Here is a 524,008-nt window from a genome sequence, read left to right on the forward strand (position 1 = left end):
GTGCTCAGAACTCAGAGCTCAAATTTCAGAAGGTGTTTCATAACAACACTTTTTTTTCTCTGCTGCTTCTGATAACGACATTTGAAATAACCATACAGGAGCTGTCTGAATTACATCACGTAGTCATAAAACCAAAACAGCTAAGTGATGCCATGATAGAGGCACACATTTGCAGAATGCAAAGGTACCTCGCAGAGTATTACAACTGAGTGATACAAACTAAACCCTGAAAAAAATATTACTCAGTTCATTTAATCCCAAATTATCTCTGTTTGCATCTGTTGTCCATACCAGCTAGTTTTGTGCTTTTCTTTCAGACCACATCATGGCCTCTGTTTGACTAGTTTAAGTCTTCTTGACATAACAGTGGACTTAGGCAGGGCAACACCTTCAGCTTTAATGCCCAAGTATTATGGCAGCGTGATTACAGCATGGGAGCTCTTCCTCTCTCTTTCTTAATCTCTCAAACTCTCCCTCCCTCTACTTTGCATTTTACTCTCATCCTCTAATATACACACCCTTAAAGGCCCCGAGTGTGAGATGTTGTGTACCAGCGGGACTCTTTATCAAGGAGGTTAAATGTGGAAACAGGACCTCACTCTCCTGTCTGATCTCCGACTCTCTCTGGAAACACAACAACCCAAATAAGGAGATCAGCCACATTTGAAGAGTGAGTGAGTGGAGCGCTGAAGCCAGACCATTCCTTAGAGAGACCTTGGATGGGTGGTTTGATAGGGTGGAGTACGTGTCCGAGAGAGTGATAGTCAGGGAGTCAGGATGGAGTGGACGCAGAGTGGTGAGTGAAGGAGCAATGGATGGAGAGGAGAAGATGGATGGAGGGAGGGGTGAGAACATGGGAGGAGGAGGAGGAGAAGGGGGGCGATCAGAGACTGGAGGCAGGTTCAGTTGCAGTTTAAATAACTACCCATATAGGGCTCAGCTCTCCATCTCTGTTCACAGCTCTTTCTGTCTCCTTCCTACTTTCTCCTCCTTTCTGTCTCTCCCTCTTTCTCTATTTCTCTGCAGCTTTGTTGGACTCCAGCTCTCTCCATTACTGTACTGTAAGACCGAGTCTCCTACATCTCAACACAACGGGAGACACAGGCGTGCACTTTTGAAGCTTCATTTTCACATCTCAGGGAGGGAAAGCCAACCAAGCAGCCACCATGGAGGCCATCAAGAAGAAGATGCAGATGCTGAAACTGGACAAGGAGAACGCCATCGACCGGGCAGAGCAGGCAGAGACGGACAAGAAGGCAGCGGAGGACAAATGCAAGCAGGTGGGAATGAAAGAGGAGAACAGAAAGACATGGATGGGTCAGTGGTGATGACAAAGACAGAGTACAAATCAGAAATAATTCAGAGACGCTGATCAGTTATGAAAAAGGCAAATAAAATAGTTACATTAAGATAACTGGCAAACAAATAAGATAAAAACAGCAATGGAACAATTTGGTACCTGTAGGACATGGTTGATGAGTTGCAAATGGAGGACAAAACCTATTTGTAAAAGAAATTAGTGCCGTAGGAAGAAATCCAGACCCAGCATAAAACACTACTGAAGGTTTTCCTTCAAGGCTTTTCTCTTTATCCAGCTCTTAAGCTAATCACAACATTGATACATACCAGACATACCTTTAAAGAAACAGTGTCTGTAAACACTTTTAACATTTATTTATACTACATCCCTCACGGCTAATTTACTGTTTTACTTTGCCGTGTCACGTCCAGAAAAATATTTGAATGATTTTTCTTTTGGCCATCGCTCAGAGACTGGGTGGTAAATTCAACAAATGTTTGTGACAGCATGTGAAGCACAAACACCCACCACTCCTTAAAAGGCCGGGCAACACTGTCAGGATGAGCTACATCGTCTCCTCTTTGGGTTGAATAATCATGTAGTTACTTTCTTTACAGCTAAATGTCATCACTTAATAGGAAGAACAAATCCACGCATCCCAAAACATAACCACAAACATTTGATCACAGCCGTTTATGCTGTTTTTTTATGGGAAAGAAACATCTGACACCACCTAAACACCACAAACAACAAACACTGAGAGAAATCAGTAGGAGCTGAATGTAGGAACAATAGGTCAGTATTAATGCTGTTTACAGTGAGGCTCAAAGAAAGACATCATCAAATCCCCTCATGGTGGTTTTAGCCACTTCAGGTGATGAGACCACCCAGGATCAGGATTAGGTCTCTGGGGGGATAAAAAGTGGTGACATCAATTCCTCCAGGACCAGTTTGAAGAGAGTTAATGGAGCATCTGTCTGTCCTAAAGCCTGTTTGACAGGTGTATCCAATACAGGAGACAACACACACACACACACACACACACACACATATAATAATAAGCATGCAAATGGATACATGTGGACACACAAGTATTAAACCCCCCCCCCCCACACACACACACACACACACACACACTAGGCCCGTGGTCCTAGGCGTCTGTGTGTTCTCACTGATAACAGCTGTATTTTTAGACACAAGGAGAGAATGACAGTGTGGAATTCAGTAGGAATATCAGAAGCACTTCATGGGCTCAGAGGGGAACACTGATTAGGGGGAACACTTAACCCTTAGTGTGTGTGTGTGTGTGTGTGTGTGTGAGAGAGAGAGAGAGAGAGAGGACCAGGCTCTGCAGACCAGGGTTCATGTCATAAGAGACTGATAGTAAACCAGTACCATTTAAATGTTCCCAAACATCATAAACACAATTAGACTCGCAAATCAGCCATTGCTGCTTTATCACTAGTCTGAATTCAAACACCTTGGCTTTAACGACGTCCCATCAGACTGAATAATTATTTAAGCGCGATAGAAACACACTGGAATGAATGCTCATATCAAGAGGTTTTTTTTTAAGTTGTTGAAAGTTTGGAGGGTTAAACTAATCCAGTGTTCAGTGCATTCATTTAACCTTTGTCGGGATTGTCTCAGCATGCTAACAAATGCCAAAGAAGTTTAACTTAAACCTGTCAAAACAGGGAAGGTGAATAGAATAGAAAACCAAAGAATAGAACAGAACAGAACCGAATAGAATAGAATACAATAGCATAGAACAGAAAAGGATAGAATGAAATGGAACAGAACAGAACAAAAGAGAACATAATAGCATAGAATGGAACAGTACATAAAACAGTAGAACGTAGAACAGAACAGACAAGGATAGAATAGAATAGAAAAGGTCAACAGTGCAGCAGCAGTGCACATGACATTTTCATTTCAAATTGAAGGAAAAAGTGAGGAGAAGGTTTATGTAAACAACCAGGAACCTAATAGACCAGAAACAGAGCAGTGGACTGGACTAACAGTCTCTCCTGTTGTAGCTGGAGGAGGAGCTGATGGACCTCCAGAAGAAGATGAAGCAGACGGAGGACGAACTGGACAAATTCTCTGAGGGTCTGAAAGACGCTCAGGAGAAACTGGAACTGTCTGAGAAGAAAGCTGCAGACGTGAGTGAAGGGTCACACACTTATACTGTACATACACACACATACACACACATACACACACACACACACACACACACACACACACACACACAGAAGGGTCTGGGTCAACTGAGTTTCACTTCACTGAAAATGTGAAATTAAACTGCCATCACTATATACACAGTAATAATAATGCAGCACTGTTTCCTATTAAATCCTTAGCAGGAGTTTGAATATTGACAAGAGGCTTCTGCTCTTGTCTTTAATTACTTACTTTTTCCGACTTTGACACACACTCATGTTACCATGGCACCGCTGAAAACCAGAGCCCATTATTCCACAGCTGGACTGTTTCTAAGCAAGCACCAGCTGTGGGTTTACTTTGATCCACAGTGAATGATTTGGAGCACTTCAGAGACTGTTACATTCCTGTGCAGCCACTCCTGAAAGATGAACACAAGGATAAACTGTAACCCCCTCACCCAAACACACACACATTCACTCAGGTCCTCCAAACCGGAAAACCAGAGCAACATAGGTTAACTGCACTGTTGTGTTGTGTCGCATTGTTTTGCTTTTCACTGTTATATGTCATGTGATTGTCACTATGGATACACATCTCATATATATGTTAATTGTTGAGTGTTGGAAAGTATATTTACTTTAAAATACTATACTTTATTGGTACAATTTTGAGATACGTGTACCTTTCATGTTTCCATGGTACTTACATACTTTTACACCACTACGTTATATCTGAAAGTTATATTTACCAGTTATCTTGTAAATTATGATTTCTTATACAAAACATGTGATCAGCTTGTAAATTATGACGTATTGTTATATATTAAACTACCCAACAATACACAATGCAGTTAAATTAACTCCAGCTAACAGTAAAATGCTACTTATACATTAATGCATCAGTAATTCCAGTAATATGATATATAATAATATAACAACCACAGGGGCCATAACTAGTAGTACTACATTTACATTTGATACTAGTAGATTTATCTTAAGACTTTTGTACTTTACAGTAACTTAAAAGATTCAGCTTTAAGTAAACTTTTTTAATGCTGAACGTTTACTTGTATAATGTTACACTGTAGTATTGCTACTTTAACTTTTTTAAGTAAAAAATCTAAATAGGTCTTCCACCACTGAGGACAAACACAAATAATTAATTTCAGTAAATGTAGTGGAACATTAGAAAAGTCAGTTGTCCGGCGGCTAATCAGCTGCAATCTGGGGAAAAGAGATCATATTTTACATTGTTGGCATCACAGCAAACCACAGCGCTATATATCTGTCAATGGTGATTCCTCCAGCATTTTAGTGCATATGTGCACAGGTGTGTGTGATTATTCGTGTGTGTGTGTGTGTGTGTGGGAGAGAGAGAGAGGAAGAGGAACTCAAATCTAAACAAAGTCCTTATTAGGGAGTCAGTCAATTATGTCCAAGATAAGGTTAAAATACTGATCATACCAGTCTAACAGTGAAAAGCCACAACAGCTAAGAGTCCAGTAAGTCATTCCAGTAAGATTACTGAGCAAACCGTGCAGGGAGAAATGTCATGACAACAAAAACTCTCCCAGCTTCCACCAAGATGTGGTATTGTTTGAGCCTTGTGGAGGATATCCCGGGGAAATGCAGTGTTGTACAACACACAAAGAGAAGGGAAGTGTCTGACATACAGACACAGAGACCGAGGCTGAGACACGCTGGATTATCCTCACGCAGTGATTAAATAAACTCTGAGGACAGTTCTGAGAAGCCTCACATGTTAAAGTGGGTCAAGTGGGCCCCTGGAAAAAAGTAGTAGTTGAAGTTGTGGTTTGAGCCTGACTATAGGTGTAGCTTCCACTCCAGCAATGCAAGTTTTGTTAAAAATAGGATGTTTACCATAACATATTTACAGTGAAGTCCTACACACTGACACCAATGTTTCCAGCCAGTAAAGCTTCTTCTCCACGTCCATGAATTCCCCTCCATATGTCACTTATTAGAGGCAGCAGTCAAGTCATTACACATCTGAATTCACACGAGAGCACGGCCAGATTGGAAACCTGAAGGGGGCTGGGAAAGCAGAGCAGTGAGCCAAAGACCCCCACAGGCAAGCAGTTGTGATTCATAAAAAAATAGTCCACTCCACCAGCGAATAGTAGTGCTGATATTTAGGTCATCCCAGCTCACTGTCAGCTCAAGCAACCAGACAGTGAGTCTGGATTTAGGAGAGTTCTCAATATTAGCATAAAGGATGCAGAAAGCTAAAGGTGGTGAGTCAAAGAGGGTGGCATCATGTCGTCTTAATGCAGGTATTGATAACAGCATTCACAGCAGCAACAGTTACTGTTATTAGGGGGAAAGCTGGACTGTGGGGGCGGCCGGGCAGAGAAAGAGAGCAGGCAGGGGGGCTCTGGTATGTCAGGAATGCAGCTAAGGCAAACAGAAAGCCCCACACTCCTGCGCCTAATGAAATCAATGCTTCCAGCTTTTCCGGTGCAAGGGGCAAATCAGACAGAGTGGCTCAATCGACACATGAGATTGATTGTGAGGGATTTTCTCCTCTGCGGTGAACAGCAGGATTGAGTTTGAGCCGAACCTGAACTCGAGCAAGCTGAGATCTGCTGGTCTACTTGCTCGCCTGAGCCAATGTGTTTTGCTCACAGGCCGGCGGTGTGAATAGAAAACTGAGAGGGTAAACAAAGGCAGGACTGGCAGAGAAACATGAAAGATGCACCATTAATCTGATTTACACCTACACAATGAACATCATCTATGAGCAGAGGCAGGTGGTGGATAATGTTTGTTTGACTACTTCTTCAAGGCAAACACTCACACAGTTTGCCAAAAATAGAAAAATGTACAGTATGTTGCATATTTGATGCTCTTGTTTAAGAGAAATAGCAGGATAATAAAAGAATGTAAATTGTGCCAGCCATGTGGTTAATTTGCTGCATGTTGTATCTAATGTTCCATTCATTCACTTATCAAATGTTAAAAGTATGTTTTAAACTCTCTCTTTCACTGAATACAAGCATCATATGACATTTCGATGCATGATACATGATATCATAGCCTGACTGATGTTTGACTTTTGTGGTCAGTGCCAGTATTGATATCTGAGATTTAAAATAATCAGAACAATATGAAGACAACAAAGCCGAACCGCTGCTGGGTCTTTGTGGTGATCACATACAGGTGCTCTCTGGATACTTCAGGTGTGTTGTACTTAGTTCATCTTGTGAGGGGCTCATTGCATGTGTGGAGTATGGTCTCAATCAAAAATGTAAAATGCAAGTCTCCCTCAAAATACGATCCAAGGCAGACTGTACAGTAGTGTAATCAGAACAATATCAAACATTTTTTATAAGGATTCTTTAAATTTGGTTTTTAAAGAACAAGAATGAGAACAAGACACGTATGTGCTGAGAGACATTTTACACTATATAAACACTAAATAAACACAAACTTCTGCATGTAATGGGACCGTTTGTTTCTGTTTGGCTTGTGACCCTTTATGGCCAAAGTGATGCTACATCGCAATCCCCCTTTTCACAGGCCGTGTATATCTGTGAGCTTTGAGCTTTGCAGTTTAACCAGGAAGTGATGTTGCCTTCTGTGACTGTTTTATCTGAATGGATTTTTGAGTCTGAGATCTCCAGTATTTCCCAAGAAAAAAAGCCAAGATTTCAAAATAAATGCAATACCAGTGTTATACTTCACTGTGTGTAACTAATTTGAATCATTGTTGCTATGACTACATGAATGTAGCTGTTAGAGGAAACACACTTTTGTAATGACACTGTCAAAGAAACTGTGTTTAAAGTGGACTGTTCAGTATCGGGCTGTTGATATAGCTTCCACGAAATGTTGGAAGTGGTTTCAACATTCAAATACACATTATATATTATGTTGTTATGCAGGATGGAAACTTCAAACTTTTAACTTGAGTCTGAAAAACGAAATTCCTCTGTCAAATCAAGTTTGAAGTGGTTGAAGCGTGTGTGTGACATCTAAACTCTGGGAACTGCATCTTCACAATAACTGAAAGTAATTCATCCTGGCTTTCCTTTTTCCTCTGAAAGTCTCGTAGCAGTGATCACATCAGTCACAGGGATCAGCTTTTACACACACACACACACACACACACCCTACAGGACACACACGCCCCGCCCTCTCTGACCTCATCGTCCCAATCATCTCTCTCTCCTCCTCCGGCACAGTCTGGCGCTCTCCGCTCTCTTCACCACGCAGCTCCTCTAATCCTCCTCCTCAAACTCAAAGTGTCCGGACCAAAACTTCTGCATTCCTGAGGACAACTTTCTATACTGCTCATGAACGTATCCTACAGACCACAAGAAACAACTGGAGAACACCTGGACACTGTTACTTCCTGGTTATATAACTTTTGTTGCACTTGAACGACTCCTTTACATTCCAAAGTCTTTGGCCCCGGACCTACAATCTACTCTTTTTCCTTTTGAATCAACGATCCAAGTCATTTTTCTTCGTATAATATTATTCCGAATAGACCAAACAAGCAGGAGGCAGTAGCCTACTTTTTTTTGCACAACCCAGAAATAGTCTTAACTGTGTGTTTTTTCTACGTGTAGTCTTAAATTAAGTAACTAATCAGTCAACAATGGCAAGTTTAAACTCTCTGGATGCTGTGAAGAGGAAGATTCAGTGTTTGCAGCAGCAGGCCGACGACGCAGAGGACCGGGCTCAGGTCCTACAGAGAGAGCTGGACAGTGAACGGGAGCTCCGAGAGAAAGTGAGACAATCAAATCCTCCCTTTTTTTATGCCTTTCCTCGCTCTTATAACCCCGCTCCTTTGCTCCGCTCCGCTATCATCTGTCAGACTGATGAAACGATGGTGAACCTCTTTAAGTTCACCTCTCAGGCTCTGAAAACTCTTAACTAGTTCTTGTCATTGATTCATTCGCGGGCGTGATGGTGCCACAATGCAAGGCGTTGGTCTTCAATGAAAAAAAAAGTTTGGATTCCTGCAGGTCTCTGCGCATGCTCAGTGTGGTCTGATTTACAGGCCGCTGTGAAACTACTGTGAATAATGTAGACCACGTAGACAGCAATGGACCTATTGTGCAAAATTGAATTTATCTATTTAGACTGACCAGATTACTTCTCATTAATACAAATCAGATTAATGCTTTATTAATTATATTGCAATTGTAACTATTTATTAATGAGCTGTTTTTAGAGCTGCCAACGTAGATTAAGGGGGTGATGTGACTCTTCGGGGAAATTCACATTTCACACTCTGATTCTTGCTCAGTGACACTTCAGCAGGGTGGATGTGTGCCAGCAGCAGCTGCCTGGGTGAATGCCTAACCATGACACCACCACCCTGCCTCCACTGATGACAGGAAAATAAAGGGCACAGACTTAAAAGTATGCCTCCTCTGTTATTAGGGATTATTAGGATTAGTCTGAAAAATGTGCCATTTTCAACTAGAGCCGGAGCTATTACTCGCTTAATCGATTAGTCGATCTACAGAAAGGGAATCAGCAGCAATTTTGATCATTAGCAAATATTTAAGGAACAACATCATTGGTTCCAGCTTCCCACATGTGAATATGTTCTGGTTTTCTTAGTCTTTTATGATAATTAACTGAATATCTTTGGGGTTTGGATTGTTGGTCTGGCAAAACAAGACATTTGAAGTTTGCGCTTAGAGAACATGTGATGGGCATTTGTTGCTATTTCCTGACATTATATAGGCCAAACTGTTAATCAGTAGATTAATCAATAATGAAAATAATCGGCCATGTTTTCAATGTATGTGTTTACATTTCAGTGTACAGTATCATTAGCCATTGGACAACTTAGGCTGTAATAAGCACAAGTCATTGTCGGAAGTTACACAAATGTGTGGTGTCTCAAACTAGACGCATGGATGTGTTGAAAGTGACTCATCCGCTTTACTCTCTGTCACCTGCCTGTCTCTCGACTCTGCCCACATCCGAGTTTTGTTGCTTCATGCAGAAAAGCGATTGGAGGGAAAAAATGCTTAGCAGCACGGTTAGGTAACAGTCTTGACTTGTTTCACATGCTGCTTTATGGCATATGGTGCCATATCCTTTTGCATAGGAGCTGGTTAATGACAGGACAAGTAGAAAGATTCAAGGAGAGGGAGGGGAAGGTGTGGCTGTAAAGATATGGGAGCTGAGATGATGAAAGGAGCTGGCCTGCTGTAGGACTTACCCCTTTGTTACTGACTGCCTATTAGGTAACAGGCCACCTTTTTAATTTGACAATTGGGCGTTTGCTCAGCTTGTGGGTAATTGTTTTGAAATGAATGTGTACACTGACATCAGTGATGTTAGTAATCATTATTTTAAAATAATTACAGTTTGAGGTCAGAGTTGTCTGTTTGTCACTACGTGACTGGGACATATATCTTGACTTCACCATTAAGTGTGTTCACTATGTTGTGATTGTTTTGTGTTTGCCCTGTGTTCTTCTTTGCTCATGTAATGGATTATAAATGTTTATTTTGTTCAGTGAAATCTTTATGTCCAGCCTGCAGGCATAAACTCAAAGCTTTGAAGTGGGCATAGCAAATGGCTGGATGAATTGTGTACGATACCTGATAGTGCCTATTCATTTTTCATCTTTTGGAATAGTAAGACACAACTTTCTATTAATTTCAGATTTTGAATGAGGCTGCTGTGTGTTTCCTGTCACATGTAAGGGGATGGCCATGAGTACAGTAACTGCTCAGGAGCCAAAAGTAGTTTGTGGTCAAACATTAACTTATGTTAACTTTAAGGATGACATGCACTTTCAGAACTTGGCTGACAACTTTAAAATTGTATTTTAGAGATACTGAATGACAAACGCTTTACTTTAATCCCTCCTATTTATAATTTATGAGCATTATATAAACATATAACATGTACATAACCTATTGTAATGTAGAAAGTTTTGTACAGTATTTTCAAAAATGAATAATAATTTCTCCTGTGTTATATTATATTGCCGTTCATTATCTGTTTATATACCAGTACCCAATTAGAGACAAATAGATCAATAAACACTTAAAAAGACACTATATTTGCTTACGACTACATTATATATATATATAATTGCCCACAAGTGGATGTGTTACATTTTGGAACAACTCCTTCTGTTTCATCCCTGCCAGCCTTAATGTGTAAAAGCAGTTTCAGCTGTCACACATCTCGCTCCATGTGCATTCAGAGTCAAACAGAGCAGTGCATTTGTGTGGCGCGGTTGGTGTGGTCCCATATGTGAATAATTAGGGCAACCTGGAGTTATTCCATGGCACAAAAACTCTTTCATCGGAGCACGGGGAGATCAAAACAGGAACCGTGCTGAGTGTGTTGGGGTAATGAATCATTGTTTGAAAATGTGGAGGCATCAGAAAAAAAACACTTGGCTACATCTCTCACTAAAAAATAAAAGTAACTGCGTTGTGTTATTTCTAGTGCAGCTTCGATGCCTCTGGAGACGTTAGCCAATTGCTCAATAATGCTTTAAGGCTCTGTCAGATTACAGAGACGTGAGATAGTCTTGAAAGGCTCATTTGATCTGCTTAGATGTGTTTTATGTACGGCCATTATTCTAAATGAGCTGTTCATTTTCATTTTCATTGTTCACAGCCGTTATACTTGTTTCAGGCCAAAGATGATCATTCATGACCCTGAGAGCTGTGTGAGCAACCACATATGAACCAGATTGGCTGCTTTTTATAATTTGTGATACCACTTTTCCTTCTGTGATAGACATATTTAATTGTTTTTGATATTTGTGAGACTAAATAATTACAGAATGGTTAATTAATGACTAATGGTTAATTACAGAACAATTAAACATGATGTAAAGACATAAAAAGCATAGAATTAAACGCTTAAAAGTATCTGCTTCCTTTTTTTCAAGTTGAAGTTTTTGATTGCTATGTTTAGCACAGTCATGTTGTCATGAGACATACGGTTTCCATGGTGATAATTAGTGTTTTACCATAAAACATGCAGAAATACAGTTTGTGGCGCACTGATCCATATCTAAAACCAGATAAAAAGGGAAGTGGTACTCAAAACTCCACTGAGGTATCAGTGTAGGGAAGCAGCCCCCCCCCCCAACCCCACCCCAGCTGCCCCTCCCAGGATATCATCTGCCGACTCTGGTCCAGCACTTCCTGTGCTTCTACTCCCAACACTTCCTGTCTCTGAGCCAGTCCTGATCAACAGGAAGATTATTATGTGTGGTGGACTGAGTGTTGGTGGTGTACAACTTTGGTGAAAGTTTAACACTTAAAAAGATCTTAAATGTGCACGTCAGTTCTATTGAAGTTAGTTTTCTTATGGCAATGGGGGTCAGCTATTGATTTCGAACTACCTGTCTCTATATATAGAATTGTCTGTATCTACTGGACCATAATGACATTTACATTGGCTTTGGCAGACACACTGAAGTTGTTTTCTACAACTGTGCTCATTTTAAACCACTTAATCTCATGTTGAAAGCTAATTGCAGGAAGTGATTTAGAAATAATCCTTGTCTAAAGCACAGCTTCCCTCAGCCCATCAGTTTGTCAAAATGAACCAGAGGTATCATCTGCTTGCTGGTGGGGTGGTCAGTGGGTTTGAAGGTTTTCTGCTGGGCCTCTTGCAGTCTCCAGCAGACTCTGTGGAAAGAATTACTTCCTGGTTTCACTGTTTTCTTTGGACTTTCTCCCTGGGAATAGCTCAACTTTCCAAATATAACTGCCACATGTTGATAGGTTTTGGCAGTGTTGGCATTCTGGGGAAAACTCCCATGTTAGTGGCTTGTGGCTTAGCTGATTATGTAGGCCAAGGTTGCGGGTTCTAGTCCAAGCAAGGAGTAGAATATATTTGTACAGTCCGTGCTAGCAAAGATACATTCGCTATAATGTCATTAAGCGGCATTTAGAGAGTTGAAATGATAGTATTTTATGTAGCATTTATAGCATATGGTAGTGTTTGAATCCTTTCCTTTATGGGTGCATGCAAGGTTCAGTGATGATGTTTTTGTCAAAGCAGGACCTCTACATCTGTTAGCATGTTGGTGCTAGTACTGCAGAATGGAAATGGTATTAATTTAGCCTGAAAGAACCACATAAACAGTTTTTATTGCCAGGGTAAGCCACTGCTATGATTGTTAGTCGTTAAATCACCTGCCATCTATTTGTTCAGAGACCGCACAATTAAAGACCTATGGTGTTTTTTCAAAAATGTCATTAGGATTTATGTAAATTTCAACAAAAGCAAGAAGGACAACTGTCTGAATCCTGTTAAGTCCCATGAATAGTTTGATTCCTGGTGTCATGGATTCTCTGAGGGCCTTTTTACAAATGGTTTGCCATGAAGCTCTTGTCAGGATTAAGCACTTCACTATGCGGCAGAGCCTGAATGAGAGACTCAAACCCGCTCAAGATCTGTGTGAAAGTCTGAATACACACTGGAAAAATAGCAACAAATTGCATTTTGCACAGAGAGAGCTCATTGTGATGCTTGTCTGGAAGTTTGATGGCCTTCTTTTACATATCATACCTCATGACATGTTGGCTTATACTGTATATGCAGCTGTCTTTGCATGCCAGATCATAATGGGAAAAGATTACACTCTCACAGACACACATTCACATTGAGAGTAGCGAACAGCAGTGTCAGGAATAACTTCCCCCTGAAACCCAACAGCATTGTGCAGCTCATTAGCCCACTGCCCTGGAATCAGCCAATACCGCATTTAGATTCCTCTTTCCCTTGTCCTTGATCCTGTCTCTAATACACTCAGGTATTTCTTAAGTCACTCCCAGTGGAGCTGTGCTGTATCTTCAAGTCAGGCTGTAGACTGTTTACTAAGTTGAGGCCAATGGACAATATGTAGTCAACCAGGGACAGAGAGGTGAATAGAGTCCTGTATTCCAACATATTGTAGTTTGTGTCACTTATTGATGCTGCTGAGACATTTTGGGAAATACGCTTATTGCTTTCTTGTTGAGTGATGCCACTCTCATCTCTGTACTAAATATGAAGCTACAGCCAGCAGCTTTTTGTTACCTTTGGACAGAGCCAGGCTAGCTGTTTCCCCCTGTTTCCAGTCTTTGTGCTAAGCTAAGCTAACCGGCTGCTGGCTGTAGATTCATATATACCCTACAGCCATGAGACTGGTATCCATCTTCTCATCTAACTCTCTGCAACCTATTCTATGTACTTTTTCAGAACTGCTTTTAATGTGTGATTGTGTCGTTTATTTTTTTGGTAAGTTGATTTTTATGACCACTTTAACTTATGTAAAGTGTCCTTGAGTACCCTGAAAAGAGCTCTGTGAATATTACATATTATTGTATTGTATTATATTGTATTATTATTATTATTATTATTATTCCTTTAAGAATCTTTTACGGCCACTATGACTGCATGTCATTTAGCTAGCAAGGCACTAACTGGTCCAGGGTAGCTGTTAAGTAGCCAGCAGTCACTGGAATACCACTCACCTCTTAGAAAGAACTGGTATTACATATTAAGATAGCTTTATAACAGAGGAGCTACTTGTTCTACAGTAGCTTTTACATATATATGTGTGTGTGTGTGTGTCTGTGCACATGTGTGTTTGCTGCCACAATCTTCCTGATACCCCACCACAAACATTCTCCATAGTTTGTTTTACCATATAAGGCGGTGTGTGTCCCTGGCAGCCAAAGAATGCAAAGTGGGTGCTAAAGGAAGGGGCATGGCCAGAAACTGAGAGAATACCAGCTCCGAAAGAAAGAACAATCAAAGGGAGGAAATGAAAGGATGTTGGGCAGCTGACTTCCTGTCACTTTTTTCAAGATCCTCATTTGTAAAGTGATGTTAGTATCTATTTTTATAATAAAGGTTTGTTGTTCGATTTAGTTGTTCTCAGTTCTTGTGACCTTTACCTTAACATTGCAGTTATTTTTTTGCAAAAGCTCTGAATATTCGTCAAAGAGCTTGTGTTTCTGTCCTTTAAGCGTTGGTTAAATGATTTTCTAAAGCTGCAGAAGGGGAATATTTTATCTTATATATTCCAACTGCACCTTCAGGATTTACTGGAAGAACACTTCTCTGGTCATGGCTGAGTGAATCAGAGGCATGAGAGTATGTGCTGTACGCATACACGCTTCTTTATCGGACACAAGGCTGTCTCTGTCTATAAGGGGATTCCCCTTCTGTGATTGTGAAAATCTGATGACAGATAAGACACCAGGTTGCACACATTCGATTGTGAGCATAGATGTTCTACCACCATAGTGGTATTAGCTAAGACTTTGGTTTTTGTGTTGGTGTGTTGCTAGACAACAAACATTTTACTGGGTAGGGAACTATCCCGTTGCTAGCTGGTAATTATGTTTGTTTGAGAGAGGCAGAGATTGACAGAATGAGAGTGACTGTTTGCATGTTTGCAGAGTGTGTGTGTGTGTGTGTGTGTGTGCGTGTGTGTGCGTGTGTGTGCGTGTCTGGAAGTGCATTATAACGGTGCCGGTGTAGCTGACCTAAAGCTCATGAATAGCATGTTTGTTTGCGGACGGTATTCTTCACAGCATATTGCTTCACTCGGGACTCAGGAAGTAACAACGTCTGTTATTTCAGGCTTCAGTTTAATTCTGTTCAGCGTTTCTCACCAGCCAGATGTCGTGTCGACAGACCTGTGCAAAAGGACATTGCTGATGAGATTTCAAGATGTTCGACCGATTTATGACTTTTCATTCATTCCACGTTGGATTAGGTTTTCCTCTATCAAGTGCTGGCTGTTTTAAGGCATGTCAACGCTAGCGCGCCAGACATTTCCTGTCTCATATCAGCGGCCTCCCCTGGCAGCTCTGGGTGCAGTAGGGCAGGACCCGGGAGAGGACAGAAAAGAACCCAGGGAGGGAGAGAGAGAGAAAAAAAGAGAGGTGGAAAGACTGACTGGCAAGTCAGCAGTCTAAGATGACATGGAGACGGGAGGGAGAAAATCTTAGAAATTAAAAAGGAGGCCTGTGCCAGCCGCCAGCAAGCAGGAAACCATGCTTTCATTTCCTGAAATATTGAGTCTATGACCGAATGGAAGAATAGACTGGATGGTGGTCTATTTATTCTCAGCACAAACAGACTTAATAACTCTTTTCCACTGAGCTCTCTCTTCTTCTCTCTGCAGTGTTACCTTTCCTTCTCATTGCCAGTGCTGTCTCTTTTGTCTCTCTTGGTGACTTTATCTTGCCAAATGCGCAGCAGAATGACTCACCTACCTGTAAACTGAATTGCAGACACTTTGACTGTTGGTCTGACTGTCAAAGTGATTTCTGGACTGAATGACTAGCTAATGAGTCACTGACCCACTAACTGCTGCCCTGCAACTGAGCACAGAATAATGTCTGTTTGTCTAAGAAATCCCCAGCTGCTTCGTTTTAGGAACAGGGAGTAAACTTGTGTGAGTGCTCTGCGTCTGAATGAATAGTTCAGGGTTGTAATGGTTCAAAAGTGCAGTTATGTAGTGCTGTTTGAGCTGTCTGGTTGTAAACTGGCATTTCAACAGTGGATAGCCTCTTTGTCGCGACTCTTGTATAAAAACTGAGTTGGGCCAGTCTTCAGTCCTCCCTAGGAGGTGGTGGTTGGATAAACTCCCTCGCAAGCCGAGAGGAAATGCCTGTATAGTTGTCTGTTTGCTTTCTTTTTCCTCTCTCGGCCTTTGTTTACCAAGGGCAGATGAGAAGAAGCCCATTTGTCCTCCCTGCATGGCCTAGTTCTGCATTCACAGTCGCCGGAAATTGAGTTTTTGTAAATGTTTCATTCAAAACTAAAGTCCTGCGATCTTCAGATATTAAAAAGGATTACACTTTCAAGCCAGGCTCGGCAGTTAGTAGTTGTGTTTCATCAGAGACTGTTCATTACAGGTAGGACCCGGTGCTATACGAGATCCTCCAAGGACCTCCAGCTGTCTCCATTTCACTTATTATTCATCAGCAAGACTCAACTATTGATTTGTGAAAGACGAATGTCCCCAGAGAGCACAAAGCATAGATTACAGTATCTCACTTACTCATACTACAGATGAATCTGAATGTATTTTAGTTCACTTGCAGTCAGACTTCTTTATGTGGATTCTCACTTAGTGCCTTAGTGTGAGTGTACAGAACAGAGACACAGCACTGAGTCATAAGGCAAAATATTTCCCTATAGTCCTGGCACCATGGTTTTATTCAGTTGATTGTATTTAAACAAACTTATCAGTGGTCCTGTAGAGGCATTGTGTTTGTGTAGCTGCCTCTCCCCCAACATGGCTGCCTCAATCCACTGGTAACAGCTTTCAAAAGAAGATGCACAGTTTCTTTGCAGTGGTAAAATGGGTGAAACAGTGGAAAATACCAAAGTTACTGTTTTTCCCCTAACTTGGCAGCTTGGATTATTTAAAGTTGAATGAATGAATGAATAACTAAATTTCTCTCTTCCCCATTTTTTTCTCCTCTCAGGCGGAGGGTGATGTAGCAGCTCTGAACCGTAGGATCCAGCTGGTGGAGGAGGAGTTGGACCGAGCCCAGGAGAGGCTGACCACGGCACTGCAGAAACTGGAGGAGGCTGAGAAGGCCGCAGATGAGAGCGAGAGGTCAGTTTAAAACACCTGACTGTCACAGCATCATTTAAAAGCTTATTTGTTATTACGTGTGTTTGGAATCATTGTTCTCTGTCCTCCTCACACATTGTACCCTGTCCAATCAGAGGTATGAAGGTGATCGAGAACCGAGCAATGAAGGACGAGGAGAAGATGGAGATTCAGGAGATGCAGCTGAAGGAGGCTAAACACATCGCAGAGGAGGCTGACCGTAAATATGAGGAGGTGAGCTGATTCCTTAAATTGATATGCACGCCACTGTTCAAGCATTTTTAGCCTTCAATCTCACCTACTCTTGTCTTTCGGATACTATTGTGCTTCAAGTCCAAAACTGCCGCCCCCCCTAAAGTTTTAATGTTTTTCGTCCCAGGTGGCCCGTAAGCTGGTGATCCTGGAGGGAGAGCTGGAGAGAGCTGAGGAGAGGGCCGAGCTCTCAGAATGGTAAAACCAGTAAACACACAAACACGAGCACAAAGACACACACATGCCCTCGCCCGTTGCTTTCCCATTAAAACCGAGCATATGCCGGTCTCTGTCCACAGTAAAGCCAGTGACCTGGAGGAGGAGCTGAAAAATGTGACCAACAACCTGAAGTCCTTAGAAGCCCAGTCTGAGAAGGTGAGCGTGTCATGTTGCATGTGAGTGATGTGCATGGCAATGACTGGACCCAGCAACAGAAATGCATTTACACATTTATAAGTTTGGCCTCCTGAGGTGCCAGATCAGTGGAGTTTTTGCAGCAGACTGTAGCAAACTTTCTTTTTTTATCCAACACTGTTCAAGGTAAGCATTGTGTCAGGCCTCTGTGTAAAGCTAGCCACAAACTGGGAGTAGAAAACACTTGTTTACCAAGATAGGATGCATTTACTGACAAAGGAGATTGTATCTTTTCAAAATGCGTCAGTAGTAAAAGGTAATTTTCTAGTGTGTGATCGTTTATTGAGTTGCTTTCGTTCTCTTTCACAAAAACACAACCTAAATATAAACAACATAATGCACTATGGACCAGGTCTGGCACCCAGCACATACTCATCTCCACTTCCCTGTATCCTATCATTTCGGCTGTTGTCATGGCTCACTGGACAGTAATTTGAGCGAGAAGGGAGGGATACCACATCACCAAAGTATTGTTTCAATCTACCTCCTTTATAATTGTGTATCATCAGGCCCTACTTACAACGCAACCATTTATTTTCCCCTCAGGGTGTTTAGATGGAAACCTGAACGTGTCAAGAGTGCAAGACCTGAACTCCCTTGATATGTAGCTGTTTATCCACCGCATTGCAAATTGGCCACTGAGTTTTTTTTGGTTAATGGCCGCATAAGTGTGTTTCAGTATTCGTGAAACTGCAGCCAGTAGAGACCTGCAGTACGTTCTCCCTGTTTGCTACATTACATTCCTCCCCAGGCACAGACAGGCAGTATGACAGCATGCCAGGCTCACCACATGATCGCTCTCCGTTAACAACACATGCCTTTGCTTTGTTCAGTCAGGCCTGCCATGGTTGGCATCACAGCACAACTTTTTTTCCCAGGCCAAGCCAAACACCTCGCCTCTTTCGTGCCACTACCTCCCTCCTTTCATATCACTCCTCTGAGGGAGTGGTGCCATAGCTGTTGGAGCAATTATAACCCTTAGACGATGGAGAGTGTGTATGTGTTCACATTGTGTGCGTTTCGTAGGTGAAAGCATGTGTGAGCATGTGTTTGTATTTCTGCCACTGATTAGGTAATGTTATTTGTCTCTATGTCTCTGTCAACAGTACTCAGAAAAAGAAGACAAGTACGAGGAGGAGATCAAAGTTCTGACTGACAAACTGAAGGAGGTGAGATCCTGATTCTAGTGATCCCACAACAAAAAAAGCTCCATCTGATGACATTAGTGTACACTATTTGATCATATACTGTATGTTTTTAGAGTGAAACAAATCAGAAATGTCGCTTTTGTGATACACAATTGGATAGTGGTCTACGACACATACGATGTAACCGCAGCGTCCGTGGGTGGAATCCGCCCAAGGACCTTTGTTGCATGTCACCCCCCTATCTCCCTATTTCCTATCTTCCTCAACTGTACACATCTTAAGAAAAAAAAAAGAAATGTCCAAAAATAAGCGACTTCTATCAAGCCAAGTTGTCATCACACACTTGTTATTTATCAGGTCAATATGAGCATGCATTGAAAACCTAAATGAACATTTTTATGATTCCTTTGGAAGGTACAGAAGAACTCCTATGGCACTCCAGTCTTGTATGTTGAATTGACTGCGTGATAGCTTGTTTCTTACCTTGCAACATACTGTGTCTGTGTTTCTGTCAGGCTGAAACCCGTGCAGAGTTTGCAGAGAGGACAGTGGCCAAACTGGAAAAATCCATTGATGACCTGGAAGGTATGAGATCAGTACCACTCACATGTCACAATGTTGCAGAATTGCACCACTTTGTTTGCACCAAAATATACATTACACAACTGAAATGCAAAGGCAGTTCATTCTGTCAATCCTCATGACTGGTGTTAAATGAACAACCAGTCATCTGGAGCTGAGGATGCGCTCAGTTTCAGTAAATTATGAAACATGTTGATGAACAGATAGTTTAGTAGAGTTTCCTGTAGGTCAGGGGCTAACTCTAATCCTAATCCATTTTAATGCACACATGCATAGTTACATTCAGTTTGACACAGACCCCAGATGGAGTGTCCTATTCCAGTAATAAAACTCCTTAACTAAGCTGATGAGAGACCCTTGTTTCTGAAGGACTCCATTATCAGCCACGCTGCAAAGAAGACATAATGTGCTCAGATGTTTTTAGGTCAGCATTATTTAGTTGTCGAACCACAGGCAGCTGAGTTTATAGAGTTATTGATGCCGTTTTATGAGACATTCAGAACAAGCTTAAAGCTCACCCAGCTAAAGAGCTCCTAGCATAATTAGATATTCATCATTCTTTCTTCCAAGCATTTCTGCATCTTTAAAAAGCCTGACCTATTTTTTTGTCTTCTCCTTCCTCCCTCTGCTCTATGCCTCCATCTGTCTCTCATTCTTATCCTGCTTTTGGCTTGTTTGTGTCGCTGCTGTCCTTGACACCTGCCTGCACTTCCCGACCTCTGACCTCCAGATGAATTGTATGCTCAGAAGCTGAAGTACAAGGCCATTAGTGAGGAGCTGGACCATGCCCTCAATGACATGACATCTCTGTAGATGCTCTGACATCTCTCTCGGTCTTTCTCTGCCTCTCACTTCCCTTTTTCTGTCTTGTGTTTTGAATTTTCCGACTGTCCATCTTCTCTCTGTGGATCATATGTGCCTTCCGCCCCTCTTACTATGCAGAAAAGAATTCATTAAAAAGCTTTTTCTTTCCTACTTTACAGCTTTTGTCTCTCTGTTCTTGATCATCCATACACGCTGTATATAGTAGAAAGCATTTGATGCATAACCTAAGCTACATAGTGTACATTGCCGTGCAGTCTGTGATTTTTGTAATTAGGTAACCAACAGTTTGCTCTTGTGAAATTGGTTGTTAATGAACATTGTACGTCTAATTATCAGAAAGTTTATGTGAGACAAGGTGAGAGATTTACTACTACTGGTTTTGGTGTGAATTAATGCAGTTTGCAATCCCCCTTTGACCCTTAAAAACACTGTTTTGGTTGTAAATCTAACTTCTTTTTGATGGTTTTTGATATTATATATTCACGTGTGACCATAAAGTATGAACTGATATGAACACTATTTTCACAAGGTAGCATCTCCCATCAAGTCCTCTAAAAAGCCTGTATTGTATTCTACTAACAGTCTTCAGACAGAGAATAACAGTCAGCAGTTTATGCATGAAAGGCATAGCAGTGTGGTTGAATTTTTTTGCATGTGGCAGAACTTAACCAAAATAGTTATATGCAAAACATCTGTTCAGTAAAACAGCGCTCTGTGCTGTTTTGCAAGGGATGCTGTTTGACGAACCTATAAAGGAGAATAAATCTGCATGACATGGGCAGTATTATTTGCTGATGGTTGAGGCTTCACCATGTCACTTCTTCTTCTTGTCTCCAGAGAAATTATCACATGCCAAAGAGGAGAATCTGGGCATGCATAAAGTCCTGGACCAAACCCTGCAGGAACTGAACAGCTTATAAACACGCGGAGGGGAAGCTGGAGAGGACAAGATCGTCATGTAACATTCCTTCAATGTTCGACTCCATTCCACATTTCGAGTTGTTAACTCTTTATTCCCCGTGTGAAGGGGGATTAACTTAATGCTTGTCCCTTGATGTTTTTTGTTTTTTTTCTAAGGCACAACTTTGTTTCTTTTTTTATGATGGGAAGTTATTTTGACCACATTGCTTCTTTTTTTTTTATCTCCAGCTGTGATTGCAGAAATTCTCCCCTTAAATGAGTTTTGACCACTTATTTAGAAAGAACTGGCAATTAATACACCCAAAGAAACCTCAGATTTGGTCGCTGAACCACTTAAACTGGCTCAATTTTACATTTTATGCACACACACATTAAGCCTCTGTCTGATTATTTTAATACAAATGCTTCAGATGGTGTTGGGTTTCACTCAGGCTACATTAGTGTGGCTCTTAAGCGCCACCAAGTGGTGATATGAAGGTAGTCAATAGTAATGTTTTTCTGATCATGCTGTACCACCTTAAGAGGCTACAAGTTAACAGACATTCAACATAAGTGTGCCTGTCTTATCAGTATCCTCCTAAATCTGTTTGTGTTTAAACAGCATGATGGTCAAATGGACAGGTCACCTTATGGAAAGGTTTCATTGATGAATGAACAGGTCAAGGCACATGCTGCTCAGTCACTCTAGGCTTCCTTACATTAAATTAAAAAGTAATGCCTCTTCTGCCAATCCCCGATTCTCCTGAGGCCTACATGTTGAAGATGCACAGAATATTTATGTGCAAGTTTTTCAACTCTCTTTTTGGTGTGGAAATCTGCAGAACCTGAGAGCTGTGCATGTACAGTATCCAGCACCGATGTGCATTTCTAAGCTGTACTTCCTTTCCCTAAGCTTGACCTGACCATTGACACACTCTGCACCGCCAACAATATGCCATAATGTAGCCAATATTAATTAGATTTACAATATAATGTATTGCATGAGAGAGCTAAACCCCAAACCACTGGAAGCTCAGTCAATTTTTATCAACCATGGATACTTATTGTATATAGTAGAATAATGTTAGGTCTATAAGAAATTGTATTACTTTGACTTTTTTGGTTTTGTTTCATTTACACCACTTCTTTTTTGCCAGGGGAACTCTCAAGACCAAAGAACACACATAACGCAGACAATAAATTCTTTAATTGTTTTATTTTTGTTTGTGACAGCCATCGTGGTTTCATCTCATGCCACGAAAAAGCGCCTCACACATGATAGAGACCATTTTGAAATATTTCATTCACCACCCCATTCTATGTCAACCTAATAAATGTTTTACAGAAATCATGACTCGTTTGACTTTTTTGTGCATTTTACTTAGTCAATAGAATTAGTCTAAACTACATAAAGTGCTTCATCATATGAATCTGATACATACATACATACAATTCAATATGAGCACATGGGAATGTCTGCATGTATATGATTTAAGTTTATCTCGAGCTTGTATAGATCCTCTCCTGCTCTGTCCTTTAAAACCCCACAGGGGGAATGAAATTTCACTCTACATTATCAAGATACAGATATAGGTGATTTCTCCAATAAGGATTTGTCACATTTAAAATCCCGGAGTGTGAGGTTTAGACTCATTTATTCATGGTCCATTGTGCCGCTTGTCATGCTTTGGAAGATTTCTGCTCAGGAATATTTTCTCCTGAAGGCACAGCCTAGATGGACAAAAATAAAACTTTTCAATATCACATATTATCACAGGCAAAACAGTAAGACGGACAGAATTTTAACGTTTTGCCCTATTTTGTTTGCCTTTGTCAGTTTTGTGACATTTTGCTCACCTGCAGTTAGTCTGCATTTCCCCCCCTGTGGTTGGCAGAGGATTAAAGAGCAGCCTGTACAAGGTACCACTGTCTGGGCATGGCTGAAGATGGTGGTGATCTTGTAGCAGCCTCGTGGAGTATTAAAAGATACATGACAATATACCACTTTAAGCACACAATCAATCCAAAAACACATTAGAACATCAGTAAAGAAAATGAGATGTGAGGTGCAGTCCTTACCTATGCATTTAACATCCATGAAGTAGGAGTTGGGTCTCTGCACCAGCCTCTTCTTCTTGTGTCTACTACTCTCCTGTACTAAACTTGGGTGCATCAGATCCTGCTGCAACCGAGATCAGAGTATAATTACAACATCTGACATTTTGAAAATTTCAATCAACATTTTTGTGTTATTATTATTCTTTATTTCACTTATTCACTGAATGACGTAATATTTTGTTTATGCTCTTATGCCCCCTACAGTCTGGTGAATGAATTGCTAAGTATGGCAAATGCACAGACATGTCCAGGCAAGCCCAGCATCACACCAGCTATACCTGTATATTTCACCCAGATAATAATTTATTAACACATTTAGGCACATTCACGCTGTACACCTCATGTATTAACTAATAAATAAATATTTCTCATTCTGTCTCCATGTAATGTTATATTTATCAACTAATAACAGACTACTCGAGCAGCTTTCTGTCAATCCGAACTGTTCTACAAGTTCTAACGTTTATAACCAGAAAAAAATAAAACTATTTTCACTTACAGGCATTTTTGCTCAAATCTCTCAGGTTTTTCGTCAAATGCAAATGCGAAGTAGAAAGTGCGATGCTGAAGTTCAAGTGCGGCTCTCTGAATAGATGAAACGTAGTTAGTTGTTGATGTGATGAAGGTTTATTATTTAGTACCGGAGGACACCGAGCGGGCGGGGCCTTTCGCCTCAGGGGAGGTGCAACGGATAATGATGGCTGAACTGGTCCATGTTGAGTACATTATCATGTTACTTTCATAATGATTTTATAAACAGCGCAAAACAAGAGTCATGAACAACTATTAATAGATAACTAGTTAATTGTTCCCGACTACTCCAACTACAGCAGTTTCACAAGTAGACTATACGGTAAAAAAAAAAATATATATAACTGAAATAAACTTTTTCCTGAACAGACTTTTAAAGTGTCTTTATGGTCTTAATATGGCATCTAATACCTGTCTGATATTTTAGTGGTGCAATAACGTCAGTCGATAAACGTTACGAGAGAGAAACTAACTAACTAAAACTAACCTGCTAACTGATGATATAACATTAAGCTACCTATAAGTCACAGATAAGATGATATCATAAGATAAGATGTCTCATTTTATTACTACACAACAACAATCACCCGCATCACCATTTAGAGAACATCTATCTGTCACGTTTGAGAAGTATTCGCTTTGTCAAACGATTAATTAACAAATATCTTGGTCCGGGTGACCACAGACATCAAAACTAGCACACTCATCGGTAAAACAACGGACTTCCGGAGCCACGACGACAGAGAAGAGTGACAGTTGATTTGACGAAAAGGCAGCTCACCAGCCGTGACGTCTCTGTCTTTACACCGGGCGGGATATCCGCAGTAGTAAGCTAACTAATAACATGGCGAAGACTTACGATTACTTGTTTAAACTACTTTTAATCGGCGATTCAGGCGTCGGAAAGACCTGTGTGCTATTCAGATTTTCAGAAGATGCCTTCAACTCAACGTTTATCTCCACTATAGGTGGGTAAAAGTCGTAGTATCAGTGTTGTCTTTGCCGAAAAGTGGTACAGGAGAAGCCCATCCCGTCATGCTAATTTGTTGCTAACTTTTCTGGCTAGCATTCATCTTGTAGTGGGTAGTCAGGAAGCAGCCTAGCCGGCTTGTTGGAAGGGCTTTTTTCAAAACCGACAATGATATTTAAACCGGTTGCTATACTTACAAAGCCCCTGTATGTATACACTGTAAAAGTTGGTACCCCACCCAAACTGTAACTGTAGATATACATTTACTCTAGCAAGCTGAGCTAACAAGCTACAAAGCTGTCAGTGAGCTAGTTGGCAGTGTCATTTTTCATATGACCAGTTGCCTGTACTTCGCACTCTGGTAGCCAACGCTATAGAAAGTATTGATGAACTCTACACCAACTCTGTGCTTCTAAAATCAAACATTAATGTTAATATCAATGGCATGCTGAGTCAATTTAGGTGCCAGATTACAGATGTGCTTAAACTGGGTGAATTAAATTATGTGACTTTTGTTTTTCTTCAGGTATTGACTTCAAGATCAGAACAATAGAATTAGACGGAAAGAAGATCAAGCTACAGATATGGTAAGATAGTCATGTTTTCACTTAGCAGCTTGATTAATGTGGCCGAAGAAAGTTTATTAGGTACATCTAACTAAAACGAATGCAGTCTAATACAACAACCCTCCATTAAAATAGGGTTTATCGCACACTGGTTGTATTAGACTGTGTTAGTTTTAGCTAGACCTGACAACTGAGTTTATGACTTTTGCATAACATAATGCAAAGTTGCATGTTTTTTTTTTTTTAAATAAGTTACTAACCAAATCAAGTTGAGTACTCATGATAATGACATAGGAGATATTTAAGATATCTACAAACATGGATGTTATCTGGTCCTTTAATCATTGATGTTATAATATGTATCTATTTGCTATTAAACAAGGCACAACTCAGGTTTCCTATGTTTAAATCTTTTGTGTCCTCCCTTCACCACTGACTTCAGGTTTCTCCTTGTATTTGATATAGAATAAATACTCTTGGTAAATTTGGAAGTCTAGATCATTGTATGCACTGAGCACTGATGTGACAACCTTTGTACCAATATGTCCTCAGTAAATATTTGTATAATTGAGGAACATTTTGGGGAATTTGCTGTGTTGTTGTCATACCAAAGCTTTAATGGAGAAGATCAACATCTGCTTTATTTCTGTGCTATTTCTGGCTTATCATATGTTCACACTTGCACAAAGATTGGAACCGGGGTGTAAACATCTAGCCTAATGCTGTCAAAGGTGTATGCCAGCACTCTAAAGCTGACATATCCACACTATGTTTGTAGTGTCTTTGGTACTTGTAGAAGGAAATAATGAGACATTGTGGTTTAAAGAGCTTTATGTCATAAGTAACCCTAACCCTCATGACCATTGGAACTATGTAATGACCAACAACAGCTGTGCCCTGTGGCTGCATGAAGTCCTGTCCTTAGTGTCCTCAAAGTTGCTGGTTTTGCAATTTTCAACAAAACCCAGCTGACTCTTGGATGTAGTGGTTTGCAGTATAACAGGAAAATAAGACAGTTAGAGGGTTGATTATGTATTTTTAAAAAGCTTTTGACAGAGGTTAGCTGTTACCCCTTGCTTCCCGGCTCTTTGCCTAATACATAGAGATGACATTGATATTGATCTTCTGTCAATAAGACAGCAACTAAATTAATTTACCAAAAAAAGAATGTTTTCCTTTTGAATAATGGTGCTTTGGGCAGGGCGGTGTGAATCACTTTGGCTAGGTTCTGCAAGGCAAAGTAAAAAAAAAAAAGTTTTCTATGTAGGGATACAGCAGGACAGGAGAGGTTCAGGACCATCACCACCGCCTACTACAGAGGAGCCATGGTAAGTTGCATTGTCAGCCACACAACTCATACAATAGTATAGATGATCTCTGGGATCTGAATGAGTATAGTGGTGGTCATCTCACACTGCAGCATAGACATTTACCAGAACCACACCCAGCATTGTTGATACTAATTTTGTCATCAAATCAGAGGTGCGCTCAGTGCGTCGTTGTGGTATTTTCGTTGGCCTCTCCTTTAGTTCAAGTTTAACTGGATGCCTGTGTTAGCATATTTTATTTCAGAAATCTAATTGATCTAATCTTGTTGCCTTTTGATATGTGCAAGTGTCATGCTTTTACCTGAGGCTGCAAAATCATGTGATCCATCACTAATAAAGGTTGACATGGACACCGAAAAATCACATTAGACACTTATTTTCCAAGTCTTTCTCTATAGACTAATGAGAATTAGTAAGGAATGGCTTCATTGTTGTCTGGATACTCCATTTCTTATGTCTTTTCCTCTATCAACTCTCCAGGGCATCATGTTGGTGTATGATATCACCAATGAGAAGTCTTTTGACAACATCAAGAACTGGATACGGAATATAGAAGAGGTAAAATATTTTACATTACTGAATGTGTCTAGGTGTGTGTCTGTGTATTTGCTTCACTCTATCTCTACAAATAGTGGTATCCACCTGTTCTGTGTTTGAGTGTATTTGATCTTGGTATTGATCTTCTACAAAGAGCTATAGAGTATGCACGTCTCTAAACACACTTTATTGCTGAGTCATTTCTTGTCTGTTCACATTGCCAACCTTTCTTCCCCAGCATGCTTCAGCAGATGTGGAAAGGATGGTCCTTGGGAACAAATGTGATGTCAATGACAAGCGACAGGTGTCCAAAGAAAGAGGAGAGAAGGTGATTAAAAATTTGACAATGAATGTATTGAGAACTTGATTAAAAAGTGCACTCATACGAATCTCACTCTGAGAGTGGGAGTTCATATTTATTATCTTAGCTCATTATGCCTGAGTACTGACACTGATTGTGTCTCTTTTCTCCTGCTGTCAGCTGGCACTGGAGTACGGTATCAAATTCATGGAGACCAGTGCAAAGGCGAACATCAACGTGGAGAATGTGAGTTCACACTTTTTCTCCAATTATTCATTCATATTTCAAGTATTAGTGCTAGAAGTGGCCAACCATGTACCTTTTATATTGTTTAGAGATTTTAACTTTGAAAATCGACTCACCACAGACAACCTGTACATCTACCCAGAATCTTTGTCACAGAGCTTACAGGAATAGTTTTCAACATTTTGATAGTTAGATGAGAAGATTGATACCACTCATATCTGTCTGTTAAATATGATTCTGTAGCCAGCAGCCACTTAGCTAAGCATGATAAAAGGAAGCAGGGGGAAACAGCTAGCCTGGCTCTGTCCGGGGGTAACAAAATACACCTACTAGCACCTCTAAAGCTCACTAATTAACACGTTATCTTGTTTGTTTATGTAAGAGGACAAGTTGCAGTTTCACAGGAGGTGTGTGTGGGACTATTTCTCGGTCAACTCACAGGAACTTCCTTGAGTCTCTGCTGGGTGGCAACCAAATTGTTGTGAACTATTCTTTTAAGAAGTCCACTGCTCAGTAATAGGTATTACAAAGGGTGCTCAGATCAATTAGCCACCAATTATTATCGGCCGACATATGTTGTAAATAGTTTGATCGCTGGTCTCTATGAAGGTCGATTAGAAAATCAGATATTTCTCTACGTGCTACTAAAATGGCTGCACCAGACTGGCAGTTCTGCCGGGTGTCTGAAACAGACAATACATTTGCAATTTACAACATGTGCATCCTCGTCCAAAATCATTGGTCCCACCCAGAGTACATTAATGAGCTGCTTTATTTGTTTACCTGTTTTTGTCTGCAGTCCTTCTTAACCCTCGCCAGAGACATCAAAGCAAAAATGGACAAGAAACTGGTGAGAATGTGGAAAGTTAATTGTTATAAAACTGTCAGTGGTTACTGGTGTTTTTACTGTCCTGATATTTGAATGTGCTTCCACATCTGTGTCTATTTTAGGAGGGCAACAACCCGCAGGGCAGCAGTCAAGGAGTAAAGATTACAGAACAGCCCAAGAAGAGCAGTTTCTTCCGCTGCACGCTCCTGTGAGGAGACGGGAGCGTCGGCATCCACCATCGCCTTAACTGTGTCCCCCACTGGACAGAACTGGACAGAGCACACTCTGATCTCTCTTTTATCTTTCGTCACTTGTTATCCTCCCTTTCTTTCTGATCGTCCTGTGCTTATCTATCGGGAAAAACAAGCATGTATCACTCCTTTGGTTTACCAGTCTTCCCTTGGCACCTGTGAATCTAACTACTGTGGCCTCTGTTACATGCTAAATATGATTTATTTTTTCACAGCTGCTCATTAGATTGACAGTTTCAACTTGATTCCTTAGATTTTATTGACTTTTAAAGACGGCCTCCTTGTGAGACACTAGAAACGATCAAAACCTTTACTACTTACAATAATGTCTGATGCCTAGCTGGTTCGCATTTTGTCAGTGTTGCTCGGTGACGTCTTATTTATTTGATCCTTATCACTAAAAGTAGCCCAAATTATACTTCCAGAATAGGTTTACTAGTTCAATGGGCTTCCTAATTTTGAAAATACTCAATCTGTCAAATAATGCGACCTATGTCTCCAAGGTGATGATAGTACAATCCCAGCTGATTACAGTATTTTGGAACTACTATGCTCCAATTGTATCCAATGTACTGACTGGGTGGCCTAGACTTTTATATATCCACACAAGGTGAACGCAACATGTAAATATCTATCATTGATTATGATTCACCATATGAAAAGGTGGTGCCAGCACATTTTACTCATATCAACATTGGGGTTTACATGTCCTCTGTGCACCTTTTCTACTCGTGTCTTTCTGTTGATTTCTTAGGGTGAAACATTCCATTCACTTGTGAACACTTTAATGTGCAATGTAATGTATATGTGGGGCTCAGATCTTAAGTATTCACATGGTTGCAGTAAGACTGTGTTCTTGACAAAGTATGCTTGTTTTAAGGGCACACAGATTCCTTATGTAGTTGCTCACCTCATCATTTTAGGTATTGTAATTGCTCTGGAAAAGAAAGACGTGATTGGTGTGAGGTAGACGATTATTTGATGCACTTCAGCTGGTGGACTAGCAATACCTAACTCTTACACCTGGAGGTGATACAGTTACACAGAAGGAATCACAGCAATGATGAAATCATTGTTTTATGCATCCATACTTCTTCCGATGGTCAGTTCCAATGGGGGAACATGCACACAACTTTTTTCTGGGCCTTGGATAGGGGCTGTGCTGTAGCAGTATTTATGGAGTGAAACAAAAACATAGCACCAAAATGACAAAGTGCCCTTTAACGTTCTTATTGATAATGCACTTTTCCTTCATTCTTTCTGTACAAAAGAAGTTCTTAACATTTGTTGACTGTATTTGTTGCAAGTCTTAACTGAAAGCAAAGAATATTGTTTTCCATGTACCCTATCTGGGCTTCCTAATAGCATCTGAGCACTGAAACCTTGTCTTTTCAGTTAATGAAAGTATACTGAAGGCTTTATTTAGAGATATTTTGTCATTCCCATTCCCAACATTCCCATTAATAGACATTTCACTTTTTCCAGCTTTTTATGCATTTGCATCCCCATTGATGCTTTTGGGAACCCAGATTGACCCACCCCACTCCCTCCTCGTCTCTCTCACTTTATTCCCTCTCCTCTTCCTCCTCTCTCCAGACATCCCATGTCTTATTTTGGCCCAGTATCATGGCCGTCTGAACTATGCATTCTGGGTGCGTAGAAAACCTCAAAAAGCTTTGCACATTTGACTTGACGAGCTTTATTTGAGATTAGAAATGTGCAAAGGATCCTTGCTGTTTTATTTTCTGCTGTCACTCCAAATTCAATTGTATTTGCTCCGTTGAGCTATTCAGGCGTAAGAATAGGAAATTAATTGAAAGCTGATTAAAATCACCTGCAATTTTTTACAGTGAGAGCAAATCATTTCTTGCGGTGCTGAAGATTGAGTTATGTAACTGTAGATGTTAACCTGTGGATTTAAATCATCATTGTTAATGTGGTTGGACTTCATCGATTTTCAGCACAATTTTGGTTTAACTGGCTCTCACAGATGAAGCCAATTCATGGCTTGATAAAAAATGCAGGTTGTTAGACTTTAGTTTGGCTTAAATTCGGTCTGTAAAATGAGCTTGGTTCTTCTTTTGATCAGTCATTTATAATTCTTGCCAATTATAAATTTGCCAGTTCTATGTTGACGTACCTTCAGCATTCCCATAACTGAATTTGGATTTCAGCGCTGATCATTGATGGATTTCATGGGGAATACATTAAATAATTCAGCAATTGTAAATAAGATCTACAATGATTGTATTGAAGTTTCATAAATCTTATTGATCTACACCTTTTGTAGATATATGTACTTCTGATTTATTAAAAATGAGATTCTTAAAAAAATGTTTTGTCAACTTATTATATTCGCACCTTTTTTTTATTTTTGGAAATTCATGTGGACCATTAAAATATGTAAAACAATATCAGGAAGGTTCATTTAAATGTTTGTTTATGTTTGATATTTGAATTTGATTTGCAATCAACTGTGTAACGTAGTGTCAACTCTCACCAGCAACGTATACGGTGATGCAGAAAAGTGTTACCCACTAATCAGTGTGTAAGTTATGTGTAAGATAGAAAGTTTTCTCAGAGGCAGAGAAAAGGGAATAGTTTGCTTGAGGAGATGAGTATGAGCAAAAGCTGTAAATTGCAGGATTCATACAGTTTGAAAGTAGTTTTCCTGTGATAGAGAAGGTGGTGGAGCATGTGTGTATGTGGGTTGTTTGTGTGTAAATGGAGAAAGGCACATTTGCACTGGAGCTCATCACTTCTACTTTGCACACCATCAAGGCAGCAAGACTTTGACCTTTATTTAGATATTTTTCTTTGAGACAATCATCATGTGGGATGAAAACAGCCCAAATTGGATTTTTACTTTCCCTGAAGTGGCTCTCCAGCATCAGTTCATCAAACAGATAATATGTTACCAACAATAATAATGCCAAAGAGCATGAACTTTATTGTCAAGATAGTGCCCGTCTGTGAGAGGTTCCTCTTAGACCAGAATAGTAGATGGAAGTCAGAGAAACTTTTCCATGTACACACATTTGTCCGGCATAAGCATATTGTTAAATAATTGTTTCTTTAAAAACCCACGAATGCTAGCATACATCATATATGAAAACAGAAATATTTATTGCAGGTGATAATTGATGGCAGGGTTGGTGATTCAATCCCTGGCCCCTCGTGTCCACTTGTGCCCTTTAGCAAACACTAAATCTCAAGTTGTCTGTTAAAGTAGAAGAGCGCAGTGTAAGTGCAGTCCCTTTAAATCATTTCTGGTGTTGCTTTATTGCATTTTATTATATTGAAATCAAAGATGACCATGGAGTAATCGGGGTGCAGTGGCAGCCTCAAGGTTAGAGAAGGTTAAGACAGTTAGAGAGGGTTAGAGAGTGTCCCTCCCTCATTTCCACTGTGCAGCTTCCAGGTGTGAATGTATGCATCTGTGTGAGTGTTAGCAGTGCCTTTGCTGAAAAAGGGAGCCTCAGTGAAACTTCCCTGATAAAATAAAGGTTTTAAGAAATCAACACAATGACAAACTCTCCCAAAGTGAACAACACAAAGACAGCATATTTGTTGCAGGGCTATTAGATTGCATTAAATTGCATGTGTCCATGGTATTGTGTGCACTCTTATATCTTCACAATAAAAAGGTGTATTTTGCTGCTCAGCGTTTGAGATAGCCTCAATCATTTCTCTTTAAATAAGTGTTCTTTACATTATAATACAGACCTGGCACTGGAGTAAAGCTAGACTGCTGCTAACCACTAATTAAGTTAACTAATCTTATTTATGTGGCCTCCCACCTCCCACCAGACTTGGAGATAACCGTTTACCTTCTGTCTGACCATGTGAAGGGTCATTTGTTACCTGCAGTATATACAATATTTGTGTCTGATTTAGCTGCGTTATGTAGCGTTCTTTCTAAATATGTGTGGCTGTTTAACAGCTACAGCAACATGTGTGTTGGTCTCCGCCCCCAAACAGGTGTTGTCAGGTGAGTGAGATCTGCTGTGTCATTTTATCTCGGAGCTGCCAGACAAGGTGAGTAACCTATGACTCTGTCTGTGCTATGAACCATGTTAAATTTAGAAATCTCTGAGGTGCTATGATTGAGCTTCATTTACAAAATTATTTTAATTGTGTGAGTGTTCAAACTACAAATTTAAGATTTATTTAATCAACCAAATTACAGCAGGTCTGGCTTCTTCAACATATTAACGGTTACAACTGTAAAAATGATGCACAAAATAATAGTGATACAACATCCTGTAAGCTACTGTACATTTTGTATTGTAAATCGTCGTTTATGATCTTTTAATTTTAATGATGAAAAACAGGCGTTGTCTTCATGTAAAGTTCAACTGAGGAACAATGTTCACAGTACATCACACCACATACTTCTCCTAACAATTATTCAGTGACATAATGTGAAATGAAAAGAGGAACAATGAACATACACACGGTATAAAGAAGCAGACTTATGCAGTATTGTGACTTGAAATCATTGGCTATTGTTATCCAGGGCACACCAGCCTACACGCAAGACTTTGTTTACTGACAGCTCATGTATCTGTATGTGGTTTGTACTGTATATAGGTGCTCTGTGTAAAACGATCTTATGTATAGACTCAACGAGCTGTAAATGATGCATTAGCAGGTCTTTGAGTTTGAGTTTCCCAAACAGGAGGATTAAATGAGCTGTTTCCCAGGATGATGGAGTGGAGTCAGTCGTTACAAGGACAACGTGATGCTTTCACCTGGTTCACAGAGTCCCAGCTCCGATCTGTGATCAAGAACGGCATAGTCCCAGAATGGTTTCATGGGATCATTTCCAGGAAGTAAGTTCACAAAGTATATCAGCGTCCACCATCTATGGCAGTCGGTGGCAGACAGGGAGGAATGTGGAAAGCCATGTTTTAGAATTTGTACACGTACATGTTGTGTTCCAGCATGCAGTGATTGTTTTCAGTGAATTGCTAAAGTAAAAAATTGTTCATATATTCTGTTAATGCTTTATGTCTTTAGGATACATCATGTTTTTTGTATTCACTGTATATATGATATTAATGTCAGGTTAAAAAGAGTAAAGTAAAAATCTCAAACCTCCAAAATTTTTTGGAAGTAATATAAACTTTTCATTTTTATCAACCCCTATGTAAGCATGTGCTCCTTTATGCCAACAGAGATATCCTACTTTTCCTCCATTTTTTTAGACAAGCAAAACTAGACCACTGCATCTTTTAGCTCCAGGTTTACTTCATTAAACACTGATTATACAGGTTTATTTATGATACACATCAATCATAGATTTGTCAGTGAAGTAGCCTCTTGAATGGTGGACTTTTACCCTTGTAATACTTATTGCATTTATGCTTCCTCCACACCCAGAGTACACATTCACAACTTTGTATAAGGGATGATATATGTGGATTACTATTAGGCATGGTGTACTCCAACAGTTTACTTTATTGACAAGATTATAATGCACAGTATGTATCAAGTCAAGTCCATGCACGGTAAGAACATGTTGTTCTGTGTTGAAAGCTGACCTTGTTTCCTTTCTGTTTTAAGATGACAAACTCCCAGGGTGACTTTCCCTGCAAATTGAATCCAGCTCCAGTTCACACACAATGCCACCCCATAAAATTGCCACATCATTTACAGATTACAGTGCATGTGTGAAAGGGGCTTTTGTCTGTGGTAATTTGGGCATGTTAATTATTTGTGCAGGACAGCAGAGGAACTGCTCATGTCCAAGCCTCCTGGCTACTTCCTCATCAGAGTCAGTGAGAGCAGGATTGGCTACACTCTCTCATACCGGTGAGTGTTTGCAGGATTAAAGGGGCCTTATTTCACCATTTACACTCAGTCCAACCTCAGTCCTGCCCTGTTCACTCTTCTTGATATATCCTCTCTATGTCTTTGCCCCTCAGTGCTGGGGACCGCTGCAGACATTTTATGATTGATGCATTGGAGGACGGCCATTACACCATAGCAGGGGAGAACATTCGGCACCGGTTCCTGCAGGACCTGGTGGACTTTCATCGTAGGACTCCCATCATGCCTTTCACTGAGGTGCTGACTGTTGCTTGTGGACAGGTTAGGAAATGTTTTAATATCCTACCTGCATACAGGCGCCTAAACTGAACAGTCACTCCATACAACATAGATTTGAAATTAACAAAATTTAACTGTCTAAATTACAATAAAGCATGAGGACTACATATTTGCTTTTCGGCATTTACAGTGCACGCATTTAGAGTTAAAACTGAGTCACCATTACTGTTCGAAACCATGATATTTGCTTATTAGCTTGTCACCTCTGCACCATGCAAAAACAGTCACAAACTGTTCTGTTTTTCTCCCTCTCTTTCTGTAAGACCTCAAATGACAAGACTGACTATGCAGAACTACTGTTTCCCCAAAGACATCCGAACCCTAACACAAGTTTGCTACCTAATATCTTCCTGCATCCCAGCGTAAGTCACCCAATATCACCAGAGGATGTCCCACCTGCCCTTCCTTATCGACCAAATATCATGAGGAACTCTGCAGTCCTGTCTCCAAACAGACTTTACCCAAGTCTGGAGGAAGAATTTACACATGTCACCTCCCCTTATCCAGCCACGGTAATGATGATCTTAGTAGAGTGTTTTAGATATTTTCTGTTGCTAAAACTGTTAACTGATGGCATGTTTTACTTCTTAAGATAAAAGATATCCAAATATTGTGAGATCAAAGTGATTCTCAAGACATTTCAAAGGTTTTTATTGGAACCAGCTTCCTGCTTGTAACTAACAAGATGCTGGTGATGGGTCCTATATGAACATATTGTTTTCTCCCAAACTTTGAACAGTTTTGGTTGTTTCACATGAGAGATTTCTGTTGTTTTTGACACTGGTTTGAAGTGGGCAGGGCTGAGCAGGAAATGTCTTTTGATGACTTTTGTGCTCAAATCAGATTTTAGCCATCCTTCAAAATCTGATGACAGTTGTGGGAGCTGTGTCCTTGCTTTGCCAGGCCACTGTCAATCAAATCTGATGAAACCACACCCACACAGTGCTCCTAAACTCCTAAAAACTAACTATGGAGTGTTTTTTATTTAGTCATGATTACTTAATGTCTAAGAGATATACCTGAGATTTGAAACAAAACAGCTTTAATATTTAACAGCTTTAATGTAAAGAGTCTTTTTATTTTCTAACAAATTTCTGTGCTGTATGTTTCACGTTTATGATCTCCAGCCAGTTCCAATGACCAGAAACAGATATACAGCCAACAACCCTCCATCCAACCAGCCTCCTGAGGTCCCTGCTCGGAGCTCTGTTCCTCCCCTGAAGCAGAACCAGGCTTGTATCAGAACGGTATCTGCGCCCGAGAGTCCCTCCATACCCACTGAACACACATTCGGCACCAACATCCAGTCTGCAAAGATCCAGGAAGCAAAGTCGTCAGTCGTCACCAACCTAAAGAACCTCAAGAAGAAATTCCAAAAGAAGAGAAGCACGTCGCAGGAGTTTATGTACGCAGAGATTGATATGGAGGCGACTGACATGAGTGGAAACACTGAGAATGAGTACCATGAGATCACAGGGGAGCAGACCTTCAATGATCCACCATTTTCTTACACTTGTACTGATGTGAGACTGACTGATGGAGGGTTACCTCAGGAGTACCTCGCACCTCCCCCTTTCGCCCCAGGCTACTGATACACAACTGTTTCCCTAGAAAGTCATGTACAGATGGATTAATTTTGTTACCTATGGACAGAGCCAGGCTCACTGTTCCACCCTGTTTCTTGTGTTTTTGTGCTAAGCTAAGCTAACAGGCTGCTGGCGGTAGCTTCATATTCGCCATTCAACTCTCAGCAAAAAAGCAAATAAGTGTATCTCCCAAAATGTCAAACTATTCCTTTTTGTGAGCTTGCACTATACAGTGGGCAGACTACCTCTTTTTTTCCTTTACATAACTGAATCAAAGCTGCAGAAGCTTGAATGATGTTGTTTAGGACTCAGCTGAGTCAAGTATATAACTATAAGTTAAGTAAGTTAAGGCTGTTGCTCCTCTTTTGCAAAGTGTAAAGAAAGAGTATAACATAGATTGAACTGCTGCCTTCATGTGACTGTAATAAGTGCCAGTGACATGTGAATGCTTTCTTTTTTATGTATTTGTTAGTTTATTCAACAGATAAACATTGTGAGTTGACTAGGATTTTAAATTCAACATTTCAATGTTTTTACATGCCTCTTTGGGAACGTAATGTAAGTATGAAAGGGCAGCAGGAGGAAATTTTATGCAGCTTATGTAAATCAGACATGACGTGGTCAATATCAGCTGCTTTGACTACAGGACATATTCTGTACTGTGGCACCAGATGCAGATCTGTTATCATTAATATGACGAGGGAAGAAATATACATACAGGTAGAAACATACAGGTGAGTCAAATTCACCTTTAGCTTCTGGACATGGAGGACAAATGGTTTGGTTTGTACTCATAACAGCTAAAGATGAGGATTATGAAGCATCGAGACCACGTTATCTCAACAATATTTCACATCTGTGTCTATGACTGAATAATATATCTGTAATAGGCACTGAATTATGTTACATGACTGGGCTAATAAATAACCTTTGAAAACTGTTCAATCTGTATTGGTTTCCAAGGCTGTTATGGCTGTTCTGCAGTCTGTTTCATGGCACATAATTAATATTACTCTACCTTCTGTCTGCTGTTTAAAACAAGAGACGTATGTGATTTTGAGCATGAAAAATCAGGAAAACACCATTTTATTCACCCATAGACATGATTTCAGTTTCTGCTCTACCTCTATGCAGTTCCTCCTGTCCCCTCTCCTCTTCTTCCTCCCTTGCGTCACTTCTCACTCTGATCAGAATCAGAATTAGAATCAGAAATACTTTATTGATCCCCGGGGGGAAATTATACAATCTTCTTTGCATGTTATGGCTTCTGTGATGTCCTGGTCGCTCAGTGATGAGGTGTGCGCTGTGGTGGTGTAATGACCTGGGTTTTAATTCAACCAGGAACCTGTGCGACATGGCAGTCCCTTTCTACCCCAGACTGACCTGTCTCCTTTTACTGTAAATGTTCTCATAAAGAGCCAAAAAAAATATGTAAAGGGCGTTATGATTTGCTTGTTGTTTTCAGTAATTTGATCATTTGTTGAGTCATTCTTCTGTTATTTCTTATATTTTTTATGATATTACCCATTATAAACCCATTAATCTTAATGAATTAATAGTTTAACGTCTGACAGTGTCCATGGTTGGGATTATCTGGTGTATGGTAGTCAAATCAGTTCAGAGCTCTCCCTCCCACTCGAAGAGAAAACACTTTTCTCATTATAGACTACCATCTAGTGGTAGGAAACCACATCAGATGCTCAAAGAGTACAGTGATGGTGTTCAGTTCCTTCGTGTAATATACCACAATGTAAAAGTATGCCATTTCAAGTCTGCATTTAAATTCTTAGTATTTAGATGACAGCGTGCACTTGAGCTGGCATGGACTCCACAAGTCATAACTTCTTGTGTTAAATGTTTCTGAATCCTGAAACTTTGTGATTATTTCCAGGTTTTCGTGAAAATATTTGAGATTTTTAATGTGGTCTCAGACTTTTGGACCCCACACTATATATGTATCCTAAAAGGACTCAAGTAAAGCCCTCAAGTTGAATTTAAATTGCATTTAAATACAGTCTTAAATAAAAGTACAAATATACAAATTGAGGAGTCCGATTGGTGACAGGAAAAAACAAATAGATAACCATTTAAGAATTATAAAAATAACTCTTTCTGTGATTATCTCATCCTCTTTTAGATAATAAATTCAAACTCTGACTACTTTGAATAGCCTAACTATGTTGTAATTATGAATTCCTTCACTATTTTTATTATTGTTTTTTTTTCTATTTCCTGGTGGTAATTGGCTTCCATACAAACGAGATTGTAATTTGGAGAGTAAAAATAAAGCAAACCAAACAAACTGTTCCTTGCAGCTCCATAGTTGTCCAATTGACAATGTTGATTGAAAGCTGAATGATTGACTACATGCACATACAATTTATCAAAACTAGTTAGTGTAAAATTAGTTAGGCCTACTTACCATCTCGATGCTCATATTACTGCATGCCAAAACGTAAAGAGGGCTACAAGACTTGTGTTGGTATCTTTCAGCATATTGTGTCAAGTAGATGGGCTGGACTATAGAGGATCACGAAGGAGGTCACTATTTGCCAGTTCCTTTTAAGGGAAACACTCAGCCTTGTCCCGGGACACACGGAGAACCAACAATCCCTTGGAGAGTTTGATTTGTAACGCATGTCTTCACAGTCAGCGGGGCGACGGCCAACCATCAAACACCGCCCTCCCTGGCTACCCCGTGCAACAAAACGCGCAGAGTTGATAAACTGGGAGGCGAAGTGACGTCATCTGGGAAGCCGTTGGTTTCCAGCCAGGGATCAGCCTACGGCTACTCGTGTAGTGATCTAGAAAGATCTAGGATCCTTTTTCACCAACAACAGTTGCTGCAAGTTTCTAAGTTACGTTTTTTTACCCTCAACATCCTCGCAGCACCATGTCTTTCGTCCCAGGACAGCCGATGACTGCTGTTGTGGTAAGTTTGGGAGTCGGGCTGTTTTTATTCAACGGGACTCCATCTCCATTGTTCAGCGTCTGGTCCGACGTTAACGTAAAACCGTATCAGTACAAAACCCGGAATTAACTAGCTAATGGTAGTTAGCCACGGTGCTTTCACTAACTTTAGCTATCTATGGTAACGCTAACTGCAACATGACTTTCTTTGTTTAGCTGAAGTGTTACACTGGGGAAGCAGCTGACTTCGTCGGCAGACATATAATAGCATTTTCCATGTCTCTAAACGTCCGTTAGCCAGTGACTGAGTGGTAAATTGAACCAAATAACTCGTTAAATCACTGTGTCAGGAAATGGGGCATTGAAATGAGATAGAAACTGTAGCTAACATATTGTCGTTGACTGTTAATTAAAAGCCACGTGAATGTCTTGACAGCTAACTACTCTTACATATGGAAGACACCATCGGTGTGATTCAGTCTCCCTGGTCGACTTTCACGCAAAGTTACAGAAAATAAAGTACTGCGCTGCATGAATTACCACAATTGCAAGTAGGTCTTCATGATTAAGCCAATGAAGTGGTAGATATGACTGGGATAGCTGGGATTTGGCCAGGCCAGGGTTGCAAAAAGATTTGCAATGATGTCATATGTGAGGGGTGTGGATCAGCAGGTAAGTGTTAAGGAAGCATGCATGTCAACTTCCTTACTAGAGTCCGCTATCAATGCCAGGCCTATTAAGTTTGTATATCATGGATATTTAACATTATAGTTAGCAAGTGCTTGGATAAATAAATTAAAGCAGCACTGTGTTGTTTGTAAAAACTCGGTCAACAATCTATATTAATAGGATTTAATCTGCATTGCAATTAAACATCGCCCGTTCAGTCAACATATTGAAATATGTCTTATTTATAGTTTGTCAGTTGTTTTGGTGAGAGAGTGATAGAAGGTCTACCAGTCAGGTTTATAAACCTGTTTTTACAGGGGGAGAGAGAAATGTGTTGCAGTGCCTGCAAGTCCTGACTGACTGACTCTTACTCAGTATTAACAAAGCTCCAGACATCCTCAGGCTTCATTGTATCAGCCACAACACTCAATGAATGTCTGGTTATTCAACACCACTCACACAGGCCGTCTTTGTGTTGAGGAGTGTTGTGAGGAATCCTACTGTCAGAGTCGTCCATCCATCTGGTTAGTGAGCCTACAGCTGCTTGTCAGTGTAAAGGGCAGTGCTTCACTAATAAAGTCTCTGTTCCAGTGTGCACTTCAATTACTAGAGAAGAGCCTCTGAAACCCACCGTTTGTCATCTGCTGAAATGTGTCTGGTGGATAAATCAATGCTCACTGGATGGTAACCTGCCTGTATACATTAACTTTCCTGTTTTTGCTTTTTTTTTAGCTTTTGCACAGTGTTTAACAAACAGTTAGATTCATGTTGCAGCTATGGTTATTGACAGTTACCACATAAGAACATCCAGGGTGACACAAACACATTTTTGTGCTTTTATTTATTTTCTGCCAAATAATAATTTATATAATTTCAGGAACTGATGGTTTTTAGTTGGACATTTACATCTAACAAACTGTTCTTCCTCTCATAAAGTAAGAACTGGAGTCTCTTTAATCAACAAGAATAGTAATGTACAAGAACTTGTCTCAGTGACACTGATGCATAGAAAATATTGACACAGTTCTGCAGCACTGATTTCTGACACATGCTGCCAGTATCCAGCATACACTGTTTTCCTGATCAGGGACTTGTCAGTATGTAACAGTGGTTATAAACAAATATTTTGTGTATCTGGGTTTTTTAATTGGCCGTCTAATGCTCCATCAAGATCAATCTAATTTAGTTTTTTTCCTCTCAAACAGCAAAGAATTGAGATCCAGAAGTTGCGGCAGGAAAATAATCTGATCCTGGGCTTCAGCATTGGAGGAGGGATAGACCAGGACCCTGGACAGAACCCCTTCTCTGGGGACAAGACTGATAAAGTAAGTTCATTTATATATTTTTATATACATATATATATATATATATATATATATATATATATATATATATATACACACACATATATTCAACTAGTCGACTGAAAGAAAATTTACTATTTTTAAAATCAATTATTGTTTTGAGTGTTTCATCAAGCAAAACCAAGAATGTGTTGGTTCCAGCTTCTCAATGTAAAAATTTGCAGCTTTCGTTTGTTTTATTTAATCGTAAATTGAATATCTTTGACTTTTGGACTGTTGGTTGGCAAAAAAAAATCAATTAATCAAGAAAATAATTGGCAAATTGATCGAAATAATGGTTTGTTGCAGTCATAGTTCAGGAGTTATTGTTGGTTTATGTGCTCAATATTAGAAGCCACTTTTATTACTATGAATAATGATCAGCATTAGACTCCTGCATTCTCACAAGACATTGAGTTATTGGATCCCTAAATGCAGCATGAATAAACTGTCATCCTATCATCTTCTTGGGCTGAATTTTCCCTCATCAAAGTTATGAATCGTTTTAATGTCACTATCATAATTTGCTTGTTTGCAATAGTCAGACATTACAGAGAAAAGAGATTTAAGTGTAGATAAAGATTGAAAATATGTGTTACTTTCACAATGTGGATAATGTTTAGGACGTCCGTAGACAATGGCAATTTACTTTTTAGATTGTCTGTATTGGTTGCACAGCTGTGATCTGATGAAATAATGAATGTGTTTGTGTGGTCCAAAGGGCATCTACGTGACCAGGATAACACCAGGAGGACCAGCAGAGATCGCAGACTTGAGGATGGGAGACAAAATAATGCAGGTGTGTAGTGAAATAGAGCTTTGGTCTAGATCCACTAGATGGCACCATGTGTACACTCGAGAGTCAGACACGGTTAGCTGTGCATCAACTTGTCCAACTGTTAATCAACTAAAATGTGAGAAAATGGCTACAGCTTTACTCAAACCAAATTCTGTTCTTCCTCCCAGGTGAACGGCTGGGATATGACCATGGTGACCCACGACCAGGCTCGTAAAAGACTAACAAAGAAGAAAGAGGACGTGGTGCGGCTGCTGGTAACCAGGAGGTCTTTGGAGGAAGCTGTCAAACACTCTATGGGCAATGGCCCCCGACAGTAACGTAGTGGCGCTACTTATAACCACAGACTAATGCAATAGCCAAGAACCGAACTCTCATATACTGAGACTCCCACTAATTCAAACAATGGTTGCACCATGGCCTTTATAACTACGTCAATGCAAAAATATTCCACAGACCACATCGTATCGTTTAATATTTAGGCGACATATCCAGATGCCCGAGTCTGCACAGCTCTTACTCATTCTGATCAATCATTGGCAAATGACAGGGTGCTCTTTCTTTCCATACACAATCAAACTCATCTCAAAGTACGGTGTAGTGCTTTACTTGTTATATATATCTTTGTAGCATATCCACATGCACCTTCTGAAATATGGGGCAATCCAAAACGTTTTCAGCTGTACACGTTCTCAAAAACATTTAATCTGAATCTGTTCTCAAATTCACTTTCAGAAATCAGTGCTTGCATATCTCTCTGCTGTACATCGATTTTAAGTTGAGTAATAGTGCTGCATACTTGATTCATTCCCACTTAGGAGATATTTGCCAAATGTCCTCAATCCATGCTTGACAGGAGTTCTTTGGGAGCAATCAAAGTCCTTCTTGATGCAAGGTTTAGAACAGCTTTGATCCTTTTTGCCTACAGCTGGCCAAAGTTGGTCTTGATGGTTTGGATGCATCAAGAGTGTTCATTGCTGTTTATTGTATCTTTAATGATCAACGTTTCATCTCATTTAAATAAAAAAAAATGATTACAGCGTCAAATGCCAAAGTAATAGCCAAGGCACTGTGATCAAAATATGTGAAGCAGTGTTTATAATCATTTCAAACTGTACAAAGTCTGTACAACAAACCATATACCTGTATGCACAATATTTTAATGCATACTAATGTCTTTTCACTAATGATCCTCTTACTGATGCATGTTTCTGTCTATTTATCTTGCTTTTTGTTGATGTCCATTGCACATGTGGTAAAGTAACATCTTCTCTCTCTGTGTCTCCGCCTGCTAAAGTAACAACACAGTTCAAAATGCACATTTTCTTCCAAGTTACACTAATTATGTCTCATACGAACAACATTCCACAAGCTGGACTTACTTTGGGTTATTTTCAATATATTCACTCTCTACTATCAGCAATTATCAGCAAGAGAAAGTTGGTTAATTTGCTGTTGATGCAAACAAACCCACTAGTTTCACACTGGAATCGGCTACATTCAGATTGTCTCAACCTGTAAAATGTTCTCACATTGTTTATTGTCAATGACCAAAAGTCCAAGTCGAAACTGAATGAATGTTTTCTGATAGCTGGGAATGAGCACAGCAGCCTTAAATTAATACTTAATACCACTAAGTTTAATGATACCTGTTTGTTTCTATTTTCCAGTATAGTTTCTGTAACACAGCAATGACTGCATAACACTGCAGATGAGTGATTTAGTACTAATCATGAACAGTATTTTTGCTTTGAAATGTTACAGTACTGAAATTGTTATTACAATACTAATCTTATATTTTTGGGTGATGGCTCTTATACTAGTGGTATATAGGATAATATGTTTTGTATGTGTTTAATAGAACCATTTGATATCCTTATCTAAAAATCAAGTTTGTACAATTTAAGTTTTCATTCCAAAACGAAATATCCATTGTAAAAAAAATCCAGGGATCAGCTTAATCAGCCTTTTTGTTGATAAAGTAATAATGCATTATGCTGATATAACGATATAAATGACTGTTAAAGGTACAGTTTGTGTAAAGAAATGTCTCATAATGTGTCTAAGGAGTCAAAATATGAAACTAACTAACACTTTCACAATAAACCATCTTGGAATGAAACCTTATTTCAATCAAACAGTGATTATTTCCTCCAGGGATCGTTTCATTAAAATGTTATAATATTGGATCTTTTGCAGGAAGAAGCAAACATTTGAGAAAAGCCAGAACAAATATGATTTGTTTAACAGAAATATAAATATTTTTATTATTATATTTTTTATTCCTTGTATCATCTTAGAACCCTAATAAGTTCGGGACCACTGCTTTACAGAATTTCAACACAGTGGTACATTTATTAATGAGGCGAATCACTCACAGTATTTTGAATTATGTCTGTCTGCCTCCACATTTTGTACATGTAAAGGAGAGCACAAACGTTTTGCATTTGATTGTATACAATTTACTATATGAATGATTCTCAGATATAAAAAGGAAAAATGAAACATGCCTGTCTACCATTTATTGATAAAGCACCAATATAACATGATCTATTTTTTACCCCTCTCCTCTCCACACTGCAAAGCCTTTTTTTATTTTATCTTAGAAGCCTGATATAAAGTAATCAGCTGACATTTCAAAGCAAAGAATCTATTCCCTGACCTTTCTGTGTTTACCAAGGCATTTTGATACAGAGAGCTTTCTCCACTTTCATCTCTTAAATATGTGAGCCTGGAACCAATCACCTGCCTTTGAACTGAGGACTCGGGGAAACAGTTCACGATGCAGCAAAATGAGAAAAACTATTGGCAGAGAGTGACTTGCTATTAAAAAAGCTTGAGAGAAAAGTTTGATTTTAATGTGATGCACCAATTCATTTTGGATTTTGGCTTTTTAGGAGGACATATTCCTCCTTTTTCTCTCCTAAGCAGTCACAGAAGTGAAAGAACGAGCAAATAAGATATATTTCCAATTCTTGGGTCACCCAATGCCATTCAATAGCTATTAGCTTTTGAAAGCTATTATAATATAATGTGCTAGCAAGGAGCTGTCTGTTTTCTGAGGGCCAAACATAGCTGAGCTGAACTTGCTGTGTAATATTTTAGTCTTAAGTCTTAAAATAACACCTGGTCTGTGTCACACAGGAGAGGGTCGATTTAGGGCAATGCTGAGCTAATATCCCCCCTTTGAGAAATAATTGATGAGCAAACCGTGTGTGTGTGTGTGTGTGTGTGTTAGCGCGCCTGTTATTTTTGTCCCAGCTACAGAAGGAAGCATGCTCCATTCCACTTGCCTGGGCATCATAATGATATTACTCCACGTTATGAGACAATAAAGTGGTTGCACAAACATCTCAGCCAGCGCTCAGTCGCACAATGTGAGTTTGCTCTCACCAGTACCACAACATCAACACATAGCAAGTTGCTAGGTAACTAATGGATAGATATGTGTAAGCAATGACTACCCAACTTCATTACAGGAGGTACTGTGTGCCATAATGCAATCGCATTTACAAATTATGGTTACTCTTCATAATTTTGTTGCAGTGGTCCTCAGATGGACTTTATTGATTTGTTTGACTTGAATCTATTTAAATATATATATTGTATTCATTTATACACTTATCAAACCTTTTATAAACTCACAAAAAAAATCCCATCAAACTAAACAAAATAGTTGAATGTTGCGCCACAAGAATGTAATTTCTACTATCTAAAAGACAACGCAGAGATAAATGTTCCTCCCTGCAGGCGGGTGAATAATTACACTATCTAACTGTGGATCATACATGATCCTTGCCTCCCACGTTATGGCAGGATAATTGTGTTGCCATGGCGATGCAATCCTTTTCCAAGCACTTTAAGAACTCCTATCTATAACAGTTTAAAAGACAGCAATCTCATCACAAGATGAGTAGCTGTTCTGGAGCTTTCAATCTTATCGCATGATATTCTTCAGCAAATGGAATTCTAACAAGTTGCCAACATGGACAAGAAGTCTTTGAATATCTGCAATTCATTTACAGCTGGGCAACGTCATCTGCTGAGGAAGATATTGTGATTTGATGGAAAGCTCAGGAACAGCTTCTAAGTGGGCCTTGTGGTGTGTATATTTAAATCACCAACTATTTCCAAGGTTAAGAATGACACTTCAATCTCAGCTTCTATGAAGTTTTGGAACAAGAAGACGCACAATATCATCATAATTTGTTTGTTTAGATTTGAAGACTTTAGAGGAAATCTAAGTGTAAACATCTACACGTATCTTGGCTCTGTTCAATGCCCTTGTTATGTTCGGTCAGCAACTCTTATTTCCAAATGTACATTTTGAGGATGTCTGCAGATCTTCCTGTTTACAAAATGTCACCAAAACCACACCAGGGCAGCTTTAGAGTTCAGACAATGATGTTAAACTATAATTTGTGTAGTTACCTATAGCCTGCACTTGAGGTATAATCTTCTCTACATGAAGACAGTTTGAATATGACTGTGTGGTGATCTAAAAAAATAACTGTACAAATATGGTTCAGTGTGTGGATGGCTTCATGCATATCAATGCAACTTTTGTGAACGTGAACATGGTGAGTGGGCGTGAGAGTGGAAAGCTGGGCAGCTATGGGTGCCAAAGGGTTACAAATACATGCAGTTCCCCAGAGTGGTTCAGAGCAGACCCTGAGCTCTGAGTACTACTGTGTGTTTATACTGCAGAACCCAGATTCAGTGTTTGGTAAGCAAAAGGGGGGGGGGAATTATGTAGGGAATGAATCACCTTATCATAAAGTGGCTATTTATTTCAACATGTATCTAATTATGAACTCCATTAAGAAAGCAGTGTATTAGCCTGAGAGTGTTTCACACAGGCTTCATTGTTGCGGACAGGCAGCAGGTGGTTTATCTTGATTATTTTTTTTCTCTCCAGAAGGATCCTTAACCTCTCCTCCTCCTCCCACGCAGACCTCCCAGGCGCTCCTCTCCGCCAGAGGCTCCGTGGAGAAGCGATAGTAAAACGGGAGATAACAGTGGAGATGATGAGGGGAGATACAGTGTGTGGGCAACACTAGTTCATTACCGGCTGCGTGCTGGAGAGAGAGGCATCCACATGACGGTGTGAGGAGCGTCTTGGACAGGCAGAGGTGTGTAAGACTGGATCTGCAATCAGCTTGTCTTGTCTTTTTTGTAATAAGTCACTTTCTAGATAAGTCTGACATGGTTTGGGTGAAAGTTGTGTGGAAGATTGTGAAGTTTTTCATGCCTGTTTCTGCAGCGTCTTCAGGAAGGACAGAAGACTGAAGGATTTGTCTCCTCATGACGGCTCGACTCAACTAAAGGCAGAAACAGGGTATCTGACTTTTGTTTCTCTTGCAGCCAGTTTCATGTAGCTGATGCATTTTCATAGTAGAATTACATGGAAGAAAACAATTACTATTCCTATATTAGGAAAGCTATTTATTCAATGTGCTGATCTATCTATCTATCTATCTATCTATCTATCTATCTATCTATCTATCTATCTATCTATCTATCTATCTATCTATCTATCTATCTATCTACCTATCTATCATGATCTTTGTGATGCTCACTTGGTTGTGATCGAACAAACAGCTAAACTGACCACAAATTAAAGGGATATTAATTTCAAAAATTGTTCTAGTAATTTTGTATTGCACTTCCATAAAGTTGAGAGACTTTTGAGATGGAGATTTAAAAAGGATTTTTTCTGAATCAATGCAGCCGTGTCTGAGATATCATGACTCTCACCCCCTGTTCACACATCTCCACATTGCGTTCTCTTTGCCTCCAATGAATTGTGAAGCTTGCAGGCGTGCTTAGCTTTGACGTCATTTACATACTCAGGTCTGATTGGACAGTATTTTCTCCTGCTGCTACCAGATTGCACTCGACTAAGCAGTTCATTTCCTGAGCAATGTCACTGTCTGCGACAATTAGCTTTTCCTCTATGTTTTTTAAAGTACTTTTACAGCTTGTTAGCGAAAAACTATTCTATTGCGTCGTTTGATCATCTAAATGACAGTTCTAGTGGTGAGCCATTCTGCACTGAGATGTTTGTATTTGCATCAATAAAATGATTTTAACCAACTTTTTCTGAGTCAAATAGAAAACATCTCTGTGCTTCTCTGAGAGGGAAGCTACTCCCGTGCAGTTGCTGTGTTAACATTGTTTCATTCACTGTCATGCAGAGCTGTGATTGAGGTGAGCAGAGGGTTTGCCGTGGAGACGGCTTTGCTTGATGTTACTAAAAAAGAGTCTTTCTTCAATTTCCTTAACCCATAAGAACCCAGACCCATTTCCCCTCAAAGGAAAATTATGGGGAATACACCACAGACCAAGTGGACCACATTGAAGACATTTCTGATGTGTTTTTTTTATACTACCCCTTAATGTCAAAGATCTGCGATGGTACATATACGTTACATTGGGCGTTTATGGTAAATTTACTTGTTTTATTGTTTTATATTAATTTGTTCAAGAAATATGGTCAAAACAGGTTGACTGTATACAGGACACACTATTAAAGCATTAGAATCGTTAAATGGGTTTTAACTTACCTTCAGTATCAAAATACAGGCTTTTTGAAATTAGTTGCTTCCTTCACTTGCGTTTACATGTCACACCACCATTTTGAAAAGGTCCCGACCTGTCACAGTCACATGACTGTGACATGACCACCACACCAGGATGTTTCATATATGTCGCTTAGGGACTTAATGAGTTAAGATCAAGCACAAAGCTGTATAAGGAAGATTCTGGGGCCTTTGAAGTGTGTGTTACACTGGTGTCACCATGGGTTCTTATGGGTTAACGTTGTCTTCGCTCTCAACCATCTCAATTGTCATCAGGAACTTGTAGAAGAAAACACAAGCAGCCAATCACAGTTGTTGCAGTCCACAAGTGGGCGCCCCGACATGGAGCTATATTTTTGAGGATTTATTTTGTTTGTTTTAGTTTTCTGTGTAATGCTTTTTTGTTTGATTCCACTTCGGAATTGTTTGATTGGTTGTATATATACGATATGAGTTATTGTGCTACTGTTGGCTTTTTCTAGGTTTATCTTCGGAGCCTAAACCTTTAACGTACAGCCATAAATCAAACTCCAAAAGCTCTGAAGACAAAGTAAAATGATTTTCATTTGTAAAATTGCCACTTAAAATCCATTGAAGATTTTGTTCTGGATGTTTTGCTGTGTAGATTACCATGTCATGTACAAAATGTTGTTTGGAGTGCAATCACATGAACAGGTTTCTGTCCCAAGTGTTCGGGGAAGTGGATAAAAAAGACATTTTGTTGACGGTGCAGAGTCGGATTAGGGGATGGAAACTAGATGGATGGATTTGACTTTGATGGATTTGTCATGGGCCGCAAAAGGTTGGTTGTTCAGTGTGCATGTGTGTGTGTGTGTGTGTGTGTGTGTGTGTGTGTGGAGGTGTGTGTGTGTGGAGGTGTGAGAAGGTCAGGTCATGTGAGAGGCCTTTTCATGTCTGTCTGCTTATGAGAGCAGAGTAGCGAGACGTCCTGTCATTGTGCCGCTCAGCTCCGGACTCTCTCTCACACACACCGTCCTGACTCTCTGTCGACAGCTGAGAAGCTGAGAGTTACCTGATTTTGATCGGACTGTTTGACACCATGAGTGGTGAGTAACCAGTGAGCAGCGCGTTGAAGTCTGCAAAGCTGCGAAGCTATATGTATATATTTTGTGTGATTATATGGAGAATACTAGATATTATTACCAGGAGAGAAAAGATATTTGAGTTTGTAGCACATTTATGGCACAAAAGGTGCACCCTCTCTGATTTTAAAGGAACAATTCTTGTTTTATGGTATCAGTGAGAAAATGCTTTGTGCATAAAATAAATCAGCTAATAAGTTTTGACTGAGATACTTCTTAAAGTATCTTTATTGTGATAAAGAAGATATTGCAGATAAAGAAAAATGTGACAGACTGTAATACAGTATTAAAAATGCGTATGTAACAGCTTGAGATGCGATGCCTGTGTCCTAGTATGTTTTAACATGTCAGTCTGAAGAGGCTTTCTGTTGAGGTGTGAAATGTGCTCTGCCTTACAAACTGCATGCCCTTCTACCAACAATACTGATACACTGAGTTCACTTACAAAGTATTTTTTAGTGTTTAGTGTTGCAGTGGTTTTGGATTTAATGGTAAAATATTGTTTTGTTATCTGTATTAAAAATTGCCCATCTCTGAGTTATTGATGCTTTCCATTCATATTATAGACCCTCATTTTCTTGCTGTTAGCTTAATGTTTATTACTGTCCTCATCCATTGGTGGATGTTTTGGTTGTCAGACAGAAGAGAGCTGCCTGCAGCCTGACCAGCACTGAGCAGTTTGAGCCAGAGTTGGTGGCTTTAGACTTTAGAAGTCAGGTCACCGCTTTGGCATGGCACTGGAAACAGAGCTGCTATGTGATAGACATAATAAAACAGTTTAATACAGCAAATGGACAGTTCAGATTGCAGCTGTTTACTCAGGCGGTGAATAAAATAAGAACATGGACTTGAAAAAAAAAACTTCTGCCAGTGTTTCTGTTCATTTCCACCGTTACACCTGATCAGTAATCCTATTTTAGGATTAAACAATAATTTTCAAAGCTCACGCAGCTTTAATACACCACTGTGGTGTGACTGGATCCGGCTGTAGGGGCAACCACTGCTGCTGGTCTGCCTGGCAGCTTTGAGGGAGCCAAATTAATTCCTTTGAATTGAACTGAAAACTGGAAAGAACATTTCAATCAAACTACTCACTGCACTGTTTACTTACTTATTTAACATACAGTAGAAGTGCAGTAACACCAGTGGAGCAGAAATAACCCTTACATACGGAGAACATGCATATAGAGGCTCTGGCTGTATAAGTTATAATCACTTAAATAATACATCTTTAAGATGCAGAATAATGTCTTTATATTTAGCAGCCAATTTGCACTTTAATTCCTTCACAAAGGCGTCATTGTTCTTTAATGGGATCTGTGACACTGATTTTCACTGAACCTGCAGAGAGCATGGCATTGCATTCTGCTGTCATGAGTGGAGTCCATTTCAATGCTAATGTAGAGCTGTAGAAACCGGTAATGGAAAAGTGTATGATTTAATCCGCCTTTTCATCCACTCTCATCCATTCAGCGCTCTCTTGGGTCCTTCAGACTTGTTGTAAAACATTGTGACTGCATTGCATATTTTAATCAGGTGTTTCCTCTTGTGCTTCAGTTACACACACACACACACACACACACACACACACACACACACACACACGCTCATAGACAGTTAAGCACTGCATCTGACACCGAGCTAAGTAATGGGCTTAGTTTATCCAGGGTCATCCCACAACCTGCTCAACAATGGGTCTTTTACATTTTAAGTGGAATGCATAGATAAATGGGAACCTCAGAACAATGGACAAAAGAAAATCAATAGACAAGAATGACGCAAACAGAATAGATGACATCTTTGGATGTCATATGGTAAGTGTTTATCCCTCAGGGAAGAGTAGAAATATAAAGGTGTTGGAGCTCACAGTGACTATATTGGATGTAAAGGACAGGCAGACGAAGAGGCTGGCTGCTTACTATATTGTTCTTCAAGTGCAGGGCTTCAAGTCTGTTTGCAGAGGGTGATTCAGAGAAAACAGTGTAGCCTAGATAGATAAGGAGAAGTGAGACCAGCAGCCACGTGCTACACACAGACTGCTCAGCAGAGGGAAACACGGTAAGACTACAGAAGCTCAATGTTTTGAACTTTTACAGTGTTGTTACAGCTCTCATTTATTTAAACTTGTTAAAAAATGATCAAAGTAAAGATTTAGAAACAGAGCTGATATTCACTTGCTTGCTATAGTACAAAAAAGGCAGTTGATATAGCTTTAGTTGTATAACTAGGGAACCAAAACTACACTTGCAGCTTTCTTATGTTCAAGGTCACACAGTGTAATTGAAAGATTAACATGCTCTCTGTTCACTTTAACTTTACCACTTGGAGAGGAGCAACCAGAGGGCCAGTCTCTATATACTCTGTTTATTAAACAAGTGTTTATTCTTAATCTTAACAACTCAGACAGTCAATCAGTATTGTACAATATGAGGTCATGAACACGTGCTTTTACTTTTGATACTTTGGTACATCTAATATCAAGTACTTTAATTATTTATTTTTATTACAGTAGAAAGTAAAATGGTTTATGTTGTTATGTCATTTTCATTTCATTTTCCTCCTTCATTTCTCTGTTTCATTGAGTAATACTCCAAATCTATAACGGACTATTATACATTGGTTCAGGTGATTTCAGATTGGAGTAGAGCTGCAACTAATTATTTTCATTATTGATTAATCTGTTGATTATTTTTTCAGTTAATTGATAAATTGTTATGTATGTAAAAGGCCCTAAAATAGTGAAAAATACCCATCACAATTTCCCGGAGCCAAAGGTGATGTCTTCAAATTGCTTGCTTGTCCAATGAACAGTCCCAAACCCCAAATATATTTAATATACAATGATATGAAACCCAAAGCAACAAGTCCTCACATTACACTCAGCAACTCTCCATCATCTGTTTTTGGACGCTATCTGCCTGTTGGTCAATATCATCCAATATCATCAATTTGTCACCCAGCCTCCAACTCCTCCTACTCTCCAAAAATTCACATGAAAAAAACTTTAGCATGTGACAAATAATTTCTCCCTACGTTGTCCTCTATCTGGCCAGTTTCCCACGAGACCTGCCTCCTGGACCAGGTGCTGGAGCTGATTATGAACGAGAAGCCCCCCACCAGTGCCAGTCTTTTCCTAAACGAGGACACGGACAAACCCCCCCTGCCTGAAAGAAAAGACTTGAGGAGGCGCCTACGCAGGGCCATGGAGAGGAGAGCCAGCAGCATGAAGGAGAGGATGAGCTCCATCAGCAGGGACAGCGTCAAAGGTTTCCTCAAGAGGAACCTGTTTGTTCTGTTCACTGTCGCTGCGGTGGCTCTAGGTGAGTGGAGCGGGTAACCTAGTAGAGGTTTAACACTGTCTTCTCTGCAGTCAGTTGACTTTATGTATTTTTGTGCATGTGTGTGCAAATTTATTCAGGTGTAATCCTGGGCTTTGCTCTACGCCCCCACAACCTGTCCCTGAGGGAGATCAAGTACTTTGCCTTTCCTGGGGAGCTATTAATGAGGATGCTACAGATGCTGGTGCTGCCTCTCATCGTCTCCAGTCTGGTCACAGGTCGGCTTATAACGAGCGCGGAAGAACAAACACACTTAATGCTCCCGGCATGTTCCAGTAGATTACCGGTCAGACCCTAAAATGGGAAAGGCGAAGCAATGTTTCTACTAGAAAAGAAAAAGAGGCTAAATGTGTACTTCAAGAGGTCCATCTTTTTCTGGACAGAGCATTGCCCTACTATGACACCGAAGTGTAATTTGGGGAGGATTATTATTATTATCATTTAATGGAAAAAGTGCTTCATTATTTACTGGCCAATTATATCAGTGTTAATAAAAAACGTTAATAACAAAATCTAAGCTTGCAGCAAACTGATGAAATGAATCTCCTCTGTCTCAGGTATTTCCTCATTGGATAGCAAAGCGTCAGGTAAGATGGGTGTGCGCGCAGTGGTCTACTACATGGTGACCACTCTGATTGCTGTGTTCATTGGCATTGTCATCGTGATAATCATCCGGCCAGGGAAAGGCAGCAGGGACACTCCTGTGGCCAACAGTGGGAACATAGAACCAGTCCAGGCTGCTGATGCTTTCCTGGATCTCATTAGGTAACAGCTTAGAAACTCTGCTTGACTCACTTGTGAAGTTGCACACAGGTTACTGTTACTGTATCAGCTGTTTTGAGTGTGTCCGCACAGTCGCATCATCCATATTTAAAGTTATGGTCAGACATTTTGGGAAATGCAGAGTCAGATGAGAAGATGTATCTCATATCTATGCTTAATATGGCGCTACAGCCAGTAGCCAGTTAGATTAGTTTGGCAGCGGCCAGGAAACAGTCTGGCACACAACACCACAAACCACCACTTTGTTTTTGTATTGATTAAAAGACACAAGATATACCATGTTAAGTAGTGAGCTTTAGAGATGCTGGAAGGTCATTTTACCTTTGGGCACAGTCAGGCTAGCTGTGTCCCCTGTTTCCATTTTTATGCTAGGCTAAGCTAACTGGCTGCTGGCTGTAACTTTATATTTAATGGACAAATATGAGAGTGTTGTCCATCTTCTCATCTAACTCTCGGCAAGAAAGCAATGTATTTCCCAAAAAGTTGAACAATCCCTACAAAGGCTTTGTATAATTGTGAGGACATTGAGACATTAAAAAAAAAAATAGTGGGAACAGTGAGTGTGGAAATGCACACATCTATTCACCCACTGTATCTGATCAACTCATTTTAAAGGATTATCATTGTTTATTGATTAACATATTGTAGTATTGCACAATGTACAACCTGCTGTGAATCATGTAGTGTCTTTTATAGAAACATGAGCACAAACATAATAATTTCTCCTTTCTATCTCAGGAACATGTTTCCACCCAATCTGGTAGAGGCTTGTTTCAAACAGGTAAGGCTGTCTTCTCCCATCAGTCATATAATGTTGATGCTATTTCATTTAACACGTTTTATTTTCATGTTTAAAAACAGAAAACACATACATTTCATATTATAACACAACCCCCATCATCTATCTCCAGACTTAACTGATTAACCACAAAGAGAATACATCAAAGACAAAAAAGCACTGTGAGAAACTTAAACCCCCAAACATGATAAGTGCATTATTTTGGTTCAGTTGTTATGCTTTCTCTTGCAGTATAAAACCGTGTACAAGAAGATTGTGCACACAAGGAATGTGACAGTGACCCTGAACCTCACCGACTCTCTCAACGTGACGGAGTCTAACCTGAGCGTGAACCTCAGCAGGGTGCTGCACACCATTCAGGTGGGTGGCAGTGGCAGACATCCCCTCTGGGGAAAACAAACACATGATGATGTCAGACTTGATTAATATTAATGTATAAAGATATAAGTGGGATGAAAAATTGTTTAAAAACCTGTCCTTATCCACTCACTAGTCTTCTCTTCTTACAAGCACCTCAGGAGGAACTGAAACATTCATATAATGTTTACTTAAACATGTTTTCTACGACAGGAGACAGTGGAGGAGACTGTCCCTGTGTCCGGCTCCTCTGCTGGAGTGAACGCTCTGGGTTTGGTGGTTTTCTCCATGTGCTTCGGTCTGGTCATTGGCAACATGAAACAACAGGGCCAGGCCCTCAGGGACTTCTTTGACTGCCTGAATGAAGCCATCATGAGGCTGGTGTCCATCATCATCTGGTCAGTAAAGACACACCATTAAGCTCTTTCTATTTTTAGTTTTACTGTGATTTGGTATAAAACCTTCACTTGAAACTGTAGTGGAGATCCCAAAGTTTCCAAAGATACCAAATACCAAAGTAGGCAAGTATAGTATTTAGATCTGATGAAAAGGTGCAGCCATAAAAACATGGGGTCTTGGGTTTGAGTATTTCAAACATTGGTTGTTTGGGGCTTAAGACTAAAAATTAAAGAGTAGTGTATGTTTATTGCTAAAGATGGTTTATAACAATTACAGTTCCTAAATGCTAAACTGGTAGATTCACAGAAATTCATGAATAAATTGTATAGGTCTTATTCTGAAAGCCTAAGTTGGTTACAGAAACTAACACATGTCTCTATCTTCCTCATACACCATCATCTCACCTCTCAGGTATGCTCCAGTTGGCATCCTGTTCCTGATTGCAGGGAAGATTGTGGAGATGAAGAATCTGGCAGAGGTGGGCAGCCAGCTGGGGATGTACACCGTGTCAGTCATTGTGGGTCTCCTCATCCACGGCCTCTTTGTGCTGCCACTGCTCTACTTCCTGGTGACCAGGAAGAATCCCTACAGCTTCATTGGTGGCCTGCTGCAGGCGCTCATCACTGCTCTGGGAACCTCATCCAGGTAAATCTCATCCTCTGTCCTCCTCAGATACTGATGTCCATGACGGTGATGTTTTTCCTTTAATGTCTGTGTCCCATCCAGTGTGTTTAAGGTGCATTAAGGTGTCATTGATGCAGGGATACATATGAAGTTAAGGGGCCAATATAACTACTGTAGACCATATCATATTATAATTTAGATGTCTGATGTCTCTCTCCCTGCATACTGCAGCTCTGCTACCCTGCCCATCACCTTCCGCTGTCTGGAGGAGAACAACTGTGTGGATAAACGAGTGACACGTTTCATCCTCCCTGTGGGAGCCACCATCAACATGGATGGCACCGCCCTCTACGAGGCTGTGGCAGCCATCTTTATTGCTCAAGTAAATGACATGGACCTCAACTTTGGCCAGATTCTCACCATCAGGTAACCCTTCTTTAGTTTTGTTAGTTTTGGTTTACACCCTATACACAAATGTCGTCCTTTTCATTCCAACAGCTTTTTGTTTGAGATGAGTAAAGCACAAACACTAGTAGTGACAAGCTCACAGGTTTGAGTTTATATTAACTGTGTTCTTGACTTGACTTGCTGTCAGGGAGTTCAGGGTCAGGCACTCTTGTCAACAGGCATTGAGGTGTTCCGAGTTTACAGCTAAAAGCTAGATGTGGTGGTGCCTTCGCTGCCGTGGCCATATACATTAGAACAGCTTCCCCTAAAATTGGAAGTGCACTGTTTTCTGCAGCAGTAATAGTATCCACTTGCTAACAGGCTAACAAGCACTGAGTCTACTGATTCTGGTACATGAGCGAATCTGATGAGCCAGTATGTGGGCTGCATGCATATGTACGGTTCGTAGTACTGCGCGGTCTCAACAGTGAGTGCATACAGGTATGGTATAGAAGCATTTTTTTAAGACAATCTTTGTCTAATGGTAAGACAAACCCTGACTGGAGAACACAAAACAATTATGTATAAACGGTGTATGGGCTCAGTTCCTGCAGTCTACTGATTATTATCAACACCTTTCTCAATTTGCTCTTACTGCACAGTTTGTGTACAAAAATCTTCTTCCATGTGATTTTTCTGCTTCGTCTTTATTATTACCAAACTCCAGAAGAGGATCAACATGTGATCATAGTTTATTTACACCATGATTCACCTGGTCGTTTCATTAACAGAGCATGTGTTCTAATGTGTACATTTCAGGGTTACATATTACATATAGTCCCCGTATTATACTAAAGCTGTCTTTATGATATAATCCTCTTTGATAACATGTGCACTACTTTCTGGGATTTATAGAAAATATAGCTGGTTGACCAGCTCGAAGATAATTTACATAATTTTATAATTCCTTGCATGCTTTTGTCACTCTACTACTCCCACCAGGAGTGCACATGTGCTGTTTGTTTGTTTCCCTTTATTAAATGTCTTCACTCTCCTCTCCATCCCTCCCACCGCCCACTCAGTATCACGGCAACTGCTGCCAGCATCGGAGCAGCAGGCATCCCTCAGGCTGGCCTGGTTACCATGGTGATTGTATTGACATCGGTGGGACTGCCCACAGAGGACATAACACTGATCATCGCTGTGGATTGGTTCTTGTGAGTTCCTACTAAATGTCAGCTTGATGGGGATTGGTTTGTGTATGGTTCTGTGGGTCCGCCATCCTAAATGTCATTGTAAAGCTTCAGAGAGCCCAGAGATCCCACCACTACAAAGGTTATTGATGCATAATGCAAAGTGACAGATTAGAAAGCCTGTGTTTAGAGGCACATTTATACTGTGCATCTCTAATGTACATACATTTTTTTTCTGTCTCTTATCTGATTTTGTCTCTCTCTTGTCTCCCCCAGGGACCGCTTGCGTACCACCACTAACGTGCTGGGTGACTCGCTTGGGGCGGGCATCGTGGAGCACCTTTCCCGTGGAGAGCTGCAGAGTCAGGATGCTGAGGTGCGCAACTCTGTAATTGAGGAGAATGAGAAGCCCTACCAGCTTATCTGCCAGGAAAACGATTCACTCAATCACCGCAACAGTGAGACCACGATGTGAAGACAAGAGCTACACCCTTAAGGGCTTCATGTACCAAAAGCATTTTAGCTAGAAGGTTGGCTTGTAATGGTTCAGGGACAGTCTTAGAAAATAAGTTCTTGATCAACTCAGTCAGTGCTTGGGGCAAATATAAAGCCCAGTCCGGGTTGCTTGATGACAGGAAATAAGTACACATTCTGTTTAGGAACAGTTACGCATCCTATGCCTACAATCTGATTCAGTGTTTTTGCCTGGAGTGCCAGTTATTTGGGGGCATTTTGCTGTTTGATGACATTATTCGATGTCATGCAAGCTCAATATATCAAAGACAGTTGAAAGTAATTTAACAAAACTCTTCAGCTTCATTGTGTTTTGAAAGATTTGTATAATTTATGATACATTCAGTCAGAGCATCATAAACTCCTTACCAGCATCAGTGTTAGCATATACAGTGTTATTGTAGAGAAACATCACCATTAATCAACAACATGTGAACCAGCTGATTTTCCAATCTTGTCAATATGTAAATGTACAAACTATGGCTATTTCTGTTGCATGACTTAACACTCAATACATATTCTTTCTTTTGCAAACCCTTATTTTTGTCATTCTCATTATGACTACCTCTAATAGGACTTAGATATGGAGCGTATACAGTACTACACACAAACATACTCAATGGAGCATATCAGCAGGATGTAAATACATGGATCCTGTATTTAAGTTTTGAATTTTTAAGTTTTTGAAGTTTGCTCGCTTACTATATAATTGTATAATTTTGAATGTTTTGACCGTTAAACACTGACGGTGTGAAGGAGAATTTTTGCTACTTATTATTTTGAAGTTGATATATTTCAAGTGACTTGGTAGAATGTTTTTCACTCAGTGCTTTCTTATAAATATTATATATATTTGTGTGTATTTCCTGTATTTCGTTGGTGCTATTGCTTTTAAATTATGGGTACAGGACGGTACTGGTACACAGCAATTTCTTTTTTTACTTCAAGCAATTATTCAGTTATCCTGGGAAAGGGCAACAAGAGAATGATCAATTTTGTTTCTCTTTTCTTAGGTCTTAGGTTAATTTTTTCATTTTAAGGTTTGATTAATTTTGTATTTGATCTTTTTTTTAGATTAGTGATTCATCAAGTATAAACAACTGTAATTGTTCAAGTTTCAGGACCATTAGATTACTTTTTGTTGTTTAACATCAGTATATCATTACACCTGCCTGTCTGTGTTTTCTGCTTTATAAGTCATACTTAATCATTCAGTCATGTGTTATTTAATTTTGACTGGAATAATATATTGCAAGCTAATGATTGATTGATTTTTATTGTTTTGTGAAAAGGTACTGTGAAGAAAGTTTGTGAATGCCTTGAGGAATTGAATGTACAGTTTTATGCTTTTCTGTTTTTTTTTGTTTTAGAGGAAAGTGTATTGTATAATTATGAAAGTTATATACCATTTAATTGAAAGCTCTTCTGACTTTGTGTCACTTTTATGCTCATTAAGAGGTTTGACTTTAATTTTGATGCTTGATGTTATTTCAGTAAAAAGCTCAACATTTTGATGGACAGCGTATGAAAAATGTGACAAATAAATGGCTCAGGAATTGAACTGTGATTCTCATTATTGTGTTTGTGGCTACCCCTGGTGGAGGATATTCTCCTGTCCAGAAGCTGTTCTCCTTTGAGACACACATGGGTCAAATTTAATATGACAAAAAAGAAAGTCAAACAGTCTGGAATAATAATTGGATGGGTTCTATGTTAAAACAATTTGATTTAAATGTAAGTAGTTGATCACTAAAAAGGCAAAACTTTATCGAGTGTGCTTTTTTTTTAAATGTCAAAACTTATATTATTTATTTGGACACAAATGTACCAAATGGTGCCGTTAAGGGATCACCAAAATCTGCCTGTACCTAATTTCATGGCAGTCCATCCAATGGTTGTTGAGATATTTCAGTCTGGACCAAAGTGGTTGATCCACCAACACTGCGACCCCTAGAGTGGCTTGCCTGGCTAAATAAAGTGTAGGCTTACTATGTAGTAAACAAGACACAAGATACCCAGAAAAAGACAGTGAGGCAGTTCCAGGAATTATTTCAGATTAATTTATAAAATAGTTCACTTGAGATACTGTGTTTTAACATACAGTGCATTCTTCTACAATACAATACTTGTGTGTTTCACACACAGTTGAGCCCTCTAAGTTTTAACAGCCTTGCCATGTAGTGAATTGAATCATGAATACTTTGGCATAGTTTAGTGACGGACTATTGGTGAGAAAGACAAATGTAAACTGCAAATGCGTAGATATTTTAATCTCTGGTAGATGCCTGAGGGCCTCATTTTAAAAGACTCAGGTTTCATTCTGAGTTTACAAACAGTCAATATACAGAGTGGACAAAATATCAAGAACATTTGCTCTTTATGTGGAATCAGTTGTATCCAGGTGAAATCTTCTCTCTGAGTTCACCTGTCTAACAGTCAAATATATCAGGCCAAAGCCTGCACTGTGTGCAGTGTCGTTACACATCACTGAAGGTATACAAGTCACAAATAAGCATAGAGTATCTCGCTGATATACAATATTAATATCACTGCTCATTCATCATTTGTTTAATTACACCTTTTTCACTGATTTCACATCAGCCACAAGTAGTAATGTTGTACTTCCAGGCAGACTCTGGCAAATAACAGTATGAGCCATTTAAAAAAAAAAATCAATTCAACTTATCTTACAAGCAAATAATCCCCTGTTGAGACTGCTCCAGTCACATGTCTGGGAATATTTCAAGCACAGTTCATGTTTAAATATCTAAAGCCATTTAAATATGTATTGCTGCCCAGGTCTTGTCCCAGGGAGACAGATAGTGTAGATAGAGAGAGAGACACGAGACGACTGGAGAGTCAGCAAGCTGCGCCGTGTAAAGATGACGAGTTGCTGAAAGTTTGCTTGGCCTGTAGAAAAGTGAGAAGACATTTAGTCCTTTCATATACTGTATACCATGCACTGAACTTGCACCGGTTTCAACATAATTAAATTGTTCTAAAAAACGTACTTATGACTATGAGTTTTCCTCCATATTTAATGGGGCTCCATCACTCCACATTGAGAACCGCCCAGTTATCTTTCTTGTCCTGATGATCACAAGAGTAGGAAATATATAAATGTCTCATAAACCACATTGTCTGTACTTTTGGTTATAAATTTGATGTAATTACGTTTTATTTTATTGCATTTGACATATAGTGTATTGATGGAGGTTGTGACAGTCATGTAGCAGTGAAGTGGCTTGTATCTAACCTCTGACATGACGGGCAGGTTGTCATGAGGAAGGAGCCACATGGTTCGGTGGGCCTTGGTTCTTTGCCTCTGCAGGAGCTTTCTCAGCAACCTTTTCACCTTACGGTCTCTAGGGTCTGCACATTTCACCGCCTTCTTGGTGTAAAGACTATAAAAAGAACATAATACTTATTACACAACACAGGATGGCAGTACAAGCTTCTGCTGGGCACAGAAGGAAAAAGAGAGAAAACCCCAAATTTTAATCTGGGAGCACAAGATTGGGAAAAACAATGATTCAGCAAGAATGTGGAGGACTACAAAGATGTCTGCCAGCTGAAACTAAGCCTCTGAGAATTTTGAGCCCAAAGAGATCACAAAGAAGAGCTGCTATAAGATGCCGGAAGTCAAATAAGGAGTCAAATAAGGTTTTTCTCTCTGGTAGAAAGAAGTCAAACTGTGATCAAAAGTGAGGGATCCTGAAGAAAAGTGGTTGGAAACCACTGAAATAGAGTGGACCAAAAGAAACTACTGTATCAACTGTATAAGAATTCCATGTTTTTGTTAACCGGACCACATGAAAAAGCTCCTCATTCCCCAGCTACATCAGATTTCTCTGACCTGCTGGAAACAATAGGTATCACAATGCAGAATGGTTTGCTTAACTAAACCCTGCTGTTCTGACTGACTGGCTGCGGCAGGGCTCAGCTGGCTCGGAAGGTATTTTCAGATGGCTTGTTATTCCCACATATTTCCTTTCTTACTTCCCTGGCAATTACAGCTCCGAGCCCTGCCATAACAACATGACCTGGAAAGATGACAATGCCTCTCAGCCCGGCTCTGCCCTCCTCTAACGAGAGGCATATTTTCCATGCCTGCAGATTGCTGTGTGCTCTTTAGCTCCAGGAGTGGATAGTTGAAATACTTGCATGATGGCTTGTATACTGCAGTCGGGCCCCTCCGTCTGCACCTCAAACCGCAGCACATCTTTGGTACGCACCTTGCCCTGGGAGTACAACATGCAGCACTGGACGTCCCTTTGCATCTGCACGCCTTTACCTGGGGAAAAAAGAGAGAAAAAGACAGAGAAAAAAGAGCAAGAAAACATTAGGGAAGGGTGTTAAACAAAAGCAAATTGACATAATGATATTGAAGTTCCTTATTTTGCCTGCTATTTCACACCTTTGATTTTATTTGCACTTTACTTTACCAGGTCATCTCAGACTTAAAATCTTTCTCTCAAGCAAGAACAAGACACTAAAGCAACATAATGACAGCAACAAAAGTTATGCATTAATCAACATTAGCTACAGAAACATTTTACATTCATATTTTACCGCATCACTCTGAAGCCAATATTCCTGAAACAGAGTGTTTTGGCAGCTTTAACAGAATGTTATCTGTTCTGCAGAATGTGCACATGCCCTCTAGTTACATATACACACAAGAATGTCAGAGGAATTACAATGGCATCCCATTGTGCTGCAAAACATACTACCATGGCAGTGAAATGAGAGGCAGAGAAAGTGAGAGAAAGAGAGGAGGAGGAGTGTGTGTGGTTGTGTGGAGGGTGTGCCACGGTGCCTTTTCATCCAAAGCAAATGTGTAAACAAATTAAAGTGTAATGGAAGCGGCAGGCGCAATAAGAGCTGTAAAATAGGACAGTGCTGCTTTGTTATGCCACAGCTGATAGTGAATCCATGCTCAGGCACATCACCGACACTTTCACCAGCGCTTTCACAAAATTTTCAGAAAACAGACGAGACGACACCATCACACAGACTGAGCCCTGACACAGTTGCCTTCTTTCTGTGTGAGTGTTGTGTGATTTCAGATGCTTGTCCTCCTGCGTTCTGCCCCTCTGTTTACATCCATGCCTCCCTCCCTGCTGCTCCTGCTGCTGCTGCTATCCCCTCTTTGCCTCTTCTCTCCTTTTCTGTCTTCGCCATCGCTCTCTTTTGCTACACTGTCCACCTGCAGGGTGCGTGCACACACATACACACACGCACACACACACATAGTAAGTATGGTTGTGTCCTACCTTCCACAGATGCCAGGAGAATAACAGTCAGAGAGATAACAGTCAACATCTGCAGCATGAACATGATGAGGCTGGCAGAGAGGAGGACAGGAGAGGAGGATAATCTACTCTGTCACCTCTCCCTCTATGGCTGCCTCTCTTATATTACTCCCTCCCTCTCTTTATACCTCCCAGCCCATCTCTCACTCACTTCCACCACCTCTCTTTTTCTGTCTTACCGTCTTTCCCTCCCACCCTCTGTTTATCCATTTTCAGTCATTCTCACGCTCAGCTGAACTCCCTCCCTCATTCTCTTTTTCTTTCACACTCATCTCACCTCTCACTCATTTCTCCTCTCCTGCCTCTTCACTCAGGATGCCAAGCCTCATTTGTCTCATTTGAGGCTTTAAATTCCTCCTTCATCCTGTCTCCTCTCTTGTCCTTGGAGCATTTTCCCCTCCAGGACTGAAACAGATTTAATGGGTGAAATCAACAAAGAATCGCCCTGTAGCTTTAGCATTACGTGATCAGTCCTGATTTGGCATTTAAATAGCAAAAAAATAATTAATTTCCAAATTATATCCAATTAACCCTTGTTCGCAGCTGTATCAGGTAGTTGTGGAAACTCTTAGACTGAACAGTAGGCGTGTCCGACTTGTGCATCTGGATCAGTCTTGCAGCAGTTATGTTCTCTGTGGGATTCCAGACAAAATGCCAAACGCACATAGAAACGGTGATAAACTAAATGTATTATCTTAACTTAACACTGAATGAGAACATGTATAAATTAATCATGGTTTAAAAGTGCCTGTTTTAGATATGTGATGTTAAATGTACAGTATATATTAAGACTTTACAGCCTCTCTTAGAGAAGACAAATAATTAATTGTGCTTGTTTTTTTTTAGATATTGTCTCCTCTGTCTCTTTTATCACCTGAAAAGTGCTTTTACTGTATGAATAAAGTTTGCTTGCTTGTCATGGGTAATGTCTCTTCTTTATCTGCTCATTTTGAAAGTGGTGTTTCACAAGGTTCAGTCCTCGGCCTCTTTCTTTTCATGTCAGTGTCAAAACAATGTTTTCTTTCTATGCTGATGACACACCACTTTTTTTAAGCAACAAACAACAACAAAACAAAACAAATTTTTCTTCAAACAAATACAGAGAAATCTTTTTTTGTTTAGACCTTGTAATCGTGTCTCTAATTTAAAGAATAAACTTGGAAGTCAGGCAGCCAACATGAAACAGATTCCCAGGCTTCATTTTTCCAGCCTTTGTTTTCTTGCTTTTATTTCATTTTTATGGCTTGGCTCCTCATGCCAGTGCACCAATGTCACCAAGTAAATGTAATATATTTGGCCAATAAAGTGATTCAGATGTTTGAAAAATATGTCTATGTAGCCTCTCCCTGTCTGCCCATAAATCATAATAAAATCATTGCTTAGTTTCCATAACTGAACGCCACAAGAATAAGCTGGAGGCTCCATATGAGAGTCAAGCAGCTACATCCATTACAGAGAGACTTCAACACAAAACAGCATCAGGGCCTGATTATACCGAAATAATCCAGAGAAATTGATGTAGGCTTGCATCTGTTTCACAAAGATATTCCTTTGAACCGACCTTGTGGTAGAGAAAAATGACAAACAAAGATGCCAAAGTCAGATGATGCCGCCAACAACAACAACGTGTGTATAAAATGATCGATCCAAGGCCGGATTAGGTATGACAGATATACAAATGTTGCCACATTGCAGAGTTGACATATACAGTTGACATAGTGTTTAATGTGCCTTGCTAATTAATTAATGAGGAAATACATGATTGTGTGGCTGTCTACTCTAGCAGGTCTGTTACGCATTATATGCTCCATTCACACTTACTGTAGCCAGGAGTTATTTGAATGTCTGACTGTTGCCTTTTGCTTGGAGTACTGCTTATTCCCATATCCTCAAAGCTTCTTGTCACTCAAATCCCCCAAACATATGGCTAGTACAAACTAGCCATTCAGATAATCAGTATCAGATAGTCAGGTTTTTTTACTTCACGAGGTTTTGAGATATTCTATCTTGCTGCAGTGATGCAGAAGTGTACTCCAGGACAAAATCCACTCTCCAAAAACACAATGGGGGACATTCAATGTTTTGTGTTCTTTCTTCTTGATATGTGGCTGTTTATTACAACAAGACAAGAAAAGCGTTGTTTGAGAAAAGGCTACAGGCAGCAATGAAAAATACTGCAGAAAAAAGAGTTGATGCCATTCAGATATACTGAAATACTACTTCAGAGCTCAGACGCGCAAGAAGTGACGATTCTGTTGACCAATCAGTGGACTGCATTGTTTCTAGTTCCACCTTTAAGTCCTGGGTCAGTGTGCTAGGTACCTCAACAGAGGAGTGAAGAATTTTTCTATTTGTCTTTTTACAGCTTTTACCAATAGGAACGCGGAAATAACCGTTTAAATGTGTAACTGAACTGAACTGAACTTGATTGCCTGGTGGAAACGCAGCTTATGTCTTCCAGAATTACAACCATGAAGCAAATATTTGGGATTGGGTACAATTGCACCACTGAATGTCAATAAAAATGTAACATGCATTTGATTCTGATCTACTGATGCTGCTGTTGGATGGTGGAGAAACTTCTATCTTCCTTCAAGCTATTCCTGTTGGATTGACACCAAAGTTTGACATTTATAGTCGATGGTTTAGATAGCTGAAAAGACTTCTAGACAGACTGCTATCATTTTCCATTGAAAATATGCTGGAAAACTTCTGACATGGAGGCATGTTATCTATGTTGGCCAGTTATCTGCAAGGAGAACCAAGATATATCACCAAACAAAATGACACAGGAATGCAACGTACATCCCTAATAGTTGACTCACAAAACTGTCTCACTAAAACCACTCGGGTGGTTCCATTAAATAATCTTGCAGAATGATGAGGGGGAAACTGCTATAAAAGTGTTCCCAAGGTTAGAAACACATAAATGAAGCTTACAATTAAAACAATACATCACACGTCATTAGCCTAAATGTTTTGGACATACTGTACTCTGGAAAAAACACAAGTAGACAAATGTTAAGTACATTGGCAGGGCAATACTGGAACTATGAGTCACCTCTCATGCAAGGAAATATTGGTTTAGACACTAATGTGGGACATGTAATGGACACATTTTGTAAGGGTAGATCAATATGGGCCTGCCTGAGTTCCTGTGGTTAAACAGATCTTAACATTGAACAAATTATCCTTTGGCTCCAGGAACACTTGTTGGAAGAACTAAGAAATATTCAGACAATAAGGCAACAATATGTCCCTTATGGGTATACATATCCAAACCCTGGATGTGAAAATATGCAGTCTGTGCACTGAGGGGTGAGGTTGGGGTAAAAATGTGTATATACATGTGTGTTATGTGTGTGTGTTGGCGGTGGGTTTAACTGTTCAAGAAATTGACCCAAGAAATCAGGTTGGAATGTCAGCTGCAAAAACATACCTTCCACATGACTACAGGTCTGCTTGTGAGCCAGATACATTTTCTGCATATCTTTGCAGCGATTAAAATATCTCCTGTCAAGGTGTGCCGACTCACAATCAAAAATATATAGCAACAGCAGTGAATAGTGGGGCTGACGGGTTAATGTCTTCCTCTTTGAGGGGGTGGAGAGCCTGGGATGTATGGAGGGATAGTATGGCCTCCTGGAGATGTTGGAGGACTCGGTTCACTGCGCTGAACATGCAGCCTAAGAGATCTTACTGTTCCTGAAAGGGATTTCCGAGGGATAAAATGCGGGGGGCAATACTTCAACTAATCTTTGAAATGAGGCAAACAGGGAGGTGAATGAAACAGACAATAAGTTGTAGGGAATGCAGTTCTGAATGCAGAACAAAGAACAGCACATTTTTTCATTATTTTATGCGTCAAAGACATTAAGATCATCTGGTAATCATTTGTATGATGTTCTTAGCAAATTTGTGTTCCCAATTAAGGGAATAGTTCCAGCTTGTAACTTCCTGCACTTTTTGCACGGATTAAACAAACCAGATATATGTTAATTAGTGAGCTTTTGAGGTGCTGATGGTCAAATTTTTCAACTATGGATGAGAAGGACCTGCAGTGTTGGTCTGATGGTCTGTCCACCACCAAATGTCTTGACAACTAGCTATTGGATTGGATGGCCATGAAATTTGGTGCTGATATCCATGTGTCCAGACAAAGTGTGTTAATGACTCTAGTGTTTCATTGAGTTTTTCTCTAGTGTCATCATGATGTTCACATTTGTAGTTTTAAGTGAGATGTCTTAACAACTATTGACTGACTTCCCCCTCAGAATGAATTGTAATAAATTTGGTGATACCTTAACTTTTCCTTTGTGATTTATGACCAAATAGCTTCAAAACTACAGACAGGCATTCCAATCAGCTGCAGCCGTTCTTTCTGTTTAATGCTAATTTGCTAATGTTAGCATGCTAACATGGTAAACCAAGATGGTGAACATGCTAAATATCATACTTGCTAAACATCATGTCATTATCATTATGAGCATGTTAGCATGCTGGCATTAGCAATTTGCTCAAAGCACTGCTGTACCTCAGTATAGCTTCACAGAGCTACTAGCTAGGCTGTAGACTCTTAGTCTTGTTTACCCTCTGGACAGAGCCAGGCTAGCTGTTTCCACCTGTTTCCAGTCTTTATGTTAAGCTAAACTAATCGCCCTTTGGCTTTAGCTTCATATTTAGTTCATCATGCTCATCTATTCTTTAACTTCAAGGAACTTAAACTGAAAAGCAGCATATTCACAAGTCCATTTCATCTAAAGGTGAAATAATTGAAAACAAAGCCACAGGATCAAAGTTTATTCTCTCAGCATGCCATTTTTCCATCAATTTAAAGGGGGTCCAGCTAGTCCCAGATACATTGTTCATGTCCTCCTCTGGGCAGGGGGAGGCTCTACATTTTCTTTTCACATGAGATTTCCTTAATGGAATGTCTTTATTGACTGTGGAAATAAAATGATGTCCAATCCCTCAACATGTGATTATATTTTATTAGAAAGGAGTACTCCATGTTCCCCTGTGCCAGTCAGGCATTCCTCTGCAGGGAGTTGACTGGTGCTCTTCTGGAACCAAACATCTGTGCTTCTCACAGCTCTGTTTCATTACTCCTCGAAACACTAAACCCAGAAAATCAGCTTAAACACACTCGGGCATTTATTTTGAAAATCCCCACTGCAAAAACTCAAGGGGTCTTGACTGTGCCTAGAGTGTGAAACTGAACACTTTGGATGTGTTTAACAAATGCTGCCAGGAAGAACAACACACGTCTCAGGTCTAGAGAGATTCAGATACATTCCTAATGCAAACTCCGAGCTCTATGTGATTTTCTACGACAGTCACTGTGTTGAGCAAGAAATTTAACCTTCACAACTTCACCACTGGTTTGCTTTGTTCTGTATGGATGTCCAAGATGTACAGCTGCAGCAGCAAAATGGAGTATTAAACAAATGCTAATAGCATGGTATTTATATTTTGATCACTTTTCCAAGAGATTTACTTTCAGTAAAATTGATATCAAATACTAAAACCATCTTTGTCCACCTGTAACTTTTAGTTCTCTGTTCTTTCAGGATGGCAGAGCCCGACTGATATTGGTCAGGCCAGTATTAGCTTATCACAGATATATGAGCATCAGCCAATATGTCTGTCGATAACCAACCAAAGACATGTTGCAGTCATTTGGTGTCGCCATGACATAGTTTCTCCACCAGTGAGCACTTACTTAATTGTATTTTCCGACTGCAAAATGTCCCAATCAGAATATATTGTGGTCACAATTCTTTAATAACCATATTTAAGGGATCCTTATCAAATATTTTGTATGTGTTTATGTTAAGAAACAAATATCAGACGATATATTGTCGTATGCTTTAAAAAAAAACTCTATTATACCACATATACAATATGCAAACTATATATATAACAATATTGGCCTCAAAAATTGGTATTGGTCAGGCTCTACTCCAGAGTGTCTGCAACCAGGGCCGTAAACTCCTTCAGGGCCCCACCGTTCAACAATGCAAAATAATCGAAAGGGCCTTCAACCTTGTATAAATTGAATACAAAATTAAACAGGGCACACAGAGTTTGTTCATTTTAAGACACAACATTGAAGGATAAAAGTACACAAAGTTTAAAATCTCTTCTGATGCATATATATATATATATATATATATATATATATATATATGCATCAGAATATAATATATATATATAAATATAAACAAACAAAAACAAAAGGAACCCCCAAAGCTGAATTTACTGCCAAGTCTCGTACAATAAAATCACTTTAACTTGACAAATCAAGTCAGTTAAGATTACATCCCATCATTTTTAGTAATAGGAAGCTTTCCCTTAAACATGTCAACAAGGGCAGTACCCTGGACAGCTCCCGCATCCCTGGAGGTCCCAGGATCAGCACCTTGGACAGAGGTCTTGACACACTTTGGTGCAGAATGTTAAAAACGATCCACCTGAGCTGTACAGAAAGACATGAGGATGCTATGCAATATAGTAATGTAGAACAATGTAGTTTCCCAATGGTGAGTGTAGCTTGCATCTTATTTAGAAACATCTCTCCTGCATATATCCACATTAGCAAGATGTTTGATTGAGCAGATGCCTAGTTTCTTGTCTCTGGTTACCATTTCTGCTAGATTTATATATTAAATTCAGCTAGATGCAGTTACTGTCAACCAAATGATGCTAAGCTTTCATCAACCCATGATGATGGTTGAGAGTAGGAGAGGCTCCTCGTCAGTCCAATGAGCTCTGTGATGGTGTCTTTCCTGAGGAGGCTTGATTCACTCTACATGCTTTTCATGTCTGTTTGGCTCCCACTTTCATAAAACTTCAGATTATTTATTCTGTGGGTGTTTGTGAGCTGAGGCAAGGACAGGGCTTGCTGCCGGTGCTTGGGAGGTGCTGACCACGAGGCAAAAGCCAAAAGCAAAGAAAGGGATGGATCACACACTTTTTAGTCCAGATGAGAAAATTACTTAATTTGTCCGACATTTCAACCACAAGGTCATTAGGGAACCTTGTCTGGACTGACGTGTCAGGCCAGTGTTAAAAACACAAAATGAGATGTGTAAATCAAAGTGAAAAAAACCACTGTAACTACTTTGACTTACTGAAAACTGACAGATATTCACAAGCAAGGGACATGGTTAGTGTTTCCAAAAACATGCTAGCAGGGCCGCCATCAGCACATCAGTATCACAACTACCCTTCCTGAGGTGATATTTAAAAAAACAACTCATAAATGGCATCAACACTTAATCATGCTATGTAGGAAAGCAGGAGATGGGTGGAAAGAGTATTGAAAATACAGACCTGTATACTCTTTTCTGTCGGGTAGAAGTACCTCCAGCTGCTCAGAGCTTCATGATGATCAACACACATCCAGTCAGAGATCTGAAGAAATGGTGCAAAACAAACACTCCAAAAGTGCACAAAAATTATATTTATATACAAGTATTTATTCCTGTAGGTGCAATTAACTAACTCAGTTTTTTTTTAAGTGGTTTCTGTGCATATTTATACAACTGAAAGATATGTTACTAGCATGAACAGCAAAGAGATTAAAAAAAAAATCAACAAAACAGTCAAAAAGTATACGTGGTCTGTTGTGAATGTGAGGAGATTGACAGAATGACAACATTTGTCTTGTAAATTGCAGATTTACTAGTAATTCAGGGTGTGACAAACTGATGAAGACGGACTGTTTCATTGTGACAGAAACACGTTGTTTAAAACTTAAATTTTATTTAATTGTACAGCAGTATTTCACAAATATTTACAAAGAATGTACACATTACCACTGATGTCTTCAAAGTCAGGTATGAAAAATCTTAATGACACATTGTAGAAAAGCATTTATAAATATCCAATTTGAGAGTTTGACTTAGAAAAGTACCACAAAGTTTTTCACAACAAATCGTGTCCCCATAACATTAAGATTCTTGGATGGTTGCAGATATTCAATGTTTTCGTCGTCTGGAGCAGCGTTTAATCGAGTGTGCCTACAGAGAAAGAAGAATTAGTACAAACTGTACAAAACAAGTCAATAAAGAATTGTGGCCAATAAAGTCTCTATTACATGTGCAAACATCTGCATGAGCATGCTGTATGTTATATCTGTGGTATTGGTTTATTTTACACATGTAGGAGATTTACTCAAACCTGGTATTACCAGGATTGGAAAAAACGTAACTATATTCGTATAAACAGGCATAAAAAGACCTTAAAACTTGAGAATTTTTTAATGTCTTGACACGGCTTACCTTCAAGAAATGCAAATTCATCTATGGCCTCTATTGCGTTGTCTGTGGGGCAAAAGAATAGAGAAGATAGATGGGAGATATAAAAGGTCAAAACTGGTAAATAGACCTTTTAGGTTCCTATACAGCTGCCCAATTAAATATAGGTGTGTCAGCATACAAGTGAACATGTTAACCAGCACTGCAAAAACAATCTAATTTCCTCAATTAGTCAGCACCACATCAACTTTGGTGAGAAATAATTTATATTTCTGATCTGAGACTATCGGCTGAATAACAATAACATTGTAAACTCATTTTAAAGCTCACACATTCTGCATGTATTTGCAAACCACATTCAGAATTTCTTTATACCACTTACCCAAGTCTTTCCTCTGCAAAGTTTTCCTCTTCCCTTGCTGAGCATACACCAGGGCATCTTTGGCAATCATCTCAACAAACAACTCCTGGACGAAAGAAATACATTAATATTCTGTCATTTAAAACTGAAACTCAGAAACTAACTTCAGTTGATGTGCTTTTTAAGGTCAATAGGTATAACTGATATTTTCCCCTCGATATCAAGCTGGGCCTGAGCCCAAATGAATCAGAAGGAAATGAGACCTGATTCTGCACACTGCATGTCACTTTCATGACTTTCATATATTTTTTGTCAATTATAACAGAGGCCTTGCAAAATGTACTTATCTTTACACTTGGTTTACCTTGCTATATTCATTCTGCTCTGGTTCTCCCTTAAACTTTTTAGTTCAAAATTTAGAAAGTTAGAAATTATAAACTCCCATACGCTGCTTGCATCAAGCAGAGGAAGTTCCTTAAATAGTTTTTCTGTGTTTTATAGTAAATGATTTCTGTAGCCCTGACCCAATTTTGGGTTAGCTTCTGTTCCATTCTTTCCTTACACAAAGTATTTTTGCATTTAATTGAGATCTTTGCAAGCTCAAATATGATACCTTTTATGTCCATTGTATAAGACAAACTGCTGCTGTATTTGATAGTAACTAACTAGATTATAAGATACTTAGTGTACACACACAACACACTAAATTATGTAATTGGAAGAGAACTCTCTCGATGAAGTGCAGGGGTGAGAGTGTAACGGGTTATTTAACACTTAAATGATTCAATGGCTCAAATGGAAACAGTATCACATGGTGAAAGCATAGGAAGTAAGCATTGCGTTGTTGCAGGACTCCCTTCGTGTTTTTACCGTGGCTTTGGCGATGATGAACACAGACTCCTGGCTGGCGAGTGACACGTCTGGGTCGGTCTTCATGAGCGCCTTGATGCGGGCCAGCGGGAGTTTGGACAGTCGGCTGTGGGTCACGGCGGTAGCGGGGCCTGTTTGCTGCTGGCTGCTCTCCTCCTCCGCCTCGGCCCCGCGGCTCTCTTCCTCACTCCCACACCGGTCAGGGTCGTGCTCCGTGGGGGTGACAGGTGTAGCCACTGTTGCTGCCATTATCCGGCTTTTCACTCAAACGTTATATTTCAAAAAACACACAAATCACTACAGTTGTTTCGCTACATATCACAGTTGACAACAACATCAGCAGCAGCGCGCCAGCATGTGCTTCCGGCCTTTCGGTGAGGGGCATGCGCTGATTCGTCAGCTAAGCACCCCGACGTCCCGCCTCTTCCTCTCCCGCCAACTAATCTTCGTCAGTGATTGGACAGATTGCGAGCCAAGCTCTGGCTATTGGCTAGAGTTAAACGCCAATCAAAGCCAGTTACCTTGGATGATAATGATAGTGAGGAGATGTCAGGATGTTGGTGCTGCTGGTTACATGGTAATGATATTTTATTACTTATATTTTGAAAACAATACAGTGGAAGAGGAAAGTTATCCCAATTTTTTGGCAAACGACATGGATAAAACCCAAGTTTACACACGTTCTTAAACCTTTTTGGCCACATGGGGGCAGCGGAAACAAGCTGTTGCTAAGCACAACACTGCCATGTTATTAGAGTTATGGAAAACTGTTAGCAAACAGATGCTTATTTACATATCTAGCAGACGTGGAGCAACATTAGCTTTTATTTGGAGTCGTGTTTATAGTCACCCAAAGAATGTAAGTCCAATACTCACTCTACTTTTAGCTCTGTTTTGGTCTCCACCATAGAACTCCTGAGATAAGTACTAAAGCTAAAGCTAATGCTAATGGTAATATTAAAGCTGATTGCAGCTTTCTCCTCCAACATATATATATTTCTCCACTGTATGTAAAGAGCTCCCTGTATTTACTTACGTACTGTTTATATGTGTAATATTTCAATAACTTAGTTTATTTTTATACTTTCATCTCAGTGAAGCTTGGTGTAGCTGTCTGACATAATTAATGTACATGAAATATGTTACAGTGTCACACACTTAGTTGCATCTAATTCACTATAGTCAATAAGAAAATGTCCATTAGCCTACATGCATTATTTATCACAGGTTATTCAGTATGAAAATTAATATGAGATGTGATTACTTTATTCTTTAAAAGTGTGTATGCGGCATTTCCATTGTTTTAGTCTATGTCAGATAACCCAATGAGCAGTCCACTAATACGCTGCGTTAATAGGATTGTGAAGAGTGATTTAGTCCTCTGAGGCTCCATTCACATGTTCAGTCAGTCAGCCTGAGGGACAGACATGAAGGACCCGCAGTTCCCAGGTAAATTTAACTGCTTTTATATACTCTTTTAATAGTTCTGTCACTGCAAATTTGTAGAAACGTTTGCAGAAAGTACTGTATTGTTTAAAAATTGGGTAGCAATTCCTTATAATACACTCAGAGTGTATAAACTGGCTTCATTAATGGTTGATAGATTATTTACTCATGCTTTATGGATCAGTTATAGGCCATTAAAAATAATTTGGGTTGTAACATTTACAATTGGTGTCTTATTAGAAAGTGAAACATTCATATTAGCATTAATTTATGGTTTACCAATATTTAATGCATTGCCACCAAATAGAAAGGATAAACACCAGCCAAAGGTGTTTTTCATGACCTGGCAACCCAAAATGTCTTTCTATTAATGGCGTCTGACCAATCTGTAGCAGGCATTAGAAAAATATTTATTAACAATTAATTAAGCCAATACCTATTTACTACTTATAAACACTACAAAGGATGCCCTATTTGCCTTATTATTTTTAGTCTGTTTAAACTGCAAAATGGCTGTGTGGCTGCTGAACATACATCTATGTTTGTTTTAGTTGTCTGGTGTACATGGAAAGGCAGCAACAAAGTTGTCTAAAAAGCATAAAAAGCAAATATGCAGCAGTGACAAAAGAAAAGAGAAAAAAGTTTAGTTTATAATTGTTTCGCTGTCTCATTTTATCAATTTCAAATTAGACCCTCTAATACAGTTTCTAAAATAAGCGAGTAATCCAGGCCACTTTGAGAACTGAGTCTACCACAGCTAAATTTAACCCACAATAACCAGGAAGAGATACAGCATTACTACACTGTAGATTTAGATAAGTTAAATGTCAGTTATCATTGTTATTGACCATTGGGTACTTTATTTAACTCATTAACCAGTTATTCTACATGTGCTGTCAATTAGAGAGGTTATATTTGCTCTGTAAGACACCCACACAGAACTTAAACCCTGATGGATGAACAATCTGACATCTGACCCGCTTCCTCTTTGTCCTTTGTGTAATGCTGAAATCTTAATAAACAGTTTCCTGTGGAAAAAAAAGGAACGTGGTATAAGCTTTAAAAAGAAAGTCAAAATACTGTTTGGGAAAATTCTGGGAAAGCCAATTTTTTGAAGAAATGTGCTGAGACTTGAGAACTGTGTCCAAAGAATAAGACCTGTGTTCCTAGAACAGAAAGAACAGGAAAGGCCGACACATCCTGCTTTTGTCCATCATTGAAAATGAAAAAACATACATGTTGAAATTGATTTAACACAGTCCAAAAACATATCGGCATCTGGCCAGACCTCTAAAGCTGATAAGATACTAGTCACAACAACGACACCTCAAAGGTGTTGTAAAGTCTTTGTCAAATAAAATTGCATCCTGAGAATAGATTTAATGTCAGTTCATTCATTCACTGTATGTCTGAAACAAAAGGATATAGTATTAGTTAATATTTATATTTATACTTAAATTCTACATGATCAGTTATTATTCGCCTCCATCTCAACAGACAACAACTTCTAAACTGAACACAAACTAGACCCAGATTAGTGTTGTTGTTCTAAAAGAGGCCAGACATTTTACCACATACAGGACAAAGTAAGTTAACATGGAGGCCAATCTCATTACCATGTTCTATACATAGAGCAGCCACAGTTGACTTCTGTAAGACTTCAATGGTCAGTGGTTCAAAAATAGCTTAAGACGGTGTCCGGCTAATGTTAGTGGTGTCGATTACCAAATAAAAAGTACATTTATACATTATTGCTATTTAATTTTGTGATGTGGAACAGGATCCACATGCTCCTTTCACACATTGGTGCTGACTGATTTTTACAGGCTGTGCTGTGCTTTCAATTTCTGTCTTGTTTATTAAAAGTTTCTGAAATTTCTTTTCAAGCCATGAAAACGTGCCTATGGCCAAAGCAGAAAGTGAGCAAAAAACCCAAAGATGAGGCTCCAAAGGTGGAAAAGAAATCCAAGCCCCCGGCCTCTGCTGCCGTATGTGCCATCCCAGTGCTGACCGAAGCAGAGAGAATGAGGCAGTCACCGTTTGAGAGGGTCGTCTATGACATGGCCCACAACGAGAAGATTGTCAACGACCTGATGCTTGGTCGAAGAGTTGGCTTCTATGAGCTGCGTGGCGAGATCGGGCAGGGAAATTTCTCTACAGTCAGGTTGGGCATCCACGCCTTGACAAAAGGTAAGGAATCATGAGTTATTCATATGTTTTTTCCCATTTATTCATTCATTTCTTGTGTTCTTTGGCATCCAGTTGAATCCTTACTTACAAGCACAAAGCCCTGTGTAAACCATTTTAAGACTTACAACAGTTGTAAAACACAGCAGTTAAAAAATATCAAAACTTGTAGAAATAAAGAAATAAGTGCTATGAAAAACCTACATTTTTACCTGTACCTGCCTCTGTAAACATGGCTCAATATCACTTAGACTAATGTAGTCTTTATAAAAGTAAAAGAGTTACCTTTCAGAAGAGACTGTGGTCCAAGAACAGTAACCATTGTATTTTGGGCTTGTGCACAAAAGGGGCTACTTGTTAATTAATTCTTGAATGTTAAAGTAATGAATCTTTTATCCATGACGCGCATTCCCTCCTGTCCAGTCTGGGCAGCCTGACTTCAGCCTTTTCTGTTATGTCCACAGTTTGACTTTAGGGGTTTATAACGGGTTTGTGAATAATGCTGATGTCAGTAGACTGATCCTCTGAATGAGCCTTTCTGATCACCCCAGATCTTCCCCTGACCCCTGCAGTGCTTTTATTTTCCGTTGAAAGTTACACTTGTGTATGTGTGTGCAGGTTGAACCGTTGGGGGTTCTCGGTTCTCAGCCACATTTTTGTCATACCTTAAAATAATGCTGCAACAATCTTCCAATTAAATTTGACGCCAAAAGTACATTCCTTCAGCCTTCTCCTCATGTGCATGTAACCGTCGCCCTATTTCTTCAAGTGTTTAAATCTCTTAAGTATGTCTCTGTCCGTATTCTGAACTTTCAACTTGTTGGACCCTCTCTAAATCCATCACTGACAAGCCTCCCCTACTCTTCTGTCTCAGAGCGAGTAGCTGTCAAAGTCATTGACAAGCTGCGTCTGGATAAGAGGAGCCAGCCGATGACTTCCTCAGAGATCAGCTGCATGGAGAAGCTGTGCCACCCCAACATCGTGCGACTTTATGAGGTGTTCGAGACCAGCAGGAAGCTGTATTTGGCGATGGAGTATGGCAGCGGTGGAGACCTGTTCTCCCGAATCACCACCAGGGGGAAGCTCAACGACCTGGAAACCAAGCTGGTCTTTGCACAAGTCATGTCTGCTGTTAAACACATGGTGAGCTTCATTGTCAGTCCACTGTATAACACTATGCTCAGTCTGTGCCTCATTTCCATCAATATTATTCATGATTGAGTTATTCAAAGTAAATTTTAAAGGCTCAATCTGTTAATTTTGTAACCATATTAACTAGGTATTTTTGGAGGGGAAATTTAGCCTTTTTGCATTGTGGATATATGCAACAACAGTTTCTCAGTCAGCCTTAAACCGGGGATGTTGTGATTACATGGACAGCGTGTTAAACCCCCCGGGCCACCATAATTGAGGATTTCAGAATAAGAAATTTTAATGCTTTTTGTTTTACATCTGATTATAAGATTACTGCTGCAAACACTTTGTTCACGGTGGAGCTACTTTTAACTAATTCATATACTGGCAGTTTAGTCCAATGGTTTCCAACCTCCAAAGAGTCACAGGATAAATCTGAGGGGGCTTGAGATGATTAATGGAGTACGAAAGAAGAAAATATTAGTTATTAAATATAAGTTATTTCGTTCTTAACTTTTTGTTTTTGACTTTTCCTTTATTTTTTGCTTTTATTGTGAAATATTGGATGGTTTGATCTTTTCGGGCCTTGAGCAATTATTTACACATCCAAGGAGTTTAGAGGGGAAATTTGTGTTTGGTGGAACTGCAACAAATCAAACATCTGAAACTTGGTAAGGTGCCCAAACTAGACACAGTTGATTTTGTAAAGAGTAACGGTTGGAAACCCCTGGTTTAATCTTTAACAACACATTGTCTTTTAGAAGCTGTCAAGTAGAAGAAATTGGAAATATAAATACAAGTACTTCAAACTTGTACATAACTTATAATAACGTAAATGTACTTAATTAATTAAGTTAATTAAACAAAGTCAATTAAAGTTAATTTCCACCACTGATAATATTAATGATATTAAATAAAATAATAATTGATAGAATGCTATTAGTATAGTGTTTTAAAATATGTTTTTTAGTTCAAGTTTCAATGTGTTCTTTCCCCCGTTTTCTGTGATATTTCAGCACGACAACAACATTGTCCACAGAGACCTGAAGGCGGAAAACATCTTCTACACCACCAGCTACTGCATCAAGGTTGGAGATTTTGGCTTCAGCACAGAGAGCGGCCCTAATGAGCTCCTCACTAATTTCTGTGGCTCACCACCATACGCTGCTCCTGAACTGTTTAAGGAAAAAGGTTACATTGGACGTTACTCAGACACCTGGGCGTTAGGTATTCTCTTGTACTTCATGGTGACGGCCACTATGCCCTTTTATGGGGACAACCTGGGGAGGCTGAAGCGCTGCATCCTTCAGGGTTCCTACAGTATCCCTGCATATGTGCCCAATCCATGCCAGCTAGTCATTAAGGGCATGCTGCGGCCGGTGCCTGCTGATCGCTCTTCCCTCACACAGATTACAAACAGCGCTTGGCTGAAGGGGATCGAGTACCCTTGTCCACTCGTCTTGTTGCCCCTGTCCCCGGCCCACTTTGCCCAGGCCAACCAGCCTCTGTGCGTGGAGGAGCAGGAGGTGAAGGGTTTGTTGGCAGATCTGGGTATCGTGACAGTCCATTTCCAAAACAATCCCTGCTTAGACTGTAGGAGCCCGCTGACTGGGACCTACCGGATCCTTCTCCATCGGGTGCAGAAGAGGAGGTCAGTGGAGGCTGTAGGTTATTCATCGCTTCACCCTGATGAGTATGGGAGTCAGAATAAGTGGTCTGTAGCATCTGTGGACAAACACACTCCCTCGGCCGTCTGTGTTGTACTGTAATGAGAAACTGGACTGGCTACACGTTATCACATACACATGTGACCATTTGCTCACTGACACTCCTTCAATCACTTCAGGCTCTCTTAATCAGTGGGGCGTTATGTTACATATTGAGGTGTATTCAAGTTGTTATGCGCAAAACCTGACAGAAATGGCAGACACATGGAGGTTGAGGTCTGAGTCTGATCCACAGTGTAAGTCAATTACAGCTTACAGACTAGAGCACCTCTCGTAGTAATTAGCTGTGGCTCTGTGTTCTGACTACGTCACCAACCACAAACTTGCTGACGCAACACATTCATCAATCACTGTATGGCTATCCGCATCCTTCAATCCTTCTTAGTCAATGCATAAATCTACTGAACTAATCCAAGGCCACAGGTAATCCTAGCAAGGGAGACACTGAGAGAACATGCTTAGTCCAACAGAAATGAAACATGAGACTATGACCTCGAAAAAAACGAAAGTAAAACATGTCCTGGGAAAGAAATGACAGGAATTGAACAAAATTAGGACCACATGAGCCAGAACAATAGTCATAAAAACCAATCTGCAGCCATCTTACATATTTTTTTGTGCATTTTAAACACTAAAACTTATGCCTAAAATGCCTTGATTTAATGTAGATGTTTATCAAATATGTTTGTAAATATTATGCACATTTTATGATTGTCACAAAACGTCTCAATCATACAGATTGTTTCAGTTTTTTCACAATTTTAAAACCATTTTGTCAATATCTATGTTAAGTATTATGCTAATGTTTTGTGGCAATACTTTCATAAATGCTTCATGGATACTGGCCTGAACTTCATGCCACTCTGTATTTATAGTTATAGCAATGAGTAAAGCCAAATTCATTAATCAGAATAAAAGTATTTTTAAACATTGATTTTAAAATGTTTCCTCTCACATCCTCTCATCTTTCCCTCCAGCAGGAGGCATGTTATTACAGGATGTTATTTATTTATACTTTTTCTGCTGTATGCAAGCCTCCTCCTTAAGAGATTTCTACTGGGATGATGAATGATTTTCTGCTTCCTTATGAGCCCTGAAGTTTAGCAAAAACTTTGACTCTTGAGGAAGTTCACAGGAACTTTGTTTTGGAGCCAAGCACTTTCGGTAAAAGCGCTGATGGTGAAATAAGATGCATTTAGGCTGTGAGTTCTTTTGAGACTGTGACACATGTGAGGAGCTTTCTCCATCTCATGGTCCTTCACTTTTACTTCACCTCTCACTTGTGTGAACTCCTCGAGGGTTCAACAGTCTACGTGAGCCTAGCATCCCTCTTAGCTTATTACCGTCACCTCACAATTTAGTGCCAATTCTGCCAGTGTCTGCATGCCCCTGCTGTGTTTCTGATTAGTGATTGGCATTATGATAAGCATTTTGTTTTGCAATAAGTGTTGAACCCCTGGCCCGCACTCAGTCTGTTCACACAGGAATGTGAAGACATTGTGTGGGCAGGAGCAGACACAGAAAGAGATTATCAAGGTCCCAACGAGTGCCAAGGAGGAGTCGGGACTTGCTGTTTATTTAGGAACCCAGTTCTTTCTCAATATCGCTGGTGCGAAAAAGTGATTAAGGATGAGGTGAATGATGATCATTGTGACAGTGAAATTAAACTTAAACAACCAACAGCATCTGTCTGCCGCTCCTGTTTAAAAGCAAAATTAAAAAGGGAGCTGAACTGAGGGAAAGTAAGTTGTGAGGGGATCAAAGGTGAGTGGCCATGGCATGTGAAAACTTAAAGCCTGAAACCAAATCAGAGCAGATTTTTAATCAGTTTAAACTTGTTTATTGTCTCTTAACAACTCATAAATAACACAAAAGATATTAAAATCATATGATATAAGGATATGACACAATACTTTCTTTGATCCAGTCACAAACCCCTGCCTGATTCAAATGAAAAGGTGATAAGGTAAAGGTAAATTTTAGTTTCTACCATAAAAACAAATATTTTCGCTTCTGCTTTTCTTTCATGTTCATATAAACTATGTTCTTTACCTTACCTCACCTTCTGGGATTATCATGTGGAGCCAACACATCGACCCCAAAAGGCAAGTCAGCATTTGTTTGTGATTGCATTTGGCAGTGAAAGAGCAGCCTTGAGCTCTGGATGACAAATCTGCTCAGCTCATAAAAACATGGTTGAGATGGTTGCGAAAGAGTAACTTTACCTTATATAGACAATTTCCTTTTCCATTGAGTGTCAATACAATGTGACCGAGGGACAACGGTGCTGCAAAGAGTTTAACTTTTACCCAAAACACATTTATTAGAGTAAGAGAAATGTGTCAATTTTGGTTTGATACCAGCAGGAATTAAATATTTTATAATTAAATGAATTAAGTAAATAGAGCACAACCGGAGCAAGATCCAACACGTCTCAATGATTAACTGTCACATAGCAAACTGTAAATGTACATCAGTTTTTGGGCATGCAGTACAGCAACTGCAGGTGAACTCTCATTTCAAAGGAGTCAAATAAAAACTGAGTCAGACGTGAGAAGTAGAGAAACTGCTTCAGGGCTTTTACACATTAAGTGGGTCATTATTTTCACACCAGTGATCTGAACCAAAAAGAGGGTCAACTGTGCCTCTCTGGTAACTGATTAGTGCTTTGTTAATGCTTCACGGTGAAAAACTAGGGAAACTAGCTCTGTTCTTCACAACTGTCAGCACCTGCACCTTTTCTGTCACGGTCTGGTTTCTTGTTTTGTACCATGTCTGCTGGATGACAAGACACTGAACTTGCTCCAATTTTGATACTGATTACTCTAACACAAACATTTGACAGTATCCAATCCCATTCATTTATCTGCAGGAATGTAGCAGAACTGAGACTCATTTCAGCCTGCTAGACAAAATATCTTTGCCCCTAGGCCACCATGATACCCTGAACTTGTTGATGACGTTTGAAGACATTTCACAATCCATCCAAGCAGTTCTAGTAAATGAGAGACATCTTGCATGAAAGCTGAAGCTGAATTTTCTTAAACAAAATCCCAGTTTCCTTTAACCTCTAGATAAAGCTGGATTACCAACTGGGGGAAATGGGCAACTAGGGACCCCAAAAGCCCCAAGGTCACTGTGTGTCAGTTGCTTTTGGTAATATTATTACTTACTTAAGTACAAAATCAACTGGGTCCTGCATTGTTACGTCTTGTGCGCCCTTCTTGTCAAGGACTGTGTCAAAATCTGGTTCTAACACTTTTATTATTTTAGTTTATATTGTGCTCACATTAATCAAATCAAGTGAATTTATCCTTTAATCCGGCCTTGTTGGACTGGATGTCTGAGAACCATGACAGAGATGGAAGATTTTTGACTTTCAAGTAAATCCTTTTACCATCAACATTATCATCAAACCAATGAAAACCAGCTTTGCAGACCAACCGTCCCGACAGCCAAGTTTTAAAGTGTTGATGGATGGCTCATGTTCTCAATTATTGGCTCAAGTTGATGCCAATCTAAGACTGAGATTATGGGACCAAAGCTAAACCTGCTTTGTTTCATGGATATCCAGTGAAAATGTCATCAGGGAGGAATGATGCAACTTTTTCCTCCCCCAAAATCAACCATGGGATCACCAAATCAGGACAGAACTGATTTAAAACAGCTAGGTGTAGTTTTCTGATTAAACCACAGTCTGGTTCGTATTTGCATCTTTATTTGATACAGGAAAACACAAAGCACAGTTATAATGCTTATATAAAAATATGGAAATCTGTCGTGTATAAAAAAAACTCTCAGCTTATCACCAAAGTGTTTTTTACATTTACATCACATACACTTACACACATGCACACAAACACGCTCTGCAAATACATTTCAAAGCTGCCAAACAGTGGCTCATTTCTAGCAGGCTTTACATAACACAGAGTAGTGAACAGTAACATAGCGGTGGCTCATATAAAGGACATTTGCTATACTGGCTATAACATTGAGGATATGGTACGTTCGTGTTATAGTGAACTGTGTACATTTACGTTCCCTGTCAGTAACAGGAAAGATGAAATCTGCTGAAACATAAACCATCTACAAAAAGAAGGTGATATATGATGCCTGACAGGGAGGTGAAACAGCTGCTCTCCTCTCTCACATTCTTCTCTTGTTTCTCTCCTTTTAGTGGCCTACAAAGACAACAGTTTTATGATGAAGAATTTACACAGCCACTGAGTTTCTCTGTAAGGCATTAAAGTGGGAGCATGTTGTGTAACCTTTTACCTAATTCTGCATTAGCATCCTCATGTCCACGGTCCGAATCATGTCCTGGACCCAAAGTTTGTGTGGATTGGCGCAGACAGTCCGCTGTGTTTTACGTGATTTCCTCTTCTTCATCAGAAACCTACACATATCAGTATTGTTATTTAATGTTGTCAAGCTTACTGCACAGGTTTTTATAAGTAATCAAACACACCAGTGAGCAAACGTGCTGCTAAGTTTGGATCAATAGCTTTCTTACTAAATAGCTTGTTTCGCTTTCCATTAGTCTTTGCCAAATTATTATAGTGGGAAGTTTCAACAATGCAGGAAAACAAAAGGCTCACAAAGGGCCAAAAGTGAGAGATATAATATGTGTTACTCACACAACTGCTCTGAGGTTGCAATCACCATCTGTTTCCTGCATCCTGTAACTTTCAATGTTTCTCCTTGCATTTGGTTTCATCTCGTCAACATAGCCGAGACAGCAGTTGCCGTATGAGCCTGGAGAGAGAGAGGTCAAGTTACTGAGGGTGAGGGAGAGATAAACTGCCCCACTTGAAAATGTCTCTCTTGGGAAGAAATTAAGCATTTTTTACACTCTAGTTGGAGTCCCGAGGGCAAACAATATAGCTCAATTTCATTTGTCTGACTCTTTGTTTGTGTTTATTGACTTATAAACCTTAGAGCTTATGAATAAAAAGAGCCAACGTGAGCATTATTTATTCTTGATGTTGTAATTTGTGAACTATTAACTTAATATTGACAGGAAATTTCTAGGATTTGAAAAGATCTGGGGCTAAAGAGACAGCATCCAGGAAATTCCCATCTACACATTTTGGGAACCTAGATTGAGTGTTCAGCATTCACGAGGGACAAATGTTTTTTTTCGCTCTCTCTTGCTAAACACACACACAGATACGCACAAGATATCATACTGTGCCTAATGTGTAATTGTATAATTAATATTTTGGTTGTATGTATTGAGGTGTTCGCCACAGCTATGATTGAAGACACTGAGGTCATGTCCTTGGTATTTTCAAAATGGGAATTTAGGGGTTGCCGCAACCTGTGGAAGCGTTTACATCCTGTACTTAAAAAAAAAAGAACACGTGGTGAGTATTTTACAGGCTCACTATTAAATTGATTACTTGCAGGCTAATAGGTGAAGGATTCATTATTTTTCCACCTGACAGTATGCATAGGGCTTTGAAACAGCAGTAGGGCTAACTATTAACTGAAATATAACTATATAAATTCTGAAATATCTAAACAATTTTGGTGACTTTATTTTGTATGTTTTGTCTAAATCCACTGGGGTTGGGAAGGACCTAAACTCATGACTTTAGTATTTCTTAAATACTGGCTACAGCCCTGCTTACTGTAATGCTACTGCTTACTATCTAACTTGTAATTGGGTTATAGGGTTGTTGCTATCTGTCATATGGAGAAACCTGTTTCTTTATCATACACTAATTGTGTTTTCTTGGACATAAACATACAGTAATTTCCAAAATACTTTAATAGGCATATTTTTTTACTTTTCTTTTTGAAAATGTCAAGAATTGAGATTTTCATACTGTGCCCTCTCCTTCAGCTTGCTCTGTCTGTTCATCTAACTCTATTTTTCAAACCTGTCACAACATTACCACATCAAAGTGGTCTATAATAGCAAGCCTAGAGAGATTACACTTTGCTATGGCGTATTGTGGTAAATGTGGCTTTGAGCATTAAAATTCACCCGATTGAAAGAGAAGATTCAGTGATGAAATGATAATAAAAGGAATGTGGATTATGAAATACAGCTGCAGCCACAATCCTACCGAATGTGGTCAAAGCGAGACATACAGAAGTGTTCAGTTCCATCAAAACTAGGTCCATATTTTTAGGTTTTTATTGTAAAATGCTAAAACAGTTACTTGCACAATATTGACCTACTATGGAAAGAAAACGCACTGTTAAATCTGTGTGCAGTCAAATCCCAAATTGTCATAGTTCTGGTGTGAATCAAATCTGTTCCACTTACCTTGTGCCACACTAAGGTACATGCAGGTGAGGAGCAGAAGAAAGAAAAGAGCTTGAAACTTCATGGCTGTTGCTGCTGTTGTCCTTGTTGTGTTTCTCGCTGCACAGAAACAAACAGATTGAATCAAAGTGCAGAGCATAACTGGAAAATTGGAAGCAGAGTCTCCCACCCCCCTCTGCCATGTAAATTGTGGCTGTTTATATAATCTTGTCCATCACAAACCCCTCCATCTGCGCTCTTGTGACAGAAAAAGGTCATGTCTTTGACACCTGATTAAAACTGTTTAAATCCCTGTCTGGTTTCCAGCTGTGTGCAGCTGTTTCATCTCAACCGTTCTGAGTGTTGTTTTACAGAAACCAAGAGTTTGTGGTAAATTATGTTTGGATTGCCTCTCTGCAGTTATCTCTGACTTCTTAGTAAACTCAATACTTGGAACACACAACAACATGTTTGCAAAATCAGGATTACAGACGTACCAAGAATAACATGAGGAGATTGTTTCATAAGCATGCAGAGAAACTTACCTACATTCAGTATTTTGCAAGATGTCCAGGGAGAAAAACCTTTTGTCCAGTGCAGCTTGTGGTGGCTATGTACTTATAGTGCACACATGAAATCTGCCCTCCCCCAAAATAAACTCTATCCTTTACCACACCTCCTCTGACTTGTCGACACTCCATGTTTTACAATTGCTCAGTAGAAGTGCAATTTGATTACTGAATCCTACAAGGCTTTTGCTTGGCAAAGTCACTCACACACACACACAAACGTTAATACCACCCAAGTGCCTCTGATGTAACTGCAACTTGTTGATTTCACCTTTCTGGTTGTCTTCCAAAAGATCATACATTCAGTAGACTTTAGCTATTCTACAACTCTAACTCTAGTCTGTGTTAAGTAATTGTATTATCTGGCTCATATCCCATGTACAACAGTGCCTTTGGATATATGGAATTATATGATAACAGAAATCCAGATTCAGGGTGCCTGAATGGAAACATTAAATTGGGTTTTTCATTGCTTTGGTCTCACACTCAGACACACAGAGTATCAATGCTAGCAGTGGATATACAACGTAGTTAGGATATGGCCATGTTAGGATCTTGTCTCGCTGAGGGACATGAGAATATTGTTGCAACTGAGACAACAGGGAATTAAAAAATAATAATGCAATACTTAAAAGTGCCTTCCACTGCAGCCTGACGAATGCTTCCTCACACAAAGGCTGACCTAATCTGAAGGCACTAAAGCTTTCCAGATGTATGACACCATTCCAAAGCCGGTTCATTGCGTGTCTATTAAGTTTCATTTACACCTAATGAACTGGATCAATGCATTATTGGTTTTCTATATCAGTTCCTTCTACAGCTGCAACCATTTTGTAGACTTACCGTGCTTCAAATCCTATTTCTACAGAATGCTGAATCTGTCATGATACGTACTTCATGGTCCATTTTGAGCCTTTGCATTGTCCCTTTGCATTGTTATTCATATACAGTCTGTGACTATGGCAAATAGGCCACTCGCTTTCCTGCACTACCGTAACCAAAGTCAAACCTGCACATTTGTTTACTGTGATGCCACTAAATGAATCTCTTTCCTGAATAATGAAAATTCAAGATAAGATGAGACAAGATAAGACGAGATAAGATGAGATGAAATTAGATTAGATCAAATTACATAAAATGTCGCTTAGTCTGGCATGTGTTAGTAGTAGCCCCTTCAATGTTTTAGTTATTATAGTGATTTTGCTGCTGCATTGTGGCCTCTAGTCAAACGAAATATACACTCCCCCTCCAGAAAATGTTCTGAACTATTTGTATCTGAACTATTTGTATCTTTTATCTTTTATTTATTTTATTTTGAACTGTTCATCTATATTTTCTGTGCATTTTATTTTCCAACATGAACGTCTGAATGTTTCAAAGCAAGAATAGAATTCTGGTGGGGAAATACTGAATCATTTGGAATCAGCCTATAAAATACAGAACAAAATACAACAATGTGTTAGTTTTTTTAATTGTGAAGTGTAACAACCCTAAAGTTACTGAAAACCCCCCAAATTCCTAGTAAAAATACAAGGCATGTAACATCTACACTGAGGAAATAGTTTTAAAAATGTATGACTATGAAGGTTTAATAGTTTAATCCCTCTTGCACTCATGGTCATCTTATCCCTGCAACAATTTGATTACTTCCAAATGTCAGTGTTGACTTCACCTGATGTTTGTCTGAATCGTGAAAACATGTTGTAAGTCACTCTGTATATGTGTGTCTACCAAATGCAAAATGTACTGCAGGTCTATTAGCAAAATACTGAAAGATATACAGATGTTTCATAGATTCAAGTGACATACAAAATACGCCAAAAGTAGGTGGAGAGCTGAATATTACAGCCATATGTGATTGTCACATCTTATTCGAAAACCATGGACATTAATCTGCTGCTATGACCACATTCATTCTTCTGGGAAGGCTTTCCAGAAGAGTTTGGAACCTGGCTGCCGGGATTTCCTGCCATTCAGACACAAGTACATTCGTGTGGTCCAACACTGATGTTGGGCGATAAGCCTTGGCTCATAGGTCTGTGTTACAGTTCAGGGCTGGCCCTAGACTTTTGGGGGCCCTAAGCAGGATTTGGTTTGGGGGCCCCCCTCATTGTAACGTGTTGCCATTTCGCATTGCACTGAACCAACTTGTGTATCGTACATATTAGTTCAAGCATACATAATGTACAAATAATCATCCAAAGACTAAAGTGGGGCCTTCTACCAGCAAGCTTTCTCGCACCGTATGCGCCGGTAGGTATATTTTCAGTCCGGGCTCAGAGGCTTTGTGATCTGCCTGAGGAAATCAGGTTGGCTGAGTCAGTGATCTCCTTCAAGTCCCTTTTAAAAACCTACTTTATCTGAGAGAAATTACTGATTTTACTTGAGTTGAGTTTTTTATTTCCTTTAAAAATATATATTTTCCTGTTCTTGTCTTTTCCTACACTGTATTATGTATCTGTTTTCTTTTAAAACCTGATGATTTTATGACTTGTCTGTTATATTTTGCTGCCTTAGTGAAACACTTTGTATCGTGGATTTGGAAAAGTGCTCTATAAATGAAGATCATTATCATTATTATTATGTTATTAATAGTAAGTTTAGAACTTGAGTAAATGCCTTTAGTTACAATATCATCCAGTGTTGCCTGTCATCCCTGTTTGAGAATAATAATTAGAAACCCTACACCACCATCTAGCGGTCAGAAATGGGACTGCACCCAATACAAAACTCCATTCCAATAATCCAGGTTTGTGTTATGGATGGCGCCGATGACTCCATGTCATCCTGACCGGGTTTTACGGGACAGTCACCGACACCTCCGTGTGGGCGTGACCGACCGGCTTGCCTCCAGAACAGCCACTAAGCAACCACCAAACCAGCCGGGCAGGCAACAGTGAGTGCAAGTCATCCTGACCACATCTTTTTTTTTTTAAAAGGTTCCGGGGCTGTACTATTGTTTGCTAGCCGGCTGTTAGCCAGCAGTTACAGTAGCAGCCAGTGACAGAGTGAAAGTACGGAGTAGCAGACTCTGAGTAGCAACTTGTTAGCTCGCTAGCGAAAACCACATGGATCCTCAAAACACCAACATGAACACCGAGGCGAAGATGTTGAACCACGCAAAGACTCTCAGGCTCCACACCGGGAATTTAGTCAACCGGAGTCGTCTGAAAAAGAAATGTCCGTGCTCTCCCAGCGAAGAGGTAAGAAAACGTCTGATCTAACATGACTGCAGTTTTCTGTCAGTTATCTTGTGTTGGTGTGACAGTGTAGCTTATTAGCTTAACTGTTAGCCTTTAAGTTAACGTTAGGCTACCTGGCTAAATATTTAACTAGCTAACGATAGCTGTGTGTTAGCTGATAATAAGGCATGTATAACGTTATATGAGCAGTCCATAAAGAGGGAAAAGACAGGGATATTTAAAAAAAATTAGCATTTCAAATTGTACCTGTCGAGGTCCATAGTTACAGGAGCAACTTGGCTTAAAAGTTTGAGTCTACTATGTCTTGTTTATGTGATGAAGGCGTGTAATATAACTAACTTTATGATCCAGCCTCAGGTGAATAGATTACACTGTAGCCGGAGATCAATGATTGTTGTAAGCTGTTCTCTGTAAACACACTACAAGTGTAAACCTAGAAATATCAAACGGGTGATCTACATCACAGGTGCTCCACTGAAACGGTGTTTTTAGTTTTAACACCCTTAAGATGTGGCAATACCAACGAATCAGTCCTCAAAATCTATTGAAATTGTCCAAGAGCCTAAATTGAATGTTGAATGTTTGGCTTTTTGCTTAATAAATGACTCGGACAATGAATCGATTATCAGAATAAATGACAATGAATTATCTGTCGTCTGAGTAATCCATTAATAAACTACTTGGTTTGGCACTGCATAGATGATCACTGTAGTTTTATAAAGGTGAGGCGGCAATTTCCTTTGGTTGTTTTTCATGATTGCCTTGGATACAACACCACTCATTGTTTTAGAGTATGAAACATCATGTGCAGCTTTCCTCTGAAGCATGGTTGGAATTTGGGTACAGTGTTACGTGTTGAGCCTGCCATACCTTAGTCCAGAGTTGAGCTTATGATTGTTGTGATGAAGGGCAGGATACAGTAACTATCAGAGGGAAAATATTTGGCTTATCACATATATACAGTATTTTCTGTATTAGTAAATATACGACTGTCTTGAGTTGGCATAAACGATCCATCCCATATGACATGGATGCCTGCCTTCAACACTCGAAGATTTCTCATCCATACACTACTGATGCAGCTGGCCTCCACAGCCCATGCTTATCCTTTTGTAAATACTTAAGTTTTAAAATAAGACACTTCAACTTGACTGGAGAGGAGCTCCTTGTCCCACACTTTGAGCCAGTTCTGAAGTTTGTCTAACTGATTTCATTGTTTATAACACACTGCGACCCATGAGTTGGCGGAGCAGCATGTCACAGCTGTCCAGATGTTTGTGTGTGGAGTCTGCTGACAATAAAAAGCTCTCCAGCTTCAGAGTTTCAGGGATCCTTGCTAAAAATATGCATGTTTCACAGATGTTAATTTAACTTTATGTTTTTCTATTTGATATTTCAGCTTCAAGACTGCATTCAAGCCACACTGAGCGACTGGTTTTCCGCAACAAAACCGCAATCCAAGGTGTGGAGACCCTTTTCTTAATGTTTTTATGTAGTGCTGTGGGGTTCTCCATGTGAGAGTATAGTGTATATATAGTATAGTTCACCTAATGCAGGCTCTCCTAAACCAGCTTTGCAAGTTTGTACTGACACTGAGAAATGAACCACAATACTATTTGCATTGGCAGTCAGTTATGGTCAGACGTGCAGTATGTGAATGAGTTGCACAATAACGTGCAACTACACTGTCGGCAGTAGGGTGCCAGTGCTTGGGAAAATAAAATAACTGTAGTGATGGACATCAAAGGATGCCTCCAGGCTTACTGAAAAGAAGCTGTCATGATGAATGTTCATGCAGTGCTGGCTGCCAAAGGCGCCAGTCCAAATGTGTGTCTGTCTATTGGTATGGGGGGGGTGGGCAGGGGTGGGGGCACAGGCACTTTGCTCTGGAGGTTTAGTTCATTAACTGTGATAGGGTTTCTAAAACGTAGTAGTCTTTGGATATTCGGTTTTCGTCAAATGAACATGTTCTGAAAAGACTGAAATGGAGATAAAAAAAGGCTGCAGTATCCAACGTAGTGAACCACCATTCCTGCTGAACACACCCCTGCTCTGGCAGTTTTGCTAGGCTCAGCTAATCTGCTTCAGCTCTTATCACCACGCCCACTGGACTCAAATGGGGATGGGGGAGGTTTGAAAGAGTTGAACTAAGGGGTCTTAAATACTTGCAAATACAAAGCTTATTAGACACATCCCCTGCAGGCATGTTTGAGTCATGGGTCTCAGTCCTGTTATGCTAACCCCCTTTCAGATACTTGGTTATGTAAATGGCAATTTTACATGTAGGTCTCATGTTGGAATAAATGCCGACATAAAAGTCAAAACGGCAATCTTACCAGGTGGTGGCCTCTCCCCAACATATCCCACATAACTCGAATGCCGTCAGATTAACATAAAAGGATGCAGCCGCACAATGTTTCATTTGCACTAAGAGTACTGTAATAAATGTATCACTTATCATCATCTTTCTTGCACAAAGAAAATAAGTTTGATAAACCACAAAACACTGTGAATGAGCCCATTATGAGGAGATTCCTCTCATGACTGAATTTGCCATCTCTTGTGCATCTGATTCCAAATATCGCTCAAGCATTGTGTCTTTCTCCGTAAGGGTCTTGTCTGTCCGGTCATTTATGTAATGACAAAAAGCCATCATTTAAAAAGACAGATGAAGCCAGCAATGTCACGTGTTTCATGTCTGAAAAAGGGCTTTAGTCACAAAACTCTCTAAATAAAGTGCTTTTCTTGTCACGCAGGACTTTCCAGACACACTGGACTGCTCCATTCCCCAGGCAACAGATGCCATCACACCTGAGGAGAGAGAGGAGCTGAAGGTTTCAGGTCAGCACTGGTTTTGTTGTCTGCAAGAAGTAACGCATCCATTGGGTGTTTGCACTGCTCTGCTTATTGTGGCCTTTAAGCAGTAGTCTCATTTCTTAAACTTTGTGTAAACAAACAGAAAAGTGGTTTCCTTAATCAGGGTAAGGGATGAAGATACATTTGGTAAATGCAGCTGAAAACACTTTTTTTTCTGCTGGATAAACCTGATTTATTTGTCAATGAACAGTAGATTTTAAAAACGTACTGTATATTTAACAAGACAGTAGCTGTAGATACAAAAGCTGTCTTGCGACCTCATGGCATGTTTATGGTTGCCTTGTTTTCGCAGTCAAGCTGTTCCTGTGTGAGTCGGTTCAGTCCTCCATCAGAGATGCAGTGGAGATGGGTGAGCTTTAAATCTCTTCATCAACATTTTCATGTGCCTTTTAAAGATTACACACACTTGATAGCAACCTTTTTTAAAATGAACCGTTCTCTCGTGATACTACCTTGTTTGTTTCTCATCCCTAGCCTGCCAGACGCTGGCAGTGTCCCAGCTCGACTCTGTTATCATAGCGCCACCTGGGCCCCTGGAGGGTGACGGCCAAACGTTGGCTCACCTTCAGCCCGCCTGGGAGGAGCTGGAAGCTCTGGTCAGGAGCCAGCGGATTGCCGCTATTGGCACCTCTGACTTGGACAAAGACCTGCTGGAACAGCTCTACAACTGGGCTCAGGTGAGTTGGAATCTTGTGTGTGTGAGCCTTCATTTGTGTCATCTCTTAGCTCGGCAGACGCTGTGCATTTCTTATTGATAGTGTATTTTGTGTTAACTCATACTACACATTTTAATCAGCGTTTCTGCACGACCAAAAGCTGCGATTTATCTGCTCAAATTGTATGGTTCATATGACCATCAACGTCGTGGTGCTCACACTGAACATAAGCAAGCAGCCCCTTGGAGCTTTGGGCAGTGTAGCACTGACACACCTGGCAGCTCTGCGTGTCCTTTCCTAGGTTGAACCAAATAAAGCTGGTCGTTGACCACGTGCTCTCTTTTACACCAGGTGAAGCCCAGCAGTAACCAGGTGAACCTGGCCTCCTGCTGTGTGATGCCTCCTGACCTGACAGCCTTCGCTAAGGAGTTCGACATCCAGCTGCTCACACACAACGATCCCAAAGGTGAGTCAGTGGGATGGACTCATAGCCAAGTTTCTAGATGCGAAAAGGTTCATAAACAGACTGCATGTGTTGTCAGTTACTTTAAAGAGTAGTCTTATGATATTCTATTGATATATTTTTCTTATTGTCAACAAATGCCATGAAAAGGCCAAAACCAACGAGTTGATCCACTAACAAGTTTTGTCTCTGCAGAAAAAGCCTGATATATCTCATAGAGCTCCATTCTTGTCCAAAAATCATTAAAAAAAACACATCAATGAGCCACTTTGTTGCACTGAGTACATGTACATGAGCACTGTAGCTTGTTTTGAGTCAGGACTGACTCCAATGTAAAGAAGATGAACTTACCCATTGTTGATTTTGGCCTTTTCATGGGATTTATTGACAATAAGAAAATTATAGGAAAAAATGTATTTGACTGTTTTTTTCTTTAGAAATCAATTGATTCATTCTAGTTTGGGTCAACTACAGTACAATTTCCATCCACAGAGCTGATGTCAGCAGCCACATTCCAGGAGGCGGTGCAAGAGGGAACGCAGGACCTGAACATCGCTGACTGGAGGCTGGAGTGGGTCCTGCGCTACTCCATTATTGTCAAGAGCAGGGGCATCATCAAGGCGAAGGGCTACCATGTCAGTGCAAGGAAGGCAAGCCCCTAGCACACCCCTCAAGAGAAGAAGACACATGGATGAAGCCATTTTCCTCCTTTTTTCTTTCATTCACACACAACATGCAAAGTAACAGCTCTGAATAATGGATGCTGCCAATCACCATGAGTTTTGAAGTCATTGTTTTATCTTACAGATAAGGTTGCATCTTGATCATCTATGATTTCTTCAGTTTAACAGATGCAGGTATTCATTACCATCGTCTCAGTGAGATCAAAAATAGGAGATGAACGTGCAAGACCAGCTCCAGCGTCAGTTTTGAGAGAATAGACTGTGAAAGTGAGCTTCAAAGATGGTGGCTCTCCCCATCACCAGTACATTGACAGATCAGCCATTTGTCAACACAGAGGAGGCTGCTTAAATGATGGAAAATGTCAGTTGCTAAACTTTGATCCAAGGTGAAGGTCCCCTAACCTTGTTGACTTGAAGTGCCTCTCAACTTTTGCTCCTCCTATCCTCATTCCTGCTTTGTCTCCACTGTGTCGGTGTGAATCAAGCTTTAAATATATCAGTCTGAATGACAAGAATACGAGTACGTAAAGCAAAAGAAAATTAGAATTATTGTGTTTTAGTACAAACATTTTGAAAGTGTAAATGGGGATAAATTCAGAAAAAATACCTGATTTTATTCATGCAATTAGATTTCTCCTGCTGTATATAACACAGTTTGCATTCCTCAATTGAGAAAAATGATGAACTAATTCAAATCCAACTACATATGAGATGTTTATTTTATGATGCTGATTGAATTAGACTTTAACTGGTAAAGCAGACTATGTGAGTATTATGACTATTTTATCATGCATTTTTTCTAACCATTCGCAGTTTTTGACAAAGCATTGAAATGTTTACCCACCCTATGCTCATGAGATTCATTCAAAGGTTGAGAGTACATCAATATTTTGAGATATTTTGACATGCATAGCAGGTTCAGTGCTGTGAAAATGCGTTAACTCTGAGGAAGAAGTTTTTATTTAGGAATTGTGGCTGTTTTTTCCAGACAGGATCCAGTTAATCTCATGAAGAAGAATTATCTGTTGTACTGTAAACATATTTAATGTTGTCATATATCTGTATATTATGAATTGGCTTTATTAAAATAATGAAACAGATGTTTACACCGTCAACACTAATGTAAAATATTTAAAACATCAGATAAACTTGGGCTAGTGTAAGTGTTTGATAATGCAATCAAGATGGGAAAGTCAAAACAACAACATTTCACATGGCTCTTGTATTTTCTGCTAGGCTAAGTTCTCATGTCAAGTCAACTGAAGAGTAACTCTGTCCCACGGGTGTTCTAAGCGGGTACGCTGAGCTCGTCAGGCTCTGATTTAGTTTAAATGGAAAGACACTGGTGAATAATTTCCTCCTGCAGAATGTATGATGTCAACCTACATTTGAGTCTAAATTTGAAGTGACTTAAACAAGTTGGTTTAGTGCTGAATAAAGCTCTCAGCAGAGTCATAAGCATGCTGTAAAATTGTTTAATTTATACTAATGTTATTTTAATTGTTCTGAATTTATTTGCCTTATTTGTGTTTATTGATAATTGAAAGGTTATGTTTCACAGTGGAGTGTATTGTCAAACAGTCTGCATTGCACTGAGTTTTTGGGGTCAGGGTTACTTCTACTCCACTTAATTTTAGAGGGTAGTGTTTTATGATTTCATGTAGCATATCATCATTTTATAAAATATGACACAGTGATATAGATTGAACTACCTAGCGGTGCATAAAATTACTATATACTATATTATTACTATAACTATATATAGTTATACATAGGACACTTTTCTACATTAAAAACTTACTTTTGATCATTTTGACTTTACTAACATTTTCAATGCGGTACTTGTAAAACATTTTTTACAGTGTGGTATTGCTGCGTTTGAATAAAATACATGAACAGTTCTTCCACCACTGGCCACTTCGCTGAAATACGTAATAAGTACATCAATGGGGAAAACAAACAAACATTTAAACTACTGACTCTGATTTGAAGCTCTGCGATCGTCTGCTCGGCCTGCATCGTACTTCCGTTTATCGATTAGTTGAGTCTAGTCAGAGATGTTGGTCGAGCCTTCACACCGGAAGTGAGAGAGGAGCCAGCAGCAGGCAAGATGGTGGCCACCAGGAGAGGAGTACGCGTGTACTCCCCAAATAAAACAAACCCGGACCAGTCCTCTGATGTCCAGGTACGTGTGAAAGAGAGTTCTTTAAACTTGTAAATGTTCAGACATCATGTAAAAGTTTAGGCCGAGGGGAATGAAGCCCGGCACGTGTCTTAGCTGGTGTGTGCAGCTGCTCAAACTTCACGTGGACATCATCGGTCTTTCCATAGTTTGTAAACGTTTCGAAAACAACATAAAACATTGAATAGTTAAGACGATACCATACACACGATGCTTAACAAACAGTGTACAGAAGTCCTGTTTGAGCAGAGCTCGGTGTGTGTGTGTCGCCCAACTTAAACGCAGCTTTGAATAATTGATTAGCTTGGGTTTTAAACATACAGAATCCATCACACATGCTTTCAAAAAATTAAACTTTGACCACTGTTATTATCACTCTGGAAAAACCAAAACCAAAACCAACAATAAATTCATCCTACTAACAATTATTGAATGTGTAGCCAAAGCCTAATACAGCTTATTCCTCTGTGCCATAGAGCTCCATTATGGCCAAAACAGTGACTGTATTTTATTCAATTTAATTTTTGATTTTAGTTAATCCCACACACCATCACTAGAAGACAAAATGTGTATTAATCCGCAGCTGAAAATAGTCCCCAACAAATACACTACTTACTCCCGTTGGAGTAACATTTTTTTAAAACAGGAAATTGCAGTGATCTGCTGTTTTAGTAATTTATTTAGCCTTTTTTTTTTTTTAATTAAGCTATGTATTTGTGACCCATTTTCAATATTAATGTCTTCAGTAGAAGTGAAGGGGCTGGGGAAGTCAGAAAGACTTGAGAGATGGACTAACACATTGTTGGTTTTGTTCTTTTCAGGAGAGCTTGCTGTAAAACAAGCTGTATTATTAACTGTCTTATTTCTGCCACTCAGGCCACTCCTTCTACCAGTCGAAGAACCAGGGGCACCGCTAAACAAGCACAGTGCCCTACCCAGAATGTCTTGGTGGAGACGAGCAACCTTCTTGAAGAATGTGAGGGAGGACATCTGGCATCCTCACCCACCTCCTCAATGAAAAGATGTACCAGAGCCTCCAGACTCCACAGTCCAGAGCAGCCGTGCACACCTGTGGGCTCCATCCATGAAGCAGACATATCAGACGTGGAGTCCTGCTGCTCTGTGGTGTCCGACATCGAACCATCAATGACGCGCACCAGGGGGAGGAGGCGACAGCCCCGCGCAGTAAGTCAGGAAGATGAGGAGATATCTGAGGTGGAATCGTGCTCTTCTGCTGTATCTACATCGAGAGCTGGCCAAAGTAGCCGCCGGAGCACAAGGAGGAAGACAATTCCTGAAAGATCGGACCTAACGCATGTTGACGTGGGAGACGTCAAGGTCAACTTGGTGCTGGAGGCCGAGTCCTGCAGCTCTGTGGTGTTCGAATCCCAAAGAGTCACCAGAAGTCAGAGAAAAACTGCCCGCACCAGAGCATCTGCCAAAAAACCAACTGAGGACTCGGAGCTGTCGGATGTTGACAGCTGCACGTCCAGTGTCTCAGGAGCTGGAGTTTCTAAGTCCACCACCCGCAGAGCTACGAGATCCAGAAGGCAAACAGGTCCCATCCCCATCCACTTAGCCTCGGAAAGCTCTCTCTCCCCTGACCCAACAGCTCGAAGGAGCCGGGCTGCAAGAGGGAAGGTTACTGTAGATGTCAGTGAGCCCCAGTCTTGTGACTCTGAAGGGTTTGAGTCCGGGCCTACTTACAGTATAACAACTCGTAGACGGGGAAAGGCCCAATCCACGGGTCCCGTGGACTCGGACTCTGATCTGACTGACGTGATGGGCAGCCCTTGCTCCACCCGCAGCAGAGGGACTCCCTGCAGCAGCCGCACAGGCTCAGGGAACAGCAGTCGAGGTGCTCCGGCCTCCAGGCGCTCAGTCAAGGATCTTCATATTGTTCTAGAAAAAGCTGTGGAGTCAGCTGAGGTAGACACTTCATTAAATGATTCTAGGTTAGAAAGTACGGTGATCGCTGAGGACGCAGACTGCACACTGTTGGAGGAAGATGAGAGCCAAACACAACAAGAAAAAGAGAAAGAAGATTTGAGTAGTAATGATCTCACATCAAATGAGACAAATACAATAAAAGTGGTAAAGGGAGTAGTTGTCATTCCAGAGGAAGACTCCCATGTGTCTCCCCTTGTGTCAGACAGTCCTGGTTGTGCTGAAGAAGAAGCTGTTGGTGAACCTGCAGTGACTGTCAAACACCAGCAGGAGGAGCCATGTGCTGAAAATAAGGAAGAGGACACCTCAGAGATGGAAATGATGCAGGAAACAATCCCGCCATCAGAGCCATTACAGCCTTGCCAATCAGTTACAGAAACATTATGCGAGATGACGTCTGAAGTCACAGAGGAGACTGAAGAGAAGGACAGAGCTATGGAAGTAGCTGATGTGGACACCCACTCATCACAGGGAGATCAGGCTGTGGGTGAGGATGCTGTTGTGGAAACCCGGCCTAGTGAGGAGGAGAAAATGGAAGTCAGTGCTTTGGATAAAGATCCTCAGCAGGTGGTTGAGCTCCAAGTTGAGTCCATTCAGGTAACATCCAGCCAACCACACAAGATCCCACTGGATTCTGTCCCCGAACAGCAGCATAAAGGCGTCACTGTCCAGAAGACAAAAGCAATCAGCCTGCTGGACAGCAGCGAAGATGAAGATGAATATGCTGAAGAAGACAGGGATGTTTCTGGAGAGGAAGAAGAGGAGGATTTGGGATGCAGTGCAGAGGACAGAGGAGGATCTTCCAATAAGTCTGAAGCAGCAGGTACATCAGTTGAAGGACTGTTTATGATTGACACGCGTCCCGGAGAGCAGGCAGGCGAACACTACTACAAGGAGAAGCCATCAGAGGAGGAGGAGGAGGAGAAAGCCACAACGGAAGAGAGAGTTGAGCAGGAGGAGCAAGATGAGGAGTTTGTGGATGAGGAGGGGGATGATGATGATGACGAAGATGCAAATGTCCTCTTCTCGAGTAGAAATCCTCATTTGTAAGTATATGATAGGTGGCAGCCTCAAATTGGTTCATTTAGGAGCACACACACACACACACACACACACCTCAACAGAAATGTAAATGCATAATTGTTCTTGATACATCTTCAATATACGATTATTTAAAGGATACAATTTCTCCCAATCTCAATAAGTCCCTTTTAAAGGAATAGCTCGACATTTTGGGAAATACACTTATTTGTTTTCTTGTCGAGAGTTGGATGAGAAGATTGATGCCACTCTCATGCTTGTATGCTAAATATGAAGGTACAGCCGAGCAGCTTAGCTTAGCATAAAGACTAGAAACAGGTGGAAACAGCGAGCCCACCTACCAGCACCTCCTAAACTCACGAATTAACACGTTTATATCACAGCAACTTCCTGGAGTCTCCACTGGTTGCCAGGCAACCTCATGGTAATGACAAAGTAATTTCCTAAAACAGTTGGGCAGTGTAGTTTTTAGCAAATATTACTCAGCAACATCAAATAGTGCATTTGTTAGAGACTATTTTCAGTTGCGGATTAATACACATTTGGTGCTCTATTGAGTATTTGGGGCAGCAGTGGGATCGACTCACAATAATCTACAGGGCCTATGTTCATCATAATGGAGAGCATGTCACTCAAAGCAACAGTGTGGCTCATTAATGTGTTTTAATAGTTTTTGAACAACGATGAAGCTCTGGCACATGTAAGATGTATCAGCTACACAGATAATACTTCAACTCATTGTTTATTTTAGTCTTTTCTTAGCATTCTATATGAAATGTATACTGAGAATATATAGACAACACAGCCACGCTCATTATTATTATATATTATTATTGTAACTGTGCAGAGGTGAGAAATTAGACATGACTGCTCTTCCTGAGGAATTTTCTCTGTGCCAATTTGTTCCAGGAAAGAGATGTCCAGCCGTATTGACCCTGGCATCAGAGTGAAGGAGCTCGGGGGTTTATACATCAATTTTGATGGCAGCAAATCAAAACCTGTCTCCAGTTCGCTGCAAAAACTAAAGGAAAAGAAGATCCAAGATGAGGTAAATAAGTGATTGATTTTTCCCTTTTGAAAGTGATCTGCGATGCAGAATGAATAACGAACTTTATAGTTATGCAAGGACGAGTAAAGCCAATAACACCTGAGCTGATGTAATCCATGGTTTCTCTCCAATTCTTTTTGACTTTGGCCTTTTATCTGTGAGTAGTGGGGTGTTGACAGAGTTTGGTGCTATGCAGTGTTGCAGTTTTTGTTTTGTTGTTGTCCTCAGGTGATGAAGAAGAGTGTAATTGGACCAGACTTTGAAAAGAAGGATGCAGTACCTCCATACAGTGAATCCAAACAAGCCCTAAAGTTGAAACACAGAGTAAGTTTTACAAAGCCTTGCTTTATAGATCTCTGTGCTACTATCTAGTAAAGTTGTGTCACTTGGATCATGTATCATTTGTGGAATCAGTCATGATGACACCTACTGCTCCAAAAAACTAACATGTAGTGATCATAAACACAGTATCACAGCAGCTTTTATTACAATCTGTGCTTCAGGCTTCTACAACGCTTTTTAAAACATTGAAATCTCTGTTTTTTCCCCAGGTGGAGAGGGAGAAATCAACAGGAGATGGTTGGTTTAATATGAAAGCCCCTGAGATCTCTCAGGAGCTGAAAGGAGACCTCCAAGTCCTGAAGATGAGAGGCTCCTTGGATCCCAAGAGGTTCTACAAGAAGAACGACAGAGATGGCTTTCCCAAATATTTTCAGGTCAGTTAAAAAACGTGAATCACCTGCTGCTCAAACAGCCTTTTCTTTAATAAGCCAATGTTCATGTTTGTTTTCTTAAGAAACATGGTCATGCCCTTTAATTATCAGAAATTAACAAGTTTGTAGTTTGGATGAGAAACTGAACTTAGCTGTATCAAGCTCCTAATGTTAATACTCACAGGAAGTATACTGAAAGATTATCAACATCAAACTGAGTACTGTGTTTGTATGTGATGCAGGTTGGTACAGTGGTGGACAGCGCAGCCGACTTCTATCATTCCCGTGTTCCCAAAAAGCAAAGGAAGAGAACCATGGTGGAGGAGCTGCTGGCTGATGCTGAGTTCAGACAGTAAGTTGAAATGAAAATAAAGACAAACACTGGATGTGGCAAAATGGCTATATGACTGAGTGGAGAAAAGCACATCAAGCATCAGGTTTGGATTATTATTTATTAGTAACTGAACTCAGTGGCCCATCAGATCTTGTGATTCAACTATGAAATGGCCTGATGGTTTGACCAAATATTGACAGGTGGGGTGTTAGACAAATCTTTACTACAGTGTCTGCGGTGATATTTGTGACCCTATCTATAGTATTTACATCACATATTTCTATCACAGTTTTTATAACCACTATTAAAATACAGTATGTAACCATGGTATACTTTTGACAAAGTGTCTCTGTGCATCAAGTTTGAAAAACAATGCAGACCTGTAAAATATACTTTCCTCTTCTCTTTCCAGGAACAACAAAAAAAGGTACCAGCACATCGTGAAGGAGAAGGCAGCACATGGAGCCGGCAGGAGGAACAAAAAGAAGAATAAATTTCACAAGAAGTAAAACTGAAGACTTGATGTGATGAGAACACTGACTCTGAGATACTGATATTAACAACTCCAGTTCCTCAGTGGGAGGTAGCTGAAGATTGGAGCACAAATCACATTTTGGGACTTAAACACGACTACATGAAACTTAAGTGAATCCTGCTCATTCAATATACCTGAAGAAGCTGACTGTATTAAAAAAAGATGATGCATGTCAAGTTGATTCAGTAAGCATGATATTTAAAATAGTCATTACTTTGTATAATTACCAGAAAAAATGTATACATGGTTAGATTTACAACTGAAACAATTTTTAATCACATGGATCTGTATTTTGCTGCTCAGTAATCATAGTCATTAAAATATTTTCTTTTGACTGGCACCAGTGTTTAATCACATTCTGAAAATACAGCTTGTCCTGCGGAGTGACACATTTCCATCTTTGTCATTTATGACCAAAACAGTAACTCTGTCAGGTGATCGATCTGACAGTATGTTGCATACAGTCAAATGCATTTCAACATTTTCACATTTAAGTTACTGTTTTTGGTAATTCTGAAACGAAGAAGATGACCATATGAAAAAGATCACAAAACCAAGTGAGAGCCAGAATAAAACAAAAATGGTATCTAAGTACCTGACAAGCTGTGGCTGAGATATAAGCAACCAACTGTAGCTGTAATGATGTCAGAGCGAGCAGAATGAGCAGAAGATGAACTGTGGTTACATTTGTCACAATTAGTTCAGCACATTCAGATATGACTTCATATGAAACACGATCAAGTAACTAAACAGAATTTTCACAATCATATCGATGTTTGAAAATGTATCACTACTGCTAATAACATTTTAAAGGCAAACTCAATTTATACATAATTTGCAAAGTAATACTGTCATTTAAAATTGAATCATTTTTTAATGGGTTTGTACGTGAATTTTCAAATTGAGCTACCTTCAGAGTAAGTTAAATGATGTCATGTTTTCAGAACATTTAAAATGAAAATAAAAGTCAACAGTAATAAAGACGTTGAAGCGGATGCAGTGAGCACGGTTATTAAAACTACTACCTGCTGTGAACAGAAGTACATGTTGTATCCACAGACACATTTTACTGTCTCTTTTACAGACCGTCACAAGTTAAAGGACACACCTGTTAGGAAGGTTTTGCTGTGCAGAAAGTTCAATCTGTGTGACTGGCTGAATAAGAGATGGGACATTTCTCCTCTGGCGAGATGGACACATGGTCAATATGAGTCAAAGAGAGGAATACAAAAGGGATTTAGTTTTACCATTAATTACATCCTGGCTGCACATTTAGTTAAAGTGTACCCACTGTGTTGAAGAAAACCAGAAACTATATTATATTCAGTATCATTCAGAATGAAATGAATTCATAAGTGTAGCTGTGAAGAGAGCGCACAACACGGCTACAGTTGTGATTTTCAATGATCAAGACATTTCAGTGTGACACGATGGATCTGAGTGGCTGTCTTAATTTATGTTAAGGCTAAATTTCTTTGTGTCTCCTGCTCTTTCATTCAGGATTACTTTTGTTCCTCCTCTCTCTCCTAAATCTCTTCAGTCTCTTGTAGCTGCTGGCTCCCAGTGGTGGCTCTTGGCTACCTTCTTGTCTTTCTTTTGTGTTGCGAGAAATGAGCCCTTAACAGCTGCAGCTTACATCCACCATGTCTCCTTCCCATACACACACACAAAATGTTGCTTCTTTATACCCGAGCCAATTTCACACGCAGCTTTAGAGAAATTAGACGGCGTCTCCGTTTGGTTTCACCATCGGGGCGTTTAAATAAAAAAAATAAAAAAAACCCAGCCCAGCTGATAAGTGGGAGGGAAGCGGTGCTGCTATGCTTTTGAACTTAACCCCTGCAAATTTCCTGCCTTTTCAAAGAGTAACGACGACAAACGCGGCTCAGCAGGTGCTTGGGATGGTTTGAAATTTAAATGAACATCAAAGGGAGATAAATGAAGATACATGTGTGTTTGAGATGGTTCGACTCACTGAATGATAAAATCGTGAGGTTAAGAAGGTTTGTTAGTGTGTGTGTTTGTGAATCCAGTCCTACAGACATATGGCAGGTTAAAGTCAATTACTGCCTCAAACATTTAAATAGAAAATAGCCATTATTAGTGAGTGGTTTAACAGCGAATAATCTTTGTACTGTAACCTTGGTTGTTTGGTCACCTTGTGGCCAGGTCAGTAAGTTAAAGGTCAAAGGTCACTTGGTGGTCCCAGGTGGTTTTGTGTGTCTGCAGAATCCGCTGGACTCGGCTGTGGATCTGCTCCCAGTAGGATGGACTGGGCTGACTGGTCTGGAGCCTGAGGAAAACAAACACATTAAAAACCCACGAACAAGTTAAGAGTTTGAGTCACATATACCTGCGTCAAGTTGGGCGAACATAAAGCTTTGCATTGATAGGAAAAAATATTGTGATCATGTTAAGGCTGCAACTAAAAAACATTTTCATTATTGATTAATCCAGTGGTTCCCAAGCTGAGGGTCACGACCCCCACAAGGCATCAAAAGATGAGTCTGAGGGGTCTCCAGATAATTAACAGGAGGGGAGAGCAAATAATATATATATTTCTCCTACACAAAATTATATTTACTTTTTCAAAATCTGGTTGATTTGGTCACAACTGGAGACGAGAGGTCACAAGTAGACATCGCTTTATTTTATTTACATGGGACAAAAAGGTTTATTCTATAAAATGTCAGAAAATAGTGAAAAATGCCCATCACATGTTCCCAGAGACAAGGTGACATCTTAAAATTACTTGTTGGTGTGTGGTCAACACTTCAGGAAACAAAGACATTAAGTTACAATGAAATAAAACACGTTTGGCATTTTTGCTTGAAAAAGAGTTGATCATCAAAATTGCTCTGAATGATATAACTGACAAACAGTGCTCATCTTTTTTTTCCAAGATGTTGTGACAGGTATTCCTTTTGCCCACTAGTCTGTGCTGTAACCTAACATACGGTGTGAGAGTTGATGCAAAGCTGTAACTACCAGTACACTGACACACACACTTTAGGTGTACTGTGTTCAACAAGATACTTTTAAAATACGTTGAAATAAATGTCAGTGTTTCCTCCATCGAAACATTCATTTTAATTTTCCTCTACATTCAACCTTCAAAAAAAAACAAAAACCTAAAAAGTAATTTCACAATTGACAGAACCAACCGCGCATTTCATCTAGAGGCATAAATGTGCTTCATCAATACAATATAAATGTGTCTGCAAGTCGGCCACAGGCAGTTATGGAATAAAAGCTCGCCCTGACGGACAGACAGAAGTGAACAGTAATGAATTCCAGTATTGCCTATTTGTTGGGAATGGAGGGGTGATGACTGTCTGACTGACTGGCTGGTGTCTTGGCCGGGCTCGCAGTGTGGGGATGGAAGCTTTTCATCTGTAATCAGATAAACTCGCTACCTGCTACAAAAAGTCATCAAGGACAAATCATCCAGAGACATGAATAGACTGAGACTTCGGGGCTTAGGGAGCAAACGTCGCCACTGGCATCTGTCATTTTCTTTATAGATCAAAGATTGGTGGTAAGACGTGCCCCTCTCCCTGTTGGAGGGAATCTACAAAGGCCCGCTCTAATCTCCCACCCTGCAACTCCTGTCGCGTTTTCAATTGAGAGAAAAGTATCATTCATTTCCTACAATTTACTTTGCAGTTTAAGATTGTCTATTGATTTCAATGTTTACTTATGGACTGAGCAGGAGGGAAGGGGAAAGGAGCACAGAAACAAACAAACAAACAAACAAACAAAACGGAACATCGGTCCCGTTGGTGTGTTTAACTCACAGCTGCCATGATCGATGACAAGGTCTCTCTGAATGTATTAAAGCGCGCATCGGGTCAAATGCATCAGACTCAAGCTGAAACACAAATCAATACCATTTTCCTCTTTGTTTTCCCTTCTCTCTGCCTCCTCTCTCAGTAATGAACAAACATGACAAGACATCAGCTTCTGTAATTTAAGAGGTGGAGGGAAATTCATCCTGCCAGTCGGGTGTGATCAAAATTAAAGGTTGGACGTGTACACACACATACACACACAAAGCATCGGCAGCGTGTGACTAACATCTCATGGGATTGCCATATATTGGTCGTTTACTGTAATTGAAAACTCCTACAGGTGCCTCTTTTGCTTTTAAGATCTTTTGAGCAAACACCAGTGATTTACACAGATGGATCGGGATAAATTCAGCGCAAACACCACAAAAATAAGGATTATGTTTTATCTCTGCTTTTGGCGAGAGTGTGAAGAAAATCTGATGGTTTTGTGGGCAGAAAAAACAAACTCATGGCTCTTGAGGTGATCCTGAGAGCATTTTACCCTATGTACATCTGAAGATACACTTTACCACATGACAAAGTTATAAACAAGCATTCTAATTACCACTGCCATGTTGTCATAACATAACATCAACAGCAGAGAGCTATGGGGGCCTGTGATGCAACCAGTCTCGCTAACCTGTTGGAAAGATTAGTCAATCTAAAGTACATATTAGGAAGTTAAGATCACATTTTATGGCTGTGACATTCACATTCGATGGCCGACAGGTTGCAACTTACCAACTAGAAAACTATTTTGGCTTTGGTTATTAATGGAGACAATAAAGAATAAAATACAAGAGAAATGTCATCTGTCTCTGATGCGTTTGGTTCTAGGATTCTGTTCTGAGAGAATTTTCCCATTTGGTAAAAAATGTAGGGTTTTTGTTATTTGAGGATTTAGCCACTTTTTGGTCCCTTTTAAATTGGTTTTGATTTTAACATATCCATTCATTTTGCAAACATTTAAAAGATTCACAAAAGCTTTCAAGTATCTTCAAGGGCAGGTTGAGGGGAAGGGATAGATGCATTATGTAGAGATTTTACCTTTCTCTGAGGGAAAGGTTGAGATTCACAGGACCTCTGGAGTTTGAGACAGTCAGGGAGGACTGAGCTAAGGCAGCACCTCTCACAGGGCTTTTGGTCCAGGATTCAAGTCTGGACGGTGTCTCTGGAGACGACTGGACCCTCACAGAACCTGACTTTACCTGGAAGAGGTCACAGGGCAGTTTTAACTAGTGAATACACTTTGTAGTTTTGTCTTTGAGAATTTTAGCATTTTTCAGTATAGCTCAGCGTCAGGATAAGTATTTTACAGCTTAAGAGTGACATGAACATTGCTCGTCACCAATATTTAATTACTTCTACAGTTCACAATATTAAGGAAATCACCAGTAAAAGTAGCAAGAATGAGCTAAGCACAGAATGTCCAAAACACTGCCAGTTCTAGACCAATATATCATTTGGTGAGTCTGGTTTGGAGTATGTGTATGGACAGTGACAGTGACACTGTGTCATGGCAACAAAGCAACCTACACAATATCTGAAGTGTTAACTTCATGCTACTTATGTGCTGTTGAATGAAAACAGTAGCTCTTTGCGTTTGTTGGTTTGATGATGATATGATGATATGAAATGATATAATTAGACTCACTCTGGCTGTTCTTGGTCTATAACTCCCCAGGAGAGAAGAATCTAGAATGACAAAGACAAGTTAGGACTGCATAACATCTACAGAACTTCCTTTAAATAAGAAATAGAGAGTACTCCTTAAAGACAGATGTAGGTGTGTGTGTACTTGTATTAGCTTTTGCATGTAAGTGTTAAGGTCTACCTGTGTGATCAGCTGTGAAGCTGACAGAGTGTCGATGCATGCTACTATTCTGTGGAGAGGAGGAAGGAGTTCCCATCCCAGAGACACTACTGCAAAGAGAGACCTGGCATAAAACATAACAGAAAAATAATCTGCTGTCAAACAATATCATAAACTTTTTTTAAACACTGTTGGAGTTTGAATCATTTCATCTACTTGCACAGCAAGGTTGTTTTGGCACTCAGCCCCTCAGGGAGGAGTATTTTTCACTTCTTCCCATTTAAACAGCATCCTGATACTGATACATTAATCAATCACACAATCCTTCAACTTCAAATAAGAAATGACACAACAAATACAGACAAATGTTTTGTCTGCTATATTGCGTAAATGAAACAGCACAATACATTCATCACATTCACTCATTTCTTTTCATTTCTTTAGTGCAGACTAAAGGAAAAGCTGGCCAAAAATTGTTGTTGCGCTATTTGTCTGTCATCTCAACCTTAAATAATTTCACCAAGAAGATCACAATAAGGTACAAAGAAAACAAAGACAAGACTTTTAGAGAATAAGCACCTATCTCAAAAAACAGGGGTTGGGTTTTCTTTAGGAATGTGCTTCTCTCTACACAAACAACAAGGAGCTGAGGCTCTGAAACATGCACTGATAATGCATTCACCATGGGGCTAAGCTACTTCATTAGGTATCTATTTGTTAATTGCAGCTTGACTCTCAATTACTAGGGTTAATTGTCGACAGAAGATTCCCCCAGGAAAACCAGAGTGGGAAAAACATGCTCCTCTCTTTAATAAAACGCCTGTTGTATTCTAGTAAATTCCATTCATGTGTGTGACAAAAACAAACAACTCAGTACCTAATCATTTCTTTTAATAACAGCATGCTAGTGGATTTTGATATTCATACCTCAGGATTAGATTTGATGCAAATGGAGAAGCAGGAATACAGTGGGGAGCAGGTGGAGGGAGGGGCACAAAACTAGAGGCTGTGTGGTTCTTGTCCATCAACTGTATATTCCCCAAGGCTGTGTGATCAGAAAATCACCCCCTTTTATATGCAAATCTCTCATAGCAGTGATACGGCCATAATTAAAGTGTTAACAAATAACTGTGTAGCAGCCTAATCCAAGACGAGCGCTATTAAAGCACATGCAAGCCCCTCAGTGAGGATAATAGGCCGTATTACATGCGCACATAGTGAAGCATTTTTATGACGTCAAAATCCATTAACGTCTCAGGTAAAAAGATTAAGACTGCACTCTTATTATGCCCTCCACTTAATCTGCCCACTAGATGATGTAAAATTTTGGGAAGCTCCCACTGAGGTTTGAACTACATCATTTCAGGATCCCATTAATTTTATAACCCCTGTCCACTGAACACGTGTATTATTGGCATTAAACAAACCATCATATCACTTTTTTGCCTTCCGTTTGCAGGAATATATCTAATGTTACCAACCAAGAAGGGCAGCTGGTTCTCAGTCTCCTTCCTGAAGTGGTGAGGCCCCAGCTGGAGATGGCTGAGCCTCTGCCGGGCGTCCTCTGAAAGCTGGCACATCTTGCGGTGGGTGTAAGGGGACAAGGCTCGTGTCCTTGAGGAAACTGTGTGCTGCTGGTAGCCAGAGTCTACAGAAACTCTGGGAGAAGTGTGTTTTCTTTCCTTCTTGTTTTCTTGAAGACGGCGATCGGATAGGAATGAAGAAGGGGAGTGTCTTGATGTTGAGGATGGAGCAGAGTTTGAAAATCTAGCCTCAACATTTAGCTTTCCCCTCCCACCTTTCAAAGAGACAAAGTTCACATCATCTATTTTGGAAAAATGCCCACTGGATCGTGAAGACTTTTTTGCTGAACTCTGTCTCACTGGAGAAAGACTGCAGTCAACAACAGTCTGGGGGTGCGGGGACAGAAGATGGGAGAGAAAGAGACAAAAAAAAATGTTAACATGTTGTTCTAAAATATCACTATACCCTCACAGGTGTCCATTTTGAGGTGACACGTAACATTTGTTTCAGCAGTCTAAATTTCTCTGCAGACCACAATGTTGTTCCTTTACACAAGAGTCAGCCATTTTAGCCATTAAGGCAGCTGCTCTCACTCTCGACACAGTCTTGCTCTCCCTGGACAAAACCATTAAACCATCAGCTAAATCATTCAACTTAAGTGTTACAACAACAACAGCTCTCACAGTCAGCACTGCCATGGAGACAAGCTCCGCAGAATTACTTCAATAACTCTAATGGCCACTAACATCATTCTCCGATGCAATATCCCACTTCCTGCGGGTAATGCCAACCGGGGATAAATACGTTAAGATAAAATGTTAATTGCATTTGATGGCCGTCTCCAGTCTAATATGATAAAGAGGCATTACCTGGCTGTAAAACAAAGATAATCTAAATGCTAATAAGGGAAATCACACAACATTAAAACTATTTTTAAGAGAAACTAAATGATGAATAAATCCTCATCGAGGTTGCCATTTGAGAATGGTCTAATTTAATGGAATTAAGCAAAGTATGCTCTCTCACCCCCACATCTACCACCATCTCCGACTTTTTTCAGAACTTCTGTCTGTTCTTTTCTGGGCGGCCACTGAGAGTCAGTCAGTTTTCCTGTTATCAAATGAGTGGTGAAGGCTTGGCTGATGTGATTAGCTACTATGTCCACTGTTGGTATTGTCTGGTAAAGACCCTCTTCAACAGAGCTCAGTATGGGGATAAATAATAACAAGACTAAAAGTCTAGGCTCTAGATCTAGATCTTAGTTCTGCAGGTATCTGACAGAAAAATGTGACCAGAAGATGAGCTATGCTGCTAGCATGGCTAAAAATGACTTTTGGAATAAAAACGGTAATGAGAGTGAGAATGATAACAATTAACAAAAAACAAGAACACCAAAAAATCTGCAAAGAAAGAGTAAGACCGCTAAAAAAAACTGTGTGTATATTCATCACTACAGTTTCAGAGGCTTTGTGGAAGTTGCTATCACTCTAAATCTCTATTAAAACAGGACATGGTTTGTCAGCTGGGTGGGCAGGCAGTCAGGGAAATGCCTATGCTGAAGACCTATTAGGGGAGAGAAAATGGAGAAATTCTACTGTCTGACAGCCACAGCGGTGCTCTGATCCAGACATCCCCCTGAGGGGCCAGGAGAACACTCTGACAATCTGCTTCGCTGTCAATGACATCCCATTTAAACAAATAGCTTAGCTTAGGTTACTGCACCTGGGAAATGCATGGTAGTGTTTTTGGCACAACATGCCAACCGCTGTGTGATGGATCATATGTTACAAACAGGACTGTTTGTGAAAGATTTTCATTCTCACTGTTTTTTTTAAGTAACAGTCTTTTTCAGTCTAGAATTGGAGCATTATTCTACCCTCCCAGTATCCATCTGCTGAGATTACCTTTGCCCACACCCCACACACGTATGCAGATTCACACAAGACCATGAAGGAGTAGATTCAATTTAAATGCCCATCACAATATGTTAAAGTCAACAAATTAATTTTTTGTCAACAGTCCGAAACATAGACAAAGAAAAACAGCAAATCCTCACAAATGAGAAGCTGAGGATGTTTGGCATTTTTGCTTGACAAATTAAAAACAATGTTTGGATTCTCTGAAGTTGAACGATTGTGTGATTGTCAAAATAGTCAATCCACTAATCGATTAATCAATGAACTGTTTCAGCTCTATACTGAAAACTGCAACAGTGAATGGGAACATGTCATAAAACTAAACTTGCGAGCATCCATACAAGGAAAAGAAGAGCCAGAGGAAGACGAGAGAAAAGAGTCCAAAAATTCTTCAAAAAGTAAAATGTGATTTAATGCAACTGAGCACAGTTACCCTTTAAAATCCACAAGGACACAGTGGCATACAAGTAATCCTCATCTTGGATAGTTAATGTAAAGAAATTGACTGACTGACTGGTTCTGTGTAAAAATTGTGTAAACTCCCAGCTAGTCGGAGATGTGAGAGAAGCCTCACTATCAGCATCACATATCTGCCTCTCCATAATTACATTCACAAGGAGAGAACAGATACCCTTGAAACACTGCCAGTATGGATAGATAGATGCAGTAGTCATGGCAACAATAGAAGGTGGGTATGTACGGTGGAAACAGACAAATCTGATGGCGAGCGATACCACTCATTAGAGCCCTCTAGAGATGAACTGTTCACTGTTCTACCTTCGGTCAACACTTACACAGTAATGCTGAGTGTGTAGCTGTGATGTGATGTGATGTGATGTAAACTATCACGCAGGCCGATAAACACACTGTTTACTTGACTGTGGGACTTTGATGGATTTAACTGTTTAAATTTTGTCTAAGCTGCTGAGACCATGAACAGACAACAAAATGTATGTATAAAAAACAGGCTCCTTTACAGATCAACCACAGACATAAAGTCGCCAAAGGTACAACACATGTGGAAAAACTGGACATACGGTGTGTGTGGTTATGCACAGACCGATGAAATGCAATAAAAGGACACACTTACAGGTGAGGCAGGCCAGCTGTCTCTCCCATCACTCTCCTCTATGACTGATGTCGTGGCAAACTCCACTTTGGGCGAGATTCCCTAGACGAAGGGGGACAATGGGAACAAACACAACACCTTTAACAGGGAGATGAAGACAAAAGGACAGATAACAGCACTGCTTGGAACAACAATTTACAACCACAAATCTTCAATCTACGCCTGGCTTGAGAAAAACAAATTGCAGAAAAGAGAAAGGCTCCAGTGATGTTTAAATAATATGGCATTTGGAGAGAGACATCTAAATTGCTATGTGGACCTCAAACACAAACACATAAAAGCAACGGTGAGGGGAATGGTGTTTAAAGACATTTCAATACGCCAGTTAGTGCCTCTGAGGACAAGGTGAGGATAGAAAAGCAACACGCAGCCGCGGACAGATGAAGGAATGAAAGCAGGAGGAGGAAGGGAGAGAAAGTGATGATATAAAAAGAAGAGGAGGAAAAAGCAAAAAACGGCAAAAAGAGAGGAGGTTCTCTGTTTAGTTTTTCTGTCTGTATAGCAAAGACGGTTGACAGCTCTATAAGGAAAAATGCTATCTTTTCTGAAGACACTTTGTGTAAGACAAGACGGTGCTTTGGAATTGGTTATCTTGGTAGTGTACCTGCCCGTCATGTACGCCACAGAGATTAGGAGAAGACTCGCGTAGAGAAAGCAACAATCTTCTCCAGTCTATGAAGGACACGTGTAATATTGGTGCCAATCAACCTGGATCACATGGCGAGCAGAACGTGGGGTCGCTGTGACATGTGAGCAGCGTTTAAACTCATCAACTGACATCCCTCCTTTAACTAATTCAACAGCGTGTGGTAGATCTGATACCTTTGCAAGCTTGAAATGCATGTGTTACATCTGGGCCCATATTTATCAAACTGCTACAAGAAAAATTTTGTGAAATAGTAAACAAAATAGATTATATATGTTTTTGCAACATACCATTGAGTAAACTGTAAAGACTTCTTACACTTTTTTACTCCTCAGTTGACTCTTTAGAGCTCTCTTAAGTGTAATTCTTAGAAGTTAGATGAATATGGACGCAGGTGTTGGAAGGAAGATTAAATAAGAAATAAAAGGAATAAATAGATATAAATATAAATAAAATAAATAGAAAACAGCCTACAGGGAAGGAGGAGGCTGTCTTCAACAGTATCTCTCTCTCTGCAACTCCTTCTCTGGAGCTCAGTCTGGGACCAGGGTACAGGAAATCTCTGCTGCTGTCCTCCATTGTGGCTATGATCTCACCCTCTAAAAAACATACAGTCAAACAATAAACAGGAACACACACATACACACAATCCAAGTTAGAGATCCTGTTTTTGCAGTGTAATGACTAGATACAGTTGGGACTTAACATGCCCATATGGCATCATCAGAAAGCATACCTGGAGGCACCAACTGAATCAGCTCAAAAGATGTTGTGTCAGCTAAGAGGAAGGAAAGCACAAATAGACTGTGAGCTAATGATCAGTATCACAGCTAATAGCCTATAAGCTTGCATAGCAGAGGATTCAGGACGGAGAGATGAGGAAGCAAATCCCAGACGGCCGTTTACCTTCGAGGAGGTCAGCTACATCAGCAGGGTCAACAACGCCGGGAAAAGTCTGGTAAAACAGACAGAGTACAGACAAAGCAAATCAATACTTATAACAAGATGAGACAGACAGCCAGTATCTAACTCTGCCATTCTCCTCAGGGAAAAGAAGGCCTCTTTTATCAGGAGTTGGGGCAGTAACCCTCAAATTGGAGGGTTGCTAATTTAAATCCTCAGACTTAGAAAATAAGCCAGTAGAAGAGAGAAGAACAGAATTCAATAGAAACAAATAAAGAGAAAACATCTGCTAGGATGGAGATTTCTTGACCATTCTTCTGTAAATGTTAATAAAGGCACGATGTACAGGTATTAATAGGAGCCAATATAAGGTCATAATGTGACAAGACATCCCTTTTTGGGATATGGTAATTCTACATCTTGTGCCTAAGTGATGGAGGTAGCTATTATTCCTGTAATACATAGTTTTAATTCTCACCTTGACAAATGCCATTTTGTGGTGGAAGAGTAAAGGAAACACAGGTGGCAAACAGGGAGTCTTCCTGTATTGGCCCATGATACACACACTGAGGTAGATGTCGTTCTTTTTAGACAGGAGCACTCCTGGACACGTGACCTGCACACAAACAGTGTAATTAGGAGACTACAGCGACAGGTAAAACATTCTGTTGTTTTTGTATCTGTCCTTTATAGGAAGATTTCTGTCCATCTTATGACAAAAAGCCTTTCCATGCACAAAAAACCCCGTTCAAAAATCTGCCCTACGAGCCACAGGAGAGCAATCCTCTGATGAAGTATCTGTATCAGTAGGACCTTTTTACTGCTAACAAAATAGGATAATAAAGTTCAAGATTTTTTTTAAACCTGCAAAACTAATTGAGTTGAATTTGCTTACTTTGATGTACCAAGTGAAAATGACACCGTATCAGCTTACAACTGATCCACAGATACTGCACATTAAAGGAAACATTAGCTAAACATTAAAAATCAGTAAGCTCCAAGTGGCAGTAATGTAACTGTGCTTGACAGACATTTTAACCTTTTGGCTCAGTGTATAGCATATGTTCTTACTGGAGTAAGAAAGCAAAAAAATAAATCAGCTACCGTCTTTGTGAACTGTAGAAATAAAAACACTATAATTACAACAAACAATAAAAAAAATACACCTATTAACTAACGTTAAGTTAATGTTAAGGAAGATTTAGGAAGAGGCATTCCCGATGAGCTAAGTAAGTTAGTTGCATCTATCTACCACATTTAAACCCATTTATCTGGATAACCTATAACCTACACGTTAACTTACAGCCGTTAGTTAGCGTTAGTTGAGGAACGTTAAGGAAAGGTTAGTAAAGGGAAGAGGATGTAAACTCGCTAGCTAGCTTACGTTAACTAAGCTACAGTGCAAGCTCAGTATTGTAGCAAAGCAGCAGCATTAGGACGCACTTACGGTGTGAATGTCCAAGTATACTGTACATTTCAGAGACTTTTGCTGCACTTTAGGGGAGGAAAGCTTCTCCTTCATTGAAGCCATTCATCCAAATTTCCGTTGTCATAGCTGCCAAACAGCAACAGTCACAGAGCGGATGTACAGTCACGTGACCAGGAAGTGGCAAATCAGAACACACATACACACAGTTGAACTGTTACATCTGCCTCGCTACCATTTAAACTTTTAATTTAATCCAACAAATCGATCTATACATGTAAACAATGCACCAATACAGCCGAAGAGACTATGAAGATGTTCTTTACTGTAGGTCTCATTTATATAAAAGCAATCATTAATGTTCTTAGTATTGCTGTAAGAGAGCAACAAGCACAACGTAATTAAGTGTTTAATGACTAATTATAATACCAACAGAGATAATAACACCATCCAATGAAGACATAAATAAGTCAGTAACAGAGGGGAAACGTGCATTTATTTACAACTTTATAAACAAAAAAAGGAGCTGCTGAATGAAGGCCTCAGATGGAATTTAGATGTGTAACCAGTATGTCTTCCCTTGGCTTTCAATTGTCAACATTTTATAGTCACACACATTTTATAGTTTATAGTCAAATAACCCAGGAGGAAACTCTGATTTTAGTCCTGCAAGTAACAGTCATCCCACTGTCGCAAATCTGTGAAAATAAGTCTTTATAGCCAGGGAGATATGGAGCTTCTAAATTCAATGAAGTGTGAAAGATCCTCCTGCTACGGTGCTTCGCAGTTTATACATGCTCAGTCTGCGTCTGTCTGTCTGTCTGTCTAGTGCCTGACACCCTGGCTCTTCTCCCTCTCTCTGTCTGCTGCGTCTCTGCCCACACCGTTGCCCTGTCCATTACCGTCGCCTGTGTGGGACTTCACCTCAGAACTGGAGATAAAAACATATTAATATGAATGACTGAGATGGTACAACATAGTTCAGGAAATAGCAAAATAAAAGTACATTAATTTGTACGAGTATGAAAAACATAAAATGAAAATCATATTTGGATAATTGATTTAATTTCATATTTATTTATGCATAATGCCATGCTGCTTTACCTTTGAATGTGAGTTGGTCTGTTGTCCTTGATGAGGTTGTTGAGTTTGTAGTAATCCAGGAAGGTTCGAGCCACATTCCTGCCCAGTCTCATGTCTGAGGACAGGGAGTTAAAGCTGCTTGTCTTTGGATGTGCCTCAGCTAACATTGCTTAAAACATTTCTAGATCATTGGTTCCCAAACTGGATGGCCTCTTTGGGAAGGTGCAGAGCCACTGCAATGCATTGTGTAGTGAAACTCAATTTTATGGTTTGGTTTACTCTCACCGCTCTTAACAGGCAGCCGTCTTTATCTAAAACGCTTTGATAAACCCACTGTACTCTACCTGTGCAGCACCAAACAGCAGACAGACAAAGTTAGCAACTAACTGGTGAACATAGTGGAGCATTTAGCAGCTGAAGAGCCAGATAATTTTCTCAGGAGTAGGTAGAGACCAACAGAGCTAAAAGAGAGTGAATATTAGACTTCAGATGGCCAGAAATATATTGTTAATGATGCTCTGTGTTTGCTGGATGTGTAAATAGGCAACTCTTTCCTAACACGTTGATGACATCAACTTTATAAGGTAATAATACGTCAATGTTGTGTTTACAGCTTGCTGTGCTTTCCCCAAGTGACCAAAATAAGCTTTTTTACAGAAAAAATGTTGGCTTGTCAAACACAGGTGTAACTAATAACATTATTAATTTATGCATTGTATTGCAATATTTGTTGTAATGGGCCCATCGTTAGAAGGTCTATGAATCTGATTCATTTGGGAACGATAAAAGAAAAATCAAGAGTGCTCTGATGCTAGGAGGGCGATAAATGTTGTTGTCCATGACAGATAAAGTTCAAGACCCACAGCCCTAGATAAAGCAAAACCATCTGGAAAGTAAACTTAAGTTACCAACAATCTAGAAGGAGGGAGAGAAACAAATGAATATGTAAGACATTCATAATTTTTCATATCTGTGATGTACATTTGCATGACACATTCAAAGCACTAAACTTCCACTCAGATTTTCGACAAAATCGCTGAAAAAACATCCCCTCTGTCATCACCAACACACCCAGAGAGGTAGAGTAAATAACTAGGGACTAACGACTGTAAATCCTCAGGGTACAACACACTGCATTCTGAATTAAGTGAGGCTAAATCAACTGCATTTCACTCACGTCAGCCAAATGCATGATGCTGGTATGAATCCCACAAAAGCAATTACTTACACACTGAGGCCTTATTTAAATTCAGAGGTGAGCACACACATCATCCCCCTGTCCAATTGCCCCTCACTACATTAGGGACAATATCAATAACTTCACTGCTTTTATAAAACAGCTGAGTGTCTATGAGTGCTGTTGCTAAGCATGTGATTATTAGGCTAGCGGAGCAAGTAATGATGACAATCACGTTCAGATAATGAAGAAGTAGAGAAGCGCAGAATCTCAACAATGTTTCCAATCACCAAGAGTGAAGATATAGTAAATACAGATAAATAAGAACAATGTTGCTAACAGATGTACATTTCATCTGGTCACTGAGGCGAGTGGACTGAAAAACACCATCAATATCAGCTGCCAATCTATCTATTCCCCCTTTTAGACATATGTCCATCGTCCTTATTCCATCATCCTTCATCTATACAGAATGTACATATAGATTGTTCATATAGATCCCGACACAAAACAAACAAAAACACACAGGTTTCTCCCTGTCTCGAGGCATTGATGTTTAGCCACTTCCATTCTTCACCAGGCTGGAGCATGATGGAGCAACACAGAGACATAATCTGTCACTTTCCCCTGTCATTACATTGTTGATACTCAGATACAGCCTGTCATCCGCTGGGCTATCTATCTGTCACAACCGTGTGATTGAAACAACTGGCATACAGAAAAAGATTTTAGAAAAAGATGGAGATTCTGTCATTTTTATCTTTATTTTCCAATTTCTCATAATGATGTAAAAAATGACCTGAGCTATATAAATCCTGGTTGCTGCAAAGGTGAAAAGCTATTGTCCAAAAGCTGTTAACTTGTAAACCATCCATCCATCCTTTGTTTGAACCGGATGTCTGGGCGTACACTTCAGGCTTTGTAGTTTGTCATATCCAAGCAACACACACAGGCACACACACAAACACAAACAAAAGGTTATACCTGGTAAGTTTGGCCTGTAAATGTGCAAGCAGGCCCCTCTGTAGCGAGTCTGTCACCTTGGCCTTTGAGGGTGTGTTTTTGCGTATGTTTGGGAGTCTGCACAGGACCTCATTCTTCACCCGGCAGGCTGATGGCAACGCTCTCCACATGACTCCAGAGTCTATGTTTACACCCCATCTGGCTGTTTGTCTGTGAGTCCTGCATCAGGCCAGACTTGCTGTGAGTGTGTGTGTGTGGGGGCCTCACATTCTGCCTCATTACTGCTAGCTGATGATACTGATTAGGTCGAGATAAAACTACAGATGAACAAACTAAGGTTACGTCCTTCTGAATCTTGCTTTTATGCAAATTTTAATGTTCTAAACAAGACTAAGTGTCCACAGCCGTGCTAGCAGCACAGCTGTGCTTTGAGCTAAATGCTAACATCAGCATGCTATCACAAAAAGACAATGCTAATATGCTGATGTTTAGCAGGTATCATTTTTACCATCTTATTTTTTTGCTAATTATGCTAATTAACAATAAACACGATGTACAGCTGAGGCTGATGGGAATGTCTTAGGTTTTGCAGGAATGAAGCCAAAGTATTGACACTAGATAGAAAGTTAAGTGATCACCAAAGTTATTGCAATTCATCATGAGGGGGAATGTGTGTACCAAATATGATGGCAATTCTTCTAGTACACATTGAAATATGTCACAGTATAAGTCAAAACTTTGACCTGTTGGTGGCGCTAGAGGACAAGTCAGGGGATCATCAAAGTCATTAGCATACATCCTCTGGAAACCGTGAAAGTCTACAAGATTTCACGGAAATCCATCCAAAGATTGCTGAGATATTTAAGTCTGTGGTGGATCAACTAACTGATTGACTGACTGACATTCCTATCCCTAGAGCCTTGACGCTGCATGGCTAAAAATAACACATATGATTTGATTGTAGTTAGTTATTAATCAACTACTAGTTGTTAAGAGGTGATAGCTGATACACACTCATAAGGACTGTGTACTGTATATATATCTATATATATATAGATATATATAAATATATATCTATATATATGTAAACAAACACACCCCTGTATCCTTGACGTCTTCATTCTGACCTCAGGAAAGTTTTTGGTGTTTTCCTCCGTTCTCTTTCATCAGCAGAGCTCGGTGCCAGTCCTGAGCTCTTTGGCCAGGCACGCTCTGCGACAAAAATATCTCCCGGACCCCATCGTGCGCAGATGGCCTCTCAGCTTGGCTTGTCACGACTCACATCTAGTACAGGAGGTTTGGTGATGGACGGTCAGCTTCTGAAGGAGAACTTCATCCATGGGGTGACTGGTTGGAGACGCAGAGGATGCCCTGACTGCAGTCTGGCCAGTTGCCGGGGGAAACCATAGGGTCTGGAACGAGGCTGCTGCTGCAGCAGGAAGTGATGTGTGCGAGAGCCAGGAAACAGTCAGTGGGCTGTAGCTTGGATTACAGAGGTGGGTGGTAGTGAAATATTCAAAGAAACTCCAGCTGCTTGTCCACATCTAGGCAGCCTCTTCTGAATTAACACATAGACTGATACTGAAAATATTGTTAATACTACATGATCAACTTAAAAGGATCTCAAAGCATTATCATTATCATTGTGTAATCATTAACCAGCTCCAGAGAGGTCATAGAGGTGTATGTGCAAGCTTCAAATATCACTTCAGAGGACGCAGCCTCTTGCCTGCCTGTCACTGAGATGTCTGAGGTGTATTCTTTAACATCTCAGTACACTTAGCGGTCTTGTCTAATCAATAGCAGGTCATTGTCATGGCTCAAGGGCACGCCTGCTTAGGAGCTGATGAGATAAGGGGCACACGAGACAAAGGGGGCGTCATTACTTGTTTACTGCAGCTGTTTACTGTCAGCACGGCATTTAGCGGCTTTCACCGTCATGTCCCTCGTGCCTGGTCCTGGCAGACAGACAGACAAGGTGACAATCAGACAACAAGGCCCCCAGTGGTAAAACGGACAAGACACGCGGAGAATGCCGTCCAGATCGGACGGGAGTTAACAAGGAGACAAGCAAGGGGACATTCAAGCCATCAATATGGGCCACTGACAGGTCCTGTCACTACACTGACACGTTGAGAACTAATTATCAATGCTAATTAAGAGGCTAGTCAACAACAGCAATACAGAAAGGGACATTTTTGTCCCCAATAGCGATTCACCGGAGTCAAAGACCTCACGTCCTGTAGCCCAAAGGGACAAACCAGGGCTGACTTAAATCCCTGACAGGAAGAACTGTTCCAGCCAAGGAGACAAACTTGAGTAAACTGAACAACAAAGGCTTCTGTTTTCTTATAATGTGCACGAGCAGGAATACAGGACTCCTCTGATTTATGCTACTCTGAAAAAAATGGATACTATTTTTATATTTCAATTATTATGTTTCTATTAGAGTTCTACTAATCTGTTGTTTAATAAATACACTTAAATTAAAACAACCATAACTAGTTAGATTCATCTCAGTGCTTGAACCTAAACTGAAACTTCTTTCAGCACTTCCATTTTAATTGCCACTTCAACTTCTTTCAACTGTAAATGCTTAATTTTCTGCTGTAAACACAAGTTTCTTCTGAAAAGTTTGCCTTTTCTAGTTAGCATGACATTTCCGCACTTCCAGAGTCTCCATGAACATCAACTTTATCACTGTATACAAAAACTACCACAACACAACTGGAGGTGTGCATGTGTGTTTGTGAATCTCTGTGAGTGCTCATGTGAGGACACCTGTTTATCTGAGCAGAGCAACAATATTTGTGCAATCAGCTGTGTGAATAGATGTGTGTGTCTGTGTGTGTACGCTTGCTTGCATGTGTGAGCACCTATCTATTTGTGCATGTCTGTGTGATGTGATGTGTATGATGTGTGGTAGTGAAGCATATTTGCCTCCAAGCTATATCATTTGCATACTTCACACAGCCTGTCCCTTGGGTGTCAGGTTCATTGATGCATACTGTGTTCCACTGGCAGCTCTGGTCTTCATGGAGCCCCACTGTTATGGCAAGGTGCACGTCACATCACACATTTGGAACACCTTTGGGACTAGTCAAACCCAGTTGCACGAGCTGTAAATCTGCATCGATGCATCTTCGAGTTAGTCAACACCACACAGTCCTTCTCGATAACCCAACATTGACCCACTTGACAAAAGATGTGGATTATTTGAGTGAACACCTTTGATAAGAAGACCAGTGTTTCAGACAAGCCTCTGCATGTCTTTCTTTGCAGAAATCAAACAAGGAAGAATTGCACCTTCTTTAGAAGTTTGAAAATCTGCATGTCTGTACCATGACAGAAAAAAGCAACCCGCTAAACTCAGCGCAGGAAAAACAAGAGCAAAATCTTTCAGGGAAGCGTTACAGCCTGAATGGCTTTTAAAGTTTTGGAATAATTCTTCAAAGTCACAGAGAATACTGTCTCCCCACAACACAGAAAAAGCACACACACTGACACACACCTATTAGGTAAGTAGGCCCCCAAAGCTCACATAAATACATGTACTGAACACACACACACAATGGAAAGCATCACGCTGAGTTTTGAACAAGGTCCCAGATTTTCTCAACCTTGATCAATTCCACTTTCCAGTTTAAAGTAGTCTGAATCTGAAGGTCCATCACAAAATGCAGTTGGACTATGAAACTAGAAAAAACAGGTGGAAAATAACAGGCCAAAATGTTTAATTACAGTTCTGATGTCAGTGAGACTAGAATTTACCTTGCTGAAACTAACTTTAAGTACAGTATGTAAGTATAAAAAGAGATATATACATGTAGGAGTAGGCACACACACACACACTCACACACACACACACACACACACACACACACACACACACACACACACACACACACACACACACACACAGGTGCTAAGTGATTAGAGGACGAAGAGAAGACAGACTCACGATAGAGGTTGTCCCTGCTGTTTCAGAGAAGAGGATTCTCAGCTTGACTAAATGATATAATGAGCTGTTATGTTCTGGGTGACGAGATGAGAGGAAAGGACAGAATAGAGGACAACGGAGGACATAAGAGGAAGAGGACAGATCAGAAAACAAATACAGACACACACACACTGCATTATACCCTTTTCTGAGCACCTTCAAACTGTGACAAAAGTCTCAGCTGTGAGAAAGGTTAAGATTTCAAATTTGGTGGCTACAAGTCACAGCAGTGGAGGAGAATCAGGAGGGATGAAAGGGTAAGGGGCAGCATGTTTGGAAGGTGGTAAGAGTTAGGGGCCCAGGTTATTATTCACTTGTCATGTATTAGTTTAGAAGACTGTGTGTGTGTGGTTGTGCGTGTGTGTGTGTGCATCAGGTGAGAAAGGTGGAGGGGGGGCGTTGAGATGCTAAAGGTCTCTGTTGATGATTTGCACGCTCCATCGAGCTGACTGCTGGGGCGTATAAAGCGACATGGTCGGTTCCTTCAACCTGCCTGACCCCAATCTCCACTCTACACCAGGTCCCTGTGCTGCCTGCCCACCCTGTGGAGCCCCTCCTTCTTGTACACCTCCCCTCCTCACAGCCAAACACACACATACACACACTCCTGGAAAACAAAAAAGATCAAGCAAGTCCTCCCATAAGGGCTGAGATTTTGACCTTCAGAAGAAACGTCCCCTCTGCACACAAATAGAGGCAGAAACCTGACTCCACATTTCTCATCTTGGTCTGAACCCAGTGCCACCAACTCAAATGAAAACACAGACTGGAATTTGTTATGTGCTGTTTTGTTCATCATAACAGCCGACAGACACCTGTCTCCTCAATGTAAGGCTAACTATTTGTTTGCCACCGTGGTGGTGCCCTGTGTGCATGCACATGCCTGTATTTCCATTTGGGCATCACAACAGTAATGCAAACCTGAAATGTTTCTACAAGAAGCAATAAAGTGATGAGAGGGTGTAGAAAACACACACACACACACACACACACCACATCATAATATGCATGAGTTAGTTTGAGTGATGCCTTTTCTTTTTACGTTTAAATACCAGGTGTGTTTTTTTCCATCTTCTCCTAAAAGCCTCATTGCTCACAGGATTCATGTTTGTCTGTCACTGTATCACTTCTACAAATTTCCAATCATCAATATGTAGAATTTACCTGAATGTTACTAACTTTTCACGTGGGTGTGAATAGGAAATCTTTGGTGAGTCAACGACTGCACCAGCTCTTAGCACTAGAGGGCACTAGGGCTACGTCTATATCCACCCTCCCCATCCACCTGCAGAATATGTGTAAGGGAGCACATACTTTTCATGTGTAGGGTCGTTATCGCACTCTCTAAATCTCTCTTTCTCCCTCTTCTCACTCACTCTATTGGTAAGATCACACCGCCATCGGCCGGCTCTCAGGAGCTCTTCAGCCCAGAGAAGGTCAGCTGAAGGAAAACTTCTTCCCATCTGGCTCCATTAAGGAACCTGTGACCTTCGGTTCCCATGACGAATGTATGTGTGCGCTCCTACGTGTGTGTGCATGATTGTAGTCAGCAGGAATCATTTCTTCCATTGTTCCATTAATCAAAGCCTCAACTGAGCACACACACACAGCGCTACATATGCCAACACAAGCCCCTTTCTCCTCTCTCCTTTGTAAATGAAATCAATAGACGCAGATATCACATCCCTATTCTGTCACTGCACATCTGTCGCAACAAGAGGCAACAAAAGAGCAACATGGTTTTCTAGTGAGTACACATAACCTGACACAAACACTCACACATGCACGCACGCTCACACAACCAGGAACACAAATATTAGAATAATGACTGATGATTATAAGATCAACTGGCTTGATTTTAGTGGGAGATTGTTACTGCAGGAACAGTGTGTGTGTGTGTGTGTGTGTGAAACAAGGAGATGCACACGCCCAGATGCATACACGCACGCACGCACGCACGCACGCACGCACGCACGCACGCACACAGATCACATGTGTTGAAGGATACATGTCTCCTCAGTGTAGGGCACAGGAGCAGTGCTGCCAGCTGTCATGTAGCTGTAGAAGGACACCTCTAGAGTGTAGCAGTAGGACGTGTCATCAAGGAGACCACCGAGGAAACGTCTACCGGTACCGGCCTTCACCACGTCCCGGTTGAAGGACGTGTTGGACTAGAGGAATACACACAAATAAAACATTTCAGCGAGAGGATCTGAGTTCAAGTCTTTGTGTCAGCAAACATCCACCCTGCTAAAGCACCTCTATAGATCCTGAATACCTCTATGTATAATTGTTATGAGTTAAGTGTGCTAGCAGCTGGCCAGTGTTTCCCAGCTGAAACTTTCCAAAATAAAATGTTTTTGAAAACCTTTGAAAACCTGAGTGATGGATTATTTCTCAAACACTTACAGTAACAGTGAAGAAAAAACACATTCAACAAAAACATATTGCTTTTGTGTTTTTGTGTCCCAGTTTTCACATCACTGTACTTGAAAAGGTCTACACTGCACAGTTGTACACTATGGTGGAAATGGGTCAGTCAAAAGACTTCTGTAGAATCGCACAGGGACTACAGTGTTGGGCAAATCTGCTAAGACCTATGAGTGTTCCTATGGTAACTAAAAGGTTTAAAGCAGCTATAATCAGTGTTTTTGTAATAACAATGAATCAAAATGACAACATGTAATATGAAAGATGTTGCTCGTAGTGATTAACCCACAGAGAATTATCACCAAACTCTGCAGTTTCCCTCAACTGTTCAGAGTGTTTTAAACATCTTTCATCTCGTTGTTTTTCAGGCCCACAACTCTGTTTTGGTTCACTCTCACCGCTTTCATCAGCGTCGTTTTTGGCCGCAGCAGGCAGCTGTTTCCAGTGAAAATAATAAACCCAAACAGCAGGCAGAGGAAGTTAGGGACGAGCTGGTGAACATAGTGGCGCATTTAGCAGCTCAAGAGGCAGATATTAGAGTTGGTAGAGACAAAAAACAGAGCTAAAAGAGAGTGAATATTGAACAGAAACACATCCCCAAATGAATTTCTCCATGTCTGCTGGATGTGTAAATAAGCAACAGTTAACAAGTTTGCCATATTAACTTACCGTAAAAGGTGATAATATGTTCATGTTGTGTTGGAAAATTTCAGTTGGGTGCTGGGACGTGTTTAGGTAAAGGTATACAGGTCATATGTGTCAGGGATCATTGAAGTATCATGCTATTCATCATGGTAGTGTTGTTTGCTTCTGATTCTGATTAAATACATCACCGATCATATGTAGCACGGAACAATCCTTAAGCATGAGTATGTGTTTCAAGTACATTAATATTAGTACTATCACTGGTAATTGCACTATATACTGTCTTGAGTCAGTCATATGAACCCTGAACCAACCATGAAACGACTGAACCAGCTTTTGACAAGCTAAACTAAAACACACCTCTTATTACATTTACAATAATAAATCCATTAAGATATATTTGACTCCGAATTAAATGTTTACCTTGTTGACAAATGAAAAAACAAAACAGCTACTGTCAATATTGACTCATCACTGAAAATGCATTAACACCCAGTGATTTGGTTCTTAGTAACTTGCCCCTCGAGAATCCAGGACAAATTATGAGGGGCACAGTAGCTTATTTGAACAGATTCACTTCCTACAATGTCATTACAAAGATTGGCTGTAAATGGCAAAAGCAGGAGAAAAAAACCCCATCCAGTCTATTTTGGGTTTCAGCGTGTCAGCTATACTACACAAATACGGTGCTGTCTTGGGAAGAGTGTGGAAAAAGTTTCCATTCACTGTCACTCCACTCTGCTGCTGCAGTGAGAGTTGCCTTGCTGAAATGCAGACTTGGTGGCCACCAGTGGGAGTTTGCCATGATTGTGTTGTGCTGCTGCTGCTGCATTGGGCTTTAGGTAGTGCTGAATGGGCAGAGGGACAAAAGCACAGTGAGGAAGATGACCCCTGGGCCAGCTGTCACACAAGCAAGATAGAGAGAGAGAGAGATAAATTCTCCTGAAATAGCGTTTTACTCGTTCTTACACTGCATACTGTATAGACACTGACATTTCCATACATGTGTGGGTGAGCGTCCGTCTGTCTGCCTTGTCCCTGTATTGAGGCTGGCACTGAGTGTCAATGGGCAATAAAGGTTATTCTTTATGATGTGTGCAAGAGGCTCTGCTATGAAATGTCACCGTCACTGAGAAAACGAAGGTCAGTGGAAGTGACACAGGGCTGAGAGGAAATGGTTTGGTGGATAATGTACCCGTATGAAAAGGTGTTATTAGGTTATGCATGTGTGGCCGAGTGGAGGAGCATCACAGTCAGTGAATGGATGTTTTCTCCCACATGTTCTTTGCTTCTCTCCACCATTCATTTCCATTACTTTCATTTCCTCCTTGGTTTTCCCCTCCTCGCTGACCACAGTCGACACAGTCCTGTCCAAAAAACCCCAGTTTCAGCCACCTCAGAGGGTGCTTTAGAAGAACACCTGCACTGCTCATACAGATTATCCTGGCCTACTTTTACAGTCCTGTGCTTCGTCATGACCTATACAGTGTTTGCTATTTCTGTTCTGCACATACATACAGTATAAATGCATATTCGTACTAATGGTTACATGTCTGGTAAACTTGTTACATACTGTATCTCTGTTCTGTGCATCTGTAGGATCTCTTTAGACCTGCAACTACAAGTAAAATACACATCAAATATGGTATTTCACAAGTTTTTGTTCATACTTTTGGATATTGGATATACAGCATATTGATAATTTGCAGCTTACCTCATACCTTATTTTGGGGAGAATGGTGTAGTTTCTCATACATCATTTCCATTCACATTTTTGCTCCTCAAGGACTTCTGCCATCACTGCTGCTGTTGTGGCACACCATAATTTTGCATACCGACCTAACACTGAATTTTTGCTATTTTTTTTTTTACATAATTCATATCTTTTTAAATATATTCCAGAGTTAGAATCATTGGATGTGTGTTAGTATTTTATTGAACTGAATTGTCAGGGTTTATAAAGATTCACTCATCTTTTACACTCCCTTCACCTCCTTTTGTGGTCAAGATGAGGATCTTAGTGCACAGCTGGAACACGCTCCTTTCTTTTGCACACATATCCTCTTTAAACCTCCTGTGTCTGTGTGTGTGTGCATGTGTTCACATTTACACTCACGTGTGCCAGCTGCGTGCATAATGTATTGCCAATGAATACACACATGCAGTCTGTGTATATTTTTTCCTCACCTCAAACCAACTAAGCAGTTTTTTTTTTCAATCAACACCTCGCTTCAAATTCACGCAGTTACACACATTTACACTTGGGAGGTGCCCGCCGCAACCAAGGTCTTCAACTGTGTGCCACTAAGAGTGCAGCAGGTGGCAATTAAGTGCCTCACTGAACACCACCTCACCAGTAGTTGCTGAGATAGGACTATTTTATGTTCTCTCTCCGAGCTAGCCCTGGGACTGAAGTTGGTGAAATTCTGCTCCTAAAGCTGGCCTCTCTGGTGTGTTTGTGTGTGTCTGTTTGCGTGACTTACAAAGGAGAAGTCTGGTGCATTTTGGCACAGCAGCCTGGGGAAGACAGCCTGTCTCTGGACGCGCTCCTCGTCCTCGAACACATTGCCGTACATGAAGCCATTCAGCATGGTGGAGTGGGCATGAACATCAATGTAGAACTCCAAACTAACTCTCTGATGCAGGAAAAGAGGGAGGGAGGCAGTAACAGAGGGACAGAGGAACGGAGACACACAGACAGAAGATGAAAAACAACAGGTTAGTGGGGAAGATGGGAGATTTTTCAGGCAGTGTGAGCAACAGTCCGTACCAGTTTACCCACTGGAATTACAGGAAGGCATTTCTTTGCTCTGGAGAGACGACTACAAACCCTCCAGACACTGTGGACTGAGAATATGTTTACTACCTGAAAGGAGCCAACCACCCAGACATAACTTCAATCAGACTGCCCTTCTGAAGGGCACACCTACAGTACATACATGGATGGTGAGCAGAGATGAATATGGCGTAAGGACACGCACACGCTCCCTCATGTGGATGTCACAGATTCATCACATACCCCATACTTATCTATCAGGTTAATATTGACTTCATATTGAGTGTGTAATGTATTTTCTCTCCAGTATACACTGTGTAAAATGGATTTGATAAGATCTGCTTCTCTTGCTCGACTCTGTTATCACTCAATCTACACACAAACACACACGCGCATACACAGACTTTTTATCTTGTGATACAAACAGGGAGCTTCCACTGACTTGACTTATTCTCCAACCTCTAACTGTAACCCTCACTATGACATGTCTCGATGCAGGACTATCACAGTCCTGGATGACTGAAGCCATTTCAGGTATTTAATGCTCATAAAGGGCTGCAGTTGGAAAGATTTGATGTCGTTATCATGTATATGTGAAGTAACAAAGATGAAACTTAAACTGATGTATTTTCCTTAAACTCGATGTAAAGTCGATGTAAAATCCAAGGCAGCTCTGTGCTACCAAGGGTGGCTGAAAGCTACGCATATTTTAACAATAACATACTAAGATTTTGAGTATGTAGTGTCAGTATGCATTGAGCGTATTGAGAGTTTTTGAGTGTGCTGTGAATGGACATTGTTACTTCTCAATGCAATACACAAAATAAGTAGTGCTCACAGCTAGAAATAATCAACATTTTGCTGTGTTTAAAAAATATATATATTTCTAATTTAAATTGGCAGTAACTTTCAAAAAGTTGCAGTCTGATGTCCATGTGTGCATGTCTCAGGGTGGTACAAAACAGTAGAGCGTATTAATTACCTCCACAACCAACAGTGTACAATATGCATAATAACACATAATGTATACTTTATAGTGTTATCATGTAAAGTGGAATTGGTCCACCATCAACATTTTAGTTACTTTACATACATCATTGTATGACAATCATGTTAAATGATATTTAACTTATTATGAAACACTCTCCCATTGCTCAATTACATTCTGAACAAATATGAAACATTGTACATTTTAGTTCAACAACTATTTTCAGGTGGTTACTTAACTTTTCTAAGAATATACTACAAGGAACTGCACAATTTAGTGGTGTGTACTTTAAGATGAACTTAACCACCTAACCACAACTCTTGCTTATATTTGAATGGAGCAGCAGAGGGAAAGTGATTTTAATTGATCTATGATCTTGCTGTATATGCAACAGTCCAGTCTCCAAAACAAAACAAAAAATGGTGTATTCTTATAACCCCGACCCTAAATCATAAACCTTAAACCTAAACCAGCCAGGATCTGAAGACCAGCAAAAGGGCAAAAACCTCCTCACTTCAATGGTCTTAAACTGGTTCTGACATGGGCAGGAATACAACCCCCCCTCACAACCACACACACACCTGCTGACCCTTAACTCAGGAGCAGCACCTTCCAGAATCCCTCCCCTCTGCCTCCCCTCCCCTATTTTATCACTCTATTCTCTTCCTCCTGGTTTTATCCTTCCCCTCTTCTTCTTCTTCCTCCTCTTTATCTTCCTCCCTCCCTCCCTCCCTTCCTCTCTGCTCATTACACATTCAGCACCACACCTTGCTCCCTGTGGGCCGTAAAGGAGGAGGAGAGGAAGGGAAGAATGAGAGGATGGAAAAGGAGAGGAAAAGATAGTGGGAGGTGAAGGGGAGGGAGGGAGGGAGAGCAGAGAGAGGGAACAACAAAGACGGACAAAAGACAAAGAGAGAAAACGATGCATATGGGTTTGTGACTGTGTGTGTGTGTGTGTGTGTGTGTGTATGTGTGTGTGCGTGAAGAGACAGAGGGACAGAGCAAACAGAAAAACATATAGAGACGGGGGTGAAGAGAGAGAGAAAGAGAGGAAATAAGTACATAAAGACAAACAGAGAGAGAGAGAGAAAGACAGAGAGAGATAGGGAGAGACATAGAGATGTGTGTAGGGAGGTGTAGAGAGATTGACAGGAGAGAGAGAGGAAGAGAGAGAGAGAGGGAAGCTGTGCTTGGGCGGCCCGGGCGACGCAGTGTGCTTGTGTTTGAAATTCCGCTCACAGCCAAAGCAATTTCCTGGCGGTGGCTGTGCTGTCAGCTGCTTGGCTGGCTGTCGGTGAAATATGGTGGCTGGGAGTCGGCCGCTAGCAGCCCCCGACAACCTGATGGATGGAGCCCCAGAGGAGAGGAGCAGCAGCAGGAGAAGGTGGAGGAGGCGGAGGAGGCGGAGGAGGAGGAAGAGGAGGAGGAGGAGGGGGGGAGAATAGGACAGTGGGAGGGAGGAGAGAGGGAGAAACAACAGAAAAACAAAACACAAAAAAAAGAGCAGCCAGAATGCAGCCAACTGAGTCGCGGTGGTGATAGGACGTAGACAGGGGGAGAAATATATAGAGAGACATAAAGGGAGAGTTACATAGGGGATGGAAATAAAGAGGGGAAGGGGAGATGGAAAATCAGAGAAGAGGGGGCAGTTTGGAAAGAAAGGGAGGTGGTGAGAGAGGCAGATCCAGCTCCATTAGGCAGCGGAAGGAGGGTGGAAGGAGTTCAAACCAACCAGCCAAGGTCTAGATGAGGGAAACCAGCCTAATAATCACCTGGGTCTCTCCCCTCTGGAGGAGATGGAGGCTGGGAGGAGGGAGAAGAGTAAAAGGAGGAGATAGAGGTGGATGGATTGGAGGAGGGTGGCAGACTGATTATAGCAGAGAGGTTAATTGGTGGTTACATGTTTACATAGAATCCCAGTGAATAAGTGTTCTGCAAATTCAGTGGAAATTTTTCGTCCCCAAACTGTGGCCACAAAGTCGGAAGCACACTAAACACTGGTCTAAAACATCACTGTATGCTATAGCATTAAGTGTTCACTTATTCGGATCAAGGTGTCCTAAACCATGAAAACAGCAAGTGTCCATAGTATATGGCCAAAAATGTGTATTATGTGTGAAAAACTGTGTGCCAGTTCACTGAGGGGCGAACACAGATTCAGTCACATTCATAAGTGGAGTATCCAAGCCACCTGAAGTAGATATTTATCTCTAAGTGACAGGAAAGTACATCATCTGGAAGAAATACACAAATAAAGAGAGGACATGCACAGAAGGTGAAGGACCTAAAGCCACGTCTTGTTTGTCGTGGGTGAAGACACAAAACAAATTCAGTTAACTTTAATCTGTCCCTGTCCTTATTCTTACCCAGGTTTCTCCTTCACAGCATCATGTGAAGGACAGTAGAGAGAGGAGCAGCAGTAACAGTAGTAACAGCCATGGAGCCCACACAATGTCATGTCCAGGCTTACTACAATACTCAGTTAATGCCCTGTCAATCAAACTCAGACGGTTCTGAAGGCCCCACCACTGTGATTGATGCTTCAATTAACAACCCGCTCTGACCTCCAGAATTGTTCATTTGAAATTGTAATTAAGCAATTAGGGGCAATTAAGAAACAGAGACTGCCGAATGAAAGTCAGAAGACAATTTGAGAGAGTGAGGGAGGGAAACAGAGAGGGAGAGCGAGCTGTCCAAATTAAACCTCTCAGAGAGAAACAAAAGCCCCATCTCGCTGCAGAAACTCCAGGGAACTCTCAACTTGCGGTGAACTTGCAGCGGCCGCAAACAGTTTAGTGTAAAACCTAGAAGGTCAAACGAATGAATTTTGTCAGACAAGTACTTATCTCCTGCATATTAATTAGAGCGGGGTGCGGGGGGGTTGCTGTGAGGGCCGTAAATGCCGGGCTTATCTTTACACGGAAAGGAAAAGGAGCTGATTGAAGCAGGATTACAAGCTTCTGAATAAAGCTCTTGGCATCAGCAGCATACCTTTTGAGGAGAAGGGAAACTGCTGCCTGTTCAAGAGAAGAAAGTTGGACTTACTCGCCATGTCATGCATATCATCCAACATTAAAATATTGCCTATAATACCTGGGGGAGGAGTGACATAGGTTTCTCCATGTTCAAGATTGAGCTTTGAAGGGGGAAGCAAAATCCTCTAGAGGATGTGAAAACAGGCCTGTGACTGGAGGGATGTCAAATGACTATTCACTATGCCCCACCCCCTTAGTTACTGTTGCTACGCCTGTCAAGATTTCTGTTTTCAGATGTGGCAGATGTGTCACTCGAAATAATGTGTCCTTGATTAAAAAAGAGGCTTCTCATTCCTAGCGTGCAGTATTGTTCTGTAGTATGTAAAGTCAAGTAAAGTTAAGAATAAATGTAAGATCCGACTGTTATTTCATTCTAACATAATGCTGTTTAGCTGCTTCGCTTACATACATGGACAAGTAAGACTGAGAAGTTAGATTTATGTTTTATTAAAAGTTTTACTCAATGTTATAAGTGAAAAGGCTGATGAAGAATAACAATGTGTTTGGCAAATGTAACGCTATCTCGGATAAAGAGTTTGGCTGGAGTTGCTGGAGTGAAAACTTCCCCAAATACAATAGAGCAGGAGAGCCAGCTAACGTTAGCCTGTAGCATCCAGGTCTCACTGGATTTTTGGTTTTGGAGAGGGTTGAAAACAAGAAACCACCGTTCCAACTCTTAATGTACAGAGTATCAACCTTAATGAAGCCTAAATGCATTTCAACAAGTGGAGAAGTTCAAAGCTTGACAGGCCTGTCGTACTTAGTTATGGGTGCTAAACAATGATTGGACAATTGATGTTTAGGAGAGGAATTCAGAGAACGGCCAAGTCCAAGGTAACATCCAAGGTGCTAGTCTATCCCTGTGGAGCCACGAGGTGTGAATTTGTGAGCATCAAACATTCATACTGAGACAAACCTTCCCACACAAAAAGGATAGAAATCATATCGCTTATACACTGTAAAACTCTACCCAACATTTCATTAGTTAGAGAAGCCAATTCAGGTCACGGGGGCACATGGTCAGTGACCCTCTAATGATGTAGCAGTGACAGAACATGGCAGATGGCATGACCTGCTTCATGGATGAGAGTAAATGACACAAAACTCTCCCTCCGTCTGTCTCCGTCTCTCTCCTTTTCTCCCCCTCTCCCCCTCAGTCTGTACTGTGTTCTCAAATTGATGGCGGTATTTGTCTGTTTATGAACACAGAGGTGACTTGTAATCAGCCTGAACGGGCGCAGGCAGCCCTCTGCTTCTGGCCTGTTAGTGCCACATAAGCTACCACATCTGTTGGAAGGGCCTGCCAGGAGAAGAGGAGAAGGAAAAGAGAAGGAGGGTGATAGGTACAGACAAGAAGAGGTGATAAGAAAAGACAGCAAAAAGGAGTATTGGAAAAATAATTTGAACTATCATGTAAAAAATTAAGATAAAGTAAAATCCTGTGAACTAAGTTGAGGAAAAAAAAGCATAAAAATTGCCAGAGTGTGAGAGCTTCATCTGTGTCTTCCTGTGAAAAGCAGACAATTCAGCTTCAAACCGAGGGAGAATAAAGAGAGGGATGATGGAGGGATTGAAACGACGCAGGGATGATGGGGTAAAATTGGCCGTAAATCTCAGAAATGGATCAGAAATGGTTGGCTGACACCAGAGGACAACGCACATAGAGAGAGGAGAGAGAAGACAGGGAGACAGAGAAAAAGACACAAATACACACAGAAAACACACACACAGAGATCCCCAGCTTCAAGGCAAATCTGACCGTTGAGCAAAGAAAGAGAGACAGAGAAAGTGAGACTAGTGTCGGGGCTGTAGGAGTCACAGAAAGAGGGCATTAAGGAGGATTTCAAGGTGCAAAATTCATCTAGGTGCTGTGACAGGACCTAATACATTTGTTTCAGATTGAAAATTAATTTTCTAATATTAAAAAGGTCACAAGGAAGCAAAGGCAACAATGACCTCTTTGTCATCCTTAACAAATTATCCAAAATGGCAGTGTCAAATTGGTGGGGATATGTCGGCCAGTGATAAATGCTTCTGGTAATCAGCCAATCAAAAAGAATTCTTCCTCTGCTTTTGATAAATGAGCTGGAAAAGCAACGCTTTAGGAAGGAGATGGGTCCATTTGTTTCTTTGGTCTCTTTTCCTTTTTTTCTCCCTCTCCATTTCTCTCTTTTCAAAACAAACAACAGGGTAGCTTGGGAACAGATTATAGCTCCTTGCATCACTGGCTCTTTCAGCCATTTTCCCTGCTGACCAATGTTCAGCTGCAGATGGTAAATGATGGAATTTTATGAAACAGCTTGAGCAAGCGTGCCTTCAGACGAATGGAGAGGAAGTTCACAGCCAGCTTATAGGCAAATTATTAGTTGTCATTCACACAATGGCTATACTTGAGCACACTTCTACTTTACATTTCACATTGTATTTATTATGTGAATAATATGTGCAGGATCCCTTTTAAAGCTGCATTAAGCACTTTTGGACAACTGGGGGCAGAAAAACAAACAAACTCACAAACAGAACTTTGATTTACAATCAGTTTAACATCTGCAGCTATGGTTTATGAGGCAACATATATTTTTACATTTCCCTTGACGAGACTAAAAGCAAATATGAATTAATCCGATTAGCAAGTATTGCGTGTAGCTGCTGCCTGATATAGCTGGTGCCTCTGTGCCATAGAACTCCACTGTTGTCCAAGAACTGTTAAAAATACATAAAAGAGTCAAACTGTTGAATCACATGACAAACTCTGTCTTTATGACTAACACAGCAAGTGCTGTTTATACGTGTCAGCTTATCAAAGAGGTGTAAAAGGAGCTTGGACTTGAATATGATGAGTTATAGACAAATCATTCTACACTTGTTGTCGTGATCACAAGATAGTTATTGTTGGTTTAGAATTATTGATAAGCCAGCCTTATGCTAATATTTTCATTTACTTTTTCGTCATGTTGAGGCAACAGATCAATCAACTTGAGAACTTAAGCCCATGGTGTTGTATTGAGATGTTGGTGAGAGTCATTGGGATTCAACCATGTATGCCAACAGATGAGTTGAAGCTGAAAGCTTCACAGAGCTGAGGAGATTGTTGATTCTCAGTGAGATCTGTAGTAGTGGTGTCCCTTTAAATCAATGTTAAAGTACGGCAGACTATTTAAAGGATAAAACTGACAGGATTCCATATCTTTCTTATAGTCAACAAATCCCATGAAGAGACAAAAACCAACAATGCATTATTCTGTCGTTCAATGCTTCCCGAATTCCTATTGGTGGAATTCACCACCAAGACATTGATTCCTTCTTAAATCTGGTCACAAATATAGTCAATTATGCATTTTTTAGCCACTGATGAATGCACTTTTTACTCATACAGTGCATTTGTTTGGGACTATTTTCAGCTGTGGAGTAACACACATTCAGCATGCTCCCCCTCCATGCCATGATCCACCTGTAGTCTTTGATTTGTTTTCCTCTGAAGGGGGAATGTTTGTCTTTATGCAGGCTGTATGTTGTGAGGAGTGACAAGTTCATAGTCTTGATGCCAAACTGTAACTGTACATACTCTGTATTCATATATTAATATAACACTTCCCAGTGAGCTGGCTGATGGGACTTTAAGTCACAGATTTTAAAACATAATTTGTTGTTCAGGGCAGAGTTTGCCTAAATGTTCTGAGCAGTGTTGAATTTATGTACAAATATTTGTCAAATAAAAGTTTCTAGCCATCAATACCAATGCAGCGTGGGTTGCTCCAGCTACAAGCTTTGATTTAAATGCCACTTGTCTGGGAAGTTATTGCCTGAAGAGAAGAAGGAAGCTATTTTCCTAGCAGAAAGAGAGTGCTGCTGAATTCACAATGATGGAGATTTGCTTTGGAGTGACTGGGTGTCTGTCACAAGAATGGTTGATGGAGTTTCAAACTGAATGGGCTCCTTTGTGCAACGGAGGGCAATGTGACTTTGAATTATGATGCCTTATGCATAGAACTGTAGGTATCTAAAGTAGTAAAGAAGTCATGGTGATTGACAAAAAGTCAGGGTCAGATTTATGTACATAAAGGCCCAAAGCAAAGTTGCACTGCACCTTGAATTCAATTAGTGCTCACAAACTCTTTGGATTTTCTAAAGATGACTTAAATTTACAAAGACAAAATAAACAGCCCACATATGATGACTTACTGCCACCAGCATACACAGAGTTTTTAGTTTTCACACTTGAGAGAAGCACTGAATGACTCACTAAATACAATGGACAACACACTGAATGACTGTTATTAGAGTTGTATTATTAGGCAGTCACCCAAAACATGCAAGAGTTTGTATCTAGAGATGCACATCTATCATAAACACAACTTGACTTCCTTGATTCTGCTAAAAACAGGATTTTCTGTCAAGCTTTATGGTCACCTACAGGGGAAGCCAAGTACATTTACAGTACATGTTATATTCTCTTGTTGTATAATAAATCTTGATTTCAGCAAGTATTGTATAAATCAAAACTGTAAGTGTTGAAACATAATGACAGCCTCATGCCTACCACCACACTTAACTTAAAAGGTTAAAGCTGTAACTCCAAGAGACAACGACAACCTCTGTTGTACTTTTCAAACGTTGAGGTTGTTCTTTGGTCGATCGCTGCACGAGAGGGATTATTGCAATACATTGTGAGTTGGGAAAAATTGAGAGAATGTAACTCTGCCTTTACAAATTTAACTGTACTTATCAAGAACAGTCTATCACAATTCATTGTAGCCTACAGACCCCATTAACATTTACTGTATTTGTGCTGTTACAACATTAGCATCGAGACCTGCATTCCTCGCACATTTTTACAAAGTTAACAGCAAGCAACAACAACATTAAAATGAGCTGCTTTTAAAGCTGTATTAGCTAGTGGCCCACAGCCACCTGCCATCCACCTGTGTGAGTGACTCACTGAATCTTCGGAAACTGTTCTCCACACTTTGGGGCCGATACCTGAATACGATTTCATGAATGAACATCATAAAGTATAGGCTTTCTCCCCAAAATGATGATGAGGTTAATGTATCTGAGTTTGATTCAGACTTTACAGCAAGCTAACGTAAAGGTGTAATCAGTAATATTTTACTGTCTCTTTGCACAAAATTACTATAATTCATGAGGCAGGGCTCACACAATCCCAGTGTCCCAACAAGTGTCTCATCATTATGTGACTTTGTTATAACCATTCCAAACTCCAGGTCTGCTGAACTACCCGCCCCTTACTTAAGTTTTTAGGGTACAGTATGAAAAATTACCTTACAATTGATAATGGCCTCCCATTCCAACGTCCTCTCAGTCTCCTAGTTTTTAAAGAAGTGACCACACTGAGATAGCAGCTAGTGAATGGGCCACATATGCCAGCTTTACCCAACTGTTCTGCTGTGGCTGCTGCTGATCTCCTATTAATGGAGTCCTCCAGCAGAGCCCTCCAACCCTAGTAGCCTCATTAGACTCTATGCCCGCTGTGTGAGATGAGCATGAATGGAGGGCAGCAGCACAAGCCCTCCTGGCTTCAGAGTTGGCATTGAAACTGGCATCTGGGAGCCCCAGACATGAGTAGTGTGTCTGATGGGATTAACTGGCTGTGGTGAGAGAGAGACAGAAGAGAAGAGGTTGCCCAAGCCTCCAAATTAACTCTGTAAGACTGAAGGCAATCATCAGGGTGAAGGGGGGTTACAGGAGGACAAGTGCTGGCGGGACGGTTATCAACAGAGAAGGAGAGGGAATGGGAGGCTTCTGACCAGCAGGAGTGGACTCAGGAAACATATGGCCCAATACAGTGTCACTGTGGACTGCATGTACCTAGGCAGAGAACTCAAAGTCACTGTGGTGGCAGGCAATTCAATTATCTTATTAGGTGATAGCAATATATGGTAAAAATCTGGCAAAATTCAATGTGCATGAGACGGAATATGTGCAAATGTATTGGCAATTACTCGCTAGTTCTCGTCCTTTTTTTTGTTGTGGCCTCTTAATATGAAATGTCTACTTGTGAACTCTTGTCACTTGTTTCAATTGAATCATTTTTAGAGGCCTTAAAAGGTCAAATTAAACTGTACAAGAAAAGAGCAAAGATTGGTGAAAAGAGTGCAAATTAACATAATTTTTGTGTAATTTCGTTTTTTTAATTTCTTGCACCAGCAATCATCTCGTGACTCCTTAGGGAACTTTCACATCACGGACCCACGCCCGGATCGGAGTACACTTGACCCCAAAGTCCAGTTTGTTTGATTAGCGTGAACACTGTGTGGTCTCGACTACAGTTCATGTGTACTCGGGTACGGTTCGCATCAGGTGTGAAAAATACTGTACCAAAACACAGAGATAGACTGCCATGGCTGATAAAGTAGGAAGGAAGGCGAGCGGGTCGTTTTGACATTGTCTCCACAATAGCAATAACACTGGGGAACAATTTGAAAAAAAAATTCTGTTGAGTTAGATTTTTATGCTGATTAAAACTAAAATTGGCATGCTGATTCCAAAATTGCAGTCAGTTTTTTTCTAGCACGTCAAGTTTTTTCTCCACAGCTTACCCTCCTGATAAGCAAAATTCCACTGATTAGCTGTAGTAAGACTTGCCAGCTGATTACGATTGGACTCATCTACAGCTACGTGGCAACTTGTTTGTGCAGTCACAATTGAGACAGTGCGGTGAGAGGTGTGTGCAGCTCCCAATAGGTCAGTACTATCACACACATATCTGTTAAGTACAGTATTTTTCATATTTTTTAAGAAAACGGGGATCCTATAGTTCAAAAACTTGACGTGATAGAGAAAAACTGAGATCAGTTTTGGATTCCGCACCCAAAAATTAGTTAAAAACAGCTGTCAGACCTAACTCAACAAAAATTGTGTTCCCCAGTGTAATAGTAGGCAGAGTGCTCATAGTGCTCTTTTCTACACTGGAGCGACAACATAAACAAAAGTGTACTCTTCTTCTTCTTGATGTGTTATGGTGGTCGCAAACAACGTTATGGCGCATTACAACCACCAACTGCTTTGGAGTGTGGATCAAGTGTAGTCCGGTACGGAACAATGTGTAAGCTCACCGGTGGGGGAGTGGAGGTACGGGCACGGTATGAATCAATCGTACATAATGTGAAAACGCTGTTAGATTCATCCCACGGCCCCTTGAGAGGGGCTCCACCCCAACGTGGGGAACCACTGCTCTATATAATGATGTGAGAGTTACAATATATTTGTAAAAGTGTGCATCTGAGAGAGAAAAATACCCATGCTGGCAGAGGAAACCCATGCTTTTAAGAACACCTGTTTGTCTGTGCATTGCACTATTCTAGTTGTGCGATGAAGTGTTGGTATGTGTATGTGTCTGTTTGCTCAGGATGAGTATGTGTGCGTTTGTGGGCATGTGTGAATGACAGGCATGAGTGGATCACCCTGCCATGACAGAGTCTATCGATCAGTGTGTCAGCGCCGGGGGAAAAGGTTAATCTGCCCGATGCCAGCCCCGCGCCTCACCCCATCTCTGGCCTGCCCTGCATCCCGCCCCAGCCCGCTCCCTCTCTTATCAGGATTAGAGGAGTGTACAAAAGGGCAGAGTATTCCCAGGACACACACTGACCTTCAGTAATCCCACCAACCTGCCGCTCTGCTTATAATTAACATCAGGAACAAAGAGAAAAATCCCTTGCCTGCCTGTGTAGCATTCCTCTGACTGAGAGACTAAAACTGGAGAAGGAAAAAGTTACAGTAGAGTTAGAGACTGAAAGCAAAGAGACTTGCTTCAGTAATATGTTTTGAATGGTCAGGAGAGCCTAGCTGACATTCTAGAGGTGCTGACTGGCCTATCCATGCTCCCCAGTGCACACACCCTAAACACAGATTGGAAGAACATGCTGAACCAAGCAGGGAGGCAGAAAACTGTACTTGGGACCAGTAGACATTACTGTGGTGGAGGAATGTTGAGCACAGTATGGAGGACATGTGTGTGTATGTGTGTGTGTGTGTGTGTGTGTGTGTGTGTGTGTGTTTGTGTGGGCATGCTTGCTCACCGGGTCTTGGTTCATTTGCACTATGAGTTGTTTGACAGCGTGCAGCGTGGGGTGGGCCCATGGAGAGGGATCCTGCCAGTGCCGATTCAGGTCGAAGCCCATCAGAGAACACCTGTATACACACACACACACACACACACACACACACACACACACACACACACACACACACACACACACACACACAGTTTTAATGGCAAATTATAATGTGGTGTGCCTTACAAAAAATATTACAAATACAAAAAAGATTAAAGATACCCTGTGGAGTTTTGACCACTAGTAGCACTATGGAGCAATGTTTCTAAGAGTGGGTTCCCATTTTGTTTGTCTTGCCAAGTCCTCTATTTCCCACTATTCCACTGATCGACAGTTGGTAGCAGTAATAAGCCACCAACAAAGGCAAGGAAGAAGACGACTGCTAGCAAGCAAACATCCCTGTATCCAACATCACTCCCTCATTTACTTTTACTTTTTCATTTACTTACGTTATAGATCAATCTAGGGAAGGTAGGTTACGTAGCCCCCGAAATATCATGGTGGGAGTTGCTGTTCTGAAAAACCTTTGCGTTACCTTATGCATTTATTGTTCATTACACCTTTCAAAAGGCCGAGCTTCGACAGTCTACAAACACTGGCACGTACCACAGCTGCAGCTGCTCTGCCTGGCTGTGGTGGTTGAAGCTGTGGCTGTGGATGTGGTTATTGCTATGGATATGGCTACGTTATCTGTACTGTGACTACACTATGACAAATGTGTGACCAATACATCACAACGCTCAGCCCTCACAACCATGTCAATTCACTGTGTGTTACACCCCTTAAAATCAATGCATCAGAGACATAATCATAACAGCCAAGGCACAGCCATGGTTACAGCCACAATCATAGTGACAGCACAGGCCAAAGCTCTGTCATCCCACCGCTATAGTCATAATCACAGCTACAGTCCATCTCAATCAGCCTTGGCAGCCGTCGGTTCGAGAGCTAGGTTAACTAGCTCCGCTAATTATCTAGCCAACTGCAATAATACAGACTTGCGCCTGAGCCAGCCTCAGCTGAGTGTACGCCCACTGCTGCTGCAGTCACAACCAGCGGTGGTCTACTTCATAATACTATATCATAATACAGCTGAGTCTTTCTCTATGGATCAGAGGGAACGAAGAAGCATTACAGAAAAAAAAATCCCACCATAGACAGTAAAATGTAAACAGGTACTGTAGAAGGGATGGCTACTCTTAAGTGTTACTAGCAACTGGCAATTGCCATAATGGGATGTTTGCATGTAAAGAAGCACCCTGAGCTGCCCTGTTTGTTGTCTTGTGTATCTTTGACATTTAGTGAAGGCCTTGGTAATGATATAGGAGTTACTGATACTGTAGAGCAACTGAGCAGAGCAGCCAGCCATGAACAAAATACTCATCCCAGGTTAACTGACATTGATTCTTTACTCTGCATGTATCCATTTCAGTCTGCTCTGCACTGTATCCTGTGAGGATGGCTGTGTGTGTGTGTGTGTGTGTGTGTGTGTTTGTGTGTGAGAGAGATTGGGAGAGAGGAGGGGGGGAGTACATGCATGTGTATAAATCAGCATGTGTGGTTGGTGAGGTGAGGACTATCACTACTCACCTTCTGTCAATATGCTGCTCATCAGCACTCAGTGTGAAAGCAAGCTAATGAAAATAGCCTTTAAGAAGTCACCAATCACAGTCAACAATATTATAGAGATTGTCACTGTTGGGGAGCAACTTCCCTGCAAATATCTTTGGAGGCAGTGGCAAGAAACTGCCACTAGATGGCACTCACAAACACATTGTGTGCACACTGCTGATGCTTATCTCAGTGTGCATTAGTATTCCTGGGGCTGAGCCTATTAAGTAAAAGGCAATTATGAAGACGGGAAAGAGAATAGAGGAGAGGAGGATGCCCACAGAGCTGCAGCAATAGTGTTAAAGACAGAGAGGAGGAGAGGGTGGACAGAGAGACTGGCAGAGAGAACAGCCCTACGGCCAAATACTATCTTCTAACAAATGCACTGCTGTGAGCTATATGAATTCATTAAGCTCCCTAAAGGTGGAGTTAAGAGGATATGATCCCACATAGCAGGATATGAAACCATGTAATGTAGCAATGCATTCAAATCAAGAATGAAAAGATGCGTGTTTGTGTGTTTGAGTACCTGTAGTTGCCCAAGTAGACTCCATCAGGATTTAGCATGGGGACGATCTTGAAGATCACATGATCTCTTAGGATCTGAGCCACTGGATGCTGGCTCACCAAGAAGTCAATCACACCTTTCAAACACACACACACACACACACACACACACACACACAGAGGGAAATAGACTTGAAAAAAAAACTGAGGACAGGCTGGCAGTTAATTGAGTTTTGAGAAACAAAAGGAGAAGGAAGGACAACGAGGGGCATCGTCAAAATCGGGGGAGGAATAGGAGACGTCAAGTCTAAATCGATACAAATGGAATGGAGCTGACGGCGCTGGAAAAACAGACAGCTCACTGCGGGCCAGCAGCCAACTCATCTGGGTCATGATGATGCACACATACACACACACACAGACTGAGACTGTAGGTAGATTAGATAGTAAAATAAGTAGATATATAGATAGATCCAGATGACATAATTTCTTCTTTACCCCTCTACCACCTCTCTGTATCAGCCCCTCCCTCATAAACACCATCTCTACACCTTGTTAACGTTAATGGACTTTCCTCAGTCTGTCTTACTGAGTCAAAGTAGTGGACAGGGACCACCGCTAAAGTTAAGTCCGTGCCCTCCGTCCCTTTATCGCACCAGCCATCCCCTCCTTTAGACCTGCTACCTATAAACAAGAAAGTGGGACCCAGAAGGAGCGAACCTGCCCACTCACCTCAGTCTGAGCAGGAGGAAGGGAGCAAAGAGTCATTAAATCCTGCTAAAATTGTCTTTTAGGCTGTTGTACCGCACAAGGAGACGATTTCCCAAAGGTTCCCAGTTTTTCAAGCTGTTTTATTAGTTTTGAGTTAGCGGTGCTCTGGAGCGAAGACAATGCAACCCTATGATATCCTCAGATTGTATTTCCTAAGATATTATATAGAAACACAGGTTTTTGTACCTATTCCTGTAACATTCAGACATCTCAGGTTCAGATGCAGTGCATATGTCTTTAGAATGAATTAATAGGATAAACTTTGAATATATCAAATATAATATTTATCTTTCTGAAGTCAGACAATTACCCTGATGATGTCTGTGAGAGGTTATATCTGTTTAGGCTAGGAGACTTCAAATATAATATATAACTGAAAGCCTGTATTAAAAACTGGGTCATGGAATTTGAAAGATGAGGGCATTTACCGGGCAGGGGAAATCTAACAAAAGATGCTACAGAGTTGCATTATGGGAAATCTTTGGAGCTTCACTCATACTAGGGACTAAAAAGAATGATATCTTGGCCTCTGCTGCATTGTTTTGACCATTCTGTTTCTAATGTGTCACTCGCAAATCCCCCAACTATGTGGAAGAATAATGCTAATTCGCTGGAGTACCCCTTTAATCTGGAGGAAAAGGTCTCATTATCTTTATATTACACACACACACACGGACACTAAGAAACTTGTATTGTATAGATAGCTCTATATTTTATGTTTCTATACTGTTTATGTGTAAAACCTGATTAATTTATTTTGTTTTTGTTTAGGAACATGTTTAATACTGTATTTGGTATGCAGCAAGGATTTGTGATTCTTGTGAAAGTGAATATCAACTGCCGTTAAGTCTTTACTTTAATGTGGCATTACTGTGCGTCATGTACCATTTTAATGGTATGACCCATAAATGTAATTTCAGTCTCTTTCAAATTGTAGGTGTAAATAAAGGTGTAAAAACACATATAATGAACTCTGACACATATTGGTGTGAACTACCAAACAACATACAGCATCTGAATCAAATCAATGAGACAGGGCACCAACCTAACATTAAAACTTTACCTTGACAGATAAAGGAGGCAGGAGACTCTCCAGGGTGAACACGAGCAGTGAGAAAGACCAGCTTCTTCTCCCTCTCTGGACCCAGGTGGTCTGAAGCGGGGAGAGAGCGGAGTCAGAGAGAGGGAGGTGGGGGGAGGAAGGTGTAAAGAAAAGTAGAGACAAGAGTGTCAAGGGTAGAAGGAGGTGGTGTTGCTGTTAATGCACAAAGTTCGAGTAGACTTGTAGATAGCAACTCTAAAAACATTCAGTCTTAAATAGTCTAAAACATTATTATCTTAAGTCAGTACCAGAGTTAGATATACAAGTAGCCTATTACAGTCCAGTGTGAGAGGCTGGGTCAGGACACACTCTGACCTGGCTGTCCATTTTCAGCCAGACGCACATGAATCAAACATCAAACCAACACACGGCACAGAATATTCAACAGCCAAGGTGAATTATAAATCTGCAGAGGTCAGGATCAGCCAGCAACAGGTGTGACCTGAGAGAGGTCTTCTTTGATTTAAGTCTTCAGGTCTGACTGAAGACTTCTCTCTGGCTAGACACTTCTCTCCTCCCCTGCTCTAACTCTGCTTTGTGGGTGATGCTGGACAGATGAGTTGTATCTTGGAGACTTGTTGAGCATTTTCAGCCACTTTACTGGTGGACTTCTGCATGAATAAGGGTTAATGAACCTTTCAACATACTTTCAAAACTGAGAGTGTTGAAATGGAGAGATTTCCTGGTCCACAAAACAATTCGGAACTTTTACCTTTCTTTCTGTGCTCTGGAGATATGAATGACTACGTCTGAAACTTTTAATTACAGGAGAATGAGCTCAAGTGTTTAAATGTCTTATTTGATACCTGCTGGGAAATGTTTGAGGATAAATTCCAGAGATTTTGTATTTGAAGCCAGGATCAAAAATACAGAAAATGCTCTATTCCAAAAGTCAAATTAACCTCCAATTGTAAGGGGTTATGTTAACTGCTTGTATTATTGTAGATATTTTGATCATTCTTGCTCACATTACTCAAATACTGTACAATAGACAGGCTGACTAACAAAAAAATCTCGATTCTGCGTTCCCTGCCCAGTTGAAAACTATAGAGGTCAAAATGTAGCTGTTTTCTTGGCCAGTGTTTCTCCTCTAATCTGCTTTTGCTAATAGATGAAAGTGATTGTGTGCCTCATCGCTATACACAAACTTAATATCTTATCGATTCTTGCACACGCTTCTGCTGAGCAGAGAAAATGCTAATTAGCAACAGGCTATGCACCTTTCCTTCTACTTAATTCCAATTTAGCCTCAGAGCGGTGTGTGTGTGTGTGTGTGTGTGTGTGTGTGTGCGCGCGCTTCAGTGTGTGTGTGTGTGTGTGAGTGTGTACGTGTGTATGTTTGAGTGGTTAGGGGTCGTAAACAAAAAAAGCGTTGTTCCATTTAAGTACTCTCCCTCTGATTTTATTTCGCTTTTCTCTCCCTCTGCCCTTCACAGAGACAAATGGCTTTGCCATTCAGGAGTCTCCGTGGAGCCGGGCGGGCCGTTTGTTGTAAATGTGAGTGCTTGCGGTTTGGCCGGCTGCTGGGTGCTCGCTGGATGTGAAATTCCATCACTTAGAAATTCTACTTTGGCCTCGACCCCAGGCCACCACACAGGCTCTTGATACAAGAACACACACACACACACACACACACACACACACATTGTACAGTACAAAGCTGCAAACAGGAAAGAAAAAAAAGCATAGGCAGACACACACACACAGCCTTTCTCCCTACAGTAAAACCAAGAACCCAGAAAGTTGTGAGCCAAACCAGAGGCAGCTGCCAAGGTCCCGACTGTCGGGGAATTCAACCATCGTGGCCATGCTACATTTAGTCTCAGTGCTAGTGTGCCCTTGCTGCTTCATCAAAACAATCTCTTACAGCAGGCTCCTGGAGCTTACAATGGATCCACTGTTTATCCCACATCGTTCTGTGTATGTCTGTGTGTGTGTGTGTGTGTGACTATGTCTCCTCAGGGCTCTCACAAATGCTCCCCAAGTAGTAGTTGTGTTTATGTGTCTGTATCTCTGCATTCCTCTCTATCTGGCTGTGCTTAGCCAAGCGATGTAGCACAAAATTAAGTCCCGCTATTCCATAGGCAACCCGACACCCGGAGGGAGCCTGGAGGAACCAAGTACCATAGCGAGGCTATATGTAAAGGAAAATCAAATTTTTTTTTGGCTTAGATGGCGGTGACATATAACATGAAGGTGAGGGTCAAGTTATGGTTGAGTCTCAAGACCACAGCGCTGCAGCAGCATGTCCTGACCTCAAGGTGTCAGTAGAGATCAGCAGGCAGGGGGGGGGGGGGGGGGGGGGCTGTCACGAGAGGGAGACGGATACAGAGAGGGAACGAAAGACAGAAGTAAAAGAGAAAGAGAAAGCAAGGGATCACACTGGAAGGTAGCTTTCTAAGGCAACAAAAATGATCTAACTCTCTTTCCTGGAACTATTTTTCTTTCTTTGCAGACAGTTTTTAGAGACTGTAGTAGGAGGGAAGAACAATCCAGAATAACAGTGTTTCAACAATGAATGCCTTTCATGTGGACCAAACCAACATCACTATCATTTCACTCGCATGAGTAATAAAAATGAACTTCATCATCATCTTTATTTGTCTTTATTTTTGAGATGTGCTACATTTTCCTCTGTCAGTGTGTTATGATGATTGGGTTTGAATTATACTGCATGTGTGTACTTTAGGGCTGCAACTAACGATTATTTTAATTATTGATTATATTTTTGATTAGTCAATTAATTATTTAGTGTATGAAATGATTGAAAATAGTAAAATATGCCCAGCACAATTTCCCAGAGCCCATAGTGATGTCTTAAAATTGATTAAAAGATATTTAATTTACACTGATATAAAACAGAGAAAAGCAGAAAATATGCACATTGGAGAAGCTCGAATCAGCAAATGTTTTACCCTAAATGATGATTAATCGGTTAATAGGTGCTGAACAATTTTCTGTCCATTGACTAACAAAGAAAATGCTATGTTGCCAAGATACTATGCGTCTATCTTCTTTCCCTTTTTGTGTCCATGTGACTCCAATAGAGCAGCCAAATGCTGGAAAAGAGCATGCAAGTATCTTCTGCTCAGTGATTTTGAAAGAAAAATTCATGCAATTTGGCTAAAAGCTTGTGTTGCTCTTGAACCAAAACTGTGTGCAGTAGCAGTGTGTGGTGAAATACTGTTATTTCTGTTGCAAAATATCACAAGTAATGGAATATACTATGCTAGCACATTCTGTTTAACTTCCCAAAATGAGCATTTTTCAATTCAACCTGTAAAGTTTACATATTTTAGGCATCCAAACAGTTTTCGTGACTGTAATTATTCACTGCTGCCATGCTGGTGTGGCAACACCACCTACTGCTGAGAGGCCATGGCTCCAAATTATGAACCTCTTTAACTTCACTTCATCACAGTCCTCTGTGGGCCTGCCACAGCAGCTCAGAGAACATGAGTAAAAAAATATAAAAGTATAAGTATTAGGAAGAGAAGGAGAGAGAGAGAGAGAGAGAGAGAGAGAGAGGGCTACAGTAAGCAGAGTGTGGAGGCCGAGAACAGGAGGGGGACGTGACAATGAGTGAGTGAAAGCGGCAGAGGCAAAATTTATGCCCACACTTCCAAATCAAAGTGCTCCCTCAGCATATTTCTCACCTGCCAAAGTCACGCGCTGCACTGTACGGCACATTGCTGCTCATTCTCTTGCAGCTCGCAGAGAGGAAAAAAAATTAAGGGATGTCAAACTACGATCAGCTCTGATAAATATGTAAATTACTGGAGAGAAGAAAAGTGCCTGTGAAAAACAACATAAATCTAATGGATTCTGAAGGTCAGTCCTGATTGTGCTGGTCAGCTCTTTCTGAGACAGCAGTCCCGGGAACTTTGGGTTCAATCTCATAAGTTGTGACATGATGTAATTAACTGAGATCGTCTTCATCATTCTTCTTCGGCAGGTACAAAGGAAGCCCTGTCAAGACCTTCGTGAAGCATCATGGCATATATTTAAATACATTTACCCACTTAAAAAGTAAATTTGATTCAAGAAGATAGAAGCAGATTTTGCTTAGTTTTTTAATATCATCAGTGTCCAAACTCTGTGACATGGAAGGATGAGGGACAAATTTAAGACTGGCACTAAACTGTACGACTGTTTAGTCCAATAAGATGATTGGACACTAGGTTTTTTATTAAACCAGATGAAATATGGAAAATCTAAAGTCTATGGGGAGGCGAAATATGCTTCAGTATATACTGCAACCCTGCTCTATAGGACACAGTCATACAATAAAAAAACAATGTCACGCTGGCCACAGCTTTATACCACATTATACCACAAGGCTCAAACCAAGGCCTCTCTATATCTCTGCCTCCCCCCTCTCTCTCTCTGCTCTGGGTTTTACACTGTAATAAATTAGCCTCACTTTGGTGAGATGGCAACAAGACACGCTTGGCGCCCTGCTCAGTGCGTCATATCGAGGATGGGCGCGAGCTGTAAATTGTCACTGGCGTTGAATTTATACAGAGCCTTGGGACGAGATGCAGCACTGTGTACTGCCCAGCTGAGTGAGCCCCAACAAGCATCAAAGCTCTGCACCTCCTCACACCCTCCTCGCTCCACCCGCTGACACCACCCCTCTGCCACCTCAAGGACAAACAGAGAGAGAGAGAGGAAGAAAGGAAGAAGAAAGAGAGAGAGAGACAGAGAGGGATGGGGATATGTGCTGAAGTGCAGAGGGCTCTAAAGTGATAAGAGTTTTATGATGCTGTTTTCTTCCTCAGGAATTGACCAGGTCCCTGACTTAAATTTTTGTGTGTGTGCATGTGTGTGTCTGTAGGTGCTGGACAGCCTGTGGCGTGTCTCAGATTTATTCAGCTCATCTTATTGTGAGGAGGCAGGGGCACTGCCAAGGCCTCCTCACACATTCATAAAGCATCCCCTGTCACTTCACATGCCACACATTACACATTACAAACTCTCTGTGAGGTGAGAAGGGGGGGTGGGGGAGATGCAGTAAGAGAGAAAAATGTCCCTGCATAAACATCGCTAATCGGCCATGGTGTTTTCTCAGAACTGTCGAAGAAAGAAAGCTACAGAGGAGAGGATATTCACACAGACAGGTGGATGGACAGAGACACAGAGCATGATTGATAAAAAGACAGAGGACAGTGAGGGGGAGACAGAACAGTGAGACAGAGGTGAAGAGAAAACAAAGAGAAGCAGGAAATCAGAGGAACAACACATGAAACTTTACTGAGCTCCTTCAAAGTCTGCCTTTCTTCTGTGCTTCTCACCAATACCATCAGATTCTTTTTACGATTTATCATTTGTTTGCAACAAATGGTTTTATTATAACATAGTGTTGTGATTTAAGGGGCCATTGCCAGTATTTTACAGGTTCCCCCACCCACCGAAAAAGAAGAAGAAGAAGAAAAAAGAAAGTCATAATTTAAATGTTTTATTTATTCAGCTCACTGTTCAATTATTCTTTCTGTAAATTGTATTTCCCAACATGAAGCTGTTTTAAAGCCCTCAACATTTTGGAATAAAAATCAGGTAGGGAAATACTAAACACTACTTTTTTGTTGGTCTAAAAGACGTAGCTAAAGTTATTCTGCCTGAAAAATATCCACCATTTGTTAGTTAGTTACTTTTTCAATTGTAGAAGGTAAACTTCCCGCAGGACATTTGGATACTAAAACCCCCAAATTTCAGAAAAAATACAGAAGACTGCAGCTACAGCTACAGCCCTGGTAATGTAGCTGTATACAGTAGTGTCTCCTGAAGAGAGCAATCAAAAGCAGATATGTAGTGGTCAGTGGTGTATGTGTGTGTGTGTGTGTGTGTGTGTGTGTGTAAGAGAGAGAGAGAGAGAGAGAGAGAGAGAGAGAGAGAGAGAGAGAGAGAGAGAGAGAGAGAGAGAGAGAGCAGGCCTACGGAGGGGATTACAATGGGCATGTCGAGACACTCCGATTGGCATCACATCCAGACAGAAAGGGGAGGGACAGAGAGAAGGAGAGAAAAAGAAAATTGGGAGAATCGTAATGAAATGAAGGGTAGAGAGAGAGAGAGAGTGAGAGAGAAAGAGAGAAAGAGAGAGAGGGGGGGGGAAGAGACAGAGAGAAGGGCGGAAGCAGAGGAAACCCTTGAGATGACAGCATGTAAATACGCCAACGGCGGGCCTCTAAAGTGGAGATGAAGAGGCGGCAGGATAAAAAGCTCTGAGCGCTGTGTGATTATGGATCAATTTGCCGCAATCAAGCCCCCTTATGGCTGGTCCCTGTGAAATGGAGAGATTTCTGCTCCTCAAGGGCAGCCGTGATGACAGTGGAGGTCACAGACGATGGGAGTGACAGAGGGACAGAGGGAGACACACTGACAGAAGGAGAGGAGCATTGGAGGGACGGGAAGAAGGGGAGACAATGTGTCCTAAACATCAGCATTCAAGCCTGAGCTGAAGGGCTTTCTAATTATGTTAATGGTGGGAGGCCATCATTGACCACTGTGAGCGCTGCTCTGCAGTCGCAAATACGGACTCAATTGGATACACCATGACAATAATGGTCTAAAGGATGATTACCATGTTTTATACACAAAAAGGTTCACAAAAATTCAGACAAGATATTGAATTAAAGCAGCAGAGTTGTGTACTCCAGACATAAACACAGCAAAGCTTAAAGGGTAACTTAACAACTGTCACAGTGTACCCACACACCCTGGAGTGCATTTCTACATCACTGCATCATGGTGAGAAGTTAAACCACTGGAGGTCAGGGGGTGTTAAGCTGCTCTTCAATATTTTAGCACAGCAGGTTAATAGCCTAAGGCATATGAACGTAATCAAATAGTTTATGTTTATCAATATGCTACTGAAGGTGAACCATATAAAGACATAAATGTTTAATTACACCAGGGAGCTTAGCTGCCATTCACTGAATCAAAAGTTGTAACAACCAAGGTTGAATGAACCGTTGTGTTCTTTAATGTGTCAGTTTGTCAACATGACCTTGGCAGACTTAGTCACTGGAGGCTTTTGAGAGAAATATATTTGTTTAATATATTTAAAATGAAACTATATCCATGCTCTCAAAAACAGAATGACACATCTGTTATAATATGACGACTAGACAACCATTATGCTCTAAATGGTGGTTACAGGCCTGTAAAGAAATTCATCCCCATGATCACTGTCTTTTGTGTGTATGTGAACCTTTATTCTTTGTCTAGTCTTCAGGGCCAACAACAACTTCAAGCTTTTCTTCATGCCTTTCAGAAGCGGCCCATATCTCTTACAGTCACACACTGTTTCATGGAGCCCTGTAAGTGTTGAGAACGAGTGTGATAGACAGTTGGCATAGAGGGCAAGACAGAGATTCACTGAGAGAGAGACAAAGAGGGAGCTCTGTCAAGTATCAAAAGCAGTAAGCCCTTTTAGCGATGTGATACGGACGTCTGGCGCAAAGTCAGAGGCGGGGACTGCTTAGGGTTTCAAGGCATTGGTCACAGGCCTTTCTGAAACCCTGACTTCTCCTCTCTTGCCTTCAGAAAATGATGACAGGAGGAGAGGAACATAAAAAGGAGGGATGGCTGGTCTGTGCGCGGCATGATACAGAATCAGAGGCAGCCAGTAATAGCCTTTTTTGAAGAATGCGCCACTGAACTTTAAGGGCCGTCTTGCTTGAAAGGACAAGTTACAAATAGGAAAAAAGGAGAGGGAGAAATTATTTCCCAGGGATATACCCCCTACTGCGCTGCCCTATCACCGCACCACAGTGTAGGAGTGTGTTTGTGTGTATACTGTCCATGATTGTGTATTTGGAGAATGCAACATACTACAGGAAAAAAAAAGGGGGCTACACGTGCACAAGCAGACAAAAAGTACATGAACACCTACACCTGCACTGGAGCACTATGTGGACAAAGAGAACACTTCTTAAATGTCTTTCAGACCACTGTTGCTTTTCAGAGAGGAGCTGTAACTAGCCCATCAGTCAGACAGTCGGACGTACAGACAGAACTGATGTGTGGTTCTTTATTACTCCGTCTCTTCCTACCTATCAATAATTTCTGAGCCGGGCTGAGGTAAACAACCATAGTGCATCCCAGCTTTAATAACTACAGTCACACCTCCCAGCTATGTCTTTTAGTCAATTTTTCTTCCTTTAAATTCTGTTCGATTCTACCAGTTTTCTTGTCTCTCATCTCTTTTTTCCCTTCTTCCTCACACCTCTACGGCAGCTCAAAGTTACTGTAGATCACTTTCAGTCTGCAGCTCACCAGTCTGTACACATGTAGAGTATAAGAAGAACCGTATGTGGTGTGTGTGTGTGTGGTCATGTGTGCATTGCGGGCATCAGCTCGGCTCGGCGGCAGCAACAATGTCATTCAGCAGTTTAGTAACAGGCCATTACCTTGTTAATACCAGCCTAATGGGCGGTCTGCTATTTTAAAACCACAGTCATGTTTGTGCCATTAACAACCACTTAGTGCTCCACTCAAATCAACAGGCCACTGGGACACACCGAAAACAATAACAAAATAACGAAGACAATATGATAATATGCCCCGTCTCCTTATTAAAACCAGAAACACAAAGAGCCAATCACACTTTGCTTTAGTTCCTATGTGAAAGGATAGCAAAAGTATATTTCAAGTCTCAGCTTTTTTTCTTGATGTTATATCAATATAGGTAAGAGCAAATACACCCAGAATTGGCCAAGATAAAGCCACTTTTTCGGCATATAGTCAAGATCCTATTAACTGTTTTGTTTTCTGTTAAAAACAGTATTTACTGCGATTGCTGCTTTTAGAGATGGTCGCAAAGCCATGAGATGAACAGCTGGGGAGGTCCATTGGGCTAATATTTAAGTTTAAGTATGTTAACACTGGAATGGTTGTGTTGGAACAATTATCACTTTGTCTTACAAATACAGGGTTAGGGATACATCATGAGATGCATCATGAGATGCATCATTAGTAACGCTATCTGCCACAGTGTTTTTCTTGATACTACCACTGGGATTGGTTTGCTTTGGTTTATCTTTGAGCAGAATAGTTCAACATTTTGGGAAATACGCTTATTTGCTTAATTTAAGTGCTAAAACTATTTATTGACAAACAACTGTTTATCCCTCCCTGTCCAGTGTGCTAGTTGCATGACAACTTCACTGTGATGACAAGACTAAAGGAAGTCACTGTGCTGAACTGTTGTTTACCAAGAAATGATTACAGCATGTAACCTGTAAAAGCACAAATCGGCAAATTGGTTTCTTATTTCTGCTTGTGTAGGGATAAAACAAACAAGATACAACGTGTTACTTTGTAAAATTTAGAGATGCTGGTAACCCTGGTACATGGACATGAAAGTGTTATCGAACTTGTGATCTAAGTCTCGGCAAGAAAGCAAATAAGAGTATTTCCCAAAATGTTGAACAATTTTCTTTAAAGCCCCTTGTCACGCACACACACACAAAAATCAGGAAAAAGTCAGTAGAGTTCTGTTGCTTCTGTTTGCTCCCACCTGTCTCCACCATTACAATTTCTGGTATTTTTATCCCTGACAGTCGTGTGTCCCATTTTAAGAGCTGCACTCTGTTCTCCTTAGCTGGCTGGACAGCTCTTACATCAGAAAAAAACAGTGTGACATGCAGCCAGCAGTGCAGTTTTAAACAGTGTGTCTATTGTTACTGCTACAGGTACTGAAAACTCACCAAGATAGGTGAACTGGTGCTGCCAGCTCACTGATAAACCAGAATAGAGGTGGAGGAAAGCAGTTTACTCAGTGTTAGTCAGCAATGTAAACACTATGGTTTATGTAAGCTATTGTTCCACATAGGCCAGAGAAGATTTTACTTTGAAATGACACCCATTTACACACCTGTGTTTGTATGAAAACTGAAGATAAGATAAAAAGTAAAATGAGATATGGCAGATCTATATGATGAAATACAAATACATTAAAATATATCAATACAAATTGTATATGATAATCACATTTTTGAGTTATTTAAACAAATACAGCAAACATGGCAAAGTACAGCCTGCAGGTCTTTCTAATTCCATTTTACCATCTCAAAGAGAATCGGCTCTCTATCAGAATAGCTTCTCTCTGAAGTCTGAGAGGAAGCGCTGGGCAAGAAGTCCTGCAACGGAGGCACAGTCCATTTCGGTGCATCAATCGTTTACACAGACTTTGAACTCAATCGTGGGTATGTTCAGCTCTTTAGTGATTTCCAAAGCTTTCAGTTGAATATCAGCTCTGGTAATAGGCATTTATTAATTCTTTTTCAGTCAGATAGTCACACTCTCTCCAGTCAAGGTTTTTAAAACAGTCTGCTTTGGGATGCTGGAAAGATTTGAGACTTTTCTACTCTCATCATACGAGTCATTTAGGACTTGCGTGATGACTCTAAATCATTAACTACTATCTTAAACTGGCACCATAAATAATAATAAACTTAAACTACTTTTGTGACAAAGTTTATTCTACGATGAGTACTGCGTATCTCTATCTGTCATTTCTGTAGTTTAAATTATAGTAGCTCGCTACAGTTAAAAGGAAACTTTGGAAGCAACTTTGATACAGAGGTTAACATGCTAACACACAAACAAGTTCTTATACATAAACTACAAACCGATTATTCGTCATTGCCGTCCAAAATTATCCTTAGGAAAGTGGTGCTTCATTTGAAAGGCCATAGACACACCCTTCTCAAGTCCTTTTTTAGGTTTAGGTAATAAAAAACTACTACATTCGTTGAACAGATCATAGTTTGGATTAGGTCATCACGACAAAAGCCAGACCAATATTTGATTCTTGAAACCAAAACAGATAAAGATATTTGAGTTTAAGAAAACTTGATAGTGGTATATCAGCCGATACTCATTTCTTTTTACAACAACATAACCACACTTTTGAGAAGACTTCCTTAAATTTGTTTTTCTGTGTGTGGGGGGCATTTTACTGTCAAAAAGGTGTTGACAGACTTCTCAATATGTATTGATCATTACTCCTACCATTTCAGGCAAGGCAGAAAAATGTCTTTTCTCCTTCCTTGTTTTAATTGCAAATGAAAATAGCTTCTATCATTAACTACAAATTACTGGTAAAATGTTATAATATTATATAAAAAATATAAAAAATAATCAAAACACCATCATTGTACAATAAAAACACATTTCTTGTCCAAACTGAATATTACCTCAGTTAATTGATATTAAAGGTGAATTCTACATTCTAGCCCAAGCTGATACTGTATAACGGCATCTTCAAATAATAATAAAAAAAGATTTGATTCTACCCACAGGATAAATCAACAGTTCTTTTTTTGTTTTATTTCTGTGATTAAAAAGGTAAAAATTCTGGGAGTTATGGATCTCCCTAATCTCTCTGAAAGTTAACTTGAAAGGATTTAAACGCAGCGTAACACCTGCTGTTAATACGACTCCCTGATAAAGCTGACATCAAATGTCTCAGATAACATCACTGCTTATCTCTGGATATTAAATGACTTCTGGAATATGTAAAAAAAAAGAAGACGATTTTGTTTGGACTGTTGTATAACTGCTAAAAGAAAAAAAATGAACAGATGTGGGGAAACTGGAGAGTGAGAGAAGACAGCCTGTGAATTTAAATGACACCAGGAAATCCTCATCTTTCAATTATACAAATAGCTTGAATGAATGCTGACATTGATACTTTAGAGTAGTCATTTTATAGTATTCATAGCGTATACTGTGTGTCCACAATGAAAATAAAACTTCTACATTTGAAATTAAACGAGCATTGAAATGGTAATCGAGCTCATGACGTTTCGTTCTCTTACCACTCCTGATTGGCTCGCTTGATGCAACAACTGCATGCTGGTTGGTTTAGGATTAATGTGGTTGCCATGACAACATGTCGGCCGTAGAGCTGTGTTGGAATGGATGCGCATGTGTGTATCTGTATATGTGTGTGTGTGTATACTTTGTTTGAAGTGGCAGGCCTTTTCAACAGCTTTGATCAGGGAAATGTTTGTAGTGGGGGCAAACCTGGAGAACAAACAGGACTTCAGAGAGATTAGCGATATGTGGAACACACACACAGACACGCACACACACACACACACACACAGATAGAGATAGGCTGTCTGGAAGTCAGCTTTCTGAATAAAATCAGCCACACATACACCGACTGCTCCTCCGTTGAAAATTACACTCTTTCTATCTTTCTCATGTGATGAAGCAAAGACGAGGAGGAGGAGGAGGGTGGGATATAAGAAGTAGCCATATCTGCTGGCTGACATTCCTCTGTTCTTTCCTTCTCCTTCACACCTACTAGGCTGATGTTTTTGAAGAAACGGACCAAGAACAAGTGATCTAGAGTACAATCTGTGTGTGTGTGTGTGTGTGTGTGTGTGCCACCCCTGCAGGGCCAGTGTAAATCCATCAGTGTTGAGGAGAGGCCAGGTGAGTGCTTCAGCAGCCAAGGTGTGACACACGGCCCCCATGCTCCTCCATCATGCTATACTAAGCAATAGCATGTGTGTCTGTACGTCAGTGGAGTGTGTGTGTGTGTGTGTGTGTGTGTGTGTGGGTTTGTGTGTGTGTGTATGTATGAGAGGAAGAGTCAAATGTGATTCAGACAAATACACTGCACCGCCCGGGCCGCTCCCGACCCCAACCCAGACGGACAGCACTGTAGCTATTCTCAGAGCCACAAGCACATCACTCAGTCCCCAAGGTAGGAGGATAAGTCATCCACTAAGGTCGCAGGAGGTGTTATGTCTCTCACTGCAAGTAGTTCAGAGTTTGAAGAATGGAGGTACAAGGCTAAAACAAATGGCAATGTGCTCCTCATCTCGGTTCCGACAATCGGACAGAGTGGTAAGTCATGTTTCCAACTCCCAAACTAACACAGGGCGTCAGAATGATAAAAGGTGTCAACAACGTGAGGAGATCCATAAAATAATCCCTCTCTGATCGGCCTGTCCTAAGCTTCACATGCCAGAGAGAGATGGATACTGTGTTATACAGTGCAAACTCAGTGGCTTCGGACACAGTGTGTTTAACTTAGAGAAAATGTGTTGCAAAACATTTATTAACGTCTTGAAGTTGTGGCCCTCGAGATGACAGGACCATTCATTTTGAGATGACACTGTTAAGTGTGATGGATCTTTATAAATCCTAATGTAAATTCTAATGTCGGCATCTGAACCTGCTCATAATCACAATGTTTACCATGTTCATTATCTTAGTTTAAAGTGTTAGCATGCTAACATTTGTTATTGAGCACTAAAAGCAAAGTGAGGCTGATGGGAATGTCATTAGTTTGCAGGTATTTAGTCATGAACCAAAGAACTGAATAAGTTGAAATTTTGAACTGATGAAAAATTAAAGGATCAACAAAGTTGCCCCAATTTATCCTGAGGGCGTCATGAATCTGTGTACCAAATCTCATGGCAACCCATTCAATAGTTGTTATATAGTTATATAGTCAGACAGATTCATCTTCCTGGGAACAAAATTTCATAGCAATCCATTTAATAGTTGCTGAGACATTTCAGTCTGGACCGACCTGCTGTTAGCATGATTTAAAATAAACTTAAAACTGAAGTGCAGTACTAGCTACCCTTCATCTCTGAAATAGCATAAAATGAATTCACTCTGCACAAAAAATAGTGGCAAAGCTACTCTGAGCTCCTTCACAGTGATGTCTGCTCACTCTTAACCCCAAAGGAGTTCAGCTTCATTTCATTTATAACATAGAAAAAATATAAATCATGCAGGAGTCTTGCAAAAAAACACCTCAAAAGATAATAAACCATAAACTGAGACAACATCCAACAACACAAAAGATAAGTGCCACATGTGGCATAATCTTTTTCTATCTGAGGGTCCTTTCCCTGTCATGGAAGGAGGCTGGGGGAGGTTGAGACACGGGGAAGCGAGGTGGCCTGATCACACCCTGAGAAGTGGGCCCTGAAGGAGCAGATTAGAAAATGGTGATGCAATATTAATTGGTGATGGTGCGTGCCAGGGAGTGCAGGGTTGTCTGGGGTTTGTCTCCCAAAGGAAAGGCTGTCAGGAGCTGAGAGAGACAGGCGGGATGAGTCCCTGACCTTGTCTGTCAGCTGGTGGAGGAGAGGAGGGCTGGGAAAGGAGACCCCCAGTCCCTTTGACACTCAGATCAACACTCTGCCAGTCTATGGCAAGCCTGCTGGGACACATCCCGACAACCAGACAGACAGACTGACACAGTGAGAGAGACAGACGGAATAAATGTGATCTCCATGGTGAAACATAAAAATAATAATAACAAAAATTTTTAAATAATTTTTATATTATATTGCACACGGGACCTATAGTATGATACAGTACTTTGGTGATGGGAGAAGTTGTAATTTCACTAATGTATTGCTTTCTAACATTTCACCCACAACACTGATAGCTGAGCAGGGAAGTGCAAAGACGATGCACTAAATAAAAACTAGAAAAGACAATCTGTAAATGAAAATCAAGGTAAGAAAACAAGCCCCTATTTATGTCACGTTTTGTGTTGTTACTTTACACAAATTAAACAGATAGAAAAAGAAATTCTATAAGAGTGAGTTTCAAGAGGTGACTTGAAGGAGGACATGGAGTTGGCTGGCATGGTATGTTTGTTTTAGATCATAATATAAAAGATTATTGCCATTTCTTTTATAAAATGTTTAATATAAAACAGAAACTCACAAAACATAAATAATATAAATAGTAAATATTCATAAAAATAAACAAAAGTAACAAGACTAAAGATTATTTCTACTTCAATACAGATGTCCAACAACTGCGTAAGACAAGTTCAACATTTGCACACTAGAAAACAGTGTGCCGACCTCATGATAGTGAGAAAAGAGCTACTATTTTGTTTTTGGCAGAACACAAGAAAAAAGAAAAAGATGTGTGCGACTGCTTAACAAGAATAGGACCAAGGATGTGGAATACAGTACAAACATATAGTACACAAAACAAGTGTCTAGTTTGCTTTTGTAGCGTATGTGTGTAGTCAGCGCGCTTGTAATGTATACAGTCACGGTCCGTGCAGTCACAAAATTTGGGTGTAGAGCGTTTGCATGCGATTATCAGGAGGGCTATTCAAAAGTTTGAGGGCCTGCACGGCCCAGTCCCATTTTGTCTTTAATCTGGAACCTAGAACAACCATAAAGTCTTTATATATATATATATATATATATATATATATATATATATATATATATATATATATTATATATACATACAGGGTTAGAGGGTTTGTATTATAGGAAGGAGTCACTGAGGTATAAGTGAATCAGCGTGACATGGTGAATATGAATATGTGGTGCTGGATGATACTGACTTGTCTAAGGTAACTGAAAGCTGCCTGATAAGTACAAGAAACAGCCAACAGATTTTAAAGTGGTCGATAAGGATAGGTAGCAACATCAAAAATCAAGAAGGAGTTATACGAAACATTGTCTTGAATTGATCAGAGCGGTTTTGGTGCTGTGTCAAAGCCAGATTGAATACACCCACACCTAAATTAGAGATTGGGACACTGTTGAACTGTCAGTATGCTTCATCAGAAGTAAGGCTTGAACTTAACTCTCAAGCTCTCTTTTCATGCTTTACACAAATATTTTTCACTTCACAAATCAGTGCAAACCTATGAATACCTTCCTCACCGTATTTGATCCCAGCAAACAAAAAGGTATAAAAGCAAAAAGGTATGTATATGGCAAAGGTGTGTCCAGGCACAAATGCAACATGAAACTGAATAATGATGATAATAATACAACATAGGTGACCATATGCCGTTACAGATGTGGGTGACACACTTCATATGATATGAGATATGTCATATCATACCAGTATGTGTATAAGTGTGTGGTTTTATTATCCATAATTTATATAATTTATTTTTCACAATATAATGGTATTTTTGGGCTGGGAGGGGTGGGTTTAGGGATATTATGTATGTATTGAAAAAAACAATAAAAAGAGTGATAAAAAAGAAGAAACTGAACAATAACACAATTAGCACCACATGTTGATGTGCACACAAAGGCACACATATACACGTGGCGTAATAAGAGAGCAACATTACTGACAAAGATCCTGACACTGAAAACATAACAGACACAGCAATTCATAACAATTTTGGATGTCTTCCATTTCATGGTGTGAAAACTGCATATCAGATAGCGTTGGTGGTTGAAGAGAGGGAGTGAACAAGGCAACACGAGCATATGGGCGAGAGCCTCATGTCATCTGGGGACACACAAACACTGGACACATGTCAGCTTCAATTAACCCTCTCCCATCTGTCTGTCTCTTTTTCTCTCACTCTTCCTTCCGCCACCAAGATCTCAACTAGGTCATGCAGTGCAGTAAATCCCCACATACAGGGTGCAACATAAAACATTATACCAGCACAAAGACAAGAAACTTTTTTGCCCTTGTGTCACTCCGAATACAAAGTCCAATTTCTTTTCTTTTCCTACTTCGCTTAAACCATCCCCTGTCAAAACAGATCTACTGCATTAAATTATCAATGCTATGGACTTCAATAATTCAGGCTACCCAGCAGTCAGTTATGCTGACAGTGTCATGGAGTTCCCTGACATACTGTTGAGTGTCCCTCCAGAGAGCTTGTCTATGTTTCCCTGCTCTGCAGTCAGCGGCAAACTCACCACTGCTGCTAACTAAAAGGTTAACAACAGCCAATGAATGTAGAGCAGGGAAACTTATGACGGTATTTGCAGCAATATATTATCTTCTGAGTGTACCCCACGTGTACAACACTGTCCTCAGCCATGTTATACCAGTAGAAAGTCAGGCAGGATATAGAAAGACAAAAAGACAAGTAAGAGATGGAACAGAAGATGAACACGCACATGTTCTCCCTGTCCTTACAGCCCCTTTTTGTCTTTTTAACCCTAATTAAATTCACCACCAGCTTACAGTGGCATCGGTGGCACAGTTCCTCCCATCCTGAAGCAGAGGGTTGTTGATGTGTGTGCCAGAGACAGAGTGAAACGTCACGCTGTAACGCTATTTCCTTGAGTCTGACAAATGAGGCCCTGGCTGCGCTCTGGTGTTGGCAGTTACCTATGAAAGAATGCATCACTCCAATTGGCTCTCCCGTCCCGCCTGTCACAAAGCTGAACATTTTCCTTCCACTTGTGGCATGCGCACACAAACACACACACACACACACGTACATACGAAAAACATATAAACAGGAATTATATGTCACAGAGTTCCCGTCCTCTGTTCCTCACCAGTCTTTTCTCATCCACCCCCAACACCTCGTGTCGGATCCCTTCCTCTCCTTCTCCCTCTGCCTGTCGTCCCCTCTTCCGTCCCCTCTAACCCCCCCCATCTGAGATCAACACCTAGATGTGTGCAGGTGCAAGGCTGCTGGCAAACTGTCAGCTTGTATCTCCGTTACTTAAACACACACACACACACTCTCAGCTTGGCTCCAACACAGGCGCTTCCCGGTCTGTGAATTGGTCTCCACACAGCGAGCTAGATCACACTCTCACTGTCAACACATGAAGGAAGACTAACAGCGAGTGTGCTAAAGGTTGGAAAACACTGGCTGGGGACACAGAAGGAAAATAACACAGTAGGGAAAAAAATGTGCAAAAGCTCTCTTTGGGCAAAACATGAAAAAGGCTTTATTGTATAATAGTTCAAAATGAGCTTTTTAAAATCTTAAAAAGCCACACAGATGACTTCATCAGGGAGCTGTGAACATAATATCAAACGCAGTGAACTGTTGTGTGACAGGCTGTATGGCTACATCCCTGTAGATGGGACATCCCCATTAACATTAATGACTTCTACATCAATTTTCGAATGACAAACTATACCAATTAAATAAAGGAGCAACCAAAACAACACAGCAGACGTTTTGGTTCAGATGGTGTAACAGGGAGAGGGAAATTAAATAAAGCACTTCAAAACACATAATACAGAAAGAATTATGAGACAAATTTAGTTGAATAAGCAACTGGGCTGAATGGATCCTCGGGAAAATAGAGCAAATGTTTTGCAATGACTTATGAAGCAACTGCTGATACAATAGAAACTAAAGACAAGACTTTATTACAATGCACATAAGATTCAGAAAATGGACCACAGAGTTTCAGATTTTAGTTTTAAGTGTAAAGTGAAATGAAAAATAATCATGTCCTTTTTTAATTGATGAATTATTTTTATTAACTTCATGAGCCTGTCTCTTCTTAGAATATTTATATCGTGCCTGCTATAGCTTCAGGCAAGAGAGCACACAGACACACAATAGGAATGACCCTTTTCTGTGATGGTGAGAATAGACTACGTAGATAACATTTATTGAGATTAATATCAACTTTACTGATTGAAAATTAAACTACCAGAGATTAAAGATATGCTGATATGGTGTTAATGTACTGGCTGGAAATGTAATTAGGTGTTATAAATGATTCTGTCTGTAGCATCAGACATTTATATCATCATATAAACCTATACACACACACACACACACGCACGCACACACACACAGACATACATACATAGACCGTGTGGTGACCTCTGGAGCTGTGAACATGGAGCTGGTGTCAGTCTGCATGGCCCAGGGTCATCTGACAGCTCTAAACAAGACTCTCATTAACACCAGGCCATTAAAAGCACCTGCTGGCACAGTGTTTATATGTGTGTATGTATGTGTGTGTGTGTGTGTGTGGTACCCATGGACTTGGGGTCTGGGTTGACATTGAGGAGGGCAGACAAGTGTCAATTTGGTCTTCAGCCATGAATCGCTTCAGATATCAGAACTGCATACAGCACTCAGAAATACAGTGACATAGAGAGTTAAAGGTCGATGAAGGAGTTTCTTAAAAGAAATAGATATTACAGATGTTTTTACAAATACGGTAAGTCAGGTAACCAGAACAGTAGACAGGAGTACTGTTACTGCATCTCACTACATATAAACTAATCTAAATCTCATTGCAGAGTAGGTAAAACTGCCATCAAGGTGGTGTAGCCCTTTTACAGTGCGCACACAAGGCGCCCATGCAAAAGGGAGTGAACTGTTCTCATTGGACCACCCTGTATAAATAAAGGCTGAATGACAGATGCTTTCCATTACTTTTCATGATAATACTTTGAGAATTGTTTACTTATTTATTTACACAGGAACACTTGATTCTGGGACATGAAGATGCAAAGAAACAACTAATCTTGGAAAATGTTATCATATATTTCGACTAAAATCTATTGTTCACAGTGCTTTCCTTGTTCTCTTGCTGTTTCTAATGAAATTACTGTATTATTGTTCATTCCAAACAAAGTTGGGGACTTTGCTTGTTATTAGAGCATGAAGCTCTTAGTGCTGAAAGAGATAAAACAACACAACTTTCTTCAAAAGGAGTAATCTGATGGATTTCGGAGAGATTGCAAAGTGACGGATAAGCCATGTGTTTTTATGTTGTTTATTTTCAGTTCCTGCTACACAACAAACTGAGAGGGAGGACTGAGAGTGGTTGTGTTTATCTAATGGGAATACTGACATGCATCCATAGCCACATATATGTGTGTGTGTGTGTGTGTGTGAGCATGTCTGTGTGAGGAGAGAGAGACCCAGAGTGCACATGTGTTTGAGTGTGTGTGTGTTAGAGAGTGCATGTGCCAGTGCTGCCAGGATTTGCTAGAAATGGTATAATTTATCACACCTAATTAATTATACTCCAACACCGAGAGAGAGTTATCCTTGTCGCTCAATCGGCTCCCCACTCTGCCTCCCTCTGTCAGACGACAGGAGGAGAGACTCAGATAAACTCCCAGAGCCTGAAACACCACAGCTTTTTTTGAAGTCTCGCTCTCTTCTCAGGCTGATTCGCCATGCCTGTTTAGCCAGCTTCACATTACCATTTAAATAAAGAGGCTAGCTAAATGACCACTGGTAGAACATAAAAAGAGAAATTAAATTGTTTTTCTGTCTCACGGCACTTTATTCTTTTCTCTTTCTAGCTAAAGCTCCTCATCATTTTTAATATGTTTGGTCCGGGGGAATGGTTGATAAAAGTGTGGAGAAGAATCCAAATGCAAAATGAACTATTCATCTTTGATTACAAGCTAAATCTAATCTCTTTAATGGGGAACAATGACTCACAAAGCTAAGCAGACTTGAAACAGCTCAGGTATGTTAATTTCTTGAGGGGAATTGATTCTGATAAAACTAAACCAACAACAAACAAGAAAATGGCATGAATCACCACTGGGCATAAAGTTTGTTTCAAATAGGGATAGGGGATAATGTCAAAGTATAAAGCTTTACTAAAAAAGTACAACATACAAATAAAAAGGCCTCTGGGGGCGTAAACTGTGTGTAGTAGTTATCTTGAGCTACAGCAGATGGAGAGATGTGAGATGTGAGAAGCAATTTGCGTCAAAATTTGTACTCCTCTGAGTTATAACTCAGTCAAATCTGAACACACAGACATGATACACACATTTGTAGATTCAGTGCGACGTACACTTCCCGGGGATATCATTATATCCAATGTCCATCGTGAATAAACATCCATAAATCCACAGTGTCACACTTTGAAAACCCCTGGTCTAAAAACAGATGGCTTGGATAGTAATTTAAGAGTGGGAGACGAGTGATGAGGTTTGCCCACCGTGGATCTATAGATGTTGACATGAATAAAGTTAAATCTGTAGCCTGCATGAGTGAAAACACACTGCAGACACCCCCACACCCATCATCAAGGAGGTACGCAGATTGTATCGGACACAGATTGATTGCCCTTGAAATCCAACAAAATTGCTTAGCTTGTAACAAGCTTTATTTACTACATTAAATTATCATTAAAATGCTATTAGCACAATTAGTTGATTTCCATTTTAAACAACACATCTATGGCGAGAGAGAAGCGCTGAGGGGGAGAGACAGAGGGAAGGCAAAAGGGTGTGGAGGACAGTGGAGAGAGGAGAGGAGGTAAAGTTAGAAGAGGAGCGAGAGGAAAGATGAGAGGAGGGAGGAGAAAAGAAGAGAAGATGTGTGAGGAGAGGAGAGGTGAGTCAGGCGACGAGAGAGCAGTGGGAGATGAATATTAAGCAGCTGTAGTGATTAGGGTGGTGGTGCAGAGTGGCACTGTGACAGTGACATTGGCTGCCATTGGCAGCCCCTGCCATGGTGATTCACTGGAACCTGCTTCATTTGGGCCATAATTAGCTTAAATGTTCAGAGAATGAAAAATTCATCATCGCTTTGAATCTTGTTAATTGGGAGAGCCGTCTGCATTAATAGAGGCCATTTGGAGGCTCTGTGCTTAAGTATGCGTGTGTGTGTCTGTGTGTGTGTGTGCTCATACGCAGGTACATATGCGTGTGTACACTTAGGGTAAGTGAGCTCAGTTTTGCATCCACTTGCCCAAGGGGCTGATGGATTCCAAACAAGTTTTTATCGTTGAACCAGCCAAATAAGCTTCTTATAAATGATAAGGACATCTGAATAATGCTGGCGGCGGAGAGAAATTGAACAGCTACAGTCAAGACTTACCAGCATATCTTATCATACGTACAGTTAACTGACAATGCAGGGACATGCAGCAGGACGGGCATGGGTGTATAAATATGAAGGTATGTAAGGAGCATGCGAAGACGATAGTAGCTCATCCGTGTGTATTACTGGCAGAATGAATCAGTATCAACTTATTGTCTGTTAACCCTGCAGTCGCTTTTCAGATAAACATAGCAGCAGAGATGGGAATATGGGAAGAGATAATGTATGATTCATTACTGGCGATAATGTAATGAACACTCTTCTAGCATATTTTGCATACAGATGTGTGCTCCATGCTGCAAATGAATGCAGCTTATGTGAAGCTGCTTAAAATGGAAAACAAATCTCTAAGAAATCAGACAATAAAGTGCTCCGCATACAATCACACTAACAGCACAAATGAGATTCAATTAGAAGAGTGTAAGCTTGACTCTTTAGTCCCTTTCTAATTATTTGCAGTAATTTAAAACCTTTAAGGGAGAAATATAGCAGGATGAGCAAAGGTCTGAGAGGGTCAAATGGAAACAAAGTCAGTGTATTGTATCAGTCAGTGATTTATAGACTAGACAAACATTCCCTGAAAACAAAGACAGACTAATCAACAACCCTGTTAAAGTTGTTTAACCCATTCCTGCTTTTGCATTTGATGCTGAATATCTTGTGTGATAAATAATAGATGTTACACTCATGTACACTTAGAAACCAAATCGACACGTTTGGAAGCGAGAGTGTGTTTCTTGTGCAGCAGCAGTGCCAGTTGCTGCATTTTGAAGAAATTAAGACTAATGTCCATTATTTCCCTGCAGTGAGGCTGGAGCCAGATCACCACGACAGTGTACAGCAGCAAGAGCCGAGAGTTCAGTTCAGACTTTTAGTTGGTGGCCAGTGTGCCATATAGTTCAGTGCAGCCTGGGTTATATGGAGTGTGTTTCATATTCAGCAATAAAACATGCCAATGTGTGTCCTTCCTCTAAACCCTGTGTGTGTGTATGTGTGTATATGCTCCTGGAAACATCAAACCTTGTTATGCTGTGGTAACATATGCACCCAGTGCACCCTCTCTGAACTTCCCCTTCCAGGAGGCAACAAAAGCTGTTATATTTCCACATTCAAAACAGTAACAGTGTCATAAAGAGAATGCATTACTGCCACCTATTATGCTGCGCTGCTATGTGCACCGTGTCTGCATGAAAAGCAAAAGGTGGACAAGATGAATCCAAATGTTCCAAGAAGCTCAGTAAAAGTACTGAAATGGCCATATTCATTAGGTTGTGTGTGTGACATAAATGCGATATGTCTCCCTCTATACTGCAGTGTGTGAAGAGGACACGGTGTTTATGCGACAGACAGCGAGGCTGCAGAGCTCAGCCCAGTCTGGACCAGCTCAGCCCAGCCCAGCTCGACCCAGCCGGCACTAATCCATCATCACCACCACTGAATCATCGCGCTGCCAATAAAGCCAGGCGGCAATACATTACAGGCATGTGGCAGGCTTTAGCGATAATGACATTGAGAAGTCCCCTTGGGCTGTAGGAAAAGCCTGGGCGCACGACACACTTGCTTACAGAGGCAGTAATATATGGAAATGCATCAGTGTGCCAGACAGGGGAGAGGACGGAGAGATGAGGGAGTGAGTAGAGCTCAGTCTATTCATAAGGAAAGAGGGAGGAAATGGCCTTCACAGTGACCACTTGCTATCAGTTTCCAATGTGGACTCAACTAAATCCAGCATTCAATGATGGGGCTCATTTTAGATTCAAGCCTCTCCAAACAAGCCATCTTACAAGCAATCTGATGTGTCAACACCCCATTTCTGTCTTATCTTGCTCTCATGCAGCTGAGTTGATATTGCAATATGGTTTGGACATGGGACATGTGAGATACAGCGCTGCCAATCATCGGCATGCTGTGTGGCACAGAGGCAGGGCCAGCAGCATGGGAACTGAATGAACAAATACAGTACAGTGAACTGTTGGTCTCTGCCATCCTGTTATCTTGTGGCTGACATTGAGAACAATCTGCCGGTTAATCCCTCACCTTCACGGCAGATGCACACACACATGCACTCCAAAACAAACCCAACTTGAAACACAAATCTACAGCCAAAGCATCGGAGATGTGAAGGAGAGGGGGACTGAGCGTTACGGTGACAGAAGTTGACTACAGAGCCTATGAGGAGGGGAAGCTGGCGTCAGATGTGGCATGAAAAGTCACTCAGAGTTTACTAAGCAACACTGATCTGTGTATGGAGGAATGAGAAATAACACCAGAGCTCATCTGCCTCTGTCTGTCTGGAAGTCCGTCTGCCTTCACGGTGTCAGAGTCCTGAGTGAGACGTTTTAAAAGTAAATTGTTACCATTGTATGGCCAACTTTAACTGTAATTTTAATCTTTGCATTTAAATTAAAGGTTTAACGAGTCACTATGTGCTGAGAAATTTGCATTAGCCTGGGGGTCATTAAGGTTTTCGGAAACCCATTCAGCACACATGGCCATCAATTTGAAAATAAAAAAATCTTTTGACATTAGTTAAGTGGTATTCCAGTGTAAAAAATAACACTTTAAAGGCTTGAGGTAGGTTTGCGCTCCAAGCTATTGACCAGATTTAACCCCGATTTGCTGGTTTTAAAATATACAGATTGAGGTGAACATACTATCTGTGGAAATTAAGTTACAACTCACTCAGAGCCCCCTGTAACTTTAAAAATGTGTCTTAACAGTGAACAATAGGGCACAGCTACACTGATTTGTCAATGACGAGCCAGAAAACTTGATTGAAAATGTTGTTGTCTGTCTGGGTTTGTTCTGGAATTCCTTTGATGCAGGCGATGCAATTAAAGCAATCGTTTTTTGGGAAATACCTTTATTTGCTTTCTTGTGGAACGTCAGATGAGGGGATTGATACCTCTCTCAAATCTGTCTGTTAGATATAGAGCTACAGCCAGTAGTTGGTTAGCTTAGCTTAGCACAAAGACTGGAAAAACATGGGGAAACAGCCAGATAGTTTTTTACCTTTGGACACAGCCAGGTTAGCTGTTTCCAGTCTTTATGTTAAGCTAAGCTAACTGGCTGCTGACTGTAACTTAATATTTACCATACAGACGTGGTATTGATCTTCCCATTTAGCTCTCGGCAAGAAAATAAGAATATTTGTCAGAACTATTGCTTTAAGGAGGATGCAAATAGATCTCCAAATCCATGTGATTTGGATGCGATTGTATCCATTGGGCCCACAAAGTTCAACGTGAACTTTTCTGACAAGCAACAACAACACAACACAAATATTGTATGGTGGAGGCAGAGGCATCATCAGCACAATACAACAATTTAACCTTAGGTTCCAACATGAGTCTCATCTTGTAGATTGTTTCTTTGATAAAAGAACACCAGGCAGGAAAGACAAAAAAAGACAACAAGAGGTTTGTGCTGATAGAATAAAAGTCTGGATTTATTTGTTTATCTATACATTAAACAGGTGTTCCTGAATGCAGCAAGAGAAAACACAGAACAGGATGCTAAGCGTCAAAGAGTTCGCATAGCAGAGGTGTGGCCGGTTTAGCAAAGACATGTACACTTTCTATCGCATATACTTATAACATCTTCTGTAAATGTAGGGTTGCCTCTGTGGGGAGGCTAAAGTAGGGAGAGGGAGTGTTTACTGCAATAGTCTTGAAATTCTTTTCACATTATCGAACCAACTGGAAATACTCCATACAGTAATAACCCTGTCTTTCCCTAATGATCATTGCAATGCAGTTACAACTATTACAGATAGGTATATACCCAAGCAGCCCTGTATAGCTCAGTTGAATTCAACTCCACGAAAATGAAGTAATAGTTCTGTACGGATTTGTCATGTCGCCATTGTCCCCTTTGACTCAATCTCAAGGCTGTGCAGACACATTCAAAAAGGTTTGAACGCTCTCCAGTTATCTCTCCCTGGTTGGCCCTCCACCCAACAGTGATGTGGTACCAGGTGATTACAACTCAACACCTGCATAGGAATTCAGTTACACACAAAACTCTCTGGGTCAATTCCCTGGACCAGAGCAAAGCTTAAAATTGAACCATTATGAAACAGTCCAACGAATGGCTTAAGTGCTTCCATGAAACCAACTGCTGTGTATTTGAACACACACTGCTCACAGTAGAGAGGAGTTCCCCAGCACATTTCATGTTCACAGACATGGTCAGAGTAAAAAAACAAAAAAAACAAAAACAAATACTGTATATACATACTGACAGGTAGAGCAAACCACCCCAAAAAAACCTCAACATACTTACACTTTGGCGCAGAAAAGATTCCATTGGTGTCACTGCACAGGGTAAAAGAAAATAATGCACTTTTTGTATAATTAAGCCAAAGTCCAGACACTGTATGCTGCTGTACACATGACTTTAGCCCACAGTAAGTCAATCATGAACAAATTGCTACACTAAATTCATACTTTTAACACTGAAAATTACATTTGAATCATTTAAACAACAGTAAAGGACAAAGAGATACAATGGGGGAATCACAGATTAAAGTGGTAACTGGATAAAATCAATCACTCAAAACCAGGCAGGCTGAAACTCCCCAAAAACAGTCTTCATGAATGTACCATGAAGACTCTCTGTGATCTCCATAATGTCTAGTTTGTACATGCCCAAAATCACTTCTAATGGATATTATTTGGAATTATTTTACCAATGGAATCCCCCAAAACAAACTGGACTTAACTTTGACTCAAACAGAACACGGTTTTGCTGAGGACCTCTTCTACTGTAACATAACGCTGACGGGTCCAACTGAGATTTCCTTTATGACAATCTGGCATGCAACCAGTGACGAGTGGCTTTAGATTTCTCATCTGAGTATGATCTAATAATCATGTACTATATATAGTGAAACCTGATCTAACGGGTAAAAATGCATATTATTGAAAATACACTGCAACAATGTCATATTGGTAGACAACAGGTGCTAGAAGCAGATGCATCCTTTGAAAATCAGCAAGTTCTGAGGTACTTCTGAAACTCACAGCTGAGGATATAATCACTATCTACAATATTTGGATGGATAGCATATAGTTGATACAGTAATAGCAGGGTTATCGTTTTGCGAAATATTTTGGCTTAAAGTCTGATTAGCTGAGGGGATAGTGGCGGTTGACACACCTGAATAAAACATAGCTGTATGAGGATAAAAACATAGAAAAACAGCACCATTTGAGGTCCGATAGACAGATCAGTTTTTGAACTGTTTGCTGGTAGCACCGTCAACCAGTAAAAATCTCAGAATGCAATACAGAGACAGAACACAACCACTGATCAACTGCACGACATAGCAAAGAGCGAAGATATATATTCAGAGACGACCCCTCACGCAGACACCCCTTTACAGCAGCATCTTTAAGCAGGTAATAAAACTGATTTCTCCTAAGAATGATATTGTGTACTGAGGTGTTTTACAAGTTTTATATGCTGTACATGTTGAGAGTAACCAGGTATACCTTTCCTATAGATTTTTTTTTAATATACACACATAGTTTACAGTCACTGACAAACAAACACCAGAGTAACAATGAGGTAGGACGGTGAAGTTAGATGAAGTAGAACCGGTTTGTGGATTGTATACAAAGTTACTGATACCTTAAGAAAAATATAGGCCTAACAATGTGTTCCTCCCGTATTTTTTCTCATTTGAAGTAAGTTTGACGTTGTATCTGAGGCTCAAACAGTAATGTATTTTGTGTACACTTAGTTGTGAAAACGGCAAGATGGAGCCATTTATCTTGTTCCACTCAGTGAAGCTAGAACTGATCTTGTTTTCTCAATCAAACTGCCAAAAAGCAACATAAAGCTCCCTCACTTCTGAAGATTTGACAGGCGTTCACAACATAAGCCAAAACACCAAGCGAGGAGGACAGGATTTGCTATTATCTTGATACATTTGCATTTTTAAATCCAGTCCATATACATGTCAGGAGAGTAAGGAACTAGAGGTGGCACAGGAAGAGGATCATAGAGCCAGCGAGGTTACATTTCCTCCCTATCGCTACATGAGTGTGACAGCGAGAGTACAGGAAGGTCTGGTGTTGTGTACAGAGCCAAACTAGCCTATATCATCCATTAATGGCTCTGCCAGGTTATGTATTTGTGTATGTTACTAATATGCAGCTAAAACCCGAACTGCTCCTTTGCAAGTGACTTGGTACATTTGATAGAGATTGGCCTTGCCATCACAGATTAAGCCAAATCTGGGTTAAAAACATACAGTACTTCCATACAACTTTCATCCATTAAAGATGGGTTTAGTTAAAGGATTACGCTTAATCGCGCTCCAGGAAACCAGCCTTTGAAAACAAGTTAATATTTCAGATGATGTAATAGCTCTATTAATGCTCTATCTTAAAGCATTATTTTAACCACACCCCCTTTTGGCATCAAACAACAAAGAAACAAACACAAACACAATACACGACAATGTGTCAGAATTTCAGCAAGGTCGCTTTGCACAGCAGAAATCTTTTCTTTTGTTTAAATTGCATGTATTTTAAATACATGCTAGCGCACAAAAAAACTCACGTTGCTCTGTACAGGGAAAACAAAAAACTAAAGGACACTGAAAAGGGATATTTTCAGGAACACCCCAAAAATATGATCAATAATATGTCAACATTTTGGTGGCTTAAGATTCACTAAGCTCTATTACCTTGGCATGGGCTATTTTTTTGTGCAAACCCTGCTGCTGTCAACATCCCCCTTTCTTTAGCTTGATCTCAGCCTTCAATACTTTGGCTTGCAACTACCACTCATTTGTAAAAATACACAATTACCTCTATATAAGTCATATTTATACATAACCAACATCTTCACACATTAAGTTAAAGCACATATTCCAGTCAGCTTGCACATTTCATAGGTAAATATTTTAGATTGGTGAATCATGTTTTTGGCTTGAAAGCCAAGAAGAGTTGTTAACTTTTGCTTGTCAATTTGCCAAGTCAACCAATTATTGTTCAGGAGGCCATGACGGAGTAATAGAGTCCAGTTTCAACATAGTGTGACTGGTGGAAATCTGGTTTTCTAAACACCCCAAATAAATCTGCACAGATTTAAATATTTGGAAGTACTAGTAGTATTTCCAAGTAGTAGTTGGAAGTATTAAATCTATCAAGCTTGTTTTTGAGCATTGGCATGTCAGGGACATATCTGACTGACGAAACAAAATGATATCCCATAAATCATTCTTGCCGTAAAAAAAACAATAAACCAAAGTGTTCTAAGGTGCTTCACAATAATACAATGATTGTTAGGCCTTAATCTGTATAGACATTTTAAAAAAGGACGAATACCACAAATACATTTCTTTAAGATTGAAGAAATGGCCCAGAAGTTTAAAGTGCATTCAATATAAATGATTTGTGGTGATCGAACTACTGCATCTCAATTGTACAACGGATTAATGATACAGATTCTCATCTTACTGTGGCAGATCATTAGAAGGTAGACTCTAAGTGAGGTTTGTTAATTATCACATGTTGTGAACGTAGCTTAATGTATGGGCTCTGTCAAAATCTGATGTTAAGGGATGCCTTGTCTCTCTTATTCCACAGAGATCACTTTGGCTAAGAAAGGGAGTTTTTTTTTTTTTTTTCTCATTTGTTTGTAGATTCTACTGATCTACATTTGGATACAACATCAAGCTTAAAGCCAACAATTCATATGAAAAAACGAACAAAAAGAAGTGTAAAAAGAAACACAATAAATTGTCAGGTAACATGGAATTACAACATCAATTAGATAAATCAAAACTTGACCAGGACTTTTAAAACTGTAACATGACTAGAAACTGAAATATTCATGTTTGATGGAAAACAATAAAAAGATGCGTTTTATGTACACTAAATTATCTCCAAAACATAAGGTAGCTTAACAAAAGGCTGATCTGAACTTTTGAAATAACAAAAAAAACAAAACAAAAATAAAAACAAGACAGACAAAATGATAGAGAGAAATAAACCAACTGACAAACAAGAATCTAGAGTGTGAGGAGGAGAGAGGCTTGATGGGCAGCTCTGCAGCAGATTCACAGTTAGCCACAGCTAGGTCACAGTTGAGATTTCAATCTGCAGCATTTAGTTCCAGCCTGCAGACAGCCACACAAACCACTTTGGATCAAAACAATAAAACAACTGGAGAGAAAAAAAAACATAAAAAAAACATACAAGAAGAAGAGGACATTTTCAAAGTTCTGATGGCATAGCTCAGAGGAAATTGTCACTGGAGCAACCTTACTTTGTTCCCCAGTGGCGTGGCTTAAAAAAGAGGGGGTTATTATGGGGTTCAGCAGGCCCAGACAACTTCCACAGTACAATAGTGTTTCAGACAGCTTTACCCACAGCTAACACTGCTTCCACAAGAAGATGACCTGAGCCGTGCAGAGCTGTGCCCTGATTTTCTTCCCCACATTGTCCCGTTTTGAATACAGGTGGGGGGATAGAAAGTAGCCCGGCTCAGCTCAACTTAATGGTGTGAATCACACAGAAAATAGTACCTAGCCACCTCTTACATTCTCACAGCAAAGTGCAGGTGAAGCTTCATCACTTCAGCTTACTATATATTTACAATCACAGCCTACTAGAAAACCCAGGGGCATACCAGCCCCTGGTGATTGCCAAATCCATTTAAGGCCTTTTTTCTAGGCACCAACATGCCTGTACCACTAGAACTAATTAAACAGTCAAATTGTCTGAAAGTGACATGTTTGATTGAGAGTAGCACACAAATATCCCATCAAAACCTTTCCTTGTGCTCTCTCATCGATGGCAAATGCTCATAACTAAAAGGTCAACATAAAAAACAAAACAAATACAGCACTCTATAGACTCTACAATAGAGTCATACTTCACATTTAATCTTTGTAAGTCCTCTTTTTAATAATAATAAAGTGACATGTTGTGATTGACCTACAGTTAAGGGGGAGCACACGCTTCGAATGAATCTCTTGGAGCAACAGAATCTCTGCTGCAAAATGCAATATGGCTGCTACAAATTAAGACTTGCGCATTTGAGACCCTGCTGTCCCATTCTATGCAGTAAGTACCAACAGCAAACCCTAAGCAATTATTGGGTAGACGCCAAAATATCCAACCGTTCACACGTCTAAGATATAATGCAAGCTAGCATCATCTTTATAGCATCAAAAGACTTTATCTAGGGAAATAACCTCTTACTTTTTAAAAGTTTAAGGACTCAAAATTATGTTCTGACACAGAACAATAAATCAATTTAACAATCACATCTAATCTCTCCTTTGACACGAATGCACACATCAATAAACCATGTCTCTGTACCAATCCCACTGTAAAGCTTATAAAAACACTCATACCAGCTCATATCAAACTAGTTCACACGTGTTCAACTCCTCACTGGTGGGTAAAGCTGTCTGTCAGCCAATGAGGAAACCGGGCACTGAGGAAGGTGATGGTCGCTCTATAGGGAGCTGAGATGGGGTCTATTTGTTTCAACGTTTCACACAATAACCGATCCAATGTGTCAGAAGAAAACAACTGCTCCTGAAACTGTGACAAACATCCCCCAACCACCCATATCAAGTCCCCTCAATATCCTGCGGACCACGGGGTGGCAGAAGGCGCTGGCGTGACAACAGTTGATCACTACATGCCATCATAGGTGAAGTTCTCCATCTTGACTGTCTGTCTGATGAGCAGCTTGGACTCCCGCCGCTCCTCGTTCTTGATGGACTTGTTGATGTCCATTATCTTTTCACAAATGTACTTGTTCACTTTGGACAGTCTCTGCGTAATCTCTGCACTGTCGGCTGTCTCTTGAGACACTCTGTCGTAGAGACACTCTGGGGGAAGGAGCGAGTGTGAGCAGTCAGACTACAACAAATTAAAAACTGCTGATCTTATCTTTGTCTGGTGTCTAATGAATATAATTCAATGGTTGAAAGGCTATATGAAAGAAAATCGTTTTTCTGTATCTATGTTCTCCAACTTGTCTCAAGCTTACAAAAGACCCATCAGAACAAGGATTCCCACAGTCTTGACTTCATAGGTTTAAAGTTTACCTTACCTCTGACGATTTTCAGTTTGCTGGGCGACAGTGGAGGTTTGGGCAGGGCATCTTTCTTCTTTTTGGTGGCCACTCCAGTGACACTACGGTTCTTGAGGGTTTCTGTGCCCCAGATCATTACAGCCAGGTTCTTTGTGAATTTGGAGTCTCCCTGGGTTCGCTGCAGCTGGTGCCACTTCTCCTCTTCCACCCAGATCCCTCCACCGAGGTGTACCTGCAGAGAGGGCAACCGTAAAACACCACATATTAAAATGTGCATCTACATTCCACTGTAGATAAAAATATTAAGTGTCTGCAAAGTGCAAGACAAAAGTCTATGGTATTGTGGCTCAGTTTTAGTAGAAAAACTGTGGCGCGAGTAGCACGTTGATACTTGCTTGCTCATGCAGGACTTCCAAACAGTACTACTTATTGAAGATCTGTCTGCCCCAATAAACAAATGCCATTGCAGTTACCCAACTGTTTCATAAGCCACCTTTATACTGGAGCATGCTGGGCCATCAGACCCCAGAGCAGTAGTTACAGTGTTATTGTTTACAGATCAGATTTGGAGTAGTGATGGCGTTTTCATTAAATCTTATTGAGGTTTAAACAACATTCACGCAACCATCAGCAATAGTAATCTAATACAAGCGAGCAAGACAGAAGCAAGTAGGTGAGGGAGAGAAACAAACTAAACTGAGACTTAACTATATTTGCTACCATAGCATAGGATCTTACTGGAAAACAACACATTTACATGCATAGTTAAACTCAATAACACATTTTGTCCTGTGATGATTATGATAACCACCCACTTGCCTAGCACATTAGTGTTAGGTGCTGTGGGATCTCAATCCAGTTTCACCAATCTACGATGCTCCATGCCTCTAAATCTAAACAGACACACCAGGTCATAGATTGTCATGGCAGAACGCATCTTAACCAGCTCCCGCTTAGACCAAATTGTAAATCCCACGAAGGACCACTTTCACCAACAAGGATACATAAATAAGCTCAGGCCACTGGCTGCTTGTAGCCTGGATTACCTCCACTATGAACTTAGCCTGTAGCTCTCTACACAGTGCCACTGCACGTTGCATAAGCCTGCACCAAACACTCCAAGCCGATTGCCAGCTGAGGCAGACTGCCCTGGTCTTCTAGGTGAGCTAATGAAGCAGGGGGCATATGTGACTCTCTTTCCCTTCTTTACTCTCTTATCACTGTAAAGTCTTTAGGCTAGCATCCAAAAGGCTTTTCCCTGTGCAGCTAATGTGCTTTAGGCCCCCACCCAGTAGACAAGCTTTTTACTGCCCTAAAGTTAAACAAGATTGTTTTCATCCCCCCTCCCTCCCCGTTGCTCTCGTTTATCTCCCTCTCCATCTCTCCTTCCTTCTTTTCTACCTCTTCCTCTCACTCTCTCACAAGGGCTAACCTGTCAGTCACTTTAAATTCCTCTCGTGCAAATAATTAATATGGGGTCCCTGATGTAGGAGAGTTCTAATTTGCAAGTGTTCTTCACGCTTGAAGTGGCTGCAGGCCCCAGAGCTTGTAGTACCAATTCCCCCCCTGTCATCAGAGACAGGACGCTGGTTGAGTTACAGCGGTGGGGGGAGTAAAGAACCCTAACAGGCCAATAAACACTGATGATGCTGGCTGGGCTTGCAGGAACAATAATAATCTTCTCAACCTTGTTTACCTGCTAGGGTAGGGCAGCCAGGGGGAAAGGACTGATCAACTATGACGGCATGTTCCCAGGTTCACGGGTGTTAAGAGGAAATACAGCATTTCCTACAAAATCAGGTTAGTTCCCACGGTCACCCCCAGGCAGAGAGCCAGGGATACAGGAGAGGGAACTGAAGGATTCAGGACTATCAAAGAGTGAGAGGGGTTATTGGGATAATCTTCAAGAAAAGATTGAAAGTCCCTATCTGTGATGCAACATTTGACCGTATAAATTTCAAGTCAACAAAAATCAAATTCAGATATATAAGTATATAAATATGTGTTTCTCAAGTGATCATTATTGAAAACACAGGCCAGTTTTACTGCTGACTGATTGAACATAACTAACAAGCTTCACACTAACAGCATCAGAAAACATCTGATTAATTTGTTGTCAGTTGGACTATGTTAAAGGCCTGTCAATCAGTCTTTGAGGCTTTGAGTGAGTGCTGGGGGTACCCTTTTGTTTACATTTGGATGAGTGATTTTGCCTTCAAGGATAAATGTGAAAACAGACAGGGAATATCACAAAGACCACATGGAAGGTTGGTAGCAGGTGAACAGGCATGTGATTAGACAAAATCAAATAACTGAAAAGGTGATATTGACGTGGCAGCCAGAAGGAATCAGGAAAAGCTAACTTAGAGTGTCCCTTAGTCCACAGAGACATACCTTCCCATCGTTGCAGGTGTATACTGTCCTGGGTGAGGGCGAGTAGCTGGAACTGGTGTTGGCTTCTTCTCTGCATGTCTCCTGCGCCTCAACAATGGGTTCAACCACTTCAGCCTTGATTGTCTGAGTGCCATTGTCATGCATAGGCTCTGGAGATAAAAAGGAGACATTTAACATTATGGAGATACAAGCCACAAATCTACCTCTGTCAGCACTTCAAGTTGAGGCGAAGGCCATTCATCAACTGCCAGTCAACTTTACAGAACCATAGAGGATGACACTAAAACAGGACAGTAGTTGTAAACAAACAGTTGCACTTAATCCCTACAGTATCTAGTAGCATGTGGCATGTGGAGTTTTCTGGTCTTTACCACTGGAACAGTGCCCACCTGCTTGTCTGCTTGCTTCCTGCCTTCGGCTATAGGCTTCCCTGTGCCTCGAGACAGGTGGTTATTTTAGCCCAGTAACTAAGCTGGCTTGGTGGCTGGCCACGCTAAGCTCCAATGTAGCTGATGAGTTTTAATATCGGTCAGTGCACTCCATCCCCTGCCCGACAGCACCCCAGGGTGCTCTAATCTTTAGCCTGTCCATTAGATGGTCTCGCCAGTAGCCAGGCGCCTCTGTCCAGATCTACAGGGGGGCTGAGGTTAACACCAGCATCTGGCGAAGCTTGAGTTTGTACACTGCTGCGCACTGCAATGACACCACTTTTAATCACACTTACAACTATAGTGCCTTATATTTAACTTCCTATATTGTATTTACTATATTAGTACTGGAACTATTAAAATCCTATTGCTGGATTATAATCTCAATATTGTATTATGTGTGTCTATTAACTATTACACCTATCTGTTCATTTTGTATAACTGCCACTTTCACACTTTACTGCTTACATTGCACCACCAGCTGTACAAGGCAGGAGATCTGTCTTTAAACTTCCTCCCCAAGTTTTCTTCTGTTTTTCCTTACATCTTAAATCTTCTTAGAGAGCTTGGGCTGGACAGGAACCATTGCTGTTATGGGAATATTGGTACAGCGTATGTGAAACTGGGCTATGCAATATAAACCTGACATAACTTCAGACTTATTGCAATGCATTAGCAAAATTGATCTACTTTAAGCTACAATAAAACTCTAGACCAGGAATGTTATTTTAATTTTGAAAATGACTAAGCATCTTCTACTTGGAGCAACTTGCAATGGGTGAGCAGGTGGGGGACGCAGGTGGGTTTCTGTCTCAATCAGTTCTTTGACAGAACAAATGAGAGGACTGAACCACAACCTTCTTCTGTTTTATGATGTCACTATCATCACCAGTCTACCCTGCCAACATAAGACGCACGCCAAACTAAAGCGCCCAAACTCAAAGTTCAACTAGTTTAGTTCCATTTATAACTTTACCGGTGTATCTTAATTTTAGTAGAAAGACATTGAATTTAAACAACAGTCTGAAATGAACATCTAGACTAAAAAGACAAGGTCTGAGAAGTATCGCGAAACTATTCAAGGGCCTTTATCTCAAAACATTTTTCACAGCGTAGCAATATTCCAGTTGCATCTTCCTATGTTTTTTCAGACTTAACTGCTAAAACCATTATGTTTGGCATTCATCAGTGTTCTTAAAAGAGGCATAGATCCTTTCAGGTCAGAGGGGGTACAATTAGTGCATTGTGTAGACATACAGTAAACCCTAGGATTATAATGTGTCCACACACTTGCCTCCCACAGATGTTAGTGTCCAAGACTGACTTTCTAAGAATAAAAAGTTCTGTGCCTCTGACTTGCAGCTTTAGTTGAAGCTTTAGTTCTCACCACCAACTGATTTGACTCTTCTTTAAATGACAGATTAGGTTAAAGTTTGCTAATAAACTTGTGTTGGTGTGCATGCTCCTGGTCCCTCACCGCTGCCCAGTCTCATGAGAAGTACGTCTTGCAGCCTCCTGTTGAAGTCCCTCAGTTCTTTGACTTCTGTCAGCAAGCTGCCATATTCCTTCAGCTTCTTGGCCTGCTGCACCAGCTGCCTGCGGGTTCTCTCCAGCTCCTGCTGCAGCCTCCTCATCTCCTCCTCCTGTTGCCTGTAACTATGAACCAGCTCCTCGTAAAGGACCCGAGGAACCACAGCTGCAGCTACCCCAGACACACAATCAGTGTCCACCTCCAAATGCTGTTGCTGCTGGTGATGATGTTGCTGATGCTCTGCCTCCATATCTTCATCTTCGTCGTCTGCATCCTCCCCCTCCTCAGCCAGCCGGTCCTCATCCAGGTCCTCTTCGCCCTCCATACAGGAGCTGGCTGCATTCCTCTCAAGGCGAGCCACTACTGCTGCCAGGCTCTTGGAGGAGTTGGAAAGGGGGCGTCCATGGTCCTGAGACAGGGCCTGAAGAAAATAACAAGTGTCAGTATAGGCACCAAATAGAAACTTAATTTCACTGGTCTATTGTAATAACTAAAAGTTGGGAATAAATCATCATCATTCAACACTTCGAAGGCGGAACAGATATAAAAACCACACATCAATCTACAAGTGACATGACAGACAGAGTGCAGTTTGTTTTGACTGTGTGGATCTCAATAGGAACTGGGAGGAGAGGAGTCACTGAGTTCTTTGATGAGCCGCTCAGAGGATTTGTCTGTGAAAGGGCAGCTGTCCAGAGTGCTGAATTTGTGTTAATCCAGCATATGGTAAAAATAGCGTGGGGGATTTTGGGTGTCAGCCAAGTTTATGGAAATGCGACATTGTATCATCAATACATATATTCACATATAAAACTATTGCTGTGTATGCCTCAACATGACACATGCAGTCACACATGCGCCCACACTTACACAGTGTTGCTATGAGCTTTTTTCAGTGGGAAAATTATCACTGACACAGCACAAGATTGTCAATATAAGTAAGTAACTTTGTTACTTCATTATGATAAACTATTGAAAGTAATCTTTGCTTTATATGGCACTATCAATAAATAAGCATCATTTAAGACTCATCAAGGGTCAGTGAGATTGTATATCATGGTGTCATTGTACTTAAAGCACAAGTTGGTGAGGATGAGTCCAGCCCATAATGTATAAACTTTGTTCTTCTAAAAAAAAACCCCGCAACTAGTGTCTTATTTAGGTGAGCCTACCTTTTTATGCCTGAGTGGCATTCTGTCCTCTCCAAAACTGTTTTCAATAGAGTTTCCTGAATTCTTGATGGACATCTTGGGAATTTTCATCTTCTTTTGCATTATACTGTCTTCAAATTCCTCCACTGTATCTGTGAAATGCAGAAATAGAAGCAGGGAGAATCTCATAAAGTTTCAAAAAGTTAGATAGATTCTCATGAAACGTGAAAGTATCCACATCATTCTTCCATCCATTTGTGCAACTCGGGCCGAAGGCGTTTTGTCTCTTCATTCTGCTAGATCAAACTTTAGCACTCTTAGCCTAGAACTAAAATGTAAGGTTTACAGCGGACTTTGATACAAATCGTCTTGGCTACACGGCGCCTTCACGTAACTCCTCTGTGAAGGTGTTAGTTAGATCAGACCGATCTTGCAGCCCAGACAGCTCAGATTCGGGGATTAGTGATGTAGCTAGTTAAAGATCGAGCATAGAAAACGACCGTGAGCAAACGTTGCAGTAACTGCAGCTGACATTTAGCAAATCATTTCACTTGCACACTCAAGCACATAAACATGATACGCTGTCATGAAACGGCCATGACGTTGACATTTTACTGACGAAAAGGTTGCTGTATGTTGAATGCATTGATGACACGGCGATGACTGCAGCACCGCATCCCGTCTGTGGCACAAACCAACAGATAAGCCAGCTATCAAGCTAACTGCAACCCAACATAGCTTCGGGCTAGCGTCTCGACTACATTTGCAAACCTTTAACAAAAATGATAATAGGTCAACCGCGGGCTGTCACATGTGTTTATAATGTAGTGACAACTCGGCGCGTGCACGCAGTAAACTAGCGCGTTACAGCTAACATGCTAGCGCGGAACGAATACACACCAAGCTAACAAGCGTTAGCTTCATGTTGTAAACAACCGTTGTGACTGGCTAACGTTGCTGCCACGTATTTAGCGAAACAACCAGCACTACTTTATCGGAACAAGAGAACTAACTCTTGGGACACCACACTCTGGGTGTAAAAATCTGTAAGAATTGACGACAAGGTATGACTACCTACCAAACTTATCTTAGCATATCTAACTAGCATATCTAGCTAGCCACAGCCGAGGACGTTGTTGTGGCTATCAGTGTCAGATTCCAGCTGATCACGTCCTGACAGATCGGACAAAAGGACTTGCTTTGACACATGTCCGAATTTCGCGCACATCAACGTTACTTGGTCAGACAGACAAAAACAGAATTAAAAAGAGAAACGCTGATGTGTTACGAGGGCAACTTACCTGCAAGGGCAAGGATCTGTGCTTCGCACGGCTGGCCTGCGCTGCCATTCTCTTCAGTTCTGTGAACCAGATACACCTTCTGATTATCAAAATCTGTTTTGTGCAGAGGTCTGAAAGCTTCGACATTTGAAACGGGTAACGCGTAGCACATATCGTCTTCAAAGAATCTAACAAAAGCATACATTATTTACTTCTCTTTGGTCCTGCACTTTGGATATGGTTGACAGTTTTTCCTCACAAAGTATTAAAAAAAATATACACATAGGGGGGTTGGGGATGGTGTCTGCGCTCGGCTACTCTTGCCTGGTCCACATCACCAGGGTAGATCATCAAGGCATAAGTAATAGACATGACATTAACTTTGCTGTTAAGAGATCTTCAGATACAGAAATGTTCAAAAATAATTTGAATTTATTTGTGTCAGAAACTTATGAATCACAATTTCCCCTTGCACCTGTAGTGTTATTATAATTAAAAAAAAAGATTGTTCATTTCTGTCAAATTTTAAACAATTTTAAAGAACAAGATTCACAAAAATACTAATGCCAGTGTCAACATATTTAAAAAACAAAGACATATTTATATGGTAATAATATATATTTTTTTAATATTTTATATAAGCATAGTTTTAAGTGATTAGGCAGGGCATTTCAGTCGTCCTGGGTCATTACCCATATCAATTTAGACACCCATTACTTCTCACTCTGTCTTCTAAGGGAATTGTTTCAGGGAACTACAGTGAGAAAAGCCACCAAGATGATTACCTGCCTGGTCAGATTTCATTGGTCTCTGTGTGCTCTCAGGTGTACACTTCTCATCTGTTCCTTGTATCACAACAGAAAGACTTAAGGCTAGCTGACAGAAATGAACTCTTTGTTATTGTAAGACAGCTAGGTGGTTATACAACAGGATGGATTTCTCTCAGTTGTTACTCTAATGGAGAGCAGCACAGTCGATAAATGACACTAACAATTTTGTTCTGCTTCGGCTGCTGTAATTGAAAAGTAACTGATGCAGAACTATATAAAGCCTTTTTTCTTTCTCTGATATTTCGTTTCATAGTTTCAGGCATTTAGCTAGTTATGATTAGGCCTGTTTCAAATGCCAGCTTCCCCATAATGTTTGTTCACTGTGCTGTATGACTGGTCCCAGAGTCTGTTAGATGTATACAAGAGAATTTAAAAACAAACAAACAAACAAAGCGTTGACAATAACTCTCAGAACATTTGATTTAAGTTATTGGAGCGGTATTTCAGGCTGTTTTCAATACAAGTGAGTGGTTAGCTGGTCCGCTAGCTATGCTATTGTTGTGAGAGACTCGCTTCATTTTTCTGTGAAGAAGCACAAAGTTGAACTGTCAAAATGTAACAGCTTTTGAAACATTGTTTAATAAATGGTATAATAGAAGTGTTTTTTTAATAGGCTGAGCTATGGTCATTTCATGTACAGGAATATCTATGAACTCATACTTTGGCAGAGCCACACAAACTACAACAGGAGTGAGAGTGATAGACAAGAGATTTGAGCAGCTTCTCAACAAGTCGAACAGAGGATTACTGCTAATCTAAGCTTCTGTTCAATGGCTCTCCTGTCCTCAAGGCTGGGCTTGTCAACATAAGGCTGCTCTGTTTCTGGAGCTTTCTGGAGCTGTTGAAGTGGCCAGTGTTTAAAGGGGAACACCGCTCCATTTAAACAAGAAAACAACTTCCTCCTTAAGTTTGAGTTTATGGAGATGCATCTAATGGGAGTCTGCCTGGAGACACAATAAAAGTTGAGCTCCCCAAATGTATTGACATTTCTGAATGTGACAATGTTCATATTTTCCAAGAAATCCCTCTGAACACATCAATATAACTTTTCTGCATTTACCCAGAACAACTCTCAGTGAAGTGGTACATTTCTCCCACAGTTTCTTTTATTTCCATATAATTATTGCATTGTTGCTGCATTGTCATCATATTATTCCTGATAGCACAATTTATAGAACTGGCAGTAATCCCATTGCTATTTCAAATTCACATGCTTACCAAATGTGATTTGCACAGTTGCCCAATTTATAATACTTTTTATATCTTAACTAATCTTTACACAGTACTGTACATCATGTCAGCCTCTGTGAGAACTATTTTCATGCACCAAAAGTCTCTAAACTTAACCCGTGTACTCTCTTTCCCTCACTGTAATTATTTCATGGTACGTTGCCCCACTGCACTGCTGAACTCTGTAGTTCGGCTTCAACCAGGTCGCAATGCTTGAATGAACACACATGCTCTGTGTACATGTTTGTGTAATATATAGAAAGTAAACTTTTTATATCTGAACTGTAAGGCTGATTGGTCACTGCTGCCAGTAGTTACGCACAATATGGAATTACTATATTTTCTTGATTATCTCAAAAATGATTAGTAATATACTGTATACTCATGCAATGAGGGTGTATAGTATATTGTTGGCTTAGTAAAGATATTTAAGACCCTACACACCCGGGTCCACCCACACCCATGTTCTCACTTTTGCCTAATTGGACTCCCTTGGGTGTGTAAAGACTGCTTGACTCTCTCTCTCTCTCTCTCTCTCTCTCTCTCTCTCACACACACACACACACACACACACACACACACACACACACACACACACACAGTTATATAGGACTATATGCATGTAATTACAGAAGGCCTGGTGCCACTTTCAGTTAAGTCTAAATTGACCTTTCCACATCCAAAACAGCATTAAATTATAACACTTTAAATATCAGTTAAATCCTGTGTGCCCATTGTTCTGTGTTGACTTATCACCATGATGAGAATTCAATTCAGTTCAACTTTATTTATATAGCGCCAAATCACACCAAAAGTAATCTCATGACACTTTACAAATAGAGCAGGTCTAGACCGACTCTTTATAATGTTATTACAGAGACCCAACAGTTCCCACCATGAGCAAGCACTTTGGCGACGAGGCAAGGAAAAACTTATTAAAAGCACAGCTGCTATTTATTTAATTAATCCAATCAGCTCTTTTTAAAAATAGCACACAAAATCCACTCTGAGTTGACATAAACTATCGGCATGCTAATTAGCTGAAGATAAGGTGATACATTTAATCTGAAGGAATAACTTTAGATAATGTTTTAGCTATGTTTTTATCTCTGAGGGCAGTTGATCGGGTAAAGACTCGCGTCAGGACAGAAGCCAGACATCATGTCCTGCCTATTAGCTCCACACTGCCTGGCTCATCTATCTTTATTGGCCATCCATTAGCCTGCATTAAAGGGAGACACGGGATAATAGCAGTAATGATGCTGATGATGGAATTAGACTGCGGGTACACACGTCATCATTGCAGTGTTGCGCCCGGAATCATAAAGAGTTCCCACTGACAGACGGACAGATGGACAGACAGATAAAATAAACGACCCTTTATGCTGCTGATCAGTGTATGTGTGTAAATGTGTGTGATAGACAAATATAGTGAGAGAAATGGAACAAGATGAGGTCTTGCAAAATGTCTACGGTGCTTTGATGTGTGTGCATTAACATTAGGGCACGTAGACAGTCAATCTAAAGGCAGCGTCTGTGCCAGTCTGCAGGATGGACAGATGCTGGTACAGGTGTGTGCGTGATGATGGTTGGCAGGGCCGAGCGCCAGCCTGAGCAGCAGCATACAGACAGCAGACCCAGCAAAATGACGATGCCAGGCATTAGACAGCCGGCATGGAGGGATCATTAAGGCAACTTTCTGGAAAGATGCTCTGAGATCATGAAAGCACCGAGCAAAATGAAGACATGGGTGTCTGGTTCTAAGATGACGGATTCAGAGAAGCGTAAACGTCTTTTATGGGCAACGCACTACTACGATCAATCACAACTGTTTACAGTCTGGGGTAAAACCGTTTCCCTATTTTGGTTGGAGGCATCTCACCAGTCTTTCTCTTATTATGCCTCTTAATTAGCTCCGCATGAATTACTAATCAACCATGAAGAAGGCATTCACCAATTTAAAAAGTGATAGCCCATGAAATGAACAGCACAGCCTCATACAAGCACATCAGTTACTAATGCCGCAGGGCCTCAAAACAGACCTTTGACTGAAAGAGACAGAAGACGGGAAGAAAGAAAGATGGACGTGGAGCACACACACACACACACACACACACACACACACACACAGAGGCAAATCTTATCGTGAATAAATCCTTCATTAAGTATTTAGAATGGTATCAGCGCTGGTCCTGCCATCGTGCTGTGTATACTCAGTGATCCACCCAGGAGACATTGATCTTCTTCATAAGGAACATAATGGCCACCAGAGAAATACTGATCATATTTCAGCACCAGTCAATTCAGTTCATTAGGGCCGCTCTACCTCCTACTGCGGCCCTGTATTGATCTTGCCGGTGTCACCAGACTGTTATTCTCCGCTAACTAGATAGGGAACTCACAAAACTGTAATTTATACAGTGGCAACAGCCAGTCGAACAATAGACTACAGGGACAAACAAGCAAAATATATATAAAAGAAAGAAGATTGACCCATCTGTGTATGAGCAGCATGGACTGTCTGTCTTCTGTGCCCTTTCTGCGTTGGCATCAAATGTCAGACACGACACAAGAAATCCTAAAAGTATCAAGGCTGTCCACAGGTTTCAGAGAGAATTTTTTCTTATGCCTCTAATACCTTTTCCACCGTCTCCTCTCCTCTAATCTCCACTTATCTGGCAGCCAGGTGAGCTGCAGCACATGGCTGGTGGGCAGGCTTTGGTCTGTGGGAATACAGCTCATCTTAATGGTATTTCTCCCCCTTTTCCTTCTCTTCCCTTTGCTTCTCTTACCCTTTCCTCCAGGGCGGCTGTCAGACAGAGACGGAGGCAGCCAGAGAAGTTCTCATTGCTTCTGTAGCTGACAGCAGGGAGCCACTGGGATTGGACGAGCGACCGCAGCCGCCCGTCATGCAGAGGGGCAGCCAGGCTCACAGGTGCACAGCATCTGACAAATAATAGCAGATAAAACCCAGGCCAACCAGCAGCTCGCTCCTCGGTGGGGGGTGGGGGTGGGGGGGGCAAAGTGCTCTGACAACTAGCAGCCTTTACTTAACCACCAACCAGCCAGACACAGACCCCCACCCATGCACACAAACACACTATTCAAGGACAGACAAGGTCACAGATCTCAAATCCCTCCCCAGTATCATTCCTGCAGCTTACTGTACACTTGAAGGAGGTTAAGATTGATTTGGAGCTTAATACTGAGTGTTGGTGCAGCTGCTGCGTCTGAAAAAGCACATCAAAACCCAGCAGTCGCCTTTTCTTCCATTACTTGCTGCTCTTTTATTACTCTTGTTTTAATTTCTGTTGAAAGAGCTGCGAGTCTCCAAAGTGCAATAAAATGTCTTTATGCCACAGAGCTTTTTCCCTTGTATCCTCATTCTATTTCATGTTTTTATTCATTTATTCATCCAAATCTGCTTTTCATCTTAGCGAGCAAACCTAAACTCCAGTGAACAAAATGCAAAAAACATTTTCATCAGCTTAAGCTATAATAATGCTGACCGAAACCTATTTAAACCTGTGGTAAAATTATAATATTTGTCTGCAATCATGTCCACTTATGTTGGCCTATTTTCACATCTACCTGCTCCTAACCTGGCCAAACGCATTGCTACACTACACATGGAAAAAGTTAAGTAAAGAAACTCAATATCTCACAACCCATCAGCTAGGATACACAAACACCGACAGTGAAAAAGTATGTCACATGTCATGCATCTCCTCTGCCATGCAGGATGCCAGCTGATGTGACAATGGGAAACACAGTCTATCTCTCACTGCTGAGACCTCTAGTTCTGTAGAGGAGAGAACAGTCAAGATGAATCTGGTGATCAATTGCTGCATGTCCTGAGACACGCAGCCAGACAACCGTCCAACTCTGTTCTCACTGAGCTGCTGCCACTGGGGGACAGGTACAGAGGATGTTAAGGTGCGATAAATGCAATTTTTATTGTCCCATAAAATAAGTAACTACATCTGCAGAGGATTGACAATATTGTTGATCAATATCCATGAATCTAACATACAAAACTAACTTCCTGACTGTATTGTGTTTTGGACAAATATTTCTAAATCTATTTCAGAAATAGTATACTTTTAAAATTTACACTGATGGAAACATTAGCACTTCACTTAACATGTCTGTTGTTGAATGTCTGCTCTAACTGGCTTGTTGAGGCTTGTTGACTGTGATTGGCCTGAGAAAATCTGTATCATTCCTTGGTCTCCAATAGAGGTCAGTGCAAAGTCACACACTCACACACAGGACAGCAGGGTGGTGTAATGAGTAGGAGAATTTCCTGAATTTTAAAGGACTTGGGTTCAAGCGTCTGCTGTGTTCAAGTTTCCTGGAGCAAGACCGAGGCTGCTGTTCTGTAGCTGAACCTGACGACTGACCCGCCACTGAAGGCAGGGCAATTAAAACTAGAATTTCCCTATGGAAATTAATAATGTATAAAATTTTTATTTATACATACAGTTCTCTGCATACACACCCATTGGGCATACATGCTCCACACGCGGATCTGACAGAGGGACTGAGACACAGGCTGAGAAGAGGCTGATAATGACCTTGACCATGGCAGCCGGTATCTCCTGGCAACGTACGTACTTATACCTGCACAAGATATTCTCATATGAACAATTTAGCAGAGTGACAGGTTATCATATTAACAATTTATCTTAGCAGTAAAGGCTCACTATTACTGACAGGTATCCATATTGTTAGCAGATCACCCAGAGGCTCCGATATTTAGCATCCTATAAGCTCTAAAGCAAAGAGGATGCAATAGGTTGTGAATAACAGTGATATAGTGTAGAGACGATGTCCTGGCTCTACACACACACACACACACACACACACACACACACACACACACACAGTCCAAAAACTCAATCCACCAGCCATAACACAGAGACAGAGTGGCATCAACCTCTATTATCTAGTCCCTATGCTGCTAACACAAAAGGCTCCCTGGAACAAAAATCCAATCAGTCCTCTCTAGGAGGATTTGCTCCACAGCAGTGCTCAGCAACACTGGTGGCTCTGCTGGTGACAAAGAAATAATCTCAGAGCCCACAGCCTGTTCACAGCCTGTTTACTGCCTTCGTCACATCGCCCTTTTTAGAAAGAGGACAGACAGTCTACGCTTCTCTGTTGTCATTTACTGTCCTCTGAGTTTAGCACTCTCTCTCTATTTCTCTCTCTACTTTTCTGCATGCAAAAACATGCAACACATGGTTGACTGTGTGTACAGTGCGTGAAATTACCGTATTTGCGACACGGGAATATTTACTTTAAGCATTAGTAATATAGGCTTGACAAAAAAGAACCTTCAGGCATACAGAGACAGGTTTTAAATGATTGTTTGATGACAAATATTTTCAAAATATTTCCAATATTCTGCCCCCTACTCCCCTTCCTTCTGGCTCCTATCTCTCACAGTCCTCCATTCTTTGTCTGGTAAATTATCACACTCGTTCTCCATTCATTAGCATGCTGCTGCTTATTTAGCTACGCTGCTGAGAAGCCTTCAACAAAATCAACTGGAAAATACTCAATATGAAGCAGCCAGCGCGCCCCTCTCCTTTCCTCCCACCCATCTTTCATCTCCTTCTTTGTTTGTTTTATGTGTTTTTTTAACCACATCAAAATGGAAGCATAGTCCCCCATAATGAAGAGGAGGGAGATAAAATATGTAAATTCACAGAGAAAGGATATAATTAGGGCAATAATAGGAAGTGTTGTTTTCACAGCTGCTCATTTACACAAAAGCCTGATAGTATTTTTTTTATAAATAATGTTCTTCTCTGTTTTTTCTTTCTCTCTTCTTCCCTCCCTCCCTCAAGGTGCAAAGTCTCGTGCTCTACTAAAAACAAATCTCTGCAGCTCTCTAGCCTGAAAGCCAGTCAACCACGCAGTGATCAAGCCACCCAGAGATTTCTATCAGCTCAGGTATGTACCAAAGGCCTGGACAGGAAGCAGGAGGTTGCATGCAGGTTGTTTCAGACCTGTCTTTACACCTTCCCTGGGTCAACTCAGGGCTGGATAGAAACACTGAAGCACTAGGTGTTAGGGTAGGGTGAAAGTGCAAGAATAGTTCACACTTGCTCAAAGTATTAAGGACAGGACAAGAGCTCCAAATGCAATGCCTTCTTGACTTACCAACGTAAAGGTTTCTGTTTGTTGTATATATATATGTTGTATATAGATAAACTGCTGCCACGGGCTATTTTAATTTCAACAATTAAAGGAGGCCTGGTGCAGTGTTACCAATTGGAGAAGAAAATTGAGTTTTCTCTTTTTTAAAAGGAGTGAAAAGGTCATAATTAGCATTTCAGAAAAACACAGTGAGTGTGGCTAAAAGGTGCTGAAGATTGCTGCACACATAGAACTGCAACTTCTTTGATAGCGAGATCTTTGTTGATGAACTCTAAGATGTGTGGTTATAGAGAGATGAGAGTAAATGAGGATGAAATGAGAGCTTAATGAATGAATGTGGGTTCCTTATGTTTCAGCTTAACTCAAAGGGGGGTTGGTCCCGCAGATAAAGATCTGCTGATGAAAGTCTGTACAGTTGTCTTTAAAGACAAAAAAAAGAAACTGCCACACATGAGGGAGTTAACTTTCATTTATCTGCAAGAATAAAGAAAGAAAGATTAATGTTCTGACACAAACGTGTATTTTCTTCAAAGTCAAATAGTAATGGTACCACCACAAAAGAGTTTAAATAATCTCCTTGTGTTTCATGAAGCAAGCATTTCAGAGGATTTAGAGGGAGTGAGACTCTTAGTACACCAATATGACAGAACGCCATGAGTGCAATTTGCAAGAGGACCAAGAAAAATACATCATAGTCAAAACAATAGCACCACCACAACAAAGACATAAATACATGATATATCACTATATTGTTTGGATGGCTTCCCAGAGACTTTCATCCGAAGAAGCTATTAAATGGCTGAGAGAAGGCTGGGCTGGTGCATTGTGTAAATGTGAGAACTCTGCTGACCCCACGTTCACACTGCAGACAATTAAGTTCAAAGTAATCACTGTTTTCTGACACGTGTTATACAAATGGAAAGGCACTGTTAACGCTGGTAATTCCTTGGAAGGAACGCGAGGCTCACAGGAGTCTGGTGGTGGAAAGTAACTTAAAGTAAAGTACTTAAGTATTGTGCTTAAGTACAATTTTGAGGTACATGTAGTTTACTTGAGTATTTCCATTTCTCCATTTTGCTACTTTATACTTCTCCTCCACCACAAATTCAGAGGGGAACACAGCTGTAGTTACTAGTTGCTTTTCAAATTAAGATTTTATATAAAAAAAACAACATATGATCAGCTTGTAAAATACAATTTGTTAAAGATTAAACCAGTGGAAGTCTTGAGTCTGAGTTGTTGACTTTTCCCTTGAAAACCTTACGGATGGTTTCATTTAAATAACTGTTCGAATTCCAAAGAAATCAAATTATCCAATATTTCACAAAAAATCAAAGATTAGAGAATAGTCCATTAAAACAAATTTGTGTAGCAATCTATGTTAATGTCTGCTGCCCTCTCCCATTAATTGTCTCACAACCCATCAGATTTATCTTGTGGCTCTTTGGAGGGGCCTGACCCCGAGGCTGGGTACCACTGGACGAAACTACTGAACTTCACTGTATAAGGTAGTTAAAACTAACTCCATAGGCCACCACTTGTGTATTGATTAATTAGTATTAATAAAATAATAATGTAAAATATAATAATATATAATTTGCAGACCAAGTACTCTTACTTATGATACTTTAAGTACATTTTGATTATAATTTTAAATTCTTACTTTCACTGAAGTAAGAATTTAAATGAATTACTTTTACATGTAATGGAATACTTATACATCGTGGTATTGGTACTTTTACGTAAGACCTTGCTCCTCCTGGAAATTTGAGCAACTGTAAGCGGCATCCTGGTAAGAAACCTAATTTTCATGTCTACTGTACTTGTGAAAGTGTGAAATAGATCAAACATATTCATTTTACTATTTCATTCATAATTTGTCGCCTATTTTAAGAAGATAAAGTAATAACTTGACCTCCAAATCATGGCTGTTTCCCTTGATTTGCAGGTCATTTTGTAGCCAGTAAACACATCTGCTGCGTGGTGAATGATTACTCCAGCACACTGCACATTCCTTCAAATTAAAATTTGTCACTAACTACTAGAATTGGGCACATCAGTTACTGTGATTTGTAAGTAAATCTACTTGTGCTATGGGCCATGAAATTTGACTCACACTGGTAGGAAAGAATGGTGATTGGGGAAGCTATTTAAGATTGTACAATTTAGCTGTGCTTGAATTGTTTATGTACCCCCACTGGACTCTTGAAAACCAAAAAGATGTAACAATTCTTTCAAAATATACATTCAAATTTGAATTTGTGAGCAGCTGTGTTGCCAGTGTCATTTTATTCACAAAACCTTCCCTAACCAGGTTGATTCCATGGGAACAATAAGGCTAAAATATTTATGGTTGTAACCATAAGCACCATACATTTGCACGTATACTCATGCCTCTCTCTGTACACATTTACATACTTCAATATCCACATCATAACTACGTAGAATGAAAGATTCAGACAAAGCGTTTGAATATGAGTAGCTGGCTGTGCAAAATGTGACCTCTCACCTCAGAGATATGTACAGTGGTATTGTCTGGAGAGAGAAAAGTGGGAAACACAAAGAATATCTGTAGAAAGAGAGGCTCTAATGAAGAACATTTCTATTCTGTTCTGACAGAAACAGCAGGGAAATGGAGATACAAAGAGAGAAGTGATAGAGTGAAAAAGAAGAAAGTGAGAGGAGAGATCTGAGAACTGCCTATTATCTCCACGCTGCTTCATTGCTTTAGACACACACACACGCATGCTGCACGCATCTGTGCACAAACCTTAAACTGTGTGCACAAGTACAGATACACATACACACACACACTCACACACGACCATCCTCTCAAATCTGCCTGATCTCATGAATATGATTGACCTTTTTTCCACTGTAATGCTGAGAGCGCATAAAGGGGAAAGGAGAAACTAAACAGAGGCAAGCAGAGTTAATTTAGAACAACACATTATTTGTTACACTGCAGATATGGAAAAGGACAATCTAATCGATAAGCCAAAAGAATGACAATGGCCTCTCAAATCAATGTCTGCACCCCATTTTCTCACCGTGAAAAAGACAAAGCCTTCAGTGCAGGTGTTTTTGTTGTTCTGTTTTGCGCTGTTTGCACCTGTGTGTGTGTGTGTGTGTGTGTGTGTGTGTTGGGGGGGGGGGGTACCTGGGTGCTGCTGTGGTGGAACAGTTGCTAGGACTAATCATTATTTAGTTGTGGCGGGGCTGGAAAGGTCAGCAGTCTGAAATGTCAGGCTGTGTTCAACAGGAGCCAGATGCAGCCGTGCGCTGCTCAAGTGTCCAATTAAAGAGGGCCGAGTGAGCTTTGAGTGGGTCTGTGTGTGGGAGTGAGTGTGCATGTGTGTATGAAATGAGAAAGAGAGAGTAAAGGATATTCTATTTCATTCTTCCTGACCGCCAGAGACGGTATGAAATACCTGGATATGCATCGCGTGCATGCCCAGGAGGTCGAGACATAATACCAACAAAGTTGTGTGACCTGGGTGACACAATTTTACATGGTTTGATAAAGGGTCCTGGCACCCAGCAGTCATCTCCTGTCCATCTTCTCACATGATCGCGCAGGTCGTGTTTGTTGTTAGCATTAGCTAGCATCAGTGCTTCACTACCTGTCCCAGTAGCCTCGTAACCTGTTCAGAACAGTTCAAGCTACATTCTGTCCTCCAGAGGCTGCACAGCCAGCGCTTATCTCTGCCGGGAGTTTTGCCAAAACTCTGACTACAAAGTGTTGGATTTTCCAGGTCAGTAGCCACCTTTATTTCCCCGGCAGGCGTGCCTTGCTACCCGCAGGCGGTCCTTGCTACCCACTCGTTGCGGGGGAATTACTATTGTGTGCTGTCTTAGCTTGTGGTTTTTGAGCTGAGGTGTTTTTGACTGACTTAACGCTTGTTAATGGTAATTACATGCAATTACACCTACTTGGATCACTTGTGTGAATTGTGTGCGACACTAGCGAAGTTTGGATTTGTAACTGAGAGTCTCTCGCTTTACTGCTACATTGCTAGCCTTACGGAATCATAGGTGTTGGTTTACTTTCAGATTTTGTTTTTGTTTTTTCTCCACTGTGTGTATGCATCAGAGCTGTATGTAAAGTATATATACACTCAATTACATGTGTGTGAATACATGTGTGAGTGTGAATCATTCTTCAGAGTAGCTAATGAACGCCATTAGAGACAGAGGCCAACAGAGCAGCAGGGGCAGAATCCTCATCAAATCTCTTTCTCTCTCACACACAGCACGTTATGAAGCCACTTGAGCCTATTAGTTTGTTCACACCCTGTGATTCCTTCTGCTGTCCATGCTATGAAGACGAGACGAAGAGGGGGGAATGAAGGAAAGAGAAAGGAAGGAATAATACAACACAAAAAGGACAGAAACAAGAGGACAAAGGCAATGTGATAAAATAAGATCACTCATAAATAACAGTAGATAACGAGAGATGCTAAGTCAAACCAGCAGAGGAAGAAGTGCCAACTGCAGAGAGGGAGGCACGTGAGAGGATGACAAGGAGAAAGGGAGCAAAGGAGCGGAAACTCCTGTAATCTGCAGGGAGAAGGAGAGGGTGTCCTGCCTGTGTTTCCCTATCAGAGTCATTCATCTGAAAGCCTCACCTGCTCTTCATACAGCCATCATAATAACCTTCACCATGTTCAGTGTGTGTGTGTGTGTGTGTGTGTGTGTGTCTCCGCTCACCTACTGTGAATAGTAATAAGCAGCAGGGCAGGATAAAATATGTCTGCCAAGTTAAGAGTATAATAGACTTCCCTTCAAGGCCACACGTAACAACAACCTGAATAATGACCTGCAATAATTTACACAGTGCACTGAGCTCTACACTGGTCAGCGGAAGAAACCTTTCAGTGAGAAATAATTGAAAGCTATTTCAGTCAATATAATGTAGACTGAACCCTGAAGGAGGGTAGTTCTACTGTGTCCAATGGAATATACTTTAAGCTCATCCAAAGAGGGAGACGCAAAATTTAAAAGAAAGTTAGGAAATGTACTAAGATTAATTCAATGGGACGGCAAGGCCTTTTATTATCACCTGGTTAAAACTTTGTAACAATAGAAAAGACTTGGCTCGGTAGTTATCAGGTTGGTGTGCCATTGTACCTCATGTAAGAGGACATGGAGTGCTAAAGTTTGACGCTACATAATGGCTAAAATCATTCAGATCCCTTTACTTGTTAGTTTTTTTGTTGTATAAGACTTAATTCAAATTTGATTGTTTTTGCTATAAATTTGGACACTATTTCTATAATGAAGCCCCACACAGACCTCTAAGGAGGCAGGTGTTCCCGGACCAAATTGGCAGATCTGATAAATCACAAATTATCACCAGATGATGAGTGACATCTTATGGGGAAGTTTGAATAAAACCATTAAAAATCAACAAAAGTGGTCATGTCACGTTCAAATGCCTAGTGCAGAGGAATATATGAAGTTTTGGGTCAGTCAGATTGAATATACCATATAAAAGCAGTGGTGGAAAACAGTCTGGGCTTACATGAAAAGTCCTGAAAATCATTAACAACCATTTAAATTATGTGTTATATATATATAGATTATAGATTCTAAAAGTCAGTGGCCTCAAATTTATTCAGAACTTGATTTTGCTAGATAGTTTGTAAGAACATATACAAATGTTTTCCGAGCGGATTCCAGTTTTAGTATCAGAAGAGCAATGTCAGCCCAGCAAGTGAACTGGCCATCTGTAAGGAGGGTCTTTATCAGGGAGGTGACCAATGATCCACTGTGACCAACCTAAAAGAGGTTCAGGTTTTCTCAAAAGAGATGGGAGAACCTGGCAGAAAGACAAACATCTCTGCAGCACTCCACTGATCAAGCCTTTTTTTTTATAAGAATGGCTAGAAGAGAGTCACTTCTGAGTAAAACACATCTGACAGCACACCTGGAGTTTACCAAACTCAAAGCATTAGGGAAACTAGCCTCTGCTCTAATGAGACAAAAACCAGGTAAACCACCTTCAAATGCCTAAAGCATGAAACATGATGATGGAAACAGGATGTTATGGTGATAATGATCAGAGCCAGGCACTAGGAGACATGTTAGGACTGAAGGAATGGTGTCCTCATAGAAAACCTGCTCTGCAGCTCAAATGAACTCTGATTGGTCTGAAAATCCACCTGTCACCAAGACAACAACATAAAACAAACAGCTACAGACAACACTTGAGTGACTTCAGCAGACTTCCTTTAGAATTCACCTGAGCTCTCCAATCTGACTGAGCTTTAAATGATCTGAAAGAAGAAACAAACCAGTTGTGGAAAACCTGTATGGGGTTTACCAAAGAAGACTTGACACTGACACACTTTAGAAAGTAGTTGTAAAAATATTTACAAACAAATAGGTTAATGTGGTATATATGGTAAGATAAAAAAAAGTATTTTCCACAACAAACGGTGAAAACAGTAACTGAATGTTTTCTGTATCTTTTCCTTTTGTATCATTTTGTATAGATCTGCAATACAGTATGAGGTAGTATTTATTAGTAATAGCAATTGGGTTGTTTCTGCAAACAGGACAAATTTAAACAGTACTAATAAAATACACACACATTGGTGGATGTAAATTAATACTTTCTGAGGTCAGAAATGCAAACATGTCATCATATACTTCTATATGATAATCTAATCCCTCCCTCTTTGTCTTTCTCACTTGACCATAAAAGGTGTTGCTATAACGTCTTTCTCAAGTTCTCTCTCTTCCTCCTAGCCCTTTCTCTCTCTCTGGTTGCCCTCTGTCAAACCATGAAGGCTCGGGGCGAGTCTTGCCTCAGCTCAGGGCCTGAGGAACAGCTGCAACATAAACCTGCTAAATTAACCCGGTCTCCATGAGCCTCACATATGCATTATTCTAATCAAAGCATATTAGATCATCCAGATACTTTAGACATATGGGTCTCTGTATCCTCCTTGCCGTCCCCATCTGTTTCTCCTCCCCCGTTTTTGGAGTTTCTCCTTGCTTTCCATCTCGGTGGATCCCTCATTCTCACAGCTGCCTCTCTACAGTAAGAGACTGGCATAGATTTCTAACAGTGCAACTACTTTGTGACATGTTTCCACATCCAGTCAAACTTGGAGCACCTGAGTGCGCCTGACTGGTGCATGTTATGAGTTTGAGGAGCATTTTGGACACTATTCAAATTACTTTTCCCAAACATATTTTACCTCTCATATGCATAAAGTACAGTAATATTTATTATTCTATTCATGTTCCTTACTAAAACATGTGTTTTAGCAGTGTATGAGTGTTTCAACAGTGTTTCATGTAAGAGGGATTCAAGACCATATATGACAGCATCTCAGTAGTGTATAATAAATCATTTTAGCTGTGTTTATAGCATTTTGATATTGTTTGCAATATGTCTTAGTGTGTGTACATGGGCAGTGTACATGAGCATTTAGACATGTATACCAGAGGGTTTCATAACATGTGGATGAGAAAACATCTTGTAAACACATACCAGGTAAAATGTGTTAACATGCATGGTAAAGTCTACGTTACATCTAATTTAGCAACTTTTATGCACATACAAACAAACAACACACACTCTAACAAAGAGGCGCACGCCTATAGAGACATACAAACATGCACATACACACAGTCACACAGTTATTCAGTCACATGTATGCACACTCAGGTAAAAACATGCCTAGACACACAGACTGCGATCAGGTGTCGCACAAAGGCTAAAATACCTTAATACTATAATATAATATAAATACTATTCCAACACGTGTGGGTGTGTGTGTGTGTACGCATGCACGTACTTCATGCCACCCCTGCATAAGTCAGTGCCCCACTTGGTCCACCCCTTGTCAAAAAAGTCTGGATATGCCAGTGGCACATGGACTGAGCATACACTTGGGGGCATATGATGCCCCAATGACTTGTGTGACTACAACTGAATTTACAAGTTTTGTATTATCCTGTTATAAAAGTTTCAAGGCAATAGTTCTTTGACATTTAATACATCACATCCTAAGACAGCATCTTAGAATACTTAGGATACAGCACCAGTAACTGACCAGCAGCCATCAAATCAGTAGTGCTTCTGCTTCAGGGTTTTCCACAGCACAAGCACCATGTTATCTGCACTTGTCCTATTACCCAGCTGTGCTGTTATGTGTTTGTGTAGGAAAGCAGCATCCAGAAAACAGCTTGTAACCCTTTTAGCATCTAGAAGTGGGTTAGAGGAAAATACGCTGGGTGTCTTTCTGGCACCTTTCTGTCAAATCAATATCATGCCAAATTAAAAACATGGAAAGTACAGTGACACTGAGCTTCCTATGGGAGCGTCGCAGTGCAGTTTTATATGTATGTACAGTGGTTGAGTGGTGCTGAAGTAGAGAGGTGGGCTGTGCTGGTGAAAGTGAAGTCATAAGATCTCGGGGACTTACCAGAGTTGGTGATGGTTAACAGGTCTAGATGGCGCTGTTGCTGGAAGAAAAAGAGAGAAAAACGTTACACAACTGTCATAAAATGATCATCAATTATCTGTAATTATCTCACAGTCTTGCAGAAAGTCTTTTAATCAATCGCACATATACCATTTTAGTTTAGTTTGCTCAGTGGTACTAGTAGTTTACTGATTTAGTTCAATTCACATATGGACATAGTTAATTGGTTTTGTCATTAATAGTTGTACAGTGCTGTAACTGTCCGGTGTGAGTACTGGCTGACAGTTGAACTCATTACACTTAATCTTAAAAAAATGACATTCGACTTGTTGACATTTGAGTCAGTGTTGTTCTCTGTCATAATTTATACAAAACAGTTTGAGATACTTCTTCCAAGTAACTTCTTAACAAAACTGTTCTTCTGTTAAGGTAAGTCTTGGTGTAGTTCAACATCCAATGTGAAGAACCTAGGAGCTTATTTAAGTAGTTTCCCAACCACTCTTTGTGTGTGTGTGTGTGTGTGTGTGTGTGTGTGTGTGTGTGTGTGTGTGTGTGTGTGCGTCTAAGTGCGACCTCGTGGGTTTTGATGGAGTGTGTTTGAAAGTGTGTGCAATTTTACACTTGATGTCTCCAGCAGCTGAGAAGGAGTCTAGAGGAGGCGCTAGCTAGCTACCCCTCTCTTTAACCTACTGCCTTTCAACACACACACACTCTTCCAGACACACACACACTTGACTGTTGAGCACCGCAGTAATCAACACCTCAGCCCTCCTCATCTACCAGTCCCTCAGGAAAGAAGATCTTCACATCCTAGGAAAGGATGAAGGGTCTGTGTGTATGCGTGTGTGAGAGAGACATAGTATAGCTAGGTCACAGTCAAAGCCAGCTTTTAGGACCAGACTGCATTAATATTCAAGCACCACACCAACCAGTTGCTGAGAGGGATAAGCAAAGAGACTCTCAGCATACTTGGAGTCCTTCGCTCCTCACACACAGTGCTGCCTGGAGTGGAACTCTCTGATAGGCTACTAAACACATTTAGCAGATGCTCTTGCTCAGAGTGACTTATAATATACAATATGAGTGGAAAGGGGTCCACTGGGTGCAACGATGGAATAACTTCAAACACAAGTTCGCCAACACTGTAGTAATAGCAAAGAACGCAATGTTAAGAATAATAGTGCTCAATTTTTCAATCATCTGAGAGACAAGTGCTCAGGATAGAGTTAAAGGTAAGAAGCTAAATATCTTTATAGGTTGTGTAAGGGTGTGGTGTGTGTTGTCCACTGAATTTGAGTTCTTCCTGTATATAATGCTAAAGGAGTAGTCCAGTGATTTATTATTGCATTTCTGCAAATTTGGGGGATTTGTGAGTGAAAAAAAAAAAAGAATGGTCAAAATCCAGACAGCCAAGGCCAACATATCCTGAAATTTAGTCCCCAGTATGGATCAAGCTCCAGAAACACTGGATCCTAGGCTTTTCTAGACTTTAACATGTAAAATTGGTGGAATGCCCCTTTAAAGTTGTTTTATATTATGGAGGACATAATGATATTGCATGATTCAAAAGCATTAGAAGTCATTTATTGACACCTTCTGAATGTACAATGATTTTATGTTTTACTCATTTAGATTTCAATACAGTGTATTCAAATGTGTAACTGATGATGATGAAGTACTGTAAATATCTGCCAGAGCAAAGAAAAGGGAATGAAAATAAAGCTAAAAGCTAATGAGATAGACAGAATGCACGTTTTGAAATAAATGATTACAGGTTGATGCAGAAAGATGAAAGAGACTCCATGCAGAAAGGGTGGTGTGAGGGGCTTTTTGAAGAGTTGAGTCTTCAGTCAAATACTGAAAAGGGTGGATGATGCTTGTGCTGTGGCTGAGAAAAGGTCATTCCAGCAGAGGGGAGCCAGAAAAGAAACAAGATGCTTCCTTAGTAGTCTTAGTCGGAAGATGCTCCAGTAAGTGTTATGATTTGGGAGGCTGAGGCTGAGGTGTTGTATGATTAGGGTGATTTGCTTATTTTGCCTTGAGTAAAATGTGTATACCGGCACAGTGTAGGTTACCTGTGAAGATGTCAGCAGTAGAGGTCACTGTGACAACATGAGACACAGAACAACAAGAGAGGAAGCTGAGATCATAAAGTTCCACCACTACACATACACTCACTCACACTCACCTCTGAGTTTCACACACACACACACACACACACACACACATACACACACACTCTGCTACTACAACCTGTGGAGTCCGCTGACTCTCTACAGTCAGTCAGATTTGGAGCTGCAGCAGGAATCAATAACATCAGAGAAACATTTACACCTCTAGTTCTTCTCACTGCTGCTGTACAGGGGATAACGCCTTCATTAGAACCCTCTACTACACCAGAAAATATGTTTGTGTAGTGTAGAAACACTACGTGTACATTGAGATTTCTTTAGCAAATCCTACTCTGTAGCAGTAACTCACTTTAAAACACATCTTTTTCAGCTATTCATTCACTGTCATTGTTTGGTTTAAATGTCTCCTTTTTTTCTCCCAGAAAATGTCTTTTTCTGTGTATTTTTCACCTGTTGTGAATGATACTGTACGCTACTATTAAATAATAATGTCCTGTCCAAACCTTCTGGAAATGGAAGTCTGTATTAGAGAGGTTGATTAAATTATCACTTGGAAAGTGTAGCACCCTCTACTGGCTCTCCAGTTCTCTGCAATTGAAACTAAAGTAGATTGACAACTAAAGCATCATTTGGAAATGATTTCTCATTTAAGATTATGAATATGAATATGAATGACCGTAGACTTATGGACTCAGGAAAACACACATATGTGCACAGAACATGCCAATGAATTTCTAAACCTGATGGCATTCTAAAAGCTATTCTCAAAATCCTCACAGGTAATTTATACATATATACACACAACACACTGACGCACACATGCAAACACTCACACAATCTGTAACCAGCAAATGAAAAGTGTGAGCGCCGTTCAGCCTGCCAGTACTTATAGACAGATAATGAATCTGTGGTAGAGAATTACAACACACTACCACTGCTCTCTCTTCATGCTGCTTTTGTCAGTCCTTAACATGGATAAGGTGCTTAGTGTTCCTTAAGAGGGAGAGAGAGACAGACACACACACACACACACACACACACAAAGAGAGAGAGCGGGGAATCTGACACAGAGAGAATTACATTAGCAAAAGCATTTCAGGGCAGAAAATAGGATTGAATTAATCTTTATCAAACACAGCCAAGAGCTGAGGGATCACACGTTGGTTGAAGCCAGCCCAGCCTCAGAGTGGCTGGCCACTGCCCTCTCACTGCTATAATGACAAACTATACACACTGTAACAGATTAAACCAACTGCAGTGAGTATTTATTATTGACTATGTGATTGATTGATTTCATTCCTGTATACGTGCTACCGGGTTGGTGGGGTTCACTACACAGGGAAATAATATGACTGTCAGTATCTTTTGGTATTTGAATGCCACAAAATTACAATTTTTTATGGTTGACAGCTTAACAGATACTAATTGGAGTGACCTGATGCAGGAGGCCACACTTGTATAGAACTCCAAGAAGGTTAAATCATTATTTGCAAAAACCTGTCTGGCTCAGGTACACAGATGTTTACCACAGGTGAATCTAGACTGGACCTGCCAGTTAAAGTGTTATTAGGTCAGAAAACAAGGAAGCAGTTGGGAGCCAGAGGTGACGGCTACTCCAGCTGTCACGGTAGTCTAGCCAGCCAGCATGGACTCTAAGGCTCTGTGGCCAGCAGCAGAGTAAACAATACTAATATAGACCGAGGGACTAGAGTCCCAAATTGTTTTAAAAAAGCTGCAGAGTTATACGAGAACATAATTAAGTTTTATTTTTCTAGGCATGTAACCCGACCAGGAAGCCCTCATCACTGCTTCTATTCTTGGGTGTTTTATGAGTGGAGGTCCTGATAAAGTTCGATCTTTACCGCCATAAGTGGAAAGATGCAATTTTTCAAACCAATGTAAAATTGATATTCTGACAAACTGCTCAGTTTCTCTATAAACGTCTGTTCTGTTGTTATTAGTTTCTATTAGTCTCTCTTGAATATTACGAGAAAAAAACATTTTCTTATTTAATAGTCTTCTAATATGAGACTGACAACCCCCAACCCCCCTAAGAAATCTATAATGTTCTAATCAGTATAAATATGATCATTAATAGAACCAATCAGCAGACCAGATAGCAGATTGGGGAGGGGGGTCAAATGGAGTGACAGCAGTGGAAAAGCCATTAATGCACTAAACCCCTACTTTATGACTAAATTAAATATTCATGCACATTCTACCCAAAACCCATTTGCCAACATTTCCTCCAGAATTTACTTTTCATATTTGCTGATTGTTATCACAGAGAAAAGAGAGAGTGAGGAAGTAGAAGGAGAGAAGAGGCAGAGGAGCCATCAGGGAAGGGGAGGGGGGGAGTAACTAAAATTCATTTTGTAGCTCATTTCAAATTAATTTAAAGCCAATATGGCTAAATTACACTGCCACAGCCACCATCCAACTACTAGCACAGTTTTCAGTTTTTTAAAGAAAGAATTTGATGTAGCTGTGGGATGGGAATACTATTAAAGTGAACCTCCATTAGCAGGGAAATATATTGTGCGGAAAGGTTTATTTCCAGACAATGCTCTATAATAATAATAATAATAACAATAATAATAATAATTATTATTATTGTTAGTAGTAGTAGTAGTAGTAGTGTTAATAATAGTAGTCTTAAGTTATTCTATCTATTGACCGCTATCACCATGATCTAGTACAAACTACAAACGTACACTGAATCCCACATTGAAACTACTTTTTTGGTCACTTGGTGGAAGCGGAAATGAGCTATAAACACAACATTGACATATACCTTTTAAGTTGATATGGCAAACTTAGTTAGAAAAGTTGCCTATTTACACAACTAGCAGATAGGGAACATTAGCAACATTAGCATTCATTTGGAGTCATGTGTCTGGCCACCAGCAAATATACAGTGCATCCGGAAAGTATTCACAGCGCTTCACTTTTTCCACATTTTGTTATGTTGCAGCCTTATACCAAAATGGATTAAATTCATTTTTTTCCTCAAAATTCTACACACAACACCCCATAATGACAACGTGAAAATTTTTTTTTTGAGATTTTTGCAAATTTATTAAAAATAAAAAACCTGAGAAATCACATGTACATAAGTATTCACAGCCTTTGCTCAATACTTTGTTGATGCACCTTTGGCAGCAATTACAGCCTCAAGTCTTTTTGAATATGATGCCACAAGCTTGGCACACCTATCTTTGGGCAGTTTCACCCATTCCTCTTTGCAGCACCTCTCAAGCTCCATCAGGTTGGATGGGAAGCGTCGGTGCACAGCCATTTTCAGATCTCTCCAGAGATGTTCAATCGGATTCAAGTCTGGGCTCTGGCTGGGCCACTCAAGGACATTCACAGAGTTGTCCTGAAGCCACTCCTTTGATATCTTGGCTGTGTGCTTAGGGTCGTTGTCCTGCTGAAAGATAAACCGTCGCCCCAGTCTGAGGTCAAGAGCGCTCTGGAGCAGGTTTTCATCCAGGATGTCTCTGTACTTTGCTGCATTCATCTTTCCCTCTATCCTGACTAGTCTCCCAGTTCCTGCCGCTGAAAAACATCCCCACAGCATGATGCTGCCACCACCATGCTTCACTGTAGGGATGGTATTGGCCTGGTGATGAGCGGTGCCTGGTTTCCTCCAAACGTGACGCCTGGCATTCACACCAAAGAGTTCAATCTTTGTCTCATCAGACCAGAGAATTTTGTTTCTCATGGTCTGAGAGTCCTTCAGGTGCCTTTTGGCAAACTCCAGGCGGGCTGCTATGTGCCTTTTACTAAGGAGTGGCTTCCGTCTGGCCACTCTACCATACAGGCCTGATTGGTGGATTGCTGCAGAGATGGTTGTCCTTCTGGAAGGTTCTCCTCTCTCCACAGAGGAACTCTGGAGCTCTGACAGAGTGACCATCGGGTTCTTGGTCACCTCCCTGACTAAGGCCCTTCTCCCCCGATTACTCAGTTTAGATGGCCGGCCAGCTCTAGGAAGAGTCCTGGTGGTTCCGAACTTCTTCCACTTACGGATGATGGAGGCCACTGTGCTCATTGGGACCTTCAAAGCAGCAGAAATTTTTCTGTAACCTTCCCCAGATTTGTGCCTCGAGACAATCCTGTCTCGGAGGTCTACAGACAATTCCTTTGACTTCATGCTTGGTTTGTGCTCTGACATGCACTGTCAACTGTGGGACCTTATATAGACAGGTGTGTGCCTTTCCAAATCATGTCCAATCAACTGAATTTACCACAGGTGGACTCCAATTAAGCTGCAGAAACATCTCAAGGATGATCAGTGGAAACAGGATGCACCTGAGCTCAATTTTGAGCTTCATGGCAAAGGCTGTGAATACTTATGTACATGTGATTTCTTAGTTTTTTATTTTTAATAAATTTGCAAAAATTTCAAAAAAACTTTTTTCACATTGTCATTATGGGGTGTTGTGTGTAGAATTTTGAGGAAAAAAATTAATTTAATCCATTTTGGAATAAGGGTGTAACATAACAAAATGTGGAAAAAGTGAAGCGCCGTGAATACTTTCCGGATGCACTGTATGTCCAATATTTACCCTCCTTTTCACTCTGTTTTGGTTTCCACCAACTCCTGAAGGAAATATCTGGCTCTTTAGCTGCTAAATGCTCCACTATGTTAATCGGCTAGTCACTAACTGTCTGTCTGCCGTTTGGTGATGGACAGGCAGTGTGCAGTGGGTTTTTAGAGCTTTTTTGCTGATAAGGGCTGTCTGCTGCGGCAGAAAACGAAACAAGTTGTCATAATCCATTGTCAATATAAAAATCATGATTACAGAATAAACATTGCTTAATATGAGTATGTTGGGTTACTGTCCTTTTGTCTAAATGCAACGTTGTCATACAGTTTGCTAAGTGCATTAATTATTGCTGTGTGTTGTGATCCTGGTTTTATTCTCCTGCTCTCTTGATGAGATCACATACAGGAAACAAGCATCTGCATCCAGTCCCCACTGCTATCCATAACACACTCAGACACACACACACAAACATCCCCCTATCATATATCCAGGGTCAGGGCAAGGGTCGATGGTTGATGGGGTTGTGAGTGCGAATATCGTTGTCAACAGCCTGACTCATCTTCCATCTTCCTCCTCTCATCTCATCTCTGCTGTCTACCTCATCTGGCATCTCATCTGAGTCACTACTTTCACTGCTGTGTATGCTCACACAGCTAAAACCCCACCACTACCACACACACACACACGCACACACAGTGCCTGGGCTGATCTGTAGCACCCCAGTCTGTGTGTCGAGCTGCATCTTAGTCATCGTCCCTTGGCAACAAAGGGGGGGAGTGAGGTAAGAATGATCTAATGGGATGAGCTTTTTAGGTTACATTTGGGTGTGGCTGTCTAGCTCACTAAGATCAAGTACATCATAATGTCAGACGAAAGTGTTCAGGATGTAAGGCTTCCTAAAACCACATAATGTAATGGTTCAAGATCTACAAATTTTCATAAGAATACAATAATGTCTTTAACTAATATATGTAAAAATGTAGCACAACAAAGATTAGACCTAGAGATATCAATATTTGTTGGACTTGAGGAAAACTATAGCATGTGAAAGTAGACAAAAATCACTATTAGTTTGGTTCTGTAGGAAAATGTCTACTTGCCAGTAGAAATGTGACCGTGTCTCCACTTGCATGACAGTGTAAGGTAATGTGTGTTGTGGTGCTGAGAGGAGGAGTGAGAGGATGGGAGCAGAGGGGATGGAGAGCAGGACTTTGTTGCGTGACCAGGAGCCCTTGGTTAAAAATACAACAAACCAAATAAAAGATTTATTCCTTCTGAGAGCGGAGAGCAGCTTCCTCTTGAGCGAGAGGGAGAGGACAGCCACGGCCACCTGCACAGGGCACACAGTCGTCTCTGCTCATGCCGTTATTGCACTCTCTCTAACACTGTGGACTGCAGTGATCTGATAATGTGCAGGCATGTACAGATAATACATGTAGCTGATGTTGACATATGAATATGCATGCATACAGTCAAACACACGCACACTGTATGCAAATGGTCATACAGGCACGAACCAAGTCAAGTGAAGCTTGACTCCATGCCAATGCCTTTTCTCAAAGCAGTTAAAAAACATGATTCAATTCCATCTTGATTTCATTAAATATTCATGAAGACCAATTAAAAGAGCAGCTAAACTGGCCATGAGGACCCTTTTCTCCATCTTTCTGTCATAGATAGTCTTTCAGGTCGCCTGTTTTTTGAACAAAGACCCCATGGGTCTAGACTGTATGACCATGGCACCCCACTTGTCTCTTTTCCAGTATTAAAACTTCCACTTTGAAGGCAATAACTTGAATGAGCTGGCCAATAACTGCCCAGCACAGTGTTGTAACAAAATGTCTGCATAGGGCATACTCGCTTGGGTGTGGCCTCACTAATGTGGGTTTGCTATCAATGTTCAACTGACAGTGTGCAAGTTTGACAAGTGCAATACTACCGATGGCTTTACGCACTAAAACACAGTTACTGTACATAAAATTCTGTGAAGGTATGGGGTTTTTCCAAAAAGCCCTAGGTTACCCCAGATCTGAAGATCCTGCAGTGTGACTAATGGCTTTCATGTCGGGAGACATTAAAGAACTTCAGAAAACACAGAAGAAGCAGAAGAGGAAGATCAAGCAGATCAGGGTATAATACAGAAGAGCAATGACTACCTCAACAAGAAGACTGTGGTCAGGCTGCAGCGGGGGGGGGGGGGGGGGGGGCATATGAGGATATGGATATGAGGTACCCAACGACAGGCAGTCAACGTGGATGTAAACTGGGCCAGAGTTCTGAATTTGTTCAACAGATGTGGCTCAATCACTCAGGCACCCAACACATCTCCTGCTCAAGTCTTGGCCTCACTCTTCCTCACGGCACTCACCAATGCCCACCTGTCCATTGCAAACAATGGGGTAAGAAGGCAGCTGAATATGGGCAGTGCGTAGAAGGTGGCATGAATTCCAGAGTCAAGACCTGTGAGAGTGTGTGTGGTGATCAAAAGCAGACTCCAATATGTGAGGCGACAGGACTGCGTGCCTGACATGGTGGTTTTTAGCTCCACACAGGACTGCCCTTGTTCCATCGCTTTCATCCTCTACACATCACATCTCAGAAATCTGTCACAGTACTTGTGGACTACCGGTGCCCCTCTGGGGGGTCAGGATATCCCTGGGCTGACCAAAATGCCCCTCTCTTTAGCCTGGTGGTGATCAGCTGAAAACTCATCTGATCCCTCAAGTCTGTGTGCCTAAGAGGGTCAGCTGATCATTGACCTATGGCTTGAGGAGTTTAATACCTAGTACTCTTATGAAATACATTATGCTCAGATTGGGTGTGCTGTTTGCACACATTACCACTTCCCCACAATGAGTTTATTAGATGACCAGAAGATCTGAACAGCTCGGAGCTCAAAGCCTTCCCCTGTGCTACACGCAGTCCCATTGAGGTGACCTTCTCATTCACTGGACAAACTCAATCCCTGTTAAGATGTTTGGTATCAGAGCCAGCACCACCTGTAGAATAAGCTGTTAAACTGTTCAGTCCAAGAAGGCCTCTGCCTGTGTCTGCGGGTCAATGGACATTGCACCAGATGCCTATGCATCTCTTTGAGGCTCATGCTGTTTTTTCGTGGACACAGGGTATTTGCCTATCAGCCACTAGGTCTGGCTCCAGAAGAGGGCCTGTGTCTCCCTGGTCTACATTCTAGACATGACTGTTTCTTCTATAAGAACAAGAGCAGTACTGCAGCATGGAGCCATACCAGTCCAAGTGTGAGAAGCAATACTGTATTTAGAAACTGGACATTTTAACAGCTAAAGAAACATTGTTCACCTAACACTGATTATTGGTGAGGTTTGTGGGTTTGGCTTAAAACTGCTGCCAATTAACTTAACTGCAACTGTCCAACTGTTTATATACTGCTGAGTTCTAGTTTTACCATCTACTCTGCATGTTGTCATGCCTTCTGTTCATCATATCTATCAGGCAGTACTGTGCATAGCACTGACTGTTAAACAATGAGTGTGTGCCTCTGCATGACTGTGCATGTGTGCGTGCATGTGTATACATAAGTGCACAAATGGGTAACCTAAGAGCCCCTGCTGAGTCAAGAGTTTCCTCTGTGACCTGGCAAAGAATCAATGACAGCGTCTTGACACAGGCGACCAATCAATGACTTGAGGACACTGATAGCATACTTGATACCTCAACACACGACTGCACTCATACACACACAGAAGGACTCTGTCCTATCATCATTTCCCCATTGGGCTGTGATTGACCCCTGCCTGATGGAGTGCAGGTGTAGTGACCTGGTATTTACCAGCGAAAGCTGAATCAATGCCCTCACAGCAGCAGACACACAGTGAGGACAACCCCACAGCACTACTGAGCAGAGATCAAGGTCTGGCTGTTACTGGGGAAGATCATTACTCATTTAAAACAGATCATACTCGACAGCATCTGTTTTCTGGACTAGATCACATTTTACAATTCTATAAAACAATGGGAGCTTCTTTAGGATTGTTCTTTTCTTAAAGGTCTACTGAATATAGTTAGTGTGAAAAAAGTAATTCATGTGAACTGTCTCTTTGATCATGTCGTATTGTCAGTGGAGCAAATGTGTGAATGAATAGTGGTCTACTACTGGTCTTGGATCACAGTAAAAAACAGCAGCCACGGTGTCCTTCATCAACAAGTTCAAGAGAGCAGCCTTTCCAGTATATTACAGTGTGCCGTCTCTTCTGCTGTGTGTTAAAATGTTTTATCTTTAGGAACACTCCAATGCCAGTCGTATAGTACAAAATCCACCTTGGTTTTATAGTCTTATATTTCCATCATTTTCTGTCTTCGGTCTTCAATCAACTGTGAGAGGAGATGGAAAATGGAACTGAGATTCTTCCATATGGGACTTGGAAGTCCTTTCAGAAATGTCAACAAACTTTCAAAGTTTTGCGACTGAAACCAAAACTTGTGCTCCTGCACAACAGTGAACTTGAATATTGACTTGCCGATCTCCCTGTCTTCACACCAACCCTATTGGAGTATCAATAAACAAGACGTAAGGTTGAAAAGTTCACCCATCTTTCCTCGGGGCCTAATTGGAGCTGAAGGTCAGGAGATGTGTATGTTCCTATTGGTTTATTGCCTTTATGGATCCAACAAGAGTGGTGGATGTGTATGTGTGCAAGCCGTGGAACAATTCTCCTCTCTTGTGTCTTGCTGCCTTTTTCCATTTCAAAACCTGCTTTTTTTTATGATATCCCCCAAAACAAATTCAAATGTCTGTTATCTTCAAGTAACCAGACAGTGAGAGACATATTAGAAAAGAAATGAAACAAAATGCTGTGTGACTAAAGCATTTTCTCCAGCACAACTTTTCCATTTAGCAGAGTTCAATCAGGTATCGGGATGGAGTGCTGAATAGTTCTTTAAAGCTGAAGCAGGCTGGACTGCTGTGTTACTGGTAATTAAGCGGGACAATAATTAGCTGCCAGTGGAGGAGAGGAAGGGAGGGGGAAAAGAGTTTGAGGGAGATGCACTGAAACAAATGCAGCAAACAAAAACAACCCACACACACACACACAATTAAACTGCAAGATGTGTGTATCTCTTCCCTATGTCAAAACAGCCAACACCCTCTCCAGATGTTGATGTGTGAACCATATGGATGCACTGTTTGGTGTCTGGTAACTTCTAATCACAGCTTAGAATGAGAGTGAAACTGAGAAAAAACAGGGAGGATGACAAGCAGGGAGACATAGTGGGATATGAAATGACTAAATGAAAAGAAGATCGGGCAGGACGATGTTCAAAGGACACTCATTTGAAGAGGACAAACTCACAGGACGAAACTGTGCTCACATGCAGCACTGAGTGTGTCAGTGAAGGAGAGAGAGGAAGTTATGTTGTACAGTATGCCTCCCTCCCTCTCTTTCTCTGTCATGAAAGGGTCAACTTGCTGCCAATGCCGTGTGACTTGGAACCTAAAAATCAATTTAACATCGGAGCTAAACAAGGCTGCATTGACCATCATGGGTACCTGGCTTATGGCCAGTTCCATTAGCTGTGCGAGTATGTGTGTTTGTGAACCTGGTCAAGAGGTTGAGTAGTGCTGTTGTGGAGCATGTCCGGTCTACTCCTGTATAACCTGTCTAATACAGCAAGACAGGGATAGCAGCTCGAATGAGATCTAATACGTGGCATTGCCTTTCTGCTGATTGCTGGGAATCTTGAGGCCTGTGTGTTTCCCAAGGCAGCCAAACAACCGAGCTATCAGTTTCATTTGGACAAGTATAGCAGGCTGGCAGGCAGAATGGAGACAGGTAGACGGTACGTAGAGGAGAAGAGACACGGAAAATAAAAGCAGCACCTTCAGAAGTTGTTCATAAAATAAGCTGCTAGATAAAAATCCCATCACATTAAGTTTATTTCTGCAGCATTCCTACACTAGATGGGATAAGTTAACCCTTCCATACACTGTGTCTGCCCTGAGGTCTCCCCAGTTCGACATACCTGGATTACGTTCAAGGGAGGCTTCCAAGCAGTATCCTGATCAGCTGCCAACCATCTCAAATGGCTTCTTTCAATCCAAAGTTCCCTCTGAATATCTCTCACCCTGTCCCAACATGCTCAATAGCAAATTAAACAAATTTCAGCTGCTTGTTCCCATGATCTTGCTATTTTGGTGGCTATCTGAGGCTTGTGACTACAGATGAAGGTTGGAAAGTTAAGTGACTGGTTCATCAGAATTTCACCTTCAGACTCAGATCCCTTTCATTATGACAGCCTGGTTGATTGTCTGCATGACTACACAGACACTGCACCAATCAGCCTGTTGGGTAGCCACTCACACTCAACCCAAGGAAGGATATCTAGTGTTTTCTTGGAGAAAACCACAGGCTTGGACTTGAAGATGCTGGCCACCATTCCAGCTGCTTCACAGTCAGCTTCCCAAGTACACACTGGAAATTATACTTAATAAAGCCAGCAGGACAAATGCTGAGTTACCCCATCATTGGCAAGGAGCAGACATGCAATCTTTTGGACAATAAACTCGACACTCTCAACTCCTTGGCTGCACATCATAGTGTGTCTATGATAATTACATAATTGATGACACGGCATTGCCAGAGCCCAACATTCAATAGGAATGTTATTGTGAGGCTGAAGAGCTGGTCCACCTTTCTACGACCAGATGCATAAAACTTTGTGTAGATTTATGACTAAAACTGTGTGTACACACAAAAACAGAAACATTCGTTTTGTCAGATTTATAAAGCTGTGCGTATGCATGGTTCTGTTTCATAAATCTCAATCATTGTGGAGCTGGATGCACGTGCACAAGCCCAATTTCCACTCCCACATTTCGTCATAATGTAGAAACGCGCTTAATCATCCATTTGCATGCCGATACTTCTGACCATGAGAGAGACAATGAAAAGATGGAGGAAGAAGTGCAGTTCCAACAGTGCCAGAGCAGCTTATGCGTGACCATTACGCACAGTTTGGGATATTTATAGCGCGTAATTATAAATGAGAAAATGTAGCATCATAAGTAAGTAATTAAAATGAAGTTTATAAAACTGCCTTTTGTAAGGTTACGTCTCCCACCTTATATTTCTTCTTCAACTTATCATTTCATCCCCATCTGGCTCTAGAAAACTGTGTGTAAGCCTGGTCTGAAGTGTAAGGTGCTCATTCTCACTGCACATTCTTCTTTTATGAATACCAGTTTATGTGTGGGAAATGGAGTATGCATGGTTTCTGTGCGTATACATTTGGCCCCAGGGTGGAGTCCACATTGCTCTTCTGAGGAGAAAGAGAAGAAAGAAGCCATGAGACTTCCTCATTTTAGGCTGAATCTTATCCGATGCACAGCCGCCCAACTGGGACAAAAATCTTGCCCTCCTCCTCCTCCTCTATGGAGGGAGTGTCAGTTGGCCAGCCCCTCCACTACGTGGGGCCGCCTCCCTGTGGGTTTACCACCTGCAAGGAAGGATTAAAGGTTGAGGTATTGCTAGCCTGGCAGAGCGTGGGTGTTTTAAGTAATATGTTTCAGCTAATATAATAATTTATTGTTGCATTCATCCAGAATTTTGTTATATTAACTTGCTTAAAAATTATCTGTAAAAAAATATTGATGTGTTAGTTATAGTGATTTTGAACAATGCACTTCTGTAATTCTTATGTGCAGTTTATGTGTATAAGGAATTTGTCTCCTGTGACAGAATCCTTTTTGTTAATGGGTAGTGGTGCCTCCCTGTGGAAAAGGGTGCACCAACACCAACCTTGCCCCAGCCTCTCCCCACCTCGAACTTGCCAGGCCTCGTTTCCCCTCCCTTGCAGTGCTAGATCTTATACTACCTGGCACCTCAGCCAAGGTCTCCCCTCTCAGGAGTCTCTCTTGAGATAAAACAAACAAGAAAATAGTCGTTTGACGCATCTGTAATCACCTTAGCTATATCCGCTGGAACTGAGGGCTTTTAATTTGCCGTGCTTTTAATTTGTTTTCACAGCAGTTTCGAGCAAATTGAATTTGTTAATTAAAGCAGCAAAATGAAATGCTGAGCATTATTGACGAGATGCTAATTGGGTTAGTGTGGAAATTGGAAGTGGGGGTGAAGTGAGGTGGGTGGGGGCTAACGAGAGGGTTGAGGGGGGAGAGTAGGCCGTTTTGGGGTATCAATAGTCAGGACAAATCACATTACAGAGCAGCGCAAGAAAGGCTACATGCCAAGTGGCCCCATGGCGGCTGCATGATGGTCTGTGTGTGTTTGTGTGCGCGCACAATACATCTCCCCAGGCCTTTTTTTGGCAGTCGTACACAAATGCAGATAGAAAGCTGTACTTCCTCCTGATTTCTTTCCAACACAAATAAACACAACTTTACGTATCCACACATGCATGCATACGCACAGGCACACACACACACACACACACACACACACACACGTGCACACTGGCACAAACAGGCAGACACACACAGAGTAGCATCTGTCTTATTCCACCAATAAGGCCTGAGAAAAACAATGTAATATGTGGTATATTTTACATATGATACTAAATGTTAAATACTGGATCCAGATGATATTATTGTCTAGCTTGTTGAGCATCCACGATAAGCAATATGCTTTAACACAGTTGGCCAAATGTAACATAGTTCCAACAGCAGGCGATAGGCCAGACCATGATGGGAGATATTATTTAGGAATAATTGCCTTAGGAGTATACAAGTGCGAGCTCATACCAGCACACAGAAAAACCCGCTCTGTGTGGCACAACAGCAAAAAGGGGCCGGGCAGCAACAATATATAGTTAATTGAAAAACTGTCTTATTATCTGGTGTAGTTGGGCGGGCTTCAACAATAGCAAATCAAATCAGTTGCTCTCCCTTTTAAAAGCAGGGCACTCATAGACATGAGGCACATAATGGGCTGGAAGGAGAGTCCAGTCTGGCTTATCCTGAGAGGAGGCTGATGGATTTGTCTGGGAGATGCAGAAGTACAAATATACTACAGCACCACAAATGCAATAGAAATATACAGCAATCCAAATAGGCTTTCAAGGCCAGATGATGCTCCTCTTTTAGCTGACCTTACGTACAATGCATTAGGAAATAATTAAGTACAATACACTTTGTAAGAATAACTGAATAAAAGTTTCGCATTCATTCCTTTTTGGATACTGTAAGTAAATATAGTCTGTGACAACTCCCAGTTTAACTATAAAATTCAACCAAAATTTGCAGTGCAGCATATCATGTCGTTTGTCGCAGTGATACAATCTGTTTCTATTTGTCTTTCTATAGTCAATCACATACTCCATCTATTTCCCCTATTTATACTCTGTGTGCTCAGTCTGCAGGCTGGTAGGTCTTAGCATCAGCCTTCATGAGAGACAATGCCATCCTCTTCCCTGAAGTACGCCTGGTTCATTTTTAAACAGTATTTTCCTGTTAGTTTTTAAGCATATCTACTGTTTGGTAACGTGGTTAGTCTGCTCTGCTCAGCAGTACAGTTTGTGCCACTATTATAAATACTGAAAAAGCAACCCATCTGGTCTTTGCACTTAAGCACGCCTCAAGCATTGTGACACTATTGCAAATTCAAAAAAACCTTCAGAAAAGAAGGAAATACAAAGCCAATACAAAGTTGGTCTTTTTGTGTAAAGATACTGACTGTTGGGAATGTGTAGCCCTGAAGAAGGTTTGTAAAGTGGAGTGGACAAAGAAGATTTAAAAGTCCTCTCTTTTAGTTTTAATGACTCCGTTAAGTACTTTATTTACCCTGTTAAGAATTTCGTCACTTTGTTTGCAAAAGTGCTACTAAAATAAAGTAATTAATAACATTGAATGCTTGGATCACACTCCCTTAAGGGGTGTGTGTGTGTGTGTGTGTGTGTGTGTGTGTGTGTGTGTGTGTGTATGTGTGTGTGTATGTGTGTGCGCGCGCATACATTCCCTCCTGCCCATACATGTGTAGTAAATTGCCTTTTCACAAGCGAAGGAAACTATGAACCTCCCCACCCCCCTGCCTAACAGTCTAGTATCAAACATCACTCCTTAACCAGCTCATTGACCCCTCAGAGCTCTGCTGAGCTGTTCGGTGCTAACATCGCTCGGTCTCCCTCAGGGCACGTTGGCCCAATGCACTACTAATGAGAAGAATTCACTCATTTGGCTTGAGATCCGCTCGGGTGAAGGACAGAGATGTCAGGTTGGGAAAAAGAAAGAGATGAAATGACCAAAAAAAAGATTAAGAAAGAGATGGAGGCAGTATGAGAGAGGAGTGTTTGTTTGGAAACAAAGTATGAGAGGCAGGGAGAAGAAGGGAGAGGGTGAGGAAGTGGGAGAGGAGCAGCGACCTGGGTGAGACGCTGAGCAGTGGTTGAATTAGGGAGGTGATTATAGCACTAATTACAGGCTGAGCCGCTTCATTGATAAGGTCCCAGCCTACACCTGACAACGCTCGCTGCCCTATTCTCTGTAATGTTGGAAGTACTTAAATGCACACGCATACAAATAGGGTGGGATTTGGGAATTGGGAGAATACATTATGGCATCCATAAAGGGCGTTGTGAGTTCAGCACCTTCTTCTTGTCCCTACTATCCTTGTTTCAACAACATACACTCCAGATCCCAGCTATAAATACAAGTCACATATTTTACATGTAAAACAAACAAAAAAAAACATATGCAATGCTATAACCTCCCAAGTGCTTCAGATTGCCTGCCTAAATTATGCATGTTCAGTAATTCGTTATTGAACTGAATGTGAGGTTCTCGCAAGACAGTGTTTTTATTTGCAAGATGGAAGTATCTGCTGATTATGAGGTGTAAATGAAATACGGAGATCTAGACAGTTTTTCACATCTTGCATCACTGACAGCACAAATACTGTCTGATTCTCCACAGGTTCTGACTCTGTTCTTGACCACCCTGACAAACAGATTGAATACACTGTACAGCATTTCTACAAGGTCTCTATTTCTACCCGTTCTATCACATAATAACCCATTTGGAGAGGGCGAATTTGAATGCTATTCATGGTCCCTATTACCAAATGTCCTCATCTAAGAGAGTGCACTCAGCAATACGAATCAACCTGAAAGGGATTGAATTGTTGGGCGCCACTGTATTTTATGCTGCCAGTAAATATATCTATCTTGTTCATAACAATTTGCAGCTCTGTGTTTTGTAATCATAAAAAGGATAAGTTTGGGGGAGATATGAGAACCGTTCTTTTGAGAGTGCTGATTACAGCAGGCACCATCTGCGTGGAACACACAGCTGCCTGCCTCATCAGAATACCTAATATTCCAATGGAGGGGCTCTAAGTACCTGGCAAACCCAAGTAGATAGATAACAAAGAGCCTATTAAATAACGGACAAAGTGGCCTGTGAAGGTAGGGGTGGGGGATGTGGGAGTGTGTGGTGGGAATTAGTCTTTTAGCTCCACACACACTCCGAGATGAGATAGCCCCGAGTTCTAATTAAAATTCTCATTCCCATCTAAGGTGGTAATTTTGATCTGAGGAAGAGTAGAAAGTTTGATGTCTTGCAGACAGCCTGCTCCTAGTCCTGCCTCCCTCTCTCTCTGTATTTCTCTTTCCTCAGTCTTGATCAAAATCAATGTTATCTGCCCAACCTGGTAACTCTTCCTTGCCCTTGCTCGCCCTGAAAGTCATGTTGGAGCCATCTAATTTACAAAAAAACCCTCTGCTACAGAGTAATATGGATTAAAAAAAACATGTGAAATGTGAAAGCATACTGTATGTTGACACACACCAACCCACACATACACATACATATATATATTCCCATAATGTCCTGTGCCTTCCCAGTCAGATAAGGGTTTTCCTCCAAGCTTACTCGTCCTTTTCTCCTCTGGGTATCAACGGGAGATCTTGACTGAAGATCTACTGCTGGTCAAACCAAGAATGGAGTAAATCTACACTAAACTTTACCAGTTTACTTAAGAGCATGCAGTATGCTCATTCTCAGTCTACTGATGTGTGCTATTAAAAGACATTAACTTGATGAAATGAGGTGCAGGACAATTACAAAATGTGAGTATATCCAAAAATTATGTCCACAGATCCAAACAGAAAGCACAAACAAGAAAATACTTGTCACAAATGGATTGTCAGGATACTCCTGGCTGGGGAAAACATCAGGACTTTAAAAGAGAAAATCATTACGCTTGTGCTGCCAATGAGTCATGACAACATGTTGTTTCCAGACCTTGTTACATGCTGTCGACTGATAGAAAATGAATTGGCAACTTATTTTCAAAATCAAATAATTGTAATTGTAATTTATTGAGGAAAAATGCAAAACATTTGCCAGTTCCAGTTTCTCCAGTGTCTATGATTTTCTGCTTTTCTTGATCTGCTATGACAGATTTGTACTTCTGGTGAGACAACACAAGACATTCGAAGACTTGGACTCTAGGAAACGGGGATGGATATTCTCATTGTTTTCTGACATTTTGTAGACATCAATCTATCAATCAAGAAAAGAATCTCCAGATGAATCAATAATGAATATAATTGTTAGTTGCAGTTGTAATTGAGATGACATTATTTATCATTTAGCTAATGTCTGTGTACGATGTGACAGCAGACTTGTTCAACAGACGAAAACAGGAAAGGTGTAATCAGGAAGGTCCTCTGTCACCGACACACTTTCAGGTTATTATCATTATTATATTATGAAACAACTGGTCAATCCAAATAAAATCAAATGGCAACTATTTGGATAACTTGAGTAATTTGTCAACCAAACCTGCCAAAAAGCCTGAAATTAATCGATTATTTGAGAAAATTATCGGCAGATTAATTGGTATTGGAAATCGTTAATTGCAGCTTTAGTTGAAACAGACCACACTGACCACGCCTAGCCGTGGGCATCGGTATTTAATATTGTTTTTAGAGGACCTACATATTGCAAGAGGAAGTGGCATCTAAACTGTCAGAGTTCATTGACACGATGAGGATGTATTTTAATAGCATATGTAAATCAGTGACATGACATTACACACAATCCCGATATGAGATGTGTGTTAATTGCAGATGTAAAGGGCGACTGCACAGACAGATAGAGGTACTGGAATGAGGGAGGCCATCATTACATGCATGCTTCCAGATTGCAGCTTGTTTTGTCAGTCATGTTTACTGTAGTCCATTCAATTTTTTCTCTCCATCTAATAGTCACTCTCCAAGCTCTCTCTCTCTCTCCCTCTATCTCCCTCTCTCTTGCTTTTCGCCTTTTCTCTGTCCTTTTTTCCAGCTCATTACTCCTAAACAATTATATTTTGGTAGAAAGCCTCTCAGTCGCAGCCTGCTGCTGGCTAAAATGAAAACAGTCAGTGCGGAGGCAAGACGATGGATCACAGTGTCAACGCCAAAGTTATCATCACCTTGCTTGATTTATATTTCTTCAGTGCTTTTTTCGGTGCACTTTGCAAACACACACACAGAGAAAGTTTTCTCCGATGAGCAGGCTGCCTGCGGTGGTGTTAGGGGGCTAACTGAATGGCCATCATTCTGATAGAGCGCCTTCATTGAGGCTGTAAAATTAAACAGCCAATTTCACCTGGTAATTGGATAGTGAAATATTCGTGGTCTAACTCCCTGCCGTGAGACAGTAGCATAATGCAGTGAACAGAGTGAAAACATAGGGCTGATCACCACATTTAACTGTCACAATGGTGTAAAACCGCCAACTTTCTATGACACCATATTAAGCCTATATCCACTTGTAGATTGACTTTCAAACTAATTCCCTCTTAGCTGTCAAGAGTGAAAACAGCAGAGCCATGGTACACCTGGAGCCAGCTACAGTTGTTTAATATATGATCTGAACTGAGCATGGTGTTGGTATTCACAGTAGCACGTGTTAAATGATACATATCTCAGGGTCAGACATTAAGAATTCTTTCAGTTAGTCTCTCCCAGGCCGCAAAAGCAGAAACCTTAATTGCCATAAATACGCTCTAATTAACAAGCTGTACCTATTCCTGTGATGTTTTTCACCCTGCCCACACATTAGTGCAAAAATAGCATTTACAGTACGGTGTAGTATTTGTTAATTACCAGTGTCTGAGAGAGGGAATAAGGGGGCTATACACCAGCAGATGGCAATACCTCAGGGGTTTAGCTTCCTCTTTCATACCATACTGTGTTTGCCAATATAAGCTACAGAGACGCCACCCTTGGGTGGTATGAACTCTGCGTCGAGGAGTGAGCGCCTTTGCGTGGATCAAACACTCAAATGAGCCGTGATGATGGGCCTGGTGATACATGCTGCTGTCTCCAAGGCCCTGCCACAGAGGGTTTCCTGCATCAACCCGTTCATCCCTCTCTTTACTTTCCTCGCCCTTAACCGCAGGCTCTGCCGTTTGAACTTAACTTCAGAGGACCTTTACATTTTTTAATGAAATTCTTCAGCGTGCCACATGCTGCTGGCTAATTTGTCCTTTTTTATCACTAACCACTGTGGAGGAGTCTATTACATTGACTGGTAGGTATGGTCGAGACTGTCCTCAACAGCACTGGTTGTTTTCTCAAACGCCAAAAACAATCTATATATTTCAGATAACAATGTCTTCCTTCTTGTCGCTGTCCCTTTTAAGGATGAAGTTGGGGTGGATGGTTGTGATTTGTGATGTAGGAGACCACTGTTGTTAAAGAGGAAGATCTTTTTTGTTTAACCAGGAACAGAAGTCTTGCTGAAGGAGAAGTCTTGCTCTGAAATCTTGTGAGAGGTGAGCTGTTGCAGTGAGACGACGGTGGAAACATGAGTCAGAGTTCTTTAACAAAAAGGTCTATCTCTGTGGGGATTCTTTCCATAATGTTGTCTGACACTTAGAATAACAATCTGAGCCTGTCACTGGCAAAAAAAAAAAAAGCACTTTTACTGGATGTACTTTTCACAGGCGCAGTTGCCCGCAAGGATTATGCTGCAGCCATTGCAGCCTGTTCGCGGCTGAGGCAATCTACTGGACCAATTCCAAAACTTTTTGTACCCATTAGTCATTTAGTTCCCAGCATTTGTAAAAATAGGGCCCAGGTTTGAAAATACCAGAATTACCCTTTAACCATAGCTGTGGCAGATCAGAAAATGTTGTTATTGTGGACATTATAATCTTCTATTACTCACAACTCCTTTCACCATCCAAACCACATCCTTATATTAAGTTTTTAGTAATGTTATTTAGTAATTCATGTATGTGTTTGTTAATAGAGGATTAGTACTCCTGGCAGAATCCTTGTTCTTTACTGTATAATCACTTGTTTAAATGCTCAACACCTTCATGTAAGTGTCTCTGACTGAATTATGTTGCATTAAGAAATAATCACTGTACAATCAAAATAGCAGTGCTATTTTTACAAGCAAAGAAAGACACATGTGGGTGGTTTACTTTAAGAGAGAAAAACACATTTCTTTGGGTGTCGCCGACACTGAAACATGCATGCAGTAAACACTAAGCACTATGAGAAAAACACCAGCCAATAACAATTCAGGCTGTTTAACTTGTGCATCAACAGTCTAGCCAGCCAGCCAGCCAAGCAGTCAGTGTCAGCGATGAGACAAGGCCATAATCCAATTCTGGTTTTTACACGGCATCATGCCTTTACCTTTGACAGCGTGATTGATGTGTATGTAAATGTGTTTTGAGGAGGGCTGTGAGCAGCTAGTTAAAGCAGACATTTAGGGCTGCCCTGTCAAAGACGAATGGAGGGAAGGAAAGAGAGAAGAAAAAGGAGGAGGAGGGAGAAGGAATCCAAAATAAAGACAACTATTGATCCATGAATGAAGATGGACACTGGAGGAGCCCGAGACAAGGCGTTATGTACCTCTCGAGTGTCACTCTGAATTCATAGGGAGGCAGTTTGACAGCTCCACAATGGCATACTACGGGGAGTCTCTATCGGACACACACCAAGCAGGAAAAGGTTACTGCCTTTTCAAGTGCCCTCTCTATTGTCCTCTCTCACCCCTGGTCCTTCTCTTCCCTTCGCCATTCCTTAAGTCAATAGAGAAAAAACACTGAACATTGAAGTCAAGACACTAAATAGATGGCAGATTTCTCTCAAGACGCTGCCAGTGTGTGCGTGTCGTGTTTAAGAGTGTATGTCTTGATGTACGTGTGTGTGTTCCTGTGAGCATGGCTGTGCTTTCTCTTTCCATGCTCTCACATGTCCCTGTGAGACTGTCATGTGGGCACTAAAGTTTAACAACTTCAGGGGAACACTAGGTGACAGGGACCTCAAATCTACCCGCCCGTTTCCACAGCAACCAAGGAAGGAGAAGGAAAAAGGAGGGAGGGAGGAAGGAGGTAAGAAGTCTCGTCTCCATCACTCATGCAGATATCCACTGCTGTTTGAAGCCATCAGTCACTGGAGTCATGTCTTTCCCTTGGAACTTAGCATGCAGGCACTAGCCTGTGTAACTGGCGCCAGTAATCTGTCTGAATATTGTCAATCTATTATCCTAAGCAGTGGGGTGAATGCATTCATTTTCTTTCCTTCATGATGGACAATTGGGCTGAAGTAAACTTCGAATGATCGGACAGAAATAATAGATTATTTTGAGTTGTCTGACAAAAGCGTGATTCCTGCCACTGCTAACTTTTGAAGCAGAACGATATGAGCAACTACGACACTGATTTAATTAGATCACATTAGATGAAACTGATTCGATTAGATGAAACTGAAAATGGCTCCATAACAGCAGCAGGATACAGCTACAGAAGAAAGAGATTAAACAACCAAGTTGTATAAATGGACTTAAACTGACAATAATATATGAAAGAAAAATGTGCATAAATGAATATATGCAGAAAACACTCAGCCTCTGAAAACACCACTGGGAACTTCACTTGAAGTTATTGATTCTTTGGACCTAATGAACAGTGCATTAATAGGATTAATGGGATTTAGTAAATTCCTTTTGACATGATTAGCATTTCAGCTGTATCAATATCATTAATAATATCTGTTCTTCTGTATTGGAATGAGCTTTTCTTTCTCAGGTATTCTTTCACTAGCATGGCTGCATGTTTGCATTTCTACCTGCTACTCCACTGACATAACAAGCTGAAAGTATATGTAAGTGTTGCTAACTCATTAAAGCACACACGGAGGAATATATTCATTAGAGAGATGGGTCCTTTCAAATTCTGTCTTCCACAAAAGAATTGAAGAGGCAAACTTGAAAAGAGAAGGCACAGGTATATGACATGTCTCAAAAGTATGAGGCAAACAAACAGAAAATGAAGATATTTTTCTTTGAGACTGCTGTTGATTTTCTTCCTCCCTTACTATCAATAGGAACTCCTGCATGGAAATGGAGAAATGGATTGACGGGAAACAGAATACTCATTTCCTGCAAAATGCTTCCACAGCCATCAGATGGCATCAAACAATGAGACACAAAAAGATAGAGAGAAAGAGAGAGGGAGAGTTCAAGAGGTAGAAGTCGTGAGAGAGAGAGAAAGTGCAACAGAAAAAGAGACCTCCTCCATGCCCCCTTGTGCCCTATGGACCCTGAACCCTGCTCTGCTGTGACTCTGATGAAAAGCAGGCTGCAATCCCTTTCAATTTGGCCAGTGTGCCCCAGTCCTGTTAAAGGCAATCGACTGGCTGAACAGGGGCACTATATCACAATATGCAGGTGCAGACGAGCCCGGCAGAAAAGAGAGGGGAGACATGGCGCCTTAGGAGAGAGAAAGGGACTCTGGCATCCATCTCTCTCACACTCAGGCTGACGCTCAACCATTGGGGAGAACACACACACACACACACACAGGCTGGGGCCAGGCAGCAGTGGGAGAGCAAGAAAACGAGGTGAGAGAGAATAGAAAAGTGGAGGAAAAATGGGACCCGTCACTTCCTTCATTTTTTTCCCTTCTCACTTCAGGTAAAAAAAGAGGATAGAATAAAAGAAAAAAGAAAATGTATTTCGTACAACTGGGGAGTCGGACGGTGAAGAAAAAAACCTGTCTGGAATGAAAGCAAGGTGTTTGTTTGTGGTGGGTAAATGCCTGTGTAGGGGGGGCGTGGGGAGGCCAGTGGCTTGGCCAGTGGCTTGGCTAGAGCTGTTTGTTATCGGGGGTCTCCAGGCCCCCCAGGCGTGCCGAGCTGCTGGCCCGAGTCAGAGGGGCTGAGCCTGGGGTAGGGTGAAGAGTCAGAGCCCTTGCCCAAGGATGGGTGAGAGGCCAATAGACTGGAGAGAGCAGCAAAGGCCTGAAGAGGGTTGGAAATACCACATGAAAGATCTGATTTATCCTAAAAATATTCAGGTTATTGACATTGCCTGACATTTCCTGCCTAGAGTGTAAAAGCATCTCGTGCTCAAGTACTCCAACCAAGCGATGTAGCCAATATACTGTATTAGACCACATATAAAGCACGACTCTTCTAGGCAGCATAGAGGACATCAGTGAGTGCTGTACATTGAGATTGAGGACTTCTGATACACACTTGGCATAAAGCGTTCACACCCTCTCAACCTCTTGAGGGGAACACTGAGGAAATGGAAGCTGAGAGCTCGCAGTACAGACTCAGGTCAAGGATTTGATGTCATGTGACGTCTGAACTGCTTCATAGAGAATTCCTATCACACGCAATTGTTGAGCGGTGAGGTCTATAACTGTAGGCAAGGATAAAACTGCAGCAAGTCTGCAATCATGCCGTTTAACCATGACCTGTCAGTCATCCTTGGCTTTCGGCTGCAGCTTATCACTACACGTATTGGGTTGGATCAGTCCTCTGTATCTAGGATTTAAAAGTAATCTAACCCTGCAGAAATACCACACCAATATACATGCGACATACAAATTACCTTGCAGCCAGACATTATTGCGTGCATAGACTTGTGTTGTCTACTACAGCACAAATGCTTAACCAACTTAAAGAGCAACTTGAAGGTTGAAATTGTTATTGAAACTTTAGGTTTCATGGGAATTGTGCTTTGAAAAGTTAATACTTGATGTCATGTGTTTTACAAGCCATTATAGCAGAAATTCAGAGAAAAAGGAGCCATTAAGAACAATATCCAGGAAGAAACTGTATTTCTAAGATTACATCACATACGGAAGTTGATTTCCCTCCAGTGCACTGTGCATGCATAGGTATGTTTTTGCTTGTTTTAGTTTACATTTTGACATTTGCAAATTATTATGTTTGTTCAGGTCGCATACATTTTCCAGGTAGCAACCTCAGTGTCAAAACTAGCAACAAGATCCATATTTATTATTGTTAGCTTGACCACTTGTTTTGTGTGTTCAGTTTTGAGATGATGAAATCCCTAAAGCAATTTAGGTAAATGATGGGAGACAATTAATTCATTTTTAAGTCGGATGCCATTAAACCATTGTAGAAGAAGACAGTGCAACGAAATGACATCACTAAAAGAGCGCAAGTAAAACCTCAAATGTTGGAAAACATGATGGAAATATGGCATTTGTGTTTATTTCATGTATTCATTTGACAGTCTCCTCATCGCTGCACACAGATCTGATGTTTTTGTCTGCCGCAATTTTTCATCTCTTCAGTGGACATTAAAGTCACATGCTTCATGTGAGTCAGGATTTATTTGCTAAGCCTGTTTCCATTGCACTCAGCCAAGTGTAAAGAAAAGTTCTTTGTTTTCAATTTCACTCAGGTTATTCGATGCACAAACTGAAAATGTGCATAAAAGCAGGTGAATGGAAACAGACTTATTGACTTCAGATGTACTCTGCAAAGCATTTCTGCTACAACAAGAACTGTGACTTTGTCCCTCATCACTTACATTGGTATCGCTTTAGGAACTTCACAGCCAGCATGGACAGGAGGAACAACTAATCGGTCTTCCAATGTACATATGGGCATGTCCGTATTCTTTTAAGGCAGAGTTGCCAGTTGAGGAACACACAAAACTTTGTATATGCACATTAACACATGTGCGTTCACACACACACACACACACACACACACACACACACAAACATATGCACACACCTGAAGTGAACAGGCCAAACTTTATTCCTTACAAGTAACTTTTGACAAGTTGTTCTCCACATCCTGGAGTTGTATTCAGACGTGCTAGAAGGGAGTGCTGGAGAGCAGTCATGTAGAAAGAGAATGCTGTTACTTGAGTTATTAACAGGCTCCTGTGTTTCCCTCCTCTCAGCTGAGCTATTCAGAGCATAGCGTCCTCATCTGCCACAAACACATGCCGACAGACAGACACAGCAGACGGACACAACGTGCAGCTTCTCTATGCGCTGCGCAGTAATATGTTTTTTGCCCATTTACAACAAATTAAGTTTCCCTCAAAGTGAATTTCAAGCTTGGCTGCCTTTGGAGGGCGAGCAACTCTCTTTTCATTAATTTTCATTCTTTTCCCCCAAACAAATGATCTACTGTACAGCCCGCTCTGCGTTGCTCTCCTCTCCCTGTCTTTTTCTTTCTCTTGTTCTCTCCCCTCTTTGCCTTCTTCTTCCTGCTTGCTGGTAAATTTGGGCCGGGCAATGGAAAGCAATTACACTGTCAGAAAGGTGTATTCTGATTTATTAAAAGCCTTGAATGCTATCTGTTTTGTTCCCTCTTTGTGTCCCCCTGGGGAACTGAGTCCTGACACCCAAATGAGACAGAGTGAGTGCTCCCTGCTCAGTGCTCCATCCTGAGCGTCATCTAGGAAGCCAGCAGAGTAAATATCCATTGGCAGAGGAGGGCAGATAGACGGCTGTAACGCAGCTGCGAGGATGGGAATAGATTTGCCTCTGAAGCCCAAGAGGTGGGAGAGGCAGAAAGAGAGAGAGATGTGTCTGCTGACTGCTGCACAGGCTCAGTTTGAAATGACATTCTTCTCCCTCTTTAATTTCATAAACCAGGTCCTCAGCTATCCACCATCCACAGAGCTCTGTTTCACAGCACTGTAGGGCCATAGACATCAGCCATTTCTAAGAACTTTTCATTAGCTAAATTCCTATTTATTGAAACACAGAAGAGACGAGAGAAGGAGAGAGAAAAGAGGGGGAGAGAAAAGAGACAGAGCGCTAAGCCATTAAGGTGTGAATAAGTTCCAATTTCCCAAATAAATATTATCTCTGTCTGGGTAACCCAAAATCTGTGTGCTTTTGTGCCAACATTATAATAAGGATCAACAAGGGGTCAGCGCTGCGTGAACATCACACCATCAAATTCAGAGAGCTTCACCTGTGATACTTTAATCTATTTATCTCCCACACACAGTTGACCCGCACTGTGGAAAAACTGTAAAGTTGAACACACCACCGGCACAGACACCCGATCTGCACTCCCTCTCTTTTCACAGTAGGCTACGCATTAACAACCATGCCTAATGCACTCCACACCACCTCCCAATCCTCCCCACCTCTCCCTCATTACTGCGTTCTTGATCGCCAAAGAGATGGGAGAGATGCACGGGTGGGGATGCGTAATAAAGCATCTAGTATCCTGGGGGAACCATTGGTTGGAGATAAGCGGCCATACCGCACTATAACGTAAGGACATAGATCATAAACCTGCTTATCTTCTGCTCCCCCTGGACCAGCCTTCTTACTATCTGGGGCCAACGGACAGTCACGGCTCAACCTTTTTCCCAGATTCCTATGCTAGACAACAGATACTGTCATGTTGGTAAGAAGTGTCTGATAGAATAAGAGTCACTCACTAATGAAGCAAAATACAAAGCAGCATAAAAACAAGAACTGTTGCCAAGAAACCTACAATGATACAATGATGACCTTTCCATCTTTGAGGAATTTCTGACGCTGAGGTGCTGTAGGCAGTGATTAACATATTATTAGACGATAAAGAGTCTAGCTCTTTCATCCAGATACCTGTTAGCTGCTGCCACGGAAAACACAAAACTTCCGGAGGCCAACAGAGAACAATTTATGACAAATGCAAAAACAGGGAAACAAAATGGCAGAGAGGTAATGCAAGGACCCATGAAGTTAAAAACCAGCAGGAGACAAACACAAAGAAAAACTTCATCAGAACTTAGTTGAGGAAGTGAAAAATAGGGAGTGAAAATTAAATTTCCACCCGCTGATATAGCTGTATTCCTTAAGTCGCCTTGTCTTTTTCTTTTGCATTTTCCTTTTTAAAATACGTTTTTTTCCCCCTGTTTGATGTTTAGGCCACAGCTAATGCATTCATGAACAGTCTGCCACTGAAGTAAAAAAAAAACCCAACTCTGTTATCTTGAGCTGTTTACCTCTCAGCTTGGGGAAAAGCAGTTTACTTACTTGAGTGGCGCCAGCTTGCTTGACTGGTGAAGTGCTCGTGTCTGTCTTGAATATATGCTAACAAAGCTACAAAACTATCTATGTTTGGGTGAATATATAGCTAACATTTCTAATCCTCTGCCTCACCCCATCTGTCTCATTTGCGTGTGACACTGTAGTGAAAAATATTGACACTGTAGAGAATTCTTTGCTTCTATATAAAGTGTATAATTGAATCTGTTTGTATCTTACCAGTAAACAGACCAAGGCAGTCTGGACTTTCCTTTCACTGCTGAAATACAACGTGGATGTTCACATCTCTCATGTGGTTTCACTTTGCAGCATCAACTCATCCACATGATAAAGTGCTGATTGGCTATTCAGGTGTTGGCCTTTGAAGGAGCCAGTCGGTAGCTGGAGGGCTCTCTTCATTACAAACCAATCAAACGGCCATTCGAACAATAGCCCCAGCAGCAAGAACTCAGCTTTCAGCAACCGCTTTCAGCAAAAGTTGGCATTAATAAGTTACTGTAATTAAAACTGGCACTTCGTCACAACGGATGCTGTTACGTTACTTGATGGCAATGTATGACGTGAAAAACCCTTGCTAAGAAGATATGAATGGTGTCAATCACTCAGTTCCACACCGAAGTGCTGTCCCTAATGTGTTAGACAGCTCAATTACTGTTTATTATATATTTATTTTATATATAAGTGAAGTACAGGGTTGTAATGCAAAGTCAAAACTGAAACACAAAATGTGATGATGAAATGCCCATGTCACTCATTCAAAATATGCAAAATACACACATGTCCAGGTGCTGAGTCCAAAACTGTAATTGGGATTTCTGTCTTCCCAAGGACCTGCAACGCTCCCTTGTCTTCTAATATCTCCTTACTAAAATATCTTATTGCATAAGAAAAAGTACAAGTTCATGCCTAAATAGACTCCTGACGAAGAGCCCAGAACATTGCACTTTTTCAAATGTAATAAAATACACATTTTAAAGGGAGCGTTTTACAGTGTTGCGAGTGCCTGGGAGGCAGAAATCATAAGGATCTCTCATCAACACAAAAGATGGAATGTGGCGTGCTTCCTATGTTTTCTGTGTCTCCATCAGTTTGCCTAGCCCGACTCCTCCAGTGTGGCTGCTGACCTTCTCCTCTCTCCACGGCTGGAGTGGCTATTGATTGGATCTTGGCACACAGTGTACAAACACAGAGATAAGGAGAGAGAGAGGCAGCCAGGCAGATATAGCTGCAGTGCCCACTCCACTCCCCTCCTCTTGCTCCAGACACGGAAAGAAAAAAAAAATCCCCGTTCTTCGAGACTCCACTCCCACTGAGCAGACACCCAGACATGGTACCTGAACACTGATAGCAGACAGGATTAGGTCTAAAATTCAATCACAACAGTCTAAGTAATGTTAAGTCACTGCAGCTGACAGTGACCGCTGCCTCTCTTCAGCAAAGTACAAGTGATCTATCATCATCTTGCTTTGATTTGTGAGATTTCAAAAGAGAAAAAAAAAGAGCTGAATGGATGTGACATCTCTGCGCTGTGATTCTGAGATCAATAGTTTGACTTGATGTGGGTATGTGAACAGAATCACAGTATAATAGCAGGCAAGGATTCAGACCTCTTATGCTGCATGCAGGCAAGGACAACCTTAAGGCTGGTCAGTGGCCTGTCCTCTCTCACACCCCGAGTTTTCTCATTTACACTTTCTTTCCATCTGGTCTACAGGCCGAGGCTGTGCTGTGTCAGAGGTGACTAACAGTGTCATAGCCCTGCCCTCCCCAGCGGGGCCAGCAGAAGGAAAACTCAAACTGCTGCCTGCGCAACTCCTGGGCCGATGCTGCCTACTGGTGAGAAAAAAGAAAAAAAAAGCTTTGTCAACAGGCAAGGTGGGCAAATAAGGTGCTTTCAATTCAAGATGGCCGGGGGACACTAGAGGACCGTACAGAAATGAGGAAATAGTTTGAAAGAAGGGAGTAGCATGGCATCTTTTCAAAGAGGCTTGTTAGTATTGTAGCAGGTCAAACGCGTGTTGTCTCTTTCTCTGTGTCTCTGTGGACATGGATGCCTCAGGGGGAGAAAGAGAGAGAGGTTTACTCAGATGCTGTCAGGATGGTCTACAAAAGGAAATGTTCAGACAGACAGGGACCAGAGGAACAGACGCAGGGCCATGAACCCAGAAGAGCATGAACAGGAAGAATTCAAACCCCTCTCCTCTGGGGAATAAGAGAAATTCTTCTGGTATTTGTCTTTGTGGGTGATGTGTGTGTGTGTCTGTGTGTGTGTGTGTGTGAGAGAGAGAGAGAGAGAGAGAGAGAGAGAGAGAGAGATAGAGAGAGAGAGAGAGAGAGAGAGAGAGAGAGAGAGAGAGAGAGAGAGAGAGAGTGTGAGTGTGTGTCTACGTATGTGTATATGGGAGTTTTAAGGACTTGTGTTTCTTAGGCATTGTAGGTAATCACCACCAGCTAATAACCAAATATCAAACATACTTGTTACATATGTATTACATACTTACATATAGCAAACTACATACACACATAACAATAACAAATTACCCACATTAAATAAGGTCATAAAAGCCTTTTGATAAAAATGCGTTTTAAAGCAATAGTTGGGAAGTATATTTGTTCTCTTGCTGAGAGTTGGATGAGAAGATTTGTACCACTCTCATATCTGTCTGCCTGTTAGCTTAGCTTAGCACAAACACTGGAAACTAGAGTAAACAGCCAGCCTGGCACAGTATATCTTGTTTGTGTAATCCGTACAAAACCGAAGTGCAAAATGACAATTTGCCATTTTCCTCACTAATTAACACATAACGTGTTAATTATTGAGCTTTAGAGGTGCTGGAAGGTAGATTTTGATACTATTGATTTTGCAAATCTGAGTTCATCAGGTAGGCCGTTCCAAAGTTGAGGTGTCCCTAACGGCAAAAGCTTGGTCCCCTTTAGTCTTACACCATAACAAGGGAACAGCCAACAGGTTCTTGCCCGAGAACCTCAGACTACGTGTCGGTTGACAAGGGCATTCAAAGATATAGCGTGGGTCCAGTACATAACATGCTTTAAAGGTAATGAGTAAATGAGTAAATAAAAAATTTACACTTTCTTTCCATCTGGTCTACAGGCCGAGGCTGTGCTGTGTCAGAGGTGACTAACAGTGTCATAGCCATTAAGGTTGGAATCAAACAACACACTCAAGTTTTTGACAGAAAGCTTAATATTGTTGGAAAAAAGGACCAAGTGAGGAGCGAAATTGTGTATGCAGATTGTCAAGACTAATGATAAGAATCACACTTTTATCAGAATTTAGACATCCACTTTTTAATGTCTATTAGACAACATTTTAAAGTAGACAAACTAGTGCGGTTTTCAGGCTTTACTGGGACGAACAGCTGTGCATGGTCATCAGGATATTTCATCTAATCTACCAATAACCAATCATCAGTATTGTTTCTCTTTTCATGTGGGGAATGTTTGATGATCAGCGGTGAAAAACTTACCACTCACTGTGATATATGTGATAGATATGAAAATTCCTGAACAGGTGAATTCCACTCTTATTGTAAAGTCTCAATTGGCAGTTCGAGTATGAGTGGAAGTGAAGGATTTGAGAATTGAGAGATTTATCTGAAAATCATATTCAGATCCTCCTGGCTTCCCCTTTTCATTCATCTCAGAAATGTTACATCTCTCTCCCTGTTTCTGTCCCTCAATGTTCCTCTCTCAATTAAAGTAACTTCTTACAATGCAACTCGGTTGAAGCGAATTCAATCTGGTTCAATGTAATTTACACGTTACATTCAATTTACTCTGCTTTAGTAAAATAAAATAAAAATACCTGCCTTACAAATCAGTACACACTACCTCATTCATAATGATGAAGAGAGCTGGAGGTAAAAATTAAGAGCCAACCGTTTTTTTTTTGTTTGTTTTTTTTTTACAGTATCTGAGTCTACCAGTGCAGGCTGGATAGGAGAGATTTTGTTCAGAGGAATACATTACAGAAAACAAATTAGTCAGCAAGATAGAAGAATGCCAGTGCAAATGGCTCTGGCTCTTATTTCCATCCTTATGAGATAACTGTACCCATTAGAAGGTTAAAGCTATTGTGGTGTCCCTGCAAAGACTCCTTGGAAACGGCAGCAATCCGTCTTTAAACTTTGATGCAGCCAGAAAGCTCTCCTCATCCCTTCTCATCCCTTCCCCTCTGACCTGTGTGTGTGCGTGTGGAGTTACATATGTGCATGAGATAGAGAGAGAAAGAGAGGGGTAACGCAAGAGAGGGAGCAGACAGAGAAAGAGATATGAGAGGGTGGGGCTGGGCTGTCTGCCACCCAGGCCCAGAGAACATAAAGAGAAAAATACGGCCATAAAACCTCTCTATGACTATGAATACTAATACTGACTCTGTGGGCCAAACCAACCGAGTCTGTCCTCTCTCTGTTCCCCCTCTGTCTTGCTCAGACAAATGATGCGGCTTAAAAATAAAGCAGAAATAGTGTGGTGCACAGGCAGAATCGTAATGCTTAGTATTTACACTATGTTATACACAACACAGTAGCAGTGCAGATGGAGAGGGAAGTTTAGTGAGACACACCAACCTTTAACTTCCTGCTCTTCGAACCATAGGTCCGTTTTATATTTTACTACGTCGTGATGTCTTCCATGCTGACTTTTATTAATTTGGCTGTCTAGTGACAACAGGTTATATAGTTGTAAGAATTAACAATAGAAATGGGAGCACTGATAGTAAATGGATATTCTAATGTGTTATAAAGTTATAATCTTTAAGATTTTACATAGGCAGATAAACTGAATTCAAACAAGAACAATAGTACCAGGTAGATTCTGTACACAACAGATACTGCATATTGCCATGTATTGATACAGCAAGGTGCTTCACTGTATGTGTTTTTTGTGAATAACTATAGATTAAATCTACATATACACACAGTTACAGTATGTACATGTGTACTATTGGATAATAGCAATCATAATCACACGAATAAATTCAAAGTTATTTTCATTTCAAACCCCATTTTATATATTTATGGTTAGCATTTTTTCTATTTCAGTAATTACCTTTTTCTCTCTATAGTAGTTTTTATTGTTAGTGGCGGACTCTGCCATTTTAAAGCAGGATCACTGTTCGTGATTGTATCTACTTGATAGAGGCCTCCCTGTTTACTGATCACTCGCTGAGCTGTATTAAGGATGAGATGAAACGGCATTTCGAGACTATCTAGCTTTCGTATCATCACGTATTTCAAAGTGAAACAGAATAGGCAGGCGGGACATAACGTTGTGAGGAATTTGATTTAGAGACACATCGACGTACCATGCTGTTGCTAGCTAGCCAACTAATGAATGTTAGCTCTGTGCCGCTAAAAGTTAAAGAATAATTGATGGGTGGATGTCATGATATTATTGGTTGAAATAAGTTGGTTTAAGCTTACCTAAGCACACGTCATATCTTGTTTTACAGGAAGAAAACATGATTGTTTTTTTATATGAGAATACAAATAAATAGATTTTTTCAGCATATATTATTAAATAGGTGCACCTACTTCCTTCCTACTGCTGCTGCTTCGCATTAAAGATGTTCAATTGGCAAACCACTGAATGGCTTTTAATCCTCTCAGCGCACAGTTTGGTTGGCTGCGTTGTAAACAGACTCTACTTGTTGCTCTACTTGTGTTGTATTTCTGACAGAGTAGCGGCTCAAGGCATGTTTACAGCCCAAGTTTCAACAGAATTTTGGGGGCCAGCGGGGGCCAACGCACTTGATGTTACAACCAGTAATCACAGGTGTCACCAAATCAACCAAAACTGAGATTTAAAGGATTATAACTTTTAACTCTTCTTTTCAATATTGAATTTGCACTGAAGCTGGTTTTGAAATATGACCACAATTACAATCGTAAATATTTAATTTTATATTACTACTGTATTACTGTAGGTCACCAGTTTTCTTTTATTTACAGAGGTATTACTCTTGTTTCTTTCAACCGTGCCATCAGCCGTTTCATGCCATGGTTTCCAAATTTTCTGTATTTTATGGTCAGGTGCTCCTTACAAATACCTGTGCTTTCATGGTGCCCCCCTTGCAGCAGCTTTTCTCTGACAAATGTTGGAGGACAGAAGAAAAAGTCGTAATCTCCCAAGCATTTCTAATGAGTTTTTCTCCTACAATTATTTGATAAGAGCAGACAAGACTGGAGGCAGCGTGTATGATACACTGGCTCCTACTGCCGAGGTGAGAGCTCTGCTGATTACACACAGAGCCATTTATACACACACACAAACACGCACACACACACACACACACACACCCAGAGGCTTACAGTCCGTCATCTCAGAGAGCAACAATCCTAATAATAACATGAGAGGCTGAAGTTATGACCGGCAGGCACACCTAAGTTACCAATCTGGGTCTCCTTATTCTGAACACACACACACACACACACACACACACACACACACACACACACACACACACACACACACACACACCTTACAACCCTTCCACCCCTAATCTTCACGACCATTCGACTTCTCTGCTCCTGCCATAACCACTACCACCCCCTCCACACATACACTTCTTCTCCACCTGCTCACAGCACTTTTCACCTCCCAACTCACCACACTGAGTCCCAGTTGCTCCCTCTGCAGGTAGGGCAGGTTCCTGCGCTCCAGGCTGGCCAGGTAGTGCTGCAGTCTGGAGTAGGTGTAGGGGTAGCAGTAGGCAAATTGGTATACGTCGTCCTCTCGGTCAAAACAGAAGGCAAAGGACATGACATAGTTTCGCCGGTGGTCAGGGCAACGGTAGTAGTACACGTTTTTGGCTGGAAGCCTCTGCCTGCAGCAGCAAAAGACAAACACATTAAAGATAAATTAGAGAGGTAATTTCCAGGACAGGTCTTTCAATTTAAGGACATGAAGTCTAGAGGGGTTAGGACTGCATCAGGTGAAGATATGAGGAGCAATGAGAGCACAGCTATTTTGCAAGAGAAGGAAAAAAGTGCACCAAGTGTAAAGATAGACAAGGAAACAGTGACTCATGAGTTACACACAGAGAGTTGAGAAATCATAACGCAGAAATTGCATCAACTTGTCAGTATGTCATCTTCCAGAGATGTTGAGTGCAGCTGGCAAAGGAGTACAAGGACTGAAGGAAGGAAGGAGATAACACCTGATACTCAAGCTGCTTGGGAAGTCTGAGAGGTTCTTAACCTGTGAGGGGTGAATGTTTAAACAAAAAAACACATAATGATTTTAGTTTAGTTTATATCCACACTCAACAATTCCCTGATAAATTATCAAAAAATTAAGAGGTAATTTTATTTAAAGTAGAGTTGAATTAAAACTAACAACAATTTCATTTCTGATCAAGAACTACTTTGTGATTCATCATTTATCATATAAACACCACAATTGCCATTTCTTTTTTTAAGGCAAACCCAGGAAGCACAGACATAACTAAATTATGATAATGTGAACTGCAAAACAAGACAATTACAATACAAAGAGTGATAAATAGTCATCTAACTTGATGAATTAAATGACGATTGACTTAATTACTTAAATATCACTCTTTCAGAATTGCTGAGCATCCTCGAGGTTGTTTAGCATCTTATTAGACTTTCGAGTTTCCCTTCAAAACTGAAAGGCACAACCGCTGTGAGTAAGCAACAAAAATTACTTGTGGTGAATGAAACAACAACCCTAATACTAATTTTGTAGTGGGAGTGAGAAAAACACTCATGGTTGACCAAAATTATGTCATTCATTTGGTCCCCTTTCTTTTCCATTCATTCATCTCCAAAAATAGGAGAACTCACCTTTTGACTTCTGCTTCTAATTTATCGGGCAACTGGAGAATTTTGCATTACAGTTTGTGTCTGTGAGTATCAAACGTGGCCACCTGGTGTTTTCAGCATTGCATTGTAAAAGGCAGCAATTCTCCGAGATTTTAATCATGACAACTATGACACCATTGTACTATATGCAGTATTTTGCATCATGTGTAATTTAGAATTGCAGTCTGAGTGTAAAGCAGAAAATGTCACAAGTTGCAGTGTAAGTGTGTGAGCAGTTTAGAAAAATGATACACAGTGAGGGATGGGTGAGCATCTAATCTGTATATCAGTACGTCATATTTCTTGCGATGTTGAGTGTTGTGCGGCGTTTGTAATGTACTGCATGTTTATTGTTGTGTATTCTATGTCTTCTTTGCTGTGTGCTACGGTTGTGTTGCATGTTTGGCCCAGGGTGAAATAAAGCTGACTGATCCGTGCACCTCATAAAGGATCGATGGGGTACGGGACAGTACTGCTGCAGTCTACAAAACTTCTCTGCTTACTCGACACGTTTTCTTTTCACACTCTTCACCTGTCTATCTTTGTCTTCCTCTCTTTCCTCGTTTAGCCCTCAGCACTGAGACATGGACAGAAGGATGTTGTATGCATGCCAGTGACTGTATTTGCCTCCTTTCTCTCTTCCTCTTTCTCTACATTTCCTTTTTCCTGTCTTTCGCCAAATCTCTCTCGTCTTGTCCTGTCACTCACTGACTCCGCCTTGACAGTTTACGTGAAGAAGACCAAGCATGGGGAACAACAGCGCTGCCACAGGAGCTCTGGCAGACGCTCTGAGAGAGGAGGATAAAAGGAGGAAGAAGATGAGGACGATGAGTGACTGGTGGGTTTGGGGTGTTGGGAGCAGGGAGAAAGGTGGAATAAGGAGATAAGGAGAAGATGAGAGAGCAGGGCGATGGCAGATCTGGGCCTGATACGGAGATATACGGGAAAGGGTGGCGGCTAGCAGCGTAGCGCCTGTGTGATGGTGGGGCTGGCTACTGAGCTAGCGTCTCTGGCAGCAGATCAGATGAAGATGCTATCGGGGCTGTGATAGGAACAGGACCTGATAATCAACAAACAGGACAGACTGCTCTGCGCCAACTCTGACGGAGTTAACTTCTCTCTCTGACTCACCTCTGAAGAGCGAGGACAGGAAGGAGACACATGAGAGTTTTATGTGTTTGCTCAGACACCTAATACGTCAGGTTTGGCGACAGACTTGCATAGAAATGCATGGCGACCACACTTGCATGCATTTTCAAACACTTGAAGATGTCCCTGCAGGTACCTAGTAAAACAAAAAGCTAAATCACTCGGCCTCTCTCAGACAGAGGGGAAGAAGGGAGAGAAAGGAACGGCTGATTATTCCTTCAGAGGAGGAGAAAGGAGAATGTATCTGCATGTGGCTATCTCAGCAGAATACTAATGCAGCCAGTGGCTAGCTATACCACACCCAGTCTTCCCGCTAGAGCCAGATTACCAGCCTTGCCTCACAGCCTGTAAAGCTGGACAAGTAGAAGACAAATAAACCAAGAAAAATAGTTTATCTTGGAAAAAAATTAAAGCAACTATCCCCCCAATGGAAAATGAATATTATTCCGAGGAACGCATGAGTTTGAAGTAGGGCATACTGTGAATAAAACTGACTGGCAAGGACAAAATAAACCTCCATGTGACACACTCATAGACGCATGCACACACAAGCAAACCCACGCACACACTGGTGCATTACTGTGGTGCCAGCCCTCTGAGGTGCAGGTTAATTAAAATGAGATGACACCTCACCTCTTTACATATTTCCCTGTTTGGCTCTGCCCGTCCATGCAATCCCACTTCTCTCTGTTTCTCCTTCTCGTTCTCTCTACTGGGCATCGTGTGACCTTGCCGGAGACTGGAAAAGTCCTGGCTATTGATTTTAATTACTGCTGCTTGTCCCATCACAGCATTATAGTTATAGGCCAGAGAAAATAGCTCTGCGACTTCTTATGGAAAGAGATTGCCTGGAAGGCCTGAGCGAGAGGCTAAGGAAGAGGCTGTACCTGCTTTAGGTACCACAGTCACGCACACAAATATAAAAATGCACAAAATCTTCAGCACATGCACACTAATGCACACAGTGGCTTTGGTTTTTTTCTCCGCGGTGGCTGCTCCTGCTCGGCAGCTGGCAATTTGTTTTATCTAAATGGTACCTCCCTGTGCCTCTCCCCTGCCCATCTCTTGACGTGGTACAGTGCCGTCGTTCCCAAACAGAATTATCACTGCGTGGGATAAGGGAAAAAATTGAGAAGCTTCCCCCAGATGATAACGCACTCACACATGGTTTTACAATTCAGTGATTACAGAGACACAGAAACACACACACACACACACACACAAACAGGAATATGCAAAGAGTCACACACAGAAACGAAGCAGCAAACTCAAACTGTATGTGAGCTACATCAAGGTCATTCCTTTGACAGCGAAGTGTGGGACAAGTTAACTGCCAGTGTCTCATCACAGCCTTGCAGAATAAAGAGAAAGACACAGAGCAAAGAGAAATAGAGAGACTGAAATACTAGACACAGGGTGACAAATAGAGAAAGAAACAAGTAAAGAGACAAAGTCAGAGAAAAATGGACCACGAAAAAAAGCGAAAAGGGGAGAATGAAAAGAGAGAGGGTTTCATTGAGCTAGCAGGCAGCATTTAGCGAGGTGTCACTTTGCTTGCCGGGGCTTTTCTACTTCTGAACCATTGGTAGCTATAAACTCCCGCTCTGATTTTGATGGCACCGGCATCTCTCTGAAGTTTCGAGATGAAGGCTTATAAATTGGTAGCTTTCATATAGGCGACATCTTGTCTATATTTTCAAATCAATCAAGCGTAGAGGACACGCCAATCACTGCTGCTCCGAGCACTCTCACAGACAAAGGCAAAAACATACAGGACAAAACTCATGAGGCCTGGATGCGCGCACACACAAACACATTCATCCACTCCCTTTTATTGTCTGTCTCACTGTTGTCTCTTTCAACTTGTCAAATGTTCATCCTATCAACTGTTAGGAAGGTTAAATGTCTTCCAATATGCCCGTGCAGCTGTCATGCTCCACAGATCCCCACCAGCTCATTTAAGGCAAATAGTTAGTCCGTTTGGCGAACATTTCACATTGAATGACATATTTCTTTACTCCCTCTGTGTTACTACGCCAATAATTGAAGAGGCAATATTTCTTGGCACTCTAAAATGATGCCAGATGTTAGATAGGCTCATTGTTTTTTTCTTGTTTTGCATACTAAGTCAAGCAGAAAACAGCCTTTGAATCATCCGAGGAGTGTCAAACGTGTGGCTATGTATATTCATGTGTGTAAACATGGCGGGATATATATTCTTGAGGCATCAGTCTATCTTTTTTGGATGCAAATCAAGTTGCAACAAAGCTTTCTGGAGACACTGTTACTAGGCAACCTGTGCTTGCTTTATAATTCGGTGGGCCTGCTGTATATTGTACGTGGCAGTACAGTGTATTTATGAGACTGAGGCTTTACGAGAATGTGTCCTTCGATTGTGAACTTACACGACCAGCGAAGAGTATCAGATGTTCAGGAGGAAGTCATAGATTCTGATTGGTCCTCTCAAGTGGAGAGACTTGGTGTAGCAGTGTGTGTGTGTGTGTGTGTGTGTGCGTGTGTGTGTGTGTGTGTGCGTGTAAGCATAAAGTCGAGAAGATGCACAGTACGGCCAGGGGTGATGATGTGAAATAGCCTGGATTACTGCAACTGGTAGGATCTTCTGGCTGGCAGCAGTATGGTTTTGCAGGAAACAATAACACTTGTGAATTATGGACTTTCCTGTAACGAGAGAGCTGAGAGTCGCACACCTGTGGAGACAACAGGCCGTTAGCAGCCTTCTCGGGTCAGAAACAGCCCTCTGATGAGGCTGAAACATGACGGAATAAGACACTCTCACCTGATGGCTGCATCCAAACACCCAGGGGGGGGTGTACTCTCATCAGGTGGCCTTTTACACCGCTTCCTGATAGAGGCATTGTAAAAAGCTGCTACATCTCAACTCTTTAATGTTTCTCTCTGATATTCACAGTCAATCCCAGGTTTGGCAGCTTTTAAACCTAAATGAAATTCAAGGTGAGTTAGCCGAATCAAGTCGGGTCAATATCAGATCACACCCACAGCGCCCAAATGTGAAGTTATTTCCATAAAATTCTGAAAGCAGTCATAAATCTTGGGAGTCTCATCTAAATAAAACATGTTTGCTGTTTATAGGAGTATGTTTGCTGATATGTTTAATACAAAGGGAGTGGTTGTCTGTGTGTCCCTGTGTGTAAAAATCCATCTCTTCCAGTAATTCATCTCTTTTTTGGTGTCACCCTCTCACTATATCTACGTCTTCTACTTCTCAGTCTAATTTACAGTCTAGCTGAAAAAATACCTTCCAGCACATGACTGTGATTTAAAAAAAAAACCAACTTTCTGGCATTTGTTTTGTGAACAGATATTTAATTGTCACAGGAATACTCTCAGGGTTCGTACCCTATGTTGTTGATCTAAATAGAAACACACTCACACTGTTGCACTCACCATAGTCACCGGGATAAGAGCAGAAACATTCTTATCATGTAAATGTCTGCTATGTAAATCTGACTGTGTGCTCTAGCCATCGCCTCTATCTCAAACTCCTAATCTGTTCCGCTCTAAATCTGATAGAAATGCGAGAGATGTACAGCACTCATACATTCACATGGGATGCTTTTATTACCCCTGAGGTGGCACACAGAGATGAGAATACTGGAGGATTTACAGAAGCTGCTCTAACTCATGCACCCTGAGATAGTGGCAATGAGGAACATATATAGAATATACTGTATATATTTTCATTTCATTCTTTCTGTTTCTGAGGATTTTTTATCATTAAGTCTCCGACACAGTCTGTATTTGTCATCTTAAGCCTGAATATTTGCTGAGAATCTGATTTAAGAAGCTCCTCGGGGTGTTTTAATCACAGCACAACATGTTTCAGTAATTAAGAATTTCTCTAATATGTGCAGACAAATAAACTGAACTTAAAATTAAATCTTCAGGTTGTTTTCAATGTTCTTTTCAATAAAGGGGAAATACATAACTTCACTGACAGTGCCTGGATGGACCAGTAGAGGGCCACACCTTTGAGTGAGAGGTGACCTGTTGAGAGGTGAAAGTAGAGAACTCGGAGAAGGAGAGAGATTTTTTTTGTTTTTTTTAAATCAACTCAAACACTACAGCGCACAATAACTACTTTGTTCTGTGAGATGTGTCTTCTTTCCAGTAAGCTCACTATAATGATATATACTGATAATTGAAGGTTACATGATCTCTTTAACTTCATACTTAGATGAACAACAGCGTTTCAACACAAACTGGCAGTTTAGAGTCACCTCTCAGATACTCTCTTTCAACAGACTCTATTGTGAGCTTTTCCGAATCAATCCTCAATTGCTGTAAAAAAAAGAAAAGAAAAAAAGAAAGTAAAACATGCCCCATATATATATCCCAGAGGGGTCTCAGCTAGATTGAGCACGCTGGGCCTGCTAGTAGCTAGCTCCCCTGCGCCTTGTGGGGCAGCAGGGCAATTAGCAGAAAGCAGATGATCACTGCGCCCTCGCCACTGTGGCGCCACTGGTCCCCTATGGGGCAACAGGGCAGGTGCACATTCGTCTGGAATAATGGGGGGTATGGAGACACACAAGCAACCATAATAAAAAAATCAAACACACATACACACACACACACACCTCTAATAAAATGATGATGTCAGCGTTAAGCCCCTGGTGAGTGGTGTTGGTGTGTAAGCTAGTGGGAGTAGGAGGAGTGGGCTTGTGTGTGTGTGTGTGTATGTGTGTGAGTTTGAGAGAGGAGAGAGAAGCGACTGTCCGTCTATAATTGTGTGATGCAGCATTTCCCAAAGTGCAACATTATACTCCCATCACATTATCTATGTGTGTGTACGTGTGTGTGTCTATGAGTGTGGACCGAACAGACAGACTGGCGCCACACTAAGTCATAATAATAATGTTCCAAGAGACCAGACACACGCACACACACGCACACACACGCACACACACGCACACACACCACTATCAAGGTATATGATGTGCATATGTTTGGCACAGTAGGGTAGTGACCATGTGATCATACAGCAGATGTAACTCTATTAGACTCCAATCCATTAGTCCATTAGTGATATTCTCTGTACCACACAGGGAAAGACCCGGCCTGACCAAGCCCACTGACTCGACTTTAATTTTCTTTCTTTTATTTTTTTTTTTATGTTATTTACTTTCTATCATTAGGTTTTCTTTTAAAGAACGGATAAACCAAAGTGATGCATATGTGTCAAACGGACACACACACACACACGCACACACACACGCACACACACACACACACACACACACACACACACACACACACACAGACACACAAAAACAAAGATAGGGGGTTAAATATAAAATGAACAACAAGGGGAGGATCCATCTGTAAAATCAACAGCAAAATCAACATATATACAGTTTATATACAAACATATAAGTACACACATACATATCCATACATATATACACATATGTTCTTTATCTCAGATGTATTGAAATCTGTTGAATGATCAAATTCAATGTGTATTTCAAATTCAGTTTTTGTTTCAAACTGAAACACGTTACAAACTACAACCACTTTACTCCGGCTGTACTGTTTAGTCATACAAGTACACGATTTGTTTTAGCCAATAAAGTCATCAATGTTTATATGACTGAAAAATGTGACATGGATGAAAGAACACACTCTGATCTCACTGTGTCCGACTCGCCCACTGAGTCAATCCAGCAACAGCAGGACAAGTGATCTAAGATCAAACATCAGCATCACCCCTCCTGTACCCCTGTATGTGTGTGTGTGTGTGTGTGTGTGTGTGTGTGTGTGTGTGTGTGTGTGTGTGTGAGAGAGAGAGAGAGAGAGAGAGAGAGAGAGAGAGAGAGAGAGAGGAATAAGGTCACACAGAGTGATGAGATCATTCTCTCTCAGTGGAGGGCAATGCAACACACATGACACATTCTGAAATCAGTTTTTATTAAATTCCACGTAGAGATGAGCTCACCTCCTGTGGTCCATTACACTGATCAGAAGGACTCACTGTTGTGGAAAATAACCAACAGCTTGAATAATGCAATGACGGGCAAAATAAATAATAAATCACCTTTGTGTCACAATCAGTGTTGCTGATTTTGCAATAGTGGTTCATTTGCCCAACTTAGGGTTGTTAAAAAAGGGTCCTGTTATGCTATTATGATACAGTATATTTTTTATACTGAACTAGATACATTTCAACATTGTTATAGTATTCTAAATATCTGACAATACAAAAATAAATATTAATTTGTGTAGCTGGCTTTTTTATAACAGCAGGTGAAATATAGTATGGTATAAAATCATTAACAACCTGGGGAATATGACCAGTGGATGTTGTCCCAAACATTTTGCAATAGAGGATGTTAATAGATTGTAGACAAATCTCTATAATACGTACGGCAGATAAGAGAAAATAAGAACATGATAGTAAAAGTGGGCAGGCAGTGAGACACAAATAAAGAACAGAAATACTTGAAGGCTTTAGAATTCCTGGGCTCATTCACAGACCTTGGGAGGAGGCATGTTTCGCCTTTTCTACTAAGTTTACTACTACTTCTTCTACGTAAGATTGGGAGACAGAGGTCATTATTGTGTGCTTCTGAGAATATGTAGCAAATTGTCCATTTTTGTTTTTTCAGTGTTTACGTGCAAAAAATAAAATGTTTCTATCCTCAAACAATCCTATCGTGCACTCAGAACGGAGACATAAATATAGCATCGTATAGCCATCCGACACATACATTACCATATAACTGCAACATCCCCAGTTTGATTCTGACTGTGAAAAGTCCTTTATACACCTCCTCCAAGTGTGTTACTACTACAGGTGATACCACTGGTTTTATGAATACTACTATTAAAACACAAGCTAATGTAGTTCTTGAACCACAAGTATGGGGATCTTCTTAGGTCTCATTGCACTGCATTCATTGTATTTCCTTTCTTTTTTGGTCATTTTTTTTGCCTTTATTAGACAGACTGAGGTGAAGAGGCAGACAGGAAATGGGGGGAGAGAGGGGCATGAAATGCAACAAAGATCGCCGGCTAGGGTCAAACAGGCAACATGGCGTTTTATGTCATGCTCTGTAACCATTCATCTACCAGCTACATTCAATCCTAAGCAAGATGACCTTTGATGTTCCTAGAGTTAGAATAATCAATTATTTCCTTCAGTGTTCCAATCCAATGATTACATTATCAAGTGATCAAAGTGTCAGAAATTATGACAAACTAAAATTAATTAATAATAATAATCTGTAAACAACAAATGCTCTTTACTTCATGAATGAGTGAAAAGATCAGTCGCTGGCCTGACACATGAGGTAACTCTGAGACCACAGTGGTGACGCCACACCACAGCTGCTTGTACTGTAGCGTGATCAGCACGCGAACCCCATGTTGTGTCTGTCACACGATCAGTAGAATTACACTCATCCAAAATCTCTATCTGTCCCTCTGCCCCCCTCCCTCCATCCCGCCTCTGTGTCCTCCCTCCCTCTCCATCCTCCCTGAGGGCCCTGCTGGCCTTGGCACAAAGATGCCAGCCTGTCTGCCCGCATTTCCCTTGGCACGACGGTGGCAGCTGGGGGCCTGGCTGCCCTGTCTGCCTCCATACTCCCCGGTATATCACACATACAAACACACACACACACACACACACACACACACACACACACACACACACACACTCAAACACACACTCCACATTCACAGCTTGCAGCCAGACTGGTGTCACCATGTGTGTGCCAGGGGTAGCAGCACCCACAGGAGGGAGGGGCCGGAGGGAAGGAAGGAGGAGAAGGAACAGGGTGGGGTGGAAGAAGGGGGTGGGGAGGTGGTGGGGCTGGTGGATGGGCGCTCGGGCTCTCAGACAGCCAGATGCTGCCAATTAACTTCTCCGGCCGCCACAGGGCTGTAGGGGGAGAGTCTGGCACCTGTATCATCCAACTCCCACCCAAACACACACACACACACACACACTTTCTTGTGGCTGATGGTAGAAGTGGCTTGTGTGGGAGATGAGGGCCACATGTCGCCTCACACCTGGATTACTGTAACTGCTGAACTCTCCGGACCTTTGCCTAAATAATCTTCTCTTCTTTTATCACTTTCAGTCTCAACAGGTGTGCAGAGACATGGGTCAATGTACAGTATGTACTGACCACACGTGTCTGCAAATACAGGGACGGCTGTGCAGGAGTGACCGCGACCTCCTCTATGTGAATATGACCCTCGGAAAAAAGCCTTTCTCCTCTTGTATAATATATATATATATATATATATGTGTGTGTGTGTGAGTGTGTGTGTGTGTGTGTGAGTATTTGTACGTGTGTGCATGCTGTCAGGCTGTGTTGGTGATTATACTAGGCAGAAGAAATTACAGGCTATTACAGAGGAGAGCTGGTGGCTGCAGCACCCAGAGCTACAATGCCCTTAAAGGCTTATGGCTATCAAAAAGCCAGCCTATTATTCCCACCATAGCACACAGCTGCTGCTGAACGTCAAATACAGAAACCAAGCATGAATCTACACTATGATATAGTACTTGTATTTTATAGTTTCATTAGAAAACAAAGTACCCATTCAGAAGGAAAAAAAACAAGCAAACCAGGCATGCCATTCGCCTGCAGGACAGGAGACTGCCATTCACGCTGGATAAAATTATGATTTGATATTTTGTATACCTCATAAATGTATATGGAGAGGACAAAACATGAACACCTGGCTAGTGATATTCTATATTGTTCTTCTTGTCAACAAATCACATGAAAACCAACAAGCCAAATCCTCTGTGCCATAGAGCACCATTGTTGTCCCAAAACTATTTAAAACACATCAACGAGCCACACCACTGCACCGGGTGACGTGTTCCTTCATTACATTGAACATGGGCACTGTAGTTTATTTTGAGTCGATGCCTTAAATACTCACTAGAGCATCAAATGTGTATTAATGTGCAGCTGAAAATAGTCCCCAACAAATGCACTATTTGACTAAAGCTCGTGATAAACTACAGGGCCCACCTGTTTTATTAAATGTATTAAATTAAGCATTTTTTTAGAAGAATGCAAGTGTATATTCATGACTCGTTTTCAAATATCTGCATCTTCATCAGGAACCAATGGGTAGGGAGGTTGAAAAGTAGTGAGAGACACAGTAACGTACTGCTAGTTTTAGTCTTCTCATTGAATTTGTTGAAAAAAAACTAAAATATAGAATAACACCAACATCATCTTTTAAAATCTAATCTAATCTTGTACAACAACACAAACTATGATAGTATTCATTGCACTTAATTGTATTAGGTTTTAACACCCCTGCTGTACATTTCAACCATCTAGCAGGTTGTCATGTGTACAGATACCTGGTTTCAACACTTTGTTCCCACTGAATGGTTTGCCAAATTTCTGGGCAGGGAAGCTGCTTTGAACTGACCTATTATGCCAAAGTCAAATGTTTTAGTTTAACAAAATTGTAAATTGTAGTGAAAATGCTTCAGGCTAAAATGTGTAGTAAAATTTTTACAGATGGTATCAAACCAAATATTTTCCTCTGAAGCAACAACATCAGTTAAGAGTGAATTTTAGTTGCTGTGTGTCGGAGAACAGGGAACTTCTGCTTGTCTGCTTTGATCTGAATGAAGGCATGATGAGCACTTAGAGCCATTATATCTGAACAGAATATGTCACAGATAGCTCTGCGATGTTCTATCATAACATTTAATATAAAGAGAACGGGATGTGGTGATCACTGAATGAAGAACATGTCAGCCTAACTCACGTAGCTCCAGTGTCTGCACACTCGGAAACTTGTTTTCTTCCCCAAAGTTTATTCTATAAAATTCAATATCTGGCATGGTTAAACAGATAACAGACAACTCTTGAGACACAGAAGTGAGGAGGAAAGAGTCCGACTGCTCTTGGGAAGAGGATGGATGTGTAGCATGGCGCGAGATATGTCAATTTCTTGTCAATATGAGGTTCACAAAGTGGAAGAAGATAAATTCATGAAAGTATTTCTGCAAGCTTGTGAAAGTAGTCGATCTCATGCGCACTGAAACTTTGCATTCTTCACCGAGGCAATCATTGGTTAGTTAGGTGAACATTTTTAAAACAACAAATTTAAAAGAACAACAACAATGGCCTCATAATTCACAATATACTCGCACACATGCACACACACACACACAAACACACACACACACACAGGGCCCTGTCCATCAGAAGAGCCTGTTCCCTCGCCGTTCTGAGTGACAGATGACTTGTCACAGAGCTAAACGGGAGAATATTTTACTGCAGATTGAAAGAGGAGGAAAATGAGAGATGGGGAATAGAGAAAAAAAAGGTGAGAAATTGCTCCATTACACCAGAGAGGTAAATCATTCGATGTGCTGGAGATCACAGAATGGCATTTACATTTACACGCATGGTCACACGGGCACATGTATGAACATGATTCACGCTGTCTCTGTCTGTGTTGCCGCACTTGCTCTCTCTCTGATTCACATATATTCGCTCAAGTACTTGTGTACGTATGCGCATGCACACAAACACACACACACACACACACACACACACACACACACACACACACACACACAGAGAGAGATGATCACAATCCAGGCATGAGAAAAGCTGAGAGGCTGGATCAATGTTGGGCTCTGGTGATTAGCTTTAATTGAGGAAAAAGAGCTATGGGAACAAAGAAACATTATGACCTTTTCCCTGTCTGCACACAGTGCACGCTAATAAGACACATTCACATAATATCATACTGACCAGAATCGTCTAACTACATCAAAAGCACCTTCTCATAGGAAACGTATGCAAATGGATGGCACAGAGAGAAAAACAAACCCTGCGGATAATTGACTATCCTTGCCATGTTTTTGTGCATGAATGGCAATTTTCACTCTCCTGTCGAGTGCATGCTGATTATTCTATCAGACCAAAAGATTGGCAGTGTTTCACATCCTGGTGCTGTGGAATGGCCTGTCTCGCTTTCTGTCTCTCAGGACTCTCTTATTTCTCTCTCTTCCTACATCTTCTCCGTCTCTCTCCCTCTCTGTGCGTGTCAGTTTCTGGCTGAGTCAAATACCACTTGTCAGGAGAGCACTGTTTGGACTGACATGAGATAAGAACAGACCAACTAGACAGTTATATGTTATTCCTCACTGCTGCTGGACTGGGGAATAAGACTGTGATGTACAAGTAATGTGTGGACCAGTGGCAATAATAATACTGATGCTACTACAGACACCAAACAGGTGGATAATTATATGTATTTCAGGTATTTAATTATATATACAACTATGTACAATATGTCACTGAAAGAACAGTTATGGCTAATGCTATCATCATTCACGTAATTCATGTTTTTTCATGAGAAAGTTAATCAATTTTCTCTCTCTCTCATCTGTGTTCTGGCTAATTACAACCAGGTTGAAGTTGGCTGAGGTGACCAAAACTCCATATACTAAAAGAGTAACTCAACTGAGGCTACTAATCCTGTTTGTGGTGCGTGCTTTGTCCACACCCTATGTAGTACAGCACTTCACAACGCACTGTAGTGCAATACTACATCAAAGCGCATCAACCTATAGAGGTGAGAGCAGCAATGTTTTCTTTTCATTCAGATTTAATGTGGAGCTGCTCTTTGAAACAATCGCAAAGCTGCAAGTTGTTTCACCTTAACAGGTGCAGCGAAACTACGAGGGAGGTGACAATCAAACAGACACCCACATGGTCCAGAAAAGATTTGGGTTCACATAATGGTGGAGTTGCTGGAAATGGCCTCTCCTCAAAAGACACTGCACCTTTTTTGGAAGCTTGGATCAATTTGAAAGTTTGACCATTGTAGTTCCAAAGGTTAATGGTTTTTTGGATCCTCACCACAAAAGCAAAAAAAGAAAAGAAAAAGAAACTGTGGTCTTTGCAAATACTCATGTAGACAAATCTCGACTCCAGCTCTTTGACAATGCAGATACTGTAACAGCAAAATATGGTGGAGGATATCATGCTGCTCTGATGGATAGCAATGACCCAAAACACACATCCAGATGCACTGAGGAATACGTTCAGAAATGTTACACAATGTTAACCACTCCGAGAGCCTTTTGTGAGGCTTGAAATGTGTATTTGGCCAAAGATTTTAAATGCGAAGACAAAGGATATAGATGCAAATAAACATGATCACAACAAACACTGAGGCTGTGTAACTATGTTGACTTCACAAAAATACAAAAGGGCAATGGTACCACAGTGTTGCTATAATTAAGATAATCACTAAAATCCTAAATGACTTTGAAGACATTTGTGGCTGGTGTATGAGCACCCACTACTTCTTCTTCATTATTTAAATTTTAATCAATGCAGCTGTCTGCGGCTGTGTAACAGCTCATGCTAAGTTAGGTCTGTTTACTGACAACATGTGCACAGAAGTACGAGGCTGTATACTGGGCTGTGAGAATTGTCAAACTGCTCCTGAGCACACAGCAGTACAGTGGCAGAACAGATCCAGTGTGGACACTGATGGAGGACTACAGCTGTGGTGTTGTGCTGCTGACGTGCTACTTTCAGTCTCAGGCTGGTCTAAACAAAGAGTTGTGCTGCGCTCTGCACTCACTGCATGTGTGTAAAGTAACAGAGGAAAAAGAGAAGAGAAGGGGGGGGGGGGGGGGGGGGGGTGTTGACCACCTACCTTTCATTTCCTTTCAAGGGCAAAAGACCAAACATCCCTCAAAACAATAACTTCAAAACCTAGTATTGTGTCCTCTTTTTCAAAGATCCAAAAAAACATAACATATTATGGTGTGGCCAAACTGTAGTTGATGAAAAAAAAAGATCAAGCGAGAGATGGCTTTAGATTGTCTTGAAATGTTTGAAAAAAAAAATTCAATTGAACGTCTATGTGTTCCTTTTTACTTTTAATATACTGTAGTGTTACTCTGAATGTCGTATTCTGTGCAAGGCAAGAAGACTGCCAATCCTTATCATATAACATATTCCATAAAAATGATGCTGTTAGCATAAAAGCAAACCATTGTTGGCAACCACTGATCTCAGTAGCTACTCCTCCAGAGTTGGAGGTATATTAAACTAGAGCTAGACAGATAAACATACTCACTTTCCTTATGAGTACAAACACCATCAAAACCTTTTCACCAACATAGCACTGCTCTGAAATACACACAGAAATCTCTTGCACTTAAGTGTACCTGAACCAAAAAATGAAAGCAACTGGTGTTTAATCACAACATTAGTTCAATGCTCATTTCAGAACAGAACCTATTCAAGGCGGTGGCTTATTAAAAAGACAGGACAGAGGCTGAATTGATACTCTTTGAAGATGAGATTCCCAAGAAATTGGTTTCTGCTTTAATCAAATGGGTGCCTCTGAGAAATGGAAAGGGTTAATGTGAATACCCCCCCCCCCACACACACTAACTTAGAACTTGCGTTTGTTACGTTTGTTACCCAGTTTTCAGTTTGCTCTCTCACACACACTGAAAAACACACACACACACACACACACACACACACACACACACACACACACACACACACACACACACACACTCACAAAGCGATTATCACCAAAGGTACGTACGCCTGCTTGTAGCTGTTCCCACAGGGAAACTAGCTGTACAGCTTCTCCACTCTCATTTTTCATTGTCTGCTTATGATGCCCCATGTGTGCACACTGACTTTCATTTAACCCCTCAAAACACACACTACAACACATACTCACATGCATGTATGATGCCGACCCCTCCTTTCTGTCTCCATCTTTTCTCTCTCTCTCTCACACTTATACACACGGCTTCTCCCTGCACTTCTGTGTTTCATCGCAGTGGCAAAAGGAGGCTGTATAGGTGTGTCCCCCACATGCTGCAGCCACACAGTGATGCTGCTCTTTCCCTCGTCAGACATGCATGGCTCGAAGATATAAGAGAACAAACGTATTATAACATCCAGGGCTGGGGTCAATTCAGCTGAGCCGGTATATTCAAACAATATATCAAATGGTCACTACGGAGCGTTTAGTTCCTTTATTTGGCAAAAATGCCCCAAGGTGAAAGAAACATTTTCACTTGTACTGAGAAAGTGCAGGGTCACCTGCAGAAGAGCACCCAAGAGGCTTGTAGGGATTCATGGTCTTGTTCAAGGACAATATAGCAAAGTGAACACCTGATAACGGAAGGGGGGTCTTAGCTTTCCAGCTGAAGGTCTCCTTAATCACTGGACCACATTGCTGTGCCAGATGCTGCACATACATTTATATCACAAAAGACTGTATAGAAATGTTTGTGCTGAAAAAGACAAATTTCCGTTTAAAACTCCAACATGTCTCTTTGTGGTTTGAGACATGTAGTCCCACCCATCTTCTCCACAGTGGGTCAAGTTCCTGCCCTAACACTTCTAACTTAGAGATGTTGTTAACTGTTTTTGGACAGCCCCCTGGTCTAATTTCACTTCACTGGTGCTTTGTTCCGTATTGCTTTGATCATCGCTGTTGTTGTTATGAATTTTCTGTGCTAAACTAGTTAATAATGAATTGCATTAAAGTTGGCAAATCCAAAGAGATACAGTTACATTAGTGGCAACAATATGAAACCTTGGACTGCTGGACATGACATTTATATTTCTCCACAACAAAACAATGATGCCCACTGAATACATTTTTCCCAACAGCAGATTAGTGTTGTCTAAACATTTTTGGCCGTGCTAGCAGCATGACTCTGGGGATGGTAATGTCGGTCTGTTGGTAAGTCCACCACTTCTGTCCCGATGGAAATATGGAAAAACAACTGTTACATGGATTTCCATGACATTTTGTATAAAGATTCATGGTGCCATGATGATGAGTCCTACTGAATTTGGTGATTCTCATTTTCTTTTAGCACCACCAGCAGGTCAATGTTTTCACTTTACCAGTGAAAGAGCTCTGCATCTACTGCACAGATTGGACAAAATTTGGTCCAAACATCCATGGTTACCAGAGGATCAACCCCACTGACTTAACATGGACCTCTATTGCCACTGTGAGGTTGACATTTTGGAAGTGTTTAGTGAAGTGACAACTGTTGGATGGATAGTCATGAAATCTGGTACAGGCGTTCATGTCCCCTTAAGGATAACGTCTAATAATTTTGGTGATCACTTTGCTTTTTATCTAGCGCCATCATCAGGTCAAAATTTCAGTTAGCCCTAGTCTTCTTCTCCTTTTTAATGCCACCATGCCACTAGGTGCTTTCAGGACAGCAGTGAGTGATGTTGGGTTTTGCTAAAAACAACTTTTTCTTTTATTTTGGCAATGAGTCCTCCACTTTCACAGCACTTACCTCTCATGTATACTGACACTTTAATGGGAAAGCATTGTTACAGTTATTTGGTTTGCAAGCAACTCTCAACACTTAAGATGGCATTAAGAGATACAAACAATCTATACAATAATGGGCTGTGGCAGCCTTTCTTCTGCACAAGAGCTGTGGAGAAAGATCTCAGTCCTGTTTATCAGTAGCTGTAGTCTGTAATATGCTGTTAACTTAAAAACAGGTTCACTGGAAAGCCTTCCAGGGACAAAGAAATGAATTAGGCTACTAATTACAGGGTTAACAGCAGTAATTATATACTAGTTATTTAATAATTATCTTAATGTTGAAAAATTACACATTGCATTGTTCACATTTTAGGTTGATAGGATCGTGAAAGTGGGGGAGGGTAAAATATGAGTTTTAAAATCTGCAAAAAGTCTATTTTTAATTTCTGTTTTTTTTTTTAAACAAAATTGTGTATCTCAGAGGCAATTGCAATTTTCCATGTAGTTTCATGAATATTTGAAGCCCCAGGACCTCCTTCAATAGTTAATCAGGTAAAAAGTAAAAATCAAATCCTATATCTGAATTCAAGTTCAGTATTTTGTGCTTGCGGCAAAGTTTGCACTTATACTACACCTGCTCTGCTGACCTTTTTCTGTCATCATGATGTGAATGTGTTAACATGTACCGGTGTGTTTGTAGTATGTGTGTGTACGTTGGTGTGTGTGTGCCTCTGCATGTGTGTATTGATTGATGCCTTCCAGGGCAGTAGCGTGATTGAAACACCTCCTCACCATAAAGCTGTCGTGCGTGTGATGGAGTCGCAGGGTCATTTTATGCATCACACCTGTCCCCCTTCCTCCCCACGCTGACACGCAATCAAATAGGAAAATGGGCATATATGTTTTCCTGGCCTTGAGAGGGCTTGTGCAAAGGGTTGTATTTTTGTGTGTGTGTGTGTGTGTGTGTGTGTGTGTTTGGGAAGGGGGGGTTGCGTGTTCATGTGTGACTAGGAGAGAGAAAGAAAGAAAGACAGAGAGAAAGCGTGACAGAAAGAAAGAACAAGAGAGGGACACATTCGGTAGCAGGCGAGTAGACCTGACAAATATAGAGCAGATATATAATATAAACCAGTGGGATTTACTTTTGGCAAAGGCCCAAACGGATGTGATGTACTCCCAGCCCTTGATTGGACAGGAGAGGTGTTTCGACAGCAGAGGACCAGAGGCCATAACGGCCTGTCTCCATTTAAACCATACAAATCTACGCCGAAACACAGAGCTTCCAATGTAGCTGCACTAAGCATCTCAAAAGCCAATATATGTTGCAGAGATTTAAATGGTACTGATCGTGTCCAAAATGTTTAAATCCACTTCCATGTAAACCTCATGCAGTAGCCAAAGTCACTTCTTTGTACTTACATTTTCAACAGTGTTAATTTGCTAGGTTGAGTTTTCAGAGAATATTGTGACTGACTGAATTATTTCAGATTGAATTCATTCCGATGAAATTCTAAAACGGCTTCAGGATCACAATACATTTCTATGACCTGTGCAATATTTTGGATTTGAGTTGATACCATTAGAGAAAACAAAGGATTTAGCACAGAGGCAACAGATTCAATCTGACCCAAAAGGCATCTCCTTTTCTAATCCCCATATATGCATGTATATGGCAGTGATTCAACGTGACAACAATTAGCTCATCATGAAAAAGTGCAAAAAAAGTGTGTTTTTCTCCATTCTAGCATGGACGGGAGAGAGCTGGTGGAGAAATCAGAACCATTCTTTAATGCGCACATATCTATCCTCCTCACTGTGACAGGACCATTGACTGCTTATCTTGTGATTTCCCCTGTAATACTGACTCACTGTAAAATAGAGCAAACCTGTGTGCTGAGAAAATAATGACCCTGGCTGGCTGCCGTAGTGTCTAAGGCTGGCAAGACAAACGACATCCATTTCCGCTCTGTGCCTTTAATCAGCTTGTGATAATTAATGCCACACTCCATTGGCCAAACAAATATCTTTGTCAAGGTGCTCATTGCTGTACAAGTTCTTCTCCTGTTCTCATAGACAAGATAACAAGCAGTCTTTAATTACCTTAAATTTTGTGTGGTAGTAGTAGTATTATAGACTTTACCCTGTGCTGGTGGCGGTTATAGTCACCCTCTGTTTCCCTCCCTTGTTCCTCCCTCTTTCCCTCCTTCGCAACAAGTACATAAAATATTTCATCATGTCGGGCTGGTGGGCAGAGGTAGTGGCATCAGACTTTAATAAAGTGAACGACCTTGTGGGATTGCAGAGGGGATAGATTAAGTTTGCCTTCCCTACTGGCAGAAGCAGCCACCTCTTTGGGGTTTCTTATCTGGAGCTTTACTTAATTACCTGCTTTAATTCTAACATTCTCTAAAATGACCCCTCGCCACGATGAGACAAGCTGTTTTAATTAAACAAATGAATACGTCGCTTATCAGGTGGGATCAGAGCTCTCGTTTGTCACAGTAACAGTTAAGGATGCTGCCGATGATCACGTTATCTGGGAGTCAGCCTGGGTTTCACCACACACAGAGGAAGGAGCAGCCGATGCTATCTAGTTACTGTATGTGGTACTGTAGAGATACGGAAGATTACAGACAGGCCCATTAGACATAGCAGACATGTCCACTTAGTCACATTGTAATCTGATGAGCTTCATACTGTAGCTATGCATCTCTTATTATGGTGGTAAAAAGGTTTATAGCCCAAAGTAGCCTCGTAAGAAATAAACAGGAGGAAAAAGGAAAAGTACAACAAACCAAAAGAAAACCAAAAATAGTCCACTAGATATTCCCCAAGTCACTGACACTGGCCAGCTTGTTTATGGTAGTTATATAACAATATTTTAGAGTGTGCAGAGGGTTCCTGTGCAATGCTGCCTGACCAAATTTAATGGGAGAAGTGTCAGAGAAGCCATTATACCAGCAGGGGCACGCACAGCCCTATTACATATGGCTGCTGGCTGCTAATGTGTATTAGCAGGAGACAGAGGAAGCAAGGTGGAGATAAGTGATTTTGCAGTAGCTGGCTAAGTAGGACAAAGGAGGGAGGGAGTGTGTTAGGGAGGGTGAGACTGAGAAAGGAGATCAGGAATGGTCACTACTAGGACCAGAGTTTGGAGTTACTTATTTGCTTTGTAGAGGTGCAAAGAAGTGCTTGCTCTAAGCCCAGTGCTACGTTATCAAGACCCCGCCTTTACACCTTAACGTCACAAGTGGGGTCTCCACTGTGCCCACCAACAGCTATGTGTAATGTCACAGTGTTCTTGAGCAAGACATTAATTCCCACTGTAACTGCTTGTTCAATGTAAGAGCAATCCAGATCTTCTAAATCAAAACAAGACTTCTGGAGCATCTCAAAACACCAACCACTAAAACAAGGTGACAGCCAGTATTTTCTGTTGGTTAATAATTTAGTGAGGATTGAAGGCTGCTCTTGGCAAGAAAGTGCGAGTTCGCCGTGTTTGTGTCTGTCAGCAGCAAAATTCCAAATGCTGTATTTTTTCCGACTAGAAGGGGGCACCTTGCCCAGCCAAGGAATCCCAAATGCACTGAAAAATGTAGAGCTGCGTGTCTCACTGCCAAACACATTACCTCTTGTTCTTTATTTAAGCCTTTGTCAAACTATCTGTGGTGCTTCACTCACACAGTCGCTCTTTTCGAGGGCTAACAGGCCAAGTTTTGCCACTCAACACCAGTGGTGTAAGAGTGCGCTGGTATTAAAGGAGTGAGGAGGCTCCTCAGCTTGGTCTTTGACAGCCCCCTTGAACTCTGTGGGCCCGGTGATAAAGTGGCTTGATGAGTGGACAATCTCTGTCTGCCAGCTGCTGGTCTGGCCAGGGGAGCTGGGAAGGTGCCAGGCTGAGTGAAGACCCACTCCATACAAACAAAAACACACACACACACACACACACACACACACACACACACACACACACACACACACACAGTGAAATGTGAATGTATGCTGATGTAATTTGGACATGAACAACCACAAATGTCTGGCCCACACCAGCGCACATGCACTCACCAGACACATACACACTCACACACAAACACAAATGCTTTTAAGTATTGTATACTGGTCTGCAATATAAGAGTCAACATATACAGACACTGTTGTGATGATCAAATGCAAATCAGGTCAATCTGAACACCAGCCTCCAGCCCATTATCAGAGCAAAGGGAGACCTGGGGATGTGACATCACGTGTCCTTAAGGGGAGATTGAGACGGGGGTCTTTAGTGCCGATTCCCTAAAGAATAGTTGTGTATGCATGTGTATGTGCATTTCAATATTCAAATCCCAGTCCCACATCAAAAAATCATAACAAATTTGAACCCCGACCTGCCCACTGAATGCATCAAAAAACATTTCTATTTATATATTCATTCATTTTTACAGCCGGCTGAATAGAATGCATCACTTGGTCCCTATGCCTCGACTCTATGGACTCTCAATCTCTGTCTCTATCTCTTTCTCTACTACGAGCCTACGAGTGTGCTTCTAGCACACACACGCACCCACTGCCCAGAGATCACTGCTCCTTGTAAATATTCCTTCAAGTCATGTTTAGAAAATGTTTCCACTCAGGAAGAGGTAAGCATTCTACAAAACACGATTGACATTAGTGGTTTTGAGTGAAATATCTCAACAACTATTGGATAGATTGCTATGACATATCGTACAAATTTTAATTTTCCCCTCAATATCAATTGTAATAACTTTGGTGATCCCTTAACTTTTGGTGCCATCATTTAATTTGTCCTACACTTTGGTTTGTGACCAAATACCTGCAAAGGTGATGACATTCCCGCTTACGTTGTGTTTAGTGCAAGTAGCAACTGTTGGTGGACGATGGTGAACATGGTAAACATACCTGCTAAACATCAGCATCGTAGTATTGTCACAGTGAACATGTTGCCATACCAGTGTTAGCACTGAGCTCAAAGTACCACTGTGCCTACAAGTACAACTTCACAGAGGCGCTAGCAGGATGTAGACTCTTAGTCTTGTTAATGTACCAATTACATTTATGTCAGACAAAGTTTGGTAAATTACTACAATAAGTTTTTTTTGCAGAAACATTTCTCTAGCACCTATGTCAGTCATTTTACAGTGCAGCTGCCTACATTGGCCAAGTAACACTTCAAGTGTATTTATTCCACTTGCAAGCATACACACAAGACATATCACTACTTTTTATTTCAACCACATAATGAACAAACCCTACATTGAGATTCTCATTAGGTACAAAACACACACAACCCACAAAGTACATTTCTAGTTTGTTATATACATATATAGATACATAGAGAGATACTTCACATCACAATGCTCTTTGACAGACTGAGGTGAGATTTATGAGAAATAACAGCAACATGAATCCTTCTCTTTGCTGCATGCATATTCAGATGTCATCAACTTGTGGATCTTAACTAGATTAGAGGTTTGTGTGTTGACATTCATGGCTTTCAAACCGAGCAAGGGGCTTTCTGGCTGATTGCGCCGACATGTCAGCTGATAATTCAGGAAGTAGAATACACATGAGTAGATTGGACGGCATTGTTCACTAAATGACGGGATCTGTCTTCCTCTCCGCCTCCTTAATTATCTTCCTCGATTATAATTACACGTGTGAAGGTCCAGAGGACAATCACTGTTGTGTTGCACTGTCTGCTAGCTGAAGTTAGATGAGATAGGCAGGAGATACTGTGAAGACCGACACTGGCTGTTAATGAAGGTTACTGTCTGCTGTTTCAAAATCATTCATTAAGAGAATAACGCAAAATCTGCATAAATCATTCTGTGTCATTACATTTGATTAGCAGTGCTACTGTATACATCTACTGCTGCACTGATAAATACTGTAAAATGACACAACTCAGTAGTATAATATGACTGAGTTAAAATAAAATGGTGTAAATTCTGCAAAGTCCTTTAGATGACAGTAATTGTTCCTCAAAATCCACAATATTACCACCCATAAACAGCTGACAGTTAGGACACACTGGAGGCTTTCATTAAGAATAGTGATGACTGAGAACAGTGAGTGACCTGGGGGTCCTTAAGCAGCCTTGTAATTCTCTCTTAATGAAGCCGATGAATAAATGATTCGAGGCGTTGTGCATGACGAGTCTGATCCCCCGTCAGCATGTCTCCGCGGGGTTAGTAGGAACCTCAGGGGAGTCCTCCTCCTTCCTCCTCTCTTCCACCTCCTCCCCTATCCTTTAATCCCCACTTTTTTGCAGCCATCCTCTCTCCTCCATTCCTCCTCCTCACCTTCCACCCTTCTCCCTCCCCGTTACACCTCTGCCTCCTCTCTCCACATCCCTCATCCCCCCACTGTCTGTGATCCTAATCTCCTCTAAAACATCTTTTCCTGGACTGTGGGAGCTGGCAGATAGTGAAGGCCACCGTCAGACTCTGACTGACTCATCCCGTCATAAACAACTGGTGGGTGTCGGCATGCTGGCAGCCCTCCAGTTTCAGACACGCTCATTTTGACAGGTCATTCTTTTATGATGCTGATTGTTATTTTCCCTGTTATTGTTTTTCTTCCCCGTGACTTCAGATGGGGGTAAAAGTGCAACTCTCTGAGATCAGCCAATCTTACTCTCTGGGACAGAAAACAAAGATGACAGTAATAAAAAGGAGAACCAATTGCTTTTTCATTTCATTTCCACTGGGAAATCAGGCTGAGGGAGGAATAAAGTAGCTATAATAACAAAGTTTAAGAAAAAGGGCCTATGGCTTTCCATTCCCAAAGCAAACCACAAGCAGTAGCCACTGTGGACTGTACTGTTGCTCGGGGTCATCCACATTAATGGAGGTAAAGCAAGAGGATGGGAAGGAAGCGACAGGAGCGTTGCTGGAAAAACTGACTTCAGGAATTCCTAGTGCCAAGAAACAGTACAAACAGTATGGGCAAATGCGAGAATGTGTTCTCAGCACATTACACATTTTTCTTCATTCACATTTAAAGATGAGAGCCTCTCTCCTCCATTTCCTTCAGTTTCATGCAGGTGACGAGAAATGAAACTGATGAAAAGTGACGGGTGAGAAAAGATCCTGCTGGGATTTACTTGTAGGGCAGGTACAAAAATGCGGGTAAGCTCTTAGGGTGTGAAACTGCTCTCAAAAGCTGATGCTAGTAGTTAACATAATTCTACTTAACCAGAGTGTTTTTTAACAGTGCATCATTCTATGCTGTGGCATCGTTATATTGCTCATTACAGTGGCACATAGTGCAGCTATCTCCACATGAACATCCAAGTTAATGGGCCACAATAAAGACACCACTGTCTTCATTTTATGGCTTAGTTTTCTAATGGCCTACTTGGCTTTCTTGCCTGTTCTCTCAAAGGAGCCATCTAGGTCTCTTTAAGACTTCCGATATTCTCTGCACACTCTTTCCTCCTGGCCCATGTCTCACTCCATCCATTCCTCCACTGTCTCCCAGCTATAGGCAGCCTGCGGTAGCCCAGGGCCTTTTTCTGTGCCTTTAGTTTGATTAGCGGGCCCCAGATGCTTAGCTGCTTACAAAATTATGAAGGGCCAAAGCCAACCGCCTCCAGATGGGACCCATCTATATTCAGATGAGCTGTTTCCTCACATTCAGAGCAATCCCACCCTGATGTCCTACAGTGTCGTCAACAAACATGCTGACAAACACAAACACAAGCAAGTACAAACAGATGCACACATTCACAGAGGAAACCATGTGCACACACCCAGGGCCACCCAGGCAAAAACACACACACACACACACCGCCTGGCTGGGTGGTATCACTCTCTCTATAGGAAAACAATAGCTTAGCCGGTGCACTGTGGTTTGTGCTGTCAGCTTAAGCTTTTATCTTGTATTGTGTGGTGGACAGTGATGCCAGGGGATTTTTTTTTTTAATGGCCATTTTACGAACAGACTGAGAGGCTGACGATTCAACTGTGGGCTCTCTCAGATGATTTGAATCATTGGGGAAACAACTGGAAACATCACCACAACAAGCCTCTCTAAGAGCACAAAGGCTATAGCTAGTTTGATGAAGATGTTTATAACATATGATGAGGAGTCGACTTGTCATTTTGCCTATATATCTATCTTTATTTTAAAACTATAAAGACTGTTATAAAACTAAAACAAAAAAAACAACTGTAATTTACAAATTTACAAGTTCACAAAAGAAATAAATAAAGGTAAAGGGATTGTACTGTAGATGCTCAAATGGCAGCTAGCTAAGACAAAAGACTGTTGAGAGCTAATTGAGGTTGTGTGCTGACGTGTATCTACACAGAGAGAGTTTATGTATCAATGGGAGCAGAACGAGAAAGTCGTTGACAAGAGGCGAATGCCAGACGAGAAGGAGTTCTTCAAGGATCTATTTTCAAAAGAGAGAGGAGAACGGGTTTGTAGGCATGCCAACCCCAGATACAGGCCGTGCCGAAGCATCTGTGGAGCTGGAACCTGCACCACACCACTGTTGACTTAGCTGAGCCATCTGAATTCATTGCAGTGTCTGACACACACACACACACACACACACACACACACACACACACACACACACACACACACACACAGAGACTCCTGTCTTGGGCAGAATGCAGATATCAACCAGTCATATGGAGTGTCCTAATATGTCCCGTAAACACCTGACAGCATGGCTTTGTAGAATCGCTGAGATACCCATAATCCTTTGGTTGGAGTCAGGGGGTCAACTCACCATTGTGCTGAGCACACCCAATAAGCTTCAAACAGCCTATAGCCAAGCATCAACACCCAATCCCCTCACAGTATTCTGCACAGCATGCAGGCTTGGCTGCTATATATGCAATGTAAAAGCAGTATGGGGCAAGGAGCCCCTGTGTATAAAAATACTTTCGGACGAGCTGTTGAAGAATTTGTCTCGTGTCACACTGGGCTCGCAACGACAAAACATTTTGCAGTGTTCATGAGATCAGGCTGCCTGAACAAAGAGGGGTGAAGGTGAGGTCTTCCGCCTACAATACTAAAAGCAGCCGCTGACTTACAGTACAGTAATCAGGGGACTGCTGGCTGCAGAAAAACTGCAACGCCTCACCTAGTTCATTATAAGATGACACAACCAATTTGTACCTCTGCCTGCTGCAATCTACCAAATCTCCCCTGACAAAAGCATTTAGATTAGAGCGCTTTCAGGGAGTGCTGCGCTGACATGCGTACCCAGCCTGTAAAAGGGGAAATGAAGTGTCTTTTTAATTCTCCTCCAGGCAAACATAAAACTGTCCAGGTAAGTCATTTGTGGGTTGAATGGAGAGCCAGAAGCAAGTTGCCTCTCTGTCGCAATACCCCTCGCTCTTTCTCCTTTTTCTTCTCCACCCTTTTCTCCCCAGGAAGCTGCGCACAAACACGTGCTAACGTGCACATTTGCAGCACACACTCAAACTCACACACATCCTTATCCTCATCTAGAAGATTATTAATCTATTTGTTACATTTTGTCCCATTATTTCTCCCACATAATCCTCTTTCACTTCCTTTGGTAGCATGCTAATGAGTTTCTGTGAACAAGGAAGCTGCACGTGCTGTTGATTGTTCTGATTGGCGCTTCTACCCTCTCGCTCATTCTCTCTTCCTCTCTCTCACGCTCTGTTTCCCTCTCCGGTTTGTCCTACCCCGAAGAATAAAGACTCCCAGATGGAACAGAAAAGTGGAAACGGAGAGAGGTGCCATTTCATCTAATAAAACAGAGCTTTGTGATCAGTTTCCTCTCGCAAGGCTTTAAAGACAACTGGAGTGAGGTGGAAAGGGAAGTAATTGCCCCGGAAGATGAACACCACTACAGATTTTGGCTAGAGTTACCAAATCACTTTCACAGCTACAGTACATCAGGTATTCTCTTTTCCTTCTTCCAAATGTTCACTCAGATTCACACATCACTCCATTTCCTCTCAGCGGTCGAACTGGTGACACATAATTAGGTGTGTGTGTGTCTCACTTTCTCCTGCGCTTGGTTTTTATTAAAAGATTTTGTCCGTCTCCCTTATCGCACAGACAATGTTGACGGAGAGGGAACATCATATATAACATTTTTTTTAATCTAAGAATCTTATATGAAACCCATAGACTGTTGAATGAGGTCCCACTCCAAAATGGTGTTGAGAGCAAGGAAACAGCACAGAACGTAGTCTCAGTTTTAAATTAAACACACACGCAACAACACAGAGATAGAGGCCGCAGGCACAGTATAGGTGTAATAAAAATTATGTTACAGTAAAACATCGTGAAATTGAGAAACATGGATGTGAAAAGACTGTAAAGCTACTCTGGTCTCTTGAGGAAGACAGTGAATGAGTAAAGCCATGGCTGACAACCCATTTCTTTCCTTTAGCCTCAAGTCTAACAAGTATGACCACAGGGAGATGAGCAAAGAGGGAAATACTGTAGGTGAGACACTCTAGTACTAAATATCAACGTGAATTGGTTGCAATATAAGTCAGCAACTACATAGGGAATTTATTCATTTCAATACATCGTGTTTTAATACTAAACAAGCAACTCAGACGTTGTATCGTACCACTGAGACTCTTGTTGTAGCAAATAATCTCAGTTATTACATTCTGAAGACACTATATAGCTGTGATTTGTCTTGCTGCATCATATCTGTGGGGAGTCTTATACAGCAAGCCAGGACAGGTTTCCGTTTTTTACATGTATGTGTGTGACAGTATGCATGTGTGTGTGTGATTCAGGTCAGGGGATATGGTGGTAGTAGTAAAAGCTAGGATGGGGGCTACAAACCGAGGGGTCGCTTGATGTTTTTATGAAGCGAGTCTGTTTGGAAATTAATCGTTAGTCTCGGTTTATTGCTCAAATTACCCGAGCCGGTCCTTGTCCTGTTTGCCCTTAATTAACAAGCGTTCAATTCCCCTAATAATTAGCACAAGCTATTAGCTATTTTACATCACTCTTCATTTGTCGACAATTAAAAGGTCTATTATTAAAAGGCATGCCACATGGTTAATTGGACAAAGTGGCTCAGCGGCAGGGAAGAGAGGGAAGGGGAGAGTGCGGACTCACTGAACGTAGGGAGGATTCAGAGAGGTCTGCTGTAGTTCTCGCACAACCTTTGCAGTCTGTCTGTCTTCAGTTTGCTGCCTGACACTCTGTCCTCTAGAGAGACATCATCTCCCTCGCTACTGTCACACACTCAATGCATTCGGACCCAGGCGGCCCAGCTCAGCAGCGCGGCAGTTAGAGGATGGGAGGTGCGTGTGGTACTGGAGAGGTTTCTTTATAAGGCTGACGAGTGCAATGTCCTTCATGCTGCAGCCCATGTGTAGAACAATATGAGCATGTCTTGCACATCTCTTCTGCTGTAACATTGTTTTGGTCTTTCTCTTTCTCGTTTGTGTCTATTTCTCATCAGAATCACTTTACAAAATAAATACAACAAATACACAAAGGTTTGTATCAGTGATGCTTTTACAAATTCTCTTCATGATAGGACATAACAGAATTGAAATTTAGAAACGATTTTTGTTGTGCTTTCTGCATGACAAAAAAAGGTTCAGCAACACATTTAACTGGAGCCGAAGGTCTGACAACATATGGGAAGCCCAAACATTACAGGATAACACTGAATACATGGATAAAGAAGAAATACCAGGATAACAGAAACATATAGCAGAAAATCTAGAGGAAGAAGTAAAGCCAGCAGAACCAAAACAAAACAAGACCAAAAAACTGAGAAAATAAGTAAAAAGGTGAGAGGACAAACAGGCAGGAAGTGAGGAGAAAACACTGTAAAGACAGACAAAGGTGAGCAAGGAGAGACACACAGAGAAGTGGAGGTATCCTTTCTTATTCCCTCACCCTGCCTCACCTCTCCTCACCCCTCGCCCTCTGCCAGGGCATATAGTGGCAGGGGAAGCAGGCAGGCCAGAGCTGTGCTGATTGACAGAACAATTACTGCTAACACGCAGCCCAATGGAGAGGCAGACAGTTCCAAATAGAATTTCACTATGCTGTTGCATCACACGCTTACAGGAAAGATTTTGGTAGAAAAGCGAAATTGCCCTGACTGACTGACTGACTGACTGACTGGCTGGCTGGCTGACTGGCTGACTGACTGACTGGAGCTGAGCACAACTGCTATTTTTTGTTGCCTCCCATCATGAAAAAAGGAGGAAAAATCATTTACCCTTGATCAAGGTTGGCTGGTTCTAACTTTAGAGGCAATGTTTGGCAAACCATTTCCTCCAACTCTGACTGTTCATCTGTTAGCTCAGTTAGAGGTGTAGCTATTTTTATCCACACACCTACTGACTGACGAAGAAGTGGAAAGTTAATTAAAAGAGACACCACACATCAGAACATTTCCAATATATTATACATCACGGATCTAATAAGCTAGAAATTATGTAAAGACCTGAAGATGTCTTTTAGATTGAGAGGACAATAATGAAATAATGAAATGAAAACAATAATGTTAGAATCACATGTAAATTGTATTTGAATTGTTTGAAACACATAAAGCAAAAATATAAATAGCAATGTTGCTGTAAAGTCACTTAATTGCATTATGGTCTTCATGTTGCACAGATAGGAAGGTTTGTTGAAATGTATTTTAAATCAGACGTGTAGGAGAGCTGAAGCGATAAGTCGATAAACTGATCAACAGAAATTTAGTCTGCAAATATTTTAGCAATTAATTAACAATTTCATTCCTTTTTCAAGCAAAAGATCCCAACATTCGCTAGTTTCAGATTCATAAACATGACAATTTGCTGCTTTTCTCTATTTAATGTAACTGCAAACTGAATATCTTTGAGTTCTGGACTGTTGGTCGGTCAAAGTAAGACATCTGGAGAGCTCACCTTGGGCTCTGTGAAATTGTGATGGATATTTCAGATTAATTGATAATGAAAATAATTGTTAGTTGACGACCTAATGTATAGTGTTGGAACATATCTTTTGCTGTCATACTGTGCCCTCTCCTACTACTCCTCACTGGACTCAGGACACTGTCTCATGCTGCCATCCTGGCCATTATCCCACCAACGCTCCAGCCTCCAGCAGCTGCATTACACCACGCTCTCTGACTTTCTAATTAGCTTATCTCGTAAAATGAGGATACTGGGTAATTCTTTGCTCTAGCAGTCTAACAACTAGCAGGCCACAGGGAGTGTGGTTGGCACCTAGAGTCACCAAGGGGGTTGTTGTCTTCAACAGACTAGTACAAGAAAATATGGTTTACTCTCTTTGCTGTGTCTCATAAAGACTCTCACTTTCTTGGCATTTTTTAATTTTAAATCAATTACAAATCACAAGAGACAATTTAATTTCAAAGATGTAATGTTTTTGGTATTCACGCTGAGTAATGAATATGAGGTTTGTTTTTATTCAGCAGCTTCTTCAGCAGATTTAGCTACATGAGGGTGTTAATTGTGGAGTCAATAAAATAATATATTGTTATTTTGCTATTCCTTTAATGATGTTCACAATGCACAAAAAAACACGAATCTCCACATACTGTACATCACATAGTACAGGATAGTATTCATGTTTTTTCCCCTCTGCTCTGGTTTGATTAACTCTTTAAGAGTCTATGTGTTTACAGAATAAAATCCATTGTTAATCTGTCACATATTTCAAAAGCAATATAGACAGATAATTAATTTCTAGACAATTCATTTTTCATAGATAATCAGTTTATCCATCATTCATTATTTATCAAACATGTAAGCTGTAGCTGTGTTTAAATTCCAGATGATACAGTAAATCTGGGCCTCTGTCAGCTCTGATGTCTCCCGGCTGGAGGAGTCACAGAGTGAGGGATGGAGAGAAAGAGGGATGGAGGAAGGGATAGAGGATAGATCCTTCCACCTGTAGCGGTGAACGTCCTGCAGGACTGTAATCTGCCAGTTGTCTCTCACTGAGACGCCCGGCTTAGCCGAGGCCAGCCAAGCCCTGCAGCCTCCAGCACCAAACGATGCCGGGGCCCCAGGACATAAGGCACCTGCACTGGGAGATAAAGGCTTCAACTCCTGGGCTAATACTGACGATTCTTTTGATAAATACAGACGTGAGGTGGAGGGTGGTGGGGAGTGGGGGGAGCAATCTTTTCCCGCTCACTCTCTTTCGTTCTCTCCTCCCTGTCTACCTGTCTCAGTAATCTCTCTTTCTTGTACTTTGTGTTTTTCTTCCTCCACCTCCTCTTTCTGTCTGTTCCTCGGCAACTCTCCCTCTCCCTCCCTCTCTCTCTCTTTCTATCTATCTCTCCCTCTCTCTGTACCTTCTTTATCCTGTCCTGTGTGAGTTTGGATCAGACAGGCGAAGCTCTCCACGCTCTGCCTTTTTATTTATTCCATATCTGTAACTGTCAAAAAGAAGATTGCTACTTTAGGAGCTGTCTGTGCTTTGTTGTGCTCATGGAAAGTCAAATAGAGGAGGTTGTGTTAAAAGCATCTTGACCACTTTGTGGGGACACAAACAATGTCAGCTGCGGTCTTGGAAGCCCCAGACAGTTGAAAATGGCTCTACAAGTGCATGAGACATGATGCCTCTTAGATGGCACAGTGCTGAGAGGAGCGGTTAAAATAGTATTAGCCTGGGGAGGTAATTGGAGTCTGGCCTCAGCAACGTTACCTCCTGCTGTGTCTGTCACTTAAATACCTATTTATGAGAGCTTATTGAAACATAAACAGGGCCAGGGTTGTATGATTAGTGTATTAAGAACAGCTTTGGGACCTAAATGACCCAATAAGGCTGCTGCTCAGATTAACACCTCAGACATTCAAGATTAGGCCAAATGAGGAGTCAAACCATTCAGTTTGTGGCATTTTTCATCATGTGGGACAATAATTACCGGGCACAAAATGTCTGCTAAATTACCAGTGCATGAAACGTTTATCACATGTAAAGAAACAGGGATATAACTTTGCTTTGTAGGGCTGTCTACACAGTAGCTTAACTGACAGGTTAACTACAGTCACCTGAGAAATAACAGCAATTTTAAAGCAAGCACTTGCCAGCTTCACTGTAAGTAAATGGTTGGCAGGATGAGACAATACTAGTGGCTGGAGCCGTGAAAAAGCCCAACACACAACAGAGCACAACAGAGAAACTCTGATTGCAAAGTTGCAACCCCACCACATGGAGTCAAAACAGAAAGAGCGAGGCAGCCGAGCTGAGCTGCATCATGTTACACTGTGCTGTATCATCGACAGCAGTTCATCTTTCCTGTCTACGGTGTCGTGCCCATTGTCTCTTCCCATTAGCCTGCGACCGCGGTGCTACGGTATGGTCGGTGCGGGTGCTAGGCTAGCAGACGCAGACAGCTCAGGGTGGCAGATGCCTGGCTTTTCTGCGGATGCCCTCCATCAAGTGATGACAGATGTCAGGGCTCCTCTTGGACGGCAACACTTCATCACGCTACCCTGTTCTCCCTCCTCGCCCCACTGGATACACCAGCCTGCATGGCAGACGCCGCGCCCAACCCCACTGCACCAGCCCCATTCCCTCCTGCCACACCTATTAATTCACACACACACACACACACACACACACACACACACACACACACACACACACACACACACACACACTCACACTCACACATCTCTGCATCCATCAGTCAAGCGTTATTACATCAGACAGCCGTCATACTGGCAACCAATGGATCACATGCTAATGCGCCCAGACGCATCCACTCTGGAAATCTAAAGTATCAGTCTTTAGGGTGTGTGTGTGTGTGTGTGTTAGGGAATGGGACTTTCTACTGCTGGGCAGAGAAGAAAAGTTTCTCAAAGTTGTGGAAAGACTTCAAATACTCTGTTAGCATTCTAGTGACCACCATGTGGACTATATAGCATGCGAAGTAAAGTACAGAGCATTAACCCTTTAAATAATGCTTGTAGAATTAGGGCTAATGTTACCACACTTACCATTTTGGCCTACTGGTAGACTTGACTGCAGGGGACATGCCATCTCTATACAGGCTCTTGGTCTTGGAGAAGTTGACCACATTGAAAATGACTCTCTGAAAGACATTGAAAAACATTGAATCCACATTAAAGTCACCCAAAATTAAAACCCAGTGGAGTTTTTTGAACAATAGAAGCATTATCAAGTAATGTTTTTAATGAGTGGGCCTTGCTTGCATTGTACAGCACACAAGAACATGAGTAACCTGCACCGGTCTCACACTATCATGTGTCTGTAAACGATGCAAAACGATGCATTACAAATGTTTTACGTGGAAGGCACCTTTAATATTGGTCATTGTAATTAGTGTAATAAGTTGTGGTATAACACAGAAAGCCTTATGCTGTGTATATATAATTAAAAAGCTGTTAATTGACTCACTACTTATACTTATATCATCTCCTTCTCATGTGACTTTGGAGTGGCTGTAAAATATAAACCCCCCCGAACTACAGAAGAAACTCGGAGAGCGGTAAAAGTTGCCACTACCACCATGGATAACACCAACAACACACAAAATCATGGCACATTAACATTACAGTGAGGAGATAAGGCAGCTTTAATGTTCCGCAGATGATCCCATGTTGCAGTAACAAAGTTCCCGATAAAAGGCAGAAGCTCAGAGGAGTGCCAGCCTCTAATCTGGGAGGACATTACAGTTCTCCCCAGAGGGATGCTGCCTGGCCCCAAACATTAAGCTTTGCCTGGAGCTTAGAGGACAGCCACGGTGTCTGGCTTTCCACCTCCTCTGGACCAAGGACTTTCTTTCTTAGGTAAAATATTGTGGATCAGCCCCTCCTTCCTCCCACCTCCAGTACGCATGATTAGAATCAGGAGGATTGGGGAAATGTGGAGAGAGAAATGAATAAATATATTTTTTAAAAAGTCAAATGAATGGCGATGGTAATACTGCGGTGAGGTAAATTAATCCTATTGATGGGGCATATCAAATTACCAAATAAGTCCAGGTGGTGGAAGTTAACTGGGTGCTACTGAAATCCTATTACAGACTCCCAACCCTCCTTTTCTTTCTCCTTTCCCTCACCCTCATCCATTTCTCCCTTTTTCTCCTGCCTAGCATCAGAGGAATGGGGATTGCGGATTGTGGCAAGCTGATTCAGACTTAGGTAAAATGACATCTAACTGATGTTGAGACTGGCAGCAGGCTCCTGTAGCAGGGAGATAAGACCATTGCTGCTGGCATTTCAATTACACTTTACTGCCCCGCACATCTGTTGCGAGAGCTACTTTTCAGCCTTTTCCCCTCAGGCAAATACAGCCTTACTCTGACTCCACTGGCTTCCTTTGACTGCACAGCCGCCTTCCTCATTCTTTATCCACAGCAAATTCAGATTGTCTTCCTCCTTAGCTTCACTCTACCCACTGTTTGTAATCTATTTGTTCGGCCTGTTTAACTCAGAGGGAGCTGAGACTGGACAGATGACAGAGGCACAGGGAAGAAAAAGAAGCCTGAATCGCAGAATGATACACAATATAAAGGGTGGGAGACAGTCTAGCAAAGAAAAAGGTACTGTAGCCAGATAGAGACATACAGCAGGGACAGACACAAAGAGACAGAAGATAATTACTCAACACTGGTAAATATCGGTGGGAGACAGAAAGTTACTGAGGAAAATATACTGGGCTCTACTGGCTAAGAGGACAGATGTAGAGAAGAGGACAGATGTAGAGGACACTGACAGGTGGGCTGGTAGGTAGGGAGGCAGGCACAAGTAGAAGTCTCAGACCCCCCCCCCCGTAGCTCTCTGATTTCATTGAAGCAAAACAGATTAAAAGAGAATCTTTTCGTCCTGTTACTAAACATTGGATCACAAAGTCACAAAGTTAACTTACACGACAAGAGGAACTTTGAGAAGCTTCAAAGCAAGGTAGTAAAAACCCTTGACAATTTACAAACAAGCACACACCAGCATAGGAAGATCTGTATACCACTTTCATGATACAAGAGTGTTATTCCTTTTTCCTTTTCCTGCAGGTGCTTCTCATCCTGAAAATTGACACCTATTGTTTTCTACAGCTACAGTATTGCAATTGTTCTTACATCTATTTTAACATTCTCTGCTTCTAAGCACTATGCAGTCACAGCCTAAATTCTACGCATATGCCATTTGTGTCAGCGGGATTCTTCTTTGCTCTCGCGTCTCTTCTTTATTTTCATGGCTCCAAACGAACCCAACTGTACCATGTAGGTTGGAGTGACGCGGCTGAAGTTGTGTTTACTCGAATCAAAGAGGACCAATGCAATTTTGGTATTCATTTCTGCATGAAATTGTGCTTTCGTTTCCATCTGCTAAGACCACATCTTATCACAAATGCAAGCACAAAGATCCATTTTTTGGCTTTGGTTGACAGAAGCTTTCATGTATTTTGAGTTTTGCCTCTTTGATTTACATTTTTTTCATCTAGTCCAGATTAAATGCACTCCAAAATACAATTTTAACTGTGTTTTTGAAATAGTAATTATAATGTAAAATGTCCAGAGCTGTTTGGAGAACGTATAAGGTCCTTCCCTTTCAGTAGATTAAATACCTGTTGAGTAGAGCAACACGGAGCTTTCCATCTGTAGTATCTAATTTGAAGAATGTGATGCATGCAGGTGACCTACTGTGCATACAGGGAGCTCTCAGTTTACACAATCATGTGAGCTAACAGACATGTACACATCACAGAAATTGAAGCAATCTTTGTTCACATTTGACGCTAAATCAAGAAACAATGCTGTTGCTGTTCTGCATGTGTTTCTCAATTAGCACTGCATGTGCAAGCATTGTGAACTACTGACAACAGGAGTCAAATTATTTGTGTTTGCGAGCATACTTGACCAATAAACTTGATTCTCTCTCTCTCTCTCTCTCTCTCTCTCTCTCTCTCACACACACACACATAATTTCATAGACTTAGAATCAAACAAACTGCTGTGGGGCCACTTCTGCAGATCGTTAAAACTTACGCACAACCAGGACCGATTTAGAACGTGTGTGTGTGTGTGTGTGTGTGTGTGTGTGTGTGTGTGTGTTTGTGTGTGTGTGTGTGCATGTGTCTGCACATGTGTGCTGCCCTGGAAGATTTAATTAGGCTGGGAGCAGTTAGAAGAGATTAACATCCATGCTGTCTGAGCTGTCATGTCGACGGAGCGTGTCAAAGCCCTCCGCCGTTCCCATCACTGCTGAATTACAGACTGGAAACAGGTGTCTCTGCGGTGTCACAACACACACACACACACACACACACACACACACAAACTACACAGATGACAATGGACGTCTTTAAATATTCCATCCAAGACTAAATAAAACTATTACATTTGTGAAAATGATAACGCCAAATTAGATGTTGTCATAAGCAGGAATGTGCATGAGGGCAGTTTGTGCACATTACAACGGTTGAAACTCCTTTCGCTGACAGAATCACACAAGATGCAAAACTCAAATGAACCTTAATGGTGCAATAAGTAAGATTTTCGCTCTCTCACAGCAGCAAATAACTGTAATGTATCTGCAGGGACTTAATGAGGTAGTTGATCAAAACCAATGACTCAAGAAATACTTCCTGGCATAGCCAAAAAAATCCACATCTACCAATAAAACTTTGCTTAAAAGTAGCTGTTTTTTCCTTTTGAAACATATTATACTAAGCACAGGGTGCCATGGATGTGTGCTGTGAGTGTGAGCTGTGCATGTTTCAAGTGACAGTCTAAATGACATATTTCTAACCCCAACCTCTTTGTTAACTTTTAAACAGACTAGCCAGCCAGCCAGCCAGCCAGCCAGCCACAGGGCTTGGCACTAAAATAGCCTTGCTGGTGCCGCTTCAGGATAGGATTGCATTTAGGACCAAACACTGCCTTTTGATCTCCATCGATCCAGCGAGTGGCCAGATAGCGTTGCTTCCTGGAAGAACTCTGGATAAATTATTAAAGAAACCATTCTAAATGTGTAGTCCAAGACCTCTACAGAGGGAATGAGCACTTTGTCCTTTTGATGGTGATGGTTGAGCAGACTTTATTATAAATGATCTGAAAAATAATAATGTCTTCAGAATGTGAAGGTTGTGAAATAATTAAACACTTGTGGGTTTGTTAACTAAAATCATTGATGCACTTAAATGCCAGATTTCTTGACCAGATAAATTGCAAGTATATTCAAGTGGAACTGAAGAGTTTGACTTTATTATAGATTTAAGAATAAGCATTATGTGTTTCTTCAATGAAAATGGAAACTATATGCCTGTTTCATAGCTCCAAATCAAAACAAAAGTAATCTCATGACACTACATATAGAGCAGGTCTAGACTGTAGTCTTTATAATATTATTACAGAGACCCAACAGTTCCCACCATGAGCAAGCACTTGGTGACAGTGGCAAGAAAAAACATCCTTTTAAGAGGCAGAAACCTCAAGCAGAACCAGACTCTAGGTGGGCGGTCATCTGCTTTGACCGGTTTACTAACATATTTATGTAAACAAACCTTTAATATGATCACATGTATATGACTTTTGAATATCTGACTCCTGCTGAAATGCTGTTATTTTAACATGTGTTGTTACAGTATTGGTGCTGTATAAAAACCATTACATTATTACGCTAAATTTCACACAATCTACAAAAATATGAAGATGTAAGTGCACATCATAATGTAAAAGTGTGTATATGAGGTTGCTGCAGGTGGCCTACAGCTTAGGGAGATTGTCCTATCATAGTTTTGGCAAGAGTCCACTGTGCTGATGGGTCTATGTGCACGATACAGAAACTAAAACTGCTCCAGGGACTCTTTCTTGTTGCTGACCCCGGGCTCAGACCGGAGAACAAATGAGATTTTTTTTTACTTTAAAATCAGTTCATCACAGAAAGATTATTAGTCCCACAACACTGCACTTGAAATATTGCCCAGTGGTGAAAATGACAACAATGTAGCCGAGGCAAATTGCCCCATCGGGTATTAGGTGAGGTTGCCTGGACTCATCACCAAACTGTGGTTCACTGAATCACCTTGGCTGCACTGTGATTTCCTCACAGCACAACACAAGCGAGCAGAGCAGATCTGTGAGCCCTGTCCATAGCCATCAGAGACATGCAGGCTGATAGCTGCTGGCAGCTCTGCCTGTTCCTCTCTTGTTGTCTTTGATCAGTCTGATCACTGACGCACAGCGTGCCAACTACCCACAGTACTGGGGACTACCTGACACCGCCAGGAGCACAACACACACACACACCCAGAGTCCAACACAAGCGCACATGTGCAGCAGTGGTGGAATGTAACAGTACATTTCCTCAAGTACTGTACTTAAGTCCAAATTTGAGGTACTTGTACTTAACTTGATTCTTTTTCTTTTCATGACACTTTCTACTTCTACTCCACTACATTTCAGAGGGAACTACTGTACTTTTTATTTCACTACAATTATTTGACAGCTTTACTTACTAGTTACTTTACAAATTAATTTTGCATACAAAACTAACAAAGAGCTTATGAAATATATAAATTCAACTAACCAACATTATAAGTACAGGTGAAACGATTAAGTCGATGAATCAAGTAGTCAACTTACAGAAAATTAATAGGCAAATATTTTGATAATCGTCATGGCTGGCACTCCTCGGAGCTGCTGCTTTTTATCAAGAACTTTGTTACTGCAAAAGTCATTTTTCTTGCAAAAACATTTCCCTTTGGGCTCTAGGTAATTGTGAAGCCATTTCTCAGTATTTTCAGAATTTACATTTTTCAAACCAAACGATCAATCGATTAATGGAAAAAACAATCAACAGGTTAATCCATAATGAAAATAATCAATCAATTAGTCACAATAGCAATTTGACACACATTGCAGTTTGATTTATATATGATGGCAGAGTTTCAATGAGCAAAACTAAAAGCTAAAATGCTACTCTTCTAATTTTTCTTCTAATATTAAATATAAAGTATATCACATAAGATAATGTATTATGCATCATCTTTCAGATCATCAGAAAAATTGTTGCACTAAACTGGTCATCGATCACTGGTTCTCATATAGTATGCGATGGGCATTTCCTCATATTTACATTATACATAAAACTGTGAGAAACAGATTTGCAATTTACACTGCATAGATTAATGTGAAATCATATAGTGGTGAAGTGATGACTAATTGTGCAGCTCCTTACCAGGGCAATGTTGTTAAAGTAATGAGATGTCTGCAAACATGCTGAACTAATCTGTTTGTCTAATAATAAACACCTGAAGTAGGACTGCAACTATCAGTTATATTGATAATCAACTATTCTGCTAATTATTTTGTACAGTTAATTGAGAAATTGGATAAGAATACAGTTAAGTATTTTCAGTAAGTAAGGGTGAGTTATGATTAAGGATTAAAAGCGATAAACAGGATACCAAAAGCATATGAATAATGTGGTTTGAGCCGTCCTAATAGCAGCAACATGTTTCAGTGGCAAATTATGCCAGTAAGTATTGGTGTATGCCACAGCTGTTCAACTGTATTGACATAACATTATGCAAGTTACATGAACAGCATGACACTGTGTTCCACTGACGGATACCACTTCCTGGCAGCTGCCATTTAAAACTGATATGTCACAGGCAGATACCGATCCTCGTAGGCAGCTGTCACTTAGGTTAATACCTTTGTGGTATCTGGGCTTGTGGGGTAGCCATGGCAACTCACTAGTTGGGAAACTATGATTTATTACAATTTGGGTTTTATTTTAATAGCTTAGGTCATTGGTTCAATTGGTTATGATAATATTGTACTAAATAATAGCTGAAATCTTGGAACATGGCAACATCAAGTAGACCTAACGGGGCAACAAACGTGAGTGGTCAGACTGGCAGACAGATTGTAAATTATTTGACAAAGAAAAAAGGAGGCAAATGGTAAGTTATAACCAAACTGTCTACTGTAAACAAACATTACAGCTTACAGATCGACTCCCTGATTCAACTTAATTATTGAATTATATTTACCGCGATTATGCGCACTTATGATTTCCTGTGCAATTACTTGCAACATTATGGACGTGCTTACTTTACTACTCTTGTTAGCAACTCGTATGATTGTCCAACTGCTTGCGTTTGTTGTGTTTATGAGCTATTTCAGTGATTCTGTCATCTCAGCAACTACATTATTGAGTACAGTGTTATTATAACCAATAGAACCAATGACGGGAGGTACAAAAATATAAAGTTGTAATAAACTGTAGTTGTCCTTTCAGGCATTCATGGCCCAGGGACTACTGTGTCAACCGGGGTGCACTTTCAATGCTGCGTTGCAAGTGAGCTGTACAGAACAAAAGTCAAATTATATGGGTTATAATTGTCGAAATAGCCTGTCTAATTTACATAAGATGTTGTTTATTTTAGCACTCACTGAAAAGCAGGAAGCCTTTTCTGGGCAACTCCCCAGGGTGGCATTATGGTGAAGGCCTGCTCAAGCAGTGCAGCTCAACTGTGGCTAAGCTCCAGTAAAGCCTGGTGACAGTGAGGAAGGTCACAAACCAGCAATAGGTGGGGATAACAGTATGACAGGGGGACACTGAGGGACAGTCTGAGCCCCTATGGGAGAGGACAGAGGTCACGGTCTCGTATGTGCAGGGTGGGACACGTGTGAGTGTGAGTGTGAGTGTGAGTGTGTGTGTGTGTGTGTTTGCAAGTCAAGGAGATAGGGGTACAGGTATGACTCCTTCAGGAGCACATACATGACCTTGAGTTAAGTCCGCTATACATAACCTGACAGACTGTTCACAAAGTCGCATGTTGACAATGTCATCCAGTACAACTAAATGTCAGCAATGTCACTAACACAAGAACCCCCCAGACACACACACTTCACACACACACACACACACACACACACACACATTTTACTATTCCTGCTCTCGTTTACCTTCCCACCTTCTCTTTTTTCCTTCAGTGTGATGTTGTTGCTGACAGTTTAGGTCCCCAATGACCAATGTCAAGTCAAGGTGCTGACACAAGGAAGAGGAAGATGGGACCCTTTAAACACATTACAGGTACACAAACACACAGACACTATACCCTGCCCCCCTCTCTGCTACTCGCCCAGACTCACACACACTTGAAGGTAAACTGACAAAACAACACAGTAATATTCCTACAGTAGTTTTGGTTTGTTTGTACTTAGTCTGAGATGCCCCGTGGAAAAGTGAGCTAATATGCGGGGGAAGTAGTGAGATACCTAGCTATTGATCCTGGGGGCCATGAGTCCCAGCAGCAGCCTTTTAAATGTCAGCTTTTAATTTCCTTCTCCCTCCTTCACTGAAAAAGATTTATTCAAAGCAGTGCTGTTCCAGGAGATATCAGATAGCACGGTGACAGTCTTTTAAAGGGCTTTTGTTTGGTTTCGGCATTCATGGCTTTTTGTATCAGACTCTTTTATTCAACCAGAGGAGGAGGAAGTTTCTGCATTGGGCACAGAGTTGAAAGGCAATCTCTCCCTTCCATTGTAAGGCGATGTACAACTGGAACTTCTTTAATTAGGGCTTCTCTTGCACTGAGTGACAGCAATGGCCAATACCCTCCAGACACTGATGGAGGTCACAGACACACACACCCGCACATGCACGCAACCACACACACACACAAACAAACACCGACATTGTAAAACATTAACCTTTTATATTACGGATGAGTATTTTACAGGTCACACAATAAACTAGCTGTGAAAGCCAGGAGATAAACATTAGTTCACCTCTGCTGAAGTCTTTTATTACCTTCATTTAATTACCAAGCCACATTCTGCACATGCTATAGAAACATGGTGGCACTATAATAAGATCACACATTCATGTTGTGATTTGACAATGACTATCTGCAGTGTGTGTCCTTTTTGGTCAGTTAGCCACATATTGTCAGATGTATAGGGACTCTAGTATGTCTGTTTCATTGTCAGGGTGTTTGGGCAGCTCCCTGAACATGCAGCTCCCCTTTTATTACCACCCTGCCCACACTGTCCTTTACAGTCATGGACACGCAAATATGTGGTATGTTATTAGTAGTATTGTTAAGTTTCACACAAAATAGCACAGTATGTGTTCTACTCTTATTCGCTTCTTTACTGTGTCAGTTAGAAAAACTATAATAAAAAGGAATGGTTAGTCAGGATCCTGATCAAACTCCTTTAATATTATAATAATAATATTTAGATTTGGCCGATTTGATACTTATATTCACCTAAATGTTGATTAAAGATTTACCTGACACATTGAAATAACAGCTGGAGCCAACTAAAACTGATACACCTTATTTTTCACAAGCGACTTGATCCAAATACTGAAGGTCCTGAATCAAAACTATTAAGTTGATAAGTTTAAATGATCTATATGACATGAATAAAAGTTTAAATGGGAGAGTACTACTCCAGAAAATGACATGATGTGGTAAGCTAGAGAGAAGACGTATCATTCCGTTGTGGGAACTACAGAAACATCAGTCCATTCATGGTTGAACAGTGGTGTAACAGGGTGGAGGTTCGCCACCGAACAAATTATCTTTAACGTGTATAGACACCTGCTTGCAGAGAGCATGCAAACCCCACTACCGGTAAGTTTATTTTTTTGGCCTGTCATTAAGTTACAATACTCACGGAATTTGTCAAACAATAATTAGCCACTAACACACCCTGCCAACGTTGAGGATTGTTATTTTAACCAGTGAAAGCGAGAGTCAGCGCTTGCTAAAAATGAGAAGCTGCTACCTAATCATTTGTACATTGACAACCTGGACGTCAGAGTCAATTGCACCGCTGTGCCCAAATAATTGTTCACATTTGCATACTGTGCTTGTACTGTAGTGCCTGGCTGTGGTGATGGAGAAGCAGCTTTGCAACACCAGACAAACTGGACAAAACAGTGCAGAAAACAAAGTGCTGACTACATACAAGTGAAATAATACTGAACTACATCTGCTTTCAGTTGTTACAGACCAACACAGTCTTATAGAAATACATTCATATACTTTGTTTTGGCAATTACATTTTCAAGGGAAATTTAATTCTGGCCTGCTGTGAGTGCCTAAACATAACCATAAAAACGTTAAATCATGCTTTATTTACTTAGAGTGGAGATTGTATTGCAAGAACAGATTTTGCAAGGAAAACACATGAAATATGTGGACCTTTTGCAAATGTATTTCTCCAATATGTTGATAAAAAAACTCGGCATCATGTTTCTTTCAAAATGTATTTGCTACTGCTAATTAGTAGTAGATGAGGAGTAATTTCTAGACAGGATTGTACAAACAATTATTATTCACTTGTCATATCAACATGATGCAGATCTGAAACTGACATGGAAACGCATATGATCACGGCCTGCCATGGCTACACCATACCGTACAACAACGATATTCAAGGTAATTCTCAAGAATTTACCCATGTGATTCGGTGCACATACAGATGAAGCATAAAAAGAAGAAAGGAAATAGTATGCTCTTTCTAATATCTATAGCAGAAAAAGAGGACCTGAAGAAAATAAGTTTTCACTTCTTTAGATTAAAAGCCACATGTTCTTTCTCTACTCTGCTGTGATGAGGACAGAGCTAGTTCCAGCCAGTCCACCTCCACTCCCTCAGCAGCAGCACCGCCGCTGCCACAGGCACTCAGTGAGGAATGAACAGAGCAGCAGTAACAGCCAACTGCTGTACTTGCCTCCTTCCCTCTCCCTCCACACATTTGTCTTCTCACCTTCTTTTTCCACTTCGCCTTCTGCTTTAAACATGGAAGAGTTAATTTGCTCATTCTGCAGGCAGCATCTCTTTCTATTTATCTTTCTTCTTGTTTTTTCCCCCTCCCTCTCTGCCCCCCACCCCTCTCTCTCAGTCAGGGCTGTGCTGTCAGGCCCTTCCAGAGCAGTGGGGTTGTCAGGAGTGATGGATGACTATCAACCTTCTGCTGTCTTCCACTACGCTCCTGGGAGATTTACAGGCTCGCTGACTACCAGGCATGAAAACCAATCTCTCTTTCTCATTCTTCCCTCCCTTCCTCCATCCACGCCCGCCTCGCTCCTTCCATCTCACTCCCTCTATTTCAACATCTCCTCTGTTACCAAAAAAAGCTCTCATAATGGAGAGATGTGTGCAAAACAACATTAAAATCCGTGTGCGGACAGAGGGAAGCGATTGCTCCTCTTGAGGGTTATTGTGGATGTGTCAGAGGGGAATAGCGTCCTCAGAGTGATACGCCTGGTCTTTGACAGCCTATCTTGCCCATCTTCATCTTCTCCATTGCTTCCAGCTCCTTCACAGGCTTGCAACACATGAACATCCATCCATGTACCTCTTGCTGGTGGTAATTATAGCATCGAAGAAAGGTGCTGGGCTAATTGCTGTCTCAAAATAGTAATTGCTTTATTATCGCGACAATTTTTGGTAATGATCGTTCAAAGGCATTATGTTAATGCAATTAAACAGTTTCATTATTATTCTTGCTTGCACTAATTGACGGTATTTTCCAGGGCTGGGCCCCTAAATAAAGTTGTATTGAAAAACTCCCTTCGCTGCGATGAGGAGACAGCACGAGAAGTCTCACACAGATTATTTAGAGTATGCTTAACAAGTCTGTCACCTGCTTACAAGGCTCTGGCTGTCAAAATGATGTTCTCCAACAAAAAGCAAAACCAATCTGCCGCACAACATTGGTGCCATAAATATCGTGTTCATATACTTTCAAGCAGATTGAATTATACCACAAACATCGTGGCACCAGACCAAGGTCGGAGAAAAGACATCTAGTCCAGTGACATTTCCTTGACCAAAGACTCATATCAACTAAGACAGCATATCCATGAATTATCAAATTTTGTGTCTTCAAATTTCATAACCATTTCCTGTAACCACTACCTTTCAAAAACTGTCGGGGGAGGAAACATATATTTGCATTCATTTGCAAATTCGGGAAGGAACCATGCTGGCTAGTGGAATCAGTATGAGCTTTAATATGCACACAGTGCTGACACCACTCTTCAAAAAGAAGGTAATAGACATAAATGACATGTAAATGCTATTTAGATTGCCATCTAATATCATGCAAAGTAGCACTGTGTCTCACCTTATCAAATATTTGAATTAGAAGATGTGGCCCCACCTCGATCTTGGGCTGCGTATAGTAATGATACCTGCGAGTGTGAGTGTGTGTGTGTGTGTGTGTGTGTGTATCTCTGTCTGTCTGTCTGTCTGTATGAGTGTGCATGCATGCATGCATGTATGTGATCTTGACTCCATAATGATCTCTGGTCTTAACTGTCAGCACACTACATAGTTTATACAGTGTAAGAGGTAAACACGTGCAATGCTTTCATTGACATTTGGTGGGCTCATTAAAATCAGATCACATCTCAGGAGGACAGCTTGAGGAGAATTCTTGTTCTCTTCCCTGTGCTTAGACAACATGGTGTGATGCTTAGCTTTTGCTTATATGGGCCTTGTTAGCTTTGTACATATCAGGTCTATACTCATGCTGAGTGACAAGGCCAGATTGGCATCAGATACAGAAAAAGGCTGAGTACGGAGCTTTACAGCCTGAGAACATTAAGCATACTTGTGTATTTGGATTTACTTCTATTGTAAAACTTGATAAAACATGAAGAAACACCACTACACAAATAGAAAGGATAAGTTGTAAAAGAGCAAGGACAGCTTAGCTGATGTGTCCACTCAAAACAAGACATAGTCCTCAGTGTGCAGGGTTGTAATAGGTCTAGATTTTGCCACCAGCGCTGTTTCACGCCTGCACTCCTGTAATATCAGGCATCAGAGTAAATATGTTATTTTTGTTTTCTTGCACAATCTGCATTAATTAGAAAAAGCACCCCCCCGGTCAGGCGCCACACTACTGCCAGGAGCCACAGGGCAAAAAATGAGTCATTTTGAAATTAATAATGGATCTGTGTCTGCAGGGAGAGAGAGGAGGATTCACAGAAGTCTGTGTGAGTGTGTGCCTGTGTATGTGTGTGCATCTGTATTGACTAGTGTGAGTGTGTGAACCCTGCATTGAGTCTATAAATACGTCCTAGCAGGTCATTTCACTCGCCCAGCCCAGCCCAGCCTCATAGACCTCCAGATGCTCTCTCTCTTCCTCCATCATTTCACAAGCAGATGTGAATGTGCAGATGTGAGAGTAAGACGGTGCAGAGAGAGGGTGGAGCAATAAAATCATAAATAAACAGGAGCTTTGGGGGTTTTCCTGCCACAGTAACTGCTGCCATTTGACCTCAGGCGGTCTGTGGAGGGCAGGGATGATAGATCTGCCCTTCTCCGTCCTACAGCTGTTCACACATCAACAGCAGAAGTTCCAATTAAAATGCTGAAGTGGCGGCATCTTTATCGCTACTGACACTCTAGAGGCCCATGTGTCACTTCAGGCCTGGATGAGCTGATGAAGGAGACTTGGGGAAGGGAGAGGAGGTAGGGAGGTTAATGAGAGTCCAGTACTACTGGCAGCCCATATTCTCAGTCTCTTCTCTCTGCACTGCTGCCACAGGCCTTCACTCTGACACACTCTGATATAACACATTCAGACTAATTTGAAGGCTTGCTGAAAACAGAGAACAAAACATGAGGTCAAAAGGCGATGAAGACTGTGTGTGTGTTTGTGTCTGTTTTTACAGCAGCTACATGACTGGGAGAGGATGGAGGTTGAAGGACACTGAGGCTCATCTCTGACAGTTGTGCTTTGTCAGCAGGAAGTGATGTCACGGGTCAGTGTTGAGAGTGTGGAGGTGGGTCTACGAGGGCGCTAACCCTACAGCCCTGCTGGATAAGCACAGAGTGCTCAGAAACTAAATTCAGTATGAATGTTGTGAATGGCAGATGCCCCAGTAGAATATCAATCACTTTCTGCATTCCACAACAAAGTCTTCCTCTCTCTTCCTCTCTTTCCTCTGATATTTTAGAAGACAGACACGGGTATAGTGTACAAGCTGCCAGTGCTACATCCAATCAAAGTAGATATGACTCGTGGAACTGGATAGTAACTTACTCACAAACTCTCATCCCTGAAGTATTTAAGGTTAGTTTGTGTCTGCATCAATTTGTTAACCTAAATGAACTGAAACTGACTCCAAGCTCAGAGTACGGCTGTTAACATGAGAAGAAGACCGGAGCGGCCCTGAGCAGGAAGGAGTGGAGGGACAGCTGAGGGACAGCTGGAAGTTAAGTCAAGTTCACTGGGGTTCCGGTAAGGCCTGCATCCTTTTCTTGTTGAATGGCAACTTAGAGCTATTAGGACATGTGATGGCCTGTTTGTAACTGGAAGAGCCTGGAACTTAAATTTCCCATACCTGACAACAAATAATAACTGTTAGCTATCTTTACACTATCTTTCAGTGTATTAAATACTCAAACAGAAATACAATTCAGATGAGAGCAGCGGTCAGGCAACCAGTGGACACTTCATGAAGTTACTGGTGCCAGAAAATAAACCAACCATAGAACGTTGAATTGTTGTTTTTACTTTGTTTTTTTTGTATGGATTAAACAAACAAGATAAAAAGTGTTAATTATTGAGCTTTATAGGTGCTGGTAGATGGGTTTTGTTACCTTTGGACAGAGTAAGGCTAGCTGTTTCCCCCTGTTTCTTGTCTTTATGCTAAGCTAAGTGGCTGCTCTATCCAGCTACATTTTACCATACAAATGTAGGAGTGGCATCAATCTTAAAGCATATTTCTTATTAGCTATCTTAAAATGTTGAACTTTTCCTTTGAATTAAACATTAAACATTTTCACACATGTACACGTCAAACAAGTGAACTGCTCCAGTTAACAAAATAATTCCATTTGACAGATTCAAAATGTCAAATATAAAACACAAACACACACACACACACACACAAAACACTGATGATAGAAAATAATCTATAACACTCATTGACTGCACGTAGCGACATTTGCAGGTCTAAAGTGCTGCTGCCGTGACTTTTGTTGCCTATACGTGGCTCAGGTTGGATGGAACTGTAGGACTAGCATTGCATGACTGAAACTGCTGGTGCTGAAAATCTACGACTGGATTATATTGGCTGTGCCTGGTTTCAGGTGCTTCACACCAATGACACCGCGTGTCCTTGTTCCTTTTAGTATTATGAGATCATTTATGCCTAGACATTTTTACAACTTGTTGTTGAGTGGAAGAGCACAAATCAAAAAGCCGACATGACCATCATCATGACAGGGGAACACAGAGGACGTTGGATTTGGATAAGATGCAGTTTCAATCCATAAATCATAGAGAAGGGAAATAGTGTGAATCTAAGAGCACTGCTTTGCTGTTTGGTCTACACAACACACCTCTTTTCTGCCCCCATGTGAAACTCAAGCCCTTGGAGAAGACTTAATCTGGGGGACATTTTCTGGCCTTCAACTTCCCAATGGCCAATGACTGAAATTCTGGTCTACCATGCCTTCTTCTGTGTGTACCTTTTTGTTGACTCTTTGTGATTGAGAGGCTGCAAAAAAAGCAACCTTCTCTACCTCCAGCTCATCAACATGCATGGGTGCACACACATACACAAGCACACACACTTACATGCCTCCTTCCAAGAGATACGCGATAAACGCAACAGTAGCATTTTATTTTAGCTGCTTCGCTTTCTGTCTGACTGGAAACGACTCCTAGTATTGTTTCTTTGTCTGCAAATGATGAAAACGGATCAAAATGAACAACGCTGCTGCATCTGCTGCTTCACTTCACCACAGACGAGCACAAGGAGAAGATAAGGAAAGGAGAAGTAACAGGATGATGGCTCAGAGTCACAGGATGAACAATGGCTTGAGCCTCCTAATGGTTCAGGGGAACAGTACAGTGGCTATTTCTACAAGGAAATGCATCATCACTCCAGGACATGGAGAGGGGAGAAAAGAAAGGGAAAGACAAAAAATATGTGTCCAGTATCTATTGAATGCATGATGGATTTAATGTGTGGAGTAACCTTTGGAACATCATGCGTTGCAAAAAGTGATAGTTTTCCTTCAGTTGACTGATTACAGTCTGATAAGCATGGAAAACACCACACCCATCATCGATTGGCAGCAAAACAGATCAATAAAGCACCACCAGCACACATGCCAGATAGACTAACACAGATCCGAATAATAAAGCACACAGCAAATACTTTAAACATTAGGTGTAGCCTAGTTAACAGGTGGAGCATCATACAGCTAATTGACAGAATTCAGGATCCTTCCACTGACTATGCATTTGCTGAGGAATTTCCAGACCAGGATAAAACCTTTAGTGTAGGAACAGAGAGGTCACAAGCGATACACACCGAGGGAGACATAAATAGGAGGGGGGAGGTGGCTCCCTGGCAGGACTTTCTCACAGAGAAAGCTGCCCCAAACCAATTGCAGCAAAAGCAGACTTGAGATGTGAAGAACAATTCAACAAAGTTTGTTTGATGTGTCAGCCTTGCCGTCTCGAGACAAGCCAAAAAAAATTATCTTGCTGTGTGCAATTGAATCAGTCGCATCAGCTTGGTTTCTTAAATAAGAGCTAAGTAGGGTGGAAATGTCCTTACAAAACTGAGCAACGACTCCACAACAAAGTCAACGGTCAGTTTAGTTTACATCAGTTGAGTTGAGTTCAGTTTAGTTTAGCTAAATTCAGTTCACACCAGGTGACAGAAATTACAGAAAGTAACAGGAAGTGACAAGTTTGACAGCAGATCTGTCAGAGGAACTTGAGGCTTGGGGCCCTGACACACCAAGCCAAACTCAAAGACAAAGACTGACTAATGCGTTGCTTCACGTCTTCTGTTAATGGAGTAGTCCTAAACCAGCAGAAGGACCATTTCTCCAACAATTTTCACCGTAAATCTGATGCTAGGAAAACACTTTGAGAAATGTGTTTCCAAAGTATGCCAGTTTATGTGCTTTGTGATCCTCAACCACAAAGATAGGTTATCAAAAATGTCTGATCTGCAAAATATTACAAATACAAGAATGCATTTTCAATTACATAATGACCTGAGGAAGTGGAAATCTATCACTTAGATAAAGTACAGGTATGTGTTACTTTAAACTATAAGGAAACTCTGCAAGTAAGGACATGACACTTCATACTCACTCATGGTGACTTATACTCTCCACTGTAGGTCTATTAGTGTTGTGCAAGACAAAGTGAATATTTTATAGGTGTATTTTAGGCTGCTTGAGGGAGCTTCCTACACAGGCCTATGTTATAGACCTAATCGCCTACCTATTTTCTGTTGATATTTTTCTTTTGTATCACAATCACAAAACAGTGAACATCGTAATCTCTGATACAGGCTAGTGCTACACTGATATGATGGAGTACCATTGTCGCAAAGACGTCTTTTAAAACACTCAGCACACAAATGTGTCTTGCTGAGGTTTATGAAACTAGGGAAGCAAACAAAGTTAATTGAATTTAACGTACATTCGTGAACACTCTTGTTCCATGACATAGTAAGAATGATAATACTATGAGCATATGTACTATTTCACAGTGCTTTAAACACATAATTCAATAGGCATTTACCCTTATTTGAAATTGCTAAACAAATCTTTAATTTCTGAATTCACAAATTAGTTATTTGATAGAATAACTTGATTCCAAAAACAATTCCTGTTTAGCAAAACATCTTACCAGCTACAGTACTTATTTTAAATATCCAAAAATGAGTAATTTATTATTAAAGTAAACTCAGAAGCTCTTCAGAGGTGAACGTCAAAGCATATGTCTGCAATCATATACTATCATATGACATGATATTGTGAATACGAGATCTGAGCATCCTGATCATCCTGATCCTGAACCCTGATGATGAAAGGGATGTAAAGTCCACACTTAAAATTTGTATGAAATGTTAATGTATTTCTTTTTTTTTTTTACTTTAGACATTTTGACTTGTCATATTCAGAAAAGCACAAGTGTTACTAATAACATTAGCAATGATTCTGTACTACTCAAGTGTCCCAATAAGCCATGACAGAGTGGCAGTGAGCCAGCATGCACAATACCAGGACCCTGAAACTGAAGCAGCTAAATCGAATTCAACTCATTCATTAATTAAATCATTCATTTTATTATTTACACCTGTAACCTTTTAATATTGTGTCATGTCAAAATGTCTTCTGTTAAAAAGCCCTATTGTATTAAAAAACACACAATTTTCTAATTATATTATGGTAACAGAAAAGACTATAGATTTGAGATAAAAAAAACAAAACAAAGATAACAAAGATTAAAAGCACAATTTCAACGATACAAATGACAATGGTTGAATGATAATGACATTTCCTAATTGATAAACAACACAGTTCCACAAGGAACATTTTTGTTGCCTCCTTCACTGAGGCACCAACATAAACCTTTCCTACAGCTGATCTGACAAATGCACTACTCATTGAGCTGCCACTTTTGATTCTGGTTTCTAATTTGAAAAAAACATGTCAGCTGTTCTGGAAAAGTCAGATTTCTTCTGAATTATCCATCAAAATTGAGTTCTGAATAATCAAAGACAGGAAATAGGCCATTCGTTTGCAAAACAAGGACTGTCAAGTCATCATCTAAATAGTTTGCTTGATGGTCTGACTTCTAGCAGCTGAACTCGCTCGATTCTCTGGGGCTGTTTTCCAGACTAAAATCTTTAAGTGACAACTCCGCTCATGAGCTCACTTTGTGGTGCTAAATAGATAATCAGTAACACCAGAATAAAGCTGTTAGTAATTGTTGCCAAATAGTCTGCTGCATGTATGTTGTAAGAGACATACAGTCCAATCACTGCTGGGTGAGAACTAGGACAACAAGAGAAAAGGCCCAAACGCTTCTTATTATTTGATATTTAAAGGCCCTGCACACTTGCACAGGTGTTTTCACTTATGGTGTAAGTTGCTGATCGGGATCTCTTGTATTTGGTTATTAGTGATACGATATGTTTTGAGTCAGACATTTCAGTTTTAAATTGTTTAGTGCTCTCTGTAGGACAAACGATGGTGACAGTGTTTTAAATAGCCTCAAACGTAACAATATGTCTGTTCATTAAGTACTGTAAATTTTGACGACATAGACAGAGATATGAATATATCTGTGAAAAGATAAATTGTTATTGGCCAGTAATTTCAGCTTGATTATAAATCATTCTATTAAAACTTTGACAAAGCCAACCTCAGTCTTTACTGAGAAAGGTCTTCTCCTTTTTGTGGTGATAGAGCGCTTGGTCTTTCATTTAGCTTAGTTTTGCAGTTCTTAGGGCGGCAGAGTTTGGGATTGGTCAATTGAAAGACCTTGACTGGGCTCTGCCGACAAAGATATCAATATATATCAATCAACTTAGAAACTGAGTACTTCAAAATACTGAAGTCAGACAAAACATTTGGTGTAGGACTGTATCTGCTCAGGTCAGGGGCAAGCATTTCAAGCAAGTATTTCAGGTGAGGCAACGAGGCTATACGGGACACTCAGTCAAGCTCTAAATCCCAGGGAATTGGTGTAAGTCACCCAGTCCACCTCTAAAGCTTTGGTAGGAATGGGATTCGGAGGGCCGAGGCCACGGGCTTCACCCCTGAGCCCTAGGAAGAAAAGGTGGTCTGAAAAGAGCGGCGGCGAAATGGACCTCGGCTTGATTAAATGGTCACTGAGTCGGAAAGCAGCTCTGATGTGATCTGTGACCTCGTACTGCCCTGAAAAAAAAATCTTTTTTAAAGAAATGATTAAATGAAAGCACCTTCAAAAGGAGCCTGGAGGGACCGCAGTGAAGCGGATGGACTGGTGGGAGGGTGCAAGGTCCCCACTTAGCACAAACACTGAAGGAGGGGGAAATGGGCTTGAGAGAGGGGTGGGAGTGCGCTCAGACCTAATAACCACCTGCTCCGAACTAAGAGAAAGAGAAGACGAGAAAGAGCGTGAGAGAGACACACGGAGAGTGGATGATCCGGTGACAGTGGGGTAGTGAGGCTGTGTACCAGGTCTGTTAGCTGGACAGCAGACCTGAGACACAGAGTGTGTTGGGCAGCATCTAAGGCAACTTTGATTCCTTACACACTTTCCTCTTCGTCCTCTCAAAACATTTTGAGGGGAGGTTCAGAGGGCTTCTCAGGGGAAGGAGCATATCTGAAATTGAATTAAAGAAAAAGGACCTTTGAGAGCTACTGGGAACTCCTCAGAGGGAAACAGGGAGGTCTTCTAAGAGGCAAACTTTTGCAGTGCTAGATTGGAAGGCAGCAGCACCTTTTTACTTGGTTGATAAGACTAATGATAATGCAGGCTTTTACTACACATACGTTTTGCACTGCGTAATTGGTGCACGCATTGGCACCACAAGGTTAATGTTACACCTTTGACAAATCACATTATTGAACTATCACATTTGGGGAAAACTCCACCAGACTATACTATACCACACTATAGTTCACTAGAAGTGAGCCCCACACCAACTTCTTGAAATGGATCAGAGGCCGCTTTCGACAGCAGCTTGCTTACTTCCTCAGATGTATAAAATTCTCACGGAAAATAAACTCAGTTCAGAGAAAAATCTCACAATACAGCTAAAATGTGAAAACGCCCTTCAACTGAAGTTCAACTACAGTACACTATGCATTTATAATCTTGACTTTAAGGATTAGCTAGAGATTTACTGTAGGACTTCAGCTGTTTTTTAAACCACTATGTCCTCAAAATAAGTTATAACACAATTCATTTTTCAATCTGTAATTACTCTTAAATAAAGCAGAAACTACAAAACTACAAAAAACGCAGTAATCCTTTTTAGTTTCTAGTCTTTAGTACCTGTGAATAGGAAATCGCTGCAGTCTAATTTTGAATATACGTATGGAAACTAAAACTTGACAAAAATATATTCTTACAATTGCAATAATTTGTCACAGTTATGACAACCAATTATGACAAACATTGTATTCGATTACCATATTTTGCTGAGCTTTGCCCAAGTGACTAGACCTGCTCCCTCTCCTTAGCTTGGTTTATCCCCAACAGAGAGCGACGTGTAGGGGGAGGCTTTCTCATTACTACAGCAACATTTATTTAATAATCTCACAGCGGTAAAAATCTCATTCCGCAAATGTTGTTACGGAGCTTAACACAGTTCACATTTATATTTTAGCAGAGAAGAATGCCGAATTCAGCAAACAGGAATATAGAGACAGCCCATAAAAATACAATTATACAATACGAAAGTATTTCTTGTTCACATATGCCACACAATCCCTCTCTGTCTTTCTGCCCAGGCATGACATCAGAACCAACTGCAGCAGTTACCAACAAATTCAGCAATATATACTAATGCTACAGAGTATACACTAAGGACTAATCTGTTCTGGAAGTTATATACAAGGAATTAACATGCTTTACATTTTTTACTAACAAATTATTCAACAGCCATTAGTGAATAAATATGCTTTCCCAAATGATGTAATGCTTTAGTTTGTTAGACTCCCTCTGTAATTTAGTCACTTTAAACACTACGTATTTAAAACTGAGTTAGAATTAGAGTGAATTGGGGACGAGGCTTTGCTTTTCTCACTCACCATCTCTCTCTCTCTCTCTCTCTCTCTCTCTCTCACACACACACACACACACACACACACACACAATAACAACTTGATTGTTTCCTCTTGGGGAGAGTACAAGTAACAGGAATGGCCAGTGATAACACTTGTTTAAAGCCAAGTAAATAGTTTTGCTGCATTGTTCTGCAGAGACTGACACTTTTACTGAGGCACAGCATCCCAATCAGAGCTTGTGTAATCACACAGACATTTTTACAGCAATCAGAGACAGAACAGAGGAGGGGGCCAGGACTTCAGACAGGGAGCAGAGAAACTGCTGCCTCTGAACCAAAGATACTCAAATCCTGTCTCCATAAAGCCTTGATTAAAACACATTTAGAAAGTCAAACAGCCGTGCCACGACAACCTATAGCACTTTGAGTGTAGTAAAAGAAAAAAAAAAACAAGCCGAGATGTCAGAGTGTTTTGTCTGTGAAGGATTATCCTGAGGAATTCTCGGCACTCACAATAATCCATCCTTATCACTTGTCACGTTCAAAGAGGTAGAAATTGGAATGGACTCTGGGACGGAGTTGGGTAAATGGAGAGCTTTATGACCAAGGAGAGGCGTGCAAGAGACAAAGTGAAACAAAGTGAGCTTCAAGTGTCTCTCTCTCTGGCTGAGAGAGCTGTCTTCGCAGAGCTTGTACCTCTGAGGATATTTGTGCTGCTTTGTTGCAAATTAGGCTTCGTCTTTTGAGCTTTTATTCACAGAAAAATATCAAAGTAATCACTAGAGCAATGGTGATTATTCAATGTTGGAAAATATGAGACAAATAACAAGACTTTGTTTACAGTTTATTCTATTTGTCTATCTGAGGCCTACTGAGGTGGCTGTTTTGTCTGTGCTGCCGGGGGAGTTTTCAAGATCACCACCTTAGCAAGATTATAAAAGGGCCACATCGACTCCCATGCCGAGGACTAGAGTGTTCACATTAGATTACTGTCCAGAGCTCCTGACCTCATCTGGAACGTCTCCATCATTATCAAAAAGGTTTTTGTGGCATGAATCGTCAAACAAGCCAAATTGTCATTCTGGGCAACATCAAGACATAAATGAGGGTTTGGTAATGTGGGATGTCCTCTTACAAACATCCTCTTAGATGAGGAGCTGTCTATCTGTAGGTCCGTAGTTTATTTGTGTCTTCTACAATTCTTGTTCACTCATTAAAGGAATAGTTCAGCATGTGAAATATGCTTTCTTGTTTAGCATATAAACTGGAAGCAGGTGGAAACAGCTAGCCCGTCTCACTCAAAAGTAAAACAAATATGCTTCCCAACACCTGTAAAGCTCACTAATTAACATATCTGATTTTTGAAAAATAGGATACAAACAGAAATGTGAAAACAACATTTTTGTGGGTCTATGGGGAGTTATGTGCTGTTAAACTTTATGCTAAGCTAAGCTAATCACCTTCTAGTTCCAGCTTCATACTCAAATGGTGTCGACTTTCAACTGTTGGTAGATTTTTCAAAATATTGAAATATTCATTCAAAAACTATCACACTTACAAACTGACAAGTGTATATGAAAACACAGAGGTAAAGGCGTGTCTACACAGGAGGTGTTTCAGCCATATTTTTCACTCATCTGTGTCACATGCGTCTGACAGGACAGATCTGCTTCTATTAATTAATACAGTTGTCTACACGGGCTGCATAACAGCTTAGGTTTTCACACTTTAAGTGTATTTTCTTCCATTTTATGCATGTAACTACAGTAATTGTATGTTGGGCTCGAAACACAGGTGACCTACACTCAATACTGTGCCTAAATGCATACTGTGTAGATCATAACAGAGGACTGAAGCTGCTTCTGTGCTTACATGCTGCTTTCTCTATGCAGACTGTATAGACATTGTGTGATGAACAGATATGGAGAAACAGATGTACAGTCTCACACACAAAATCCATCCAGCGCGAGCTAGAGAGCATGAAGTGTGAGAATAGGGATATGATGTTCCTATGGGAGGACAGACGGGAGTGAAAGTAGAGGAGGAGATGTATGGGTGCAAGGAAAGAGGGAAGGTGACTTTCATGGAACAGCGGAGGGCTGACACAAGCAGTCCTAGGCTTAGGAAGGCCACAGAAGTCTCATGCTAACAGCATCCACGTACAACTCCTTTAGCAGCACTTTCTGTCGGTCTCCCTGCCTGTTGGTCTGTCTGGAGCCTGTTCTGGGCCAGCTAGCAGCCAGATATCATTATCTCCTTGACTCAGGGCAGAGTAATCTCTCTGCCTGCTCCTGCTTTATTGAGTTGGATAAATATAATATGTGACTCACAGCCATTATCTACTACAGAACAGCCCTATTTATCCAGCAGGCAGAGGCCTTGGCGCATTCGAACTGGCCTCTCTCCCTCTTTGATGGAACTACACTCAAGTGATGGAAGCCTTTGAACGGCCATTCACGGGGTTTGAACCAGTGGAGAAATTAACAACATGAATTACATCTTTCATGTAGATGTGAAACAAAAAAAAACAGAGCTTTTAATGCTATTCAAAAAGTAATGATGGGTCAGAAAGAAAACCGGGGCAAGTGCAGTACTTTATGTACTGTACAGAGGGACGCTGTAACTGCACATTGGAGACGGTCCTCCCAACAAAGACGACATCAGTCATTTCAGTAAATGTAGGAATTGTGACTCTCCAAACTTTAACCATAGCTGTGTAAGATCAGAAAATGGTTATTTTTGCAAAGGTGATATGTAACCATTTTGAAAGGCACTGACTTGATGTCATCCAGCAGATAGGGGGTCAGTTACAAACAAGGTATTTTGTTGTTTAATTTGGAAGACTTCTTGGCACATTGTGTTGTGTTTAAAAAGACCATTACATACAATTTTATTCAACACATATTGCATATTACATTGGTCTTCCTAAAAAAAACTGATACAAACTCACTCACTGCATATAAAGTTAGCTGCTTTTGCGGGCATATCTTTGCTAAAGACAGCAGTTTGCCTCCTGTCATAACATTCAGTGCTGAGGAGCTGAAGGATGCAGGAAAAGAGAGAGACAAAGAGAGAGGGAGAGGGAGAGAGAGGGAGAGAGGTGAGGGAAAGGCTACCCTCTCTTGTCTCAGTCTCTCTGAGGGGTTGACAGGTAGAGAAATAGATCACTGGTCCATGACAGCTCAGTATGACCCCACGCTATCATGCAGTATGCTGTCTGTGGAATGAGCTCCCTGATGCAAGTCATAGCCAGCCCATTCACGGCCCGGCTACTTAACTGCAAATCCTCTGTTCTCTCCTGATAGATTCACATACGCTTTACCCCTGACGTCTACGCACCGTCCTTGACTGCTGTTAATGTTAATGAGAGGATATTACATGAAGAGTTATTTCAGCGGCTTAATCACAGGACGAGCGCAGCATTTGTGCAAAAGATGTTTGTTGGCCATGTGAAGGACTGGCCCGCCTTCTGCCCAATTTATGTTGGGATAGGCTCCAGTCCAACTACCCTGTGTCCCTGAACTGGAATAAGCAGGTCAAGACAACGAATGAATGGAATGAATAATTGTTTTAGATGAAGATTGAGGGTATGGGGACGAGACTGGAGGCCTGGGTTTGGCAGTATGCTGGTCTCAGCAGCCATGTAATTGCCAAATCAGTAAAACAGGGATTAACCACAGGCCACAAACTCTCTCTTCTCCTCTCCTGTCTCCATTGTCCTTTATTCTCCTCTATTCTCATCTCATATATTCTCTCCGATTTTATGTCCTTGTCTTTCCTCATTTCTCCTCTGGTGTCTCCTCTCATCTTTTCTCCTCTGTAATGCTCTTCACTCTGTCCTCCACTCTTACCCATCTCCTCTTATCTATCCTCTCCTCTCACAAAGTGACCTACAGTAGCCTACTGTATGTTTAGATCAAAAGTAATGCCATTAAATTTTATCTTAAGTAGACAATGAAGAATGAAAAAAGTGTGATGTTTAATACATTTTACATTCTAAGGGATTAATATTTCTAGGCATGCACATTGAAGATGAGTCCTAAAGGGTCTTTCACCTCAAAAATTCAGCTTCACGAAGACATAAACTAGTATCATCCACTACCCTGAATTTGTAATACTTAAGTTTCACCCGCCGGAGGTAGAAGTCAAATGAAAGAGAGAAAGAGGAGGAGAATGTGGAGAAAAGACAGTGTCTCCTTTTTAAGTGTCCCCGCTGCCAATGCAATGCATTACAGGGATACAAAGCAAGCCATTACTGCTTAGCATTTGTTGAATCTTCGAGTGCCCAAATAGTGACAGGTCTATTTCTCTACCGTTAGTGAGAGAGGCAGGCAGAGCAGAGGACACCTAATTACCCAGTATTGTGAAGCACAATAAAACTCTTGATAAGCCAGGCGACAGAACAAGCTGTGTGTGTGTGTGTGCACATCCATATGCATGTGTGTACTTGAATGTTGAATGCCATGCCTGTATGTGGTGTGTGTATATGTGTGTATGTTTGTGTGGGCTCACATGTCTGTCGTTTCACTTTGACTGTGTGTGCTCCCGCTTGTCTCTGGGTCTCAGAGCCTGTATCTACGGAGCTGCAGCGCCAACAGACAACGGCAAGAGTCGACTTGATGACTAATGTGTTCACTAAAGAAAAAAATTAATGATTTTTCTGGCTGGGGTTAATGGACATGTTAACACACAGAAATGATTTGTTTAAGAGGAAATGACCGCAATCTATATTTGGTCATCTCTGTAGCACTGTCCCAGAATCCAATACCAAATGAAAAGACATACTCACATACACACACTCACTCACACAGCTCATCTTCACACACTTCACTTACACACAGTCATTTTGTATCACCTTCCGTCCACGGAAGATGTGTCGCCGAAAATTTGTGCAGTTTCATTGGCAGTAATTTTATTCATTTATGCATTTAATTTCACCTAATCCATAGATAACCTTCTTTTGGGCTCAAACAAATACCATAAACACCACACCATGCGAGTGTATAGACACAAATCCACACACACATACACACACAGTGAGAAGTAATTTGGAGAAGACTGTGAAATAAAAGAACTTAGTAGTAATCAGAGTGGCGGCTAAGGGAGGAGGGGTGACGAGGGATGGACAGGGGAGGACACCGAGAACGAAGCAGAGGATAGACCAATAAATTCTGCCTCTGGTGAAGTTAGCCGTAAAACACATAGCGGTTTTATGCATTTGAGGGCATAGCTGTCTGTCTGAAAATAATGCAGAATTAATTAGTGGAGCGGTGGAAAAAAGAAGCTCACGACAGACAGCCAACCAGGCTCATAAATCAAACAGTCTGGGGGAGAAACACAAAGCTACTGTCTGACAGTAAGGGAGTATGTCTACAGTAACCAAAGAAGAAGCCAAGTTGTAATTATCAGCACGGAGCCCGGATGAGTCAATGCGGTGTCATTTCTGCAAAGAAATGAATAAATAAGGTAAAGATGGACAGATGGACAGATTCACAGTAACAATTACTGTAAATCTGATTGTTAGGTCTACACTGTATAATTTCAGCAGTTAAGAGATGCTGCTCACGAGCACAGAGGACAGATTCAAGCAGCAGCTGCTTTCAAGTTGCCACAGGGGGAGCTATTGATGTTTCAGTACTTGTTCTACACTACTGTAATGATGTGTGTCTGTGAGTGAGTGTGTGTGAGAGAGTGAGTGTGTGTATTATAGCGTGTGCGTGTGTGTGCGTGCGTGCATGTGTTTTGGTCTTCAGCCAGGGATGTTAAACAGTAAAAAACCTCTGGCTAACGGGAGCATGCCACCCAGTGTAGCCATATCAAATGAAAGATCTTCAACACATTCACACAGTAAAGTTACAGAGCATTTAAACTTTCTGTGCAGGATGTGGACTATATCAGCGTAATGACATAAATACAACTGAAATGGCACTTCCCAATGTCAGGGAGAGATAGTTGGGTTAGGGCTGATATAGCTGAAAAATGTATCACAACGAAATGTTGCATTTAAGTCAATATAGGTAATTATTGATCATTTTAATAAAAAGACAAGGAGAAGAAAGATTGAATTCAACAATTTCCTCACAGCCTGCACTAATTTTCTCACACTGTTTCTGTTTGTCGATGGTACAACCGAACAACGCACCTATTAAATGATATTTGTGTGTCACTCGTTGCACTCTCCATTATCCATTATTATTTCTCACTCAAGGGATATGATAGGCTGTTTATGAGTCACTGTGTATTCGTTATGTGCTTTCATGGTGGTTTGCATTTAATGCATTTAAGTGAAACTACTGAAGAATTTTCTTCATGCTACTGATTAAGTGTCTATCCCTGGTACATATCACTATCATTTTATTGCCCAGGCCTAAGTTGGGTTAAACACAGGTGTTAGTAAATTAGATACAAAATATAGTTATTGAAAGAGGCATTAGGAGGCTATGAATTCACTATTTTAATTGCATTTGGCAGAGACAACCTCCTGTACACTTTTCTGGCGGCTTTTAGAGGCATTTAAAACATCTAGTTGGACTCAACTATCTAAACCACTTATTTAGGCATGAAATCCTTAAATATACGTTATAATCATCCATAATTACACAAAGTAAGTACAACGGGTCAAACCTGAGCCAGGAAGTAGTTCTCAAAACAATAACGGACAGGACAGTGACGTTTGTCTTGATGCCGCCAGTGTGTGGACAGTGTGGACCATCATACAGCATCACTTTGTGTTGCCCTTAAGATTGGAAGTTAAGAACCCAAAATGGAAGAGGTTATCTGGCTGGCTCACCTGCAGAATGTTGTAAGGATCAAGGGTAGGTCCTGACTATTGAGAAAATACAACGGGATGTGCATAACTGAGGCCCTGGAGACTGCTAAACAAAGGCTCACATTGCTAGCAGACAGACTAAAGAGACACACCACAGAAGCAGAGGCCAAAACGATAAATTCAAAGAACTATGCGAGGTGTACTCCCAGCTGCAGTGTACTAACATACCAAGAGCAGACCCACCAAGCCGAAATGAACAGCACCGGGAAAGCAATAGGGAGACATGTCACGCATCACACCAACCAGTGCTTAATGGCTAATAGCACATAGGGCAGACCACCACAATATCCCACAGCAGGACCCCGGCATCATCAATGCAGCAGACCCACCAAAAGTGGGTCACAAACATGACGAGCTGGACAGCACCAAGTTCGGACAGGATCCACACCTACTGGTTAAAAAAACATCACCACATGAACACCCGGCAACACAGACGATCCAGCTACTGACATATGACGGGACAATACTTATAACTTGTGTGGGGAATGGAATGACTTATTAAGGAAACAGCATCATCCAACTAGAAACTTAAAAACCTTCTCATGTGGGGCTCATGGAACAAAGTCTTATTAAAAAATGGGTCCAAGATATATGATATAATTGGTACAAGTCTGTATAGGTGTCCTTGACATGTAAATTATACTAGTCACTCATCAAAACAATAATAGTGAAGCAATTAATTCCCAAACTCCAGGCCCTGTGCAGTCTTCTTCAAATATATCGCTATGTTGCATAAGAACAGTTGTGTACACAGAGGATTCACACAGTCATTCATTCTCTACTTTGAAACAAATAAGGCTGAACATCGGCTCTTTGCACCTCCGTTTTCTTGTGAGGGTTGTCTTGTCCTCTTGTCTTTGACTCTATCAAAATCTTCCTCCGTTCACACCCCTACACTGACTTATTGCCTGCTGTAATAAAGGTGCTAGCTACTGATGTTGACTGACAGATGGCTAACACAACCAGCTCTGTGTATTTGTAAGTGTGTGTGTGTGTGTGTGTGTGTGTGTGTGTGTGTGTGTGTGTGTGTGTGTGTACCTAAGGGCACAAACAACAACCTAAGGTGCAGGTTGTGCTAGCCAGACATCTGTTGTTAGTGGTGGAAGGTAAGTGAGTTTGACAGAGCTGAGATTGAACAGGAGGCATTCTGCCAGCCAGGTGAAGACAGAAGCTTCACCCCCACCAAAGACACAAACAAACAAACAAACAAACAAACACACATACTCACGCACAAACACTTGCATAACCCTACAATCATCATACACTAATACAGTAGTGAGTAGCCAGGGCAGACTTAAGACAAGGCATGCCCCCATGTGGCAGGAGCCCTGAGCTGGACGAAGCTCTGTCTGTCACTCTATCCACTTTAATTTTCATCAGTGCAGACACACAGTACTGTATGATTGAGTGTCTGTCCAGTGGGAGACGAGACAAAATGTGTCTGCATATTTGTTACTCACTCACTCAAACTACTGTACCGTCTGTCTTTATCTGGCTCTCTAGCTTTACTTGTGTACAAGTTTTACACAGAGACATTTCAGCAAAAGATAGGTTAATAAAGTCTCTTTAAAAGGAATTAGATGATGAAAAACTAAGTAATTTTTACTTTGGAGCAACCGCTCGAGAAACATGTGAGTAGAATTTAACAGGCACTTTATTAGTGCAACAAAAGCAAGTTTAACATCACTAACAAAAAATCGACAAGTCTGTTGAAGTTGAATCCTAAACCACTAAGAGAAGATAAAATAATTTGGCTAATTTCATAATTCTATTCTACAATTGCCGCTGTATTGAGTAATTTCATAAGCTGGCCGGGGGTCACCTTTTCTGCTTGAGTTACAAAGCCTAACTGCAAACCACCAGACACTTTCACCTTTATTGCCCTGGACAGTGAAATGTGATCATTGAACAGAGCCCTAACTTCAGCTGCAGTGTTTCAGGGACATCTTAAAAAAAGGTACCCAATGTAGTAATTTTCAAGGACTTTTTCATTACTGTAAAAACTGCATTACAGGATTCCAGGTTTCCTATGTTTCCAAGCGTGCATGGAAACCCTCTGTGTGTTTGTGCCCTCTGGCCTGTGCTTCAGGAAGGACCGCTGAGACCTTCCTCCACGACTCACTGGCCTATAACATCATAAACCGGCTCCTCACGCATACAGCGGCAGCAAGAAAGAGGCTTACAGAAGTGAAGTCATTCACAGAATACTGTAGTGTACCTTCTCTGTTTAAAGATGAAGGCAACATATAGAAAATGTGGGACGAATGCTTTTCTTGAGCTCCAATAAGATTTTTTTCACTGATGCCACTGTTGTTATCAGCAGTTCTGATTATTTTTTGTCACTGTTACAGAAACCCGGTGTGCTGCTGCCATATTGGCTGAGTCTCGCTTGTCGAGGTGGATGAAAAGATTTCACTTGCTGAAACCTACAGCTTATCATCTCAAATGACAAAAACGATCTGGTAGTAAATCCGTTTGTCTCAGTATATCATACAGAAGAGGACAATGAGAGCAAGCGATGTTGGCTGTCTAGCAGAAAGTCAGTTGTGTTGAGCCGTCAGTGATGTGTTCCCTGTGTGGTGGCCACCGCTGCTATCTGCTGTGTGCCCGCAGCTACAGTGTGTTCCCTGTTTTATCATTCACATCTAAATGAACCACACTCACAGCTGGAGAAAGGTGACCTGACTGCTAATCAACCACCAGAGCCACAGTGCACCATGTATGTGTGTGTGTGTCCCTGTGTGTGTATTTGTACTGCGGGACAGTTATCCACTCAGACAGATGCTCATATGTTCTGCTGTATGCAGGTCCTTACGATCTGTCTCTGAACTGATCTCAAAAATCCACTCTAAAAGGAAGGAAAATTCCACCGCTCACTTTTCTGCCAGTCCTCTACTCCTTTTTTTCCTGCCTCTCTCCAGCTGAGTATTAAATTCAGCAACTGAGAAGGTGACCTGCGTGCTCTGCCATAAAGAGCAGGGGAGCGGAGGAGAGGGAGGGGGGAGGAGGGGGGAGAGGAGGAAGGGGGAGCTGAGCGGAGGCTGCTGGATCAGCAGAATCTGAGCGTTTAGAGACACACAGATGTGTACGTGTGTGCACCCTTTCTCAGTCTCTCTTACACACACACACACACACACACATACCACACCCTCCTCCTCAGTGGTGAGGCGTCTGGGGAGCCCAAGGGCGAGCGTTCGGCTGTCACCCTCCCCCACCTCCTCCTCCTCCCATCCCTCCCTCCACCCCTCATGTGAGCCGCACCCCAGAGCCACCACACAGCAAGACACAGACCTGCTGCCAACGATCACTGCCACGCTACAACACACACTCATACACATGTACACAGGCACATGAACACACAAACACACACACTAACACACCAACTCCCCATTTCACACAAAGCACTTTGATTCTAGCACATAAATGTGCAAAAGCCCTCCGACTCTCTCTCTCTCTCTCTCTCTGCCTCCAGTCTGTCAAATCTCTGCCTTCACACTAAACAGCTCCGTGGGGATTGGCAGGCAGGCGGGCAGAAAGGAAATAAATATGTTTCCTGACGACAGCACAGTTTTCTGACAGTACTCTGGCACTGGGCTGGGCTGCTGTGCTCAGACGGAGGCAGAGGGGAGCGCGAGCTGTAAGTGGATGTTTGTTCTAACAATCTTCTGCTCAGGCTGCTCACTGACTATCCAAGCTGGGACTTTAATGTCTGTGCATCTATAAGGGCTTTTTTTTTACCTCATGAGGAGAGTCCTCTGGCTGTGGAGCCACTGATTGGAACTGATTCATTACCATTATAAACATCTCCAGGCAGCACAGACAACTATGGAAGCAGTGCATACATTAAGATTTCGATCTTTAAAATACTGCAGAGCTTACAGAGAATGCATCGTACTCAAAAACCATGAGGCTAGTAGAAAATGCAAATGAATGATGAAGGACCTACCATTTTATTTTCATGTATTATTGTCAAATTAATGTTAAGTAAATTATAGGAAGGTTAACTATAACCTATAGTTGTTGGTAATTCCAGAAATTTGAATATTTATTCAAACTAATTGAAAAAATATTGTTTTATAAAAAATAATGCAAGGTTAGTTCTAATTCGAGATAGATCCAGGTTGCAGAAAAGTTCAATTAATCATGTAAGCTGGTGAAACCTGATGACCTTGGGGTTCAGGCATCAACTATGAACCCCAACGTCCCCAGTTCGTGTCCGGCCAGAGGCCTTTGTTGCCTGTCATTCTTCATCTGCCTCACCCCTAATTGAACTCAAATGTGTGGTGCACTGTTTGAAAAGGCTGAAGTAACTGTCTAATATTGTTAAACGAAAACTGACTTAACAGTTTGCCAAGACGACAAAGAACAAGTTTACAACCGTTTCCTAAATCTTTGCTAAAATGGCTAAATGCTCAAAGAACAGAAACTGTAAATCTTTGCCAACCGTCTAAACCCATACAGAACGCCACAAAGTGGAGACTGTTAAATTTTCTCCCTTTCATATTTTGCTGTTTGTTTTGAATAAGAATAACCTCAACACACACCCACAACAGTAGATAGTTGGTCAGTCACAAGTACTTAAAAGTGTACTCCATCAATTTAGCATTGTACTCCTACATCATTTAAAAAAGGAAAAACTGGTGCCTACATTACCCACAATGCAACTCGACCACTGACAATTCGGTTAGAAATTCAGGTGTGTTAAGCCAGTAGCAAGCAACAGTGGTCCCGCCTTTCTAACTCCATAACCCTAATTTTATTCATTTTCAAACTTGTAGTCTTCAGCCCCAACCGACGTAATTTATTAGACTTCAGACAGCTCCCTCTGGAGCCACGAAAGGCTTTATACTTCTTTTGTCACATATGCATTAGTACCATGAATATATAAAGAGAACTGGACACAGCGTCGGAGGCAGCCCCTGTAGTGGCCATTCCTATGAAAGTTGCTGAGAGAAGCATGAAGGCAAAAAAGTTCTGAGTATAAAATTACCTAGACGTTCCACATCGTTCAGCTCATACAGAAAGTGCACTAGCGTCTTCTTTAAACCCGCCTCCCAACCGCTTAGTCTTGGTCTCGCTCATACGAGCGACAGTGATAATAATCAATAACTCTGGATTCGACTATTAGTGAATTTTACAACTTTTAGGAGATAACGATTAAAATGAGGGCTACTTAGGTGTTCGCACTGGGAAGTTGATGTACCTCAACAAAAATGATCCGCTGATTTACAGACGTCTTGGCCACGGTTTGGCCATTATGCCAGATTGGCTTCAAAGCCCGGCGCACTTCCTTGGGGCTTGATTATAAGTCCCCACAACCTGTAAACAGACCAAGATGTGTAAAATCGGTTGTGGTCCCCTTTAATAGTGATGTCAGATTTGAGTCTCAATGTTACAAATTCAACAATAAATTCAGGTTAGGGCTGACCTTACCATTCAGTGAGGCAATCATGTTTATGAGTTTGATAAAAGTCTATTGCTACATACTACGATGCATAGAATGAAATGACTCCATACAATTCATACCAGCCCAAAACTCCACACCATCAATGTATGACTGCCACTGCAAAAGAACATCATCTCTGTGCTTTAATGTATACTTTGTCTTGGCATGGCTTCTTTTTGCTGCAGGATCGTGGAGATGAGCAGTTTGACTGAGTCTGCTAATTTCTCCAACCATGATGACTCACTGAGACTGAGGTGGGCTGAAAGATGGAGAGACAGAGAGATGGAAAGAGGGGCGGAGATGGCAGATGGGTCACAGAACATTTGGGACAAACCGTATCAAGGTTGGTGTGTGTGTGTGTGTGTGTGTGTGTGTGTGTGTGTGTGTGTGTGTGTGGGTGTGTGGGTGTCATACAGGAAGGAAGCCCAACCAGCCGGTGCAGTTTGCCCATCTAATCAGATCACTGAGAGAGAGAGAAAGTGAGAGAGACAAAGAGAGAGAGAGCCCTCTGAGGAACAGATGTAATTTCAGAGCACCAAAAAAACAGCTTAAAATGCTCCTGATCACATTAGCTGGCCATCACAAAATAGGATTTCTGCACTGCCACAGTGAATGCCCATTACAAATTACTTAGGCACTGCAGACCCGTAACTCAATATGGAGGGAAGGGCGGGGAGGGCGAGGAGGGCAAACAGAGGGGCAGAGATGGGGGATCGATACTTATCAGTAATAATTATATCCTTCCTCCCACCCCTCCATCCCTCCCTGCGCTCCTCACCGTCCACCCTTAGTAAAGCACATATCTTACATTAATCATTGGGAGATTTCTCTTCTCGATAAGATAATTAACATTATGGGGGGTGTAGGAAGCTGTGATGATGTGAGGCAGTGGTCCAGCACTAAGGCTGCCAGGAATGTCCCCGGCTGGAAAGTGCTGAAGGCAGCACACACAGGTATAAAGCAGGCTGAATGACTATGAGTTGCAGCAGCAGCCTACTGATTTAAAAGGCCACAGTTTGAGGAAAAAGGGAAGAACACTGAAAAATGGGAGAAAGGAAAATAAAACAATAAACATTTTTCTTTCTCTGTTGTATGTTATCTATCAAAGGCAAATAAAAGCCCTGAGAAATTCATCATAGCAGTCTATTTGGACCGTAGAAATCAACATTATGTAAAGCGGCTCAGAGCGCAGCGGGTAGACGGACAGAATGGAAAACAAATAAATCAACAGGGAGGAAAACAACGTTGTTTGTCCTTTATCTGTACCTTTGTAGCCTCTACCTTGTTTTCGATATTTTTATTGTTACTGTAGTTGTTTGTGACTAGCTTCGGGTTGTGAGTTCACTCAATCAACCCAATGTGCTTGACACTGTACAAATAATTAGATTTCGAGATATTAAAAGAGTATTGTAAGTCAAGATCAAGAAGTAGTTGCCTCAGGACTGAGGCACAAGCAGACCATTAAGTGTACTGAAAGGCTATTGATGATACACTGGAGCCTCTACAACAGGTACAGTAGTTTCAGCCTTGCTTTTTATGTGACGCCACTAGCAACACAATCTGTGGTGGTATTTTAGGAAGAAGTTATATCACTTGGTATGAATTATACTTAAAGGCAGTAGATATGCATTAACCCTTTAACACCAAGTGTGACGTCGGAGACACGTTTTGGATTACCGCTATCGGAAAAATTCCAACCGTTTCTGAAAGCTGAGACGTTGCACTTTACAGCCAGGTTTAGGTTTTAAAGGGTTTTAAAGGGTTAAAACCTAAGCCTCAAAATGCCCGCCTGGACTTTTTTGCTTATTTTGACTGAGAGGCGCAAGTGAAATTACCGTAATGACACCATATTGACTGTAAAGCGCAACGTCTCAGCTTTCAGAAACCGTTGGAATTTTTCCGATAGCTCAAACCGTGACGTAATTACGGTAATCCAAAGTGTGCTTGCACAAACGTGTTGCCGACGACACACTCTGTGTTAAAGGGTTAATAACCATTATGAATTTATGGTAACAACAGTTTATCCGTGATGTCTCTAAAAGCGTAATTAAACTTTTGAAATTACAAAAACAACTTCATTAATATGATGTATATAATTAAATTTAATTTTTGTTTGGGGTTTTACAAAAAAAAATACATTTCCTGAAGTTATGTACCCACAAATCTAAAAGTTGTTGTGTTTCCTGCATCCAGAAGACACCGTTCGCAGTTTCTCTTGCAATGAGAAAAGCTCAGAATATGCCTCCAGTAATAGTAGTCACAAAAGAGAAAAGTGAGTAGAAAATGCAAATGAGCTGCTGAGTCCCCCAAAGTAATAATAAAAAAGTAATAAATGGTACAGGTGAGTGTTTGCATTGCAAATTATATTTCTATAATTTGATTTTCACATGTATTTTTGTACTTTTTTGTTTTTACTTATTATTTAGTATTCAAAATAAAGAGTATACATGGGCTCTGAATTAATCACTTGATTACACCTTTTCTTTCTTTTTCTTGGTTGGCCAAATGGTATTCAAAGTGAAAAAACAAAACAACACAAGATATTCTTTATATAATTGCTTCTAAATGAATTATATCACTTTTTACTGTTGTTATAGAGTTGACTGACAATAGAAACAGAAAAATGCCGGTGACACTACTGGTACTGCATTACACATTAAGTGAAACTCCACAGATTGTGAAATGTTTGCAAAGATCTAATTTCTACATTACATATAGGATGCATGAACGAAATGTCTTAGGAATGCTAATCCTACCATTTGTCAATGAGAGAGGTGAATGGCAGGAGGTGGGATTGGCATGGAAGGATGGGAAGAGAGAAGGATAGACACAGAGAGGGAGAAAGAGCAGTACAAGGAGAGAGAATGAATCAAGCTTCAAACTGCATTTCAGCATGACAGAAGCCTCTTTTTTTCCCTCCACTTGCATGTGCACCACACACACAAACCAACTCCTTTGCCCACACAACCACAAAAAGTGAGCATCTCTGCAACATTAACACTGGACTTATTTGAGGTTAATTAGGAGAAGTGGTTTGGAACTAACTTCCTGGTGTTAAGCACTCTGGAGCACTGAGTGTCTGCTGAATGGCCCTGAGGTTGGAATTTAAATCTTACTGAAGCCAAAACTGCCCCTCAGAGTTTTTCAGAATTGCTTTTAATGACATGCGCATACACAGCTTAGGACGTGATACTGGAAGGTCACTGGTTCAAACGCTGCGACTGGCTGGGAAAAGCTGGCTGAGAGAGGAAATGAAAAACACTGTCCTCTCCTCTAACAACTGCTGTCAAGGTGCCCTTGAGCAAGGCTTTGTCTGAGCTGTCTGAACGTGAGAAGGGATAATCTCAATATGAGGAGAGGAGAGGAGAAATATGAGGGAAATGGGAGGAGGAAGAAGTAAATGTAGAAGAGTGACATGGACTAGAGAAGAGGACAAGAAACATGATGAGGTGGAGAACATAATTTGGGAAAGTAAAGGTAAGGTGGATTTAGTAGTACAATGAAGGGCATAAGAAGGAGCAAGGGCATATTTTGGGAGAAGAAGGAGTTCTCAGGGGTCCCTGGGTGGTTTAACTCCTCTCTTCTTAACAACCCACTAATGGCCAAGTGGTCAGACAAGCAGCTAGTCGCTCCATAGGGCACAGCCAGGCCAGGAAAGCCACCGTTTTGACTGACAGCACACAGACAGAGTCCATCATTGATCTTCAAGTCAGATGTGGAACTTGGGCTCTCAAGGCTAAATGGTAGCGACAGGGAAGCCATCCATTATATATGATCACTCCCTGTGGAGGATTAGCGTTCACATAGTTCTGAAGATAAAAGTGAACACTGGCTAGAAGCACTTCTAATTGTTCTATTTGATGTAGACAAAGACAGACAATGGAGAGAAGAACACCGCCGATAAAGCAACACTTTAGAGGTTGTGACCTGTGGTTAGTATGAACAATAAATAATGACAAGGTAATGATAAATGAGCCCTTGAAACATACTGACGACTGCACATACTCATATACATGGACATCACTCACACACACACACACACACACACACACACACACACGAACACACAGGACTTGCAATAGAAGGTGTATCCGATAGGTTCATTAGTCAGTGTGTTGTGTGGTAATAGCGTGGGACAGGTGATGGAGCAGGGTGTGATGATGCATCAACAACATCAGCCCTGGGTGGCGCCACCTGCAGAGGTAGCAGATGGCACACATGACTGGAGAGGAGCCTAACACTCACACAAACACACCCTCACACACAAACAAGTACACACACACACACACACACACACACACACACACACACACACACACACACACATTCAAACACGCAAATATGCACAAATTACATCCACAAAATTGGTATTCATAGTGAATAGGGGAGAACGAGGACGAATGTTACACTTAAAAGATAACGTTACAGACAGAAGATCATTTTTGTTGTGATCAACAACTCACATGTGTGCTCTATCAATACCAGGTGCTATTTTGTACAAATTTGACTTTGGTATAATTTGACTTGAAACGGAAGCCTCATGTATCCAGTGCAGACAAAAGGGACACTGCCAGTTAGTTAGTAAGTTAGGTGATGCAATATGACATACACATGCTTTAATGCTGTGACACAAAGTGTGACCGCATTAGCGGTCAGGTGAAAAAAACGCTCGTTGTTACTGTAGAGGAACACAAGAAACATCTGTTACTATCATCCAGACAATGACTCCTGACAGTTAAACCGGACTTGCTTCTATACTGAAAAACTCTGCTTGAGTGAATTTACTTACGGGGATCTAAAACAGCTTTTCCAGAGTATAATGTGTTCATGAGATTTTTCGCGGTTCTGGTGCGTGTCGCGTGCTGTATGTGCTGACACAGTTAGGCATATCAGACTTGTATGGGCTTGGAGAAAATCACTGTGTTACTTTCGTCTTATGTTACTTTCGTACCAGTTCTCCCCTACACTGTGAACATATACAGAAATTTGTTTTGTTTGGATGCATTTTCAGGAGGTAGTGGTCACCCCCACTACATGCACCACAGTACCTCTTTTCCTCTTTTAATAGTGCTCTGTGCTGCCACGAAGGAGTCTTTCTTGCACTCAGTTCTGGCTCTCACAAAGAATCCCAGAGTTAAAGTTTAAATAGGTTCTCATATCATTTCATACAAACCATCAATGTCACCATAAAATTGCTATTACATAAGTTATCAATAGTCTTGTTTTAAAGCATCGCCATAGAGAGACATGATAAAAAAATTCAATATGGTCTATGTTTTGCACGAAGAATGAAGCGTAATTGCTGAAAATCTCAATCAATTCTCGCAGCCTGCCTCTCTTTCACTCCTGCTGGTTGAATGCTATCTTCAGCCATTCTTCCTCAGAACTAGTAATTTCATGTAATCACCGAAGTGATCAGAAGAAGGAATGTAGGTGTTCTGTCAAATATCAGCTATCTCAATCACAGCAGCCACATTGCATTTGGGAGAGCAGGAAAGGTGTGCCTGGAGGCTGGACGTGACATTTGGTTGGCTGAAATTAGCATAATCACTCTGATGGGGAGCCAATCACTACAATTGCTGCAACAATACGACTGATTAATGCTGTGGGAAAAACCTCATCGTTATAATCAAGTTTCTGAGAGCTACTGTACTTTCTGACTGTTTGTCTGGCACAAATACACACACACACACACACACACACACACACACACACACTCCTTATGAACTCCTACTGTGGTGGTCTGAGCTAATCATGTGTTGCACTGCTGTATTTCTGTAGGCCTGCCAAACACAGTCCACGTTATCGATGTAGGTCATTTGAAAGTTATCTCAGACACATTTATGTAATGATTATAGGTAAAGAAGATGGATTATTTAACTAAAAGCCAATAGTACATATACTCCACGTGAAGCACACAAACATTTTGGCTAAAAACAGACACTACCCTGTTTATCCACAGTTAAGAATCTTGGTTTTGTTTTTTGCTTTTTTGCCTGCATAAAAATGCAACAGAAAAAAAGACAAAAATGAGATGAATTAAAATAAGTTACCTTTTCCTCTTTAAGATTGTTTTTAACTATAATTGAATAATCATGAAAATATCATACAACAAATTAAATCAAACCTGGATTGGTTTTGTCGAACCTATGCCGGGTAATGAGAACGCATGACCTTTGAACCACAGTCATAATGATATAATGACCTTCACAGTCCTGAGTGCCGTATCAAAGCCTTGAGTGGCTCGTATACTGGTATACCGCAGCAACTGGAGCTTAACCAACCACAGCGGAGGAGAGAGTGAGAGAGGCAGTCAGCACTCGTGCAGAGTAGACCGCTTCATTTCTCCAGCACCTTCCCTTTGTTGTAAATAAAACATTATTTCAGATGTTCAATTAAGATAAGTACCCTTAATTTAAGACCTCAGTCAATGTGCTGCCATCATTATTCAGCCCACAGAGCGCCCAGGCCTCAGCTCCAGCTCTGGCCTAGCACACAATCACTCAGGGGCCTCGGCAAGCAGGGGAAATCGCAGTCAATTTCTGGAGCACTCATTTGCTTAACAAGGGGGAAATCGGAGGTAGCTGAGGCAGAGAGGAGAGGAGAAGAGTGGCTCTATATTTAAAGAAGAAAATGTGTTTTAAGTTCTGTATGTAGATATGTCCAAAGTTATTTTCGAGACTGAAAGCTACCACCATGAGCACTTGCTGCATTTGCCAAAATCCAACCCCGTAAACAACTTCTAGGACAGATATATCAAGTCCTTGACAGTGTAAAAAGCTTCTGAGCTCTCATCTGATTGTGAGAGGACTTTGTTTGTACTTCGTTACAGCGCTGATACAAGATTAGATAAACAATGTGCTATCTGTGCCCTGCATCTGTTTGACTCTGCAAAGTGCACTTTCCAATTCCACTGATGACCTTCACACAGAGGGCTGGTTGGCAGACACTAGAACTCAGAAGGCAGTAAAGCGAAGGACAAACCTATAGAGAATACACGCATTTATAAACACATACATGCATATATTCTTCTTCTAGACATTATCACCTAATGTCAAAGAAAACTCAGATCCCACATAGAATATTCTTTACATAAAAACAGCAGGGGAAGAGGAAGTTCTCGTCTTCAAGTGAAAGGGGCGGGAATGAATAAAAAAGGTTAAACGGGCAGAATTATTCAACAGGGTTCTGGAGTAAACAGAAACTATATAATTAATGATAGGCAGCAAAACAAAATAAGCACAACCAGGCCACCAAAACAGAAAGGTATACAGAATCGCCCTGCTCTGTTACTGTGTTTCATCAAATAAATGTAGGACTAGGAGTGTCTGTTTCTCATTGAAATGCAGTATCCATCAGTTTAATACCTCCCTGAAGGGTAACAGTGAGCTCTTGTACCTCCGGAGGCTGAACAAAAGTGAATGCTCTGAGGGGCTGTAGTGGATCTAAGAGCCATGGTCACCGGAACCAAAGTGTCCTAAATATAGCTTTGCTCTGCTTCACTCTGCATGGCTCTGCTCCATCATATTAGTCTACCATCAGAGATATAAGGGCTGGCGGTCTCTTATTCTTCTGCCACCAGTCTGACACACAGATAGACGACCTTGAACAGTAAAAACTGCAGCAGAACAGGAAGTTGGGTTGCCTTTATTTTAGTTTGCCTCGTTTTTAAGTTGACTGTTGTTAAGGATGTCCCTCAAACATTCAACCATTTCAGCTTCCATCATATACACAAAATGGATAACATCCACAGCAAGCTTGCACATGAGAGTGCACTGAGGCACCGCAAAAGAGATACTTGCAAGACCTTGCACATCTATTCCTAGCAGAGCTTCTCACCTTCTATACTCCAGCTAGTGTTAATTAGCAACCTCATTAGCAAGAAGTCATGTGAACACATTTATCTTCCACTAGTTCCATTTTGTTGAGGAGGAAGATGAACAGAGTGGTGATTAGGAGTGAAATAAATGAAAACCATCTCCTAAATGTTTAAACAAAGAAAGGATGCTTGTGGAATCCATTCCAGGTGTCCACGCAGCAATGACCATTTTTATTTATATTTATATATTTATATAGAAATTTGGATGGAACCTGTGCGAGGTATCTCAACCACATCAGATATCAAACACTTGCTCTGTTTACAACATTTACAATGGGACTCCTTCAAGTTCTTGAAACAAAACAACGAGAGAGGATGTTAGTATGACAGAAAGATGTGAAAGAGGAAGAGACAAACGTGTGAAAGAGAAAGACGGACAGACAGAGAGAGAGAGAGAGAGAGAGAGAGAGAGAGAGAGAGAGAGAGAGGGCATTGACAGTGATAGAAACTACCCTGGCCTCTCCCCTGGTCTCCTGAGTGGCAGGGTCTGTGCCAGCCTGTCAGCCTGTCTGTCATCACCATTGCTTAGTATTCTCCTTAAGACCATCTGCCTGCTCATTATACACAGGCTCTTGTTCTGGACTGACATGTTTTCTTTACATCGATATTTTCATTGCAGCTCAAATGTCCCCTTTTCCCCCGAAGAACAGGAGAGCAGTAAGCCTGCCCATGAGGCATACTTTGAGATGGAATAATATTTCATAAGAAACTTTCTTTATCCTGGGTGATGCCGTGATACGATATGGACAAAGAAAACAAATGACCACAATGTGTTTTATCACTGTGAAAAAAAAAAGCTGATACAGTAACAGCTCTACCTGCTAGCCAGGGCCATTCTTCTCATATCTCAATTGCTTTCACAACCAACTTTAATTTCCTCTAAAAGACGACATTATCAGAAGCCAAGGTTAAAGAAACGAGCCAATTTAATAACGATCTTAGCTCTGCTATCTTACCGACTAGAGGATAAAGCAGCCAGCCAAAACAAGATACAAGAAAAAGTGCTATTAGTACTGCAGTGTCATTGTGTCTTTGGTGAGGTATGGGAACTAAGAAAGATGCATGGCCAATAGAAAACACCACAACTAACAACAAGACAATTACTGGGGAAGCTTTTTCATTTTTGGTAAAGGGGAAAGAAAGCCTGTCCTGAACAACAGCAAAATGGTACAAGTATGCAGTCATAACAGCAATGTCAGGATTGTCCAACAGAATTTCAGCATTTACACACAGGGTCACCAAACAAAGATAGATGTAATATTTTTCCTATATCTACCTGGATTGCCCAACCCCATTATACCAAAAATCCATTCTCAAAAAAGCAGCCTGAACAGAAATTATTCTCCTGTAATTGGGTGTGAACTTTGTTTTCTGTAATAATACACTGTTGGGTGGGAATATTCCCACAGCATGTGCTTTCATGTATCCTATTCCATGTTATCTGTCAACTTTTCAAAGGGAGGAGGACTGTCAGTGGTGCGAGAGACCCCCGTGCTCACTGTGTCACTCTCATTACGAGCCTAAAAAACAAGACAGATATTCAATTTAGATAAGTCCCCAGACCATGCTTGCCTCGCCTACATGAGACAATGCTCTATTTCTCTCGACCATGCTCCACAGAACATGGATGCCGCATTGTCCCTCACTCCGACAGGGCTAAGCAGAGGAAATTTCCAATTATGGATCGAAAGGACAGTGAGGGGAAAAGCGATAGAGAGAGAGTAAGAGTGAAAGAGAGAGAAAAAAGACCACGATGGTACCATTACACGGAGTCTCTCCTTTTGTTGGGTCGCCATGTAGTTTTTATATTTATCTAATCCCTGACAGAAAAGTTGATTTCCTTAGAGTGCTGGGCTACTCACAGCAGCAAAGGAGAACGTGTGGGAGAGAGATGGAGAGACAAGAGAGTCAGACAGACAGAAGAAGTGACAGTGTGGAAAGCGAAAGGTATTGACAGCTAGAAATAGAGAGGAATGCCTCTCTGAGGGTCCTCAATGTTTTCTCCATACCTCCTGTGGAGAAGGAAAATAATCAGGCATGAGGAGAAACCCTGAATGATTGTGTACAAACTACTCAGCTACTGACATCCAAGCTAATAAAGAAACAATCACCATTCATTAGCTTTCATGTGCTGAATCCTTATCATCTTATGAGAACATTACGGTGACAACAGAATTTGAATTGAATTCAAAAGAATATAAACTGTCAAATAACATTCATCATCTAGCTATCATACCTGCACTGTTTAATAGTTCATCTTTACAAGATGTAGTGATTTAATGTAGCCTATAATATATGGCCTTATTGCCTTTGCTATACAACAAAGTTACAGCTGATTGATAGCATGATTACATATCTGCATGTTGCCGGAACATATAAGCCACTGTAACAACATCCTTCTGGTTTATAAAACACTTTTACAAAACCATAGATCATCTATCTGAATTAGTCTCCATTGATAACAGCCTGTTCTTCAAGCGTACAAACACACACACACACACACACACGCACACACACACACACACACACAAAAGATATCCTTCCCAAAAAAAGCTGTTCAGCTTGCAGTAATGAAAAGGGAGTCAACTGCCTTCAGGTGCGGCTGTGCTGATGTGTGTTGGCAGGCGCTGCCTTCGCAAGTGTAGAAAAACACAGAGAAATCTGCTCTGCTGTCCTGCCGCTTTCAACCATGGAGGACAGCAGAGGCTGACTGACAGGATTTGGAGCAGCGTCTGGGATCCACAGCCAAGACCCAGACCACAGCAGTCTGCATCTCTCTGACAGAGAGGTGGCTCTTCACACTCCACCAGGCCCAGATGAGCCACTGGATCTGTCAGCACCAGATGCACTGTTTGTGTAAATGTGCGTGTGTGTGTATGTGTACATGCCCTTTTAAAGGCTATTTTTGGTCTATACTACTTCTACCATTGTAACACTGATGACATATTCCCCATGCTTATTTGATGTAGATTTAGGCTACACAGCACAGGGCTATACTCTAATCTCACCACATAAATAGAGGAGCCATGTGGACAGGTGTTAGGAGCAGATCATATTACTCACTGACACTTTGGGGTGCCTCAGATCACTGGAACAGCCATGAATATTTCCTCAAGCTAATGGAGGTGCCAGCATTAATATTCACTGAGTGTGCTGTGATTTACAATGGGAAAGACCACCGCAATATTCCTCAGGGGGTGCCCACCGTTCCCCTGGTAGACAAGCTAGGGCCTGCATTTCAGCACCTCGGACTGTTCAAAGGGCACACTCAGGCCAGGACCAGACCTGAATATTAAAACCACCTAATCTACTGTACAGAGTCAGCACGCATTAAGTGGCTTTTCCCACCTGCTGTCATAAACCTCATGAATAGACCCTCGTTATGCAAGGTTCATGTAGCCCACTGACACAGGAGGGAGTTTTGGATATAGGGCCAACCAAACCAACGAGGAGATTTCAGAGGCTTATGAGGGGCCGCTCATCAATATTCATGAAGAATTCCTGGGCTTCCCTACTATATGGCAAAGCCTGTGTTAATATTCATAAGGTTAGGATTGGGATCTGCCGTGGGTGTGGAGAGCAACAGAGGGAAGCCCTTGTTATTAAGCAATGACAGAGAGGGAGATGCTGAAGTTTCAGGACCATGGACAGTTCTGTGCGGTTCAGTGTGTTATCACAGGCCTAAAAGGAATACAGCTCATATAATGTATATAAACTGGATAACACGGATTCTTCAGAATGGTGAAAATATTTACAGCACTCTTGCAGAAGTTCACGGCACAACTTTCAACCCTGCCCCATCCTGTGTATATCGCACAGGCAAAACTTCTACATGTTGAGACATATTTTCTTCCAGTGGGTTTTGTCATTTTAAATACTTCTCCTCACACTAATGTCTGTCCCAATTCTTATCTTATTTTCAAGTAATTTAATTAATTTAATTTAGTTCTAAAGCTGACAGTCAAAATAGCTGTTTTGTATGCATTAGTGGACCCCCATTCAGCACTTTTGCTTAACATCTAACAACTGATTAATTTTTGACAGTTTTGAACTAAAGCTACAGCTTGTACTGTAATAAACTGTTCAAACAAATAAAGGGAAATTCTTTGCAGCACTTGTGATGCCTCCTGCTATTTATGGCGGCGTTCACACAGAGATGTGTTGCTTTGGAGAGACATTTTTGAACTCCGTGTTTTTCAATGAAGAGATATTCAGCATTCAGACAGGGAATTGCAACACTCTCACTTTAGTGTGAGATGAAAAAAAAAGAAAAAAGCTAAATTTTTGAGGAGAAATAGTTCCATAGTACTGGACTGGACTGGACTAAAGAGAAATAAACAGTTTTTTTCTTTGTTTATATTAGAATTAAATCTGATGTATGATCATATAATGATCATTCAGGTCCCAAACCAACAGACAGAAACTTTTTCTTCCTCTGAGTGAATGCAGAAGTTTTAAAAGCTGTAAAATAAAAGCAGTTTAAGTGCAGTAGCAGCAACAGCAGCCGCAACACGGGCTCAGCAGAGGGCAGATGTCCCAGCACATTGCAGAACACAGATAGCTTTATCAGGACATTAGCAGAGCAGCATATAGCACACAAGCCAACAATATCAAGTCAGCTAACAAGTGGGCCAACTGGCCAACAAGCCAGCCAGAAAAGCAGAGACACAAACTGTAGAGGGAGCCAATCAAGCCTGCAGTCTGCAGCAGCTTCCTTCTGTAAACACTGTGTGACCTTACAACTTGACCAGGGCCAATTGTCAGTCAAGTATCACAAAGATAAAAAGCAGATACGAAGCAGTTACAAACTATTGATTGCTATAACTCAAGAGTATAGATTGAGAGTTTACTCTTGAGATTGACTCAAGAGTAAACTTAAGCACAGCTGACTGCCTCGTGTTCTGCTCTGAAATCAGTTGGTTCAGTTATTTTGTTGAAATTTCAGGCTTCAGGCCTGGTGGTCTGGCTTCCCCCTCTCCTGCTAACACACGCTCACACACACACATTCACACACTGTACATGCCAAACGTCCCACCCACTCACATACACACATTCATATGTAAACACCCAGAGACAGGCTGTTCCCCTCTGAGTGAGTGCAGCAGAGCGCAAGCTGCTTAATAACTGGCAATGATGGGCTGCTCGGTCCCAGTCGGAGACCAACCTGAAGCGCTCTGCCCAGGATGTCAACTCTACTCAAATCAATTACCACTGACTGCTAGCCTGCCTGCACCACAGCACTGACTGACAACTAGATAGCACTCTCACTACTGTGGGCTATGGTGAGTTTGGATTTAGGTTTTTACGGTCATCACAATGTCAAACACCTGCTCCCACAAGTGTCAAGTAGCTACTCAGCTTCAGAGGCGACTCTCCAGAGCCTGTTAAGTGTGGGTAAGGTGTACGGGGGGGGGGGAGGCTCTGAGGTTACAGAGGGAGGCTGAACTTGACCACTAAAAGGTGGTGGTTTAATCAAGAAAAGAGTATGAGGAGAGGATTTACAATAGATGTATACTTGTCTCTGTCTAGGCCTTCAATTGATCTGCTCACTGATAGGCCAATGGTGTCAAATCACATGCCTAGCTTAGCAACCCACCATCCAAATCAATTATCAATCCAGTGGGCTGCTAAGCTTAGCATCAAAAATATTCTTTGACTTAAAACTCCTGAATTTACAGTTAGACCGTATCAAGCCTCTCAAAAATAACAGCCACAACATAAGGTGAATATGCAATCAAATCAATTTAGCACATCTGTGCAGCACTTATATTCAGTCATGTGGCAACCAATAGCATGAAAGCATCACAGTGCATGCACCAAAAGGCTTTCAAATTCACAAAGACAACCTAAAGAAATATGAGCTCTGTCAACTACATGTGAAAATTCACAAGTAATACCACAGCAAATAATCGCACAAAGGTGGATAAGCTGGAGCTGGAGCCAAGAGCAAATCTTGGCAGCCAATCCATGAGGCACCATGACGAATGCATCGCCCACAACAAGATGTCAGACCGCAAGAAACCCCTCCCCAAAAGAAACTCTTGCTTGTAACAAACTGTAAGTAACTGTTATGAAACCCATGCTACAAAGAGGTGCACAGCATTGACTCAAAGTGCTACCATCTGGTTGGGTGGTAAGTGCATTGATCAGGGTCAAGGCAGAGCCTCATCTGGGTAAACCAACAGTGAAGTTTGTTCGAGGGCAGAACACACACTAGAATAGATAGAATAGAATTAGACATGCAGGTAACATCAGGAAATTAAATACAAATGTTACCCTTTCTTTGTTTTTGAGAATAAAATTAAGTTTTTCCACCAGTGTTGTTTTTTAAATCACTCAAGATACTGAATTACACATCTGCCAGCAGCTGTGGCGATACAGAGGATGTCCATCAGCAGAGGTCACTAGCAAATTTAAACACACTTGCAGTGAAGAACCAAACAACACATCACAGATGCTGAATTGATTTAAAACTGATCAGCTTAACATATTCACATGACTCAACCTCTAGTTTAGCAGCGTGGGCAACAGAATCTTAAAAAATAAAAATGAATGTGACTTTTACTTTCTAAATCCTGGCTCTATTACAATTCTGCAACCCAGGATGGATTATTCCGATTTGTGTCTGTGAAGTAGCTTGTATTGAAGTGAAAATTAACATCAGTTCAACTAGCTCGAGTGGACAGCTGTCAACTTCCTAATTTAGGGGTTGTCGAATATTGTTAACTTTAACATTGTCTTACCTGACTTACCGGTAAGTTGCCATTATATATCATGAGTTGACAATTGTGTAGCTGCCTTGAATAAATACTTTCATGTGTGAGAATAATCATTTAATAATGTTTAAGGGTAGTTCTGGTGTTATTTTATCTTTATCATTATCAAAAAATCCTCTCAAAAGACCAAAATCAACAGTGAATACATCAGACTATACCAAGTATTACTTGTGTAGCCACAGACTAATAAAGCTTATACTCCACTGTTGTCCAAAAACTACTAAAAACACATAAAAGAGCCATACAGTTGCACTGGGAGATATATTCCTTCATTACACTGAACGTGATACAGTTTATTTTGAAATAACTAAATTTTTTATCTCTGTGGGGTAGCTCTTTGTTTGGCAGGCATCACTGCGCATGCTCAGGGATACAGTTCCATGTTTACACTGCTTCGCAGATTTGACAAGCTGAGAGAAATACAGTTATGCTTTCCATATAGCACTGCTGTATCTCATTACAGCTGTTCAATGTAATGCTGAGGTTTGGATAAAGCTAGTTTTTCTATTCTAAGCTTATGAAAGGTAGTCCTGTGGGTTTGTAAATAATGATTAGAAACCCCAGGCCTTGGTCTGCATGTTCTGCTGCTATTGCTCTGGCAGCCCCTCAATAAGACAGTTCAGTTCAGTGGGGATTTCCACAAGGTCCATGTTGATCACATCTGGCCCTGCTCTGGCACAGGCCCTCTATGATAGAGAGCAAGAGGGTCTCCCATCTCTCCAGACTCTAATATACAAGACCTGCTCCTTTTGAAATTGACTGTGACCTCTGCCACACTTGCAATGGACTAGTGCTCTCCACTGTATGGGATTTCTGATCTCTCTCCGCCATTCTCTCTGCTCTCTTATCAGCCATGTTCTATTTTTCTGCTGGGATATTAAAGTGTGCACAGTGACATTGGCACACTCAACACTTAGTGCTTACACAGACGCACATGCATATAGATACTCACACTGATGCCAGCAGACACACTAGATTATAATGCACACATGCTGCGTTCAGACGTGAAGTTGTAAAAAAAAAAAATAATAAAGAAAGAGAGAGAGACACAATGTCACAATTTAATAACTTCCTTATTTCTATTCTGTTTGTTTTCCTCATCAGCAAAATATTTTAATCTGCTACAGAGCTCTACTGTCATAAAGCGCACCGAGTATACTGTGCTATCAGACAGCAGATTCACATATGGCAGTTTAGGATGCTTGGCAAGGAAAAAAAATATTAAAAACTCACTTCGTATCATAAACTCACACATGGATACACACATTCACATTATGATTAATTATAGTGCACACACAAAAGTCAACATGTGACAGCTCACATTTGAGCATTTGGATCCATGCGTTGTACACTCACTGGTGTCGTGTTCTGTTGCAGCCGTTGGTGTTTTTGTGTGTTTTCCTAAATGCCAGACATTGTGCCTTTATGCATGTGTGTGAGTGTGAGTGTGAGTGTGTGTGTGTGTGTGTGTGTGTGTGTATGTGTGTGTGTGTGTGTGTGTGTGTGTGTGTGTGTGTGATTTAGCTTGTGTCAATATTTTTGTTGCTAAAGGTGTGGTTATGCACAAGTGTAAGTGTGTGTTTGTGTATGTGGTAAGGGGATAATAAATCATGATCTGAATATGGACGTGGCTGGGTATGAAACCTCACGCTCTCTCTGCCACCTCAGGCAACTGCTGCCCTATACCAGCCAACCACCGTCACATTTCACATACGCTGTAATCAACAGGGGAAAGTGCAAATGGATTAATATAGTTAGACCGCTAATGCCACAGATTACAGTGCATAGCAGCCTAATATGAAATGTATGTGTTGCTCCGGGAACATGATTGGAAAAGCTGTTGATAGATAGAATGTTCTATTAAAAGGCAGGCAACGCTATCAGGGTTTACAGGCTGACACTGGCCTAAATTATGAGCAGGTCTTTCTTTAACTGAGCATATACTATGTACAAATGTCAAACAGCAGTTTCTTTCTAATTCAAACTCTGTGGCTGTCAAAGTTCTCTTTGGTTTGTGATTACAGCTGCTTTCATTCCTGCCCTGTGCATTTGAGTGCCTCTTCTCTCTTGAAATGCAACAAGCAAACAAAGAAAAGAGCCCTCCGTTGTGTACCTGTTCTGCCTCTAGGAGACGTGCAGATGCTTTGTGTAAAGAGCTGAGCAGATTAGCACTTCATTACCGTGGTAGATTGTTTAACGAAGACACTCAGGGAACAGAGAGGCAGCTGGATTATGACCAAGCCATGTTTTCCATTTAGACAGGATTATTACTTCAGACTGCACACCTCACATTGGGAATATGACTTAAAACTGAGGAAAACACCAATCAGCCAATCATCTTATGTTACCCTAACACTCTTGTCCTATGAGGCCTAAACTGAGAGAAAGCTTTGGCATCTGCCAACAACACAAAAGTTAAACAACTCTTCTGTATTTTGAGTTTCAGTACATACAGATAATTAGACAATGAGTTGAATTGTATGTGTGGTGGTTCGAGCTTTGCCTAATGTCACTATTCTTGTTGGAGAGGACCTGGTTAGTAAAAATAGAGCTTCTCCAAATTCACCATGGCAGGTAGCTTGTACTGAGCTCAGGTGTTCATGGTAATTTCGTTCAAAAGAAAAGGATATCTCAGAGGAAATACTGACTTTAAAAAGTCTGACCACTGGAAGGCAAACATATAAACCTTCAATTCAAAAATCAAAAAATAAAGCAAGCCAGCAAGACAACTAAGAAATGTATGCTATACTGTATATATTCACAAAGCCTTAAAATGGTTGTACATTTGTTCCTAAAGGCAGATTAAGAGTTGTAAAATGCCTATTTAAAGATGAACCACATAAACAAACTGAGCTGACATCCCATGCATTTTCTCTGCTTCCATGCATTTTTGTACGCACATGCTACTCCTACGTACAGTAGATATACAATTTAGTGACAGCTCCAACAAACAATCTGTACATTCTGCCACCTTGTTGGAGGTTGGATGAGTGCCAATCCTCTGAAAAGAACAAAAATACATTAAGCAACAACATTCCTCTCTAGTGGCATTATTGTATTCTGAGCAAAGGGAGGAAATGAGAACAGAGATGAGGTCCAAAGGCAGTGACAGGAAATTAGTTCTGTTTGTCCTCTGTGGCACCAGGTACTTCATCAAACCTGTGTATGTGAGCGATACACTGTATATGTTACAGGGCCTCTGAGCCCTCTGGAAGCGTGTGCATAACTAGGAGGAGACAACCTGACATGACAGCAAAAAGGCACGTAATTATCCTCTTCCTCACTGGGGCCCCATCACAAACTCAATACATCAGACACATCTAGGCAGATGTGTATATATATGAATAGAAGCATGCATACATATGCATACATTCATGTGCTCTTAACGATAGACACTCAAATACACACCTGTACATATTTACTTATCTACTTACACTGTTCAACCACAGTTCTAAATGTTGTAACCTTCAAGAGGTATTCTTCATCAATGATTTTCTCAATAGAGTAGCAAATCAGTGTTTTATAAAACACCCAACACTTGCTCACCCTGATGTTTTTCAGCAAAACCACAAGGCCACACATATTTCTTACTATTTTTTTAAAGTGTGTGTGTGTGAGTGTCTGTGTCCGTGTGTTATACAGTATGTTTTTACACTCCATCCCATTCTCCTTTCATCCTCTGTGTCTCAAAGGACAGAAAAGGGAGAGGGAGACTGCAGTGTTTAAAGTGGGCCGTCAGTCAGTCTCCCTGGAGTTTCCCATCCTGTAGGAATCTCATTATCAACAACCGCTGGCACATCACAGACAAGGGATGCAAGTGTGTTTTGTGTGCGTGTGCGTACACATTAGAGTGTGTATATAGTGTGGTGATGTGTATAACAGAAAACGACAAAAAGGAGGCAAGAAAGGAAGAGGGAAAGAGTATGTGCACACAAGAGGCCATCATTTTGTGGAATCTCAAATACTAACATGTCGACAAGGAGCCATTTTACTCATAATGAACGCTGTTTTGTCTCAAAAGTTCCTACTAGAGCATATAGCTTTATGTGTAGCCAACCCACCGTGCTGCGCAAAAGCAGGCCAAAGCATAGCAGGCAGTGAACTGTACAGCTTGGTTGTCTCCTTGTTAATCTCAACAAACTGCAGAACACACATCCTGCATTGTACAAGTGGTAATAAAAAATGTGTCCCTCATCAAACGCATGGTGGACCATCAGTCCATAATACCCCATGATAAAATCAGGTTTTTAAATTGTTTGCTCTTTGGTCACATGCAATATGTCATTGATTGAAACTCTGGGAAATGTATATTTTCAAATTAAAACGGATGGCATGGCAAGATATAATAACAGCATTACTTATAACAGTAGGGATGTTTACAGTAACTGTTACTGGAAGTCAAACTGCATTATTCTGCGGGAAGGGTCTTTAACTGATGATGCAGCATTCCAAGGACCTCAGTATTTAATGATCCATACAATGTACTCGAAGGGTTCGATTGCTCTGTATATCAAATTTAACACACCTAACCTAATTTTGGCAGTGATAATGTCAACTGAAGTCTTTTGATACAAGAAAACAATGGAGTCAGTAGACATTACTTTTATTTTGCATCTTGGAGATCTTCACCTCATATATTATTTTCCTCAGTCAGTTAGCAGTTAATAACTACTTCTCTTTATGTTATTACTCTTGTTTTTCTTAATCTCATTATTAGATACCGACTGCTCTTCTAATAGTCAACTCGATCCAACCCACCTGCTTCCACAGACAGCTAGCATTGCCACCCACTGGAAAGCTAAGCAACTGGTTAGTTCACCCCTTGCTGCAGCAGCATTCCATGTAATGTTTCCTCTCTACCATAAAGGGATTATTGGACTTCCAGTCAATAGTAAGCAGATTAGGCTGAGCTACGTGTGTTAGCAGACACCACACGAATAGCCCAGCAGCTCTAATCCCACTAAATACACACTTTCCCTGCCACATGACATAAATATAGAAAGAAGATCTTTGATTTACGGCATCGTGCTGCAAATATGTTTCATATAATAACCAAAAATATATATTTTGTCATTATCTTATCTTATATTCTAACAATATCACTGCATATTCCATGATAAATGGTAAGGTGAACGTGTGTCACGTACAGACATTTTTTACATTTGTGCTCACATCGATACCATAATAAATGAAGTGCTCTTATGATGGAATGTTTTGGATGCAGAGGTATATATCTTTCTTTGTTTATCTATTGTGTCTGAATATAATTCTGCCACAATGGCATTGGTTTTACTAACTCATAACAATGAAGAATAAATAGGGAAAATAATTCTGTGCCAGCCAGGTTTATTACTGCCTTTTCCAAGCCTTGAAAATCTGTACAGTCAGTGGATTTAAGTCTGGGAACATTTTGTCTGTGGTGTCATTGTGTTTTTAAATTGTGCTGCTTCGCTTATATTACAAGCACCACAGGTAATTTCTCAGCAAATTACCCAAGATGGTTTCTACATTGGGTGAAGCGCATAACTGTAATGCACTCAAAAAATATCACAACAGCAATGATTTTGGCCGTGGTCTAGATTAAAATGAATGCTGCTATAATTGGTAAATTTATCAAAATGACCCACACACCAACACCAATAACTATGCCAACCGCTACCTGCTATATGCATAAATGCACATAGACACGTATCCACAGTCAAGTTGACCACCAAAGGAGGTGCTTCTGAGCAATGTTAAATGAAAGGTTAAAAGTAGCTGCAGGTTTAATATGTAAGTTATTGGTTGAACAATTCAGATGAACTCTGGTGTTAAGATTGAAATGACTTTTTTCAGCCAATTGAGTAAAGAAGAAATGGCCACCAGTGCTGGATAGGCCTACCTCAATGCCTCCCCACCCAACCATCCCCCATTCCCACTTTTTAGCCCTTGTTGCAAATCCCGATATTAGTCTGAAAGGCAAAGACAGCAGGCATTTTCTTCCCCTGTATCATAAACCCGTTAGGTTGCTATCATGCCTGGAGCAGGCATGTGGGCACACGATGTATAAATACATTTTCTCCTCTGAGGTACAGGTCTGCACAGATGGGGGAGCATTTTGACGGAAGTCAGCTTATCAGGCCTGCCTTATCTCCCTCAGACAGTTTGTAAAGAGCAAAGAAGCAAAAGAGAGAGTGAGAGAGGCAGATACAGAGTTAGAGGTGAGAGAGAGAGAGAGAGAGAGAGAGAGAGAGAGAGAGAGAGAGAGAGAGAGAGAGAGAGAGAGAGAGAGGAACAGCCACAGGTCAAAAAGCCACAGGACTGTTGGTCGTGTCAGATTCACAGCCCTGCGTGGGTCATCTTGTCACAAAGCACACAGCTGGGGGACTCACCTTCATCAGGAGAACCAAAGTTGACTTCAATTTTCTGCTTCCTCTTTCACCTAAGCTCAAACTATACACTCAGTTTTGTCCTAACGTGTTAAAGTGTTGGCAAGTTTTTGTGTGTTTTACATATTTTGGCCATCGTATTTAGGTTTAGATTTCATACAGAAATGACACCTAGTATGCTTTGAAATCATCTACACTCCATTTCTTCATTGGTAAATCCTTTGTCAAGCTAAACGTAAAGATCAAGGTTGTTTTTTTCACTACATTACTGCTCTTGTAGGATTGCGAACATTTTGGGAGTCACCTTTAACTGTTTATCTCTTGCAGCCGAATTGTTTTGAAACTATGAGCTTCCACATGCTCATTACGCTATCATACAATAATAAAAATGCAGTATCAGTCTAACTTCATGGTGAAAAGACAAAATTCTAAAAACAAATGACCCTGATAGTAAGAATGACTTCTAAAATTGCTGACTCTAGCCATTATATCGCAGCCATATTTGGTTCATTAAGCTGGGAAGGTGAGAGCTCGAGTTCAGGACTGCCACACTGATCTCAATGAGCAAGCTGCCAAAGGTCACTCTCATAAAGCCGCTGTGGGAGCTCATCCAGTGCTAGTGTGCTAGTGAAAGCAAAATGTCTTGCCACTATTATTAAGTATAAACATAGAACTTGCAAGGGAATCACAAAACAAGCCTTTATCAGTCAAAAGCAGCATTACAAAGCTACTACTGTTGACTGCAAAAAAAGATTCACATATAAAACATTTGGATGGGAATCTGGGTATCTTGTAGTATCCAAAGAATAACTAGCTAGTCAGCTGGCATGTATTAAAAGTGAAATGTGGATCGGTAGGAAGTAATATAACCATGGAAATCCTTCCTTGTGAGGGGTCTAGGTTGGATATCAACTGGCCTAAACTAATTATCATCACCTGTGACTCGAGACAAGGTTAGGGACTCAGTTCGGCAGGTAACTAGTCACCTAAGGGCTGATTTATTTTCCAGAGGGCTGATTTATTTTGTGCTTATATCTGTAAAGAACCTTCCATCTGGCAGAGCACAAAACCATCAACACTGTAATTAAAATGCAATTACCACCTCTCTCCTCTTCCAGTTACACAGTAATCCCTGAGAAGTCTTTCCATCTGTGCCATACATACACACTCTCAAACACGTGCATGCACACAAAAGCGCACGTACCCATACACACACACGTAAATACACACACTCATACACATTTCTTTTTTCCTCAATCCTTAGCGCACTTTCAGCTCGACGCCCCTGTCAGCACTCCACCGCGACAACACAACACTGTCTTACAGCTTCCAAATCTGCTCTTCAACTCAGCTTACAGTGCAAAGCCTATCTGTTTCTGCACAAATCACCTTCTTATCCTTTTGCACAGTCTCCTCCTTCTCACCATGGGTCCTTCAATCCTACATATCTTATTCAAAACCCCTGTTGTGCCAAAAAAAAAGAGGGGGGAGAAAAAAAAACTGTCACTTGTGATGCTGGATTGTGAATTCTATTACCCAGCTGTAGTTAGAGGCTATAACTCACAACATAATAAATATGTCTGGGTATCAAATTCTTACTGAGTGCCAACCAAATTTTGTTCATAACAGACTATCGAGTGCCAAGTACTGTAAATTGGCAACAACCGTTTATTTCACAAGTCTTGTTTACTTGTGTTTTCTATCTGATACGGCATAACTGGAATTATAATTTTGTTAATAAAACATTTTTGTACGGCTATGTGTTATAGCCACATTAAACACTGATGGATTTGAAAAGCTATGCTTATTTTGTGAAATGAAAAACATTTTTGTACTCAGCAAAATCAGGTATCAAAGACATTCTGTTGGCATTTGCACTTAAATTCTGGTATTGTACCAAAGAATTTCGAATGATAGTCCTTGATACATTTTTGAAGCACCACTTTACATAAAATTTTCTGCCATTAACTACTACGTGATGACGTGCAGTTCAAACTTTGTTTCACTCAAATTGTTTTGAATTTTCTTGCCAGTAAAACAAAACAAAACTGTAAACTTTTTGAAAACAGAGAGAAAAGCACTGAACAGAAACAGACGAGGAATTGAGGAACAAAGACATGAAAAAGGGTGTGTTTTCTGTATGTACGTCAGTGTGTGTGTGGGTGTCTGTGCACATATGCATGTGTGTGTGTTGGGAGATGGGTATTGAGCTGTCCCTCTAGATATAAAACCTTAATTACGCCTGACTAAAACTGTAATTAAAATATATCACAGCTGCAGCCTTACCTGTGTGTGTTTGTGTGTGTCATATGTCTGTGCACCTGTTGGTGCATGTGTTTGTGTTTGTGTTTATGTGTGTGTGTGTGTGCGTGTGTGTGTGTGGGGGGGGGTTGCCACTGCACTGGGACCTCAGTGAGTGCCACAGATAAATCACCTCCACATGCAGCTCGCCAGCAAAGGGGCATGGGGAGTGGGGGTGGAGGAGAGATTAGAGAGGGGTGCAGGGGGAAAAAGAGATGTAGTAAAAGGAATTAAACAAGGAAATATGGAGGGACAGACAGATAACAGGACATTTTCATTCATGTCCTAATAAGAGGAAAACCAGTACAGTTTGCAGAAATAAAGTTAGTATACAAAAGAGTTTGTATAGCGTTTTCACAGAACATCAAAAGTAAAAACTGATTCTCCATAACAAAACCTCCTCACTCTGAAAGATCATCCTTTCATCTGAGACTTATGTCTGCTCACCAAACCTCATTAAGGCCAAATCAAATGCTTTGAACACAGTAAAACCAGTACCAAAAACACTGTACAAAAGTTCAACCATCTCTGTGTTGTTTCCTCAAACAGGAGCAGCAGTATGAGTCAGGCGATGTATGCACCATGCAGTCGTGAACCATTATTTCATTGCCATTGCTGCCCTGTGTATGTGAAGGCATGGAGGGAGGCGAGGGTGGAAGAGGTGGGATGACAAATAGTGGGCAGCTGAAGCCATTGGGGTTAAACACAATTGTTGTTGCAGAAAGAGGACATTATTGGAAATGGCTTTGCCACCGTGGGCGCCCCTGTTGAATAGCTTTTTCCCTTCTCCCAGGCTAGCAATGATTTCCCTCTGCTTCCCCTCCGCACACATGCATACAAACATACACACACATATACACTTAAGTGGAGAGGGATCTGCAATAACCCGTGGGAATGAAGTAGGTGTCAACACAGAGCTCAGTGAATCAGGGAGCAGCAGGTGATGTAGCTAAAGGGTGAGGTGCTGGCCACGACGCTGATGCAGTACAATGAGTATGCATAACTATAATGGCTGATCATCGTGAGGGAGTCTGTTAAACGACACCCTAGTAATCACCCTTCAGCATGCCCCAGCCCACCTTATCAGAGCATCCCCAATAACAAGACAGGAAGAGCTATTTGTTTCCTGAGTCCATTCTACACCTGGCTCCTGGGACATGCTCCCCTCTGTTGCTGGCGAATGAGATAGCCTTTCACTGGGCTGTATAACCTTTACGAGCTTCCCTTACAGACAACACAATGTGCACAATCAAATCTGACTCCCTCACATAAAAGGAACTTCTGAATTGAAAGAATGTTCCAGTATTATACAGGCCAGATGTGTTTGTGTCACAGACTGTAGACACAGCGGCTACATTTCATAAATTACATTAAAAAAACGACATAATGAAACATTTTGCACTTACGTGACACACCTGCTTTGATTTTACACACAAAGCTTTTATCTGAGCGAACTGTGATGGGAGGAGGGAAAAGGCTTTGATTTTGGGAGGGGGCAGACATATTGATTTTCTTGACATTGGGCTCTCCTTGGCATTAGAGGTGCTCTTTCCTCTCAGCTCTGATTACCTATGTGCAGTGTAAGCTAGGCTTTTTAATCTTATCTGTAAAGATAAAATAATGGAAAGAAACCATCTGCTCCTATAATAGGAGAGCACCTCTAGCTAGCTATCAAGTTCTTATCAGGGTCCATGGAGAGTGCTGTAGAACGTATTGGAATGTCAAGCAGTCAATAGAACAACACAATACGCAAGCTGTTTTCCCTTAAACAAAGAGCTGAACGGCAGACTTTTTTCTCACTAGATCTATATCCCTAACAGGTTAATATCAGCTAGTGGAGACAAATGCAGAGAGAAGGACAGAGACCTTATAAACAATATAAGCAAGAAATATTATCATCCAGTTAAACTAACACTTTTTTAGTCAGCATCTCCATACACAACTCCACCCCGAGCTTCAGCTTTTCTGGCCTCATCCATCACAGTGAACCGCTGTGGTGGCTGCTGCAGTTGCGGCATTAACCATCTCTCTTCAGGTTACTACCGCCATCAGGGTGGAGCTATCACCGGTGGGCTGCACCCATGAGGATGAGAATCTCTATACGCTCCACTTTAGAACAATTTGTCAACACAGCTGAGCGTGCATGGAAGGGCTGTTTGTCAAATGCAGTGATGTAGTGTGTAGTGCTCATCAGAGAGCTGTCTAAGCAGGCTTTATTATTCAAAACTTTGTCACATGGAACTACGACTACATTCAACAGCATGTTTATTTCTGTCTTGATATGATAGTGATAGGTAACTGTAGCCTGTAGGGGTGTGCAGTTGGTTTGAGGCTTGTATGTGGGCTTATATGTCCACATGTATTTCATACAATCAGATGGATAAAATCATGCTGCAGCTACTTTCCTCAGAGCTATGCTTCCCCCAGCAGGCCTCCTGCCCGGCAGTCTAAATCAAGACAGAGCTGTTGTCAACCATGTGGAGGGGACAGGGAGCGTGTTAGCTCCACCAGATTGAATTAAGCTGAATCCCCCAAAGATCCACATTCAGGCAGGATTCAGGTCAACGTTGAGATGACGAGCAGTGCTGTATTGATTTCTCCCAGTTCCCAATCATATTACTCTTCTTCTGCCGGCTAATTCAATTCCCTTACAGACAGTTCACAATGCAGTTCATAATTACGGTGATACCAAATTACAATGTATCTAGCCAAAGAAATTGGATTAGGGGCTTCAAACTGTGCTGTTTGATTACATCAAATACCTATTGTTGGGTGGGTTGTGTCAAATTCGGGAGTGTCTGCTCACAGAGGCATAATGTGTCGAACCGACCCAGCTGGGGTAGTAATGTAACTACAACTGTTCTCACAAATTAGATTGATGTCATGAATAAATTAAGTGTCGCTCTCGCAGAGGGACAGTTTTTGCATTAAGATTCCTGCATAAGTTTTCCACACTCAATAACTTAATGAACCCCCCCCCCCCACAATAACAAACTTTCATTTTCCTACTTGCATCTTTTTTTATCCTCAAGAGGCTGTATCATGTGTCATGTAGGTCCATTTCTGGCTTTCACCTGAAAGTCATGGTAAAGGGCAGATGGCTCTGTACTGACAAGGAGCTCAGCCTGCAGCATTGATTTGTTTACTAATAGCTGATGGAAACCCTAGAGCGCCTCTCCTCTTTACCACCAGCCATGGGGAGATGAATAATTAATGGCTTTTTAGCTCTTTTTTTAGCTATAAAAGGATTACCGAAAGTCCATTCAGTAATGTAATACAAACACTTTTAAAAAAGCCTTTTCATGCTTGCTACAGCACTAGTTCTGGAAATCAGCCTCTCCTTCTTCTCTCTAAGGCCCAGTGGAAAGCTGTGCAGACTTTGGGATTGTGGTTGTGACAACGTGGTACATGTTAATGACATTGGTATGTTAATATACAACTATAAATAATCTTCTTAGTAGGTCTCTAAAATCTGCCCTTTTCCAAGCATGTTTTACATTTGATGCAAAATGATAACATACTACCACTACTACAGTATGTTAGCTGCACAAATGGTAAGTTTTGCAAACAGTATTGAGAACAAATAAAATGAATATTAAGTCTCACAGCATTCTTTGGAGTTTAATAACAGAGACTGCTCTTAATAATGTCTGCCAAACATCAATTTGCTTACACACACTAAGAGACAGACAACGGATGAGAGATAATTTAATCTTCAGATAAACCCAAAAAGCAAGACAAAGATCTTGCACAGAAAACAGAACACTTTAATCTTTCTTCCCCCAAGGCTGGAGATGGAGAGAAAGAGAGAGAGACAGGGAGATAGAGCGATGGAGAAGGAGAGAGACTGAGAACAGACAGACTGATAGAGACATTGATATAATTGAATGTGACTTATTCCCGAGCACCCACCCAGCCCTATGTCCATCTGTAGGCAGCCCTGGACCCACCACAAGCACCAACAGCCAAACCCCCCCTCCTCTCACTCACTGCACACACACACAAAAAGAGAACATCTGGAGTGTGCACCAGTGGACCTAGCCCAGTGCCAACCTGCCTAATAGCCTATGGAGTCAATTATAAGAGGGGAGAAATGTTCTGGCTTAATTGCTAATGGTGCCATCTGGATAATGGCAGATTTCAGAGAGGAACTTTTGCTTCTTCCTCTTACCTGGTCATCTGGGGATGTCTCATCTGATCATTGGCCTGTTTTTGGAGCAATGGAGTAGAACCAAAGAGACTAAACAGTTTTTCATATTTTAGTGAAGTTCCTTTTTTTCAGAGCCCACCTAGCAAGCTACAGTGATGCGGGACTCTTTTGTGTGTATTTAAAGGCACAATTTCATCTCTATTTCTACATAAACTCTTTTTGGGGAGCAGAGGAACTGTGTGAATTAAGTGTGTCATTTTATTTAATGCAATTATAACAAATATGATCTTACTGTTTGTTTTTGTGTCTGTGTCTGTGGAGTAATTAACTGTCTGACCCAACATTTCGATACAGCTTTTCAACAAGAAAGTACTAGCAGCTGTTCTTTTAATAAATGCTGATAGAAAGAACAACTGAATTGTTTTTCTTTGGGGTTTTTTTTGATGAAATCGTGAACTTTCCTACAACTGTCTGTGTTGTGGCATTTTAACTCAACACAAAACTCTACTGCCCCGAGCACATTGCAGCAGTATCAATTTCCCCTCTACAGCAGGTGATATTTTAACAAATGTGCTCCAGCAACATCCAGTAGAGCTGAGGGCCAGAGAGGGGCAGGGTTATTTATCGAGACCTGGGGGGAATGATGGCAGGGGCAACGGGCAGCCAGGTAGGAAGGCATGCAGGCAAGAGATGAGAAGACGCAGAGATTGTCCTAAAAACACAGGGGACTGGAGGGAGTCCAGAGGCAGAGGGGGAGGGACGAGAGTGGGATGGTTGGGGAGCAGATAGATTGAAAAACACATTTACTTAGTGTCTGGCATAGCACCGCTCACAAATCCAGCTTGGCATGAAGGACAATTTGGAACCAAAACAGGCGGCGCTCTAAATGAAGGACATCGAAGGGAATGAAATAGAGAGGGAAAGAGAATGAACTAGCTGTGGAGGTGTAACTACAGTTTAGGTTAAAGAATATTAATATGTCATATTTTATGTTTTTAATAGATTTAACACCCTGCTTCTGTAGCCTCCTTTAAGCTCAGCAAACCAATATTTTTAGTACAGATACAATAGCTTTGCAATAAATACTATATGAATCAAGCCATGTCAAATTTGGTCATTAATGCAGGTATATCAAACAACATTAAATTGAGGGGCTTTTAATACATTATATACTTTTAAAAAGGTGGAGAAAATTACACTTTCAATATAAATAAAAAATATTTAGGTACAACAGACTGAACATGAGGATGAAATTCACTTGACAATGCTCATGCCTGTTGCTACCACAAGTCAAAAGTGTCATGCTACTTTCACATTTAAAAGAGCACAGCACCATGATCAAGGAACACCAACTGCTTAATGGCATATAGTCAAGACTCCTTAACATCAGAGTTGCTGTTGTTGTTTTTTTAAAAACAGTCATATATGTGAAGGGGGTTCTCACGGAAATTGGAAACCTAATGTGGCCAGATGGAGGCAGCACACAAGCTTACATATGTTATGATGACTGCGGTGATTTAGTATGGGAAATGACTGAACAAGCATGTTCACAAGAAGGGGGGCTTAAATACGTCTTTTTGTAATGGCTCACATACCACAAACGAGAAGGCACAAAGTTGCAACATAATTAGGCTTCAGAGAACAACACAGCGGCACAAAATGACTGAGCAAAAACGTCAATCTGAAAACTCCATGAAACATGTTCTGCATCCAACTCAATCCACACATAACACAGCCACCACCTTAATTGAAAGCCTGACAGTGGCAGGGGAGCTGTGACTGTGAGGTGCAACAAATGTGCATTTGATTTGTTATTATTTGTAAGGGAAGGGGTTAAAGAAATAAGCGTGGGGGCTAACAGCACTCTGACAAATGGAGAACAGGGTATATGAACCATGAAATGAACACTCTGGCAATTGGAAGGCAGGAGGCTTTCAGCACCATGGTCAGCAACAAAGTGCTTGCAACAGCTCACTGCTTGAGCGATGGTATTCACAAGGCTAAAGAGAGCTGGGGAGAACAACAGAGGACGACAGAAAAGGCAGGGGGTTGTGGGAAGGAGGGGGAAACAAACCAGGTGAAAACCATAGGATGGTGTTTCTTCAGAAGAGTTTCACGTTTTTCATTGGCCAGGTTTGAAAAAACAACAGGGAGGAATGAACAGTGAGCAAGATCAATAACTTTATTTGAACAAGGACACACAGTGACTGGAAGGTTTATTTCAAGCCAGAATAGAATAGAATAGAACAGAAAAGAATAGAACAGAATAGAAAGATTTTGTTGAAAATAAGGTCAATCCAAGGTATGTATTTTTTTTCTCCCGGAGTCTGTAAAAGTAGCTGTCCTCGCGGGCTGTCAGCCTGTCTGTCTCCAGGTAAGGTGTGCAGGACTTTATCAGGGTAGAGCAGAAGGCAGAGCTCAGATAAAGTTAGAAGGAGAAAATAACCTCGACCACCTGGCTCCCCCACTGCTTGTGAATGTGGCCTTTTCTCATTAATTGTTGTTGTGGTGCGGTATACAGCCATTAAACAGTAAATAAGTCATTAACTATGCTGGCTGCCAGGATGCCCTGGGCCAGGACCTGTATTTGTTGCAGAGAAATGGAAGTGGTGGGCCCTGCAGGCACAGAGGCCGAGGTTAATGCAGTTGGGTTGATGACGGACAGCCAGGGCTCTACTGCACCAGCAACTCTCACACACACACACACACACACACACACACACACACACACACACATACAGTATGATAAATTGTCTACAACAGATTTGGAAAAATAAGACTCCCAGACAATAATTTGAAGGCATACATTTGTATATTATAAATATTGGTAATAATGTAATTTGCGAGCACACAGGTTACGAGCTTAGCCTCAGAGGTTAATTCCTGTAAACCTATGTACACAACACAAAGCACTGTAAAAGTGTACTGAATCCCACTTTACAACCCAAAAAAAAGGTAAATCTTCAATCTTGACCATTAAACCTATATTTTGCACTGCAAGGAAAGTATAAAAAGTTAGAGTTACAAAAATGTAACCCAACATGTATATTTGGGCTCAAAGGTCCTCTGTCCCAGTGCAAACCATGTCTGTCCTCTTTGTCCTCCTCCATGGTGGATTACAATGAACATTTCTTTTTTCTGTCCATTTTTAAAACTGAAAGTGTCTTTTGTGTCATCCCTACATCCTTTTTCATGTGGAAGCACATCAACTGTAAAACAAAGTTATAATTTCAAGGTCATTGGATCTTAATTAACTGTTAGTTATAACAATATTAACATTTTAAAAATGAGAAAGCAGATGCACCTAATCCTGCCAGTTTACGCCACACCAGGTTTATTATACTCATACCACTCAATATATCAACTTGTTTCTGATGTACAAGTGAGATTATAATGGAATCAACTTTTAATCTCACAATGACCTTCCTGTTTTTTAAGCCACAGGTTCTAGAGTGTATAAATTAGCATTATTATTGCTAAATGTCAAAAGATTGCAAGAAAAGAAGATGAAATAAACTGTAAGTGCTGAATTCATTTAATGTCTGGAAGATATGATTTCACATTTTCTTTACAGAGCATTTTATATTGTGGCCAAAAGAGCCCAACGTACTAAAGAAAAAAACACAAAAATACAGAAATGCTGCAATACGCACACAACACAACAGGATTGAGGTATAACACAACAGAACTAGTGGATATCAGAGGCTAAACACTCGATTTCATTTGGGGGAAAACCAGCCAACGGAGAGGAGGTATTTAAATTAATTGAGAACCATTTCGGTGTGCAGCTCTAACTGATGGTGATGTGATTAGGGCTCATTATGTTTGATTATTATATGGGAATTTTATTGGGTTTTATTTGGACTCAAAGCTGTAGTTGAACCATTTATTATGATTGTACTTACACTGAGGGACTCAGCATTATGAGCATGAACCTTTGTGTTTTCTCCCCATTTTTCTCTTCACTTCTACTAATAAAAATGTATGTAAAGGACTTAATTTATAGTAAAACATGACTATCAGTATGTTTTTGGGGCAGGAAGCACTAAAACCTTTGAATGTATGGCGACATAAAATCCAGATGAAAATCAGTTTCAAGCAATCTATCTGCTCTGTGTATTTTTCGGGGGAAATTTAAAAAAATAAACTAAACAGTGAGCCTTTAGGGTGATCCAGTTGCTTGCAAAGTTATTTTGGCCCACACTCCTTCACAATTCTGGAAATCCAAACAAGTTCCAGCAGTACCCTGCCAGACCACAGTGAGTAAAACTAAATGTGTAGGCAGGCTTTCCAAAGCTAGTGATCAACCATCTCTGCTGTTGCTGATAAAATGAGGAGTCAAAATAAATATCGTATAGCGTGTGGGCTGAAAAAAAACAATCTTTAAAATCCACATGTTCTGGCTGAAAAAATGTGGTGTCAAGTCTAAAAGACAAAAAAAAAAAAGGCTAGACGCCAAAATGAAAACATCCCATCCTATCACTCAGTATCAGTGAGCGATGGGGGCTGGTGTTATTCTAATAGGACTGTAATTAAAGCCTCCATCTCATCTCACTCTCATACATACACTCTCTCTCAAAACACACACAAAAAACACACACAAAAAACACACACAAAAAACACACTCACACACATATGCAGGGAAGCACAAAAATGCTTTGTTCCTCCCGCCCACCTCTAGTCCATCAAGGGCTGTGTGTGTATGTGGCGGGGGGTTATAAAATCATTCTTAATTACACATTTGTCACATGAAAAGCATTCTGCCTACTTTGTATGAGCTCTAGCAGTCTGATTAATTCAGCAATCCTCACATTCCAACTGCTCATTATACACAAAACTTCCACTCCTCTCTGTCTTTTTTATCTATGTCTCCCCCCATTTCATTTTCTTCCCTCATTCCTTTGGTCCTCGACATTTCAGGCTTTTCATTTCAGTATACTGATGTATGCTTGCCAGATCCAGTAGCCACAGAGGCAAGCTTTTCCTTGGGGATTCGGGGGTTTGACAGCACACATAGGCTGTCAGTGTTCCATGTTGGCTAACGATGATAGGACAATTAAAGTGGAGGGGAACACGCTGTTTCTTGCTATTTATGTACCTCTCCAGCTATCATCTATACAGGCGTCCCCGTTATATCAGAAAGAATAATCAAATTCATCATGAAAAAATATCTTTACATATTGAGCTTTGGTTCTATGGGTGGGTTTACCCTCAAACAACCTGCTATTCATTATAACCCATTAATACCTACGCCAATTTAAAAATCATGGCATGATGGCTGACATTAGAGCTTAAAATCAATTATTTGATTATCTTATATTAATTTCAGGGGCTTTTGAAGTAAATTGTGCATTTTAAATTGAATTTCACAGCGTTAAGTCAGTAAGCTAAAGAAAATATTTTAAGGGTAAATTTAAAAAAAACAATTTGAAAATCTGAAAAACGATGTCAACAGAGCATATACTGTATGCGAAAATGATATGTCTACATCCCACTCAAGAGGAGAGACCGTCCTTTGAACCATATGTATTTTATTTCAACAAGAGATACAACCACAAGACCATACTGTCCACGAGCACTGCGGTGTAAAAAAAAACCCTCGTCTCACTTTTGTTGTGAAACAGTGTTCATCTGTTTGAGCTATTTCCATCTCTGATTCCTTTGTGAGCTTACAGGAAAGCACAGGTCCGCTGCATCCCTGGAGATGCTAAATCTCGACATCAGAAAGACAAACAACATCTGTTTACTCTCAAAAACTCTCTGGCAGAGCTGCTGCCATGGTGGAGATATCACACATGCAGGCTGAACAAAGCAGTAAGGTGTCTCTATCACACTGTGATCCCCAATGTGAATCGTGTTTTAGAGAGAATCCCTATAAAGTTTACTTTGCTTAAATTGTCTGGGCATCTTTGACAGGGATAGTCCTCTATATGAGAGCCAAGCCGTGCATTTACTGTATGAAACGTAACACATAGGGCCCTGTTTTCATACTGGATCAACCTTGCACCAGCAAAATGGTGCTTTATCTTTTGCTGGGCAAAAGTCGAATTTGTTCCACCTGCTTCTATTTGGTAATATTCGGGCTCGCCATGAAATTGCTTTTAAACTGCAGGGAGCACTCCACAGAGAGGATTGTCAATACAAATCAGGCGTGGCAGTGCAGTTTTGGTGTCAAAAATAAGCGATCCCCAGTCTACTCTGACCAGGTTCCAGAGCGGCCTCAGGTATTCCCTGTCTTGAGCTGGCCACGGTGTACCAACATCAACTAACCGACCTTCACAATCACACTGACCTCTTTGACAAACTCTCTTTTAAATCCGGTTTCCCATACTAAGTATTTGGTTTACCATATTTGTGCAATTATTCAAATGCAGAACCAATGCTGCTACACATTGTATGTTGGAGCAAACATTGATGGTTAATTGCAGTTGAATGAATAAAATACATTTGTACTGACAAAAATAATAATTCTGAGGATAAACAATGTCAAAGTTAATGGAATTCTAATCTCATCTCTAATGGTGGAAATTATTCACTTTGCAGGATACTGATGCTGTGTGTGTGTGTGTGTGTGTGTGTGTGTGTGTGTGTGTGTGTGTGTGTGTGTGTGCTGGTGTGCCCACCCATAGCAGGTTACCACCAGTGAGACATGAAACATTCATAGCAGATGTGACCAAGGAATCACAGAGCAGGAAGTTGCATCCCCCAGGGGCTCTGACACACACACACACACACACACACACACACACACACACACACACACACACACTTGAGCCAAGCAGCCTGAATAATTGCTGTTTTGTTTTATTGAAAATCAGAATATATATACCTTCAGGCACCAAAGATGGACAGAACACGCACACAAGTTTGAGACCACAGTCCTGATTTATGGTGGCGCACAGTGCTGACACCACCTTCCCCAGGTGCTGCCAGGAGATAGAGCACTGCATGAGCCGCAACCTATCACACACATACACACACACATACTGCACTCTAGCTCCAAGGCCAACACATTGTATCATACTATATGAGTGTATTAGTGACTGAGCATGTACGCACTTGCTGCTAGAAAAGCTATAAATGTCTCTCCGCACAGCATGCTCTTTGGGCCGGCATGCCACCAGCAGCTCACCCCCCCACCCAGTGTCACTGACAGCGCATAGAGTAAATTAGCCCAACTGGCTTGACCTAACCACATGGGGCGTGAGCACAGTCTGAAAGCGTCCTCCTCCAAAAAAAAACTGCAACATCAAATCAGCACTGAAACAACCCTCAACAGCCGACACTACACCACTCGCTGCTTCTTGGCTTCCAGCCTCACACACACAAAAACAGTAACCACAATAACACATTTTTCAGAAATAAGCAATTCTATATTAATTATCTGCATAACTTGCTTTTTAGCTTTTATAGAATCAAAGCGGGTTTTGCAGTTTAGCTTCCGGTTTCAGTACAGCAACATATATAAGTGTACCATAATTTAAATGACAACAATAAACGGGCAAAAGCCTGAAATACAGAAGGAGATCAGGTCTAGAGTTCATAGTCTGCAGAGAAGGAAGGATAAACATACAGTAGTATCTCAAATATTTAAATCTCTGCATGTGTCTAATAGAGAACTTAGAAATGACTACATAACATTTCATCTACCTACTTAACTCAGCAGCCGTATTATTCCAGCTACTAAAAGAGCAACTCAGTAAATAAAATTATAGTTCCCGAGCTCAGGAATGGCCTTTGATGATGCAAAACTATCACTCCTGGCCCCATCTCCATGTGGCAGCAGGATTTGAGACGTACATTATGCTACAGTACTATACGCAGCCAGACTTCCGCTTCTGCTTTGGATCCACCAATCCTGCTTTTCTTCTCTCATCTGATAACCTGGAGGTGGGATGTGACCCCATGGTGTAAGATGGAGCAGGGGACTCTTGCTCCACACTGGCGAACTGGGCAACCTCACAGATTGTGTCCGATGTGTACATCTAGTCAGCTTCTAATGTAGGCCCCCATGTCCTCTAGGTTGGAGCCCAACAGCCACTTACCCAGAACCTGCTGCAAAGTCTTAGTAGGTCTGTCTTGATTACCTAAGCCAATATATGCACATTTCTGTACTCAGCCCGGGCAAGCCTGTTGAGCTGTCAGAGCCTGTGATCAGAGAACTAGGGTTACAATGCATCTAGCCCCAATGCTGTATGTGGATAGCACCAGCACATTCCTCTCCACTTTGACTTTCAAACACATGCACAGTTCATTTCTGACAAGGATGTATTCATCCCCTGTAGTGAGTGTAACATTATAGAGCAGAGTTATACACACTAATCTAGTCTGTCTGTTGATTTGATTACATGAACAGTAATTACAGCCAGCAGCATTGAAATCTAATCAGTTACACGATTTGGCCTAGCTCTAGATGGGGGATGAAATCTTCAAGACTGTGGCAGAACGGTCAGTTGTTGTTATTGCTGAGTAAAGACAGCAAAAGGGAATTTGAATGAGCCCTGTTTTAAATTTAGTGACATATAGAAAGAAGCTCAGATATAAGCTCAGCCTGCAATGACACTAAGACCATAGACATAGTTAAATATATGGTTTTCGGTTTTAACTCTAACTACCCTACAATCCCTAGTGTACATCACATCTTATTAAAATTTTGTCAGCAACAGAAAGGAATGTTGAAGCTGATGAAAGCTAAGGCTCTGATCTTTTCATTGATGTGGTGTGTCAGTCACCATACAGTACGGTGGAATAGATCTTAAAGCCTCTAGCCTAAATGGTAGACACTGTGATGTCACAAACACGCCAATCACACGCAGCTTTCAGACTAATACCGTCAGCCTGCCAGTAAATGGGAGGTGTAGATTGTATTCTCTATTTAATGAACTAGTGTATCAATCACAGGGTATGGCAAATATACCTCATAAAACATTGTGAAGATTTAGAGGCAACATTAGCTATTTATCAAGAGCAATAAATCACAGAGCTTTCACCAGTTAATGGGTGTTTCTGTCTCACTACCAGTGTGTTTTTGTATAATAATCATTAGCTACCACTCATCTTATCTAATCTCACTCTATATTTGTTTTCTCCCAGTACACTTCCATACTCATCTCTAAATATTCCCTTCTACTCGTAGTTTTGCAACTTAGAAAGCAATAAGTTGTTGCTCTTAGCAATCACACAAACCTTTGAAAATGGATGGATGGATGGATGGATAGATAGATAGATAGATAAATAGATAGCGAATGGAAAAGAAAGACAATGCACTACATTGCAGGCATTCTCATCAGATGGTGCATATTAGAATAGTAGCTTGTCAGCAGCCTCCCAAAACAATAAAACAGCAGTCGACAGACAGCTTAGCCCATCAGCACACTGTTAAATTACAACCATCAGCACCCCCCCCCCCCCCCCTCTGGATCTAAACTCTCATCTCTAGCACCAGGAGAACAATCTGCAGAGTAATTAGCCTCCACCAACAGACAGTTACAGCGAGAAGGAGGACGTTTGGCTTGATTAAATTATTAAACCACACAAACAAAAAACAAAAGCAGCATCAAAGAGACACTGCGGCTCTCCTTCAAAGCTCCTCACTGTTCCCTAAATACAGAATACAGAGAATGTGTTCTCCCAAGCCACTAGTTGGCATAATTAGCTAAATGTGTGCATTTGTGCATGAGTGTGTGTTTGTGTGTGTGTTTGCTGTGATTGGACCCATTCCTCCAACTGCTATCTAAAATAACCAAGTGGTTAACGACAACATGATGCCAGGGAGCCCCCCCCCCCGATCCCTCCACCCCCACGCAAACATACACACACATCACACGCGTCTACACACATACACATTAAACAATACTCTAATTACAACATTTATAACTCCCCCTTGCCTCCTGCGTCTCTCCAACCCCCAACCCACAAATCTGTGAATCTGGAATTGAATTTAGCCCAAGTTGAGGGCTGCGCTGGCATGAAAAGACTATTTGATTAGAACGGCAGTTGTTTCATTTGTGGTGCAGCAGATTGCAGAGCCTCTCTATCCGGTGTGCAATCTGTATTCATTACTCGGTGTAAAAGGATGATCCATGTCCTGACACCAGGCTCATCATTTCATGCAGATGCACAGCAGCTCCACAAGGCCCTTGTTGAGCCACCACACCATACCTCCCCCTGAAACCTCAGCAACACTCTTCTCCTGTCCCCTGCTCACCACTGTCCCTCTCTTTCTTGGTTTATTTTCCTCTTTTATCTATAGCCAAGTTTCCAACCAAATGTATTACAAATATTGACCAATTTTGGAGAAAATCTGAAAAAAATGCGAATGAATGCCTGTTTCCATCCACTACTATTATGCGTTCATTAGGAGTTGGTTCATTGAGATAAGCAGCAGGTGGCGCCAATTCTATAGTCGTATGCCATTAAACCATTGCAGAAGAAGAGGGCGCAACAAAATCAAAGCGTGAGTCCAACCTCAAAAGGTGAAAGACGTCGAAAGAAGCTTCAGTGGACATTAAAGTCACATGCTTCATGTACGTCATGATTTATTTGATAAATCTGTTTCCGTTCCGTACTTTTTTGCATCTTGCATTTATCGACACACCAAATATTCGATGCAAAGTGTTGACTCAATTTTCTGCATTTCCATTGAGGATTTTTTTGTGCACAAATTGAACGAGGGGAAGGAAACACATCCAATGCTAGCATCTCATCCTTGTCGCTCTGATGACTTTTTGACCAGAGATGAGTAAAGCTGTGAAATATGGCATCATGCTACAAATGCCATTGATGAACAAAATATTAAATTAATAAACACTAAAAATTGTGCTAAATATTTCAGAACATAATCCATTTAGCTGTACCAGTATTACAAGTAAAAGGAAAAAAAATGTTGTTCATATTCTAACACCCTCTTTCTAAACAGCTTAAAAGAACAGTTTATAGCCCCTCACTCCTGTCATTTCTCTCTCTTCCTTCCATCTTTTCTGCCTGCATTCATTGCCCTAAATCCTTTATTTTTATTTCATGCTGTGGCTTGCAACCCTGCTCTCTCTATTCAAGGACTGCAAAGGCCTGCTGGCCCCCTGCCACCACCAGCCTCCGAGTCAAAACTATCAAAAGACACACACCATTTCAAACTGCACGGCATTTGGGCTCTTTATTTTAGTGTGTATGAATTGGTTCCATGTAGGATTTGCAGTTTTTTATGTGTGAGTGAGTGTTTGTGCTTGTGTGTACTGTTGAAGGTATATATATTATGTGTATGTTTATGTATTAATCTAACCTAAGCAGGTGTTGTGATAAGGACTTGAGGCAGGGACAGACAGCTTGAATTTCATGCAGGCACATGGCGTAAAGTGCAGTTTTATACCAGCAAAGTGGTATTTCCCTCAAGTATAGTGCGTTTTTTCCTTGTCACTGCGTATCCAGCAACGGATTGCAGTTTAATGGTGGTTTGCGTGCCATGCAATGAAACTTTACTAATCATAAAACTATCTGCAATCTGCACTGGACCACATTTTTCGAATAGATTTTTGCCCCGTGGTGTGTTATGCACCTGCAGCCAAGAAAATACCAAAAGTTCGCCAACGCTTCTCTTGCCACTTGACTGCTCTTTGCACTCTGCGCCTTGATTCGCGAAATTAGTGCCTAGAGTCCACTTTGGCAGCATCTCACTCTGCCATACTGCTGGGCTCCGAATGGATGGCCCACTGATGACTGTCCTGATGAGCACACACACCAACTATCTACATCTACAGATGTTTTCATGCAAGCCAAACATGTCACAAACTACAAGCTCTTTCATGACATATCACACACAAACAAAAGCAGAGGTCCCACACTTTCATTTGCTGACTCGACTGTAGGTGTTTTGTATTTTTGTATTTTGTCAAAAGAGTACTACTGTAAGAGACAATTGTGAAGGATCAAGGGGAAAATTGTAGTATTAGGCATATATATTGTATTTTTAACCCTACAAGTCCCTGGAAACTGTAAGCTAAGAGCTATACATGAGTCTGCTGTTTGAATAAAGTGAATCCAAATGCATAATAAAAAGTGTGTCTGCTTTATTTCAAAACATGCCCTTAAGCTCTGTGCCTCCTTTTTAAAGTGAATCAAGCTAAAAATAAGGCAATGAATTTTGATAAGGAACCTTGCGTCAGCAGAGATAACCCAGGGAAAACTCATTTTGTTATCAGGGAGATGATTTGAAAATTCATTCTGTGCTGTTGTCATATCCTTTTGTCCATGTCATTATGAAGTGATCTGGGGAGCATCAGCCTTGACAATAAGGAATGATGCCTTAGTTCGCCTTAACAGAACAAGGTCACTCACGATACCCTACGCTCCCTGACATAACTGTCTGATGTCTTGTATGTCTTTCAAAACCACACAAGTCTTTCCACAACTTCCTTCTGGGGTTTGAAACTAGGATCCTAAACTTTCTGGGCCTATGTGGAATGTTTGAAGTGTAATAATCCCTTTGGCATAGTCACACAGAAGCCAGTGTCTCTCCTTTAGAGAATGTAGAGAGGGGAAGCTTAAAAAATGAACTTCCAAAGAAGAAGACCACAAACACAGGACACATGCCTATCTACCTTGTGCCATATGCTGCAGAAGGCAAGAAAAGGCAATGCAAAGGACTAAAAATGACGTGGCCAGCCTGTGTGCAGAGTCTTTTAGACAGATAGGGCAACGAGACAAGCAGACCTGTTGACAAGCATGTAAGTGAGTTTGTGTGTGTGAGTTTGTGTGTGTGAGTCTTTTCTTTGTGAATCTGCATGAGCATGTTGTTGACAGCATGGGTAGGCATGATAAAAGTGCCTATGGGTGAGTAGGAGCCTAATCCCAGAGCTATGTATCCAGCAAGCTCTCCCACAGGCAAACCCAATGTGCACGAGAAACCAGCACCAACCAGCTGTCTGCAACGCACGCTCATGGCCACGCTACGCCAGCAATGATTTGCCCACATTCATCCAAAGGTGCTCGCTAGAGACCTGCCTGTCCTCTTCTCCCTCTGTCACTGCTGAAGGACATCACAACACAGGCATGACGATGGTTAGATGCAAGGAGTACAGAGGGATACCTGAGAAGACTGGGAGGAGCAGGGGTGAAGTTCAATAGGACTACCCGGTCAAAGCATGGATTCTCCCAGAGAACAAGCTGCAACTAAAAACCCTCGCCCACTATCCTCTAAAGTGTGGCAGTATGTCAGACAGAGACCCAACAATGTGGTGCTCTGTACGCTCTGCAAATTGGAAATGGCTTATCACAGCAGTACATCTGCTATGCACAAACACTTGAAGTGAAATAGTGTACCGTCAAGATGGCAACGGCAGCACCATTAATGCAACGCACCCATGCACATTATGCAAATTGACGTATTTCCGTAAACAATGACGTCGATTACGTCAGTGAGTCACCCCAGCCCTAAAGTTCAATGTGTTGATCCATGTAGCCATGGCCCGGGACAGGCCTTCTACACCAGAACATAGTCCAGAGCCGATGAAGCAGTGAGCTCAGGCATTGACGTTACACACCACAACCAGCAGCTGATTTCCCATAACTGCCACCAACATGCTCTATTTAGGATGGGAGGGAAATGTATTGCTTACATGAACTAGTCATTTATCGTAAATACACCACTGCCCTTCCTCCTCCTCCTAAACCCTCTCTTCCTGTCTCTGTCTCTTCTGCATGGAAACAAAAAATTAATGTGCATCACACCCATTACCCTGCTCTTGCGCTGCTCTCTCCCTATCTCTCTGTCTCTCAGTCATTCCCCTACAATTTATTCTTTTTTTCTCTTCTTTAGCACAAGACATCAGAATATTAATGATGTATCTTTCAAACTGATAAGTAAATTACACATTTAGAAAATTACACATTGTAGAGGATGTTTGAAGACCTTTTAAACCCAATTAGGCATTTTGACATGTGATATCTGAGATATAATATTGTACTAATTTATGGAGCTGGTTCTGGCCCAATCACATTCTGCAAAAAAACAGCAGCTAGGACTAGTTGATTAGCATCACCAGGACTTGATCCACAATGGTTCTGTGAATGTTTTAACATCCTATTTAATGTTTAACTTAATGTGTCATCCAACTTATCCTCCATGACAAAATGCATAACATCACTGATGATGAATTTAAATAGGTGAGCATTGTCTGAAACAGTAAAGTGATGATGGCTCTTAAGGGATTCTAGCTAACACATGGCCTATTCTGCTTCAGTTCGTCCTCTTTCCTGATTATGGAGAGTAACCGGCCTGCACAGTGCTTTCCCTGGACAAGTGAGGCTTACAAATCACCCCTGCAGCAGTCGGAGGAGTTGAAGGCGCTTGGCGCAAGGTTTTACTGCCCGTCTTCTATGAATGGCTCCCCGAAGGCTCCTATGATAATAGCTCACAGCCGTGCCCTTCACGGAGCCTGACATCAAGCACACCCCTACAGCAGAATGGAATGGCATATCAACTTACCCAATGGGGTGTCATATCAACTCATCCAGTGGTTTCTGGTCATAACATAGGCAGAAGCTGAAATGAAATAGTGGTTGCTGGAACCTGCATATCAAGTTGAAATTCACTCAGTTTGGCAAAACTTTTTTAAAGGTCCCATGTTATTGAGTTCTTGTAATTGTATTCAAACTTAATGAGATAGGAAAAAATATCATGGCCCTCTACTCCAAAATACATTGTGTAGCACAAAATGGCTAAACTTCAACACGCTTGTAGAATTCGTTTTTGAATTTGTTTACATCAAGCTCATCTTTGTAGAATGACCAAGGCAGATGGACCAGATAATGTATTCATGTTTCAAAAAGGCAAAATTAGCAGCCATGAAGACAAAAGTGCACCCACAAATATGATTTTGATGATCATTTTCATCTCTGTTGTTCCAGTATTATCCCTCTTCTCCTTTTTCTTCCCCCTCTTAACATGTTTCCTGCTGTCTTAACGTCTATACTGCACTAGATGAGGAGTCAAGGGATCACCAAAGTTATTACAATTCATCCTGAGGGAAATATGAATGTCTGTCCCAAATTTAATGGCAATCCCTCCAATAGTTACTTACAACGTATCTGCCTAAAAGTCATATACCAGAAATGATCTTGTCTGTTTCTAATCTGTTGAAAACTGACTGAAAATTCACGTGGTGCTTTTTTACAGATCATAACACAGTAAGTAACTTACGTAAGTAATTTATTGTATTGTCAGTAGAATTGAGTAAAACACAGACTTCACCTCTTGCAAACTTTCCATACAAAACAAAGATGTTGTGGATGGGTGCACTTTTATGCCAAAACAGACACCAAAATTGCACTGTGCCACCAAATCATTATTATTCTGAACAAGTCTCTTTTTACAAGACATATTCCTAAAACAAAATATGCAAAACCAAGCAAAACCTCAGATAGTGTCACATGGTCCTGGTCATTGCAACCAACGTAACCAGAATTGTTCTGAGCTTTTTGAGGTAAGTGAGTGGTTCGAAAAACACACAAAAAAAGAAAGGACATACAAAAAAGAGACATTCATCCATCCAGCCATCCATCATAACCGGTACTACGGTGAAGCCAATTTCCACAAAGCTGCTAAGCTGATTGAGGCAGACCAAATCTGTTTCACCAGCTTACATTCCTTCAAAATGGCCATCTCACTTCCAATATCACGGGCTTTTACTGTTCCCCATTCCCCTGGCTCAGGCTGAGAGTTAGCAAGGCTTAGCTGGATGAAACACTCCAACAGCCCAGTTCTCCCCTGGAACCCACTGATATCTCTATAGCACAGCCTCTCCCCACATAGCTACACTTAGTTGGTTTATTTACTCATGCTATTATTCTTTGTCTGTTTTCTCTGTTTTATTTTTTGTTTCAAATCATAACAATGTTACAACCATTAGGATGTAAACTAAAGATTTATGTGAAGTCTGACGATTCCAGGCACACAGACACAATCTAATCACAGCGTCTGTATACACATACACACACACACACACACACACACACACACACACACACACACACACACACACACACCTTGGCAAAATGCACAGGCAGCACTTAACCACAACACCTTCTACTGGAGTAGATTAAATTCACACACAGGCCTCTTTGAAGAAGGAAATTGGACAGATAAGAAACAGATTTCTATGAAAGGAGCTTGTGAGGGGGCCTATAGAGAGAGAGAGCGTGGAAGTGTGCAATGGAAATGGTTGTTCACCTGTTTTTGTCACCTGTGAGCTTTCTCTTGCATGTGCCACTGTACATACTGTGTTCATATAAATGATATTTATCAATCTCTTGTCGTTTATTCTGTGTGTCGTATTTCCCTCCCCAGTCACTTCCTCTCTGTCTCTCTCTCACACACACTTTCTCTGTCATTTTGCCACAACAGCAAATATCCTGTTGGCCCAGGCTGCAGGCTGCTGGTGCTGGTCTATCTGGCCCTGGGATCGATCCGGCTCCAAGCCGAGGCCTCCCATTCATCTCAGAGCCATAAAATGTGATTAGTGCTGACTACAGCACTGCAGGGAGATGGGCTGATAGGCCTGATAGCCTCAGATAGGATGGGTTGGACACTCTACAGGAAGACAGCCGCAACAGCATGCTGTGGATTCATCCTTGACGTTTTCTGCCTTTTTTTCCTTTTTGTTTTTTCTCTATCGCTCTCTATTCGCTTTTTTCTCACTCTCATCTTTGTCGATCTCTTTCTCCCTCCCTCTTTCGATTTTACTCCCTGTGTCTTCATATTTGCCTGTCTTCAGACTATCTCTCTCTGGCTAAACTTTATCTCGCTTTTGTTTTTATTTGCCTCCTATCTAAGTCTGACAAGCTTGTATGCGCACAAATTACATAGCAGCAGTCAAACTTAAATGCCAATATTGTTAGTTTTACCTTCTACTTATCCTACACAATTATACTTAAATGGTAGAACAAGCTTCCATCTCACCGAAGCCACACTCACTGTACCCACATACAGCGTATCTCTGTGGCATGTGACCACCTCTGTCAGCCAATCAGAGAGCTCAGAGCTTGCTAGTGGCAGAATCAAACTCGGAGCTGTGACAGTCAGTGAGATAGGAAATTGAAGACTGCCTCAATTCTTTGGTGGTGTAATGTGCACACATTTCTAATGCACTGAGATGTGTTAGAGGACATTCGGGGAGGTAGCATGACAGTTTGTATGTGCATGACTCTAAACTACTGACATCATGAAACCTAAACATAGCATTATTTCATAGCAGCAACATATTCTGCTCACCATAGCCTTGTTGACATGCAGTAGCTTTATTGGCTCTATTACTGTTATTTACTTCAGTTTTAAGGTGGCCAACGTTAAACAAATTATTTTTTTTGTGCACAAGAGATAAGAAATCAGCACGAATTTCATTATAGTTAGTTATATTTATAATTTTCTGAAGGCAGCATCTCATGCTTCGTTCACAGGACTGGCTTTAATGCTAGGTCACCGAAAGCCCCGTGCTAAACTTGTGATTGAATACTAAACTTGTACTTAATATCTTTATCAAACTTGATCTCACTAAATATTGTCTTTATATATGTAATACTAAGTAATCAGTATGATCAGGAAGGCCACACCCTGAGAGAATGAAAAGGCTTGGGAATCCTGGCACTAACAGGACATTTCCGCAGCACTGGTGTGACTGCACTTCGTAGTTATTGGTTGATTGCGCAAATTTAGCACCCTTAAAGTAGAAGTTTGTGTGTGTTATGGAATATAGAATGGAATTGGGAGAGAGGCCCCACTTTATGATGGTAACACTATACAAGACCACAGCATGCTGACCTGTGTCTCACGGACGTTCTCCACTGTGAAGTTGAACCAGACTCTGAAGCGGGGGTTGCAGGTGTCAGGCCGGATGAAGAGGTCAAACTCAAACTCACTGATGTAGTCAACACGGCCAAGGTTCCCTGCAGAGGCAGTGAAACAGCTTATATTAGCATTAAGTAGAACTGAGCAGTCCAAAACACAGAATCACAGTCGTTTCCTCTCTATTCCTTAAAGTTCACAATCAATAGACTCATTACAAACAGACAGACAGGCAATCACAAGACAAAATGATAATATAACACAACACGGCCTCACTTCAAAATGATCTGGTTTCAAAGATGGATGTGTTAAATCAATAAGTCACAGTCAAGTGTCTACTAATAGTGCTTCACTATCACTGTATGTATCTGCACATTTTACTGCATTGGTAAGTCTCTCAAATCAAATCAATGCCCATAGAGAGCAGTAAATATGAGAAGCAGAAAGACCAACAGACGAGGTTGTTCTAGCCATCCATATCTGACACACAATATACGATCCACAGAAAAAAGATCCAGATGATCAGTGGAATTATAATTAATCCAATGGGAACTACTTCCCCGCTTCCAATTCTCAAAGCTGTCTATAAGATGACTGGGTGGTAGATGATTACATGACATGCATTCTAAATATAGGCCTTTACTGTATCTTCTGATTTATATGTGGACACACATGTAGTGGAGATGCTTGTGGTGCATGCACGGATTAATGATTGTCAGAGTCAAAGCAAAAAGATGGAGGAAAGAAGTGAAAAGAGAGTGTGTTTGCCTTCTTGTTGGAGCTGCACAGAAATATGACAAATTGACAGCTTATTTCAAATGAGTGCTGTGCTTAACCCGATACATGACACCAGTCAACTCTGTCTTTTTAAATGCTGAACTGAGATGCTGTATAAATCAGCAGCTGTTCAAGAGTTAAAGTTTTCTGGCAAACTAAACAGACCACAAGGCTCAACGTCCCTCACAACTCTACATCAGGGTACTGTTGACCACCTGTTGGCAAGTAGTACCAGCAGCAGCACGCACACACAGACACAGCTGATTATAGACAGATGGGCTAACTACCACACTGTCAAAGTAGATCCCTCTCCTTCTGCCATCGGACAGACCTAATCCACTAGTCAGCTTGCAACACACAAACACACACACACACACTTTGCTCTGCTCCACTGAAGCTATCCACAGAAGGGCTATCATTAGTTTAAATGAGATTAAAGAAAACTATAAGGTGCTCTGAAATATAAACAAGATCCGTATTTCAGTTTAAAATGTTATATTTAAAGTGGTATTTTCAAAATTTACAACATGGCATGCAACAGTAACACACAAGCAGTGAGAAGGAATTGCAAGAAGTTATTGTGTAACAATAAGCTGATGACTGATCCGTATTTAGATTTGAAGCCCCTCCGCCAACAGCTTCCGCAGCTAGTGGACTAATGGTGAGTGGCGTCTCATTCCAGCACATTGGTGCCTGGAAAAAATCCCTCTCTGCAGACCACTACTCTGACTGATTAGGGAGTGGCTGAGCTACGCTGAGCTGAAATATATAACTGTGTACTTGATATATTCATTCACGTAGACTAATAGGCTAATTCTACATTCAAGAAGCATATACAAGATAGGAAAGTAAGATTAGACAGACAATAAAAGAAAGGCTGAGAGGTGTCAGAGGGAGGCAGAGAGATGTCTATATGTTGACAAATGACCTTTATCATGTATAAATTACACATGTTGAGGAAGACTTAAGCATTTCTGTCTGTATATGCACACATGTTCTTGCATGTCAGAAAATGTAGGTGTAAAAACAACTACATGACCTACCCATTAAGGTAGCTACATGTAGGCAGTCACATTTAATGAGCACCTCTCAAAACAGCCATTCTAGAGGTCTACATGTGAAAACCTACAATGTGTATTTATCACTTAGCTCATATAGTAATTAAGTGTCAGAAATATGGACAAAATTCATATCTGTGATAACTCTCACAACATTATCTTCATATCTTTCTGACCTTACCTTATGTTGAAACTTTTCGATTTTGATCAATTTTAACTCATTCATTTAGCCATGACAACAGTGAGCTGCAATATCTGGCACTCTGTTGTGATATTGTTACAAAGAGACAGATGATTGAGTTGATTTGTTTTGCACAGTGGCTGGCTAGCTGAGAAGAGGCAGGCAGGGACTAGCTTTTTGGCTGGTTGGCAATGCAATCCGGAGCCATTGAAACCAGATAAAGCCAAGAGCAGGCGGAGGGTTGCACCAGAACCAGCTGCAGCTAGCAAGCACTGACAAAGAGAGATCGACAGCAGAGCAGCACCTGTTCCAGACAGATGTGTCATCGAAATGATCATCTCTTCTACCAACATCACAGCTATTCACAGAGCTGACACTGCCAAATACAGCCTGTTAGAAGTTGATAATGGCCTCCAAAGGTCATCCCTCCTATCACAGTCTTAATAATGCTATTCAGTGATGAAAACACAACCACTCTCTGAGGACACTTTCATTATTCATATGGGGTTTTGGTTTTTTTTAAGATTTAAAGTGAGTAAATGCTTTAAACCTATTATCAGAAATCAATACATTGATTTGTGAATCTCAACTGTGAAAATCATCCTCACAACATTATAGAAGTTCAATACACAGTCAACTGGAAATGAACTGAAAATGATGCTAATCAATTCTCCATTGCAGTCACACTATGCCGTTAAGCCAGAAGAAGGTCTGGCAGGTGGCTACAAATGTTGTCAGAGACAATACAGAAACAAAAACTGAGGCTGTTATTGACTTTGTTTTCAATGCATTTTCTCAAAGGTGTTTTGCTATCATTACTTATAATGAAAAGATTTTACAAAACAAGATCACAATAATTACAAAAGGAAAAGAAAAAAAATGCAACGACTGCTAGCTGGGTGCACCACACAATCGAGTATTATTCATACAATTAAGAATGAATTGGGTGTAAATGAAGCCAATATACTGTGTTTGTCTTTGTCATCTCACAGGAATTCATCCCCAACAGAAATCTTTGAGGACAGTGTGACAAAAGACTACTAGAGGCACCTAGTGAGGTCTTTTGGCTGCCTGTGGTTGCACTCACTGAGACAGTGAATACTGAAGTGCACAACCATCAGCAGAGAAACTGCCTGTGTGTGTGAATTCACACTTAAACAAATTATGTAAAATTTGAATTAATGTTTAATAAATTATTGTCATTCTTTGATGTGAGTGGTTTCTTTGGTGTTTATTAAACTAAGAGAAAAGAAATAAAAACAGCTGCATGGAGGTCCCTCCACCACACAGAGATCTTTAGGCAAAGCTGAGCAACATTAGAAAAAGACCCTTTCACACTCTCCTCACATTGAAAAGGCAGGATTCAAGTTTTTGATTGGTACACAAACTTTCACCTTTATTTTCAGTTCAAACACAATTATGTAGCTGTGTGCCAATACTTATTACCTTTTGATTTTTCTTCCTATCTCTTAATTGATGAAAACCCCAAAGAAACGAATATGCATACAATTATGGTTCCAATGTTACTGGTCAAACTTCTGTCGAGGAGCCAAAACATAGAGACCAAAGTAATATCTGTCAGCTTCTGCTCGTGAATACTGTAGCATGGGTAGCAATAGACAGCAGCCATGGGCGGCTGCGTTATTGAGCCTGATGCTCGAAGGCCTGACGTGAGAGATGGCTGCAGCCTCAACGTTAGAATTACATGTTCAGCCCGCGGAGCAGCAGGGATATGACACGCCATTGATCCCCGTTTTAATTTTATGGTGGCTACCTCCAGATTCAAACGCTTTGGTAGGCTGGTAGCCTGACCCTTTTAATCAATCCCATATCATTTAGTATTTAACTAACATAAACGGCCAACTGATTTTTCTGAAATGTCCTCTGAAAGAATTATAGATAAACTAGATAAAGCAAAGATAGAAGTTATGCTGAGTGTGAATAATGTTGAAAGGCAATGCACAGTACACCAGATTTGTCAAGAATTATTTTTGGTTCTTTATGGAACAGACAGACTGTATCAGTGTAAGTGAAGCTAATGAACTACAGAGTGAGCAAAGATGAGAAAGAGGAAAAAAGACACAATTTCTAGTCCTTGGAATCTCTTGCATAATTCCTCTTGAGTATCATCGCTCTCCATATTCTTCTTCAGTGGTGTCTTGGCAAGTTATGTTGAATATCAATCTTTGTCCTTGAGGGAAAACTAGTGCAGCGTTTAGACATTAACAAATTGGTTTTCAGCGAACAGCTTAGCCCTGCTGGTGCAGCCCAACAAAACACAATTGCTGGTTCTGAACAAGATTTTACACATGACAGCCTCTCCTTGAGGAAAACTCTGAACAAAACCCTCTGTCTCTCTCTATCTGTGTCTGTCTTTCTCTGATTCTTCCTCTCCTTCTGTCTCCCTTTCTGAAACAATCTCGCACACTCATGAAAACAAATGGAGAAAATTTGCAAAAGGCGAAATATTCTTCAAGAATATTCTTCAAGAATAGTGGAAATCACATAACACTGTATGTTTCTGCTGAAAACAAAAGTGTCTGTAAAATGGGTATGGAACCTGCATCATTACACAGGGCCATAGGCAAACAGAGTGCAAACATGAGGTGACCAAGTGGACAGTCAGTCATTCACACATGGGCTCACAGACTCTGTGTGTGTGTGTGTGTGTGTGTGTGTGTGTGTGTGTGTGTGTGTGTGTGTGTGTGTGTATGAGAGAGAGAAAGAGAGAGCTGGAGAGGGAGCAGAAGAACCTGGCTAATGTAATCCCATTATGGAGGTACAAGAGGGAGCAGTCACAGTGCTCAGCCCACACAATGGGCCGGCCTGCAGCCTGTAGCTATCCACTGGATGGATGGTTTCTGCCATGTAGATGGATCATCGTACAGCCGCAGCAGGCCTGCCTGCCTCGGGCCTGAGGTGGAACTCACTCACACAACCAGCCATTAGAATGGTAATAGGCAGTTGTTTCAAAATGAAATAGACCGTGTGGTTACAGTGCTTCCTACTTAGCAGATGTGTGGGCTGTCATGTCCTACATCTTGCATATTTTCATACACAGGTTTAATCACATAAATTCTCCATTATATGCATAATTCTTGGTATAAGAATTAATGTTTCTTCCAGCAATTAGTTTTGCTATACCAAAATTAACAATCCCTACTGTAGATACCTGCAGTGTAGTCAGTGAAAATATCCAAAAATATCACCCCCAATCCACACATACACACGCACACCCATGCCACATAATACATTCAATTTATTTTGGCTGGCATAGGCAAGGCCACAATTGTGTTTAAACACCAGACTAGAGATTAAAAGAGTGCTGTACTGCTGAGGGAGACCAGCCAGGCACCTTTTTAAACTTATTTTTTGCTGTGTTCCATTTCATTATTGGAAAACACATCAGTTTTCCCCCCAGCTGCTCTGTGGTGTGAGGAGGATTCCTGGACACAGAAGAGGGGGACTGATAAAGATAGAATTGATTCCAGCCAGCAGCAGCAGCAGCCATAGTGAAGGGGTCTCAGTTTAGACCTGCAGCTAAACGTCTGGTTTTTCCTGTGTCTCTCTCTCACTGTCTCTCTCTCCCCCTCATCTAAAGGCAAGTTGTCACCGAGGCAACATCAATCTCCTGCCTCATGACTTCTTAAAGCCTGCCTTCTCCCCTGATGCCTTATCACTTCATCTGCAGGCAAGATTAAAGAGGTCACCTCCAAGTTTCCACAATCTAACTACCTAACAGGTATACTAAACTGCAGTCTATCTTTTAAAACAGTTTAAAGGATGAGTTCCAATTTCTTTCAAGTCAATCTTAAAGGAATAGTTCGACATTTTGAAAAATACGCTTAAGAGAGAAGAGTTATGCCATTCGGTACGGTACTGTACGATAAATATAAAGCTACAGCCAGCAGCTAGGTAGCTTAGCAAAGCATAAAGACTGGAAACAGGGGGAAACAGCTAGCCTGGCTCTGTCAAAAGGCAACAAAATCCGCCTATCAACACCTCTGAAGCTTACTAATTAACACGTTATGTCTCATTTGTTTAATCTGTAAAAACGACAAGTTGTGGTTTATAGGGACTTTTGTACCAGGCTATTTGGTGGTAGGGCGCAATGAGTTCCTGGAGCCTCTGCTGGTTGCCTGGCAACCTCAAGGTGATGATATGACATCTTTAATACAATGCTCACATGCCATATTTAAGGGTTAGGGTTGAAAGAGTTATTGGTTGTTGTAGTCATTTTTCCTGTCTAATATGCTGCGTGAAGAGATCCCTTTGTATCGCAATTAAGTTGTGAAGAAATGGGGGTCATTCAAAAGTTCAACTGAAGCTAATATGCTTCAAGTAGGTAGCTTCATTGCGGCAGTCACATGAAGCTTGAAGTGAATGGAACAGTCCAAACGGGACTAGGTTAAGGCTACATTAACTTAAACATGAAACAGATAGGTGATGTATACCATTCAGTAACTGATTTGTTGAAGATCAGTGCCAGCAGAGACAGGATATATTGTACAACAAACCAAGTTTATCACCATATGATAAAGTATGCATCGTGCAAGCTCTCCCACCAGCAATTAGACCCATCCCCTGGAACACCTCAGCAACAAACCATAACATTAATATGTTACTAAGTTTTGAATCCTTTAAATGTTTTCCTTGCACTTTACTAAGAACATGTTCTGTTTAAAAACCATAGCCCTGACTGGGTGTTCTGCAGTCCAAAATATTGTCTGAATAAAAAGACGCAATTTAATCTAAATTTAATATTTAAATAATCTTGTCTGTCATGTCTTATATAGCCACGCACGCACACACAATAAGTGCTTGTGTATTTGTAAACATTATGTGGAAACTGTTGTGAAAATAATCTTAATATACAACAAAACCAGGATAAGAGCAGACAATAACAGGGGACAATAAGGAGGAAAAAAATCATATTGTTGTGAGTCCATCTATGCTCCAGTGAGCTCCTCGTTTCAATATAGATGAAGAAAGCTGGGCCCGGGGACAGCAGTGAGATATGCAGGCAGCCCACACATATCTGATGATGTACAGGCCTGCCTGCACATTCTAAAGAGAACACATTTTCTAGCTAGCCTTTTATAATTGTATTTTTTTCCGTCCAAAAGGCCCTAGAGCTAGACTGGTATGCTCCATCTGAAGCGGTTGGTGTAGTAATGGGTCATAGTGATGCATTCATACTGGGGACTGGCTTAATTGTATTATCAATCTCATCCAGACAGTGCTTCAGCCCCACAGCTTTGGACATGCTACTGTCAGACACTCTGCATTAGTATTGGGGAGTGAACCATGAGGAATTGCAATCTTCACTTTCATCTGTTTCTTAAGCCTAAAACGGTGGGTTAGCTGGTTGGATGATGTTTTCATCAGAATCTGGGCACTGCCATCCCTCGCTTCTCACCCTTCCTTTCTGTCCACCCGTCTGTCTGTCACTCTCCCCTTCTCTTTCTTTATCTTTTGCTTTTGGCGTGTCTTGTGTGTTGGTGGTCACAGAGTAAATGTAAGTCTGTTCCAATTTCATGCTATCTTTTAACAAGTTAATTATGTTGAGCCCTACAAAGACTGAGGCCAGGCAGAGGAGGTGGCGGCACTGGCAGAGGGACAACTGCCCAGGTCAGCTCTTTGTTGTTCTATCTTGTTTTGTGTCTTCCTCTCCAAGCACTCTCCTTCATCTCTTTTCTCTTCTCATCTTCTCTATATTCTCTTGGTGTAAGTCCCTCCTTCCTTTCCTCTCTTCCTCAGTAGTAATCTTTCCAGCAACTCCAGTGGTTGAGGAGAGTTGAGGCGAGAGATAAAAGCGTAGAGAGCTGAGGAGTCCTTGGCAAGCCTAAGGCAAGGAGAAGGTCAACAGGCCTGCTAAGAAGGGCTGTTATCATCTTGGTAACATGTTATCGGAGGGCCTGCAGTAGTGTTTATTTACAGTTATTGCTCCCTCTGGGTGCACACTTCAACGCCTGGGGCTGATTGCTCTGTAATGAGTTCAGGAACACAGGGAGCCAATGCAAGAAAAGAAGAGAAACAAGGGAGGCAAGAAATCACTGGCCAATAACCAATAGGTCAGCAAGAAAAAAAATCAAGGAACAACAGCAAACGCCCATCATTGAAAATCCAGGAGAACCAGACAAAAAGCAAGTGAATTCTTTCTTTCCAGCGCCAATGTCATTCCATTCAAGAGTAAACAAATCACCCTAAATTGGACAACAGTTTCTCAAATGAGGTAAAGCCCAGTTAATCCAGTACAGCAGTAAATGGCTCTTGAACTGGAGTCGGCTGTAGTTTGTCTTCTAAGGAAGGACCACAGCTCGGACTTAAAACACTTGATTTCCATCTCTAATGTCCAGAACCCCTCTTGTAATTTACTTTGTCAGTCGTAAATTACAAGATCACAGTCGTGCTTTTTCTGTATTTATTTGCTTGACCAGTCCAGTATTGTGTGCACTAATCAGATTGGTCCATATTTAACGGGCTGAAAGGTGAAGTGGCAAGCGTGAATCCAGGAGTTGGACAAATCAGTCTATCTGTAAATCCCAGGGTGGGTTTTTCAACAGTTAGGAGCACTGCAGAGGAAATCTCTCATTGAGGAACAGCTTTTCAATCTAGGGAATTACACTAAGTGCTGCTACTGTCAATGCAATGCCAGGTTTCAGAAAGAAAAAAAAAAAGAAAAAGCAGGAAAAGGCAGTACTGAATGCCAGTCAAAAGGCTTGGCAGAAGATCAAGGAGTTCTTCAGCAATCATTTTGCCAGGCACTGCATCCAACCATCATGCAATTAAGAGAAATTAAGATACAGAGCAATAAATATATAAATATATATATATATATATATGACAAAGTCACAAAGTATGAATATAAATTCTATTTTTTTTTTCTAGAATATACCATAAAAGCAAATCCATCCTATGACAAGCTAATCCCTTTTTATACCATCGGATATGGGAGATTAAGAGACATAATTTGGTAATTCAATTTAGACATAATTCATCAGAGAAGAAGAGAGCAGGGAGCTTTTTGGGATGAAGTTTCTCCATCACAGCAGGAGGCTCCAGATGATGCCAAGTTCATGATGCAGAGATGATAACTGGAATGACTTAATTTAGAAAGAAAGGACTCCAAACATATTTGCATCTTAATATCTCTGTATTACGTTGTGGTTAAAGCCATGGCCAACGGGAAGGGACAGTGTCCTCAAGAATCTCAATAATCAATGGAGTGCAGTTGTTAAAGTAAAAGTAGTTAAACATAGTTTCAGTTTGAAACAAAGACATTATTTGGCAGATGTTTACTTTGACATTTTAGTGATTCCCTCTGGCAGCAGTATGTCCCCATGTGTCTCCCAGTGCTACTTACTTTCAAACAGGAAAGCACACCCTTCTCTTATAATTCTTCACTACACTCTGCCAAAGTTGCTGAATCAATCCCAGAATAATCCATACCTAAACCTTAATTCATATCACTTATTTTAGGCAACAAATTCTTAAAAGACAAACAAAAACACACATACCAGAAGAGACAACAGAACTTTAGTCTCAGTTATTATATGGTTCTTAAAGGTGCACTAGTCAGTATTGTTATGTGAACAATGGGTCAAATGATTATGTGTAATGTGAAAGGGGACACCTGACTCTACAGTGTTTTTGATTGTTTTGCTCATATCAGCATCATTTCCAGACACAGGCAGCTGTTTTCAAGTTAAAAAAAGCTCTAATAAATCCACTGTATCCTACCTGCCCAGCACCATACAAGAGACAGACAAAGTCAGCGACTAGCTGGTGAACATAGTGGAAAATTTAGCAGCCCAAGAACGGATACTTTCCACAGAAGTTGGTGAAGACCAAAATAAAGCTAAAAGAGAGTAAATATTTATTTATTTACATTTATAGGTGATAATATGTCAATATTGTGTTCACAACTTATTGCATTGCCCCCAAGTGACGGAAGAATCAACCAATGCAGGTTTAACGTTAACGTAAGAGTTATCTCCAAATGTTTTATCTACAGCTTGTATCTCATTGTTTTTTATGCAAGTGTAAATTGTTTGTGCTAAAGATTCAAGTAGAAATTCTTTCCTATATGAGTGCTTCTTCACTAAATGATATAGTTGTTCACAGTCTGATAACAGGTCCAGATAACTCTCCTTATGCAAAATGCAACAGGTTATGTATAAAAACTTGACACTTAACCTTTCTCTTTAAAATGTTTTTCAGAACCGCAACAAGTGAATGCTACAGCTTTTTAAAGAAAAATACAGTTACAGTATATATTTGAAAATGAGGCAAAACAACATCTGTGAACCTCGAAAAGGAGAATAGATACTTTTTAGTCTCTCCAAAAACTAGAGCACATTCCAATATGTTCCCTATTAAGAGCTGTTTGAAATGTCCATGGAAAAAAATCCTGATAACAGCATTTGCCCCCGAGGTGTGAATTTCAATACTGTTTACTTTGAGCAGTAGACCTACAAGATAGCTGCCTGGATTCAGACCAAATGTATTCCATCAAAATTCTGCTTCTGTCAGTATTTCACCATTCACTGTATAAGCATATTCTGTACATGAATTTGTGTTATCAAACAAACCCTGGCACATCAATGAAGCTCATCTCACTGAGAGGTTTTCTAAATAAATCAGCAGAATAAACACAGGCAGCTTGAAAAACATGAACTGGTAAAGCATTACAAATCCTTGCCATTTTCCAAACCCGTACAGTCTTGCCTGGGATGAAAAATGAGACGTCTGCTCTGAAACTGTGTTTATGGCGTCAGGAATTGCTTGGAAATGAATTACTGGATGAATCACTGGAGCCCTGTGCGCGAGCACCACTTGTGCAATGCAGAATTCTAGTCGCAGTAATTTTCACTTACGACACACTTGCTACAGGCAGACCCTGAGCCAATGAATAGTGATGCTCCAAAGTACATTTAGAACACAAAATAGCCTAAAGCTGGAATTTAAAAACAACAACAAAGTTAAACCTGTTTGTGTCACACCGCATCCTACAACACGGATGAAGCAACCACAATGCCAATTTTTATGTTACAAATAGGCTATTTCTTATACTATCCAGTATCTGAATATTCCTCCCCTCAACCTTTCCAAATCTCACAGCCATGCCGTGTATACAGTTGATAATCAAATCCTTTCATTACTCAAAATTTCCAAAACAGCTTGCTGCTGCTAGCATTTGGTGACATTTTGAGAAGATGAGGTGCTGGCTGGGACTCCTATGTATAGCTCATATCAGAGGCATCAACAATTAACTTACAAAACACTGAGGTTGATTGTACTACTTCCTGGCAGAGGAGGCATCTCCGACCAGCGCAACTGAGCCAATGTGTTCACTCAGTGATTAGACGTGACCATATGCAACAGGCCCGAATGTCAGACAGGATTATCGCTCTGTTTCATTTGCTCAGCATTTCATGCAATCCTACTGATATCACTTCTCACCTCCCATGGCAAAACACTCTGTCAAGCCCCTATGAAACTATGTGATAAAGGCAGATAGTTGTGCTCTGTAGTTATTATGATTCTCAGATTGACCAACTTCGGAGTGTTTGTTCTGCCCAGACATGCAAATTAAGAAAAAACAAAGATGCTGTTTGGAAATAGTTGTATATCAGTTCATTAAACAGAAAACAACAAAACAAGCTATAAACAAAACACTGACGTGACGTTTCCAAACTGTTGCCTTTTTACACATCCAGCAGATACGAAGTAACATAGCATTCAGTTGGGGTAGTGTTTGTGTGATAGAAAGTCCAGTATTCAATTCTCTTTTAGCTCTGTTTTTCTTTCCATCAAATTCTGATTTAGTTACTTTGTCTGTCGTTTGGTTGAAAACAGACTGCTGTGGTCGAAAACAACATTGTTAGAGCGGTGAGAGTGAACCAAAACAGTACAGTTACAGGTCGGAAAATCAAAACAATGACCTGTAAGCACTCTTTAGGGCTGAGGGGAACTACAGAGTTGAGTGACAATTTTGTATAGGTTCATACAAGCAACCCCTTTCACATACAAGTAGTCATGTGTTCCACTGTTAATATAAAAATATATAGTCACTTTAGAGACTGCATGTAAGTTTTTGCGCTGCGCTTCCCTCAGGGTCAAGCCAATATAACACTCATGGCATGATATGGCACAAAAAAGGAAATAAAGCTGAAAAAATATGCCTGAAGAAAGCAAGAGATAGGACATGACGATAATAAAAAACACAATAATAATAAAGAGTAATCTCTTATGGATACAAATGGCCAATAAACAGCATAAATCAAAAGCAATGGTCTTTCCAACAGTCCCTAGACAACTCAAATTTATCTCCATACTCTACTCCTGACTTAAAAGAAAGAGAGAGGAGAGAAAACTGCTAAAAGGGAAACTGGAGAGGCCATTTAGTGATTTGAGCAGTGAAGCTTCTCCGCTGCCAAGGACATGTAAGAGAGACGGAGAGACTGGGAGTGCCTCTCAATACATCAGATGTCAGGAGTGTTCCCTCCCACTCAGACGAATGGATCTTCTTTTGGAAAGCCCATAAGAGTTAGAGCAATCTAAGGTTGGTGAGCTATACAAAAAAATACAGTAAATGCCGAACAATCAAAAGGCCATATGACTGCACAACACTGAGTAACGTCTTCTTGTGTGGGGAGATAACCACCACAAAATGTCAAAAATTATGTTCATGTTGAATAAAAGAAAACTTGACACATAAAAATGTATTTCCATCCTTGGGCTGCCTCTCCTTCTGGCTTGTTTCATCAGAGAGGAAGCGAGGCGAGGCAGAGAGCTGTATACTGCGGCAAGCTCAAGCCTCTCCAAGCCACTCATTCTGAGCATCTAGCTTGATTGTAAAAACGTTTCCCTCTTCTTTAATCAATGGAAACTCAACTATCCTGATTCATGGGGCACTCTGGAGTATATAAATATCTTCTGACAAGCTTGACTGCGTTCACTCCCCACCCCACCAGCTCCAGACCACCAGCCACCAGCGTTCATATTATTCTTTTCTTCTGTACTTTTTTTTTTGTCTTCCCAACCATATCTCTCTTGCTTTCTGTTTCTATCTCTCCGTCTTTGCTCTGTAAATTTAGCTGCAGCTATGACTCTAATCAGTCATTCAGAGGGACTGTGCAACTGCAACATGACAATTTCTGGGAGAAGATAAGGCCGGACAGATTAAATACACTGTTCAGTGTTGGAAGAAAAGGAAAAAATAAATTAAAAGAAAAAAGCAAAAAGGGAGAAACAATGAAACCTTCATCATCAGTGAACACTGGAAACATTTTCTTCAACATTTATCCTCATTACTCATCTCCTGGCAGCCTTTTTTTGTTTTGTTTTTCTTTATCTCTGCATTTCTTCATCAATTATCATTACTGAGAGGTGATTTAAAATCTGAAGAGCAAATCCATGACGTGCTTCAGAGATTCCATAAAGTCTATAATGTCAGAGTTGTTTTTAGAGAAAGTGTTTTCATAAAACATAAACAAAAACATTGCCATACTTTAGACTTATCTCTGATGATCATCTAGGCAGTGGCGAGTGTTCTTTTCTCTATCACTATACATTGTTAAGGTGATATTGAGTGAAGAGGATGTTGAGTGAAAACAGGGAAATAGGAGATAGACAAATGCAATACAAAACTAGACATCTGGTGAAGTATGGCAGAAGATTGCCATGATCCTTCAGCAGTTATATGTTGACATGAATAAGTTAGATAAGATATTCATAAACTGTGAATTTATGAATGTTGTTCACCCAGATCTATTGTCATACTGTACAATCACAGTTTTTGCATGCTTGTTTAATACCTGCTTTTCTCAGTTTAACAAGCTGTGACAAAACACACAAGCCAGGTTAGTAACTCGTAACTGACAGAAATGCCAGTATGGCAGACTGGAGAACAGATATGCACGTACTGGCATTTCTGTGCATATCTGTTCTCCAGTCTGCCATATAAGTTGGATTGTATTGAGTGAACTGATTGTAGAGCCAGATGAGTCTATGAGTTGTGCTTATCAATGGATCCCATTAAACACTTGTCACCCCTGGGGAATTTCTTTGACCATGCAAGTCATTGTCGGCAGACAGCAGTCTGACTAATCAATGAGTGCTTAATTACATCTGGTGTATGGTCCAGAGGTGCAGTAAAACAATATGCCTGCACTGTCAGTGTCATCCTTTTGTAGAGACAGATGGTACTTTAGTCAGCGACATTGCGAGGATGCATTCACAAAAGAATTTGGGACTTAACTGAAAATGTCAACAGTTGGAGTGTGTGACGAAACAAATGTGACAAGACAAGATAAGAATGTCATTTGGATTTCACTCTAAAAAACAATTAGGCTTCTCTTATCACGTTCACGAATCTCTGCCTCTTGACACAATACACAACAATAGGCCAAGACTTAATGTTTACAGATTAACTAAATCTTCTATTCTCTACCATGATGTTGCATTGTCCTAAGTAGCATAAAAAGATGATCTCAACAAGTAAAACTCTATTTGCATATGGGGTTTAATGAAAATTTGCATATTGCTCTTTACACAGTCAACTTACGCAATCAACAAGGTTTGCAATGACGTCTAAAGAAAATAGTCATAATGTTGAAGTTCTACTGTACCAAACACAACATAGACGGGGTCATCATCATACTGTATGTTATCTTTAAGCAGAAACGGGAAAAGGCTTTTAATGGTTTAGAATAACTCTGTGTCAGAGGACCTGTTGGCTGAGACACCTACTGTATGCAAATCTGTAGGCCATCACTGACTTGATCAGCATAGGGCTGACAACAAAGTGAATTAAGCCTCATCTAAATGTAAATGAGGTGTTATACCTTTGGCAAACAGCTTACATAACCAGTATCTATTTTAATAAACCAATTAGATTTTATTCCGCGCTATCCTAACGCAAGAAAATAAAATCTGCGCTTTATGAAAATGTACATGGGATGCAGATAGCTGTCGACCAAAGCAAGGAAAAAGGGGGCACAAAACCTCCCTGAGTTATAGGTCTGCATAAATTTCAAATGAAAACGTCTACATGAAATACTGTGTTTCGGCCATTAAGTCTGGTTAGAGAGGACTTAAATAGACATAGGATGTCATGAAAGACCATTTCAATAGCTTTGAGAAATATAATATGTAGCAGCAGCTTACACGCTACTCTCATTCATTGGTATCGCAGATGTCGGACTGATTGCATGAGAAAAAGCAGCTCATTTTATAAGCCTAGCTGCTACTTCAGGTATGCACACTGTTTTATCAAATGTGAATATGGGCCCTAAATGTACTGTAAAAACAATATGTTTTGCCCCTGGGTAGATGAACCTAGAATGTTTTTAAAATCTTCAACCTCTAATAAGACTTAATAATGAGTGAAAAGACCTTGCTCTCTTCTACAATTTAAGTGTAGCTATTTTCTCTGGAACAGGATTTTAAGGATAAATAAACATTCTATCAATATTGGACTATTACTGGATATAACCTTAAAGTAAGACATATTTCACCTCATTTAAAAAATAATTAAAAATGCAATAGAAATATTTCACGGATGTCAAGCCAAGTTAAAGTTTTTATACAAAGTAAGTCAGCTGTATTTAAGGGAAATCAATAGTGAATGAAAACACAAAACTTCTGGTTTATATCATACCACCATTATTTATTCCATGGATAAATTAGTGGGAGGTTTTAATTCTTAACCTAAGTGTTCATGAGATCCTCATAAATCACATCTTTTTTTTATTATTATTATTTTATAAAGCTAGCCCAACATACATAAAGCAAGTGAGGTTAACATCCCAATGTATTTGCAAGAATTTCAGCTTTTTGTTTCATTAAATGTCAATAAAACATATTATTAATAATTATTATTAATATCCAGAAGTATTGTATTTAATCAAACTATAGTAAAATGATGACTTTGGTTGAATGTACAAGTGGAGTGGTTCCAGTAGTATGTACACACTTTTTAAATATTCTTTGTCCTGACGATAAGACGATAACCACAAACCTTTTTTACAGCCACACAGAGGGTGTGTGGGTTTAAATATATCTTAGAATAACTTCAATGAACAGGTTGCAATAGTTAGAAAACCATCAGAGGATAATAACTACTCGGTACAAGTTAACTAAGCATTCACACAGAGTACAATGTGAAAGAACTATTATAAACTAATATCGAGGCTCACTTTTAAGTAAGGGGAACAAAATCAGTGATGGTTAAATGGAACAGCAACAGGGCATTAATTTGACATTAGCTGGCAAATATCAATTCAACCCCCATTCTAACTTTAGTAATGCATTTGCTGGAAAGAGATTAATATCAATTCCATAAATCATTCAGGAGATACATCCGGAGCCAGAGACACTGGTATGTTAGCTGATCTCAGTGTGGAAGCTCAGCGCCCATTAATCAATGTCTGAGCTCCTCTGGCCATGTCATCTGGGGAAAAAAGGCAAATTTATAAAAAGGGCAATCACCACACTGATATCTCAGGACGATCCTCCTAATGTAACATGTTTAGATCTTTACTCACTGGTACTATATATATGCACTCACCTTCTCATCTCTCTTGTCTACTGTGTACAAAACTGTGGATTAGGTTCCCTATTTCCTTATTTATACCTTTATATGCCATATGCTCTTGTAAAATTAATTAGGACATATGACAACTGTAAGAAAATAACTACTTTTTTGCATGTGATCAGTTAACCTCTAACTCTTTTAAGTGTATCAGAGACAATATCATAGTAACAAGACCAGGTCAAAACCTAGTACTGTATATGGCTGGTCAGTGTGCTATATTGCTGCCAAATTGTTACACGGATAGTCAGTGGTAGTGTCTATAACGTGAATTTCTGGATATTAAATGTTTATCTGCAAATTTCTGTTGTGGTCCCAGCAATATTTGTTCTTAAAGTGTACTGAAGTAGAATTTCACATGACATGGTTAAGCTACGTTTGAGTCAAAAAACACTATAAATGTAGTTGCAGGAAAAAAATCCACTCATATCTTAAGATGTTTGATTTGAAAACGTATTCTAATTATGAATATTCTACTTATCTATTAACTCCCCGTGCTCTTTCATTCGTTTCTACCTGCGGGATGTCTCTCATTTTTGTATGACTCACTCTGTTTTGAGTGTTTTGTCAGAGTGATTGTTATTTGGGATGCTTTAACTGTGCGCTCTCCCTCATGCCTCTCAGCACATTGAGAGCTGTTACACTGACCCAAACCATACTCTGCTCTATGCTGGACTGTTACAGCGCGTGACCATCATCTCAATACCCACAGCAGTAGGTTTTATGTTGCAAGTTTCATACCCTCATGGTGAATATCAGGTATTTTACTGTCTCTGTGCCATCTGTGCACCTATGATGTAGCATACTGAGATGTGCTATGACGCATTGGCAAGGTATGGACTGGTTATTGATTTCTCGTGTGTGTCTGTGTTTGTGGGTACCAGATGGACCCAGTGGGGCGTGGACCACGGAGGACTTCGCCCTTATCCCACTAGCTATGGCCTTAGAGGGCAAAGCCAATACGAAATAGAACATTAGTTATGTACCGTAACTCCACGTTCTATGAGTATAGGCACAGCCCTCTAAGCTGTGGCCCCCAATGGTTCCTTTAACTAGCTGAAGAAAAAGCTGTTTTTGGGAGCCAGGTGTCCAGTCCCAGAAAAACATATACACAAGGTGAGAACGAGGTGAGGCCCACGTAGTAAGTGGGTGTAGACTAAAAGTCTTCACTGATGCTAAAGTGATGGATGAACCCACTAGCAATATCATTGAAGGCTGCGCCTATACTCGAATCTAGAATCTGGAATTACAGAACATAACTAACATTCCCCACCATTCATTTTTAAAGAGCAATGGCCTCCCACACTCGACCAACCAATGATGTAACGTCATCATTCAGTAACTCGCTCAGTCACGGAGAAACTTTCACATCTCTAGGGCTGGCCTCCATTTTGCTGCGGTCCAGCCAAAAATCAACTTTGAAGAACAACATTGACGATGTCACCAAGGCCAGACATCAGAAAGCAAACAGGGTGAAGCTCATCCCACTCTGCAGAAACCAAAATGGGCTTGTCTGTGGAAATATGAAATCTGAGTGCCATCTGAACCTAATCTTCACACAGAGATTCAGTCCCTGAGAGACCGGCCGATTCCCTGATTTACTCTGCCTACTTGTGTGCTTGAGTGTGTGGATCTAACCAGCTGACCTTGTCAGTGGTGAGAAAGTTAAGTTATTTTCATCGTTGTGCCATTCAGCTGTCAGAAAAAGTGGCAAACAAAGGCCATTAACAAATGACACTGGAGCATATTAACTTCATCTTACTGTATGCCTAGCTCCAACAAAAGAGATGGACAAATTAACAGGTTGATCACCCTTTCAAGTAGACATAATATATTTCTCATTTTAGCCACGCTGGCAGCTCTAGTGATGGTTGTTGAAGTTGGTCGGTCAGTCGGTAATCACTAACGTGATTATACACATAATTTATGTGTAAAAGGTGGTTCTGCCAAAAGAAACTATACAGAGAAATGACAAAAAATAGCCATATAATAACAACAAAAAGTTAATGCAGAGATAAAAATGGAATATAGTATACAGTATACTGCAAAATACATATAGACCCTGTACATGCCCGGATACAGACACATGCATTTATGTACACATAAGTATACATGTGAACAAGCAAGTATCAATAATGATACAAAAAGATTGTCTCAAAGGACGGATTATTTGTTTTTCAGATCTGATTAGGCCATAGTACAGGGAGAATATAAGAAAGTCGCTGCAAGAAAATAGCTCAAACAACACCTGCTCTTAAGTCCCTGCGCTGAATTCTAGTTATTCATAATAAAGATTTTAAGATCCTAGCACTAGTCTATAATCTTCTCGACGAATTATCCCTGATAATACTGTTGCCAAGATATGTCATGGTCTTGATAGAGCTCTCAGATCCACAGATTCACAGTTGCTTGTAATACCAGAAAACAATCACATATCCTGAAGATGCCTTATGCTTTTGTACCCAAACCCTGGAATAGTCTAATAGTCTTATTGGATTTGAAGGAGATTCTGTAAACCTGCTTCACCTCTTCACCTGTAATTGTCTTTTTTATATAAATAAAGCATTTTGAATTAAAAAATGATAATGGAGTTGGCAGTCCTGATGGCTAGTGAAAGTGGGAAAGATAGAAGCCTGGTATGAGCGAGCTCCATTTCCAAATGATTTCTTGTTTATTCTCAGACTATATAAATACACCACATCTAATGAACAGAGATTGTGGACTGGAACATGTAGCCTGATGAGGATGGATAAATAAAATGGTGCTAATCCATGTAAACATTTAATATTAAAAAAAAGACCTTGATGTCAGCTCTAGTTTGAATAGGCAGCCAATGCAATGAGGCTAGAATTTGTGTACTGCGGTCAGATTTATTTGATCTACCTGTAATGAGAATTCTAGCTGTGGTATTTTGGAGCTAGAGGTGTTTGGTGGAAACTTTTGGCTGTAGGTGGCATTAAAATAATCCATGATGAAACAAAGGAGTGTCAGAGATTCTGTGTCAGCTACTGAGGATGGGATGGATTCTAGTTGTGAGTGCAGTTTTTGTAATATGAGATTCAAAACACAGAGAAAAAAGATGCTGCAAAATTGTATATACTTGTGGAGAAACTGAAATTAAGGGTAATGTATGAAAATAACTAGATGTGTCTGACTGAAGGAACAATTAGGGTATCAGCCTTATTTGCGTTGGAATAGACAGGAAATCACTTTTTTGGTCCATGTGCAATTGGGTCAAATATGTCACACATGTCATACATGTCACAATACATGCTATATAATATCTTATTTTATTGATATGGTGTTTTTCAAGTTTACTACTCACCGCTCTCAAAGCAAGCATCAAAGACCAGATGTCCTTTTCGCGGAGCTCCTGAGTAACCTGGTGGGCTCACCATCAGTTTGTTCACATTTCCCACCAAGGCATCTTCTCCTCCAGTTTCACTTCCTGAAGAACAAGTGCGATATGAAGGAATGAGACCAGTCTCACTTTATTCAAAGGTATTGTGTAGAAATGTGTTAAATAAGATTTTTCTAACTTAATTATAAAGGATGTAAGCTCTTAGCCTGTAGATCATCTGTAAATGAGCCTCTCATACAGAATTACCCAGTCCTAGATGGTTGAAAGTAAAAAAACATATGAAACATATGCTGCTATGCAAGACGTTACACCACTACTAAACCCAGATTATAGGTAAAAAAATAAATAAAAAAGAAACAAATTATTTCAAAGCTAAATATCACTCCTTAGAAACAGTGAGTGTGATAGTATACATCACATCTTTCTAATGGTGAGTTTGTCAACTTTAAACTACAAACACAATAGTTGATCTTCAGTGCAAACTGGAGTAACAAATAAATAACAAAGCATATGGAGGTTGAAAGAAATCTTTATTTTGTGTTTGCAGCACAAATTACATGTCCCCTTAAACATATGGACATCTAATTTACACAGTGCTGCTTAAATGTGGGGCTTTGTTTGCTCTTTCTGCATACATTAAAGTAAAGTAAAAGCTGTACTTAGCTATTAGTTCAAGGCTGTATGCCTTCATTTTAAGACTTGGTGACTTTACCTTAAACTGGTGGTTGCAAATGTCCTTTACCCACTTGAATGAGATAATACTGTCATTCTGATTGATCTGTGGTTTTTTTATAATTTACATTTTTTATACATTTGTGCAATTGTTTGTTATTTTTCAAACAAAAGTTAATAAATACTTTTAAAGAACAGCAAAGATTTATTTAGTCAAATGTCTAACCCTAACCCTTTCATTTTACTTGGTCACTTTGTAATCTGTCTTTTAGCACCTACTATTCACGCTCACTGTAATTCCGTGGCACATGTACAAACAGTGCAGTGACGGTAAAACAGTAACAAAATATATCTTCAAACTGAATGAAAAGAAAATGCTTCACTACATATGAGTACCTGCATCTCAATCACTAGTACCTGTAAGTATATGCACATTAAAGACCCAATTACTAGTTTTACGACATTAGAGGCATAACCACAGCAACGTTATAGTTTGGATTATAGTGAATGCTAGATGGAAACAGGGTTTTGTGTAATCATAAACATATCAGCATTGGGATGTTTTAAAAGTATGATGTCAAATCTCTGTTATGTAGGCAGTTGTTCGCGGATTGTGGCTTTAATTTAGGAGGCGAACGGACAAAGAACAAGTTACAGTAGGGAGTTACACAAGAGCAATTTCAGTTACGGACAGCTAGCTAATTGGCTACACATCAGTTAACTGGAGGGGCTATCCCTAACTAATCTGGGTAACATAGCTAGCTAGCACTCATAGCCAATACACCTGCATTACTGCCCACTATTACGGTGAAGTGGTTAACGTTAACATGCCAGCAGTTTTCTAAAGACCCTCCGCGAGGTACACTGTCCGCGTTCAGTTAGTTATATGGTTGGCTAACGTTTGTAGCAGCAAAGCTAGCTCATACGAGCTGGTGACATGACTTGTTTACATCCTTGTACCTGCTAGCTAGAAGGTTAGCACACCTTACGTTAGCGTCAATATAAAGACACGCAGCAAGCCCGAAACATGCAGTTATTAACTGGCAGACAACTGGGCATCATCCACTTCCTTCGCTTGTATATTAATGGAGGGGAAGCCAGGCAAGGCTCATATTTACACACCAGTCTCGACGTCTCTAACAGTGTTCTCCTCCATCTTCCTTTCCATTCGTTACAGAGCAGCCGACGCTCTCTGTGTGTTGCCACGGCAACGGAGCAGGAGGAAGAGGGAGAGGCGCCTCCATCAGTACACGGCTGCAGACATACAAGACAACAGTTGACATAGGTATGCAGTGTGTATAGGTAAGCTTAGCCAAGTTCAGTTGTTGACTTAGATGCACTAAAATACCAGAATAACAACAGATGCTGATACGCCACAAATCATAAAATACAGCAACAAATGAGAAAAAACAGGCAACTCGGAAGCGGTGATGAAAGTCATTTTCTGTACTGCTAATTCTCAAAATGTTCTGTGTTCACAGTTTTAAAAATATAGTTGTTATAATTAGGGGAAAACTTCATATACTAGTGTGCAACATAGTATACTTTCGACATTCACATTGTGCAGGCAACACTAAACTCGAAATGACTCCCATTACACTGCCTGTAAACTGTAATCAGTATATTGTACACACCTCAGTTTTATTGCAGCCATACCTGCATTTTTAATTGTATTTTCAGAGAAGAAAGCCAATCATTGCAGGCAGCAGCCAGAGATTCTGAATCATCCTGTAGATTGATTAAAGCTGGAGGTTTTCTAGACAATTGGAGCATAGATGTCATCAAGGCCAATCAAGCCTGGCCCTATTCCTTTCCCATTACAAAGGCTGCACCTGATTAAGTACATCAAATGAGCAGCCGCACAATTCCTGGAGCAAGAGGCATTCAGGCTGCTGCTAATTTTCAGGTTATAAGCTGTGTGTAACAGGACCAAATGAATAAGACCAGGGCAATGATTTTTCTCTCTGTGTGTGATCTGTATTTGATGGCAAGCATCAACAGGCCGCTGAGTAGATAGGTCGGACTGATTATTTCTCAGATGACAGGAAGAGAATACAGAGCTGCTGTGTAATATTTCGTTAAAATTGAAAATTGAATAGCTGTCCTCCATGCCATGTCATTCCTTTAACACTATGCCAATTAAAGAGCTCTATGGTGGTGCAATCATTCATTTTCAAGAGGGAGATTGAAATTGAATTATGGAGCATGAGAAGAATGAATTAGATACGCTATATGTTTCCCTTGTTTCTCAGCTCTTATCAAATAGAGAGACTGCATAGGAATAGTTGAATTTACCGCAAGATCCTGGCTTGTCTCTGTTGAGTTGGAGCACTTGAGATATTGTTTGTAACCTGATCTTATGGCTGAAACTCATATTTGGTTGTTGGCTTTCTGAAAGACAGAATTTAAGTAAGAACATTACTTGCGATATTATTACAGTTACAACTAGAAATACGTAACATGACTAGATCTGTCAGATATGGTCATTTTTAAAGTCTCTTTCCTAAGCTGCGATATTGTTAAGTTAAAGAGACACTGGAATCAATGAGACATTTTTTAAAAATGTATTTAAATCTAGTCATTACAAACAATTCGATGTAATACATTACATGGTGTCCCATACAGGAATTTGGGGCAAAATGTCAGACTTGAACTTCATAACTCAAGAGTTTGTGGTGCCTTAATGATGTTAAAAATGTATCGGAGTTTATTACAGCAATGCTTTGAGACACATGAAGTCTTTTCTTCTTGATGGCTTTCCTTTTCTTTTAAAGCTTCATATTCTATCGGTGTGTCCTCTTTTAAAACATGTCTGAAGAAGTAGAAAAAAATAGCAACACTCTGCATGCATACAGTATGTTTCTTGTCATGATGTCTGCAAAGTGCAGCAATGATTTAATGAACACATCCATCACTGGAAAACAGTATAACATGAAAGAGAAGTACAGCCCACACAGTGGTCTCTCAAATTTTAATTATCTCTCAGGAGAGTGTATTTTAACATGCTTATCAAAACAATGTTGACCTCAAATGATTTCTGAACATATGAATGTGCTTCACATGTAGACATTCCTGTCATGGTTTAATAAAGAAACTACACTAACATTAAGAAATTGGGGCTATTTTAAGCAATGGTGGCTAGTGACTGGAGGACATGCCACACCATCACAATCCCGAGCAGAACATATCAGAAACCCCTTGGGCAAACAGTGGCTCTGGCACTGCGGAGGTATTTTTAAGCCTTGCTTTTCATTCTTTCAGATTTTTTTTTTCTAAACTGTAAAAATGATCAAATAAGTCAGTGCTTGTAGCTCAGTACCAAAACTGAAAGGGTAAAAAAAACAACACAAAGAATTTCTTGTTTATGTTTCCAGCCTGAAGCCCGATGTGTGTATGTGTGTGTGTGCTGAGGGAGCAAATCTATGTTTTCGTATTTGTATTCCAGCAAGTACAGGGAAACCCTTTTTACTCTGACCAGCTAAGGACTTCCACATATAAAGTCCATCATCAATGAAGGGGGAAGTCATGCAAAAAATCAAAACACAGGGCACAATGTGGCAGCGGGTTGGAGACGGGTGGTTGTGAGAGGCAGAGTGGGGGGTTTGGGGGTTGGGGGGGTACAGAGACCAGCCGGCAGTACACAGAGAATCACTATGGTGACAGCAATCAGGAGGCTCAGGGGAGCGAGGCTTGGTCAGAGAGGAAGGCTTGAGAGGCAGCTGACTGAGGAATCAGCCCTCACTCTGGATGATTCAACTGACAGCTCCCCCAGGGCTCTGCCGGACCAGCCATCCCCAGAGACCACGGGCTTTACAGAACAGGGATGTGGCTAGCAGCCTTTTTCTGAGGGAAAGGAAAAATGGAATTGAAGCCAGGACAGTACAACAGTGCCATAACACAGTCATGCCGTCGATGATACTTTCAAATATCCTGCTACTGATGAAAATGTAAAAAGAGAAAATGTGCTAATTTAAAACATGTAAACAATAATATATGCCACATCCTTGATAAGTGTGAGTCTACATATTTTTTTTATTTTCCTCTTTTACATAAACATCCTTTAACACTAACAGCTTGCTAACACTTCCTCTGCTTTGTACCTTGCCGTTACCCCTTGTCTCATCCTTTAATCGTCGCCCTCTCTTCTCTCTTTATCTGTCACTTCCTCTGTCTCTCTGTCCTTTTCTCCCTCCCTCTCTGCTATGCTGGACAGTGTCCACCTAAACAGATGGTTCAGTGTCAATAGGTTGCTATTAACTGGCCGCTCTCCCCACTCTGATCCAAGACAGCAAAAAGCGCATTCAAAGCACTGGGAATAAATCCTTTGCCAGGCGGATGGAGCCATGAGTAAGACACCACTAAGATTAGCATTAGCGAAGATGATGGCGATCCCAATCAGCTTCATTTTCATAAAGTATTTTGTCTTCTGTCATTTTCTCCTAAAACTTCAGCTTCAATTTCATAAACATTTTGCCTTTTTCTTTTTATATACATACAGTATGAGTCACACTGAAATCTCTCAGGTGTTCTCGACTGAAACCAAGAACAGAGTAAATCATATCCTTGGCCCAAGTTTTCCTAATCTTTTTTTTCCCCTCCTTGTTTATTTGTTCCGTAGTTGGGATCTCCTGCCATGTCTGTGACTAGCTGCTTCGTCATCTCTCTGCCACACCCATCTGAGGAAAAGGACAACCACCTGACCTTGATGCTCACATCAGCCCAACCCTCACTTGTTTCCTCTGCTGCCTATTACCAAGAGGTACCATTCATTTCCACTCTCTTGAGGTCTCTTGATAGTGTACAGGTTTTATTACGTTCCATTACTTAACGTGTACCTGTCACGAAAAACACCTCCAAGGAAGTACTGAATTATTCATGAATTTCCTTCCCAAAAGTCTCTGATGGTCCTTCTCTACACTTGAATCCAGAACCTGATTTTGCGACAGCCATAATTAGATACCAGAACCGAACAATATTATTCTTCACGCGCCTAACCAATCCATTTATCCGTGGCTGTGTGTTTGATCTGGTCAGGGAGTGACAGCTACTATAAGTGCAAACGTTCCTTCCACCATCTACACCTGTGTGTTATACACACAGGAAAAGAGGAGAAAAGAGGAAAATCTAAAAGATAGGAGTGGCACGGAGAGGAAGGGATGTGGTGGCGATGGTGTCGCTGTTGCTAGAACAGTCTTCCCACCTTGTGGTAGCACAGTGAACTGTAGCTGCATCAATGCGTGAGCAATTGGGGGGGGGGGGGGGGGGGGGGGGAGTGATGCAGAGAGAGATGGTGTGAGAGAGATAGAGCGAGAGAGGGAGGGAGAGCAAAGGAGAGAGCCAGAGGGAGTGATACAGAGAGAGAGAGAGAGAGAGAGAGAAGAGAGAGAGAGCAAAAGGGAGGGGAGTTTAAACTAAGTGCTATGTTGTGGGACAGGCTAATCTGCTAGCGAGCAGTGTGAGGATCGGAGCGTATTGTGTGAGCCAGTGTGCGGGGGACAGATAAGGGAGCCAGCCAGCCCGCCAGCCCGACCCACCGACCCACCGACTGCCTGACTGCCTGTTTTAATGTGCTGACTCTGGGGAGATTTAAAAAAAAAAAAGCAGCATATTGACTCCTTAGACGTGTGCGGAGACCCTGGGCACAAACGCCACCACTACAGCCACAGCCAGCAGAGGTGCATCAACAGAGAGGGGAGAGAGAACAAAATAGAGCACCGAAAAATCACAACTCCAAAATCTGAAAATTAAAGAGGATCTTTTTTTTTTTTTTATCCCCCTCTTTTTTCAATTGATTTCATTTTTTCTTTCTTCCTTTTTTTGTGTTCCCGGGACTGACTCCCAACCGTAGAGAAGAAGAAAACGGGGAGCAAAGAACTGAAGAGAATCTGAAAATAAAAGGACAGAACGAACAAAAAAAGCACCGAATCTGAACATGTTCGAAATAAGCCGAACACTCAACGCCGCTTTGTTGAGCAATGAGGTAAAGAGATTTGGATTTGCTTCTTTCTCCACACCTCACCTGTGTATGTCTGCTGCCAACCATTCTGTCATGTGTGTTATTGTATGTCCGTGTGTGAGTGTACCTGTCTGTACACTTGTGTATGCTCATAGCCAGAAGACAGAGGGGATGATTGATAACAGCAGCAGTTTATTATTATATTTCCCTGGCATGATAGTCGGTATGGAGAAAAAGGGACTGCTACGCTTCTCACACTCATCCTGGCTTGTAATAGTAAATGGAGAGCTAGTGCCTAGACTTTATATTCCCCTATTGTAGCAAAACCAAGGTAGCTATCAAACCCATCCAGCATAGGCTTGCTTGTGAAATTGCCCACCTGGGGCTAAAATTGTATGTGTGCCTTCATGTGCACGTACAGTATGTATGCTTGTATGTGTGTGTTCACACATGCATTTGTGTGAGAGCAAAGTGTTCTGTAATCCCCCTCTACCTCCTCTTTCTTCATGTCCCCCCCCCCCCCAACCCTCCGACTCCCTCTTCTGTCCTTTACCATTCTCACCGTCCTTCCTACCTGCTGTTATCTGTTCTCCTTCCCTTCTCTCACACCCCTTCCCTCTCTCTCTTTTCCTCTCTCTCTCTCTCTCTCTCTCTCTCTCTCTCTCTCTCTCTCTCTCTCTCCTCCCCTCTCCTCCTGTGTCTATGTATGAGTGTGTGTGTTCTGTGAGCAGCGTCTCAAGATGATGGCGAGGTACGGGCAGCTCTCGGGACTAGCAGCCAGTGGCGTGGGCTCCGTCCCCGAGACGCACTCGCCGCTATTTCCCAGGGATCTCCTGTCATCGCCAGCCCAGATGGGCTACAGGTCACCCCTGGTAAGAGGATAGACAGACCAATATATCTCCATCTCTTTAATGAACACAGGCAAGCAGAATACCAAGAAAAGAAACAGGGAAAAAAAGAAGAGAGTGGTAGTTGGTGTGTGTGAATCTGTGTGTGTTGTGCGTGTGAGTGAGGAAAAGAGCAAAAGGGCAGAAAGAGAGCAAATCAGTTATGGGATTCTGCCTGTATCCCCAATGGATATTATTAGTAAATATTTACATTGTTATGTTTGTTCAATTACAGACGCCTACTCTGTCTTTAGCCTCTGCCAGTCAGACTGTTATCAAGGGAATTTGAGGTGTTTGTGTGTGCATGCATGTGTGAGTGTGTGTTTATGTGGGTAATATATTTTATGTTTGTTGTATTTTGTGAAGTCTGTTAGCGTCTGCAGTGTTTGCATTTAATGTTTGTATTTGCTCCTTGATGGTGAATTAACTTTCATAGTGAATCAATAAATAGGCATTAGCAGTACACCTACAATTCTACCATTCTGAACTTTATGTAACGTCCTTGAAAAGGAAAGATTATTTTCTTCATCGCCCTTTTGGAGTTGTGTAAGATGACAGATTTCAAATGACATTTGATCTTAACTATAAATTGAATTCAATTCCAGTAAACATCTGACGAGTCACTTTAGCAGAGGAAGCAGGAACGCTGTAGATAGATGGGATATTTTGCACTGGAGACAACATTACTCTGCCATTAACAGAGAAAAGATTACTTCAAGGGGAAGGGAATGAGAGAGAAAAAGGGGCATGAGAAAACCCTGAGAGTTTAGGCAAAAACGTTGTAAGAAAATCCCTGACTCGCCGCATTAAAGCGACATGAAGCTGTGGGTGTCTAATCCGCTGTGGGCTCTTCATTGGTTCGGCTCCCCTTCAAACTGGCTCAGATCCACACCCCAGAGCCTCCCGGAAGCCTTCATAACCCACTGTCATGCTGCTGACTGTACCCAGGGGTTTCCGTCAACTGTATGCAAATGCACAGCAAGGATAAGCGGTGAAATACGTCCGTGAGGAGTTGGGCTTCAAAAATGTTTTTTCAGTTTTTGCTTTGAATTCTTACACGAGTTCAAAGACGTCTGTCCAGTGTTTTGTTGTTATTATACAGCGCAAAAAAATTACTGTTTTCCACTGCCCATTTAGACTCACAAACAGCGTTATCTGCTGTTTGCATAAAGCTGCTGGACCATAAATTATTTGTTGAAACCAGTGGAACTAATTAGCTGAATTTATTATATAAATATGATTGACGTGTTAACATATTTTGATGCATCTTATCGGCATCTAATTAGATGGAATAACAGAATTTGAGGTGATTAGCCAGATGACCAGATGACTAGATGCAAATTACATTGAATTTATAAATAAATGAGTGTAAATGAAGTAAGGAGAAAAACAAGTAACAAGACAAAATGAATTCAAAACATTGTTATTGGTAACTGAGTGACTATGAGGTCCTCATCATGCGTAGTTACATTTCTGGTAAAATGGTTTGGTAATGCTGTATTTTTGTGATTTTGCGCATTTGTCATCAATGTGTTGCTGGTGATGAGGCATTTCCTGCATGTGTGTGTGTGTGGGGGCGAGTGCGCCTGTGTAAGCGCATATGCTTGTGTATGCATTTGAAAATGTGCGTGCGTGTGTGTGTATGTGTGCGTGCGCATGATTACCCTGGTTAAAAAAGACCATCGTTATAGTGATTAATGGTGCCGTCATTAAGCACAGCAAGATCATTTGCATACATTAGATAAATGTGCTGGAAGATTCTGGTGGCTCTGGTGTGTAAAGCTTCAAAAGCAGCATCGCAATTTGTTACCTCAGTTATATCAAACGGAAATACAGTTCTTTACCGGGAGCAAAGCATTGCTACCTACATATCAAAAATGGAGTAAATTTGTTGTTTTATAAAACATAGTTATTTTGTCTATAAACCACTGTAACTGTTTTTAAGATTACCATTCGAAATTAAGACACTATACTGCACCACTGCATTAAATGAGTGCGTTGATAAATGAATAAATAGCTAAATGGTTTCGTACTCCAACACACCACACGCCTCGCTGCAGCAAAGTTTACCATTACTTCCCCTGGCAACACTGTGTGTTTGTTTACAGCATTTGTGTGTGTGTGTGTGTGTTTGTGTGTTTGTGTTACATGTCTTATGTCTCTGTGTGTGCATGTTCTCAGTCATTCATCTTTCAAGCTGTAGGATAGTGCGTTTAAAAGAGCATTCAAAGAATTGAATTGTGAACCCATCAGACCCCAGGCACACAGAGGAGAGATTCAGCATGCAATTAATGAAATTTAGACTGACATTCTTCTGTTCAAAATGAGAGTCTGCAGTATTAGTCAACAGCGTTAGGATGACCAGGCAATCGCAGCCATGTCACCTGACACAAAGCGGGCAGAAATTTTAAAAAAACGTGAGCAAAAACTGAATTGCAAATTATTCCGTATTTCAGTCACTGAGATCTAATTTTCAAAGCCCACATCTAAAAACCTGCAGTGCGCCGTGCTTCAGAGCTGAATGCTGTTAATTTGTAGAAAGCTCCACTGATTACCCACTGCAGGCAGCTGCCGTTCTCTATGTGACACTAGGCTTTGTTTGACAACTCCAATCTTTTATGTTTCAACATAAAAAAAGAAGGTTGCATTTCAGACCTGCCTGAAGAGGTTCATCATCACCACAACAACAAACAGGCAAAGGAGGAAGACTGAGTGAGGGGGGTACATGGCACAGAAACTGGCAAACGTGTGTTGCTACGGTATATTAGCAGCCAGGAAATAGTTAGAGGTCATCTCTGTTTCATAACAATGATTAGCTTCTTCCATCTGCCGCTTGATGCACTTCCTTTCTCCTTGATTGCAGTGTTCTCTATATCCAGGAAATTAGTTCATTTATGCTCCACAACCCTGCCGCACGACGCCACAGAGGGAAAAAGACGCTCATAGTGAGAGAAACAGAGAGATGGGGATATGTGCAAAATACAACATCGACAATGACACAATGTCATGTGTCATGCCACAAGTACAATGGTGGTTGATTAATGCAGGACTGACAAACGTGGTTGTTGCATTATATTTTACTAACATGAACCATTAAGTTATCTTCCAAAAAGACAAAAGCAAATAACTGTCTTACTATTTAATACTATTTAAAAGTATATGAAAATAAGTGCAAACAAAAAAAGCCCAAAATATCCTTTATATCATTTTATCCTTTTCCTTTTTAACTGTAATCACAGCATCACAGATGGATGAGATATGGATGTGATGTAGTGCAGTGTTCAGTAAAGCTTTTTAGCTGTAGGGTTGTAGAAAAAAAAGCCATGCTATTCAGCCATATCATCCCTATAGCATATATCAGACTGGAGCGGACCGCAGCGTGTCATAGAATTTACATGCAACATCATATGAACACAGACTGTGCTGCTTTGTGCGTGTGTGTACATCATGTCATGTTGCACTTGATATGAGCACATGTGGTGTGTCAGTTACGGGGAACACAGAGAGGCTGAGAGACACTGCGAGGGGGTCCTGAAGGGTTCAGATTTGTTGGAAGAGCTCTGTGTGTGTGTGTGTGTGTGTGTGTGTGTGTGTGTGTGTGTGTGTGTGTGTGTGTGTGTGTGTGTGTGTGTGTATTTGCTGGCCACCAGTGCTGCAGGGAGGGCCTAGAGATCAGCAGCTGAGCCTGTGTCCCGCTGGGAGCCATCACTGCAGAATGGAGCAGGTGTCTGCAGGCTCATGCAGACACACACACATACACACACACACACACACACACACACACACACACTGTAAAGCTAAGTGAACCCTCTCTCTCTCGTTCTCCTCACTGTCTCTCTATGGAGGTTTTTTTTGTGCACACCCAACCCAGCAATGTAGCATGTCCGCAGGATGCCTTTTCCTGTGCATTTCATCACATGTTACCATGTTTTTGATCATTACCTAGTTTTCACACCCATCGAATCTGTAGGTGAGACATATAAAAGGCTGGAGATGCGGATGTGATCCATAAACAGTAGTCTAAGAACAGAATAGCCTGCTGCAGCAACACGAGCGCCCACGCCCAACCAAAGGTCACCTTTCTGTGTGTAGGTACTTTGACCTGGAAGTAATGATCTGTAATTTCACCTATATAATGGCAGTGGCAGGGCCCAGTGTTTTTGAGTAGAACACTGATCATGTCACTTGAACAAACAAACACTGAGTAATTATTATATAGATGGGGCGAAGAGCAGAACCCGTAATCCAAATGTAAACAAAAGGGTCGCCCCCAACACCAAAAACCAAAGTAGAAAGATTCTATTATTCCCACACTGATTGACAGGTCTTTTAACACACGGATTAACATTACTAAATCTAAGCTATTCAAGTTTTCTAATAATGATAATGTTTGTAAACACACAATAAAACAGGCTGTTGTTTTCTATTATAATCTGTTAAATGAAATACAGGTTTCTTTAAAGACACTGTCTCCAATGATAATGTCAAATATACTAATAATATTTATGTCCTAGAAAATTCAGACAGGGGCCTTGAGGTAATAAAAAATGGAAAAATAGAAAACACTATTGTGTAAACCTCACACATAATTATCACAGTTTATGTAGTGGATTATATATCTGTGGTGGGCCAGTGAATTCTACTGGGGATTTACCTCCAGTCAGTGGCTACATTTTATACAGTTCAATAGGTTGAATAAACAAAATAATCTCACTTCCTGCTGTTCATTTTTCTTCTTTAATTCAAAAGAAAAATCCCAAGGCTGCTCTTTTGCGTGGTAGAGGAAAGCATTTAATTTCAGAGACAAATTTGTTGCCTCTCTCGGACAATGTTTTCACATCCAGTTGCAGTTATTTCATTCGGCTTAAAAAGATAAATAGAGAGAGAATAATGAAACAGACAAGACTGGTGAGAAAGAAATATTGTGTTTTCAAATTTGTTCTTCGTATTTTGTTATTTGCAAATAAACACCAACAATTACTATGGAAAAACACAAAAACGCCTCAGCTGCTGTTTGACAGTGAAGTCATAGTTTTGGCTAAATCTAATGTCACGTTAGGTCGACATAAAGAGCAGCCTGAGGTGAGTATTGGATCGTGCAGATTTACTGAATTAATTATAAAACTGACAGTGATCTCAAATCGTTCTGTAGATATGTCAGCCTACAGAATAAACTTTGACAAAAGAGGTATTAGCCAGTGCAAGCCCTTTACTGACCTGTCTGCGTCTGTGATAATCTCGCTCACATGGCTTCAGCTCAGTCGTCTCCATCACAATAGGCACAGATACATAACGCAAATAAAATCTTCTGACGAAAATAACATTTAATCGTTTTTTTCCAAAAAATGACATTTACAGATTGTGCCCTTTGTAGACCCCAATTTGAGATATTATATGGAACAGACACCCACTTTGTAGGTGAGGACTCCCGACCAGGCATTATCTGGCAGTCATTTTATGAGCAGCGATGTGAGGAAATGTGCCTTGTTGTTGACTGCTCAGCGCCTGTTGTTGCTGAGCTGACTAACGCTGCCGATACTTGAGTGATGATCTGCGTCTGGGATCCTGGCATGTTGATGAACAACACTATTTTTTGTCCTCTCAGAATTGATAGTTTCAAAGCCAATGCGTTTTTATTGATTCGCTAATTGCCGGGGATGAGGCAAAGTATCTGCTGTCACCATGAATAAATGATGTATGGCTGACTTGTGCATTAGTGCCGAGGAGGAGTGACCATTCAAGTTACAGTAGCTAGCCGTCGGCTACACTGGGAGGTGTCCCGTGTATACAGTATGTACTGAAAAAAAGTAGTTTTAAATGTGTGATAGCTTTTTTTCAATTGATTAGCTTAAGTAAGACAGCTGTTCATGAAGGGCAAGCTAAATCAAGATATATAAATATATTGGAAATTGATGAAAATACTACAGTTATTTATGTCCAAGTGGAGGCTAACAGTAAGTGGTTCCTCTACACAACCCAGGGAGATGCAACAACAGCATCATCATTATCTGCTAACCTTTTACTCCCTTTAATAATAAATGTATTCTAACAGCAGCATTCAGGTTTAAACGGTTTATGGAGTTTGTCTTGAGCTGTACATTAGTGGCTGTGAAGTGAGCTAATTTACAGGAATACAGACATATTTTGTAAAGCACTTGCTAAATATTGTCATTTACCTCTTTGTTTGTATCATTACATTCATCTACCTTGGCTTAATTTAATGTAACATTATAAATAGAACATGACTTATACCTTTTGTACACAATGTGTTGTTATTTTCATCATGGAAAATGATTAAAGAATATCTTTCTCTTAAAACAGCTAAATGTTTCAGCAAAATAATTGAAACATGTCTCCAAGCATGTAGGCATTTAAACTGAAACCCGGCGGAGTTTTTCTTGTTGTTCATTGCCCACTTGCTTTTCTTCAAGCATGAGAAAGGGCGGTTAAGCATGAAGTGACATTTGGAGAGCTGGATTTGTGCAGCCTGGGCATGTTTTGGTCCACAGTACCGTAGGCCAGCCCTGTGAAGGACTCTGGATGCGTCTCATTTCTAAAAGGTTATTCCTTATCAAAAGCCGTAGTGCCGCCATTTTTGGAGATCTGACAGCGTGAGCTTTTTGATGAGGTTTTAAACATCATTACAGATTGCAGGTGGGGTTTTTTCCCACCTGAGGTCTGAGTAGGAGATTCTGTAAAAGTAGAAAACAGGACTCATTTCTGCAGAGAGATGACTGCAGAAACTACTCAAATAAATAATGGAAGTAAAAACATCTTAAAGTGAGCAAGAATCTCAAGTGAGAAGCTCTGTGTGCTCTTTGTGTTACTATGGTGTGTGTGTGTGTGTGTGTGTGTGTGTGTGTGTAAGTGGGGGGGGGGGGGGGTTTGTGATTAAAGCCTCTACCAGATGGACCACAGCAGTCACCCTGTGAGCATGGATGTACCCCGACCGGGATCAAACGCAAAACGGGCTGCCGTCTCCAAAGCCCCAAAGCCCACCACTATACCCCATGATCCACTGACCCACCACACTGCAGAATGGCCACCACTTCATTTCACACATACAGAGTCATCCGGTTTAGACTAGAAGACAGGAGAACACCTTTTGCTATGCTAATCATCAAGCCCATCTTTGAGACTCAAGAAACTATTAAAAACTAACTAAATTATAACAATTAGATGCCATTACATTTACTATACATGAATGACAATTAACGGCAAGACTAAACTTCACGATCAGTGTGTGAGCTGCTGGCCTGCCGAAGTTGAATGTCACCCCAAGCTGCGGACCACTCTGTTGTCCAAATGGACACTAATCCACCAGAGTCCTGTTGAGAATACACTCTCAGTGCCAGAACACATGCCAGACTCAACAGCCAATGCATAGCTAAGCCTCTCTGGGCACCTCCACAAACCTTCTCTCATTTGTGTTAGGCTACAGCCCCAAAGACCCACCATTATCTCTTCCATAAAAATAATAACAAAAAAAAACATCAATGTGTTTGCTTGATAGAAAGGAGTGAAACAAGATACCTTAAATTTTTTACATTTTAATGTGTGAATCAAATGCTTTCTTGAATGTGTTCTGCTGTCTTCTCTAAAAGAAAACAGCAATTAATAAAAACAGTTATCTAAACGTTATTTAGAATTAAACCTACAAAAGAGGAGTGCGTTTCTACAGACTTTACATAGCGACTGAACAAGCGTTCGCTCCCTATTCCACAGATAGAGACAGAGCGTTCAGCCTGAGCTTTCAAACAGCCCCCTGTCACATCTCTGCAGTCTGCAAAGCTCCAGCCATACCAAACAGCTTTGAGTTAAAGTGGAAGAAAGTGGCTGTGACAAATGCAGCACAGCCTTGTTCCGGGATCAGCATGAAGAATTCATTTCTGATCTGAGGAGTCTCTACCGGGGAGAGTGACACAGGCAGGGGTTAAGCTGACTGTGTATCATGCCCACTGACACAGAGGGAAGAGGATGTAGGAGGAAAGCTTCAACTAGATTAGTAACATTTTTTACCAAAATACTTCTATTTAATATAGTTTATATTTAAGTATAACATATGACATTTAGGGATCCACTTTCACACAGTTTTAGAATGGCTGGACAAAGTTGGATTTAGTTGTCAGTTTTTCCAAGAAAGATTTTCTAAAGCAAAATGTCAGTTTTGTATTCAGTCAACACCAGGAGCACCGATCTCAAAGCATTGAGCTGTGACTCAGTAATTAATGTTGCATTGTCAGTCATGATCTCAACATGTTTTCACCTTTTAATTAGTTTGTATGAATGAACATCCATGGCTTTAAAATTATGAGAAAATTATTAGATTTTGTTGCCTAAATTTAGGACTTTAGATAAGTTAGCCGCTTTAACCATTAACCATTAACCACCACCAACTATGAAAAGACAGATTTTATTACAAATTCAAAGTACATATTTTCAGAATATGATTTAGAGATAAAATGTGAGAGATATGCTTGATGTCTTTGTTTGTAACAGCAAGTTGAAGAATTTTATCATTGTAGGCGATGGTTTGTGTTCTCTAAACGCCTTCTAGGGTTCCATGTTGGCAAGTCTTTGTTCCAGTGAATTGGGATTTCCTTTCAGCGTACTCAGACTTTTCTTCTCATCTGAACCCATTCACTGTTTGTCTCACTGACTGGCTGTGAACTTGACTGTCCTCCCAAGATAATTTAACATAAATTGCTCTCTGTGGTTTAAATAAGGTGCCATCGAAGTGATTCTGCTCCTCCTGCTTAAGGACACCAGTTTCCTCTTTGTAGCAGCTTTTGTGGCAGAACTACCCTCAAATGCTCCCCTCTATTACTAAATTGTCAGAGCACCATGGCACAGAGCGCCCTGCTTTTGAAGAAAAAGAAAAGAGGTGATTTGATTAAAACGTACAACAGCAATGTAGGTGCACTGTGTGCCTCTGACCATGAAATTATCAAAAATCAGTATCCACACCGTGTGCGCCATTGATTCATGAAAGTAAAGCTCCTGGTCTTAACACTGAAAGCAAATAAAGAAAGTCAACTGAATCCAAACCGCCCATTGTTGTCCGCATACAGCCGCATTGTGTTAATAGCTGTCTGGTGTCTGGGATTCAGTGTTGCTGAGTTTGTCGCTGGGCAGGGAGACGGGCAAGTTGAAGGCTGTGATTCTCATTTGTTGATTGTTACCGGCAGAGGGTGGACACCTGCCAGGAAAGAGGCGATCATCAGTCTGAGTAGCATAGCAAGATGCTGCTACTGCCAGAACTTCAATAGAGCAACTAAATCTATCCTTCAAGGGCAAATCAAAAAGAGCCTAAGTAATCCGCAGCATACTGAGGAGAGTGTTCTGGGCTATTAAATATATTAGGCTGTTTTACTGCACAGACTGCTGTGATAGTTTGAATTGAAATCAACCGGGCCTGATAAGTATTGCGTTCTTCTCCGTAGCTCTGTTAAAATACTGTTTTCATGGTCAGTTACAGTGTTGTTGCCATACAGTGTAACAGGGATGATTCCGTTTTAGATTGTGTTTTCTGTCTTATCACCTAGGTTGCATTAGTTTGCTCTGAACCTGACTTGAAATTGCGAGGATCAGTTTTTCTGCAAAAGTTTTACCTTCTCTTGTTAATAATCAAGGTATTTTCTTCCAGCACTTTGAGGTAACACCTCTGCTGGCATCTTCACTTCTCCTCCTTTAAATAGAAGTCTTATTATGCAGAGTGAAACATAAGACAGGTGTTGAAACACTGCGTCTGACAGTTAACAAGGCTCAAACCGAGAGCACCCACAATTATCACTGTCTGCACACTGCATATTCAAACCTGCTATACTGTGCACGCTATTCTCTGCCTGCTCTTTCACACTTGTTATCAGAATACTATGTGTTGGCTGCTTCCAGGGTGTATTGTGCTTGTACAGTACTGTGCCACCAGTATATTCAATTGTTTAAGCCTGGAGATTCAAGAAAAACAAACTTTTTTCTTTTACTTTTCAGGGCGTGGCAGAGATATAGCAATGTCGAATGAGTAAGAGAGAGTAAGAAGGACAACACCAGCCTGTAGTTAATTCATTAGGGTCTGTGACAAGGAGGAGTTTAGGGTGGAGAAGCAGGGCAGAATGGAGGGCAGGAGGAGTTCATGACAATTAGCCAGCTCTCTGCTTTTTCAAATTAGCAGGCTGGAAGCCCAGACTGAAGCACACTTCTGGGTCCAGCCCTTAAAGCTTCCAGCAGAGTCACAGTTTCAGACTGTGACGCACTCCATGAACCAAAATGTTGTGTGTTTTTGTCTGTGTGTGGCGGCAGGTACGTTTGCCTGTGCATGCACTGTGTTTGTGTGTGTATGGATTCAGCTGTCCATGAGTGTGTGTGTGTGTGTGTGTGTGTGTGTGTGTGTGTGTGTGTTTATGGATGTGAGCCAGAGCCAATCAGTGAGATGGGGTTTCACATTGCTGACAGTATGGCTGGCCCTCCTGGGTTAAAGCCACAAAAGCTTTTTAACTTTCAAAACTTTACACGAGGAAAGAAATATCATTTACCCCCTCAAAAACTATTTAGCATCAGTCATCATCTAAAAGGCCAAATAATGCATCCAATCAACGCAATGCGCTTTTTTTGCAAAGTCTGACGAAATTGGAATGTCATTAAGAAAGAGTAGTCTTTTTTAGTCATTACGTTTAATTACTTCTTTGACATTTTTTCAATTACTCAATGCTTTATTGCATTTTATTCACAGGCAGACATAAACTCTAAGTAGGGAAATGCCAAATCCACAAGATAATAAGCTACACTGCAATATCTCTAACATCCAGACTGTAAAGTGTCTCAGCATGGATGCCCTTGATAGAATATCTCCATCGCTCCCTCCATCTGTCCATGCGCAATATTTTAATGCACAGTGTGTACCCTTAACTAGGACATGGCTTTGGTATGTGTCTGTATATCATAACTGCACACGGACACACACACTCCATAACACAACACACTGCAGATTGTGTTTATAGCTAATTTACTGAGTAGTGGCAGTCACTTTCATTGCTTTATAAAACCATGGTCCTGTAGAGCAATTTAGTGAAATGACACGCCGAGCAAGTCAACTGTGAGAGACTATTTTCACTTTCAAATCATATTATCATTTAGAGAAAAGGCTGTTTGGATCATATTACAGAGGGAGAAAACAACTGTCCTTTATGAAATAAGAAAACGATCACCCTACATTTTACTTCCTCTAAAACATCAACAGTTAAAAGTTGACTGCATACAGAGACAAAAAACAGAGATGTGGTTTGTGATTCAGTCGTCGCCATGGATCTGACTTTCCATTCTTTACTGTATGGTATTAAAAAGCAACAATAAAAACATGGTTGGGAGGAGAATATTAGAGGCAGTGAGGTGGAGAATGTTTTTTACCCAGGTCCAACTCAAAGCCTTTATTAAATTCAAAGGTCAGAGCAGGAGGATAAAAGATGGACAGGAAACTGTGGGTTTGTTGCCTGTACTATTCAGCTGCAAATTTTGCTTCTTTCTGCTCTTTGACAGAAAAGATACGGAGGCACATAAAAGGAAAATAGACAAAGATGCACTTCTATTTTAATCCATTTTCTTTGTGTTTCATTCTACATTACTCTCCCTCTGTTGTGTTATATACAGTGTGATCGGTACAAATCTCCAGACTGCGAGTGCCAGCATATTCTATTCTATCTGAAACAATAGTGAGCCTGTTCAGCCCATCTTCCCCTGTGTGTGTGTGTGTGTGTGTGTGTGTGTGTGTGTGTGTGTGTGTGTGTGTGTGCACCTCAGTACTGCTAAGGCTTAATTGAAGGTGTAGTGAGGATTCTCATTAGTATGTCAGGCACATGGTTCTGCTAGGCTAGCTAGCTAGCTGTAGCTAACCAGACAGGTGGAGAGGTCAGGGGTGAAGTGGGGAGACTGGGGAGCTTTAGTTCACTGCTCCCTCTTTGTCTGCCAGAACTGGCCTTATTATTCCTAACACTTTGCCTTCTTCCTGTTTTTCCTCTTTCCGAGCAGTATTTTTTCAGTGTGGTCATTTGGGAGTTCCTTCATATAGCTACTTGAGTGTGTGGTTGAAAATGACAATTCACATTTGTAGAAATACACATAGATACGTATGTGGTGCATGCTGTTTAGTATATCATACATTGTTCACAGTGTGAGTGAGTTACAGAGGGCATCGTTTAGCTCAAACTATTCATACTGGAGAAGTGAATATCACTTTGCTGCTATGCTAAACTGCTATGAGGTGACAAAAAGTACCGTAAATGTTTTATAAAGTATAACTTGCCAGAAGGGCTGCAGCTAACAATTAATTTCAGTATTGATTAATCTATCTTTTTTATTTCATTATTATTGAATTAATCATTTATTCTAACACTGTGTAATTTCCCCCCGGGCATCAGGAAAGTATTTCTGATTCTGATTCTATAAAATGTCAGTCTGCTAAGTGCCCATCACAATTCCCAAGGTGACATGTTTAAATTGGTTTGTCTGACCAACAATCTAAAACCCAAAGAAAATAAAAAATTCACATTTGAGATGCTGGAACCAATGATCAGAATGGTTGTGGATTAATTTGCTGTTGACAGACTACTTCAGATCTTGTAATCAACTAATTGTTTCAGCTCTGCTTGTTAGATTTGTTCATCTACAGATCATGTAACGAACCATGACTCTATTTTTAATAAAAAATGCAATCCAAACCTGTAACTTTAACCAGGAATTTCATATCTATTGGCTTTCACATCATTATAAATATTTTGTAAAACCTTTTAGTGGCACATTATCTTGCCAATGGATTATCAAAATAAAGTGTGATCCTGTATCAGGACAGGTCTTGAGGTGGTTGGAACAGAGAAATCTCTTTGAGCTTAATGGATGTCCACTAGTTACATTAGCTCTGTTAGGCCTCACACAGCTGAATGCTAATTGAAACAAACCAGCATGTGAATAAGAGCTGACTTGCTGACTGTCTCTTATTGCTGTGTTGAACACAAAGGAAGCGGTATGATCATGTGATGGGAAACTGATGATGTTTTGATCTCAGATATTACCAGCGTAAGAGCATTTGTTAAAAAGTCAGTTACATGAGGCTGCATGTTTATATCTGCGGCATAAGGTACTTGAATGTGTCAAAGCATTTCTGAGACAGTGTATACATGTGTGTATATTTTGTGTGCGCATGTGTCCATGCACATGGATTTGCTTCTGTGTGCTTATCTAGTATGGTGTGGGCCAACATGCGTTTCATTATGTGCATTCTGAGTGTATGTGTGTGTGTGTGTGTGTGTGTGTGTGTGTGTGTGTGTGCGTAAATGTATAGGTGTGAAGGTACAGCCAAGTACCTGCCAGGTAATGGTGTTAAAGGAAGCAAGAGCTCCCTCTTCTTGTCTACCAGAGATAGGGGCCAGCTGGACAAAATCAACGTGAGGCAGGTTTGCTGCTGGGCATAGAGAATTTGCTTTTTATAAAGATTTATTATTTTTAAACTGTGGTGAGGATTATAATATAATAAGGGATATGTAAGCCCTAATTTGATAGTAGCATCTGATTAAATAGTCAGTAATTACTCTTGTTACTTATGGTGCATATTACAGATAACAAAATTCTAAAAAGGAGCAACTGCTTTGAAATCAGCATTTTTTTGGGCTGTGTGAGATTAGGACCCCTGAGAAGCACCGAGCCTGGTGGGGTTTTTGTTGAGGAAAGAGAAGAGAGGTCCACACATGGCATAACAACAGGGAGTATACACTCAAACACTGCAGCAACAATGCAGATAACCTATTTTCTATAAGTGCTTAATGACAAAAGAAGAGGCGTATATGACGGCGGCTACAAACTACGTGCACAAGTTAAAGCGTAGGCTGACTGTATGCATAATTATTAACAGTCAGGTGCGGGACAATTACGTGCAGTCACGAACATAAAGTCATAACTGCAGCTACCTTTGCGCATGATGCTTCCCTGCTCCCCACGTCGTGGACCACACTAGCCTGCCTCCTCCACTCGCATCTGCGAGCGAGCGCACCGCCCCGTCGGCACCTCCCCAGCCAATGGGAGACCGCGCGCGAGGTGACTGGACGTTCCATAAACGGCTTTTGGGGGAAAAGGTAGAGGGGTGTCTTCTCTGAATCTTCCCCTTTGAGTGGATTCTCTCTTCTCGCCGCGTTGTTTTGTTTTAGTTTTTTTTTTACTGAGCGATAGTGTTTGTTTCCTCTCGCACGGGACACAGCTGCAGATCCTCCACACCCACGGCTTCGCTCTGTTTAGTTTTTGGCTCCGCTACACTCACTACACCACCACGTCGGTTCATTCATCCTCTCCAGCACGCTGCCGCTACTCCATCCGATTCTCCTCGCAGACTTCACCGGCTTTTACAGTTTGTCCGCCGAGACTACCGTTACCGTCCGTTAACACCCCGTAACAGCTTGACACAAGAATGGTCATGGTGAGTAGATATCGTAGGGCACAGTTTTTTCTGTCGTACCCGTTTGTTCCTGTATTGTGCCTTCATTCTGCAGCCAGCTTTATTTTAATTTAACCATATTGCGTGCCGCAGCAGACAGACAGGTAGCGCCGTACTGATTTGTTTTGCCTACAGCATACATATTGACAGCCGCTTTCTATGTAACGCCTTTCTTTTTTTCATTTACTAGGCCTACAGATAAATGATTTAATACAGAGTTAACTGTATGGCATTTATAGGCTACACCTGTATGGACAGGTGTGTGCCGACTGCCCGAGCGTTTGTGTGCTTGCATCTGTTCTGACATTACATTTGATCCCCAACATAATGCGAATTATGAGTCATCAACATAGCAGACTATTTTGGTCACATTCTGTTTTTATTTGGAAACGATGTAGGCCTAGTAGCTTTTGTTGTAGTATAGTAGAGAGAGAGGTCTGATCCACAATTCCTGAAATACCTCAATCATTATTTTGTAAGACAAAGCTGTAAGACAGTCCTGTATGTGTGTGTAAAAGTGTGTGTGTGTTTGTGGGTAATGGAAAGAGTAAGAGGGAATGAGATAGTCTGTATACACAGCCATGTAAATGTACAGGGGATTTTAACATGCACCCAGTAATAGCTAATTTATATACACAGTGCTGCGCAGGCATCCTATTACCATAGTGCCTGAGGCTGCAATCACTCTCCTAGAGCTCTGCTCCGCGCTGCTCTGCCCGGCTCACTCAAGCACAGACCTCAGCAGCGATTGATTGCTTTGCTGGGATTCAGAAAGCCTTTTCTCTGCCAAACCAGGCTGAGGCTGGCGTGTGCCGACTAGGGCTCAGAGCCAGCCGGAGAGCGAAGGTGTTAACACTGAAGGAGGGGGAGGTGAGGCCAAGGGCTGACAGGCAAGCCAAGAAGCCAATCACAGACTCTAAAAGAGAGGTTGGGGGGGGGGGAGTGGGCGGGCTCTGACCTTCCAGCTGAGCAGGCGACTGGGCGGGTGGCTGTGGGAAGGAGGGAGGGTGGGAGGGGAGGCTTGCTGCAGCCCAGCACTCTCTCATCCAGGCTCACCATTCTCCTCTCAGCATCAGTGGAAGAAGGCGATGCTTGCTCCGTACGCCCTCTAGTATGCTGCTCTCTGCTCGCCGCTAAGACTAAGGCAGAAACAGCGAAGAGAGGCAGAGTGAAAAATCAGGAGACAGTGTCACAGGAGACTGAGACAGGAAGAGAGTAAGAGTGTGTAGGGGATTTTCTTTGCTGAGGCGTTGCTGTAGCTGTTGAGTGAGGAGAGAGAGAGAGCGTGAGACAACGGCCGGCGTCTCCCAAATGGAGTGGAATGGGTTTAAGATGGTAAGGAAGAAGGCTACAGGCAGCATGCCACTATACTCCATGGTATATTGTTAACCATCATTTCATTTTGGGCAACCTACAGTGGCGAGAGCAGGTTGTAGTTGTAGATATACTATCACCCACAGTCAGTATGTATTGTACTCTACTATTGAAGTATTTGTTGTGCAGAATGTGAAGTTCCCTCTTACAGGGAAGAAGGATTACAGCAGGGGGTTAGACTGACATGGTTTGTGGGCAGGATGAGAAATAGAGGGAGACAGATGGAGGGACGGAGCCAGATACCATACTAATAGGAGAGGTGTGGAGGCAGGAGTAGAGGTAAGGAAAGATGGGGAGAGGAAGAGAGGGAGAGAGGGGTTAAATCGGGGAACAGCACCCATTTTATGTTGAAACCAAGGCTGTAGGTGTCCCCCCCTTTTGCTTCCTTTGCACCACTCTCAAATATTTACCTGCGTATAGTACTGCAGCGGAGATGGAATGCACATTGCTGATGCTGAATGTACTGTAAGATGGTAGGGAAACTGGACTTTTGTATATTTCATATTCATGTATGCAAAGTAGTCCTTCTGAATTATATGAGTGGACATGTTATCCGTCATGCTACTTGTGTACACAGTGCGAGTTTGTGTTGTCCATGTGTTGTGCCAGAGCTGGAAAAAGATGGAGTAGGTGTGTTGGTGTTACACGCATGCCTGGATTACAATAGATTGTAAAGCTGTGCATTCTCTAAGTTGTAAGCCCATTGCTCATATGAGTGTGTGTGAATATGCCTGTGTTTTCTCAATTACTTGTTTGGCTGTGTGAATGGGTATCGGCATGAGAGACATCATTATAAACTATGCAAGTCATCTGCTTTGCTCAGCTTCCTGAGACTCACTTTAACTTTGCATCCGTGTATTTATTCATTTATCACATCCAAGCGACAGAGTGAAAGACTGACAAACAAAACTTGAGGCCATATTTCTCCCTCCTGACGTTTTCATCATTCAGATTAAACAAGAGTTTTATTTAATTAGCGATACTGCGTCACCATTCTGACTACAGAGTCAGTACCATTATTTTGTATTCTCAATGCATCCATCTGTCTTCAAAATGGTTCTCTTACCATCCACAAAGTGGACTGACTCACTTTTGTATTTGCATGAACAACAGTGGAAGCATTATTTATTTGTCAGCAAGTAAATGTTTGATTGTTTGCGTGCTGGCTTCTTTCCATTGGATGCAATCAAAATGCTAATTGAGACGAAGGCGACTCCCCTGTTTGGTGACTATAGTGACGCTAGCTGGTATGCTGTCTCCCTGGACACTCACGGCTAGCAGTCTAGTGTATGCACATAGATAGAGGCCTAGCAGGGACACATGACTGAAGATGTAAGAAGACGGGCGTGAACGCAGAGAAAGAGTGTATATTCTTTATACTATATATACAGATAGGGCTAGTGTTATTATGTACAGAGGGTGAAAGAAATGCACATGAAAGGAGAATGAAAAGGAACAGTGAGAGAGGGAGTGAAAAAGTCGAATGTTCATCAGTATTGGAGGTATTAGATATGAGTGTGCACCATGAAGCCTTCTGATGGGAACCAGTGGGGGACCTGGGCTAGAGACAGGCCATCAATTCACACACATACACATACTCACACACACACACACACAGATACTCACAAACATACAGTGGCTCCATTACCCTCAGGCAGAACACCATGAGCTCCAAGGTTACACATCAATGCTAATAGGGTGGGGTGCGTGATGGATTTATTAGCTACAGTGCACCGACCGGAGTGTGTGCTTAGTGATTTAAATGTAACTGAAGATCAAAGAAACATAAGATAAGAACAGGTGCTTGGATATGTAGTCCTGGGGTGATTATAGGTCTGAGGAACAATAACGGTGATTCTCAGGCATCAAGTAAGAAATGATGGACGATGAGCTAACACATAAAAACGACAGTAAAAGTAACGGGACAATGAAGAAGCATTACTTCATCAATTAAATTACCCGATAGCCTGTGCTGCGTTTTGTATGTCTGTGTCATCGGCTCTGTGTGTTTGTGAGTGAGGGAGTGTGTATATCAGAGGGGCGACTGACGTGTGTCTAAATGCAGAGTGACATGGTTAACAGGAGCCTGATTAAACACAAAGCAAATAGATAGAGAGAGAGAGAAGGAGAAGTGGTTAAGACACAGGCACAATTGCCTCTTAATCTTCTTTCCTGCGTTTCTATGCTCAAACATTAGCTCTCTAGGATTTCCTGCAGGTGGGTGTGTCACATCATGTATGTAGATAAACAGACATTTAATTGTTTTGCATGGTGCTAGTATAAATAACAGACTGCTCTTAGTGTTAGCATGATAGAGGAATTTAAGCTTAATTAACAGATATTTTACGTTTCTGATTATCCACAGTCATGAATATAAAAGAATAAAAACTGTAGAAATGTACCATAATTAGTATAGAAGCTGAGACTGTTCCTCCTCTCACTTTCAACTCACTCTAAACGTATAACATTTAGCTGCTGTCAAATAAATTGCTCAAAAAACTAGATCATCCCAGGACCATTTGGGACCTAAAACTAACAGCTAATAAACAGAGGCAGACCACCCAGACCAGTGCTCTGTTGAGATATTCATCACAGAATAACAAAATCTGAGCATCCTGTTTTTACTTACTTTTACTTTTACTTCATGCTTATTTGCTTGTAGAAAGAGTGTAATGGCTAATTTGATAGTTTGTGATTGTTTTACTGAGCAGCAGAAAACATACATTTTGGTGGAAGTAAATAATGCGTGTTGTGAGTTTCATTGTTTCTCAGCATGTAGAATAAGAATGTCTTCTATTACTTTGTAGAGGGACAAGACATAAACACTAGAGGACCTTTAGCAGTCTTATGCTTCGTGTTTCATATGAACATTCAGAGGTTACGCTGCAGTTCATCACATCCACAGTAATTAACTACAGAATGATGAAATGTTGAATGGTCACATTGTGTCTTTGTATTCGCAGTATGGTTCATGTGCGTAGTTGTTAATTAATATGTATGTGGGTACACATATATTAAATGGCTAATGTGTGTGTGTGTGTCCCCTCTTTAGCTTTTAAATGGCATTGCCAGTCAGCAGTCAGGCGTGCACAAAAGAATCAGTCAGAGCGGAGACAAATAGACAGCAGTCAGTCAGCTGTGATTACATGTTTACTGCATAAACTTTGACCCCAGATCGTAATGAGGTGTCGAGTGGCGTTCTTTAGGCAGAGGTGATAGTGATGTGTTAGCCAGAGATATGAGTCAAAGGCATTTAGTTGGATTACATTTGTTTGGTTGGATCTTTTCAAGCACAACTGGGGAACTCCTGCAAGACTCTACTGAAGTTTTTTCTTTATTTTGTGGAAACTCACAACAGTATGATGAGTGTACCCCCAAAAAATGTAATTTCCCTTGAAGGGCACCCCTCAATTTGCAGCTACGTATAAGGGAAAGTTTGATCCACAATAATACTCTATTTTAAGAGAAATAAGTGAGTTATTATCATGCAAAATATGTATATACTCCATAATAATAATATGATAAGAATTGACTGGTGGTTGAAAATATAGCTGCTATCACAAAGTAAAGATTAGATTTGTGTGTGACATGACACTACATAAATACATAGCTGATGCAATGATATTTTCTTTTTACCCTTACACCTGAGGTAATAGGTTTTGCCATTGCTTTGGCATATTTTGTGTGTGTACATTATGCAGTCTATCACTATTTTGGTGGTACAGTGTCTGTATAAATATCGCAAAATATTTTATTGTCTTTGAATGTCTTTTCCACTTTCCTTTAAACAAAAGCTGGATGGAAGCAGTTAATGAGCCAAAAGCCTGTTTGAATAAGAAGCTGCTGTAACAATCTCTGTCCCAATTAGCACGCTTTGGTTTTTAAATATTCCTTTTGTGTGAAGCCTAAACACACATGAAGACTCACAAAACGGTCACGTTGAAAATTTAATAGGCTTCCACAGTGATTTCCTTCATTTATTTAAAATGTTTTTTTTCCCCTCTCTTTTTAAAAAGCTAGAAATCTGAGAGGCATGGCAAGGCATTCTGCTGTGAGGGGAGCAGCATTCACGAATACTAGACCTAATTCCTTTGGCAGCAGCTCAAACTGCTACAGACAGACACATAATCAGCTGGGGAGTGTTAGCGCCTCAGCCCACTAGCAAACACAGGACCGAGCCCTTGTTGTGCATCGCTGCTTTTCAGAATAAATATCCCGATGGAAAATACAGTGGGAGGAAAGAGGTATTCATGTGTATATAGCTCTTTGTTCAGTCAAAGATACAGAAGGAGAGAGGAACACTGGCTTTCTTAGCTACTTTACGGCTCATTCTTTCTCGATCCTCTCTCTCCCTCGTCTTCTGTCTCTCTCTCCCTTCCTTCCTCCCTCTCTTCCTCTCATCCTCCACTGTACCCTGTGTGTTTTGGTATTCATACAGATGTTTGGATTTGAGTGGCAGTTTCTCCTGAGACTGTGCACAAGCGGCTGACTCGTCTCATCTGCATTTTGCATCCCAGGAAAAAAGGGAACAGAAAGCAGCAGAAAGCATCAGCAGGCAGACAGGCTGTGTGTGTGTGTGTGTGTGTGTGTGTGTGAGAGAGAGAGAGCGAGCGAGCGAGCGTGTGTGTACGTTGCCTGTTGTTTGGCTTTGGCAGCTTAACTGGCCCCAGCGCTGTTGCCGTGTGATGTTTAAAGGACGTTTCAAGGTCACGGTTTCGACAGGCCTCACCGCCTCTGACATATTAAACATTTATATATTTTTGTAGCCAGATGAATTATAGATTGAACATGCAACTGAACATGCCACAAAATGGCACCATTGTGGTTGGTAATAGACACATTAGGGCCTACAAACACAGCATCCCACACGACAGCCGCTAGCCTGTCTTATCTCATCAATAGCAACACCAATACAGGGACACAAAAGGCTGATCTTGCTCTGTGCAGTATACCAAAACACTGGAAAATCCCACAGACGCAGGTGAGGGGATACGGAAGGTCCATCTACAAATCAGTTGCAGGCAGTGACTCATAAAGATCAGGGCCGCTGTACTTAAAGATCATAATCTTTGACAGTCTTCATCTAAAAAGGAAAAGCTATCTTCTCGTGATTTATTAGAGAAGTGCAGGGAGGGAGGTAGATAATACCTGACTATTTTCTCTTGTCAGTCAGAGGTTTGTTTTTTGCAGTTTTGACGTAGCACGTTCGTGATACCAGAGGTAGCCAACCAGCTACACCCACTGGCAGTTATCAGGCCACAGTTTGAGATAGTAATTCTGATAATGGAGGTTTTTGTCCCAACAGAAATATGGATTCTCACATCCAATGCATATTTCCTTCCAATCGACAGGAATGCTGTCCTTCCTACGCAGCATAACTAGATGGAAATGGGGGGAATGTGACATCCGATGCTTATCGAGACTGATCAGCGTCAGCAGCAGGCATGAACAGCACCTGTCAAGTTAATATTGGGAGGTAGAGAGAGAAAAAGTCAGAAACAGAAAAGAAAGCGAGAGAGAAAATGGGAACAGTAGAGAGATAGATGTGCGCTATCTCACGGCTGCACGGCTCTCCGGCACATGCTGTCAGACTAAAACGCTGTTGCAGATTTTTCTATGGCAATCAGCCACCGCCTTCTATATGTTGGCTTCCTGGCACATACACGCAGTATACGAGCAAAGATAGTCTCCTGTGGGCATTTTCAATTACTCTGCACTGTATAGCAGTAGGGGGGATTAATCTGCTCGTTTGAATGCACGCCACACTTAATGGTGTAGCTGGTGTGCCGCGGGCCTCGTCTGTTAGCTGTGCCGGTATACATTTAGACTTTTGTGTCTCACTCTTCTCTCTGCCTGCTGCAGCAGAAGCCATTTCTAAATTGCACCACTCTCACATCAAGTTACACTGAAATTAGATTTTCACAGAAGATGGTCTGACTATAAATTCTCAAGTCAAACTCCAAATTGATTGTGTAATGACGAGTACAAAGCAACTTTATAGCATTTAGAAAGTGACTGAAATAGCTTGGCTATTGCAAGGACAGCATATTCAAAAAGGGGAGCACAAAGAAATCTGTTTTACATGGTGATTAATGTCGCTGAATATTCAAATGACACCAGGCTTAGAACTGTACCGAGCACCAAAAAGTGCTGGATACCTTTTGTTTTATGAAAATACAAATGAAATAATGTGTTAAAAGTATAGGAAGAAGGTCGCCAAGAGATTTGCCAGGATAGATATAAACATTTTAGTGTGTCTGTCTATCAGCGATGTAGTAAACGAGTTATTCATTGCCTCCATCAAATGGTTGACTCATTAAGACAGATGACAGACGGCTGTCCTTTTCCCTTGCAGCTATTTGATTATATGAGCTCCGGTACAGAGCTGAATCAATAACCAGATTAGCTAGGCACACGCGTACACACAAACATATACACACACTGACATGCACTCAGCCACACCCTCACTCAGTACCCAAGGCTGTGGAATGAATTCTCGAATACAACGGTCGGTTGGTGTCTATGTGATTTAGGTCTATGCCTTGGCTGCAAGGCAGACACGCACACACTTACACACTTACACACTTACACACACACACACACACACACACACACACAAGCAGGCTGTGTCTGAGATGCAGCCGATGGGGGAAACAGTGATTAGATTAGGAAGAGCTCTGCCTCTGCTTAGCAGCCGGGCCAGCGTTCGTCTCTCTGCCTTGTTCTCGGTGTAAGTGCAGTGCTGTAGGTTTTGTTCTTATCGTATACCTCCAGGCTGTTTATAGCTTTTTAAATACCTGTTCAACAAAGCCAATGTTACCACTTCCAGCCTCAAACCAGTTTTAATTAGAACTCCTGTGAATTATACAGAAAATTATTACAGAGTTCAGTTTACAAGTTTCTTATTCTGTTGCTCAGGGAAAATATTCTTAGAGACCCCTTATGGGAACAATGGGGAAAAGCGTGTCTATAGGCTTGAGCAAGTGAGGAATGTACAGTTGTTTTCTAGTTGGTTGCAATAGCACGACACTGCTGAATTGCTTATTTCTGACCTGATACATGCAGGTGGGCACATTAATAGTGTACAGTGGGTTAGTTGAGATGAGTGAATCTGTATGCATTTTTGCACGTTTGTTTATGTACGGACTAGTGTATTTTAGTGTATTTTGCTAAAGAAAGGAGACAGCTTCCCTAAAATGGCTGGTTGTCTGCACAGGTGCGTGGCCGCATTCACCTGCCAGCTACTTGTGGAGGTGGTGTCCTCGCTCATGACACATGGTGCTGACTCAGATGGATCAGCCTGCCTGCTCTCCCTGCCTCACTGTCTGTTTCTGCGTCCTCTGTCCTCTGTCCCAGCCCCGCTAAAAGCAACTTCAGCTAACGTGGAAATGAGCACTGTATGGAAACACAAGCTATTCCCTGAAATGCAATCTAGAGTAGTGCAGGGGGTTCTTTTGTCATTGCAGTGCCGTAGACTATGTTGCGGTGTCACTTATATTTATTCAGAGGGCAGTCATGTTGAGTACAAGTAACCAGGTTACATCTTAACATAGTCATGGCAAACATGATTTTTGTTTTATGAAAAAGGAAGACAGAGAGAGAAAAAGAACGGGCCCTATTGGGAAGGATCAACCTTCTATGTCATGTTAAATGACAGGCATGATGCAGGCCTACTGTAGACAGGGGTTCTTCCTGTCTCCCTTGCTTTGTTTTTACTCCTTTTCTCTCATTCACAATGTGTCTTTTGTGCTTGCCATCCACAGAAACAAGGTTAATACTTACTGAATAGGCCCTACGTGTTAGATAGATATCATCTCCACTAAAACCTTTAACCACATTAATGACATTTAATTAAGGATCGAATCCCATGTAGGGAATGAGACGATGATTTAGCCTCTTTAATCCACCAAAATGTCCTAGCTGAAGGCCTTGACAGTGATCACTCCCATCCGTCACACCCAGGGATTACAGCAGGACAGACAGCAATGCACAGCAGAGACATCTTGCTGATTTGACTGAGCTGGGAGCAGAGATGCTGGCTGCAGCAGCTAGAACTGGAACAAAGGCTGGCAAGCTGTTGATGGGGATTTGATGCTGTTCAAGGGAAGACTGCTGTTGGGCTGATGGCGCTGCGTTGACTTGCAGCTGAGGATTGGACAGAGAAATAGGGGTCAGGGGCATCAAGCGAGGGACTGTTTCTGGCACAGCAGTGAAACTAGGGGAACTGTGATGAGGACCTGAGAGGCCAGGCTAAAGCTGGGGCTGAGGGACAGGGACTTGGGCTGACAAGCAAGGCCAGGCCTTCAATTCCAAGGCCCAGTCCCCGTGCTCCAGGCTTCAGCCAAATAGCTAGGCAGGTGTCCAGCTGATCTCACACCCCCACAAGGGAGGAACTGCAGAGTACCAGTCACTGGAGCTGCACAAATTGAAGTGTCATCTCCAGAGTCAAGATGCTCACCAATTTTCTGCATGCGTTGGTGCAGAGTTGGGATTCAGCCAGTGGACAAATGGCTCCAGTTCCACCTACAGTTTGGCTGAGGATAGAAGATTGTGGTGTGGATGTGTGTGTTTGTGTGTGAGAGAGTGTGGCTATGTATGTATGGAGAACTGCAGGTCCTCAATCATTGTCCTTGAATGATGATCGGTCTTTTGACTGCCCACAATGAAGCATGAAATAGTTTTTGAGAAAAGTTTTTAGATACAAATAATTAAGGCAGTCTGAATAGATCAAGTTACATCATGAACATTTAAATGCATGTGGCAAAACCTTTGTTGTGCTACATTCTGTAGCCTCCAGAAACAAGTGAAACTGAATACTACATCAGATATTTGAAAACGAGACTCATAATTGTCTGTAAAATATAAATCTTGAGATTGTTATATAGATCCTGTCTGACATACCCCTCGGCAATAGGCGGTAACCTGTCATCTCCTGACCTCTGACCTTACACAAGTATGTGCCACTTACATGGCTGTGAGGGAGTGTGTGGGAAAGCTGCATCGATCTCACCGAAAGACTGAAACATCACAAAAGAGAAAGAAGAGTGGAGAAAAAAAAAAGTCAAGGCAAAGTTAAATGAAAAATTGCTTACGTACACGTCTTGTACGGTCTGGAACATTTATTATTCCGAGTCACACAGAGAGAAAAGAGGTGGAGGAGGATAGAAGAAGAGAAGAATCCATTTGGTAAAGTAGATGCAGATCGATGAGACTGGAGGCAGGCAGGCCAGAGTGCAACAGAGGAAGGGTGTGTGTGTGTCGGTGAGTATCTGTGATGTGTCTGTGTGTGTGCTTGCGTGCATGAGGCGTCCCAGATTACTTTCCCTGATTGATCCGGCCCAGCATCCGTCTGACCTGCAGGACATTTCAGAGCTCGGAAGATGCTGGTGGAGGTGGAGAGATGGCGAGAGAGAGACGGCCATGAAGAAAGGGAGAGGAGAGAGAAAAATAAAAATCAATAGCGCAGAGAGCATTACAGGGAACTTCACTGGCCGAGAAGCCGAGATAGTAAAGTCGTATTAATCTCTTTGTGTCTCAGTCAGTTTGATAGGAACTCCAATTCAGTATCACTAACTCCAATTCAGTATCACTTTGGGGGAGTGGGAGTTTCAGTCTGAGTCTAGCGGTATCAGGTGTGGCTGCTTTATGGTAGCAGGAAGGGGACACATGGCACAAATTGTCAGTATATTCTATAACAAATGAGAATAAGGTGATGTTTTCTGTCAGATTATTTTATATCATCCTATTTTCTCATTTTAACAAGCCAAGTAATGTTTGAGAAATAAAAAGTAAGATGCGTAAAGAAATCACAAATAATATCTGAAGCAAGATGGTGAAGCGAAGCTTGACAAGTCAGATGGTTGCATGCTTGCTCCATTTTGTAGCTGCCAGGCAGTGTGTCTATCAGTGGAGAGATCCTGCAGCATACTGTCTACTCCGCAGTCTCTACAGCCTCCATCTATCCTGGCCAAGCCAGGGTAAATTGATTGTCTAAGCTCTATAAGAGAAGGGGGAGGGAAACCTGCACCAGGCCAGCATTGTAAAGTGGTGGTTTTATGGCGTAAAAGCAGCAGGGGAGTGACGAAGGCACAAAGGACAGGAAAGGAAGACAAAAGTACTTGGTCATCAAAATTTTAGCTTGTACCATAAGTGACGTTGGGCTGTGAAGAAGGACAGAGATAATCTTTGTGTGTAGTATAGAAGAAAGTGTTATATAATTCGTATACATTAAATCTAAAAGAAGACAGCTACCTGTTCCTTTGGTATTTTCGACTGTTAGAGGAAAACAAATGTTTATTCCCCTTCCTTGCTGTAGGCGGATAAGGCTCGTCCTATTTGACTGCAGTACCCAGACACCATTGGCCGGGAGCCCAAGGAGACAGGAAGCACTTTTGTGGCATCAAATATTAATGGCGTTATAGAGTGTATTGATTATATAATACATTTTCCCAGCATCTGAGCACCGACTTAAATGTATTCCCTGAATAATTGAAAATGTATCCCATGAGCGGTTTTTCATCTCAATGGTTGGTGAATGTAATTGCATTGCACCCTTATTCCAGTGTTATTTGAGATTTTATCAGAAGACGCACATGTGTGTGTGTTCATGTGATAAACGCAAGGACAGGGAGAATATGAAGAAAGATGAAATTGTGCGTGCGTGCGGTGTGTGTGTGTTACGCCTGAAACTGTTTGTTTTATCGGATGGTTGAGCATTGAATATTGAGCACTGAGTAGTGTTTCGAAAATGGGATGCAGAGACTTAAACACACTTCTGAGAAATGTAATATTCCTTTTTGCCGACATTATGCTCTCTTGCACTATACGTTGGCTGCTGAAATGGAGACTCATGTACATCTGCTTGCTGCTTCTTACATTTTTATCACCACATTTGTACATTCTACAATAATACTGCACTGTCTGCTTGCTGCAACACACCATTCCCTTCCGCGCTGACATAGTATGTTAAATGACGGCTTTGCAGAATGGGTGAAAAGTGCTTTTGATGTTTCACCTCTGCCTAACATTTTCTTTTTTCAGGGTAGCTTTACATTTTAACAGCAGGCTATACAGTATGTTGTCCTCTGCCCTCTTGATCAGATGAATGTTTGTTCACTATACTGTATGTGGTGGCAGCAAACTGTAGATAGCGTGGGCACCTTAGCCCCAGGGGTGTAGCTATCCCTGGCTCTGTCCACTCTTTGGTCTTTCAAATGGTTATAAATACACCTCACTATAACCTATAACCAATTTCTCCCAGTCAGATTTACAAAGTAGAAAGTGTTTTGATATTTTACTGAACTGTAATTCAACAGTAACCCTTTGGCCATCACCAGACTAAAACAAAGGTGGCTCAACTTGATACTTCTATATGATCATCCCCAAAATATCTCAATATTCACCATTACCTGTCAGCTTGAAGAAACAATATTCCTTGTCCTCTTTTCTACCCTGACCTATCTGCCCCTCTGTATCTTATTTTTCCCTTTCAAGCTGACAGTTCACTCTCATTTAGACCTCCATTATGCATTCCTGCCTAAGTTTACAAGACACATTGACAACAGAACATGTACAGACTCTCTCTTTCTCCTCCTCCACCTCTGTCTCTCCCTTTCTTTGAAGTATTGGAAGTGTCTTCCCCATTACTCAGCCCTTGCCTTTTCTTCCTCCTCCCATCTGATCCCTCACTCCCTCTCTTCATCTCTCTGAAGGAGTAAATGAAGGCAGAGGTCATCCCTCCTCTCTTCCTTCTCTCCTGCTAAATTGGCTGCTCGTAGCATCTGTAGATAGCTGGAGGCATTTAAGCCCCCTGTTCTGGTGAGCTAGTGAACAGACTTCCTGCTCATTTGTGGCATTTCTCTCTCTTCAACCACAGGCTTGTTTACCCACAGAGAGCAAGAGGAAAACCCTCATTATAAACTCTGCCAAGGTCATTGCAGTCACCACACCAATCTGCCGGCCTCAACACACATGCAGTTTTATTCAATCCGCTCAAATGATTGAAACGACTGAAGAAATAATATCGTTACCCACATTCTTATCTTAGCAATTCCATTTTCAACATGAAGCAATATTTCAACAATTTGAGTCATACAGTTTTCCAAATCTTAATCATCACCCCAATTTATTCTTCCCCAACTCATCTCAACTCGTCATCGCACCCAAAAACAAAAATCCTGAGCCACCTGTCTTTGTTTTAGTTTGACTGGTGGAATGACTGTAAAAGGTGTAACTGTATTTTTCTAGCCAGCTGCCATTTTCCCCATCACCCCAAACCCTCACTCCCCAAATCCCACTACAACTCTAACCTTGCAAAGTGAGTGTATGATGTTGACGGTGGGCTGTGCGTCCCTCCCTCCCTGTGCTCCGCTCCATAGGGGTCGACAGAGACACAGTGGCGTCAGGCAGAGCTCCCACAGCTCCAGGGCTGGGCAGAGAAAGGATTGCTGACACAGCCAAAGATGGTAAGGAGACTACTGCTGCCAAATGGATGGCCCAGCCATTTTACACACCCATGAAGTAATATGATCTGATATTGTACTGTGTTTACATAAATACGCACTGGTTGGTGATGCTGCTGACTGAGACAGTCGGAACTGGAGCAAAGATTGATGGATGGGACAATAGACAGAGGGCAGGAGGGAGGACCGGGCGTTGCAATGGTAGCAAAAGTTGTGAGTGAAAAGCAATATTCAGCTGCTGATGTGTTCATCCATTGTAAATGTTTGAGGAAGCCAATAAATAATGTTGCTTCTGGCAATTTCTTTTCCAATTTATATGTACATATTGATGTGTTAGGATTTATACTACATCCGTTACAAATCAATTGTGCTGTTTAGCCTTCATTAACACATAGTGGCCATTTTTGATGGACCTCTACTTCCTTGCAGACACATCGAGACATACTCAAGTTGCTCACTATTATAATCGCCCCCTCTACTGTTTTGAACACTTATTAGAAAACCCTAATGAATGGGTCCCTCCCATGCACGTTGTTTTGTAGCAACTGTAGCTCCAGCGTTGTTTGAGTCAAGCCAAATTGATTTATCATGCTTAAGGTGCCCGTTTTAAGAATGACCGTCAGGTATCTTTCAACTTATAACAGTAAACGTTTATTCTAAATTATATCTAACATCATTACACACATTTGTATTTTATGTTTCCAACAACTGCACACTAACAGTCTTCATGTATTACTTTTAGCTAGAAACCCAGTACTGGCTCTGCCTCCCACATGAGTAGATTTATAACTTGCGAGTAAAAGAAACTGCATCTTGAGGCTGAGAGCTTGAGAGGGCTGTGTGTTGTACCAAGTCAGCAGGACATGCAGTGAGTTCTGTCCACAGCACCAGGCTCCACAGTGGGAGAGCAGGGGCAGCCAGAGTGTTCACAACCAACATGAAGTGGACTGCTGAGCAGCACAAATGCTGGTGGGCAGGGACAAGGAGAGGAATATAATTGGCCACTGAGACTCGGCAGGTCCCTGTTAATTAGAGGCAGCCATTTTGGTGTAAAAACTCCTCAGAAAACGTCCCATGGAGTTGAAAGTCTCTCTGGCAGAATGGAGCACAGCAGGGAATGTAAACAGATTTAATAAGGCCCTCTCCAATCAACTCTGTTATGGGTAGATACTATTCTCTCCTTCCTCTCCGCTCTACCTCTCTCTCCCTCTCTCTCTCTCCCCCTCTGTCTTTCTCGATCTGTCTCTGTATCTCTGTTGTGGTAGAGTGGTGAGTGAGTAGGAAAGGATACTGTCAAAAGAACAATTTGCATGCAGCTCTCATCTTGAGAGCTTTTAGACATCTCCCTGTCTGTTTGTTTTCTGCTGTGGGCTTGGGCCATTGTTCTTTCTCTGAATGTGTGTGTGTTTGAGTATGTGCTCTTCCACTCATTGCAGATGCCACTGAGTGTGAATGCATGGAAGTGTGTGTGTGTGTGTGTGTGTGTGTGTGTGTGTGTAAAATGAGAGGATGGAAGCAGATTCAAGACTGACATTTTGTTGGTGCTGCTCCTAAACACTTAGATGGAGGAGAAGAAGAACACTAAATGATAAGAAATACAGCCTTTTTTTAAGGTCTTCCTAATGCCAGACAAAAGATGGACGCTGCAACCCATGTAAGCCCCCATATGGCATCCCATGATATTGTTGTTATTTAGAGATAGCGATATTCCCAGTTTTAAGTACTTGGATAAAGACCACAGGCTTTCCAAGCTATTCTGAACTTCTCATTAAAATTAACTGCACACCATTTGACTTAGTCATCTTTTGGATGGTGAACCAGAAAAATGTTTTGGACCCACTTAAATTCACTCAGAAAGCCAATAAATTATAAAATAATACAGTAATAAATATTTACAGAGATGTTAATCTTCTCCAAACAATCTCACATGTATGGATACATAAGCTGTGCTGCATCACACTGATAACATGTAGATATTAGTAGTCTTCAACAGAAAATAATAATAGTTACTATTCTGAATAAATAGCACATTATTCTTTTATTAAATAAATATTAGTATTAATATATTGGTGGTATTGGTTTGGTAGATAAGGAGTTATTTGTTTGCCTGCTGTTTCATTTAACATAATCTCTGCTTACCACTACACATAGGTAGATAGATAAAAGTAAAGTGATTAAAGCCGAGAAGTACACGCATTGTAAACGTCTAAAATGGTTTTGAAAACTATTTCCGGACAAACTGGGAAATTTTTAAATTCTGCTTTGAGCTATATTATTAGAACACAGGTCCAGTCTTTTGATAATCCAGAAATAGAGTGAAATACGACTTGTGTGCCGTTCCTCCCTTGCTAAAACCAGCCCTGCTTCCAAGTGCAGCCTGTCTGCGTGTACTTAAGAATAGTTAAAAATAGACCGAGAGCTGAATGGTTGAACAGGGGGAAGGGAGAGATCTGAGCGATGACTTTAAAAATTTGATTGAATCAGATTAAAGAATATTTGCATCTTAATTTGGGTTTCAGCATGTTATGTCAACATTACAGTGCTTGTGCAGCAATATGATGGGAACTTGAGTTTGTGCTCAAATGGACACAGAGAGGCCCATTTTCAGGGATTTACTATAGTTCACTACATCCCTTTATGCAGAATCAGAAGCACTATTAGTACTAACAGTAATGTATTAAGTACTGAGTAAGAAAAAAAGAAGAAAGTTAAACAATCTGTCAACAGTCAGTTTACTGTGTCCTGGTCTGGTCAAACATGAGTCACAACAGAATGACAATCTCTATACTTCTGTAACTGTGTATCCATGTTCTTATTTTTCTGTTTTCTCTTCCCACCGTTTGGTGATTAGATTTAGTTGTCTCTACTCTTTCCATTTGCGAAACACTGACACCCCCTTCACACACACACACACACTCACACATACGCAACAAAAGCCATTAATTTGATCAAACAAATGTTTTTTATGCAAATGTATGAATAATTTGGCTTCACACATTGCTTTTGTTGGAGAATAATGTCTGCTTAGAATAGGCATTTGTATTAAATATGTATCAGAGTGCTCTTGTAGAAAAGAAAAGTGCAACCTACCTCCCTCCTGCTCCAACTTTTGACTTTTTTTTTTGTTTTTTGTTTTTTTGCTGTTGTCTCCCACTTACACCAAGCTCGCAGTTCCTTTTGTGAACACTTAGGAATGCTCTGCAAAACCAGATATGAAAACACAAACTTCTCTCTGTCACAGCAGCAGCATCAGCAGTCAAATAGCTAGCTGAAGGGCTGCCCCTGTTGCTGCCCCCTCCCACAAAACCTCAGCAGCTATCAGAGAACCATTTAGAGACGCCTCTTACTGTCTTCATGAGTATTATATATATATATATCCTTTCTGTGTCTGGTGTTAGTTGTATTTCTCAATGTTAAGAGATGTGGAATGGACTGTGTATAGTGTGTTCATTATATGTTTAGTTTGTTCCATATTATTGATACAGTCATCGTGATGTGAGAGGCAATTTGTATTTCCAATTACCAATCGGGTGACAGCATGACTGCTCACAAATATAAGCCCACTGTCACTGAGCACTGTCATTGCTAAAGACTACTTTTCAGCATGATGTTTAGTATTTACTCTCCCTTAAAATCGGAAATTCAAAAATGATAAGTTAAATACCTGAAAAGTCAAGATACTTCCATTACTTTACTGCAAAAAGTCCTGCTCACTGATTTGCAACATTTCCTGCAACAACCAACCCAAATCTGCAAAATCTCACATGGTTGACTCATTTCTGTCATCCCATACTATATATTGTCATATTACCCAAACAATCTAAAAACTCATTGAGTAACCCTATTTAACAGAGATAAACATTGTGAAATGTCATTATCATCTACTACTAATCCAAAAACAGTGATAGGCTTTATGTACAAAAGCTTGTTTAAAACCTTTCAGATGTGTTGTTGCCGTATCTGGAAATAGACCTTTAAAAAGGCTCTTTCACCTAGACGGTTGATTTGACTTAACGCAATAAAATTCATGCTTTTTAGAAAATTCATTTTGAAAATAACCACTTTGTCAGTCTTGTATGCCTTGCTACATATTCAGTGTTCCAAATTGCTAAATAAAGTACAGAAGCCTTTTGCTAATGAAAGCTATCCCTCTCCTTCTTCCTCCCTGCCTTTTCTCTCTGAGGTTCTCTCCCTCTTTCCTCCTCCTCTTCGTCCTGCTCCAGATCATCAGTAACATGGAGGCTCCAGTGACAAATGGCCCCAGCGGAGGAGGCAACACAGCCAACGGGCCGACCACCAACAGCCGCGGCTGCCCCTCGCCCATGCAGACTGGGCCATCAAATGACGACAGCAAGACCAACCTCATTGTCAACTACCTGCCCCAGAACATGACCCAGGAGGAGTTCCGCAGCCTGTTTGGTAGCATCGGAGAGATTGAGTCCTGCAAGCTGGTTCGCGACAAGATCACAGGTACAAAATGTTTATGTTGTTTATGCTATACTGGGATATTGCTGCTTGTGTTTCCCAAAATATAATACTCAAAAGTAGAGCTAGGAGAAATTAGGATATGATGTAGCATACTGTGTGATGATTTGGTGGTGTCCAAAGGATATTCCTCCATATTCCTCTTCTAGCTCCCCTAGAGCTGGAAGGGATTTACATGCTTGCTCTCTACTCTGGCCTGATCCTGGGACTTAAAGACTGGACTCCCTATTCACTACAGCATCCTTGAGAGAGACAGACATGATGAAGCAGACAGCTTACATGACTGTTCACATACTGCTAAAAGACTGACGGGAGGTGTGGATACAATAGGCCTTGAAGAATTAAATATGAAATGAATAGTTCACACATGTGTACACAAGCCTCACAGTCCAACGTCATTCCAAACAATCCACAAAAGTGTTTGAGATCAGCATGTGTTGTCTTCTACAAGGAGAAATCCATCTCTGCCCTCTGTGTGTGTTCAAGCGCCGTGACTCAGCAATGCAGCAAAGTGCCACATGTTCTCCAGAGGTGTTTAAATTAAGCAGCACTTCGCGGTGCTAATCATGGCTGTAATCTGGGCGTAGTGGCTGTGTGGGTGGCCAAACAGCAGATGGATCTGGGGGGGAGGGTGGGGGTTGGGTGGTGCGGCTCTGTGATAATGCTCCATAATGGCTTTCATTTTAGATCCTACTTACTGACACTCTTCTCCTGATAATCTCATTAAAGAGCACCAGGCAGGCAGTCTAGATCACCAAGCCGTTCTCGAGTAGCAGGCGAGACGAGGAAAGTAAACACAAGCATACACAGATATATTCGCAAACACAATCACAGAATTAGATTTCCTGTAATAGATTAAGTACAACCAAAAGGCCAATAGCGATGACAATTTTGACTGTAAACCACAGATGGCCACTAGCCCAGCCATTCTTTGAAGCATATTATGCAGCTCCACAATTCCCCTTTTGGACCATCTTCCTCTTCCTCTGTAATGGGCCTCAAAATGGAGCCTGAGAGTCAGATACACCAGGATAATGGAGGATGGTGTGTACAAAAATAACACCGGGGTACCACATGCTATCTTCATCGCCGTCACCATGTTCTCCCTCCACCCGATTTTCTCCTCAAGTGTGATTTGCCAAGCAGCAGTGAGGAACCAAGCTAATAGCAGATATTTGGAAAGAGTTTAAAAGCGAACAGAATTGCTGTAAACCTGCTCGGGCCCTAAATGGGGGAATGTGAGAGAGGTAGAAATGTTTGTTCGCTCACTTCTAAAGCATTTAGGGTACTTCTCTGCTCTGCACTACAAGGTCTCTCTGATGACTTAGCATCAACGCAAAAAAAAAGTTATAAATAAATCCTGCCCTCCCTCCATCTCCCCCTGTGGTGTATGCCTGTTTTGCTCTCCCATGGGTGCAATTTCCTCGTGCAAACTTTTAGGCTAACAAAGCACAGATCCCCTTTTCCAGCAGGGAATGCCAAGAGGCTTTATACTCTCTAACAGTCATCCAAATCATTAACAGAAGAAGCTAGGTTTGCGGGAGGGAGGGGTAGAGTAGGATGGTGGGAAGAGTACAGAAATGTTTTTTAAGGCTGATATATACACCTGTATCCTTTCTTGTCTGTCATAAATATTGATGACAAATGATGTAAGAAAGATCAACTTCTGCCAATTAGACTTTTTTTTATCTGAATTCAGTCAAGATTTAGGGAGGTAAGGATATTTTTTGCCATGTGGAGATTTCAGTAGGAAACTTTGGAGTGTCTTGAGGATAGTTAGAGTGTTCTGTAGCTATTCATATTGATGGGAATATTAAGGCATTCGTTTTCTATTATGCAGTGTGAGGAGTATGAGGAGGATAAGAATTGAAATGAATTCACTGACTGAAAAATGAAAAAGAAAATGTACTTGGATAGTACAGTAGTTTCAATATTTCATCATTACAAGATTGAAGTAGTCCGCCTATGATTTCACTGATTCAAGCAGTCTTTTGGTGTACATACCACGTGTGTGAGTGGTTGCATTTTGTGTTGCATGGTGCTTTTGTGTCAGCTTTACTATTTCAAATACAGACAAATGCAGCCATTGATCAGTATTTGCTTGCATCTCATGATACATTTCCCATCAGTGTTGGCGGCTCGAGTAACCTGTGAGCGTTGGCTGACAAGGTGTGAACACATGAGACTCTCAAAGGTAGGAGAGACAGACAGGTCCTCAGCGTCCTCTCAGCTTCCTGTGGACTTGCTCTTGTCAGCTCCAATGATACCAGCGTGGCATGAGGCTCGGGCGGGTGCGGGCAGGCGTAGACACTCCAGCTCCGTCTGTCACCCTGGCTGACTTCGGCTGGTAGAAAAGCCACCTCTGGGTGTCTTTCTTGCTCCCCACACGCCTGCCTGCTTGCCTACCTTCCTGCCTGCCTGCCTGCCTGCTTGCACAACTACCTCTGCCTGCTGCTCTCATAACACGGCAGGGACATGCAGGTTAATCTTTTATTTAAGGCTAGCTTACACGAACCTAGCTGCAGCCCACACACACACAGCCCCAGGCCTCCACCTGTGAATTTCCTGTCTGCCTGTGTACTCTTAAAGAGAAGATATCTTAAGCATTTCGTTGTTTGAATTAAGTGTATACTGTAGTAGCTTTTATGTACGTCCTCCTGCATTCCAGACAGAGAGAATGCTACATATACAAATGTTTATGACAAGGGCATTGTGGCTTTGAGATGCTATGTTCCATAGATGCTTCACTTACAGGGCTTTCTGTTCGTTCGTTCTTTCCTTAAAGGAAGCAAAACGTCTATTTAAGCTGAAAATTGCCAGTCTGAAAGCTCACATCTTGGGCAACAGTGGAAGCAACCACTCCTTAATGAGTAAAAAACACTCATACCCTTATGGAGACCTAGGAAAAATGAATGTGGACCTTGCAATATACTGAATCAGCACACAAGAACATCTACACACAGTAATGGAATTGACTGATCCTTGTCAGAAAGTCATTTTTCGGGATAATTTTTCTGCATCAGCTACATTCCTGCTGGAGAAAGGACTGCATTTGTTTTCACAATGACACAGAGGAAAAGAAAATGGCTTTTCATGCTGGAACAAGAATTGATTGAGCTGGGGTTATATTTTTATGGACAACCATTTTTTGGATTCTTGTGTTGCGCCAATAATTACAGTAGCCAAAAGCTCAGTAGCCTTACTCTGTAGAGATAGATAGGATTTTTTACTTGCTTGTAAAGCAAACAATTCACCATGTTTACCAGCTGCTATGTGTCTGCCCTGTTCTGGCTGCCTGTGTTACCTTTTTCCTCAGGTTGTCACAGCATTTGCTTATTGCCCGCTTTCAGCAGCAAACTATACTCACCTTGTAATAATGGGAGCAGCATTTTTTTCTGTTCATGCATATTAGATAATTCTTATCTCTACGTCAAACCCTGTAAAGACATCATCCCAAAGCACACTGACTGAAGCCTTTTGTGCACACTACTCTAGTCACCTTCCATGTGTTGGTTTTATACATGGAATCTGGGGAGCTGATGCAAATCATAGTGACAATGTAGCAAGCCAAGCAGATGTTGGCTATGAAAAATAGATGGACTGTGATGTCAGCTGTGGAGTAGTTCAAGCCAGAGCACCTCTGACAGACAGCAGCTTCAGTAGCATGTGAAAGCCTGCTGTGAACCCAATTCTTACATAAGGACAGGTACACCTTATTCATATATCGTAGGTGCAAGAAACATCTCAGGTTTGCTGGATTTGGCTTGCTTTGCACGCACAAGCCCGTGGTTCATGCAGCGCACTTCCATTAGTTTCATTGTCGTTCCATTTCTGTTATGGAACATCAAGTGCACCCACAAGTATTGCAAACATAAAATATGCATCTAACCCTGATCTGCAAGGACAGACGAGTGGATCTTAGCTCCTGCACGAGGTCTGTCAGTCTAACGTGGAGCAGATCAAATATTCACCATATAAACCCCAGTTTACCCACATCTCTTTGTTGCTACTGAAATATACATTGACAACACGCTCAGCAGAGAAGCTGATTCTCTTTGTACTTCAGATTGCAAGCTGAGCTGTTTTTCACATTCCCAGAGTGATGGGAACAAAACTTCCTCTTCCTCTGTTTGTCTTATGATGAGACCCATTTACACCTAAACAACACAAATGGAGTGTTGTTCTGTGCGGTGACAAACCATTACATACTTTTTAAATCCTTACTGAAAACATACAGAGGGAGATCTGGAGCAGTGTTTATATCTCACATACAGGCTGCATTTATCTGAACCTGAAATGGACTGAAGGCTGAAGATAGCGTGAACAAAGCTGACAGGCAAAGAGATGAAGAAAGGATTTGACATCTCCAAAGCCAGGTATTAAGAGAGCTGCCAGGCTCAGAAGTGCAGACACAAGCAGGCAGACGCACATTAAAGTTTCAAAGTCCCAGGTCCCGAGAATGTCCTGTCTCTCTCCTCTTAGCACCCCATCTCAATCTCCTCCTCCTCCCTCTGCTTAGGACCCAGACTTGGACGTCCTGAGAGCTTGTTTGGCTGCACCGCTACTCCTGTGACCCTCTCTGCAGACTGCCTCTGTCCCCTCTCATTCCAGTCTGAGTGCCCTTTACATAGGACACAGGGGTTGTGACAGTCCCCTGTGTCGGCCTCATATCCAGAGGCTGAATCTGCCTCAGGGCTGGTTCTTCACCCTCCGACCCTCCGCTCTGAGTGTACTGTACCTGGACAGGAGAGAACCAGACAGTCCCTTTGTCCCCAGCTTGTGTGCTGCAGGGCTGGGGATGGATGTCTGGGGGCTTGTGGGTCTGCTCACTCTGTGCTCCCTGACGTAACAGGGTTATTCAAGACTTAAAGGGGCTTCTCTGTCTGTCAGCTTGCCTTCTATTTCTCAGCTGCACAGCCAGCCAACCAGCCCACACACTGCAGGCTGCAGTCCACTGGCCCCAAGGCTCAGGGAGCCACCGCGAGGGGGTGGTTTACGTGTGTTTGTCCCTGAGCTTCTACGTGGGCAAGTGTGTGTCTATGTGTGTGTGTTGGTGGAATCAGGGCCTTGGGAACTGAGAGTGGGAGCCTCCTGACAGCAACAGTGGCTGCTACCTTGGCAACCCAGGAGGGAAAGATGTGTTGAATGAGTGAGTGGGAGAGGGATCTACAGTAGATGCATGTGTGCGGGGGACGTGGCTCTGTTTATGAATTTAGTTATTTAAACGGACTGAATACATGCCACATGATATGCTCTAACTGTACTGCTAGTATTTGAGGCACTGTAGTCTTTTATTCTCTTTGTGTTTAGCTTTTTGCAAACTCACTCAACTCCCTCTCCCCATTTCCTATGGAGTTGACCCTCTTTAAGGTAAGTGAAGTGTATTTTGACATGAAGCTGGTGACAGGGCACCTTTTCAAATGTTGGGGAGCACTGGCCCATCAAAAATAGCACTACCTCAAGTTGCTGCAACAGCAAGGGGCAAAACGTCAGAGGATGGAAGCAGTGAGTGTGACACATTTATTTTGACAATGTGAAATGTTTTTTTTTTCTCCCCTCCGCCTCATCTTAAAATGTCGCTAAATTCAAGACTGACCGAACGGATTTGCCTGTTTCTGGGGAGAAGGAGCTGGTCCTCTCAAGGTGTGTTAGCATCACCGGCTCACAGCTCAGATGATCCCTGCAAGCTGCAACTCCCCCTCACTCCTTTTGATGCTTCTGTCCACCCATGACTTCTGAATGACAGACAGTCTCCACTGCTGACAGGGTGTGTTGACTGTGTGAACAACTAGAAATGTTTTAGCCTTTAAAGGTCCCTTCACCCAGATATTATTTTTCATTTTGTTAGATTGCCTCAAATTCATGAAGAGATTTTTCCATTTGATGGGCAGCATGTACTACACAAAGTTCTTATTTTTATAGAAATATATAAACTACATCGGAACAAAAGACAGAGAAGTGAATCATTTGAAATAGAATTTGAACAAGTTGGCAGATGTATCACCATTACAGAATGTTTTACAGAAAGTAAAACATTATAATATCTGCTTTAACACAGTGTCAGCAGGTCAAATTAACCTTTTGATTAATAGCTACACACTTTCAGAGAATAGTATTAAGAACAATAGATTGCAGGGAGGTGCATTGTAAAATAAAAGGTTCTTACAGCTATGTGTTTCATTTGGTAGCTACCACTCTAGATCAAAGAGTATATAGTGCGTTGTGTGAGCCTTGCCTGATGATAGCAGGAGATGAAGATGCTTTCATGTCTGCAGTACAGGGCTCTTAGTCACATAATACAACAAAAAGGCACAAAATAATGACAGGCAATATGCAACTGGAGTCTCTTATTATGTGCACCTTATGGCATGTATTTGTGTACCTTACTGTGCGCCTCAAGTGTCATATATGGATATGCTGAACTTGTCTGTAAAGCCTGTAAATTCAGTGTAGCCATGCATACATCTATTTTGCTTTTGTATGTATGTAGGCATGTATTTTCATTCGCTTGTGTGTGTGTGTGTGTGTGTGTGTGTGTACAGTATGTGCACAGAAGGGGGAAAGGAAAGGTGAAATTACATAGTGGGGCCAGCAGGCAGGACACCCGCTCGAAGTAAACTCATTTTCTCATCTCACACATTGGGCAACCTGCTGCTCCTCAGGAAACAAATAATGGCTTATTCATAACACCTCGCTAACACACCAAAGAGCTACTCACTAGAAATAGCAGTGATTTTACCACTGAAAACATGCCCACCTCCCTATACAGTTTATGTCAGATTGTACAAAAGATTTGCCAAAAGAGTGGGGGTGGGTCCAAATTAGCCCCCATCTCCTCACTCCCCCACTCCATGTGGTTAGTCTGTTAGTGAAACCGGACATGGCACTATATGATAAAGCACTGCACTGCTATATGTAATGACAGCTTTTGGCAGATGTATAAGTGCATACATATACTGTACCCATACAGTATAATATCATTAACAAACCTTAGATTCTTAGATTTATATATTTCACACAAATCCCACTTGGGGACATTCTTTATTACTAGACCTCTGCCATTATTAAATTTACATAATTTTTATTAAGAAGCCCCCTTTCATTGCTGCGGAGCATTTTCTTGAGTCGTTACAACTGTAGTAGAATTTGCACAACTGGCGCTGTAAGCAGCTGACGAATCAAAGGCAAATGAATATCTAACCTCATTAAAAGGCCATTATGAAGAGAAATGCATCATTTGGGTTCTTGGGTTCATTTGGGTTTTAATTGACAATTAAAATATATAAGTTAATGTATCCATTAAGCTAATTGATCAGTACAGGCTGATTTTTCTGTTAGCTGCAACCCCATTAGAGGCTATTTATCATACATTTGTAATAACTTCTCAATATTGCCTCCGATGCAGTACTTTGTCAAGCTATTTTTTAATGCAATTATAAAATACCAGTCGACATTCTCTCTATAAAATCTCTCTCTGTTTTCAGGCTTTTCTCATTTAAACTGTCTTTTTACAGGATTGATTCCTGTGACACAAAGTTAGGATGGACACATACAGTATTAGCCAATGTCCCTTTCACTTATTTCATTAATTCTGCGTAATACAGCATTTCTATAACCTTGTGTTAAATGTTTCTGTATTATTGTTCAGCAGCAGTGAAGCTACTTTGATAGATGACATGACATTGAAAATTACTTTTACATTAAGACTTAATCTTGAAGAAGATTTGAATGTGTGGCTAGAATTTACAAACAGCTTATCACGTTTTGCTTCATCTTTACATTTTGTCTGATGTTCTAATAATGTGAAGCAGCCTGAGCCGGCCTTATCCTGGCACTCCAATAAGACAGCATGCTAGGTTAAATGATGCTGAGCCATTTTAAACTGCGTCTAAACTGTGCTTGTTGAGCTGGAACAGAGCACGGCACTGCGATGGTGTGATCCAAGTGCAGGCTGATCCTGCTGGGGAGTATCGAGGTGCACAGGGAAACTGTTGTGATAGGCTGAAGCCAGCCACACTGCTTGCTGCATCTGCATGCATACTGTAGGTTACAGACGGACAACAGCTTACCGTAGTACCCTTGCCTATCTGATTGCCTTTGCATACATATGGATGGAAGGATGGAAATAGCCTGTTCTTCATCTTTTCAGTGTTGATATTCACTAAAGGGTTTAGGAACTATACAGTACCCCCCTCCACATGCACGAACAATGATGCATTCACTGCCAGCCACGCCACTCCTCACTGTCCTGCTGCGAGGACATACATTAATGCTTGTGTTTGTTTGTGTATGCCTCTGCGATTGAGTGATTACATGTTTACTTGCATGTGTGTGCGCGTGTGTGTACATCTGTGAGGCGCGTTGGCGTCGCGTCTCCCTCCCATCCGTGCAGATTCCGGGCAGTCAGGCAGTCTGCTGGTGGCTCCCTGCTGTTAGCTGCTCCGTGGCAGGCTGGAAATGGTTGGTGGAATCCCCTCCCGGAGCTTTCCTGATGCTGCAGGCAGATGTCTCCCTCTGTCTCCCCTCATCTCAGCGCTCACCTGGGGACTGATGCCAGCCAGCGAGCCTCACTCCCACCCTCTTCCCTCCAGCCTTGAAGGCCTTGCCAAAGAGGGTGTGAAGAAGAGAGTGGGGGCGAGCAGATATGCCAATACCAGCTTAAGCTCCCCATGCACACACACACAAACTTACATAAACACATCATTAACATATAGCTAAATACCACATTCAACAGGGTTGTAATCAAAGTAAATATGTTATTACGTTTGTTAAAAGACTGTAATCCGTTGCTCACTCACATGTGTGCATGCCCTAACTTGCATACTTACTTGTACGCACGCCTACACATACACACACACACATACATAGACACTCAACCTACACTGAGGCTGCCCCCTGTCAGACAGCGCCAGCGTCCATGGCTGCCGGTTTGGCCCCATTTGGCTGCCTGGACTACTCCATGAGTGCTAAGAGTCTCGGTACCATTAAGCACCAGCCAGCCCATCTCGATTGCCCTGCATGAGTGCTCTTCGCCAGCACACTTCATTTTCAGCTAACCCTCTGGTAGCTGCGCTTGTCGAACCTCACATTTGTTGTTGAAGATGAGGGAGAGGGTGAAGAAGGTGATGGGAAAGTGGGAGGCGAGGGTGGAAGAGATGGCGAACGCCAGAGAGGAGCGTTACAAGCAGCAGGCTCTCAGCTGTTGCACCCATCTGGAATTTAAACTGCTAGTGTAAATTGAATACATGCACCCTATTTAACATATTTATTTGGGGAAAATACTTCATTTATCTACATACTGTACACTACTGGGCAATTTAGAGGACCGCTTATGGCCCATCTCTGCTTATCTATGTTTTTTTTCAATCAATTACTTTTGCCACGTGTTCCCTTTCTCTTCATTATTCATAGTCTCTTTTGCGTGTACATTATTTAATAAAGAAGAGAAGCCACAAAGAGTGATTTTGTGAGTTATATTTAAACTGCCAAACTTAACACCTGATGTCAGCTGAGAGTCAGAGAGGAGGAGGAGAGGGAAGAGAGGAGGGTTAGTTATAAATAGCAGTAGTCTCTTCAGGATGGCAGGTTTTTAATTAACAATAGAGAGCGTCTGATAATCCACAGTTAATCCAGAGGAGAAACGGGAGGAGAGGAGAGAAGAAGAGAAAATCATCAGCTGTTTGATGTTAGGACTACAAGTCCCTCCTGGCCCTTCCACTGCTCACTGCTGAGCTGTTCTGCGCTGTGATATCCATAGCCCAAATGTATTTATTTTGTGAAAAAGCCATGCTCCATATTTTGTGATTCACTTTGTCTCTGACTAACCGCTGTCTGTTCCCATTAGCGTGAATATGTGCATGCCGCTCCTTTTTAAACTGACTGGGATTCTTTGTGCTTGTGTGTGGTGTTAGTGGAGAGGGGCTGTTTGTTAAAAACTAGCCGACTGAAGGCCCTGATGACTGGAGGCGTCCGCTTAAAGTCCTACGCCTGTTGAAAGGCTTGATCTGGCGGGGATACACTGGGAGATGTCAGGCCTGCTTCACACTCAAAGGGAGTCTGCTATCGAAGACACTTTGAGCTTAGAGGGAAATGGGGGTGGTATTTTTTTCTCTCTTTTTGCACAGCTGCAAAGACAGTAACAAATATGTTGTTTGTACTTAGTGATACTTTATTTTAGGGAGAATTTGAGTTTAATTTATAGCATATTCTAGGCATTCAGTCGTTGACACCTCTATCTTGAGCAACTTAAAATAAATACATCAGTAGAATAAATTCCCTCAAACTCCAAGATCACCAATATAACAAACAACCAAGTGCAAGGATCAGAGTCAAGACACATTCTCTATTCAGTAGATTATTATTATGACATGAAATATCAGGTAGAGATGTTTTCTTTTTACATGTTAAATAGTACTTTTTTGACCAGGATTATCTCTTGAATGAGCATTTTAAGAATTAATTGAATGCAGTAGTGAAAACAGTCCCTTAAAGCATATAAGGACCTGGAAAGAGGCTGTCTCATTCATCACATGTTGTAGAGTACAAATCTGCAGGGTTGTGGCAACAGAGCAGGCTTCACATGACACATGGTTGACAGAAGTCACACCAAGACTCTTGGTGCTCCGGGCAGGAGTCACTGTGATCTTGTCAGACGTGATGAAGAGATGTTGTAAAGGATTTTCCGGGGAAAGATGGATGATATCCAAGAGGGTGTCTATGGATGGGAGCAAGGGCTGGGTATCATTCTCAGTTATAGGAAGGACAAAGGCACTAGGGATCAAACTCTGGTCAACGAATCACTGTCATATTACTGAGTAGTCGAAATGTAACTTTAGCTTTTTTTCCCTTTGATTACCAACAATTTTTATCCTCCTCTTCTAATAATGAGGGGTCTCTCTGTCTCCCCTCAAATCTTTGTATGGATGATGAGTATAAATTAAGATGTTTTCTTGCTGTCAGTGAGCTAATTGAAGAAACAGAATTATTGAATCGAGATAACATTTTAAAAGCTTTTCTCTCCTTCTTTCTGGCATTTCAGGACAGAGTCTGGGCTACGGCTTTGTCAACTACATCGATCCAAAGGACGCAGAGAAAGCCATCAACACGTTAAATGGACTTAGACTTCAGACCAAAACGATCAAGGTAACTGACACCGTGTAAGGGTAAACAAGTCTGAATTGCTAGCTGATATTAATACCATCACAATGATTTTATTAAGTTGTGGAGGTCATGCTTAACTTAAATTATAAGGCTGCTTTCTTCTTTCTCAAAGCCCCTTTTAGATAGCGACGTTGTTAGTGAATGAGCTGGAGGCCAGATGGGATTAACATGCATGAGCCTCAGAAATAAAAAGACCATCTAAATCAAAGAGACACATTAAAAAGCTTGTTACTATTGCTGATATGCTAATTACTTTCTAAATGTCAAAATGTAAAGGTGAAATTATATATACAGTATTTCTCTGTGTGAAAGGGAAGAAACACGTCAATCATCACATTTTTTCCAAAATCATTGAGGGCTCTGTTATTGCATTTTAATGGCATGACTAATGTGCAGGCTTGTTGGTGGTTGTCAGAGGTAAGACAGATAAACTAATGCCAACACTGCGCTGTCCCTCCTCCAAATATGCTTCGAATACTAAAAATTTAACCTTACAAGCAGTTGTTTTTGCATATGTTTAACATCAACATATCAATCTTCCCCCTGATCTTGTTTTCTCCTCTCTAATATCCTCTACTACTGTCCTCTCTGCTCTGTGCCCGCTGATATGTTGTTGCTGGGCAGTAATCTGTTGCTCTCTGGTAATCCCTGGATTCTCGCTTTCTGTCATCTAATCTGATCTAATCTAATCTAATATCACCGGATTAGCCTGTAGTTGTGAATGGGGAATCCCTATGAGAATCCCTCGACAAAATACGCTGCCTTGCCTGGCCTTGGTTCAGCACACCATCCTGGCTCTAGTCCAATTTATGCCACAGAAAAAAAGAAAGAGATGGAGAATAATATGGGATTTGTGCGTGATGTGTGTTTTCTGCATATGTTGTATTAGTGAATATGTGTGTACATTTTGGTTTGTTTGAGGTGGGATCTGTGGTGGTGCTTTAGGATGTGCGTTGTCCACATGCACATGTATGAATCGGTCACTGTGACCTACAGTTTCAGCAAAGCAGGGCTGTGAATGAAGTGTTTGGATCAGCCAAAAGATAAAGACTGGGTGTGCATTACAGGGGCACTGCTCGTAATACACATGAGCAATTCCATACAAAGCAAGTCAGCCAACAAGGAGACTCAAGTGAAAAAAGGCTTTTTCAATATGAAAAAGTTGAAGGTCAGTTGTATAGTGTGGAAGCCATGAGGTCCTTCACTGAGTGTAGCAGTTCACAGATTTTCACTCTCACACTCTCATGACACAAGAGGTTGCCTCAAGTTGTTCCTGGGATAAAGGCGGTCTTAGTAATGACTGAAGACAACTCTGCATCTCTGTCTGGCGCTATCGCTGTTTCACACTTCATTGTCTCCCCTCCCACTACCCTCTTTCCTTGCTTTCTCTCTCCACAACAGACTGAAATACCCTAAAGGTAACAAGGTAAATTAAAAGGCAGCACGGTAATTCTAAAATTAAGTTTGCCGCTCTTTCATGTCACACCCTTCCCACTGTCTGCCACTACACTTGTGAGGGAACGCTTGGCCCACAGATTCACATGCTCTCGGGCGATGTATCTCTGTAGTGTCTTTGAGTTGGTTTCGCTGCTGCGGTTTCCTCCACCATGACACCTTAGATTTTGTCAACGATGGTTGCGATGCTGCTTTCCTACCGAGGCGTGAGGGGAAGCAGCATGCCAAAGGTGAGAGGAGCGCACAGTGACATGCATGCACATAATCTCACATACTTTTTCTAACTTTTCTGCGCACACGCACACACACACGCACACTCCTGTTTCACACATGCACCACACCACACTTGTACACAATACCGCTCACAGCTTGAGGAGGTGTTGATGGATTAGACATCTGGAGTTGGCTGACAAGGAGGGAAAATGAGGGAGAGCTGCACAGAGAAGAAAAGAGGAGCAAAAAGAGGCAGAATCTGGAAGAGAGAGAAAGGTTTAGTGAGGCAGCATGTAGGAAGGAAGCCGAAGGAAAAGATCCAGGCAGCGAAAAGGAGAGAGATGCAGAGAGGAAGAGGAAGACAGAGGAGCTGAGCCGAGAGGCCACAGAGGAAGATGTGTGAAAGAACAGTGAGACATGGGGAAAGCCAGTTGTTCCCAATCCCATTCTCCCACCATTAGAATTCAGCAGGATTTCCATGCTGTTGCTCAAGGATATGACTGCATATCCACCATATTTGCCTGACTTTAACCTTATTTGATGGCTTATGTCTCCACATGTCAGAGGTAATGAAAGCACTGCGAGGGGAAAGCTGCTCTAGTCAGCAGCAGTAGTAATGGGATTTACGCAACTTTTGCTGGAGCAAAATTGGGTCTACACATGAGGATGTTGGGGACACAACGTTTGACAAGTGAACGTTCACTGGTGGAGAGCTACTGCTGGGAGCTGCACAGCACAGTATAACCAGTTATTCAGTTCAGTTCTCTGCATTTGCACCATTAGAGATGATATTCATGCACAGTATATTCTAGTTGGAAGAATGTGAATGACTGTAAAATAGCATTGAAAGCTGTGTGTCTGTGTGTGTGTGTGTGTGTATGCATGTTTATAGACATGTTTACAGTGCATCCGGAAAGTATTCACGGCGCTTCACTTTTTCCACATTTTGTTATGTTACACCCTTATTCCAAAATGGATTAAATAAAATTTTTTCCTCAAAATTCTACACACAACACCCCATAATGACAATGTGAAAAAAGTTTTTTTGAAATTTTTGCAAATTTATTAAAAATAAAAAACTAAGAAATCACATGTACATAAGTATTCACAGCCTTTGCCATGAAGCTCAAAATTGAGCTCAGGTGCATCCTGTTTCCACTGATCATCCTTGAGATGTTTCTGCAGCTTAATTGGAGTCCACCTGTGGTAAATTCAGTTGATTGGACATGATTTGGAAAGGCACACACCTGTCTATATAAGGTCCCACAGTTGACAGTGCATGTCAGAGCACAAACCAAGCATGAAGTCAAAGGAATTGTCTGTAGACCTCCGAGACAGGATTGTCTCGAGGTGCAAATCTGGGGAAGGTTACAGAAAAATGTCTGCTGCTTTGAAGGTCCCAATGAGCACAGTGGCCTCCATCATCCGTAAGTGGAAGAAGTTCGGAACCACCAGGACTCTTCCTAGAGCTGGCCGGCCATCTAAACTGAGTAATCGGGGGAGAAGGGCCTTAGTCAGGGAGGTGACCAAGAACCCGATGGTCACTCTGTCAGAGCTCCAGAGTTCCTCTGTGGAGAGAGGAGAACCTTCCAGAAGGACAACCATCTCTGCAGCAATCCACCAATCAGGCCTGTATGGTAGAGTGGCCAGACGGAAGCCACTCCTTAGTAAAAGGCACATAGCAGCCCGCCTGGAGTTTGCCAAAAGGCACCTGAAGGACTCTCAGACCATGAGAAACAAAATTCTCTGGTCTGATGAGACAAAGATTGAACTCTTTGGTGTGAATGCCAGGCGTCACGTTTGGAGGAAACCAGGCACCGCTCATCACCAGGCCAATACCATCCCTACAGTGAAGCATGGTGGTGGCAGCATCATGCTGTGGGGATGTTTTTCAGCGGCAGGAACTGGGAGACTAGTCAGGATAGAGGGAAAGATGAATGCAGCAAAGTACAGAGACATCCTGGATGAAAACCTGCTCCAGAGCGCTCTTGACCTCAGACTGGGGCGACGGTTTATCTTTCAGCAGGACAACGACCCTAAGCACACAGCCAAGATATCAAAGGAGTGGCTTCAGGACAACTCTGTGAATGTCCTTGAGTGGCCCAGCCAGAGCCCAGACTTGAATCCGATTGAACATCTCTGGAGAGATCTGAAAATGGCTGTGCACCGACGCTTCCCATCCAACCTGATGGAGCTTGAGAGGTGCTGCAAAGAGGAATGGGTGAAACTGCCCAAAGATAGGTGTGCCAAGCTTGTGGCGTCATATTCAAAAAGACTTGAGGCTGTAATTGCTGCCAAAGGTGCATCAACAAAGTATTGAGCAAAGGCTGTGAATACTTATGTACATGTGATTTCTCAGGTTTTTTATTTTTAATAAATTTGCAAAAATCTCAAATAAACTTTTTTCACGTTGTCATTATGGGGTGTTGTGTGTAGAATTTTGAGGAAAAAAATGAATTTAATCCATTTTGGTATAAGGCTGCAACATAACAAAATGTGGAAAAAGTGAAGCGCTGTGAATACTTTCCGGATGCACTGTATGTGCTTGGGGATAAATGTTTCTTTATGTGTGTTGAAATGAGGAGGAGAAGCAGCAGCGTGTGACAGTGAATGAAATTGTGTGAGTGAGTGGTAACATGAGGAAGTCTTTTTATTCCCTCTGTAAGATTGCTGTCCAGGAGAGTGTTGCAAGGGCAAGAATGTAATGGATTTTATGTGTGTGTGTCTTGTGAGTATGTGTATGGTTGCATGCGCTTTTACTGTTTGTAAGAAAAATCAGAGAGGATGCAGTAGCAATCGATTTACTCCTAATACTAATCTTTGAAAGATGCAGGACAGATGCAGATGATCTGCAGTAGACGCATACTGTATACCTGCTTAATAAAACGAAATCCACTCTTTGCGTGGCTAAATGGCACTTGGTGAAAAGCTTAAAGGCTTTTGGTTACTTACTAATAGGCTCATGGCTAATGTGTTCATTAAATAGACATTAAATATCTACAAACACAACATATTAAATCTTACCTTTTTGATTCATTCACATTTAATGCAGAATAGTACTTGAAATCAATCAGGTGAATGAAGAGACTTTTTGGTCAAAGTCCTAATACTATTAATCCTGTTCCCCTGGCTACCTGAGCTGTCCTTTCAAAGTAAAACACCTGTGGTTTCTACTCAAGGGAACAAAGTCTGCCTCCCCAAACGACTCAAGTGTTATCTCTCCAGTGTTCTAAGCAGCTAAATCTTTATCCTGACAACGATAATCCCCAAGGCAAGGTGTACTAAGAAATACAGTCACATTTTCCTCCCTGTCGATCCAAAGATCCACACTCCTGCCCATCCAAAAAACACACGCACAAAATCCCTCTCACCCTTTAACCTTGTTTAGATTTAATGAGTAATAAAGTACTGGAGCCCTAATTTATTTACACTAGCCCTAAGACTCTTTGTGTCTTTTCTCACAGGTGTCATATGCACGACCCAGCTCAGCCTCCATCCGTGACGCCAACCTGTATGTGAGCGGCCTGCCCAAGACTATGACCCAGAAGGAGCTGGAGCAGCTCTTCTCCCAGTACGGACGCATCATCACCTCCCGCATCCTCGTCGACCAGGTCACAGGTATCCATGGGGCAGCGCCTCCTCTCTCTTTACACTTTCACACAGGCACACATGATCAGCCAGACACTAAATGCACACATGCATACTGTATGTGTACATTGATACAGTGTGTGTCCCTAAATATCCTCCAGCCATTCACGCGATCACTGATTCTTTTCAAATTTGTAAACAGTTATGACTTGTTAATTGGGTGTCTTTTGTGTATGTTGTCTGTCATGTGAATATTTAATTTATAGACGCATCTGTAATATTAGGCCAAGTTTGTGTCATTACTATCGTTAAATTTGAGATTTTTCTTTTAATAACTACATTTGATTCACATATCTAAGTAACTGCTTTCAAATAAAACCACTTGCCACAGTTTTGAAAGAATCCTTAAATACTCTAATGTCCCTTAGGATCAATACATATTCTGTGTGCTACACCATACTGAAGATTTTTTACCCATTGCTGGAAAAGATTTTCTACTCCAAACAAAGATGGCAGCTGGAAGTGACAAATTTCTCTGCACTTGTCTCTGTTGAAGCAGGTCTCCAGTTTATTGTAGCGCCATGTGTCAGTCATATTCACACAAAATGTGCTGATTCGGCAAAGTAATGGTTTACATTCCTCCTTTCACCTTTGCCTAAAAGTAATAAGTAAATGACCTAATGAGCATGAAAAGCATTAAAATCATTGACAAAAAATGTGTTAATATATATTGATACAGTAAACGAAAGCAGAAGTGCTTGAACAAAAGGATACCCAACATCTGTGTGCAGAGAAAGAATCATGGTCGGCCATAAGCAACCACAACAAAAACACTGAAGTAAGAAACTGCAGTGACAGAAAAATGTTATCCTGAAATTGTTTTATATGAGTGAACAGGTTTGTCTGATGCAATGCAAATGTGAACACTGTTCATTGCTTTGAATATTAATGAGATATTTACAATTAGATATATGTGATTACCAGTATCAGAAAGATATTCTTATCTCTATCGCCCAGCCCTATTGTCCACCAAGCATTGCCTAGTGAGTGAGTGAGTGAGTGAGTGACGATTTTTCTGACCGAGGGTGCAAACAATGATTACATGAGAGGCACAAGCTGTATAATATACATGCTCAATTACACATTCCACTACATCCAAAACACAGGAATGAATCACATCAGCCCATTGTATTGCAGAAGAACCCCTCCAGCGTGTCTCTTAGATCCATTTCAGGGGTTGTGTGTGTGCCTACAGGCTGCAACCTGCTCCAGTGTTATGTGCGATGTGTACTGATGAAGCAGAAAGGGAGCAGCATGCTGTAAGCCACACTCATTTGCCTAAGCAGAATAAATCACTGCTGGCGGTGAAGTGCACGCCTGTCTGTACACACTGAGAAGACGAGGAGAGAGAGGGTGAGAGGAGAGGGGAAAGCGGAGGAAAGGAAAACAAAGGAGAGGAGAGAAAAGGAGACGGGGGGGAGTGCAGTCAAGGGGGGGAGGAGGCAGAGAAAATGGGAAGAAAAGCCAGTAACAGAGGTCGTAGATGAGCAGAGACGTGGGAAGCAGAGGAAATGAGAAGAGGGAGGAAGCGAAGGGAGAGCTCGGGAGGGGGGCAGCGGAAGGGAAAGGTTGGGGAAAGAGAGATAGGGCCATTTCTACCCTCATCAGCACACATTTAGATGAAGTGGTGACATGTCCAACATCTGTTTTTACTAACAGACCTGTCACATAACACACAGCAAGGCCACAGAAAACATATCTGTTCAACCACAGCCACATCAGGCCACATGCCATGAATATAGCAAATGTCATGGTTTTGATGCATTTATATGAGGCCATTGACTGAAAAAAGGTCAGTTTTTAAAAGGAGTGTTCTGACAAGCATGCCCAGATAAAGTGCCGCAGAGGTTCATTGCCACGATTAGGAATAATATTAACACCCAAATCAAAGGAAAATGCTCAATTGACAAAATTAATGGAGTTCCACATAATCGTTCCTTTCACGTCCTGTGATTTAAAGTTGACACTCAAAGGTTTGATATGTCAAAATATCATGCTAGTAAAATCTGCTATTGGCTGGTCTTTGGTGCCAGTGATGTCACCTTCAATAGATTACAACAGTGGGTGATGTCACCTGGATCCAAGCTAACAGAGTGTTTTAGGAAAAATAATTTGGAAATTTTCAACCACAGCCATCATTACCAGACACACAGTTTTTTTCTCTTGTAGCATGTCGACGGTGGATTTATTTGGTCAGTACAATTTTTTGTACATAGAGCAGAAGGTGTTGAAACAATGTGAGCCTGCTAACACCCTCAACCACATTAATTGCTGTCCTGACTACCACCCTGCCTATTGTACCTGCTTTAAAACTGAAATAGACAAAGATTCGCATATATATGCAGACATAGACACAAATGATAATAATGTGAGAGAGATGTTCGGCAAGGTGTCTCCAGAGGGATAAGGATCAGCAGGAGAAATGTTAATGATCAATTAGATGTTAAAGTTGCTGGTGATTAAAAACATGGAGGACTTTAGAAGGGCCCGGAGAGTAGTATGCTGGCATCATTGACTCATCTTTTTCTTCTCTCAGTTACTGTACAGGCATACGCACACAAGAGATACACACACACACCCACACATTCGCTGCCATTAAGAGAGAAATGGGCTGCAAATTAAAACTCTCCTGTGACTGCCAAAAATGTAAGTACAGAACAAGAAAGAAGAGGCAGAGAAAGATAGAGGAAGAGGCAGACACAGACAGATTTGTGGTGTGTGTCAGACTGGTGTGTTGTCCAAAAAGTGGTGCACTGTCCAGTTAGTCAGTCTCAGGATGTCTTAATGCCAACATTGTTCGGGTGACACCACAGAAAAAAGTCCCTTGAGAAGAAGAAATTATTATTATCGTTACAGCTACATATGTTAAACAGTGTGTGCAGTGTATTTTTTATGTCTTTTTAAAACTTAGATCTTCTTGACTTAAGGGACATACTCTATGAACTGTACTGTGTACTGTACGAGTCATCAGTGACTCACCAGTGTCCCCATATTTATTGAATTAGGGACATAATCAGTGCCTGAAATCCAATCCCCTCAGTGATTCATCGCTTCTGAACAAGGGGCTGATTTAAGACACACCCAAACATTGTCCACAGAAAGGGAGTAGGCTGAGCAGTGATGCACAGACAGAAATACATAGAAACAGCAATGCTACATAAAGTTGTTGAAGTAAAGGATCTTCTCCAGTGACCATTGGCAGATGGGCTGCTGATCCGCAGCTCCTGCTCTGCTAAATTGGGAACATGAAGTCTGTTCTCTAAATGACCTCCTCATCAACAGGATGCACCCTGCAGTCACTCTTCTGTTCATAAAGACAAGAAGGAACTTTAAAAACATCACTGTTAGCATCATTCACAGTCAGCTGAAACAAAATCCACTAAAACTGCCAAATTGCCCCAGAGACTCAGAGAGCGAACAAAACATCAACTTGACAAGGATATCTCTCCATCTCTTCCTCTATCCTTTCACCCTCCTCTCCCCTTCCTCTGTCTATCGATTCCTTCTGAATGGATAAGCATATTTTGTCTCTTTATCAGTGCAAATAGTGCAGGCCAGATTCCCCCTCCTTGCTTTCTTTCTAACCTTCAGGGAAGGCAGCCAGGCCGTGATCTTGTGCTCTGACAGCTGGTTTAGGGTAGCCTCAATTTGAAACAGATATAATATCAGAGACAGCGTTGGATCAATAGTAAGCTATTCCTAGTTCTTCATCCCGAGCCTGTATGCGAGCAGAGGTCAATGCTTACCTGATCAATGACCACAAATACAATCGATCCACATACTGGGCTTCTGCAAACGCTGGTGTGATGTGAAACTAAATTGCTGTTTAGTGTGTGTAAGGATTGGCTGTTAAAAGGCTGAGTTCCCTTCATGTGGGATGGAAGGTAGCAATGGGAACAATTCCCATGGTAACAAGTCGCAAGCATTCATGGCATCATACAACTCAAGATGGTGACTGCCAGTGTTACTAATAACAAGTGTGTTTTTTTGCACACTGAATGAATAATTATCTTGAGCATTGAGCTACAGTTGTATGATAGGCAAGTTGTTCCTGATCAAAATAGCATTCAATTAAGGTTGAGTTACCTTGACGTAGGGTAACATGAGGCATTCATGTTTGAAAGCTTTTCAGAGACTTTGGTGTTATTTTGGTATATATCATTTAGTATAAGTTCATATTGGAGCTTTCAGAAAATAAATCTCTTGCTTCTCCAAGACAAAAACATTACACTGTTGTGTAATGATGATGTGACACATGAACACACTGAATTTATGTTTATGGAGGTATTGAAAGTCCGGTCATGTTGTGTTTGGTGTGCATAATGTTGCACATTTTCATTTGGACTCAGTGAGCAGTTACTGACTCTGTTGGCGGCTATAAAATATTTTATTATGTTTACATGCAACAATACTGGCACTGCTGCCAGAATTGTCTGAAGATTACTTTGTGCTTCGTGACTCACCCCTGTAAAATTTAAGCAAAGCTATTTCTGTTATAACTGAAACACCACTTGAGCCACGAAGCACCTAGCTGTAATTTGGTATTTTTAGATGAGGAGAGAAATAGAGACACGAACAGACTGAAGTCAAAAGTGTCCCCAGGAAGTTTTCACTGACCAGTTTCAAGTGCATCTTGACATTTGTGACAGTATTCTGCGGTAGCCTGGTGTTGGTTGCATATGATTTACTCAAGATACACTGTATGCTTTATTGTGCATACTGGCACACCACAATCACAGACTGCGATTGATGTGGCTTTTTTCAAGTTGGAAGCCACAGACTGGACACCCATGTTGGTCCTGCTGCTTTTAGATGGCTGCAATGATTTAATCAACTGAAGGGAAAGCTTTTATACTGCCTAAAAGCAACGTAGGTCATAGATAGTGCTAAAAGTAATTCAATAATCTGCAGTACAAACTGCTTTACTGGCATTCTCTCTATAGTCCAATTTAAATTTTATTTTTAGTGTCAGTTGTGACTATTGGTTGGAATATGTTAATAGTTTGTTAATAATTGTGCATGTTATTCTCGTCTACTCTTGTTGTGTAGCTGAACATTTTTGTCAAGCATTTAGTTTGCTCTTGAAATCACCAAAATTATCACCTCAAAAAGCATGTGTTTGATGTAGCATTGAAAATGGATCAAGCCTTCTTACTTTCAGTGCAGCATAGAAGCCAATCATTCTTTGAGTTTCTTTGAATCTCTTTTAACCTTTTGTATTATTGCTTGGTTTTGAAACCTGCATTTGTCCATTAGGAATAGACTTGGAAGTCTTATAATAATAAATCTGCTAGTAAGATCTCAGGGAGGAGTCAGGCCATGCTTTTGGTCATTTTGGAGTTATTGCCCTGGCCGTCATTTCAGGGCACCTGTTCAGAGGACTGAAAGACTCCATGTCTCTTTCATCCCAAGAGCTATTGATATGCTTAAAAGCAATTAGCACTCTGGCTGCATTCCTTGCACTACCCTGGCACATTTGCACACTTGCATATTTGTACTTGGTATGAATTTTCATTTCCCTGAACTAGTTATGTGATTTATTGTTGATGTTGTCTTTTTGCAACCCTTGCTGCATTACAAAGTTCCCCTAGTGGGACAATAAAAATAACCTTGAACCTTGAATCTTCACCAAAACTGCTCATCTGCATGGAACCCCTGTCTCTTTTTGCCTCTCCTTCCACCTTTGTGTCGTGCCTGCTGCGCTGGGTACAAAAATACCAAAACAACAAGCATTTCAAGGTCAGGTAAATGCCACTTCGTTGCTTGTGCTCGTCTTTCCAGTGCCATGAAGTCTCGTCACAAACCTGCATGGCTCTACAATTTTTTGTAGGTTTTTGGTCTTTTCTTGTATTCAAGCCATTCATGTTTGCACTATTTTTTCTCAAGGGAATTACCCTTCCACTGTACAGTTGGTACGTTCTCTCCTCTCTTGACTTGAATAATGGATGTTCCCCTTCAGACTGACACCACACTGAATCCCAGTTCTCTGCCTGTCCAGTAGTAGAGAACAGAACGGTCAAGGTAATACGAGCAGAGCGGCGTACACTCTAGGTGGGATGACTGCAGCCTTGACTCGTACCATCATCTCCCGTCTCTGCCTTTAGCTTTTTTTTCTCCCCCATAATCTTTAGAGCGCTGACTGTCTCTTTGGTAGCCGACACTCATGCACACACAACCACATACAGATATGCACATCGATACATGTGCGCACACACATTAGACAGATGGTTGCAGCTCTGCTCTGACAGAGGCTAAAGCACAGGGCACCGCCACTCTTCAAAGTCTCTTCGTCTCTCCTCTCGCTGCTTTTTCAAACGCCATCTGTACCCAGGCACACTAATGTTACTTAAAACAAGGACATTGCATTTTTTTCCCCTCCACATAATTAGAAGAAGACAGAAGGAAGAGGGTTTCTTTCTGCCTCTGCCATATTATAAATCTTTTGGAAAGGCAAGTCTAATCATTTGATACAGTTGGCACAATATAGCTCGTCAAGTAAAATCATAAAAGGATGGGAGATGGAGCGGCAGAGTACCTGAAAACATTTTAAGATTTCGCTTATGTGTGTGTGCATCAGTGCATGTGTCTATCTCGGTGAGTGTATGTGCCTGCTTACGAGTATAAAGTGCACTAGATGCATGAAACTGAAAAGAAAGTGTGTCTTTCATTACCCAGCAGCCAGGTTTCTCACCACTCTCCTCTCTTCTGGTCTCTCAGAGGAGCAGTCATTTCTCTCTGTCAGTCAGTCAGTGTTTGGGGAAATGATAGTGGGTTTTAGAGAAAGAGCGGCTTTGTTTGGGCAGGAGCAAGCAAGAATAGCACGGTTTCCTTTCATCATCATCCTTTTACTGTCACCTCCTAACATTCTCCTCTATCACCTTCTCTCCTTTTGTCCTTTCCTTCCTTACTTCTCGTTCCCACTCTTTCCCCTTTCTCCTTTTCATTCCTGCCTTGCCCGTCCCCACCCCCACCCCCACCCCAGCACTTGCTTCTCTTCCCCCATCCCCTCTCCTTCAGTTTCCCCCTCCCTAGATTGAGGTAGCGTGTTATTAGTAAGGCAGCCAATGTGCCTGTCGGTGTGTGTTAGAGAGAGATAAGCACAGGTAGAGAGAGTTACATAAGCCTCTGTTGATTACTGTGGAGGAGAGGGAGAGCAGAAAAAGAGAGTGAGAAGAAGAGAGAGAGTAAGAAAGACGGATTGCTGTACCTTAGTAAGTACATTGTGCTCTAATGTTGCCTGTATGGCTGGCTGGCAGTTGATAAGTAGCCTAGGCTTCTGTGGCTGGTTGAAAGGACCGTCATTAGGTTGGACTCCCTAGACTGGCAGCTTGCTTCATAGATTGCAAGTTTGTTTTTGTTACAATATTTAACAGGAGGAAAAATAAACTCTTCAAGGTTTACTACGTTAATATGGCATGACAGAGTGGTAATAAAAAACAGCTGAATACACTTTGAGCCGACTTTTCATTAAAAACTAGTTCATTAATTTCATCCGCAAGTAGTTTTTCTCTTGGATAAATACCTGGATAATATTTAAGGATAAGGCTGGGGATTTTCTATATTTTTCTTATTTTGAACAAATCCCATGAAAAGAACAAAAAACAATAATTCACTGATCCTTCTAACGAGTGCTACCTGTGTAGCCAAGCCTAATATAGCTTGTTCCTCTGTGCCACAGACCTCTGTTGTTGTCCAAGTATTACAAACACATCAATGAGCCACACCGTTACACTGGGTGACACTGGTTCCTTTATTACCATGAACATGGGCCCTGAACTTTATTTTGAGTATTTATCCACAGTTCAAAATAGTGCCCAACAAATGCTCTTTTTACTTGTGTTTGATAAAAACTACAGTGCCCGGCTGTTTTAGAAAGTTACTTAACCTTTCAAAATATTAAACAATATATTGATGAGCCATTTTCAAAGATAAACTCTTACGTCATTAGTAGGAACATTATTGAGACAGTCTTGCTAACACATTCAGTCTTTCATGGCATTTGATAATAAGAAACAAATCCGAAAGTGTTAACATTATCCTTTAACAAGCTAACAGTGGAAAACCAACAAAGATAACAGTAAAGTCAATATACAATCCTGCTCTGTCTGCCAGTCATTTTATATTATATAAGTGATTTGATTTGATGTGACAACTTCAGAACACATTAAACATAAGTACAGTTATGGAGTCGTTGACACACTAATGTGATGCCTGGTGAGCATCATGATATAAAGATACTTTCAGCATTAGCAGCAACGTGAGGAATTATGTTGAATATCAATATTCAGAAGCATTTTTAACCATAACTTTGTTTATTCTACTGATACATTACATTACATTACATTACCACATACCCTACTGGGTAATAATAATAAGCAAAAGAGTAATTATTTGTACAGCACATTTCACACCACCATTAGATATTTTTCCTGCACATTGATCCGTTCCTGCTCTCTAGTGATACTGAGTGCTCTAGTAAAACAGGACAACCTTGAACTGTGACTGAGGGATTACTTCACTGTCCTGCGTCCAAGCCAAACAACATCTGTTCTATTTCACTACCTGAACTTGTTACCGTTCTTGATAGTCGTTTACTCCTAATCCAAATTTGAATTTGTAAACAAGTGAATTGTGTTATATCCCCCAGACTGCTCTAGCTTGCACTGGATACACTAGTGTGTAGACACAAACAGGAGATGATCACACCCATGCGTTCACACACGTAATGTTAGGCAAAATTATGGGTGGTGAGGTCAACTGCCACATCACCTCCTTACAATGCTATTGTGCAAACTCAAGGACGGGAGTAGCTGGTGCACACTTAGACAAACAAAAGTACACACATAGAAATGTTTAATCTCTTTCACACACACACACACACACATATACACACTGACTCAATCGGTCACAAATGATTGCAAATGATCATGGGCATCTCTACTCCTCTTTTCACACTTCATTCTCAATAGCACCTTTTCAAGTCATCACTTAAGTGTGTGTGTGTGTGTGTGTGTGTGTGTGTGTGTGTGCATGTGCTTGTGTGTGTGCGTGTGCATGTGTGCGTGTGTATGTGTGTGTGTGCATGTGTGTATGCATGTGTGTGTTTGTGCCTTGCCCTCATCAGTATGCTAAGCATTTGTCTAGGGGCCCTCCAGCCAGAACCAGCTTAGGAGCAGCTCAAGGCCAAACAAGTGTGAGGATTAAAAGGACGAATACGGTCCTCTCTTCTCGTCTCTCGTCTCAGCGGAGGAAGTGAATGAGCAATGCTCTCCTCTTCCTTAACTACAGCTGAGGTGCCCTTGAGCAAGGCTCTTGGAGTTGCCAAGTGAAATTGGGCAGATTCCAATTATCAAGGTGAAGCATGGTGTTGGATGCGTTTCAATGCTTAGAAAATTTACAAATCTAAAAAAACTACAAATGTCCAATGACAGTTACCAACTATAGCTCAAACACAACAAACCCCAAAGACGCGGCAGTGACCTCTATTTTACCTCATACACAGCACATGCATGACAACAACAGTAAGTAAATGAAGAAAACCGTAGGAACAGCAGTGGTTGTTGTTGTTTGCACTGTGTAGATCCCATTAGAATAATTATTTTTCTGCCTCTGACAAGCTAATTAAAATGTACAGGTACACAGTTGGCACAAGAGGAAGTAAGGAAGGGGAAATTGTGAAAGCCTGTCAGGGGAGAGGGAGCCAGAAAGGTAAAAAAAAAGAGAATAAAACAGAATAATTTACACTGAATAGGAGTTAATGAGATCATCTAGCAGGCGAAAGTGAAATGCTGTGGTTCAGGTCTCTGTGTGTGTGGTCAGTTAAGACTGTGAAGTAAGATTGTTCCTTTAAGTAGGAACCTTGTTGATTACCCACCTAACAAAACTTAATGGTCATCGTTTTCAGTTTTTAGCAATTACCACATTTTATAAAAAGGAGCAGATTGATTTAAACAATTTAAAATTTGGGGGTTTTATGTCCCTGCTGCAACCCAAAGTTGTTTACTGCTGCAGGAGGACACTGATCACAAGAGTTTAGAGTAAATTAGGTCCTTTTGCAGTGTTGACAGCTAAGAAAATGCTTCCAGTATTTGAAAGGGGCGAAAAGATTTCAGCGAAAGTCCAAATGAGCTACTTAGTCCCTCTAAGCAAGTTTAAAAACGAGGGTAAAAACTACAGTGTTTGTGCTGGAAAGTGTATTTCTAAAATCTGACTTTCTGTGTATTATATTATTTTTAAATCCAATTTAAACTGTTTGTAAAATAATACAAACATCAGTAAATTCATAGATTTATTTAATTTTTTCTTTGTTTTTCATCAATGATTGGCTTTCAAAGAGTGTTTTTTTATTTTGCAGCTTGGCTGGAAGGTAAATAACCTTGTGCTGCCAGTGTCCTAGAGAGAAAAAGAGAACAAAAGGGGGAGTGAGATGGTCAAGGTGCTTTTCCGAATAAGAATTCAGGGGAGCGAGTACCATGAGACAAGCCAACAGGAAGCATAAAAAAGAGATGGGGAGAGGGATGGCATGTACAAAAATGTGGAATAACAATAAGGAGGGTTTTTATGTGTGAGAAAGAGACTGCACACAATGATGCTCAAACACAAAATTCCCCTCTTTCTCACTGCCTCTCTTTTATTCAGTCTCAGTCACACAGACATGCCTGTGTGCACACACAGTATTATGTAAATAGTCTCTTCGGCAGAGTGCTGCTGTCACTGAGCGAGCATCCTCTGGGCCATCTAGGCAGCCTCATTAAAACAAGGCACAGCATCCATTAATAGATACCAGTGCGTGTGTACACACACACACACATATATATATATATATATATATATATATATATATATAGTCAGTATACGCACACAGGGCATTCACACCAATAAAGGACCTCCCAGGAAGCACGTCTCTAAATGTTCCTCTCAGGTGGCAGTCAAAAAATATCTCCAAGGAAACGGCTCAAATGTCACTGAGAACAATGCATGAAGAGTGTGTGTATGGCTGACTGTGACTGGAGCTAACCTGAAGGAAGAATGGACTGTGTGGCTTCAAACAGACTCAGGGCCAACGCCACAATACAGCCCTATATGCTCGGTCTGCGGCTGGTGTGTGTGTGTGTGTGTGTATTATACTATTCGTCTCTGTCTTTCTCCAAAGCTACTGTAAATCCTTGTATTAAATGCACATACCTGAGAACAAATTTCTACTCTATATACACAACATCATGCTTTTAAGTTATCACTCTTCCATAAGAAGTAGAAATGCTTTCATGGAAACATAACATTGAAAAACATCTTTGATTGATAGAAAATGTTCTAGTTTTAGAAATCAGCCGCAATTGATTATTTTATCAAGCTGTCCTTTATTGCTTCACCTTTTTTTGTGTTTAGGTATTGCGTCTTTTGTACACTGTTAAACACACTGTCAAAAGTATAAAGACTACTTGGGAAAATAGTGTTTAACATTGTTGGGAAAACATAAAGAATTAGCCAATTACATAGTACACATGTATGGACTGTCGATTTTCTGTCTGAACTCTGTAAAGTAAAAGGGGCCTGTGTTTGTTTGTGATCTGCTGGCCCCGCAGGTGGCTCCCGAGGTGTGGGCTTCATCCGCTTTGATAAGAGGATAGAGGCTGAGGAGGCCATCAAGGGCCTGAATGGACAGAAGCCATCAGGTGCCGCCGAGCCCATCACGGTCAAGTTCGCCAACAACCCCAGCCAGAAGACCAGCCAAGCCCTTCTGTCACAACTTTACCAGTCCCCCAATCGCCGATACCCAGGCCCCCTCCACCACCAGGCTCAGAGGTTCAGGTGAGTTCTGGGGCGGGGCATGGAGATGGTCATGGAGGAGGAAGTGGGGGCAGAGAAGAGGCAGCATAGGGTGGGAAAGGGTTCAGGTAGTGTTGTCACGGCATGGAGATTTATATTGGGTATATGATTTTAAAGGTGCATAGTTCAAGCAGAGTTTCCCAACCTCAAGACCCTGTCTAAGGTCTTCTGATATTCATTTTGACCCCACCAAAATTCCTAAATAAAATGAAGTGACTGGCTCCACAGTAATTTTGAGGCTTGACAACCAGTGTGAGCAGCTTAAACTTTGTCATAGAGTTGCAAAGTGGGAGGACCTAGTTCCTGAAGTATAAGTCCCATTCATTTTCTCTATAAACAATGTGACTCACAGTTGGAGCCCTTTTAAAGCTTGGATGGACATGAGACTCTCCCGATTGATTCGATTTGATTTGATTGAAGTACAAAAAGATCTGCATCAGAAAATATCTGGTTCTTTGATAAAAAGTCAAAGGTCATGAATAAAAATGTAAGGTGCATATATAAAGGTGCATTTTGGTGAGAAACATTCACAGATCTTAACATTTTTGTGCTTTTGCACCGAAAGATTACGTTATTGAGACAACTGATAATACAATCTGCAACTTAAATGAATTCACTTTCGGATTCTTGGTAAATTTTGGAACAACTGTAACCGTTCGGCAACCATGGCGCCATCTTGTCTTGCAACAAGGAAGCGTTTTGAATTCACACTTCCAACTGGCTTCTTCTCTACAGTGATGGTGGCCGAAAGCTCATGGGCACTTATGACAAAACAAAAGCATGATTTATTTAAGTTAAAATACTTAAAATGGATGGCAATAATATGAACCTATAGCATTGTTACATTAACTGGGAGCCTTTTAATGGGAATTCAGAGTGGGAAATATGCTTCCCAGCACCAGCAGCTCCTCCTGCTTCCCAGCTCTTCTTGTCCAGAGACATTATGAATGAGAATGAGGTCACGAGAGCCATCTGCTCAAAAGGTTGGGAATCTCCAGGTTAATGTGTCCAAGTTAAGAATAATGGAAAGCAAGTAATATGTATTTATCAGCAAACATCTAATGTCATCTAATGTGGTATAACTGATAGTGTGATTAACATTTGAAAAACTGAGAAACACCAGTGTGTTTGGTTCCATTAAATGACGAACAGGATTGCTATTTCATATGTGGATATGAGAGATTTAATGTCATCAGTCTCAAACACGATAGCAATTATTCTTGGTTTATGTGACCATAAATGCATTTAATCAAGGAAACACGTCTGTTCTAAACAGCAGGCCTGATTTGGAAAACATTTGCACCAAATGCAATTTACAGTGTTCGAACAGGGGATGTAACGCCTACACATAGAGAGCATGAGTCATAGGCACGTCTGTGTATCAACAATGATGCAACTTTTCTCCTGTGAACATTTATTTCAGCAAATACGTCCCCTTTTTGAACAACAGGTGTGAGCTCTGCACCTGGTGCAGGTGTCAATAAATCAGGCTCTGTGTGGGTCCACCCAGATCAGAGAGGAACGGTTCATAAGAGACTGTGGGGTTCTGTCGTTCACAACTACGTATTTCCCCTCATTTCATCATGCTGCCATTGTGCCAGAATATTCCCTGTGGGGCTTTGGGCAAAAACATGTTTGGATTATAAGTATTGTAAATGTTTATCAAACAAAAGAGATCATCATCTTCATTGTCTTCCTGACTTTAAAGCCCCAATATTGCAATGAACCATAATGTTGTAGTACATTTTTGTAGTTTGACTCACTTTAAATGTCATTCACATATAAATATACATTTGTCGGACTTACAAGACATAGTCTACTATATTAAATACGGCATAAGTCCCTGCATTAGAAGCTGAAGTTATTTAACAGAGACTAATGTCATAAATCCAACGAACAAAGGGCAAATTAAAAGAAAAGATGCCCAAATGAATTTAAGGATTGGGTTTTAACCTTGTTTCAACTTAATTAAATCGAGTTTTATGAAGTACCTCAAGCTGTCTTCAGTCATTTCTAAAAAAGTTTTTTGCCCACGTCAGTAATCTCCACACAAGCTGTCACTAACATCATATACCGTATATGGCTGACATACTGTATATATGGCATCCTACCTGGTCATTCCCTGTCACTCACTAAAGACACAAACAATCCTTTTTTTAATTCAATTGTTATGTCAGACACCTACAGATCGTTATGGGTTACTCCTTGAGGTCATGTTACCTTTCACCTCAACTACAAAAAACAAGACAGACCGTAATATCATACGATCACTTGTTTCCATCATCTGATCCAGCAAGAAGGTTTCAGAACTGGAGACAGAATATGTGCTTATACAATTTCCTCTCTCTTTCAATAACACTAAGCCGGTCGTGCTGTTTACTCTCCATCAAAGTCAGAGCTTGGAAGGTATTTTTCTTCTGGAGCGGCTTCCCTGGTGTGACACCTGAGCGATGTAGCGTGGCTGTGTGTCTGTGATACGCCAAGCCAATTTACAGGCTCCGCAGGAGAGCTGTCGCTTCTCATCACAACTCACAACCAGAGGACACTTCCTCACTGTGTCCCTGTGCTCCTGCTCTCTGCTCCCAAGCCCTCCACTAAAACCTCAACACTTTAGAAGTTAGAAATGTGCTCGATCGGCACAGTTTTCCTTTTTTTAAGTAAATCTTTTAAAGGACAGACAGAACAGTGCAAATATAACACAGTATTCAGTCAAACCTCATCTATTGTTTGTTCTGTTCATCCCTTGAAGAGACAACATTTGATTTAAATTTAAAATATCTAATATTAGTATGCTTTAAAGTTAAACATTTAATAAACTAAAAAAAATTGCAAAAAGCAAAATTGATCTACTAATTTACTCCTGAAACAAAATGAAATGTAAATTACAAAATTAAAATCCATTAGAGATTGTAGAATTGATACTCCTGTCTGTTTTACATACTGAACAAGTTTGTGATGCTGCTTATAGGTAAGACCCAACTTAAAAAAAATAGACTTACTACATACAGTACAATTCTGCTGCAGTTATAATTACATCTATCCTGTGTGACTAAATCACATGGGCCTGCTGTAACACAAGTTTATGTATAATGTGCTTGTATGGTCCCTCTCCAAGACCGCAAACATAATCGACTCAAGCACAATACCCCGAGCCCGAGATCCCGGCTTGTTTCCGATCCTCTGTCGTTAACTAATCGTACTAATTAGCAAATTAGCCTTATTATATCCAGGGCAGGAGCCAATTTTAATTGAAAAGAATTTTCTTTCAAAAAAGAAAAGACAAAAAACGCCCATTCCTCCATTAACATGCATTGAGAGAAAGCACAAAAGCCCTATTGTTTCTATCAAGCTTGGAGAGGCAGTGTGAAAAGCTGGCAGAGTGTTTGCGTGGTGAGCGTGTATCCGTGTGCATTCGTACATGTGTGAGAGAGAGAGAGGTACTGAGAGAGGGAAAGAGAGGGAGAGTGTGCTAGCAGCAGGTTGTTTTGTTGTGGCCCAACGGCCCGGCGGCCAGCAGATGTCTTCGTGCTCCCGGGCCTGGAGCGCCTCTCCTCTGAGCATCCTCTCCAATTGACTCATTTACCCACAAAGCAGCCTGCTTGTTTCCTTCCCACGTAATGGGCTAATTACTGCTTTAATGATTCCATATATCCTTTTCTCCACTTTTTTCCTTATATTTCAGGGCTGCTTTTGTACCTTTTTGGTAATGTTAAAAGAGAGAAGTGCTACAATTGAGACACACTTTCAACCCAGATTATGGAGGCCGACAGTGTTATTAAAAACGTTTATGTAAAATGTAAAAATGTTATGTAAATTAACTCAGCATAAAACATTTAAATACATCGTAAAGATTTACATCAATGTGATCAACCAGTATTAGAATAATATTTGAAAACACAGGTTATTACAGTGCTCTTCAGTCCTCATCCTCAGTACCCAGAGTTCTGCAGGATTTCTAATTTATAAAGTGCTTAACTACAATTACCCGGCATCCCAGTGTTAAATTGTCCCTGATTAGAAGACTACTGATCTGTTATGTCTAACATGCAATGTAAATTTAATTTAAAATATAATAGTATAATGATTATTATTAAATAATTTAGTACAAGCCATCAAAACCTAATTGCTTTCTTAATTGCAATCGAATAATGTTAATGTTGTTTATATTTCAAGTAAGAAAATAATAATATTACTTTTAAACGGTGTAATTGTAGAATGGTTACCTGGATTATTTTTACTTTTTCAATAAGATTGTAATGCTCACTTTAAGGGTTTTGGTAAATACTGTGCAGCAGTTGTGTTGCAAGAAAGCAGATGATTGTTGACTGAAAGAGACAAGGAGAAACAACCCTGATAGTCGAGTCAAAGTCAGAGAGTTTGTAGTGTTTTCAAGAGGAACGAGGCATCGCTGGCCAGCTGTTGCTCAATAAGCCGTGGCCCATGTCCATTAGGCCAGAGGAGTTAATAAGACATGAGACAGGCCAGACCCAAGTGAGGAATGAAGGTCATTGAGTCACCAAGCAGACTTCATCTATCCAAGAAGGCCAGCATTTCATACAGCCCACAGGTTTCTGAAGCCCAGCTTACACAGAGACACACACACACAGCCTACTGGGTTCTTGAACCACACCAACTATAGTTTACTCTGGCTGACTGCAATGGCTGTACCTCACAGGGCTGGAATTCTTATGAAATAACATTTTCCAAAAAACGAAACCTTTTATGACAGTGGACACCCTCTGACTAACACTCAGCCATTCCACCTGACCTGTTAGCACTTAACAGGTTGACCCCCAACCACAAAAGACAGACATTCACAATTTCATGGCTAGTTTAATGTTCAGTTGTGTTTTTTGTCGGTCCACCTCATAGAAAACATACTAATCACATCACCTCTCTCGCTCACCATCATTCAAATGCCAAACCATTACACTGACAGAACTCTGGATCATTTTTCCTGTCATCTCAGGTGTTCTCTCAATAGAGTCAACACAAATTAAAAGACCATAGTTTATGAAAAGGATTTTTTATTAACCTCCATCTTCTAATAAACCATCAATGTGGCGGCATTAATTGTATGGATACCCACATGCAACTTCCTAGATGTAAAATAAGTCGATGATTTGCCATTGCGTAGCACTATGGCTAGCCTAGCATCTTAGTATAGCCGAGTGCCACGCTATGCTATCCCTATCCTGCCCTGCCGCCATTAGTGCTCTGTATGTGACTGTAATACTGAACTGTGACCAGTCCACTAATTGTCATACAAGACTGCTGTAGTCTTGTATGACAATTAAACGGTCGCACCGACAGTAATGTCAATGTGCCTGTAACACTCTGCTCTAGTTAGCTGGTGCAGGACGATGCTGAAGCCTATGAAGTAGCGCAGTGGCAAACCGAGCAAGTACCGACCATACTGATGGTACTGTAGCTTCATTAACTGATGATAGCATTTTCTGGTGGGGCTCCTCAGTGTAATGGGCCAACTATAGATGGGTTTGTTTGTTCTTGAGTGAGGAGGACCATGCAGTTCCTACAGGGACTTAACATTAGTTCCATTGAGTGAGTCGACCATCTGCCCACCATTAACCCCAGAACCCTCCTTCTCTTTACAGGCTGGACAATTTGCTTAATATGGCCTATGGCGTAAAGAGGTAATTAAAAACTTCACCCAATGCCAGATGTCCATGTTGACTCAATGATTTTTCAATATCCTTTTTTCTGTTGTTTTTTTAGTTTATGTTTCCTTGTATTTTTGCAGTCACTTTGCGTTTGACAATTCGTTCAAGGTCAACTGCATTTTTGGTTCTTTGATTTGTTTGTTTTTTTTCCTCGTAAGCTTGAGTTGGTTTTAAAACCCTACCAACCAGTTAAGGTGTAAAAAAAAAAGAAAAAAAAGAAAACAATCAGTCTTTGTTTTCAGTGGTGATGAATTTGCTTTGTTTTGATTATGACAAGTGCTGGTGTTGTTTGGATTGTTTTGGGTTGTTTTGTGTACTGAATGGATTTTGTTCTCTGGTGTAAAACTCCTAATTTCTAGGTGTGTTGTTTTCTACTGGATTCAGGTTCTCCTGCCTTGTCACTCCACAGCCATAGCTTGGGAACAAGCAAAATTTGAATTTGTCACTTTTTTTGTAGGTATTTCCTCACTACATCATTAGAATAAAACCTTCGTACATCCACTGTCAACTATGTACACAATCCGTTAATGCGATAAATGTACATGTGTAGTGTACTGTGCAGTGGAAGCCATGACAAAATTATGTATTGCTTTCATTTCTTGGCAGTACTAGCTGAGATTAGGTAGTGTTCAACGAGGACATGGGATGAGGCTGGATGAACCTGGATCCCTGCTGGAAACAGGAAATGCTGTTTCACTGCAGACAGCTCCAGCTTTGCTCGGCACTGCTCTGCTCGAATTCCTTCCTGTCGCCTCCATGTTTCATTTTGCTTTGTCGCTACCATAGGTGTTACATAACCCAGAGCAGCAGCCACTGTGGTGATAGATCTTTCATGTGCTGACGGTGGCATCGTGCATGTTGCAAGCACAGGGGACACCATCTGAAGTCAGCTTAGCAACTCAAACAGAGATGAAGTTTTAGCTCGAGAGAAATGTTCCCGTAGCAAGTTCCCCCTGAAAAGCTGTAATTTTGTCAAATGCAGAATCTAGTTACAGAATAACGCGTTGATGGTGATGCGTTGTGGCATACACAGGTTTAACCCTTAGTGTCTCCCATGCCTAATAAGCACCGTGCCCTCACTCTGAGTCTTTACATAATTTGTAAAGGTGAAAATAGTGTCTGATTCAGTCGTCCTGATTGCATAGCATGTCATCAAGTTATAAGTGCTTTTCAGTGATCTGAGGTTATTATTTGAAAGGAAACAGAAGAAAGGTGTTAAGAGCTGGAGATGGTTGGCTTTAGAAAGGACAGAATAGATATCTGATCAGCTACACTGTTGCTATGCAACCCCTGGTCTCGTCCGTAACATTGGTTAGTGTTTGGTCCCGCTCTGATGGGTACATTCACATGTACATTTACACACATGTACATACAGACACACTCATCTCCACATTCTCGCCTTGGCAGTGTAAGCCAGCCTCTAAACCGCCCCCCTTCTCACAAACCTCCTCACATACTCCAGCTTTTGCATACAAATTTTTTGTTGCAAAGTTTTTTTCAAGCCCAGCAGGAGAGGCCTGAGCACAGCCGAGCATGTCAGACAAGGCCTCGACTTGATGAGGCCTGTTAAGATTCCACCTGCTTGATGCTGAAGAAAATATTAAATCGCCTCAACAAGATATTGAGGCCATGTAGAGATGTGTGAGACAAAGGATTTGCAGCCCATTATAATGCAGTTTGCTGCTGCAGCAACCCTGTGGTGATTATGAAAATTCCCTTCTATCTCAATCATATAGATTTAAAATACTATGATCTATTTCATCTTGTCTTAATCATACAGATATATATTAATATAATCTGTTCATCTTATATTACTACTATGGCACTTAACACATTTAAATCCAAAAACAGTCTAATCAATGCAGAGAGCCCTTACGGTCAATGAGCTAAACACCCTGGGCGCTTGTGTTAGCGTCCACAGCAACCACAATGGGCAGAAGCAAACTCTGCATGACCAAAGTCATGCAGGAAGGTCGTAGTGATAGCCGGCCATATATATAGTCGCTGGAGAGAGAGGGGTGGGGGCCCCGAGCAGCAAGCAGCGCTATCGATCAGTGCCATGAGCTCTGGAATAGAACAGAACAGAACACCCTGCAGACTGCGGGAGGAGTGGGAGGAATACACTTTGTACCTTAATGCCACTGGGCTGTAAAGTGCTTCCATTTCCCATTTAGTTTGCTCCCTCTTCCCTCCCTCCCTTTCCTTAAGAAAGCAGCCTTCTCTGAGACAGCTGCAGCAAAGCGGAAATCTCAATTAAAGCACACCCAATAATGCCTATAGTCGTTTCGCGGAGAGAGGTGGCATAAGAAATGAACCTTTTTATCTCATTTACCTTTTATTTAAAAGTGGGGGTATTTTTTTCTCCTTTCCCTTTCCTTTGAGCGGAAAGGCAATTAAGTGAAGTCAACTGAGGATTCAAATCTCTTGCATCACAAGAAAAAGGAGAAGATTATGAGGCGAATGAGAACAGATTTAGCCGGCTGGTGCATGATCTTTGATGGATTTCTAGCAACAGTTTAATTCAACAACTTCCCGCAATTTAGCTCCTAAAGGAGCCACTCAAGGACACAAAGAGAGAACCTTCGTCTGCATCTCCTTCAGCAGAAATATAGCCCAGCATGCAGCACTGTCGTCATTCCTGACAGGAGGCCTTTCAGAATTGAGGAGCTCAGGGAGGATTTAGTTGTAGCTACGCAGACACACATACAAACTCCTGCATTTAGACATAAACATACATGCACAAACAATAAACATCCATGCATATGCATTTGTGTATTTGGCTTGGAGATCAGTTTTTGTACTTTTTAAGCTTGTTATTTAATATGGCTGTAGACATCAGCGTATCATGCAGGTGAGCATCATGGCAAGCTTTTAGATTTGGAAGAAGGATTCAGTTGAAACATTTTGGATGGAGATTGGAGGTTTTTCACCGGTTTCTGGCCATTTCATGTACAGTAGATGCAGACATTGAGTTTCACTGTATACCTTAACCTGTTCAATTAAAACTTGCTCTTTTCTCTCTCCCCTTCTTCTTTCTGCTTTCCCTCCACCCCCCCACCCCACTCTGTCTGTCTCCTCTCAGGTTCTCCCCCATCACCATTGACAGCATGACCAGCCTGGTTGGCATGAACATCCCTGGGCACACGGGCACTGGTTGGTGCATCTTCGTGTACAATCTGTCCCCAGACTCGGATGAGAGCGTGCTCTGGCAGCTGTTTGGGCCCTTCGGTGCGGTCAACAATGTCAAGGTGATCCGTGACTTCAACACCAACAAGTGCAAAGGCTTTGGCTTCGTCACCATGACGAATTACGACGAGGCGGCCATGGCCATCGCCAGTCTCAACGGCTACAGGTTGGGCGACCGCGTCTTGCAAGTCTCCTTCAAGACTAACAAGACACACAAGTCCTGAACTTTAGCAGGTAGAAGCAGTTGCCCCGCGACTTTGTCTGCCCCAAAATTGCCCCCCAACCCCCCCTCCTCATCCCCCGACCTCCACCCATCCCTTAGCCCCTTCAGTCACTACCACTACCACCCTACTACAGCCATCCAACGCAGCAAACTCAAACTCCAACCGGAACACAAAGCAACCGACAAACCATCAAACAAATTGAACTAGAAATGGCTTATATTATAACTTTGGACCTATAAGCCAATGTTGCCTAAGTATTACAAAAATGAAATGATGAAAATGTTCATGAGTTTTTGGAAGCTCCTGTGATAATGCAGGCTTCTCTTTGTTGTATATTCTTTCTGTTTGTTGTGGTTGTTAAAATGATTTTTCTCTTCTGTGTAAACAGTAGCAAATCCCTGTATCCCCTTATTTCAGAGAAGAGAATGTCCTTTTTAGATTGAAACCTTTTCTCTGTCTTGATTCAGGATTTGTTTTTCTTTTGTAAATCCGGATCCACTGTCGTTAGTATTATATACCTCCCTGTCGGTGAAAGGGAGGGGGCTCTTTTTTAAATTGGTGAACCATTCATTCATTTTTAGTGTGTATTAAAAAGTTCCCCTTATCGATTATAGATGGGATTTCCACAATCCCAGTAACTCTGATGTAGAAAAAAAATGAATTTCTAACATTGTTTTTGTTTTGTATCGCAAACAAAACATAATGTCTTTCCTCACAGGGGTTCAGGGAGATGGGGCGAGGGAGGGGATGGGTTAGCTTTCCTGATGACACGTTCAGTAATTTAAGAAAAAAAAAAAATATCACTGTTGCCAAAGAGAAGATCTCTTTGCTTGAAAAAAATGCGTTTAGAAAAAGATAAAAATAAAGAGAAAGAAGATCTATTTTTATAAATGATGATTAAAATAATAATTATTGAAGAATTTTTACAAGAATCTGGATTTGAAAAAAGAGAAAAATATTTTGACTGGCTAACTAGGGGGGGCCGGGGCGGGAGGGAGGGGGCACCACCTTGTCTTGTCGCTCTGCCGTGGTACTTTATAGGATCAAAGGTCGTTTGTTTTTTGGGGAATCCAAGTTGGCAATGATTTTGTAGATGGAAGGTTTTGTGAAAAGGGATGCAAACTGAGGCAGGTGATTTTGGTAATTTTTCACATATGTACTAGTGCGTAATTATTCAACAGCGATACCCAAAAGGGAAGGGAGAGGGGTCTTTCCAAGGCCTAACCGCCCTTATAGTCCAGAGCCCAAAGCAAGAAGACCCTTTGTCCACTTGTTTTCCTGTTTTTGTCATCAGTCAATATGGGATATCAGTAAATAGATATATACACATCTATCCATTTAGAGAGCATACTATACATTATCTATATCATTTTCTTCGCTCTGCGTTTGTGAACTTACATTTGAAAAGAACTTCCTTTTAGCGATCAACAGTAGGTGCTATACTACATTATTCACATATCTTAAATATCCAAGTTTGTTGTTCTATGTGTTGTTTAAAGAAAAAAAAATACTTCGATGTTGGCATTGAATTGAGCTGCTGTTCTTTGTTTAATATTTGTTTATTGTTGGCCCAAAATTCTGGTGAGACTATTTCTTTGCTGAGTAACCAGATAAATGAATTTGGGCCTTGTAAGAATCACTGAACAAATTTTTATTTTGTATTTTTTTGTTTGGCTTGCTGACTTTTTAGGTTACTTGCTGAGCGTGAAACGTTTGTCAAAACTAAATGATGATTAGCTAGTTCCGTTAGTCTAGATATTTGTTTCCTTAAAAAGGATCTATGACAACTGTGTCTTCATTTGCTGTGTACAAATAGATGATATATATATACATATATAGTCTACATTTGTTTTACAATATCTACTGTACTATATGAGTTGTCACTGTTCTTTTGTTTGAGCTTGTCTTTTTCATATGACAACTTATTATGAAGTGGTGGTTCAGTTACTTAGAAAAACTTGTGAGGAAACTGTTCAATTGTTGTCATGTTGCTTGTGGAGAAAAAAAAAAGATTTGGATTAACTTTCAGTTAGCTACCGCGGCAAAAGAGACCGAACAAAAGCTTAGAATATAACTGTATTCGTTTATTTACTTATCTATTTTTTAAACTATTTATTTTTATATTTATTTGTATTTATTATATATTTATTAATTTATTAATTTATCTGTGTATTTATGTATTTATTTGTTTCATTGTCTGTGTATTTGCGTGATTCTGGTACAGGGAGGGGGCGTTTCTGAGCAAAAGGGAACAAAGCGACTAGTGGAGAGGCTCTTCCAGTAGTCCACTGCACTGAGAGAACTTTTAGTACGTTTGTGCTTTGTACCAATATATCAAAATTACAATATAAAAAAATCTAAAAGTCAAGAAAACTGAAAAAAATGTCTGGAGGGTTGGGGGACGCTCTTCCCTTATTACTAGAAACAGTTACTCGCTATGCATAACCTAGTTAATAGTTAAATTTGCTATTGCTTTTTTCTTGTCTTGTTAAAATGAAATCTTTAGATCTTTTTCAATAAAGTTTAGTCTTAATAGAATGTTATAAACAGTCGTTCTGGTTCAATATAACCTGTGATAAGTTTGTGTAGTTCTAAAAAGCCACTCCGTCCACACCCTCCCTCCACTTACTACCGCTTTGTGATGAAACCTTATGCAAAAATGTGGGTCTGAAAGCATAGTTTTCAGTTTTCAGTGAAACATTTTATATAACATTCAGCTCTTGGAGGCTTGGGCAGATACATTTTAAAAAGGAGCAAATGCCCATTGTTGTTTGAGGGTCATTCATTGCACTGGACTAAAATCGGTCAAAAATCACTTAAGAGTCAAAACTTATTTTTAAAAATATTCATCATGTTTTCAAATGACATACCAACAAATCTTTAAAAATGAGAAATTGTTACCATTGCACACCAACTGTTATTTACGGCAGTTGTTGCTATACTTAAGAAGTACTCTGGAGGTATGAAAAGGGATTGTACCGATTCTATATTTTATATACTCTAATATGATATATATTATATATTTTGAAAGGTGAAAGGTAAGGGAATGGTTCCAGAAGTATAAATATACGGAATTGGATTTTTTTTGTTTGTTGTTAAGACTTGAAAACATGAAGGAGGTGTGTGGAGAGCATTTTTGAACACTCAGACGCATGCTCGCATAAATACATCCTCCTCTCTCTCTCACACCTCAGTCATCTGACAGGCCGGGTCATCCTATATCATCCTTATTATCCAGTCATCATCTGCGCCATCCAATCACATAGTTTTCTAACGTCATAACGGCAACAAACCAACCAACTCACCCCACCAACCGACCAGACCCCTTCATGCTCCCCGCTGCCGTCGGGAGCTTGAATTATGCAACGACCCCAGTAGAATGTTGTTCTGATGTGTGAACTAATTTCCTACACTGTATGACTTTTGAACTCTTTCGATGCGTGCCTGTGTTCCGCCTAGACCCTGTGTGCACGTGTGTGTGTGTGTGTGTGTGGTGGGTGTGTGTGTGTGCGCGCATGTGTGCATGTTTGTATGCATGTTCCTTTATGTAATCGTGTGCGTGTTGTGCGTTTGTGTCCTCATATGTTTGTTAGCGTGGAGTACATCCAGATGTGCGTATGTACAGTATATACATGTGTTAAGTGTTTGTGATTATGTATGTGTGTGTGTGTGTGTGTGTGTGTGTGTGTGTGTGATTGTGCGTTTTGGGTCTGTTTAATGCACATATATACAAGCATATATGTGTGTCTCCCTGAGTGCATGTGCGCGCGTGTGTGACAGAGATAGCACGTGTGGTTGTTCAAAATGTGTGTGTGTGTGTGTGTGTGTGTGAAAGTGTGTGCATGTCAGGGTGTTTGAAACATGGGGCTGCGTCACCTCGCTCTATGCCCAACCCCTATGGCTCACACCATCCCCTGTAGCGCCTTATAGTGGCAGCCTGCCAGTAGGAACAACGCAGCCAGTAGTGGAGGAGGGAAGGTGAACAGAGGAACTAGGCTCTTCTTGTCAGTTTTCATTTTCCTCCTGAGACGTGTTTGTTTACTATCTGAAAAATCTATAAACGAAATCTTTAAAGACAAAAAAGACGAAAAAATGTTCACGGGGCCCCATGACCGCGGCTCTCTCTACTCTCTCCTGCTTATGTTATTACTTAACAATTATCAATGATGATTATTATGATTATTATTGCTATTATTCTTAGTATTCTTATTCTTATTATTAATCCAATTACTGCGATGAATGACTTCATGTTATCCTTGCTAGTTTAGGTCATTTCTGAAACTGGAAACAAAATAAAAATCTTGCTGTAAATGTTTGTTTTTTCTTTTTCATAAAACTGTTGTGTTTGAATTATTTGTACTTTTGAATGTTGGGACAATAAAATGAGGTGTTAAGAGCTTGGATGTTTCTTGTCGTGATGAATGAAGCATTCAAATATTGCACACTCTTTACACTGCACATGTCTTCCTCCTATCTATCTATCTCTCTTTCGTTATTGGTAAGATTTAATGAGGGAAATCAATAAAGGTATAATGGACAATTCATCTCATCTATGTTCGAAAAGTGCTCCTGATATCTTGCATATTCAGTGTATATTGTAGAACTGTAAACTGGAGATTTGTATACTTTAGGTTTTAATCAATTAGTCAACTAATTAGACAGAAAACTGACAGCAATTTCAATAATACATTAATCATTTGAGTCATATATCAGGGAAAACGTTAACATTTGATAGTTGCAGTTCCTCAGATGTGACTATTTGCTGCTTTTTTGCAGTTTTTTAAATCACTGAAAATGTTATGTTTTTGAGTTTTGGACAAAACAAGTGATTTGAAGAAGTTATCTTGGACTCAAACAGGGGCGTTTTTCATAAATCTCTGACTTTTCATAAAGTAAAACAATCAATTAATCCAAAAAAATACTCGTAGTACATTGTGCCTGTATATGTCCCTTGACATGAGGCAAGACATCAAATTAATAATACGACACAACAGAACAGTAAATCACCGATTTTATCTGCGTTTACTGTGACCTTTCAGCTTGTGAGGGACGGTCACGACTACGAGGCAGTAACACTACAGACATAAAACGCAGTGCTGATCTCAGGCAGCCCTCTGAGATGCTGCTATATGACGGCAGAGAGGAATCAGGTGCAGCTACATCAGTGAGATAACACTGCCCCCTGGATCTTCGCCAGAGTATCCGAGACCTTTGTGGCAAAATGCTGCTTCTCGCGGAGCAGGAACATCTGTGCTTAATATGTGCTTTTCATCTCATCTCTGATCTTTGTGCTTCACAATACAAACTTCATCAGCCAGCCCAGGACACACCTGAAGCAAAGGGACTGACTGTAAGGCCTTAGAGAACAGAGAAATGCCCCTGCCGCAGACCACATCTGTTCATGGATAACAATGTTCTTAATGTACTCAGTAATGCCCAGCGATGTGAGCCCGGCTTTACGCCTTTATAATCAAAATCGCACTGGAGAGTATTACAGCAGTTGTGGAGGAGATGATGGTTGTTAGACTGTGATATGTCCAGCCACTCTTGTCTTTCCTCTCCTGTTGTTAGCAACTTAATGATCCTCCTCTCTCATCAAGGCCAAAGTAGATGGGGAGGACATGAGTCAGCGTGCGCTCTCAAGTCCCCTTTGAACTGGCTCCATAGGGGGTTTAAAAGCCACAGCCAGCTCAATAAACAACTGTTGATTTCAACTTCAATGTGGTGGTGTTATAAAAGAACTGTGTTTTACTCTACTGTGGCTCAGACGTGGAGTAAAACAGAATGTAGCATGGAAATCGCTAAAAATATCTAACGCAAACAAGATGTTTCGATTCCAAAGGAAGCGAAAGTGCTCTCATTACAGGGAGTTGTTGGGTTTAATATGGCTCACTTCTCACCATATTCTGTCACCAGGTGCAACCATATGATACTGCCTCTCAGTTTCTATATAAACCACTTTTCATCTGCCTGGGTGAGAGCTGATCACACCCGCTCCATGGTGTGAATGTCAGCATCCTGCCGCGCTGTGATGTAGACGGCAGTTCTGCCAAATGACAAGCATGAGCCTCACAGTCGGAAGCATATTATTTCATAAAGAGCTACTTGTCTTTGACAAATCTTCCGTAGTCAAATCCGTGCGGTGGGGGAGCTGTTGTTGCCCTCTAGCTCTCCTTGCTACACACTCTGACATTAATGGGATACCTCTCCTCACCCCTTTGTCCACTTTAGAGATTTCACACTGCCTAATCAAAAGACTCTCAGCTTCACTGGCTGTTATTTATCAACTGAGCTGCACTCGGATCAGTGTGCAGTCCACTTCATTTTCTGTTTTGGCATTAATCAACTGATCAGACTGATAGGACTGTGTGTTTGATAATTAAGTTTGTTTTATGTGTTATGTTGCTGTGTATAATGTGCAGCATTTTTTTGAGTTAGTCTTTGAAAGCAACCTCTGTTGTAATAAAGAGTATTTTGTTCTGATATCTTCTGATAACTGACTGAACTTTAAAAGGCATTTCCTTCCTCTCCATTTCCTTTAGACATCAAGTTTTTTTTCCACTTCCCAATTGTAACAATTGTAGCTGTGATAGTGTTATGACGCTGCCAGTAATGAGCCTAGTTTTGGCATTGAATTATTGCTGTCAGCAACTAGGGGGATTTTTTAAAACATATTTCAGTGACTGAAATGTTAGTGTAGTGAACAGTGTTTTTAGGTGATAAGCCAACGGGATACTGACGCACCTCGCCTTATAATCAATTTAGTTAGAGGATGAGAGCCTTAACAATAAGCAAACGTGTTAAAAATGTAACATGCTGTGTGCGAATTAGTGCCTCCACTCTCTCCACTCCCAGAATTACATTTCTGTCATTTTGTTCATGATGGTAGTGAAGGCAGTCCGTTTTGGGATAGGCCGACCTCCTCTATAAAACACAGCAGGAAACCCTGAATCTGATACAGTAGTTGGATGACTACTTTTCTAAAAAGGTGAAGAAAATCAAACATATAGTATGTATATATAAAGCGGTGTGAACTTGAACAAAGTTCAGTACGCAGGAAACTCGTTTTGTTTTAGCTTAGCTAGCTTTAGCTGAATAAGAAATGCAAGACTGATTGGCACTCTCAATATTATAAGAGAGCAGTAACAAAAACTTAAATGAAGAATCCAGTCTCCCTTGCAAGGGTAAGTCACAACTCAGGATTTCCTTCTGCTGACTAACAAACTGGCAGATTTGTATCTCTCAGTTAAACAGGCTATTTCGACACGAGTTGTGTGAACAGTGATGGCACTGTCAATGCTGGTACATCCTTGGAGAGAAAGTGACACTCACGAGGGCCTAATAAAGCACTGGATCTCATTCAGGAAGTTTCAGTCCCCGAGGGCTCTGCTTGCAATCTGCTCCCCTGTGAAGTCTCTTAATTTCAATGCAACATTTCCAGCACCATGGGAACACGCTGTTCTTGCTCAGGGGCAGCATTTTCTTGTACACACACAATCTGTCGCCATGTTGTGACGTACATCACGGCATCACAGCAACTCACGACTCACCAGTGTGATGCTATATTGAGATGCTTAGCTGTGACTGACCAGGGTGGGGAACCACATGCAGAATTCACTGAAGCAAAGCAATAAGAGAGTTGGGACTCACAGCTTCCAATCAGTAACCTGTTTATGATGACGAACGCCTGAGGAGATATTCACTTGCACATTTTTTCTCTATGCAGGCTTCTGCTGTACGTAGCTGAAAAGAGCGACTCGTTCCCAGCCATGCTCTCGACTCGAGCACCGTGGAGGAGCTGCAGCAGGGGGCTTGCCAAACTTAAAGCCGGCTAAGAGTGTTTGTGTCAGTGCAGAGAAAGCACCCATGCTGCGGTCTATCCTGCTGTAAAGCATCATAAAAAGGTGAGGTAAAGTTCAAGATTTGTTATAAAGTGTTCAGTAATCCTCTTTGACTTAAAGTATGAGGGGATCTATGAAAAGTGGCTTGCAGAAGTGCCCATCCTGACCAAAATAAATTCAATTCTTAATGTGTGAATAGCCACAATGTTAGTTATCATTATGTAGCTGCTTTACCCAAGCAGTTATGGTTTGTCTGCAATTGGTTCTTACTAATGAGTTAATTAGCATTGTTATGTGGTCAGTGTGTTGTAACTGTTAGCCCTGAACTCTTGCAACATGTACATTTTAACTATGGAAACTGTTTGTGATTTAATGACACTGAATTAGATGCTGATGCTGAATCCTTAAACTCTGTATTACTGTAGATTCATTGTTGACAGTGTGCTTTATGAGTTAAGCTTTATACTTACTGTTGCATTGTTCACAGTGAAGTAAAGGTAAGTAGGTGACAGAGAGCTGAAGATGGCAGCTAAAGGAAGAGCTTCTGTCTAAAGCAGCAATCAACCAACAGCTGCATCATTAAGAGTGAAATATCAATACATGTAATATGTCCAATCAGTATTTTTGTCTCTATATCCTCTTGTTAAGTTGGAAGTAAGCTTAAAGACTTTATGTGATCTGCATTGAACCATGTTGTTCTGTGTGGTTATACGTTTTTCATCCAGGTGCACATCACTTTAAGAGACAATAAGAAGCATGTGTACGTAGAATGACTTTGTTCCAGAGTGAGCGGTGTGTGTGTGTGTGTGTGAAGATAAAATGCCAAAATGATAAATATACATTATAATCATATTATAATTAAAAATATCATGTTGCAGAATGTATGCCCATTGAAGATTTAAATACTGACGTAAGATTTGAATACCAACGTAACAAACAAATATTCTAATATTTTAGAGCAGTCTTACTCATTTGTATGCACAAAACAGCAACGTGACATTAACAAAGCTGTTTTGTACATTATGCAGCAGAGACAAACAGGACAGGACTTCATCCGCTGATGACTGGACCAGCAGATGGTGTGTAAATAATGTACGTTCCCTCGTGGGAACATCTGAGTCTGTCTCAGTTTGGTTTGATGGAACAACCCTTCTCTCTCACACAAAGTGACCCTTGCAGTGTTAAAGACTACATTCATTCACTACTTCATTTGATCCAAGGACTGAAGCAAAACAATTTGAATTAAAAACAAATGATGCAGAGACGCTGATCTGTACAATAGCACTATTTACAAAGTAGGAAGCATTCACTACATATTAAACATTCTCTGCTCAATGTTATCTTGTATCCTGCACGCATACATACAAAGTTAAAGATTTTTATCTTGTGTTATTTATGTTGGTTTAATTTGCATGCAGGTAGTTTTTCACAAAACCCTGTTTTTACTTTTTATATCAATTTTCCATCGTTTTTGTTGTTGACATGATAACACCTTTTCTTTTCACGCGCTCTGCTCCAAAGGGAAGTCAGGGAACAGACTCATCGCCTAGTTATAAAAATTCAGAGGTACACGACCAAGCGCCACGACAACTTGCAGGGACTTCGCTCTTGATGCAAGATGTCATTTTTGGAGTGTGTTGCACATAAACCACGCTATAGGAAGCGCTGCAGTGCATCAACCACACACATCCAATGTTCTACCCACACGAGAGACAGCGACAGCAAGAGGTGAGCAGAGGAGAAGAAGAGCTTCTACAGGAGCCGGGTTGTAGTCTAGAAGCAGGGAGCGAGTAGAGTTTATTCATTTTTACACATTTTTTAGTTAAAAATGTCTGTAGTTGGGTCAATATTGTATTGAAGTACAAAACAGCTTTTTCTGTGAAAATTGTTTGCGAGGCTGGAAATAGGACAGTGGTGTGAAGTGTCGTGACGAGGTGTGGGATTGTAGCACTGACGCGTGCTCTTCGGCGGCAGTGTATTATGGCCTTCACAGTTGCAGAACAGCACTCCTGCTGCCTGGAGCTGGTCGGGATTCATGTCTTTCTCAAGGGCACTTCATCTGGGTAGATTCTTGTCATCATGAGGGAATTCTCCAGTCACAGTGTGGTTTCCTAATAAAGCAAACTGCCAGGACGGACACTGGAAGCAGTAACAACATCCTCAGCTCTTTCCTGCTCATGCTCTCTCTCTTTTTACCAGCAACTACACACTACCAGCTCACTGCCGACCATGACTGCAGTGGATGGGCTCTCAGGTTTATAGTTTCAGCGGTGGCAAAAGCTCATGTGGGTGTGAAGACCGTGATGTTGGCATTCCCAGCATCCTTTCAACAGCTTCAGCGGTGACGATGACAAGCAGCTTTCGCAGCTTAGATGTCTGTGACGGTTGTGGAAAAAAGTACAACAGATTCCAGATCAGTAATGATGATTGCAGTTGCTGGCAGTGTGCAAATACAAAGGTATTGTTTGTGGGGAGTTGTTGATTGTTCTGGCAAATGCAGTGTTGTTTTTCTGTAACGATGATGGCTGTGATAATGGTGGTGATGGCAGTGGCTGCAAAAATTAGATGATGACACATTGGCCACTTTTCTGAGACAAGAGGAGCCATATTGTCTTCAGCGGAGATAGTGATTGGCAAACAGGCTAAAGTTACACTTGATAGCAGGCTTACTGCCTGTGCTCTTCTGCCTGTCTGCTTTACAAAGAGCAAAAGTGTAATAAGAAGGAACTTTTTACTTATGTGTTCTTCCTCGAAATCAGGGCTGTGCAGATATAGTGGCTCAAACCACTGCTCCTTGGCTTAAGTGCCTCTCCACACCAAATAAATAAATTACATTATAATAATTGCTGACTTTTTGGTCGTTTTCCCAGCTGTTGCTGTTCGTATAGTACAAAGAAACACCTGTTAAACTCCCACTCAACAGGCAACGACTTCATTGTCTTTGTTGTCGGCTTGCATTTTTTTCAGTGGCTGAGTTGAGGGGGAACTCTGCACTTTTCCCTCTGCACCCGCTTTTTGCTTGAATGAACACGATGTATGATGAACTCCATTATTATGCAAGCGATCTACTCAGCAGTCATAATTGCTTTGAGTATTTACCTGAAATGAGGTGATACTGTAGGACTGTTCTGTTCTCATTAATCAGTCAATTAATGCAGAGTACTGTATTGGTTGAGTAATGGTCTAAATCTTTAACAATGGTTCACAAAATGTTGCATTAATCTACCAAAATGCAATGTAGCTCTACGAGCAACGTTTCAGGTGTCTGTGAGTTGAGGCTGATTTCCCCTCTAAACTTCTCACATACTTGGATTTAAATGTAAACTGTTCGAATACAGTAAATTAACTCTAATAAACTGTTCGAGACCCAAAGAGGTACAATTATCTAATATTTTACCAAAAGATTAGAACATTAGAACTACCTAAGTTCATAGTTTGTAGTAAAGTAGTTAAGACTAGTTTAACTGTAAAATGCTGCTTACTCATTGATGCGTCAGTATTAACAATATCGGTAATGTCATACATAATTTTTCTTTAGTTTATTTTGCTGATAATACTTGTGTACTTTTACATAATATTTGCATGCAGAAATGCAGGATTTTTACATTTAACGGAGTATATTTTCACTGTTGTATTGGTACTTTTACTTAAGAAAATGATCTGAATACTTCTTCCACCATGGGTATGAAAATCATGAGAACGTATGGCATTTTCATAGAGCTGTAATGTCAAGGAAAAGAGGGAAAACAGAAACTTAACCACCTTGCTATTTTCTTGTGTGCTTATAATATTTCAATAATATTTGACAGGGCAGGTTTTTCCTCGGTCGGGGAGGAGAACTCTGTTCACTGTAGCTGGGTGGTCGAAGGAACAGGAGCATGTCAGTCAGGTTTATGCGACTGAAGCTACACATGCTCTGTAGAGGAAGCAGAGCTGGAGGACTTGGCGAACACCTTTCCCATGTCTTTGGATGAGGTTCCCGAGGTGATCAGAATGTCCTGAGTAGATGAGATGAGAAAAAATACTGACAGAGTGAAAAAAAAGCAATTATTATCATAAAATGTTTGTGCATGGCACGGCCTCAGATTATAAGTATAACTATAAGTATAATTATAGTAATAATTATAAGTATATGTGCATTGCCCCTCATGAATAGACATGCCTGTGGTTGCTCTGGCTCTCTCTATCGCTGACTGGTTCACCAGCTCTGCCTGGATGTTTGGTTTTTGGCATCGCTAACGGTACGCACTTCTATGGCAAGCACAGTGGTGTTATTTATTGCTACGATGCTGATGGCTGTGATGATGGTGGCGGTGACAGTGAGAGCAGTATTGGCTAGCAGAAGCAGCAGGCACCAGATCTCCTCCTGTTTGTTCAGAGAGACACACAGCAAAGCTTTACTGTGTTCAACCCAAGGCTGCAAACCCCCAGTAAAACCAAAACACTGGCACTGGTTAGAGCACATATTGTTTTTATGCCATTTTCCAAATTCATGCCCGTCTGCCTGAGTGTTTGTCTGTGCATCTGTCTTACTGTCAGGCTGTGTGTCTATTTATTTGCTGTCTGTTTAAGTGTCATTATTCCGTGCTTATGTATTTGAAGAGTTTTGTAAATATACAATGTTCCTGATTGGCTTTTCTGTTGTTATTACCAGAGATACATATATAGATAAAGACCACACACTCTCGTTGTATGTGTTTTCACATGCACACATGTATGTCAGTGCGTGTGGATATTTTCCATGCCTTCCTGAGAGTGTGTGTATGTGTTTGTGCAAGGTTGTGCGAGCCCACATATGTGTGAGTGGGTGATTTCGGCTCTGCAAGCCCAGCACCCAACCATCTGTCACAAAGGGGCCACCGTGTTCTGAAGCCAATCATCTCCTTCCAACAGCTTCTAGGATCCTCGCTCTGCTTTCCAACAATGGTCCGGCACGCCAAACACACATTCACACACGAAGAATGACAACGTCTGCCACATGCTCCTATCAGCAGGCACACACACACACACACACACACACACACACACACATGCACACACATACACAAACTTAACAATCACACAGACGCTTGCCTTGAAAACTGTTAAGGCCCTTTCCCTCGTTGGAGAAAATCTGGCTTTCATCGCAGTTGCAAGTAGTCGCTTGTTTGGTAGTTCAGAGTCACTCTGACTGGTTGCTGCCATCAGGTGAATAGTTTTGCAGTAGAGCCAACATAGATGATAAGTATTTCATGTTAAATATTTCACATAGGTCAGCTTTTAAGTGTGCACTTTCAAGTTCAGGAATAGTTTGATATTTTGGGAAATACTCTTGTTTGCTTTCTTGCCGAGAGTTAGGTGAGAAGATTGATACATGTCATTGATACATTGATCTCTGTGTGTTAAATATGAAGCTACAGACAACAGTAAGCTAACAGTCCGTTAGCTTAGCTTAGCATAAACAAAACAAATGCTGAACATTTAAAAAGAAAACTACAGTTTCTTACAACAGCTCCGGCATCATTTCTATCCGTTATGATGACATTTTAAACAAAGTTATTGCTGAGCATTGCAAGGCTGTCCGTCCAGGAAGAGAGATCCCTCCTCTGTTGCTCTTTTTTTGTTCCTGTTAAAGTGTTTTCGGGGGGAGTTTTTCCTTTCCTGAATCAAATCTGTAAAATTAATGTCCAAACTTTGACTTATCATATATGTCCTAGGGGTTATTAGTGACGCCACGGGGTTGGTGAAACTACATGGGCTTGTTGATAACATGTACTATTGCAGGACCACTTGTGTTTGTTGCCCTTTGGACATAATTTTATCGATGCCACTGCGTTCTGAGCTCTTAGCAATTATTCTGGTGTGTATAAAGTTATCATAAGCAATTGAAAAGTGCACAGAAAATAAAAAACAAAAAAACTAAAGTTGTAATTAATCAGTTTTCCTGTAAATGTTAGTAATGCACCTCATCCACAATCATTTACACTGCTATTATCTATTTATATAAAATAAATATCTATCTATATTATCTTTGGGATATTTGTGTACATTTCTGTTTCTCTGTTTTAGTTGTGGGCTTAACTTCAGTTCCTATTGAATTCATAACCCATGAGGATCAAAAAACGCTCACCTTATTTTATTTTTTCCTTGCAGTTCACTTGACAAGAGCATTCAGAGTTCAGGTGTGAACTGACAGGAACTTCAATGTATACAGCATGTTAAAACACACAGCCACAGAACAACAGCAGCTTGTGATATGGATAGAGTTGACCAGAAATGGCAGCAGCTGTCAAAAACTGCTGGAGAAAAAGAAGCAAAACCACCTACAACCTTCAATGAAATAAAATGTTCACAATGCCTCTTGTGTATACTTGCAGAACACACACACAGTACAAACACTCACCCTTCTACCCATTCAAGTAAAAAATCAAATGCCTGCACATCCAACATAGATTTTATATTTTCACAACACTTTTTCTGTCCAGCTATTTTTATCACCGCGCATGCAGTGTTGGCCACGCTCACAGTTCAATTCAGAATTGTGCGGGTGGTACATTATTTTGTCAACATCCGCTGATATCTCATTGGGGGAAATTATGTGTTGAAATAATTTGTGAAAGGTTTCTCAAGTGTTATCATCATCATTTGGGAAATGATTAGCACTGTCCTGAAATAACTGTTCTTCTCATGGGGTTATTTTTCTTGGACAGTAGAAACAATAGTCTCGTTTTTCAGAAGCATATGTCTCTTTTTCAGAAGCCATTGAATATCTCAGCACAACTTTTAAGCACTTTTCCACGGATGCTCTCTGGACCTGCTGAATCCAAATCATTAGAGTCAGCCCAGCATCAAAGCTGGTCGGACTTGTAAGGCCTTGGCTTTAGACCTCAGGTGCTCCTATCTTTTCATTCCTCACTCCATATGCTTCATCATTTTCCCTCATAGTAACCACAACATCCTCCTGAATAATGTATCTCATTCACATCAGAGCATTAAGTTGTTTAGAAAATGTGGCCTGACAGAAAGATGTGCATCTTACATGTTGTGTCTCTATAGTCCTGAATACTGTAATTTGACTTGTAAAAGATAGACCTGTCCATGCTGTCAAAACATACACTTACTGTTTTCATCCAGGTGGTGAAGAAAACAAAGCTGTTTATGTCCACAAGTGACTCGTGTCATGTCAAACTGAAATACATGTTTGAGAGGAAGGCAACCTCCAATCCACAGTTACTAAGTCCAAGTATTTTATTCTTGGACATAACCAAAAAAATACTAAAAAAACAAGAAGGGCTGATTATATCTAAAGCTTTTCATACAGTAGTTGTTAACTTGTTTACTGATGAAAATGAGAGGTTTCTTAAACTCATGCTTTCTATGCAGCTCTGAATACAACCCCAACAGAAGGCTGGCTGGAGTATCCACGATGACATGACATGCACACGACAACATCTGTGTGTATAAAGTGGCAACTAGCAACATTTACTATCAGGGTTCATGTTCTTATAGCCTCAAATGATCACATCCAAGGGGAACGGACCAACAACAGGAGAGAAATAATCATGGGAAAGCACCAAGTTCACCACAGTGACTCACTTTGTCCCACAGAAGAGGGACAACGGTGGACTAAAATTGCAGTATTTCTTTGAGGAGAAATAAGCAGTCCTCTGCTGTGTGCATATTTCTTTTAAAAGGAGAACAGCCTGTCCGCTCTCACTCCCCTTGGTGTTTTTTCCAAGGAGAGCAGGCGGTTCACTCCTGTCACTGTTTCTATTTAAAGGACACTGAGTAGTCCAGGATGGGATACAGAATAGGGGGGACCTGACAGCGCGACCCAGGTAACTCTCACAGATCTTAAATTTGATCCCCATCTACAGTAGCTGATGTGTCCTTTCATAATGTAAGAAACGTAAAACATGGCTCTCTATTCGTTGGAAATTATAGGTAAAATGTACTCAAAGTCATAGTGAGTGCACACTGGTGTTTCCACAAAGTAATTCAGCAGCTAAGGTCATGCTGGGTCTCATTTATAAAAAAAAAAGAAGGACCAGTGGTTCAATAAAAAATTTGACCAAGGCTCAAAATGTATCCCAAAGTCAACCCCAGCTGCGATAAATGTAAGTGCTAATGTTTCATTGGTCCATGAAGCATGTACTGGCTGTGTCCCAGAAATCCTGGAAAAAATGTATTTCAAACACTTTCTCAGACTCTAATCACATCTGTAACCAGCTGTTCATTCATTCAGACTTTGGCTTGTTTAATAACCTGTTGGGGCGGGTGGGTGTGCAAATATTTTGCATACGCTGTTAGGGAGTTAAAGAATCTCCCTCCAGAAGACATTATCTAATATTAAGAGAGGTGACTTCATATACAGCATTACCACAGCATTCATTGAATTTTCACCCTTTCTTCACCACTCCGCATGCCTCCTTGACATTGTAAGCAGGTGGATGCTACTGAATATAATTAACTTGTGTTTTTTTCTCATAGATAGGCAAATGCAGCTTCAGATTTGTAGCATTTTTGAAATGATTTGCAGAGGAATAAGTGCATGCAGTTATTCTGTCCATTTACAGGTGTGAAAAAACAATGAGCAGTGGCATTGATCTTAAAAATCAGAAATACTAATGGAAACAGAAATACTAAAAGGAAACTAATTTACATACTTGGTTTTTGTAACCCATGCGTGTGCATTTGTGTGTGTAAATGTGTAAGAGTGAAATAGTGTGTTTGCTCATGTCAGAAAGCTAATCTTATTTTCTAATATTGCATTATGTTTGTGATTTGAGGGAATTTTTTCCTTGTGTGTTAGATTTCATAATCTGTCAAAATGTAATCAGATCCCAACGTCGTCCGCCTGCTTTGAGAACCACTGTTGTTGCTAAAGTAAAATGTTATCATGAGTGGAAGGAATGATGAACAAATACGTGTAAGTCACACACAAGCTGTAAAAAGTAATAGATTCCATTTATAAAACTTCAATGTTCTTTTGCAAGTGAAGTGGTCCAACAGTGCAGACTGTGGCCTTCTGCGCAGTGAGGAAAAACTTCTATGGTCATCCTTCACTCTGTTCTCAACAAGCAGAAAATTGGGGTAGGGTGCATTTTCCTCGCATGGTTTAGGCCCACTGCTCTGCTTAAAGGACAAAAAGATGTGACTAAATACAAAACCAATTGGAGTGGTCACAGTGCTCCAATCTGCAGGGCATGAGTGCTCACTGGATAGTTTGATGAGCATCAACATCCCAAGAGGTTTAAAGGTCTAGACACTTTATAATCTGCAGAGACACACTGAAGCTGATCGAGTGAACTCTGGTGGAAGTTCACTTTACCCAAATAACAAAAAAGAGCCCCAGTGACATCTTGCGATGCATATAGTTCTGATTTTGTGCTGAGGTTTTGAGATTTCTGCTGCCACGAAAGTGTGTTTGTTTGTGATGCTCAGAGCAGTGGAACAGTGAAAAATGTTTATGTTTGCACAAGTTACCTTTCAAATCTTACTTTAAACTTTGTGAGTTGAAGTCTAACGGGGGACAAAGTTCTGGCATGACATAAAGAGTCCTTTGACCCTTTGTCATTCATAAAGAGATTACCAGCGAACAACAGATTCAAAACCTTTTTTCTAAAGCCATGTTTTGTAGCAATAACTAGCTATTAAAAGTCATTATTCATTGGTGGTGGTTGGATTTTTGGTACATTTTCATATTGCATATATTTTGTATTTGTTTCTTTGTTCTGCTTTTAGTTATTGCAAGGACATTATCTTTATAATCTTCAAATGTATTGATTAATTTCCTATTACATACATGTTTTACATTAGCTAATTTTTTTGTTTATTTCATTATATATATCATTATATATATATATTTTTTTTTATTTTTTTACAATTAACACTTGAAATGATAAAGACACTCACAAATGAAAAGTGTGCAAAATGTGAACCATACTTTGGAGTTTAATTTTTTTTTTTAACTCTCTAATTAAGATTTCATTAAACTCTTCTTTTTTTCTTTTTACGAAATGAACCAAAACACTGTCAAAGAGGACGATCTCGGCTAGATGTTAATTAAAATCAGAATAAATATGAAACGAATAAATGTGCCGCTATAATCTCATCAAGCATCTTTTACATTTCATCCAATCTCATTTTATTTTCAAATTATTCGAATGTATTTGTTTATGAAGGATTTGGACATCTGTGAGTAAAGACGACCATAGATGTAATATGGTTTCCTTCCATTGGCAGGTTTCACAATTAGTGGTTGTAACTTTTCACTGGGAGAGGTCTGGCTTGTCCACTCCTTTTACAGCAGGTCAATTAGAATCCAACCGAGTAGTGCACTTCACTAATGGAGCACACTAAAATCTTTGACCCTCCTGATTGCACTGTGTGTCCACTAACAGTATAATGGGCTAAGAGTGCTGAACTACTCATCTACTGTAAGTGCCGGCCATTAAAAGTTAGAGGGACCATATCTAAGTCAATATGATCTATGAGAGACTTAATAGCCACTCAAAATTTAGATTCATTCACAGCACTGCTCTTGGGTAGACGTAGTGGTAATTGATTTTTACAAATTGTAGAGCAGCAGAAATGTGCAGCATTTACTGCAGGTATCCTTTTGCTTTGATATTGCAATCTATCAAATGTGAGCTGTTCATTGGTTTTTCATGAAGCATCGTACAAGATCAGCAAAATGTTGCGAACATTATTATACGTGCTGTGGATGTATAGAAACACAGACAGCATGCAGGTGTAATTTGTTTTATGTAAAAACAGATTTTCAAAAAGCAGCTCTTCCTCTGTATTGTTAATACACATCTACTCAGCAACAAAGTTCCTCCTCCCTCGCAGATTAAATGGACGTGCTGCCATTTTTCAGGAGTCAGCTCTTCTGTCTGCTCTCAGCATGGTCAAATTCCTTAAACACATCCGCAAAGACAAGGCTTCCTCAGCAATCCGCTTGGATAGCAGACCAGCTCAGCTCCTGCCCTCAGAGTTGTGCTGCTATATTGAACCGGTATCTGATTCAATGACCCTCTCGCTGCCTCATGCCTTGCTAATGTAATCTAGTGCTGCTGCTGCTGCTGCTGCTGCTGGCGCTGCTGGCTCATGTCTCTCTGCCTGCAGCTCTCTCTCATTCTCTGTCTTCCTGTTTTTTCTTCTCAGGCATGTACGCAGCCAGGTACACACACACACACACAAACACACAAACATTCAGCTGGTCTCAGATTGTGTATGGTTATCTGCCTTTATGGTTTGCTGTTTTAACGTCTCCACCATGAGGGCTAGTTATTGTTATCGGATTCTTTTGATAATTGTGCCGATATGATACCTGAGTTTTGGTACAGATGCCACAAGAATGCTATTTTCAGTACCTTATTTTAGGAAATATAAACAGGTTTTAAGGTTATTGTCATTCGAATATACTACACTAACCTGGTGTGTTTTTGTTGTTATATACCAGCTTAGTTTCTTTTCTTCTCGTTCGCTGTGTTTCTTAATGATAAACACTGAAGACGTTTTCTGTAAATCTTTTGTTTTGAGAAAATCCTGCTTGAAATAAGACATCCCCATCTGCTTTATGTTTAAGTGGGTGACCAGCTGGTTCGTGCTTGTGATGCTGAATCTCTCTCTCTCTCTCTCTCTCTCTCTCTCTCTCTCTCTCTCTCTCTCCTGATTCATTGTGCTGTCTGGGGAATATGTATCACCATTTTTGCCTCAAGCCATCCAGTAGTCCAATCTATGCTGTAAGTCAGGCTAAGGTACAAACTCGGTCCCAAAAAGCAGAGATCCAAACCAGGGAGGCCAGAGATCATTTGCCGCTGCACAGCCACAAAGCACCGAGCCCAGTCTCCCAGCAGCTCTGGCTGACTTCCCTGGAGGGCCATGCTGGATGTGGACATTGTAGGAATGAGGGAAGAGAGCGAGGGGAGTCGAAATAACAGGAAAAGGGGATGGAGGGTGGGGGTTTAAGGGTAAAAGGGGCAAGAAAAAGACTATTTGTCCTGCCAAATATGACCTTTTTTTTCTCAAACATACTAAAGCGTCCACATGGTCACAAAGGTGCACACATAGACACACATGCATCTGCGCACACACACAGCATTGGACAGAAGGATACATACTCTCCTACAGAATAGATAGACGTGCGCACACACACACACACACACACACACACACACCTAAAAAGGTGGAATTTTGCATGCATGGCTGCGCTTCCTTTAGCTGTGGCCACGGTTGCTAGGCTACGGGTGATTCCAGTCTTTGGAGGGGACCTGACATTAGGGAGAGCAAATTGACCACAGGGGGCTTTAATCTGCTGTGAAACAGCAGCTGGAGATTACATACACACTGGCACGTGTGTGTAACACTGTATTTCAACATTTGCTTCTTCCTATGATAAACACATATAAATATATGCTACATATGACTCTTTATGTCTATCGCCTCCTTTCACACAACACACACAGAAATGCACACTCTGAGCTCGTAACTAGCATCCTCTTTGGACCAGCAGCCTGGCCATCATATGCCACACTAGGCAACAGAGCATCTCCTCTGACACACATTTCTATTAGGAAATATGGGCGCCAGGTTGGAGACATGGCTTTTCTCCCACATGGTGATATTCTAGATTTTTCTTATTGTCAACCAGTCACATAAACACAACTAAAGCCACAATGAACTCATATACGTAATAGCCTGTGTAACCCAAGCCTGATGTACATAGCCTTTTCCTCCAAGCAAGAGACCTCCATTGTTGTCCAGTAACTATTAAAACACATCAGTGAGTCTGACTGTTGCACTGGGCGGCGTGCGCCGCCATTACAATGAACCCAGTCACTGTAATTTATTTTAAGTCAATCCCACATACACCGTCCTGCAGCCGTAAATATTCACTAGAGCATCAAATGTGTATTAATTCCCAACTGAAAATAGTCCCTAACAAATGCACTATTCTATGAGCACTATACTCATGTTTGACTGTTAATGCTTGCTGAAAACTGCAGTGCCCAGCTTTCTTGGGAATCTACCAAACCCCATTTTAAAAATGTATATAAAGTACATATTGATGACCTGTTTTTAAAGATGTATGTCTTCAGGCGGAACAAATGGGCTTGAGAGCTACAGACAGGGTGAAGTTGTCAGAAAGAGTATAAAGACACGGACTGACACATTGTTGGTTTTGGTCCGTTGAAAATAAGAGAAATATAAAGGAACACCAGCCTTATACTTTAGGTGCACAGTTTTTTACGCAAGTGTTTTGGTGTTGTGCAAAGCATCTTGGGTCAATCTCCTCACTCATCTCAAAGTCAATCTGGTTAAAATGGATGAAATGTCATAATAGTTGCAGGGCTCTTTTCACTCCTGCTCCAGACACAGACTCCACTCTGATAATCTCTTTAACGTATTCTTGCTCAAACTCTTAAATTTGTCACAATTACCATGTATTTGACCATTTTCTCTATGCCTGCATTATCTACAAGTCTCTTAAATGAACCTGCAATGCTATCTGATTTAATTGCCAACGCAGATTATTCCACTTTATGAGCAATAACCCATTCACCCCAGGGGTATATCAATCCTAATGCATCTATTAAAGTCTGCCTATGACATTATTATGATTAGTCACTTTGTTGTTCCAGAGCTGGAACACTACAAAATCTGAATATGAATAAAGAAATATTGACTTGATTATCTACTGTCACCGCACATTAATCACTGCTAATCTCCATGACTGTCATATTAAATGTATTCATGTGTCCTTTTCGGACGTTCTCACCTTGTTTTTGAGAAACAGATGGTATCAAGCACTGTTAAATAATTATTCCTGAGAGGATGTCACCTTTTGTTTCTTTGATACAAAAGCCTAATATACATGAACCGATGTCATTTGGCTTTCGTGTCGGGGGATTTGCTGTAACAAAACAATTCAACAGAGGAAGTCAGCGTATTGGCTGTGGCCCACCGCTAGAGACGTTGGGGAACAGGGACTGTGTGGTAGCATTAAGTCTCACATTTACACTTTAATAACAGTTTAGCTTCTTCAACTACAACCATTTTATATCCACTTACTGGACAACTATTAGGCAGGTACATCCAAAAAAACCTATATTGCCCTTTCACCTGTCAGAGAATAGCTGGACTAACAACCCCACCAAGTGGTCAGGTGTGTCATATCCATATCCAGACATAGGCTCATGCCTCATTTACTCAATTCGACAATTCATGTCTATGAATCCTAATCTGCATAAACCTCAGGAAACTAAAAACAGAATGAAGCTTCTCATTCAGCAGTCTACAGCCGGCATTGGTGAATAGCTAACCAGCAGAAAGTTTTAGCACTAAAGCTGACATTATGTTTACAGTCATATCATCTCATCTCAAGTGAACAATTTACTCTGTCTAATGTTTTTAGCGGCACACCAATAATAAAAATGCACACAGTACACTATGGTGGAGTATAGTATAAAGTATAAAACTTACTTTACACCCGACAGATCTCCCAAGTTTGTGAACTAGCCTGAAGGTATTAAAACTACAATATGTATGACAGCGACACCATATTTCCAGTCCTCAGGGAAAGGAAGAACATTTTCACCAGTATCACATTCCCATTTTAATCTCTAACATCTTCTCCTACAAAGAGTAATAGGGTTTGAAGCTTTCTCATGAATTATTCATTCAGATGGTTATTCTGTTCACTTATATTTTGTCATTTACTTTAGATGCTCATCTTACAAGGAATCTACACTCCCAGCAGGCTGAAGCACTACCTCACTCTCTCTGGAAGCGTACAGGTGATTTACCACCACAAACCTGAAGGATCTGTCTATGCCATCACAAAGGCAAAAGTATCAAATTAGAATATTTAAGGACATTATGCCCACATATGGAGAAGAATGTCTCCACATGTGGACAGATGTATGTAGAAACAGTGTTAACCGATGACACATCACATTATCCAGAGTTTGTAATGCAGGAGGTGCTTTAAACATGTGAAATTTAAGAGGTTAATCTCAGGTTTTACAGCAATACAAACAGTCAATTAAATTGTGTTTTGGTCTACAACAAAAATCGGTGAAGCATCAAAAAATCTAAATTAAATGAGAAAATTAAATCTGTGAAACCATGCAGCTGCCGTGTTGTGAATTCAACACAAGATTTGGCTGACACTAACCTCATCAACTGTACAATGAGCAAACCAGAGGCATCTTCAAGACTCCCTCAAGCACTTTAACACATAACTTTCAAGTTTATGAGCTGGAGCACAGGTGCTCTTAAAAGTAGTATTGCACTTCCATAAAGTTGGGGAACTCACAAGGGACACATTAAAAACAGAATGGTCAAAATTGATGCAGCAGAGGACAAGATATCCTGACTCTTAGTCCCTAGTATTGGTTAAGCTCCAAAAACATTGGATCCTACATTTCCCATGATGCAACCAACTGCATCTTTTTCATTAGACCCTACCTGCCTGGTACTGCAAAAATCCACATCTTTCAAACTCCACACCTCCAGTTTGTTTTGTTAAAAATTACATATAATTCTGACATAATCAGGGGTTGTTTTTTTTCAGACTGCTCCCGAGCCACAGAAGACATGATACTATTCACAGGCTGAGTAGTCCTCCCCATTATGGAATACAGTGAGCTGTATCTTTAAAATCAGTAGAGATCCCCTTTAACACATGTACTGTGTAGCATACTGTATGTATGCTTTGATTTAGGAGTAAGCAAAGAATTGGTAAAAAGAGTACATGCAGCTCACATTTGAATCAGTACAATCAAACATTTAACTATTGAATAATAGAAAACTGTACTGGCTTTAAGCTGTCATTTAGGCTTTTAGTTGTTTTCTTATAAACAAAACTATTAGAACAGATCAGAGCAGCACGCACATACTGTTATCAACCATCATCCCTCCTCGCTCTCTTCTCTCAAGAGTCTTCACGTGGCAAAATGGTCAATCAGTCATTACTCGCTATATGGAATCAAAATCAAAGAAAGTGTAAGAGCCATTAGGAAAGGTCTTTTAAGATTGTTTCCATGTAACTTGACTGCATTTGGTCTGTAAATTGATCAATTATTTTAACAGATGCCCACAGGGCTGGATTTACACAGTCTGGTACTTAGTATGGTGACAAACACACCCCTCCCCTACAGGCCACACATACTAACATACACACAAAATGTACAAAACTCATCATGTACCACAGTACCACATACTATGGCTTTACATGCTACTGTGTAGAGATTTGCAGTACATAGTGATAAAGTACTATACTTTATACTTTTATGTCACATATTTACTGTGTATAGGATATATAAAATAATATATAGCACATAGTTTACTTTAAATAGTCGACTTACTGTGTGTATCAGTAAAGTGGTTTACACACCACAGATTTAAGCCCTTGTTCACTGCCACTGTTTCCTCCCACTGCACACACAGACATAAGGCATTGTTTGTCAAATGATACAATAGTCCCACCATGGCCAATGTGAGGGCTAATGAGAAATTGCTGCAGAGAGAGCTGTGATGACAGATATAAGTTGTGCTGTGTACTGCAGCCCACCACTGCTTCAGCACCTTGAGCAGCGTTACTCCACTCAGCATCTCAACACACATAACAGGCTGTCAAAGAGCAATCATACCAACCACTGAGCACCAGAATGCAGCGAGATGATGTGACGGTGTAGACTGCAGTTTATGAAAGGAGTAACACATAGAAGAGATGAATGCATAACAGAAATGATGTTCATAATAAGCATCACAAGCTGTGCAAACAGAAAACACTATCACTATATGAACAAACATACAATCCCCAAACTGTGTCACACTGAGTTTCAGTAATGGAACACAGGTTTTATCCTTAGAGGAGTTTCTTCGTTGAACTTTTGTGAGCAAACAGATCTATCAAGTCCTCAAAGTCCGTCAGCCTCATCAGGTGGGATGCAGCAGCCAGCAGTGACAAAGCAGAGAGAGACTCTTTTGACGCTCCTTCTGGATGTCATTACATTAAGTAATGATGACAGCAATATGCAGGCAAAGCTACTGGTGTTGAGTAAATACACAATTCTCTAGCTACAGGTTGATTGTTAAGGAGGCGAGAGTGCAACAGATAATTGGTAAAATAACTAATTTTTCCATCAGACCTTGGTCACACAAATTTCTCCAAACTTCCTTATTCTGAAATACTGCAGAGCCGTGATGAAAAGTGGCTTCCTCGACTTCTCTCCTTGACCTGGTTTCTTGCACTTCTGCTAAATAAATGTTAGTTTGCTCTTTTGTTGAAACAAAATGACGCAACATGTGCCCTGATATATGTCAATCAAACAGCAACTTTGGGCCACTGCCAATCAAACTTCACAGGGAGAAAGCTATGTTTTTCTTAAAGATTTGATACTCGTGTTTTGTTTTCCGAGATCTTTCTGGAGCTAACCTCAACCTCCTCTTATCTATTTCAATTTATTATTGTGGCACATTAACAGCACACTTAAAACATATTTCTTATTATGTATACTGACCTTATTGAGTACACTTTCTTTGGTCACTTTTCCAGTGTGAACACACTACATGCTTAAGACCTGCTCAGAAGTAAAGTGTTGTATGGATTTGGGACACAGCTGTAGTCTCTTTGCTGAATAAGTAGTATATTGCTAATTTTGTCCCTTACCATTTACAGTCTCTGCTGACACCAGGTGAGCACCAGAGCCGCAGATAGAATTGTGTTACCTTCATAGGGAGCCAAGCGTTTATGGTGCTGTTTATGAAAATACCACAGACTATTACTTGAAGCAGATACTGTATATGACCAGGAACACGTGACAGTCATCAAGTGATCATGTATTGACTCTCTCTGTAATATAACTGATATGCAGGCTGCTGGGGTCAGGGGATGCTGCAGGTTATTGACCTTCCTCCCTGTGAGTTCAGTCCACATCCTCTGGCACGTTCTCTTCTGCTGGTTTCTCCATCTGAATGAGATCAGCATCTTCATGACCTTATTACAGGCAGAGAGGAGGAACAGTTTGTGTTTGTTTTGTGACCATATGGCCCCATTAGTAGGGTAACGACCCCACAGTCCCTCCAGGATACACACACACACACACATTTCTGAATTTCTGGGCGTGTGTGTGTGTGTGTGTCTTTGTGTGTGTATGTAATGACCTTGGAGACCCTCCAGGACACTTAACACTGCCCCCAGTGGCCACTTACACAGATGAAGCTTCTCCATGCGCCATTTGGCCTGCGACTACTGCTTGGATTGTGGAGCTCTCAACACACATACACACACACATTTATGCACAAAGCTTCGTGCTGGTCATTTTGTCCATGCACACATACACTTTCACAAAAACACACACACAAACAGTTGTAAAGTCTAACAAAGGGCAAGCAGGCAGGGGTCAAAGTAAAATAGACGTTTCCCGCATGCTAAAAAACCTGTGGGGCCAGGTCAGCAGAAAACAGAAACCGTCAGCTGTGGAGATGTTAGAGCTTGTCAGATGAGTCATTCTGAGCTGTAAACACAGATGCAGAGGTCAGCCTGCTACTAACACCTCATACTGTTGTTACTGATGAGTTTAAGCACATGTTAAGATGTTATTTGCGCTTCTCAGATCAGCGTAATTGAGATTAGTCTAACATTCTCTTATTTAATGATGTGTGCGATTGTCTCTGATGCTCTATGTGCTTTTGTTACATCTGGCTATGTTCTTTGTATATTATGAGCCTTTTCTATATCCGGTTTTGTTTTTCTTTCTATCTGCTGTGCTCAGGTCTCTCTTTCAAAAGAGATCTCAATCACAATGACACTACCTGACACATGACTGTGTCTGTACAACCTATACAAAAAATACAGAAATCACATGAAATGTAATACAATCATCATCAGAGTAATTTCACAGCTCTGTTCTATCATCTGTCCAACTACTACCATTATCTGTTACCACAGAAAATGTGAGCACCCCAATCTTTCTCTTATAATAGAATGTTTTTTGTTAGCAGGCAACAACAACATATCACATGAATCTCAGCCATTGTTCTGCAAGTACTGTTGTCAGTAGCTGAAGTTTGTTGACTTTTGTATAGTAATTCCAAAAAGAGTATACTATGGCAATATAGTATATTCTGCAGTACATACTAAATACAGATATGTAGTGTGGAATTGCTTGGTTTTACTGTCGCTTTGTTAGGAGTAGGGGTTTGAGACAAAAAAATGAATGCAGGTTCACGGCTGATCCTATCATGGCATGCAGATGCACACATCGGTACTAGTGGTAAGATACAGTAAGGGTCTGTGATAACTGCCATAGTTCCTTTCCCTGGGAAAATGCTCTGCCACACTCCGACTGGTGTATCTTTATGTTTCTAGCAGCAGAAACGCTGACTTATCTGTAAGAGAAGTGGATAGTTAGCTTTAGCAGCAAAAGAGGCTCAGAAAACAGCAACCCCTACTGAAACACAAGGGGGGGAAAAAGACGCTGTGGTACTGTCCTTACTGTTTGACTGACAAGCGCTTTCACATCAACACATTGCAGGGACACCACAGAAATATCCAATTATCACCAAGGATGTCACAAAATTCAATTAACAATGAGTTTGTGAGTTATCACTTTGTAGAAGACATTTACAAAAGACATTTCGACAGACCGACAGACAGATATCCTGTGATTCCATGACAGCTGTCTTCAACAAAAAGGCTTCTGTTGTTGGTGTTGTCTTAATATCTCAGGGGCACAAACTAATACTTCACAGAACAATTCACATGTTTGCTTACTTCAATGATTTCATTTTATCCATTTTTTCATTCAAAAAAACTTCCGCATTTAATGTAAATTCTTTCCTTCGGTACTTTGGAGGTAAATAGTTGACCAGCTGGTCTGAGTTTTTTGATGTTCATTTCCTCTTTCATACCAGTCTCTCTTTCCCACTCCATCTCTCGCTCTCTCTCCATCAAACCCTTCTGGGTACCAATTAGGGCTCAAAGCTGCTGCAGTGTGTGTGCATAGGTGTGTGTTTTTGCGTGTGTCTTGCTGCGTGTGTGATAACGCCAGCTCAGACAACAAGCTATAGGCTACCTGTCAACAGGCACTTCAATGCTCACCATCTGCTCGCACTGCAAAATGGTCTTCATTTACCCACCACTCACAAAACAGCACTACCATCCATGAGGGGGCATGGTGCTGATTTCAAAAAATTATAATTACTTAGTGATACTCAGTGCAGTTGAGAAGAATCTTTTGTAAGATCATAATCATCATACTCTGTTGGTGTGTATGAAGGAGACAATGTGCGTTTCCTTAACATTACTGCATGAGTGCAGATGTGTGCAACTGTACTGCTTCTGATGTCCCCGTGCTAATCAACATTGACATTTTGAAAACATCTTTGTAAATGTGCCAAAGTTAGCTCAACAGCTAATTTGCGCCTGTAGTTCCAAATATCCCTGTTGTAATCCATAACCACTAGTCCTTTAAAGCAAACTCGGATTTTATGTCAATGTGAGGTTTTTAATTAGAAAATGAAGAAGTTAACAAGAACACGTGAGACAGTCAAAGTCATTCTGCCTGGAGTATTATTCTAGGGAGTGTGTACATAATGCCTTTTTGTGCGTCAGCTCAATTTAGAATATTTTAGGAAGGAAAAGTGAAGTACAAAGCAAAATGTACGCCACACAACCTGAACTACGATTTTGCACTTCAGCTAAAATATTAAAACAGTGAAAATGTTTGCCCTCTCTCCCCTCATTGTGCCTTTCTCCCTCACTCTTTTTCCGTATAATGTCATGCAGACATACATTGCCGCCAGCCTTCAGGCCATGGGGATTGAACGCAGCCTATATTTATAGAGGGTGCGATCTGTTCAAACATATGTTCCCCTTAACAAAGTCATCAATGTCAAACCCCACTCTCTAGGGCTCCACTAATGCTACATTTAGCTTTGCATGCATAACATTTAAGGCAGCTGGACAGAAAGTCTTGGAGTTGGAGTGAAAGCTAATAAGCTATGCTGTTGACCTTCCTGGGTCCCAATAATTACTGCAATTATACGTGAAGTAGACTTTGGAGAATGTGCATTTGTGTTGATGTGTTGAACTGGGACAGAACGAAGCTCAAAGACTGAAACAACTATTAGCTTGGACAAAATATTATTACCCAAGTGAGCACTAGATGGTTTCATTTCTATGTTGATATGCTGCGAGTATACACATGCATAAAACGTGTGTGCAACATGGTGATGGAGGACAGGGAGAGTTGTGTTGGCCTATAAAGGAAGGCTGATTCCAGTTAGAGGAGGTCATCATCTCCGTACCGAGCAGACACCCTTGGCTCAGGCTGCAAAGATACACTGAACTGCACTTAGAGAAGAAGAGCCTTGATGTGAAGCTTCTGCTCAAGGCAGAGGAGTTGGAAAAATCTTAATCCTCCTTGGGAAAAACTGGAAAAAAGGTGCCGTGGAAATGTCCCAGATGTCTCAGCAGAAGGGTTGCTGAGAAGAGCAGGATCAAGGAAGCCCTGAATCATACTGAAAAGCAGATGAGTAGAGAAACCTTCCACGAGGAGAGGTCCTCTCCCCTTAGGGCCATAACCGACACATAGGGGGTCCTGTTTCTGGACTGCCAACACCTCTAGCAGGTCAAAGTCAGCAACAGAGAAGCACGAGAGGTGTGAGACTCTGCTGAGCCAGTGGACAGAGGGGGCACTGGATCACCTACACAACCAGATAAACTGTTTCAATGCAAAGGTGAAGGACGAAGAGAAAGACTAGCACAACAAAGCAGAAAACTAGGTCAAGATTCATGGATGTAGAAATGGAAATAAGAAGTGCAGACAAAACAGAGGTAGACAGACATGCTGACGAATTAAAACTAACTTGTGTGTGTGTAGAACCTCTACACACATTTCCTAATGAAACTCTTCTTTTTTCAGGAAGCCACACATGCTGAGCAAAATCATCACAGTCCTGACAGGGAGGAAGGGCAAGGGAAAAGAAGGTAAGGATGATGTAGAGAGGCCCCACCTGTTCCCCCAGAATTATAAAATTTGTTCACAACTCATCTCAACCACACAGTTTTTAAATATGATTTTACTTTAAATGTCCTTCAGTTCTGTAGCAGTAGTGACTTTAAAGTGAATCAGCTAAAACGCTGGATTTTGAATAGTCACAGTAAAGTTGTGTTTATTCTGTCCATTTTTGATAACAGATGGCCTTTTATATCCTTAAATGACAGGTGAAGTCGATCAATCTTTGCTTAGGTGCAGTTTTTTTATCAGCATGCATCTATTTCCTGCTAATAGCACTCTCACTCACTCTCGTCTCTTTTAGTTCAAGCACTTAAGTGAAACTATTTACATACTCCCATGGGAGGACTCCTCTGTTAAAAAGCTGATGCTTTCATTCTGTCTATCTGTCTCTATTTTTTCATCCATTGCTCCATTTTCCCCGCATTACTACGGCTACCCTCGACGTCGTATGAAAGGAGGCACGAAGCCCATTTTTTCCTGCACACACAGTGAGCGCCTGCTGCTTCAGCCACAGAGTACAGCTGTGGAGACGACACGAACAGCGGTTGGCTCTTTCTGAGTAACCAGCTTAAAAAAAAAGCAGATCTTGAAGGGTTTTTTTTATAATCAAGTTTCTTTTACGTCTTTCTTTATTTTTCTCTAAGGCCACACAGAGCAATAATATAAAACCTCACAAATTTGAAAGCTCTGTATATCAACATAACATCCACAGCCCACAGGCCTGCCTCAAACTTATGTATCAGCATCCCCACACTTGATGACCAGATTCTCTCCAAGGACTCTCGCTCAATCTCTCACTCTTTTCCCTGAGCTTCAGTGCAGCTATCCAGGCAAGATCGCGATGAGCAGGGGCCACTTGCTGCCTCGCGTGCCCCATGGCAGCGTCATGCATTATGTACGCATCTCTCTGTGGAAAATGTGCTCAAAAAATGCCCCCTACCTGCCCTTGTTATTGGAAACCCTCTCACAATGAATAATGACAGACAGCAGGGTGCCAAATGTCCCGTGCAGGACACCATAGGCATTTCTCTGCTAACAGGAGGGGAACAACATCTGTTTGGCTGCTGAATGCAACGCTGATTCATCAGTGCCACAAACACACCTCGTCTTAAAGTCGCAGTCAGCTGTTTCAGAAATGCATTGGAGGGGTGAATTTAACACAATGTCAATCAATCGGCATAAACACTGGCACTAATGGCTGATCCGATCATAAACAATCACAAATAACAGCAAAAGTATGATGGTAAACAACAGGGGGAAAAGAGATCTTGTTGCTCTCACGCTGCTCAATTGATGACTGTACCTTTAATCATGACTTGGCTCTGAAGCGGGGCGCCGGTCTATGACTACTCTGAAGGACACTCAGCCTGATGCAAATTCCCCCATGAGGAGAGAAAATTGCAGACATTTCATTTTAATGCCTCAACACTCAAACTTAAAACTTGCTCAAAGTTTGGAGTGACACTGAGAGTAGAGGTGGAGAGGGTTCACATGACCCATAACAGAGGAACGTAAGAGACACAGAGGAGCTGCTGCTGTTTTAATGGCTTCACTGCCAGCCTCTTTTTGTCATCTTGAAGAGGCCTTGAGGATTAATATCGGCCTCTTTAATCTGTAACCTCATTTATCCCCAACATTTTGTTTACCCTGCCGTCTGACAGTTCAGGTCACATCACATGTGTGAGGGAGAGGGGGCTAAGTCGAGGGTACAGTCTGCATGTTAACAGACTCCGTGCCCTGACACCTCCTCAGTGGAAGTCGTTTTCACAAGCCTCATTTTGAATGAAGGCGTTTAATACAAGTCAAAAGTGCGAGAGGATTTCATTTCGTATTCCTGAATAAATCTGCAGGGGAAGGATTGTGGGGAGGGAGGAACTGACATATGAATGGAGAGGAGAAAATGTATGCCTCGAGGAGGAGAGGAGGGAGAATGCACGGAGGAAGAGACAGAGGAGTGGGTGGATGTGGGGGTGCAAGTAATATAAGTCATTTGAAGTAGCCTTCCCTGTTTCAAATGGACAAGTTCTTCCATCATCTATCAGATAATGATAGTTCCCTCACACCAGAAACACCTTACTTTCCTCTTTGTGTTTAACGAGGGTTCACTACAATGAAAACCGATAAAGCTTATGTGTGAAGTCAAACAACAAATAACTACTAAATATGGGAGGGAAAGGGAACTTTTTAGGGGCCATTTTTACCTTTATTAGACAGACAGTGGGAGGAGAGGAAGGGGACTTTTAAAAGTCCACAGGCAGAGAACTAACTGCTCTCAAAATATAAATGAATGAAAAAAGTAATGCCACCTAGATTACATTTTTTATCAACAGGAAACATTGTTAATGAACATCTAGCAGTAAAATGTTCACTAACAATGTATTTATTTTGTTTTCTGCCAAAATATCTGCTGATAGCAGCTACAGCATTATTAAACTGTTTCATGGTTATGTTAAAGACTCAAATCTCGTGGTTAAAATAAGCCAGATATTGTGGTTTTGGTTTAATACAAAAGTCAAAGTGAACACCAAGGGCCAGAATTACTAAGGAAGTGGTGCAACATAAATGTGCATTTGAAAGACTTCGAGGGATCCATGATATGTCGCATAATTTATTGGGGTGTAAAAGTAAAAAGAAACTTGGCTGGCAACAAGTCAGCACCTACTTAAAGTGCCCAGTCAGGATCTTGTACCTTAATCATTGGGCTACAGTTACTTGGCCTAAAAACTGTGGCTCTTTAGCTGAAACCATGGGGGCTCCACCAGTGAGTTTATCTCAGCCTCAAGAGGCAGCTCTACTTCTGAGAAATGTTTCCTATGAAAGGCTGCTGCTGCCTCTTTTGCTCATTTAATCCCAACAAACACTTTTGACGATGGATAGATGTGGAGAGGATGGTCTGCACTAAATTGGAAATCTTGTATAACCACATTGTCCCCCCCCCCCCCCGTGTTTATTTCTCTCCCTTTCAATCAGAAAGTCATGATGCTGTGTCTCTCCTCTCTCTGTCTCCCTCCATCTCTGTTTCCGTCTGCCCCCCCCCCTCCTCCCCCCTCCCCTCAGGCCAAGATGCCTGTGTCCAGGGAACCGGCTGTTTATGAGCATCCCCACTGGAAACCCACTGATAAATGTCACTGTCTGCAGCGAAATTAAACATTTAGTGAGAGTCCTTGGAAAGGGCTCAGGGAGAACAGTAAACTAGCATATCCTCGGGTTCTCTGCTTTTTTGTTTGTCTTTTCATGTTTTTTAATTAAGACAGGGTTTAACAGAACATCAGCGTCCACCGGTGCTGGCTTGCATTTCCTCGTCCTCCTCCTGAGTTTTGCCGTGTTCAAGGAGAGAGCAAGGAGGAGACCGGCTGGAGAGGGACTGCGAGCCAACTGCTTCCTACTTTTGAACAAAACTCATTAACGATGCTGTGTTTTTTCAGTGTATTTCAGTTTCCTCCTTTTCCCCATTCATCCCGGAAATGGCTTTTGTCGAGAGTCTCTCACCCACGCCCTTTCATTTACTGCATTTGCATCACAAAGAATAAAACACATTTTCATAGGCGGCTCTTTTCCTGTTGTCTACAGATCTGAGCGTTAGACTAATGGTCTAGGAATGATTCCTCGCTCTGAGCTGCAGATGCATCCCAGCACCCACAGCAGCCATTTAATGGCTCAGTCTGTGCCTGGCTTTTATGGCCACGAATCTTAAAGAGGCCCTTTTCCAGAATTACTGCACATTGAGGTGTGGCAGAGGCAGGATGAGAGCTCTCGGGCGTTTTAGGGGACAGGTGTTTTATGCTCTGTGTGTGCATGTGCACGAGCACGTGCACAACTTTGTCAAGGAGTGTGTCTGTGTCTGCCTGTGTGTGTGCGCCTTGCGTGGTCTGTTGAAGGCCTGACAGAGGTAATCACTCAGTGAGATGGAGGGACGAAGTAGCTTTAAACGCAGACTCTGTTTTAGGCTTCACTGCATAACCAAATAACGCTCTGTGTGTCGCAGAGGCTAATAAGGCGTATTCCTTTTCCGAGCAGCTCAAGAGGAAAATAGCCTTCCTGCTTTGAAAAAAAAAAAATACTTTTACGAGATACAGACTTCTTTCTCTTTTTTTCTTCTAAGCTGACAAATAAATTGCATGCAATTTTAATGGTTTTTCTTCCTTTTCCGTGCTGTCGGGAGTGGAAACGACACATTTCACTGCCCCTGCAATGTCTTCATATGGGTATTTATCAGCCCCAGTGACTCCTGGCTGTGTTAATAATCCCATAGCACTGGTGTAATGGATTCAGCCAAACCCCTGCTTTATCCCAGGTATCCTCCCTTTCTCCCACTAAATCCACAGATTATTACAGAAAATACTTTTTCTCTCTTATACTTGTTCTGTCAAATTAGCTCTTTTAGCATCCCGGCCCTTTGGAGGAATTATGGGACTTATTTGGGTTTTGCTGAATGCAGGATAATCACCGGTTCACTGTGGGGTTTCAGACTTGCGGTTTTAGAAACGAAGCTCAATCTATCTCACTTGTGTTCTTTCTCCGTCTATCTCACTGAGCTTATAGTCTTCTATTTTACAGATGGACTCTATGACTATAGGCTATAAGAGATACAGTTAAATTGTTCAACTTTATATGGCTGAAAAGGGTGTCTCTACTGATTTTATCTTTTAATCGTTGCATATATATTTCTGTAAATCATTTGTGAGGAACTGTACTGTTATATACATAACATGGTATTATATTGTATACTAGACTGCATGTGGTGGACAGCAATATATAATGTCTGGAATACAGAGATGGAAATCATATAGTCTGAAGGCTGCAATTAATTCATGTATGTATGAAACAATTCAAATTGGACAGTAACAGATCTTTTCATGCCTGACATATGTTAAACGTAAGCCTTGCTAAAACAAAATTATGTTATTTATAAATGATTATATGTATAACTTGGCCTCGTTTAATTATATTGTTTTATTTATTGTAGTCAGTTTTATTTCTGTTGTAGTTTGCGTATCAAGCTAACCTGTGTTTTATCATCTTTTTCTATTATATTTACATTTGAATTCTCTGAACAAAGCTTTACAAACTCTTGTTTACATTGTCAGTTATTTTTATGAGATTCTCATGGCTTTACAGTATGTAAAGGCAATCTGTCTGTCTGTCTGTTTGCCGTTTGTCTGTCCATATATCTTTCCACTCACTTTCACATAAACTTGCTCGTTCTTTTTCAGTCCCTTTCTATCTTTTCCTCCCCTATCTATCCATCAATGCATTCATTTATCTCTGTATAGCAGTTTCTGATGACTAGCATACAGCACAATGCCTTGCTCAGGCGGGCAAGGTCTATGGATGCGTGATGGAGTGCTCCGCTCAGCAACCTGGCAGCGACGTGAACAAATTGATTTTCTGACAGATTAAAAAAGATTAAACCAGCCATAAAAACAAGCAGGAAAGTGCTTAATGGACCATATGTGCACAATAAGCTTTCATATGTATTCTTTCCCAGTTTCTCCTCAGGCCATCCATCTTATTTACACTGACAGGTCACAGGCCACGCTAACGTGACTGTCATGACGACTGGACTGTGTCCTTCATGTTATATTGTCAAAGTTGGGAATATTCTCTTGTATCACAAAGCTGCAGGCAAGTCCATATTTCACATGTTTTTTTGTGCATCCTGTGAACTCCGTTATTCACACACCAGGTTTAAATGAAACAACCTGACTGCTCAATAACACATTTCTTGCTGGTCCTATAAAGCACAACCAAGTTGCTATGCCAGTTCATGATAAACATAAACATTGCTCTCTTGTTATTTACAATACGCAGGTTTTAGGTGTTCAGTACATGAATGAACAAATCTTTCACTTATAAGCCTCAAACTGAACTAACTATGCTGAATCACCATCACTGACCGAATCAGTAGCTTTTAGCAGTGGAGCTCCCCTCACTGGTCACTGAGAGCACCAGCTCAGTGTGATACGCACTACACGCTCCTTTGTTAAAACCCTAACCCACAGAAACATTCATAATGTCATTGCTGTCACAAACAAGTGGCTGCTGAGCTATTAACCTTGTAACCAGTGATTGAATAGGCCTAGTTTTGTACTGAACTGAAAGTAACCGCTTGAGCCAGCAACATACTGAATATACTTCTGAACTGAATTCACGGCCGAATGAACAGTGATGCGTTCACTTACTGTTACTGAAGTGCATTTGAACAAGTCATTTTTAATTTACACTTCTAATGCTGGCCTTCATTTACCTGTTTTGAGTCTGCATTATGGCTATTGGTTCAACAACAATTATTCATTAATGTTAATATCTCACAAATGGATCATGTCAGCAAAATCTTTAATGATAAGCCACTAAAACATTTTCTAGACTCGATAACAAACTGAGTCCTGAATGAATGGACCGTCTCGTCGTTTGACGTCACACAAACTGTCCAAATCAATGTGTTGTTGAGACCATCAGCCTCCATGCAATTAAGCAACCAGTGAGCACGACTGTCTGCAGTCTTGTGAAAATATTGACCTTTTTTCTTAAGTACAAAAACAGCAACAGATGCCATTAAACAATAACTAATTCCATTAACTCTTTAAAGATCTTTCGCGCAAGTCACACTCTCACTGCAAACCTGTTAATTGATCTACAGCTCAGCAACAAAGTCAGTGGTAAAGATATATGGCTTCAGAAAAAGCAATGTCAAGAATATCAAGCAACAGTACACAACCCTATCAATACACCTGCATGTACATTTGAACCACTGAAAAATATATTAATGTTTTATATGGGTCTAAATGTTTCTTCAGGCTAGATGGCGTCAATATAGTGAAAGAGAGAATTATTTCAGGATATTTTACGATGTGAAAAGCATCGTCTCAGGCACACAAAAGCATGCTGACCACCATATAGCACCAACTCCAGCACAGCTCAACCCAAAACTCTTTTGATGAAGTTCAACAAAGTAGTAAAGTCTGCGTTGGGTTCAGTTTCTGTCAGCAAAGATGAGCTAATGTTAATGTTTGGTTCAGGCTCTAACTATGACCTGTGTCTGAGGATGTAATTAACCAGCAATTAGCCAGGCCCAGACTCCGAATCCCTCATGATTGAGTTCACGTTAAGTTTACACAAGTCAGAGGGATTCTGGAGTTCAGCTCGACTACGTTCACTTTTGGGGTCAGAAGAGAAATGAAAGAATGCCATATCCTTTTCAAACCAATGTCTTTAAATTCCCCAGTTTCCTTGACGCTACTGGTCAAGTGCATTAAACTCAAAGACAGCACAGTGATTAAAGCTTTCCTCCTGAATGGAAATTTAGGCTTCATATTCTGCGATCTTCTCAACCTCTGAGCTGATTTGGACTTAAGACAGAGCAGACACTAATATCAGCAGGAACCACAACTAAAAAGTGCTAAACCTCACAATTTATGCACTATTATCTGTGGCTGCTTAATCACTGGCTTTACTCAGAAAACACACTGGATAATAGGCTCTCTTGGCCATTTTCTGTAATTGGACCATCAAACATCAGCGCTGCAACAACACAGCAGAAACATGAAGCACAGTTTCTTTGACAAAGCAGGCCGAGCAGCACAATGTGAGACTGTTAGCTTTGAAGCTGAGGCTTATGGGTGCTTTGGGAGAACATTTCTCCTCCCATGTTGTGTATGAAGTGTTTTTTCCCCCAGTATGTGCATGAGGATAAACAAGATGAGGAAGACAAGTGAGGGGAAAATGGCCTTTTTGTCAAATGACTACGTTTCAAGCAAAAACTCTTCAAAACTACTCAAAATTATACATCTGTACCCAGCCGACAAACACTGCTGCTCCATGCTAACAGCATAAAGCATGTTAAGTGATAGACAACTAGCATCTCAAAGTGCAAAACAAGTGCAAACTAAAGTTATGACAGTTTTTTGATTATGAAACACTCACCCAGTGTCGACTTGAAATGTGGCCTTAGATTGAATCATCAACTCGTAGACAGAAATGACCTGAAAAAATAAATTTCAAGGGGATATCTTACAGCACCATTTAAAAATGCTCACTGCACATTTTTGGCTTACACATTTAGGTTTTACCAGACTACATACGAATTCCCTGTTAAAAACAAACTGTTCTTCGAGGTGAAATATGCTTATTTTTGGTGAGAAAGTCAAATAAAATGTGGGCCCAAAAGCAGATTCTCAGACAGAGCTGTAGAGTTAAAGGCAGTTTATTAGTAGGTCAATAAACAGGCTTACAGTTCATCAGTCAGAACAGGCAAACAAATCCAAGAGGTTTTCAGACAGATAAAAGGAACAAATTGAGCCAATACAACAGTGACGCAGCACAGACATGCTTTCAACTAAACAAAGGAAACTTTATACACTGTGGGTTAATGACCTGTTGAGACCAGGTGTGCAGGCAGGTGGCTAATCAGGTGACAGCAGAGGAGAGGAAACAGTGAGGGCAACTAGTGGAGCGGTGAGGTATTACAGAGACTGGAAAGTTTCATGAGACATGTAAAGACAGGAATAAAAGAGGGTGAAGAGGTGGATGAGGGAGACAGAGCCGGTGTCACCATGTCTCAGGATGTTAAATAGAATAGAGAAAATCCCTGCATATTGTTGTGAGGTATTTCTGCCTACAGAATTAATTCTTCTGCTCCAGATGTTTAAAAATGTTGATCTATTACTTCTTCAGCTAAGCTAACGTTTGTGTATATAAAACATGACGATGAGGACTGTGTTTCAACTTCAACTCTGGTTTATTTAGACTTCACCAAAGGAGCCTCTGCACACTTTACCAAATACACACAAACATCAGACACAAACATATGGGTACTGACATGAACCGCCGTATTGCTCCTGTGGTAGCTCGCTGCCATCGGTGCGTGTAAATGGGTGAATGAGCTTGGACATTTGTTGCTTTAATGGGTTGTACAGCAAAGGGTGTGTGACAAAAATCATTTCTAGATGCTATAAAAGTATGTACAAGTATTCTGGCATCTGTAATTGATAAAATGGAAGTGATACCAGTGATATTATGAAAATGAAACTGGGTAGATCTTGTAATGTTCCCTATACCTTAGACTGAACCAATCAGGTTTCACTTGCTAGTTGATGTAATGATTTGTATACAGGGACAATCCAGTACACAAATTGAAAAAGGTGCACGTAATGTAGGCTTTAAAACACCACCAACTGTGTCTTTATTCCACCCAGCCTCCACTGGAAAGATGCTCTGTTCTGGCTTGTGCCGTGTTCTGTTGAAATGAGCCATGGATTACATCCCATCTACAATAGGTTGCACAAAGAACGAGATAGGCATATATCCACCTATTCATATCCTACCACATCGGCTTAGAGCAGCACTGCTGAGTAGACAGGAGGCAAGAAAGATTAGAAGACCCCAATCTAGCGTACACTAAGGCTACAGACTGGGCCTTCAGCCACAGGACGATCTCCCAGCCAGTCTTCCTCTTTGAAATTTTGGCTTTTCAGTCTTTCGCCTTTTCTTTTCTTTCCTTCTCTCCCTCCTTCTTTCTCCCTATTTCTCCCCATTACTCTGGGACCTTCTTTCTGACACAAGCCCCGGCAGCTGCAGTTGGCGGAGCAGCCCGGCTCGCTTCTCGATTCAGTCGCATCTCCACAGATGCCTCCCTGGAACGCTGCAAACGGCTATTACATAAAAGCTGAGTGACTTACAGGCAAATCCTCTCTACCCCAAAATTGCCAGAGCATACTGCCAAACCACAGAGAGAGAGAGAGAGAGAGAGAGAGAGAGAGAGATGGTGGTGTATTTTTGGGCACTGAGAACTGCAGAATGTCAGCATTTAATCCCTCCCCAGCTCCCCATTTTTTTCCTTTTACTTCTTTCTTTCTCACTCTTCAGTCCTCAACCCATTCCCCACCCACAGCAACTCCCCTTACATACACACACACACACACACACACACACACACACAAACATGTATCCTCAGGAGCAACATGAACAAACGTGGTTCAATCTTTACACAATGCTGGAAAAAAAGCAGCAGCTTGTCAGAACTGCTTCATCCCTTCACTCAAAGTGAGGATGTAAACATGTCGTAGGTGTGTGTGTGTGTGTGTGTGTGTTTGTTTGTGTGTGTGTGTGTGTTTGTTTGTGTGTGTGTGTGTGTGCGTGTGTGTGTGTGTGTGAGTGTGTGTGTGTGTGTAGTGGCCTTAAAATCTGGCTTCCCAACAGACACCAAATCTGTGTTTGTTTCTCCGGCTTCTGTGTTTCTCTGGATCTCCCTCCAATTCTCACCAGTTCTGGGCAAACAGCTAAAAGTGCCGCATTTAAGTATGAAGTTGTGTTTGAGCTGCATTAGATGTGTGTGTGTTTCCTGCCGAGTTATACTGGAGGAAAAGCACACAAATTCACTGGGAGGAAAATATTAATGACAACACATGCACCTGCTTACACACAGAAAGAGTACATTAAGAAAAAGGCCAGTGAAACACACACACACACACACACTGCCACACTGAACATGCACTCACACAAAAATATATATACACATACATAGTCACGCAAATTCATGCAAACACACACTTCCTTGCCACACTCCCTTTGTATACACATATATACACACAAAAATGATGGTAAGAATACAAACGCACACCCTCACACTGTGTCAGTGGTCCCACAGCATCTCTGGCTGGGCTACAGTGTCATCACAGTGTGTGAGTGCCACACTCTGTCACTCTGCCTCGCTGGCAACCAGCCTATCAAAACGCAGCAGCCCACACTTCCTGGTGATGTGATGGAATTGAGCCTGTTCCTCTTTTTTTTCTTTCTTTTTTTTCTTCACTTCCAGAAGATCCAGCAGTTGTCGTCGGGAATAGTTGTGTCAGGATTTTCTTTTCTGACAGAAGATGCTAATATTCCTAAACACCTCAGTTGCTATTGACTCAGATGGATTAAAAGTCATTAGAACATGTGGGCTTTTGTGTGCTGAGCTCATTTCTGGCAGGCACACATCAAAACAATGTAATAGGATTTCCTGACAGTGAAATGCAAATTTTAAAATCTTTCCCCTTTGAAGTGTTAATTAGTATAGGTAAATAGAATCCATATCACCTGCAGTACATGAAGCTATAACAGTTATAAACATCCAGCCGTGCTCTGTCATTCAGACTCATTTTTAACACTGGCATCCACTGAGCATTTGATGGAAAATTCTTAACCAAACATTAATAATCACCCTGAATCAGTCATCTGGTACAAAGAGCTCCAGTGGTTGCAGGTTTGACTCCCACAGCAGCTCATGTCCTAAAGTCTCCTTCAACAGGTCATTTACATGCCCACCTACAATAAGGCACTCTGGATAATAACATCAGTTCCAGTGCCTAAAATGTAAAACATAATTTGTCTCTGATGATTTCATTAATTTCTCAGTGAGAGACATTAAATTGAATTAAGTTCCTGGACTTGCAAAACAGGTGCTGGTTTTACTGTAAGTGGTCCCTGAAGGTAGCAATGCCATTACCGGCTGATTCTATTGGGACAAAATGCTGTTTACCTTCATCCTGACTCGGCCCACAAGACCAAAAAGAAAAGGGACCACTGATGTCTGTGTCCTTGACTTTTAAAACGTATCATTCCCCGGCGCTTCCGGCTTTGGTTCGGCGCTCCATCAAAGACAATTAGCAGTGTAGGTGTGAAGCCACAGAGGGATCCTTTTCTTGTCACTACACTAGCGACTCCTACTGGTTGGTCGGGACACATGTGCAGAGGAAGCTGGGATCTAGGGGTGGTATTGTATCTCCAGTCATATTATACCTTCTGAGTGAAGCCCCTCACTGTTGGGTGTATCAGCTGAGACATGTGACTGTTTACAAGCCACCGATTGGCAGTGACAAAGACCAGAGTGCATTTTACCAACATTAAGGTTCAGTGGCAACATTTTTAACATGACTTCTTTCTACAATAACTGTGCATGGCAACTACAGCATAATTAATATTGGCGTATGGTTATGGCAAATACGCTATGCTTAAGGTGCAGGTTAAACACTTATATGCTATTATTACTTATATTAAGCTTAAGGTTTGTTGCAGGTCTGAGACGAGATGCCCAAAAGTGCATTATAGGCCATCCACCTCATGACCTCCACGCCTGACTTCCTGCCTTGCTGAAGACTGTGTGATAACAACAGAAGAAGCTCCAGATGTTCTGGAAAGAGGTTCTTGAACTGATTTCCGAACTGACAGAAAGTGTTGTACCCATTAAAGCTAAAATACGTTTCTTGCAGACTTTCCAGTAAATGTAAAGTAACGCAAACAAATTAATTTCTGTCTTTTACAAACCAAACGTGTGATTACTTTAAAGAAGGATATTCAGAGACCTGATTCTAGTCAGTGGATTAATGAGGTCTTGCAGTTTAGTATTATAAAAACTGACTGACATACTAAGGGGTAAAGTTGATTGCCTTACCTTTTGTGATCAGCAGCGGTCAGCCCATATACATAATGGAACACAGCACAGGCAATTAATTTCTACAATTATTCTATTGATTAGGCCAATTTAGTGTTATTATTTGTACTTCAATGTCTCACCTTGTTATATTTTATTTATAGTTTGTCAAATGATATCAATCAGATTTTGTAGTCTATGCACACAAAGACTAATAGGACTAATGAAGAAGTAAAATTTAAAATGTCATCAATTAGCTGTTTGGAAATGTGTCAGCTGTCAAAGGAAGGTTACAACACACAGCAGCAATATTTGTAACTTGTGCTTGAAACAACACACATATATACTGTATACAAAGGCTCACATTCAGATGCATTTATTGACATAAGAGCACACACACACACACACACACACACACAAACACAGTTACAGGCATACATTCCCAAACACACAAACACCAACACTCTCTTTGTCACACACACACACACACACACACACACACACCAGGCGTTCAGCAGTCATGCCTTTCTGTAGGATTCTCCTCTGGGTGCTGCGTCCAAGGTGAGTGCGCTGGCTGGCAGCTCCTGAGGAGTTGGTAGGAAGAGATAGCTGAGCGAAGCTATTAAAATACGGGCAGGAATTTCCCTTATCTCTCCCACCGAGGCAGCTCGCGCCGCTTTGTGCTATTATGGAGATAAAATGCACAGAGGCTTGGAATGAGGGAGGGAAGGAGGGAAGATGAGGAGGGGAGGGCGCGAGGTTGGGGAGGGAAGGCGTAAGAACGTCAGATTTATGGAGCTAGGGAAGCTTAAGGTTATTAAATCGGAAGATTACTCGACTGCGAAATTGTTGAAGTTTTTACGAGAAGTTGAGGGATTTAGGCCGGTATTAAACAGCAAAGCATTAGGAGGCCAGCAATATACATTATTCACAATTTATTTTTACCCCTTTTCTTCTATTCTGCTCACCCTTTTCTTTATTCCTCCAGCCTTTCTTCTCCCTCCTTTCATCCAGCTCACAGTCAATATCGAGCTCCTCCTAAATTCTCATTCAGAGGAGCATCTGTACCTCCCATTTCTCCCCTCTCTCCCTCTACGGCAGCAGCAGCATGTAGACAGAGGAGACAGAAAGTGGTAAAAGAGCCCGAGTCAAAGAGAAAGAAAGAGATACAGCAAAAGAGAAGAGGAGGGAGACAAAGATGCTCTGACTGAGAGGATAGGCTTGTCATCCTGTGTTTCAGTATTGACACCTCTCACAGTGGGAGGCAATGCATACTTCTATCAAGGACATTCATCATTGTCAACTGTTTAGGGTTGAGGAGTAGGAGTTGGAGGGAGAGGTGACTGTAAAAGCAGGTGAAGAAAAATAAACAAATATTGTACATTAGGATTTGAATAGTGTAAGCTGAACTACACCTACATAAGGTGAAGGAGTCTCTAATGTGCAAAACAGGCAAATTGCTTTCATGTATCTTTGGAGCAGATGAATAGATACACTTCAACAATTTGTTGCGGCCGTCGTGCAGGGCAGTAACCAGAGAGGATCTATTCTATTGGGAAATGTCAAATGTTCATCACAGATTGACAAAAGGTGATGCCTACTCTCACAAATATGTTCTTACACCTCCTCTTGCATCATAATACATCTTAATACGTCCCGCTATGTTTGTTGTTTACTGTTGACTCGTATAAATGACGGCAGGGTCAGAGATATTAAGCTGAGTCCTTGGTTTACAAAACACAATCACTTTTACTGAAGGGATCATCTATATCTTTAGAGATGTTGAATGATGAACTACAGGGTGAGACTGAGTTCTTTTGGGGTTTTTTTTCAAAATGGATGCAGTGAGTTTTGCATCAGGACTCTGCACTTGTCCAGAATGTATTTGTGAATCGCTGTTTGTATTCCTAACAGTGTGTGTTTGTGAGGGAGTGCCCCCCCCAGTTTTCCTGAAAAGAGAAAAGCATTTGTCTTGTTGCAACAGCGAGTCATATATAACGCATCACACAACAAACATGAGTGAGAAATTTGTCTCCCCTCTGCCCTCTACACACACACACACACACACACACACACACACACACACACACACACACACACCACAACTCTACAACCTCTCCACCCCCTGCAAGGACTTAAAAGGGATGTGTCACTTCAGATCCACAACAACAGTTTTATAGACACACACACACACAAACCTGCACCCACAGTTCTTCCATGTTGTCTATCATTATGTGCTTGGCTTCAAATGTTTACCATGCTTCTCTCTCTCTCTCTCTCTCTTTCTCTTTCTCTCTGCGCGTGTCATTCAGGTCAGGCTTGTTGTCTTTCAGTAAACAGAGAACAGTTTCTCAGAAAGGAACATCAGGAGGGGAAAAGTGAATAAAACATTTCTGTCACACCAAACTCTTTTGATAGCATGCACGTATCCATATATAAACACACACACATAAACATCCCTGGAAGAGCGTTCCCCCTCTTGCAGTGTCTCTCAACATATTCCTGAATTTCTTGCCATGGAAATGATTCAATCTCCATATACATACATTTAAAGCAACCGAAATTCTATCCATTTTAAATGGAAGATGGCGGGGAGATTTCCTCAGCGATTATCTAAGGGCTTTGCATGTGTGTGTGTGTGTTGTTGATGCTGGTAAGCTGGTAAACACACAGCTGGCCGTGCTCTTTGATACACCAGGAGGCCTAGAGGATATTTCACACTTCTTTTATACTTGTATTCTGCAGCGCACTTTCTCATCCTCTTCTTCTTCACCTAATTTGCACAATTTCCCTCCATCCTTCATTGACTGCAGTGACTCGGGAAGAATCTATGCACCCCCAGCTGTGATCTGAGGGATGGGGAACTTTTTTTCTGGCCAGCTAAGTTATTTGTATGTATTCATGAGTGTGTTTGCGCAAATTTGTTGGTGTGTATCTATATCCTGGTGAAACTCTTCCATGGATGTTTATGCACGAATGTGTGTTTGCACACAAGTTCTTTCTCATTTTCTGCACTCATTTGCTTATGTGGTGAGACTGATTACATTTTCACCAAATGCTGGTGAGACGGCTGCATAATAAGCTAAATATGTCCAGCTACGTCTTGTCATTTATGGAGGACTCCCCCCACTGTTTGTTGACACTCAGAAAGAGAGCCAGCCATCTCCCGCTTCACTAGATAATTCTCCTCTGTGGCGTAGCGGAGAGAAACTTCATTAACCCCACTGCCACACAGCCAATCCTGGAGATATGCATGTGTAATGTGGCTGAAAGCAGCCTTTTAACGCTGTAAACACTAACTTGCTCAACGTCAGGATGTATTACACACTCCAGCTAAATCGCTGGTCTACCAGCTTGTGTTTCATGGGCTGCGGATAAGGGTGCAAAGATTATGTAATAAATACTATATGAATGCAGACATGTAGTTTCAGCAACAATGCGCACACATTACACGGCCCCATGAGACATTTGTATGTTGAATTTATGTTGACATGACACTTTGCAGAGGCGCCACAACCCTGCCTCCAGTGCCAAAGTGAAAATTAAGGCAATATCCATAATTGTTATCATTTTGAAAACCTGGGTTTGTCTTTCTCTTGTCCATTCAAATTAGTCTGTAAATTTGTTTTAAACAGCAGGTTTAAAACTGATTTTTTTGGGCTACTTGGGGGAAAACATAATTATGAATATTATACTCCATTTTGCCAATAGATCCCCCTAAAACCTACACACTCCCCAATAACTGGCCACTTAGAGGCAGCGGAAACAAGGTCTGAACTCAGCACTGAAACATATCACTTTTTAAGTTGATGTGGTTAAACTTGTTAGCAAAAAGTGCTTATAATAATATATAAGTGCTAATATCTGGCTCTTTAGATGTTAAATGCTCCACTATGTTCACCAGCTACTTACTATCTGTGTCTGTCAGCTGTTTGGTGCTGGGCAGGTAACTTACAGTGGGTTTTAAGAGCTTTTTTGCTGAAAACAGTTGCCTGCTGCAGCTGAAAATGATGCTATGAGGATGAAAGTAAATCAAAGTAAATTTGTGGGACGGAAAACCAAAACAACAAGCTGAAAGATCCTTGAAACTTGTGCTTGATTGGGCTCACAGTCAACTTTGAGCAAAGCCATCTACAAAAGGCTTCCTACAGACGGTGTATGTGTTGTAATCAAAAATTCTTACACAAAAATAGACGTAGATGTACTCACGTAGTTCCTAATTTAGCTATTTTCCTTCAGGCAGTAGCTAAATAAAGCCTCCAGGGGCAAATTGAGCCACCCAGAACTCCATCCTGCATCCATCCAGTCCTCCCACTCCCTGAAGTCCACGAAGATGCTTCCTCCTGGGACGCTACTCCCACTCAGCCTGGGGGCTGGAGTACATATGGATGTGTTGGAACCACCTCAAAATTCAAGAGACAAGAAGAAGAGAGAGAAGAACACTAAAATCAGGTATGTATATACAAAATTAGGTATTTCTCGCGTGTTTGTGTGGACTTTGGTAATTGTTGAAAGATGAATATAATCGTTTTGAGTTAAATACTTGACTTTGACTTTGGGAGGACACACAGTCAGGAACTGCCATCAGTGATGGCGCCCAGTGTAAACTCTGAGCTGGGCAGCTGTCTGTATGTCGTTTATTTCCTCCAGTATCTGCCTCCAGCACACTCACTCGTACCAGCCAACAGGCTCCTTCTGTTCCTTTATCACGCACACTGATATTCACACATATTGTAGGAGTGCAAAGGGAGTAAATGAGCACACACACACACATGCAAACAAATGCACACAGAAGAGATGAAAGGTACAGCGACTGAGGGGAAAAAATAAGAGAGAGACAGTGAAGATTGCAGCTTAACCTCTTGGCTCCGCTGTAAAGCAGCACTCACTCACTGGAGCCTTGCTGATTGCCATCTGTCTGGCAAGGGGAGACAGCTTCACCTTCCCAACACATCAGCACGCTCACAAACTCTCATCCCACAAACACAAGGGCTGCCACTCACACACAGCTAGCCATACACTCACAGGTGATAAATAGACAATGTAAAAAAAGATATATTCTGAGTGTGACTTTAGTGCTGTATAGTTTTCATTTATCCGACAGAAATGAAAGCTTAGATGATTCTTTATCTGCAAAATGAATCCTGTGGCACCTGCCTGCCAGAACGACTCAACATAAAGTTATTTTCTTCATTCATAAAAAGTTTTCTTTTCAGATATGCAGCATGCGCACCCACAGCAATGATTAACATTTATTTAAAGTGAGCGTGCGACATTCATTGACAAAGAATGAGCTATGACTTGGAAATCCTGAACAGAATCCAAAACACAGATTTTGGCTATAAATCTGGAGCTTAGTCAATAGCTCCCTCTCAAGGTGATGGCTGAGCTAAAGAAAACTTTGCCGTACCCTCATCCTCCCCCTCCGCTCTTCCTCGTCTCCTCATCCTTTACCCCCACTCTTAAAACATAAATTCCTTGAAATCCTCCCACTTCTCCACCTCCGCCTCCCCTCCATAGCCCTCTCCCCGCTCCTCTGTGTCCTCTCCACCCCTCGATCCATCTCTGTCCTCCTGATCAATAATCAATCTGCAGGGGCCGAGGCCAGGGGCCCCGCACCATCTGTCTCCATCGGCAACCTGAGAGTGAGAGAGAGAGAGAGAGAGAGAGGGAGGAGATAGAGTTCAATCTATCTCCATCCGTGGTCAGGTCCACTCTGCCGGTATAGATCATAATTTGGAGAGGTGTAATTGCTGGTCAGAGACTGGGGGTGAGGGGGAGGAGGAGGGAGAAGGGGGGTGTCAATAATGTTTCTACAGTCCAGTCCTCCCCTCTGCCCCACCTCCCCACTCTCCTGCCTGACCCACTTTCCCTCTTTTTCTCCTCTTCATCTCTTCCTCTCTGTCTCTGTCTTCTTCTCACTTCTCCTGCTATCTTCACTTTTCTCAATTCAATTTACAAAGATCCACAGACCAAAACAACATAATTTATCACTCCTCCTCTTCTACTCCGTGCTGGTGTGTGTAGTTCTGTGTGTGCGTGTGCATGAAGTTTGTTCTCGGCTCTGATCCTAGAGGACCAGCACCAACAGCGCCTACCCACAGCGTCTGTACTGCACTTGACATCCGTTTGAGCGTGTATGTGTCGGAGGAGGATGTCGCTACATTGATAATGATCTACCTAGTAACACCTGCCTCTGAAAAATAACTCTTGGCTCGATAAATGAATTGTCAAATACACTTGAGAATGTAGCGCAGAGCTTGCCAAGACCCGGAGGACATTTTTCCAACCCCCTAATTTGATCACACTATTACCTAAGCAAGTAGGTGCCACATGATAGCAGCTATGAAAGAAGCCTATTCAGCAGAGTCCTCATCGTGTTGGTTTAAACCCAGAGTAAAACTGTTTTTCTTTTCTTTGATCCCTGAGGTAATTATGGAAACAGATCCATACATTTTGTTTTGTTTTTGCCAATTTGGCAGAAAACATGTTACCTCGTTTGTAACTCGAGGATATTTTCACTCAGTCAGATAAATGTTGTCATTATTCTCAAACATTAACAAGACAAAGACTCGACAGCCATGCTTGCAGCTCTTTGAGGCTGCACTTTGTCACAGAAGTGAACTAAATGCTAACATCAGCATGCTAACATGCTCACAATGGAAATGCTATTGTGTTGATGTTCAGAAGGTATAATGCTTACCATGTTCACCATCTTAGTTTTATCATTTAGCATGCTGATATTTGCTAACTAGCACTAAACACAAAGTAAAGCTGAGGCTGATGGGAATGTCAATTGTTGAGGATGGCACTTTATGGAAAGTGACAGGATCAGTGATTACAGGGGGACATGAATGTGTGTACTGCATGTCATGGCTATAGTTTCAGACATTTCACTACAGAAACACAAATGTCAACCTTTGTTGGTACAGCTGGCACTGGAGGAAAAGTCATGGGATCACCAAAGTCATTAGTCATCCTCTGGGGACCACATATACCCATACAATTTTGTGTCAATCCATCTAGTAAGTGTTGAGATATTTCACAGGATAACTGAAGACTTTGACCTGCTGGTGGTACAAAAAGGAAAGGTCAGGGGATCACCGAAGTCAATAAGGTTCCTCTTCATGGCCCCATGAATATCTGTACCAAATGTCATGGCAATCCATCCCATAGTTGTCAAGATATTTCACCAAAATCCAAAACAGTCAAGCTCATGGTGGCGCCAGAGGAAAAGTCAGGGGATCACCAAAGTCAGTAGGATTCATCCTCTGGGGACCATGAAAATGTACAAAATCTCATGACAATCTATCCAGAAGTTGTTCGACTGACATAGTCATCCCTAGAGTAATGCTGCTAGCATGGCTAAAAATAGTAACTTGTAGTTCTACATGAATGGCCTGTCTTTTGATTAGATTAAAAACCTTTGTCATTCCCATTTTCCTATATAAAAAAAAAAGCTAGGTGAACCATTTAGAGTGTATTTCACATTTCTATTTGCTTTGAAGTGCACCTTCAAGTGTCTAAGACCTTGATCTCCATTATAAACCAGTGTAACTCCCCGGTGCAATCTTCAAGGTTTAGTCATGTCCTACAGGTCTGACACTGAGGGGGTGTTGAAGGTAAAAAAGTATTGTAAGCTATCACTTCTTGGTCTGTAAAAAGTAATGCATGCTATCACTTCTTGGTCCCCTCTGAGCTGTACAACACTAATGCTTTCACCTGGTGGAGAACAACCCCCCCACCCCCACCAAGTTGCGCTAACAACGCTGTTAACCTATCCCATCTCCCATCTTCAATTAAAACACGTGTAAGAAAGGATGTGCTAATTTGAGACTCAGTGACTCATCAGAGCTGTGTGTGCGTGTGTGTGTGTGTGTGTGTGTCTCATTGCAGAGAAGACATTTACAATCTCCATTTTACTCCTGCATGCTATCATCAGTTAAAACTAGCGCTAGTTTGTTTGTGTTGTTTTTTTTTTGGGGGGGGGGGGGGGGGGGGGCATGAGAGAGAAAACAGTTAGCAGACCACTTGAGAGACAACATTTCTGTTCTTTTTCGCAGCTCAACTGAGAAGGGTGTGTCGTAAGAGGCAAACACATATTCTCAACCCTTGCACACACACACACACACACACAGATGCGTGGGCACTGACTGAGCTCCTGTGAGTGAGAGTACCTGGTCTGTGAAGGATAACCCAAAGGGGAAACAAAGAGCCAATGAAACTTTAATGAGCTGGTCACGTATCAGCTGAAGCCTGCTGCTGCAGCTGCACCTCCGCTCTCTGTCTCTGCTCTGCTCTCAAACCACAAACTTTCCCTCTCCCCAATCAAACCGATTCGGAAACTCCAAACCTCTCAGACTAAATCACAAGAAGAAACATGAGGAGGATCCAAAGGATGAGGATATATTTCGCTTTTCTGTTTCAGGCTTTGCACTTTTCTTCCCTAACTGCTCCCAAGAGATCTAGCATTTGTTGTGCAAAGCCAAGGACAACTGAATGACAATATATACTTTAGAAAATATTTCAATTGCCAACAGGCAGAATTAGACAAAGCAGTTTGGAAATACATTTTGTTGGTTTACATTAACCTACTCGGTTGTTAGATCGATGTGGTTTGATGGCAAGTCAGCACCAGAAAGTGTCAACAACTGCATGAAATTCTATGTGTATTTTATCCCTATATGTCTGTGTATTAAACACTGTATGTATTTGCATTTAACAGCTCATCTGGGTTGTCCTAATATAACAAACTCTACCTACCTTGGATTTCACGCAGATTAAAAAAGGCTAAATATTTGACCTGCAGGTCTTACTACATGGTTACTGTAACTAAAAAAAGCACTGCTTCCCATTCCCCCATATATAATATACATATACTGTACTATATGTGATATGCTAATAAATTCTGAACACACGTTAAAATGATGCCGGCCTCTCCCAAAGCCCCCGTTCTCGCTGTTCCTCATCAATGCTTTCTGCTGAAACGTACGATTTGCAATATGCAGTTAATGAGTTGTTGAAGGCTGAGAATGAATCCCATTCTAGCCGTAATTGTGTAAGGTTTCCCGAGGGGGGCAAGTGTGTGTGTGTGTGTGTGTGTGTGTGTGTGTGTGTGTGTGTGTGTGTGTGTGTGTGTGTGTGTGTCTGTGCGTGTGTGTGCATGAACGTTTTTGCATGTGCACCTCAGCATGTACAGTATGTGTGTCTCTCTGTGTGTGCCTGGTGCCTGACTGTGTGTGTTCCTATTGGTGTGCATACACACATATAATTGTGTATGTGTGTGTGTATGTGTGTGTATGTGTGCTTGTCAGTGGAAACAGAAGTGTCTTTAATCTTCATTTGATGACTCTCACTCAGAGCAGGGAGGCTGAAAACACTGTAAGTAAAAAAGAAAGAAAGAAAGAAAGATGGATAAACGGATGGAAAGTAATGGAAAAAGAACAACAGATAAAACACTGCAAAGGGCAGAGTGAGGAGAAATACAGACAGAGGGAGAGGAAGAGGAGGGAGAAACCTCTCCATGATTGTGAGGAAGATGTTGAGGAGGAGATCTCACCAGGAAAAGAGCCAGAGAGGGAAGAGCTGTTTTCACACAGACCTACTTCTGTCAGTCAGTCGAATGTCGCTGAACATTTAGTGAGAAGCTGCTGACACACACACACACACACACAACATGCTCTACTAATACTTGGCAGACAACAACAAATATAAGAAGAAAGAAAGACATTAAAATTGTGCACTTTGTCTGTGTGTGTGTGTAGGAGTGAGGATCAAGCAATTCCTGAAGAAAGTCTCTAAATTTAGCATTTTAAACTTTAACAATGGTGTACAGCCTGACAGAGTGCGTGTGTTGTGTGTGTGTGGATGTGTGTGTGTGTGTGTGTGTGTGTGTGTGTGTTTGTGTGTGTCTAAACCATATGTGTGTGGGTTTGTGTTTTGAGGTGACAGTGAAAGGTTGGGAGCTCATCATGCTTGAGAAGAAAGACATGCTACATCTCGCACACACACACACACACACACACACACACACACACACACACTGTACACACACAAGAAAACGTGCACACACAACATACAAGCAAAAAATCATAAGCAACCCAATGCACACACACTCATTCACATTCCAGCACACCTTATCTGCCCCAGCAGTGTTGACTGACACTCTCCACTTGAGGAGATTAAGTGTGCTCCTGCTGTGTCGGCACAGCTTGACGTCCATTCATCCTCAAAAACTCATATGAAGCATCTCCGTGAGCTCCCTGCCAACCACGTGCACACACCACCCACCACGTGCACGTCCCCCAATTTCACTGTACACACTACATTACTATCACTGCTGTCATTGGAGAAAATCACACCGGTAGCTGCAGTATTGCTCTTCTTCCAATGTCTACGTGCTCATTTGTGTAATGACTTGATGGAGTGAAAACCTCCACTGCAGATTTCCAGAAAAAGATGATTATTTTTTCTTTGCTCTTAAAAACAGTTTGTAGGTATGTGTTTTTCATCCAGCATCAGCTGTACGCTGTTTAATTGCCACACAGAGAGAAGGAGCCTGTGGCGTTTGTGGTTCCAACAGCAGCAGATTTAACCAACACACTATAAATACACACAGGCCATCTGGATACTTGCAGGGTACAGATAACTCACTGGCAACTGCTGCTGGTCTCTCTTTATGCCTGGTAATATTAGCATTAATTTTTTACTATTTTACAGTCCGCTGAGCTAATGATGGGCCCAAGGTGGGCTACACAAGGAGCCCTCATGTGACAAACTGAGCATGTAAGGGCCTATATAACAACCTTTTTTGTACTGTTCGGTTTCTGGTTTTAAAAGTGATATCCCAGGTAGCCGGCCAAGTCGTGTTGATGGCAGCCGTGTGTTGGCTCTCTTGGATGTGTCCTGGCATCAGTAGACCAAATGTGAGCTGGTTCTGACAAAGGTTGGATTACCAACCAGGCAAAGGAGACGACTGTACCATCACTTTGTGTCAATCGCTTTTTTTGGTCATTTGATTACTTGCTAATCTGCTAACGTACAATATCAATTGGGTGCCACATTATTAAGTAATCTTCTAGAGGGGCCCTGTGTCACCGTATAGTTATAAAATCTTAAAATGTTTAGTTTATGCTCAAATGTTGCATAGCCTTAAATAAAGTTGTGTTTAATCAAACTACCCCAAACTACCTGACATACAGACAGATAGTCTGAGGCCAGGTACAGTTCAGGAATACTGGTGGGTTTCTGTGTCTCTGGGTGAAAATATAATGAAGCTGCCATCTATCATGTGCCGTGTGCACTGTACACGATGGGAAGGAAGTCCAACAGCACATCTTCCCCAGGTCCCCCAAACAGGTTTATCCAGCCACAGTTGTAGCCCATATATGGTCTAATAATCAGATCCAGCAGCATTGTAGCAGATTCTGGGGTGTCACTCATCGCACTAGGCGTACCAGATTTAGGCCACTGCTGAGCTGAGCATATTTTCCAACCTGGAACTTGTGGACACGTTTCCTTCCTTTTTTACAATAACATCAAATCAAATAATTTACTTGTTGCAATAAGGCATTTATTCACACCAAAGAAAATTGATATTTCCATTTTTCCTTTTTACCAAACTGACAATTCTTAAACTTAAGATCATGAGCAACATAGTGTATCCAGGTAGGAAAACCCATGTTGATACATTCACAAAACAGGCTTTTCCCATGTAGTTACTCTGGTGTGAAAAGGATGTCACATATGATGGAAGGAAGGTTTGAGAGAAAGGAGAGGGGGCAGAATGTGGGGAGGGGGTGAGGTTGGTGAAGGGCATTCCTGGGGCAGAATGATGAAGGGGCCCTTTGAAGGACAGATGGGAATGAGATTCCCAAATCAATACCATCCAAGGGTGTTTTGTTACTAATGCTTACAGCGAGGAGCCCACGTTCAATACTCCTCACCTGACTGCTCAGACACAAGACCCCTTACACACACACACACACACACACACACACACTCTTTGCTTTTATCTCCTTTTCTTCCCTCGGTCACACTTCTTCACACTGTGTGACATTTTATTTGACAGTGGGAAACACCACAGTTCTCAAAACTGTTCACTTACAGTGCAAAGTGGGAAACTGCCCAATACTCCAATACTCCCCCCACACCCCCAAAGGCCTCAGGTTCATTTGTCACTTTGTTTGTGCTAATAACAAGATATTTATTAGACCATTTTAATCACAACAGCAGCTATCTTATAATATGATACAGTGGATGTTTATAGCGACAGTTTCTAGTTATTTTGATACTGGTAACTTTATTATTGCAACAACACTATTGTTGGTGAGCCAGCAAAGCTGTAAAATGGAATGGATACTGTAGCCCAACAAGACAGTATTTATTTATTTTGTTTATTTATTCATCTATTGTACTGTGAGTTTCCTGGGCTGTAAGAGTCAAGACTCTAAATTCAATGCAGAATGCGCACAATTGTTTTTGTCGCTGTGTTGGTTTGTTTTTGCCGTTATCTATTTGTTATTCTGACAGTAAACCAAACAGCGGCTCCGAAAATGAAAATGGGTTTTATGTATGGAGTAATAACCTAAATGGATTTCTCTCTCTCTTTCTCTCTCTCTCTCTGGGAGCCTGTGGCCATTTATCTGCCAGTGTCTAATTATTCATTAGTGAACACAGAGAAAGAAGCATGGGAAACATAGTTGTGCATTCACTGCGGCAGACCAGCATTACTCTCCAAACTGACGCTCCTGCCTCCTCCTGTCCTTCTTTCTCACAATCTACTACTTCAGTTTCAGCTGGATTTCCACACACTGGGGCCACAGGGGTCAAGGGTCTAACATCTGCCGTAATACAACATGCCATGAATTACATTCAGTCAGTTCAGCCAGTATCTCCAAATATGAAGGCTAAAACATGTGTAATGCAAACCACGGTGTTTACCTTTAGGTGTTGCTGTCTGCCGTTAGAAACGTAGTTCTGACCATTAATGTAAGTAACTGAACAGAAAAGACAAACACTGCCGAATCTGCTTAAATAGGCTGCAACAAGGCTAATCCTGCTCAGGTTTGTCAGAGGGGCTGCAATGCTCTTACTCAGTGCTTTACACACAAGTGGCCAGCAGAGGACACTGTGTGAACGGCAGCCTGCAAATCAAAATCCAAGCCAGCACCTGAAGTGTGTAATGTGTGTTTACACATGTAAAAAAAAAAAGTGGGATTGTTTATAAGGCTTTTGTCACTTTAACTGGAACAAAAATGAAACACATGAAAACAGTGGGAATATTCTAAACAAAAGATATAACCTGTACAGATGATGGCTCAGGTTGGGAATTTAGATCAGAACTTTGCAGCTATGACCCATTAATGCATGCAGCTAACGGGTTCCACTGTAAGCCACATGTTGGGTCTTACAGGTGTCTGTCTGTCATGTACAACAGCAGTGCTGCAGCTGCTATTTGTTAGACAAGACTGTCATCTAGTGGTGCTGTCTGTGTTACTCACAACCGCCTGAATATGAGGGGTGTCAACATCTTCCACATAAGCAGCAGCCTTAACATGAGCTGTTTGAAATGATGACTGCTCTGCTGGATGCCTACAGATACTGCCTGTCCCTTCCAGCCTCAGACCCAGAACATCACATCACTGACACTATCGAAGAAAATGTAGGCTGAGGAAAACGTTTCATGCATCAATGTGTGTTTAAATACATCTACTGTATGTGTATTAAATGTAAATGGACAGGACTGCAGTTATTATTGTAAAAAGTATTGTTTTGCAAACGTTTAATAGTCTGTTAGGTGTACTGTGGGTTTGTGTGTCCAAACTCAGTCCTCAACTTCATCTCTCCTGCGTTTCTACTGTCGCACACCTGACTGAGTTCAGGGCTACACGCTTCATGCTCACCTTGTTCAGACATATCTGTTTCTTCAGCTCAACCAATCAGCGCCAAACATTTAATTGGAGCAGAAATTCAACATCAGTTAGAAAAACTAGCTGTGCTGACAATGGATGACCTGCAGGTGGAGCCACCGCTCTTTGGAGATGATCAGCTTTCTCTGGAGGCAGTGAAATCTCTGAGAGGATGGAGGATCTTCACATCACTGGAAACACTGATGTGAATGAGCTCGAACTTTGCACCTTTTAACTTTACGTTATTTTTATGAGATTGTCATTACGCCTCTGGTAGCTGTTGTTTTTGATTTGTACAAACAACTACTTTATAAGTAGGCCAGTTTATGTAATTTAATAATTAAGAGTTTACATAATAATTGGATTTAATGAGAAACAAAATGGACGTGTAACCCAAAAACAGGCCTCCGGACATCCATCAGCTGAAACTGGCCCGCTGGCTGGTTATAAAAGTATATAAGCTCCTAATAAAAAGTATTTATTGCACTGTTACTCCTTCACACCGACTCTTGTAAAAGTCGATATTTACAACCGCTATAATCTGTATATATACTGCAGCATCAGGCATGCAACTTAAGACGAAAAAAACATTGTCCCTCTCTGTCTGTCTAGCCTTAAAAAATAAATTTAAAAACAAAAGTCAAATCCCACGTGTGCTTTATGAAATATGTGCATTGTGGGGCTTCGCTCTGTTCGAGTCATCCGTGTGTCTCTTGACACCGTGTTACTAAAACTTCAAAATAACAGTAAGTTTTATGTTTGTCTGCTTTAATTAGATCAGAATGCAGATTATATCAATTTTATTTACCTCAGCAACAAACATAAACTACAGCTGCAGTCAGATGAATGTAGCCTTTGTTATTCATGTATCTTATCCATCTATTATCCATCTATTAGGTTGTATATGTTGTCTAAAGAGATTGCAGTGTTTTGTTCAGAAAGTGTTTGGGTGCAGAAACAAGAGTTGTACCTGCCAGATTATACTTTATATTGTTTATACATAGTTTATACATGGAGGCCGATACACGTGGTTTTAATGCACCCTTTACAAATGGAAAGGTGTTACACGTGGATGTTATATTCTCATATCAGTCTCAACACCAAATAATTATACTTTTCCACTTTCTTTAAAATAACATTTATTTCCAGCATATTCATACAATGTGACAGCACAGCTTGTAACATTTGAAGAGGAACTGACTTGATCCAGCACTTTGTCACAAAATATTTGAGCTGACTAACGGATAAATGAAAAGTCAAATATAGCATAGCATTTCATATTACCAAATGCAATATATATAATACAAGCAGTTGGAAACGAACTAAAAAAAAAAGGTGAGTGAAAATAATACATAAGGAAAAGAAGGGATGGCATTTACACATCATTAGTTCAACTTTTACATCAGGAAATAGTGTTAAACATCCGTAAACTACATGTTATAATAACTTAACTTTGCCTCATTTCACGTTCCGTGTGTGTTGAGAGAGAAATGCATATTTAAAGTTTGATTTTGAAAATGTATGCGCACTTCAGTTTCACCAACCAGCTGAACAATGTTGATGGGCTTTAAAAAGTCATATCTCTCTCATAAATCATTTCTTCGTTACTTTATTTGAAATCCTGCAGAAGTGACATAAAAATCAGCCAGAAAAAGCGCGTTTCTGTAGTTTTAGTTTTTTGTGCAACTGGGTTTACTTTTTTATTTTTCCAGCTTGGCCGAGATTTGTTTTGGAATCTATAAATATCTTTTCAGCTTTGCGTTATTTTCTTGATGGAATAATCAGGTGGGGGATGACATCCAAACGTTTGTAGTCAAACATATAAATTTATTTTTGAAAATCACACATAAGTGAGTTTAGTTTGTTTTTTTTCCCCTCTCAGACCATTTGACTACAAGCCAGATAATCCTATTATGTACAGTAGCCTGTAGCCAAAACACATCACTTTTTTTCGCCAGAACATTCAACACTTGTGGCTACAAATACAATGGAGTGTGTCTCTGTGGTCAGTCCGCCAGCCTCACTGCTTCTCCGGCGTGTTGTTGACCAGAGGCCCGTACAGGCCGCTGGCATAGCCTTGCTCCTTGTGTAACATTGTCCTGTCCCTTATCAGGTCGCTAAAGGCGTAGTCCATCGGGGGTCTGAAGCCCAGGGTGGGCATCAACCCGGTGGTGGAGTAGGGCGTCATGAAAGCCAGTCCTCGGCTGTGCGCAGAGTAGGCCAGCCGCAGCGGGTTCAGTCCCAGGTGGGTGCCCAGAGGATAGGTGCTGGGGTCGGCGCCGAAGTGCGGGGCGTTTGGCTGGAGAGGAGAAAACGCAGAGCGGTTGCTGAGCGTCATGGCTCCGGGTAAAATGGGCCTCGTCGGGGCGGTTGTGGATGCGGAGGACGGCGGAGGCTGCTGTGCGTTCTGAAGCATCCTCTCGGCCGTCCACGTCTCGTCTGGCCCGGCCTTGTTGGAGCCCTGAGCGCCGCTGTTGTTGAGGATCTGCTCGATGGCCTGCACCACGTCCTTACCGCAGCCTTGCAGGACGAGCTCCAGGACGCTCCGCTTGTGGCTGGGGAACACTCGGGTCAGGATGTCGATGGCGTTCATGTGCCGGGAGGCCGCGGAGGACGGGGAGGGCTCCTGGTCGTCCTTGTCGGTCTCGGAGCCGGAATCTGAGCCGATGGAGCTGACGGACCCTGGAGTTTCCCCTCCGTCTTTTACAGGCTTGGAGACCGGCGAGCTGATGAAGGACTCGCTGTCTCCGTTCTCTGAACCCGAGCCTCCATGCCGGCCGTCTGGGGACGAGATGCCCGGGGCCGAGTCGCTCTCGGTGGACGCCGGTTTCACCACAGTTTGCTGAGTGGTGGCGGAGGATCCGGACAGCTGGCTCTTTGGAAACAACTCATACTTCTGGATACTTGAATCTGTTGACACAATCGGAACACCACAGCGTGTGAGACAGAGGGCCAACATGTGAATGTCACAGCAGGCTTGGAGGAAGTCAAAACCAGTGAATGAATTAAACGCAGAAATAAAAACTAAATCAGACAGGGCGCAGTTTTAACACGTGTCTGTTAAACATTAGGCTGCTGCTGAACCATCAAACCGCAATACGAACAGTCACCGCGCCAGACTCAACGTAAAACAGGTACCCTTAATCTTAACATGATTATGCCAACCAAAGTAACCTTAGTAACCACACTGCAAGCTCACCAAAACAGGCATATAACCCTTTAATGTGCATGAACGGCAAAATGTATATTTAGGCCTGCACTTATTTATATAACCCGTTTTAACTGAACTTCTCTTGACTTGCTTTGCGTTTGTGTTACTGTGATTTCAGACGCTTGGAGGTTTTTATCGCCTCCTTCTCTTCCTGCCCTTAAGTTGATTTAGCCTTTCTATGAATGCGTACAGCTGCCCCACTCACCTGAGTTACTCTCGCTGCTGACGGAGCCAAACACCTCGTAGTTTGGACGCGGCGGGATGATGCCGTTGGCGGCGGCCAGGGCGAGTCCTTCCGCGGTGCCGTAGAGCAGCTGCAGCTCTCGGGCTTCGTTCTCCTCCTGCGCCTGCTGTCGCCGCAGCGCCACTTGCGCCGCCATCACTCGCTGCCTCTCGGCGATCAGGGTGCACTTGGCGCACATACAGTCCTTCCAGCGGCAGTAGCGCTTGTGGCCCTTCAGCGCGGAGACCACGCCGTGGTTCCTGCAGCGGGCACACTTCGGGGTGCGCGGGTACTTGTCGGCGGTGCGCAGCAGGATAGGAGGGCCGCGCAGCAGGCTGCCGGCCATGGACACTGGGATGGAGGCTGCTGCCGCTGCGGCCGCTGCTGCTGCTGCTGCTGCTGCTCCTGGGTGGACTTGAGAGGCAGAGGAGACGGTGGGGAGCTCCGGTCTCAGATCCATGCCCGCGTGTTCCTCACTGATGCGACTAAACTATAAAGAAGAAAACGGCGTTGCTCTGAACGATCTGTTTTAGTTGAACTGGTATTGAGTCGTTCACATCTGCTCAGCGGGTCTCAACATCTGTGGGCAACAGGTGAAGTCAATGAGGTCTGTCTACTGAGGTTATCATGCACAAAAATCTATGATCGAAACTCGAATGTGTCAAGTGTTCAGGGAGTCTGGCGAAGAAGCAAAAATGTGAAGATACTGTCGAGTTTAAATCCGAAAAGAGCAGGAGCCTAGAGCAGCGATCATTCCTCCCCGACAGAAAGTTAAAACTGTCCAGGAGGAGCCGAGGTTGTTACTCGCCGCAGCCTGAGACACTAACTTCCTCCAGAGATTGTCAGTGGATACAGATCCCTCTCTCCCCCTCTCTATTGTTGCTCCTACGTTTTCATTAGACAAATTTGACAACAATGTGGCGCCTGTCATTGGCCAAAGGGGGAAGGAGCGATCTGATTGGCTTGCCTCTTTTTTCAACTGTGTCCACCTGAGCTCTTATTCCAAATATCAAGTGTTGAGAATCTGAAGGGAGTTCCCGGAAAGCTAAAATCGATGCTGTGTATTTCCAAATAAGAATTTCCTAGATTTAAAACAATAGCCTGTGTGATTCCATTTACTCAGTTGTATCATAGGAGGACATGCTGCCAAATAGGACCTTCAAAAGTAATAAATAATAGCCCTAAAATGAAGGAACATTTTCATCTCTTCCAAGAACTTTCTGTATATTTCTCAAGAAATATTCTGTATCATTTGTTGGGGTATGAAGTCTCCATGTGTTTACGCTGCTAATTTCAGACCAGACTAAGACTCATATATTTCCCCAAAATAAAGATGATGCGTGACTGTAAACTCATCAGCCCGGAAGGTAAGTATCATTTATTTTATTGATTCAAGACGAGGCTAAATTTGATCTGTCAGGAAAAAAGTCTATATTTGCAGAGAGGTATTGACTGCAGGAGGTGAAGCTATCGGTGATGCTAAATGGTTAACTTGCGAGTTTCCCTCGGCTGCAGGAGAGTGTTGTGTTGAGGGTTTAAATGTCCAGATTATTGCCTCGTCTCGTGGTCGCTGAACTGCACGTAACGAAATCTATTGGAAATGTTAATGATATAAGAGTTTAAACTTTTGCTTCATGAGCTCTATTGAAGAGAAAATGTTCTAACTAACCACACAACCTCGCGCTTCGTTTACACTACAGGCGTTATCCAAAATATAGACAATATATCCACAATAATATTTTATCTCGGATTAAATAAAATAATATTGTCTTTTGGATTTAACCTAAGTGAAATCATGTTCGTTGTATGGATAAAGGAGCATGCCAAACCAAAGAGTTTCCGTGTCTTTATTTCGTTCTTCAAATGTATCGTCACAACATCTCAAATGAAACGGATCTATAATCACGATTATTCGCTTTGACAAGTTTTCAAGAAGGTTTTAAAAAAAATAATTGTTGCTCATTTTTCGATATTCCTCTAATCAGTGTAACACGCTGAAACTATTTCTAAAAACAAATAGTTTGTTGTCCGCTTTTGTGCTTGACTGTAGGCTGTATGTTTGATTATTAAATTAATATCAGAAATACAATTTCAAACAAAAACATTTGTAATTGTTTAAGAATTGTTTTACAAAAAGCGTTTTAATTTACACGCAGATTCCTCGAAATAAGTGTTTGTTATTGTTAATGCTATTATTATGTATAGTTAATAGTACTATATATTATCATCTTAACTTTTAAAATTATTATTCTCAGTTTAACATATAGCCCACGTTATACAGCCTATACAATGATTCAAATTAGAAAATTAGAGATTAGAATGTATTATTATTATTATTATTAGTAGTAGTCGTATTATAATTATTAACAACAAAAATACGTCGAAGACTGACTGCCGTTTACAGGTTTGAATCATTTATTCTAATAATATAATAATAAAATAAGTAGTAGCCTATAGTTCCTTCGGTATTGGGAAGGTTTGCTGTGTGCGACTGAAGACAGAAGAAGAGCTTTCTGTCTGTCTGGGCTCCAGTTTCTCTCTTTCTTTCTTTCTTTTTTTGATTCGTTCATTTTTGATGTTATCAGCGTGAAATAAAAATAATAGGATTTACAAATCACCTCCTCTGTCTTACCATGAAAAAGCTATACAATCAGCGTTTTGGGTGACTGGCGATAATACTGCAGTGCTTCCGGGAGATTTAAGGAGTCCACGACGCGCAGAGCTACAAAAGGGCAACTCGCGCAAAAACCACCTGCTTCCTCACCTGTTCACTCAGGAGAGAATTCGTGCAGCTATTTGAATTCAGATTAAAAAGTTATAGATGTTTTTGAAATCAACAATTGTCAGTCCCTTGGAGGATGATGACAACAGTCTTAGTGAAGAACAACAACTTGAAGCTGATGAAGAAAGAGATGGCTGCTCGGTGCGCAGCAGTGTGTGTGTGTGTGTGTGTGTGTGTGTGTGTGTGTGTGTGTGTGTGTGTGTGTGTAGCCCTGCCTCTCTCCCCCTCCCAGGCTCATTGTTTACTTTCTGAATCACTGTAAGCAAATGCCATCTGTTTCCCTCGCCGCTGTCATCTGCACCTTAATTACCTAGCCAACAGGCTAATAGAGACGATATTAAAACTACATCTTTTTGACATTCAAAGTAATTATCTGCAATGGGCAAACGATCTCACTTGGATGGAAATTTCCCGTCCCTGCACGGTGAAGTGATAGTTGCAAACTTGCAAGAGAAGGCCCGGCGCTCATTGGAGAGATTATAGTTGTATACTTCCACCTCAGGATGAATGATTTCAAGATTTAAAAAAAAAAAAAAAACCAGCCTGCGCTTCTCATTAAAAGTCTGGCTGCTCAGTGTGCCGAGACAAAACAAAAGAGAACAGTTGAAGACAACTGGCCGAGAGTTCCTGAAGAAAAACACGAGCTGATATCATCACTGTCCGCTGCTGATAAGAGTGGGCTTTAAGTGACAATTACTGGGACTTGACAAATGTTTATTGAGCCATATTTGCCCATAGAGAACTAATGCGGATCTGGCTTATCAACACAGGTGAATTAATTCTGAAGGGTGTCCACTTAAATTACAGGCTCCGGTTAACTGATTCCACCCAAGGCGTGAAAACTTTCATCATTTCAGTTTGGCTGAGCCTAACGGAAAGTTCATTTCTGAAAAATATGCATTATGATAGGGATTAAGTTCACTATTATTCCCCCTGCACCAATTAAAAATGTCCCCCGCGCAATTAAAAGTGACTGTGAGCACTTAGAAAATCCAACATTCTTTTAACCACTTCATTAGGCCTATGCATCAAAAAAACTATGCGATGCTTTCATTTCTTTCATGAAGGCTACAGACGAGTGGGTTTTTAACACCCTTTTAAGATCACAACAAAGGCCATGCTTGACCCAACATATGTAGCAGCATGTTTCCGCTGCCCCCGCACCCCGGCGCGGCTTTCTAGCGGCCTCTCCCACTGCCGCTGCCCCGCCTGCAGCCCGGCTGGGCCCGGATCCCCTCCCGCGCTCTCCCGCTGCAGCAGCCGGCTCTGTCACACAGAGGCAGAGGTTAGAGTAGCAGTTAGACAAGAGGCCGCGGAGAAAAGAAACGCACGGGGTTTTTCACACAAGTATTTACACGCTTGACGGGCACACCGAGTAGGCCCGGGCTTACAGACAAGAGGCTGTTAACCTGCCACTTCACACCAGCTCCGCTGCGCCGGGGACGCGGATCAAGCTAAATGCATTCCTTTAAGGGCAGAGTCAGGGGAGCAGCGGAGGGTGGGGACACATAAAACACATTGTTGGGGAGGTTTATAACCTGCTCTTTACGCTGACATACAACAGTAACATACCTTGAAGCTCTGCAGTAAATAGGGTTGATTTTTAATCATATTGGGCTATAATGTGGACACTGTTATTATCAAACAGTTACACACGAGGTCTGTAATTAGCAACATTTACACTAATTCATGAGCATAACAAGTAATACCAGAAAGTACACATTCTCCAGTACAAGGTTCTGTATTCAAAAGAAGTAAAATTACAAGCCTATTATCAAAAACATGTACTTAAAATATCAAAAATAACAAGTGAGTAGGGAACTCATTATGCATAAAAAAAACCTGAGAGAGTATATTATTATACATATTATATTACTGGATAGTGAACAGTAATGTGCTGTTTTTAGCTGAGGCGAAGCTAATTTAACTACTTTATGTTTTATAACAATCCATCATGTTTTATAATATTATATAAAAAAACAGCAAAGTGACTACACCTGTCGAGTAAAAAAGGAGCATAAAATAGAAATACTAAGTAAAGTAAGTCAAAGCTGCACCTGGGTACAGTACTGGTGTACATTTGGAGAATAAACTCAAAAACTCAAAAGACACTATAGAGTGTGACTGCAAAAGTCACAAAGACAAACAGCTAAATTTCAGCAGGCTTGGCTGCGTGAGGCCATGTGCTGCAAACACTCGAGCTGAAGAGGCAGAGAGGTCTCTCAAGCATCGCTCCTCACCCGCTAGAATAACACTTATTTGTAAATGGGGGATAACCCTGCCATGGCGTATGAATATTTCAAAGATTTGAAGGGTTCCTCTCTGCCAAAGCTGTTGGCCAGCACTCAGGCAATCTCTCTCTCTCTCTCTCTCTCTCTCTCTCTCTCACACACACACTCTCTCTCACAGACACACACACACACTCTCTCACACACACACACACACACACACACACACACACACACACACACACACACACACACACACACAAAATACCGTTTTTGTGCCCCCGAGGTAGGTTGGCAGGGATTATCTTTGTTTAATGAATGGGCTACAAGTGTTCATCAACACGGCGAGATTATTGGGCTGTCTCGCTCTCCCTTCTGCAGGCCCTATAGTGGCATATAACTCCAGTGTGTGTGTGTGTGTGTGTGTGTGTGTGTGTGTGTGTGTGTGTGTGTGTGAGTGTGTGTGTAAGAGAGAGAGAGAAAAAGACAGAGACAGACCTACACACTGCAGCCAATTAAAATGCACTCTCCCCTGCTCTATCCCTCCACATCTGCCTCCCTTTCTCCACCAACGAATGGCGCAGAAAAGAAGGAAGCTCATGAATAGGCGCTCATTGAGATCACAGATGGAGTATGGCTTTCTTTTTGCAAGAAATTTGAGAAACACCATTGTCCCCAATCAAAACTCAATGTGTTCGCCTACAATGGTGCCGGCTTTGAGCTCCGCCGCTTCAATTGGCCTTGTTTTTGAAACTTGAAGTGTTCGGCACAAAGACTTGGCCCTCCTAGATGTCACCACCGCTTCGCTTCAGCGTGTGTGTGTGTGTGTGTGTGTGTGCGTGCGTGCGCGCGCTCAGAGAGAGAAAAAAAACACAATTAATATGAAGCTGTAATTACTCCCCTTCACGCCACTGCACCCATTCAGGACCCCACTGGTCCATTTATTGCTTTATCCCATGCGGCTGATAATCCGAATACCACAGGTTTTCATAAGGCCTGTGCAGCGGAGTAAGGAGGCAGATCTGAGGTAAGAGAGAGGAACACGGCTATAAGTGAACTGAGTGTAACTACACCGATCCGATGAAATAACGGCCACGCATCATACAGATGTCTTTTGAAGATTTATTTCTCTCTCTCTCTCTCTCTCTCGACAGCAGACACCGTGAAAACTACAAACAAAGACAAAGTTTCAAACATACATCTCTCCGTCATTTCAAGCTAGTGCTCGCTAATAAACAGGTCCGACCACATTACTACAACAGAAATGTAAAGTAATAAGCAAACCGCTGAAACGTATTACATCTTCTTATACAAAGGCAAATATCACGTGCAAGGTAAATCACTCAAAAACAGTTACCGTGTGCGCCTCTTGGACCGCGTATAGAATACGTTTACTTTGGGGCCGTATTGTTTACTCTTTTTTCTGCAACCACGTTAGATTCTTACCCATAATGCTTTAGCTGAGTCCTTCAAAATAAAACACATTTTCTCACTTTGGTCACTTAAAGAGCACTACATTTTAACATTTACATTACAGTATGAACTCTTGAATTTATAACATATATACATACATTCACATATATTGCAATAAACAACTCAATAAACCATGTCTCTAAGACAGTTACACTCCCACCAAATTACTATGATTTATGATAAACCTTATGCCAATATTTGAATAAATCTAGTAAGTTCCAAACTCTGAAGTCAAGACCAATACTTCAAACTCTCCACACAAGTAGGTGTTTAGAGGTTAGCTCCCTTGGAACTCATTTTAGTTGTTTTCTACAAGTACAACTAATTTATGAATGGGACGTTCAAGAATGGATGGATTAATGAGTCGTTGACCCTTTTTCCCTAGCTTTCTCTCCCCTATCTGTATTGTTGCTTTTCGCACCAGTCCGTCATCATCCTTTTGTACTTCAAGAACCCTGGCAAGCTTCCATTCATTACGAGGGATCTCTTCTTCCTTGACAATCACAACATCACCAACTTGTACACTTCTCCTTGGAGCATGCCATCTTTGCCTAAGAGTGATGTTGGCAAGATATTCCTTTCTCCACCTGTTCCAAAATTGTTCAGACAGATATTGCACTCGCCTCCACCGCTTTTTGACATACAAGTCTTCCTTAACAAATTTACCTGGTGGGGGCTGAGGAACAGAGGATTTCATGGTGAGCAGGTGGTTCGGTGTTATTGGCTCCAGACTTGAAGGATCACTGATACTGTCAACAGTTAGCGGGCGATTATTCACGATTGACATGGCTTCGTATAAGAATGTCCTTAAAGAAGCATCGTCCAATCTTCCGGCACTCTGTGCAAGGACTGAGCCTAGTACACTCCGCACTGTCCTGATCTGCCGCTCCCATATGCCTCCTACATGACTTGAGCCTGGCGCATTCATGCAGAAGTCACACTGTCTATCTGCTAGATATGCGGCCACTCTTTCCTTGTTCACCTCCTTTAGAGCTTTTTCCATTTCATTTCTTGCTCCAACAAAGTTGGATCCCTGGTCTGATCTGATATGTCTAACAGCTCCACGGATGGCCACAAAACACCGTAAGGCATTGATGAATGCATCGGTCGTCATGTCCTCCAACATCTCTATGTGAACTCCTCTTGAGCATAGGCAAGTGAAAAGGAGACCATATCGTTTGTGATCCTTGCGACCCTGTTTAGTGTGGAACGGACCAAAACAGTCCATACCGCAGTAGGTGAACGGCGGTGAGGGATCAATGCGGTCACTAGGTAGATCTGCCATCCGTTGTTCCTCTGGTGGCCGACGAGCTCTCCTACAATGGACACACTGTCTTATGTATTGGGCTACTGCCTTACTGCCACCGATAATCCAGTAACCGTTGGCCCTCAGTTCATTCAGTGTCTGTCCTCTGCCTTGGTGTTGTGTTTTTCCATGATAGTGTGCAAGGATGAGGCGTGTGACAACACCATCTCTTGGAAGAATTATTGGGTGTCTCAATTCAAGAGGTGCAGATGCTCTCCTTAGTCGTCCTCCCACTCTCATTATGTCGTCCTGGAGGATTGGGTCAAGCTGGTACAGTCGGTGGTTACAAGGCAGCTTCCCAGATTTTGGGCTTAGCATGTGTAACTCCTCTTTGAAAGCATCTTGCTGTGCAAGCTTGATCAGAGTGAGTGCAGCCCTCATTTTTTCCTCTACATTTAAGGGTTCTGTCTTATTAATTCTTTTAGCTAATCGTTGAATCCTAGCAATGACGTTCACAGCTGTGGTCCATTTTGAGAACCGTGACAGTTGCTCTTGAAAATCAACTTGCCTTGCAGCCTCAGTTTTCAGCACTTGGATTGCTTTAACCTCGGGGTCTCCCACCAGCAGCTCTGAGGTTCCTTGGTTTGTAACCACTTCTCTCTTCCACAGGAACTTGGGTCCTGTGAGCCAGTTTGAGTTGATTAGCTCTGCCACCTTGAGACCCCTTGAGGCATGATCAGCAGGGTTCTCCCCTGTATCGACATAGTACCACTGTCCTGGGTCAGTGGTTTCCCGGATTCTCTGGACACGGTTTGCAACAAAGACATGAAACCTTCGGGCTTCATTGTTGATATAACCAAGAACTACTTGAGAATCTGTCCAAAAGTACTCTCTGTCAACCTTGAGCTCTAGCTCCTCCTTCAGCATATTGCTCACAGCAGCTGAGATTACTGCAGCAGTTAACTCTAGTCTTGGTATGGTGACTATTTTTGTAGGCGCAACTCTCGCCTTGCCCATGATCAAGGAGCAGTGAACCTTATCTTCACTCACCAATCTGATGTATGAGCATTGACCATAGCCTTGACTGCTAGCATCTGAAAAGTGGTGCAGTTCAACTCTCAGGACCTTTCCGAAGTTTTCAGGTGTGAAGCATCTTGGGATCTGAATCTTTTCAAGGTTTCCTAGATCATTCACCCAACTCTCCCACCTTGGTTTCAGCTCACCGGGTAGTGGTTCATCCCAACCAATGCCCTTCTGACACATCTCTTGTAGCACCCTCTTTCCTGATAAGATGAATGGGGCCAAAAAACCTAACGGATCATATACTGAAGCCACGACTGAGAGAATTCCACGACGTGTGGCTGGCTTCTCATCAAGCAAGACCTTGAAGGAAAAGGCATCACTCTCTACACTCCACTTTACTCCTAGCACTCTCTGTACCGGAAGATCGTCATAGTTGAGATCCACATTCTTCACCTCAGCAGCACGTTCAGTGACGCAGATGGACTCCAGTACCTCTCGGTTGTTGGAAATGAATTTGTGAAGGTGTAACTTTCCTTTAGCACACACAGCTTGGGCTTCCTTCACCAGCTCGATTGCCGCATCAACAGATTTCAGGCTTATGAGGCCATCATCCACATAGAAGTGCTTTCTGATGAAGCTGGCTGCTGAAGGGTACTTATCCTCATTTTGGCTGGCAAGATGTTTCATGCCATAATTGGCGCAGCCTGGAGATGATGATGCTCCAAAGAGGTGAACCTTCATACGATATTCCTTAGGATCTGAATCCGTATCACCATTTTCCCACCACAGGAACCGCAGATAATCTCTGTCTTCTTTGCTGACGTGGAACCTGTGGAACATTTTTTCCACATCACACATGACTGCAATGGGATGCTTACGGAATCGGCAGAGCACTCCAGTCAACCCGTTTGTAAGATCTGGTCCTGTTAGTAGATGGTCATTCAAGGCAGTGCCTTCATACTTTGCAGAACAGTCAAAAACTACTCTGATCTTTCCTGGTTTTCTAGGGTGGTAAACCCCTTGGTGTGGAATATACCAAGCGTTTCCTGATTCTGGTTGATTGTCTGCTCTCTCCGCATCGCCATCTTTGAAGACACCTTCCATAAATTTCACATAATCACTCTTGAATTTAGGATCTCTGTCCAATTTCCTTTTAAGGTGCTTCAGCCGGACTAGGGCGAGCTTCTTGTTGTCTGGAAGGTGAGGGCGTGCTTTGAAAGGAAGAGGCATTTCAAGGTGGCCACACTCGTTCTGCTGGATTCTTCCTTTTAAGACCTGCAGGAACTGAATATCTTCTTGCGATATGCTCCTTTCCCTTGGCCTGGTGTCCGCAAAATCAGACTCGAGCACTTTAATAACAGCGGCTGGTGTCACAAGTGGAACTTCTCTGACAGATATACGATTACACAGACCAGTCACATCGCTAGAGTTCACACATTGCGGTGCACTTCCTACGATGCTCCAACCTAGGTCAGTCTCAATAGCATAAGGCTCGTAGTCACCTCCAGTGATGACCTTTCTTGGTGCTAGTGCCCTGGAGCAGTCGTAACCAATCAAAAGTCCTACCCCACAATCCATTAGCGATGTCATTTTGTGAGCTATGGCTGCAAGGTGCTTCCACTTCTTGGCCGTTTCGCAGGTGGGAATATGCGCACGTTCAAGTGGAATGAAATCCCTTGTGTAAGCAGGAGGCAAGTCAATAACGATATCTGAGGAGAAGCCTCTGACTCTAAGTCCACCAACCCTCTGACTCTTCACGACTGAGTCCTTTCCCATCATAGTGGAGAGCTTTAGCCTTACTGGCTCCAGTACTGCATGCAACCTTTCGCACAACTCTTGATCGACAAATGTGTGACTACTCTGCGTATCCAACAGAGCATATACAAGGATTTCAGAATCAGGGTTGTTAGGTGTTGAGATCCATACTGGAACAATCATTGATGTGCTTCCGCCTTCACCTTCATTTACGCAGCATGATAATGAAGATGTATGTTCATCAACTTGCAGGACACTTTGCGAAGAAGATTTGTCTGCTGAGGGACGGTCTTCATGCAATAGAGTTGGATGGTTCCTTTTGCATGTGCTACACATGGCTTTGTTCCTACAGTCTTTGGCGTGGTGTCCTTTCCTCAGGCATGCAAAACACAGCTTATTATCCTGAATGTACTTTCTTTTTTCCTCCAACGACCTTTCCATTAGCTTTTGACACTTATGAATGGAGTGGTTTTCCCCACAACACACACACTTGACTGGGTTTGAATTATGTTCCGGTGTGCTCCATTTCTTTGGTTTACTGAAGTCTTTTGACTTGATCTTGTCATCGTTGGATTTGGCTGTGATACTTGAAGTATCTGAGGCTTTCACATTAGTGGTGAAGGCGTTTGCCTTTGGACGCTTTGTTTCTCTGAATGACTTTTCTTCAGAGGGCTTTAATGCAAGCAACGATGACACTGGATTGCACACTATGCGTGCTTCCTTTGAGATGAATGAAGCAAACTCTCTAAAGCTTGGATAGTCTTTGGCTTGATCCAGCTGTTCTGTGACATAGCGATTCCACCTGGACGTTACCCAATCAGGGAGTTTGACAAGCATCTTCTGGTTCTCTTCGCAATCGTTCAGTACATGAAGACCCTTGATATGAGGCATAGCGTTGCCACATGTTTGCAGGAAATCACTGAATTCTCTTAGCTTAACATACTCTTTTGCACCAATCTTAGGCCACCTGTTAAGCTTCTCTCTGAAGGCACGTTGCATTACAAAGGAGTGACCATATCTGGCATTCAGCTTCTCCCATGCTTGCTGATAGGCCTCTTCGTCTTTTCTGTAGAAGTTGCCTTCCAGAGCAGACCTTGCCTCCCCATCAATGTACTTTTGTAAGAAGAACAACCTATCCGCAGGATTTGAGCATCGTTTCTCTATAAGAGCCTTGAAGCTAGTGCTCCATTCTGTGAATTTCAGTGGATCACCAGAGAATACAGAAGGCTCTGGAACTGGGAGCCGAGTGAGGGCTATTGACTCCTGCAATGTCTGCACTAAAGATGCTTCATTTTTTGTAACTTGCCCTTCCTGGCATCCTGCATGAAGAGCAAGCGGACTAGGATCTTTCACTTCGCTGCACGCAGCACTACTTCTCTCACTCTTTTCCTTTGACTCCTCCTCAGCATACACTCTGAGCTTTGCTTCGATTACCTCAATGTCTCTTTGATTTTCAAGCCTTTTCAGTTGCTGACGTTGTGCATCAATGATATCTTCCATTTTAATTTCAGCTCTCTTCGCAGCTAACTGTGCAGCTGTTTCTGCTCTCTTAGCTGAAATACTAGGTGACTCTGAGGGATGGTTAGAGCAGTGGCTGGGTACAGTGGCTCTGGAAACTGTGGATCCATATATGGACTTAGCATATTCATTATCAAGTAGCATGCGTAATTTTGATTTTTCCGCTTCAGCATCAAACTCTTCTCCTTCTTCAGTCAGGCGTAGTCTCATTAGTCCCAATAAATCTGCAGTTACAGCTGAGCATGCATCAATTTTCCTCCGAATTTCTTGGCTTGGTGCTATTTGGAGTCGTATGTTGTCGTATAACTCCTTTAATTCAGACTCAAGCTTCTCAACCATATCCATCGTGTCATATAAGTCACTCTCAGAGCATTCATGCTTTAATTTTGTACGAACATCCCTAACTTGGGTTTTCCATTTCTCATATGCTGACTTAAATTTCTTTTCTCTTTGAGCTGATTCTCGCTCTTTCAGCTCCACCATCTTAGGTGTTAAACGTCTTTCACGAGAGGACTTTCTCGTTTCACCTTTGTTTGATGCAGATTTCCCAGTAGTAGCATGATGATCCTTTACCACACTCCCAATCTTCTCTTTCTCTGCTGCATCAGTCTCAGACTTTAAGACAACTTGCTCTTCTGACATAGAATCAAACTGCTCAGCTAACTCACCACACTGAGATAACATTTCACTCTGAACTGACATTTTGTGACCTTTCAGGTATTAACACTTTGAGGAGAAGATAGTGTAGCTTACAAGCACATGAATTGCAGTATTTGACAATAAAGCACTTTGCTTAAGTTAATTTACAATACACCTCTAACTTAAGGCCAATACCCCTTATCACTCTGAAGTGTTATTGACTTACAAAATAAGGCTCCAATTTTACAAACACAGTAAATAGTAGTTCTCAAATGGCATTAACTTTATAGCAATTGCTTAAGTAAGAATAACAGTTACTATCAGGACAATCAAAATGTTATTACTCTGTTCTCTACAGTCCTGAGAATCTTCTTGTTTGCTACAATCAGTTTCTTTATAGCCTTGTAATAGAACTGTCCATCCACTACCAGAGGTAGAATTCTAGTATCGCACAGTCTGACCTGAAGATGCACGCTGAAACCTGTAGTCCACTGCAGGAGATGAAGCAAAACTTTGCGCTGAAACCTGTAGTCCTCTGCAGGAGATGAAGCAGAACTGCACGCTGAAACCTGTAGTTCACTGCAGGAGATGAAGCAGAACTGCACGCTGAAACCTGTAGTTCACTGCAGGAGATCAGGCAAAGCCGCGCGCTGAAACCTGTAGTTTTCCGCGGGAGATGAAGCACCTCGGTAGGATGGAGAAGGCTACGTTTTCACTGTAACTACACCGATCCGATGAAATAACGGCCACGCATCATACAGATGTCTTTTGAAGATTTATTTCTCTCTCTCTCTCTCTCTCTCGACAGCAGACACCGTGAAAACTACAAACAAAGACAAAGTTTCAAACATACATCTCTCCGTCATTTCAAGCTAGTGCTCGCTAATAAACAGGTCCGACCACATTACTACAACAGAAATGTAAAGTAATAAGCAAACCGCTGAAACGTATTACATCTTCTTATACAAAGGCAAATATCACGTGCAAGGTAAATCACTCAAAAACAGTTACCGTGTGCGCCTCTTGGACCGCGTATAGAATACGTTTACTTTGGGGCCGTATTGTTTACTCTTTTTTCTGCAACCACGTTAGATTCTTACCCATAATGCTTTAGCTGAGTCCTTCAAAATAAAACACATTTTCTCACTTTGGTCACTTAAAGAGCACTACATTTTAACATTTACATTACAGTATGAACTCTTGAATTTATAACATATATACATACATTCACATATATTGCAATAAACAACTCAATAAACCATGTCTCTAAGACAGTTACACTGAGCAGCCAGCCGAACGAGGCCGAGGGCTGCAGAGACGAGACCTTTATAAGCAAGAAGTTAACGTACCAACGCAATAATATATCAGGAACCTTTTTGTCCTATTTGTTTTAATAAGTTATTAATTGTTCCGGACTTTATCAGCGCATTGATATTTAGTAATAGGCCCAACTGGTCACAGCTGTGCGGGTATTTTAGTGAAATATTCTGCAAACCATGTAAAGTACTTAAAGGTAATAATCCTTTATTAGTACATTCATATATATATATATAAATATATATACAATTATAGCTTCATATTAACAAAATTCATATTTGCTATTTTCACATGCAGACGTGAAAAATGAAACGTATTTAGATCATTGTTTTGTTTTATGACTACTACCATAATGTTTGGTTTGTTAAATATTTCAAAAGGAGATATTACTTTTTATTATTGTTATGTAGATATTTCTTTGCAGCTCCACCGTTGACACAAGTGCTGGAGCCTCATTTAAACAACTCTTTAATGAGCCCAGGTGCTTCTCTGCATTAGCGCCCCCTGGTCCAGTCAGGTTCACTGCAGGTGGAGCTGCTTGGCCAAAAGACGCGGTGAGAAAATTAAGCAGGTTATTTTCGTTATTTTGGAATGACTTAAAGCCAAATTTAACAGAATGTATTCATGGACACATCTGAATATATCAATGCATTTTCTTTCTGGGGAATATTCCCTTTATTCCCTTCAGTATCGCGCGTGAATAATGCTGATTTATTTCCACATGGATTTAAATATAAATTAATTACGTACTTAATGACAGCATTGTCAGTAGCTTCAGCAGCAGCCCCCTAAAAAGGCGTCAGCTAAGCCTCTCGTCTCAGATCTGTTTTCTACATTCATTTTGCCCTGCAGCCTGAAATTCTTTATATTTTGGTCTGTTAAAAAGAGGAGTCCACTTAGATTCAACCAGGGTTTTTTCACAGTAAAAACCATAAACGCGAGAATTCAAAATAACCTTAAAAAAATAACAATAAACGGCAGCTTTTCTTATGAATTGAAAAATACAAATTCAAAGCACATTAATGCATATGAAGGCATGATTTCCGTTGAAAAGAAGAAACAGAAATTAAAAAAAATTATGTGGTTTCACTTCATTCAGGAGAACGTGGCAGCACGTGGTCAAAGTTAATAAATAGTAAATCCTGATTTTTTTTGTTTGTTTGTTTTGAACGAGCAGTAACACTGACAGCAGACAGCATGAGGGAGAATCCACAGGTCTGCTGCATGGCCAATCAAACCTTACAGTCCTTCAGTTAGGCGGCTTCACATGTCTCTTATTAAAAGACGTTAACCCAATAAAACTGTTCTGACCGCCCATGTCAGACAGCGCAGGGGTGACATCCGGCTGCTATATGGCTCTGCTGAAACTGACACACTGAGTATATATAAGAAGAAAGAAGAAAACGTTTTAACAATTATAATAGTAATAAGTTATTAGAACAAAAAGTGTAATTAATAGTTTTTGCCTAATAGATTGAGGCATTTTGCTGTGAGTATTTTTCCCTGCCTTTCATTTGTTGATTGATATTGACTGCACATTAGTTTCACCACATAGGAATTCAATTTATTGTTTGGTTTGAAAAATAATAATAATAATAATAATAGTAAAGCCCTCTCTTGAAATAAGTGTACATGTTAAAGCACTGAAAAGGGATCTGGGCCTTCACATTTTATCCTTTTAAGAATTTAGATCCATTTCAAAGCCAGATTTTTTTTTTTTTTTTTTAAATCAGACTGGTTACATGGCTGCAAGGAAAACGTGTTGTTTTTTCCAAGATGAAAACCAAAGTCTTTCCACGTCTATTGTGTCATTAACAAACAGTACTGTGAACAGAGAGAGACAGAGAGGGAGAGATGACCCTCCCTTTGTGCCCACTCAACAGTTTAAGCTGCATAGATTCTGTTTCTTTGGGCAGGGCCGCCGTCTCTGAGAAAGTAAACTTGGGGTGACCCTCCAGGTTAGGCCAGTCTGGGATACGAGCGGAGATCCTGCGATTCAGGGAGCCGCCATGCTCTGAGATCTCAGTGGGTCCCACTTCAAAAGGAGGGAGGAGAGATCACTTGTGTCAGGAATTTTGTTCCCTCGCCAGTGGGCTGCATTCTTGACCCTGGCGGAGCTGGTTAAACATCATGGACGCTTTCCTCTTTTGTTGCCAGAGAATCAAGACAGCAACCTGATGTTGCCACCACTGAATCTGTGGCAGGGAAGCCGGCAGAGTAAGCTCATTACCACACAGACACTCTCTGGTCCCCCTGTGTCAGATATAAGGGCTGCTGCTTAGAAGGCACTGATTGAGACATCCAGCCAGCATTTGACTAAGATGACAAAAGAGACACAGTCCAAACATTGATGAAGAAAAACAAAAAGAGCTTCTTCAAAAAAATGTCAAAATAAGTAATTTGAATTAATTATTATTTGAAATAGTGCTTCACTACGTCCTCATGAGAAGAGGCCCAGACCTGAGTATATTATTTCTATTGTGTGAAAGGAAATTACAAATATTTTAGTTAATAATTCTGTTCTGTATTCAATCTTGGATCTCCAATAGGAGAAAGTACTAATTTACCTAATAAGCTGACAAAACCCTGTTACACAATTGTCTTCTTCCCCTCACACAGTTAAAAACCTGATGACTTTATTTCCAGTGAAACAAAAACAACTGATGACAAGTGTGCTCAGGTATAAGTGAGGAATATCATTATGTCTCATTGGCATTTCCGACCCGATCACCATCATCAGCTGCAGCGGTACAAAAAGGAACATGCCTGTGCACATTACAGTCAAAAAGCTGTGTGATAGAAACTGTAATCTCACACTTGAGAGGAGCTGCAGTATGTGCGCTGTTCCCCGAGGAAGACAAGAACGAGCTGAGATGCACCTGTCTTGTCTCTTGCATAAACGCACACCCGGCTTCACGCTCACTGAGCTCCTGGCCCTGCTCTGACCTCACCCTCGCCCCGAGCTGCACGTGTCTGTACGGCCAGCCAACACACACACACACACACACACACACACACACACACACACACACACACACACACACACACACACACACACACCACACACACACACACACACACACACACACACACACACACACACACACACACACACACACACACACACACACACACACACGAGCCAACTCAATGATCTATCTGCACCCTACGTCTAAGTAATACAAATGTCATCCACACACATTTAACATTTGCCCTCAGAGCTTCAACAAAGTTCAGCATTTCCCTTGAACTACACTGGGCTCCGACTCTCACTGGACAAATTCAAGGACTCCCCACTGACTCTCAAGGCCTTGTTTGGTAGAATTGAGGGACTCTGCATTGCCATATTTTAGGGGAAAGACAAGATACTGAGCAAAACCAGTTTTTAACATTTGTCAAGTCAAGACATCATGGCCAAATATCACTTTTAAACTGAAACAGGTTAAGCTCTAACACATATTTTCATCACAGTGTTTTTCTCAGGAAGGAAGTAGTCCCATTGGGATAGAAAAACTTTAGACTTAAACTGTACTTTCTTGCCCAACCATATAAAGCTTTTAGCATAAGTTCAGGAAGGAAGATTAGTGTGATTTCCTCATCAGGGAAATCTGGGATGATTTTACTGGGGTACACTTTGCAGGATTTTCAGTGGTCATCGAGGGATATTTCAACTTTGTTACCTGGTATGTCTTCTTGCTGCCATTGCAGTGGATGCTGCTTCATCTCCTCCATCATTCCCACAGCCAGCCAGAGTCAAGACCACATCTCTGGATCTCTGAAAAGGCTGCAAACTTGCCACAATACATGGATTTCAATGCCAAAGATCTTTTAAAATCTTAAATCAAAATCTGCATTTTGCTTGCTTGTGGTGTGCTCCTTGATTAAAGTATTTCCAAAACTTTCAAGGACTTTTTTTCAAGTTTTTAAGTCTTTTGGGGACTCCATGGAAAACCTAAATTTAACCAATAAATAAAGTTTTAGGTTTTTCCCCTATTCTCTATCCCATAAAATTTAATTTCCTCTAGTAAGACATATCAATAGTTGAGAATAAGGATATTTTTGTCAAACCTGCACAAGGTTTAAACATTACAAGCTAAATATTTCTTAATAAGCAGAGAAAGAGAGACAGAGAGTCAAGAGAAGAAACTCTCTCTGTCAGTGCCTTAAGCAACATCTCTTGCCTGGTCAAACCCAGGGAAGTGTGGCTGGCTGAGCACATTAGCTCGACTCATTCCTTGCGTGAGAAACAAGACGGCCACAGAGAAACTGACAAACACACACTCACGCTCACGCTCGAGGATGCTTGTGTGATATACTCACCGTGTGTCTCACACAAGTAGTATTAGTAGTAGTATTTTAAAGCATAACCTGCATTACCAGAATCAACTACATGGCTGAGAATGACCTTTTAAAACATTTTTTTAAACATCTTTTCCAACTATATACACCACAGGATTTGATGGCAGCACTCACAGAGAGATTCAGGAGATAATTGTCTATTTCACACACAAGGATTAAGTTGAAGCTTGCAGAACTCCCATTTGAAACTAAACTCAAAACAGCTTGGTTTCTGCCACTTGTTTAATCTAAATTAATCTAAAACAGTTCATAAAGAAGATTTAAACGACTCTGGGACTAAATAGGGTTTTACATTGTTCCCCTAAAGAGCCAGGAGCTCAGTTTTGCGGTCAGGTAAAGTGTTCTTTGCACTAAAAGAGGTCAGAAAGTTGTACAATGATTTCACTGTTAATAGCTGCTGCTTATGGAACATTTTAACATCC

At 41.2% G+C, this 524,008-nt stretch overlaps 17 protein-coding genes across 28 annotated transcripts; 9 read left to right on the forward strand and 8 right to left on the reverse strand.

The window, feature by feature from the left end:
* Positions 1 to 1,166: 1,166 nt before the first annotated feature.
* tpm4a (tropomyosin 4a) lies at positions 1,167 to 22,531 on the forward strand. Of its 5 annotated transcripts, none has more exons than XM_070908377.1 (9): positions 1,167 to 1,280; positions 3,340 to 3,465; positions 16,932 to 17,065; positions 17,179 to 17,296; positions 17,442 to 17,512; positions 17,614 to 17,689; positions 18,835 to 18,897; positions 19,392 to 19,461; positions 21,121 to 22,531. In XM_070908377.1, exons 1-9 carry the CDS (start codon positions 1,167 to 1,169, stop codon positions 21,201 to 21,203), a joined length of 855 nt encoding a protein of 284 aa, XP_070764478.1. In that variant the 3' UTR covers positions 21,204 to 22,531. The 5 variants fall into 5 exon arrangements, with proteins under 5 accessions (XP_070764478.1, XP_070764479.1, XP_070764481.1 ...); XM_070908378.1 differs by lacking the exon at positions 21,121 to 22,531 and adding an exon at positions 20,189 to 20,271; XM_070908380.1 differs by lacking the exons at positions 1,167 to 1,280; positions 3,340 to 3,465 and adding an exon at positions 7,691 to 8,224.
* Positions 22,383 to 28,605, reverse strand: LOC139287388 (small ribosomal subunit protein eS27-like). Of its 3 annotated transcripts, none has more exons than XM_070908386.1 (4): positions 28,591 to 28,605; positions 23,263 to 23,362; positions 23,041 to 23,151; positions 22,383 to 22,914 (listed from the first exon to the last, which is right to left on the reverse strand). In XM_070908386.1, the coding sequence occupies exons 1-4, from the start codon at positions 28,603 to 28,605 to the stop codon at positions 22,886 to 22,888; spliced, it is 255 nt and encodes an 84-aa protein (XP_070764487.1). In that variant the 3' UTR covers positions 22,383 to 22,885. The 3 variants fall into 3 exon arrangements, with proteins under 3 accessions (XP_070764487.1, XP_070764485.1, XP_070764486.1); XM_070908384.1 differs by lacking the exon at positions 28,591 to 28,605 and adding an exon at positions 23,801 to 23,926 and having other exon boundaries at positions 23,263 to 23,365; XM_070908385.1 differs by lacking the exon at positions 28,591 to 28,605 and adding an exon at positions 23,801 to 23,909.
* LOC139287387 (ras-related protein Rab-8A) lies at positions 24,677 to 31,175 on the forward strand. Its single transcript, XM_070908383.1, has 8 exons — positions 24,677 to 24,800; positions 25,329 to 25,389; positions 26,636 to 26,696; positions 27,177 to 27,254; positions 27,472 to 27,561; positions 27,715 to 27,780; positions 28,580 to 28,630; positions 28,732 to 31,175. Exons 1-8 carry the CDS (start codon positions 24,677 to 24,679, stop codon positions 28,819 to 28,821), a joined length of 621 nt encoding a protein of 206 aa, XP_070764484.1. The 3' UTR covers positions 28,822 to 31,175.
* Positions 31,176 to 32,893: 1,718 nt separating this feature from the next.
* Positions 32,894 to 37,500, forward strand: hsh2d (hematopoietic SH2 domain containing). Its single transcript, XM_070908854.1, has 6 exons — positions 32,894 to 32,898; positions 33,567 to 33,695; positions 34,588 to 34,677; positions 34,791 to 34,956; positions 35,238 to 35,486; positions 36,102 to 37,500. Exons 2-6 carry the CDS (start codon positions 33,568 to 33,570, stop codon positions 36,564 to 36,566), a joined length of 1,098 nt encoding a protein of 365 aa, XP_070764955.1. The 5' UTR covers positions 32,894 to 32,898; position 33,567; the 3' UTR covers positions 36,567 to 37,500.
* Positions 37,501 to 39,340: 1,840 nt separating this feature from the next.
* On the forward strand, positions 39,341 to 44,405 carry tax1bp3 (Tax1 (human T-cell leukemia virus type I) binding protein 3). 2 transcript variants are annotated; one of them, XM_070908822.1, is made up of 4 exons: positions 39,341 to 39,492; positions 41,345 to 41,464; positions 42,204 to 42,281; positions 42,449 to 44,405. In XM_070908822.1, exons 1-4 carry the CDS (start codon positions 39,454 to 39,456, stop codon positions 42,596 to 42,598), a joined length of 387 nt encoding a protein of 128 aa, XP_070764923.1. In that variant the 5' UTR covers positions 39,341 to 39,453; the 3' UTR covers positions 42,599 to 44,405. The 2 variants fall into 2 exon arrangements, with proteins under 2 accessions (XP_070764923.1, XP_070764924.1); XM_070908823.1 differs by lacking the exon at positions 42,204 to 42,281.
* Positions 44,406 to 53,020: 8,615 nt separating this feature from the next.
* Positions 53,021 to 58,317, forward strand: slc1a6 (solute carrier family 1 member 6). The gene is made up of 10 exons (XM_070909498.1): positions 53,021 to 53,282; positions 53,381 to 53,518; positions 53,858 to 54,065; positions 54,822 to 54,864; positions 55,114 to 55,242; positions 55,453 to 55,637; positions 56,050 to 56,283; positions 56,494 to 56,688; positions 57,732 to 57,866; positions 58,119 to 58,317. Exons 1-10 carry the CDS (start codon positions 53,060 to 53,062, stop codon positions 58,315 to 58,317), a joined length of 1,689 nt encoding a protein of 562 aa, XP_070765599.1. The 5' UTR covers positions 53,021 to 53,059.
* Positions 58,318 to 61,406: 3,089 nt separating this feature from the next.
* Positions 61,407 to 63,695, reverse strand: ccl44 (chemokine (C-C motif) ligand 44). The gene is made up of 4 exons (XM_070909499.1): positions 63,632 to 63,695; positions 62,520 to 62,649; positions 61,612 to 61,759; positions 61,407 to 61,445 (listed from the first exon to the last, which is right to left on the reverse strand). Exons 1-4 carry the CDS (start codon positions 63,693 to 63,695, stop codon positions 61,407 to 61,409), a joined length of 381 nt encoding a protein of 126 aa, XP_070765600.1.
* Positions 63,696 to 71,495: 7,800 nt separating this feature from the next.
* On the reverse strand, positions 71,496 to 73,491 carry pole4 (polymerase (DNA-directed), epsilon 4, accessory subunit). The gene is made up of 4 exons (XM_070909487.1): positions 73,163 to 73,491; positions 72,314 to 72,398; positions 71,956 to 71,997; positions 71,496 to 71,694 (listed from the first exon to the last, which is right to left on the reverse strand). The coding sequence occupies exons 1-4, from the start codon at positions 73,409 to 73,411 to the stop codon at positions 71,681 to 71,683; spliced, it is 390 nt and encodes a 129-aa protein (XP_070765588.1). The 5' UTR covers positions 73,412 to 73,491; the 3' UTR covers positions 71,496 to 71,680.
* A 981-nt stretch (positions 73,492 to 74,472) lies between these two features.
* On the forward strand, positions 74,473 to 79,698 carry LOC139288091 (serine/threonine-protein kinase NIM1). Of its 2 annotated transcripts, none has more exons than XM_070909340.1 (4): positions 74,473 to 74,509; positions 76,496 to 76,798; positions 77,670 to 77,938; positions 78,946 to 79,698. In XM_070909340.1, the coding sequence occupies exons 1-4, from the start codon at positions 74,473 to 74,475 to the stop codon at positions 79,696 to 79,698; spliced, it is 1,362 nt and encodes a 453-aa protein (XP_070765441.1). The 2 variants fall into 2 exon arrangements, with proteins under 2 accessions (XP_070765441.1, XP_070765444.1); XM_070909343.1 differs by lacking the exon at positions 74,473 to 74,509 and adding an exon at positions 74,590 to 74,611.
* Positions 79,699 to 83,357: 3,659 nt separating this feature from the next.
* ccl25b (chemokine (C-C motif) ligand 25b) lies at positions 83,358 to 86,593 on the reverse strand. 2 transcript variants are annotated; one of them, XM_070908688.1, is made up of 5 exons: positions 86,458 to 86,593; positions 85,934 to 86,032; positions 84,294 to 84,411; positions 83,932 to 84,052; positions 83,358 to 83,837 (listed from the first exon to the last, which is right to left on the reverse strand). In XM_070908688.1, the coding sequence occupies exons 2-4, from the start codon at positions 85,995 to 85,997 to the stop codon at positions 83,932 to 83,934; spliced, it is 303 nt and encodes a 100-aa protein (XP_070764789.1). In that variant the 5' UTR covers positions 85,998 to 86,032; positions 86,458 to 86,593; the 3' UTR covers positions 83,358 to 83,837. The 2 variants fall into 2 exon arrangements, with proteins under 2 accessions (XP_070764789.1, XP_070764790.1); XM_070908689.1 differs by having other exon boundaries at positions 86,462 to 86,519.
* Positions 86,594 to 89,484: 2,891 nt separating this feature from the next.
* gclm (glutamate-cysteine ligase, modifier subunit) lies at positions 89,485 to 95,809 on the forward strand. 2 transcript variants are annotated; one of them, XM_070909139.1, is made up of 7 exons: positions 89,485 to 89,684; positions 91,084 to 91,146; positions 92,441 to 92,525; positions 92,854 to 92,910; positions 93,036 to 93,238; positions 93,569 to 93,683; positions 94,173 to 95,809. In XM_070909139.1, exons 1-7 carry the CDS (start codon positions 89,550 to 89,552, stop codon positions 94,340 to 94,342), a joined length of 828 nt encoding a protein of 275 aa, XP_070765240.1. In that variant the 5' UTR covers positions 89,485 to 89,549; the 3' UTR covers positions 94,343 to 95,809. The 2 variants fall into 2 exon arrangements, with proteins under 2 accessions (XP_070765240.1, XP_070765241.1); XM_070909140.1 differs by lacking the exon at positions 91,084 to 91,146.
* Positions 95,810 to 96,473: 664 nt separating this feature from the next.
* On the forward strand, positions 96,474 to 103,050 carry dnttip2 (deoxynucleotidyltransferase, terminal, interacting protein 2). Its single transcript, XM_070908890.1, has 7 exons — positions 96,474 to 96,548; positions 97,422 to 99,538; positions 100,443 to 100,581; positions 100,810 to 100,905; positions 101,133 to 101,297; positions 101,537 to 101,646; positions 102,041 to 103,050. Exons 1-7 carry the CDS (start codon positions 96,474 to 96,476, stop codon positions 102,135 to 102,137), a joined length of 2,799 nt encoding a protein of 932 aa, XP_070764991.1. The 3' UTR covers positions 102,138 to 103,050.
* Positions 103,051 to 104,341: 1,291 nt separating this feature from the next.
* spata6 (spermatogenesis associated 6) lies at positions 104,342 to 115,455 on the reverse strand. The gene is made up of 11 exons (XM_070908903.1): positions 115,372 to 115,455; positions 114,403 to 114,540; positions 113,928 to 113,976; positions 113,758 to 113,799; positions 113,496 to 113,620; positions 112,337 to 112,417; positions 109,288 to 109,716; positions 107,828 to 107,930; positions 107,648 to 107,688; positions 107,041 to 107,201; positions 104,342 to 104,456 (listed from the first exon to the last, which is right to left on the reverse strand). The coding sequence occupies exons 1-11, from the start codon at positions 115,453 to 115,455 to the stop codon at positions 104,342 to 104,344; spliced, it is 1,368 nt and encodes a 455-aa protein (XP_070765004.1).
* A 720-nt stretch (positions 115,456 to 116,175) lies between these two features.
* On the reverse strand, positions 116,176 to 369,775 carry agbl4 (AGBL carboxypeptidase 4). The gene is made up of 13 exons (XM_070908675.1): positions 369,730 to 369,775; positions 367,900 to 368,022; positions 347,936 to 348,060; positions 268,829 to 268,923; positions 235,174 to 235,390; positions 199,597 to 199,636; positions 144,475 to 144,564; positions 142,663 to 142,777; positions 140,487 to 140,598; positions 128,132 to 128,284; positions 124,582 to 124,744; positions 116,455 to 116,548; positions 116,176 to 116,281 (listed from the first exon to the last, which is right to left on the reverse strand). The coding sequence occupies exons 1-13, from the start codon at positions 369,773 to 369,775 to the stop codon at positions 116,176 to 116,178; spliced, it is 1,479 nt and encodes a 492-aa protein (XP_070764776.1).
* On the reverse strand, positions 175,741 to 183,132 carry bend5 (BEN domain containing 5). Of its 2 annotated transcripts, XM_070908677.1 has the most exons (7): positions 182,949 to 183,132; positions 181,669 to 181,799; positions 180,757 to 180,917; positions 180,443 to 180,663; positions 178,538 to 178,686; positions 176,162 to 176,375; positions 175,741 to 175,937 (listed from the first exon to the last, which is right to left on the reverse strand). In XM_070908677.1, exons 1-7 carry the CDS (start codon positions 183,130 to 183,132, stop codon positions 175,741 to 175,743), a joined length of 1,257 nt encoding a protein of 418 aa, XP_070764778.1. The 2 variants fall into 2 exon arrangements, with proteins under 2 accessions (XP_070764778.1, XP_070764777.1); XM_070908676.1 differs by having other exon boundaries at positions 180,443 to 180,917.
* A 4,764-nt stretch (positions 369,776 to 374,539) lies between the features above and the next one.
* Positions 374,540 to 445,636, forward strand: elavl4 (ELAV like neuron-specific RNA binding protein 4). The gene is given in 9 exon segments (XM_070908363.1): positions 374,540 to 374,587; positions 375,295 to 375,435; positions 403,675 to 403,761; positions 407,982 to 408,228; positions 419,282 to 419,385; positions 424,536 to 424,689; positions 436,266 to 436,527; positions 442,161 to 442,199; positions 445,309 to 445,636. Coding segments are annotated over 9 exon segments (1,410 nt in total).
* Positions 445,637 to 503,832: 58,196 nt separating this feature from the next.
* Positions 503,833 to 505,706, reverse strand: dmrta2 (DMRT-like family A2). Its single transcript, XM_070909138.1, has 2 exons — positions 505,214 to 505,706; positions 503,833 to 504,722 (listed from the first exon to the last, which is right to left on the reverse strand). The coding sequence occupies exons 1-2, from the start codon at positions 505,704 to 505,706 to the stop codon at positions 503,833 to 503,835; spliced, it is 1,383 nt and encodes a 460-aa protein (XP_070765239.1).
* Between the last annotated feature and the right edge of the window lie 18,302 nt (positions 505,707 to 524,008).

Source organism: Enoplosus armatus, chromosome 7 (genome assembly GCF_043641665.1).
Source record: "Enoplosus armatus isolate fEnoArm2 chromosome 7, fEnoArm2.hap1, whole genome shotgun sequence".
Lineage (NCBI taxonomy): Eukaryota > Metazoa > Chordata > Actinopteri > Centrarchiformes > Enoplosidae > Enoplosus > Enoplosus armatus.

What these genes read in the sequence shown, in the direction of transcription:
- tpm4a (XM_070908377.1), top strand. Translation starts at nt 1,167, where the DNA reads ATGGAGGCCATCAAGAAGAAGATGCAGATGCTGAAACTGGACAAGGAG. An exon ending in TAGAAGCCCAGTCTGAGAAG is followed by an intron (nt 17,690 to 18,834) that starts GTGAGCGTGTCA and finishes CTCTGTCAACAG; the next exon opens with TACTCAGAAAAAGAAGACAA. An exon ending in ATCCATTGATGACCTGGAAG is followed by an intron (nt 19,462 to 21,120) that starts GTATGAGATCAG and finishes TCTTGTCTCCAG; the next exon opens with AGAAATTATCACATGCCAAA.
- LOC139287387 (XM_070908383.1), top strand. Translation starts at nt 24,677, where the DNA reads ATGGCGAAGACTTACGATTACTTGTTTAAACTACTTTTAATCGGCGAT. An exon ending in AAGATCAAGCTACAGATATG is followed by an intron (nt 25,390 to 26,635) that starts GTAAGATAGTCA and finishes TTTTCTATGTAG; the next exon opens with GGATACAGCAGGACAGGAGA. An exon ending in CAAAAATGGACAAGAAACTG is followed by an intron (nt 28,631 to 28,731) that starts GTGAGAATGTGG and finishes TGTCTATTTTAG; the next exon opens with GAGGGCAACAACCCGCAGGG.
- LOC139287388 (XM_070908386.1), bottom strand. An exon ending in CATGGATGTTAAATGCATAG is followed by an intron (nt 23,152 to 23,262) that starts GTAAGGACTGCA and finishes ATACTCCACGAG; the next exon opens with GCTGCTACAAGATCACCACC. An exon ending in GAAATGCAGACTAACTGCAG is followed by an intron (nt 22,915 to 23,040) that starts GTGAGCAAAATG and finishes TTGTCCATCTAG; the next exon opens with GCTGTGCCTTCAGGAGAAAA.
- hsh2d (XM_070908854.1), top strand. Translation starts at nt 33,568, where the DNA reads ATGATGGAGTGGAGTCAGTCGTTACAAGGACAACGTGATGCTTTCACC. An exon ending in CATGGGATCATTTCCAGGAA is followed by an intron (nt 33,696 to 34,587) that starts GTAAGTTCACAA and finishes TTATTTGTGCAG; the next exon opens with GACAGCAGAGGAACTGCTCA. An exon ending in TGACTGTTGCTTGTGGACAG is followed by an intron (nt 34,957 to 35,237) that starts GTTAGGAAATGT and finishes TCTTTCTGTAAG; the next exon opens with ACCTCAAATGACAAGACTGA.
- tax1bp3 (XM_070908822.1), top strand. Translation starts at nt 39,454, where the DNA reads ATGTCTTTCGTCCCAGGACAGCCGATGACTGCTGTTGTG. An exon ending in AGCCGATGACTGCTGTTGTG is followed by an intron (nt 39,493 to 41,344) that starts GTAAGTTTGGGA and finishes CCTCTCAAACAG; the next exon opens with CAAAGAATTGAGATCCAGAA. An exon ending in CTGGGGACAAGACTGATAAA is followed by an intron (nt 41,465 to 42,203) that starts GTAAGTTCATTT and finishes TGTGGTCCAAAG; the next exon opens with GGCATCTACGTGACCAGGAT.
- slc1a6 (XM_070909498.1), top strand. Translation starts at nt 53,060, where the DNA reads ATGAACGAGAAGCCCCCCACCAGTGCCAGTCTTTTCCTAAACGAGGAC. An exon ending in TGTCGCTGCGGTGGCTCTAG is followed by an intron (nt 53,283 to 53,380) that starts GTGAGTGGAGCG and finishes AAATTTATTCAG; the next exon opens with GTGTAATCCTGGGCTTTGCT. An exon ending in GCTCTGGGAACCTCATCCAG is followed by an intron (nt 56,284 to 56,493) that starts GTAAATCTCATC and finishes TGCATACTGCAG; the next exon opens with CTCTGCTACCCTGCCCATCA.
- ccl44 (XM_070909499.1), bottom strand. Translation starts at nt 63,695, where the DNA reads ATGTTCATGCTGCAGATGTTGACTGTTATCTCTCTGACTGTTATTCTC. An exon ending in TGCAGTATACAAGCCATCAT is followed by an intron (nt 61,760 to 62,519) that starts GCAAGTATTTCA and finishes TTCTTTTTATAG; the next exon opens with TCTTTACACCAAGAAGGCGG. An exon ending in ACCTGCCCGTCATGTCAGAG is followed by an intron (nt 61,446 to 61,611) that starts GTTAGATACAAG and finishes TGTGATCATCAG; the next exon opens with GACAAGAAAGATAACTGGGC.
- pole4 (XM_070909487.1), bottom strand. Translation starts at nt 73,411, where the DNA reads ATGGCAGCAACAGTGGCTACACCTGTCACCCCCACGGAGCACGACCCT. An exon ending in TCATCATCGCCAAAGCCACG is followed by an intron (nt 72,399 to 73,162) that starts GTAAAAACACGA and finishes TCTTTCGTCCAG; the next exon opens with GAGTTGTTTGTTGAGATGAT. An exon ending in TTTGCAGAGGAAAGACTTGG is followed by an intron (nt 71,998 to 72,313) that starts GTAAGTGGTATA and finishes TTTGCCCCACAG; the next exon opens with ACAACGCAATAGAGGCCATA.
- LOC139288091 (XM_070909340.1), top strand. Translation starts at nt 74,473, where the DNA reads ATGTCAGATAACCCAATGAGCAGTCCACTAATACGCT. An exon ending in GAGCAGTCCACTAATACGCT is followed by an intron (nt 74,510 to 76,495) that starts GCGTTAATAGGA and finishes TTTCTTTTCAAG; the next exon opens with CCATGAAAACGTGCCTATGG. An exon ending in TGTCTGCTGTTAAACACATG is followed by an intron (nt 77,939 to 78,945) that starts GTGAGCTTCATT and finishes GTGATATTTCAG; the next exon opens with CACGACAACAACATTGTCCA.
- ccl25b (XM_070908688.1), bottom strand. Translation starts at nt 85,997, where the DNA reads ATGAAGTTTCAAGCTCTTTTCTTTCTTCTGCTCCTCACCTGCATGTAC. An exon ending in GTACCTTAGTGTGGCACAAG is followed by an intron (nt 84,412 to 85,933) that starts GTAAGTGGAACA and finishes CTCTCTCTCCAG; the next exon opens with GCTCATACGGCAACTGCTGT. An exon ending in TGCAACCTCAGAGCAGTTGT is followed by an intron (nt 84,053 to 84,293) that starts GTGAGTAACACA and finishes TGATATGTGTAG; the next exon opens with GTTTCTGATGAAGAAGAGGA.
- gclm (XM_070909139.1), top strand. Translation starts at nt 89,550, where the DNA reads ATGGATCCTCAAAACACCAACATGAACACCGAGGCGAAGATGTTGAAC. An exon ending in CGTGCTCTCCCAGCGAAGAG is followed by an intron (nt 89,685 to 91,083) that starts GTAAGAAAACGT and finishes TTGATATTTCAG; the next exon opens with CTTCAAGACTGCATTCAAGC. An exon ending in CAGAGATGCAGTGGAGATGG is followed by an intron (nt 92,911 to 93,035) that starts GTGAGCTTTAAA and finishes TCTCATCCCTAG; the next exon opens with CCTGCCAGACGCTGGCAGTG.
- dnttip2 (XM_070908890.1), top strand. Translation starts at nt 96,474, where the DNA reads ATGGTGGCCACCAGGAGAGGAGTACGCGTGTACTCCCCAAATAAAACA. An exon ending in AAAAGAAGATCCAAGATGAG is followed by an intron (nt 100,582 to 100,809) that starts GTAAATAAGTGA and finishes TGTTGTCCTCAG; the next exon opens with GTGATGAAGAAGAGTGTAAT. An exon ending in GCTTTCCCAAATATTTTCAG is followed by an intron (nt 101,298 to 101,536) that starts GTCAGTTAAAAA and finishes TATGTGATGCAG; the next exon opens with GTTGGTACAGTGGTGGACAG.
- spata6 (XM_070908903.1), bottom strand. Translation starts at nt 115,455, where the DNA reads ATGGCTTCAATGAAGGAGAAGCTTTCCTCCCCTAAAGTGCAGCAAAAG. An exon ending in ACAAAATGGCATTTGTCAAG is followed by an intron (nt 113,977 to 114,402) that starts GTGAGAATTAAA and finishes CTGTTTTACCAG; the next exon opens with ACTTTTCCCGGCGTTGTTGA. An exon ending in AGAACCAGCTGCCCTTCTTG is followed by an intron (nt 107,931 to 109,287) that starts GTTGGTAACATT and finishes GTTTTATGCCAG; the next exon opens with GTCTCTCTTTGCAGTAGTGT.
- bend5 (XM_070908676.1), bottom strand. Translation starts at nt 183,132, where the DNA reads ATGTATGCTTTTGTTAGATTCTTTGAAGACGATATGTGCTACGCGTTA. An exon ending in ACAGATCCTTGCCCTTGCAG is followed by an intron (nt 181,800 to 182,948) that starts GTAAGTTGCCCT and finishes TGCATTTCACAG; the next exon opens with ATACAGTGGAGGAATTTGAA. An exon ending in TGCCACTCAGGCATAAAAAG is followed by an intron (nt 180,918 to 181,668) that starts GTAGGCTCACCT and finishes TATTTTCTTCAG; the next exon opens with GCCCTGTCTCAGGACCATGG.
- agbl4 (XM_070908675.1), bottom strand. Translation starts at nt 369,775, where the DNA reads ATGGAAAGGAAGATGGAGGAGAACACTGTTAGAGACGTCGAGACTG. An exon ending in AGAACGTCCGTGAGACACAG is followed by an intron (nt 268,924 to 347,935) that starts GTCAGCATGCTG and finishes AATGTCTTTCAG; the next exon opens with AGAGTCATTTTCAATGTGGT. An exon ending in GTCTACTTGGGCAACTACAG is followed by an intron (nt 140,599 to 142,662) that starts GTACTCAAACAC and finishes GTGTGTATACAG; the next exon opens with GTGTTCTCTGATGGGCTTCG.
- dmrta2 (XM_070909138.1), bottom strand. Translation starts at nt 505,706, where the DNA reads ATGGATCTGAGACCGGAGCTCCCCACCGTCTCCTCTGCCTCTCAAGTC. An exon ending in CTCAGGTGAGTGGGGCAGCT is followed by an intron (nt 504,723 to 505,213) that starts GTACGCATTCAT and finishes TTGTGTCAACAG; the next exon opens with ATTCAAGTATCCAGAAGTAT.